Source organism: Dreissena polymorpha, chromosome 4, assembly GCF_020536995.1.
Source record: "Dreissena polymorpha isolate Duluth1 chromosome 4, UMN_Dpol_1.0, whole genome shotgun sequence".
Classification (NCBI taxonomy): domain Eukaryota; kingdom Metazoa; phylum Mollusca; class Bivalvia; order Myida; family Dreissenidae; genus Dreissena; species Dreissena polymorpha.
The window spans coordinates 65,054,807-65,543,987 of NC_068358.1; the positions used below are offsets into that span (position 1 = coordinate 65,054,807).

Sequence of the window (489,181 nt, forward strand, 5' to 3'; positions counted from 1 at the left end):
GAAATGAAAAAATTATAGTAAATGGAAATTTTTGGTGGGTGTGGCCTATGTGGGCGGGGCGCCCCAGGGTTGAGATTGACCGTTTTGTCATAAGAGAGGTCCAGTATCAATTTGAAGTGAATCGGTGTAGAAATAAAGAAGTAAATGTAAAATAACCTAAAAAAATGAGTGATAATTTCTGACGCGGCCCCACCCCAACCGCTATAACTTTTGACCCAGGGGTCAGATCAAAATTCCAAATAGTGCAGGGTCGCACATATGCTCATAGCTACCATGTGTGTAAGTTTCAAGGTTCTAGTGCTTTTAGTGTAGGAGGAGATAGTGGCCAGGACGGACGGACAGACAGACAGACAGACGGACGGACGGACGGACGGACGGCGGAGATAACCACAATATCCCCACCTTTTTTTCAAAAAGCGTGGGGATAAAAAAAAAAATCAAAGTGGCACAATAGGGGGCATTGTGTTTCTGACAAACACATCTCTTGTTTTTAGCTCCACTGGCCAGGGGTCTTATGTCATGGTCCTGTGTCCGTCGTGTGTCCGTCCGTGCGTGCGTCTGTGCGTTATTTTTTTCTTTAAACATCTTCTTCTCCTAAACTACTGGTCCAAATCTGATGAAATTTTTCAGGAATGTTCCTGTGGTGAACCTCTTTCAAATTTGTTCAAATTATGCCCCTGGGGTCAAATTTGACCCTGCCCCGGGGGGTCAAAAAATTGAAATTTGCTTATATAAGGCCTATTTTGTGCAAACTTTAAAAATCTTCTTGTCAATAACCATTGGGCCTAGGGCTACCAAATTTTGTATGTAGTGACATCTTATAATCCTCTATCAAGTTTGTTCAAATTATGCCCCTGGGGTCAAATTTGACCCTGCCCCGGGGGGTCAAAAAACTGAACATATAAGGCCTTATATAAGGCCTATTTTGTGAAAACTTTAAAAATCTTCTTGTCCATAACCATTGGGCCAAGGGCTACCAAATTTGGTATGTAGTGACATCTTATAGTACTCTACCAAGTTTGTTCAAATTATGCCCCTGGGGTCAAATTTGACTTTGCCCCGGGGGGGTCAAAAAATTGAAAATTTGCTTATATAAGGCCTATTTTGTGCAAACTTTACAAATCTTCTCGTCCATAACTATTGGGCCTAGGGCTACCAAATTTGGTATGTAGTGACATCTAATAGTCCTCTACCAAGTTTGTTCAAATTATGCCCCTGGGGTCAAATTTGACCCTGCCCTGGGGGGGTCAAAAAATCGAAAATTTGCTTATATAAGGCCTATTTTGTGCAAACTTTAAAAATCTTCTTGTCCATAACTGTATGGCATAGGGCTACCAAATTTGGTATGTAATGACATCTTATAGTCCTCTACCAAGTTCGTTCAAATTAAGCGCCTGGGTTCAAATTTGACCTTTCCCCAGGGGTCACAAAATTGAACATATGCTTATATTTGGCCCATTTTGTGCAAACTATAAAAATCTTCTTGTCCATAACCATTGGGCCTATTTCTACCAAATTCGGTAAGTAGTGACATCTTATAGTTCTCTACTTAGTTTGTTCAAATTATGCCCCTAGGAACAAATTTGACTTTGCCCCAGGGGTCACAAAAATGAACATATGCTTAAATAAGGCCTATTTTGTGCAAACTTTAAAAATCTTCTTGTTTTTAATTATAGAGCCTAGGGCTACTAAATTTGGTATGTAGTGATATCTAATAGTCCTCTACCAAATTTGTTCAAATTATTCCCCTGGGCTCAAATTTGACCCGGCCCCGGGGGTCACAAAACTGAACATATGACGTTTACCAGTGGAGATTACTGCGGCCGTTTGGCTGTGACCAACAACAACATCAACATCTAGTAAACATGAGATAAAACCCTGTCATTTAGTGCCATTTTAGGTCAAATGGTGACTGCTTACAAAGGCATTGAAGTAAGAACTAGTGTTATGAATGTTTTTCTTATAAACTGAAAAAAGTCGGGTTTTATTTAAATATGTCCAAAGTGACCATATATCCGGATGAAAATATTTTGGATGACATGTTATTTTCGTGTCTTTTTTGTAGTGTTAAAACCAGTTTAATTATATATTATTGATTTTAAAAACACAACTTCCATGAACATAATTATTTCAAGGAAAGTCAATATATGATACTGCACGGTAAACTCAAACTTTGTATCCAAGAGAAGGTGTTGAAATTAATGAAGTGCAATGTTCTTAACTATCGTATATGCTGCTTTTTAATAACTAATGATTCATTGTTCCATTTGTGAATTGTGACTGATCATGAATTGTTGAAATGATTGTCAATTGCTCAACAATCCATATATATTTCTGACCATTTTATAATTTTCTTAATATAAGTTATGAATTGATCTTAGAAGTCCAATGTATTACTTAATTAAATACATTTATAAATATAAAGAAATAATCTTTAGATTATCATAATATTCTCAGGCCTGTTGGTCTTAGGGATGTGTGGGTTGATGAGCAATTTCTCCTTTTATCACAATTATTTCTACCCTTCCTGATCATTTCCTTCATATTCCATTTTAATTCAATTAACGTCTGCAACCTCTTTCAAATTGGGAAAGTCCAAAATGTGTTGTTTGGTAAAGGGTTAAGGCATTTTGATTCCTATGGGTCTTGTATATCTGTTTCAAATCAAATGCGTAGATTTGATCTTCAGCATATAAAAATATGTGAAATAGAAAGAAAGAAAATATCTTTTGGAGAGATAAATGTACCTACGTTATAAGCAAAGGACCTGTGCAACAATTCCCGGGCTTTTTTGTCTGTTTAGTTAACACGGTAGTAACTTTTTCCATATATAAAAATGTTCACCCTTCCAACTTTAAGCGCCCAGTGGGACGAGGGATAGAAAGAGAAAGTCACATGCTTGAGTACATTTCAACCCATGCGTATTACACGTTTTTTTCGCAAAGAAAAAACAGTGGAGCGATACAGGGCATAATGGCCCTCTTGTTTTCAAGCATGGTTAAAAAACACAAATATTTGTTTTTATTATTTTATTTTTGAAATATCGTCCAACCATCCCACCCAAGAATCCCCCCCCCCCCCCGCAAATTTTTTTTTTTGCATTTTTGGAAGATAATGTAATAAATGACCACACCCCCACACTATACACCCCTCTCCACTCCACCCCTCCCTCCTTTGTGATTGAAATTGAGATAGGTCCCTACACCTTTAAAAAGAAAAATAGATAAGCGGTCTGCACCCGCAAGGTGGTGCTCTTGTTATTTCTTATTTTTGGAAGATAATGCAATAAATGACCACACCCCCACACTATACACCCCTCTCCACCCCACCCCTCTATCTTTTTTTATTCAAGTATTGAGATAGGTCCCTTCACCTTTAAAAAGAAAAATAGATGAGCTCTTGTTAGCTCATGTTTTGCTCAGGGGATATTGTGATGCCTGCGGACCATCCGTGTGTCAGTGTAATTGTCATCTTTTTTTTAAAACAACATCTGAATGGCAGGGCATAATGTGCCAAAACTGAATGGGAGTAATCATTAGGTAGTTCAAATCATTCCAGTTTGTAAATTAATAAGGTCGTGGGTCCCAAAAATGGGTTATAAAACTGACAACTAACATAGTCATCTTTTCTGAGACCAAATAGCCAAGGCGTTTAATTAGCCGGATTTTTTTCGAAAAAATCTCGGCTTATAGATTGATGTTGTCGGGCGGGCGGGGGGGCTGGCAGGCGGGGTGGCGGCGTGCTCGAAAATGTTAAAGTTCTTATTTCATGGTATAACTTTGGTATGCTTGGACCTAGAGTCTTCAAACTTGACATGAAGGTTGGCCAGGATTAACAGATGACCACTGGTCATTTCAAGGTCATTCATTTGAAGGTCAAGGTCACTGTGACCTTCAATATAAAAAATGTTAAAGTTGTTATAACTTTGGTATGCTTGGACCTAGAGTCTTGAAACTTGACATGAAGGTTGGCCATAACTAGTTAGTAACCACTGGTCATTTCAAGGTCATTCATTTGAAGGTCAAGGTCACTGTGACCTTGAATGTAAAAATGTTAAAGTTCTTATTTCATGGTATAACTTTGGTATGCTTGGACCTAGAGTCTTCAAACTTGACATGAAGGTTGGCCAGGATTAACAGATGACCACTGGTCATTTCAAGGTCATTCATTTGAAGGTGAAGGTCACTGTGACCTTCAATATAAAAATGTTAAAGTTGTTATAACTTTGGTATGCTTGGACCTAGAGTCTTGAAACTTGACATGAAGGTTGGCCAGAACTAGTAAGTAACCACTGGACATTTCAAGGTCATTCATTTGAAGGTCAAGGTCACTGTGACCTTGAATGTAAAAATGTTAAAGTTGTTATAACTTTGGTATGCTTGGACCTAGAGTCTTGAAACTTGACATGAAGGTTGGCCAGAACTAGTAAGTAACCACTGGACATTTCAAGGTCATTCATTTGAAGGTCAAGGTCACTGTGACCTTGAATGTAAAAATGTTAAAGTTCTTATTTCATGTTATAACTTTGGTATGCTTGTACCTAGAGTCTTCAAACTTGAAATAAAGATTGGCCAGTACTAGAAGATGACCACTGGTCATTTCAAGGTCATTCATTTGAAGGTCAAGGTCACTGTGACCTTAAATGTTAAAATGTTAAAATTGTTATAACTTTGGTATGCTTGGACATAGAGTCTTCAAACTTGACATGAAGGTTTGCAAGCACACTTAGATGACCACTGGTCATTTCAAGGTCATTCATTCTAAGGTCAAGGTCACTGTGACCTTGAATGTAAAAATGTTAAAGTTCTTATAACTTTGGTAGGTAAAAATGTTAAAGTTCTTATTCCATGTTATAACTTTGGTATGCTTGTACCTAGAGTCTTCAAACTTGACATAAAGGTTGGCCAGTACTAGAAGATCACCACATGTTATTGTTGTTCATGTATATGCATGCATTCAAAACATAACACAAGGTTTGCTCATGCCTTGAAAAGTACTTACATTTCATTTTGACCTTTGAACAATATTTCAGTAATTTAAGTATTGCATTGACAAAAACACGAAAGGTACTTTCCTGTCATTTAAATCAAAAATCCGGCTTCAATGCGGTCATCTCCGACCGCGGAACTCTTGTATTTTATTTGTAACATCGCATTGTGGTCCTTTACAAATTTCTTTCAAATTTTGCCTTGAGGTGTTAAACTTGCCTTGCCCTACTTATATGGGAATATTTGTTAAATCCTCTTGTCTAAAACCGCAGATCCCGAAGCTTCTATATTTAGTATGTGGCATCAAATAGTAATTCAAATCATACTCCTTGTGTAAAACCTAACCACATCTCAAGGTCACTAGTTTTGCAAAGACTTGTATGGTTCTTGCTCAAACAAAATTTGTAGATGATCATAGTGAAAAGAATTTGGCTGCATTATGAAATATATTTTCCCATATTTTTGTTTGTTTAATTCTTTAAGTTTGGGGGCATTCCTCTGAAACTTTCATAGTTGAATGACCTTAATGTGTTAGTGATTGTAAAGAACAGAGTTTTGGATGCGATGGCCATGAAACAAGTTATCTGTTGTGCCATAACATTTTCATATATTGAAGGATTAAGAAATATATTGGCACATTAACAACTTTTTCAAAGTTGTGCCATGTTATAGCTGTCTCCCTTCTTCTCAGGTCATGGTAAATTTGTATGCCCCCAGATCGAATGATCGGGGGTATATAGTTTTTGGTCTGTCTGTCATTCTATCTGTCATTCTGTCCCAAAACTTTAACATTGGTCATAACTTTTGCAATATTGAAGATAGCAGCTTGATATTTGGCATGCATGTGTATCTCATGGAGCTGCACATTTTGAGTGATGAAAGGTCAAGGTCATCCTTCAAGGTCAAAGGTCTAAAAAACAAATCCAAGGGAAGTAATAAGCATTAAAAGGGAGAAAATCTCTAAACCAGCCAAATGATGTATTGAAAATTTATTTCAAAGTGGCGCAATAGTGGGCATTGTGTTTCTGACAAACACATCTCTTGTTCAAATTGAAATCAAGGTCGCTACAAGTATAAATAGATTGAATTTGAAACAAGGAGGGTGGGGGTAACAATGCACATTTTGAATTGTCTCCCTTTTTATACGCCCGTATAAAATACGGGACGTATTATGTGAAACCCCTTGGCGGCGGGCGGGCGGCGGGCGGAAGGCATCACTTTGTCCGGACTCTAATTCAAATTGTATTCATCCGATCTTCACCAAACTTGGTCAGCAGTTGCATCTAGTTGATATCTAGGCCAAGTTCGAATATGGGTCATGCCGGGTCAAAAACTAGGTCATAGGGTCAATAAGTGCATTTTCAAAGGGGCCACTTTGTCCGGACTCTATTTCAAATTGTATTCATCCGATCTTCACCAAACTTGGTCAGCAGTTGCATCTAGTTGATATCTAGGCCAAGTTCGAATATGGGTCATGCCGGGTCAAAAACTAGGTCATAGGGTCAATAAGTGCATTTTCAAAGGGGCCACTTTGTCCGGACTCTATTTCAAATTGTATTCATCCGATCTTCACCAAACTTGGTCAGCAGTTGCATCTAGTTGATATATAGGCCAAGTTCGAATATGGGTCATGCCGGGTCAAAAACTAGGTCATAGGGTCAATTAGTGCATTTTCAACGGCGCCACTTTGTCCGGACTCTAATTCAAATTGTATTCATCCGATCTTCACCAAATTTGGTCAGAAGTTGTGTCTAGATGATATGTAGGTCAAGTTCAAATATGGGTCATGCCGGGTCAAAAACTAGGTCACGAGGTTACTTAGTGCATTTCAAGCATTTAGCATGGTGTCCGATCTCTAATTGAAGTAGTTTTCATCTGATCTTCACCTAATTTGGTCAGAAGTTGTGTCTAGATGATATGTAGGTCAAGTTCGAACATGGGTCATGCCGGGTCAAAAACGAGGTCACATAGTGCATTTCAAGCATTAAGCATGTTGTCGGCTCTTTAATTGAAGTAGTTTTCATCTGATCTTCACCAAATTTAGTCAGATGTTACATCTAAGTGATATCTAGGTCAAGTTCAAATATGGGTCATGCCGGGTCAATAACTAGGTCTTGAGGACACTTTCAAGCATTGAGCATGGTGTCCAAAACCTTCGAACGGGCGTATCTTGTGACAGTTTGGCACTCTTGTTCAGACTTTTTTTTTATTATTGTAAACCTGGTTGTGTGACAATTTTGTCCCTTGTTTGCAGTTATATTTGCATAAAACACTTTAAAATAAATGATGAATACCAGTCAAACATTCCAAAATTCAGATGAAAGCTTAAATACAGCAATTAACATTGAGTGTAAACAAACCCCCATCAATAAAATTCAGTCCATTCGGTAAATGTTTAATCAAAATAACTGCACACGCTGTTCTCGTGTTCCTTGGAAATACTATTCATGAACAATCAAGTGAAGTTAGAGTCTAGTTATATACTTTAAAAAAAAATCTAAACTTATTGTTCTAAACAAGCATTTATTAATCAACATTTTTCCCTAGTTTTTAGCTCACCTGAGCACAACGTGCTCATGGTGAGCTTTTGTGATCGCTTTTTGTCCGTTGTGCGTCGTCAACATTTTGCCTTGTGAACACTATAGAGGCCACATTTATTGTCCGATCTTCATGAAACTTGGTCAGAACATTTTTCCCATTGATACCTCAACTGAGTTCGAAACTGGGTCATGCTGGGTCAAAAACTAGGTCACTAGGTCAAAAAAAAGAAAAACCTTGTGAACACTGTAGAAGTCACATTTTATGCCCAATGTTCATGTAACTTTGTCAAAATGTTTGTCTAAATGAAATGTTGGTTGAGTTCAAAAATGGTTCCGGTCCGTTGGAAAACATGGCCGCCAGGGGGTGGGGAAGTATTCCTTATATGGCTATAGAGAAACCTTGTGAACACTCTAGAAGTCACAATTTTTGCCCAATCATCATGAAACTTGGTCAAAACATTGGTTTCATTGATATCTCGGACGGGTTCGAAAATGGTCCAGATCAGTGAAAAAACATGGCCGCCAGGGGGCGGGGCAGTTTTCTCTATATGTATATGGTGAAAACATGTGAACACTCTAGAAGTCACATTTTTCGTCCAATCTTCATGAAATTTGGTCAGAACATGTGTTTTCTGGATATGACGGTTGGGCTTGAAAATGGTTCCGATCAGTAATAAGCATGGCCGACGGGGGTGGGGGGGCATTTTCCTTATATTTATATAGTAAAAAAAGCTTGTGAACACTGTAGAAGTCACATTTTTTGCCTAATCATTATAAAAAAAAATTCTAAACATTGGTTTTATAGATATCTCTGACGAGTTCGAAAATGGTCATGATGGGTGGAAAAACATGGACGCCAGGGGGTGGGGTAGTTTTCTCTATATGTATATAGTGAAAACATGTAAACAGTCTGTTAAAGAAAGGTAACCTGTACATGCATACTTTCTAATAGTTAACTCCCTTGTTAAAACCTTGTTAACACTCTAGAGGCCACATTTATTGTCCAATCTTCATGAAATTTGGTCAGAAGATTGGTCTCAATGATATCTTGGATGAGTTCGAAATTGGTTACGTTTGCTTGAAAAACATGGCTTCCAAGGGGCGGGGCATTTTTCCTTATATGGCAATATATGGCTATAGTAAAATCTTGTTAAAACTCTAGAGGCCACATTTATTGTCAGATCTTCATGAAACTTGGTCAGAAGATTCATCCCAATAATATCTTGGACGAGTTCAAAGATGCTGGTTGGTTGAAAAACATGGCCACCAGGGGGCAAGGCATTTTTCCTAATATGGCTATAGTAAAATCTTGTTAACACTCTAGAGGCCACATTTATTGTCCTATCTTCATGAAACTTGGTCAGAAGATTTGTCTCAATGACATCTTGGATGAGTTCGAAAATGGTTCCAGTTTCTTGAAAAACATGGCCACCAGGGGGCGGGACATTTTTCCTAATATGGCTATACATTGATTTAGTTAAACCTTTTTAACACTGTTAAAGGCCACATTTATTATCCGCTCATCATGAAACTTGGGCAGACGATTTGTCCCAATGATATCTTGGATGAGTTCGAAAATGGTTCCGGTTGGTGATAAAACATGGCCGCCAAGGGTGCGTGGCATTTTTCCTTATATGGCTACATGTATAGTAAAACCCTGTTAACACTTCAGAAGTCATATTTATTGTACGATCATCACGAAACTTTGTCAGATTTGTCCCAATGATATCTTGGACAAGTTCGAAAATGGTTCCAGTTTCTTGAAAAACATGGCCACCAGTGGACAGGGCATTTTTCCTTATATGGACTTATGAATGTTTATGAAATTGTGTCAGTATATTTGTTTAAATGATATCTTGGATGTGTATGAAAATGGTTCTGGTCTGTTGAAAAACGTGGCTGCCAGGGTGTTTACTAGTCATGAAAGTTGGTAAGAACATTTTGTTCTAATGACATCTTGGGCTGCACAGAACAGGTCAGTTCCTTTGAATCACAGGTGAGCGACTTTGGGCCTTTCAGGCCCTCTTGTTTTTAAAATGATCCCTACTTTTTTGCCGTATTTTTTTGTATTGGGCACTCAAAAGCCGGCTCTAGAGACCACATTTACGATTAAATCTTGATGATACATGGTGAGAATGTTGATCTAAACCATGTATATGCTGATTCTGAATCTTGGTAAGCTCAGTCCGAATACTAGGTGAACAGATCAATTCTTAGAAAACCTTCCATAATTCTGACAAAACTTGTTAACTCTCTGTCTTGACAAAACATGGTCTTAGACCGTCTAAATATTTATCTTGACAATATCAATGCCATGTTTGAATGTTGTTACATACGGTAATTATGCCCCTCTTTGAAGAAGAAGGGCTATATTGTTTTGCTGGATGTTGGTCGGTCGATCTGTCGGTAGAGCTGTCGGTAGACCAGTCTGAATGTCGATAGACCAGTTCGTTTTCGATCAATATTTCGTCATCCAATTGACAGATTGGCTTAATACTCGACATGTTTATTGTCCTTGGACAGTAGATGACCCCTATTGAAATTGGGGTCACTAGGTCAAAGGTCAAGGTCACTAGAGCTGTGGGTAGATCAGCCTGAATGTCGGTAGATCAGTTCATTTTCGATCAGTAACTTGTCAACCAATTGAACGATTGGCTTGATACTTAACATGTGCATTGGCCTCGGACAGTAGGTGACCCCTATTGAAATTGGGGTCACTAGGTAAAATGTCAAGGTCACTATCACACGAAGTGTGAAAATCGTTTCCGATCAATAACTTGTTAAAGATTTGACTGATTGGCTTTGTACTTCAAATGTGCATTGGCCTTGGGCAGTAGATAACTCCTATTGAAATTGGGGTCACTAGGTCAAAGGTCATGGTAACTGGCACAATAAGTGGGAAAAGCGTTTCTGATCAATTACTCGTCAACAAATCGACCGATTGGCTTGATACTTCACATGCCCATTGGCCGTGGACAGTAGATGACCCCTATAGAAATTGGGGTCACTACACTAATTCAAAGCCTTGTTTGGGGGGGCATATGTCTGCGACCGGCACCGCGCAACACTTGTTACTCTAAGTTTTTGGACAATTTTTTCGTGCCTGAGAATTTTTATACAAAAAATATTTTTAAAAATACAGGTGTACAAAAATTTAGAGACAAAAAAATGTGTTCAAACATTAAATGAAACTGTAAAAATATTGCATGGACAATAGCATTCAGGTATGCAATGTTTTCTGCGTCAATTGTATCAACGACTAATAAATAGCATGTGCTTGTAAAATAGCATGCCATACAAGATAAATTACTTTTTATATATGTTTGCATGGTGTTTAAAATTAAACATTTAACATACTCTTCCTTAATATGATATAATTTCAAATGCTGTTGGGTGAAAGAATTGTTTTATACTGGTATGTATGGTTATTTACCAAATAAAATTATCCCAAATGTTATCGTCCATTGCCCTCAGGCATTCATCTGCAAGGTTTTATCACCTTAATCTGATCGCAATAACGAATGCTCGGAGTGCCATCAGATAAGCAAACGGGGCAGAAATGTGGTAAAATAGCGCTGTAAAATATACTGTCAAAAAATTTAGAGTCATTAATTATGGACGAAATCTTTTATGTCTGAAAATGAAGAGTTACAAAAAATAAATATTTTGGCTGAAAAATGAGTTTTCTGAAAATTGAGTGTCCGAAAACTTAGAGTAATTACGGTAAGTGTGGTAAAAAGCTAGGTTACCAGTTTATGTCATTGGCAATTGGTGTAGCTTGAACTTTAGGGTCACCATGGCCCTCTTGTTGTTGATTACAGATAAAGAACAAGCCTTGTTCCAAATTACATTTTCAGCACATGCACGTGCAGGGTCAAGGTGGCAGCCAACAAATGTCTTTCAATTCTGGAAGCCTGACACAGACATCATCAGCTACTTCCTCAGCATACCAGCCAAGATTCTAGCACAAGAGGAATGCAATGGTTGTTCTTATATGGAAATATCAAATATTACAAAAGTGCTGCTAGCTGTCAAAATTGTGGAATGGTAGAAAAAGAAATTAGTGTATGCTATTTTATAATGTGCTGTAGCTGAATGGGTAGTTGTCATCGTCATGCAGTGACATACAGAAGTGACAGTAACTGTTTATAAACATCTTATTATGTACAACACTATGTTTTCCAGATTGGTAAGATCTGCATGTAATTACAGTGTAATAATAACAAGCAAATTCGTTGAATTGATATCCCCCGCCAATATGCTTCTGGACACAAACGTGTTATATTTGACACTCAAAAAAGCATTTTATTCAAGATACAAAGGGCCATAACTCCGTTATTAACAGATGGTGTACAATGCCATTTGGCGTGCATCATCCTAGTATCCATATATACTAATATCAAGTTTCAATGAAATCCGTCAAAGCACTTCCAAGATATGGCTCCGGACGGACGGAAGGAGGGACGGAAAGACGGACGGACGGACAACGCCAAAACAATATCCCTCCGCCGATGGCGGGGGATAATAAAAGATGTGACAAACTTTGAAATCCAATTACTGAATTGGTGATAAAAAGCCTCCCAAATATATGTCAACCTCTGGCCATGATGTTAGAAAAGCCTTAAAAACGCAGCATTCCAAATTATTTATAGTGGCCACATGGACACTTACAAAAGCAATGGTGTCGTAATAACAGACCAATAGAAATGAACAATGTCAGCAAACTGACCCGTCATTTGCAATATTACAATACATAGAATAGATTATTATGTAATCTTACGACAAAATACATAATTCCCTTAAAAACAGAAAACTGTAACTATTTCTTTTTTTTGTCACACTGAGAATAGACTTGTTTAATCTAAACATAAATACAGGGCATGTGAATGTATTTACTATAAGGTATATATTTCAAACTGGTAATCTACCCATTTCAAAAGGCGTTAATGCATATTTGTGCTAAAAAATAAATTAAGTTAAAGCAAGGATTAAGAAGATAAAGTACATATTTATGATGCTGGTTAAAGGTATGACACTTTTCTTCAATTTGATCTCTGTAATCTACTGTAGCAATTGATTGAAAAAGGCAAAAAAATATGGAAATTCACAAACCAGGACGATATGAAATGTGAACTTACCCCTTCTCATAATGCTCCTGGATTTCAAATGGCACCAAAAGATTGAGCAATTATATGTATGAAGATTTAAATATACTCAATTAAAGAACTTAATTGTTTACAAAAATGAACACTAAGAGCAACAAAAGATTGCCAAGCGATATGGTCCCCTACCGGTAAAACTCCACCATTGTCAGAAAAAAAAGAATTTATATATATATATATATTTGTTGCCATAGCAACCAGAACTCTTGACGTAGGAAAAAAATGAATTGACATGCATAAACTCTAAAATGACATCTGTCTATGTTTCAAGTTTAATGAAAAAATATGAAGAACTTTAAGTTATCGCAGGATCCAGAAAATTGTGACGGACTGACTGACAGACAGACAGAGTGCAAACCATAGGTTCCCTCCGGTTTCACCGGTAGGGGGCAATAAAACAGGTATATGTAAGTGTTCAAAATTTGTCATTCTAGAAACAAATTGATGATTAGTTAAACTCCAGCAATATCCTGAGCATCAATCACGTAAGAATAAGCCCGGTCAGTCCATTTTAAGCTAATGTCCCAATGTATGTTCTCCGTTGTTAGACTTCTTCTCTTTTGGGCAACCAATACAACAGCTTGTAATAGTCATTCTTGAGCTTCTCTTGCAGAATTCGTCTTACTGGATTTAGGATCCTTTGTCCCTTCTAAACTAGGGAAATGAATTACTTAACAACACTCTCTGCCCAATGGCCAAGAACTTTTTCCCGAGAGCCTGCTCTTAAAACAAGGGGGCATACTCCATATCTATGACCTTCATATTTCAATACACGTCCAGCTCCTTGATGTTCCATATCAAGTTTTGCTGAGTTTGCCCACACCAAGGGGGGTAAAGTCTCATCCTGTCTTTCATCAGTACAGCCTTTGCTCTTTTTGCCATATTTGTAAGGAAAAGCCTCTGATCTGGTCAACCATATGGATGAATAAAGTGAAAGACTACAACAAACTTCCCTTGCCTTCTGGTGAGATCTTTCGCCAGCTCTATTAACTTTTTGCAATTGCTTCTTTCATGACACATTATGTATGTATCCCCCACTCTTGGTCACTATGCCACTTTCTGTTTTCGATTTTTTTGCCCACCAAATGCCCTTGTCCCTCTACTTCTGCTGATCTACCTGCCCCACTAAAGGCAATCTAGCTATGAAGCCCCTGGTCTTACACTTTTTATGTCCCCCACCACTATAGTGGGAACATATTGTTTTTGCCCTGTCTGTTGCTTTGTTTGTGTGTTTGCGTCAAACTTTAACATTTGCCATAACTTTTGCAATATTGAAGATAGCAACTTGATATTTGGCATGCATGTGTATCTCATGGAGCTGCACATTTTGAGTGGTGAAAGTTCAAGGTCATCCTTCATGGTCAAATGTCAAATATATAGCTTCAAAGCGGCGCAGAAGGGGACATAGTGTTTCTGACAAACACATATCTTGTTAATATTTAGTTATTTACCTTCCCTCTCTTTGTGATCTAGCTTGATGCCCACGTTACAACTTGAGTTTATCTATCGATGTCCGTTCATTGCGTTTGCAATCCAGTTTCACAAAACTTACTCTGTTACTATTTTTAGTTGTCACGTGACGTGTCGAATTTCAGAACTATCGAACGTCAGGGGCGTAGCTAGCATTTTTGTAGCTGTAGGCCCGGATATGATGCATGAAAACGGGGGGTCCGGGGGTCATCCCCCTGAAAAATTTTAAATCCTATAACTCCTTTGGTGATATTTAAAGCATATCTAGACAAATAGTAAGATAAGAAAATATAAAACTTTGGCCTGTTTCTTTGATATTTAACTGTTTTATCTCGATGTCAGAGAACTAAATTTTGTTTTTGGTCGGCAACAAGGGACCGAACCGACCCGGATTCAGTCAATGGATCGGGATAATCGATTACAACTTAGTGTAGTGTTTAAAGGGAAACAAGTAGATCTACATGTAGATCTATGTAAACTTGTAACAGCAAGTCACGTGAAAAGAAGCGAGCTAGAATCTATGAACATAGAAAGAAGTAGAGTTGATAATTGGAAGATATGTCATTTGAACACGACCAGAATCTATTGTTTGAGGATTATGTCAATATGAAATTCAAATTTCTAACACCTCACCCCCTCAGGGTCAACATTTTAATGCGTTTTTCGAAGTTGAATTATTTTAATTTGTTTCATGTTTTAAAAAAACTGTAGGCCCGGGCCAGCTGTGCCTAATAGCAAATTTGCCCCTGAACTTGAAAGATGTGTGTTGAACCAACCATACACAGCTCCTGGCCAGACTGCGTTTCCCGTATGCGTTTTAGAGAGACCGTCGCTTTTGCAGAATTGTTTCACGAACGAAATTTGTTGTATTTTCGAACGTTTTTTCCACAAAAAATCGTCTTATCAAAATTAACTTAAAATGTGTTAGAAAAATTCTTAGAAGAAAATCTTTGAGAAAAGTTTTCTAGTAAAAAATTGTAAGAATTCGATTATTCAATGTTAAATACAATACGTATTTTGTCTGCCCAAATTCTACTACATCCGGGCAACTCACCGCATTTTTATGTCCCCCACCACTTTAGTGGGGGACATATTGTTTTTGCCCTGTCTGTTGGTTTGGTCAAACTTTAACATTTGCCATAACTTTTGCAATCTTGAAGATAGCAACTTCATATTTGGCATGCATGTGTATCTCGTGGAGCTTCACATTTTGAGTGGTGAAAGGTCAAGGTCATCCTTCAAGGTCAAAGGTAAAAAAAAAAGTCAAAGCGGCGCAGAAGGGGACATAGTGTTTCTGACAAACACATTTCTTATTTTCACAACTCTGTTATATAGTTTTGATTTGTGGTATTACTAAAGACTATTTGCTTCTATTCTAACAATATTATTTTGTATTCACGCAATACATTTCCAGAAAAGAAATTCATTTCTGCATTGAATAAAACCATGTTCATGGAAATCGCTGCGTAATTGATGCAGTTATTGCTGTTTAAAGCGACGCCCCCTGTTTTCGGGTGATTTTGAGTTGAATATATTGTTACATAGAAATGTATAGGCCTATAGTAAAAAAATAATCAGAAAAGTTGATTTTTCGTTATAATTTGATTTTTAATCATTCAAAATGATGTTTTCACTAATTAATACCATAGCCACACGCTAACCACCGGTGCTCACGAGCATGTTTACATCGTACTGCGCATTCGGAAATCCAATTGTTTTCCGGTAAATCTTAACGTTCTCACGGTCTTGCGAAACTCTCGCTACAACGGGATTTATAACCAAAGCGCTGAAGGCATCACAGTTGTATGGGTGATAAGTTGGTTCCTTTTTCCTAGTTCCTTATTCACGCGTAACATATTAGTTCTAGGGTTTAAAAGAACAATAATGCAAACATTTTTGAAGTAAATCAAAGCAAAATAACTCGAATACATTTATTTTATGTATTACGTTACATATTCATGTTTCTTCTTCGCGCTTGCATATGTTTTCTTGTTTAAACCGATCCGATACTTTCTAATTCGAATACTAATTTCACATCAACAAAACCTAAAGCATATACTATTATTATACTACTATTTTACATGTATGTGATAAAAAATTATTCTTGTACATTTAAACATTTTTGTTTTTATTTATAATCCAGTTCCTTATTTGCTGCTGAATACGGAAAAAGGAACCAGTTCCTTCTTCCTTATTCAAGCCGAATAAGGAACTGGCGTTTTCTTACTTAAACATCAATGACATTGATCCAAAATTAACCACATATAAATGAACATATTGTTTATATATTGGTTGTATATGTAAAATTTTGTTCGCTCTTTGAATATTGCCTTCAGTCACAGGACATGAAGTTCGACATTTGAACGTAGGCCAATCAAACGGCCACGGAAAAGAAAAACACCGATGTAATTTTCTTTTAATTGTTAACATCAAGGAGGAAACTGACATTGATTTACAATCTCTCATAAATGTTCTACATGATTCACACAAACTCCACTTATGATTACAAAGATGAAAAAATAAATTCAACGTATATCTCAGTTGGCGCTACGGAAAAGTCTGTGAGTCTTACAAAGAATGAACCACAACATAATTATAATAATACATGTAAATATATTGGTATCATCGAGCATTGTATTGAATTCCCAATCAAACCAAATTAAAAAAATATGTAATATTGTTCGCCTGAAATTAAACGCTTCATTAAATGTATTTTCAAATCATATTTATTAATTTTCACGTACTGACATGTAACTCCTCTACACTCCCACCCGCCACCAATATTTTTATGAACGTACCATATTCTGCAATGTTTAAGTCGTAAATGTAAGTATTTTGTCTATAGTTTCAAAGGGTCAATACTTTCTTATCGTGTGATTTTAATCCGATTTAAATTCTTCATCATAAAATACTACATGAACTGAACTGCACGTACATATTTAGTTACAGCACCTGGTCTGTTGCAACACGCACGCTTTTCATGAAACTTGATAGACGACAGCAACAATTTCACAATCTTATAAAACACGTTTTTAGATGCTTACGAGGGGATTATTCAGCAAATATTAACACATGGCTGTAGAAAAGCGACAAATACATATACTGAAATTAAATTGCTACCACGTAAATTCTTTAAAGGTTGTTATTTTCACAACTTACTCGCCATAAGGTTCAATAGCTCATCATTTGCTTTCAAATTTTCATAAGTAACTTTTGTGTACAGTTAAAAGGTGTGAGGAAGATGCCCGGCATTGTCTTTAGTGTAAGTTGTAATTATATTACGTCAATGGTAAAACTGTAATTATTTGTTAAACAACTTTTTTAAACTCTTTAAATTTAAATTAAGTTTTTAATGTTTTAAATCGTCTGGTTAAAAATATATTTAAATAGAACAAAAACAGAATCTCTGAAAAAAAAGTCGATAGAACAATGTAATCTTGTGGATTTTTGACAGAAGTAAACGACGAAACATGAGTGATATTGTGCCTTTCGCTGGGACAGCGGCACCCGCGGGGTTAAAAAATGTTACGGATGGCGTCGCAGTTGGTGTGGATTACACGCTAAATATGAAGAAGTCACTACAAAAGAAGTTGGATTCCACCGATCAAGAAGATGTGATTGATTACGAGACAGGTGGAGGTTTTCGACTTTTACTATATACATGTATATGTATATGGTATGTATTAACTTTCCAAGATTTCGGCGGATCAGTTTTTCAGCAATAACACTCTTCTGTATAAAGGTTGCAAAGTTCCGGTACACGACCGACGGGGAAATGTTGTTGAAACGCAATACAAGTTAAGCTCTGGTCGACAGGGTATTTATACATTAAACTTGTATCAAACAAAAAGTTCGCGTTTAATCAACGGGATAAACTCTCATAAGTTCACGGAAATTCACCTGCCAGTGATGTTAAAAAACAGAGGAAACTTTAGTAAATGACGAAACAACAACAACTGATGTAAATAATGCCTTAAACAAATATGTTGATGTCAATAAGCAAAAATGAATCTAAACTTTCGGAGAATCAAAATGAATCGGATAGCCATGAAGAATTACGTCGCCTCAATGAGTCAGTTCAGTAAATACGAAAAGAAATTAATGCTCGTCGAATTGATCAAAACACAAAATCGAATGTCCATGAGATATTGAATGATTTTATAAAATCCGTTTCAAGTGAAATTAATGAACTCAAAAGTGAAATGCGGGATCACATACTACAGACCTTAACGCAACTCGCTGAAATAAAAGATATTGTATGTGGTTTAAAAAATCGACACAATCTATGCTCTAGTGACATGAAAAATAAGTTGAAAGATGTTACTTCAAATTCAGAATCTGTTAAAACGGTAATGTGCAGCCTGAACGAGGGACTTCTAAAACGGTGACAATCCTTCTCTGAATCAATGAAAAACCAGATGTCTAATATTATAACACAACCAAAATAAACTGAAATATCGCTAAATAAATCCATGGCAACTCCTACTGCATCGTATGCAGAAAATTCAAATGACAGCTCTTCCAATGTTCCGGAGGCACATTCTACGCAAAATAAAGATCAACGTCCCAATACTGAAAAATCAAATGACAGCTCTTCGGTGGTTTCTCAACTACATGATACTCCAAATAAAGATCAAAAATTAAACCAAACAGTAACTGGACAGACGTTTATCATAGGAGACTCCATCTTGAAGGGGGTAAACAAGTCTGGCTTGAAAACGGGCGTGGATGTTCTTACTTGCCAAGGAAAGAAATTTCGCGGAATCCAGTCAAATCTGAGTAGCAAAATCATTTCGAAATACAACAACATCATTGTTTATGCTGGGGGAAACTATGCTGCTTCCGGTTCTGCTCGATCTACGCTTTACAATGACATTAAATCTCTAATCCTGGACATAAGAAGAAATCGGAATCGTGGACAGTATATCTATGTACCGTTTGTCCACGCATGGACTCTGACGTATTTCCGCTTAATGGATTATTAAAGCGGACTGGAGAAGACCTGGAAGTACGCGTTATTTATTGTCGTCAGGCGTTTGTATTTGGCAATGGAAACACAGCCCACCATTACTGCCATCGAGACGGCATCCATCTCAATGCAAAAGGCACTATAGTACTCGTGTTACAGACATAAATCGACAACTACCAACAAAGCACGGGTCCGAAAATGGAAGCATCCTCAAATTGCCTCGTTTTCTAACAGATAGCGATGGCAACAGGGTAAAAAAAGCACCGTATGTGGACTGCTAAATCACAGCGCCGAAGAGTGCTATCGAAATCGATGAGGCGCTGGCGGTTACTCGTACTACCATGGGCGCTACAAGAAATACCGAGGACAGAGACGAGTCCTGGCTCCAACGATGTTTACAATATAGGACAATTTTAACAGACAATTGCATGTTATACAACAAACAAGCAGTATCCTTTCTCCAAATAGGTTCCATACACTAAATTATGTATGTATAGAATGTAATAATAATGTCTGCATATGTCATGCGAGCGATTCTCTTGTTAAAACAGCTTATTGTTCAAATTATTTGACACCTAGTAAAAACAATTTTGATAAATCTAGTTCAAGTAAAAATTGCAATATTTCAAATATTGAAAGGTGCATTACTATTGACAAGTATGACAATAATACTGCTCCTAATTTAGACTTCAATTTTTCGAATAGAGGGTTAACTGTTGTTTGTCTTAATATACATCACATCATGCCTAAATTAGATGAAATTAAATATGTACTTTCACATTTAAAAATACATATTTTAGGACTCTGTGAAACATTTTTAAACAAGGAAATACAAGATTCGGATCTACCAATTCCAAATTTTAATTGTATTCGTCGTGACCGAGATAATCGTAAGGGTGGTGGCATAGTTGTATATGTTAAAGACAATATACCTTTCCAACATAGATAAGATTTTAATACGTGCTCATTAGAATCGGTCTCGATTGAAATTATGTTCCCAAACACCAAATCATTTCTAATTAACTTTATTTGTATGCCACCGGATTCTACAATTGAGTCGCGTTTTGAGAAAACTGGACAAAATGCATGTGCGTAAAGTGTCGTCCCAGATTAGCCTGTGCAGTCCGCACAGGCTAATCAGGGACGACACTTTCCACCTAAATTGGATTTTTGAAATGAAGAGACTTCATTTAAACGAAAAATGACATAACAGCGGAAAGCCTTTGACTTGGTAGATCATGATATTTTACTTAAAAAACTTTCTATGTACCATTTCTCTGAGAGTGTGCTTACCTTGATGCAGTCTATCTAACAGACAACAATGCGTCAAAGTCGGAACACAAAAAACATCTTTTCAAACTATAAAAGCTGGGTTACCACAAGGATCTATTCTCGGCCCTCTTCTCTTCCTTATATACATTAATGGCATGCCGTTTTTCCTTCAAAAGGGAGCGTTAGACCTTTATGCAGATGACTCTATCTTACATGTAGCTTACGTTGACATTAAAAGCATTCAAAGTACTTAGCAAAATGACTTAGATATATTATCAAATCGTTGCTCTTTTAACAATGTGTTAAGACATCCAAACAAAACTAAATGCAGTGCTAATAAATCTGCAAACACTTTATTACTTAAAATCAACAACATTGTTATTGAACAAGCTGAACATTATAATTTACTAGGAATAACTGTTGACAAACATCTCACTTGGCAACTGCATATAAATGACGTCTGTCGAAAGCTCAACTCAAAGCTAGCTTTATTAAAACGAATTCAGAAACGAGCTGCAAAAATAATAATGAATAAGCCGTTTTCTTCTCCTTCAATTCCAATTTTCAATTAACTGGTCTGGTTGTCATTTGAAAATAGGTGTACATTTCTTGTTGGGACTATAGTGTACAAAGTTGTACATGGCTCGATGCTTCATTATTTTGATGACGTTATTTTTTTATCGAATAATAATACATTCTCTCTTAGGTCAACCACCCACAACGATTTATCAGCTGTTGCATTTAAAAACCAATTACGGAAAGCGTACTTTTGCCTATTGTGCGAGAAATATATGGAACTCTATTCCAAATATTATAAGACAAGCACCTACAATTATTTCCTTTAAACGGCACTTTAAAAATCATTTGCTACAAACGCAAAACTTGTTGTTTGTCTTAATATACATCACATCATGCCTAAATTAGATGAAATTAAATATGTACTTTCACATTTAAAAATACATATTTTAGGACTCTGTGAAACATTTTTAAACAAGGAAATACAAGATTCGGATCTACCAATTCCAAATTTTAATTGTATTCGTCGTGACCGAGATAATCGTAAGGGTGGTGGCATAGTTGTATATGTTAAAGACAATATACCTTTCCAACATAGATAAGATTTTAATACGTGCTCATTAGAATCGGTCTCGATTGAAATTATGTTCCCAAACACCAAATCATTTCTAATTAACTTTATTTGTATGCCACCGGATTCTACAATTGAGTCGCGTTTTGAGAAAACTGGACAAAATGCATGTGCGTAAAGTGTCGTCCCAGATTAGCCTGTGCAGTCCGCACAGGCTAATCAGGGACGACACTTTCCACCTAAATTGGATTTTTGAAATGAAGAGACTTCATTTAAACGAAAAATGACATAACAGCGGAAAGCCTTTGACTTGGTTGATCATGATATTTTACTTAAAAAAACTTTCTATGTACCATTTCTCTGAGAGTGTGCTTACCTTGATGCAGTCTATCTAACAGACAACAATGCGTCAAAGTCGGAACACAAAAAACATCTTTTCAAACTATAAAAGCTGGGTTACCACAAGGATCTATTCTCGGCCCTCTTCTCTTCCTTATATACATTAATGACATGCCGTTTTTCCTTCAAAAGGGAGCGTTAGACCTTTATGCAGATGACTCTATCTTACATGTAGCTTACGTTGACATTAAAAGCATTCAAAGTACTTAGCAAAATGACTTAGATATATTATCAAATCGTTGCTCTTTTAACAATGTGTTAAGACATCCAAACAAAACTAAATGCAGTGCTAATAAATCTGCAAACACTTTATTACTTAAAATCAACAACATTGTTATTGAACAAGCTGAACATTATAATTTACTAGGAATAACTGTTGACAAACATCTCACTTGGCAACTGCATATAAATGACGTCTGTCGAAAGCTCAACTCAAAGCTAGCTTTATTAAAACGAATTCAGAAACGAGCTGCAAAAATAATAATGAATAAGCCGTTTTCTTCTCCTTCAATTCCAATTTTCAATTAACTGGTCTGGTTGTCATTTGAAAATAGGTGTACATTTCTTGTTGGGACTATAGTGTACAAAGTTGTACATGGCTCGATGCTTCATTATTTTGATGACGTTATTTTTTTATCGAATAATAATACATTCTCTCTTAGGTCAACCACCCACAACGATTTATCAGCTGTTGCATTTAAAAACCAATTACGGAAAGCGTACTTTTGCCTATTGTGCGAGAAATATATGGAACTCTATTCCAAATATTATAAGACAAGCACCTACAATTATTTCCTTTAAACGGCACTTTAAAAATCATTTGCTACAAACGCAAAACTTGTTTTGATGTGTATGTGGATTGTATCGATTAAAATACCGTTTGGGGGTATTTTTTCTTCTTTATGCTTTGTGAATGTCTGTTGATATGAAAGAATGAAATAATGACAACATATAGGCTAGAATTACATTTATTATCAATTATTATTGTCAACAATGTCTATTATCTAGCATACTGCAGTCACCCTTAAAATAATTACAAAAGCAACATAACTATAATAATAATAATAATAATAAATAGTAATAAATAATAATAATAATAATGATGATAATGATGATGGTGATGGTGATGATGAAGATGATGAGGAGGAGGATGATAATGATGATACTGTGTTTTTAAAGACCACATTGTAAAAAAGAAATGTTATTTCTTAATGTGTTATGTTCTTGAAATAAAGTTATCATTATTATTATTATAATAATAATTATTATTATTATTATTACAGTATTATTAAACAACCTGCGGTAAACGCCTACTTCATTGACCGACGTTAATCAAAAATATTTGTCGTCAATTAACCCCGCCCTCGTAAGTACTCTTGGAACCTATTGGGCGGCGAAAATTACAGTTCGGTGACTAGAAAATAGCCTGATAGTTTTTCGTGACGCATTAGCACACATGACTCTGTAATGTGGCTTGAATATTCGTTAAAATCGTCATGCTATCTCTTATCAGTTGATAAGAGATGGGTCATCGCTTAGTCTTCACGACTGAATTATATGCAGACTTGCTCATGTGACCTTTCAGGGAAAAATATATAATTTTGAGCAAAAGTAGGTCAAATTTACCTCGGCTGACAGGGTATTCGCCAACGAAATAATTTTGATCCAAATATACCAGTGCACGATGACCAATCAGACCTTAATGTTCACTGTAAAGACAATTCATGTCTGCATGGTTGTCCTTAAAAGAACAATGTTACAAGGGAGTGCTGACCATTAAAAAATAATTCGTCCCGCTCCTCTCGTGCTGCGCCGCTCTTATAGCCTCTCTAGACGCCACAGGCCGTCGACCTGAACCACAGAACGGTTTCCCCAGCACGTTGAGCGTACTGAGTACCGCCGTCCTGGGACACTCCCATTATCTTCATAGGCCACACCTTGAAACCCTGGCCTGTATCCCTGCCTAATTTAAGCCCCGTCCGCCCTCTACGCTGCCACCACCGCTGCTCCCGTCTATCTTGAAACCACTATCCATTTACGGATAATTACCATTTCGCTTGGCGATCATTTCAAGTTCTGGGAGTAAGCGAAGTAAGCGGGAAAGGACGTCCGGTCGAGGGATGACGTTACTCGCTTCCGACCCTCCTCAGACGATGTATTGAAACCACTATCCACCTACGGACAATTACCATTCCTCATGGCGATTCTTTGGAGTCTTCAAGAAAATCTTTTGCGGGCAACTCTCGCTCCGGTCACGACGGGCACTTTCATGCTGCTGACCGAGCTCTTTTAAACCAGGGAATACTATTACATGTATAGAGTAACCTTGATATTTTTTAACAATAGCCCCTTTTTAACATTTTCAACTTCAATCACCAGCTGACAGATTGAATCGTCATTGGCGATTTTGTCGATCTCAAACGCTAAAATATAATATCCTGACTTTGAACTAAAGTTAGAAAAAATACGTTTTAAATAATTAAATTGAACAAAAAGGTTTAGGTTGTTGTAGTTTTTGTCACTTGTTAGTCGCATATTCACCGCATGAAATGTGTTGCACGTGTATTCAAACCACACGTAAATGTTCTTAAATAAAAATTCTACTACGGTAGATCACATCATGTGTGGCCTCACATTGCTTATTATGCCTCATGCAATCTCGAAAACCTATCCAGAGTTGCTGTCCATAGTGAATTCAGTTAACAGAGCGATAGGGCGTATGTTATCGAGATTATACGCGGATCATTGTCACAAGTATACGTTGGCATAGAGGTGACATTCACTTCTCTTTTTATACGCCCGTTTTAAAAAAACGGGACGTATTATAGTTTCACCTTGGCGGCGGGCGGGCGAGCGGGCGAGCGGGCGGGCGGGCGGGTGGGCGGGTGGGCGGGCTGCGTCCACAGCAGTTCCGCTCTCTAATTCAAATACTTTTCATCCGAGCTTCACCAAACTTGGTCAGAAGTTTTATCTAGACAATATCTGATCAAGTTCGAATATGGGTTATGCCGGGTCAAAAACTAGGTCACAGGGTCACTTAGTGCATTTCAAGCATTTATCATGGTTTCCGCTCTCTAATTGAAGTAGTAATTATCCGATCTTCACCAAACTTGGTCAGAAGTTGTATCTGGACAATATCTAGGTCAAGTTGTAATATGGGTCATGCCGTGTCAAAAACTAGGTCACGGGGTCACTTAGTGCATTTCAAGCATTTAGCATGGTGTCCGCTCTGTAATAGAAGTAGTTTTCATCCGATAATCACCATACTTGGTCAGAAGTTGTATCTAGACAATATCTAGGTCAGGTTCGAATATGGGTCATGCAGGGTCAAAAACTAGGTCACAGGGTCACTTAGTGCATTTCAAGCATTTAGCATGGTGCCCGCTCTCTAATTGAAGTAGTTTTCATTCGATCTTCACCAAATTTGGTCAGAAGTTGTGTCTAGACAATATCTAGGTCAAGTTCAAATATGGGTCATGCCGGGTCAAAAACTAGATCACGAGGTCACTTCGTGCATTTCAAGAATTTAGCATGATGTCCGCTCTCTAATTGAAGTAGTTTTCATCTGATCTTCACCAAATTTGGTCAGAAGTTGTGTCTAGATGATATGTAGGTCAAGTTCAAATATGGGTCATGGTAAAGTTATCAAGTTGTCCAAAACCTTCAAACGGGCGTATCTTGTGACAGTTTGGCACTCTTGTTTAAATTGCTCTCCTCTTTTTTCTATCTCGTGGCCACGAGTTAGCTATGTCGTGGCCACGAGATAGAAAAAAGAGGAGTGCAAAACTAAATAAAAGCGGCGTACAATTAAAAAAAGAGCGGTGCAGTAAATAAAGGCAGAGTGCATTAAACAAAATAGGAGAGAATTTTCGCTATCTTGAGATCACGAGTTAGTCAGCCAATCAAATTTTGCGTAACATGTGTAAATATTCACTCTGGATCAGCAGACGATTTATTTCATAAATCTATCTTACGGAGGAATCCGAGATAGCCGATGTATCACGATTGGTAAATATTCTGTACGCATATATATATAGCTGGTCAAAGCAGGCAAGGCTCTGATATAACATAACCTACTACTATTACTGCTACTACTACTGCTGCTGTTGTTGTTGTTACTACTACTACTACTACTACTACTACTACTACTACTACTACTACTACTACTACTTCTACTTCTACTACTACTACTTCTACTACTACTACTACTACTACTACTACTACTACTACTACTACTACTACTACTACTACTACTACTACTACTACTACTACCACTACTACTACTACTATTACTACTATCGTTACTGCTGTTACTGCTCCTTCTCCTCCTCCTACTATGACTACTGCTACTGCTGCTGTTGCTAGTAGAAGTAGTAGTAGTAGTAGTAGTAGTAGTAGAAGTAGTAGTAGTAGTGCCGTCAAAACAATGTTCGAGATCATCCATTGTAAATGACAGACGCTTAATGTTACCCCGACGCTTAAAATATACTTCCGAAAAGAGAGCATATCGCACTTAAGAGATTATTGCGACGGTGATAATCGAGCGTTAACGTACAACAGGTGCCCGCCCCTCCCCCCTGTGGATAGTAGACAGTAAGGTTGGTAGGGACACGTCCTATGTCGGAAATCTATGTCGGAACATCTGGCCAACTTTGTTTCACAAAAACTCAAAGGCTCACCAGCCGAGTAAGGCTCGATACGGATGCGGATAGATGGAATACTAGCCTAGGCTACTAATATATCCGCATATCCGCATCCGCAAAAAAATAGAACAAGTTGAAATGCACTGCGCTTTTTCCATTCATCCGCATCCGCATATCCGCACGCGCAATAGGCGTCCGCAAAAGAACGCTCAAGTGAGCATTCTAATGCGGATGCGGACAAGATACGGACGGCATTTAGCACGATGAGGTAAGCTGTCATCCCAAAATTCAACTGAAAAACTAATCGAATTCTTTAAAAATTACCCGGAATTATACAACCAACGCAGTTCTGCATATCGGGACTCTGATTTAACTTCAAATGTTTGAAAAAGCATAGCCAATGCACTAGAAGAAGATGTTTCAGGTATTTACCATTTGAATTCTTTTACAGACAGAATGATGATTTGTACCATATATCTACTTAAATGCACGCTTGTCCGTCACAATAATTCTCTCAATTATAATTTTCAGTTTTATCCATATATTTTTTCCCCAAAAAAAGAAAGATACGTTCGACGTATGCGGATAAATGGAATATAGCGTCCGTATTATGATATTATAGCCAAAATGTATTGTCAGATGTCATAACCATGGCAACATCATATATGGAGACGTTTCTTGTGGTATATAATACAGCGTATCACGGCAATGTCTTCATAAAACTGAAGCGAACGGCAACAACACTGGATCGATTTTTTGGTCCATCCAAAAAAACAAAAAGGGTCGGACTCTGAGCCAAAGTTGTTGAGTCTAAGGTAAGATTTTTTAAAAGTGTATTATAACGCATTTATTTTGCTAAGTTTATTCAGTATGTTATATGTTTAACTCTAAAATATTGAAATAAAAGAACAAAAAAGTGTAAATTTATTAACACCTTGTAGATAATAATTTCTTTAACATTATTGAACTTTATCAAACGTGTTGTGCGCTTTTTTTTCATCTTTTGCATTTTCAACTTATAACATTCACATTTTATCGCGCTTTATATAAACTCTGATAAACTAAGGTTATTGAAATATTAATCAGACCAACAGTATTACTGCATGGTAATGTATTTTTTTAATAATATATTTGCTTAGTCAATTTAACTGAATTTGGCATTTCCAAAGACCTAGAATAAACAGATTAGAATCTTCTTCTCCGCTATAGCTTTATTCAATCAAATATCGCGGCGGGCGTGATTCTAGGTCTTTGGCATTTCTAACAAGAAATATCTATAAAAAAGATATACGGCGTTGATAGTTCAATGAATGAGATAAAGGATAGCGAATATCTTTTTCTGTGCAGTTCTTAGCTGCATCACACGCAGTACGGGATGTTACGCGGAGTTTTCGCGGCTTATTTTACATTATTACATATTGCTGGTCACAAACCTATAGATACAAAACAGAAAACCAAAAGAAGAATGGAAGTGAAATTTAAACATATGAGTCAACCGGCCACACGCGAAGTATCCGTATTTATAGGCGCGTTCTTCGAACAAATCTGTTTTAGTGGTTTGTCGGGGATTGCTATTTGATTCGATTATTAACAGTATCGAGAATCATCGCGCTCATGCTTAATACATTAGTCAATATGGTGGAATAATTATTGTTAAATAATCAAAAATAATATGTATCATTGTATTGTTGAAAACACATTAAGAATCTATTAATTACATACCATAATTATATTGCTGAATATCTTCATTTAACATATTTCTGGTCTAAAAAAAATTCCAGGTCAACTAGTTCACGGATAGCGTCTTTATTATATAACGATCATTTTACTGGCCGCGAACTCCGGTGATGACCTGTATATAAACGCTGACATTCACACACTAGCCGCGAATTGACCCGATACCTCGCGGGTTGAAATGCAATGCATTAAAGTGAGGCCTCGCTTCCACTGCTCTTTATACTTTTACATGTTAACATGTTGACAGGAATATGGAAGTAGGTACAAAATATGAGAACATAGCCTTATAAACGCTTTTGCGCTGACAATCCTCTGAAAATAAAAGGTGCACGCACAAACTGTATTGATGTCGAGAATTGAGTGTAAAACTGTTTCATGCAGTAAAACAGAGTTAAAAAAACGCGAATATGTTTCCAATGTTCTGGTGGTATACTCAAATCAGCCAATGGAATAAATGAAGTGTATTCATTCGTACCTAGCCGCGGGAAATTTTATTTGAATTGTATTGGACATTTACAAAGGTCAGGTAAGGTGAAAAGCTGTCTTAATACAGCTACGCCGAAAAACTCATCCTCTTTTATTTTCAGAACTCACCATGAAGATGACGAACTCACCATGAAGATGACTGTAAGAGTTCACCTACCAACTCAAGTGGGGTTAAAGCTACCAGCCTCCTACCAATTGGAGCCACAGTGACAGATTTGAGTTGGCAGAACTCACTGGTATGTGTCTTATGTCAGTGCACAGGGGCATTGATGTCTACCTAAGTAACATTGTCCAACAATTTGCAAGGCAGAATCCAACAAAATGAAACTGCCTTGTATTTTGGAGTCTGATCTGAAAAAATGAAGAAAAGGACTTGTGTAAAGTTAAAAAGACTGTTTAGTCTGTAAATGTTCCTCATGACATAACAGTTTGAAAATTGTGAGTTTTTGAGTATTTGTTACTTGTTGAGCTGTTGAAAGGGAATCACAATTTAAATAAAAAAATAAATATATTTAAACACAGCGTATTATATAACTTCTTTATGTTGAATGCACCAATATGAGCGTATTAACCCATTAATGACCAAATTATTTTTTTTGCAATTTTATTAAAAACTGTAAGGAACTATATAATAATGCTATTAAACAACTTTATAATGATATTTACTATCGGAATATCAGTGCTTAATGCAATTTTAGATATGTCCCAAATCTGGGACGCCAGACACATAAGATATCAATATTCGTATATATTCCATCTTTCAGTAATGACACATTTACTTCCAAATATGCACGAATGTATGTTTTTCTGCATGTTTATGACAATCCAATCACCTGTCTATGAATTGTGAAATATATATCTCCACTTATCACTGGCGATGAAATGCTATGAAACATCTGTCATGGAGTCCAACATTACACTTCTCGCAGATCCGGGTTGACTTTCCGCCACAAAAGGCACACCTTCTCTGTGTGTTATTTGGCGCAATGTAGTGGTTGCGCCTGTCTTACCTGACAGCAGCCGATACTCTGCGATTAATGTGCATGACCCTCCCAACCGGACGTCCACGCAAAGCTCCTTGGGAATACCGCATAAGATAAACTTTGCATATTTTCCGCCTTAAATCTAGAAGATCCATGGGTTGGTTCTGATATTTGGCGGGTAACCTGCACAGGATCCATGCATTTTGCACAACCATGTTCTTCTTCCCCTTTTAGGAATGTTGGGCATCCGTTGCTCATTCTGGTTTTGTTGCACAGGGATCTGAACGTCATAGTAAATAGTGGTGTCCGATGCATCGGACACAGAATCTACATCACTACCCTCATCCTGCGATGTGTCCGAATGGTTAATGTCTGTGATGTTTGAGACTGATCCGGTGGCACTTCGCACAAAAACAGTCACATCAGCACGAAGTTGGTTGTCAAAGATTTTTGATAGTATAGTTGAGCGAACTAACTATAAACTTTGAACGTAAACAAAAGTCCACCAATGTCCCTCAGATAGAAGGAAAGGACTTGAAATGTTGGGGTCTATGCAAATCACAATACCGCAAAGAGGATTACAAAGTTTATTTATCTATTTATCTATTTAATTTTCATGCTTTAATTTCTATTCTAAATGCATGCACATTTATAAACAAATAAAACATTTCAGTTTAGATTATCCATGATGATCGAATGTCAAATGTTAAAAACAAATGTTCTTGCTGTGCTCCGCTGTGTACGTCATAAATATATTCAGTTCTCATGTCCAAACCCAAGGAATAGCTATTCTTCGTTCTTTTCAGTTACCCGATGGGAACTACACAGTACACATCACTGCTTCACTTTTTGAGGTTTACTATGATATGAATTCTTCCTGTCAGTGTGTTTCTCTGTATAAGTTATTTGGAGTTGTCTTAGTGAAACTGATGGCCAATATTTATTCAAATCTAATTCTAGTAAGCATCATACATCTCATTAAACTTCTATCTTCTATCCCATTATCCATCAACTTTCTTCATCAAATTATTTTCTTATTTTTCGGCCGTAATTCTTCCCCCAACAAAAATGGGATCTACAAGGATATAAGAATATCCATTCAGATCATTATGCTTATGATTAATCCCTTATAACAGCTTTCAATTATACCACATTTTACTAGTTATCAAAATCACATTGCAATAACATAATATTTCCGTAACATCAAGCACTACAAGTTTTACAAGAAAAACAAAACAATACAGAATGATTACTACAATAATGCATATGTTGGACGAGAAAGATTATTGTTAAATAACATACCACATTTAGATTTTCTTCTCTTATCTTTCTATATACACAACACTCTAGATGCCTCCACAATGTGGCCGACGATCAGAAATTCTGATGGCATCTCCTTCCAAACAACAAACGCTCTGGGCCCAAATTCAACTGACTCAGAAACACACAGAAAACTCTCGAACTCTCCCATACACTAAACAGGCTTCCTTGAATAAACAAAAGTATCCCCATATCCCAGAACTGACTCTAAATTTCCCATTAGATTTGACAGTATTTCAGGGCTTTCAGTACTCTTGGATGTGTATCCCGCAGCTGGTTTATAGTAACATTTATACTTGCTATTCTAATTAACTATATTAACATTTAAACACAAAAAAGACAACCCTATTTCTTTGACACCCCCCCTAATTAAGATGAAATTCCCAATTTCTGTCTCAACCTTTTGGATTTGTGTCAAGACTAGGTTAGTGACTCATGTCCCAGATTTTCGACTGAGATCCAGGGCACGCCCCTGCAACAGTGCACTCAAATTTGCACCCCAACATTCCTTCTTCCATCCAGCACTCTCTGCAAATCGCTCAAATCTTTTGAGATATGCATCCATGCTATCACGCTTGTCATCAAAATTGGGTAACTTTGGCAACTTAGCCTTAGTACCACTCTCACTAGTAGTACGACTATCACCCCTCTGTGACCCACTACGTAATCTTTCCATCTCAATTTCTCCCTCCATTTCTAATTTCTTAAATTCTCTCCCTCTATTTCTCTCTTCACGCTCATAAACTCTTTCTTTCCTTTCTGCCTCCTCTCTTTCTCTTTTAAAGGAGAGCAAAGTTTCCCCGGACAAACCGGACTTTTCACCCATTTGAAAAAGATTTTCCAAATCAGACATGGTGAAAATCAAACCCAATGAATAAGGGATTTAACAAGAAAGTTAACTCATATAATAATCTGCTGGCCCCTTTTAACAGTTTCTCCTTTTTGCCTGACCTGACCAGTGCCTGTGACCTCACACTGACCTGTAGCAATTCCCCTTAGAGATAACAACCCAGGTATTAACAGCACAGCACACAGAGATAAGTTTCTCTTGAACTTACAGACAAGCTTTTATTTCCTCACTGCAGTATTTCTCTGTGATAATTGAATAGCATAACCCCACCCGTACTACCAGTTTTGTCAAAGATTTTTGATAGTATAGTTGAGCGAACTAACTATAAACTTTGAACGTAAACAAAAGTCCACCAATGTCCCTCAGATAGAAGGAAAGGACTTGAAATTTTGGGGTCTATGCAAATCACAATACCGCAAAGAGGATTACAAAGTTTATTTATCTATTTATCTTTTTAATGTTCATGCTTTAATTTCTATTCTAAAAGCATGCACATTTAAAAACAAATAAGAAATTTCAGTTTAGATTATCCATGATGATCGAGTGTCAAATGTTAAAAACAAATGTTCTTGCTGTGCTCCGCTGTGTACGTCATAAATATATTCAGTTCTCATGTCCAAACCCAAGGAATAGCCATTCTTCGTTCTTTCCAGTTACCCGATGGGAACTACACAGTACACATCACTGCTTCACTTTTTGAGGTTTACTATGATATGAATTCTTCCTGTCAGTGTGTTTCTCTGTATAAGTTATTTGGAGTTGTCTTAGTGAAACTGATGGCCAATATTTATTTAAATCTAATTCTAGTAAGCATCATACATCTCATTAAACTTCTATCTTCTATCCCATTATCCATCAACTTTCTTCATCAAATTATTTTCTTATTTTTCGGCCGTAATTCTTCCCCCAACAAAAAAGGGATCTACAAGGATATAAGAATATCCATTCAGATCATTATGCTTATGATTAATCCCTTATAACAGCTTTCAATTATACCACATTTTACTAGTTATCAAAATCACATTGCAATAACATAATATTTCCGTAACATCAAGCACTACAAGTTTTACAAGAAAAACAAAACAATACAGAATGATTACTACAATAATGCATATGTTGGACGAGAAAGATTATTGTTAAATAGCATACCCCATTTAGATTTTCTTCTCTTATCTTTCTATATACACAACACTCTAGATGCCTCCACAATGTGGCCGACGATCAGAAATTCTGATGGCACCTCCTTCCAAACAACAAACGCTCTGGGTCCAAATTCAACTGACTCAGAAACACACAGAAAACTCTCGAACTCTCCCATACACTAACCAGGCTTCCTTGAATAAACAAAAGTATCCCCATACCCCAGAACTGACCCTAAATTTCCCATTAGATTTGACAGTATTTCAGGGCTTTCAGTACTCTTGGATGTGTATCCCGCAGCTGGTTTATAGTAACATTTATACTTGCTATTCTAATTAACTATATTAACATTTACACACACAAAAAAGACAACCCTATTTCTTTGACATTGGTTCCCTATCAAATTATTTATATTCCCTCCAAGGGTTCATCCCCGCAATCCTCATCACTTTGTGTAGCAATTTTTGGTCCAGTCATGAACACGTCAGCTTCTTGAAAGTCTGTATCATCTTAAAAGATGCAACACATCATTTAGAGTGAGCCTGTTAACATAAACTTATATAAATGTAGTTGTAAAATATTATTATTTGATATTTTTACAGACCATACTAAATCTCGATTTTTTACACATATGTGCATAGCGTCCCAAATTTGGGACATCATATTGATTAGTAAAAAGTCAAGGGAAAATAAGTAAATACCTATATTTCCATTAGTGAACATTATAAAAATCACATATTTCAAAATTACAAATCTATAATTTTGACTTTATTACAAAAAATTGAGCATAAAAAATACATACCTTTTTTTAGCCATTGTCAGTCCAAGAAAAATTTGCCCCTGGTCGTTAAATGCAGCCTTATGAATGCATGAAATCTCTTTCTGTTTTATCTCAAATTGGTGTTACCTGATACAAAGGACTACTAGCACAGCCACACAACAGAGATAACTGTATATTTATCATTGAAATAATTTACACTGACCAGATTTCCTAGGTGTCCCAAATATGGGACGCTGGTCATTAATGGGATAATATGTGACCATTCATTGTACACTGACTTCTTGCCACCGCCGCCCCCGCATTTTGTTTTGTGGAACAAATTGTGTGCCCCCCCCCCCCCCCCTCCAGTTATGTCCTTTCTAGATACGGCCAGACTGGTCCTAAATTTATAGACTATTAACAGTCCTGCATTATCATTTTATCATTTTTATAGAGATAACTCTCTCCTACTTCTTGTACTGGGTGCCCCTTGTACTGTACTTATAATATACAGAGTTACGTTTTCTTATCTGCTTAAAAGGCAGATAATGCTGATAATTCAGCCAGAAGAGAAAAGGAGCTTTGATATTGTATTGCAATACATCTCAAGAAGTAATTGTGAAATTAGAAAAGAAAAAAAATATCAGTCTGTTGACAGACTACTAAATTTAGTCTAAAGCTGCGCCTACATGTTTTAAGCTCTCGATATCAATCGTTTCGTTAAGACTGGCCAATGCAAACTAAAGTTATTTACCGGAAAACCACCTGTTTGCCTTCATCTGATGCTAAATTTCATTGTATGTATCAGTGCTTGTAATAGAGTAGATCTGTAGATCTACATTCTAGATCTACGCATTTCTTGCCTTTTTTTGTTTAATGGATTTCAAACATTAACGATTTAGAAGTTATATGCATTGTAAAGTAGACGGCATAAATACAAAAAAAATCCCCTCGTTTAAAAACACCGCTCGGATTACTGTAATTGTGTTTTATACTTCCCTTCGAACAAACATATACAAAACAAACACATTTGAGAGCATTGGCCACGTGCTTAACACAGCGTTTTCATTGCTCACGTGATCACTGTGGAATGTCAACAATGTAGTCGATGGGCGTACCATATGTCAATCATTGAGATAACCTGGCATCCATGGGCAGGTCCACTACTAAACAGGTAACGTCAATACCATTCACGTGGAGACAAAAACTTCTATGTGTAAAAATATTATATTTTGTACGGTAAGTAAACTAATCATTAAAAAACTATATAATATAAATATGTCTTTGAAAAATGTAACGCATTCTATGAGATCCTCTAGACATTCCGATCACCGATCATTTACTTGAAAGCTGACACCCCTGTGTATTTAAACTGAAGTATGAAAGCCCAAAATGTGTTGTGAATGTTTTGTCTATGAAAATATGTGAAACCGTTTTAATACACAACTTTCGGTATGTTTTGGAGATATTTCTGATCATGTGTGTTTGATTTTTATACTCTCGACAAATCTTACCTCTGTCAGCTGTGTTGATTTATCACGATCCGTTCGAAATGCCTGTTATTTTAAGGTATACGTATTAATCACAAAACAACATGGCGGATTAGCACATAACGATATATTCGTTTCGTCTGGATTTTGATGGATACTTATTGTGATAAACCATCAAAGTATGTGTTTGGATGATATTTGTCAAAATGATTTATAGTGTTGCAATGTTCATCTGGAATGTGGTTTTTATTGATACGTCTCAATTAAGTCTCTCAAAACGGGCTTATGCCGTAATAGTTCCAGCACGTCAACAGGTGCCCGCCTTGAAGTACCTGTTGTTGTTTTTTTTAATAATAATTTGTCACATATTCAAACACAATATTGTTTGTTTTAAAAGCAAACATTAATTATGAAGACTCTACCCTTATCTCGTTTTGAATAAGTTGCCCCATTGCCCATTTATCCCCTATTAATAGATACAATACCTTGCTTTAATTACTGATACTATAGAAAGTCTAAAAAACTCCTGTATAAATTATCATTAAAAGCCTTAAAGTCATTCGTCATTTTTTTCATATTGATAAGATGATACAAAAAGGCCATTTTCAATATACATGTAGCCAATTAACACATGTGTTTATGCCTGTTCCATGGTGATTGATTTTAGTGTCATAAAATACTAACATTTATTTTCAACAATGTGGTGAATACTTAATCAAAAGTTACAAGTCTTAAGTTGATTAATTGTACTACTTCTTGTAATAAATTAACTCTATATTTCCGTCTTGGGGAATCAGTTATTAAATGTAGTTTAAACTTTTATCTTTTTTGTATAAATTTAAATTCTGACCCGAACCAACCTGAAATTCCAAGTTTTTTTTAGTTTTGACCTGCTGGCCTGACTCGATATATATTTTTTTATCTGTAAGAGCCTTATTAACATGGTTCAAGTGGCAGTAGATGTTTTTGTCACTGTCATGTTTTTTTACTGTGCATATAATGTAATTCCAAATAAATTGGATCTATCATCATGAAGATAGCATGGTGCATGCTCCAATAGTGTGTTCACTTAAACACGGCCATTTATCACTGTCACCTCTTTTTTGCTATGCATAGATAAATGAGCCAATGCTACTTCCGAGGTGGTGCTAAGGACCTTATGTTTTGAAATTTAACGGATAATTATACTGGGTTAGTAGGTTTCAAATCTTTATTTCAATATATTTTGAATTATTTTAAAACTCGGGCAATGTAGTGCGATTCAGTGCCAGGGCAACAGATAAGATTTTGGGTCAATTAGTTTTCACTGCAAGATTTTTGTTACAATTAGTTTTTTCCCTCAGAACTACTTCTCAACAAGTTTTTTTTTACAACTTAATCAAAACATACATTTATATCTGGATCAAATTAGCGCTTCATTTTTGGATATTGGTAATTCTCAGCAATTCTTATTCCAATTAAGTCATTATAAATTCACACTGGCATTGGTTGTTTGGCGATATTAGTACTAATTGTATAATGACAAATGGATGATGGAGTCATTTTGTTTTAACCAGTTTCAACACTCCTGCCTTTCAGTCTCAGAGCTCACCTACAGTACAGCCAAAGCGGAGCAAACGTATTTCGCGATCCGCGGCGGCAAGGTGAAACGAGTCGATGCCGCGTCAGTTGTTGAAGCCGCGTCAGTATGCGATGGCAAGTCGCATTTCGCCGCGAAACTTTGCATCTGTCCGCCGAGGCATGCCGCGGTCCGCGACATGATGCCGAGTAGATGCGCATCATGAAATAAAAAATCGTTTAAAAATTATTAGTTACATGTAGTTAACAAATTTTGAAAGAACAATTATAATAATAATTAAAATCATAATAAATTTATTGTGCGCGGATTGTATTAGCATATACATGTAAGCATAGTTAATGTGTCTGGCCAATTAAGATTGTTTCCCGCCCGTAGTGTATGTATTTCACACATAAACAAGGTCACGTAATTATGTTTTCGCACATACAAGTGGTCAAGGCTCCAGCATATGGTGGATTTATAAATTAATTGCATGTTGATTTTGTTATTATATTTAAGCTGAGAAAAATTAGCAGTTTGAAGCCACATCAATAATCAAGACGGTGACGACGTATTTGTTGTTTTGTTAATTATCAGCTTATTATAACTATTGTTTGAATATGCGTATATAAACACGTTTTATTTTGTTCATTTGATATAGTTAATATCGCTACTAATTACCCGATAATCCCGTATATTCCAGTTTTGAAGCAAATGCTGGTAAATATTAACGATACACAAACATTCTCGATATTTCCTTTAGTATCAAATACATTTTGGCATTTGTTACTATTTATAGAGATGATGAAATAACGTCTAACCAGGGCGTTTTTTTTTTCCCACTGAACATGCGATTTACGCCTGACGTGATGTTCATGTATTTATACAACACAAAATACACCCAAACTTTCCAAACGACGTTCTACATGTCTGCATAATTTTCGCGCGCTTTTTATGAAACAAAGGATATTTTAGCACTGTTTATTTGACGCTAGAATTTGCCAAAGGACGCGTTAGCATTAAAATTCTGAAGTGTGTTTCGGATTACAAATATAATAATGATAATCGAACGAAACATAAACAGTTGCGCGTAATTAATTCTACGCTACACATACATGTATGTACATGTAGGTGGATATCTTTTCACTCGATCCGCCGCGTACGTATGCGGCGGATTTACTCCGCGAAAGTACGCGAGGTTAATACAGACTCGGCGTCGTTGCGCGGATCTATGCCGAGTGCCACATTGATACGCCGCGTGAACACACGATTCGGCCGCCGCGGACTAATAATCTGGCCGTGGCGTAGCCGCGGATTATGTTTGTGCCGCTTTGGCTGTACTGTAACATTTATCCCAATTACAATAAAGAAGTTTTCTGTCAAAAACATCAAAAAAAGGTTAACAAACACTTTTGACATTTAGAGTGACTTCCGTTATCCATTACGTTATATAGCATGCGCTTAATGACTCAGATATAAGCACGTTTAGTTTGAGGATTCTTCTGCCAACATTTACAGTGATAACGTGCGAAATGTTCCGCATGACTTTGCAAAAATTAACAGGAACCTCAAACTACACATTCTAATTCAACTCCGTAGACACTTATTTCTATTTTAACGTGTTTTCCCGACCACCGCAAATGAGCAAGTATTGCGATGGATAATTAAGCAATCAAAATTAACAATATTCGATTTAAAGCTTAAATGAATGCTAAAAAAAGACATGTTTTGGTGAAAATGATATTCTTGGAGGGGAAGTTGTATTTTGAGGAGAAAAAATTCTGGTAGGGGAAGACGCCGACTATCGGCGTCACTTTCTTAGTAAAAAAACAACCTGAAATCAAATACACCAATTTCCCAATATGAAAACTTCACGATGCGAATTTTCCCAATTTCAGGGGTTTTCGCGCACAATTTTCCCAATAGGACTGGTACCGGTACTTTTCCCAAATGGGGCAAAAAAGATTGCTGCAACTGTTCACTCACCACTTTTTTCTGTGTCCAGTGAAATATGAGCAGGGACATCTGTATCATAAGAACACATTTCTAGTAATACGTTTCCAACTATCCAATCCAAAGTGAAAGTCTCAGTGAATTAACATTATAAAGATAAGTTTAAAACATTGCAATGGTTGAAACATTACGAAATTGTTGATGTAAAATGTGGATGTAACATCACACAAATAGGCAGATGACATATTTGAAACCAAATAGGAACACTTGCAAATACAGATTTTTATGCCCCCGGATCGAATGATCGGTGGACTGGTATATTGTTTTTGGCCTGTCTGTCTGTCTGTCATTGTGTGTGTCTGTCTGTCCCAAAACTTTAACCTTGGTCATAACTTTTGCAATATTGAAGATAGCAATTTAATATTTGGCATGCATGTGTATCTCATGGAGCATTTTGAGTGGTGAAAGGTCAAGGTCATCCTTTAAGGTCAAAGGTCAAAAAACAAAATCCAAGGGAAGTTACAAACTTTAAAGGGAGCTAATTTCTATTTTATATCATTTGGCAGGCACTGATTATTTTCGAAAGGGAGGTAATATTTTTTAAAGGGATATAATATTATTTTTTTTTATTTCAAAGCGGCGCAGAAGGGGGCATTGTGTTTTTGACAAACACATCTCTTGGTCAAATTTAACATTGAAGTAAAAAGTAAAAAAAAAGATGAAAAAGATTGGATACAGTCAATAATATTTAAATTTCACAACCTGTGTCCCAACTCGTAGGTCTATGTCAAGCAGGTCAAAGTTTAGGCATAGTTCACCATTATTGATTGTTTAACATGCAAAAAAATTAATGCATTGAGTGTATAATGGTATTTAGTGTTGGCAACACACTTTTTTTGTGTTCAGACATGTATTGTAGGTGCATCCATGCCTTTGACAGCTGTATTTGCTTCTTCATTGTGAACATTTATAAACCCACATGGCTTGCTCTTAAAAATTTAGATTCCAAACACTGCCTTGATATAGGAATGTTATAAATAGATGTTTTATTTCATGTTGGTGTAAATATTGTTTATATTTTGCAGAACATTTTTTGAGCCTTTTGTTGTTTTTAATTAAATATGTATTTTTTTCAGAACTGTCAAGCTAAAACCAGCATTGAATGGATGCTGGAAATTAAAGAATATTATCACAAAGGATGCGCTGGTTATCAGATCCACCATAAATGAAATGACTGATACACTTAGTAAACATGTGAAATACAACAAGAAATGGGTAAACTTTACTGTATATCATTAAGACATGTTATGTTTATTAACATTTGTGTTTAAAAGTAAATGGAACATTTTCTTTAAGTGTGTTTTCGGAAATAAATCAAGCTGACGCACATGCCCCGTAATCAGGGGCCAAGGCGGCCTCTGGTTTTACAGCCACAGGATCGGGAGATCATAACATCGATTCGAGATACGCTGCACAAGTGTACAGATCAAGGCTCATCTCAGACAAAGAAAGCTGATTCTCCTGATGTGGGCAGTCAGTCACGGCGTGAGAGCGTTTCGTCAGGGTCAGGTTCTGGTGGGACACCCAGCTTACCTAAACCTAATGTTCAGAGCTCAAATGGCTCTTCACAGAATAAAAAAAACTACACTGACAATGCATTACGTTCGATCAGGGAGGCTTTAAAACCATATAAAACACAGGACTTGGGCAGCTCTAGCCAAGAATCTTCACAAGATAGCTCTTATGCAGAAGTAAATAAGCAAGTTCTACAACAGCTTGGTCTATCAGAGGTAAAATCTTCAATTTGTAGTTCAATGTGTTTTTTGCTCACCTGATCACAACATGCTTATGGTTTGCTTAAGTGTTTGCCAAGCATCATCAACATTTGCCTTGTGAAACTTAGATACCATCTAATCTTCATGAAACTTGGTATTAAAGTTTCGCAACATTATATTTGTCCAGTTTGAAACTGCGTCTCGTGCACTTTCCTTAAAAGGTTGACACGCATCTATTGTCAGGACATTTTGTTTTGTTGATTTTTAGCTCGGCTGTTTTCGGAGAAAACCCGAGGTATTGTCATAGCCAGCTTGTCTTGTCCTGTCCCAAACCTTTACATTTTGTTAACCTTTTGAACATTTGCTCTCAAATCAAAGTTCTTCCAACTACAACTTTGAAACTTCATATGTAGATGCACCTTGATTAGTTCTACACATTACACCCATTTTTGGGTCACTTAGTCAAAGGTCAAGGTCACTGTGACCTCTAATATAAAACTTTAACATGGGCTCTAAAATCAAAGTGCTTCCACCTACAACTTTGAAACTTCTTATGTACCTGTAGATGCACCTTGATGAGTTCTACAACCCACACCCATTTTTGGGTCACTAGGTCAAAGGGTAAGGTCACTGTTACCTCTAATATAAAACTGTAACATAAACCTTAACATTTGCTCTGAAATCAAAGTGCTTCCACCTACAACTTTGAAACTTCATTTGTAGATGCACCTTGATGAGTTCTACACGCCACACCCATGTTTGGGTCACTAGGTCAAAGGTCAAGGTCACTGTTACCTCTAATATAAGACTAACATAAACCTTAACATTGGCTCTGAAATCAAAGTGCTTCCACCTACAACTTTGAAACTTCATATGTAGATGCACCTTGTGATGATTTCTACACGCAACACCCATTTTTGGGTCACTAGGTCAAAGGTCAAGGACACTGTGACCTCTAATATAAAACTTTAACATAGGCTCTAAAATCAAAGTGCGTCCACCTGCAACATTGAAACTTCATGTGTAGATGCACCTTGATGAGTTGTACATGCCACACCCATTTTGGGGTCACTACAGTAAAGGCACCGTGTACATGTACTTAAACAAACGCCACTCGCCGTGGTGTTCATTTCACTGTGTTCGCTTACCAAATGAACCCCGGGATGGGTGTCCAGATCAAATGTTCGCGGGGGCCGTTTTCAATAAGGCGAACACCGCGAATCACCGCGGACGCATAATATCTGCCGCAGTGTTCATAGTGTCTGCTAAAAAAATAATAATTGAACATAAAAGTATTGTATTGATTCCTTTCATGTAAAAGTGATAATGAATAATGTTTTTCACACCCATGCTCATGACAGTGTTTTCTGACTTTTTAAACGCCTCGTATAAAAGAAAATCGTGTTCGCACCTAGCATGTTTGATTATGCAATTAACAGTTTGAAGCCATGGAGAACTCATAACTGATTGTAGTAATCGTATTATCCCGAGTCCCTTGATTCCCCGATGCATACCTGTCTACTGTCTCAATCGCATACATGCAACTTCTTCCATCTTTATCCATTACTCGATAATCCCATATTTGCCAGATTTCCATTTTTAAAAGCAAATTATGGGTGTGTAATATAGACGATAATATTGACAAAAATGTCAATTACACAAACGTTAGCAATTTTCGAAAGTATCAAATGAATTTTGGCATATGATTCTATTTAAAGATTTGATGAAATAAGCGTCCAATCAGGACAAGGGTATTCCAAGCCATTGTGTACAGTTCATGTTCTGAAACAAATTGTAGCCGCAAATAAATACATGTATATGCCCATGATATTTTCGTGTCCAGTTTTTATCTACAAACAGCGCGCGAAAATAGCAGGCAACATTGGAAAAGCTTCGTTGTGAACTTCAATTTAAGTATCGGGGTACATGTATCTCGCAAATAACTTGGAATTGACATTGCACATTAAGTGCCGTGTACAGTTCATGAATATTCTTTTACAACGACCAATAAACAGCGTCATCTATATTTAGATTTCATTCAACATGTATAAGTCATTTTCTGGAAATCGGGAGAAAGTGAAAGCGATTTTTCGAAAATAAACCAACGTTTTGTTTATTTAATTTGTCATTATTATTTATATTTTGTGTTGTCTGTGTACGTTTGTTTGGCTCTCATTTGTTTTCAGCAAGTCTTATGAAAATAAATATCGTAATTGTAAATGTTTAAAGCAAGTACCGTTTCCGATATCATATACGAGAATTACTTCGATATGTTACATGAAAATGACATGTACAATTATTGTTTTGATAGACGACACTTGCTTAGCTAAAGTTTGTGTTTCGTAATACATAGGATATTGGATTGTCGGTGCTTGTTTGGAAAATAAATCAAAGACGCAGTGGGCGGTTTTCTATGGTCCTTTTGTACTGACCAACATTTTAATTAATAGTGCACGTACTTAGTTAACATTTAGGGGTAAGAAACACGGGTTCTAGACACGTTGGAAGAAAGTCATCACAGTGATCACGGGTGTTCCCGTTATCGATAGCGTGAAACTGCGGCGATTTCGGGTGTTCGCTGAACACCGCGTTCAGTAGCGTGTCCGCCCCCCGCGAAATGTCACCCATCGGGAAAAGTGAACACCGCGGACAGGCGTTTTGGTTTAAGTACACCATGCCTGTACTGTAGGTCTAAGGTCAAGGTCACTGTTACAGTACCTCTAATATAAAACTTTAACATAAAACTCTAAAATAAACTTGCCACCTACAACTTTGAAACTTCATATGTAGATGAACCTTGTTGAGTTCTACACGCCACACCCATTTTTGGGTCACTAGGTCACAGGTGAAGGTCACTGTGCAGGGCCCTCAATCTATCAAATCTGCCGCCGAACTTCGGCGGCAGTCCCCCACCTGAAAAGTATACTTTTTTCCCCTTTTGGGGGAAAAACTCCCCCTAAAAAAAATTTATTTTTTTTAATTTAATTTTTTTTTTTTTTTTTTTTAATAGAAAGATGTGTCTCGTGATTATTATATCTCAATTCTATTTCAATTTAATCTTTTCAAACATACTAAATTATGAAAAATGCAATGAATATAATGCAAACATGTACAAATGAAATAATGAGAGAGTACAGAGCTACATATAAGCTGCGTATTTGCGTAAATACGCAATCAAAAAAAGGGGGATACGCAATTTTTCAAAATCTGTGCGTACCGGTACGCAAAACAAATCGCCAATACCCAATTCTAGCCGCCTTCTATGCGTAATGAAAAATCCCGTTTTGTTTTGGCCGTTTTGACTCGAGTCTTAATCGACAAGCGCTGGTTTTATCTGGTAACGTATTTACCAATCGTTTAGATGATAACACATGTGAGTCAAACAAAATGGCGTCTCGAGGCAGACGAAAAGTTCCGCAAAAATTACAAAAAACATATAGATTCCTTTGTCGTGGTAAATAAATCTAAATCTAAAACAATTGCAAAGGGCATAGTTAATGACTTTAATAACTCCATGTTTTGTTCCTTGGACATCTGCAGTAGTATTTTAAATGAACTTGTTGATGGGGTGCACAGAGGGCTGGAACCGTGTTGTGGTAGTAAAATAAAGTGTGTTTAGATCGAAAATGCCAAAAAAAAATTTTTTATAATATAATAATAGTAACAAGGGTTTTAACTAAAAACAATGTTTTCTGACAGCCATCAATCAGATATGTTTAAGCTCTCCAAAACAAGATTTTCAGTGCCTTGTGCTGTAAGTTGTTATTGTTTATTGATAGAGCTATGTCTTGGCTACGTCTAAATGCCAAAGTGGTTTATATGTATTATTTTTTTGGCAACGCAACCGGACTCTGATGGCTGTCAAAAAATACAAATATTTAGTGGAAACCCGTGTTATTATTATTATATTTAATTTTGGTTAAGGGCATTTTCGGTCAAAATACACTATATTATAATATCCAAACACCGTTCCAGCCCCATATGGTGGGGTGTGTTGTGTTTCCAAAACGAAAGTACTGGCCCATATTGGAACAAAAACAAGTAGAAACGCATTCGATGAGTGGATGAGTGGGTTGAGAAATTCCATTGTTGAATCTGGTAGCAGAAAGATGGAACAACCTACACTGCAATTGAATACATAACAGTGACTTTATGTACGTACGGTTTTGAGAAGCTAAATTCATGTTTTATTGCAATTACCCAATTCACTTGTTTGTTTCGGTACAAATACCCAATTTTTTTTTATATGAGCGGGTATCATATTTTTGGATACACAATCACGTGTTCCTTTACCCAATTCATTCTTATTTTAAAGGGTATTACCCAATTACCCCAAAAAGCTTATCTGTAGCTCTGAGAGAGCAAGTAAAAAAATCCCCCAAAAAGGTAAAGTCACCAAAATTCCCCCTCCTGAGGGCTGCGGACCCCTTCCCCCAAAGTAGTGTGAGGGCCCTGCTGTGACCTTTAAAAAAAATAATTTTTGACAAACTTTCATTTATTCAAAACTGCACTCGCAGCCGAGCGTTGGCATCCGTTATGAGATGCTCTTGTTTGGGGGAGTTGTAATTTTTTCCTAAGTTTGATATGGGACATAATGTGATTAATGATCTAATTTTTATGTCAATTTATATTGAAACAAAATTTGTTACGGGTAATGCTATATCAGGAAACTTTTAGTTTGTTTGTTTGTTTATTTTGGACTAAAAACTTCTTAAATTTGTTGTGAGAGGTACACTACGCGACCCGTGATTTTTGCCTAATTTGCGAAGTCAAGGCGGGCATTTTGCTTTTTGGGTGGAAAATCACCGCGATTTCACTCCGACGTCGCGCGAGAGCAAGATAATCTTCGCGCTAAATCCCCTCAATGTTGTGGTGATTCGCTGCAATTCGCCGTGATCGCAGTGACAACGATGACTCGCCAATTCATGCATAGAAACCGAATCGTATCGATAACTTTATACATGTACATAACGCTTCTAATGTTCACAATTATCCGATAATCCAACATCAAAAAAATAATCTTGAACATTTATGTCTGTAAATATGTTTGAGAATTTCATAAAAACAACCATATAACTACGCCATTTTTCAGAAGTGTAAAGAGTACAGCGCAAAATGTGGGACACAGCTTTCATTGGACGAGCGTATTTAAATTTAGATTGATACAACACGATCTTACAAAAAAACGTTTTATTGCGTCATACGCCTTCATGTAAAAAACGTTTTCCTCCTGGAAATTGTGCTATTAATGCATAATATTATCAAAACATTTTTTTCACTCGTAAAGCGTTGTAACAAATTAATATACAATTCAAAACAAATATACCATAAGTATAAATGTTCCGTTAAATTCCCAAATGAGAATAAAAATTTATAATCCGAAACACACTTCCAATGTTTTAATGTTAACACGATGTTTACAAATGCTTTCAATATAGTCATCATGTATATTTCCCGACAAAAGAGCGCAAAAATTATGCGGCAATGTACAAGGTCAAGGTATACGAGTGTTCAAGTATTGATTTTTTTTATACAAACTGCGTAGCGCAGAGAACATTGAATTCTGTTGATTTCGGTTAAATGTTTCTTTGGTATTTTTAAAACAGTTATATCGCCAACAATTTGATATTTCTTTTAAAGTCAATTCAAATCAAACATGCCGTATCCGTATCGTTACTGATAGAAGTAAAACATAATACCTTGACTTGTATAGTTTTTTTGTTGTGAGAGACCATCTGAGTAAACGCCGAAAAATATATCCAAACTGTTATTTTTTGTCAATGCCCTTTGATCCATTATCGCACTTAATTGGCAGCGCCATCCTGTTGTTTCTGTGATTGTCACATCTTTTCACAGTTTGAACACGTACAAAGAGTGCCAATTAGACACTTGAACAAACACTATCACCCGCTGGACAGTACACACTAAATAATCAAATGTTGAGGGTTTTAAGTTTTGGACGTGAAAACCCAAAGAAATGCATGTACATTATACATCATTATATTTATTGAACTCTGCGAATGCTAAGTGCTACGTTGATATACTCGTGTTTTTTTTCCAGCAAAACAAACACAATGTTTAACGGCTTTAATATATAGGCAATGATGTAATAACAACAAATTATATACCACGATGTCATAATAACATGTACTTAAAAATAGAACAGTAATGTATTTCCGATTTCCGGCTTATCAAGCATTGTGAATGTATGTACAACGCTCGGAAAGTAACGCGAGTAACACGAGTTATCCGCATTGGAGCCTGAAACAGAAAATAAATAAGTAAAGCATATTTTAGTCCAACTAATTAGATGTAATCTACCGATTACATTTAACCTTTAAATGAAAGTGTTACGTAAACAATTTTCCGTGTCTTAAGGCGCGAATATTTTGCTAAACACTGTTAACAAAAGGGCTACACGTTATAATTCTTAATGAAATGCAAAAATAAGTATTAACATAATTAATAACGTCAATAAACACACACGGTAAGATCAAAGTTTAAATGTAAAAACTTATATCATATTTCTCTTAAATTACCAAATTATTAGTTTCGACGAAATCAAATACCATGTAGAGAAACAAGGCATTTATAACCGACCAATGACTAAACACTATGCAACTTTCAATTTACACAGTGCTACGCTACATGTATATTGCAACAATATGGAATTTGAACAGTGGTAGTGTATTCGGGCCTGGAATATAATCGATTGTAAGTTTTCATAAACATTCTGCTAATGCAATTAGTTAAATAATGTTTACATGTTATGTTAAATAATTATTGCATGATCATTCTTCTGCGCTGTTATATTAATTTGGAGCCGTTAAAGCTTCCGACATTACTTCATCACGTTCATGTCGGAACAGGAGTATTTTTGCTAATACGCCCATTGCATACAACAACAACAAAAGCTTTATTATTGCAATGTATACATATATGTTACATGTACATGTAATGTAGTGTAACCCTTAATGTAAATCTCTTAAAAAGGTGAACCACGGCGGTTTGCGGTGATTTGCGGTGATTCGCGCTGATTGCGTAACAGCGAGATACATCGCGCGGCGGTCGCCGAGACATCACCCAAATTTTCTTGTCGCTCAGAATCACCGCAATTTGTCACGTTGCACCGATTGCGGTGATGCGAGAATCGCGGCAAAAATCACGGGTCGCGTAGTGTAGAAGAGGAAGCCAGACTGCAACACCAAAGTGCAGGATTTTTTTTTTAGAAAAAGGGGAAGACGCTGGGTGAAAGGGGAAAATAGAGTGCGAAAGAGACATATTTACAGTGCTTTCCACAGGACTTTTGTCAGGCGCCCCGGGGCTGATAGGGGTGGTTCGGGAGGGGTGTCCCTTCCCGACGTTGATTTTTTTTTTTAATTTAACGTGTCAATTCACGTTCAGTGGTGCTTTATACAGTACAGCCAAAGCGGAACAAACGTATTTCGCGATCCGCGGCGGCAAGGCGAAACGAGTCGATGCCGCGTCAGTCGTTGAAGCCGCGTCAGTATGCGGCGGCAAGTCGCATTTCGCCGCGAAACTTCGCATCTGTCCGCCGAGGCATGCCGCGGTCCGCGACATGATGCCGAGTCGATGCGATCATGAAATATTATTTTTTTTAAATTATTAGTTACATGTAGTTAACAAATTTTGAAAGAACAATTATAATAATAATTAAAATCATAATAAATTTATTGTGCGCAGATTGTATTAGCATATACATGTAAGCATGGTTAATGTCTGGCCAATTATTAAGTTTGTTTCCCGCCCGTAGCTTATGTATTTCACACATAAACAAGGTCACGTAATTATGTTTTCGCACATACAAGTGGTCAACGCTCCAGCATATGGTGGATTTATAAATTAATTGCATGTTGATTCCGCTATTATATTTTAGCTGAGAAAATTAGCAGTTTGAAGCCACATCAATAATCAAGACGGTGACGACGTATTTGTAGTTTTGTTAATTATCAGCTTATTATAACTATTGTTTGAATATGCGTATATAAACACGTTTTATTTTGTTCATATTATACTGTTAATATCCCTACTAATTACCCGATAATCCCGTATATTCCAGTTTTAAAGCAAATGCTGGTTAATATTTACGATACACAAACATTCTCGATATTTCCTTAAGTATCAAATACATTTTGGCATTTGTTACTATTTATAGAGATGATGAAATAACGTCTAATCGGGGCGTTTTTTTTCTCCACTGAACACACGATTTACGCCTGACGTGATGTTCATGTATTTATACAACACAAAATACACCCAAACTTTCCAAACGACGTTCTACATGTCTGCATAATTTTCGCGCGCTTTTTATGAAACAAAGGATATTTTAGCACTGTTTATTTGACGCTAGAATTTGCCAAAGGACGCGTTAGCATTAAAATTCTGAAGTGTGTTTCGGATTACAAATTTAATAATGATAATCGAACGAAACATAAACAGTTGCGCGTAATTAATTCTACGCTACACATACATGTATGTACATGTAGGTGGATATCTTTTCACTCGATCCGCCGCGTACATATGCGGCGGATTTACTCCGCGAAAGTGCGCGTGGTTAATACAGACTCGGCGTCGTTGCGCAGATCGATGCCGAGTGCCACGGCGATACGCTGCGTGAACACACGATGAGGCCGCCGCGGACTAATAATCTGGCCGTGGCGTAGCCGCGGATTATGTTTGTGCCGCTTTGGCTGTACTGTAACTCAAAGAAAAACAGCGTCAAAAGACGTCATTTGATGCTCTATGACTCTTCGAAAAAATTCCCCAGTCATTTAAAAATATGTATAATTTTTTATATAGTTTAATTGTTTTAAAACTTTCCTGCACAGATAGTAAAATCCCGACTAGAACGATTCCCCAATACATCCGTTTCAACCCGACTCTATTACTGTGTACTTACTACTTTTCAAGTTTCTATTTATTACCCGATAATCCCGTTTATTCCGTTTTTATAAATCACTTTCTGGTAAATATTTACGATAAAAGCTCTCGATTATTTCTTTATCACAAACCTTGCCATTTTTCTATAGTATCAAATAAGTTTTAAATGACTATTTATAGATTTGATGAAATATTGCCTCTGAACATGCGTCAATCCCCTGTCGTGTTGTGTGCTTGTTAAAACGCTCAATACATGCACGTTTTCATGCAAATGACGCGACGTTGTACCAGGGTTGGCATATTGACCGGTCAATTTAGTATTGACCGGGCCGGCGGTCAATACCCGGTTAAAACCGGTCAATACTGGTCATTACTGGTCTTTACTGGTCAATACTGGTCGATTGAAAGTTGTAGCATTTTAACATTACAAAGGAGCCATTTTATATTAAATCAATAGTTATTCTGTAATTGATAAACTTTTTTCTGAGTTATTTATTGTAAAAAAAAATCTTTAAAGCTGTAAAAAATTACTTCTTTATTATTTATGGAAACAGCCTCAAATACATAAGGACTAAGGCACTATCTTTATCTCAGTTTATCACATCTGTTACTTAAGTATTATTACTATTGTAGGTACCATAGCATTTCACTTATCTATTGATATATCTATTTGATAAGCAGATGGACAAACAGAACTCTTGTGTATTCTAGGGTTATAAATCTGGTCTCTTAGTTGGTAATAAAATGCATGCAGTGTTATGTCTCTGATATTGACAATTAAGCAAATTTGCCCTTAGGCTAGGCTATTTCATATCACTCACACAAAAGAAGATTACATTGTACTTGCTATTAATTTAATAGTTACTTCTAACTTGTTTCCTTTCTGTATTAAGAGGGTTTTTTCCCTTTCATATTAAAAAGTTCAATTGGTATTCAAATAAATAAACAAAGTTCTTGATTTTGCCAACAAATAATGTTTTCCAATTGTGGGTCTACTCTTCTTTTCAATTATTTTTTTCTTTTAATAATTATTTCTTATTATGTTTTTATATTCTTATATCAATAAAAAAAGTTTTTTACACTATTTTGTTTAAAAAGTATTTAATGAAATCAATGGAAGAATACATGACAAGTAAGGATTGTGTCAAAAAGGTGCCATTTAAGGCCCTATTATCAGTTTTGGGTGCCCCAACATGTATAGGTGAGAAGACTGTTAGAAGACTGTGGAGACAGTGGGGTATGAGGAACAACGCATACACAGTAATTTACAGGTTCTTGTTGAATCAAGCACAGAATTATCTGAGCATCATAATTCATTAGAATTGAAAAAAAGTTCAATCAACCAGAAAAATCCAATTGACCAACTTTGACTTATTTGCAAAATTTTGAGAGATTGGCCTACAAATTGCATGAACAGGTATAAAATAGTGGGTATTAATAGCTTAAGACATTGTTGGCAACATGTCTGTTTAATTTACATTATCAATATTGTTTAATTAGGCATGGAATATAAATTAACTTTGGGGGTAAAGTTCAATCGACCAGTATTGACCAGTAATGACCACTTCGGGAGTATTGACCGGGGCGGTTTTAACCGGTAAAAATCGCCGGTTAAAACCGGGGGCGGTCGATTGGTGCCAACCCTGCGTTGTACATGCGCTCTTTTTAATTGAAAAAAAGATTTGACACACAATAAATTCGCACTGCTAATTTGAAGCAAGAATATTTTAACGTTGCGGTAACATTTACATTCGGAGGTGTGTTTCGGATTAAAAACGCGTTAACAACGACTTACGGGAATGAGTTTCGGATTAAAAAAATGTTTATTCCCATTTGAGATTTCAACAAATATTAACAGTTGCGTTATGAATTCAACAATAATTTGTTTAAACATTTTACGAATCGAATAAATGTTTAGACGGAATTATGCATGAAATTCACGTTGTCCACAAGGATTACGGCCGGTTGCAATCATCAGTCTTCTTAGTATCGATTATCGGACGAAACATTTACAAGTGTGCGTAATTAATTCAACGAAAATTTGTTAAAGGGCATTACGTGTCGAATAAATGTTAGAAAAACGAGGTGAATCAGTTCTATAAATGGACATGATGAAATATACATTTAATGGAATTAAATTGTAAACGCATATTTGTAACCAGGAGTTATTTGCACAACTTACTCGCTATAAGTAATTAATTGTTTACCACTTGCAATTAATTTCTCGTATTAATTATGAGTCAAAGGTAACACTTGTTTACAGTAAAAAGGTGTGATTATGATGCCTGAAACCGTCTTTAATGTACTGTACTATACTAGTTACCGGTTTTATATTACGTAAATGGTACAATTTCTTGCTTATCAAGCTGCGATAAACTCTTTCTTCGTGCCCGACGTCAATAAAAAATAATGGTCAATAGTTAACCCCACCCTCATAAGCATTCGCGTAACCGATTGGACGATGAACTTCACAGTTTGACGACTGGAAAGTTACCCGATACATCCTTGTCAGCATTTACACACCGTATTACGCGTCATGTCGATGGCAGAATGTTCCGTCGATGACAGATAGCTTTACTCGACCGCGTAAACAGGTAGGTTACAAATTCGTTCGATATAATTATATAAAGCAAGTAAGGCCAAAATCGTTGCTACGAACATATTGTCCATTGACTGAGGACGCCACCAGGTAATTTTGGACTCGTAGTTCAAGTTTTTAAAGAAATGTGAACGAGTTAAAAGTGACAGTTTCCGAAAAATCATGAAAAATGACTGATTTTTGTTGAAAATATCTCAAATTTTAAATAAATGACATGATTTCGTGTTATACACATACGCATTTATCTCTTAGGGATACGTGAGCCAAATATCCGCCCTTTGAGTTGTTTAATGAACATGTTACAGGCGTCCAAACTGACCCCGTCGAAAAAAAATTGGTGCCGTAGTTGGCAGATATGTATTTTAAATGATGCCGCTGATGGCAGAAACGCTGTAGAAAATGCTAACTTAGATGACAGATTGTCAAAATAACTATTTCGTTAATTTTTCTCTTCTTTTTGTACTTTTATACACAATTGAGAAGCGAAACTGTCCTTTGTAATATATTCTCAATAAAAGAAGGTTATGCATGCTGTAGGTGTATGAATATTCTGTTCAATAAACTTGATTGTGATACCTATATAATATATATCACGAGGCTATAATATAATATAATGAGGGTGTTTTTTGTAGAAAACCGTCACCATGAAGAGGTTCAGGTGTTATTACGGTGACTCTTGAGTTTGATGTCAACAAAGACACTGTACACCACCTCATAGAACACCACGAATCTTAACCATTAAGTACATGGAGCTGGAACTGAATGAGAAAACGGGTCGTCACGGCTACTGAACAAAGGATTATGACCATATGTTAAAAATATATGTGACCATACATCACAGTGGCATACACTGTATTTGATATTTATTATAATGATGCGGTATGAACTTTAAATGTTTACTAGTGCCTTATTTATCATAACAAGTGTCTGTGTTGAATCATGATTTCGTATATACGCAATTAATCCAAATGGCCATGTTCGTCGACATAATAATGTTTACCTCTTTTAAGATTTTCAGAACAATCTTTATAAGATTTTTTGAGTTTTAAGAAATCTTTTTGTTTATTATCAAATGTTTAATTGTTTTTTATTGTTAATGTTCTTTTGAAGCTAGTCACACTGTTTTAAACTCCGACAAGTCATATTAGTATACCAGTAAGTCCTGTAGGTCCGTGCATTATAACCATTACAATTTTTAAGTGAAAACAAAACAAAACACATATTAAATCTGATTTAAAATTTAATGATAACAATTGTATTTCTAAGATGATAATTATCTTATATTGCTTTTATTGAACAAGTACGTTTAAAAATATAAATACAAGTCAAACGTATTTTGATGGAGATGGTAAGTCATCTAGAGGTTTTGTTTTGTATGTTTTACTTGTAACTTATACGTATGATTATGTTATTTTTTGCATCGGGCGTTTCTTGTTAAGTCGTCTGAAAAGCCAGCGATAGAGGTAAAACTTAAAGTTTTGGACTCGAAAACACGCTGATAAAAATTAAAAAATTCTCAATTTATCTATATCGGTGGGTTTCCAGATGACTAAAGACGAGACGCTCAATGCAACGTATAGTAAAATAATTCGTTGAAGTAACAATTTAGATGTACAATCTAAACCTCTCTCACATTATACGTTTTCACAGACATGCCATTCTAACACAAACAACGATGTCTCTAACAACATATACGTAATTTTATATCTCAGAATTTTAAAGTCGCAGTATACGTTATATAGGAAAAATGACGAACCCGATAGTGTATGATATGTAACAATAATGTTAAACTGTCCATATTCGACGTTTGTTTTGAGAATGATGTAACACAGTTGTAGCAGGGAGATTGCAGATTTTATGTTTTTGTTTACATGTTTTTACTGTTACAGTTCTAAATAAAGTTTTATCAGATGAATTGTGATGTGTTGTTGAATATCTTTAAAACCTTTGCGGATATGGGCTCAAATCTTGGATTCATCGCATGCATAAAATTGTCTCACGCCCCTTTGTCCATGCGCAAGTTGATCTGGAGCCGATATCTGTCCTTTCTTTCGTTTCTGCTTCTTGCGATTTCTTTCTGTAGTGTCAAAGAAGTGGTCTCTGAAAATTTAAATAAGCTTTTCTATATAACAGGTATGGACAGTTACATGATAGCGATACATAGTTTATATTTTAATATCACTAAATATGATTCCAACTATCATTAAATATACATGTTCTTATTCATTGTCATTGTTACATATGTTAGAATATATTAAGACGGAACATTCTGCCGGATAAATATCATAATCCTTTGAGTTTGTTCAGTAGCCTTGACGACACATTTTCTCATTCAGTTCCAGCTCCCTGTACTTAATGGTTAAAGATTCGTGGTGTTCTATGAGGTTGTGTACAGTATCTTTGTGGACATCAAACTCAGAGTCACAGTAATAACACCTGAACCTCTTCATTGTGACGGTTTTCTATTAAAAAAAACACCCTCATTATATTATATTATAGCATCATTATATATATTATATAGGTATCATAATCAATTTTATTGAACATAATATTCATACACTTACTGCATACATAACCTTCTTTTCTTAATAATATATTACAAAGGACAGTTTCGCTTCTCAATTGTGTATAAAAGTACAAAAAGAAGAGAGAAATAAATAAAATAGTTATTTTGACAATCTGTCATCTACGTTAGCATTTTCTACAGCGTTTCTGCCATCAGCGGCATCATTTAAAATACATATCTGCCAACTACGGCACCAATTTTTTTTCGACGGGGTCAGTTTGGACGCCTGTAACATGTTCATTAAACAACTCAAAGGGCGGATATTTGGCTTACGTATCCTTAAGGGATAAATGTGTAAGTATATAACACGAAATCATGTCATTTATTTCAAACTTCAGATATTTTGACAGAAAAGCAGTCATGTTCAATGATTTTTCGGAAACTGTCACTTTTAACTCGTTCACATTTCTTAAAAAACTTGAACTACGAGTCCAAAATTACCTGGTGGCGTCCTCAGTCAATGGACAATATGTTCGTAGCAACAATTTGGGCCTTACTTGCTTTATATAATTATATCGAACGAATTCGTAACCTACCTGTTCACGCGGTCGAGTAAAGCTATCTGTCATCGACGGAACATTCTGCCATCGACGTGACGCGTAATACGGTGTGATTTAAATGACTGTGTAATGTTGCTAGAAAAATCGATACGCGCAGGGGTTTTTCTGCCTATTTTGGGAAAAGGAGTCTGACCAAATTGGGAATTTTTATCGACAAAATTGGTCATTTTGGGAATTTTTGCTTCGATGAAACGGCTCATTTGGGAAAAAATTGTGAATTAATCATGCTTAAATAATTTAGTGGTTTAACAAATAAATTTGTTTTTATTTGTTATTTTGTCTTCTTTATGTAAACAGATGCAATATTGGGCATGTTCAACGTTAATTCAAGTACTGCAGTTTTGTTTTTCAGTTACAGTTACACTCTGTGATAAGAACTGAACAGTCAAAACCTTATAGCAAATTTTTTTGACCAAAACAGACACTGGTTTGTCACACAAGTTATAAGACACTTTATTCTTTAAAAAAAAAAAAAAAAAAAAAAAAAAACACTTTTTTTTTGGAAATTGTTTTTTTTTTTAATAATTTCGGTTTGGGATCGGGTCCGTTTGCTTTGGGAGTGCCTCCGTTGTCCGGAGGCGCAGACAGTGCTGAAAAACCCCTGACGCGCGTCATGCTATTCTCTTATCAGTGGATTTTCCATTACCCCATGTGGTGTTTATGGCGATTACTTGTGAAAGTAGGTACCGAGTGCTCTTTTAAAACAGGGAATATTGATACACTGATAGAGAAACCTTGATTTTTTTGACAATCTCCGCTTTCTTTTACTGAAAAATACACTGATCGGAAAATTTCAAGCACCCCGGGGACTCTGATTTCGAAATTCAAGCGCCCCGGCGAGGGATTGTTAAATGGCCTATGGAAAGCCCTGATTTGGGGAAAAAATAAAAACTGTTTTAATCAATGTCTATAACTCATCTACTCTGATGTCAGGGGTGTTTTTCACCACTGTCTGCGCCTCCAGAAAATGGAGGCATTCCCAAATTTTACATTGTACAAGTTAGTGTCTGTTAACCGCAACTTAATGTTCGATACTTCTTCTAACTTAAGTTTACGTTGTTATAATGCCTAAATGGATATCATTGGTCAGTTAAATATAGTTTGACCAATTAGATGCCCTGTTACATATTTTGATTAACACCGAAAAACTGCTATCTTATTAGGATAAAGCACTGGCAGTAGCTTGTTGAGCTTAAATAAAGGGTTTATGTTTATGTACATAGTTGTGTTGTTGTTTTTTTCTGTCGGGCTAAATTTTCTCCGGACGGGCACAATTTCGGAAATGCCTGTCCGGATGACCAGCAGATTTTTTCCACTTTCGCCAAGCCTGTAAGGGTAAATTCCATCTAGCACTTTAATCCTGTCATGTCAATACTTGTTGTGAATGAAACATGTTGTTTAAGAAAAATTACAGATATTAGAATTAATGACAAATAGTTGTGAAATCATGCAGGATCCCTTGTGGGTGGACATGCCTAAGTTGTTAGTTTCCCTTTAATAATAATTAAGGCAGTTATTGCCCTTTGATTAACAATTTGACATGTTTATGTTTCTGTGTCAGATCACAGGAACTCATGATCTGAATGTGCTTACTATTTATATTGCTTTGCTCATGTCGGTCTGTCGGTCTGTCTGTCAGTCCGTCCACCAGGTGGTTGTCAGACGATAACTCAAGAACGCTTGGGCCTAGGATCATGAAACTTCATAGGTACATTGATCATGACTTGCAGATGACCCCTATTGATTTTGAGGTCACTAGGTCAAAGGTCAAGGTCACGGTGACCCGAAATAGTAAAATGGTTTCCGGATGATAACTCAAGAACGCATACGCCTAGGATCATGAAACTTCATGGGTAGATTGATCATGACTTGCAGATGACCCCTATTGATTTTGAGGTCACTAGGTCAAAGGTCAAGGTCACGGTGACCCGAAATAGTAAAATGGTTTCCGGATGATAACTCAAGAATGCATACGCCTAGGATCATGAAACTTCAAGGGTAGATTGATCATGAATCGCAGATGACCCCTATTGATTTTGAGGTCACTAGGTCAAAGGTCAAGGTCACGGTGACCTGAAATAGTAAAATGGTTTTCGGATGATAACTCAAGAACGCATACGCCTAGGATCATGAAACTTCATGGGTAGATTGATCATGACTTGCAGATGACCCCTATTAATTTTGAGGTCACTAGGTCAAAGGTCAAGGTCACGGTGACCCGAAATAGTAAAATGGTTTTCGGATGATAACTCAAGAACGCATACGCCTAGGATCATGAAACTTCATGGGTAGATTGATCATGACTCGCAGATGACCCCTATTGATTTTGAGGTCACTAGGTCAAAGGTCAAGGTCACGGTGACCCAAAATAGTAAAATGGTTTCCGGATGATAACTCAAGAATGCATACGCCTAGGATCATGAAACTTCAAGGGTAGATTGATCATGAATCACAGATGACCCCTATTGATTTTGAGGTCACTAGGTCAAAGGTCAAGGTCACGGTGACCTGAAATAGTAAAATGGTTTTCGGATGATAACTCAAGAACGCATACGCCTAGGATCATGAAACTTCATGGGTAGATTGATCATGACTTGCAGATGACCCCTATTAATTTTGAGGTCACTAGGTCAAAGGTCAAGGTCACGGTGACCCGAAATAGTAAAATGGTTTTCGGATGATAACTCAAGAACGCATACGCCTAGGATCATGAAACTTAATAGGTAGATTGATCATGACTTGCAGATGACCCCTATTGATTTTGAGGTCACAAGGTCAAGGTCACGGTGACCCGAAATAGTAAAATGGTTTTCGGATGATAACTCAAGAACGCTTTTGCCTAGGATCATGACACTTCATAGGTACATTGATCGTGACTCGCAGATGACCCCTATTGATTTTCAGGTCACTAGGTCAAAGGTCAAGGTCACAGTGACAAAAATCGTATTCACACAATGGCTGCCACTACAACAAACAGCCCATATGGGGGGCATGCATGTTTTACAAACAGCCCTTGTTATTAATTAAATTAAAAAATATCATCTGTTTTAATGACTGTGTTTATTTGCCAGTCACAGTTTGTTGCAGCCTTTATCCAAATGTCTTTTGTGGTATTTTGCAGAAACTTATGTTCTTGTCCATCAAATTGATAATGGTTACTTGGTATTTTCAGTTTAATAGTGGTTACCGTAAATCCACGAATATTATAAGCCATCGTGTAAAATACGCACCCCCGATTTTGGTCCAAGTTTATCGGTAAAAATTGAAAATCCGAATATAATACGCACACAAAAATCGTGTATGAAATCAACCATGACGCTGTCATAACCGAAAACATGTGTCGATATTTTTTTATGTTGTGGAAATAGCAAATCAATTTGGCGTTTCACAGTAATACCTTGGTATATTGATCGCAATGTGTTATCAGGCCATTATCATGACAATTGAATAATAAATATCTATGTCTATTGTTTATATTACCCGCAAACATATTTTTCATAATTGCAAAAGAAAAAACAGAAACGCTGTTTATTATAACATTTAATTCCATTTGACAATATTCAGAACGATTATAATTATAATAATAAAATAATTAGTATTATTATTAACCAGGTTTTCCGAAGGAAAAACTGGTTATTAGATTGGCGAATGCGGGCGGGCTGGCTGGCGGGCTGGCGGAACAAGCTTGTCCGGGCCATAACTATGTCGTTCATTGTCAGATTTTAAAATCATTTGGCACATTTGTTCACCACCATTGGACGGTGTGTCGCGCGAAATAATTACGTCGATATCTCCAAGGTCAAGGTCACACTTTGAGTTCAAAGGTCAAAAATGGCCATAAATAAGCTTGTCCTGGCCATAACTATGTCATTCATTGTGAGATTTTAAAATCATTTGGCATATTTGTTCACCATCATGGGATGGTGTGTCTCACGAAAGAATCACATCAATATCTCCAATGTCAAGGTCGCCACGACTACAAATAGATTTATTTTGAAACAAACTTACAAAGGGGGTTAATTTTGTTTGTTCATTTCAAAAGTTCAGTTTGAGTTGTCTCCCTTTATCAATTTTTTTTCACAATGAAAACCTGGTTTTGTGACAATTTTGTCCCTTGTTATATATCTATAATACCGATAGTTGGTTAGCATGTATAGTAATATACTGTGTAGCCATGACAATTTCCATAAGCACAGTTGCCCCCCTTTGATGTAACGGTGTAATTCAAAATGGCTGCCACGCAGCGAATAACTACAATTAAGTTGAAAATTTTCACAGGAAAAATTTTGTTCTGCTCTAAACTCGTATATAATACGCACCCCTACTTGAAGAAAAATTCGGCAGGTAAAGAAATGCGTATTATATTCGTGGATCTACGGTACTTTGCTGTACAGTAATGAGATCAGAAGAAGTTATAAATATCTGCAGTTCTCTAATGTCGGCCTGTCTATTGTATTGTGCAGGTGACTGAGGGGCTGCAGAAGATGCATGCTGGTTCTAATGGAATAAAGTGTAAGTATATTAACATTTCTATGATCTTACCTGAGCATGAAGTTGTGGTATATTGATTTGTTTATGTGAAAGGCTAGTTTGACTGTCAATGTAATAGCCAACATTGTTGAGTGATGGCCATAATTTATCTAAAACCCACAAAGTTCAAAGTTGGGTATACTAGAGTCATCGTGTATGTTCGTTGGTTTTTATGCTCCCCCAAAATTTATTTTGGGGGGAGCATATAGTCGCCGCTTCGTCTGTCCGTGTGTGAATGTGTGCGTCTGTCCGTCCGGGCACAATTTTTGTCCGGGCTATTTCTCAGCAACTAATGACCGGAATTCAATGAAACTTTATGGGAAGCTTCACTACCAAGAGGAGATGTGCATATTATCAGCGGGTTGTGGTCGGATGATTTTTCACAGAGTTATGGCCCTTTGAAATTTTCCATTAACTGTACATATAGTGCAATTCTTTTCCGGGCTATTTCTCAGCAACTAATGACCGGAATTCAATGAAACTTTATGGGAAGCTTCACTACCAAGAGGACATGTGCATATTATCAGCCAGTTATGGTCGGATGATTTTTCACAGAGTTATGGCCCTTTGAAATTTTCCATTAACTGTACATATAGTGCAATTCTTGTCCGGGCTATTTCTCAGCAACTAATGACCGGAATTCAATGAAACTTTATGGGAAGCTTCACTACCAAGAGGAGATGTGCATATGGTAAGCCGGTTCTCGTCGGATGATTTTTCACAGAGTTATGGAACTTTGAAATTTTCCATTGTACATATAGTGCAATTCTTGTCCAAGCTATTTCTCAGCAACTTATTACGAGAATTCAATGAAACTTTATGGGAAGCTTCACTACCAACAGGAGATGTGCCTGTTATCAGCCTGTTATGGTCGGATGATTTTTCACATAGTTATGGCCCTTTGAAATTTTCTATAAACTGTACATGTACATATAGTGCAATTCTTGTCCGGGCTATTTCTTCCCCACTATTGACTGGAATTCAATGAATCTTTATGGGAAGCTTAACTACCTTGAGTACTGTGAAACCATTATTAATCGTCAGGCATTAATTTTCATAAATTTCGTCAGTCGACCGATCGGCGAATTTAAGATCCTTACGAACAATCATGCTCTATGTTTGCACAAAAACAAACACTAAGTTGAACAATATTTTAAAACTTTACCGTAGACATGAGGAATTAAATTCTAACATAATCCATGCACACATTCCCTGCTGTTTCGTAATCAAGATTAATCCGGTTTTGACACAAAGGGATGTAGATTACACAAGGTACTTAACTGACACGTTACACTTCTTTAAAACGCGTGTGCAGTACAGCTGTATCGAATGCGTTGACTTCGTTTATGTAGAATGGTAATGAATTAGCGCTAATTGTTTATAACTTTATTACCCATTAGGTGCATTGTGTTTTTCAGTGGTGTTGCATATTAGCCATCACGCAGCGAATGCCGATGAAAGACAATAAACCAAATGAAAAGGTGACGATGTGTGATCAATAGATTAAGACTAATTGGCAATTGGCTTGGTTGTTACAAACACTCGTTAACGGTTATTCGATACCACTTGTCCGCTAATCATAACAATGAACGTGTGAATGGCATACATTAAGAAGGTCCATTACTGTCCCTTGATAACAAAAGACTAGTTAATTGGCATGTGACAAACAGGCCCCACCTCCTGCAGTGATTCTCAAGTGTGTTCCCGCATTCGTACCACGATTTTTCGCAACTGCGATTGATCGCGAATATGTATTAGACACAAATCGGATATTGACTGACGCATTTTTTAAAATTCAAAATCAAAAATCGGCGAATTTAAGTGCTGACGAAATCGTCATTTTTATAAAAATGACGAAATTTTGTGCTGTCGAAAATAAATGGTTTCACAGTAGATGCGCATGTTATTTGTGGGTTCTGGTTAGATGATTTATTTAGAGAGTTATGGCCCTTTGAAATTTTTAAGTTAATAAACCATCCATCGTATTATTTTGTCCAAAGTTATGCCCCTCAAGATGTTTCCTTTTATCTGAATATATAGTGCAATATTGTGACAAAAAAAACTTTGACTTTGGGGAGCATCACCCGTCTCCGACGGTTTCTTGTTCTCTTAGCATTTCTTGTCCTCAAACCTCTTTTTGAATTTGTGTTTGATTAACATGGAACTTCTCAGGCTTCAAATTCAGTAGGCATAATATTAAACATAGCATTATTTTTGTGTTGATAATTAAAGTTTGCCTTCTTGAAGCAGTCTTGGATTTCTTTGTTTGCAAACTGACATTAACAAATAAATGTTGATTACTTACAATATGCATCATTGGTTTCACTTAATTTGTTCTCAAATAACACTTACTTTTTGGAATTTTTTATGGAAGTTTTATCGAAGTTTTGAAGTCCTGTACACAATGTTTTGTTGTCCCCTACCGGTTTCACCGGAGGGGACTTATGGTTTGCGCTCTGTGTGTTCGTCTGTCTGTCTGTGAGTCTGTCTGTCACACTTTTCTGGATCCTGCGATAACTTAAAAAGTTCTTAATATTTTTTCATGAAACTTGAAACATGGATAGACGGCAATATGGACATTATGCACGTTATTTCATTTTGTTCCTACGTCAAAAATTATGGTTGCTATGGCAACAAATAGACTAGAAATACTGCTGAAAATGGTGGTTTTCTGGATCCTGCGATAATTTTAAAAGTTCTTCATATTTTTTCATGAAACTTGCAACATGGATAGATGGCAATATGGACATTATGCACGTCATTTCATTTTGTTCCTATGGCAACCAATTTTTTTTTTTTCTAATCTGAAAGTGGTGGAATTTCTGACAATGGTGGAGCCAGTAGGGGACCACATTGCTTGACAATAGCCTTGTTTTACATATTTTTTTCCTAAACAAAATGGTATTGCTTATATGGGCCATCTTGGGTTTGGTTTGGTCAAATTGCAGCAACTTTGTCTAGAAAACAGCTTCACATCGAAGATTTCAATGTTACTTTGTACACTTCATGCATTCTACAAAGCATAAATGGCAAATAGTGCATGATTTATACTAGGTAAAATCAAACATAAAGGTACAAGTTTGTGCTTTGAATCATGTTATTTTTTGCATTTTTACATTTGAAATCTTTTACATTTTTATGTGGTAGTAGAGAACATTATTTTTTTTATCTAATTCAAGGTTGCCAGATTGCAGACATTTAGATAAAAGTTTGTCATCAAAATGGCAAAATTTCCAACTAAGCAAACGAAAATAAATACATCTGTAACAAACATGTTCATCATATGAACCATCTACGTTATTTAAATACAAATTTACAAATGTATTCTTCATTAAAGCAGTTATTCCCCATAAAATAAATATATCTGCTAAAACAGGTTTGAAAAAATGTATATCAATTAAAACTGTTTTGTTCGAAAAACATGCATGTCTAAATATAACTTCAGCCTAGAGTGACCTGCTTAGGCGTAAAAAAAATATTGTTTGTTTCCGGTGGCCCGCCTGTCCTAATCTTTTTTGAGCCCAAAATTTGAAAATAAATCAGACCGCATATTTTTCGGCCCCGCTCAATAAACTTTCAACATTATCCGCATATTTTTTTTGGTGCCGTACATTAAACTATCAACATACTCAAGCGCCAGCTCGTTGTTCGCTGCATTTGCGAAAATATTGAGAATTTGGCTCAAGCAAAATCTGATTTGCGAAAGTGCTTAAATCTCGTAAAATTTCATTGAAAACATCCGCCATCATGCGTAGACACTGTATACTTGGAATACACAGTTGATATTGTCGTCTGCCAACAATTTAACGGCCAATGGCAAACGTGGTATTTTAAGATAAACAAATGAAAAGAAGCGTAACAATAAATAAATTATTTCTAAGTTGATCACTTAACACCTTTCTAGCGACTATCGATTTGCTGATTATTGTTTGAAATTAAAAGGTGATAATTAGGTTGTTTTTTACCCACAAACTATGCTATTTTAAAGCAATATGTCAACCAAATTGTATATTAATTACGTATTTGCTAGGTAACTGGTTTTCATTTTATGCAGTCAAACGATATGCACATTTTATTTAATGTGCAAAACACGTACAATTTTTCGGACTGTCGTTTTCAGATACATTATTTTTCGTCAACTATAATTTCATGACTTTTTTTTGGAAGTTTATACAAGAAATAGAATGATGAATACACATGCGGTGATACGGACGCAATTGGAAAGACTATAAAAAATAAGGGCTCTGGGTTGGGTAGGGGGGCTCTGCCCTTTATTCCTGTTGGGTTTCTGTGGATGCGGTTCCAAACCTCCAGCCTAATTTTCAGAATTTCAAATTTGGGACAATCGGGCTTACAGTGAGTTGTAATAGTTATGCCTTTAATTGGTCATAAAATGGACTATTAAAGCCGTTGCCAGAAGTCAACATAAAACTCGGAAACAAGGAAAGCAACAAATGCAATAATTTAATGAACAGCAAGTTTTATTTCATAAAATTATTTAAATACAGCCATATAGCATTACATACATCATCAAATTTATTGTACATACATGTACAGCTTAATACAATAAAATGAGAAGAAGATGCACCATATACGACATTTTCTAAAAAAAAAGTTATTTTTAAAAATAAAATTATTTGCCTACCTACCTACCCTATTTTTTTTGGCCATGTCAGTGGAAGCAAACGATTTTTATTTTGGCCTTAGAGTGAGCATGTCATCAAAGGCTCCCAATATAGTGATTTTTTTGCTTTTATTTGTTACAGCCTGTGCCATTTGGATTGGGAAAATTAGCGCAATAAACCATGATATTGGGAAAAATAGCATGATAAACAATGAAATTGGCAAACATGAAGCATTATAAATATGATTATAAGTAACAGAATTAAAATTGTTTGTAGGTGCATGTTTTACAGAATTGTTATGCCCCGGGTAGAGTGGCATATAGCAGTTGGACTGTCCGTCAGTCTGTCCGTCCGTCCGAAAACTTTAACATTTCCCAAAACTTTTGCAATTCAGAAAGATAGCAATATTTGGCATGCACGTGTATCTCATGGAGCTGCACATTTTGAGTGGTGAAAGGTCAAGGTCATCCTTTAAGGTCAAAGGTCAAATATATTGCTTTAAAGCGGCGCAGTAGGGGGCATTGTGTTTCTGACAAACACATCTCTTGTTTGACAATGTTTAGTTAGTACCCTTTTACATGCATATTAAACGTGCAATAATCTATAGATTCTTAAATACATCATTTAATCATCATCATTTAGGAGAATTAAGTTTTCTTTAATACAGTAATTTTTTTGAATTAAATATAATTATGGGGAAAACATGAACAAATATGAACACTCTTTAGTGTTCTTGTTGTGTTATTGATGTATTAAACGGAGTGGCGAAATCAAATGTCCGAGTTGCCCGAGTCGTACATTTGCTTGTCTGGGCAACTGATTTTTTAGCTCTTCTATTTTTTGAAAAAAAATTATGAGCTATTGTCATCACCTTTGCGTCGGCGTCGGCGTCCGGTTAAGTTTTGCGTTTAGGTCCACTTTTCTCAGAAAGTATCAATGCTATTGCATTCAAACTTGGTACACTTACTTACTATCATGAGGGGACTGGGCAGGCAAAGTTAGATAACTCTGGCATGCATTTTTACTGAATTATGTGCCCTTTTTATACTTAGAAAATTGAAAATTTTGGTTAAGTTTTGCGTTTAGGTCCACTTTTTTCAGAAAGTATCAATGCTATTGCATTCAAACTTGGTACACTTACTTACTATCATGAGGGGCCTGGGCAGGCAAAGTGAGATAACTCTGGCGTGCATTTTGACAGAATTATGTGCCCTTTTTATACTTAGAAAATTGAAAATTTTGGTTAAGTTTTGTGTTTAGGTCCATTTTATTCCTTAAGTATCAAAGCTATTGCTTTCATACTTGCAACACTTACTAACTATCATAAGGGGACTGTGCAGGCAAAGTAATGTAACTCTGACTGGCATTTTGACAGAATTATGTGCCCTTTTTATACTTAGAAAATTGAAAATTTGGTTAAGTTTTGTGTTTAGGTCCACTTTATTCCTACAGTATTAAAGCTATTGCTTTCATACTTGCAACACTTATTAACTATCATAAGGGGACTGTGCAGGCAAAGTTATGTAACTCTGACTGGCATTTGGACGGAATTATGGGCCCTTTATACTTAGAAAATTTGGTTAAGTTTTGTGTTTTGGTCCACTTTACCCCTAAATTATCATAGATATTGCTTTCATACTTGGAACACTCGCAAACTATCATAAGGGTACAGTAAAAGGACAAGTTGCATAACTCTGGATGTCATTTTTATGGAATTATGGCCCTTTTTTGACTTAGTAACTTTGAATATATAGTTAAATTTTGTGTTTCGATCCACTTTACTTCTTAAGTATCAAGGCTATTGCTTTCAAACTTTAAATACTTTCATGCTATCATGAGGTAACTGTACCTGGCAAGTTGAATTTTACCTTGACCTTTGAATGACCTTGACTCTCAAGGTCAAATTATTAAATTTTGCTAAAATTGCCATTAATTTTTTATTTATGATTAGATTTGATTGATACTTTGTCAAAACTACTCTTACCTGACATACCACAATAGACTCCACCTAAACCATCCCCCGTCCCGTGCCCCCCCTCCCCTCCCCCCCCCCCGAATCCCCCCCCCCCCCCCCCGAATCCCCCCCCCCCTATTTTTTTTTTTTTTTTTTTTTTAAGATCATCTCACAAATGGCCACCACACCCTCACACTATACCCCCCCCCCCCCCCCAATTTTTTTTTTAAAAGGTTAAAAAACACAACTATTTATTTTTATTATTTTATGTTTGAAATACCCTACAACCATCGCACCCAAGAATCCCCCCATCCCCCCCCCCCCCCCCCCCCCCCCCCCCCCCCCCGTCCCCCCCGTCCACCCCCCCCCCCCCCTGATTTTTCTGTGTGAATTTTTTTTTTTTTTTTTTTTTTTTTTTTTTAAGATCATCTCACAAATTAACACCACACCCTCACACTATACCCCCCCCCCCCCCTGATTTTTTGTGTGATTTTTTTTGCATTTTTGGAAGATAATGTAATAAATGTCCACACCCCACACTATACACCCCTCTTCACTCCACCCCTCCCTCCTTTGTGATTGAAAATGAGAGTCCCTTCACCTTTAAAAAGAAAATAGATGAGCGGTCTGCACCCGCAAGGCGGTGCTCTGTTTTCAATTAAGTTGTCCGTGGACAACAAGTTTTTTACAAGTCGGGTCCAGGTATACAAAAAAATACATTGTATTAAAGCCGTAATGAAGTTTTACAAAACCGGATGTTGACATACATTGTCAGTGCTATTTGCGGAGCGATCAGGCTAAAATACGGGCACTCTCCTGCGCAGTGATCTCCCTTATTCTATAAGGGACCAGGAGCATGCCGCATTTTAAACATTCGGCCCGACTGTTAGACAGTGTACAGACTGGTTTCTTTATTTTTACAATCAGACGGAAATAAAAAGTATCAAAGTAAGATAATCAAAACACGGTCTACCTTGTTATTTAAGACGACTTTAATGGTAAAAATGGAACATTTAGTTTTTTTAAATCTTCAACAACGGAGCAGAAACCCGAAGCTTTGAGCAGTCCACCTCCCAAAAAATCTAAAAAAGATTATGATAAAAAAATATGATCTAATTAAACGCACCAGAACTTTTCAAGAAACTTGGCTCACAGATTTTCAATGGTTACCAGTTGATGATAATCAAATTGCTACCAGTAGCGGCACAGAGCCTCAGTCTGATGAGGTCGACATATTGGACTAGTTTAATTTGTTAAGATTACGATGTATTTATGTTCAACACATGTTTTAATAACACTAGCTTTGCAAGATTAAAAGTTTTAGAAAGTCTTTATATTGTTTATTATATACTGCTATAATGAATGTACTATTGAAATACAACTATAAACAAAACTAGCAAATAATACTCATTTTGGTATATTCCACATTGTTTAACAATAATCAATAAATGCGTTTATAATTTATATAAACATTAACGGACAAGTGTAGTTCAGCAACGGAGAAGTTAAATTTCCTAAATGGTTGTCCGTGGACAAGTATAGTTTTTTTAGATTTCGCAACCCCTGTAAAATAATATTTATATAATGAAAATATATAATATATTTAATTTTACCTTTCAATATCTTGCATTTGACATCCTCAGTTCAAAACTCTTTCAGTAAACTGTAAAGCGTGACAAACATAATAAAGCCGTATATGCATATGAATCTGATTATACACAGATCCACTAGCATATAATATCAAATCATGTTTGTCTCCTTCCATTTTCGAACGATACTCATCTTAAATGTTTTAACTTTGCGAGTAGACTAAACTCCAATTTTCCAACACTGGTTTCCGTGACACACATTCATTGTGCAGATTTCTAATTAATATTTGTTGTTTTAATCTCAAACATAGTCTTAAGCGTTAATTAATCCTCCACAATATAAAGATGTGTGGATAGCAACATAAAATCGTAAATAATCAGCTACATTCGGGAAATCAGTTGTTGACAACTCAACACGCTCGATTAACACTCATTCCACATAATTCTATAAGTAGTTGGGTAAAAAGTGTTGCGTTGCAAGCTTGGAAAGTGCACCCTCCCATAAAAAAATATTTGGTGTGGATATAAATTCATATAATTTGCTTTTTAGCTCACCTGAGCACAACGTGCTTATGGTGAGCTTTTGTGATCGCTTTTTGTCCGTCGTCCGTTGTGCGCCATGCGCCGTCAACATTTGCCTTGTTAACTCTTTAGAGGCCACATTTATTGTCCAATCTTCATGAAATTTGGTTAGAAGATTGGTTTCAACGATATCTTGGATGAGTTCCAAAATGGTTACATTTGCTTGAAAAACATGGCTGCCAAGGGGCGGGGCATTTTTCCTTATATGGCTATATATGGCTATAGTAAAATCTTGTTAACACTCTAGAGGTCACATTTATTGTCTGAACTTCATGAAATTTGGTCAGAAGATTCATCCCAATAATATCTTGGACAAGTTCGAAAATGATGCCGGTTGGTTGAAAAACATTGCCGCCAGGGGGCGGGGCATTTTTCCTTATATGGCTATAGTAAAACCTTGTTAACACTCTAGAGGCCACATTTATTTTCCGATCTTCATGAAACTTGCGCAGAAGATTTGTCCTAATGATATCTTGGATGAGTACAAAAAGTGGTAACCTTTGCTTGAAAAACATGGCTGCCAAGAGGTTGGGCTTTTTTCCTTATATGGCTATATATGGCTATGGTAAAATCTTGTTAACACTCTAGAGGCCACATTTATAGTCCAATCTTCATGAAACTTGGTCAGAAGATTCATCCCATTAATATCTTGGACGAGTTTGAAAATGATGCTGGTTGGTTGAAAAACATGGCCACCAGGGGGCAGAGCATTTTTCCTTATATTGCTATAGTAAAACCTTGTTAACACTCTAGAGGCCACATTTATTATGCCCCTCTTCAAAGAAGAGGGGGTATATTGCATTGCTCATGTCGGTCTGTTGGTCGGTCCGTCCACCAGGTGGTTGTCAGACGATAACTCAAGAACGCTTGGGCCTAGGATCATGAAACTTCATAGGTACATTGATCATGACTCGCAGATGACCCCTATTGATTTTGAGGTCACTAGGTCAAAGGTCAAGGACACGGTGACCAGAAATAGTAAAATGGTTTTTGAATGATAACTCAAGAACGCATACGCCTAGGATCATGAAACTTCATGGGTAGATTGATCATGACTCGCAGATGACCCCTATTGATTTTGAGGTCACTAGGTCAAAGGTCAAGGTCACGGTGACCCGAAATAGTAAAATGGTTTTAGGATGATAACTCAAGAACGCATACGCCTATGATCATGAAACTTCATAGGTAGATTGATCATGACTTGCAGATTACCCCTATTGATTTTGAGGTCACAAGGTCAAAGGTCAAGGTCACGGTGACCCTAAATAGTAAAATGATTTTCGGATGATAACTCAAGAACGCTTTTGCCTAGGATCATGACACTTCATAGGTACATTGATCGTGACCCGCAGATGACCCCTATTGATTTTCAGGTCACTAGGTCAAAGGTCAAGGTCACAGTGACAAAAATCGTATTCACACAATGGCTGCCACTACAACGGACAGCCCATATGGGGGGCATGCATGTTTTACAAACAGCCCTTGTTTTCCGATCTTCATGAAACTTGGTCAGTAGATTTGTCCCAATGATATCTTGGATGAGTTTAAAAATGGTAACCTTTGCTTGAAAAACATGGCTGCCAAGGGGCAGGGCATTTTTCCTTATATGGCTATAGTAAAATCTTGTTAACACTCTAGAGGTCACATTTATTGTCTGAACTTCATGAAATGTGGTCAGAAGATTCATCCCAATAATATCTTGGACAAGTTCGAAAATGATGCCGGTTGGTTGAAAAACATTGCCGCCAGGGGGCGGGGCATTTTTCCTTCTGGCTATAGTAAAACCTTGTTAACACTCTAGAGGCCACATTTATGTTCCGATCTTCATGAAACTTGCGCAGAAGATTTGTCCCAATGATATCTTGGATGAGTTAAAAAAAATGGCAACCTTTGCTTGAAAAACATGGCTGCCAAGGGGTGTGGCTTTTTTCCTTATATCATAGGCGCTTGATGTCAATGTTTATATTTATTATTTATTTATTTATTTTTTTATTATTTTGTTTTTAGTTACCCGTTGTTTATTATAATGCATACACATACTAAATCAATACAAATCTTCCGACAAAACGTCTGCTTAAAAAAAAGTTCAACTATGTACATAGAAATTGACAAGGTAAATCACTCGCCATTTTCTGAAGCAACGGAAGCGCATCATTATGCATAATTAAATCGCTGTCACCCCGCTCGCTTATTGAGATGCGCGCGCAGGCCGGGAACCTCGCTCATTATACACAATAACAGCAACTAAGCGCCAGATTTGATTTTTGACGTGCTGATTTTTTATCTGGAAATCACCATGGCAGACGAAATCAAGTTAAACAATTGGTAAGGAATGATTCATGTGTATGCAATTTACATTATATTTTGTTGATTGCCCCATTAATTGAGTGAAACAATAGTTACAAGGATTTATCACATCGTCTGTGGATGTTTCTGTTGAAACTGAAAGTAGGTAGAGAAAGAGCGAGGTTCCCGGCCTGCGCGCGCATTTCAATAAGCGAGCGGGGTGACAGCGATTTAATTATGCATAATGATGCACTTCCGTTGCAACGGGTAACTAAAAACAAAATAATAAACAAATAAATAAAAAAATAATAAATATAAACATTGACATCGAGCGCCTATGCCTTATATGGCTATATATGGCTAGGGTAAAATCTTGTTAACACTCTAGAGGCCACATTTATTGTCCAATCTTCATGAAACTTGGTCAGAAGATTCATCCCATTAATATCTTGGACGAGTTTGAAAATGATGACGGTTGGTTGAAAAACATGGCCACCAGGGGGCAGGGCATTTTTCCTTATATGGCTATAGTAAAACCTTTAACACTCTAGAGGCCACATTTATTTTCCGATCTTCATGAAACTTGGTAAGAAGATTTGTCCCAATGATATCTTGGATGAGTTTAAAAATGGTAACCTTTGCTTGAAAAACACGGCTGCCAAGGGGCAGGGCATTTTTCCTTATATGGCTATATATGGCTGTAGTAAAATCTTGTTAACACTCTAGAGGCCACATTTATTGTCCAATCTTCATAAAACTTGGTCAGAAGATTCATCCCACTAATATCTAGGATGAGTTCAGATATGATGCCCTTTGGTTAAAAAACATGGCCGCCAGGGGGCGGGGCATTTTTCCTTATATGGCTATAGTAAAACCTTGTTAACACACTAGAGGCCACATTTATTGTCCAATCTTCATTAAATATGGTCAGAAGATTTGTCTTATTGATATCATGGATGGTTACTTTTGCTTGAAAAACATGGCTGCCAAGGGGTGGGTTATTTTTCCTTATATAGCTATATATGGCTATAGTAAAATCTTGTTAACACTCTAGAGGCCACATTTATGGTCCGATCTTCATGAAACTCGGTCAGAAGATTCATCCCAATAATATCTTGGACGAGTTCAAAAATGATGCTGGTAGGTTGAAAAACGTGGCCACCTTGGGGGCGGGGCATTTTTCCTAATATGGCTATAGTAAAACTTTGTTAACACTCTAGAGGTCACATTTATTGTCCAATCTTCATAAAATATTGTCAGAAGATTTGTCTTATTGATATCATGGATGAGTTCGAAAATGGTTACTTTTGCCTGAAAAACATGGCTGCCAAGGGGTGGGGCATTTTTCCTTATATGGCTATATATGGCTATAGTAAAATCTTGTTAACACTCTAGAGGCCACATTTATAGTCCGATCTTCATGAAACTTGGTCAGAAGATTCATCCCAATAATATCTTGGACGAGTTCAAAAATGATGCTGGTAGGTTGAAAAACGTGGCCACCTTGGGGGCGGGGCATTTTTCCTAATATGGCTATAGTAAAACTTTGTTAACACTCTAGAGGTCACATTTATTTTCCAATCTTCATTAAATTTGGTCAAAAGATTAGTCTCAATGATATCTTGAATTATTTTGAAAATATTTATGTTTGCTTGAAAAACATGGCTTCCAAGGGGCGGGGCATTTTTCCTTATATGGCTGTAGTAAAATCTTGTTAACATGGTAGAGGCCACATTTACTGTCCTATCATCATGTAACTTGGACAGAAAATTCATCTTGATAATATCTTGGAAGATTTTAAAAATGATGCCGGTTGGTTGAAAAACATGGCTGCCAGGGGGCGGGGCATTTTTCCTTAAATGGCTATAGTAAAACCTTGTTTACACTCTAGAGGCCACATTTAATTTCCGATCTTCATGAAACTTGGTCAGAAGATTTGTCCCAATAATATCTTGTTATCTCAGGTGAGCGACTTTGGGCCTTACAGGCCCTCTTGTTTTGAATCGTTAGAAGTCATTTCATATGTATGTCACCAGAAATAAAATTAGATTTGAAGATTCAAAACTTCAAAATCTTAAGTGTCGCATGATTTATGTAGACTTTTTGTAAAAAACTAAAAACATCTTCATTGGTGTGTAACATGGTCCTCTACAAAGTTTGGGTTCTTCAATTGGCCCTGCCATGGGAGTTTACTTGTTTTCCATATACATGTATGTATATTATAAAAACAGAAAGCTTCTTCAAGGATGATTTATTTAGTATTTGACATGCAACATTGAATGGTGGTCATCTACAAAGTTTGTTCAAATCCTGCATGTACAAAAATCTCAAAGGTTTGGTATTTAGAATTGAACACCACATGTTGGTGTTCTACCAAGAAGTAAAACACAAAGGTCAAAACCACAATTATTTCACAAACATCCCAAAATATGCAATGTTTTCATGTCTTTACTTGGTTAAGTGACCTAGGGCAGAAGTCATGCCTATGGTATGCTGCATGAAGGTCAAGGTCATTCTTCAATGTCAATGGTTTGAACCTTCATTGTTGTGAACGCTTCATATCTCAAAACTCTTGAAAGAGTTTTTCTGAAACTAAGCTGTAATGCTCAGTTCATCGATACAATGTGTAGGAGGCATGAGTTAGTCCCCTTTCTGGAGATCGAGGTCATAAGTAAGAGCATTTATTTTCATGTCCATTACATATCTCCTATACCCAACGAAAGAAAATCATGACACTTGGCTTAAATCTTTTTGTCTTAAGATTGCCCTTTACAAATATTGAACATTCCAAGGTTCTTTGCTCATGTCCATTTCGTTGTGCATGCTTTCCACATATTACATTATTGACATCTGGAAAAGCCCAAATATGTGTTTAAGCACAATTTTGTAATCATGTATAACTGTTTGTCACATTTGGTAAAACCACAAATAATAACAACGCTAGTTAAGTCTTGAAATGCGTCATTAATATAAATTATAACGTAATTAAAAACAAGCAAATGACATACCTTTTTAATTAACTTGTATTTGACCAGAACCGGTAGTCTGCAGATGATACTATCCCATTATGCTATTTGATCATTTCAATCAATGTTAATTTACTTTCAGCTTTAATTTGTCGACTTTATGATGATGCAAACTAATTGTTTGATGATTAATCAAAATGGTCATTTTGAGAGAAAAAGACAAAAATGTGTGCTTGTCCAGTCATTACATACTATCGTAAAATAGTTTGATGGCAAAATATATATAAACATTTTCTTCTCAAGAATCAATGCCAAGAGGTTTGTATTTGTTGTATAAAATGCATTATCAAGCTGTGCTTTATTAAGTTCATTCAAACCCCTCTAGTCAATTCTGGCTTTGCTTGTGAGTGTTTAAATGGTTAATATAGACTTATATACCAAACTAACTTTCAATCTCTTCTTAAATAATTACTTAGATAACTGATTGGGGGCCATCTTGGTCCATTTTATCTTGGCTTTTAACATATTAATCACAAGAATTAATATCTTTGTTTATTTATTGTGATATTGCAGATCAGTTGTAATAAATGACCTTGTCTCTTGTATTAATTCATGGTTTTGTTTCAGGGCCACACACTCCTTCCAGTAAGCGATTTGCTGAAACAGTAAGCCCTGGTTCTGACAGTGCCAGCACTGGTTCAGACACTCCTAGTATCAATCCTTTGACTGGATATCCTCGTGCAACCCCAGGGCCACAAACGCAGCGTGTCCCTTCTGTTCCTGTGAGTTCAGCTCCTGGACGAGTAACGAGCCCCCCACCAGCGTCACCGGCCCAGATGTTGTTGAATGGTCATCAGACACCTCCACCTGTGCCTCCAAGACTGCCAATGAGTCAGACATCCAGCTTGCAGCACATGGTGTCACCAATAGGCACACCACAATTCCAGTCAACTCCCACTTCTGTGTCGGGAATAAAAGTGATACAACCAAACATTTCCTTAAATGATTCTAGTAATGTACCAAGGCAAATGTTGTCACCTGCATACAGTCAGGCTGATCAAGTAACTATCAAATACCCCTCACCTGCACAACCACCACCATATGGGCAAACTACTCTAAGAGTTGACAACAAACAAGCCAAGGGGCATTCCATTCAAATAAATACCCCTAAAGGTCAGACCATACATGTAGTGGATAGTCATAGAAGTGATGCAGTTAGAATACAAATCAACAACACTGGAATAATAAATCCTGCAGAAGTGTACACAAAGGGTCATCCTAGAATACAAACTCATCTTGTGCAAAGTACATCAGTTATCAAACCCCCAGCTCATATTGCAACAGGTGTTACCCCGCCTGTAAAAACGGCGCAAGATGGACATTTCACATCTTCAATGCATACAACAATAATACCTCCAAGGAATTCTCAAGGAGTTCAGATAACATGCACAGACAGCCAGAACCCAAATGGTCACATTATCTACCCTCCAGAAAGAATGACCCATGAACAACAGTTCCAGCAGCGATTCCATGGAAACAGTCCATTGCAGCTTCAGATCAAACTGGGAAAACCAACTCATCATATAATCAATGACATAATGTACTCCCCTGCAGACACACCTCAATCAACCTCACGATCTTGTTCCCCGTCAACAACTACATCAGGCAACCGCAATCAGTCCCCAATGTCAATAGGCTCAACCAACTCAGACATTCCAGATCATCCCCCACCTCCCTACCCTGGCCCATGTCGACCTGTACCCACATTCTCGCGGGATCCCAATTTGCATAAAACTATTCCTATACAACCAAAGCCTCACAACCCCAACAAAATGACTTTGCCTTACCCCCATCCTCAGATGGTAACGTCAGTGCCTGCTGGAATTCAGTTTGGCTATGCAACTGGGCCAGAAGAACAACCTCCATTGCCACCCCGTGTGCCAATTAACAAAGGTCTCAGTGAAGAATCTCAACCTCCTATTCCCCCGAAAGAGTTTGCAATAAAACCTAACCATCATGACTATACAGCAGAAGATCTGTCAGTACTTGTCATGCAACAGAAGGCTGCCATTCAGTTGCAGACCCATAGAGAACTCAACACAACTAATGATGATACAGACAGTGAAGTCAATTCCAATATATCAGAAGCAAGTAATCCTGACCATAAACGAACATGCACTTCTCCAATTCCAGAACGAAAACCTGAATCCGAAGAAAAAGAAATCTTAAGAAAAGATTCCACTGTTAGAAATTACTCACCAGCAGCATACAAGTTTTTCATGGAACAACATGTTGAAAACTTGTTAAAAAACCATGCTCAGAGAATAACCCGCAAAATGCAGCTTGAAAAAGAAATGGCCAAGGTAAAATTATCAGAGGATGCTCAGCTACAGATGAGGAGAATGCTTCAACAGAAAGAATCAAATTACATTAGAATGAAGCGTTCTAAAATGAAGAAGGATATGTTTGAGAAAATTAAGAAACTTGGAGTAGGTGCTTTTGGGGAAGTGCATTTAGTGCGTAAAAAGGATGTACAACAGTTGTATGCCATGAAAACACTGCGTAAAATGGATGTGTACAAGCGCAATCAGGTTGCACATGTAAAGGCTGAACGTGATATATTAGCAGAAGCTGATAATGAATGGGTGGTCAAACTGTATTACTCATTCCAAGATCGGGATTATTTGTACTTTGTCATGGATTACATACCAGGTGGTGATTTGATGGGTCTCTTGATACGAAAGGAAATATTTGATCAGCCACTTGCTATGTTTTACATCGCTGAACTAGTGCTGGCAATAGAAAGTGTGCACAAGATGGGCTTCATCCATCGAGATATTAAGCCAGACAATATTCTCATTGATAAACATGGACATATCAAACTGACTGACTTTGGTCTCTGCACTGGATTTAGGTGGACTCACAATTCCAAGTATTACCAGAAAGGTAAGTTTATGTTACATCATGCATACATGTTTAAATAACCTGTTATTTGTGTGATACACATTTGTAAAATATAATAATTTGAATTGTATTGGCGATTTATTCTTTGACTGACCAATCAAAAGGCATTATTTTATGAAATGTCATGGTCAACATGAATTGATATTAAGCCAGTGCACACATTTCAGACTTAACCATGTTCAAGGATAAAAATTTACAGAAAATTTGACCTCACCATGTTTTCCGAATTACATTTCAAGCAACTTACAATAAGCAAAAGGATGTTACTGCATACATGCCATACGTCCCGATCTCGGCGGGACAGTCCCGCTTTTGGGCCCTTTGTCCCGCCGTCCTGCCTTGAGACGATTTGTCCCGACATTCGTAACAAACGATGTAAGGTCTATAGGTTCCCAATAAAATTCGCTATTCAAGCTCTGTTTCGCTAGCACTTACCACCGCTAATCCCTTTATTGCCCCCAATTAACAATCTGATTCTACTTATCGTGAGTACCAGAGTTGTTTATGACACCTTATCAGCGATTCATCGGCTAATTATTGATTTCATCAGGCATTCACACCATGGTGGTCTTCAAGATAGTGGTCGCTTATTTCTATCGATAGTTGTATTATAATGAAATAAATGTTGAAAAAAAATGTGTTTATTTTTGTATTTGTTTGAAACGGTTTACAAAACAATTGTTTTGTAAAATTAACTCTACGTCATTAATGAGTCTTTTACATTCAATGTTTAGTTCCAATATAGCGGGATAATCCGAATGTGCAATATACCAAAATCGCAACAAACAGTCCAATAAGTGATACCCATCCTGTCTAGTGTAATTGGGTGTAATTGTAATAAAAACAACGAGGTTCTATGCATGACAGTTTGACCCTACTCCAATTAAGCTAAAAACAACGAGGTGCTATGCATGACAGTTTAACCTTACTCCAATTAAGCCGCGACAATTGACAAGTAACAAACTGCGCATGGATACATGCTTAAAAAACATCGCACCAAACAGTAAAAGTGGTACCCATCTTGTCTTGTGTTATTGTAATAAAAACAACGTGTTGTTATTCATGACAGTTTGACACTACCCCAATACAGCGCCTGACAATTCACAATTCAGTTTAATCTGTGTATATAAGAAGAAAACAAAATATGATTATTAACATTAGAGAAAAAAATTTAGAGTAAAGCATCCATAGACTTCTTTTGTCCATTTGTTTTTGTTGGTGTAACAAAAAACTGCTTGAAATGTCCAAGCGACCCGCAGAGCCGCAAGCTGGTGCTTCTGCTAAGAAGGCAAAGAGAACCTGTAAGTTCCAGGAAACGTGGAAGACACAGTTTGAGTTTGTTGCAAAGAGCAGCAAGGGCGAGGAGTATATGTACTGTCGCCTGTGTAACGTGGACGTGTCAGTTGCCAGCGGTGGACGTAATGATGTCACTAAGCATGTCCAAAGAACAACCCACGTAGAAAAAGTCGCGACAGTAAAGACAGCGACGAAGATCGACACCATGATCAGACCTGTAACTAAGATCATCGATCCAGTTGCCAGGGCAGAGGTGCTGTTCTGTGCCTTTATAGCAGAGCACAACCTTCCCTTCGCGGTCGCTGACCATTTTACAGACCTGGTGAAAGTGATGTTCCCGGACAGCGAGGTTGCCAAGAAATTCCGGTGCAAGCGTACAAAGGCGACGAACATAGTTACCAAGGTGTTGGCGCCAGAGGGAGAGAAGAAGGTTACCCAGCTGTGTCGCTCGCAGAAGTTTTCCATCCTCATGGACGAATCAAACGACCGCGGAGATAGCAAGTGCGTGGCCATACTGGTCCGGACATATGACACGGATGTGCTCCAGGTGAACACGTTCTTCCTCGCCATGCCTATATGTAATGTGGGGAATGGTGAGAATTTGTTCATGTGTCTGCAAGAAGTGTTCACGGCGAATAACATCCCGTGGGAGAATGTGGTCGGGTATTCCTCAGACAACGCTGCCGAAATGATAGGAAATAATAACTCGGTCCTGTCACGCATTCGAGGGAAGGTACCGAACCGAATGTTGTGAATATTGGCTGCCCGTGTCACATTATGAGTACGTGCACACAGTATGGCGTAAAGAAGCTAGGTGTACCGGTTGATGAGCTTCTTCACGACGTTTTTACGCACTTTCAACACAGCTCCAAGCGACGCCAAGCACTCCAGGAATTCCGGGAATTTACAGACACCGAGACATACAAGCTGGTTAGGTTCTGTTCAACCCGCTGGCTGTCTCTCCAGACCTGTGTTGACCGCTTCTTACAACAATGGCTAGCCCTTGAAGCATACTTTGCAAGCCATGAGGATGTCGAGAAGAAAGGAAACAGAGTTGCCCGTGCTTCTGAGAATCTGCATGATCCAGTGGTAGCGCTGGTGTTCAGGGACCTGTCGTTCATTCTGCAGCCGCTGAACACATTCAACACAGACTTCCAGCATGCCAGCGCCGTGGTGGGATACCTGCACAGCGAGATCAATCGCCTGATCCGCTCCACAATGGCAAAGTTCGTCAAGATGTCAGTAATCTCGGCGGCAGCAGACGTAACAAAGGTTGACTTTGAGACCCGCGACAACCAGCACGATGATGACACGATCGCAATAGGCCACGCCACACGTACCTACCTTGACGAGGCTCCCCCGGAGGTCCAAGCATCCTTTTTCAGGTAAAAAAACAACTTAACACAACCATTTTTTTTTTATTGAAATGGTGCACACAAATAATATTCTTTCTTTAATTAATGAATATCGAACATGGGCATATTAATGTGTCTTAAAATAAGTAAATAATCACATTAAAGTCGTTTACGTGTAACACACGAAACACCTGTGTAAATTAGAATCACTGTTCACAGGAAGGTGAGGGCGTTCTACGTTGACCACGAAAATGCTCACAAAGTTTCCGGTCAACGATGAGGTATTGAAGGCCCTAAGTTTCCTGCGTCCAGAGAACAGACAGAACACATCGACAGAGTCTGGTAGGTGTATACATAAATATATACAGTTTTTTATTTAGATATGCTACAAATTAATTGTCATTTTAACAAGTTAAAGGCACACCATAAATAAAAAAACAAGAAATAATTACGTTAAGCATCATTGTGAACTTAATACGATATTGACAAATGTCATTTTTGTTTTTAGTAGTCAAGCTGTCCGTGCGGCTAGGTGTGGGAAATCCAGATCGTATTCATGATGAATTCGTCGATTTCCAGCTGCTTTCAGAAAGCGCGTTACCCCCTTACGTTGAGGGAATGGCACTGGACCCCTTCTGGTCGTGCATTGCCAGCATGAAAACACCGCTACAGAAGGCTTTGTTCCCGCAACTCTCTGCACTTGCATTTGCAGCGCTGTCAATCCCGCATTCAAACGCCGATCCTGAACGTTGTTTCAGCGCCCTGAAAAAAAATCAGAAAGAAGAAAGAGAAAATCTGGGACATAAAACGGTTGAGGCGTTGTTGAGAATAAAAATGAACACTAAGAGGGTTTGCTTCAACCAAAACCCTACCTCAGAAATGTGTACGGCCACGCATTCCGTGTGTAACTGATGTAACTGTTCGGTGTATAGTGTACTGTAACCCGTACTTTCAGTCTACTGGATAGCCTCCCCTTTGCCATTGAAATTAATATAATGAGTATTGTTGAATGTTCTAGATTTTGTACTCTTAAAAAGATGAATATTATCTTCGTTGTTTGCTATTGTCTTATTTAATAAAACTGTTATTGTTATGTTTTAGATTTCATGCTTCATATCAGATGTTTTATGTCTTGAACAAAAGTATCAAGAGTTTTTGTTAGTACTATACTGACTATATTAAAGGTGGAATGATAGATCGTTTTAGGTGTCCTGCTTTTTGGTCAAATGTCCCGACATTTTTTTATGGAATGTCCCGCTTTGGACCTAAAAAATTATGGCATGTATGGTTACTGTTAGCACAATAAATCAAATTAATATGTGTCATGATCCATCTTCTTCAAACCAGTTAAGGTTTTAAACCAGAAATGAACGTTGTGTAAAATCAGTGCTTTTTTATTGCAATTTTGGGGCCGATATTCGGCCCCATTCCCCTAAAAAAAGAGTATATATTTTTCCCCCATTTTGTAAAAAAAATCCCCTCCAGAATAAAAAAAACAAACTTAAATACTTAAAATAATCATGACAAATATATCTCAAATTTATTTCAAAAATAACAAACAAAGTATATAGCTATAATTTATATGATTTTTAATTATTATAAAGTGTTATATTAAATTACATTAGTTTTTTCCAAATCATTAGACTTTTCAAATGAATTGCATTTTTCTCCCAAAATGGCCAGGAAAAGGCCTGATGTATCTATATTGTGTCAATATTTGTTGATAAAAACATTCCAATTTGGTCCATTTTATTGATAAAAAATGCTCAAATTTGACATTTAATCGATTTAAAAAAACTATTCGACTCAAAATGGCTAAGAAAACTGAGACTGTGCATGAAGGCTGAACTGTCTGAAACTAATGTTGAAAAGATCATTGATATATATTTCAGAAAAAGGACAGAGACATTCTGCTGTGAATATTATATTCATACAAACATGTGTATTCATATAATAAATATCATTACATATAAAAGAGTGAATTTTAAATTTTCCCCTTTTCCTAAAAAACGCATTTTTTCCTTTTGGACGGGCCCTGCCGCCATTCCCCTATAAGTGAAAAAAAACACTGGTAAAATCAACCAGGCCTTTTCTTGGGGTATCTACAGGTACGTTACACGGACCCATTCCCAAATTGAAACTGGAAAAAAACATTACAAATGTGAAAAACAACAACACCCAATTTCCTCTTTTTTTTCTTTTCTTTTAAGAAAGAAGTGTCTAATGATAAATATATTTAAATTTTGCTTCAATTACGACTAACAAAGTATATACAGTGTTTTTTTTTCACCATTTTGGGAATGGGGCCGGGTCCCTTTGGATAATCGGGGAAATTCACGGCGTTTTGACTGTTTTGTTAAAAATGCTTCAAAATTGAGAATACAAGTGTTTTCAGTTGTTGTTTTTATGCCTCCGGATGGAATGATCGGGGGTATATTGTTTTTGGCCTGTCTGTCATTCCGTCATTCTGTCATTCTGTCACCAAAACGTTAACCTTACATTAAAGTTTTGAAATAACTTTTGAAATAATGAACATAGCAACTTGATATTTGGCATGCATGTGTATCTCATGGAGCTGCACATTTTGAGTGGTGAAAGGTCAAGGTCATCCTTCAAGGTCAAAGGTCAAAAAAAAAAAAAGCAGCGCATTAGGGGGCATTGTGTTTCTGACAAACACATCTCTTGTTTTACTTAGGTTGAACACTGATATAACTATGATTGATAAAACTATCTTCTTGCAGTTTGAATTATTATAGAGTTATATTAAATTATTTTTTACCAAATTTTTCGGCAAAAGAATTCCCAATCTCGAAAGGGCTTTTTTTTTACATGGCAAGGAAAAAGGTTGTCGACTTATTTCGTACATTTTCCAGTACCAAATTTTCCTATGCATAGCAAGCCACCATGTATAACGCGCAGGCTGTTTTTTAAATGTAAAAATGGAGAAAAAAATATTTCAAGCCAATACAACTACCAAATCGGACAGAAAATAGACACCATTTTACTATTGCGCAATCAAATAATCCCAGTCATTGGAAAGCTTTATAAGGCATTCAAAAGAGAAAGCGTCATTATGATAAGGAGCATGGGTTGTGTAGCACTTTACTTTTCTGACAATGTTGTAATTTTCTAGCAACATATTAACAGTCCACATGCATTTTGTGTAAAGCATGCAAAATAAGGATTCATGTACATCATTTCATTTTTCCTCGGGGAAAGCATAGCTTAAAATTTAAATGCTGAATAAAAACTTCATTGCGCATGAGAGACAAGGCTACAGGTGTTAAGGTATGTCAGTAGTGACGTAAAATTGTTCATCTATTATGTTGGACAGGTGGGGTTATTGTTTGTTGCACGACACAAGCCTGAATGTGATGAACAATGAAGGTACCTGAAATCAAACTTGGAATTTGTGCGATTTACTCCTGAAAAATACTATACACAGTGTATACATTGGGCAATAAAGTTGTTAACAATTACTATTCTACCTGAACAAAGTCAACTATCGATGCAGCTTGACTGGATTAGTGTTTTATAGGAAATGTCAAGTGCCAGTTAAGTACAATGTATTATGTACTTGCTCTTGTGTCAGAACTGAATTTATCAAGATTGCAAAACAGTTGCACGATTTATCCATTGATTACATTGGGTATTAATGTCTTTTATGCAGTCTCGGCCAAACATAGACGGACATGTCCTGTAAAATTTTGTAAGGTCCGGCCTGTCGGTCAAATTAACAGGACCGATTGTCCGGTAAAAAAGAGAACAAATTTGTTGGTTTGTATAGGTTTGTTTACGGCTCTGAAAGTTTTCTGAGGTGAAAAATAGCGATAGTGTCTTTATACATGTGCTTTTCCGTACCAACGCTCTTTATGCTGAATTTTCCTGATTGGTCCATTTTTGTGCATCTTGTGAATGCGGGTCAGGACGTTCCAAATCCATGCCGGCCTAGTCGCTTAACAAGATTATCATAAATCTGATTATTAAAATTTAAATGATATCAATTTGTGTGGTTTTAATAGCAATAGTTATGTATAATAATGTATAATAATCAGTGCTCCAGCTAGGCCTAAATTGAAGGGCGCCCCGCCCTGCCCTCCCGAACCTCCGCCCTACCCTTCCTAGGACCCCCCCCCCCCCTGCCCTTAAATTTTTTTTATTTTTTTTACATATGATGATTTGATACATTGTAATTAATTTATTCCTCATTGTAGACATTATACATGTGTTTGAATTGTTTAATAATAATGGGAATAATATATTCTAACAATTGTTAATAACATATAAATTAACATGCAAGAGGACGCATTCCAGGGTTGAGAAACGCCCACGCGCTCGAAAGTGCCCTTTTTACAAAATACTGCGCGTCCAAAGTGCCCTTTTGATAGAAAAGCCCCCCCTGCCCTTTTCAAATCTTAGCTGGAACACTGATAATGATCATTCTCATTTGAATCGTTATTATCTTGGCTTTCAATGTCCATGCTTGAAGAAGGCTGGTCGTCATTTATCAGGGCATCGTTGGTTTAGGCCGTATTGACCAGACTCATATCTGACATGCGCACTTAGCGTAGCTTAGGTAAACAAGTATCAGCTACTTACGTTTTCGAAAATGTTATTAAGATATTACGAAGGAGCGATTCCTGTTTATATTTACTGTTAACATGCATTCATGTTTTTTAGCGTGCTCATGGTGAGCTTTTGTGATTGCTTTTTGCTTTTACCTAATAGACTGAATGTTTATATTGTACATATTAGGTTTGTAAGGACAAGTTACAATGTATTTACAATAGTTAGATTAATTTAATACACACAATATAACAGTGGACAAAGAGTAACGGTAGTTTACATCAGGGGAAAACTAACTGTTTACTTTAATTGGTTAAGATAATGTGATACCCCACAAATTGTATACAGCTGTCAAGTTAGTAAATTTCATTCCGATAAAAGATATACAAATTGAATTCCACAATCACAATCTGTTCTCTAGATCAGAAATCTTTTGTTTCAATTGTTGGTTTTCAAATTCAAGTCCTGTTAATTTGTCATTAAATGTTAATGAAATAAATAAATATGGGTGGGGGGATGGGGTGTGTTGGGATGGGGTCGTTTTGGCCTTTTTGACATAGCAGAACAATACCTAAGTCATGTTTGTTTACTTCAGGAAAATGGAGTACATTGCGTTCATGATATTCTTAAACTTATTTATTGTCATTATCGGCCAGAATTTAAGAGTTTTTGTATAGAAAAAGCGTCTGCATGTTATATTTTTTAAAGTTAAGAAATTAATATACTTCGTTAATTTCAGATGGATTTCATCCTCGCAATGAGTCAATGGATTTAAGCGAGAACCATTCTCCAGACTGCAAGTGTCCCAAGTTGAAGCCACTAGATCGTCGGAAACACAGGAAATGCCTCGCTCATTCACTTGTGGGCACACCAAATTACATAGCTCCAGAAGTCTTAACTAGACAAGGTTAGCTTTTACCGAAATGTCCATCCAATTTAGAGCTTGCTGCTTCTACACCAATTGTTAAAACTGAATAGTTAAGAATGCTGCCAATTGTCAAGGTCACAATTGGGCTCTGTAAGAAAGGGTGCCAGCAATAATGGTCACAATGTTACTGGTCACTCCAGGGTTTTTTTTCCCTTTTTTGGGAAGATAGCCCATGGCTTTGGAATTGGGAATTTTATCGGCATTTTCATGAAATTGGGAAAATTAATTCATTAGCCTTTTTTTTCCACACGAAAAGTCCACTAATTAGGGAAATACTAAATTTGATATAACACTTTATAATCATTAAAATTAAAAAAACAAAATCATAAAATACTTTGTTAGATGTAATTGAATTAAAATTGAGATAAAATATGCATAAGACACTTCTTTCTAAAAAAAAAAAAAAAAAATTTTTTTTTTTTTTTTTTTTTTGGAAATTGGGAATTTTTTGCCACATTTTGGGAAAAAAGTATACTTTTTGGGATTGGGAACATAGCCGAATTTCGGCTATAAAATCGGGCCAAAAAAAACCCTGCACTCGTACATGTAAATGGAGGGTGCCAGCAATAATGGTCACAATGGTTAATGGTCACTTGTACATGTATGGAGGGTGCCAGCTATGATGGTCACAATTGTAACTGATCACTTCTATGGAGGGCGCCAGCAATAATGGTCACAATTGTTACTGGTCACTTCAAAGGAGGGTGATAGCTATGATGGTCTCAATTGTAACTGGTTCTTCTATGGATGGTGCCAGCTATGATGGTCACAATTGTTACTTGTCACTTCTATGGAGGGTGATAGCTATGATGGTCACCCTTGTTACTGGTCACTTCTATGGAGGGTGATAGCTATGATGGTCACGGTCACCATTGTTACTTGTCACTTCTATGGAAGGTGCCAGCTATGATGGTCACAATTGTTACTTGTCACTTCTATAGAGGGTGCCAGCTATGATGGTCACAATTGTTACTGGTAACTTCTAAGGAGGGTGCCAGCTATGATGGTCACCCTTGTTACTGGTAACTTCTATGGAGGGTGCCAGCTATGATGGTCACCATTGTTACTTGTCACTTCTATGGAGGGTGCCAGCTATGATGGTCACAATTGTAACTGGTTACTTCTATAGAGGGTGCCAGCTATGATGGTCACCCTTGTTACTGGTCACTTCTATGGAGGGTGCCAACTATGATGTTCACAATTGTTACTGGTAACTTCTAAGGAGGGTGCCAAATATACTGGTCTCAATTGTAACTGGTAACTTCTAAGGAGGGTGGCAGCTTTGATGGTCACAATTGTTACTGGCAACTTCTATGGAGGGTGATAGCTATGATGGTCACAATTGTAACTGGTAACTTCTATGGAGTGTGCCAGCTATGATGGTCACAATTGTTACTGGTAACTTCTATGGAGGGTGCCAGACATGATGGTCACCATTGTTACTGGTAACTTCTATGGAGGGTGCCAGCTATGATTGTCACAATTGTTACTGGTCACTTCTATGGAGGGTGATAGCTACGATGGTCACAATTGTTACTGGTAACTTCTATGGAGGGTGATAGCTATGATGGCCACAATTGTAACTGGTCACTTAAATGGAGGATGCCAGCTATGATGGTCACCATTGTTACTGGTTACTTCTATTTAGGGTGCCAGCTATGATGGTCACAATTGTTACTGGTTACTTCTATTTATGGTGCCAGCTATGATGGTAACCTATATGGAAAGAGATAGCTATGATGGTCACAATTGTTACTGGTAACTTCTATGGAGGATGCCAGCTATGATGGTAACAATTGTTACTGGTAACTTCTATGGAGGGTGATAGCTATGATGGTCACCATTGTTACTGGTAACTTCTATGGAGGGTGCCAGATATGATGGTCACAATAGTTACTGGGAGGGTGCATGATATGATGGTCACAATTGTTACTGGTAACTTCTATGGAGGGTGCCAACAATAATGGTCACAATTGTTACTGGTCACTTCTATGGAGGGTGCCAGATATGATGGTCACAATTGGTACTGGTAACTTGTATTGAGGATGCCAGATATAATGGTCACAATAGTTACTGGTACCCTCTAACGAGGGTTCCAGCTATGATGGTCACAATTGTAACTGGTTACTTTTAAGGAGGGTGATAGCTATGATGGTCACAATTGTTACTGGTATTTTAAAATCATGTTGTGATATTTTTTGCAGAGTGTGTTGTGGCATGTCTGTTGTAAAAAAATTGTAATGTGAACATTCTTGAAATAGTATTGCAATTGCTGAAACTCCTAGATCAGAAGAGAAATTCTTGAACTAATCCACTTCTTTCTAACACAACACAAAGTATAATGATATAAAGATCAATGCATAGTATTGGGAGTTTAAACCAGTTTGATGGCTAGCCTTATCTTCTTGAAACTTGTTCAGAATATACAGTTCTGTCTATATGATATCTAGGCTGAGTTATGTCACATGGGGTCAAAAACTAGGTAAGGACATCAACATAAAAAAAGCTTGTGAAGACTGGAAATTCCTTTTTTTCCCCAATCATCATGGAACTTGCTAAGGAGATTATTTTGTTCTATTGATGTCTATGGTGAGTTTAAAAATGGTAACAGTCCGTTACAGACTTCATTGAAATATTTCAAACAAGATAGATTTCACAATTGTCGCGCAACTTGCTCAAAACATTTTTTTCTAGAATTATAATATATGAAAATTGGCTGTGTAAATCCCTGACTGACAGGAGGTGATGCAGTTTTCCTGGTAAAACTTGATGAAAATATATTTACCAGACTTTTTATTGATAATCTCAAAAAGGCCAATTAGGAGCAATTGCCTAATTTTCAAACTTGGTCTACACATTTGTTCTAATTTTGTTCCGGTCAAGAAAAATCTGTTTCATAAGGGTTTAATTTGGTTTTATTAGCTCATCTATTTTTTGAAAAAAAATTATGAGCTATTGTCATCACCTTGGCGTCGGCGTCCGGTTAAGTTTTGCGTTTAGGTCCACTTTTCTCAGAAAGTATCAATACTATTGCATTCAAACTTGGTACACTTACTAACTATCATGAGGGGACTGGGCAGGCAAAGTTAGATAACTCTGGCGTGCATTTTGACAGAATTATGTGCCCTTTTTATACTTAGAAAATTGAAAATTTTGGTTAAGTTTTGTGTTTAGGTCCATTTTATTCCTTAAGTATCAAAGCTATTGCTTTCATACTTGCAACACTTATTAACTATCATAAGGGGACTGTGCAGGCAAAGTAATGTAACTCTGACTGGCATTTGGACGGAATTATGGGCCCTTTATATTTAGAAAATTGAAAAATTTGTTAAGTTTTGTGTTTTGGTCCACTTTACCCCTAAACTATCATAGATATTGCTTTCATACTTGGAACACTTGCAAACTATCATAAGGGTACAGTAAAAGGACAAGTTGCATAACTCTGGTTGTCATTTTTATGGAATTATGGCCCTTTTTTGACTTAGTAACTTTGAATATATGGTTAAACTTTGTGTTTCGATCCATTTTACTTCTAAAGTATCAAGGCTATTGCTTTCAAACTTCAAATACTTTCATGCTATCATGAGGTTACTGTACCTGGCAAGTTGAATTTTACCTTGACTTTTGAATGACCTTGACTCTCAAGGTCAAATTATTAAATTTTGCTAAAAATGCCATAACTTCTTTATTTATGATTAGATTTGATTGATACTTTGACAAAACTACTCTTACCTGACATACCACAATAGACTCCACCCAAACCATCCCCCCTACCCTCCCCCTTAATTTTTTTTTAAGATCATCTCACAAATGACCACCACACCCTCACACTATACTATACCCCCCCCCCCACCCCCCCACCCCCAATTGGTTTTTTTTAAACGGTTAAAAAACACAAATATTTATTTTTTATTTTATGTTTGAAATACCGTCCAACCATCGCACCCAAGAATCCCCCACCCACCCATCCCCCCCCCCCCCCGGAATTTTTTTTTTCGCATTTTTTTAAGATAATGTAATAAATGTCCACGCCCCCACACTCCACCCCTCCCTCCTTTGTGATTGAAAATGAGAGTCCCTTCACCTTTAAAAAGAAAATAGATGAGTGGTCTACACCCGCAAGGCGGTGCTCTTGTTTATTTAGAAGTCGCATTTATTGCTCAAATATCACGAAAGCAGATTCGGCCAATGTAGATCTTTTATTTGGGTCTTAGGTGAGAGCCCTTTAATCGTCTACAAAGTGTTAACGGTTTACCAAATGTTCAGAAGGGTTAATGGTTAACCTGTTGCATCCTTACTTATCTAGCAACTTTTAAACGTATGATATGTATTTTTCTATGATTTATATGTCTGTTGTTATTAAATAAAATTTGTCTTAATGAACTTCAGCTGTATATTAAATATCGTGTTGTTGACTATATAAGTTTGTATTGCTTAGGGTACACTAGATGCTGTGACTGGTGGAGCGTTGGTGTGATAATGTTTGAGATGTTGGTTGGCCACCCACCATTCTATGCTCACACTCCAGAGGAGACACAGTTCAAGGTATACTGTAGCTTGTATCATTGGTTTCTGTAATAATATTACTCGAGTTAGGGACAACCTACGGTGACACCCTTCTAGTCACCCAGGGCATTTTTCTTTATATGGCTAAAGTAAAACCTTGTTAACACTTGAGAGCCCACTTTTATTGTCTGATCATCATGAATCTTGTTTAGAAGATTAGTCCCAATTATATTTTGGATGAGTTTGAAAATGGTTCAGGTTGGTTGAAAAACATGGCACAAGTGGGAGGGAAATTTTTCCTTATATGGCAATAGTAAAATCTTTTTAACACTCTAAAGCCCACATTCATTGTCCGATCATCTTGAAACTTGGTCGGAAGATTTGTCCCAATGATATCTCAGATTTGTTTGAAAGTGGTTCCGGTCTGTGGAGAGGCATGGCCACCAGGGGGCAGGGTATTTTGCCTTATATGGCTAGAATAAAACCTTTTTAAAGCGAGATTATACGATTTTTTATATGTCTTAAATTGTAATATATTGATAAAATATGTTACAATAACACAAAATAGGCCAAAAAAATTATACATTGAAGATGAATTTAATAAAATGAAGCAAAGACAAATAAGTGCCCCAAGCCGATTGTGACGAAGATATTTCGTACATATTTTCCTACAATAACCGAAGCATTCGTCTTTTTAGTTAGTGTTCGTGTGTCCTATGAATAGGTATCGCTGCAGAATTTACAATAAACTGTTGACAAAATCGTATAATCTCGCTTTAACACTCTTAGTCACATTAATAGTTCAATCTTCATGAAACTTGGTCAGACCATTTGTTCTTATGATATGGTCAGTTCCTTTGTATCTCAGATGAACAACTTTGGTCCTTTTAGGCCCTCTTGTATATAAAATATTTTTTAAAGTAAAACTTGTCAAAACATGTACATATATTGTAAAATTACTGAATTACATTGTAGCTTGCTTTCGTATCTATTGTTAATAAACAATAAAGTAAACAATTATAACACGATATGTCAACAAAATATAGATGAAAAACAAGTTTTACGCAAACTTCCATCAGAAAAGGTTTGTTTACTAGAAATTGCCATGTTTTTCATTTGACAGTTGTAGGTCAGGATCACTCTGACGCTTCTTATTTATTCTGCCACTCTGATTAGTCGATCATCGCACATGTAGAATGATGTTCGGTACTGGGGGATAACTTAATTTGCATAAGGCTGTGTTGAGTTAGTCATTTGTTTTTTAGTGTGTATATATTTTATAATGAATGCAACGAAATTCAGTAACAAAACAATTCTGTATTTTCAAAAATAGAAACATATTAAGGTAATAAGTGACATGGTTTTTTGGCAAACAGATAATTTAACCATTTGAAGTAAACAATTTTACAAGGAAACTTAATATTAACATGTTTAGCAACAATGACTACAATGGAACTCGTCACCGCGTCGCAAAACTAGTTTTTCATAACAGAATGCCAAGTGCATCAAATGTCCTGACAAGTCACATGGACCTCAGTTGAGGAGTTTAATGTGAGGACAGTCTCTTCCCTAAACATCTTACATGGGAGAAATTTCTCTGCCGAGATTGTGCTTCTGTTGAGGGGGAATATTTCAGCCTCATTAATTGCCAAAATGATGTTTAGTGGGTGGTCAATGATCAACAGCACTGGCTGGCTAATATTGGAACGCTTGGTGTACTTCAGGAAATGTGTCTCCATGTATTGCTTGAATACATCTGCATTTGACAAACCGGTCTCCGACATCATTGCCATGGCTTCTGCTGTCGCTCCATCCATTAGCTCCGCGTTCATTCTTTTGCCTACATGTACATATTGTATAGTAAAATTGCACTGTATATCTTGTTTTTGTTCAATTCTATAAAATATTAGTTACTTTCAAATGGTCATACAATTTATTATTAAACATAACCAAAAACTTATCCGTTACTAATGTAAGTCATTTAAAATAATTGCCTACAGTGCCTTATATAAGTAATTTTATGTTTTGAATCAAGGAATGTATTCAGTTAATTTACTTGGCTTTAGATAATGCCTACAGCTTAGAAAAACTGAATATTTCCTCTTTAATATGCAATATCTTATGATAAAATCACCTTTAAAAACAAAGAAAGGGGGAATATAGTTCCCAGCAGCGTTGGTGCAAGCTATGAGGGTGGTAGTTTCTTAATGCGGTGAAGTCACTGACTGAGGCTTTTCTTTTGTGGGCGCAATCACTTTCCGCGGGCGATGCTCAAGACTAATGCCGGTCTCATCCATATTGTTTACACGCTGTTATGTAATCCAAGCTTAGAAAAAGTATTGTCCAGATTTTTATAGAAATACAATGGGGACGAATTTCTGGCCACAGCAGATGGTTTGACAGGACTCTCGATCACCACCTCTCCAAAACCCATATAACCATCATATGCTGAAAGGCCCAGCATATGCTGAAAGGCTTCTCCACTGGTCTTCTTCCATTTCACTGGCATACTTATGTAGCTCAGCATTGGACAATCTGTTGCCCAATCGTGCCATCACCTCAGTTAATTCAACTAGACCTAGCTTTTCTTTTATAATATCACTGCTTATCCCGTCATGCAGTGTCTGGTATAGGATACCATAATCCACAGCCTTCTTCCTTGTAGATTTTTTGTTCATTCGAACCTTGGAAACTGCCTTTAATATGGTTTCAGGGGCATACATTCTGTACCTATTATGGTATTTTGATGGATTTGCATAGCAGAAAAAGATGTGCAATAATTTAATAACGGATGCATATTGGATTTTAATTGCTAAAGCTTATTTTATTCACTAAAAACCAACAGTAAACATATAGACGAGCTTCAATTTAAGCGCTACAGTACAAGTGATGAAGTCATGTGACCCAACAAAAACATTGAAACGCTGACAAATGCCTAATGTGCGAAAATACGAAAAATAACCATTAAGAGTTGTATACATATGAAATTGAGGTTAAATTGTGTATAGGTAAATACTTTATATACAACATCAACGGTTTATACCTGTTTTTGACGCATGTTAGGCTCTTGATGATCAAGAATCAAATGTTGTGATTACTTGCTTGGAATTCGGACATGTGTGAATACATGGATTTACACTTAATTACGTCATAAGAAAGTGGCGGAATAGATAGGAAGGAAGCATATAGGTGCTTTTTGGTCAGGACAAGAAACATTTATAGGCCTTTGTCTTACTGAATATGTGGATTTTAAATAAAATGCTGAAAGCTTGTTATATTGAAGAAGAAAGTTGAATGGAGATTTCACAATAAAGAAAATCTCGATCCTCTTTTCTGATTTGTATTAGCAAAGGGAGACCAGTCATGATGTGGTCACTGTTCATGAATGTTTTGATTAAAGCCTCTTGTGTATGGAAATATTATTTTAAATCTTAATACAAATTGTTGAAAAGTTATGAACATTTAAAGTAATCAATGATAGACATTAAATAATGTTACAAACATATTCATTATTAAGTTGGTAGTACATGTATGTTTGATTTTTTTAAAATAAATCTTTTACAGGTTATTCATTGGGATAAGACATTGAACATTCCAAAAGAAAGGCTGAGTAAGGAAGCGAGCAATCTTATTGAGAAACTTTGCTGTGGGGCAGAAAACAGACTGGGAAATAATGGTGCTGATGAAATCAAAATGCATCCATTTTTCAAACCAATAGAGTTTGATGGGCTCAGGAAAAAAACTGCACCCTACCGCCCAGAAATCAAACATTCACTGGACACGTCCAATTTCGACCCTGTTGATGATGACGGAAGTAACAGTGACGAGGAACGAGAGCAGCGAAACCCTGAGCATTCAGTGAATGGGCGCTTCCCAGAACACGCTTTCTTTGAGTTTACATTCAAGAGATTTTTCGATGATGCTGGTCACCCCTATCCAACAGTTATACATGCAAAAGAGTCTGTGGACTTGGATAAAAGCTCAGAGATGAGTAGTGAAGCAAATTCACCTGTTTATGTATAGCAACAGTGTATAGTTAAAGGCCATTATATTTGTTTTAGATTTGCTCAATTTCATAGCAATAATGGTGCAAAGGTGAAAAATCTTAGCAGTGGATTGTGCAATCGCTTTATTAGAGAATATTACATCTAAACAATAACAGTAGAAAGAAGTTTTATTAATTTTTTTAGATACAATGTTTTGTTGAACAAAAATACTATTTTTAGAGTTGTGATATTATACTACAGTATATGGATTGAACTTAAATTGTTGTATGGTAACTTTGTCTGATTATCATTCCATGTTTTAATGAAAAGTAGCTGTACATATTTTAATTTAGAACCTTTTATTTGGATCCATGTGTTTAATCTAAAGGGTATTTTTTGGTTGGTCACTTTACATCAGCATGATAGAGCATACTGTTCATTAATATTGGCAATTAATAATTATTTAAGCCATAGGCAGTGTTTATAGGTAACATTCCTCAGAAGCGCATTATGAGATTGCATACAAAATATCTTTTACCATACTGTTTATGCCCTGTCCATGACAAGTGCTGAAGGGCATATAGTGCTAGCCCTGTGCGTGTTTATGTTTATGTGAGGGGTTTGGGAGACATGGTCAGAGCAGTGTGGACCCTAATGAGTTTTTCCTTTTTTGTATGCATATACAGTAAAAACTTAGTCAAACATCTACCCGGTCATATGTACAATGGTGTATAAATGGTACGAAAATTTGCCACTTTGTGTATGTTCACTTCATAAGTTGGTTCAAAATTAAAAGGAAATGGGAAAATGGAAATCGGGGTCAGTAAAATTGCGACCCCTGCAAATTCATTGTCAGACTCTTTGACACAATTGTCTTGTTAAATACTTTAATTTTATCAAATAATCCTGATATCAACATTTTTGAAGATCCATATAAGATTCAATTAGCAATGTTTTTTCTTCTGTAATGACTTCAGTTTAGTTTAGTGGCTGGGAAAACCAAAGTTGAATTTTAATTTTTACTTTCTTTTTATTATATTTCACTAGTTTGATTGTCAGGTCATACTGTAAATTATTAAATTTGGTGATATTATTTATTTTTAATGAAAGCTTAGTTTACGTAGATGACTTCAGATTTTGTATCATAGTATTTAATATCTGTTTGTTTAACCCAGTAGTCCATACATATGTTGTATGACTAGCACTGTTGCCAGTGACTTATGGACTGTGGTACCATGGCTTCAATGCAGTGTGATACTGAGCGTCTGCTTTACTTGAGCATGTGGGATGGGCCTCACATTTTAATGTATTAGTCCCCTACTAATTGAAGGGGACAATAGTCAGTCATTTGATGTGTGCACAAAACTGGATCCAATGATTTCTCTTGAAGTCCTTAAGATACTTAGATGACTTGTTGGTGTCTTTATCAATCGCATTGTGAGGATTATGCAAAAAATAGAAGAAAACATAATAATTTACTTATTAACTACAAAATGTATGATCATGAAACTTGGTATAAATTACCTATGTGTTTGCCTGTGCCTGTCTGTGTGTCAATACCAATTTGTTCATCCATCAATCAGTTCACCTGTCCTCTAATAGATATGATTTCAATATTTGGTTTGAATATTGAAAGTGATGACAGGATTATACACCCTTGATTTCTTCAGTGGCAACTGCAGGTTAAAAATGTCATTAAAAAAGCAATTTCGCTAAAAACTCAATTAATTGAACAGTATATGAGATATGATAATGAAACTTTGTTTCCACAATGTCATGTACATACTGGAACATACTGGTATTCGTTAAAAAATAAAATTCATGCTGCTTTGAGGAAAGGACATTTCATTTTATGAAGGAATATATTGCAAGTACAGATGAGGAGCTATATGAAGGTTATATTAAACAGACTCATTTAATAGGTTTTCACCTGTGGAGCAGTCCTGTATTGCCTGTAAAAGCCACTTTTTTAATAGCATGCATTTAATATTGAAATTTAGATTTGGATTGTTTTGATTTCTTTGTGATTTCTTTGTTGTTTTTTTAGCTCAACTTAGAACAATGTGTTCATGGTGAGTTTTTGTGATCACCTTTTGTCCGTCGTGCTTCGTCAACATTTACCTTCTAAACACTGAATAGGCCACATTTATTGTCTTCCTGTAACTTGGTCAGAAAATTTGGCAAAATTATATTTTGGCTGGATTTGTAACCAGGTCAAGTGAGGTAAAAAACTAAGTTTCTTGATCAAATTAAAGAAAAAGCTTTTGAACTCTCAAGAAGTCACATTTATAGTCCAATCTTCATAAAACTTGGCCAGAACATTTGTCCTAATGATATCTGAGCTGAGTTCGAAAATTGTTTCGGTTCCTTGAAAAACATGGGGTGCGGGAGTTTTCGTTATGGCCTTTTAAAAACTTTGTTTACACGCAGGTCGCTTGAAAAACATGGCCAGCAAGTGTCTGGGCAGTTTTCCTTATATGGCTATAGTAAAACCTTGTTAACACTATAGAAGTCATATTCACAGTACAATCTTCATGAAACTTGATCACAACATTTGTTTTTATGATATATCGGCTGAGTTTGAAAATGATTCCGGTTTGTAGAAAACTTGTCCACCACTGGGAGAAGCAGTTTTCCTTATATAGCTATGGTAAACCTTGTTAACACTCTAGAAGTCACATTGTTATTCTAATTTTAATGAAACGTGGTCAGAACATTTGCTGTATTAATATCTCGGCCGATTTCAAAAATTGTTCCAGTCTGTTAAAATAAAATGGGGCAGTTTTCTTCATATGGCTATTTTGAAACCTAGTTAACTATCTTTAAGTCACATGCTTTGCCCAATCTTCATGACATTTGCTCTGAATGTTAAATCTAATGATATTTCAAATGAGTTCAAAATGGTTCTGGTCTGTTGAAAAATATGGCTGCCACAGGATGTATCAGTTCAGGTGTGATTTTGGCTTAAGTGAAACTTTTAACACAGGTTTTCTTTCTGAAGCTCATTACAACCATTAAGTAAATACTACGGTAGTGTGATAAGGAAGTTGTTTTTGTAATGCAGATGATGATTAGTAATTATGATGATGATGATGAAACTGGTAATGGATTCAGACATATTAACAACAACCCAAATGTCTTATTATATTGTATTACTCAAATTAGTTTTGTCATAACTTCAGATTATTGTCTTTATTTTTCTCAAAAGCTCTTAGTATTAAAACCAGTAAAACAACAAAAATTATACCTTTCATTTACTTATTCTATCCTCTATCAAACTAATTAAAGCTCTTTCAACTGTGCTTGCATTGTTTCAGTTCAATACATGTAGTACAATAGATTGATGTTTTCTTAAATGGCCATGTGATTATTGATTATTATTAACATCTAAAGTTGACGAGATGCTTAACTTTTGATCTCAAAGTCACCTACAATTTGTGGTAAAAAGTATACCCATTGTTGTTTGTTGATAGTGCTGATTTTTAAATTACTTTTTTCCAAAATATAGCTTTGTCGCGAAGGGTAAACAAAAAAAAATCCAATGCATATTTATATATCTGCCAAAACAACAAATGTTTTCTTTTTACAGAACAATGTAAACATCCCTTGCCTTAAATAAATACTTCTCAGATGAGTTACCAGGGCCTTCAAGGCCCTATTTCTAGTTTGTGACAACCAACTAGGCGTGTAGGGCTGGTATGACTATTTATTACTTTGAAAAATATCCAGCTCTTAATTGCTTACGTAGAAAAGTATCTAGCACATAATCTAGCTTATTATGACAAGTATCTAATACTGAATTGTTTACTTCAAAAAGTGTCTAGCATTGAATTGCTTGCTATGAAAAGTATCTAGCACTGAATTGCTTACTATGAAAATGATCTAACATTGCTTATTATTAGGGATGGGAACTAAAATCCAAATATTCGAAAATCGACCGAACATTTGACTCTAATATTCATATTCGAATATTCATTTTTAAGCAAACTTTCACACAAATGTGTAAGTGCAAAGTCACATTTTTTGTCTTGTGCAGACATCTTTTGTATATCAGTATTTTTTTATAACAACTGCCATTAATTAATGATACGATGATTGGCACACGGGTGGGAAGTAGCAGAGGGGTAGCGTCTTTAATGGTTTTATTTGGCAGTTTGCAATGGTGTTAATACAATGTGTTTAATCTATTGACTATCAAAGATAATTTACATGTAATCACAGTCCAGTGCTCTCAATTAAGACATTATAGTTAACTTATGTCATTAAAACCAATCATTTTAATTACTATATCCATGTATTTAATCCTTGATTATCTAATCAGAATTAATTAAAAAATATATCAACCAATTAATTTTGTTTAGATTAAATAGCAACTTATTTAGACTCTTTAGAGTGTTTATTTCATACTCGCTTTATGTTCTAGAAACTTCTACAATTTAGAGTTAAAGTAAGTGAAATCGATCCACAATGCTACCCTTTCCTGTCCTGAATTATTTTTTGTGCTCAAGTGGTATGGCAAAATAAGCGAGAATAACAGTAATATGTATACCAGAAATATCTTATATCTTTTGAAAATTAAAAGAATTAAGTGAAAATGAATATAATAATCAATAATCAGTTTCAAAAATGATTACTCTTACTATCTCTTTTATAAAAGCTGCATTTAAGGTTATAGTGTGATTTGTGTCAAATAGGAACAGCACTTTACTTCAGACATTCGTAAGTTCAGACATTTTAATATTATGTTAAAAATCAAATATTATAATATAATAATGAAGAACGAATATTTTAATATTTTTTTCAGTTTTTGTTCCCATTCCTACCTATTATGAAAAATATCCAGCACCTAATTGCTTACTATGAAAAGTATCCTGCACTGAATTGCTTACTATGAAAAGTATCCAGCACTCAATTGCATATTAAGAAAAGTATCTAGCATAGCTTACTATGTAAAGTATTAAGCACTAAATTGCTTACTACGAGATGTATCTAGCACTCAATAGCTTATAATGAAAGTACTATGAATGCTTATCACTACTCAATACTGCAGAGCATCGTCCAACTTGTTGTACAATCATTTGGAGAATGTAAGCATATATCACAAGGCTTTAGCATACCGTAATTACTCTAAGTTTTCAGACACTTAAAAATACCCGGTAATAAAAATAATTTGTGTCCAAAAATTTACATACGAAAAATATTCAAAAATTACAGGTGTAAAATTTAGAAACAAAAATTAAGGTGTCCGAAAATTATAATTATATTGAAATAAAATCAATAAATCAATGTACAATATAATTTCACAGCTTTTTTCTGAAATGATATAGAACAAAAAAGTTAAAACATATAACATTCTGCTTCCGTAATAGGACGAAACTGTTTCAAATGCTGTTGGGTGAATCCATTGATTTCTACCAGTATACATGGTTATTTACCCAATAACGCTTATGTAATGGTCCATTGCCCTCAGGCATGCATCTGCCAGGTTTAAGAACCTTTATTTGGTTATAAAACTACATAATCGAAGTTTCACAAGATAAGTGAAAAAAGGGCGGAAGTCTGTAGAATAACGCTGTAAAATATACTGTCTGAAAATTAAGAGACATTAATTATGGATGAAAACCCGCATGTCCGAAAATTAAGAGTCATAAAAAATTATCATTTTTGGTAAAAAAGAGGGTATCCAAAACTAAGTGTCCAAAAACTTAGAGTAATTACGGTAATTATGATAAAATGGCAGTTTTGGACATGAGTGCAGTATTTGTCCTGAAAATTAAGTTTTTTGATAAATATATATTCTAAAATATGTATTCTATACTCTTGTAAAGGATTGTACTCTTCTAAAACATCTTAATGTATCACACTGTATAAATTGTCCACAATAGGTTTTGTAAACAATGGATTGGGCTATGGTGTACTGCTGGGCAGCCAAATTTCAGGATAATCTCAAAGTTGCAACTCTATTATCCTATCCAAAGGCTAACGGATGTAGAATTGGCATTGTCACAAACTTTTGATGACTATATCTCAGAAACTATGCAAGATATCAACATGAAACTTCATGGAAGTATATATATATATATATATATATATATGTATGTATATATATATATATATATATCAATTCAACAAATTTGCTTGTTATTTTATAAAATTGTTACCATTTCTAAAAAAAAATCATGTTTTCCAATAATGTTTTCTGTCTTGATATTTTCAGATAAACTTTCAAATGCTGATTAGTTCTCTACCAGTTTCATATGATTTATTGTGAAACATAACATGTGTACATATACAGTGCTTGTCAAAGGTTATAATGCTCAGTTTTTAGATGAAAGGGGTTTTGACCTGTAAGAAACTCGTGTATTGACTTCAAAGCTTTGTTGATTATGTTGTTTATTTATAGGTTGTTGAAGAATGCTGTGAAAGAAAATAGGGCATTTAGCATTTTACTAAAATTCTATGATAAAGTGATTTTGATTGAAGTGTTAGTGGTCCTTTCGCAAACTGAAAATATACATTTCATTAAGTTGCATTTAGCGTTACTGTACTCTCAAAAAACACTCCATCATCGTTGAAGTAACATAATCATACTGCACATGTTTAGCTTGTAAATTAAATCTGGATTGTATGAATAATCCATATTTCCCTTTTTATCATTCCAGAATCCATTAATTGTAGTATTTCTTAAACATAATCAAGTATGTAAAGTACATTCAATTTTTTATTTGTCCACCACAAATCTAGTAGGATTAGGAATGCCTTACATCTGTCTGTCTGTTACACTTTCATACATGTATCCAAGCCGTACCTCCTATAGCCTTTGACAGATTTTCAAGAAGCTTGCCTGAAATATTAAGGTCAATGAGACCATGTTCATAACAATAAGTCTTCATGCCATCTCAAGATGAATGTCGTATTTATAGGTAGAAGCCTCTATTTCTGTCCGGTCAATTTCTCATATTCCCTTTGATGAAATTTCATGACACTGTGCAGTTGTTCATGTCAGCTCAGGTCAAGATTATACGTGAAAGTCAAAAGTTTGAGCTTCTACTTTCATGTCCACTCCCCTTTCTCTGGTTCTCTTTAAAGTCTTTTCAAGGAAGTTACCTTAATTGTTAAGGTCATTGAAAAGATATGCATAAAACATGAGTAACTCATGATGTCTGAAGGTCAAGGTTTTATTTACAGTTCAAAAGTTTAAGCCTCTATTTTTGTGTCCACGTCATATCTCCTTTAACGTTTGAAAGATTTTCTATAAAAAATAATGTCATTGAGGAGATCTGCTCGAAGGCGCGTACGTCAGGCTGTCTTAAGGTCAAAATCACATTGCCACCTGCATTTTAGAGTCTGATCTTTATCTCTTACACTGTTTCATGCTTATGCGCTACAAATATTTATGATATTTGGTATGATACTGTCAAGCCACCTTATAGTCATTAAAAACTTAAAGATCAAAGGAATCATACAAGGTGATATAGTTATCTCTTTGACTGCCTTTTTCTTAATCATGCTATCCTAACAAGAGCATAGTCTTCTTAACTACTTTTCTGTGCTATATCTGTAGACTGTACATAGCATACGGTGTATTTAGAGTGAAATTAGCACACAGTTTCCATTCCATGATGCTGGTTGATTAATCAGACCACTCAGTGGCCATCATGTTGAGCGTAAGACAAGTAAACAACTGGAGCAGATAACTACATACAACCCATGCTCATTGTGTTTCTATTAGCACAGTGTTTTTGTGTCGCATGACTATGCACACATAGCTTTTCCTAAACATAACTCTGATAACCATTCAAGCTGACAAGATTATCTTCATTGGTAGATTAAGTTTTTGTGGTAAAGTACAGTGTAAAAAAAACAGTGCTCATCATGTCATACAACTATTCCAACTTGAGTAGTGTATTGAAATCGATTTAGATTTTTACTAATATTTTGTTATAAAACAATATTTCATATTGCTCTAAGTTCCTCACAACTTCCAGTATGAAAAACAACATTGTTAGAATCTTACCTTGGTGTACATTTTATGTAAATATTATATGACTGTTGCATGGTGATAGATACTATTTAATGTTGTACATAAACAAATATCTGTACATGCAGCTTACTGTTATATATGTGACTGTTATGTCTGTGTTACATACAAGAATTTAACAAATATCATTTTGAATAAAATGAATCATAATAATAAAAATACTGAAATAAGTATGTTCTTTGCGTTTTATCAACACAATAAATTGAATATTAAATATGCACTCGCATTTACAGAATTGCATGATCAGGCATTGTATGCATCTATGTAAGAAACTTGAAAGTAATATATTAGTCACAAATAATCCAAGAAAGATTGCAAGTCCAGGAGAACCAAATTGTTCAAATTAAACACATTTCAAGCAAATACTAGCATGGAAGTTCTGGTGGCAAAATGAAATGCAACTAAACATAAGCTACAAACACAGCAGAAAATTTGAAATTACATTAACCGACAATAAATAACCTTATATCTAAACACCATTAGTTTTCACTTACTTTTTACTTCTAAAATTATAGAATAATTTCATCAATGGGTCCTTTGGTCAATCTGTCACACATGTCCACTCCATTACTCCTTTATCCCTGACAACTTTTTTATGAAACGTTCCAAAAATATTAAGGTCATTGAGACAGATGTGCAAAACACATGAGTGAGTCATGTTGGCTCAAGGTCATGGTCATACTTAAAGGTCAAAAATTTGAGTCTCCTTTTTTTACTTATTCGATATATCTCCTATTTCAATAAAAGGATTTTCATCAAATATCCCTCACATATTCATGCCATTGAGGCCATATGCAAAAAGGCACGAGGAAGTTCAAGGTCAAGGTTTACATGTACTGCTTTGTCAAGAGACTTGGCCTCATTTTTTCTCTGGTCAACCTCTGTACCTTTTGAAGAATTTGTGAAAATGTCAAATGTCCTGCTCATACCTGTGCAAGGTCAATACTTTAAGCCTATATTTTCGTTCCTGTCCTGATCTCCAATGCGCCTATCCAGCATTTGAGATTGTTTCCACAATAACAGACTGTACACAGAACATAGTGACCTCAATATTCCACAATAATAGACTGTATTCAGGACCTAGTTGTCTTGTACTTTCACAATAATAAAGTGTACCCAAGACCTTGTTTCCTCGTGCCTATATAATAACAGACAGTATCATCTCATGTTTTCACAATAACAGACTGTATCCAGGACCTATTCATCTCATGTTTCCACAATAACAGAATGTATCCAGGCCCTGTCATCTCATGCTTCCAAAATAACAGACTATCCAGAATCTAGTAATATCATGCTTCCACAATTGCAGACTGTAAGAAGGACCTAGGCATCTCATGTTTACACGATGACAGACTGTACCTTGGACATAGTCATTTCATGTTGCCACATTAACAGACTGTACCCAGGACCTAGTTATCTCATGTTTCCACAATAAAAGACGGTACACAAAATCTTGCCATCTCATGTTTCCACAATAACAGACTGTACCTAGGACCTAGTCATCTCATGCTTCTACAATAACAGATTGTAACCAGGACCTAGTCATCTCATGCTTCTGCAATAAAAGACTGTACCCAAGACCTAGTCATCTCATGCTTCTGCAATTAAAGACTGTACCCAAGACCTATTCATCTTATGCTTCTGCAATTAAAGACTGTACCCAAGACCTAGTAATCTCATGTTTCAACAAAAACAAACTGTAACAAGGACCCTTTCGTCTCATGTTTCTGCAATAGGAGACTACCCAGGACCTAGTCATCTCATGCTTCTACAATAACAGACTGTAAAAAGTGCAAAGTCATCTCATGCTTCCACAATAACAGACTGTAATCATGACACTGTCATCTCAAGATTCCACAATTACAGTCTGTTCCCAGAACCAATTTTTCTGCTGTTTCCAAGGACATGACTGTACCCAGGATCCTGTCCTCTCATGTTTCAACAATAACAGACCGTACCCAGGACTATGTCATCTTATGTTTCCACAATAACAGACTGTACCCAGGACGTAGTCATCTCATGCTTTTATAATAACACTCTGTAACCAGGACCCTGTCATCTCATGTTTCCACAATAACTGACTGTACCCAGGACTTAGTCATATAAAGTTACCAAAAACAACAGACTGTAAACAGGACCTAGTCATCTAATGCTTCCACAATAGCAGACTGTACCCAGGAACATCCCATCGCATGTTTCCTTCCAAAATAGCAGACTGTAACCAGGACCAAATCATCTACTGTTTGCACAATGACAAACTGTACCCAGGACCTAGTCAACTCATGCTTCCAAAATGACAGACTGTACCCACTACCCTGTCATCTGTTTCTGCAATAACAGACTGTACCCAAGACCCTGTAATCTTATGTTTCCACATTAACAGTCTGTACCTAGGACATAGTCATCTCATATTTCCACAATGACATACAATACCTAGGACATATTCCTCTCATGTTTCCACAATAACAGACTGTACCCAAGACCTAGTCATTCCGTGCTTCCACAATAACAGACTGTACCCAGGACCTAGTCATCTCATGCTTCCACAATAACAGACTGTATCCAGGACATATTCCTCTCATGTTTCCACAATGACAGACTGTACCCAGGATCTAGTCATCTCATGTTTCCACAACAACAGACTGTAACCAAGACCTAGTCATCCAATTTTTCCACAATAACAGACTGTACCACGGATCTAGTCATCTCATGTTTCCACACTGACAGACTGTACCCAAGACCTAGTCATCCCATGCTTCCACAATAACAGACTGTACACAGGATCTAGTCATCTCATGTTTCCACAATAACAGACTGTACCCAAGACCTAGTCATCTCATGCTTCCACAATGACAGACTGTACCCAGGATCTAGTCATCTCATGTTTTCACATTACAGACTGTACCCAGGACCGAGGCATCTCAGGCTTCCACAATGACAGACTGTACCCAGGACTCTGTCACCTCATGCTTCCACAACAACTTGTACCCAGGACCTTATCTTATGTTTCCACAAAAACAGACTTTAGCATAGATATAGTAATATCATGTTTCCACAATAACAGACTGTATCCAAGACCTTGTCATATATGTATCCAGGGCATAGTTATCACTTCTTTCCACAATAACAGACTGTATCCAAGACCTAACCATCTCGTATTTCAACAATAAAAGACTGTACCCAAGAGCTAATAATCTCATATTTCCACAATGACATACTGTTACCAGGACCGAGGCATCTCATGTTTCGACAATAACAGACTGCACCCAGGATCTAGTTTCCACAATAACAGACTGTAACCAGGACCTAGTCAACTCATGTTTCCACAATAACAGACTGTATTCAAGACTGAGGCATTATAGATTTTTACAATAACATATTGTACCCAGGACATAGTCATCTCATGTTTCCACAATGACTGACTGTACCCTAGATCAAACATATCATGTTTCTGCAATAACACACTGTACCCAGGGCCTAGTCATCTTATGCTTTTACCATGACATACTGTACCCACAACTTAGTCCTCTCATGTTTCAACAATAACAGACTGTAACCAGGACCTAGTCATCTCATGCTTCTACAATAACAGACTGTAACTAAGACCATGTAATCTCATGCTTCCACAACAACAGACTGTACCCAAAACATAGTCATCATATGCTTCCACAATGACAGACTGTACCCAATGACCTAGTCATCTCATGCTTCCACAATAACAGACTGTACCCAGGACTTAGATATATCATGCTTCCACAGTGACAGACTGTTAATAGGACCCTGCCATCTCATGTTTCCACAATAACAGACTGTACCCAGGACCTAGTCATCTCATGCTTTCACAATAACAGACTGTAATCAGGACCTAGTCATCTCATGCTTCCACAATAACAGACTGTATCCAGGACTTAGATATCTCATGCTTCCACAATAACGGACTGTAATCAGGACCTAGTCATTTCATGCTTCCACAATAACAGACTGTACCCAGGACATAGTCATCTCATGTTTCCACATTAACAGACTGTACTCAGGACCTAGTCATCTAATGCTTCCACAATGACAGACTGTATCCAGGAACCTGTCATCTTAAGTTTCAACAATAATAGACTGTATCCAGGACCTAGATATCTCATGCTTCCACAATAACAGACTCTACCAAGGCCTGCCATCTTATTTTTCCACAATAACATATTGTAACCAGCTACTAGTCAACTTATTTTTCTACAATAACAGACAGTAACCAGGGCATAGTCATCTCATGCTTCCACAATTACAGACTGTATCCAGGACAAAGTCCTCTAGTGTTACCACAATAACAGACTGTATCCAGGACCTAGTCAACTCATGTTTCCACAATGACAGACTGTATCCAGGACCTAGTCATCTCATGTTTTGGCAATAGCAGACTGTACCCAAGACCTAGTAATCTCATGTTTCCACAATAACAGACTTTAACCAGGACCGAGGCATCTCATTATTCAACAATCACAGACTGTACCCAGGACCTAATTATCTCATGTTTCCACAATTACAGACTGTACTCAGAACCGAGGTATCTCATGTTTCTACAATAACATAACGTACCCAGTGCATACTCAACTCCTGATAGCAGTATTTTTTTAAAACAACAAGAAAACGACAAGCTCGCAAATGAAGTTACATGAAGTTAAAAGAGTATAAGGAAAATTAAATAACGAAAAAGATGAGAAACAGCAATTAAAAATGGAAATGATAAAACAACAATTGACCAATAAGGAAAAATTAAACGAACTGGAGCACTACAGCAGACGTAATAACATACGAGTATCGAGCTGTGTAGAAAAAGAAACGACTGAAGAATCTGTGAACGTAGTATTGAAAACAATTAATGCAAAAATGCCGACAATCAAATTAATCAAGGAAGACATTGACATTGCACACAGAGTAGGAAAGTATGATAAAAACAAACACCGACAAATTATTGTAAAGCTGCAATCCCGAATGAAGATCGATTGAAGACCTAAATAATGCGAGAAAAAAGAACCTATAAGGCGAGAAACTGTTCATTACTGTTCATTAACGAAGACCTGACAAGACTTAACCAAGAGGTGTTTCGAAGTGTTCGACTGAAGAAGAAAGACTCCATACAATCGGCATTGACCCATGAAGGCAGCATAAAATATAAAGACCACGTGCACACACTCCACTCTAGTAACTTCAAATACTGGTTGGAGCTACCATGGCCTTAGAAGTCCACAAAATAGTAAAATACTATGTACAAATATACGTGTTTCTCTGGTTGAAAAATAGAATGCCTGACATTTTTTTGACAAGTATACACTAATGAGAGTTGAAAGGTTAACAGGTCAGGGTGTGTGTACAATGAGAAACAATCAACACGTTTAAACAAAGTATTGTAATTAAGGCAACAAATAATGTCAAAAATTTGAATTATATGTAAGCTTTTTAAAAACTATGCAATCCATTTATGACGATTAGATTCGGTAGATGTTTAAATTGAAGGTACATCAACTGTACAAGTATACACTAAGTTAAAATTAGCATACCATACTTGCATCACGAGACGAACTACACAGCTCCTTTGAACATATAAATCAGAAGTGTATTTTTTTTAATGATTACACTAAATAAAAGCATTTATTTTTCATGCAAAATAATGAATGGTTACACACTTAAAAGCACGTACGATTGGTCGTGTGCGGAAATAGTATCAAAATAAATCATTGATGAATATGTTTAAGCTCACCTGAGCACAACGTGCTCATTAAAGAGCTTTTGTGATCGCCTTTTGTCCGTTGTCAGTTGTGCGGCGTCAACATGTGCCTTGTTAACTCTCTATAGGCCACATTTATTGTCCAATCTTCATGAAATTTGGTCAGAAGATTGGTCTCAATGATATCTTGGATGAATTCGAAAATGGTTACGTTTGCTTGAAAAACATGGCTGCCAAGGGGTGGGGCATTTTTCCTCATATGGCTATAAATGGCTATAGTAAAATCTTGTTAACACTCTAGAGGCCACATTGATTGTCTGATCTTCATGAAACTTGGTCAAAAGATTCATCCCAGTAATATCTTGGACGAGTTCGAAAATGATGCCGGTTGGTTAAAAAAACATTGCCGCAAGGGGGCGGGGCATTTTTCCTTATATGGCTATAGAAAAACCTTGTTAACACTCTAAGGGCCACATTTATTTTCCGAGTTTCATGGAACTTGCTCAGAACATTTGTCCCAATGACATCTTGGATGAGTTCAAAAACGGTAACCTTTGCTTAAAAAACATGGCTGCCAAGGAGCGGGGCATTTTTCCTTATATGGGTATATATGGCTATAGTAAAACCTTGTTAACACTCTAGAGGCTAAATTTATTTCCAATCTTCATGAAACTTGGTCAGAAGATTCATCCCAATAATAACTTGGACGAGTTCGAAAATGATGCCGGTTGGTTGAAAAACATAGCCGCCAGGGGTCTGGACATTTTTCCTTTTATGGCTATAATAAAACCTTGTTAACACTCCAGAGGCCACATTTATTTTCCGATCTTCATGAAATTCCTCAGAAGATTTGTCCCAATGATATCTTGGATGAGTTCAAAAATGGTAACCTTTGCTTGAAAAACATGGCTGCCAAGGGTCATTTTACCTTATATGGCTATATTTTGCTATAGTAAAATCTTGTTAACAATCTAAAGGCCATATTTATTGTCCAGATTCATCCCACTAATATCTTGGACGAGTTCAAAAATGATGCCCTTTGGTTGCAAAACATGGCCGCCAGGGGGCGGGGCATTTTTTCTTATATGGCTATAGTAAAACCTTGTTAACACTCTAGAGGCCACATTTTTTTCCTATCTTCATGAAACTTGGTCAGAAGATTTGTCCCAATGGTATCTTGGATGAGTTCGAAAATGGTTTTGGTTTCTTTAAAAACATGGCCACCAGGGGGCGGGGTATCTTTCCTTATAAGGCTATATATGGCTTTTGTAAAACCTTGTTAACACTCTAGATTCCCCATTTATTTCCAATCTTCATGAATTTTTTCAGAAGATTGGTCTCAATGATATCTTGGCTGAGTTCGAAAATAATTATGTTTGCTTGAAAAACATGGCTGCCAAGGGGCGGGGCATTTTTCCTGATATGGCTATAGTAAAACCTTGTTAACACTCTAGAGGCCACATTTACTGTCCGATCTTCATGAAACTTTGTCAGAAGATTCATCCCGAATATAACTGGGACGAGTTTAAAAATGATGCCGGTTGGTTGAAAACAATGGCTTCCAGGGGCGGGGCAGTTTTTCATTATATGGATATAGTAAAACCTTGTTAACACTCTAGAGGCCACATTTATTTTCCGATCTTCATGAAACTTGGTCAGAAGATTTGTCCCAATAATATCTTGTTATCTAAGGCCCTCTTGTTCGGAATAAAGTGCATAACGGGCAATACAAGGCATACAAAAAGTAAAGCCGGTGAAACTCGTCGCGTGAAAGAAAAATAATCAAAACACCCCCAATGATACTCTCACCATTTCTTTTCAATGTGAGACTAACCTTTTCTTTCCTTATTTGGCGGGGAAGGGGGGTGTTAATCATAAACCCTTGAAAATAAGAATATGCATGTAAATTACATCTCTTACACGAAGTTAGTATATGTCCTTTATGAACCCTAAGTCGATCTCACAGGTTTCTTTTGTATTTCGATGTGAGAGTGACTAATAGGGTCAAGCATATGCATTACGTAATGAAATGTGATAAGTGTATGGATTATATTAAAGCACAAATTAAATCAATGAAAAACTATTGCAAAGAAATGTAAATCGTAATTAAACAAACAATGTTCATGATTGGAACATATTCAAAAAGCACATTCTCATACTGTGTAGTACATCATTGCCTAAGTTGTAACATTTTTTTTTAAATATGTATCTATATCAAATATCTTTAATTGGGAATATGATATATAGTAGTTATCTATATCTGTGTATGATAAAATTTTATTTTTTTGATACCTGTATGCTATTTTAGCTTTTATTTTTTAACCTTACTCTAAAACATACCTATATTGTGTAGTAAACCTATTGCTAAGGTAATATAGTATAACACCTTAAAGAGTCATTTTCCATTTTTCAAAATTCAAGGCCAGGTGGAACGACGAAGAACCTACGCTTCTGAAGTTAAAAATAAACAACGAGAAAATCAAAAGTCTGAATATTCCTACCGGTCAAGACACCAACACCAGAAGCGAAGTATTAAACAAAAGTACAACAACACGAGGAACGATTTCGCAGATTGACGAAGTATCGAAAGACCACAACCAATCAGAAATTACAACAATTACCACCACAAGAAGCAACGCCACCATTCACCTTTTGAAAGAGAAATGTACCAGAGTCCTTACAAAAATGACTGAAGAAGAAACTACAACCGGAGAAATATCAATATTAACAACGCCATCGATCCAAATACTGACACAACGCCAGAAGATTCGACAATTGATGTTTCAGATTGGGGAACGGGGTGGAACAGTCCAACATAAGTATAGAAGGTAACCTCGCTGAAATAGCTAAACATCATACCAAAATATTTAATTTGTCAAAAGAAAATTAATCGATATTGAAATGAAAGTCTTGTTGAGGGGTCTTCAATTAAGATATAGATGATTTCCATCGAACTTTAAGGCTTAAAGAATATTTGAATTATAACCAATTATCAGATAACATATCACTAGTTAAACATAAAATTATTTTTTGGTCCACCAAGAAACAGACTAAACATTAAAAAAATACATTGATACAACTAAAACGTTGTGTTCAGAATACAATCATCTAGAAAATAAAATCAAACACAACATAACACTAAAAGAAAGGCATGCGATTAAATCACTATCTGAAGATAACGATATAATTATTAAAGAGGCCGACAAAGGCGGTGAAATTGTCATTATGAACACGGATATTTATGTAAGAAAAATTGAGGATATGTTAAACGATATTGATTATTATAAAGAAAATACCAAATTCTGGTAACCAACAAACATTCACCAAAATACGAACATTAATCCACATAAAAAATAAATTAACTATGATGAAATCAATTATCTCTTAAATGTTGAATGGAAAACAAGTTCATTCTATGGACTCCTAAAAAAACACAAAAGCAAAATCATCCAAGACGTAGTTAAGAAATCTAACTCAGAATATATTGAACTTTTAGACCCAGAAGACTTTACTTGCGGGTCCAAGTTGTGAAACTAATGGGCTAAGTAATTTATTAGATATTCTACTAAAACCTTTTTTCAGCTTATAGACAGTAATGTAAAAAAAAATAACATACATTTTATTCAACATTTATCCAAGCAAGTACCAGAAGAAATTATTCTAACATCGTTTGATGTTATAAATCTATACGCAAACATGCCACACATGTTAGGATTAGAGGCAGTATATTATTGGTTGACTAAATATTCTTCTCTAATTCACCAGAGTTTTTCAAAGCTTTTTATAAAGGAAGGTTTTAAAATAATTCTTGAAAACAACAAGTTTGCTTCCACAACAGATTTAATTACCAAATAAAAGAAACGGCTATGGGTACTAAGGTAGCCCTGCATATGCAAATTTAGTAACGGGGTATTTAGAACAGAACTTGAATTATAAAATCAAAATAACATAAGACGAACATTTTGTTTCAGTAACATTTTGGAAAAGGTATTTAGATGATTGCTTTTTGTTCTGGTTTAAAAATATAAATGAAATACATTCTTTTCATAGTATACTTAATAAGTTGCACCTTGATATTACATTTACAATAGAAATAAACAACTGCAAAATACCATTTCTTTACATACTTGTCATTAAAAAACAAACGCATATTATCACGGATATATACTACAAAAGTACGGATTCCAGGCAGTGTCTCAGCTTAAAATCATGCCATAATAAACATACAAAAATAAACATTCCGTACACGCTGGCAAAAAGAATTTTCACTATTGTCTCCGATCATGAACTTAAACTAAAACGCCTAAATGAGCTTGAACAATCACTTTTACAAAGAGAATACCCTAAATCTGTCATTAAACAAGATATCCAAAAGTTTCTTTCGGTTCGGCGTGAAATTTTACTAACAGAAAAACCTGTGGAAAATACATGTTATACCATTCATTTCTTCATATAATCCTAAAATATAGAAGTTTTCGGTATACTGAAAAATAATATTTACATTTTAAAAACTAACCCAAGTATGAACCAAATTTTACAAAATGCAAAAATAACAAAGTGTAAAAAACAATCACCTAATTTAAAGCAGTTTAATACTTAAGCTAGGCCGTTGGCTTGAGTTGTTTCTGCATAATTCAAGTTTGCAACTAGATGACATTGTTTTAATTGTATTACTTTTTGCAGACGACATGACATGTGGGTAAATCAACAGAAGAAATCCAAAACCATTTAGACAATTTATGTACTTATTGTAATACCTAGGGACTGAAGGTAAATTCTGATAAGACAAAGATAATGCTTTTTAGAAAAAAAAGACGGATTTTTACCAAATTAAAAGTGAACATACAATGGCCATGCTATATGAACTGTAAATAATTGATTTAAAGCCACAAATTCCTTATCGGCTATTTGATGCATTCGTTCGCTCTATTTTAGGTTATTCAGAATAAATTTTGGGTTTTACGAAATCAAAGAAATGAGAAACGATACATACATGACTTATGTGACTTATAAGAGTTAAAACTAATACCTGTAATGCATGTGTTTATGGTGAGTTATGAAGATATCCTCTCTTTATCCAGAGATACTTAAGAATCGTACAATATTTGTTTAAAATAGCAGCCTCTGAGAACATAATTCTCAAAACTCTATACCATATTGCAGTTTCAGATTACGACAGAGGCTGTCGAAACAGAATTTACAACATCAAGAAATTATTGGATGATTACGGGTTCAGTTATGTCTTAAACAAAACAGCGTTCATGATACCAATATTAAACATTTTTAACCCATTCTAAAATCCAGCATATAAACAAAATTGGTACCTACACTAGAAGATAGTTCAAGGTTATATATTTATAGAACATTTAAGTCAAATCTCGAATATAAGATTTACCTAGACTTAAAAAAAAGATTTATCCCCTTCGTATACAGACTGGTAGACATAATAGATACAATAGATTTCTCGACAATAAAGCTATTGTCTATGTTGTAATGTCACGGATAATGAAGACGAATATAATTGTGTATATATTAGTCCAACATTTGTTGATATAAGAAAGAAATACATACAACAATATTACTATAATAATCCATCTGTTTTTAGTTTGTACAATTGCTGAAATCAACCAATAGGTCTGAACTAATAAAACCTTGTTTATTTGTTAAGTTTTCGTTGAGTATCAGATAGAATTTGTTTAATCGTATAACGCAATTTTCCCATTGTTCATCCTCTGTACTTCAATTAAATATACATTGTATTGTATATATTCATGTATGTTGACATTTGTTTACTGCGCATAAACATGTTGTGATATACCAATACCAACCACATGTGATGTTGACGATGTACATTGTGCAACTCGAGAAAAATGTCTGTCTGTCTGTCTGTCTGTCTGTCTGTCTGTCTGTCTGTCTGTCTGTCTGTCCGTCCGTCCGTCCATTCGTCCGTCCGTCCGCCCGACCATCCGTCCGTCCCCCGTCCGTCCGAACGTCTGTTCGTCTGTCTGTCTGTCTGTCTGTCTGATGACTGTACATAATAGTAGGTAAAGTTTTGTCATTGTAAGGGGTGGTTTACTGATCCTGCTTCTACCTTCAACAGCTTTAAGGTATCTAACATTAAAACTTTAAAAACTAGCTTTATTTTTAACCTGCAAAACGCAAAACATATATATATTTATTTTCTTTTGTTATCTTTTTTATCTATATATAATAGATAAAAAGGAAAATAAATATTTTGCTGTGTTAACAATTATCTTGTCGATTCCTTATACTTGTTTATCTGCGAAATACGTGTTTGAGTGAATGTTTTGTAGCAAACCCACGAAAGGGAACATCCGCTCAATAACAACATTTTACAATACCGATAAAAGCATTATGTGGGAGATTAGCGGTCTGTGCTTGTCCTATTCTTTTTGTTTCGACGGTGTATAATACATAATTAATTGATTCCACAGTTTTTTTTTAAAGAGATCACTTTGTAAGCTCATGAACGTAAATATTCGTGTAAGTTGATGACAGTGGTTTAGTATTAGGTATTGCGTGCAAATAAATGATTAAAAGTGTTTTGTATCGTCATACATTACCATATACGTTTTTATATATCTTGGCCATTGTCAATTAAAGGGACATTTTCATTTTTTAACTGTCCCGTGCCTATATATTTTAATTGATACTAAATGTGCTAAGATTTGAAGCTGTTTTGGACAGACAACGATGGCTGTTACCCGAACACAACACTTTTTACCGAATTAAAAAGTCATTTTAAGTTGATATTTGACGACATATACCTCTAAAATGTAATATTTCTTATGTCCCAGGCGTGGGTGATAAAGTGTTAGGGACGCAAAATATAATTAACTGGTAATTTAGAGAGGGTTTTTGTTTGTGAACTGAAGGAAACATAACTGGAAAACATTAAAATATGCAATTGACACTGAAAGCATGCTCATTATGTTCACATAACATATTAAATGAGTGTCCCATAAACTGCGGTAAGATACGTTAACAAATTTTGGTAACACATATTTGGTATGAAATAATGTAAATATAGTTTGAATTATATGTATATGACAATGGCAGTGGTCACATTATATGTTTATAATAGTAATAAGACTCGTCGTTTGATAATTAAAACACCACAAATTGACGAAATTCGAATTTTTAATTGTTGCGTACATTTTGTGTAAGATACGTTAAAGGGGCCTTTTCACAGATTTTGGCATTTTTTAACTTATTCATTAAATGCTTTATATTGATAAATGTAAACATTGGATCGTAAAAGCTCCAGTAAAAAATCAAGAATAAAATTTAAAAAAGGAAAAGAACATTGCCCGAAGCAGGTTTCGAACCAGTGACCCCTGGAGTCCTGCCAGAGTCCTGAAGTAAAAGCGCTCTAGCCTACTGAGCTATTCCGCCGAATGACGTATTTTATACCTTATAAAGGCAATCTTCGTAGTTTCACAAAATTTAACGACAAAAACAGAACTCTCCAAATTATTCAATCGTTTCGCGTTGCAACGCTTTATAATTTTTAGGTTTTAAAATCGTCAAAAGATGCATATGATGGCTATATTAGACCATGGTAAATGTTCAGTATTACTGTTTCCTCACAAATATCATAACTAAAACGAAAATGTGCGAATCTGAAACAACTTTTTTCAATTTTGTCAATTTACCAAAGCGTGAAAAGATCCCTTTAACACTCTATCGACGGAATAATCCAGATAAACACAACTATGATATTCCAGGTTAAGTTTTCTTAGTCACCTGCACTATAATGACAAGATATAGCACATTTATTGTAATTTGAACGACAAACATTATGATGGTAATAATAACTAAAAATGCTGGTAAGATACGTTATGGTAAGATACGTTAATATGCTTTCATGTAATCAGTTTCCTTTTAGTCAAAATCCTATATTTAGATTCTTTAAACCACACACGTGCATAACTAAGATTACATAGACTCTGACAGAACCATGTTCTTGGGTAATTACCATACTTTTGTAGGCAGGTTGATTATAACTTGATATAAAGTTTGATTTTTGACCCAATTTAATACGTTATAGCTGGGATAAGTTACCGTTTTAGAATAATTTGTTTTGTGTTTTACATGATATTATACTTTAATCTTAATACCTAAAGGTCTTGTTAATGAATAGATGTGCTGTTTAGTGCATAAATCGTAACACACAGGCTTAACGTATCTTACATAAAGTTAACGTATATTACACGCTCTATGTAATGTTCAGGGCACAATGTTTATAAGATGAATTTTATTCTGTTAGTAAATGCGTGCTTGGATGATATAACAAGGGTCAAAATTACATTACAATGTAAGTTAGTATATAGTTTGACAATACTAATACTCCATTAGGCCTTGCGTTTTTGATATTGTATTTAACGTATCTTACAATTTTGCTAACGTATCTTACATTTCTATCCGAACTCCACCATAGGTATATCAGAAAGAATACAGTGATAGGGAAATAATTTAAATGTGAATGACCTGCAGGGACATTTAATAATTGGACATGTTACAGTAGTAGATGAGCTAGATACCTTCATGAAATGCGCAATGACATAAAGCAGTTTGTTTCAAATAAACTGCACAATCTATGTTTCATGGAGAATGTAGACTTCAATAAACGTATAATAATACCATTAATGAAGACAGCTGTCTTTTTTTTAATTTACCTTATCTAATAGCTGTCACTTTGTTAGTACATGATCTTTTCTTGGCCCTGTATACAGTAAAGATGATAAAAATAATCACAAAAATTATAATTAAACATGACAACGAGTGCTCGTACTGTTAGATTTCATACGATTTTTATATTCATCACATTTATTTAAAATTCATTTTGATCTTACTTGATTATACCGGTATATGACTACCAATACGCTACTTATAATGTTAGACTTCTGGCATACAAAGTTTGATAATGATATAACTTGATTCTTTTACAGAGTAAACAATGAACTAAAGCGATTTGTTCATAAGCACATGTAGCAATTTGCATAATTTCTTTTTTTTTTCATTTATAATGTAGACTACACATGTATTTGTATTAATGGAATTTTATAGATACAGCCACTGCAATAATAAAACATCGACTAATAAATAGTTTAAATTAACAGATATTGAGCAACAGACTAGGCACGAAGTTGTTCTCTAAGAAAGATTCACACTGTAAGATACGTTAACTTTTGTAGTGGCATACAATGTCAAAATAGCAGTCCAGTATAGCTTACATGGGATGATTTTAAACTCATAACGCATTAATGTATATATAAAAATATTGTTTTCAGCTTAAACTAGCAAGCATCTTAAACATAAGGAGTTTAGTTGACACTTAGGCTTAATGTAAGATACGTATACAATTTCATGTTTTTTTGCAGTAATTTCAACATGTGGTTTTGTTTAGACGATTTTACTACTAGAGAAAGGCAAGTCAGTCATTCATTGATATGTTTTTGTTCTAAAAAGTGCTTTCTGCAATGCATGATAAACTTGTGTAAGACACGTCAAAAAGCAGTACAATTCCTTTTACCAAAATATGAACCATTGTCTGCACACATGAACTGCAAATTATTTCACTGTAAATGAGATACTAATAGACTGATGTAATGACAGCAATATTTTGGAAGAATCTGTTTGTCTTACAAGTACACTATACATGACGGGAAACCATCCTTGATCTCGTTTATTTTAATTATATTTATTATAACTTTTATTATAAATTATTCCCTTAAAGGCAAAGTCATACGGAAAAACTTATCATGGTTATTATAATATATCATTCCTTCACTCAAATGAATAATATATCTTAGGATAGTTGTCAATTTTGTAGTTTTCATTTGAAATGATATACTATATAACGTATCTTACAGAGTATATTATATATACGATTTTGTAGTGACTGTCATGTTTATTTAAAGCACACACAATGTACCCATATCCAATTTTTCATCATTCAACGTCTAAAGTTTCAATTGGTTGCATCAAAATTTCACTAACTACAAGTTGGTTTTTAACTACTTTTAAAAATGCAAATGTCCCTTTAATTGACAATGGGCGATCTACTGAATATACTAACATCCTTTAAATGCTTCTGCTAGTGGCTGAGCCTAGAAATACAAAATTAGAAAGACAATGACTGACATATAAATAAGCTCATTTTAATTACTTATATATCTTTAGTTTTTTCCATGTGTTATTAGAATGTATTAATAAAAATTATGGGTGATATAACATTATGGTTGTTATCATTCAAATCTTTGTATTCAGTTACGACTGTGATTTAAGAATTGCTACACAATTGCTTGTTTTGTAGCGGCGACAGATTTTACGCCAGGTGACAAAAGTTTGCGCAATAAAATTACAACTATGTGAGATTCCTAAATCTATTAAATATTTCAATTGCAAAATAAATATGCTGTCCTTCAGTTCCACATTATTATACATTAATAATCTCGACAATCACATTTGATTGACATATTCTTTTGATTACCCATGTTAAATCAGTTCATGCTTGAATCACCAGCTTTAGCAAGCTTAAGTTGCATTGAGACACGATAAAACAACATTTTTTTCCTGGGTAGGAGCAGTATTTTGGTGTCTTTATGGTAAGATCAAGAACGCGTTCGGATAAAAAACGAGACCTTCAAGTCACTAAGCGGACACCATATCCACAACGCCACAGTCACCAAGCTATCTCACTCTGGATCAGCAGACGATTTATTTCATAAATCAATCTATCTTACGGAGGAATCCGAGATAGCCGATGTATCACGATTGCAAGCTATCTTTGAATTATAGAGGCTAAAAAGCACAACATCATAAATCAAAGCGCTGAATGCACTAAAGTTGTTCGCTATTGCATAATCTTAGACGCAACTCATTTTTTTAAATTGTCTCATAGCTTTTTAAATCACAAGTTTGAAAGTTTTTTAGACGTTCTGGAAGCATTACAAATATGATGAACATGGTATAATGAGAACCAGTAAATATAAAATAAAATATGCAATCACTATCATATTAAATTAATATTGTGGGAATATCGAATACATATCATACTAAGAATATAATTTCATGATGGAAATTCCCTTTTCAACACTTGTTTTTGACACCATATACAATTCAAAATAAACAAGAAGATAATTGATACAAAAAAATAAAAAAATCTGCGAGCTCACGAATTAGGTAGTCAAAAAGACAGCGCTGTTGACCAGTACTTTGTTGTTTATGCATTACTTGTGACCCTAGTAGTGCACACGGTTTCAACCAGTCTCTGACCTTAACATCGGTATAGAACACTCATGCGCTTTTTCGGCATGGCTGTTTTACCCAGCTTTTCACCTTTAAAGTCTCACACCTTGAAATGAAGTACATGTTAATCAATACATATAGATGCAATTTAAAAGTGTGCAAAATTGTCATTAAATCTATAGCCTAGTTAGCAAGTTTTTTTTTAAATTTTTAAACCGAAAGTAGGATTTCTATACTTATACGCCCATTTCGACAAACCCGATTATTTTTAAGTTTTAAAGCGTAAAAAAAGACGGATTTCTACCTTTTAACCACCAGATATATTCTAATTGAGAAAGAAAAAAAATAAAACTATAGCCTAGTAAGCATGTAATTTATTATTTTTCAAACGGTACCGCATTTAAAATCGAAAGTAGGATTTCTAGACGTATACGTCCATTTCGACAAACGCGATTATTTTATAAGTTTTAAAGCGTAAAAGAGACGGATTTCTACATTATAACCACCAGATATATTCTAATTGGCATAGATAAAATATGTTAATGTCTTATTAATACTTAGATTTATTATACCATGTATTTCATTTCCAAGGTGTGTGACCTCTACATAACGTCAGCAGGCACGAATGAATACAATCGAATATTTTATAGGCTGATTCGAGAGAAATCCCCTGAAATTTGGCTGCAGCACTGTGTCTGTGCACAGCGTAAAAGATGTAACACTGTTCAATGTACGGAATTCCGGACTACTTTCTGCATGTTCAAACGACACATAGACGCAAATTGTTGCCCAGTTACAATTACGCGTTAAAATCCATCTCGCAAAATTTCAGTGTCTCTACTAGGTCACTAAATCGTTAGGGTAAGACATAATTGACTATCGATAAACACAGTTTTGCTTTCAAGATGAGAAAAAAATACTAGTATAGTGTCACGTTAAGAGGAAAATCATTTAATTATCTAACCACAAATGTTTGCCGTACTCGGTCAGCACGTCTGGAAATCGTTCCTGAAAGCCTGAATAGGCTACCCTTATTTGACAGTTTGCTGTATGTGATTTTTTGAATTTAATTTCATATCGAAATGCATTGTGCTTAAATATACCATTTACAACTCGCAATGAGATTTATAAAGACCCGCGTCATGCGAAAATGGGTCTTTTGCCATATGCGCCCATCTATAGCTATAGCCCACCCAAACTGCGCATGTCTCAGTCTGGGTAGGAGATACATAATGAGACCATAAAAGCTTGAGTGATTTTATAGCGGACAGCATCACCTCTGACCAGACTACGCAAATGCACAGGCTGGGCTTGAGCTACGCTGGCCGAAACGCCATAAGACCCAATTTCGCATGACGCGGTTATGAAAGTGTTATTTGAATGTTTCGAAAGAAAACTGCGTATTAGATATTAACACACGATATATTTCGAGGGTGGAGAAATAAACTCATAATAAGCCATGTGAGGACACATATGATGTTAACTCCCATAATTTGTATATAATACCATTAATGTGTGGTTTGACTATAATAACACACATTTCATGAAATATGAATATGCGACTAACAAGTGAAAACACAGACACACACACACACAATATTGTTTAACTTCTGTTTTTCAATTTAATTATTTAGAAGCATAAATTTCAAGTTTTATTTCAAAAGTCAGCATGTTCGCCGAATATCTTTTAAAAAGATATTTCTTATTATATTTAGCTGTTTTCTACATTCGATTTTTGCGATTATAAAGCATTTTGTCGTTGTCTGTATGATACCTGTAGTTATTGGTGAACTCATGTTCAACGTTTTTTATATGGGGAATTGTGAATATTAACAAACTTAACCTTATACTATTGCGTTGTTAGCACATGTGAATAAAAGAGACCGCCGCTATCTGTTGAGAGCAAAAGAACGTTTCCCAGACTTATCAAATTTAACCCCGCCGCAGTATCAAGCACTATCAACAAGGTTACGCAACAAGCGCGTGACAGTGTATTGGACTCTCCATATCCCTTGTTGATCAGCAGTAGTGTTATTTTCCCGCATCTATTTATTGCCTCAAAATATATGAATGACCTGTGCTGAGCAAAAATACCACGTCGTTTAGACGCAGCAGAGAGCGGACTGTTTATATCATTCATAAACATTCGCTTCCGCGACACGTATAATAACGAGAGCGCCGATGGCGCTGAAAGCATAGTTGCAAGATACAGGGAAGTTGCTGCTGAAGTAAATGTTTAGGTCAAAATATACTAAATAGTTTCCTTATATGTTTCGATGTAAAAGCGACAACTTTGAGCGAAAATAAATACAACATTTTGCACATAGAGATAACCATACCTTTTCTTGACGGGCATTCTTAGCTGAATCGATTTTAGCAATAAAAAAGAATTGTCATGTTCAAACCAAAAACAAATTCGACTCAAATCAAAATCGACTGTTTTTGCGCCTTTTTCGGCCGTTTTCTAGTGGATTGTAACCTTTTGCAGTGCCATTTTTTACTTTAATCTCCAACTTTATCCTATTTCAGGGATTAAGTAGTGAACACCTATGCTTACCCTATCAATATCTCCAAACGATAAAATCAGAACAAAGTGTATAACATGCCTCCGAGGAAAATATGATGATTTGTTAAGAAAGTACAGCCCTTCATGACTCGATTATTTAGTATATTGTAGCCTTAACGATTGCTGACATCACGAGTCGCCCCCCTTGTTAACAAAATGCTCTATTTTTAGAAACGGGAATTCCAAATAGTGACGAATGTGAATGGTTACAAAATGACATAACTATGAAAATAAAAACGTAGAATTACATTATTTCACGCATACCATTATGCAACCATCCGTTTTCTTTTCCGACTTGATACATTTACAGCTTTCCATTTAATATTTAACAGACACAGCACTCGTCCAGAATTCGCGCGAATCCATTAAATCCGATGCCACATTTAAACCGTTAACTCTACTCGTAACGTAAATTTCTGGCTCAAAGTAAATCATTTTAACTTCAATTAACACATCTCTATTACTTTTAAACTCTACTTCATCAAATCCATAGAAAGGCACGTCAGAATCCATGTCATAAATCAGAAAACATTCATCGTACTCCGCCATTTTTTACACATTTTCAAAGAATAAAAGTGCTTTATGCCCCACTTCCTGCTGAGAATATGTTTTAATTTCTATTTATAATTAACCGATGAAATGTTACATATACTTTAACCAGGGCCTTATTAATTCAGTTATGTAAACATTTGACCTCTCACAGAACAGTAAACGAAGGAAATAGAAATTGGGATCCCATATAAATTAGGTGTGAGGTCACTATCAACAAGAACAGAATTGTTTTACGAACGAAATTTGTTTTAGGTTATAAGAAGATTTTTTGACATAAAACGGTCTTAGAAAAATTCACTAAAAAAGGTGTCAGCAATATTCTTGGAAGAAAACGTTAGAAAAACGTTTCCCAAATATTTTTTTTAAGAATTACCATATACTAAATTAAATAGATATTTCGTCTGATTTTTGATCAGGTAAGGCTTCAAAAAGGGTAACCGACCGATGTGGATTTTTGAAATGTGGTATATACCATAAGCATAGGTGCAAGCACCTATGCTAAAAACATTGTTTATTGATTCTTTTCTATACACGCTCCGTTCAAAGATATTCCACGCAACACGATATTCACATTATGTTTCCATTTGTGAATGGATATAGTTGAAGAACTCAAACCTCTTGCATAAATTATACAATCTTTCTCGGCGTATTAATGTTTGGCAGATGTAAAACGCTTCATCAAGCTAAAAAATAGTTTGGTTTTTTATGCGTTTTTTTTTAAAAACAATAATAATGTTTTGTACACAATAGTGTCCAAATTTGTATTACAATACAGTGCTATCAATTAAATAAGCTCTTGCCCGTAAATTAGGTAGCACCTATTATCATATTAATTTAAGCAGATTTTTCTGCCTATTAATTAATATTAATATAATTTTGTCAATTTAATTAATACATTAGTCTTCTCATAACTACATAAGCAGACTTAAGCATTGTGACAAAGTTGCATGCATGGGGAAGCGGAAAACGACAACGAGAGAGGCTTGGTATAGGGGAGATAACCCTGGGTTATGGTTATGTTAGGGTTAGGGTTAGGGGTCGGCCGTCGGGTTAGGGTTAAGGTTGGGGTTAACCGACCCATAACCCTTACCCGAACCCTCTAACCCCCCCCTCCATGCGCATTACAATACCATGCCTCGCTCGTTGTCGTTGTCGGGTAGATCTACTGTACTACTGTACTGTTTATCGATTACATTACCATCCAACATGAGTGTATATATCAGAGTTTATTTGCAGGTCCTACTTGCCTCTTCACGAGGTATTTGTAGCCCGACCTGAACCATCCAACATGAACACGAGAGCTGACAATATAGCCCCGCCATCATACTCTGGGTAATTTTGTCTGCCCCTAAGCTTCTACAGTAAAATCATAATATCATTTCTGATGACGAAAAGCATGCAATTAAAATGGGTGATAAGTTAGTTCCTTTTTCCTAGTTCCTTATTCCTTATTCGAATAAGGAATAAGGAACTGTTCCTTATTCCTTATTCACGCGTAACATATTTGTTATAGAGTTTTAAAGAACAATAATGCAAACATTTCTAAAGTAAATCAAACCAAAATAGCTCGAATACATTTACTTTATGTATTACGTTACATTTTCATGTTTCTTCTTCGCGCTTGCATAGAATTTCTTGTTTAAACCAAACCGATATTTTCTAATTTGAATACTAACTTCACATCAACAAACCCTAAAGCATATACTATTATTTTACATATATGTGATAAAAAAATCAAACTTGTACATTTAAACATTTTTGTTTTTATTTATAATCCAGTTCCTTATTCGAGGCTGAATAAGGAAAAAGGAACCAGTTCCTTATTCCTTATTCAAACCGAATAAGGAACTGGCAATTTTTACTTAAACATCAATGAAATTGATCCAAAATTAACCACATATAAATGAACATATTATTTATATTTTGATTGTATATGTAAAATTCTAATTGCAATACATTTCTGCTGAGCTTTAAGTGATAATTATCCAGTTCCTTATTCAGTGTGAACTTATTCCTTATTCAAATCGAATAAGGAACTGGAATTTTCTTTCTATAAATTAAAAGTCAAAATGAACCAACGAGACGAATAACTCAACGAACATCATTATAAATGTATGTCGGGTGTAACAAATATTAATTGCAGTACATTTCTACTTTGTTTTATTTAATTATAACATAGTTCCTTATTCGGTTTGAATAAGGAACTGGTTCCTTATTCCTTATTCAAATCGAATAAGGAACTGGCTTTTTCATACTAATCAAAATATTAAAATGAACCAAATGGATAAAAAAATCAATGAAAATCATTGTAAATGTAGGTTGGGTATCAAAAAACATTAATTGCAGCACATCTCTATTAAGTTTCATTTAATGATAACATAGTTCCTTATTCGGATTGAAAAAGGAATAAGGAACTGGTTCCTTATTCCTTATTCAAATCGAATATGGAACTGGCATTTTCCTACTAAACAACCTATTCAAATGAACCAAAGAGACCAATAAATCAATGAAAATCATTTTTAATGTATATTGGGTATAAAAAAAAATTATTTGCAGTACATTTCTTATAAGTTTCATCTAATGATAACATAGTTCCATATTTGTATTGAAAAAGGAATAAGGAACTGGTTGACGCATTGAAATCGCTTTGCATCCTTATTCATATCCCCTTGTAACTGTTTAGGTATAAGAACGGATTTGGATAGCTAAATCATGACTGGTATTCAGCTATCAGAAAGTCTTCTCTAGAAGTTAGGGTCAGAAAAAGCGTCAAGAACTGTATGAGACATATGAATGAAAAAAATCATACAATAAAAATAGCCAATAATAACCCATATATAGCTGTGCTATTCTAGAATGATCCGAATTAAAATATCCGAAATTATGGCCTCTGAATAAGGAATTGGCGTAAAGTTAGTTCCTTATTCGGAAGCCTGTATTTCGGACAATCACTTTCGGATATGTTATATTTATATAAAATGTCGATGAAAATCATGGATAATGTAGGTTCGAAATTAAAAATATGTATTGCAATATATTTCTACCTAGTATTATTTAATAATAACACAGTTCCTTATTCGTTGGGAATAAGGAATAAGGAAATGGTTGCTTATTCCTTATTCAAATCGAATAAGGAACTGGCTTTTTCATACTAAACAAACAATTAAAATGAACCAAAGAGACTAATAAATCAATGAAAATCTTGTAAATTAGGTTGGGTATCAAAAACATTAATTGCAGTACATCTCTACTATGTTTCATTTATGTTTCATTTAATGATAACCTAGTTCCTTATTCGGATTGAAAAAGGAGTAAGGAACTGGTTCCTTATACCTTATTCAAATCGAATAAAGAACTGGCATTTTCATACTAAACAAACTATTAAAATGAACCAAAAAGACCAAAACATCAATGAAAATAATTGTAAATTCAGGTTGGGTATCAAAAAAAATAATTGCAGTACATCTCTACTATGTTTCATTTATTGATAACTTAGTTCCTTATTCGGATTGAAAAAGGAATACGGAACTGGCTCCTTATTCCTTATTCATATCGAATAACGAACTGGCATTTTCTTACTTAAACATCAATAAAATTGATCTAATATTAATCACATATAAATGAACATATTATTTATATATTGGTTGTATATGTAAAATTCTAATTACAATACATTTCTACTGAGTTTTAAGTGATGATTATCCAGTTCCTTATTCAGTTTGAATAAAGAATAAGGAACTGGTTCCTTATTCCTTATTCAAATCGAATAAGGAACTGGAATATTCTTTCGATAAATTATAACTCAAAATGAACCAACGAGACGAATAACTCAACGAAAATTATTGAATATGTTTGACTGGTATAAAAATATTAATTTCAGAGCTTTTCTAATTTGTTGTATTTAATTATAACATAGTTACCTATTCGATTTGAATAAGGAATAAGGAACTGGTTCCTTATTCCTTATTCAAATCGAATAAGGAACTGGTATTTTCTTACTTAACAAATAAAATAATATGAATTAAGAGACGCATAAATCAAGGGAAATCACTGTATATATAGGTTGGGAATAAAAAAATATGTATTTATTACAGTACATTTGTTTTAAGTATTCTTTTGTAATGATAACCTAGTGCCTTTTTCGCGGCTGAATAAGGAAAGCCTCACCAGTTGCAATATCTAAAGATATCACTTATAACCACCGATAACAGTGCCATTTTGTCGGTTCTCACGACTTTAAAACGTGCGCCAATGTTGAAGGTGGCCGGATGTAACGTAGGCATCCTAGAGCGAGGAAACGCGCTTTCGGAGATAGAAAATCTATTGAAATAAAACCACCCAATTACAGCTATGTAAGTTTTGGTTTTTAATTGAAAAAAAACAACAGCAACAACGAAATACAGAGGAATGTCGATGAAACTTTCCAGTCTAATAGAGGCACCGTGGCCGCTGCTTCCGGTTCAGTCTCGCTTTATTGTGACAACAGTGACGTCGCACTGATCACAACTTTGTCCGGAACATTGGCATTTGTCTTGTGCCGAGTTTGAAAGTCGCCGAATGTACCGTCGGTCTTCATGAGCGAGAAAACGCGTATTCACACTAAAAATATATCAAAAGAAAACACACTTTTACAGCTAGGATGCGCGCTTTTCGTTTCAATTATAAAATAAAATAAAATATTGAGACATTTCGATTAAACTGTTCAGTGTTATAGAGACACTTGGACCGCTTATTCCGGTACAGTCTTTTATGGAGACGTGTTGAAATCATTTTGCATACTTCATCATATCCCTTCGCAACAGTTTTTGTATGAAAACGGAACATGATATGTTAAACATGTTTAGCTTTCAGCTATTGTATAGTCTTGACCAAAGTTCAGGGTCAGATAAGACTTCAAGAACTGTACCAGAGATATAAGTAACAAATCTTACACACACAAATCGCCAATAATAACGAATATAAAGCTATGCTATTCTAGAATGATCCGAATTAAAGTATCCGAAAGTATGGCCTCTGAATAAGGAATTGGGCGTAAAGTTAGTTCCTTATTCAGAAGCCTGTATTTCGGACGAAAACTTTCGGATATGTTATATTTTAGATGGTGTGTGGGTTATTTAAGCTTGAATATGTTATATTAACGTATTCTGTCACATTTCTTTTTACATTCTTTGTGACGTTACACGCTGAAAACAAGTATTATGAAGACGATAATAAGGAAATGGTATTGCCTTACTAAAAAATAAATTGAAATTAACCATATACTAATAAATGTCGATGAAAATCATGGTTTATGAAGGTTCGAGGTTAAAAATATTTAATGCAATATGTTCCTACCTAGTATTATTTAATAATAACACAGTTCCTTATTCAGTGCGAAAAGGGAATAAGGAACTGGTTCCGTATTCCTTATTCAAATTGAATAAGGAACTGGCTTTTTCATACTAATCAAACTAATCATACTAATAAATCAATGGAAATCATTGTAAATTTAGGTTGGGTATCATAAACAATAATTGCAGTACATCTCTACTATGTTTAATTTAATCATAACCTAGTTCCTTATTCGGATTAAAAAAGGAATAGGAAACTGGTTCCTTATTCAGAACGAATAAGGAACTGGCATTTTCATACTTAGCAAACTATTAAAAAGAACCAAAGAGACCAATAAATCAATGGAAATCATTGTAAATTTAGGTTGGGTTATGAAAAACAGTAATTGCAGTACATCGTTACTATGTTTTTTTAATGATAACCTAGTTCCTTATTCGGATTGAAAAAGGAATAAGGAACTCGTTCATTATTCCTTATTCAAATCGAATAAGGAACTGGCATTTTCATACTAAACAAACTTATTGCTCTAACAGCAGTTCTAGTTTATGACCACTGCGTTACAAGATAGTTCTTATCGAAGAACATCGTTGAACAAGTTAAAAGTTTGCTTCCTACCAGTCCGTTATCTTCAACAGTGACTTCTACAACTATCGCAAGTGGCAACTGGATTCGCGGTAAAAATGATGTCTTTCACCAATACAATATCATGAACGTGTATGTTTCGACGTCGTTCATTCCACTTTTGTCGAAGAGCAATTTGAGAAATATGTTTGCTTTTCCACTTTGTCCATAACTGTTCGAGAAGGTATTGCATACTTATCCAAGGTTTCCGAAAAAGGAGGTATTCCTTAACAATTGCCAGGGGGGGGGGGCTCATACATATACGATTTTGCATTCAGAGTGTGATTGGGTGTAAGTGGTTCAACGACATCTGGATTGTCTATTTTACTTACACTAAGCGTAGTGGATATGGTGTCCGTCGCACCTGTGGGCGCGTTCTTTAGGTCCCCCTAAGACACCAAGTGCTGATTCTATTCAGGCAACTGACAAGAGAGCCTTCAACCGCCTAGTAAAAGCCAGGAGTGGTATCTTTGACGCACATTCCCAGCAAATAAAAATAAGCACAACTCGAGAGAAGAGAACGAGTTAGCTATGTCATGGGAACGACTTAATTCCCACCAGTTAGTTAGTCGTTCCCTAGAGTTAGATAAAATTTTCTCCTCTTGTGCTTCATGCATTCCTCCTTTATTTACTGCACCGAATTGCACTCCTACTTTATTTAGTGTTGCACTCCTATTTGTTTTTTAAATATCGCTCCCTCGACTTAGTAAGTCGTCACCACGACATAGCTCACTCGTTCCCACGAGTTAGTAAGTCGTTCCCTCGACTTAGTATGTCATGGGGACAAGATAGAAAAAGAGGTGTGCAATTTAAAATTCAAATAAACAAGGAGGAGTGAATTTCACATCTATGCTACAGTAGAATTATGTACTGGCTTAAAAAAAATGTGTAATTGACTGTATTAACCCTTTGAATGTTAGTTAATATCTCTCGCTCGTGCAGACCAACGACATATTAGGGGACCATCAGATATATTTAGGACAACGTTGCCGTCAGTAAGTCATGATTGACGGCACCATCAAGCGAGACTGCATCGTAAACAGCGACCCGGGTGCCTCTATTAGACTGGAAAGTTTCATTAAAAATGCTTAAACAATCGGTAATTAAGTGTTTGCATTTAAACAGATAATCTATAAATGGAAACTCGTTTTCTCGATCTTGGATGCAAACGGTATATCCGGCAACTTACAACATTTGCGCGCGATAAAAGGTCACGGGAAGCGAAGAAATCGCGCTTTTCTATTTGATTACCAGGCCTGCATGTAATTTTCCTAAGTTATAGCAACTGGTTACTTGTGCATTATTTAGTAGCAAAAAAACGGGAACTGGGTTATCATTTTAATAAACAAAGTAGAATTGTACGGCAATAAGTATTTTTTTAAATCCAACTTTCATATACATTGATTAACATTGACGTTCATTAATGTTAGGTTACTGTAAATTTATGTTTGATTGTGAAAAGGTCAGTCTCTTACTATCGTCTTCATAATACTTATTTTCAGCGCTTATCGCAAAATATAATATACAGTATAAATGTTTAAGAACATTTCCATAGAACATTATCAAGGTTAAATAGACCACACTACATCTTAAACAGAACATATCTGAAAGTGATTGTTCGAAATCCAGGCTTCTGAATAAGGAACTTACTTTACGCCAATTCCTTATTTAGAGGCCATAATTTCAGATATTAAAATTTGGAGCATTCTAGAATAGCGCAGCTATATATTTGTTATTATTGGCTATTTTTAATGTAAGATTTTTTTTAATTTATCTCTCTGATACAGTTCTTGATTTTTTTCTGACCCTAACTTCTGTATAAGACTATCCGATAACTGAATACTAGTCATGTTTTAGCTATCCCATTCCGTTCTTATACATAAACAGTTACAAAGGGATATGATTAAGGATACAAAGCGATTTCCATGCAATACTGCACCGGAAGCAGCGGTCTAGGTTCCTCAAAACATTTTAAAGTTTAATCGAGATGCCTCAATCTTTTATTTTATAATTCAAACGCATGCGCGCATACTAGCTGTAAAAGTTTGTTTTCTTCATAGAGTTGTTTAAGTGCGAAAACGCGTTTTCTCAGTCATTCAGACCAACGGTATATTCGGCGACCTTAAACCTCAGAACACGACTATTGACTGTGGGGTCTACAAAACGGCGATGGCTTCTTTGGTAAACAGTCCCTCGCCGATCTTATCGTAACAGTTCCAACTTTATTCGTACAAAATGCTGGTGGAATATTTCGTACAGCGTTCTCGTCAGTGCGACGTCACTGACATCACCATAAAGGCGAAACTGCACCGGAAGCAGCGACTCACAGGCCTCTGGAAAGTTTCATAGAGATTCTTCCGTATTTTGTTTTCAAATTAAAAGAGCAAATACGTATACCAGCTTTACTCGAGTGCTTATATTTAAATATATTTTCTATCTCCGAAAACGCGTCTTCTTGGATGCCAACGGTACATCCGGCGATCTTCAACATTGCCACCAGATTAAAGGTCGTGATAAACGACAAAATAGCGGTTGTCTTGGTGGAAACCAGTCCTCTTTGTTCCGAAGTTAGTGCACCTTCTTACTTTTTGCCACGAAAAAAAACACAGGTTATCATGACGCAAAAAACTATTTAGAAATATACTATAATACATATTTTTGATATCCAACCTACATTTAAAATGATTTTCATTCATATATTGGTCTCTTCGGGTCAAATTATTCGTGTGTGTGTGTGTGTGTGTGTGTGTGTGTGTGTGTGTGTGTGTGCGTGCGTGCGTGCGTGCGTGCGTGCGTGCGCGCGCGCGTGCGTGCGTGTGTGTGTGTGTGTGTGTGCGTGTGCGCGCGCGTGGGTGTGGGGTGTGTATGTAAGAAAATGGCAGTTCCTTATTCGATTTAATTAAGGAATAAGGAACCAGTTACTCATTCATTTTTCAATCCGAATAAGGAACAATGTTATTATTAAATGAAACTTGCTAGATATGTACAGCAATTAATGTTGTTTTTTTATACCCAACCTACATTAACAATAATTTTCATTGATTTATTGGTCTCTTTGGTTCATTTAAATATTTTGTTTAGTATGAAAATGCCAGTTCCTTATTCGATTTTGAAAAGGAATAAGGAACCAGTTCAGTATTCCTTTTTCAATCCGAATAAGGAACTAGGTTATCATTCAATGAAACATAGTAGAGATGAACTGCAATAAAATGTTTTTGATACCCAACCTGAATTTACAATTATTTTCATTGATTTTTTGGTCTCTTCGGTTCATTTTAATAGTTTGTTTAGTATGAAAATGCCAGTTCCTTATTCGATTTGAATAAGGAATAAGGAACCATTTCCTTATTCCTTATTCGCACCGAATAAAGAACTGTGTTATTATTAAATAATACTAGGTTGAAATATATAGCAATAATTTTTTTTTTTACTCGAACCTTTATAAACCATGATTTTCATCGACATTTACTATTATTTGGTTAATTTTAATTTATGTTTGAGAAAGGAAATACCATTTCCTTATTATCGTCTTCATAATACTTGTTTTCAATCCGAATAAGGAACTAGGTTATCATTAAAGGAAAAATAGTAGAGATGTACTGCAATTAATGATTTTGATACCCAACCTAAATTTACAAAGATTTCATTGATTTATTAGTCACTTTGATTCATTTTAATAGTATGTTTAGTATGAAAAAGCCAGTTCCTTATTCGATTTGAATAAGGAATAAGGAACCAGTTCCTTATTCCTTATTCGCACCGAATAAAGAACTGAGTTATTATTAAATAAAACTAGGTTGAAATATATAGCAATAAATATTTTTAACTTCGAACCTTCATAAACCACGATTTTCATCGACATTTACTATTATTTGGTTAATTTTAATTTATGTTTGAGAAAGGCAATACCATTTCCTTATTATCGTCTTCATAATACTTGTTTTCAGCGTGTATCGCCGCATAGAATATAAAAAGAAATGTTACAGAATACGTCCATATAACATAATCATGCTTAAATAACCCACACAACATCTAAAATATAACATATCCGAAAGTGACTGTCCGAAATACAGGCTTCCGAATAAGGAACTAACTTTACGCCAATTCCTCATTCAGAGGCCATAATTTCGGATATTTAAATTCGGATCATTCTAGAATAGCACAGCTATATATTGGTTATTATTGGCTATTTTTAATGTAAGATTTTTTTTATTTATATGTCTGATACAGTTCTTGAAATTTTTTCTGACCCTAACTTCTAGAGAAGACTTTCTGATAGCTGAATAGCAGTCATGATTTAGCTATCCCATTCCGTTCTTATACCTAAACAGTTACAAGGGGATATAATTAAGGATGCAAAGCGATTTCAATGCATCAACCAGTTCCTTTTTCCTTTTTTCAATACGAATAAGGATCTATGTTATCATTAAATAAAACTTATTAGAGATATACAGCAAATAATGTTTTTTATACCCACCCTACGTTTAAAATGATGTATTGGTCTCTTTGGATAATTTTAATAGTTTGTTTAGTATGAAAATTCCAGTTCCCTATTCGATTTGAATAAGGAATAAGGAACCAGTTCCTTATTCCTTATTCAAACCAAATAAGGAACTATGTTATGATTAAATAAAACAAAGTAAAATGTACTGCCATAAATATTTGTTACACCCGACATACATTTACAATAATTTGCGTTGAGTTATTCGTTTTGTTGGTTCATTTTGACTTATAATTTATAGAAAGGAAGTTCCAGTTCCTTATTCGATTTGAATAAGAAATAAGGAACCAGTTCCTTATTCCTTATTCATAATGAATAAGGAACTGGATAATCATCACTTAGAACTTAGTAGAAGTGTATTGCAATTAGAATTTAACATATACAACCAATATATAAATAATATGTTCATTTATATGTGGTTCATTTTGGATCCATTTCATTGATGTTTAAGTAAGAAAATGCCAGTTCCTTATTCGGCCTGAATAAGGAATAAGGAACTGGTTCCGTTTTCCTTTTTCAGCCTCGAATAAGGAAAGGGGTTATAAATAAAAACAAACATGTTTAAATGTACAAGATTTATTTTTTATCACATACATGTAATATTTTAGTATATGCTTTAGGTTTCGTTGATGTAAAGTTAGTATTCGAATTAGAAAATATCGGTTCGGTTTAAACAAGAAATCCTATGCAAGCGCGAAGAAACATGATTATGTAACGTAATACATACGTGATACATAAATACATAAAGTAAATGTATTCGAGTTATTTTGTTTTGATTAACTTCAGAAATGTTTGCAGTATTGTTCTTTAAAACCCTATAACAAATATGTTACGCGTGAATCAGGAATAAAGAACAGTTCCTTATTCCTTATTCGAATAAGAAATAAGGAACTAGGAAAAAGGAACCAACTTATCACCCATGCAATTAAAACCGATTCTGGTTCGTCACTTTTTTTTACCGCCGTGAACTAATAGCCGTCCGGACCCGTTACGTAAAAGGACGTTTGGTTCCTATAATGATAAAACGATGGGAACCACGACGGAAAAGTGAAGTTCCGCGGAATGTTTTGACAGAAGATAAACAAAGTAAATGCAAAACACGTCTGTTTTCACGAAAGACATAATAATTTATGTTAACATTTATGCTTAATTATATTGTGTAGACATTAAAAAAGGCTATCTCTTAAAGTTTTACAAAGAGCAAAACAGTTTTTATGCAAAGTTTGTATATATTATATGGTAGGTTCTGGTCGAGTCGTGCATTGTCGTGGGTTCTTTGTGAGTCTAGGGTATGGAGATCACTTAAAATCCTTCGATAGAACGTTCGCATAATATGATGCAGATCGTTATGGAAAATGTTTTGACACAGTCACCATTGTTACGCTGATCAAAATTGCGACAAAACGGGTCAATATAGGGTAATTCATAAAATATTTCCTCTTGTGTTTTGTTCATACAATGTTCATTATCGTACAGTTACCGGCTTTCGCACCCCACCAGCTTTCGAACCTTTTTCTATTTTCCGTTTATCGCACATGCGCGAGCGTGTACGCGTCATCAATCTGTGTGTACCGATGCTTTTGTTTACAAACCAGACGACCGTAGCTATCGATAGTTAAAATGCGATATAAACAGGTAAATGTTCACAAATTTTGAACAAAAAAAACTATTTTTAATATTATTTAAATATATAGATATATAAAAAATTCAGATACACAATGATTTTACACTTACAACTTTTTGACAGATGACCCACATTATGGTCTGCGTCAAGTGTCACGTGACCATGGTAAATCACATGGCGATAGGTTACACCACAGTAAAGTTAGTGTGCAGTTCAACATAGCTGATCCACTTTGCAAAAATTGACATTAGAGAAACATTTTCTTTTTTTCTCTCCTCTTTTCTGGTAGCAATTTCATTATGTTTCAGGTGTTTCCACAAAAAAGAGTATCAAAACACAAAGGATACTCACCATCAGCTATGATAAATGCATACAAAATGGTAATGGAAACTGGTGCACCAGTAAAAACTGCTGCTAGACAGTACGGTGTACCACACAACACCCTAAGAGATAGAGTGAAAGGCAGGGTAGATCCGCAGACTGTCATGACAGGACAGGGTCCATTATTCTCCACTGAAGAGGAAGCAAAACTTGTAGACCATGTTAAATATATGGCAAACCTTGGGTATGGTTTCACAATAACTGAGGTTGTAGCCAAGGCAACTGACTATGCAGTGTTCTTGAAGAAGAGAACACATGACAACCCATTGTCAGTCAAGTGGTTTCATGGTTTAAGACGACGTTGGCCTGAATTAAAGGTAGTGAAACCTAGAGCCCTTAGTCAGTGTAGAGCAAAATCCACAACTGAGCAGGCAGTATACTCGTACTTTGACAATCTAGAAACTGTCATCAAAAATAATAATCTACAAAATAAGCCTAAATGTGTATACAACATTGATGAGAAAGGTATACAAACTGAACACTCTCCCCCATATGTTGTCAGTGGCAAGGCATGTGTCCCGGCAATAACCTCATCAAGGTGAGGAATAACCACAATCATTGGTGGTGGCAATGCGCTAGGAACACAAATTCCACCATATTTTATTTTCAAGGGGCAGCGCATGAATGAAGACTTGTTTCAAGGTTCAACACCTGGCTCTGCTGGCACTATGTCTAAAAGTGGTTGGTCGAATTCTACCATATTCCTCTAGAACTTGGAACACCATTTTGTACGCTACGTTCAAAGGCAAAATGCAAGTCAACCAATCCTATTGATATTTGATGGACACAAGTCACATATCAATGTTCCTGTACTAGAATGGGCACAAAAGAATAATGTGCTTTTGTTTTGTGCTTCCTGCCCATACAAGCCATTGCCTACAACCCTTGGATATTGGATGCTTTGGTACCTTACAAAAGATTATCAATAACATGTGTCAAAAATTTGTGAGGGACAACCCATCTTCCAAAATCACTAAATTTAATGTAGCTGCACTGGCTTCAAACGCATATGTCAAAGCACTCTCTAACAGCAATCTAAAGGTGTCTTTTCAGAAAGCTGGCATATATCCTCTCGACAGAACAGCAGTCCCTGTTGACAACTTCAAGCCCTCCGAGCCATATGTCGGTTTAGACCCTACACCTGTCCCAGCTGCTGATCAGTCTGACGTTGACTCATATTTCAAGGCTGCAGAGTCTGTTATCGATAAGAAGAAACAATATAACAAAACATCAATCAATAAAACACTAAGTAGTGTTGTTTCCGGGCAAGAAATTACCCGATCAGACATATGCCAGGAAATTGTCAGCAAAGCACAGTCCCAGCCTTTGTGTGAACCGCCAGCACCCAAGAAGCGCAAAAACCATTCCAACCTGAAAATCTGTAAAAGGTCTGTCAGCTCACAAAAACAAACCATCCTGTTGTTACCCCATTCCAGAACCGGTTCCTGGTCCATCAACCATAAACTTAAACCTTCAGTCAGATTCATATTCAGATGACTCTGACTCTGATATTTCTGACGAGGATAAGTGCTGCGTTTGCAAGCAATTTCAACCTGAAAAACTGAAAAATTGTGTGTCCCTTGTGTTCACTAAATGGGCACAGTGTGACTTCAATGGCTGCAAACATTGGACACATCTCGAATATTGCTGCAAGCAGCGAGTCATTCGGCGTAATGACATATTCATCTGTCCTTGTCATGGCCAATCAAGCACTGAAGAATAATAAAATAATAAAATCAGTATAAACATGATCAGTTTAAGAAGTTAAATGTTTAAAGTTATTAACTGTTTCAAGTTTTATTGTTTTGGACCAAAAGTTATGAACTATACCGTAATTGTGTACATGGTTCGAAAGCTGGTGCTCTTAGGAGGCGGCCATATTGGATTTTTTGTGACAGGGTGGTGGAAACTACCTAGCATATTTCAAAGTTATGAATTGGGGTATACATACGTAAATTTATGCAGGTATGTAGCAAACATTATATTTTTTGGAGGTATTGTTTATTTCGTTGTAATAGTAATTAAAACTATTATTTTATTGCATCTAATATTAAGGGGTTCGAAAGCCGGTTCTTCCACGCTAGTATCAGAAAATTGTTAGTGTGTGAGTACTTTACATATTGCATCGTCTGTTGACATTTTTTCACAAGAAATTTATCTCCCTGCAAGTCAGTTTTAAAGCTATTTATAGTATGCAAATCTTTAAATTGGAATGTTTTTATGCCCCCAGTAGGAGGGCATATAGTGATCGGACAGTCCATCCGTCTTTCCGTCACACTTTGCCTTAAGGTTTCGAAAAATGCTCATAACATCTATGTCCCTTGAGATGTAACCTTCATATTTGGTATGCATGTGTATATGGACAAGGCCTTTGCATACGCACACAAAATTTGACCCCTGTGACCTTGACGTTAAACTTAGGGTCCGCGTTTAGGTTGCGAAATCTGCGTTTAGGTTTCGAAAAATGCTCATAACTTCTATGTCCCTTGAGATATAACCTTCATATTTGGTATGCATGTGTATATGGACAATTCCTTTCCATACGCACAATTTTGACCCCTGTGACCTTGACGTTGAACTTAGGGTCCGCGTTTAGGTTTCGAAATCTGCGTTTAGGTTTCAAAAAATGCTCATTACTTCAATGTCCCTTGAGATATAACCTTCATATTTGGTATGCATGTGTTTATGGACAAGACCTTACCATACGCACACGAATTTTGAACCCTGTGACCTTGACCTTGAACTTAGGGTCCGTGTTTAGGTTTCGAAATCTGCGTTTAGGTTTCGAAAAAAGCTCATAACTTCTATCAAGCGTTTAAATGGGGGCATAAGTCATCCTATGGTGACAGCTCTTGTCTCGAAACTAAGGTGAACAAACCAAACGATTACACGTATGGTATGGAGGTTTCGATAAATAACAAGTTCGGTAAATTGGATTTATATAGTGAATGCCGCGGAGGTTTCGGTAAATTGGTATAAACAGGGATTATCACACCTTTAGTCGATAAGCGTGTACACTAATTGAGTTGCTTGGCACCAATTAAATTATCTGATTAAAATGTATGGAGTTGATGTTATCAATTGGGAGATGTTTGCAAAGTGTTAATATTAATTACCCAGGCTTGCAACCTATTAATATTCTAATCAAGGGAGGTAATTTATATATTTCAAGTTTATATTAAGGTCCTGATTTTTTGGTTTTTAGTTGGTCCCGTAGCGACCACCTAATGTTGTTACTCAAAATTTCAAGTTGGTTCGGTTTATCTACGAAGAGCCTACTACCTGCCACATCCGCGCGAGAAAGAGTTGTATAATTTATGCAACAGGTTTGAGTTCTCTAACTATATTCATTCACAAATGGAAACATTATATGAATATCGTGTTAAATGTAATAGTTTCGAACGGAGCTTATATAGAAAAGAATCAATAAACAATGATTGTATTATACATGTCGCGGAAGAGATTGTTTATGAATGATTAAGATTGTTTATGACTGATTAAAATAGTCCACTATCTGCTGAGTCTTCATGACGTATTTTTGCTCAGCCCATTCATAATCTGAGGCTAATAGATGTGGCGGCTGATAAACAAGGGAGAGTCCAATTGCATGGGTGATAACAACGCAATAGTATAAGGTTACGCTTGTTAATCTGAGGCTATTAATAGATTCGGGAAAGCAACGCAATTGTATAAGGTTACGCTTGTTTATATTCTCAATTTATAAGACGCTGAACATGAGTTCAAAAATAACATCAGGGATACGATAGACAACAACAAAAATGCTTCATAATCGCTAAAACCGAATATAACAAACAATTAAATATAACACGAATGATCTGTTTCGTAACCTTGTTCATGCTTCTACAGCGGGTATTTCTGGGAAACATTCTTTTCTTCTCAACAGATAGCGGCGATCTTTTGTATTTACGGGTACTAACAACGCAATAGCAGAAGGTTAAGCTTGTTTATATTCACGGTTCTCAATTTATAAAACGTTGGACATGAATTCACCAATTACTACAGGTGTATTATAGACAACCTCAAAAATGCTTTATAATCCCTAAACCCGAAAATGACTAAATAGAACAAGAAATATCTTTTAAAAATGTAGTCGGCGTAAACGCTGACTTTGAAATAAAGTTTGCAATTAACTTTTCTAAATAAATAAATAAAATGAAAACAAAAGTTTAACTATTGTGTTTTTTTTTAGCCGGATTTTTTTCGAAAAAATCTCGGCTTATAGATTGATGTTGTCGGGCGGGCGGGCGGGGTGGCGGCGTGCTCGAAAATGTTAAAGTTCTTATTTCATGGTATAACTTTGGTATGCTTGGACCTAGAGTCTTCAAACTTGACATGAAGGTTGGCCAGGATTAACAGATGACCACTGGTCATTTCAAGGTCATTCATTTGAAGGTCAAGGTCACTGTGACCTTCAATATAAAAAATGTTAAAGTTGTTATAACTTTGGTATGCTTGGACCTAGAGTCTTGAAACTTGACATGAAGGTTGGCCATAACTAGTTAGTAACCACTGGTCATTTCAAGGTCATTCATTTGAAGGTCAAGGTCACTGTGACCTTGAATGTAAAAATGTTAAAGTTCTTATTTCATGGTATAACTTTGGTATGCTTGGACCTAGAGTCTTCAAACTTGACATGAAGGTTGGCCAGGATTAACAGATGACCACTGGTCATTTCAAGGTCATTCATTTGAAGGTGAAGGTCACTGTGACCTTCAATATAAAAATGTTAAAGTTGTTATAACTTTGGTATGCTTGGACCTAGAGTCTTGAAACTTGACATGAAGGTTGGCCAGAACTAGTAAGTAACCACTGGACATTTCAAGGTCATTCATTTGAAGGTCAAGGTCACTGTGACCTTGAATGTAAAAATGTTAAAGTTCTTATTTCATGTTATAACTTTGGTATGCTTGTACCTAGAGTCTTCAAACTTGAAATAAAGATTGGCCAGTACTAGAAGATGACCACTGGTCAAATTGATGGAAACTTCAAACAATATGTTACTAATTTGCTAATAAAAAAATTGAGATCAAACTTTCCTAATTGTCAATTCAAGTTCATATTTGTGACCTTAAATGTTATTGTTGTTCATGTATATGCATGCATTCAAAACATAACACAAGGTTTGCTCATGCCTTGAAAAGTACTTACATTTCATTTTGACCTTTGAACAATATTTCAGTAATTTAAGTATTGCATTGACAAAAACACGAAAGGTACTTTCCTGTCATTTAAATCAAAAATCCGGCTTCAATGCGGTCATCTCCGACCGCGGAACTCTTGTTCACTTATAAGTTGCATATTCACCGCATGAAATGTGTGTTGTCAGTGTCAAACCACACATTAGTGTAAGAAGATAAAAAATATACTACGTGAGTGCACATCATATGTGTCTTCACATGTCTTATTATGAGTATATTTCTTGACTATCTAAATATATCGTATGTTAATGTTTGATTTAAACGCAGTTTTCTTTCGACACATTTAAATCACACTTTCATAGCCGCGTCATGCTAAAATGGGTCTTATGCGTTTCGACCAGCGTTTCTTAAACTCAACATGTGCATTTGCGCCGTCTGGTCAGAGGCTATGCTGTTCACTATAAAATCACTCAATATGTTATGGGCTCATTATGTATCTCCTGACCAGACTGAGAGATGAGCAGGCTGAGTGGGCTATATATATATGATTGGTGCATATGGAATAAGACCTACTTTCGCATGACGAGGGTCATTAAAAATCTCATTGCGAATTGTAAATGGCACATTTTAGCACAATGCTTTTCCATACAAAATTGAATTCAAAATAGCAAACTTGTAAATAAGGGCAGCCTATCCAGGCGTTCAGGAACGATTTCCAGACGTGCTGAACGAGTACGGCAAACATTGTGGTTGGATAATTAAACAATTTTCTTCTTATCAGACACTATACTATTTTGGTAATGATTATTTTCTCGTCTTGAAAGCAAAACTGAAATTCTGCAAAATAGATTTTAACGTGTAATTGTAACTGGGCCACAATTTATGTCGTTTGAACATTCAGAGAGTAGTCCGGAATTCCTTACACTTATCCTTTGCGCTGAGCACAGACACAGTGATGCAGCCAAAGTTCAGAGGTTTTATCTCAAATCAACCTATGAAATATTCGAAAATATTCATGCGTGTCTGCTGGCGTAATGTCAAAGACATTAAGATGAAAAGCTGAGTAAAACAGCTACGCCGAAAAGTGCACGAGTGCTCTATACCTATGTTTAGGTAAGAGTTGTTGACACCGTGTGAACTGCTAGGGTTACAAGTAATGCATAAACAACAATGTACGGGTCAACAGGGCTGTCTTGATGACTACCTAATTCGTGAGTAAATAGAATTGCTTGCAGATTTTTTATTTATTTATTTTCATAAATGATCTTCTCGTATATTTTGAATTTGTATATGGTGTCAAAAGTGAATTTTCATCATGAAATTATATTCATAGTGAGATAGGTATTCGATATTCCAACAATATTCATTTAATATGATGGTGAATGCAATTTGTCTTTATATTCAGTTCTCACTGCCATTTTCATCATACTTTCTGTGCTTTCAGAACGTCCAAAAAAGGCCATATTGTTTTTATTTTGTCTAAGTTATCTCTATGAAATAAATAGGATGATAAAAAGTGCACACAAAGCTTGACCCGTGTGTTATGACACACTCTTCATAAATGTGAATGGCGTGTGTTCATTTCAAACTTGCGATTAATTTTGAAAAATGAATTACGTCTTAAATTATGCAATAGCGAACAACTTCAGCGCTTTGATTAATATATGGCGGTGCACCATATGCAGAGTTTTTTTTAATGAAATATTCGGCGTTATTCGGCCCCATTCCCCCATCTCTAGAGTATATATTTTTTCCCCAAATATTTTAAAAATTCCCCTCTGGGAAGTGTAATTCAATTTTAATCAATCCCTTGTCAAAAAAGTGAGCAAAATCCGGTTATAACCCAGTTTTAAACTGGGTTTAACCCTGCGGTATTGGCACCGAGCTAAAAGCGAGTCTTTTAAACACACTTTTTGCTTACCGACTTGGTTTTATCTGAGTTGAATCTTGGTTTAACTCGCTTAAAGCCAACATAGTGGTTTTTTTAACCGTCTTAAGTGGGTTTAAAGTGAGTTTTTTTCAGGCATCTGTGTTTAACTCTGCGGTATTTGCACTGTGCTAAAAGCGGGTTTTTCAGACATGCTTTTAGCTTACCGACTGGGTTTTTTAGCTTACCGACTTGGTTTTTTCTGAGTTAAATCTTGGTTTAACTCGGTTTAAACCAACATAGTGGGTTTTTTAACCATCTTAAGTGGGTTTAAATTGAGTATGATTTTCTACAAGTTGGTTTTTTGAGGTTTTTTAAACATGCTTAGACCAACATCTGTCTGTGGAGTTGGTTTTAAGTGGGTAAAAAGTGTGTTTTTTATGTGAGCTATAAGCAGGCTAAACACGGTTTTTAAGTGAGCGAAAAGTGAGCTGAAAGCACGCCTTTGTTAGTTTTTTTCACAGTGAAAACATGCTTTTAACTCGCTTTAAACCTAGTTATTAACAGTATTTTATCTGTGAAAAAAACAAAAGCAATTTGTGGGTTTGGGTAAGTTGATTTTTGTGAGTTTTTTTAAGAAAGTAGGTTTTTTGTGAGCCTTTTGTGGGATTTTGCAGTGTGAAAAAAAATAATTTTGGACTGATATGTTCTAGAAAAAATGGTTTTTGTGAAGCAATTACAACAGTTCATTATAAGCCCCATGTGGTTAAAAGGGAAAAAAACACAATGTGTACGAAAATTATGTTTATATGACAAAAATAGTACACCGCAAATTAATAAAAACAGATTATTTTTACAATACATTATACAATAATAGACATTTATGGAAGATTTTGAAGCAAAAGGTTGACCGCAATGGACCACTGCGGGTGGAGTATTTAGACCGCAGCTGCTGCAGAGACCTGGATCTCAGCTGTTGGAGGTACCTGAACCGCAGTGGAATGAGGAACCTGGATTTCAGCTTATGGAGGGACCTTGACGGCATACGGTGTTGGGACCTGCACAGCAGCGACTGGAGAGACCTTGACCGCTAGGGGACCTGGAAAGCAGCCAGTGCAGGGACCTAGACCTGATCTTGGCGGGTGGAGGGACCTGGAAAGCAGCTGGTAGAGACCTGGAAAGCGGGCGCTGGAGCGACATGTAGTTGTACCATTGATGCTGCTTGACTCCTTCTCCTCTTGAGCATCTCTTATGCCAGTTGATCTGCAAAGGATTAATACCATATCACTTTCAAAAGGGCAAGGAATTCTTCAAACATGTTGATTGGTTATGTTTTCGTTCCACTTAACTATGAAATATTGCTGTTATGGTAATCTTGTTGCTTTAATAATAATAAATTTAAGTTATTTGCTTGTTGTTTTTGTTTGTTTATTTTTGAAATTTTAATCCCGTGATCACATGTGACTTAGCACTTTTCATCAATTATTAAAAGAAATTGCGTTTGGTAGAAAATGCAGTTTGAAAATGTACCAAGATGCGTGGTCTGATTTGGCTGTGTGGTCTGGTGGCATTGTAAATGCAATAACCTGTATAGTTTACCTCTCAACAAATCGAGCTTTCTTGGTCAAGGACAGGGCGAGGTTTACCCACTCTTGTTCCCCTCAAGTTTGCCAGCTTGTGCAGGGTAAAAACCAGGTTTATAAGTCCATACATCAGGCAGGCGATGATGCACATTCTTTCCAAAGGATCTTCCCATCGATGTCAATTTTGCCTTGTGGCAAGAGTTTAACCTTCAAAATTAAAATATATAAGTTCTAATTAAGTATGAGGGAAAGAAATCCGTTCAGTAATAACCAGAAATAGATATAAATAAAATTTTAGATGACAATAACCATGAAACACAACCATAATTATTCACTGTACACAACATTTACACTATTTCATGTGTAAGTTTATCTATTTTTGCTTCAAAATGTGTTGTTTATCCTTTAAATTGCAATACAATAACTTATCCGTTTACATTTCCCAGTGACAATACATAAATATGATAATGATCATAATTAATTCAATAAACTAAATAAAAAAGGGGTGAAGAAATGACAATACAAACCTGTTAAAACTGTTCTTCAGTATTCCAAAAACAACAACAGGCAGTTCAACCCCCTTTCCAACCAACTTATTATTGATTTCCACATTGCAGTAAAAAACACATTGTTTTCATCACACAATACTTCATGCTGACAGAATTTCAAGACATTTTACACTACCATTATAAGTCTTTCACTTCTTTATATTAATGTTGCTGAATTAAATTTAGCTCAATATTCAATTTCTGACACCAGCTTGTTTTTCAAAAGTTGTTTTTTTCAAAAAGATAACTTCCTCAGTGCAATAGCCAATCAAAAGCCTTATATCTTATTCCACACAGCCTTATCTCTAGGCAAACCCCATCAGTAGCCTTATCTGCCCCTTAATCAGTACCCTGTTTAGCTCTGAATGCCTGACAGATTGTTATCTGTTTATTGTTAGTGGTGTGAAATAAGGGTGTTTTTAGGTCTTGTCTTGTTATTTTGTTGACAGTTTATGTAACACAGGTCATGTTTGGCATTTTATTATTTTATTGCAAATTAAGAAAATGGATATGATGGTATCATATGCAAATATCAAAATCTTGCATAACTTATGTACAAAAATAAATAGATTATTTCCAAAATAATGTTTCCAATACCATAATTATTTAAATATGCAGATTTAACAAGTAAATACTGTTTTAAACAAATATAAACAATCATATGAGATTTTTTTTTTAAATAAAAAATTAAGACATAAAACAATCATTAGATATTGTTAATAATAAAAACAAACATAAAGATAAAAATTCAAAGTGAAACACAAACTCTTTCATTTTCATGTATAAAACTAAGCTTGACCATTGTTATAGTTTTTGTCAGTGAAACTTGTTGTCCATCTGTGAACCTGTGATGTTCTGAAAGAGCCATTTTCATCCAATATTCCCTAAAAATTATGGGGAGCACACAAATGTACAATAGGGACAATGGCAAACAAGCTGTAAAAAAGCCCCTTTACAATTGACTTGTTTTATTTATGGCTAAAAACATCAAACAAAGACCCAGTTGAAGAATTATTGTTTCATTGATGAGTTATATTAATAAACAAAAGACCAACTTGTTGAAAAGTGTGTTAAAGTGAGTCTTTAAGCCTCGTTGCAGCTCTCAACTTATTTACAAAAAGACCAAGTTAAACTTGCTTAAACCCACTTCTGTTTATAAAAAGACCAACTTCTGTTGTAAAAGACTCGCTTATAAAACAAAAAGACACACTTAAACACACATAAACCAACTCATAAATAAAAAGGCTCACTTTTGACACACAAAAAACCGACATCTTACAGAAAAAAACTCGCTTAAACACACATCTTCTTAAAATAACCAACTTTAAACTCAGTTAAGCACAGTTTAGCGCACATAAAACTCACTTTTATTAGCAAAAACCAACTTCCGCTAAGAAAAACTCAGAAAAAACACAGTTTTATGTTGGTTTAAGTGTGTTTTGGTATGAAAGTGGGTTATTTTTTGACAAGGGATACTTCATTTAAATATGTCTTTCTTTACTAATTTATTTACTATAATTTTCCTGAACTGCCGCATCTGCATGTTTACTTTCTTTTAGCCTTTACTCCTTAACCGCAAACTGTACATAGTTCACTATCACGACTTTCGCTTTACGACATCTACCGCAAACCGTACGTATTCCACCATGTCGCAAAACAGCATAAGCTATCGGAAAAAATTGACAAAAAATCTGTTTTAACTTAAAAAAAGAAGATATTCTGTTTAAACAAGCACAACTTAGTCAATCGTCTTCAAATGCCGGCAGTGAAACGCTGAAACAGGCTTGGGGAAGCTACAATTGAGTCCCTGATAAGACTTCACTATGTCTGCACACGGAGAAACTTGGTGAAGAGGAGGTCACCAGAATAATTGACAAATTTGCAGAAAAGCCTTAGAAATGTTGATCTTTGAACATAAACATAACATGTTGATAAGAAAAAGAGTTGGAATAATGTTTTTCTTTCTATGTATGGTGAATTATAGTGTTTAAACTTGATTTTGTACTGTTACTTGCTGAGCATTGAAATTTCCCCTTTTTCCCCTATTACGCGCGAATTTCCCCCCCCCCCCCCCCCAGGGGACCCGACCCCTTTCCCCCAAAACTGAAAAAAAAACACTGATATGCTTGACGACGAGGAATGATCTATGTGACTGACTGATATTGTTGAAATGTCAAATTCAATTTCTGTAAAGAATTAAACAGGAATGCAGGTTTTTTTATCTGATTTTGGGGAAACGGCCTGGCCTTTTTTGAGGGGAAAAAAAATCTAGGGTCCCAAAGAAGGAAAAAAGCCCTGGAATGTAGCAACTATGAAAGATGCAAATGTGTCTTATTTATATTTTTCTGTGTCATTAATGTATCTTATTTATATGTGACTACAATCTTATTTTTTTTACAGAAATTAACGATTCAAATATGTCCTATTTATATTTGATATTTATATCAGATCTCTGAAATCGTAATATTTACAGTTCATTTTATTTCAAATTTACGTATACAGTTATTTCTTCATTGATTGATAAACAATACCAAGAAGAAATGGCTAACATATGGTAGGAATAATTGGTAAAATTGGAACATTCTCAAAATGAGCAATATCTCTTTTTCCCATAATTTTTAGAATTGTCTGCAATATTATGTAATTAGACATATACATTTACAAGATAAGTATTGATGCAAAGCATCAAAGGGCGTCGGGAATTTCAGTGTAAAAGGCACTCAATAAAGTTACATGGAACGATTTTTTTTCTACTGTAAATATTAATATATTGGCCGATTATTTTAAACAAAATAGAAAAAGATGCTGGTATAACCATTATCTATGATTTTGTGTTAAAACCCCCAAATAACCATTATCTATGATGTTGTGTTATAACCCCCAAATAATCATTATCAATGATTTTGTGTTGTAACCCCCAAATATTTCATAGTTCATTTTATTATCCCCCGCCATAGGCGGAGGGATATTGTTTGGCGTTGTCTGTCCTTCTGTCCGTCCGTCCGTCCAGCACTTTTGTGTCCGGAGCCATATCTTAGAAGTGCTTTGGCGGATTTCATTGAAACTTGGTATGAGTATATATATGCAGGGTCTTCCCCAGGCCATTTAAGCGCCCCTTGCCGGGGCGCATAAATTTCGAAATCAGAGTCCCCGGGGCGCTTGAAATTTTCCGATCAGTGTATTCTTCAGTAAAAGAAAGTGGAGATTGTCCAAAAAAATCAAGGTTTCCCTATCAGTGAATCAATATTCCCTGTTTTAAAAGAGCACTCGGTACCTACTTTCCCAAGTAATCGCCATAAACACCACATGGGGTAATGGATAATCCACTGATCAGAGAATAGCATGAGGCGCGTATCGATTATTCTAGACACATTACACGGTCATTTAAATGCTGACAAGGATGTATCTGGTAACTTTCCAGTCGTCAAACTGTGAAGTTCATCGTCCAATCGGTTACCTGAATGCTTATGAGGGCGGGGTTAACTATCGACCATTATTTTTGATTGACGTCGGGCATGAAGTAAGAGTTTATCGCAGCTTCATTAGCAAGTAGTTGTACCATTTGAGTAATATAAAACCGGTAATTAGTACAGTACAGAACATTAAAGACGGTTTCGGGCATCATCATCACACCTTTTTACTGTAAACAAGTGTTACCTATGACTCATAATTAATACGAGAAATTAATTGCAAGTGGTAAACAATTAATTATTATAGCGGTTACAATTATGTGATAACAATTTATTTAATTCCAGTACATGTATATTTCAACATGTCCATTTATAGAACTGATTCACCTCGTTTTTCTGACATTTATTCGACACGTAATGCGCTTTAACAAATTTTCGTTGAATTAATTGCGCACACTTGTAAATGTTTCGTCCCATAATCGATAGTTAGAAGACTGATGATGGCAACCGGCCGTGATCCTCGTGGACAACGTAAATTTCATGCATAATTCCGTCAAAACATTTATTCGACTCGTAAAGTGTGTAAACAAATTATCGTTGAATTTATAACGCAACGGTTAATATTTGTTGAAATCTCAAATGGGAATAATTAAATTTGTAATCCGAAACCCATTACCGTAAGTCGATGTTAAAGCGTTTTTAATCCGAAACACACTTCCGAATGTAAATGTTACCGCAACGTTAAATATTTTTGCTTCAAATTAGCAGTGCAATTTATTTTGTGTCGAATCTTTTTCTCAATTAAAAAGAGCGCGAAAATTATGCAGCATGTACAACGTCGCGTCTATTGCATACAAATGGCGTGAATTGAGCGTTTTAACAAGCACACAACAGGTCAGGGGATTGACGCATATTCAGAGGCAATATTTCATCAAATCTATAAATAGTCACTTAAAAAATGGCAAGGTTTGTGTTAAAGAAATAACTGAAAGCTTTTATCGTAAATATTTACCAGAAAGAGATTGATAAATACGGAATAAACGGGATTATCGGGTAATAAATAGAAACTTGAAAAATAGTAAGTATACAGTAATAGAGTCGGGTTGAAACGGATGTATTGGGGAATCGTTCGAGTCGGGATTTTACTATCTGTGCGGAAAAGTTTTAAAACAATTAAACAATATAAAAAAATATATTTTTAAATGACTGGGGGATTTTTTTTAAGAGTCATAGTGCACCAAATGACGTCTTTTGACGCTGTTTTTCTTTGAGTTATAACGCACCACAAAATGTGAATTGACACCTTAAATTAAAAAAAAAATCAACGTCGGGAGGGGACACCCCTCCCGAATCCACCCCCGGGGCGCCTGAACAAATTCCTGGGGAAGGCACTGATATGGATAAGAGGATGATGCACACCAAATGGCATTGTACACCATCTGTTAATAACGGAGTTATGACCCTTTGTATCTTAAAAAAATGCTTTTTTAGTATCAAATATAACACTTTTGTATCCAGAAGCATATTGGCGGGGGATATCAATTCAATGAATTTGCTTGTTTACATTGGTTTCCTTTTTTTACTGGCATCGGTGTGCAGTTTTCATTAATGGAACAGAACTGTGTAGGTTTTAAAAAATCTGCTTCATCTTGTAAGCGTAATTTCATATTTTTCTCAACTTCAAGGGGAGATGATTCTGAACTTATTCTTACGTTGCTCAATTACGATAGGGGTTGAGTACTCATTGATATGAAAACACTGTAAAAGTTTTAATGTGTTTACGAACCCCCCCACCCTCTCACACATATATTTCATGGGCATAATAAAAACAAAAAATGGTTACAATAAAACAGCATATTTATTTAAACTAGGGATGTCAACGAATATCCGAATATTCGGTCCCGGACCGAATATTCAGATACTATTTTCCGAGTCGAATATTCGGAAGAAAAAAAGAAAAAAATCGATTAATTTCAAAGACTTTGTATTCGTGAAATTTGCTTCAAACATTGTTAAAAAAAGTTGTTCCTCGTGTCATAATGTTTAGTCCGGTAGGCGCGATAATGCGTCGCTATGGTGATGACAGTATACCGGTCATAAATCCCGCTAATTGCCTAACAAAGACAGTCACTTTGTGTCAAAATTATGATAGGTGCGAATCGCATCGGCAATCAAAACACCGACCTGCACTTGATCCAATGACTCAAATTCAGTTTATATGATCACAGATTAAATGAGTAAAGGAAGTGCCGACTTGGTGTAAAAAACAAAATAAGATTGTATGGTTATAATCACGTTGTCAAATAAAAAACGCTTTTTGAAAATAATTTACTCAACCTCTTATGAGTATTTGCGTATCGTATGGTCCAAACTTTAATTAATTACTCAATATTCAATCAGGTATTATACTTAAAGAAATGTGCTTGGTATTTCGCCCTTACCGTAAAAAGTTGTGTATAAGGCGCACTTTTTGACCCCAAAATTTCATTTTAAAAACTTGATGCGCGTTATGCACAACTACAGCCATGCCAAGACATTTTTTCGCTGTCAGTTACCCAGTAGCGGTAATTCGCATCATTCTGTTTTCCGGTGTTTTAACTGTAACTATGATAATAATAGTTTTATATTGACGATCTGAATAAGATGAACAAACATTATAAAGTTAACATATATATTTTCTATCTTTTTCAGGTACGTACAGAGCATTGTTACAACCCGTTTTGCAATAAACCCGTTTTGCAATAAAATTATTGCAAAACGGGTTGGAGTGTCTTATTGCAATTTTTTTTTAAACAACCCGTTTTGCAATAAACCCGTTTTGCAATAAAATTATTGCAAAACGGGTTGGAGTGTTTTATTGCATTTTTTTTAACAACCCGTTTTGCAATAAACCCGTTTTGCAATAAAATCACCACACATTTATTTGCAATAATTTCATTGCAAAACGGGTTGGAGTGTCTTATTGCAATGAGAATTTTGTATAACAACCCGTTTTGCAATAAACCCGTTTTGCAATAAAATCATCACTCTTGTATTTATTCAAATGGATTGGAATAGTTAAAAGTGATGTTCAAATTTTGTATTTAAATAATATTGTTTTAAAATAGACAAAACTGTGAGTTAAAACTTAAAATTAAAAAGCATGGAAGGTGGTGAATTTCGAGATTTAATACGATAAAACAAAACAGAATGTGTGTCGAAACGTGTTGAAGTGTCTTCATGCAACGTCAGTTGTGAGTTACAAACCGTTTCGCAATACAATCATCACATATATACTATTTGTTTCAAATTGATTTGAAACGGCATAAAGGAAGTTTAAAATGTCGCCTGCAAGGTAAATATGATACAACTAAACTGAATGTATATATGAAGTGATTTTCACCAATTGGGAAATTAAGTGAAAACAACCCAGAAGTGCAATAACTTTATTGCAAAACGGGTTGGAGTGTTTTATTGCAATTTGTAATTTTTATAACAACCTGTTTAGCAATTAACCCGTTTTTCAAAAATTTTATTGCAAAACGGGTTGGAGCGTCTTATTGCAATTTGAAATTTTTATAACAACCCATTTTGCAATAATAACATGACACATGCATTAACTAAGTCAAATGGAATGGAAAGATTAAAAAGGAAATTTAAAAGATCGTATTGAAATAATATTATTTCCAAATATAGACAAAACTGTTAGTTTCCACTAAAAAGTAAAAAGCATTGAAGGCGATGCATTTCGAGATTGAATGCGATAAAACAATACAAAATGTAAATAGAAAGTGTTTCAACCTATTAAGTACTGAAGTGAAGATAACGCCGAAATGCAATAATTTACTTAAAAAACGTGTTGAAATGTCTTCATGCAATGTGAGTTGTGTGTAACAAACCGTTTCGCAATAAAATCATCACATATATACTATTTTTTTCAAATTTCTTTGAAACGGAATAAAGTAAGTTTAAAATGTCGCCTTCAAGGTAAATATGATAAAACTAGAGTGAATGTATATATTTATGAAGTGATTTTCACCAATTGGGGAATTAAATTAAGACAACCCAGAAGTGCAATAATTTTATTGCAAAACGGGTTGGAGTGTTTTATTGCAATTTGTAATTTGTATAACAACCCGTTTTGCAATAAACCCTTTTTGCAATAATTTTATTGCAAAACGGGTTGGAGCGTCTTATTGCAATTTGAATTTTTTATAACAACCCGTTTTGCAATAAACCCGTTTTGCAATAATACAATGACACGTGTATTAATTAATTCAAATTGATTGTAAACATTAAAAAGGAAATTTAAAATATCGTTTTTTTTATATTTCCAAATATGGACAAAACTGTTAGTTTCCACTAAAAAGTAAAAAGCATTGAAGGCGATGCATTTCGAGATTTAATGCGATAAAACAATACAAAATGTATATAGAAAGTGTTTCAACCTATTTAGTACTGAAGTGAAGATAACGCCGAAATGCAATAATTTACTGAAAAAACGTGTTGAAGTGTCTTCATGCAATGTGAGTTGTGTGTAACAAACCGTTTCGCAATAAAATCATCACATATATACTATTTTTTTCAAATTTCTTTGAAACGGCATAAAGTAAGTTTAAAATGTCGCCTGCAAGGTAAATATGATAAAACTAGGCTGAATGTATATATTTATGAAGTGATTTTCACCAATTGGGGAATTAAATTAAGACAACCCAGAAGTGCAATAATTTTATTGCAAAACGGGTTGGAGTGTTTTATTGCAATTTGTAATTTGTATAACAACCCGTTTTGCAATAAACCCGTTTTGCAATAATTTTATTGCAAAACGGGTTGGAGCGTCTTATTGCAATTTGAATTTTTTTATAAAAACCCGTTTTGCAATAAACCCGTTTTGCAATAATACAATGACACGTGTATTAATTAATTCAAATTGATTGTAAACATTAAAAAGGAAATTTAAAATATCGTTTTTTTTATATTTCCAAATATGGACAAAACTGTTAGTTTCCACTAAAAAGTAAAAAGCATTGAAGGCGATGCATTTCGAGATTTAATGCGATAAAACAATACAAAATGTATATAGAAAGTGTTTCAACCTATTTAGTACTGAAGTGAAGATAACGCCGAAATGCAATAATTTACTGAAAAAACGTGTTGAAGTGTCTTCATGCAATGTGAGTTGTGTGTAACAAACCGTTTCGCAATAAAATCATCACATATATACTATTTTTTTCAAATTTCTTTGAAACGGCATAAAGTAAGTTTAAAATGTCGCCTGCAAGGTAAATATGATAAAACTAGGCTGAATGCATATATTTATGAAGTGATTTTCACCAATTGGGGAATTAAATTAAGACAACCCAGAAGTGCAATAATTTTATTGCAAAACGGGTTGGAGTGTTTTATTGCAATTTGTAATTTGTATAACAACCCGTTTTGCAATAAACCCGTTTTGCAATAATTTTATTGCAAAACGGGTTGGGGCGTCTTATTGCAATTTGAATTTTTTATAAAAACCCGTTTTGCAATAAACCCGTTTTGCAATAAAATTATTGCAAAACGGGTTGGAGTGTCTTATTGCAATTTTTTTTTTACAACCCGTTTTGCAATAAACCCGTTTTGCAAAAAAATTATTGCAAAACGGGTTGGAGTGTTTTATTGCATTTTTTTTTAACAACCCGTTTTGCAATAAACCCGTTTTGCAATAAAATCACCACACATTTATTTGCAAAAATTTATTGCAAAACGGGCTGGAGTGTCTTATTGCAATTTGTAATTTGTATAACAACCCGTTTTGCTATAAAATCATCACACATGTATTATTTAATTCAAATTGATTTGAAACTCTGAAATGAACATTTCAAATGTCGTATGTACGGATTTAAGTTAAACACATATTAAGACCAGGTTGTAAGATTTGCCCAAATAATAAAATACATGGCAAGATATTAAATGCAGCAGAAAATATGATAAAACAACACAATATTTTTATAGAAAATGATTTCCAAAAAAATGGGAATTATGCGAAGAAAACCCATAATTCAATTTGTTTATTGTAGTGTGTTTTTGCAATGTGATTTTTTTTATAACAACGCGGTTTTCAGGAATATCATTACATATATACTAATTGATTCAAATTGATCAGAAAATGTATTCAGGAAGTTCCAAATGTATACGGACACTGTGAATGAACAAAAACTGTAACGAGGCCCCAAAAGTCAACGTCAGTAGGCGTTTTACGAAGGATAACAGCCACACCAGGTAGGTTTTTGTCAATATCTCTGCTGATTGTCCTCTGGTTTTCATACGACCTGGTGCAGGCAATAAAGCATGCATAAAGCTTGCGATCGGTATATCACGTGTGGTGTGTGTTGCTTTGGTTTTCGAGAACACTTCGACACAAATTTTCATTGTAGAAGCAAACGTATTTAAACACACAAAGAGTCGGTGCTTACAAAAATAAACGATCACATAACTATCTATTTGTTACCGGACGAACATATATTACCAAGTTTTTCGAAAATATGTTTCGGATAATAAAAATACGTTTAAAGAGTAGAATCTAATATGGCAAACGTCAGTAGTACATTTTAGAATGGCAAACGTCAGTAGCCAAACAATGCAAACGGCAGTAGACGAATATATATGCAGGCGGTCCTTCCACCTTTTAGACACACCCATAAATATGTTAACTAATATAATAACATTTACTTTAACAAGTATTATATTTCTGTTCAAAACAGTAAGATTTAGAAGCTTGATAGTATTTATTACCACGCACACATAAGAACTGCAACTGTGCTGTATAAATAAATACGTACGAAAAGTGAAACAGTTCCTTTGGAATTGGACGTTTATGAACGAATATGGTAAATGATATGGTGCGAGCGCGACACGCGTGTGTGTGTTGTTCATGTTAATTTCCCAAGAGCAATCGTCAGCTGTTATGAATAGTAAATGTATGTATACATTAAATTTTACTTGCGACTTTTTGAAGTTTAAAATCTTATTATTCATTTCGAATTGCTAATTGTAACACGAAATAATTACCCCCGTAAAAGTTATATTCTTAAAAGCTATTTAAGGTCTATATCTTCGAATACTGTGTTTACATTATACATTAGCTGTGTAAAAATTCCTAACATGATGCATACCGTTTGTGTTTAATCGGTATATTTAACATGTAATTCAGTTATGTCACATGTGTGTCGTTTTTGTGGGGATGCCCTCAAAACCAAGTGGGGGTTAAAACTGCACGAGGACAGGCACCTCGGCTTGTCAAAATATTCATGATGTGAGAAGCAATTTAGAAGAAAAGAGGATCTCACCAGACACATGTGAGTATTTGTTAAAGCCCCATTACTGCTCAAAATCAACGAACATTTCGTACAATATTTCGGAAAATAAAGTTAAACAATTTAAAATCAGTGTTCCTTCTAGCAATTGCCGAAATTTCCACGCCCGATGTGGTCTGGTAACATAGATTTCTGTAGATACAAAATGCCCGTTTTTTATGTTTTTGTGGCACAATTAATTCCATTTTAATTTCCCGCAAATATATCTATTCATGCGACACACGAACACTAAAATGGTACCACGTTAGTGTTCATGTGTCGTTTGAATAGATACCGTAAAATGGAAATAATTATGCAAAAAAAAAACAACAACAACGAGCATTTTGTATCTACAAACATCTAAGTTACCTACAGAATCCGGATAGTGCCATCTACAATCTCGCCCTTCTTTCATCAAGGGCGACACACGACACACGAAGCGATACACGATATTTTGCACGACACACGATATTTTGCGCGATACTCAAAGCGACACACGGTATTTTGCGCCACACACGATATTTTGCGCGATACACGAAGCGACACGCGATATTTACCACGATATATCGCCTTTTGGGCAACCTACACAAGGGTGATATTTAGTGGTACATTCTCGCGCGTCGCTTCGTGTATCGCGCAAAATATCGTGTGTCGCGCAAAATATCGTGTGTCGCTTTGAGTATCGCGCAAAATATCTTGTGTCGCGCAAAATATCGTGTATCGCTTCGTGTGTCGTTTGTCGCCCTTGATGAAAGAAGGGCGAGATTATAGATGGCACTATCCGGATTCCGTAGTTACCAGACCACATCTGGCGTTGAAAATTTGGCAATTGCTATAAGGAACTATGATTTTTAATTGTTAACCTTTATTTTGAGAAATATTGTACGAAATTTTAATTGATTTTGAGTAGTAATGGGGCTTTAAGTAAACGACAAAATGCATTAACTGACATTTTTAATAAGTATCGGAACATATTCATGTTCACACCTATTCATTTATAATGTCATTAACGGGACTCTGTCACTTCTCTGAAATGAAGAATATAATATTAGTAAATAATAAATTTGTATAATGAGACTATTTCGTGTGAAAAGTGTCAAGGCATTTTAAGATGAAATAGTTAACACTATTATTCTGTTGGTTTAAATATTTTTTAAACTGAAATCCGTACATACGACATTTGAAATGTTCTTTTCACAGTTTCAGATCAATTCGGATTCAATAATACATGTGTGATGATGTTATTGCAAAACGGGTTGTTATAAAAATTTCAAATTGCAATATGACACTCCAACCCGTTTTGCAAAATACTATTGCAAAACGGGTTGTTGTAAAAAAAAAAAAATGCAATAAGACACTCCAACTATTGCATTTCAGGATGTTTTTTTTTTCAATTAAATCAATTTTTTCAATGCCTTTTATTTTTTGGTCGAATCTAACACCTCTGTCTTATTTTGGAAACAATCCTTTTAAACGACATTTGAGAATTCTTTTTAAAGTTTTTTAATCAATTGGAATCAATTAGTACACCATGTGTGATTAATGAGTGCAAAACTAGTTTATTGCAAAACGGGCTGTTTTTTTACATTGCAATAAGCTATTGCAAGCCGTTTTGCTATTAAATTATTGAATTTCTGGGTTTAGTTCGCTTGAATATGAAATTGGTTAAGTTCTTTTTATATATACATTCTGTGTTTGTTTATCACATTTACTCATGAAATTGGTCACTTTCAATGTCTGTTAATATTTGGTCGAATCTGACACCTCTGTCTTATTATATACAAACTCCCTGAACACGACATTTGAATATTTCTTTCCAACGTTTCAAATCAATTTGAATCAATAAGTACATGTGTAATGAGTTTATTGCAAAACGGTTTGTTAAAGAGAATGCACATTGCAATAAAACACTGCAAACCGATTGGCAATAAAAATATTGTAAAACGGGTTTACATTGTATTGCAAAACGGGTTGTTATAAAAAAGATCCAATTGCAATAAAACACTCCAACCCGTTTTGCAATTAAATTATTGCACTTCTGTCTTCACTCAATTCCCCAATTGGTGAAAATAACTTCATAATATACATTCAGCCTTGTTTTATCCTATTTACCTTGCAGACTACATTTTATACTTCATTAAAACCGTTTAAAATCAATATGAAACAATCAGTATATATGTGATGACTTTATTGCAAAACGGGTTGTTAAACAAAATTCAACTTGCAATAAGACACATCAATACGTTTGTCCATAAATTATTGCATTTTTGCTTTATCTTAACTTGTACTTAATTGTTTGAAATCACGTTCGATACACATTCTGTGTTGTTTTATCGTATTAAATCTCGAAATTCACGACCTTCCATGCTTTTTAATTTTAAGTCTTAACTCCCAGTTTTGTCTATTTTTTAAACAATATTATTTAAATACAACATTTGAACATCCCTTTAAATTAGTCCAATCCATTTGAATAAATACAAGAGTGATGATTTTATTGCAAAACGGGTTTATTGCAAAACGGGTTGTTATACAAATGTCACATTGTAATAAGACACTCCAACCCGTTTTGCAATAAAATTATTGCAGAACGGGTTTATTGCAAAACGGGTTGTTATACAAATTACAAATTGCAATAAAACACTCCAACCCGTTTTGCAATAAAATTATTGCACTTCTGGGTTGTCTTAATTTAATTCCCCAATTGGTGAAAATCACTTCATAAATATATACATTCAGCCTAGTTTTATCATATTTACCTTGCAGGCGACATTTTAAACTTACTTTATGCCGTTTCAAAGAAATTTGAAAAAAATAGTATATATGTGATGATTTTATTGCGAAACGGTTTGTTACACACAACTCACATTGCATGAAGACACTTCAACACGTTTTTTCAGTAAATTATTGCATTTCGGCGTTATCTTCACTTCAGTACTAAATAGGTTGAAACACTTTCTATATACATTTTGTATTGTTTTATCGCATTAAATCTCGAAATGCATCGCCTTCAATGCTTTTTACTTTTTAGTGGAAACTAACAGTTTTGTCCATATTTGGAAATATAAAAAAAACGATATTTTAAATTTCCTTTTTAATGTTTACAATCAATTTGAATTAATTAATACACGTGTCATTGTATTATTGCAAAACGGGTTTATTGCAAAACGGGTTTTTATAAAAAATTCAAATTGCAATAAGACGCTCCAACCCGTTTTGCAATAAAATTATTGCAAAACGGGTTTATTGCAAAACGGGTTGTTATACAAATTACAAATTGCAATAAAACACTCCAACCCGTTTTGCAATAAAATTATTGCATTTCTGGGTTGTCTTAATTTAATTCCCCAATTGGTGAAAATCACTTCATAAATATATACATTCAGCCTAGTTTTATCATATTTACCTTGCAGGCGACATTTTAAACTTACTTTATGCCGTTTCAAAGAAATTTGAAAAAAATAGTATATATGTGATGATTTTATTGCGAAACGGTTTGTTACACACAACTCACATTGCATGAAGACACTTCAACACGTTTTTTCAGTAAATTATTGCATTTCGGCGTTATCTTCACTTCAGTACTAAATAGGTTGAAAGACTTTCTATATACATTTTGTATTGTTTTATCGCATTAAATCTCGAAATGCATCGCCTTCAATGCTTTTTACTTTTTAGTGGAAACTAACAGTTTTGTCCATATTTGGAAATATAAAAAAAACGATATTTTAAATTTCCTTTTTAATGTTTACAATCAATTTGAATTAATTAATACACGTGTCATTGTATTATTGCAAAACGGGTTTATTGCAAAACGGGTTGTTATAAAAAATTCAAATTGCAATAAGACGCTCCAACCCGTTTTGCAATAAAATTATTGCAAAACGGGTTTATTGCAAAACGGGTTGTTATACAAATTACAAATTGCAATAAAACACTCCAACCCGTTTTGCAATAAAATTATTGCACTTCTGGGTTGTCTTAATTTAATTCCCCAATTGGTGAAAATCACTTCATAAATATATACATTCAGCCTAGTTTTATCATATTTACCTTGCAGGCGACATTTTAAACTTACTTTATGCCGTTTCAAAGAAATTTGAAAAAAATAGTATATATGTGATGATTTTATTGCGAAACGGTTTGTTACACACAACTCACATTGCATGAAGACACTTCAACACGTTTTTTCAGTAAATTATTGCATTTCGGCGTTATCTTCACTTCAGTACTAAATAGGTTGAAACACTTTCTATATACATTTTGTATTGTTTTATCGCATTAAATCTCGAAATGCATCGCCTTCAATGCTTTTTACTTTTTAGTGGAAACTAACAGTTTTGTCCATATTTGGAAATATAAAAAAAACGATATTTTAAATTTCCTTTTTAATGTTTACAATCAATTTGAATTAATTAATACACGTGTCATTGTATTATTGCAAAACGGGTTTATTGCAAAACGGGTTGTTATAAAAAATTCAAATTGCAATAAGACGCTCCAACCCGTTTTGCAATAAAATTATTGCAAAACGGGTTTATTGCAAAACGGGTTGTTATACAAATTACAAATTGCAATAAAACACTCCAACCCGTTTTGCAATAAAATTATTGCACTTCTGGGTTGTCTTAATTTAATTCCCCAATTGGTGAAAATCACTTCATAAATATATACATTCACTCTAGTTTTATCATATTTACCTTGAAGGCGACATTTTAAACTTACTTTATTCCGTTTCAAAGAAATTTGAAAAAAATAGTATATATGTGATGATTTTATTGCGAAACGGTTTGTTACACACAACTCACATTGCATGAAGACACTTCAACACGTTTTTTAAGTAAATTATTGCATTTCGGCGTTATCTTCACTTCAGTACTTAATAGGTTGAAACACTTTCTATTTACATTTTGTATTGTTTTATCGCATTCAATCTCGAAATGCATCGCCTTCAATGCTTTTTACTTTTTAGTGGAAACTAACAGTTTTGTCTATATTTGGAAATAATATTATTTCAATACGATATTTTAAATTTCCTTTTTATCTCTTTCCATTCCATTTGAATTAGTTAATGCATGTGTCATGTTATTATTGCAAAATGGGTTGTTATAAAAATTTCAAATTGCAATAAGACGCTCCAACCCGTTTTGCAATAAAATTTTTGAAAAACGGGTTAATTGCTAAACAGGTTGTTATAAAAATTACAAATTGCAATAAAACACTCCAACCCGTTTTGCAATAAAGTTATTGCACTTCTGGGTTGTTTTCACTTAATTTCCCAATTGGTGAAAATCACTTCATATATACATTCAGTTTAGTTGTATCATATTTACCTTGCAGGCGACATTTTAAACTTCCTTTATGCCGTTTCAAATCAATTTGAAACAAATAGTATATATGTGATGATTGTATTGCGAAACGGTTTGTAACTCACAACTGACGTTGCATGAAGACACTTCAACACGTTTCGACACACATTCTGTTTTGTTTTATCGTATTAAATCTCGAAATTCACCACCTTCCATGCTTTTTAATTTTAAGTTTTAACTCACAGTTTTGTCTATTTTAAAACAATATTATTTAAATACAAAATTTGAACATCACTTTTAACTATTCCAATCCATTTGAATAAATACAAGAGTGATGATTTTATTGCAAAACGGGTTTATTGCAAAACGGGTTGTTATACAAAATTCTCGGGATCCAGACATAAGCCCCCCAGGACAAAACCCCCCCAATGAAAAAATGAACATTTGGACAATTGCCCCCCAGTAGAAATGACAGGTAGGATATAAGCCCCCCAGTGCTTATTTTGCATCTGGACATTTGCCCCCCAGTGCTTATTTTAGAAGTGGACATTTGCCCCCCAGTGCCTAATTTTCAATGACATTACTCGATTGAGCAGATAATCATGTCCAATTATCACCACCTGATTACTCGAAACCTTTGAGATGATAATCCATTTATCCAATTACCACCACTGAAAGGCTTAAATAATGGAAGGGATAAATAAGGCTACACTGGATTTGATCTCTTCTCTGACTTTCATAACTTCTATGGCTAAGTGGTCAGCATTGTTACTGTGTGTTGTGGATGATGTGACCATAGTAACAAAGTAACCTGAATATATAAAAACAATTATTTAATATTGTAACTAATGGTAATAGCAATGAAACATTTAATTTATTATATATAAAATTATTTTGTGACGTTTTGTATAACTGTTTGGAATTAATTATGTAAATGAATTGATATTTTGAATGTTGGTAAAGCTTACAAATACTACATTTACCTTTACTTCAAATAATTAAATTTGTGAAGTTATGCAATACTGTCTGGAATTAATTTTGCAAATCGCTATTTTAAAAGTTATGATAGCAAAGATAACAAATAGCATTTTAATATTATACTTACATCAAGATTAGTTGTCAAGGTTCCTTTACATGAAGCGCTTCTGCGCTTGGAACATTCACAATGTATTGATTCTTTACGAGACTTCTTTTTGGTGTAAGAGTACCCATCCTTCAGTAATTTCTCAAACCCTTTATTACTCTTAATAATTTCCATGATGAAATGTATCGTTTGAAATGTGATAGTTTCGTTATATACTAAGTTTTAGTTAATTGTCACTCAAACAATGTAACTACACAAATTATTGCCTTTAAATGTTGTTATATGTGTTCACTTTAATTATCATTATTTGTACTAAGTTATGATGATTATTATTGATAATCCTTTTGATTGATTAAATAAAGAAGCCATTAATTTTCATTAACAAGTATATGATCAAAGCCACATGTCACACCTTTAACAAGCTGATAATCCTTTTGATTGATTAATTAAAGAACAATTCTTTAAGATGTTTGTTTTACCTAAGATTAGGAAATTCAAGTGAGTTTTTGGACCTTTTTTATTTTAAATTATAATGATCCAAGTTTCTATGATTATATATTTGTGAGATATGAAATAATAATGAATCCAAAGACAGAGATATACTAGTTTAATGGAAACAACATATGATATTAGCACTGGGGGGCAAATGTCCTCTTCTAAAATAAGCACTGGGGGGGCAAATGTCCAGATGCAAAATAAGCACTGGGGGGCTGATATCCTATCTGTCATTTCTACTGGGGGGCAATTGTCCAAATGTTCATTTTTTCATTGGGGGGGTTTTGTCCTGGGGGGCTTATGTCCTACAATCTCAAAATTCTCATTGCAATAAGACACTCCAACCCGTTTTGCAATGAAATTATTGCAAATAAATGTGTGGTGATTTTATTGCAAAACGGGTTTATTGCAAAACGGGTTGTTAAAAAAAAATGCAATAAAACACTCCAACCCGTTTTGCAATAATTTTATTGCAAAACGGGTTTATTGCAAAACGGGTTGTTTAAAAAAAAATTGCAATAAGACACTCCAACCCGTTTTGCAATAATTTTATTGCAAAACGGGTTTATTGCAAAACGGGTTGTAACAGAGCATTGAAATCAAATAAATTTGAAGAAGAGAATGAAAAACGAGGAAGCCATTTTTATTTAAATGTTATTGTTTACTTTTCCCACAATATTATACCCTACTGTACTAGGGTTACACAATTTATTTGGGGGCACTTGTCGATTTACAATAGTATGTCGGCAAGGTATTTCCCGATATATTTAAGATTATTTTTCTTGCTTTTCAAATGTGTTAATAAAATTGATGCTGTGTTTGTTTACACGTTTTCATACGTCTTGTCAAGATTGAGGATGTGATTATTGAGCAATTTGCGTCACCTGTCAAGTTTTGTGTAGCTGGGCTATTATCAAAACATGCGAACCGGCAAACGGCTTCACACCTCCATTGTTTGTTTATCGCCGGTAATGTCGTGATGGTGTTGAGAAGTTTGAGTCGTTAAAGTCTCCTGTCAATTTTAGACACTCGAAAAGAACGCAAGATATCGGCATTGTAAATAAAACGCGCGGTTGTGAATTAGTCATGCATGAATAACAAGGTGACAATACCAATCAATAATGTCAGTTTCTTAGTTATAACTAATCCATCCGTTATGTGTACTCCACGATAAAATCGTGGACAGTTACTTCGGAGACATATGATGAAAACCTTGATGGTATCCTCGTGGAAAGTGTGCATTTCATGCATAATTCATTTAAATCCAAACATTTATTTTTACGCATAATATGATTTAAAAAAAACACCAACTAGTTGTATCGTTATCGTCTTAAAAATAATTTATAATTAATGCAAATAAAAGAATAAGTAAGATCGGCAATGTAAATATAACGATTTTCAGTTAGCCTGCGGTACGGAATTTTTTCCCCGATTTTTTTGCTTCAAAAACTTTTTTCCCCGATTTTTTAGCTTTAAAAAGTAGATGCGCGTTATACATAAATGCGCGTTATACACAACGTTTTACGGTATATCATTTGCTTATGAAAATGGAGCCAAACGCTAAACCTCTTGACTGGTGGAAACGTTACGAGAGCGAATTTCCGAAAGTCGCTTATGTTTTAAGAAGTGTTCTTTCTGTACCTGCAACTTCTGTGCCATCTGAGCGCATATTCTCAACCACTGGATTGCTCATCAATAAACTAAGAAATAGACTCGCCAGTGATTTTGTCGAAGCAATCGTGTTTTTAAATAAGAACAATTTTCATGTGCCCAGTGAAGCCGATTCGTTTGACTTTTAAATGTGGCAACGGTGTTTTGTTTGCACGTGTTCGCTATGTAAATAATACGTTTAAGTTCAGATTAAATTATTTATAGATCTGTTTTGTACTCATGTAAATATTATGTTTCTCATTCTATTGTTGATGTACCATATTAAAGCACGTGTTCACTATGTAAATACTATGTGTAAGTTCGGCTTAAATTATTTATAGATCTAACTGTTTTGTCATGTAATTGTTTTGTCGTCATGTAAATATAACAGTTTAAAAACAGTTTTCGTCATTCAATTTTAACAATAAGCGACGGCAATGCTGTGTCAATATTTATTCACTTCAGGTGAACTTCCGGTAAAAACGAAAGTAGAATTCATGGAGTAATGGTACGGTAAACAAAGTTGATTTTTTTCCAACAGATGTTGACCGAATATCCGAATATTCGTTCGGAAGGATGACCGAATATTCGAATACCCAAATCGGTATTCGTTGCCATCCCTAATTTAAACTAAAATGTCTACATCAAAACAAAAAGTTAACATAGAACACAAATAAAATAATTTGATTCTACTGGGGCTCGAACCTTGGGCCTCTCACATGTGAAGCGAGCGTGTAACCACTACACTACGGAACCGCTTGAGAAATCACCTTCTAACTAAGATATTAATAAGCTATAATAGTCGGTTTAAATGTAAACCCGGAATTTAATGCTGGATAGTGAGCGGGGTAAAAGGTCCATACCAAAGGGTCAATACCACTGGCAAGATACGGGTCAGGCCTGGGGCCTTCTATATGTGGTTCTTTAAAAAAAACAACCTGTAGGAGGACTTTATAGTAATGAGACTGGGGTGCTGTGATGGTGCTCCTCATTGATAAGCGGCTGCTTCCTTTATCAAGACTCATTATTACAATTAATAATACGTGGCGCGCTTCGCACTCTATAGCGCCTTTATTAGTTACTAGGTGGTTGCTGTGATAGTGGAACAAAGAAGTTTTGTTTTTATACAAAACCAGAAAGTTTCACCGGTTCGCGTATTTGCCTAGTCCCTGTGATCTTTTATTATTGCCCAGTCCCTGTGATCAGTTATTAATTAAAAGAATTAGCTTTGCATTATTGGCAATAAATGTTGTAGTAAATTTAATAGGCACAAATGCAGTACTTATTTACAATAATTTACACAAAAAATCACCACTATGCAAGATATTCTGACAACAAAATATATACATTGATCCGTAAAATAACTTCTCCTCCCATAAGCGAAAAAAAAACGTATTACATACTAGTCGCCACGCTTCAGTGCGACGCCAATAATGACCCAAATAAGAGTCAGTCAGTTTTAACAGGTACCTGAAAAGTGTTTTTATTTTGGCATCAAAGAAATACACTTATAAATTCATCTGGGCACAATAACAATGAAAAATATTTTCATAATATTCTACAAGTCTTTTTATGCCCCCAACGGGCGGAATATAGTTTTCGCACTGTCAGTCGGTCGGTCTGTCTGTCCGTCACATTTTTCGTGTCCGCTCTTTAATGCAAGTAGTTCTCATCCGATGTTCACCAAATTTGGTCACAAGTTGTATCTAGATAATGTCTAGGCCAAGTTCGAACATGGGTCATGCTAGGCCAAAAACTAGGTCACGGGGTCACTGAGTGCATTTCAAACATTCAGCATGGTGTCTGCTCTCTAATTCAAGGAGTTTTCATCCGATATTCCCCAAACTTGGTCACAAGTTTTATCTAGATAATGTCTTTGCCAACTTCAAACATGGGCCATGCCTGGCCAAAAAGTAGGTCAAGGGGTCACTTGGTGTGTTTTAAACACAGTCGTCGAAATTTGCACTAGTCCGACAGCAAAAAACTAGTTTTTTTAAATTCGGGCTTGTAGGAAATCCAATATTACAAGCCCGACGTGCTTGTACAATTCATTTAACAAAACAAGTTCGAATTTCATTTTCAATATTTGTAAACAAAGTTTTGAGCCGCGTAAATCAACAGCTGCTTATGTTTTAACACACTGCGCGCACGTGCTGGGCAATCAGCCGATAATTGGATTACTGCGCATAAAGCGCATGGTTTTGTGGTTCCCGGATTATTATTATGTAAAATAAATCTTTTGCATTTCGTTCGGGACACAGAGAGTAATGGCCGAACAGTTGTCATTGAAGTACGTCGTTGAGGAATGCGAATCTGAGGTAAGTGTGATTGACGCATTTGTCAACTGGCTTTTTGTAGAATAACCTGGCACTAAATTGCTTATATATTTTCTGGTGGTTCAGGTTTGCCCTCTCTTTCACATGGATATATGGGATACATTTCTGCTAATTTTTTACCTAAACTTAATGTATATATTTATAATTGTGATTAAATTGAAATCCGTGTGTGAAATTAATTTCTTCTTATTTCAGGATCCGAAAGAGGCTGTCTCAGATGAAGAGGAAGCTGACTTGGATGAGGATGAAATTAATAAGAGAGTTGTATTGTGTTCTAAAGATTGAATAAATGAATGCTTCTTTGGATGTTTTATGTTATGTTTATCTGCATTTTTAACAAAAATGTTTGGGCTAGTAAAATCTGACTCGGGCTAGTTCAAATTCCCATATTACTAGCCCCACTTGCTTGTAGATTTACATCTCAATTTCAATGACTGTAAACAAACAGCATGGTGTCCGCTCTCTAATTCAAGTAGTTTTCATCCAATCTTCACCAAACTTGGTCACAAGTTTAACTAGATGATCTCTAGGCCAAGTTCGAACATGGGCCATGCCGGGCCAAAACTAGGGCACAGGGTCACTTAGTGTGTTTCAAACATTTAGCATGGTGTCCGCTCTCTTATCCAAGTTGTTTTCATCCGATCATTACCAAACTTGGTCACAAGTTTTATCTAGATAATGTCTAGGCCAAGTTTGAACATGGGCCATGCCGGGCCGAAAACTATGTCACAGGGTCAAAAACTAGGTCAGGGGTCACTTAGTGCGTTTTAAACATTCAGCATGGTGTCCGCTCTCTATTTCAAGTAGTTTTCATCTGATCTTCACCAAACTTGGTCACAAGTTAACAAGAAGATACGTGCATTCCTGTTATTTGCATGCAAAGAATTGGCAGAAAAAAATTCTACAAACTGTAGCAGATGACATATGTAACAAACAACACAATTTAAATATTGAACACCTGTTATGAAGCAAAGTAATAGTTTAATGAAATAAAGGCAATGTATATCTCAAAAACATTTAAATGGTTATGCTTTTATGTAGTGACAAAGTTACAGTTGGGGGCATCCGTGTCGTGTGGACACATTTCTTGTTTGGTTCATTATTTGAACACATTGTCAATTGTTTAGTTGTAATCAATTGGGAAATGAAGATGGACTGTTGTGATACATATTTCAATTATACTTATATGGCTTGTGATATATGTGATTTGAAAGTATATTTTACTATAACATGTGACAGTACATAGCACTCAAGGAACAAAAACACGATGAAAAGATACAACTCATTCACAATTAAAAAAATGTTTTATTTATCAATACAGTACTAGTAATGAAGAGTTATTGTCATTTCACTATATCATTGAAACTCATCAACAGGTCTTAACTTTCTTTTACAATCTTAACAGTGTTCAGTTTTTCAGTACATAACTTGTTGGGCACCAAATTCAATCAATGTCAAAAACAAAGAATTAAAATAACGAAAGTTGGCAAGCCAGTATGAAACAGGATTTTATCGTCTGAGGCATTAATGTCTTCGGTGTTAATTTCTGGTCTTTCGGTATTTGTGGATGTTTCATGCATGTCAGGAGATGACTGTTCACCGACAATTCCAGAGCTGCCATCACCGACACTGGTGTCATCAGCATGTTACTTGGCATAGCTGTAATAGATAGATTTTATGTATATTTTATATATATTGTATCTTTTAAAAATCTCACTGTGGCATAGTGGATCTGATGCCTGCCTAGCGATTGGGAGGCCGCAGGTTTGATCCCTCCTTGGGGAGCGTTCTCGTGATCTCTTTAAAATACACCATGTACTGGTTCTAATTGCACCCAGCAGTGATAATTTTGAACATTTGCTCCTCAAAATATTTTCATTTATGCCTGTACATTCCGCAGTGTGGTTTGTACATGCGATTCTCTCCCCTGCAACCTCGGACCTCGGACACTACCGATAAAGTTTGCTGAGGTCAGGTATTATTCCCAAAACTGTCGGACCTCGTGTCCCACAAACAAAAAACTTATCAGACCTCATGTCTGGTAAGATTTTTTTGTCTTTCGCATGGTTGGTATAATTCATATTAGTCCCAACTTTAGTCTAGTGAGTCAATAAGGTTGTGCTGAAACACAATCCAGATCCTTACATAATGCAGTCACAAATGACCATCATATCAAGACGATGTGTCACAAGCAACAACCATGTCACTCAGGGTTGGCACCAATCGACCGCCCCCGGTGTTAACCAGCGGTTTTTACCGGTTAAAACCGCCCCTGTCAATACTCCCGAAGTGGTCATTACTGGTCAATACTGGTCGATTGAACTTTACCCCCAATTTTAATTTATATTCCATGCCTAATTAAACAATATTGATAATGTAAATTAAACAGACATGTTGCCAATAATGTCTTAAGCTATTAATACCCACTATTTTATACCTGTTCATGCAATTTGTAGGCCAATCTCTCAAAATTGTGCAAATAAGTCAAAGTTGGTCAATTTGATTTTTCTGGTTGATTAAACTTTTTTTCAATTCTAATGAATTATGATGCTCAGATAATTCTGTGCTTGATTCAACAAGAACCTGTCAATTACTGTGTATGAGTTGTTCCTCATACCCCACTGTCCCCACAGTCTTCTAACAGTCTTCTCTACTATACAGGTTGGGGCTGATAAAAGGGCCTTAAATGGCACCTTTTTGACACAATCCTTACTTGTCATGTATTCTTGCATTTATTTCTTTAAATACTTTTTAAACAAAATAGTGAAAAAAACTTAAATTTTTATTGATATAAGAATAAAAAACATAATAAGAAATAATATTTAAGAGAAAAAATAATTGAAAAGAAGAGTAGACCCACAATTGGAAAACATTATTTGTTGGCAAAATCAAGAACTTTGATTGTTTATTCATTTGAATACCAATTGAACTTTTTAATATGAAAGGGAAAAAAACCCTCCTAATACAGAAAGGAAACAAGTTAGAAGTAACTATTAAATTAAAAGCAAGTACAATGTGTGAGTGATATGAAATAGCCTATGGACAGATTTGCTAAATTGTCAATATCAGACAGGGCCGGATCCAGAGAGGACCCAGTTGGGGGGGCACAAGATATGTTGCGCACATCTAGGGGGGTCCGGGGGCATGCCCCCCGTAAATTTTTTTGTTCTTATATCGTCTGTGGTGCGTTTTTGGGCTATTTCCTGAGCAAAATAAAGACTATTTTTATACTTTATAATGGTGCTTTCTAGTGCTGCAACAATATACCGGTATATCGGTATATATCGCAATACGCAATCCGCATATTGTATTGCAATACGATTTTCATCATACCGGTACGAAAATTTTACAAAAATTCATTCACATTTCATCCAGAAAAGCCATCCGAAATAACGATATAAAGGTAAACAAAGCAAAGCGGTGTAAATAAATTTTTACGTAAAAATAGCATTCTAAAAAGTGTATTTTACGGAGTAGCGTTGTTACAATACACTCCACGCATTTTCCCCAATTTCCCTCCATACTCCGCGGTGATTGACCTGGAGGGAGATTAAGAAAATACCGCCAGACGCGGCGTTTGCATGATTTTGGACGCGGCGGTTAACGATCGGCAAAACGGATAAGCCGACGCGGCAGCCCTCGGCGTTGGTAACGCTGGGGAAACTCCGCGTTTTACGAGATAACGATCAATTTAATTTTGTTTGACTTCCTGATTTTCAAATAAAATTACATTTATAACAAGTACATACATGTACATGTAGTATAATATTTACAATTAAAAAAACCCCAACCAAGATAGATCGATCCCGACGTGGTTGTAGAAGTAGTTGTTGTTGTATAGAAAACTCGTCAAAGTCAATTCTCTGCTCGCTAATGCATTTATTTTCTCTTTGAAGTTAGGTTATTTCATTGATTGCTAAAAGAAGGTGGTAACTATTGAGTTGATAGTTGCATTTAATATTCACAGTTGTATTCTTGTTGCGTCGACATTCAAAACAATGTTTACCAGTAATTATGGACCAAATCGGCAGAGTGACATTCACACATGTTAATCCCTTTTGTCAAAACACCGCAGACAGCAGTCTTCACAATTGGTCAGTTGACAAGCTTTGCGTGTTTTCATAACGTCAAACACTTAAAATCCAGTTCCGCCCAGATGTCTTCTTTAATAAGTTTACAGTACAATTACTGTAAAATAATTACTCTACTAAAATACCGTAACGATAAAGATTCGGCGTGTATGATTTGAAATTATTTTGGAGGAAATATCAACTTATTTGCGATATAATTTTGTTAAAAAATACCAAAGAAACTTTTAACAGAAATAAACAAAATTCAATGTTCTCTGCGCTATAAAGTTTGTATTAAAAAAATCAATACATGCACGCTTTGCAGGAGTATACCTTGTAGATTGCAGCATAATTTTCGCGCGCTTTTGTAGGGAAATATACATAATGACTGTATATTGGAAGCATTTGTAAACGTTGTGTTAACATTAAAAATCGTAGTGTGTTTCGGATTACTAATTATTATTCTTATTTGGAAATTTTACGGAACATTTATTCTTGTCTTATATGTGTTATGATTTAAATATTAATTTGTCAAATGTCTTATATTCATTCATATTGTAGACGTACCTGTGAATTAAAAAACATAATTTTTATACATATTAATTTTCTATACAATTATCTTTTTTATACATGTACAACAGTATTTAAACAATTTATTATGACAATGATTTTATTTTTTGGCATGCCCAGTAGCACACTGCTAACGCGGCGTTGCGCGGCGGTCACTGATAAGCACGGAAATTGTCTGCATTTACCGAATAGGCTAAAGTAATACACGCCGCGGGAATTAGCGAACGCGGCGTAACGCCGAGCGTTTAATCGAGTTGACCTCGCTCTCTCAACGCCGCGTGCACACTCGCTAGCAGAAAAAAACCCGCGGAGGGAGCGCGTTTTTTGGGGAAAACGCGTGGAGTGTACTGTACATGGGAGCATTCGTTCGATGCTTTTGAACAGATTATCGTTAAATTAATTGCGCACAACTGTAAATGTTTCGTTCGATTCTGAATTGAGCATTTTAAATTTGTAATCCGAATTTCGGAAACACGCTTCCAAATTTTAATGCTTACGCGACAATAAAAAAATAGCGTCAAATAAAAAGTGCTTAATCCTTTGTCTCAATAAAAAGCGCGCGAAAATTATGCAGACATGTAGAATGTCGCATGGAAAGTATGGGTGTATTTTGTGTTGTATAAAAACGGGAACATCATGTCAGGCGAATTACGCGTGTTCAGTGAAAACAAAAACGTCCCGGTTGGACGTTATTTCATCACATCTTTAAATAGTAACAAATGCCATAATGTTTTTGATACTTAAGAAAATTTGCGAATGTTTGTGTTTCTTGTTATTCTTGAGCACATTTATAGTAAATATTTACCAGAATTTGCTTTAAAACTGGAATATACGGGATTATCGGGTGATTGGCGAGTTATAATTCTGGTAAAGTTAGCAATATATTGCGATATATTGCAATACGGGTTTTTGAACTGACAATATATTGCAATACGGTTTTTGGCGTATTGTTGCAGCACTAGTGCTTTCAACATAAAGAAGTAAAAGAAAATGCTGTGTATAAATAATGTTAATTTTTTATTTCCAATTGTGATTGGCATTCAATTGTTCAACAAGTAACAAATACAAACAAACAAAAAAATCACAATTTTCAAACTGTCATCAGGAAAATGTACAAGCTATCACTCTCTTTAAGTTAAGACAAGTCATTGTCATCATTGCTTAAATCAGACTCCAAAATACAAGGCAGTTTCATTTTTAGCTCATCTATTTTTTGAAAAAAAATTATGAGCTATTGTCATCACCTTGGCTGTCGGCGTCGGTGTCCGGTTAAGTTTTGCGTTTAGGTCCACTTTTCTCAGAAAGTATCAATGCTATTGCATTCAAACTTGGTACACTTACTTACTATCATGAGGGGACTGGGCAGGCAAAGTTAGATAACTCTGGCATGCATTTTGACTGAATTATGTGCCCTTTTTATACTTAGAAAATTGAAAATTTTGGTTAAGTTTTGCGTTGAGGTCCACTTTTTTCAGAAAGTATCAATGCTATTGCATTCAAACTTGGTACACTTACTTACTATCATGAGGGGACTGGGCAGGCAAAGTTAGATAACTCTGGCGTGCATTTTGACAGAATTATGTGCCCTTTTTATACTTAGAAAATTGAAAATTTTGGTTAAGTTTTGTGTTTAGGTCCATTTTATTCCTTAAGTATCAAAGCTATTGCTTTTATACTTGCAACACTTATTAACTATCGTGAGGGGACTGTGCAGGCAAAGTTATGTAACTCTGACTGGCATTTGGACGGAATTATGGGCCCTTTATACTTAGAAAATTGAAAGTTTGGTTAAGTTTTGTGTTTTGGTCCACTTTACCCCTAAAGTATCATAGATATTGCTTTTATACTTGGAACACTCGCAAACTATCATAAGGGTACAGTAAAAGGACAAGTTGCATAACTCTTGATGTCATTTTTACGGAATTATGGCCCTTTTTTGACTTAGTAACTTTGAATATATGGTTAAATTTTGTGTTTCGATCCAATTTACTTCTTAAGTATCAAGGCTATTGCTTTCAAACTTCAAATACTTTCATGCTATCATGAGGTTACTGTACCTGGCAAGTTGAATTTTACCTTGACCTTTGAATGACCTTGACTCTCAAGGTCAAATGATTAAATTTTGCTAAAATTGCCATAACTTCTTTATTTATGATTAGATTTGATTGATACTTTGACAAAACTACTCTTACCTGACATACCACAATAGACTCCACCCAAACCATCGACCGTGCCCCCCCCCCCCCTTCCCCCCCTTTCCCCCCCCCCTTTTTTTTATTTTATTATTTTTTTTTTATTAAGATCATCTCACAAATGACCACCACACCCTCACACTATACCCCCCCACCCACCCCACCCCCTCCACAATTTTTTTTTTTAAACCGTTAAAAAACTAAACTATTTATTTTTATTATTTTATGTTTGAAATACTGTCCAACAATCGCACCCAAGAATCCCCCCCACCCCCCCCTCCCCCCACCCGAATCCCCCCCCCCCCTAATTTTTTTTTTTTAATTTTTTTTTTTTAAGATCATCTCACAAATTACCACCACACCCTCACACTATACCCCCCCCACCTCACCCCCCCCCCCAATTTTTTTTTTGAAACGGTTAAAAAACACAAATATTTTTATTATTTTATGTTTGAAATTCCGTCCAACCATCGCACCCAAGAATCCCCCCCCCTACCCACCCCCCCCCCTCCCCCCCCCCCCCCCCCCCCCCCGATTTTTTTTTTTTTTTTTCCTTTTTTTCGCATTTTTGGAAGATAATGTAATAAATGTCCACACCCCCACGCAATGCACCCCTCTTCACTCCACCCCTCCCTCCTTTGTGATTGAAAATGAGAGTCCCTTCACCTTTAAAAAGAAAATAGATGAGCGGTCTGCACCCGCAAGGCGGTGCTCTTGTTTAGCATAGGTGCAACGCACCTATGCTTAAGGTATATACGACATTTTGAAAACCCACATCGATCGGTTGCCCATTATGAAGCCTTACCTGATCAAAAATCAGACGAAATATCTATTTAATTTAGTATATGGTAATTCTTACAAATTGTTTTTGGAAACGTTTTTCTAACGTTTTCTTCCAAGAATATTGCTGACACCGTTTTTAGTGAATTTTTCTAAGACTGTTTTACGTGATAAAACCTTCTTAGAAACTAAAACAAATTTCGTTCGTAAAACAATTCTGTTCTTGTTGATAGTGACCTCACACCTAATTTCTATATTGCCGTTGTGTACTGTTCTGTGAGAGGTCAAATGTTTACATAACTGAATTCATAAGGCCCTGGTTTAAGGATATGTAGCATTTCATCGGTTAATTATAAATAGATATTAAAACATATTCTCAGCAGGAAGTGGGGCATAAAGCACTTTTATTCTTTGAAAATGTGTAAAAAATGGCGGGAGTACGATGAATGTTTTCTGATTTATGACATGGATTCTGACCTGCCTTTCTATGGATTTGATGAAGTAGAGTTTGAAAGTAATAGAGATGTGTTAATTGAAGTTAAAATGATTTACTTTGAGCTAGAAATTAACGTTACGAGTAGAGCTTACGGTTTAAATGTGGCATCGGATTTTATGGATTCGTGCGAATTCTGGACGAGTGTTGTGTCTGTAAAATATTAAATGGAAAGCTGTAAATGTATCAAGTCGGAAAAGAAAACGGATGGTTGCATAATGGTATGCGTGAAATAATGTAATTCTACGTATTTATTTTCATAGTTATGTCATTTTGTAACCATTCACATTCGTCACTATTTGGAATTCCCGTTTCTAAAAATAGAACAAGTTGGTAACAAGGGGGGCGACTCGTGATGTCAGCAATCGTTAAGGTTACAATATACTAAATAATCGAGTCATGAAGGGCTGTACTCTCTAAACAAATCATCATATTTTCCTCGAAAGCATGTTATACACTTTAGACTGTTGTTCTGGTTTTATAGTTTGGAGATATTGATAGGGTCAGCATAGGTGTTCACTACTAAATCCCTGAAATAGGATAAAGTTGGAGAATAAAGTAAAAAATGGCACTGCAAAAGGAAACAATCCACTAGAAAACGGCCGAAAAAAAGGCGCAAAAACAGTCGATTTTGATTTGAGTCCAATTCTTTTTTGGTTTGAACATGACATATCTTTTTTATTGCTTAAATCGATTCAGCTAAGAATGCCCGTCAAGAAAAGGTATGGTTATGGGGGTCTCTATGTGCAAAATGTTGTATTTATTTTCGCTTGCACAATGTTGTATTTATTTTCGCTCAAAGTTGTCGCTTTTACATCGAAACATATAAGGAAACTATTTAGTATATTTTGACTTAAACATTTACTTCAGCAGCAACTTCCCTGTATCTTGCAACTATGCTTTCAGCGCCATCGGCGCTCTCGTTCTTGGATTCTGTCTTGCAAATTGCTTGACAATGTCACTAACATTCACATGAATGTCCCTGTGCACTGACATCAGACACAGAACAGTGAGTCTTTTTTCCCCCATTGTTGAACGACAGCTTGTTTTCACATTCCCTAACATTGAAATGCTCCTTTCGCATTCACAGCTTGTCACTGGAAATGTTGCTGCAATTTTTAATATCGTATAAATGTTTGGGAAATCTGTCTATTGCATGCTTTTAATGCAGCACTTAATGTTGAAGGGGGGTTGGGATCATTTACCTACTTACACCTCCAGCACTCAATGTCTGCCTGAAGTGTTCCTGGTGAAGGGAGGTCATCAAAGTAGTACTCCAGACTGGTGTTGTTCAGGTCCTGTCTTACTGATGGAATAACAACTGTTTATATTAAGCGTGATAAAATATGTTTGTTATTAATTGAAAATTCAAATGCTGAAAAATGTGCATAAAATATTCAATAAAGTTCAATTACTGTCATTAAATTTATTTCTACAATGCTTATATAGAGCAGAACATGCATATTTAATTGAATTGTCTTTTTTATCATACTATCAGTATAAAGAAAGTTGTTAATAAATTTAAACTCAATCTTTTTGTTCTTTCATTGCAATATTTTAGAGTTAAAAATTTAACAAACTGAATAAACTTAACGCAATTGACGGATTATAATACCAAAATATTTATTAATAAATTCTCACCTTAGGCTCAATAACTTTGGCTCCGAGTTGTTGCCTTTCGCTTCATTGTGATGAAGAAAATGCTGTGAAACGCTGTATTATATACCGCAAGAAACGTCTCCATATATAACGTCCCCATGGTTATGACAATACACTGTTAATTGGTATACTTGCCTTCAAAACAACGTTCAAGATCAACCAGACGCTTATTGAATGTAAATGACAGACGCTCACTGTTATCTAGACGCTTTAAATCTACGGCCGCAAAGAGTTTTTGCTACGGTGATAATTGAGTGTTAACGTCAAAAAGGTCCCCCCTGTGGATAGTAGACGGTAAGGTTGTTAAGATAAAAAGCAGGTAGGGGAGGCACTTCCTTTGTCGGAAATCGGGGAAACCAGAACATCTGGCCAAGTTGGTTTCACAAACACACACAAATAAATTTTTTGTCTTCAGCCGCTGGGGGGGCACGTGCCCCTCATGCCCTCCGGTAAATCCGTGCCTGTCAGAGACATAACACTGCATGCATTTTATTACCAACTAAGAGGCCAGATTTATAACCCTAGAATACACAAGAGTTCTGTTTGCCCATCTGCTTATCAAATAGATAAATCAATAGATAAGTGAAATGTTATGGTACCTGCAATAGTAATAATACAGATGTAATACACTGAGATAAAGATATTGCCTTAGTCCTTATGTATTTGAGGCTGTTTCCATAAATAATAAAGAAGTAACTTTGTACAGCTTTAAAGATTTTTTACAATAAATAACTCAGAAAAAAGTTTATCAATTACAGAATAATTATTGATTTAATATAAAATGGCTCCTTTGTAATGTTTAAATGCTAAAATTTTCAATCGACCAGTGTTGACCAGTAAAGACCAGTAATGACCAGTATTGACCAGTTTTAACCGGGTATTGACCGCTGGCCCAGTCAATACTCGATTGACCGGTCAATATGCCAACCCTGATGTCACTTTATCAAGATCAAGGTCATAGTGGAAGCTTAAGATTTCTTATGTATTGCATATTCCTTATACAGTTTTTGTATGTTGACTTTGAAAGTACACATTTGTGTCCGGCCCATAACAATTTTGTTCATGCTTCACTTCAAAATAAATTGGCTCAAATGATCAATATATCAAGACAAGGCATTGTGCGCTAAAGCATGTTGCTTGCTAAAACATCGAGATAACAATTGACACTTGGAGTTTGTGCATATTCCTTATATTATTGCATAAACTCTATCTGTAATGCCCTCTGGCGGGGAGAATTCGTGTATTTACAAGGCGATTCAAGTGCCGTTCAAGCCCTGTTATGTGTTTTTTATATTTATCCATAAACTGGTCCACGCGCAGTTACTTCCTTTCTCCGGCCTTCGACGACTTTCCAAGCATAAATGGGGAACTGAATAAGCACCAGTTTCCTAATGCATGCAGGGATAATGGCAATGAATATTTCAATCCACTTTTCAAATTATACCATCTGCAGCAGCACTCTCTTGACAGCTTTATTTTATTGGCAACGTCAATGAAGTTAAGGTTATTTACTCAACACTTTTAAAAGACTTTGCTGTAAAAGTGTTTATGTACCTTCAACGTTCCTGCTGTAAATTCCAAAATAATTCCTCATCTCTTACTTTGCGTGGCTGCATTTCAACTTTGCTTTAATCCACTGTTTAAACACATTTTAAATCGAAAACTGCCTATCCGAAGGTAAAACCTCGTCATTTCGGATGATGACCAAGTGATGCATATGTAAAACGCAACCTTGAGCTGTATGACGTCATTTGAAATAATCAAATTATTTTGTCAATGTCGAATAAACAAGACATATTGTTTTCAAGGTTATTTTAATTTATTTTGGTATGTGTTATTTGTTTATGCAATAATAGCGAAAATACACATTTTCTCGGACATGATCATCTGCGGGCTCTCTCAAAATCCGTTCCTGCCCGAGATTTTTCGAGCGCCCGCAGATGATGATGCCCCCGAAAACGTGTATTATTCCTATATTGCTTATAACTTTTTTGAGGTTAATGAAGGGGTGTATGGATAAAGTGCCATATAGGCATGTTGTTAACCAGGTTTTCTGAAGGAAAAAACTGGTTATTAGATTGGCGAATGTTGGCGGGCAGGCTGGTGGGCTGGCGGGCAGGCGGAACAAGCTTTTCCGGGCCATAACTTTGTCGTTTATTGTGAGATTTTTAAATAATGAGGCACATTTGTTTACCATCATTAGACGGTGTGTCGCGCGAAAGAATTACGTCGATATCTCCAAGGCCAAGGTCACACTTTGAGTTCAAAGGTAAAAAATGGCCATAAATGAGCTTGTCCTGGCCATAACTATGTCATTCATTGTTAGATTTAAAAATCATTTGGCACATATGTTTACCATTATTGGACGGTGTGTCGCACGAAAGAATTGCATCAATATCTCTAAGGTCAAGGTTGCCACGACTAAAAATATATTTATTTTGAAACAAAGGGGGTTAATGATAAATTATCAGTTCAGTTTGAGTTGTCTCCCTTTATCAGATTTTTTTTTCAAATTGAAAACCTGGTTTTGTGACAATTTTGTCCCTTGTTTTAGGTTGTTTGTTCACTCAGACCAAAATTGTGTTGTTATGGTTGTAGAATTAATTGAAAACTAGTCAAACTGGATTCTGCAAAAACTAAAAAAGTATTTAAGCTCTCTTTATGAAACAAGGTGTATGGATGAAGGCAGGGTTTTACATTCATGTCAAATTTAAAGGGGTCCCAAGGACTCTAGTTAATAATTTTCAGGGGTCCTGTCAATAAAAATGAGGGTCTCAATATAACTTAGTGAATGCTCGTAGATCACCTTGTTTTGACATTTTTGCAGACGAAAAAGGGAATATTTAAATGCATGCCATTTGAGCTACAAGCAGCACATGTATGCTAAATATGCTGGCTGTGTCAAAGTCAATTAGTTAAAAGTAAAGTAATCGATTATTTACGTAAACAATAGCTGAGATTTAACACACACCTATAAAATTAAAGATTGTATTATTTTTATGTCCCCCCACCTCTATAGTGGGGGACATATTGTTTTTGCCCTTTCTGTTGGTCTGTCTGTTGGTTTGCCCAAACTTTAACATTTTGCCATAACGTTTGCAATATTGAAGATAGCAACTTCATATTTGGCATTCATGTGTATCTCATGGAGCTGCACATTTTGAGTGGTGAAAGGTCAAGGTCATCCTTCAAGGTCAAAGGTCAACCAAAAAAAGAAAATAAAAGTCAAAGCGGCGCAGAAGGGGACATAGTGTTTCTGACAAACACATTTCTTGTTATAGTTTAATCTTGCTTGCCAGATAATAAGCTATTGTAACCTCAGTAAGCTTTTCTTTTATAGCGATATAAATAGCTCACATTTACACAATGTAATCTCAATTCGGGACTTTGCACCTAGCAACAGCAGGTGCACGAGAACACAATTGGTTGATAAATCAACAAGCAAGACAATCCTTCTAGAAAATTACGTACTGCAGTTGTCTTTTAGAGTTTCTTGTTGCTATTACGAGAACCAATACGTCAAAATGATTGTGCGTCCCATGGGACGCAAATTAACAAATATGACGGGTCCTGACTGGCATTTTATGCGTATTTGACGAAGAATATCGCGTCTCGTATAACCCTGATGAAGGGTCATTTGTTGAGTGTGCAAATAAAAAAATCTATATGTAAAAAAGGCCCTTAAAACGGACCCGATCTCAAAGCAAACGGACCCGATCCCAAACCGAAATTGTAAAAAAATTCCCAATTAAAATCAATTTTTTGTTCCAAATGGCCAGGAAAAGGCCTGATGTGTCAATATTTGTTGATAAAAAAAATCCCGGATCTGGTCCATTTTGTCGATAAAATATTCTCAAATTTGCCATTTTATGGATTTAAAAAATCCCAATTTGACCAGACTCCTTTTTTCCCAAATGGCTAGAACCCCCCCCCCCCCCATCCCTGAAAAAAGGTCAGTATTATTGTAATTCATCAAATATTTACTCTTTCATGTATTGATCATATAGTGTTCCTAAGTAACACAAAATTGTTTATTTATGAGAATTTTTCATGCTACACCGTCTGTTGACATTTTTTCACAAGAAATTATCATCCCCTGAAATGTCAATTTTGAGGCTATTTATAGTATGCAAATCTTGAAATTGCAATAGCAAATCAGAATGCACGGCTCAACAAGAACCTATTTTCAAGATGGCCGTTAGACAACACAATCAATTATTTATTATCATTACAGAAGATGAAGATGTGAGAAAAAAGCAACAAATATAAAGTCCAAAGGTTAATGAATATGTTTTTTATGATTCATGGTCATATATTTATAAAATATTTGTGATGTAACAACTTTATGAAATTACCCACGACTCAACATGCATATAGGATATACAGCTTGTCAACACAGCAACTTCATAATCAATTATGCATTTTATTATTATGCCCCCCTTCAAAGAAGAGGGGGTATATTGTTTTGCACATGTCGGTCCGTCGGTCTGTCCACCAGATGGTTTCCGGATGATAACTCAAGAACGCTTAGGCCTAGGATCATGAAACTTCATAGGTAGATTGATCATGACTGGCAGATGACCCCTATTGATTTTCAGGTCACTAGGTCAAAGGTCAAGGTCACAGTGACTCGAAATAGTAAAATGGTTTCCGGATGATAACTCAAGAATGCTTAGGCCTAGGATCATGAAACTTCATAGGTACATTGATCTTGACTGGTTTGGTAATAAGTTGTCAAATGTTCACCATGTGTAGATAACTTGTTGTTGGTAGAACCTGTCTAGCTTGAAGGTCAAGGTCAAATTTAAATGTCATATTTCCATTCGGGCATAATACATTTTGTCTGCACTGTAACTTAATAATTCATTATGCAATTTGTTAAATATTTAACACAAATGTTTCATGTGCAATCTTTTTGTTAATATACATGTACCACATGTGCACGAAAAAAAATTGTGTGTTGACGTAATGGTGTATAATATGTGTGTTTGTGTCTAGAATTTGAAAGGAATAGAACTGTTCATCAAGGCTTTTAAACTTTCATTATGAATCACTGCTGCAGGATTACCAAAGTTATTTTGAGATCCTTCAAAGCTGTTTAAATTAAGTTTTATTCTTAGGAAAAATACAATTGCTATGTGTTCTTTTGAATTTTACAAGCAACTTCCATAATGCTTGTGTGTAAATAATTTGCCATATAAAGCAGGTGATATCCAAGTGCACTTATTAGTAACCCAGTAAAATTGCAGCCTTTTAAAAAAATGATTGACGTTTTTGGAACGCTCTCTAATCAGTAGTCAATAAAGCAAGATATTAACATCAGATGTTTTCAGTATTTGAAATGTTTTAGTTCACACAATAGTGACATGTTGTATGACTCCAGGACTGAATGGATGAGTTTGGCATGACAGAAGAGGAGGAGCTGTTGATTGACAGTCTTTTCTACAAGTGTGATAGCCACAATGAAGGTCTGGTTGGGGTAAGCGCTGTCATACAGTATCTGAAGTCCTGCCAGAATCAGTGTAACGTAAGTTGTGGTTTACAAAATATTTATACCCTCACACAGACACACACACACACTCATGTACAGTAATGTAGTAAATGGGTAATATGTCTCCATCATGCATTCTATACATAAATGGTGACGTCACTACGTTATTGTCACCTCTATACTTAGACGCATCACGCACCTCCATTTGGAGGCATTTATGACTACGACACAAAGAAGTCTGCGGATGAATGAAGAATTTGCTTTATAAGTAAACTTTCATGTTATGATTTAAAAGTTAAGTATAATTTTGTTCAGTCTTACACTCTTATGTTAGTATCAATTAAAATTTTCGTAACTTTTCAACAATTTCGCTCTTTATTCATTTTTTTTAAACTGTACTTTCACTTTCGGTTGTATAACAACATGTATCCTTTATTGACGAAAGTTTGCAATGAAATAGCGTTTTCAAAACCGCTTAAAAAGTTTCAAAAGGTTATCTGATGCATGTTATGAATAGACACAATGTCATAGCTATATTGCCGACTAGTATGGGAACAATTTGGTATTTCAAGTGGCTCCATTTGCATTGCAAGAGAAGTTCAAATTGGCTTGTTCAGTTTGTTAAATTTTGACACCCTAATTATATATTTTTTTATAAGTATCTGATAGATTTTTTTCTTTAAATAATTGAGATCAATGAAAATTTTAGTAAAAGCACAGCATTGATGTTCTATGATGGTCATTTTTTAGTGGAATAGTATGTTACAATAAAACAATTATAACTATTGTATTAATGAATTTAGATTAGGTGTCATCTTTAAATGGGGTAGTAATTCATTATATGAGATTAGCACATTATATAGTTGAAAAATAAATAACACTTTAATGACTTACCATAGTAAAATAAAGTAGCATAGAATATGTTGCAGGTCATAAAATGTAAAACTGAAATTGATGAAGCTTTACAAATATTTTACACTGACAACACTGTTGGTTTTCCCCAAAAAAATCCTTCCTCTCTACCTGCCCTAGTTTTTTGGGGCAAATTCAAATATAATTAATATCATTGAGTTAAATTATTAAAATATCAATATGTTTTGATTACATTAGCTTATTTTATTATTAATAATAAATACTTTGCAAGGAAAGTCCAATTCTGTTTTAATTTGTCTTAATTAGGTACTAGTAAAATTGAAAATATCAGTGACATCCAAAACTTGGCTTATATGCGTATGAATGCATATTTTCTTTGACAGTTACATAGTACCCTATTTAATTGGATTAAAAACAACAAATAACTATAGGTCCACAACCCAGCCCAAGTTGATTCAAACTGAATTAATTCATCAATTGATCCTATTTAATTATATTAAAAACAACATGTGTAAGATTTTGAGAATATCCCATGTATTCCTCTAGTATTCCTCTAGTACACAAACATGCACGTCTTACTAATGATTTACATGCACTCCTTAAACAGTTTAACAAAAGTAATGAATGATTAATCCAAAGAAAACAACAAACAAGCAGCTTCATATAAAACGTTAATTACATAAGATTACATAAGCAAACAAGATGTGTTTGTGAAACACAATGTCCCCCTATATGATGTTTGACCTTGTAGGATGACCTTGACCTTGACCCTTCACCACTCGAAATGTGCAGATCCTTGAGATACACACGCATTTCAAATATAAAATTGCTAGCTTCAATATTGCAGAAGTGACATTACATGCGCAATTTTGACCCATATATTTGACCTTGAAGGATGACCTTGACCTTGACCTTTCACCACTCAAAATGTTCAGCTCCATGAGATACACATGCATGCCAAATATCAAGTTGCTATCTTCAATATCGCAAAAGTATTCATAAAATAAGCGATATGGGCCACATATATTTGACCTCTGACCTTGAAGAATGACCTTGACCTTTCACCACTCAAAATGTGCAGCTCCATGAGATACACATGCATGCCAAATATCAAGTTGCTATCTTCAATATCGCAAAAGTATTCATAAAATAAGCGATTTGGGCCACATATATTTGACCTCTGACCTTGAAGGATGACCTTGACCTTTCACCACTCAAAATGTGCAGCTCCATGAGATACACATGCATGCCAAATATCAAGTTGCTATCTTCAATATTGCAAAAGTATTCATAAAATGAGCAATTTTGGCCACATATATTTGACCTCTGACCTTGAAGGATGACCTTGACCTTTCACCACTCAAAATGTGCAGCTTCATGAGATACACGTGCATGCCAAATATGAAGTTGCTATCTTCAATATAGCAAAAGTTATTGCAAAATGTTAAAGTTGGCGCAAACAGACAGACAGACCAACCAACCAACCAACAGACAGGGCAAAAACAATATGTCCCCCACTACTATAGTGGGGGACATAAAAAATCATTTTGATAATAAATCAAGATTATACTTCAACCAAACCATTATAAATTTATTGTGGGGTGTGGGGGGTAATGTAAGCACTAAAACTAAAATGGGGGAAATGTCTGGGGAGGGAACATCTTAGGGGGGGGCGTCCGGAATTCCTGCTAAGGGCGACAGTGTTGTTAATGTGTCTTTAGAAGAAATAACTGAAGGAAAGTACTCATTGGTGTATGCCCATCCAGAAGCATTTCTGAGCATATCAATTGGAACAGCAATATTGAGTGCATTTGAAAGAGATATAACTGTTTCATGCATTGCTTTTGATGAAGCCCACAAGTCATGGTCCTTTAATGGTAGCTTTCCTATTAGGGAATTTTATACTTATTTTTTACTCTACAATCTAGCTCTATTGTCATTAAATGAGAAGTTTTATTATCCAACAGGTTTTGTGTTTGAACCTCACAAATTTTATAATACCAAAGTCCCATCATATAATCATCATCACAATCAGCAGCAGCATTATCATATTCATCATCATCATCGTTAGCAGCAGCATCATTGTGTTGTATTATCAGAATTCAATACAAATACAAACACAACCATTACAACTCTTACTACTACTACTACTACTAATTAATTAATTATCTACTACTACAACAAGAACAACACATATGACTACTACTACTGATCTTACTTCTACTACTACTAGTCTACTACTACTACTACTACTACTACTACTTCTACTACTACTACTACTACTACTACTACTACTACTACTACTACTACTACTACTACTACTACTACTACTACTACTACTACTTCTACTACTACTACTACTAATACTACTACTTCTACCACCACCACCACCACAACCACCACCACTACTACTACTACTACTACTTGGTACACCAGAACTTGTTGTCCATGGAGACGATAATGAGAACTCCCAGAGTATTGATCGAACCCACGCCCAGCGGTCATCATTCTCTACACCATAGTGACCATGAATTAATATTTGACGCCATGTACAACATAATTCACCTTATTACAAAAAACATGGAATTCACAAAATGACTGAAAATGCTTTAAAATAAATGCAAATTTGAAATTTGAAACAAAACAACCTAAGCAATACATAATAAGAAACACTACATTATTGAAACACTGATACCATGAACATTTTAGGGTGTAACACCTTATGTACATGTACCAGACCTTTTATGTACTGCCGATACTTTGAAACTTTATGTACCACCTACATAAAATATAGGTGTTATTGTCCATTCATTCATAGCAGTCCTAATGAATTAAGGTCATTCTCTAAACATGATTAAAGTTTAAAGAAGGAAATAATTTGATTTTTTTACAGTTTGAACATTAAGGTTATTCTCTCTTCTCTTCAAAGTATCACATTTCAATTATACAATATAATACAAACATTTTAGACTTTATAATCCTTAGTCAGGATAAGATAAGAGACAAATGAATTTTTATAATTTACGTCAATTTCAGGTAAGACTAATAAATCATTTATTAAGTACTACATGTACTTGGACTAATAAATTAAACTAAGACACTCAGTGACACTTAGACAATCTGAAAAAATATAAAATCTATGGCCAATATATACGTCTAAATTCATAAATACTATCACACAAAATACATTTCATCAATAACACACATTCATATTAAATTAGTTATCTCTTTATATTATAAATATGGTACATAAAGTATCAGATAGTGGTACATAAAGTGTTGGTACATAAACGGACTGGTACATAATGTGTGACATTCAACATTTTAAAAATCAGTTAACAATATATGGACTTCATTGTTTTGCATATACGCAATCAAAGCATATTTATTAAAAATTAAAACACACTGTTCATGGCTGTATCTTTTTATTTATACATGCATAAACTATTCTAGTAATACATTTTTTAAATTATATATAAACAAGAGCACCACATTATGGGTGCCAAGCTAGGCTGCGGTGCAGTTTTGAATAAATGAAGTTCATTAAAAGAATTTTTTAGAGGTTAGTGACCTTGATCTTTGACCGAGTGACCACAAAATGGGTGTGGTGTGTAGAAATCATCACGGTGCATATACGTGTGAGGTTTCAATGTTATAGGTGGAAGCACTTTGATTTTAGAGCCGATGTAAAGGTTTTAGCCCGACGCGGACATCTTACGACGAGCTATGACAATACCTAGGGTTTTCCCCGAAAACAGCCGAGCTAAGATTAAGCGCCATTAGTCAAAATTTTTGACGCTCTTAAATATTAAGCTACTTTTTATATGGGTAATATTTGGAGCAAAGAATTTAGCCCATATAAAAAGTATCTCTAAATTCTTTGCGCGTCTTATAAATAAGACTAGAGCGCCATATAAATTAAATGGAAAACATACAACATTATGTCAAGAAAAATAAAGCTGTAAAAATCTCACCTGCTCGTCTTTGATGTTGCAATTAGCACATTCAGCATTTTCAGTATCTACTAAATAAATATATGAAAGTGCCAAATGTCCAAGATACCATGACGTCCTCCTCAAAATGTTAGATACTTTGAACTCCATTTATTTTATCCCTGATTAATCCTCTCACACATGAGGCCTACATGTAAGATTCCTTGTAATGTTCACAGCGTTTATTTTAAATCGTTTACGTTCTCAAATTTCAGCAGGTATTTAATTATAAATATTTATTGATAATTTTGATTTATTTACTATTTCGAAGATACAGTCTTGCAATGTGTTTAGTTAGTCTAAGTTACGTGTTTAGTGATTCTTACAAACAATAGACTGACATGAAAAGTGGCTCCTTTTGAAGCACAAACTGCATCCATGTATATATTACATCTGGCCCGGTTTGATGGGGCCTGTTTTTGATAATAACTAATTACCATTGTTCACTTCTGTGTTTATTATGTTTACCAACGCCATGATGGAAAAAAGTCCGTTTCCCACAATGCTTAGCGCGCATTCACACAGGTCAGTAAGACCGGTGTGACACAATGTCCATCATGGGCAGTTAAGGGTAAAAGAGCCATATACACGGCTGTTATTCACGGGCGCCACCTCTTTTTTTTAGATGCATTAATAAATGAGCCAATGCTACTTCCCAGGTGGTTCTCAGGCCAGGATGTTTTTAAATTTAACGGATAATTTTACAGGGTGATAAGGTTTTATATGTTTTTATGCCCCTAATAGGGTGGCATATAGCAGTTCAACTGTCAGTCCGTCCGTCCGAAAACTTTAACATTGCCCATTACTTTTGCAATATTGAAGATAGCAACTTGATATTTGGCATGTATGTGTATCTCATGGAGCTGCACATTTTGAGTGTTGAAAGGTCAAGGTCATCCTTGAAGGTCAAAGGTCAAACATATGGCTTCAAAGCGGCGCAGTAGGGGGCATTGTGTTTCTGACAAACACATCTGTTGTTCAACGTATTTCACAATATTAAAAAAATCGGCCTATATAATGCGATTCAGCTAAGATAAATTCATCCAAAAATTTACAGAAACATATATTCTCAACCCATTTAAAAACATGAGAACCTTTATAAGTTGTGGCATGGTGAAGTTTTAAAAGCAGTTTGATGTTTTAAAAACCAAACTGGCAATGTGGTATTGACAACATGGCATGCAGATGTATTTTGCACACCTTTGACAGCTCTAATTATCATCAAAGCCGCAGTGCCAGGTGTTTCTAGTTGGCCAATACTTGCCAGAATTTTTCAGGTCCAAATCGGGACATTCCATAAAAAATGTCGTGACATTTGACCAAAAAGCGGGACACCTTAAACGATCAATCATGCCGCCTTTACTATAGTCAGTACAATATAATATATATAATACTTACAAAAACTCATTATTCTGGCCAATATTGACGAAAAATGTGTTTAAGACTTTCATGAACACAAACATTCTCCACATACGTGCACTATGCGGATGACTCCATTTAGTGAAATGTGGGGCATGCCTATATTTGACATCCAATCTGGACAGAGGCCACAAGTGAACATGTGTAAATTGTGTAACCCAATGTGCGCGCATCAGCACTGTTGGTTTAATCATCAATTAACTCTAAATTTTGATTGATGCAAGATGTACTAACTATTTTCTGAAATCAGAAAAGAATGAAAGTTAATTTATGTCATAAACATCATTGTGTATAAGTCAGCAATCAATTTGTTTGATAAACAAAATTGATGTTCTGACTTTTTTTAGCCTAAGGTGTTATTATACACAGAATACCGTGGAATAGTATCTTTGGACTTGATTGGGCCATGACATACAAAAGCAGTCGTTTTTTAATTTACTAGGATGCATCTATCAATAGCAATTAGCGACCCCTATCATAAGAACACCATGATATGAATGCTTGATAAAATCAATAATTTGCAGATAAATAGCTGATAAGGTGTCAAAAACAACACTGGTGCACTCGAGTTGAAAAAAAGGTTTGTTAATGGGGGGCAATATAGGTATTAGCGATCGTAAATTTAAGCCAGACGGAACTTGAATAGCTAAATTTAGTGTGAACTTTTAGAATGTACGTCCTTTTTAGCTCACCTGTCACGAAGTGACATGGTGAGCTTATGTGACCGTGTGATGTCCGGCGTCCGTTGTGCGTGTGTGTGTGCGTCTGTCAACAATTTGTTTGTGTAGACAGTAGAGGTCACAGTTTTCATCCGATCTTTATGAAATTTGGTCAGAATGTTTATCTTGATGAAATCTGGGTTGGGATTGTATTTGGGTCATCTGGGGTCAAAAACTAGGTCGATAGGTCAAATAATAGAAAAACCTTGTGTAGACAATAGAGGTCACAGTTTTCATCCAATCTTTATGAAATTTGGTCAGAATGTTTATCTTGATGAAATCTGGGTTGGGATTGTATTTGGGTCATCTGGGGTCAAAAACTAGGTCACTAGGTCAAATAATAGAAAAACCATGTGTAGACAATAGAGGTCACAGTTTTCATCCAATCTTTATGAAATTTGGTCAGAATGTATATCTTGATGAAATCTGGGTTGGGATTGTATTTGGGTCATCTGGGGTCGAAAACTAGGTCACTAGGTCAAATAATAGAAAAACCTTTAACAGCATAATTAATTGTTTTTCACTAAGTGTATAATAATAATTTATATATCAGATTAAAGAGAATAAAATTTTCTTTATTATGGTTTTTATTTCATGAAAATCCATAAAGGATAAGTGTTATTAATTGTTGCTTAATTATTGAACAATGCGGATTATTGGTATTTTCACACGTCCGCATTGTGTACACACCGGTCTTACTATTTTTCTTTCATTATTAACATTTTCATTCCTACGCAGAACTTCTTTGGCGGGAGCATAATTCCCCAAACCAGGGGAATGTGATGCGTCTTAGTATAGAGGTGACAATAAAGTAGTGACGTCACCATCTATGTATAGAATGACACGTCCGTGGTAGAGTGCAATATTGCGGACACGGTTTGGTGACCGTGGGTATTTTCCACATGTTTTGCGGTGAGGTTAATCCTAATGAATATTTTTGAAGTGAAATTAACCAATCAGAGGAGGAATTCCCCTTCATGATGATGCAATTTCCGTTAAAATCAGCTTGTAAACAATTGTGTTAGGATGGACCAAAGTCTGCGTGGATTTGTTGGAAACTTAATCGGTATGTATCAATAGAAGTTATATCGTGTAAAAGTACATACTCTAAGCTTTAATTTGATATATATCATGACTAAATCGGTTCACGTTTACCCCAATGCATTTTTGTTCAAAGTTCAGTGGTTACAAAAATCCCGAAATCTTCTACGGCCAATGGCCCCCATTTTGAATTTCCTTCGCTTAGCGAAAAATTAACGAAATATTCACAGAATAAAGCCTTATTAAGCAAAAGAAAATCACTACAATGGGTGTTAATCAATTCATCTAATATATTTCTGTGTTTTCTGTCACTAATTAGTTATTTTCTGTTTGTAAGGACATTTAAATTCTAAACAAATTATGTAAACAGTACTGTATATACACCGTTATTTCGAAGTCATCGGGACCGTTAAAAACTTCGGATTAATGATATTTATAATTCGAAATAAACATTTGACAGACGACTTCTTTGATTCTGTAAAAATAAAAAGTTGTGGAATTCACATGGTTCAGTCACATGGTACTTTTAATAATTGTTTTACTTAAAAATGTAAACTAGTCAGATAGCAATAGATTTCTACTTGTAACAAACGGAGGAATTAAAGGATTCTTTTTCTTCTTTTTATTTTTCTCTAATAACAGAACATATAAAATATAATGAATAGCACATCATGCATGTAAATACATATGAATACATTTTCGGAAATGAATTAACTTTTTTTTAAATAAGACGCGATGTCTCTCTGAACACCGGCGTCAGAAGCACTAAACTGGACGCGTGTAACATATTTCTCCAATTTGTCAAGGACATTGAAGAACTCACTTCCGCCTGTGTTTTGCTCACAGAACTGCCTTACGTCGTTGATGCTTGTGGTCACACGTTGATTAGATATCATGTTCATTCTTGTGTTGTTGGCCTTGTCGTCGGCTTTTGACGACACTATAAAATTAACATGCTACGCGCAGACGACAAAGGTGTAATTATCGACTTTTAACGCGCAACGCGCAGACGACATAGGTGTGAAATTACGCTCAGTGTTATGCAGTTTTGACTTAGGAGTAAAGATTGATAATAAGGTGCGAATTATAGTGTTGGGACCGACAGAATCACTTCGAATTAACGATTTCTTTGGTTTAACGATGTTTGGATTAACAATGAAATTCTACATTGAACAAAGAAGAACCACAATCGGGACCCGAAAAATACTTCGAAATAACGGTAACTTCGGATTATCGGTGTTCGAAATAACGATGTTGAAGTGTAATTACGGATACGCATCATTTCGACCAGCGATTTTAAACCATAATATACCATTTAGTTTTGGTAAACTGATTGATTTTGCACTAAACAAACAATACTATACATGTTATATAAGTATTAAGGATTTTTATGATTAAGTTGTTTCAATATATATTTACAATATTACATGTGCAGAGGACAGTATTTAGGTCTTTACTACTTTAGACATTTGGTTCTCATTATTTCTCAATTGTGCACAATTTTTTTATGTTCTTGTTATTTTATTGTAATGTGTGTCTTAATTATGTTTCAGGTGTATTGTAATCCACAAAACTTCCATGGTCTGGTCCGAAGGGAGGATATGAAGATGGAGTCCGGAAACTTCCCAGGCCCTTACTGACAACAAATTGGTTTAACTTTGCAAGTATTGAATGACTATTCAGCCCATAAAGACAGAACAACTGACCAACAGACTTGTTATTGAGTTAAAAGCTTATGTTAACCAAGACAATCTTCCAATAACAGTACTGATGGAATGGTTGAGACGTTTACATCCATGTGATGCAAATGACAGTACACTGAAATACAGGGTGAAAAATGCTGGTGAAATAAACATTAAATGGAAAGAAAAAAGTGAAAGGATTTTTATATTCAATAATTGTGTATACTTATATTTTAGTTTTATTAATGTTTATATATATTTGTTTGTGAATTTATTCTGTTATAAAAGGAAAAAGCATTATTTTCATTATAGATAATCATCCTGTATGTAAACTATTAAGGGACATTTTTACAATTTTGTACTCAATTTATTATGTCTTTTTGTGTATATTGGCAATAAATGTATTCTGTTCAACCACATGTTTGTTTGTTTAATGATTTTACTTATATTGACATGTTTAATATGTTAACTTTTATGTAAAAATTTAAATAGACAAAAGCAGTTTGGGAATGACATCAAAGTAATGCGACATACAGTTTATAACTTTAAAAAAAAACAACGAATAATGACATCATGGTTTTTATAGGAAAAAAATGTTTGCACTTGCAGATAGAGAAAAAAGGACATTAAAAATGAAAAGAGCATGTCATTTAACATATGCATACCAAGTTTTATGAAGATATCTCAATAAATAAATTTTTTATAATAATTTACACTAAAATATCATCTGTGTCGATGCCGCAAATTCCTGCGAAATCAGTCTTCTAGAGACCACAGTTTTCATCAGATCTTTATGAAATTTGGTCAGAGTGTTTATCTTGAAGAAATCTGGGTTGGGATTGTATTTGGGTCATCTGGGGTCAAAATCTAGATCACTAGGTCAAAAAATAGAAAAACCTTGTGTAGACAATGGTAGTGTTTTTCCCAGGTCATTTTAGCGTGGCGAAAAGCCATGCCGCCCTCCTGGATCGCCACACTGCCCTTTTCAAAGGCAAATTTTTCCACGCGCCCTTTTTGTCAAAGGCAAATTTTGCCACGCGCCCTTATCGATAACATCTTTATTGCCTTACGATCTAACTTGGTCTGCAAAATCAGCTTCCTTGATTGTCTGACGCTCCGACTGTGCTTGATTTATTTGAGAGACGTCAACGTCTAATCGACTATATTAATTGAGCGATTTAATCTATAACAGTGCTTGATTTATAGGTAGGTCTTACTGACTGCTCCAAAGCTGTGAATTAGTCATGCGTGAATAACCCCGTGTCAGTATCAATTGATAATGCCGGAGGCTATGTTATACCAAGCGCACTTTTCGCTTGGCAATGTGTACTCCTCCACGATAAAATCATTACTTCGGAGACTTATGATGAAAACTCAATGTTATTCTCGTGGCAATTGTGCATTGCATGCATTATCCAGTTATATCAAAACATATATTTTTACGCACAATTACATTTAAAATCACGAACAAATTTATTCTTTATTGTTTTTCGTCTTTAAGATAATTAGATCTAATTATTGAAATAATTACTGAGACGTATACTAATTTAACAAAATGCGAATCGCGTATACGATTTAACGTTGCTATGCGCACCTGTCGCTTACATCATTTGACATTTTATCTACATGGAGGACTATACAGAATTAAATTGTGACTCGGCAAAAATGGCAAATAACGTCGTAAACAATCGAATTAACGATGGAGATTATACATTAAGAAGGAATTAATGAAATCTCTGTGATAATCAACGATGCATAAAAATGTTTTAGATAGCAACAACATTATTTATTTATTTGTAATCTACTTGGTGGATGTATGTCACGGAAACAAGTGTTTGCATATTGTTAGCGATCAATTTACTGGCAATGTTATTTTAAACATCTGTTGAGATTATTGTTAGAAAATGGGATAAGACAAACAGGGCTTCATTTATATGTTAGTGGATCTGTGTATAATCAGATTCATATGCATATATTGCTTTATTATGTTCGTCGTGCTGTACAGTTTATTGAAACAGCATGGAACTTAAATGTACATTGCAAGGTAAATATATTAATAATATAAATCATAGTAAGTTAAATACATCTATTACTATTAAATGTGCTTGTTTATATGTTATTTTTTCCACAACTGATTCTGATGCGATGACATGTTTCCCCGTAATTCAGGTATTCAGGGAACGTTTTTGCCCTTTTTTGCCTAAACTGCGCGCTAAAATGCCCCTTGAAAGTAATGCGCTATGCCCCTTTGCCCTCCTGGGAAAAACACTACAATAGAGGTCACAGTTTTCATCCAATCTTTATGAAATTTGGTCAGAATGTTTATCTTGATGAAATCTGGGTTGGGATTGTATTTAGGTCATCTGGGGTCAAAATCTAGGTCACTAGGTCAAATAATAGAAAAACCTTGTGTAGACAATAGAGGTCACAGTTTTCATCAGATGTTTATGAAATTTGGTCAGAATGTTTATCTTAATAATATCTGATTTTGGATCGTATATGGGTCATCTGGGGTCAAAAATTAGGTCACCGGGCCAATTCTAGTAAAACCTTGTGTAGATGAAAGAGGTCACAGTTTTCATCATGTCTTTATGAAATTTTGTCAGAATGTATTAATTAATTAAATCTGGCTTGGGATTGTATATGGATCTGATAGAATTTAAGTTGATGTAGCAAGGTTAGTCAGGTGAGCGATTCAGGGCCATCATGGCCCTCTTGTTTACGAATGTCGGGACAAATTATTTCATATTGGGACGCCGGGACAAACACCCCCAAAAGCAGGACTGTCTAACCAAAATCAGGAAGTCTGGCGTGTATGAGTCCATCCTCTCTTCTTTTTCCCTTGGGGGCTCCGGGTGAGATTGTCTTGTCATATTTGATGCAGGATTGGGAAGCTGGTTTGTCCTTCTCCATTATTCTTTGTTAGAGATCTTGTCTGGTTGAAGACCTGTATTTTCTTCATGGTGGTGACAGTGGTTCTCCATGTCTCTGCTCCATAGAGGAATATTGGCTTCTTAATGGTACTGAAGAGCCTAATCTTGGTAGTGATGTCAATTGCCCTGAATCACCAGATGTTCTTCAGCTGATAGAAGGCTGCTCGTGCGTTACCGATGCGGGTTCAGACCTCTGCATCTGTTCCTCCATGGTTATCTATAATGCTGCAGAGATAGGTGAAGCTGTCTACCTCCTACAGTGCCACGCCTTGGACTGTGATGGGTGTGGTTTTAGATGCACTGGTCTTGAACATCTTGCTCTTCCCTCTGTTGATGGTGAGGCCCAGTCAAGCTATGTTGTCCACTACGATGTTTGTCTTTTCCTGCATCTGTTTTTTGGAGTGGGAGGGAAGAGCCAGATTATTGGCAAAGTTGAGGTCGTCCAACTGTTTCCAGAGTGTCCACTGGATTCTGATCCACTTCTGATCTGTCAAGGTCTTCATGACCCAGTCTATGTCGAGAAGGAACAGGAAAGGTGAGAGTTAGCAGCCTTGCCTCACTTTGGTTGTCTGTTTTAAGGCGTGGGTGAGCTGTCTGCCATGAACTATTCTACTGGTCATCCCTTCATAAGACTTCCTGATGATGTTGCTGATCTTTCCTTGCACTCTGTAGTGTCTTAGTAGTCTCCAGAGGGACTCCCGTTCAAATGCTATTGAACACCTTTTCATAGTCCATGAAGTTGGAATACAGGGGCAAAGTCCACTGCAGGGATTGATCCAGAATGATGCACAGGGTTGCAATATGATCCATGCATGATCTCTCCTTTCGAAAGCCGGCTTGTTGGTCACAAGGATGCGGGTCTGCTGCGTATTTCATTCTGTTCAGCAGGATGTGATTAAACACCTTTCCTTGGATGGACAACAATGTAGTTGGAGCAGAAACTGAGATTGCCTTTCTTGGGAAGCTTGATGAAGTATCAATCTTTCCACTCTGTTGAAACTTTGTCTTGCTGAAAATCAGGAGTCGCTCCATACTGGTCTCAACATCAGCCTTAAGAGCTTTTTCTGGTATGCTGTCTGGTCCTGCAGATTTGCTGTTCTTTAACTGCTTGATGGTGCTGCTGATCTCTTCCTTTGTGGAAGCATAGTACTTGATAGGAGATTGCTTGTAGCTGACGGGATCAACAGTGCGTTCACTGGAGCTGGCCTGTTAGGTAGATACTGGAAGTGCTCAATCCACCTCTTCTTCTTCCCTTTTGTCATCTGTTACACCCCTCCATTTGTGTTCCTTACTGACCCCTCTGGATTGGCAAACTTTACTGTTTACTTCTTGGTGATGGAGTATAGGTTCTTAGTTCTGTTCTGATTGGCTGCCTCTTTGGCCTCTGTTGCAAGCGTCTCTAGGTAGTTCCACTTGTCTGCTCTAATACTACACTTGATTCTTCTATATGCTTTGGTGTACTCTTCTTGTGCTTTTACTTTAGTGGCTCTTGTTCTGCTGTTGTTGGCCCTTGCCTTCTTTAATCATCTTTCTTCAACTTTCAGAAGTGTCACTCATGTTATCCACTCCTTGTGGGTGTACGACTTGGAGCCCAGAACTTCTTGGCATGTTGAGGTCACTGTTACTTTCACTTTCTGCCACTTCTGCTATATTGTCTCTTTTTCAAGCAGCTCCTCTAGGACCTGGAATTTGTTGGAGAGAGTGACCTTGAACTCATCTGGCTTTCAGGTGTCTTTCAGCATAGCAGTGTTGTAACACTGACATTCGCTGGGACCCCCTGACCATCTCTTCTTCAGCTTTCGTTTTAATGCGGCGACAAGGACATGATGGTCAGAAACCATGTCTGCTCCTCGCTTGAAATACCGTATACATAATGAAGAGAAAGACAAAACTTCCTTGCGATGCACAGGTGGTTGATTAAATTTTCAGTGGACTGGTCTGGTGACAATCAAGTTGCCTTGTGTATCCTTCTGTGATGGAAAACACTTCCTCCGATAACCTGATTATTTGTGGCGCACAGGTCGTCAAATCTCTCACTGTTGTCATTCATCTTGCCTATATATTAATCTCCTATGATCTCCTCATATCATTAGCATGATCTTTGGTCTGTCTTGTATGATGCTTGACAGTCTGTTGTTAAAGTTGTTCTTATTGTCCTCTACTGTTATTTATCAGGGCGTAGCACTGGATTATGTCCATGTTGATCTTCTTGGTAGGGAAAGAGGCTGTAATGATCCATGGTCTGTGTGCCTCCCACCACTATTGCTCTCTGTGTTGACTTGGAAAGCATCAGGGCTACTCCCTGGGAGTGTGCTGCATTCTCCGGATCATGCCCCGAGAACTGTAACTCACCAGAAGTCACTTGTTTCCGCTCAGAGCCAGTCCATCTTAAATCACTGATTCCTAGGATGGTGAGGTTTGATTTCCTCATCTCTGCGGCAATTTGTGCTGGTCTTGTACATTTCTTAAGGATTGTACATTTGTTCATACATTTCATGTACAGATGTTGGTTGTGGTCCTGGTGGAGATGATGGCCTATAGCCTTACAGCTTCCAGTTGACACTGAGTTTCATCGTCTGGCAGCAGATGTCCTCCAGCTGGAGGTCATCCTTTTTCCAGGTCTGTGATATCTTTGTTATCATTATGTTGTCTAATGTTATTCTGTTTGGCGTTTCTGTAGCAATAAGGTTTCAACAGGGTAGGGTAGCTAGCCTTACACCCAACCCTCCTTTTTCAGCGCGGGCTTGGGACCCTCCATTGTGAGTGAATTATGAGTCTGTGCTTTCGATCTCTTCTGGTCTGCAGCATTCTTCATTCATCAGTCCATTTGGAAATACTCAGCCATATGTTATGTTTAGAGGTCAAAGTTCAAATTATGCATGATGTACCTTGTCCAGACTGTTGCATCTTCATCAAGAGGAAATTTTGTTAATTTCTAATCACAAATGTACAGAATCTGCAGATTGCTTGTGCAAGACCTGAGCTCTAATTCAAAAGTCAAAGTCACACTTAGAGGTCAAAGAACAAAATTTAATGTGGGCATGATTCAGCGTGCCTAGACTGTAACAACATGCCTTGGGAAGGACCTGAGTCCCTGTCTAAAAGTTAGGTCAGTGCTCAAATATGGGCATCATACATCTTGAACAGGCTGTAAATTCATCTTAATCACACATTTTAAATTAACGTGACACACATGTTTACCATATGGTAACATGTTACATGCAGGCCTTGTTCATAGTTGTTAGGGCATTTCTCAAAATATGGCCATTTTACAGATTGTGCAGATGGTAAATTATTGGCAATTTATAAATAGCATGCCTCACATACTAAATTCACCCTGTTGAGAAGATGTGCTGCTCACAATGGCTATATCCTGAGATCAAAGGTTAAATTGCCATTTTTTTCGCTAGATAATTCGAGGAAAAGGCAACGTATTTTACTTTCATTGGAATTGGCTTCCAGGCAAGTTAAAAATAATTTAAAGAGCGAGTTTCTCAGAAATGGATGGAAATTTTGTATTGGAACTTAAAACATGTTTTTCCAATATTGAAATGAACCATATTCCAAATTTGGTCATGGATAGCTGTTGTAGTCTTTGTCGATTGTTTTTCCTATATAGTCAATAGTAACCTTTTGAACTCTGTAGAGGCCATATTTAATGCCAAATCATCAGTAAACTTGGTCAGAACTTTTGTTCTTATGATGTCTAACCTCAATTCAAAAGAAGTTTTATTCTGGTTTAACATGGCTTCACTGGGCATTGCAGTTTTCCTTGTATGGCTTTGGTAATTGAATTCACATTTTTGGCAATCTTCATTTCTCAGAACATCTGTTCCAACAATTTTCTGACAAGTTTGACAATGGTTTGGGTCTGAAGATAAAGATAGCTGCTGTGGGTGGTTGTGGGAACAGTTTTCATATATGGCAATAAAAAACCTAGTGAATATATTAATAGTCACATTTTTGTCTGTGATATTGACTTTTACTGGACAATAAACTATTAAAAGTGTTTTTAAAACCTCGATAACTTTGCTGTTTACATGTATTAAATTTTAGTATTTTTAATATTAAATTGGATTCCTTGTGGAATATTACGTAGGCATACAGGTTTCAACATCTTAAACAAAAGTTACAGCAATTTTTTTTATTTTGTACCACAAATTGGCTCCGAGGAACACACATATATTATGACCTAGCTGCTCAGCAAAACATTCACAGAAAAGTTCATTTTGGGCAAGTTAAAAAATGGCATAACATTTGAACCCGTTAAGATATTTAAAAAATTCAAACTGTTTTAAAAAACTAAAAGTCAAGACCTACAAACCGATCATTTCATTTAGCAAATAAATATGTTTAAAAAATCACTTGGGCTGCTATGAGTTATGTGTTTAAGGTGAATCTTGTCGTCTCAGGACAGGCAGTTTTCCTTTTATGTCTATAGTGAAAGAAACTAGCTGCTATAAAAAACAGTTTCGTCATTGGTTTCTTATGTGGCCATCTTGTTTGTACGATAATTATCATGATTGAAACAGTTGTTTTTATGATTGTAACCTTCCTGAGTAAGTGGAGCAATTATTCATTAGCGAGAAGCTTGACATAGTCATTGCTACTTTTAGGATGAGCCTGGCTTGCTTTCACTGGCTCAGGAGCTGGAGACTGTAGGCATGAATGGGAAGGTTTCCCTGGCTTCTTACCGATCTGTTCTCAAGCGCTGGATTCGTGATGTCAAAGGAAGACGGTAGGTGTTGAAATCTCACCTCAGCTGAGAGTTTAAATAGCTTTTTGTGATCAGTTGTTGTTTTTTCTCATTGCCATCCATATTCAACAACTTCGTTAAGAATCCTGTTTATTCAACATGGAAGTATCGTTCCTAGGATCTTAGGAACCTCGAATGACGAAAAAAGAAAAGTTCTAAAATACCGTATTTTTTTACAATTATTAGTTTATATTGATTAAAATTTCACGACTGCTATATTACATTACTTGAAAAAAAGTTCATATTTTCAGTATATTCGGTAATAAAATTTTGCGATGTGAAATCGAAAGTACGTCGCGAAAATAGGTGACATAACGATATACACACTATATATAACACAATTAGATTTATAATTTTATGTATAAAATATATTCAATTCACTACGCTTGCACAATTTGCATTCCTGGGTTTACCACGTGACGATGATGATCATTTTACTGGCATTATTTATAGTTAACTGGTAGTTACCTGGTAGACATACCCAGTAAAATTTATTACCGAATATACTGAAAATATGAAAACTTTACAACTTTTTTTAAGGAATGTAATATGCCAGTCGTGATATTTTAATCAATATAAACTAATAATTGTAAAAAAAATACGGTATTTTACAACTTTTCTTTTCTTTGTCGTCATGGTTTACAGTCCCTTTAAATTGTTCTTTAACAATTTTCTTTAATTGATTTGAATATGTGGACAATTTTAGTTACTGCAAATACACAATGCTAATAAACTGGAAATATTCTAGTCAAACAGCCACTGTCTAATGAACATAAAACATATTTCTAGTAAGCTTTTCTTTTTCTACTACCTTTTTATTTCACCTGAGCACGGTTTTGCTGCTATGTTTTTGCTTTGTCCGTCCGTCCATCCCTCTTTTTGTCCGTCTGTCCAAACACTTTAGTGTCAGGAGCCAAATATTGCAACTGCATGGGCCAATTTCATTGAAATTTGGTATCAGTATACACTGTAACTCCAATATAAAGCGCTCCGTTATAACGCTGAATCCAATATAACGCGGAGGGTGCTTGGATCCCATTTTTTCTCCAACCTTCCATTTGATTTCTGATTCAAATCCGTATTATGCAACTTCATGTATTTTCAGACAATTCAAAGATGGCGGCAATCACAGTCATGTTGATTGCTTTATTCAACCGTCCGTTGAACCGATTATAATCGCCTCGAGGTTAAACAACACCGACAGCTAATTGGTGTTAATCTGTTGTGTAATGTCAATAAAGGTGTGAAAAACTCGCGTGTCAGTGTTTATTACATGTATTCCTCATCAGAGCGGTTCAGTGCGATAATTTCCATAAGTTAAGTGCAAGCGGGATAGTTATACAATTCAAGTAATTCAAAACGATTGAAACATTCTTACTTTGATATGGTTGCAGTTTGACTATATTAAATGAGCGACTGTGAAATATACTGCCTACTGTATAAAACAACTTTTTCTGTCATTTCATTGTCATTCTAGTATTATGTCATTTAATCTTTCAGTTCGTGTATAAGAAATTAAATAATGCAGACGATTTATTTACATGCGAACGCAGTGTACCGGCAATTGTTAACAGTTTCACTTTCATTTTCGCGCAGTATCAGAAAGTTCCCGGGAAACACGTGTTTTGCATGCGTATGACGCAATAAAACAATTTTTTGTACATGAGTCGTATTGCATTCAATCTAAATTTAAAGTCGCTCGTCCAATGAAAGCTCTGCCCCATAATGCACTGTACTCTACATTTCTGAAAATTGCATATATGCGTACGGTTGTGTTTACAAATTTCTTAAACATATATCGTCATTAATGTTCAAGATTATTATTTTTTAAGTGATGTTGCAATTTTATTGGATTATCGGATAAATGTGCACATAAGAAAAGCGGTATGTATACTGTTATCGATACGATTCGATTTATATGCATGTATTTGCGTCAACACAGCATGGCAATATACATGACCTATATTATAGGCTATTCTATACCTGTTTTTTTTATAGCGTCCTGCAGTAAATGAGCTCAAAACCTAAAACGCGGATCCGTTATAACGCTGTTTCGCGGCTTGGACCCCATTGACCGCGCTATATTTTAGTTACAGTGTATATGGATAAGAAGATGATGCATTTCAAATGCTACCAAGTTTCAATTAAATCTGCCCAAGCATTTCAAAGATGTAGCTCCAGACATAAAAGTGTGCTTATTTTCAAATAAAAAAAAGGGCCATAACGGCCCCTTTTGACTTGAAAATACCATTTTTAGCTCGACTATAATATATGATATATACATAGTGGAGCTATCCTACTCACCCCGGTGTCGGCGTTCCGTTCCGTGCCGTGCCGTAAGCGTGCAAATGTTAAAGTTTTCTTTTAACCCAATTATTTTCATTGTCCCTTGACATATTGCTATCATATTTTGCATACTCAAAATATAGGTCACCAGGTCAAATCTTACAAAAACAAAATCACTCCATATTCCAGAGTTTTGGTTCAATAATGATGAAACTTGACCATGATGTTTGTCTGGACAATATCTAGGTCATCTTGGCCCTCTTGTTTTTTTTAAACATCATCTAATAAATTACTCCACCTCACATTATACCCCCCTCTCAACCTCCTCACCCCCCAATTTTTTTTATTAAACATCATCTAATAATTTACCCCACCCCACATTATACCTCCCTCTCACACCCCCTACCCCCCCCCCCCCCTTACCCCCCCCCCCTTACCCCCCCCCTTACCCCCCCCCCCTCCCCAATTTTTTTTTTCCTTTTTTTAGTTTTGAAAGATCATCTAATAAATGACCACACCCCACATTATACCCTCTCTCAACACCCCACCCCCCCAAATTTTTTTTTTTTTTTTTTTCCTTTTTTATTTTTGAAAGATCGTCTAATAAATTATTGAATATGAACAATTTCCCCATGATGGCTTACGTTATAATGTCAAGCACTCAAATAGTTGAGCGCGCTGTCCTCTGACAGCTCTTGTTATATAGAATTTTTGTTCTGGCTTGAGCTCTATCATGGTCAAGGTCACACATTGATGTTGAGTGTTACAAATTTTGATTAAAAAATGTGCCTTATTTTGTTAGGTTTGTACCATACATCGAGGGATTTCCAAATGCCTTGTTATTATTCATTGTAACCAGGCAGTAATGCACGTGCAAGACAAATGTCCCAATGGTCAAAGTCACACACATTTTGTTGCACATCACCTGGTGTGTGACTTTACAGTGTTAAAAGCAGGGTATCACATTTTCTTCCTTCATAATATCTTCTTTTATATAGCTTCTTTTGGTAGATTAAATTCAAACTAGGTGATGAGAACATACATGAATATCTGTTCAAAGAATGACCCACAACATAATTCTAATGCATTGGTATCAAATTATTGTATTAAATTCTCAATCAAACCACATTAAACAAGAAATGTGTTTGTCAGAAACACGATGTCCCCTACTGCGCCGCTTTGATTAATTATTAGCCCGTTGGCGTTTCCGTGAGCGTGCAAATGTTAAAGTTTGCGTACTACCCCAATTATTTTCATTGTCCCTTGACATATTGCTTTCATATTTTGCATACTTGTTTACCATCATGACCCCAACCTATAAACAAGAGCAGACAACTCTATCAAGCATTTTGACAGAATTATTGCCCCTTTTTTACTTAGAATATGCATATTATTGATAAAACTATGTTAAAGTTTGCGTACTACCCCAAATATTTCCTATGTCCTTTGACATATTGCTTTTATATTTTGCATACTTGTTTACCAACATGACCCCAACCTATAAACAAAAGCAGACCACTGTATCAAGCATTTTGACAGATTTATGGCCCCTTTTATACTTAGATAATTGAACATTTTGCTTAAATTGCCAAAATTTCTTTATTTATGATCAGATTTTATTAATACTTTGACAAAACAACACTTACCTGAATACCACAATGGATTCCACCCAAACAATACCCCACGCCCCTACCCAGAATCCCTGCCCCCCCCCCCCCTCAACCTCCCCCCCTCAATTTTTATTTTTACTTTTTTTTATTTTTCAAACATCATCGAATAAATGACCACACCCCACATTATACCCCACTCTCAACCCCCCTACCCCTCTAACCCCCCCCCCCCAATTTTTTTTTATTTTTTTCCTTTTTTTATTTTTGAAAGATCGTCTAATAAATGACCACACCCCACATTATACCCCCCTCTCAACCCCCCCCCCTACCCCCCCCCCCCCCAAATTTTTTTGTTTCCTTTCTTTATTACCTGGACTATTACATATGAACTATTACCTTGACCTTATTGAATAATTTGAACAATTTCCCCATGATGGCTAACGTTATACTGTCAAGCACTCGAATAGTTGAGCGCGCTGTCCTCTGACAGCTCTTGTTTTATTTTTTTATCATTTGGAAGGTTCAGATGATTATCTCCCTTTAAAGCTTATTACTTCCCTTGGATTTGTTTTTTTTACCTTTGACCTTGAAGGATGACCTTGACCTTTCACCACTTAAAATGTGCAGCTCCATGCGATACACATGCATGCCAAATATGAAGTTGCTATCTTCAATATTGCAAAAGTTATGGCAAAATGTTAAAGTTTGACGCAAACAAACACACAAACAAACACACAAACAAACAAACAAACCAACAGAACATGTAAGCAACATTCCTGTTCTCAACCCCCCTACCCCCCCCCCCCCCCAATTTTTTTTTCCTTTCTTTTTTACCTGGACTATTACATATGAACTATTACCTTGACCTTATTGAATAATTTGAACAATTTCCCCATGATTGCTAAAGTTATACTGTCAAGCACTCGAATAGTTGAGCGCGCTGTCCTCTGACAGCTCTTGTTTTATTTTTTTATCATTTGGAAGGTTCAGATGATTATCTCCCTTTAAAGCTTATTACTGCACATGGATTTGTTTTTTTTACCTTTGACCTTGAAGGATGACCTTGACCTTTCACCACTTAAAATGTGCAGCTCCATGCGATACACATGCATGCCAAATATGAAGTTGCTATCTTCAATATTGCAAAAGTTATGGCAAAATGTTAAAGTTTGACGCAAACAAACATACAAACAAACACACAAACAAACAAACAAACAAACAAACCAACAGAACATGTAATCAACATTCCTGTTCATAATAAAACACATTACACAGTCGAATTCACACATTAAGCTCTGCTAATTTCTGCGATAGAATTTCACTTTTCACCAAACGTGCAAAGTGATCAAAACTTTTACAGTGTACATGTATATTTTTCCATAATCTTATGAATGATAATATGGTAATACAATAAGTAAAACGAAAAATGTACATCATTTATCATAATCATAATAAGTATCATAATCACAAAAATTATGTATACAAATTGTCACTCGCCAACATGATAAAGTGATATTTATACAATTTTATATAAAAAACACAAACAAAGTAATCGTAATATAAAATTAAAATTGACTTTTCCTTGTCACATTAAACAGATTAAATTGCATGACCAATACACTGAATATCAAAACAGTTTAAATTGAAAGTTCATTATATTTGGTTTAATCTATTAAGTCATTAGACATTCCCAAAGTGTGAGTAGTTTCTGTAATTTGATATGCCTGCAAATCACTAGCAAGTGAATTGGCTGGTTTAAAGTATACATTATTAAAACTGATACAGTATTACTTCTGTTTCCTTTGCTAAAAAATTTAGATTTTGTGAATTCAGTATTAATAACATTTATTTTGGAAATAATTCAAATGCTTAAAATATACATACATGTTGATTTATCCAAAAAGGATATGGTTTGTGAAACTGGTATTTGGTAAATAAGGTGAGATCTTTAAGTATGTATTTGTACTGTTGTGTTTTTAACCAGGTTTTCCGAAGGAAAAAACTGGTTATTAGATTGGCGAATGTTGGCGGGCTGGCGGGAGGGTGGGCGTTCCGAACAAACTTGTCCGGGCCATAACTTTGTAATTCATTGTGAGATTTTAAAATCATTTAGCACATTTGTTCACCATTATTAGACAGTGTGTCGTGCGAAAGAATTATGTCGATATCTCCAAGGTCAAGGTTACACTTTTAGTTCAAAGGTCAAAAATGGCCATAAATGAGCTTGTCCAGGCCATAACTATGTCATTCATTGTGAGATTTTAATATCATTTGGCACATTTGTTCACCATCATTGGACGGTGTGTCGCACCAAAGAATTACGTCAAAATCTCCAAGGTCAAGGTCGCCACAACTAAAAATAGATTTATTTTGAAACAAGGGGTGTAACTATGAAAAATCAGTTCAGTTTGAGTTTTCTCCCTTTATCAGACTTTTTTCAAATCGAAAACCTGGTTTTGTGGCAATTTTGTCCATTGTTTATATATACATTTATATTCTCATGAATCCTAGGCACAATTAAGTGTTATCAAACCTGAATATCAACACACATCATAATTAACAAGAAATATCTTTAAAAAAGATATACGGCGTTGATTGTGGTTGCAGTTAATGAAAGGTAAAGACTTCAATGAATGAGATCAAAGATAGCGAATGTCTTACATTATTACATATTGCTGGTCATAAACGTATAGATACAAAACAGAAAACCAAGAGAAGAATGGAAATGAAATTAAAACATATGAGTCAACCGGCCACACGCGAAGTATCCGTATATATTTTAAATATTTATACGCGCGTTCTTCGAACAAACCTGTTTTAGTGGTTTGTCTGGTGTTGCTATTTGATTCGATTATTAACAGTATCGAGAATCATTGCGCTCATGCTTAATTCATTAGTCAATATGATGGCATAATTCTTGTTAAATTAATTAAAAATAATATGTATCATGGTATTGTTGTAAAACACATTAAGAATCTATTATTGACATACCATATGATATCGCTGGATATCTTCATTTAACATCTGTCTGGTCTAAAGAAAATTCCAGTTCACCTAGTTCACGCTATAGCGTCTTTATTATGTAACGATTATTTTCCTGGCCGCGAACTCCGATCAGCACATAGGGTAGAGACGCAGCGATGACCTGTATGTAAACTCTGACATTCACACACAGTGGCCGCAAATTGACCCGATATACCTCGCGAGTTGAAATGCAATGCATTAAAGTGAGTCTTCGCTTCCACTGCTCTCTATACTTTAACATGTTAACATGTTGACAGGAATATGGAAGTTAGTACTAAATATGAGAAAAAAGCCTTTAAGTGCAAACGTTCTCGCGCTGAAAATCTTCTGAAAATAAAAGGTGGACGCACAAACTGTATTGATGTCGAGATTGAGTGTAAAACTGTTCTATCTATTAAGCCTTTTCATTAGATATAAAATTATTTCATGCTGAACACGCAGTAAAACAGTGTTACAAAAACGCGGACATGTTTCCAATGTTCTGGTCGTATTCTCAAATCAGCCAATGCAGTCAATGAAGTGTATTCATCTGTACTTGGCCGCGGGAAGTTTTATTTGAATTCTATTGGACGCTAACAAAGGTCAGGCTAAGGTGAAAAGCTGGCGTATACAGCTAATGCCGGAAAATTGAGGGATTTGTTGACATAATGATTTTAAATGTTAATATGTTTGCATTCTTAAGTGAAATACGTTAATGATTGCCATAACATTCAAATGCTGTTAAATTTTCAATTTTTAGTGGTCTGTCATATATTGAACCTTACTTTTCACTTAAGCAAAGTATATTGATGTCAAAAATACAGTGTTTGCGAAATCTTGAAAAATCTGTTGGTAATTATCATGTAGTTAAAAAAAATCTTGTGCAATTAATTCAAGTTATAATGTTTTATGTTGCTATAATACAGTTTCCTTCTGGCTGGTGCATCTTGAGTTTCACTTTGTGTTTTAAGGAAGAAATTTATGGAAGGGAATGCCCAACAGTCCATTTATATTGCTAAATGACAATTATATATTGCTTAATGTCAATTTATATTGCTTATGACAGCTAAATATTTAAACATGACAAATGTTTTTTGCATTGTGCTATTTGTTGCAAACATACTGCAACTTCCGTGCGCCTTTGTGCTTCTTTGCACCACTTGGTTGTATGCTAAAAACATCATTGCATCTGTTGTTTCTTTATAATTGATTGTCAAATATTCTCATGTGTGTAAATAAAAATGCACAATTTAGTACCATCTTCGTTGAAGTTAATATTGCTTTACATTACAACTTAACAATGGTAATTGCACTAGCTAGCATTGCACCAATAATTACACTAGCAAATCAACAAGATGCAAGCGATAAGCACTTAAGCATGTTGGAAGACATGACACAACTTGAAGTTAATCAAATGCGGCATGAAATTTTGTAATGTGCAATTCATATAAAACGGAGAACCAACAAAATTGGAATTGATAAACTAAAGTTATTTCTCTTGACAATTAAACCACTGAATATTTTGTTGAAAAACCCCTGCCTCTGCGAGTCAGTAAAAAGTCAGAACCAGGATTGTTTTGTGTGCACAATCAAATTGATGCACATTTATATGTTAGTACTTTCGTCCATTTGTCATTGCTTATCAGTAAACAAGAAATATCTTTAAAAAAGATATACGGCGTTGATAGTTCAATGAATGAGATCAAGGATAGCGAATGTCTTTTTTCTGTGCAGTTCTTAGCTGCATCACACACAGTACAGGATGCTACGCGGAGTTTTCGCGGCTTATTTTACATTATTACATATTGCTGGTCATAAACCTATAGATACAAAACAGAAAACCAAAAGAAGAATGGAAGTGAAATTAAAACATACGAGTCAACCGGCCACACGAGAAGTATCCATATTTATAGGCGCGTTCTTCGAACAAACCTGTTTTAGTGGTTTGTCGGGCATTGCTATTTGATTCGATTATTAACAGTATCGATAATCATCACGCTCATGCTTAATACATTGGTCAATATGGTGGAATAATAATTGTTAAATTAATCGCAAATAATATTTATCATTGTATTGTTAAAAACACATTAAGAATCTACATATTTCTGGTCTAAAGAAAATTCCAGGTCACCTAGTTCACGGATAGCGTATTTATTATTTAACTATTATTTTACTGGCCGCGAACTCCGGTGATGACCTGTATATAAACTCTGACATTCATACACTGGCCGCGAATTGACCCGGGTTGAAATGCAATGTATTAAAGTGAGGCCTCGCTTCCACTGCTCTTTATACTTTTACATGTTAACATGTTGACAAGAATATGGAAGTAAGTACTAAATATGAGAACATAGCCTTTAAATATAAACGCGTTGCGCTGGTAATTCTCTGAAAATAAAAGGTGTACGCACAAACTGTATTGATGTCGAGAATTGAGTGTAAAACTGTTCTATTTATTAAGCCTTTTCATTAGAAATAAAATTGTTTCATGCAGTAAAACAGTGTTACAAAGACGCGGATATGTTTCCAATGTTCTGGTGGAATACTCAAATCAGCCAATGGAATAAATGAAGTGTATTCATTCATACCTAGCCTCGGGAAATTTTATTTGAATTTTATTGGACACTTACAAAGGTCAGGAGAGGTGAAAAGCTGGCTTAATACAGCTTACGCCGAAAAAGCACATTAATTAATAAAACCACACAACTTATTTGGCATAGTAAATTTAAGTATAAATAAGAAACATATTTTATCTATGCCAATTAATATATCTGGTTGTTACAAGGTAGAAATCCGTCTTTTTGCGCTTTAAAACTTAAAAATAATCGCGTTTGTTGAAATGGACGTACAAGTCTAGAAATCCTTCTTTCTGATTTAAAAGCGGTACCGTTTGAAAAATAATAAATTACTTGCTAACTAGGCTATAGATTTAATTTTATCTATGCCAATTAGAATATATCTGGTGGTTACAAGGTGGAAATCCCTCTTTTTTGTTTTGCTCTTTAAAACTTAAAAATAATCGCGTTTGTCGAAAGGGACGTATACTTATAGAAATCCTAATAAATTACTTGCTTACTAGGCTATTCATATAATGACAATTTTGCACACTTTCAAATTGCATCTATATGTATTGATAAACATGTATTTCATTTCAAGGTCAGAGGCTTTAACACAGATGAGCGAATTGAAATCGCCCCATTGATTTTTTGTTGACTTGCAGCAGTTAAATGATTTCTAAGATTTAAAGAGAAATGAAAATGAAGTGTTGATTGCATCATGACAGTGTGAATACTAATAGATGAGACTTAGTGGAAAATAACATTCAATCACCGCAAAGTGAGTAAACATTATAACGAACTATGCAAGCAATATTGATCAAACTGATGGAAAAAAGCATAAAGACAAAAGGAAGCAGCAGTTATTTAGTAACAAATGCAACAAAGCAAAATGCAATTGTAATTAGCAGCATGCATGTACTGGCGGATAATAAATTCCATAGAAATTATCGCCATTTTTGTTTCATAAAAACCATCAATTATATCTGAACAGATAGCTGGGTGAAAGCTAACCTTATTGTAAACAACTGGGTGATGTAATTGCTGCAAGTTTGATTTTCCCAATCTACCCTAATTACTCAAGTTTTCTGACACTCTAAATTTTCGAACATACAGGATTTTATCCATAATTTATGACTCGGACAGCATATTTTACAGCGCTTTTTTTACCAGATTTCTGCTCTGTTTTGCTTATCTAATGACACTTCGACGATACATAATTATCACTCAATTAAGGTCATAAATCACGGCAGATGAATGCTTGAGGGCAATACGCCATTACATTGTGATATTTTAATACAGTGCAAACATATATACTGTAAAAGTAATTTACACTATACGGCGTGGTATGAATTTAAAAGCATGTGTTATTAGTTTTTGATACAATGGGTGGTATACATCTTCCATGCCTGTAGGCGATCCTTATAGCAATATTTTTGGTGTTTTCTAGATTTTGGGACCTGAATTTATCTTCTCTAAATTTCTGCACACGCTTTAAATAAAATTCAACTAAAAACTAAAAAAACAAGGGCTGTTTTTAAAACATGCATGCCCCCCATAGGGGCTGTCAGTTGTAATGGCAGCCATTGTGTGAATAAGTTTTTTGTCACTGTGACCTTGACCTTTGACCTAGTGACCTGAAAATCAATAGGGGTCATCTGCAGTCATGATCAATGTACCTATGAAGTTTCATGATCCTAGGCCTAATAATTCTTGAGTTATCATCAGGAAACCATTTTACTGTTTCAAATCACTGTGACCTTGACCTTTGACCTAGTGACCTGAAAATTAATAGGGTCATCTGCCAGTCATGATCAATGTACCTATGAAGTTTCATGATCCTATGCGTAAGCATTTTTGAGTTATCCTCCGGAAACTATTTTACTATTTCGAGTCACTGTGACCTTCCCCTTTGACCTAGTGACCTGAAAATCAATAGGGGTCATCTGCCAGTCATGATCAATTTACCTATAAAGTTTCATGATCCTAGGTGTAAGCATTCTTGAGATATCATCTGGAAACCATTTTACTATTTTGAGTCACTGTGACCTTGACCTTTGACCTAGTGACCTGAAAATCTATAGGGGTCATCTGCCAGTCATGATCAATGTACCTATGAAGTTTCATTATCCTAGGCCTAAGCATTCTTGAGTTATCATCCGGGAACCATTTTACTATTTCAAGTCACTGTGACCTAGACCTTTTACCTAGTGACCTGAAAATCAATAGGGGTCATCTGCCAGTCATGATCAATGTACCTATGAAGTTTCATGAGCCTAGGCCTAAGTGTTCTTGAGTTATCATCCGGAAACCATCTGGTGGACGGACCGACGGACAGACAGACCGACCGACATGTGCAAAACCTGATACCACCTCTTCTTCGAAGGGGAGCATAATAACACAAAATTGATTTTCAAAGTTGACGTTCTGTGCAAAGAGTTCAAGCTTCAATCCATAATAACAATGGACGAGTTTCTGTGTTATGCACGTTGTGTCCAGTTGACGTCACAACCAAAATAGGTGGCGGAAATACCTGAGCCGTATATGGAAAACAAATTCATCGTTTTTTAGTATCAAAATGTCTTTGCCATTTTTCTTGATGATTTCAATCGTTTTAGATTACACTTATTTATAAAATAGCATTTTTCGTTATAAATATATGTATATATATATATACACACACACAAAATAACCACACCAGTCTAAATCATCAGATTAATTTGGTGAAAATGTTAAAGCTCACAGCAGAATGTTGATAAGTGTGCTGTTTGTTTGCATCAGATGATGTATTGACAGAAAAAAGATAGAAAAGCTTACATGATTACCAACTGATAATGAATTGTGTATACAATGACAACCAGAAAAAATAAAAAATGATGTCAGATGCCCTACAGACATTGTATAACAATGTGCTCAGAATTGGAACAAAACCATATGTTTATATCAAATTGAAGCGTTAAAGAAAACTGTGAAGTCTCTATCCCCATTTACATGAGTATGGGTTGCTTTAGCAACGAATATCGAGCTTTCCTTTTGCTTTGAACTAAATAATTTTATGTTTCTGTTTTTACATTAAATTTTGTTAACCAGGTTTTTCGAAGAAAAAAACTGGTTATTAGATTGGCGAAAGTCGGCGGGCGAGCGGAACAAGCTTTTCCGGGCCATAACTTTGTCATTCATTGTCAGATTTTAAAATAATTTGCCCATTTGTTCACCATCATTAGACCGTGTGTGGCGCGAAAGAATTAAGTCGATATCTCCAAGGTCAAGGTCACAATTTGAGTTTGAAGGTCAAAATTGGCCATAAATGAGCTTGTCCGGGCCATAACTCTGTCGTTCATTGTCAGATTTTAAAATCATTTGGCACATTTGTTTACCATCATTAGACCGTGTGTCGCGCGAAAGAATTACGTCGATATCTCCAAGGTCAAGGTCACAATTTGAGTTTGAAGGTCGAAAATGGCCATAAATGAGCTTGTCCGGGCCATAACTTTGTTGTTCATTGTCAGATTTTAAAATCATTTGGCACATTTGTTTACCATTTTTAGATGGTGTGTTGCGCGAAAGAATTACGTCAATATCTCCAAGGTCAAGGTCACAATTTGAGTTTGAAGGTCAAAAATGGCCATAAATGAGCTTGTACAGGCCATTACTTTGTGATTCATTGTGAGATTTTAAAATCATTTGGCACATTTGTTCACTATCATTTGACGTTGTGTCACGCGAAAGAATTACGTCGATATCTCCAAGGTCAAGGTCACAATTTGAGTTTAAAGGTCAAAAATGGCCATAAATGAGCTTGTCTGGGCCATTACTATGTCATGCATTGTGACATTTTAAAATCATTTGGCACATTTGTTTACCATTATTGGACGGTGTGTCGCACGAAAGAATTACGTCAATATCTCCAAGGTCAAGGTCGCCACAACTAAAAATAGATTGATTTTGAAACAATTATGTAACTATGAACAATCAGTAACAATGCACATTTTGATTTTGAGTTGTCTCTCTTTATCAGACTTTTTTTATGCCCCCCTTCAAAGAAGAGGGGGTATATTGTTTGCATATGTTGGTCGGTCCGTCCACCAGATGGTTTCCGGATGATAACTCAAGAATGCTAAGGCCTAGGATCATGAAACTTCATAGGTACATTGATCATGACTGGCAGATGACCCCTATTGATTTTCAGGTCACTAAGTCAAATCTCAAGGTCACAGTGACTTGAAATAGTAAAATGGTTTCCGAATGATAACTCTAGAACGCTTAGGCCTAGGATCATGAAACTTCATAGGTACATTGATCATGACTGGCAGATGACCCCTATTGATTTTCAGGTCACTAGGTCAAAGGTCAAGGTCACAGTGACTTGAAATAGTAAAATGGTTTCCGGATGATAACTCAAGAATGCTTACGCCTAGGATCATGAAACTTCATAGGTACATTAATCATGACTGGCAGATGACCCCTATTGATTTTCAGGTCACTAGGTAAAAGGTCAAGGTCACAGTGACTCGAAACAGTAAAATGATTTCCGGATGATAACTCAAGAATGCTTACACCTAGGATCATGAAACTTCAGAGGAACTTTGATCATGACTGGCAGATGACCCCTATTGATTTTCAGGTCACTAGGTCAAAGGTCAAGGTCACAGTGACAAAAAAAATAATTCACATAATGGTTTCCACTACAACTGACAGCCCATATGGGGGGCATGCATGTTTTACAAACAGCCCTTGTTTTCTAATTGAAATCAAGGTCAATTTTACACAAGGGGGTTGACAATACACATTTTGAATTGTCTCCCTTTATCAGACTTTTTTCAACTGAAAACCTGGTTTTGTGACAATTTTGTCCCTTGTTTCAGATTTTGTAATGAACAAATCAATGAAGAAATTAGAACTGATAGGTGTGATAAATGAGTTGCTTAAAGAATGACACTGTAGAACGTGGTGGAGGTAATTCACATATAAATAATTTGCTTTCAGAGACAGTACCAGCTTCCTGGATCCTGATGGCGCTTTGCAACAGCAGATTGACATGGACAATGTCTCCAACAACAATGCTGGTGAGGACATGCACTGTCTAGTGTTGTGCCCTTTAACTGTCAAGTATGCTGGCTAGTCTTGACAAAATAAAAATTTTATGAGAGGGAGGGGTGGAGGGGTCATCTTTTGTTCTAATATTCAACTACATGATACTGTTGTCTAAACTACAAGCAAAAACATGGTGCAAACATACATGCCATATGTCCCGGATTGTCCGGGACAGTCTGGGAAATGAAGAACTTGTCCCGCTGTCCCGGAAATCTGTGAAATGTCCCGGAATTTACAAAATCCATATATACATGTACCTTATCTTAGGCTTAACTGCACCTCGAATCTGTGTGTATCTGCAGCGTGTCCATGACAATGCCTACCCGAATAGGCAGACTACGCTACGTGTCAAAATCGATCAATTAACAGGGGTTCTGTTATCATATCGATCGGCTCACGTTCGCGGTCAAACCGAAAAGGCAGCATTGTTTAATGTGGTTGTTAATTGACTTTAATCTACTACGTCATTATTTCCCGCTGCGTAAGGGCAAAGGATAGTTGTTCACACATCTGAAGTCCAACATCGCTGAGTGAAAAATTAAAAGCAGTTTATGTTCGCACGTTTAACCGACAAAGAAGTTAAGTAAAAAAGTGTCCGGATTTTAAGTTGACGATCTACCGGTACGGTTTTGTTGTATTTGTTTTATTGTGATTGGTTGTATGTATTGTGAATTGCTTTGAGTTGACGATCTAACGGTACTGTATTGTTGTATTTTTTATTATATAAATGTTATAAATGAATAAAGGCGTATCAACAACTACGCGTTACACACCGGTTTCAATAACAATAACGCAGTGACGTCACCATCTATGTTTAGAACGCTTACACTAAAAACACGTGGCTTGTATCTAGTAACGGAAGTAGTAATGTTTAATTTGACGTTAATAGATCAAGTGTATTTCGGATAGGCTTTCGAACTTTTGCAATTAACGGTGCGAAACAAAAAAAAACGTACCAAAAATGCATATGTCTATAAATATCGCTACATTTTATACATGTCCCGGAAAATCGGCAAAAGTCCCGGACAATTTAACTCAATGTCCCGGAATTGGTCTGAAAAATTATGGCATGTATGGTGCAAATGTGTTGAAAATACAACTAACTATTTTCATGTAGCTGGAAAACGTTATTCACATTTGTATTTAAATGAACACTTAGTAGGCTATTACAACAAGATGAAAAATTGTAATAATGTTTCAGTTTGTGAACCAGTTGCTGTAAACGTCACAATATTTTCGGGTTTGTTATTGCATTTATTATATGCTTGTTGTAGAGCTATCAAGCTACATAGAAACATCTGCTGTTGGTGAAAGCCAGGGATCTGCCTGTGACTGGTAAGCCTTCCTGCTTCTGAATATCTCGCAGTTCTCTGCTCTGCCTGTGACTGGTAAGCTTTCCTGCTTCTGAATATCACACAGTTCTCTGATCTGCCTGTGACTGGTAAGCCTTCCTGCTTCTGAATATCACACAGTTCTCTGCTCTGCCTGTGACTGGTAAGCTTTCCTGCTTCTGAATATCACACAGTTCTCTGATCTGCCTGTGACTGGTAGCCTTCCTGCTTCTGGATATCACACAGTTCTCTGCTCTGCCTGTGACTGGTAAGCCTTCCTGCTTCTGAATATCACACAGTTCTCTGATCTGCCTGTGACTGGTAAGCCTTCCTGCTTCTGAATATCACACAGTTCTCTGATCTTCCTGTGACTTGTAAGCTTTCCTGCTTATGAATATCACACAGTTCTCTGATCTGCCTGTGACTGGTAAGCCTTCCTGCTTCTGAATATCACACAGTTCTCTGATCTGCCTGTGACTGGTAAGCCTTCCTGCTTCTGGATATCACACAGTTCTCTGCTCTGCCTGTGTCTGGTAAGCCTTCCTGCTTCTGAATATCACACAGTTCTCTGATCTGCCTGTGACTGGTAAGCCTTCCTGCTTCTGGATATCACACAGTTCTTTGCTCTGCCTGTGTCTGGTAAGCCTTCCTGCTTCTGGATATCACACAGTTCTCTGCTGCAGCACCTGCAATTCTGGAACCATTATACAAACATCAAAAATATTCACACGGGAGCTTGGTATTTTGCGAACAAGTAAATGCCTGGATGTTAATACTGTAAACGTATAGAAATTCGTCGGTATGAAATTTCGTGGTTTAATAAAAAACAACTAATTCGTTGACACGTAATTTCGTGGATTTCAAATAAAAAACAACTAATTCGTTGATACGTAATTTTGTGAGTTTCAAATTTTCGGGGAAGACTGACCGCCATTAAACTTTTATTAAAATAACCAGAGTAATAACGAAGCATAATTGCTGATCTGTGTTGACAGCAAGACTTGAGGTTCATGTGCACTGAAGCATGAAAGTGTTTCCGATAATTGTCAATATGAGTGAAAATGGCGCACTTGTGGGTCCCTGCTCGCTAATTGCCATCAATGTTGTTTTGACAATATTTGCAATTCTCAGCGCAATCGGTCCCCTAATAGTAACAATTGAGTAATAAGGTCCCCAAAATCAAGTGTGAAAATCGTTATGTCTCTTTTAACTTTAATTGGCACTAATTGACAAAAATCTGCAAACTGTTAATTTGACGACGTCACGTAAATGAGAACAGTTATATTTATTAACCATGATGAATAAAATGTACATCAACGATGATGAATAAAAAAAGAAAATCTCACACGACTTTAGATTTTTATTAATGCACTGGATGGCGAACAAATTGATATTTTATATAAACACACTGTCATTCATACAAAGTATTCATTAACATCGTAGTTCTTATCATACTAAGTAATCATAAACATGTTAGTAAATATCAAACAAATATAATTTATGTCATGTTAGTAAATATCAAACAAATATAATTTATGTCAAATGGGTGGAAAATAAGAATATTTTTGATTCAGAAATATTTAATTAGTCAAGATATAGTGTAATGCGACCTACTGAAGTGAAGTAACTACCGGTATTACAAAAAAAAAAAAATATCTCGAATAACCGACAACAAAAGAAAGTATCCCTATATAACACACACATACACATTACTCATGTACACAGCATTACACCTAATCCTAAAATCATCATCAGCAATACAGTACAGGGCACATTAAGGTCTCATTGGCCAGCATGCACTGAACTCTCCTAAAAATAAAAATCATTGGCAAAACACCCGGACACCCGGGGTAAATCTGACCTACTCTGACTTAAAAAAACTTTTATCTCCTGAAGGTCACAGGGGCAGGTCGGACCTCAAAGACCTCATGAAGAGGCCGGTAGGACCTGTAAATAAACTCTGATACACACACACAAAAGAAAGTATCAGAATTGACATTCTGAAATGACCGATTTCGGATTACAACAACAACAACAACAACAACATTTATTTCAGCAAATAAAGCATACAAGCTCTTAGCCTACACATATATATTTTATATATACAAGTAATACAAGTCATGGCAGATGTGGATTAAGTGTTAAATTGAACACATGGTGTTAGTGCAAAAAATATATAATATATTCGTTGGAAAAATATATTCAACATTGACAACAATGTAATGTTAAGAAGTACAGTATTCATTCACTGAAAATTAAGTTAGTATCCAGCAACAAGTTATAGAAATAATTAAAAATCAAATTATTTCAATACGAGGATTATGGTTATAGTTATTTATAAAAAATAACAATTTCTAAAAGTTGATATAATATCATAAATTATTAGTAGCTTAGCCATTAAAAAAAAGAAAATTCAAAATGAAACAACAAGTTGAGCGGAAACAAATTAGCATTGTTTATAATCATGCATGCCATACGTCCCGGATTGTCCGGGACAGTCCCGGAAATGAAGAACTTGTCCCGCTGTCCCGGAAATCTGTCAAATGTCCCGGAATTTACAAAATCCATAAATACATGTACCTTATCTTAAGCTTAACTGCACCTCGAATCTGTGTATATCTGCAGCGTCTCCATGACAATGCCTACCCGAATAGGCAGACTACGCTACGTGTCAAAATCGATCAATTAACAGGGGTCCTGTTATTATATCGATTGTCTCACGTTCGCGGTCAAACCGAAAAGGCGGCATTGTTTAATGTGGTTGTAAATTGACTTTAATCTACTACGTCATTATTTCCCGCTGCGTAAGGGCAAAGGATAGTTGTTCACACATCTTAAGTCGAATATCGCTGAGTAAAAAATTAAAAGCAGTTTATGTTCGCACGTTTAACCGACAAAGAAGTTGAGTAAAAAAGAAAGCATATAAAAACGTCATCCTCACATGGTTTATTATTGTCTTGTTCTAAACCCCCAGTAAACATAACGTTAAAAAAACTATTGTGAATTGATTTGAGTTGACGATCTAATGGTACTGTATTGTTGTATTTTTTTATTATATAAATGTTATAAATGAATAAAGGCGTATCAACAACTACGCGTTACACACACCGGTCTTAATAACAATAACGCAGTGACGTCACCATCTATGTTTAGAACGCTAACACTGAAAACACGTGGCTTGTATCTAGTAACGGAAGTAGAAATGTTTAATTTGACGTTAATAGATCAAGTGTATTTCGGATAGGCTTTCGAACTTTTGCTATTAACGATGCGAAACAAAAAAAAACGTACCAAAAATGCGTATGTCTTTAAATATCGCTACATTTTATACATGTCCCGGAAAATCGGCAAAAGTCCCGGACAATTTAACTCAATGTCCCGGAATTGGTCTCAAAAATTATGGCATGTATGTTATAATGCTATTCAAATTTATAAGGAATAAGAAATTGAATTGGAGTTAAGGTATGTTGTGCGTGAAATAAAAGATGGCATAATGTTAAAGGGTTGTTACGTTCTAAAAGACTAATTATGTATCGAGTAGGCGTCGTAAATTTGAAGCTTCGTATATAAACTTTGCTAGACTAATAAGCATAGTTTTATTTTCACTGGACACCAGACTTTGAAACTTTGAAATTGTTGGCCATCTGCAGTACTGTGACTTAAAAAGTTTTCTTCTTAGGTGCGTATATATGGGGCAAACTAGTAAGAAATGGTACTCAGTTTCTACAGTATTCATATTACATAATTTGCACTTACGGTTTTCTTTTTCAATATTATTGTATCGCCCCCTTTCTATTTCTAGGTTATGCGATGATAAACGGAATCTGCTTAGGGCAATTTTATATTTTGGTTTATTAATTTTGTCTAAATAACTTTCTAACGATAAACTATGTTTGAATAAACAGTACGTAGAGAGACGGGTAGAGCTGTTAATAACGGCGTGCCATATTTGAGTACAAGTGTCTAATATTCGTTGTTTGCATTGTATAAAAAATTAAAAAATAAAATAAGATTAAAAATGTATAAATAATCATTGGTACTTGAATTCGTGGTTCAGTGGACCAACAAAATCCACGAAAATTCGTACCACACAAAATTTAATGGTTTTACAGTATTACTTCTCATTGGCTAGACGTTTATTCATGCTCTTGTTTTAATTAACGTTATCATTACATCATTACTCTTTACGAGACTGAATGACCTTTCATTCAGAAGCTATTGTCAAATTTATATCTTTGTTTTTCTGTTATGTTACGATTCATTATTCTGTTATGATCGCTACTTTTTCATTTAAGCAGAAAGGAACAATTTGTTGTTGTTATTATATTTACCGACTTTGTTACGCAAAATATTAAATGCAAGCATTATTTTGGAGCACACGTTCTGAAGTTTGTAATCCTTATTCAAATGATTAAAATAATTAAAAATAATATGCAAAATAATTTGAAGAATAATATCAAAATACTTTTATTTGACCCCCTCTCTTGCCGCCCAAAACAAGGTAAATGTTTGCTGCCAACAAAGTTTAACAATATTACAGCCCTGAAAAAACTCGACAGTCTTCTGCAAGAAACAAGACAATTATTTATTCGTTAAAACTATTTCAAGTAACCAATAAATAAATATGTTGAAAAAGCATGTTATCTCAAAATAAAATACACTGAGATTCACTTTGTAAAAAAACACAAAACTGAGTATGCAAAAAATTAGCAAAAAATGTAAGAAACATATTTATTGGAATTTATTGGAATTATTGCATATATGAAACAATGGGAACTTGATTTAGAAAAATTCTCAGATGAAAAATGAAAATTTTCGAAAAAGGCTTCTAAGTGAAAATTTTAAGAATTAGAAAATTCTATTTTAAATATCTTATTTAAATCGTCTGCCAATATTTTACTACATCCAGGCATACACCTTGCTTAACACGCAACCGACTGTGAGACATCTGTGTTATTTGCGGTAATATAGTTCATGGGCTGAAGCCAATGATCTTAAAACAACACACATTGTCTTTTGTCTTATATTGTAGACATTTACCTTGTGAACTCTCGAGTCACACTTGTGTCCAGTCTTCATGAAACTTGGTCACGACATTCGTCTGAATGATATTTAGGTCAAGTTCAAAACTGGGTCATTTGTGAAGTGGGATAGGGGTTCAAATAAATAGAAACGCCGCCCAAGGTTTGATATTTATGTGACTGTCCGAATGTACAGTACAGCCAAAGCGGAACAAACGTATTTCGCGATCCGCGGCGGCAAGGCGAAACGAGTCGATGCCGCGTCAGTCGTTGAAGCCGCGTCAGTATGCGGCGGCAAGTAGCATTTCGCTGCGAAACTTCGCATCTGTCCGCCGAGGCATGCCGCGATCCGCGACATGATGCCGAGTCGATTCGCATCATGAAATAAAAAAATCTTTTTAAAATTATTAGTTACATGTAGTTAACAAATTATGGAAGAACAATTATAATAATAATTAAAATCATAATAAATTTATTGTGCGCGGATTGTATTAGCATATAAATGTAAGCGTAGTTAATGTGTCTGGCCAATTATTAAGTTTGTTTCCCGCCCGTGGCGTATGTATTTCACACATAAACAAGGTCACGTAATTATGTTTTCGCACATACAAGTGGTCAACGCTCCAGCATATGGTTGAATTATAAATTAATTGCATGTTGATTCCGCTATTATATTTTAGCTGAGAAAAATAGCAGTTTGAAGCCACATCAATAATCAAGACGCTGACGACGTATTTGTAGTTTTGTTAATTATCATCTTATTATAACTATTGTTTGAATATGCGTATATATACACATTTTATTTTGTTCATATTATACAGTTAATATCGCTACTAATTACCCGATAATCCCGTATATTCCAGTTTTAAAGCAAATGCTGGTAAATATTTACGATACACAAACATTCTCGATATTTCCTTAAGTATCAAATACATTTTGGCATTTGTTACTATTTATAGAGATGATGAAATAACGTCTAATCGGGGCGTTTTTTTTCTCCACTGAACACGCGATTTACGCCTGACGTGATGTTCATGTAAATACAACACAAATTACACCCAAACTTTCCAAACGACGTTCTACATGTCTGCATAATTTTCGCGCGCTTTTTATGAAACAAAGGATACTTTAGCACTGTTTATTTGACGCTAGAATTTGCCAAAGGACGCGTTAGCATTAAAATTCGGAAGTGTGTTTCGGATTACAAATTTAACAATGATAATCGAACGAAACATAAACAGTTGCGCGTAATTAATTCTATGCTACACATACATGTATGTACATGTAGGTGGATATCTTTTCACTCGATCCGCTGCGTACGTATGCGGCGGATTTACTTCGCGAAAGTACGCGAGGTTAATACAGACTCGGCGTTGTTGCGCGGATCGATGCCGAGTGCCACGGCGATACGCCGCGTGAACACACGATTCGGCCGCTGCGGACTAATAATCTGGCCGTGGCGTAGCCGCGGATTATGTTTGTGCCGCTTTGGCTGTACTGTATATCGGAATTCTCGTATATATGTATTTATACATATAACAGAACAAAGAAACTTAAAAAAACACAAAATAACACAATTAACACATTTCACAACCTTCCAAACATAAATACATTATTTCAAAATAATTAAATTCATTTTCATTGCAGACAAGTAAATAAATGCAAATACAAATAACTTCAAACTCACCAGGTTGGCAGAATATAATCAAAGTTGCAATACAAGTGTGTCTTGCGACAGCTAGAGAGCAAAAGAAAGCATGGTCAGTATAACTTTTCTCTGAATTTCACAAAGGGTTTTGGAACTGACCAATAAAAATCTTTGAATTCTCTCATTCTCACTGGACAAAACATATATGACATCATGGTATATGGTTGGACGCACACAGGACAAAGGACTGAATCTCACAAGAGAAGCAAATGGACACATACAAGACAAGGGACATAAACACTAGTACAGAGACATAGACACATATAGTTACACAGAGTAACCTATCCTACACAGTCCCTCCCTTCTTCAAAATGTCCCCAGACATTTAAACTTTAAAATAAATGATTCCCAGAACAGGAAATATTTTGTAATTACCACCATTACGACAATTACAATGTAATAGAAGGTACGAACTTAGTGAAAGATAAATAGGGCAGGCCTAACTGAAAAAACAATATCGAACCTTGAATAACACTTAACACATAAATGATACACATAAGTCGCAGTACTATTATGAAAAACATAATAGTCAAAGGGGAGTAACTTATATTAAACTTAAATGCAATCTTTAGAAGAGTTGCCTCCCATGTTACATGACCTTAATTCATAAAGAAAAATGTAACAAATGAAAAGACAAAATTAGAAAATGTTTAAAATTCATAAAAACTTTAAACAAATGTATCTGATTCACAAACCAACAAAAGTTTATAACAATACTAATATGGATTTTATACAATTCAGATGAAAAATTCCCATATTAAATATTATTTAAATGAAATAGAAAAATGCAAATACAGTACAGCCAAAGCGGAACAAACGTATTTCGCAATCCGCGGCGGCAAGGTGAAACGAGTCGATGCTGCGTCAGTCGTTGAAGCCGCGTCAGTATGCGGCGGCAAGTCGCATTTCGCCGCGAAACTTCGCATCTGTCCGCCGAGGCATGCCGCAATCCGCGACATAATGCCGAGTCGATGCGCATCATAAAAATAAAAAATCTTTAAAAAAATTATTAGTTGCATGTAGATAACAAATTTTGAAAGAACAATTATAATAATAGTTAAAATCATAATAAATTTATTGTGCGCGGATTGAATTAGCATATACATGTAAGCATAGTTAATGTGTCTGGCCAATTAAGTGTGTTTCCCGCCCGTAGTGTATGTATTTCACACATAAACAAGGTTACGTAATTATGTTTTCGCACATACAAGTGGTCAAGGCTCCAGCATATGGTGGATTTATAAATTAATTGCATGTTGATTTTGCTATTATATTTAAGCTGAGAAAATTAGCAGTTTGAAGCCACATCAATAATCAAGACGGTGACGACGTATTTGTTGTTTTGTTAATTATCAGCTTATTATTACTATTGTTTGAATATGCGTATATAAACACGTTTTATTTTGTTCATATTATATAGTTAATATCGCTACTAATTACCCGATAATCCTGTATATTCCAGTTTTGAAGCAAATGCTGGTAAATATTTACGATACACAAACATTCTCGATATTTCCTTTAGTATCAAATACATTTTGGCATTTTTTACTATTTATAGAGATGATGAAATAACGTCTAATCGGGGCGTTTTTTTCCACTGAACACGCGATTTACGCCTGACGTGATGTTCATGTATTTATACAACACAAAATACACCCAAACTTTCCAAACGACGTTCTACATGTCTGCATAATTTTTGTGTGCTTTTTATGAAACAAAGGATATTTTAGCAATGTTTATTTGACGCTAGAATTTGCCAAATGTCGCGTTAGCATTAAAATTCGGAAGTGTGTTTCGGATTACAAATTTAATAATGATAATCGAACGAAACATTAACAGTTGCGCGTAATTAATTCTACGCTACACATACATACATGTAGTGCCACGGCGATACGCCGCATCAACACACGATTCGGCCGCCGCGTACTAATAATCTGACCGTGGCATAGCCGCGGATTATGTTTGTGCCGCTTTGGCTGTACTGTAGTTATGGTGTCTCAGTTCAAAATCATTGAACAAAAAATAAACTTTCACCACTTTCATTAAAGAATGATACAATTTTTGTACAATATTTTCAATTTAAGAGACATCTATAACAATATGTGGATTTATTTGGAGCTGTTAACACCTTTTTTCAAAGATATTTCCAAAATAAAGTAGAAATTGATCTTGAAACATGTTAGATCAAGACTTGCAAAAATAAAAATTTTGCACATACAAACATGACAATTTAATGATTTCAGAATATAAATGGATACTATATTCTGTATCTTGTAGAAGAATGTTAATATAACCATGGTAACAAACATGGCTCAACTTTCCATTTAAAAAAATAAAATTCACAAAGCTTGCATTTGTACAAATAATGATATGTACACTTAAATACAAATTTATAAGCAAAAGTGGACTAGGTAGGTTACATGCAACCATTAGAGGTTACAAAACACCAAACTCAAATATCTGAAATTTGAAACAAAATGGACACATTAAACAAAATACTCTGCAGCCTGTACAAATTGCAATTCGCCAAACCGGTCTGGTGGGGGACGTTGGCGTATGTGTCTGTTAGGTGGGAGATTCTCATGTATAGACGGGGTAAGAGAACTACTACTGGAACTTGATTTGTGGTAGAGAGGTGAACCCACCGGACTGTCTACAGGAGTGGAATGACTGCCTGTGACTGACTGGTTGTTTGGACATACCCGACTAGGCTATGAAATAGAACCAGTAGAGTGAGATGGAGAAGAATGAGAAATGGCAGGGGTACTGATGCTGGTCACTGGGCTTGGAGTTACAGCAGTACGAGTGTTAGTATTCCTTCTCTGTGGAATCCTATATATTTGTACAACAGAATCAGAACTTAAGCTACTGTCACTATCACTACCAGAATTTTGACTAGGCTTTGAATACGTTCTGACCTTGCTGACAGTTTGTATTTCCTGTTCAGGTTCTGGATTGGAGACAAATGGTAGTAACATGTTCCTGTGCAGAGTTCGAATAGGTCCCTTGCGGTTCTCTCTCTGTACTCTGTACACAGGCTGGCCTTCATATGGGATATCAAGAACAATGTATGGTTCTCTCTCCCATTTGTCAGCCAATTTATGTCTGCCTTGCACATTTACTTGTCTAACAAGTACAAGATCATTAATGCAAATCTGATTCTGTTTAACTTTACTGTCATACAGAGCTTTGTTTTGTGCTGCACGCTTTTTGGGGCACTCACCAGCAACTCTGTATGCGAACTTGAGGCGTTCCTGCAATTTTAAAATATATGCAGAGTTACTTGCCTCTCCTTTATTTCCTGGAGTTGTGCCAAGATATGCATCAACCGGTAATCTTGGGTGCCACCCGAACATTAAGAAATGTGGGGAATACCCAGTGGAGCTGCTCTTAGTAGCATTGTATGCCTGTACCAACGAAGAGATGTAGTCTTTCCAATTTGACTTCTTCTCATCACACAGAGTACCCAACATGCGGAGCAAGGTACGGTTAAACCGCTCTGCTGATGGATTACCCATGGGATGAAAAGGTGTGGTCCGGGTCTTCTGAACATTTGCAAGGTTGCAAAGTTCTTTGATGACCGTACTCTCAAAATTTCTACCTTGGTCAGAATGGAGTTGCTCAGGAAATGAATATTGAGCAATAAAGTGTTCAAACAAGGCTTTGGCAGTTGTGGACCCCTTCTGATTGCGACAAGGGATTGCCTTGGCATAACGGGTAAAATGGTCTGTTATAACCAACACATCCTCAAAACCGCCTTTTCATTGATCAACTTTGAGAAAATCAATGCAAACAAGTTGCATTGGTCTGGAGGTCTCAATGGGAACTAGATTCGCAGAAGGTACAATTGGTGTTTTCCTGCAAATACAACTCCGGCAGTTAGAAACATGGCTGTCGATGCACTGTTCCATTCCTGGCCAATAAAAACGCTGTCGAGCAAGCCATAGGGACTTTCGCGTCCTGGATGGCCAACATCATCATGCACACCCCGACATGCTATTAAGCGATACGAGTATGGCACCACGAGTTGTCTGACTTGTTCACCATCTAATATGGAATTGCGATACAAAACTTCATCAATAAGTGATAAGCCATCAAAATCCCTAATCAATGTTTTGACACTGACTGGTAGATCCTTAAACTCTTTAGGTTTTGTACCACTATGAACCATGTCAATGACTTGTGAAATGTCACGGTCACATGACTGTTCTTTTGACCAATCAATTTGATTTACTTTACTAGCCGAAGGTATTGCATCCACAGTAACCATCTGTGAAGCAGAAATACCTGCCAGACATTCAACTGCTGGAAGCTGAAACGAAACAGAGTCAAAAATTGCTTTTAAAGCATCGGAGAACAATTGTGGTCTCGGACTCAGACCATCGCAATCTAAATTGAGTTTACCAGCTTTGTATGTAATGTCAAAATTGTACATTAATAAAGCAGTGACCCATAGCTGACCGGTAGCAACAAGCTTTGCTGTAGACATGACATAAGTTAAAGGGTTATTGTCAGTTGTTACAGTAAATGTTGTGGCATATAAATAGTCATGAAATTTGTCTGTTATTGCCCATTTCAGCGCAAGGAACTCCAATTTGTGTGCAGGATAGTTGCCCTCAGTACGACGGAGACCTCGGCTTGCATAAGCTATAACACGCTCAGATGAGTCTTCCTGTCGCTGTAAAAGTACAGCCCCTAACCAAGTACCAGATGCATCAGTATGCAGAATGAAGGGTTTAGTGTAGTCCGCAAAGGCCAGTACAGGGGGAGAAGTTAATTTGGACTTGAGGGTGTCAAAAGAGACCGGCTGGGCATCGCCCCAGGACCAAGAAATGGTGGTTTTCCTTTTCCTTTTAGTAGATGGACTATGCCCTTCTAAAAGGGAGTATAGTGGCTGGACAATTTTCGCATAGTCTTTTATGAAACGCCGGTAAAAACCTGCAGTTCCAAGAAAAGATCTTAAATGAGTAATATTTGTCGGGACAGGCCATGAAGTAATGGGAGATGTCTTTTCAGGGTCAGTTGCAATACCTTGTTCTGAAATAATGTGCCCCAGATATGTCACAGAGTTGTTGAAAAACTCACATTTTGCACCTTTAAGCTTTAGGCCATGCGCCTCAAGTCTCTGAAAAACAGAAGCTAGTCGCTCAAGGTGGGATTCAAACGTATCTGAAAACACCAAAATGTCATCAATAAATACAAGGCAGTCATGTGAGAGTAAACCACTCAAACATTTTTCCATACAGCGCTGGAATGTTGAGCCTGAACTTACAAGGCCGAAAGGCATGCGTTCACACTCATAAAAACCTAAGTTGCCAGCAGAAAATGCTGTTTTAGCCTTATCTTCTTCTGCCATTTCGACCTGCCAATATCCGGATCGTAAATCAAGCTTCGAAAAATATCTAGAACCTACAAGTAGATCAACTGTATCATCAAAACGAGGAAGCATGTAGGCATCTTTCCGTGTCCTGATATTTAACATCCTGAAATCCAGACAAAAGCGAAGGGAATTATCTTTCTTTCGTACCAACACACAATTTGATGAATAAGGAGAGTTGCTTTCACGGATGGCTCCACATTCAAGCATCTCCTTAATATGTTGACGCACTTCCTCATACATGCCAGGAGGAAACCTGCGGTATGGCTGCTTGAAAGGGACATGGTTGTCAAGAGTTATATGATGTTTAACCAAATTACAGTGGCCAATATCAGAAGGGCCTGTCGAAAAAACATGTTTCCAATTTCCAAGGACTTGCCAAGCTCTAAGAATCTGTTCAGGTGTCAAATTAGAAGCATCAATTTTGATACCCAATTTATCCAGAGTTTTGGGAACCTGTGAAGTCTGATTTACTGAAGGAGAAAAAGGGGAAGAAGTAATTTCATCAACCACAGTGACTTTATTAACAACACAAATAGGAGTCTATGGCTTAATGAAAACTGATTTTGCGGTCATGTTACACACTCTAACAGGAATTTTGGCATACTTGCCATGTTGTGAAAGTTTTACCACACGAGGTCTGACAATCAATGGACTATCATCTGAAAGATTTTGGGTGACAACTTTCTGAATGGTGTGGCTAATCCCTCTCACACTTCCACTAAATGAGATAGACTCATAAGGTTTCACTTTAACCGTGTGTTCATTGGTGGAAAAAACAGTTGCTGGGTTACAAACCAAAGTGTCAAAGGCCATCTCCCAAGCATCAGGTAGCTCTAGTTCAGCTGATACTGACTTACATTGACAGATAATATTAGTACCCAAAATAACAGGACAAAATGAACTAGACTGGGTGTCTGGAACAACTAAAACAGGCAAAGCTAAATCAAAATTCAACAGGGGAATAGAAATGGAGGTTTCAATAAAACCAAGTATTTTTAACTGGTTTCCATTTGCAACGGAAACATTCAAATCAATACCCAAGTTGGATATATCACAGAGAGGAGGTTTATTTGGAAGAGACTGGTAAAATTTGATACAGTAGAAACCATGGAACCAGTATCAATTAAAGCAACAGCAGGAACGGAATGAAAAACAATATTGGTTTGATTACAATCACCGACCAAACGATCTGCAACAGAGGAACTTGTTTGGGAAACATATGAAACATTCGAATGGCCTTGATATTCACCTACCTCTGGGCGGCCGCTAACAGAGGTGGTTAAACTTTTGGGTACCTGATTCCTCCCCTACCTCGGTAGCCATTACCTCGCCCGCGAACATTGTTGGGTTGTTTATTATTCTGCTGCGAGGTAGGAAATGGAGAGTACACAGATTGCTGGACCTGAGGCCGCTGTGAAAAAGAAGGCTGTAAAGACATAGAATCCAGTCTCTTCATAATATCATCAAACCGCTGGTCCACATTGGATTGAATCCCTGAAACCAGAGAATTGAACTTTAACTCCTAATCTTTGAGTTGTTTTTGCATATCCGGAGGTTGAATTTGAACATTTGAAAGGGCCTAGTTTTTGGGGGGTTGGACAACTTGAGTTCTCTTTAAACCTGCCGGATATCCTTAAGCAGCTGGTCATATTGTTGGGAAGAATGGAGCTTATGCCGAGTGCTGCTCTTTAATGCCTCTGAGTGAAGGCCTGACCACAAGCGCTCGCACATAAGCTCATTCTTTGCTGAGCGAGGAAGGTGACCACCTTCGAACGCCTGCTCCAGATTGGCCTCAAACCTACATCCAAATGAAGTAACTGTTTCTTCAAGCTTTTGGGAGGCATTGAAAAATTCCTTCATGTTGATACCCTTACGGGCTGGCTCAGCAAAATTAACATCTAGTTTATGAAAAATCAAGTCAACAGAGGCTGAGTCACCCAAAGAAACAACTAAGTTTTCGGGCCGTTCCCCTCAAAGAGTTTCTGATAGCCTGAAGAACTTGTGACGAAGTGTAAGTATTATCTTGCATCAGACACTTCACTTCGTGACGCCATTCGTAGAATGTTATCTCATTCCTAGGAACTGGGTCTTCCCCTGAAAATAAGGGTATTTTAGGAATGTGGCAACTTGACAAGATTACAGGTTGGTTTCCAGAAGGGGAGGAAGGGGATTGAATTGGTGTTGAGACAAATGGCAAAATTGTGGGTTTTGTTCCTACTTGCTTTGCAGCATAAGGAGTCCCCTTTGGGTGAAATTCGTATTTATTGGATAGTATTTCGAACATTTCTTCCTCAGTTGGCCTTCCCCCCACAGCACCTTGCGGTTCTTCCATATCCACTATGGTATGATTCATATTCAAATAAAATAACAACAATAGACAGATAGAAATGAAGAAAATACTTAAGCTACGAAGGCAATGTACAAATTTAAATCAAAGCAAATCAAATGTTAAATCCCAAATAATGAACTTTGTGGCACTCAGGTCCTCAACTGCAACCTAAATTAATAATAGCTGAATAGCCCCCCCCCCCCCCCCCCCCCCCCCCCCCCGAATCCCCCCCATATTTTTTTTTTTAAGATCATCTCACAAATGACCACCACACCCTCACACTATACCCCACCCCCCCACCCCCACCCCCCCATTTTTTTTGAAACGGTTAAAAAAGACAAATATTTATTTTTATTATTTTATGTTTGAAATACCGTCCAACCATCGCACCCAAAAGGTCATCCTTCAAGGTCAGAGGCCAAATATATGGCTTCAAAGGGGGGCAATAGGGGGCATTGTGTTTCTGACAAACACATCTCTTTTTTTCTTTGAAACAAGGTAAAAACAAGAGATGTGTTTGTCAGAAACACAATGCCCCCTATTGCGCCGCTCTGAAGCCATAAATTTGACCTTTGACCTTGATGGATGACCTTGACTTTCCACCACTGAAAATGTGCAGCTCCATGAGATACACACGCATGCCAAATATCAAGTTGCTATCTTCAATATTAACAAGAAATATCTTTAAAAAAGATATACGGCGTTGATTGTGGTTAATGAAAGGTAAAGACTTCAATGAATGAGATCAAAGATAGCGAATGTCTTTTTCTGTGCACTTCTTAGCTGCAGCAAACGCAGTACGGGATGATACGCGGAGTTTTCGCGGCTTATTTTACATTATTACATATTGCTGGTCATAAACGTATAGATACAAAATAGAAAACCAAAAGAAGAATGGAAGTGAAATTAAAACATATGAGTCAACCGGCCACACGCGAAGTATCCGTATATATTTTAAATATTTATACGCGCGTTCTTCGAACAAACCTGTTTTAGTGGTTTGTCTGGCATTGCTATTTGATTCGATTTTTAACAGTATCGAGAATCATTGCGCTCATGCTTAATTCATTAGTCAATATGATGGCATAATTCTTGTTAAATTAATTAAAAATAATATTTATCATGGTATTGTTGTACAACACATTAAGAATCTATTATTGACATACCATATGATATCGCTGGATATCTTCATTTAACATCTGTCTGGTCTAAAGAAAATTCCAGTTCACCTAGTTCACGCTATAGCGTCTTTATTACGATTATTTTCCTTGCCGCGAACTCCGATCAGCACATAGGGTAGAGACGCAGCGATGACCTGTATGTAAACTCTGACATTCACACACAGTGGCCGCAAATTGACCCGATATACCTCGGGAGTTGAAATGCAATGCATTAAAGTGAGTCTTCGCTTCCACTGCTCTCTATACTTTAACATGTTAACATGTTGACAGGAATATGGAAGTTAGTACTAAATATGAGAAAATAGCTTTTAAGTGAAAACGTTCTCGCGCTGAAAATCTTCTGAAAATAAAAGGTGGACGCACAAACTGAATTGATGTCGAGATTGAGTGTAAAACTGTTCTATCTATTAAGCCTTTTCATTAGATATAAAATTGTTTCATGCTGAACACGCAGTAAAACAGTGTTACAAAGACGCGGACATGTTTCTAATGTTCTGGTCGTATTCTCAAATCAGCCAATGCAGTCAATGAAGTGTATTCATCTGTACTTGGCCGTGGAAAGTTTTATTTGAATTCTATTGGACGCTAACAAAGGTCAGGCTAAGGTGAAAAGCTGGCTTAACACAGCTTACTCCGAAAAAAGTTATCAAACTTTAAACAAGGTTAAAGTTTTGGGACACACACAATGACACAATCTTTCGATCTGGGGGCATAAAAATGCACAAATATGTATTTCCTTTATTTTTGAAGGCTGGTCCAACCATCCCACCCAAGCTATTGCTATCAAACTTTAAATAAAATCTTATTAGTTTGTTTTATATCTTTACAAATGTTCAAGAGATTGTGGAAAATATACCTGAACTCAAAATCATCTATAATGTACAACTTCTTTAAAACATAAGCGATCAATACATTTCAATTATGGTCCTCTTCCACTTAGAATATGACTTTATTACCTTGACCTTATTGAATATGAACAATTTCTCCATGATGGCTTACGTTATACTGTCAAGCGCTCGAATAGTCGAGCGCGCTGTCCTCTGACAGCTCTTGTCTGCATACTTGTTTAATTGATGTTCGTGATGTCACATAGCGTATTTACATTAGCACTATGTTTTCTTCTTTTTTTTTACACAAAAAGTGGTAAATTAGTCATACATATTATTATTTTTTTTGATTTTTAATGCAAAGATACTAACATTGAGAGTAATTTGTTTATAAATGCCATATTTTTATAGAATGTATATTTGAAATGCATTATTAAGATAAACTATGGGAAAAAAAATAAACGTAATTCTATTGCAAATTATTTATATTTTTGTAGCAAAAATCTCAAGTACATATACTAAATGAAGTTTTATGATGTTTTTGTAGTTCACAATCCGAAAAGTAAATAATGCACCTTTTTAGCTCATCTATATATTAAATAGTCTTAAATCTTAGCAATACTATTCACTCAAATGTTGGCCTGGGTGTCCTTGTAATGGTGTGGTAAAGGTGAATATTCAATATACAGTCAATCTTGTGGATGCGACCACTTGTATTAAGCGACCTTTGTCTTATGCGACCATTTTGAAATCCCACGGAGCTTTTTCGCTATATAATAATATTGTATTCAGCGACTTTTGTCTTACGCGACCAGCGACCGCTGATTTCTATGTATTTTGATGTCCAAATCTTGAATTAAGCGACCACTAGGAGGTAAAAGTGGTTAATGTATTGATCTTTCAGGGACAAATCCGTGTTAATTGTTTATCTAAGCCGATAAATGTACTGTTACACCGCTGCTTTGTTTTCACACCAACCATAATGATTATGCTTTGTCTCGTTGACCGGTATTGTTGTAGACTGCATATCAATTTATTGAATTCAATAATAGAGGAACGTTTTACGCACAGTCTACAGCTTAAAAAGTTTACTATGTGGAACCTTAAGAGACAACGCCGATTTTTCTCGAGTATAGATAACAGGTGCAGAAACAATGCACTGTACGCGACAAACATTTCCTGAGAAGTGCGGAAAATAAACTATTAATCGGCAACATCTGTCGAAATCCATACAGTACCAATTTGTAATTATGCTAATTAGTAGATATTTTTTAGCCAATCACATTGTTATTTACTTAATAAATTTTCCAATCAGGTCTGTTTGTTTGTTTTCAATTGACGTGTTTTAATTTTTTCAGCTCATTATGTATCATAATCGAGTCAGATTTCCTTAAGCGTACATGCAGAAATTAAAATGTCAAAACGAAAAGTGTAAACGTTGAACGAGAAAATTCGGGTTTTGGAATTGTCAAAGAGTAAAAGTGCACGTAAAATTGCAGATGAGTTTGGAGTCGGTATAACTCAAATTCAGAACATTCTTAAGCGTAAAGCCGAGGTGCTTGAAGACGTGGAAAATTATGTGTCAGGTGAAAAAAAACGTGAAAAATATTTCCTTTTCTATGTTGTTTTTGCAAATACATACGTACACACAATTCATTTATAATATATGATAATTTATAATAAGTGAAAAAATAAAACACATTATAAGTAAAATGTTGTTTATGTATTGTGTTTATATTCATTTTATTATAAAAGTTATAATCATTGTTGACAAAAGAGATTATCCTTCATATAGATTACAATTGAGGGAAAGCATTCTTCCAGAATGGCCTTTTTTATTTAAAGACCATTTTATTAAGAGACCACTTTTGATTACTCCCTTGAGTGGTCTCTTAATACAAGATTGACTGTATCCGTATCATTGTTTCTGCTACAGGTATTCAATTGGTACTTTTAATATATGTTCAGCATTATTGTGAGAGGTAACTGACCAAGTTTCATAACTCTGACCTAAAGATTAGCAGCATAATTATCTGTGACTGTTGGTATGTATCAGTGAGGTGGGCGAGCTGCTGCAAGAACTAGGGGACCTGCGGTTCCAAAACCGGCGCCTGCAGGAGGAGAACACCAAGTTTCAGAAGCAGATGGACTCACAGGATGAACTTCTCGCTCTCAGACTAAAGGAGGATGAGGCCCTTAGAAAAAGGTTCAAAAGGTTGGTTCACTGCATCATACAGCAGGATCATGCAGTATGCTTATTTATGCTTTTAAATAGAAATGACATTTCATGTTTTTGCTCCCAGAAAGAGGGAATCATAATCACCACTTTGTCCGCCCAACCAAAGTCTTATTTGATAAAGTTGAGTTTGAAGGTATGTGTGCAGGGGGGATGGATTTTCCCATTTTTGTTTTGTTTTATTTGATGGCCGTCTGTTGTCGGTTCTTCTTTCTCCCATGCTTCCATTTCCACCCGAGCTCATAGACACCAATGTATGTTATACAATAAGTTATCAGTTTATTTCACATAAAATTGTATTTGAAGCTTGTATTTTTATTATAATAAAATAAATGTTTGTCAATTGAATTGTAATATCAACGAGAAGAAGAGCCATGCACAAGAACCATAACTTTACAATTTCCCAAATGAGAGTTATTGCCTTATGTTGTTTTGGTTAAATGTAACTTTTCAGGGTTATACCTTAGATAGGATACATGATTTCAACATGAAACTTCATTGGTGCATAGGTATCAATGAGGAGCATTGCCTTGCATAAGAACCATAACCCTACACTTTCTTTGATAAGAGTTATTGCCCTTTGTTGTTTCTGTGTGATGCAGCTTTTTGGGGCTATATCTACTCTAGATACTCTACAAGATTTCAACATGAAACTTTGGTTTATAGATATCAATGAGAAGAATTGCAATGCATAAAAGCAATTGCTGTTCAATTTCTTTTTAGGATAATACTGTGTAAAGAGGGATTTGAACCTATCCATAAACAAAATTTGCTTGGCAGGGGATATCAATTCCACGAATTTGGTTATTTCCTATTGAAAGAAGAAGAGTTTTTATTATCAGGAGCATGTGTTGCATAGCACCATAGAACTATATAACCAGAAAAGGATGCACTTGCATATTCACCTTTGTATAAATGATTGACAGCACAAATTGTTTCAGTAACTGTTTGTGTATTACGCAAAATTCTTAATGCAATCACAAATAATCATAAAAGAGGTAATTTCTGGTTTTACAAAAACAAGAACTTCTCGCTCTCAGACTAAAGGAGGATGAGGCCCTTAGAAAAAGGTTCAAAAGGTTGGTTCACTGCATCATACAGCAGGATCATGCAGTATGCTTATTTATGCTTTTAAATAGAAATGACATTTCATGTTTTTGCTCCCAGAAAGAGGGAATCATAATCACCACTTTGTCCGCCCAACCAAAGTCTTATTTGATAAAGTTGAGTTTGAAGGTATGTGTGCAGGGGGGATGGATTTTCCCATTTTTGTTTTGTTTTATTTGATGGCCGTCTGTTGTCGGTTCTTCTTTCTCCCATGCTTCCATTTCCACCCGAGCTCATAGACACCAATGTATGTTATACAATAAGTTATCAGTTTATTTCACATAAAATTGTATTTGAAGCTTGTATTTTTATTATAATAAAATAAATGTTTGTCAATTGAATTGTAATATCAACGAGAAGAAGAGCCATGCACAAGAACCATAACTTTACAATTTCCCAAATGAGAGTTATTGCCTTATGTTGTTTTGGTTAAATGTAACTTTTCAGGGTTATACCTTAGATAGGATACATGATTTCAACATGAAACTTCATTGGTGCATAGGTATCAATGAGGAGCATTGCCTTGCATAAGAACCATAACCCTACACTTTCTTTGATAAGAGTTATTGCCCTTTGTTGTTTCTGTGTGATGCAGCTTTTTGGGGCTATATCTACTCTAGATACTCTACAAGATTTCAACATGAAACTTTGGTTTATAGATATCAATGAGAAGAATTGCAATGCATAAAAGCAATTGCTGTTCAATTTCTTTTTAGGATAATACTGTGTAAAGAGGGATTTGAACCTATCCATAAACAAAATTTGCTTGGCAGGGGATATCAATTCCACGAATTTGGTTATTTCCTATTGAAAGAAGAAGAGTTTTTATTATCAGGAGCATGTGTTGCATAGCACCATAGAACTATATAACCAGAAAAGGATGCACTTGCATATTCACCTTTGTATAAATGATTGACAGCACAAATTGTTTCAGTAACTGTTTGTGTATTACGCAAAATTCTTAATGCAATCACAAATAATCATAAAAGAGGTAATTTATGGTTTTACAAAATACTACAATATATAATTGTACAGACTGAAAGGTCTGTTGTCAAAACAGCTAATAGCGTGTAACTGTAGTTATTATGAACAGGAAGCAATAGTTTGGACAAAATACAAATGTTGAATAAAAAATGCAAAAATATGTTTGTTTGTGTTGTGCACTTTTGTTGGGGCTGTTGGCAACATAATGGAAACCAGGTAAGAGTAGGTGTGAACAAGGTCGTTTTCAGCAGTAGGTGTTTTTGCACTTCCCAATGGACAGCTTTAATGGACCAATCTGTACAATAACTTGTTGAGTAATTTTAGAAGCTTATTGACATTTGAGACACATATTGACACTTGGAAATGTTAAAATATACATGCATTCCCATGTGAAGCTGTAAGCAATAACTGTACGTGTAACAGATCAATCTCAACAAATGTTGTCCTGTAGATACAATGTTCAGATTTGCTCTATTCTCTGTACTATGAAGTTTTAATTCAGCAATAATACTTAATGCCACGCTTTCCTCAAGAAAGAATGATGTAATGTTGTACATGAAATCTAATTTTTGTATGCTTTAAATTAGTAAAAAATTAATGATGTACACATGGTGCAGCTATGTAGGTAAATAACATGTTTTGAGTTTGCCAAACTATGCTGATGCATATATTATGCCATGACGCGTACACTGTATTAGGAGGTGCTGTGCAAATGATAATCTGCAGAGGAAACAGCGGCTCCTGTAATCACAGTTTATTGAAGCAATATGTATGTTTTTCTTATCTAACAAGTACAACAGATTCAACATAAATCACAACGTATTCAAATTCTAGTAATTTAACATCTCATAATAATTTTACCAGGGCTATAGATAACTTTTGGGGTATATTGGGTAAATCACCCCCTGTTTTTAACAACAATAGGGCTTTTGTAAATTCAATAGAGTTTTAGCAAAAATTTTCATCCCCTACTTTTGAACTTAATTGGGTACCTGTACATAACAACAAACAATTACTGAATTTCTGATCAAAGTTCATTTATTTTTGTGTTGAATAAGACCGAGTTCGTGAAAATTCCTGCAGAATTGATGAAGTTATGGCTGTTCAAAGCAATGCATCCCGTTTTCGGGTCATTTTGAGTTGAATACCTTGAAAATGAAAGTAGAAATCAGACGGGTCTACAAATAATTACAATAATACCCAAAGATTGATAACCGCTGGAAAGACTGCCTTCTTTTCTTCATAGGACGGCATATAAACTATCCGGTACATTTTTTACGAAAAATGACCAGTCTAAAAAATACGCCAGTTGTTCATAAGAATTGCGTTTCGTGACGCAAGGTTTTTTATGGGAATTATGTAATTAAATTTGTATTTGCGTTTTTGTACGCTTTATTTTGAATGAAATTATGTTTTTGGTTATTTTAATTGCGTAATAACGCATATACGCTTGTTATCTATAGCCCTGAATTTTACCATTGGGGGAAATTAGCTTTTATGGCAAGAACTCGCTTTGCTGTGAGAAGTTACTTTATAAAAACAATATCTGATGTGTAAAATTTCTTACTAATTATAAATCATTACAGACAAAAAAATAGCAGACCATTGCTTTCCACAGGCCATTTAATGGTCCATTGCCGGAGTGCTTGTATTTCAAAATCAGAGTCCATGGGGCGCCTGAAATTTTCTCATCAGTTTATTTGTTCAATTACTTCATCTAGCCATTCTAAAGATCGAAGTGATATGGACTATGCTGAAAATTTCAAAGCTGATTTACGATCATCTGTCAATTACATGAATCGCTTTACACAACTTAAGCCCATCTAAAGGCGGAGCGTCACTGTATTGGACAATCAATATTGACCAATGAGAGTGCACGCTTTATGAGCGACAGCACTTGTAGGCATGCAATACCTGCAGTAAAATCATGCAGACCACTCCTGACATACATGTTATTGCCACAGAAATCTTGGTCAGTTAATAAGAAGACTGATAATGGCAACTGGCTGTAATCCTCGTGGAAGTTGAGCATTTCATGCATTATACTGTCAAAACATTTATTCGACTTGTAAAGCATTTTAACAAATTATTGTTTAATTGTCCCCTACCGGTTTCACCGGAGGGGACTTATGGTTTGCTTTTTGTGTTTCCGTCCGTCTGTCTGTTTGTGGGTCTGTCTGTCACACTTTTCTGGCTCCTGCGATAACTTTAAAAGTTCTTAATATTTTTTTCATGAAACTTGAAACATGGATAGATGGCAATATGGACATTCTGCATGTCATTTCATTTTGTTCCTAAGTCAAAAATTCTGGTTGATATGGCAACAAATAGACTAGAAATACTGCTGAAAATGGTGGTTTTCTGGATCCTGCGATAACGTTAAAAGTTCTTAATATTTTTTCATGAAACATGCAACATAGATAGATGGCAATATGAACATTATGCACGTCATTTTATTTTGTTCTTACGTCAAAAATTGTGGTTGCTATGGCAACCAAAAAAAAACAATTTCTGAAAATGGTGGAATTCCTGACAAATTTTGAGGCCGGTAGGGAACCATATTGCTTAACAATAGCCTTGTTCATTATGCAGCTGTTAATGAGTTGTTGAAATCTCAAATGAGCATAATTAAATGTGTAATCCGAAACCCACTCCAGAATGTTAATGTTAACGCATTTGTTATCCAAAACACACTAAGATATGTTAATGTAAACGCGACGTTTAAGTCTCATAACGTCTCAAAATCAACTTATATTTTGCAAAATATTTCGTAAAATAAAGTTAACCCATACAAAATCAGCGTTCCTTATAATAATAGCCCAAATTTCAGCACTAGATGTGCTTTGGTAACATAGATTTAACGAGAAACAAAATGCTCTTTTTATGCCCCCGGTAGGGTGGCATATAGCAGTTGAACTGTCCGTCAGTCAGTATGTCAGTATGTGTGTATGTGTGTATGTCAGTCTGTCCAAAATTCCGAAAAAAAACTTTGGCCATAACTTGTTCAATATTGAAGATAGCAACTTGATATTTTGCATGCATGTGTATCTCATGGAGCTGAACATTTTGAGTGGTGAAAGGTGAAGGTCAAGGTCATCCTTCAAGGTCAAATGTCAAATATATGGCGTCTGTCCCTCCGAAAACTTTAACATTGGCCATAACTTTTTCAATATTGAAGATAGCAACTTGATATTTGGCATGCATGGGTATTTAATGAAGCTTCACATTTTGAGTGGTGGAAGTTCAAGGTCAAGGTCATCCTTCAAGGTAAATGGTAAAAAAAAAAAAAAAAAAAAATTCAAAGTGGCGTTCTCATGAAGCTGCACATTTTGAGTGGTGGAAGTTCAAGGTCAAGGTCATTCTTCAAGGTCAAGGTCATCCTTCAAGGTCAAAGGTAAAAAAATAATTCAAAGCTGCGTTCTCATGAAGCAGCACATTTTGAGTGGTGGAAGTTCAAGGTCAAGGTCATCCTTCAAGGTCAAAGGTAATTTTTTATTTATTTATTTTTTTTAAATCAAAGCGGCGCAATAGGGGGCATTGTGTTTCTGACGAACACATCTCTTGTTTAATTTTTGTGTAACATATTCCATGTTAATTTTCCGTGATAATACAGTACAGCCAACGCGGAACAAACGTATTTCGCGATCCGCGGCGGCAAGGCGAAACGAGTCGATGCCGCGTCAGTCGTTGAAGCCGCGTCAGTATGCGGTGGCAAGTCTCATTTCGCCGCAAAGCTTCCCATCTGTCCGCCGAGGCATGCCGTGATCCGTGACATGATGCCGAGTTGATGCGCATCATGAAATAAAAAATCTTTTTAAACTTATTAGTTACATGTAGTTAACAAATTTTGAAAGAACAATTATAATAATAATTAAAATCATAATAAATTTATTGTGCGCGGATTGTATTAGCATATACATGTAAGCATAGTTAATGTGTCTGGCCAATTAAGTTTGTATTTCACACATAAACAAGGTCACGTAATTATGTTTTCGCACATACAAGTGGTCAAGGCTCCAGCATATGGTGGATTTATAAATTAATTGCATGTTGATTTTGCTATTATATTTAAGCTGAGAAAATTAGCAGTTTGAAGCCACATCAATAATCAAGACAGTGAAGACGTATTTGTTGTTTTGTTAATTATCAGCGTATTATAACTATTGTTTGAATATGCGTATATAAACACGTTTTATTTTGTTCATATTATAGAGTAAATATCACTACTAATTACCTGATAATCCCGTATATTCCAGTTTTAAAGCAAATGCTGGTAAATATTTACGATACACAAACATTCTCCATATTTCCTTAAGTATCAAATACATTTTGGCATTTGTTTCTATTTAAAGAGATGATGAAATAACGTCTAATCGGGGCGTTTTTTTCCCACTGAACACGCGATTTACGCCTGACGTGATGTTCATGTATTTATACAACACAAAATACACCCACACTTCCCAAACGACATTCTACATGTCTGCATAATTTTCGCGCTCTTTTTATGAAACAAATTATATTTTAGCACTGTTTATTTTACGCTAGAATTTGCCAAAGGTCGCGTTAGCATTAAAATTTCGGAAGTATGTTTCGGATTACAAATTTAATAATGATAATTTGATAATCGAACGAAACATTAACAGTTGCGTGTAATTAATTCAACGATAATTTGTTAAAGCGCATTACTTGTCATATCGCTTATTAAAACGTGAAAATAATAATTATGAAACCAGCGTTAATCTTGGTTTCTACGCTACACATACATGTAAGTACATGTAGGTGGATATCTTTTCACTCGATCCACCTCGTACGTATGTGGCGGATGTACTCCGCGAAAGTACGCAAGGTTAATAAGACTCGGCGTCGTTGCGCGGATCGATGCCGAGTGCCACGGCGGTATGCTGCGTGAACACACGATTCGGCCGCCGCGTACTAATAATCTGGCCGTGGCGTAGCCGCGGATTTTGTTTGTGCCGCGTTGGCTGTACGGTATCTGACTGGCTTCGGGCAGCATCCGAAGAACGACGTATTCATGAGAACTACATCAAGCTTCCAACGCTGCTGTTATTTTTCGAAATATTGTATGAAATATTAGTTGATTTTGAGTGTTCATTGGCTTTTAACAATTTCTAACTTCAAATAAACAGTGCTATATTTCCTGTTGACCCTTTGTTTCAATAAAAGGGGTGCAAAAATTATGCAGCATGTACAATGTCGTGTCATTGGCATGGAAAGCGTGAGCGTATTGATTGTTGTTTAAACAATTAAAAAATAATAAAAAATATATATCTTTAACTATGACTTTATAGTTGTTGTTGTAGTCATAGCGCACCAAATGACATCATTTAACTCTAAAAATGTACATATAAATACGTATAGAGGGGACAGCCCTCCCTAAACCCACTCCATCGGCCCCGGGGGCTTCTGATTAAATTACCGTGGAAAAAACTGTAGCAGACACAGCATTTTTGCTAATTTATAACAATAACATTATAATAATTTTAGCTCACCTGAGCACAATGTGCTCATGGTGAGCTTTTGTGATTGCCTTTTGTCAGTCATGCGTCGTGCGGCGTCAACATTAGAGTTTCTTGGAAAACATGGCGGCCAAGGGGCAGGGCATTTTTCCTTATATGGCTATATATAGCTATAGTAAAACCTTGTTAACACTCTAGAGTCCACATTTATTATCCAATCAATATGAAACTTGGTCAGAACGTCCCAATCATATCTTGGACGAGTTTGAAAATGGTTCCGATTGCTTGAAAAACATGGCCGCAATGGGGCAGGGTATTTATCCTTATATGGCTTTCTACATGTATGGCTGTAGTAAAACCTTTTTAACACTCTAGAGGCCACATTTATTGTCCGATCTTAATAAAACTTCGTCAGATGATTGTTTCAGTTGGTTTAAAAACATTGCTGCCAGGGGATGGGCCATTTTTCCGTATATGGCTTAAGTAAACGCTTGTTAACACTCTTAAATTAGTCACATTTATTGTCCAATCTTCATAACACTTGGTCAGAATATTTGTTTTAAGGATGTTTTCAATTTGAAAAAAGTTCCGGTCTGTTGAAAAACATGGCCGCCAGGGTCGGGGAATTTATCCTAATATGGCTATAGTAAAACCTTGTTAGCACTCTAAAAGTTACATTTATAGTTCACTCATCATGAAACTTGGTCATAACATTTGTTTTTATGATATGCACTGAGCAGATCAATTTCAGATCAGGTGAGCGACTTTGGGTCTTTCAGGCTCTCTTGTTGTTAAATTACACTATTGATACTCAAGTACAAATAATTTTTGTATGACAATAATACGAATTTCATTTTAATATTGACAAAAACAACATTTTAAGAACTAGGTATTCCCTTACATGGAGGGAGGAAGATATATCCTGACAATGTAACTAATTGTAAAATTGATAAATATTTGTGGTGGTCATAAAATAAGACCTTCGAAATTTAGTGATTTCACTGTTTTTGTCAGGTGTACCCAACGGTTATCAGTGTGTTGACCTAATTATTGTATTTGTCAGGACTACCCATTGAATGTAATCATGTTGTCATCATGTTTGTGTTTGTCACAACTTCCCAGTGATGTGGTTGTGAGTCAGCATGTTGTTATTGATGCTGTCAGATGAGTAACTGAAGCTAGGTGATGTTGTGTGACTGAAGCTAGGTGATGTTGTGTGACTGAAGCTAGGTGATCTTGTGTGACTGAAGCTAGGTGATGTTGTGTGACTCAAGCTAGGTGATGTCGTGCTGCTGTCAGATGAGTGACTGAAGCTAGGTGATGTTGTGATGCTGTCAGATGAGTGACTGAAGCTAGGTGATGTTGTGATGCTGTCAGATGAGTGACTGAAGCTAGGTGATGTTGTGATGCTGTCAGATGAGTGACTGAAGCTAGGTGATGTTGTGATGCTGTCAGATGAGTGACTGAAGCTGAGTGATGTTGTGTCAGATGAGTGGCTGAAGCTAGGTGATGTTGTGTCAGATGAGTGACTGAAGCTAGGTGATGTTGTGTCAGATGAGTGACTGAAGCTAGGTGATGTTGTAATTGATGATGTCAGATGAGTGACTAAAGCTTGGTGATGTTGTTTTTCAGTGTGCAGGAGAGCCTAGACCTGCGGCACAGTGTGATTGAGGAGAATGAGGAGCTAAAGTCACGCTTGCTGGCCCTGCAAGAGGAGATTAGTTTGCGGGACAGCCGCATCCAGGGCCTTGAGAAGGACATATCCAGTCTTGAGAGCCAGGCCAGCGCCTTCGAGGCAAAGGTGAGTGTGTAGCATGGCTAGTAAGGCCTTGGTCAGGGTTTTCAGCCCAAATAACATATTGAGTGTTTTCTATCATTTTTAGCTCGACTTTTCGAAGAAAAATGAGAGCTATGCTACTGGCACCAGCGTCGGCGTCGCTGTTGGTTAAAGTTTTGTATAAAGTCAAATAACTTTAACACTATCAAAGATAATTAACTCAAACTTGCAATACTTCTTTATGGCAACAAGACAATTGTGTAGGTCAAGGTGCATAACTCTGTCAGCATTATTTTTAGAGTTTCAGTGAGTCATTTTGAAATCTACATCAATGAGTCCCTGGGACTCGCATATTTTGAAACAATGGGTCCAAAGTGAAAACAATGGGTCCCAGGTTGTGTCTTTGTTAATTCGTTACAAATAATATACTTAACATGATACGCCATAGCCAGGGGCTCTTTTATGCAATTTTACAGCTAAAAACAGAAATAGGTTAATAGCAAGTAAAATCTTTATTTGTTTTACTTTTAACAACAAACAGTGAAACATATAACATCTTAAACAGAGAACTTTTAACATCTTTAACAATTTGGACTGACTGGAGTTTTAATAAATTGGATGACTAGTGTTTATAATTTTTTGGTCAAAATAAGCCCTTTCAAACAGTGTGACAAAAGACAATTTCTCCTTCGGTCAAAAGGTTTACACCTTCAATACAGATTTCGTGTAACAACACTCGTACTGTATTTAAGGTGTATAGCCTTCTCGCCTTGTTTTTTTCTCCAAACAGGGAGAGCTTTTTCCACAAATTCATTCCGGGCAAAATTGCACAACTTAACTCTCATAAGTTTGTCTTGTTTCCCTACATTTAACCTGTTCCTGAATTTGGTCAAGACCTTATTCTGTACAGCAAAACCACTCTCACATCCTGCAGTATGAACAGCAGATGTCTTTGTTGTTATATGTACTTACATTCTACGTTACATAGGACAGAATACTGTACAATCTGTATCACTATTATGTATGTACCGTATAAAAATAAAAGATGCTATTTATTTCAGAACTTGCAAATTTTTAATCGTCACTTTATGAAAAACAACAATGCTCAATTAATCCAGAAAAGTATAATAACATCGATTTACTATATATCTGTCTGCGCTCACAACAGACGAACTCAAACTGTGTTTTCCGCTGTTTATTCTTCACATTTAAACCACATGGTTTACATCGAGGCTGTGTTATAGATAATTATCTACACAGTGAGTTTAAATTGTTAAGGATCAATTTTGAAAACCTTTTTGGGTGGCATTTTCTTTGTTTACCATCCAGGACAGGCAAATAAACGTCCAAAAAACTTTTAATAAAATGCCATAACTGATAGGATAAATGATATATTTCATCCAATCAAAATACGCGTACTACATTCCGAATGTAGTAATGTGACTTCTGTTCTACTTTTCAAAACAGTGTTGACATGTGTTTCGCTTATCTCCACGAATCGAACTCAGTATCATGTACAACTTTGACGATGTTGAAAATCCGAGGACGCACATGTTTGAGAATGATTCGCAGGGTTCGACATTAACTTTTTTTACAGCAAGACCGTCAGACCAGCTCCTCTTAAAATGTACTAGCCCGAACCTGATGTCTACTAGACCATAAATGACATGGCAAATGAACACAATTGTGTCATGTAACTGTTTAATCAGGATTTATCAGTAAATAATCAGTGAACACCAGATTTTTCATGCATAGAGTAAAACAATAAAATAACCCTATGTTTTGCTTTTCTTCGTCGAATTCAAGCCATGAGAACTGACTCGATTTTTCATCTAGGATAAAATTGATGTTTTCGTGTTTCTTCATATTTACGTTTTGTGTCAGTTAAGCGTCGGATTCTTTTTTATTAACTGATTTGTCGGACAAAAATCCGAACTTGAACAAAGCCATTCTTTAAATAAATTACATTATCTTGTCTGCTACACAAAAATGTTTACATTGATGATACCGATTTTCGATAGAAGTTGTAAAATCATGCTCTACAGTTTTACGACACTGCAGAAAATCATTAATATTCATGACAACTTGACCAATTGAAACAAGCAATTTCTGCAGGTAGCTCTCCTTTGCGTCTAAAAATAGTGATGAATCATGTGAATGCTCCGCGTTTATTTAAATATACTAGTTTTGTTTTTATGTAAATAACGGATTCAAGAGTAATTTTACACATTACAAGTAAAGGTTTTCACAGCAGTTACATGTGTATTTATAGTTATATGAATCAGTATAGATTTTTTTTAAATTTATGTACGACCAGTCGGACACTCTAGCCCGCAGTTTTACTAGCCCGACCACCGATCTTACAAGACAATGTCTGTCGGACGTGCCTTAGTGTCGAACCCTGATTCGTCCCAAAAAAAAAGTGCATCTGGCACGCGGGACGCACAGCAAAATGAATCACTGGAGTTATGCCCCTTTTTATACTCAGGAAATTGAAAATTTGGTTACGTTTTATGTTTAGGTCCACTTTATTCCTAAAGTATCAAAGCTATTGCTTCCATACTTGCAACACTTACTAACTAACATAAAGGGACTGTGCAGGCAAATTTATGTAACTCTGACTGGCATTTTGACAGAATTATGGCCCCTTTTATACTTAGAAAATTGAAAATGTGTTTATGTTTTGTGTTTTGGTCCATTTTACCTCTTAAGTATCATAGCTATTGCTTTCAGACTTGGAACACTCACTAAGTATCATAAGGTGACTGTACAGGATAAGTTGCATAACTCTGCATAACTCTGGTTGGCATTTTGACGGAATTATGGCCCTTTTTGACTTAGTAACTTTGAATATTTGGTTAAATTCTTTATTTATGATCAGTTTTAATTCATACCTAGACAAAACAACACTTACCTGACATACCACAATGGACTGCACCCAAACCATCACCCACGCCCCACTCCAGAATCCCCCCCCCCCTTAAAAAAATATTATTTTTTTTCCTCTTTAACCAGGTTTTCCGAAGGAAAAAACTGGTTATTAGATTGGCGAATGTCGGCGGGCGGGCGGACTGGAGGGCTGGCGGGCGGGCGAAACAAGCTTGTCCGGGCCAAAACTTTGTCGTTCATTGTGAGATTTCAAAATCATTTGGCACATTTGTTTACCATCATTAGACGGTGTTGCACAAAAGAATTACGTCTATATCTCTAAGGTCAAGGTCACACTTTGAGTTAAAAGGTCAAGAATGGCCATAAATGAGCTTGTCAGGGCCATAACAATGTCATTCATTGTGAGATTCTAAAATCGTTTGGCACATTTGTTCACTATCATTGTGTCGCACGAAAGAATTACGTCAATATCTCCAAGGTCATGGTCGCCACAACTAAAAATAGATTTATTTTGAAACAAAGGGGGTTAATTATAAACAATCAGTTCAGTTTGAGTTGTCTCCCTTTATCAGACTTTATTATACGCCCGTTTTAAAAATACGGAACGTATTATAGTTTCACCTTTGCGGTGGGCGGCCTGGTGGGTGGGTGTGCCGGCGGGCGGGCGGCGTCCACAGCAATGTTCGCTCTCTAATTCAAATAGTTTTCATTCGATCTTCACCAAACTTGGTTAGAAGTTGTATCTGGACAATATCTAGGTAAATTTCGAATATGGGTCATGCCGGGTCAAAAACTAGGTCACGGGGTCACTTAGTGCATTTCAAGCATTTACCATGGTGTCCGCTCTCTAATAGAAGTAGTTTTCATCCGATCTTCACCAAACTTAGTCAGAAGTTTTATCTGGACAATATCTAGGTCAAGTTCGAATATGGGTCATGCCGGGTCAAAAACTGGGTCACGGGGTCACTTAGTGCATTTCAAGCATTTGGCATGGTGTCCGCTCTCTAATTGAAGTAGTTTTCATCCGATCTTCACCAAACATGGTCAGAAGTTGTATCTGGACAATATCTAGGTAAACTTCGAATATGGGTCATGCCGGGTCAAAAACTAGGTCACGGGGTCACTTAGTGCATTTCAAGCATTTACCATGGTGTCCGCTCTCTAATAGAAGTAGTTTTCATCCGATCTTCACCAAACTTGGTCAGAAGTTGTATCTGGACAATATCTAGGTCAAGTTCGAATATGGGTCATGCCAGGTTAAAAACTAGGTCACGGGGTCACTTAGTGCATTTCAAGCATTTAGCATGGTGTCCACTCTCTAATAGAAGTAGTTTTCATCCGATAATCGCCAAACTTGGTCAGAAGTTGTATCTAGACAATGTTTAGGTCAAGTTCGAATATGGGTCATGCCGGGTCAAAAACTAGGTCACAGGGTCACTTAAACAATTTCAAGCATTTAGCATGGTGTCTGCTCTCTAATTGAAGTAGTTTTCATCCAATCTTCACCAAATTTGGTCAGAAGTTGTGTCTAGACAATATCTACATGTAGGTCAAGTTCAAATATGGGTCCTGCCAGGTTAAAAACTAGGATGGAAGGTCACTTAGTGCATTTTAAGCATTCAGCATGATGTCTGCTCTCTAATTGAAGTAGTTTTCATTAGATCTTCACCAACTTTGGTCAGAAGTTGTGTCTAGATGATATGTAGGTCAAGTTCAAATATGGGTCATGGTAAAGTTATCAAGTTGTCAAAAGCCTTAAAAAGGGCGTATCTTGTGACAGTTTGGCACTCTTGTTTCTAATTAAAAACCTGGTTTTGTGACACTTTTGTCCCTTGTTTTTTTATTATTTTTTAAAAATTATCTAATAAATGACCCCCCCACCCCCACACACACATTATTCACCCTCTCCAACCCCCCCCCCCCCCCCCCCCCCCACACACACACAGATTTTTAAATGGTAAAAAAAAAAACAAATATTTATTTTTACATATTTATTTTTGAAAGACCGTCCAACCATCCCACCCAAGCTATTGCTATCAAACTTGAAATATAATCTTATTAGTTTGTATCATGTCTCTACAAATGTTCAATAGATTGTGGAAAATAGACCTGAACTCAGAATCGTCTATAATGTACCACTTCTTTAAAAGATAAGCGATCAATATGTTTCAATTATGGTGCTCTTCCAGTTAGAATATGACTATATTACCTTTACCTTATTGAATATGAACAATTTCCCCATGATAGCTTACGTTATACTGACAAGCACTTGAAAAGTCGAGCACCCTGTTTTCTAACAGCTCTTGTTACCACTCAAAGGAAATCATTTATGACTTAATCTTGAGAAATTTAGTCAGGTCGTTTATCTTGACAGTATCTTGGCTGAGTTAAAATCTGGATCACATTGTAAAAAATCAAAATCGATAGGTAAAATCTTTAAAAAAAAATGTTACCATTCTAGAAGCTACACTTATGACTAAATCACAATGAAACTTGGTTATGTTTTCAATATCTATCCCATTTATATAGCTTAATTACGTTACCTGATATCATATGCTTACTTATTCCGATAGGATCGTAATTTATCCGGAATTTTTCGTCCGAGGAATCCCACACTTTTCAGAAACCCGTCAGGTAGGTCAGAGCGGTCACATAGTGCCGTGTAGCAGTACAACCAAAACGGGACATTACCCAGAATTCACTCTTATTCCGGATGCGATATACAAAGGCCGACATTTTTGTTATTGACTTAATTGTTGCTTCTGTTTCGCTGGATTCTTCTGTTTAACAGAATAGAGAAGTTTTTGTATTGCTTTAAAACATTCTCCGTATATATATCCGTGTATTTCTGTATTGTTTTGTGTATTTGTTTGTTTGTTCTAGGCAAAGTATGCCTCAAACACGTGGCTCATGTGGACACATAAGGGCAGCATGGGACAACCATGGTAGCTGCCTGTTGTGTGCAGGATGTACCCAGGATAACTGCTGCCCTTTCTGTGAGCATTGGTCTGCAGATACCTGGGCCATCAAGCGTCGACCCTTCAAGAGTCGTGGACGCAACAAGAATAGTTCAGATCAAAGTAGGGAAAGTTCCGTGTGTCGGGACTTTTCACCACACAATCTTGACCATATGCCACCAGTAGCTGCCAGGCATCGGTCCCTACCCCGTGACAACACCGGACAAAATTTGCCTGGTCCGTTCATCGGGAATGACCAGTTGAATGACTCGGCATCAGATCAACGTAGGAAAAGTTCCGTGTGTCGAGACTTTTCACCACACGATCTTGACCATATGCCACCAGTAGCTGCCAGGCATCGGTCCCTACCCCGTGACGACACCGGACAAAATTTGCCCGGTCCGTTCATCGGGAATGACCAGTTGACCGGTCCGGAGACTTCACCGGTCACCGGTCAACATTAACCTGACCAGTCACCGGTCATGCTATGACCGGTCACCGGTCATGCTGTGACCGGTCCGGTCACCAGTCATTGACCGGTCCGGTCACCGGTCATGCTGTGACCGGTCCGGTCACCGGTCATTGACCGGTCCGGTCACCGGTCATGTAATGACCGATCCGGTCACCGGGTACCGGTCTGTGCCACAGACCGTTCCGGTCACCGTAGATGTTGACACTACCTTGTCAGTACTCCACAAAGGTAGACGCAGCCGCGTTTCTACTGTGAGTCACAGACGTAAACGTGTAGTGTCTGATGTTTCCGGCTTCTCCTCCACCTCGGGCTCGTCGTCGTATGACTCATCGTCTACTTCAAATAGCCCTCATCATTATCGGAGGGGACGTCATTCACGCTCACCGAGTGTTTCTCGGCGTAGATTGCCTCGTAAAGAGCGATCACGCCAGCGCGCAGGGAGACGTTCGATCAGGAAACATCATTCCCAGCGCCGCCGAACAGTGTCTCGGCATCGCAGGGATAAGGGACATAGACCTTCCTCTATTAGGCGCTCTCGGACTCCTAGGTCCCCTAGTCGATCCTTCTCTGAGGAATCTATTGACACCCTTCCACGTGTGTCGGCCTCTATTTTGGCCTCAACACACACTTCAGCCGTTCCTACAACCACTGAGCATAATTTGTATTCAAACACTAGTTTGCATACATATCAGGCTCAAGGTACAGGGGTTAATCTAACCACTTCGGCTGCGTTTTCAGCCCCACGGGTCTCTTCCACATTGCATAGAAGTTTACCCCGGGCTGCCGCTACACCATCAAATCCCAATACTTTGTGGATCCAACAGTCGCCGGGAATCTTTGTCCCTTTTTCGACTGATCCTTTACCAGCGACCTCTGGTATTCAAAGTGAGTCTGCTGACTTGATCTCTGAGAGACCTAACTCACCAGCTATATCTTTGATGGTGCCGGAAAACGATTCTCTCATGATAGAAGCGAATGAATCTATTATTCCTTCTCCTATATCCACCGGTTTCAATCAATCCAATGCTCCCGCAGATGGTTTGATTGAGGCGGGTTCGGAGTCTAATGAGGCCGTACTTTATTATTTGGCCTCCATCAATCAGGTATACGAACTTATGTTCAATACATTAGATGAGGACTTCTGCCTCCGCCCTTCCTTGTCTCTCACAGGATCTGCGGTTACCGTTACAGAACAGGTAGCACGCAGACGAGAGCCCGGCAGGATAAGTAAGGCTACTTCCTGAGTGGATCTACGCCTCCCTATTGGCTCTTCCACAATGGCTGTTTTCCAGTCACTTGAACCAGCCAATAAGCCTTCGCCATCTCCATGGAAAGCCCCTAAGGAGCTGACGGAGCCTAAACAGATGGACGGCGGGAAAAGTTATAAGGCCCCGGTACCCGACCCGGCTACCGGTTTGGACCTTTCCAAACTTCCGGTTCCTGATGCTGACATTAGTAAGCTGTCACTTACAATGCCTTCATCATCTACCCATACATCAGTCCCTCTTTCCCTGTTGGAAAATTGGGAGCTGAGAGAACGCCGTTCCATAGGTCTGGCTAACCAGCTAGATCTCATGGCAGCCACAGCCTTAGACTTGGTTTGGGAGCTCTCTGATTCAATCCCAGAGGAGCTCCGGGCCTTGTTGATACATCTTTCACGTACTACGCAGTGTTTATCTCACAATGCTGCGTCGTCTATGTCTGAGATGTTAAGGCTTCGGAGAGACCTCATCCTCTCTTCCTTGCCCAATAATTTCCTTTTGGAAATAGGCGTAAACTCCTTTCGAACTGCTCCACTAACAGCAGATTCTCTTTTCGGAGGGAGGATACAGTCGGCACTTACTGCTGATCGTGAAGATCAGATACATGCCTCCTTAGCTGGGAGCAACTCTGGCCAGCGCCCTGTGGTTTTTAAGCGCCCTGCTTCTAAGCCCCCAGGAGCCCCACCGGCCAAGAACGCTAAAAGGGACAGTTTCCCTACTAAGCGTCCGTCTGCTTTACGTCAGCCCACTTATAGGCCTCCTTTTCAGAACAGAACAACTTCCTATCGGAAGCCTTCTGTAAAACAAAATTGGAGTAAGGGCAAACCCAATGCGGACAAGAAGTCATTTAATCCTTCTTCCGGCAAGGGTGGACCTCCTAAAGGTCAGCCCTAGGTCAAACCCCTTTCTACCGCCACAACCTCTGATGCCGGAGGTACCAGTCGGGGCCAGACTTATGCACTTCGCAAATCGATGGCTCCAAATAACTTCGGACGCGTGGGTTTATTCTCTTGTCAAACAAGGCCTCACTTTTCAATTCGAAAAAAGGCCCCCACTCTCTCGCGTCCCAATAGATCTGGTATCTCCGCATCCACAACTTCCAGACTCCATTCTCGGACTGCTGGAAAAACAGGCGGTAGAAAGGGTTCACGACCCTTGTTCTCCAGGATTTTACAGTCGCCTTGTCCTTGTTCAAAAGAAAAGCGGCTCCTGGAGACCAGTCATAGACTTAAAAGTGTTCAACACGTTTCTAGTCAAACCTACTTTCAAGACGGAGACTTCTGCCTTCATTCGGCGCTCCATCAAACACCCATGCAATGGGGGGTTTCCTTGGACCTGGAAGATGCATACTTCCATGTTCCTATCCATCCCAACTACCGGAAGTACCTGCGCTTCTCCTCTCCAGGCCAGGTCTACCAGTTTCGGGCGATGCCCTTTGGATTGGCCACGGCTCCACGAGTTTTCACCAAACTCATGGCCGCAGTGAGCGCACACCTCCGATTACACGGGGTTCAACTGCTTCAGTATTTCAACGATTGGCTCTTACATCAGCTCGATCGTCAACTGCTTCTGCTACACCTAGAGTTCTCTTGGAAGGAGCTCCTCTCTTTAGGACTCCTTCTCAATGTAGCCAAGTCAGACCTCATTCCCTCTCAGGATTTCATATTCGTGGGAATGAATTTTCTGACCCACATCAATCGGGTCAGGGTCTCACCACAACGTATATCAGACCTCCTTTTGAAGGTCAGATGGGTGCTGTCCCAATCTCATATCACAGCTCAAGATTTTCTCTCACTCAACGGTATCCTGAGCTCTGTAGCAGACTTTGTGCAGTTGGGACGTCTCTTCCTACGTCCTCTTCAGCACTATCTCTCAGCTCGATGGAAATGGTCTCCAGACAATCTGCTAACACAGATTCCCATCCTTCCGTCCTTAGTCCCCCACCTTCTATGGTGGCTAGACGAGGAGACCCTGTTGGCAGGAGTACCGCTTCTTCCCCCGCAACCGTCTTTACATCTCATAACGGATGCGAGCATGGAAGGTTGGGGCGCTCACCTGGAACCCCGCAGCCTGACATTATCAGGATTGTGGTCTCCTCAGGAGTCTCTCCTGCACATAAACAATCTCGAAATGCGAGCAGTCTTTCTAGCTGTTTCTCAATTCCAATCACATCTTCGGGACTCCTGTGTGATGGTATCGACAGACAACACATCAGTCGTGGCTTACATCCAGAAACAGGGCGGGACACACTCTCACTCCCTGTATCTGGAAACAATGAAATTACATGTTTTTTGCAAGAGCCTAAACGTCTCTCTCTTGTCCAAACACACACCAGGTCGTCTCAACGCCCTGGCGGACGGTTTGTCTCGCAAACACCAGTTACGTCCATCGGAGTGGACACTTCATCAGGAAGTGGCCAATCAGATATTCCTCACATTCGGTTATCCACTGGTCGACCTGTTTGCGACCAGAGACAACCACAGACTTCCTTTGTTTGTGAGTCCAGTGTACGAACCAGCAGCGTGGGCGGTAGACGCGCTTTCGTTCGATTGGGATCAACTGGACGCTTACGCTTATCCCCCACCCATTCTAATTCCCCAAATCTTAGGGAAAATCAGGGTGAGCTCTTGCCGGATCGTCCTGATAGCCCCTTGGTGGCCCAGGAGATCCTGGTTCAACGACCTTCTCGGTCTCCTGTGCGAATTTCCCAGGGAACTTCGCACAGGTCAGATCTCCTATCTCAGAGAGGCAGACTTCACATGGATCCAGACATGTTCCACTTACACGTCTGGCAATCCCTGCAGAAGAAACGCTTTTCTGTCAGGGCTTCAACGCTTGTTGCCTCTGCAAGGAGAAAGTCCACCAGAGCAGTCTATGATGCTCGCTGGAAACTCTTCTCTAATTGGTGTGTTCAAGGGAAAATTGATCCCCTCAATCCCTCTGCTAGACGCATAGCGGATTTTCTAATCTATCTCTTTGATGATAAGAAACTTTCTCTTAGCTCCATCAAAGGATACAGATCTGTGCTTTCGCATACCTTGGCTTTTCGTAAGTCATCACAAGTCTGTGCTGACCCAGCCATTTCGGAACTGATCCGAGCCATGGAACTTAAACGTCCTGTGTCTCGTTCTCTTACTCCCAAATGGGATTTGGCTTGTGTTCTTGGATCGCTTATTAAAGCTCCCTATGAACCCCTTAATCAGGCTTCTTTACAGTTCCTAACCTGGAAGACCGTTTTTCTTCTTACCATGGCTTCATCCAAACGTAGAAGTGAAATTCATGCTCTTTCTATCGAAGAAAGCCATCTTCGTTTTGATTCCTCCGATGGCTCTGTCACCTTGTTGTGTCAGCCAGGATTCCTTGCTAAAAATCAACTCCCCTCAATGGCTTCTAAACCCTTCAAGGTCCCAAGTCTTTCTAAAACTTGTGGTAATGAAGATGAAGATAGACTCCTCTGCCCTGTCAGGTCTTTGAAGTTCTATCTTAGTAGAGTTAAGTCTATTCGAGGTTCTCGCAAGAGACTCTTCATTCCCTTAAAAGGGGGGGCGATGTGTCTACGGCTTCTATTTCCCGTTGGGTAGCCTCGACTATAAAAAGGGCTTACTCTTCTCTTTCTTCAAGGGATTCATCCCTTTTTAAGATTAGACCGCATGAATTACGAGCAATGTCGGCTTCGTGGGCATATATTAATCATACCCCACTCTCTGACGTGCTTCAAGCTGCTTTCTGGAGGAATCAGACTACTTTTTCATCTTTTTATCTTCGTTCTCTGGAGTGCCAACAGGACAACTTGTATTTGTTGGGCCCTCTTGTGGTTGCACAAACGGTAGTATCTTCTACGGCATAGGTATATTACGCTTATCCGTGAATTAAGTTAATACCGTAATAACGAAGATTAGCTGAGAACCCGAGATATGGGTTCTGCTGTGATGGGGAGATTTTCGCGAACCTTCCCGCCTCAGCTGCAAATTCAGCATATGATATCAGGTAACGTAATTAAGCTATTAAAACAAATTTTTCTAGTAAAATTCATTTTAATTAGTAATTACTTACCTGATATCGGTAAGTCCCACCTCCCACCCCGCTCTTCGTCTAATATTTCATATTTTTTATTGGAATAAGAGTGGATTCTGGGTAATGTCCCGTTTTGGTTGTACGGCTACACGGCACTATGTGACCGCTCTAACCTACCTGACGGGTTTCTGAAAAGTGTGGGATTCCTCGGACGAAAAATTCCGGATAAATTACGATCCTATCGGAATAAGTAAGCATATGATATCAGGTAAGTAATTACTAATTCAAATGAATTTTACTAGAAAAATTTGTTTTGGTTGGATAGGATAAAAAAAGTTGATCAACATTTCCAATCTTAGAAGACAAACTGTAGTACACTCATTTGTGATATAATTATGATGTAATGTTTGTCCTGACCATTTCTAGACATAATAATAGTATACAACTAAGTCATGTTGAGTTAAAAACTAGGTCATCGGGTCAAATCTGTTACAATTGTTGCATAACTTGGACTCTAAGGAGAGCGCTAAATGGCCATCATAACAATCTTGTTTTAGTGGCAGAAAGTGACAGCTGACCTTGAGGCTGCAGAAATGGAACTTCAACTAAAAGAGAACACATGTCTGCAACAACAGGTTAGGATTTTAAGAAGAGGTTTAAATATGTATGCTAGAACAGGAATATAGTCTTAATTGAGGGTTACATCTGTATACTATAACAGGAATATATTGTTAAGTGAGGGTTACATCTTGATACTACAACATGTACATATTTTAACTGAGGGTTGCATCGTTTAGCTGCAACAGGTGCTCATTGTCAGAACAAGAAACCACCTGTCTGCAAAATAGGGATGAATTGTAAGGAGAGGGTAACCACAGGTCTGCAACAACAGGTATGAACTGTAAGCAGAGGGTAACCACTGGTCTGCAACAACAGAGATGCATTGTAAGGAGAAGGTTATCACCTGTCTGCAACAACAGGTATGAACTGTAAGCAGAGGGTAACCACCTGTCTGCAGCAACAGGGATGGATTGTAAGGAGAAGGGAATCACCTGTCTGCAAAACAGGGATGCATTCTAAGGAGAAGGTAACCACCTATGCATTGTCAGGAGAGGGTAACCAATTGTTTGGAACAACAGGGATGCATTGCAAGGAAAGGTAAACACCTGTCCGGAACAACAGAGATGCATTGTAAGGAAAGGTAACCAACTGTCTGCAACAACATGGATGCATTGTAAGGAAAGGTAACCAACTGTCTGCATAACAGTGATGAATTGTGCGGAAAGGTAACCACCTGTTTGGAACAACAGGGATGCATTGTAAGGAGAAGGTAACAACCTGTCTGCAACAACAGGGATGAATTGTGAGGAAAGGTAACCACCTGTCTGGAACAACAGGGATGCATTGTGAGGAGAAGGTAATCACCTGTCTGCATTATCTGAAACGCATTGTAGGGAGAATGTAACCAGCTGTCTGCAATAGCAGGTACATGTTTTAACTGAGGGTTGCATTGTTTAGCCGCAACAGTTGCTCATTATAAGAACAAGAAACAACCTGTCTGCAGCAACAGGGATGCATTGTTAGGAGAAGGTAATCACCTGTCTGCAAAACAGGGATGAATTGTAGGGAGAATGTAACCACCTGTCTGCAACAACAGGGATGAATTGTGAGGAGAAGGTAACCACCCATCTGGAACATCTGGGATGAATTGTAAGGAGAATGTAACCAGCTGTCTGCAACAAAAGGAATGCATGGTAAGGAGAAGGTAACCACCTTTCTTGAATAACAGATTTGTGTTGAAAGGATGTAACCACCTGTCTGCAACAGCAGGTATGCATTGCAAGGAGAAGGTAACCACCTGTCTGCAACGTCTGGGATGCATTGTAAGGAAAGGTAACCAACTATCTGCAACAGCAGGTATGTGTTGAAGAAGGATATTCATCCTGTGTGCAACAACATAAATGTAGTGTAAGGAGAAGGTAACTACGTGTCTGGAACAACAGAGATGCATAGTAAGGAGAGTAACCACCTGTCTTCAACAACAGGTATAAACTGCCAGCAGAGGGTAACCACCTATCTGCAACAACAGAGATGCATTGTAAGGAGAAGGTTATCACCTGTCTTCAACAACAGGTATGAATTTTAAGAAGTTAACCAACTTTCTGCAATGACAGGGATGAATTGTAAGGGTAAGGTAGCCACTTGTCTTCATTAACAGGGATGCATTGTAAGGAGATGGTAACCACCTGTCTGCAACATTAGGTATGCATTGTGAGGAGAGATTAACCAATTGTTTGCAACAACAGAGATGCATTATAAGGATAAGGTAACCATCTGTCTGCAACAAAAGGGATGGATTATAAAGAGAGGGTAATCACATGTAAGCATCAACATATATGAACTTTCTTGGAAAGGTAACTTGTATGAATTGTAGGGATGCAAAAGGTTAACAGTTTAACCTATGGAAATGACCAATTAACGGGTTACATTTTCTGGAAGATGTTAACCTGAAAAAAAAATTGATTATGCTTTTTTCATGGAATAATTGGTAGGATTTTGCGTGCAACATACTGTCAACTTGTGCTGGCTACTAGTTAGAACAAAATGCTGCACCATGTACAGAAATAAATATTGTGTCAACAAACAAAGTAATAAAGCAATACATCAGTACCTTTGTGGTTACAAACAGAGGGTATGTTTTGATAATTGGCATTATAGGCAGATCTATGCAATGTATGCATGTGCTATTACATGGTTGGTTTAACATGTTAATCTCTTGACAAAGGAAGCCTTTATTGGCGAGAAAGTGTTGTTTAATGGCTTCTTTACCGGGAGCTGCATTCTTTTGATGACATCAAACTGACTATAAATTGTCTATCAAGTTAGTTCCTTAACGCTCAACAAATTTTCCAAGTGTACCTCCAAGTACAAAATTTTGACATCAAATTACTTGAAAAACAGCGGTCGCTTGTCACGTTATGTAAAACTCACTTAATACAATATCAAAAGAGAGTGAAAATGCTCTGAAAATTCAAAGTGGTCGCATAAGACAAAGGTCGCTTAATTCAAGTGGTTGCATGCACAAGATTGACTGTATGTGTACTTTCAATTGTTTCTGCAACACATGTTATCTGTTCCAGCACAAGCTACTTGATGAACAGGAACTGAAGTCCTCTCATGCAGACCTTCTCAATGAGGTATGTTCTTCTGTGTTTTAACAATTAAAAAAAATAAAAATGCAAACACTCGTTTCAGCGACAAACTTCCACTGAGTACATTACTAATAAATAAGTTGGTGGTTTCTTAAACGTTTTATGCATCATTAATTATCACAGGCATTTCATTAATTCCTTCTAACTGTATGATATATATGTTCAATTTGATTGTTATTTGTCATTTTTGCAGAGAAACAGAAATTCTATTGTCCACCATCTTGTTAGAATGATGTAAGCGACAGGTGCGCATAACAACCTAAAATCGTATATGTCTGCCTAATTTGCGATTTGCATTTTGTTTAATTAATATACGATACAATAATTGTTTCAATAATTTCTTATCTCAATTACCATAATTACGATAAAGAAACATCTTGTTTAGGTTTTTAGCTCACCAGATTGCCCAGGTGAGCTTTTGTGATCGGTCTTTGTCCGTCGTCCGTCTGTCCGTATGTCCACATTTGTTCGTTAACACTCTAGAGGCCACATTTCTTGTCCGATCTTCATGAAACTTGGTCAGAAGCTTTGTCCCAATGATACTTTGGCCGAGTTCAACCCGGTTGGATCATACCGGGTCAAAAACTAGGTCAGTAGGTAAAAAACAACAACAACAACTTGTAAACACTTAAGAAGTCACATTTCATGCCCAATCTTCATGTTACTTTGTCAAACTGGTTGTCATAATGATATGTCGGTTGAGTTCAAAAGTGGTTCCAGTTTGTTGAAAAACATGGTTGGCAGTGGGCGTTGCAGTTTTCCTTATTTGGCTATAGAGAAATCTTGTAAACACTCTAGAGGGCACATTTCTTGTCCGATCTTCATGAAACTTGGTCAGAAGATTTGCCCTAATAATACCTTGATTGAGTTTGAAACTGGGTCATGCGGAGTCAAAAACTAGGTCACTAGGTCAAAAAAAAAGAAAAACCTTGTAAACACTGTAGAAGTCACATTTCATGCCCAATCTTCATGTTACTTTGTCAAAATGTTTGTCTGAATGATATGTTGGTTGAGTTCAAAAGTGGTTCTGGTCCGTTGAAAAACATGGCCGCCGGTGGGTGGGACAGTTTTCCTTATTTGGCTACAGAGAGGCCACATTTCTTGTCAGATCTTCATGAAACTTTGTCAGAAGATTTTCCCAATGATACCTCGATTGAGTTCGAAACTGGGTCATGCTGGTTTAAAAACTATGTCACTAGGTAAAAAAAACAACAACCTTGTAAACACTGGAGAAATCACATTTCATGCCCAATCTTCACATGACTTTGTCAAAATGTTTGTCTTAATGATATGTTGGTTGAGTTCAAAATTGGTTCCTGTCCGTTGAAAAACATGGCCGCCAGTAGGCTTCTTCTAGAGGTCACAAGATTTCAGATTTTATGAATCTTGGTCATAATATTTATTTTTGTGAGCAAAGTTTGATGTTTGGTCATGAGGGGTCAAAATATAGGTCACCAGGTCAAATCTTACACAAACCCCGTTAACACTCCAAATGCCAATGTTTTGGTTCATTAATGATGAAACTTGACCAGGATGTTTGTCTGGACAATATCTAGGTCAAGTTTGATGTTTGGTAATGTGGGGACAAAATCTAGGTCATGGGGTCTATCTTACAAAAACCTTGTAAACACATTAGAGGCCATAGTTTTTGTCCAATAATGATGATACTTGACCAGAATGTTTTTCTTGATGATATCTAGGCAAAGTTCGACATTGGGTCATGTGGGGTTAAAATCTTGGTCACGAGGTCCAAATCTTACAAAAACCTTGTAAATACATGTAGAATTAGCATAACTTGCAAATTTTTGCATTGCAAAAAACCCATGCAAATGGACAGTACTCAATCAGAATTAATCATATGCTCACACTGCAAAAGTAAACAGAAGAGAACCAATGCTCTATAGTACTAAATTTTCAACTAAGCAATGAACAAGGCCTTGTAAAAAAAGGTGAGCGAACTAGGGCCATCTTGGCCTTCTTGTTTTAATTTCTCAAAGAAAATCATTAAAACAAAAAGACAATGCTTTCTGATCTTAAATATTATTCCTTCAAGCATTTTACATCAATTATTTATGTTTGAAAAAATCACTGGTTCATGCTACCTAAGGTCTGTCCAGTCATAGATACATATTTAAGTGCTGAATGACATGTATGTTTTGTGAATACTGGTATTTAAGAAATGTTTATTAAAAAAGTCATACGTCATCAGGAACACTTAATATTTTCAATACTGCTTGTTAGATAATTGCTGGAATGATTTAATCTCTTGATTTAGCTGAATGACTTTAGACTCTAATTACTGTTACAGAACATACCTAGCTTTATTTCGGTAGTCACAATTTTGCCATGCAGATTTTGGCACAATAGTGTACATGTTTATAAATAATTATGAAAAATATATGTTTTAGAAACTGCAGGCGCTGAATGCGCTACAACAAAAATGCAACCAACTTATGGAACAAAATGAGGTAATGTAGCTTTGCAATTATAGAATTGATAACAGTATGAAACTATCAATATAGTATTTTTTCACAATTTAATTTATGTATTGGTTATCACATATTGATGGTTTTCCATTGGCACAATTTTGGAAGTTTTAGCTCCAGGGCTTCAACTGTAAGGCCAATGCTTTCAAAGGTGTGCTGCGACCTGCCTGTTTAACACCGTACCTTTATACCTTCAAGGCCCAACCACTTCATAATTTTTGCACAATTGATTTAAGTATGTGCTTTTCATGTTTGTTTACATAATTCATAATTGAAAAGTGTGCCAAAGATAAAAGTACCTTTAATGTGACACCATCTATGCACATATATTATGATTTTATTCATAATGAATAACGAATATATTTCCACAAGTCGTTGAAATGGGTATTTGGTACATACCATCAACACATTCTTGTGTAATTAACATGTATTTGATGACATGTATGGTTTCATTGTAATGAATTCTGCCATCTAATCTTAAAAAAAAATAACCATTCTGCTAAAACTTTTAAGCAATCAATCTGCAGAGACTTCTTTGATTCTGTAATAATAAAACGTTGTGGAATTCGCATGCTTTGGTTACAATTACAATTAATAATTGTTTTACTTAAAAATGTAAACTAGTCAGATTTCAATAGATTTCTACTTGTAACAAACGAAGGAATAAAAACGATTATTGTGCTTCTTTTTATGTTTTCTCTAAGTACAGAACATATTAAATATAATGAATATGCACTAATTATCAGAACATATAAAATATAACGAATAGCACAAATTATCAGACCATATAAAATATAATGAATGGCACAAATTGTCATACATGTAAATACACATGAATACATTTTTGGAAATGAATTAACATTTTTTGTAAATAAGACGCGATGTCTCTCTGAACACTGGCCTTAGCAGCACTAAACTTGACGCGTGTAACATATTTCCCCAATTTGTCAAGGACATTGAAGAACTCACTTCCGCCCATGCTTTGCTCGCAGAAAGTAGAGTTTATATAAGATGAATTTCATTGGACCGCGTTTACTCAGACCTAACGTGACACGTTAATTTATTACTTAGGAATGCAAAACTATATAAATAGTAATTATCGGCTTTTGACGACAATATAAAATTAGCACGCTACACGCAGATGACAAATGTGTAATTATCAGCTTTGGACGTGCCACGCCCAGACAACAAAGGTGTGAAATTATGCTCAGCCTTTGCAGCTTTGACTTCGGATTAAAGATTGATCATTAGGTGCGAATTATAGTGTTGGGACCAACAGAATCACTTCGAATTAACGATTTTTTCAGTTTAACGAAGTTCGGATTAACAATGAAATTTTACATTAAACAAAGAAGAACCAAAATCGGGACCGGAAAAATACTTCGATATAACAATGACTTCGGATTATTGGTGTTCGAAATATCGGTGTTGAAGTGTATCTAACAAGATCATTCTTAATTAATAAAAGCATGTGAAAACTATCGAGCAGGACGTAGAAAAAGCAAAATTGGAACACCTTATTGTTTAAGCCCAGCATTATAAAAACCATATTAAAAAATATAAATCATTTAATAATTTGTCTAAATTTTACATGAAATGCGTGTAAAAAAAACCCACTCAACTGAAGAAGGGGGGGATACTGGATTCACAATGGATGTCTGTCATTAGACTCAAACTTCCGTTACATTCTTATTAGCCTGTTTGATAAACAGTGTGTATTATGGGATCTCCTGAGGCGGTCAGATGGTTAGCGGGCAGGTGGAGGGCCTCTAGGACAACAATTACCACCAAATAGCTCAGCCAGATCTATTAAAGCACTTCCAATTCTGGCCTTTTAATTATTAACAGATTACCAAATTAACCTTGTCCGCTCTCTAACTAAAGCAGTATTACTGTAATAACTCCATCTTTTTGGACACTTAAAAATAAAAATTTGTGTCCGAAAATTTAGATACGAAAAATATTCAAAAATTACAAGTGTCCGCAAATTTAGAGACATACATGATATGGTAGTTTGTCAACTATTGTAATGAAATAAAACCAATTATAAATGTGCAATAATTTTATTGTGTTATACTCTCCTTTCCCTGCTTCAAATCAGGTACAACTTCACTTATTTGCAATCTCTTTCCTGAAATGGTTTGTAAAAAACGTCATAAAAAACAACCATACTGCTTCCTGAATACTATAACATTTCAAACGCTGTTGGGTGAAACCATTCTTTATTTTACAGGTATACATGGTAATCAACCCAATAACGCAATTGTAATGGTCAATTGCCCTCAGGGCATTCTATGCCAGGTTTTATTATGTTAATCCGGTTGTAAAACTCCATGATCGAAGGGTCCCAGATAAGCGAAAACAGGGAAGAAATCTAGTAAACTAGCGCTGTTAAATATAATGTCCGAAAATTTGGAGTCATTAATTATGGACGAAAATCCGTATGTCCGAAAATATAGAATCACGAAAAATAATTATTTTGTTATTTCCAAAAACATAGAGTAATTACGGTACTCAGATTATGGTCAAACTTGGTGATAATATTTGTGGGTGTAATATCTTGGCCAAGATCAATTTGAGGATAAGTTCTTTTTGAGTGCTTTGAGCTTTTATAAGTACATATGTACATATATGTACAACTGTAAGCTCACCATATCATGTAAGTTGTTATAATTTACACATTATTTATAATCTTTTTGAGTTGATTTATGCCTGAAAATAGTTTATATATCTCATATTAAGAATTAAAGTGCAGCCCGGATTCCGGGCGGCGAGTTTACACGAACAAAGTCTTAATTTCTGCTCTATAAATACAATGAGGCTATTATAATTAAACTTCATGGATAGATATATGGAGTACCATTTGGGTCAAAAGTCAACAAGACTTACTTGGTAAAAAGAGAAATGTACGTCGACGTACATTTTTTTGTAAGTCAACATACAAAATTGTACTTCGACATACAGTTTTTACCGACCCTTGAGTGTTAGCTAATCAGAAGACACCTTACATCTGTTGCTTTTAGAGATATTTGACATTGAACATTATTATTACACTGCAACTCCAATATATCACGGTCCGTTATATCGCGTTGTCCAATATGTCGCGAATCGGCTATGGCTCCCAAAAATCTGACGAGCATAATCCTTAAATAAAATGTTTTTATCTGAGAATTTGATGCATTAAAATCCGTTTCAAGCAAGTATTTTTCCATTTTTTTCACCAACTTTAATCCAATAGTCATAATCCAGTTTTGACCAGATTGTTTGCTTACATTGTACATCACATTAACACCTGTGTACTGCGATAAACAAAAGAGTGTACTGCGATAAACAAAAAACCCATTTGTCAAACATGACAGGTCATTTCGGGTGTTACAATTCTCTATTGAATTTGCTTTGAACTGCCGAAACGCACCAGTGCACACATGAAGGTGTACACAATTATAACAGTAAATGTCACTAGTCAATACTGACCTATCTCAACAATCTGTGTGCGTTAGATACAGTATACAATATAGATCAGTTAGTCACAATGCTCTACTATTAAACCCCATGCTGTGCATGCTTTTCATGAGAAATGAATGACGTCATTTTGTACATGGGTCTAATTTGTGCATGCTTTCTTGAACAATAAAACTCGGCAATGTTTTTCGGATTACAAATTTAATTATACGCATTTGAAAATACTCACATGGAATAATGTTTTGTGTTATACCAATTACATATGGATATAACACAAACTTGAATAAGGTTGGTAAATAGCGTGTTTTGAGATTGCATAATGATGCTAATGTATACATATACATGCATACATAAACTGACAATTTATATCGTGCGCCGGATATATCACGGTCGCGATCTTTGGACCCCTTCAACCGCGATATATTGGAGTTGCAGTGTATTATTATTATTGATACCAAATTATGCGACTATCGACTGCTAACTCATGGATATTGTGCGTATTTATTGACCTGGCGTGGCGGAATTAACCTCTGACTTATGCAAATAATAGTTATCACAAAATGTCACAAAATGTGACCAAACCAGAAAGGTATTTATACATTTTCAATCCCGTAATCGTTTGGTAACTGTTTGGTTATCTTGGGAATTTCCTACACAGTAATGCGCTGGACCATGATACTCCGCCCCGCATGGTCAATAAATACTCACAATATGCTTGATAATTTTAATTTAAAAAAAGTAACATTGAATCTTTTTCAAATTGGTATATAATCTGTTTCAATGCTTTAAATACTTGAAACTTCTCTGTTTTATTTTTTAAAATTTTGATATTTTTATTCATTTTGTCCTCAATTAAAAAAGAGATTTTAAACATTTATTATGAATAAATCTGAAGGAAAAGCTGCTCAAGAGACGAGTGCTTTAATTGGCTGTTCAGAAAATTGTACGTTGAAGTACAAACATGTACGTCGACGTACAAATTGTACTTCGACGTACAAATATATACTTCGAAGTGCATTTCATATTTGTACGTCGAAGTACAATTTTTGTACGTCGACGTACATATTGTACGTCGACGTACATTTCTCTTTTTACCTGGTAGGTCTTGTTGACTTTCGACCCAAATGGTATGCCATATAGATACCTTATTTCCACACCTTGCTAGGGATTGCACAGGGGATGGGTGAGGTCAAGGGTTAGGTCACTGTTAATAAATATAAACAAAATATGTCTGGGTAATTACTCAAAAATTTAAGTGGCTGCATCCCTTTGTCCTGCAAGCATCTTTCTATTCTAAAATGTTACTTTAAAACACTTATTTATGTTTTTGTTACAGAAACTCCAATATGAGAAGGAAGATGTACAGGGGACTCTAGCAGAGTTAAATGGGAAGTTTATTAGGTATAATGTGCAATCACTTTGGAAATAAAACTTTAATTGATAAATAAAAAATATTATTTGAATATTAACATTTGAACTTAAACAAACAGCTGAATTGTTTGCATGCACTAAACATTTTCTCTGATGCACATTATATTTGTTAGTTATTATAAACCAAGGGGGTAAATTAAAAGGATACATCAGTCACCTTTGGGACAAATTTTGATATCTGTGTTGGGGAGTGCACAAGTGATTCGCTGCTGTCAGTTATTGTTCAAGACTGCCGAGACAGACAATGCTGATTGGTATGCCGTAATTACTAAGTTTTCTGACACTTATAACTTATTATTTGTTTTGTGTCCAAAAATATAGATACGAAAAAAAAACAAAAAAAACAGGTGTCCAAAAATTTAGAGAAAAAAATTAAGGCGTCCCAAAATTATAATTATATTGAAGTAAAAGCAATAAATAAATGTACAATTATTTTATTGTGATTTACTCTTCTTTTTTTGCTTTAAAAATATAAATACAACTTCACAGCTTTGCTAAGTCTTGCCCGAAATAATATAGAACAAAAAGGTACAAACATAAAATATTCTGCTTTTTAAATAGGACAAAATTGTTTCAAATGCTGTTGGGGGAATCCATTGTTGTGTACCAGAAGCATGGTTTTTTACCCAATTATGCAAATGTAATGGTCCATTGCCCTCTGGCATGCATCTGCCAGGTTTTATGACCTATTCCGGTTGTAAAAAAAGATGATCCAAGTGTAACAAGATAAGCAATCAAAGCGCTGTAGTCGCTGAAGGCCTGGGGCTAGGTTTAGTGTGACGTAAAATGCATTTAGGATGTTTTGTCAGAATTTCTCCCTTTGTCCGAATTTATACGGATTGACCCTAGCGGTTGAGTGCAGAAGCTCAGAGACTGCAAGAAAAGACAATAGTTGTGTATATACTACAGTGTACATAGACGGTGGAGGACAACACGATACTGGTTGTGGGAAAGATAACCTTTTGTTCAACTCTACAGATCTGGTAGAGGTTCGTCTACATAGGCGGTGAAGATATACCGTAAAAACGCAGTCATAAGTCGAGATTTTTTACCTCCAAAATTTGATTAAAAAACCGGTATCGACTTATGAGGTGGTCCATGAAAAAAATAATGAAATTCCATGAAAAAAATAATGAAATTCGATGAAGTATTGATCCCCGCGGCAATAGTTGTTGTTGTTGTATTAAAAAAAAACCGTTGATTTACGACTAACAAAACGTCGTATTTTTACTGATACTTACCAATTAATATAATCACAGTTAGCAATTGCTCTTGTTTTTATTTTGATAATTTAATCCAAAGTCTTCATGTAAGCAGGTGTTGTTTTTTTACTGTTCATGTTAACAAAGAATCAAGGACATCATTTAAAGTATCGCGAAAATTCGCAATATGTGTGAATCGACAGTTTGACGTCATCAAAGGAAAGCCGTTTCCTGTCAAGAAGCCATAAAGAACACCTTTCTCGCCGACAAAATTGGATTCCTTTGTTTAGAGAAGCGATATGCTTAACCAATCGCGTGTTTACAACTCGCTTGCAATCGTCCCATTATGCTTGAGCACGTGTATAGCTCCGCCTTTGAAACTGTTTCAGAGAAAAAGGTGGAGTTAGCGGTCTTTTGGGTATGTCAATAATTATTATAAAAACACGTTTTACCGAGACACTAATCAATTGTTTTGACAGTCAGATTAAAAGTGCAAAGATTGGATTACAGTGATAATATTGTTTCATCGGATTAAAAGCGGAAAATAGTTAGTGGATAATTACTAGCGTGGATTATTAAGTGCAACAATTTATTAATTAGATAAACAAAAACACAACTGGACTTACGATAAATCTTTGAAAATGCCTGGCAAACGCAAACGCCAGGCTTATGACAGTGCATTTAAAATACGCGTGATAGAATTTGCGGAGAATTTAAAGAACAACAGTGCTGCTGAACGTGAGTTTGGTATAAGATCGTTTTGTTTAAAGTTTTCTTTGTGGTTGATTATGCTTTGCTTGTCTATATTGAAAAATATTATTTTCCATTTCCACAATAAATCGTATTGAATATATTAAACGAAATTTAGAATACATGTGTTGGCTTTGCCTACGTTCAACAGTTCCACAGTGACGTCAAGTGCAATGTATAGAATACTACCGCAACTTCATGTATATTTAAAATGGCGTCCGTTTATAAAATTCGTAAACAGAAAATTTCTGACTCGACTTATGAAGCTAACATACTCAAAATCTCCAATTTTGGTACCAAAGTATACCCCCCGACTTATGAGCCGGGTAGACTTATGACTGCGTTTTTACGGTACAACAACAACATGGCCACACACAAAATGTTATTGTTGGCGTCAAATAAATACCTTTCAATAGCCTAAAATAGTTTTCTATTACATAATTAACAGATCAGGAAAATACTCATACTTCCTTTGTAATGTGTATACAAAAGAAAATCCACTTAAGCCCAAGTCTCACTTTTGCTGGTAGAGCACTGGTCCATCCCGGTTTGCTAATGCTGGTCGACCGGCGAGGACCGGGATGATTCGTAGGCATTTTTTAATGCAGTCACACTATTTCCCGGTGCCGCCCCGGTTGAAGCCAGTCAACAGCCCGGCAGAGTCCCGGACTGGCTACGGTTTATCCTGGTCAAGCCCTGGCAGAGCCCAGGTTGTCGCCGGTAGTGCCCCGGTGAAAGCCGGCAGCGTCCCAGCATAGCACGGTTGTCGCCGGTAGTGCCCGGTGAAAGACGGCGGCGTCCCGGCAGAGCTCCGGTATACCGTAACACCGCCGGCACTCAACGTTACTATACCGGCATCAGACCCCGGCAGAGCAACGGCAACGCCCTGGTTTCACCCCGGTCGTCTCCGGTAATGCCCAGGCGGAGCCCCGGTGAATGCCGGTGGCATTCCAGCAGAGCGCCGGTTTTCTTATGTACCGGAGCTATACCGCGACTCTAACGGCATTCATTAAAATGAAAGAAAAGGAAAATTGTATGAAAAAGTTAACGCTTTCTGCGCAGATTGAGGGTGTTGACATGATGATTTTCTCTTCTTTCTTTGCATATTTCTTAGTATTGTGGTATTCTGCATTGATCATTAAAGTTTAAATACAATTCACCGTACAATAATTATTTTTTTACATTTTCAGTTTTGAACCCCCCAAATTTGTTTGTCTCCATTTTTTGTGAACCATTTATTTACAAAATTCACTCTCATTCATCCAAATGTTAAACAAACAACACTTTTTTAGTATGTTTTAATAGATAAATACATAATATATACAAATATGATAGTTTATAACATGTGACAAAAGGAATAAAGAAAAAATTAACAAACAAGTGATGTCATCATCCTTCGAAAACGAGAAAAATTGCAATCTCTAGTCACGAGTCTTTTTTTAAATAAATTGTCCAAAAAAAACATGGGAAAAGGAAATTACAATCTTCGAACATAGAAATCATCTACAATGTATGCTTGAATGAAAAATAAAGAAAACAAGAGCTGTCAGAGGACAGCGCGCTTGACTATTTGAATGCTTGACAGTATAACATAAGCCATCATGGGAAAATTGTTAAAATTATTAAATAAGGTCAAGGTAATAGTTCAGGTATATTTTCAACAATCTATTGAACATTTGTAAAGACATAAAACAAACTAATAAGATTTTTTTTAAGTTTGATAGCAATAGCTTGGGTGGGATGTTTGGACTGTCTTTCAAAAATAAAGTAAATAAATATTTGTTTTGTTTTTTTTAACCATGTTTCAAAGAAAAAAATATTCTTTTGGGGTTTTTGGGTTGGGTAGGGGGGGGGGGGTTTGAGCGGGGGTATAATGTGGGTGTGGTCATTTATTAGACAATCTTTCAAAAATAAAAAAGGAAAAACAAAAATTGGGGCGTGGGGGTGCAGGGATTCTGGTTTGGGGCGTGGGGTATTGTTTTGTTTGGGTGGAGTCCATTGTGGTATTCAGGTGAGTGTTGTATTGTCAAATTATGAATAAAATCTTATCATACATAAAGAAGTTATGGCAATTTAACTAAAATTTATTCTTGTGACCTTGAGAGTCAAGGTCATTCAAAGGTCAAGGTCAAATTTAACTTGCCAGGTACAGTACCCTCATGGTAGTAAGAAAATATTTGAAGTTTGAAAGCAATAGCTTTGATACTTTAGAAGTCAAGTGGATCTAAACACAAAATTTAAGAAAATATTCAGTTACTAAGACAAAAAAGGGCCATAATTCTTACAAAATGCTTGATACAGTTGTCTGCTCTTGTTTATAGATTGGGGTCATGTTGGTAAAGAAGTTTGCAAAATATGAAAGCAATATGTCAAGGGACATTGAAAATATTTGAGGTGGTAAGCAAACTTTAACATAGATTTATCAATAATATGCATATTCTAAATGGAAAAAGAGCCATAATTCTTACAAAATGCTTGATACAGTTGTCTGCTCTTGTTTATAGATTGGGGTCATGTTGGTAAAGAAGTTTGCAAAATATGAAAGCAATATGTCAAGGGACATTGAAAATATTTGAGGTGGTACGCAAACTTTAACATAGATTTATCAATAATATGCATATTCTTAGTGAAAAAAGGGCCATAATTCTTACAAAATGCTTGATACAGTTGTCTGCTCTTGTTTAAAGGTTGGGGTCATGTTGGTAAAGAAGTATGCAAAATAATAAAGCAATATGTCAAGGGACATAGGAAATATTTGGGGGTGGTACGCAAACTTTAACATTAAGAATATGCATATTCTAAGTGAACAAAGGGCCATAATTCTTACAAAATGCTTGATACAGTTGTCTGCACTTGTTTATAGGTTGGGGTCATGTTGGTAAAGAAGTTTGCAAAATATTAAAGCAATATGTCAAGGGACATAGGAAATATCTGGGGTGGTACGCAAACTTTAACATTAATAATATGCATATTCTAAGTGAACAAAGGGCCATAATTCTTACAAAAAGCTTGATACAGTTGCCTGCTCTTGTTTATAGGTTTGGGTCATGTTGGTAAAGAAGTTTGCAAAATATTTAAGCAATATGTCAAGGCACATAGGAAATATTTGGGGTGGTAGGCAAACTTTTAACATTTGCACGCTCATGCTCACGCCGACGCCGGGGTGAGTAGGATAGCTCCATTATATATATTTCATATATAATAGTTGAGCTTAAAATGGGGGTCACCAGTGGAAACGAAAAGTTCCCGCTTTACAATCAAGGTTCCCCCCTTTTCCAGAAACGCCATACTGAATTTGAGATTTTTATATGTGAGCATATAAAGATGAGCTAAATGTTCAAAAATTATTATAAATAGATAAAAAAGAGGAAAAGCTTATAATAAACTCATAAACATATAAACATACATACATCTCATATATCATGTGTGAGATGGAACCTACTCAGTGCAGTAAGATTTGCTAACCTAGTTTGAAATTGCACGTGAAATGCGTTCTTCTATAAATAAGACTTGAAAATGTTACAGGGAAATAAGAACATTAATAATTAAGTAACAAGGCACATTTAATCATTCTACAAACACGTTTAAAGGAAAATAGATTTATCAATTTATCAATGACTAGTGATACTAGTGATATTAAACATTAAACTTATTATGACAAACAAAACAAATACATAATTGTCATGGTAGTTCTTTGAAGAACTTCGACAGGTTGGAATAAGTGTCTCTAAAAGACGCTTGACATTGGTGACCCTGGGCTGACCTTCAGAGTTATTCATTATGAAAATGTTCTTGAGACAATCGCGTTCAAAGATCATTTTAATATGCATAAGGTTGAGTCCAGAGCCAGCTATAATATTTATGTTGTTGCAGCATTGAACACATGACTGTTAACAAGAACACTCAATGACTGCAAGTTCCTAGCTTTTTATACGCCCGTATAAAATACGGGACGTATTATGTGAAACCCCTTGGCGGGCGGCGGGCGGGCGGCGGGCGGGCGGCGGGCGGAAGGCATCACTTTGTCCGGACTCTAATTCAAATTGTATTCATCCGATCTTCACCAAACTTGGTCAGCAGTTGCATCTAGTTGATATCTAGGCCAAGTTCGAATATGGGTCATGCCGGGTCAAAAACTAGGTCATAGGGTCAATAAGTGCATTTTCAAAGGGGCCACTTTGTCCGGACTCTATTTCAAATTGTATTCATCCGATCTTCACCAAACTTGGTCAGCAGTTGCATCTAGTTGATATCTAGGCCAAGTTCGAATATGGGTCATGCCGGGTCAAAAACTAGGTCATAGGGTCAATAAGTGCATTTTCAAAGGGGCCACTTTGTCCGGACTCTATTTCAAATTGTATTCATCCGATCTTCACCAAACTTGGTCAGCAGTTGCATCTAGTTGATATCTAGGCCAAGTTCGAATATGGGTCATGCCGGGTCAAAAACTAGGTCATAGGGTCAATAAGTGCATTTTCAAAGGGGCCACTTTGTCCGGACTCTATTTCAAATTGTATTCATCCGATCTTCACCAAACTTGGTCAGCAGTTGCATCTAGTTGATATCTAGGCCAAGTTCGAATATGGGTCATGCCGGGTCAAAAACTAGGTCATAGGGTCAATAAGTGCATTTTCAAAGGGGCCACTTTGTCCGGACTCTATTTCAAATTGTATTCATCCGATCTTCACCAAACTTGGTCAGCAGTTGCATCTAGTTGATATATAGGCCAAGTTCGAATATGGGTCATGCCGGGTCAAAAACTAGGTCATAGGGTCAATTAGTGCATTTTCAACGGCGCCACTTTGTCCGGACTCTAATTCAAATTGTATTCATCCGATCTTCACCAAATTTGGTCAGAAGTTGTGTCTAGATGATATGTAGGTCAAGTTCAAATATGGGTCATGCCGGGTCAAAAACTAGGTCACGAGGTTACTTAGTGCATTTCAAGCATTTAGCATGGTGTCCGCTCTCTAATTGAAGTAGTTTTCATCTGATCTTCACCTAATTTGGTCAGAAGTTGTGTCTAGATGATATGTAGGTCAAGTTTGAACATGGGTCATGCCGGGTCAAAAACGAGGTCACATAGTGCATTTCAAGCATTAAGCATGTTGTCCGCTCTTTAATTGAAGTAGTTTTCATCTGATCTTCACCAAATTTAGTCAGATGTTACATCTAAGTGATATCTAGGTCAAGTTCAAATATGGGTCATGCCGGGTCAATAACTAGGTCTTGAGGACACTTTCAAGCATTGAGCATGGTGTCCAAAACCCTCGAACGGGCGTATCTTGTGACAGTTTGGCACTCTTGTTTATGGGTTGCATTTGAGTCCATAATCTGTCTGGTTTCATTTTCCTCCTGCACAGGTAATCAGCATACAATGTATCACTGAAAAGATAACACCATTGTTCAGACATTCCCAAAAGTATTTTACGTCCACAGGACATCCGGTCCGGTAGTCTTAGATAACTTGCAGGACCGGACTGGGATTCATAGGACCGAAACATCAATGTACAAACATATATATCGTATTTATATATTTGCAAAGTTAAGTGTTATGTCGTTCGGCAACAATTCAGATGCTCCATTAATACTTAGTGTTGGTTGTTTTCCTAAGTCGATAAGTTGTATTGTTACATATTTGTTTTCTAAATTCCAGGGGTGTCAATAGACCCATAATTTGAAATCCGGAAAATTAAGCTAGGGGTCTAGGACCGCAGAACCCCAACGGGGATTAAGGGCTGAGTCCCTATGGGGGACACCCCCGTGACCTAGCTTATTGTACTTTTTTGTAGTATTTCTAGTTGTAATTTCTGGTGACTACAATGCGAAATATTATAAACCATACCATCCGTATCACTGCATGTGTATCGTCATTCTATAAAAATGTTATAAAGAACGTCGAAAATAAATTAAAATTGACGAATCATACTGTATCCGAATACAACAGTTCGAAAACATGTACATGTTTTGCACATATAATAAAATGTGCTTTATACATATCGTTTGAATGTAGAAAATGTAAACGAGTAACCCAGCAAATATGTAATCAATATATAATTCGGTTAACATATTGCTTTACAATATGCTACTGCAGTGCTTAACATTGCTATAAATCGATCACTTAAAATTTCAAGATGGCGGACATCAGCAGCATTTCGCAGAATCGTAAGATTTTTCGGAAAGTAGCGAAGAGGTTTCGTCAGTTACCGTTCATTCTTTGCCAGCCGCTAACCAATTAGAAATCGATAAATAAAAGACCGGATAAAATTGGTACCAAGCGCAAATTTCCGGAATGCCCAGGAATATTCGTTCTCAAATGATCGCACACTGGAACGAATTCTATAAAATAAATCAACTTTTCTTCTTGAATTATTTCCCGGACATTCGGACCGGCAACATGGCATTTTCAATCAGACCTGTCTTTAAAACGTCGGTCAGGTCCGACGGTCTGACACTTTTGGGAATGTCTGATTGTTCCTTTGAAGTTGATATTTGACTAGTACATGTAGTAATATTCAGGCAGGTTCATAAGAACTTCAATAAGTTTCAGTCGAAGAAAATTATGCATAATTGCAAATTGTGTATGAATAATTTTAACCATTTTTATTTATTAAAATAAAAATATTTGGTCTTTTCTTATTTATTTGGCTTCAATAAGCCTTCTCAAAGTTGTTTCAATAAATTGACAACATTTTCTTCATGTTTTTAACAAAACAATCATATACAGATACACAAGCACTTGTATAGGAGTAAGAACTGACATTGGTGTTTCATGAGAAGTCATCGTTTTTATTTATTCAGACATTCACGACATAGCATGTCATTACTAGTATTTTATATGATACACCCTTTTAAACTGGATTAATAAGTAAGTGTAAACACCACATATATACATTCTTCATCCAAATGTTAATACCAAATACATACTGGATATGAAACTAACTATTAATGTTACATTTTATTTATTACTTAAAACATTGGTTCTACATTAACTATCACATAAATCAGTGAAATACCTACTTTGTTTCCATCTTATAAGCCTGTCTGCTATAAAGGAGATGGTTGAAACTTGATGAATGGTCCTTCCCGCATGTATTTCCATTTTCTTTAAGTTCAATTGATCATCGGAACATACAGTGTTGACAAAAAGTAATTAACCGTTCCTGGACCACCAATGTTGTTGATCATTGCTGAAATGTTAATAAATATGCAGCATTTTCATTTGGATAACCATAATACATACACACAAGTAGCAGTCAGCGGCATATCATTTTCAGAATAGTAATTTTAGTATTTGAGACATAATATACTTTTTTGTTGTTTGTTTGAGGAAAACATCATTACTTGGTCATAAAATTCAAATATGCTGTCCTTGATTTCCGTGCATTTACAACACAACTTTTTCCTTACATGGCATATTTTCTTTTTCAAAATGAAAGCAAATATGAGCCTGATTATGTTGTGGTAAAAATCACTGACAGGGTGCACTTTTCCTACAAAATCAACTTTACTCCAATTATGAATAATGAAACTGTTATACTTGAAAAAAAAATGCATAATCTATGTACCTTCCTGTTCCGAGCTTTGTGTTGATAGCAAAACAAGGCATTCCTTTCTTGAAAAGTTGAAGACTCTTCTTTACGTGATGGGTTTTGCCGTACAATAACCCGTTCACATGTTTTCTTCATAAATATCAACACTGCCATGCATTAGTTGACGTTTATCATTAACTCCAGTCACATTAATATGAACAATAATAACACTTTTATTAATCTTTCTCTTTCAATATAGCAAATTGCTTTATCTTTCAACGACCCAATCTGTCAGGTACAATGTCGGCCATATTTGTTGTCATTGTATTTAACTTGCGGATCCTACATTTAGTATTTCATAGCGTATTATAGAATATTCGTAGTTTTCCGCACATTACCGGATAACGTTCAGAGTGACGGATATGTACGAAAGAGGCAATATTGCACGAAGTTCATTAGAGTGCTAATACCTTTAAAAAATGTATCAGAAAAAATTCTTCTTACTGTCTCCGTAGACACTCGTATATTTTCGGCCTAGACCGTCAAGTGAGGAACTTATTCTCGCATGAATTTGCAAACAACAATAAAAACTATGTCGTACCCAATGCTTAGCAATTTTGCTTCAATAATATTTGTTTACACATTTTATGTCACTGTCATGTTATATAGTGATGTTCTGTATTTACAATGCGGGTTATTGAGATCTGCGAAGAACTTCTTTGCAGGGACCTGTTTGTTTGTATAGGTCCCTCTTCTTTGATTGCGCATGAATGACCGCCAAGTGGTAAATCGGACTTTTGGGAATTCATTCATTCGTGGATGTTTTGGCAGCCAGCCAATTCTGACTGTCTCAGATATTTGTGTCATTACTATGGCCTTAGGGCTTCGCCCCAGGCCAAAAATAGGAGCAAAATCTGGGAAATAGCGCTGTAAAATATACTGTCTGAAAATTAAGAAACATTAATTATGGATGAAAACCTGTATGTCTGAAAATTAAGAGTAATGAAAAATAATTATTTTTGCTAACTAAGAGGGTGTCCGAAAACTTAGAGTGTCGAAAAACTTGCAGTAATTACGGTATGTAGTTTTTCACTGCTGTCTGTTTATAAATCTAGACTGCAGAGCCAGACAACGCTGTTTGGTATACGAAGTTTTTCACTATTGTCTGTTAAATTTATTGATCTAGACTTCAGAGCCAGACTGAGCAGTTTGGTATCTGTAGTGGTTCCCTGCTTGATGAGCCAGAGGTTGTTGATGCAGGTAGTAGACTACTGCCCAGGATACCCTTTAGCACCCCTTTGCACAGGCACTCCATCTGCATGGAACTCAAGGACAAAGTAAGCATTCCACATTTCTTTTTTATTAGTTTCTTTAAATAAAAGTGTGTTTTTTTCTCACCATCTACTGGCGAATTCTCACCAACTACTGGCTAGAAATCCCCTAAACTTAATAACAATATTAATTATGAAATGGAGGGGTGAATACTATTAAGTTAACAATTAACTTGTTCTCTAAAAAGTGAAAACTTTGAACTTTTTCTACTCATCTAAATTTTTCTTCAGTTTCTTTAACAATTCTATAAGCATCATAAAAGAATCTCTATTGACATATTGTACTTCCCGCAGGAGCGGCTGGTCCCTTTTTTCATCCACAAACACAAGTGGTGGTCATTTTGATTACAAAATTCCTTTGATTGACTTACTTTTGATTCAAAGGTTAACAGACACTAAAAACTCAACTGGAGTGTTAAACCATTTACGCACTTTAATGAAAGCCCTTAAGGCAGTTGTTGAATCTAAGACACAACTCATTTTTCAAAATTATCTTATAGCTTTTTAAATCGCAAGTTTGAAACGATTACAACCCATTCAAATTTATAAAGAGTTTGCTTAACGCACAGGTCGAAATGTGTGTGCACTGTTTATCATCAATTTTATGTTATAGAGATAACTTAAACAAAATAACAACAGCATGTCTCTTTTTTTAGACATTCTCAAAGCATTTAAAATATGATGAAAATGGTATAATGAGAACCAGTTAATATAAAATAAAATTTGCAATCACCATCGTATTAACCCTTTACCACTTAGAAACGTATTTTGACACATTTGTAGTCCCATAGAAAGTTACATCTAATGTAAGACCTCTCTTACTAGATTCAAGTTTTAAACCTAAGATACTGATGAGCAGCAAACAGCATAAAACCTGAACAGACTGAGTTACTTGCAGGCTGTTCTTGTTTTATGCTGTTTGCACATGGCCATTTTCACTTTGCTTCTGAGTGGTAAAGGGTTAAATGAATATTGTGGGAATATCAAATACCTATCACACTAAGAATATAATTTCATGATTGAATCCCCTTTTCACAACTTTTTTTGACACCATATACAATTTAAAATAAATAGTAAGATAATTCATGAAAATAAAAAATAAATAAATTTGCAAGCAGTACTTTTTACTCATGAATTAGGTAGTCATACAGACAGCGCTGTTTACCCGTACTTTGTTGTTTATGCATTACTTGTTACCCAAGTAGTTCACATGGTGTCAACCAGTCTCTGACCTTAACATCGGTATAAAACACTCAAGCGTTTTTTTTGCGTAGCTGTTTTACCCAGCTTGTCACCTTAAATGACCTCAACATAACGCCAGTAGGCATGAATTAATACTTTCTTATATTTTATAGGCTGATTCGAGAGAAATCCCCTAAAATCGCTGTGTCTGTGCACATCGTAAAGGATGTTACACTGTTCAATTTACGGAATTCCGGACTACTCTCTGCATGTTCAAACGACACATACACACATATTGTGGCCCAGTTACAATTATGCCTTAAAACCCATCTCGCAGAATTTTAGGGTCTATACTCGGTCACTAAATTGTCAGGTTTGACAATCAATAAACACAGTTTTGCTTTCAAGATGAGAAAAAAAAACACTAGCAAAATAGTATAGTGTCAGTTTTAGAGGAAAATTGTTTAATTATCTAACCACAATGTTTGCCATACTTGGTCAGGACGTCTGAAAATCGTTACTGAACGCCTGAATAGGCTTCCCTTATTTGCCAGTTTGCTGTATTTGCATTTTTGAATTCAAATTCATATCGAAATGCATTGTGCTAAAATACACCTTTTACAACTCACAATTAGATTTAAAAATACCAGCGTCATGGGAAAATTGGTATTATGCCATATGCACCAATCATAGCTATAGCCCACCCAGCCTGCGCATGTCTCAGTCTTGTTAGGAGATACATAATGAGACTATGGTGACTATGCAACTAACAAGTGAAAAAACACACACAATTATTAAACTTTTGTTTTTCAATTTAATAATGTAGAAACATAAATTGCAAACTTTATTTCAAAGTCAGCATGTTCGCCGAATATCTTTTTAAAAGATATGTTATATTATATTTAGTTGTTTTTTATATTCGGTTGTAGCGATTATAAAGCATTTTTGTTGTTGTCTATATTATACCTGTAGTTATTGGTGAACTTATGTTTAAAGTTTTATAAATTGGGAACTGTGAATATAATCAAACTTAACCATATACTATTGCATTGTTAGCACATGTTAATACAAGAGGTTGCCGCTATATGTTTAGAACAAAAGAACATTTTCCAGACATATCAAATTTAATCCCGCTGTAGTAGCAAGCACTATCAACAAGGTTACACAACAGACGTGGGAAAGTGTATTGAACTCTCCATATCCCTTGTTAATTAGCAGTAGTTTTATTTTTCCGCATCTATTAATAGCCTCTGATTATAAATGACCTGTGCTGAGCAAAAATACCACCTCATTAAGACGCAACAGATAGTGGACTATTTTTATCATTTATAAACATTCTCTTCCGCGATATGTATAATACAAACATTGTTTATTAATTCTTTTCTATATAAGCTCCGTTAAAAAATATTCCACTTAACACGATATTCACATTATGTTTCCATTTGTGAATAAATATCGTTGAAGAACTCAAACTTCTTGCATAAATTATTCGACTCTTTCTCGGCGCGGATGCGGCAGATGCGGCAGTAATCAGGTTTATCGAAGTTAGGAAAACTTGCTTGAAACGCGTGGTACTAACCTTAGTTGTTCGCAAGCAAACAAATAAAAATACTAACCAAGATTTGTATTGGGTAATGTTACATACTGGGCCGATGTTTAACTGTTTTTGTTGTTTTTTTCAATGCAGATACGCATCTTATCTGGAGCTCTGATTAAGATTTACTGGGGTACTTTTAAGTAGTACCTGCACAAACAACGACCAATTGAAACAACAACAATTGCTACTTGTTTTAATACTCTTAAGTACATTACCATGTACCTAGGGTACAGAATATATACAAAAAACTACACTTGAGTAAGGCCTGGGTCCTTTCAGTGTAAATGATGGACTATTTTAATTATGTAAAGGATACTCTTCTGTGGAACTCTTTATATGCACATATTCAGGTTGAGTGTAAACTATTGTATCTCAAACAAAATACTGAACAGTTAAAGCAGTTTTCCTTCAATCCTTGATTTTTAGCTTGGCTGTTTTCGGAGAAAACCTGAGGTATTGTCATAGCCGGCTCGTTGTGTCGTGTCGTCAACCGTCCGCGTCATGCTAAAACCTTAACATTTTGTCAAGGTTTTGAACATTGGCTATAAAATCAAAGTGCTTCCACCTACTACTTTGAAACTTCATATGTAGCTGCACCTTGATGAGTTCTACACACCACCCATATTTGATTCACTAGGTCAAAGGTCAAGGTCACTGTGACCTCTAAAAAAAAATATAAAAAAATCTGACAAGCTTTCATTTATTAAAAAATTCACCCGCAGCCGTTATGTGATGCTCTTGTTTTAAACTATTTTATCTATAAAAAAAATACTAAACAGATAGAACAGTTTGCCTTCAATCCTCGATTTTTGGAGTGATTTGGTACATTAGTGCTCTGCATTCTGATTTTCAAAACACCACTACTAACCTAAGATGATCTTGCGAACAACAAAAAACTGTTTCCAAAAATTACTTCAATTTTGATGGTGCTACTATGCTAAAATTGTGTGTGTAAATTGCTTAAAAGCACACCTAGATGCAATTGCACAATTATTTAAATTAAAGTATATTAATAATTAAAACATTTAAAAAATTGTTTTTGTTGCATAGTCATGTTTCTTGTTAATGCTAATTTTGGAATATATAGTACAGATCCATTTGCATGGAACATACCTTGTTTTCTGCTGCATAGCTGGGGGAGGACAAGCACCTTCCCTCACCGCTGTGTGAGAAGCAGGAGGTGACACGCAACCCTCGGGAGGTCACACACAACCCTCTGGAAGTTCCCCTGTGCTCAGTCCTGCTGCCACCCTACATGTCTGCATGGAATGTGGACAGCTTTGGATCATCTTTAAATGATTATTCACTTGAACTTGTAAGTTGTGAAATTAACTATATCTTTAAATGCAGGTTATGTTTTTATTCCCATGCAAACAAAGTTTGACAGAGCTTAGTTTGGAGTCACTGTGTCCATAGGTTGTCTGTCTGTCAGTCTGTCTGCATAATATGTTGTTAGTTTGTGAAGCAAACTATTCCCTCATTTCTGTCAATTGATTAACTGGAAACTTGTATATGTTATCACCATAAAGTGCAGTTGTGCAAGACTTCTTTGGTATGCTAATCATACCAACATTTCAAAGTTATGTTCCCTTGAAATTAGCATTGTTCATGAACTTACTTAGTGGAGTCAGTTGGCTACAAGCAATTCAATTTAGACTTTATATGTGTTATCACCTTTTAGTGTAAATGTGCTAGACACAATTTTCACGTGCATTGATCAACTTAATCAAGACTAAAGTTCCCTTGAACGAAGAATTTTAAATGTACTTAAGTGGTGAAAGCAATTCGCTGCAAGCAATTAAATTTAGACTTTATATTTGTCATCACCATTAAGTGTACATGTGCTAGACACAATGTTCATGTGCAGTTATCCTTTTTGACGATGCTGGAACAGCAGCGTCTAAGGTTTGATAACCAGTAAAAAAAATCTTTACAATGGTGACCTATGTAAAAGACCGAGCCAGTCCAATTGAGATAACTCGATTTTTCAGTTACTTCCCTTGGCATTTGCCACTGAGTAGGAGATTGCTCGTTGATTTTCATTGATAACATTCTCCTAGCAGAGTTGTCGTTCGTGTTGATAAAGGTAAATATTAATAGAACAGCATATCCTGGAGAAACAGATTCAATAAGTTTATCAGAACGTTAATTTCAAATTAGTAATTTTACATCCATTTTAATTTTATGGACCAATGAAACAACTATATATTTTCTCTATTTTGTTTGATATTTGTTCTCGATTTAGTAAATAAATTGCGAATAAAAACATGTAAAATTAACTTTTTACGTGATCACAAAACTAAAGAATGCGAACAATTTCGAACCTGCAAATTGTAAACGCTGCACTGCTATGATATATATAGATAAAACAACATTTCTTTGCGTAATTGTCCGTCCCGCTAGCGCAGTGGAAAGGCCGTTCGCTTTTTCATCTTTACGACACCGGTTCGATTCCCGCTCCCTGCGCAATGTTATATTTTGTCTGTTTTGTGATCACCATTCCGGACAGGTGTTTTTTTCCGGATAATCTCATCCCCCCGCAGCATTTGACCATATAAAAAATTAAAAAGTACTTCAGTACAAAACAAATAGCTGGAAATTGCAGCTATCATTCAAAATTCGTCCCAACTGTCGTCAATCTAATCTTATTAGGTAGGACTGCTGGACACACTCCGGGTCCCAACATTATACAGCCTCAGCGCGGAGATAACTCATTACCTTGGAAAAACATAAATACACACACTGGGTGCAGCCTAGGCGCGTATAGACTCAAACAAGGCAACAAACTCAAGTGCGGGCACAATCATTTAAAATTTACATATTGAATACGATATTCTAACAGAAATTACACAACCACCTTAGTGTACATACCATGTTTGATATTTCGTTCGATCGTTAGATTTCAGCATATACATGTATAAGGTCATTTCGCTATTAGTTAACTTATCCATATGTTCGTGGGCGAACTCGGATAGTCAAGTGCTCATACGATTGAGCTCACATGGTCCGGCTATGTGCTCATACCTACTTTCGAGAATCATCATGAAGGTATTGCCATACTTAATGAACAAGAATGTGACCCGCCTCCCAGTTTCGCTCAATGGGTCAAGTTACCCACGGGTACTACTTCCCCGTACCCCTAAACTTTTTTTCGTACCAAAAATGTTTCGTACGCAAAATTTTTTCGTACCAATTTTTTTTTCGTACCCAAATTTTTTATCGTACCCAAATGTTCGTATCAACAAACACAATTGTGGTGATATAGATAAACTTAAATTGATGTTTTATATCCATCCTCTTCAAAAGCATCGTCACACCAGTACTGCCAGTACTTTGATTATTCTGAGCATGTGCCCTTGAACATAGTCATGGGCATGACTGCCATATATAGAGAATAACAGGTTACTGCAGATATATTACACAAAAGTAGGCCAGTAACCTGTTTTTCTGTTGTTCATACCTCTCTATTCCCATAAAAAAAAGTTGTTTATCATACCTCTCCTCCCATTTTTAAAAGCAATAATGGAAAGTAATTTTTATAGTAGATTCCAAGTAATATGAGCTACCTTCGAAGGTTGACTGATATAACAACTTCCTGTTTATGTGATATGAAACCATATATCAGGGAGCAATATACAAAAATGTATTAGGCAGATATCAATGCAGTGGTATGATTAAAAATGTTATAAGTTTGTGGAGGTAACTTCTTACTCATTTCTCAAGCTATTGAAATGAACTTGAAATATGTCATAACTATGAGGTGCAGATGCACAAAATTAATTAAATGGTAATTTTACTTCATCCTCTAACCTTGCCATGCACATAGCTACTGTGCTTGTTACAAAGCGTTTTGGGATAGTTTGAGTGACATTTGTGACTAAGTTTGACATGGTGTAATGGAGCCAAGCTTTCCATTGGTTGGTTGTTTTCTTGGTTGGTCTGTCCATATAAAGTGTTACAAGTTTGAGGAGCAGACTACTTCCATATTTCTCAAACAATTAAATGAAATTTGAACTATATTATTACCATGAAAAAATGAAGTGTAGATTTGCAAGACTCAATAATCAGCACAATGATCCATGCCTTAATGAAATGTTACAAGTTTGTGGAACAACTTTCTTCTACATGTCTCAAACTATTGAATTGAAACTTCAAAAATGTGATCACCATAAACTGTATGTGTGCTAGACCTTATTATTATCCCCCGCCATAGGCGGAGGGATATTGTTTTGGCGTTGTCCGTCCTTCTTTCCGTTCTTCCGTCTGTCCGTCTTTCCGTCCGTCCGGAGTCATATCTTGGAAGTGCTTTGGCGGATTTCATTGAAACTTGGTATGAGTATATATATGGATAAGAGGATGATGCACGCCAAATGGCATTGTACACCATCTGTTAATAACAGAGTTATGGCCCTTTGTATCTTGAAAAAATGCTTTTTGTTTGTGTCCGGAGCCTTATCTTGAAAGTGCTCTGACCGATTTCATTGAAACTTGGTATGAGTATATATATGGATAAGAGGATGATGCATGCCAAATGGCATTGTACACCATCTGTTAATAACGGAGTTATGGCCCTTTGTATCTTGAAAAAATGCTTTTTGGAGTGTCAAATATAACACTTTTGTGTCCAGAAGCATATTTGCGGGGGATATCAATTCAACGAATTTGCTTGTTTTCATTAGCATTGATCCACAAGTTCTTGAGTTATATGCCCTTGACAATTTTATGCACATAGAGTTTTTGTAGCAAACTACTTCTACATTTCTCAAGTTATTTAATTTATACTCCGAATATGTCATCACTATGAAGTGTAGATGAGCAAGAGATAATGTTCTGGCCAATCACACATGAATCACACATTCCTGAGGTATGTTCCCTGGAACTTTTGTTCTGCTTCAGAATCGCAGGAGCCTTAGTCCTGAGCCAAAAGATTTGTATCTAGAGTCGGGCTTTAATTACCTCAAAGACATGGAAAATGATGCTCTACAGAGAGAGGTCATTAAGCTGTACAGGTGAGTAACATACAGCTCATTAAATTGTACAGTTGGGTTATCAACAAGCAGGTAAAACTCATTAAGCTGTGCAGGTGAGTAACTAACATACAGATAGCTCATTTAATTGTACAGTTGGGTTATCAACAAGCAGGTAAAACTCAATAAGCTGTGCAGGTGAGTAACTAACATACAGATAGCTCATTGAATTGTACAGTTGGGTTATCAACAAGCAGGTAAAACTCATTAAGCTGTGCAGGTGAGTAACTAACATACAGATAGCTCATTGAATAGTACAGTTGGGTTATCAACATGCAGGTATAACTCATTAAGCTGTGCAGGTGAGTAATTAACATTCAGAGAGCTCATTAAATTGTACAGGTGGCTAATGAACACGTGGATACAGCTCTATAAGCTATACAGGTGGAATGGACATAGAGAATACAAAGATATCATATACAGAATACAGAGTTATCACTGTGCTGTTTATATTATTAACCAACATGTATAGAAGCCATACAGGTTGGTCACCAACATAGAGAGAGGCCATAAAGCTTTATGGGTTGGCATACAACATTGATAGGTCATTAAGCTTTACAGGTGGACAAGTAACATACAGAGAGGTCATTAAGCTGTCAAGGTTGATAAGAAACATACAGATAAATCATATAGCTGTCCAGGTTGATAAGTCACATACAGAGAGGTCATTAAGCTGTTCAGGTTGATTAGAAACATACAGATAAACCATTAAGCTGTCCAGGTTGATAAGAAACATACAGAAAGGTCATTAAGCTGTTCAGGTTGATAAGTAACAAACAGAGGGGCCATTCAGCTGTCTGGGTTGAAAAGTAACATTCAGAGAGCTCATTAAGCTGTCTAGGTTGATAAGTAACATACAGAGAGGTCATTAAGCTGTCTAGGTTGATAAGTAACATACAGAGAGGTCATTAAGCTGTTCAGGTTGATAAGTCACATACAGATAAACCATTAATCTGTCCAGGTTGATAAGTAACATACAGAGAGGTCATTTAGCTGTTCAGGTTGATTAGAAACATACAGATAAACCATTAAGCTGTCCAGGTTGATAAGAAACATACAGAAAGGTCATTAAGCTGTTCAGGTTGATAAGTAACATACAGAGGGGCCATGAAGCTATCAAGGTTGATAAATAACATACCGAGAGGCCATGAAGCTATCAAGGTTGATAAGTAACATACAGAAACGCCGTTAAGCTGTCCAGGTTGATAAGTAACATACCGAGAGGCCATTAAGCTATCAAGATTGATAAATAACATACAGAGAGGTCATTAAGAAGTTCAGGTTGATAAGTAACATACAGATAAACCATTAAGCTCTATAGGCTGTTGTACATTTGAGGTATTAATTTCTGTGTTGTAAGAATACTTCTGCAGAATCAAAAAAAGGTTGTGTCCACTTATTATGTAAAATTTAAAAATGCTGATTTTTTTTAATTGAATAGGTATTATTATAGAATAACCTCATCCAAATCTTTTGTCTGTTTGTCAAACAGTAATAGGTTTTGTTCCTTTTAATAATTTCTTGTTATTGGTTAAAGTTGTGCTCAAATGAAACTCCAGTTTGTTTTCATGTTATTAACCCATTTATGCCTAGCGTCTAGAAAAAAGGCCTTGGCAAACAGCGTAGACATAGATGAGACGCCGCATGATGTGGCGTCTCATCATGGTCTGCGCTGTTTGCTTAAAGGAATTTCTGTAAGAAATATTTCAAATATATAAATAAATATACTAGACATCCCTAATTTTGGAAATAAACTGATCCAATTTAGAAGGATGGGAGAGTCCACTAGGCATAAATGGGTTAATCTCTGAGTTGTTTTCTGCTAGTGGTTTATACTGGAATCTTTCAGAGAAATTGGTGATTCATTGTTCTGATATTGTTATATTTTTTCTGTGCATTTACTGATTTTTAATTAAGTTAAAAGATTGCCTGTATGGTGATTCAAAGATAGACACTTCCTTTTAGAGAGTGGTATTGATAGTTAAGGCTTTGTAGATTCCTCTATTGTGTATTGTGAGATTTTTAGGAAAAATCTGTACGATGATAGGATTCAATGTTACTTCTCATTAAATTTATTATTTTTTTATGGTGATTGATAATCCCTTTAAGATTATGCAGCTTGATTATGAAAGAATCTTTTTTAGTGCAGAACTGTATGTATTCACATGTGGAAGTGAATGGGACATAAGACCTGATAGCAGCTACATATTATAAGATGAATGAAGGACTTACTGAGTACAATAGACACAACTGTCCATGATCTGGATCCTTGCGACAAATCTCTATTTATTGAATTTTTTGTTAATATTTATACTGTCCTTTTCTTCTTGTGCGGAACATAACTGTTAAGTATTGGAAGGATTCAACTGAAACTTCATATCAACCAAGAGGACACTGAGGGCCATTGCAGAGTGCAAGGGCCATGACTCTTGTATGGAGCATAACATGAGTATTGAAGGGAATCTTACACAATCTTACATAATGATAATCAACGCAAAAAGGCAGTATGGAGTACTGATATCATTACTTCTTCTTTATTATAGCAGAATTATTGTTATAAGTTAATTTATGTGTTTTCCATAAATTAATTAAACTATAGGTTTCCCATAATATTAAGGTAAATATCACACTCTTGGGTAAAACCAATTCTTTTTGGGTCATTTGGGTTGGGGAATTTGGTAGCACATATTCAATGTGGTGTGTTTATATGATTGTTGTTTAAAAGTTGGCTCCCAGTGGCAGCTATTGGATTATCATAACAGTGAAGTGAGAAGTACAATTAATCTGATCAGTGGAGTTCCTATCAGGTAGACTCTGTGATTATTGTAGGAAATTAAGTGAATATCTGTGTGAAGATAATCAATCTTTGGCTAACATGTGCATGAATTGCTCAACTTCTGTTTTTCAGGTGATGTTCTAGCAAATTTCTTTTAAAAAAATATTATTTTTCCTTTTATTACTAAATAGACGATCATTTTTTCTAAAAAAGGAAACATATACATATAAGAGTGACAATGTTTTTTCAAAAAATATTTTGATAAGTAAAAGAACAATGCCACCAGATGTATTGGTCAGTTTTCCTTTTTTGCTACATTGAATTATTGTTTAAATCTTCTCAGAAATTGATTAAGAGATAAACAATTTCACAGAAATTTTCCTAATGAGAACCTTTAAGAAACTAGTCTTTTAATTGGGATGTAAAATAATTTTACTCAAATAGTCCTAAAGTGTCTATGTACTAATTGCATAAACATAATTTTGAAGTGGTTAAAATAATGGTCACCTGCCAAGGGGCAATTTACTCTCTGGTTAAATAGAAAGCCTGAAAAATCTTTACTCAGACAGCTAATCACATTTCAATATAAGTCATGTTCTTTGGTTGCTCCTTTTTATACGCCCGTATAAAATACGGGACGTATTATGTGAAACCCCTTGGCGGCGGGCGGCGGGCGGCGGGCGGAAGGCATCACTTTGTCCGGACTCTAATTCAAATTGTATTCATCCGATCTTCACCAAACTTGGTCAGCAGTTGCATCTAGTTGATATCTAGGCCAAGTTCGAATATGGGTCATGCCGGGTCAAAAACTAGGTCATAGGGTCAATAAGTGCATTTTCAAAGGGGCCACTTTGTCCGGACTCTATTTCAAATTGTATTCATCCGATCTTCACCAAACTTGGTCAGCAGTTGCATCTAGTTGATATATAGGCCAAGTTCAAATATGGGTCATGCCGGGTCAAAAACTAGGTCAAAGGGTCAATTAGTGCATTTTCAACGGCGCCACTTTGTCCGGACTCTAATTCAAATTGTATTCATCCGATCTTCACCAAACTTGGTCAGTAGTTGCATCTAGTTGATATCTAGGTCAAGTTCGAATATGGGTCATGCCGGGTCAAAAACTAGGTCACAAGGTTACTTAGTGCATTTCAAGCATTTAGCATGGTGTCCGCTCTCTAATTGAAGTAGTTTGCATCTGATCATCACCTAATTTGGTCAGAAGTTGAGTCTAGATGATATGTAGATCAAATTCGAATATGGGTCATGCCGGGTCAAAAACGAGGGTCACGATCGGACACATAATGAATTTCAAGCATTTAGCATGGTGCCCGCTCTCTAATTGAAGTAGTTTTCATTTGATCTTCACCAAATTTAGTCAGATGTTACATCTAAATGATATCTAGGTCAAGTTCAAATATGGGTCATGCCGGGTCAATAACTAGGTCTCGAGGTCACTTAGTGCATTTCAAGCATTAAGCATGGTGTCCAAAACCTCCGAACGGGCGTATCTTGTGACAGTTTGGCACTCTTGTTTAAATAATTTGTTTATTGGAATGCACTTATTTTATGTGTAATTTTGTCTTTTCAACCTGTTACTTATCGTCCTTGTGCAAATGCATTCAAGGTTTGTATACCCCTGAAAACAATGTTTGACTTGGGTTTTAAGTCATGCTGTTGTTTGGTTGGTTTGTTTGTGTTTGTCAATTTTTAACCAGGTTTTCCGAAGGGAAAAACTGGTTATTAGATTGGCGAATGTCGGTGGCCGGGCCATAACTTTGTCTTTCATTGTGAGATTTTAAAATCATTTGGCGCATTTGTTCACCATCATTAGACGGTGTGTCGCGCGAAAGAATTACGTCAATATCTCCAAGGTCAAGTTCACATTTGAGTTCAAAGGTCAAAAATGGCCATAAATGAGCTTGTCTGGGCCATAACTATGTCATTCATTGTGAGATTCTAAAATCATTTGGCACATTTGTTCACCATCATTGGACGGTGTGTCACACGAAAGAATTACGTCAATATCTCCAAGGTCACCACAACTAAAAATAGATTTATTTTTAAACAAAGGGGGTTAATTATAAATAGTTTGAGTTTTCTCCTTTTATCAGACTTTTTTTTTTCAAATTGAAAACCTGGTTTTGTGACAATTTTGTCCCTTGTTTCAAAATGTTCTAAGTTTGTGGAGAAAACTAGCTTAAGATTTAGTATCACCTTCAAGTGTAGATGTACACGATCCAAATTTAACAAGCAATGATCAGGGCTCTAGCTTGGCTCAGAATTTAGGGAGAAGTCACTTCTCCCTCAGCTCACAGTAGGGAGAAGTTTTTATAAATAGGAAGAAGTTTATAGAATCAGGGCCCCGGGGAAATGTAGCGATCGGTCCGAAATTGGACTTAGTCTAGCAGACAACTGAAGCATAAGTTTTTGTTAAGGCTGTTAATAACTTTAAAGATAATCAGTCAGCTGTTACATCTTAAACTAAAAAAGAAAAACACTTAAAATAACACATCTTTATCCCTAATAAAAATGTTTGTTAGAGAAACAAATATGCATTATCACTTTTATCTACAGTGGATAATATTAATATGCGCTGCATATCAGGACAATGACCATGAACTTTAAAACCAAACACTGACTTTTAACAATAACATGACCTTTTAACTGTTACCTTTTAATATGTTGTGCATCTGTATAATTCCTTTTTATTCACCGGATCATTTACACAGGGCATATGACAGCCAAAACATGAAATATATGCATTACAGTCGGTATTATTCACAGCCATTTTACACATAAACAATATTCTGGTTGTACGCCTGTGGATTGTTTTACTTTGTATCCGAATTACTTATCCGAATTTGAGTGCTGTCAGCTGCCTCGTGATTTGCACTGTTGTTAACGATGCATATTTATATTTTAAGCACATCTTTCGTACTCTGTAAAACATTTATATGTATATTAGATTACTGCTGAGTAGAAATGACCAGAGTTACATATTAACAGTTATAATGCGTTATTTAACGACAAAAACATAACTTGTCAATGAGACGCCGGTTTATTGTCAGCCATTTGTCGCAGTGCTTTATGGTCGGATGAGTCCTCTCTTTTAACCAATAGCAATCGTTTGCCGAAATACCTTAATTTCATAGAATATGAAAAAGGAACATTAAAGCAGACGACAATAAGCGGCCACTAAATTAAAGCAATTACGGCATCATTTGAGCAACTAAACCAAATAATTACAAAACAAAAGATCTCCTTATCACACATCAAGAAATGTTGAAGCAGCCGACAAACACTCGTAATTATGGGGATTATTAGTTGATGGCGATTAAATAATTAATTCATCAAGCAATGTTCATCGTAATATAGTTAAAGAAAAAAAACGGCGTGAAAAACAAAACCAGCCGACAATATTCACTGCAATTTTCAATTATGACAATTAAATAATAATTTGCGAAAAAATTACGATGATTTGACAGTAACCGATAATTTGTAAAGCATGGGGAAATTAAAGATGTTTTCCGAAATATATCACTTCTGTCAGACACTGATTGAGAAAAACCCTTTAGGCAACGATGTCGCAGAAGTTTATTGACACGTGACAATACACAGCCATGTCGAGTGTGTACACTGAGTAATCTTGTTTATATCGATTTTTCCTGCTGTGAAGGCTCCAATTGGCTGATGTTGCCAAGCGTTACACTCAACGGTGCATGTATCGACAATCAAGATACGCCCGGAGGCGTGGTTTCAATGGTATTGATAGGCGTTATGTATTCCTGGGGATTTTGACTAATTTTGTAAATGCTGCAAAATTAAGTTTTTTTTGCTGTGAGGTCGGAACACTGCGACATTTTGAAACTTTTAAGTGATTAAGTCGCCGAAGTTGCCAAGTTGCGAGAGCCCTGAATGATCCACATGTTAATGGGATTTGTGCTCTTGAACTTTTTTGGCAGCAGCATGAAATGTTTTAGTATGTAGTAACACACTATTTTCATGCCAAGTCTTTCACATATTCTTTAGGTATGTGCCCTTGAACTTTGCCATTTTTTTTTTTAAATCAGAAGCATGCAGATTATGACCTTGCGAAATCCTTGGCTTGTAAAGGTTCAATTTAATATATAAGGAAGCGTCATATAGGTAAATATGTTTCTTTGTGCTATTTTTAACTATGCAGAGCTTTATGTTTATTTCTTTGCATAGTCTTCTTCAAACGCTGCAAATATGTGTTGTATGCTGCAAGTGAACTTTTCTTTATTTCAGACTGAATGTTGACTTAGCTGAGAAGTGCCATAAAGCTGAATGTAAGTGTTTACCTTTCGCACTTTCATCTTCCACTCAGTGAGTAGGACTGGCTCACTTTTTATAGTTTAATGTATTTGTTTACACAATTCAATTCAAACATTTATATTGGTCAATATTCAATAATACTAAACAGGTAAAATGTCAAATATGGCTAAGCCATTTCTCAACCCTGTTCTTTTAATGAAAGAGGTCAAAAATGATTATTTTTCTTATTATTGCTGATAGACAAGGAATATTTCCCCCTGTGTCAACTGTGATTAAAAATCTTCTAAACCAACCCTGGTGGAGTCAGGAGTTTAGTTTATTCTTAACAGTTTCTTAGGAATAGCTTGAAAGATTTCATTCACATTTTAAATACATGTATTCCCCATATAAAAAGGAAGTTATGGGCCAAGTTTGGTAACTTCACACTAACATTAAATGGGCCCCATAAAGCATTGCACTTTTAAGTACAGATGTATGGCCCTAAGACTATGCAACAAACTCCTCATTAAATGCTAAAGAATGTGCTCAAGCTTAAATTGCAGCAAACAAATTACCACAATCTATACATGATATTAAAGGAAGGAATTCAGGTTGCATCCAAGTTTTGCAGAATATTGGCCCCTTGTTGTTTGTTATTCTTCACTATAGAATAGAATATTATTAGAACAAAAATTGTATGTAACAAAATCATCTTTAACTGCTTGGAGGCATAGGCTCCAACTGTCACAGCTCATTGAATCTAAATAATGACAGACAGACAGACAGACAGAAAGTTTAAATGTGTAGAGAGTTGTTAAGGAAGGAATTGAGGCTATGGCCAGTTTTGGCAGAATTATGACCTTTCTTCTTTTTAAAATTATGGCCAATGTTTTTGGTATAGGATTGAGTATAAGTATATAATAGTACAGTCGAAACTGACCTAACGGCCACCTGAATTTACCGGTCACCTGCAGACAACGGTCAGTCTGGAATCCCCCAAACGAAAAACACTCTATATTACACCAACGGCCACTATATTCAACCCCGAAATTCATTTTTGAACTGAAATCAACGGTCACGCGTCAGTCGTCTCGAGTCGCGAAAATTAAAAACACTGCACATCATTAGTCCGTCTATTTTGCGGTTAAACATACATGCCATACATCCCGGATTGTCTGGGACAGTCCCGGAAACGAAGAACTTGTCCCGCTGTCCCGGAAATCTGTCAAATGTCCCGGAATTTACAAAATCCATATATATATGTACCTTATCTTAGGTTTAACTGCACCTCGAATCTGTGTATATCTGCAGCGTCTCCATGACAATGCCTACCCGAATAGGCAGACTACGCTACGTGTCAAAATTGATCAATTAACAGGGGTCCTGTTATCATATCGATTGTCTCACGTTCGCGGTCAAACCGAAAAGGCGGCATTATTTAATGTGGTTGTTAATTGACTTTAATCTACTACGTCATTATTTCCCGCTGCGTAAGGGCAAAGGATAGTTGTTCACACATCTGAAGTCCAACATCGCTGAGTAAAAAATTAAAGGCAACAACTACGCGTTACACACCGGTCTTAATAACAATAACGCAATGACGTCACCATCTATGTTTAGAACGCTTACACTGAAAACACGTGGCTTGTATCTAGTAACGGGAGTAGTTATGTTTAATTTGACGTTAATAGATCAAGTGTATTTCGGATAGGCTTTCGAACTTTTGCAATTAACGATGCGAAACAAAAAAAACGTACCAAAAATGCATATGTCTATAAATATCGCTACATTTTACACATGTCTCGGAAAATCGGCAAAAGTCCCGGACAATTTAACTCAATGTCCCGGAATTGGTCTGAAAAATTATGGCATGTATGGGTTAAAGCGTTTGATTGCGGTAATTGCCTTTGATAATATAAAAGCGGCCCGCTGCGAGTAAACAAATAATAAGGTGTTGAGAAGGTTTGTTTTCCGGGGATAATTGTGGGGGTTTCTTCAACAGAAAATATGTCAGAGTTTTTGACACGTTTAAAGTAATAATCGCTAATTAAATGACCGCTAATTAGTACATTGTACTTACAACATTGAGTATCGATTTTAAAATAACATTTTCGGATCACTCTTCAAAAGAGCTTTCTAGTGTTCACAACAATTTAAAAAGCAATCGGAATAATAAATTACGGAATAACAATGAGTTGTAAACGTAAGTTCCTCACATTAGAGGAATCGAATGCAAATGTGAGTTTGAAGCGTTGTATTTTGTATGACGTTGGTGAATTAAAATGCTTTTTGTGTGATGTTTGCGTACGAATAAATTTTAACAACCTTTTTGCGTCTTTTTCTTTGAATTAGAACGGTACAATATCACCGTACTATCGATTTATGAAAGCGAATCCGCTTTTTAGACTTGTACGGACGTTACGTTAACGGCACGTGACAAGTTTTATTTACTGAATGATCGAGATGCATGAGTAAACAATTATACTTGCGTTGCTAAAGTAATTGCTTTAGTTTAATAACGATATGAAATTAAATCAATCTATAAGATATTATTCTGTATTATTCAATGTAAGTTAGTTAATGGCACTGAGCATTTGTTAAACACTGTATGCAAACGACTGGGTGGGGTAAAGACGTAGCAATTCTACCAACTGACAAACCATCTTAAAATTGTAATCCGAATTCAACGGTCACCTGTGGTCAACGGTCACTTTGGTCGTTTCCCTTGAATGACCGCTGAATTCAGGTTTGACTGTATTTTAATAGCATAATTACGCTACCTGCTATCATATTGCTACTCACTCCGAAGGATCGTAATTCATCCGGAAACTTTCTGTCCGAAGAATCCCACACTTTTCATGAACCCGTCAGGTAAGGTCAGAACGGTCACATAGTGCCATGTAGCCGTATAACCAAAACGGGATATTACCCAGAATCACTCTTATTCCGGACGCGTTATACAAAGGCCGACATTTTTGTTATTTACTTAATTGTTGCTTCTGTTTCGCTGGATTCTTCTGTTTAACAGAATAGAGAAGTTTTTGTATTGTGTTAAAACATTCTCCGTATATATATCCGTTTATTTCTGTATTGTTTTGTGTTTTTGTTTGTTTGTTCAAGGCAAAATATGCCTCAAACACGTTGCTCATGTGGACACATAAGAGCAGCATGGGACAACCATGGTAGCTGCCTGTCGTGTGCCGGATGTACCCAGGATAACTGCTGCCCTTTCTGTGAGCATTGGTCTGTAGATACCTGGGCCATCAAGCGTCGACCTTTCAAGAGTCGTAGACGCAACATGCATAGTTCAGAACAAAGTAGGGAAAGTTCCGTTTGTCGTGACTTTTCACCACACGATCTTGACCATATGCCACCAGGAGATGCCATGCATCGGTCCTTGCCCGGTGACGACACCGAACAAAATTTGCCCGGTCCGTTCATCGGGAACAACCAGTTGACCGGTCTGGAGACTTCACCGGTCACTGGTCACCGGTCAACATTGACCGGTCCGGTCACCGGTCATGCTATGACCGGTGTCGTCACCGGTCAACCAGTCAACGGTCACCTGTCACTGACGGGTCCGGTCACCGGTCATTGACCGGTCCGGTCACCAGTCATGATATGACTGGTCCGGTCACCGGTCAACCGGTCACCGGTCATTGACCGGTCCGGTCATTGACCGGTCACCGGTCATGTAATGACCGATCCGGTCACAGGGTACCGGTCTGTGCCACAAACCGTTCCGGTCACCGTAGATGTTGACACTACCTTGTCAGTACTCCACAAAGGTAGACGCAGCCACGTTTCTACTGTGAGTCACAGACGTAAACGCGTAGTGTCTGATGTTTCCGGCTACTCCTCCACCTCGGGCTCGTCGTCGTATGACTCATCGTCTACTTCAACAAGCCCTCATCATTATCGGAGTGGACGTCGTTCACGCTCACCGAGTGTTTCTCGGCGTAGATTGCCTCGTAAAGAGCGATCACGCCAGCGCTCTGGGAGACGTTCGATCAGGAAACATCATTCCCAGCGCCGCCGAACAGTGTCTCGGCATCGCAGAGATAAGGGACATAGACCTTCCTCTATTAGGCGCTCTCGGACTCCTAGGTCCCCTAGTCGATCCTTCTCTGAGGAATCTATTGACACCCTTCCACGTGTGTCGGCCTCTATTTTGGCCTCAACACACACTTCAGCCGTTCCTACAACCACTGAGCATAATTTGTATTCAAACACTAGCTTGCATACGTATCGGGCTCAAGGTACAGGGGTTAATCTAACCACTTCGGCTGCGTTTTCAGCCCCACGGGTCTCTTCCACATTGCATAAAAGTATACCCCGGGCTGCCGCTACACCATCAAATCCCAATACTTTGTGGATCCAACAGTCGCCGGGAATCTTTGTCCCTTTTTTGACTGATCCTTTACCAGCGACCGCTGGTATTCAAAGTGAGTCTGCTGACTTGATCTCTGATAGACCTAACTCACCAGCTATATCTTTGATGGTGCCGGAAAACAATCCTCTCATGATAGAAGTGAATGAATCTAGTATTATTCCTACTTCTGTATCCACCGGTTTCAATCAATCCAATGCTCCCGCTGACGGTTCGATTGAGGCGGGTTTGGAGTCTAATGAGGCCGAACTTTATTATTTGGCCTCCATCAATCAGGTTTACGAACTAATGTTCAATACCTTAGATGAGGACTTCTGCCCCCGCCCTTCCTTGTCTCTCACAGGGTCTGCGGTTACCGTTACAGAACAGGTAGCCTGCAGACGAGAGCCCGGCAGGATAAGTAAGGCGACTTCCCAAGTGGATCTCCGCCTTCCTATTGGCTCTTCCACAATGGCTGTATTCCAGTCACTTGAGCCAGCCAATAAACCTTCGCCATCTCCATGGAAAGCCCCTAAGGAGCTGACGGAGCCTAAACAGATGGACGGCGGGAAAAGTTATAAGGCCCCGGTACCCGACCCTTCTACCGGTTTGGACCTTTCCAAACTTCCGGTTCCTGATGCTGACATTAGTAAGCTGTCCCTTACAATGCCTTCATCATCTACCCATACAGCAGTCCCTCTTTCCCTGTTGAGAGAACGCCGTTCCATAGGTCTGGCTAACCAGCTAGATCTCATGGCAGCCACAGCCTTAGACTTGGTTTGGGAGCTCTCTGATTCAATCCCAGAGGAGCTCCGTGCCTTGTTGATACATCTTTCACGTACTACGCAGTGTTTATCTCACAATGCTGTGTCGTCTATGTCTGAGATGTTAAGGCTTCGGAGAGACCTCATCCTCTCTTCTTTGCCCAATAATTCACTTTTGGAAACAGTTGTTAACTCCCTTCGAACTGCTCCACTAACAGCAGATTCTCTTTTCGGAGGGAGGATACAGTCGGCACTTACTGCTGATCGTGAAGATCAGATACATGCCTCCTTAGCTAGGAGCAACCGTGGCCAGCGCCCTGTGGTTTTTAAGCGCCCTGCTTCTAAGCCCCCAGGAGCCCCACCGGCCAAGAACGCTAAAAGGGACAGTTTCCCTACTAAGCGTCCGTCTGCTCCACGTCAGCCCACAAATAGGCCTCCTTTTCAGAACAGAACATCTTCCTATCGGAAGCCTTCTGTAAACCAAAATTGGAGTAAGGGCAAACCCAATGCAGACAAGAAGTCATTTAATCCTTCTTCCGGCAAGGGTGGACCTCCAAAAGGTCAGCCCTAGGTCATACCCCTTTCTACCGCCACAACCTCCGATGCCGGAGGTACCAGTCGGGGCCAGACTTATGCACTTTGCAAATCGATGGCTCCAAATAACTTCGGACGCGTGGGTTCATTCCCTTGTCACACAAGGCCTCACTTTTATAATTCGAAAAAAGGCCCCCACTCTCTTGCGTCCCAATAGATCTGGTATCTCCGCATCCACAACTTCCAGACTCCATTCTCGGACTCCTGGAAAAACAGGCGGTAGAAAGGGTTCACGACCCTTGTTCTCCAGGATTTTAAAGTAGCCTTTTCCTTGTTCAAAAGAAAAACGGCTCCTGGAGACCAGTCATAGACTTAAAAGTTTTCAACATGTTTCTAGTCAAACCTACTTTCAAGATGGAGACTCCTGCCTTCATTCGGCGCTCCATCAAACCCATGCACTGGGGGGTTTCCTTGGACCTGGAAGATGCTTTCTTCCATGTTCCTATCCATCCCAACTACCGGAAGTACCTGCGCTTCTCCTTTCGAGGCCAGGTCTACCAGTTTCGGACGATGCCCTTTGGATTGGCCACAGCTCCACGAGTTTTCACCAAACTCATGGCCGCAGTGGGCGCACACCATCGATTACACGGGGTTCAACTGCTTGAGTATTTCGACGATTGGCTCTTACACCAGCTCGATCGTCGACTTCTTCTGCTACACCTAGAGTTCTCTTGGAAGGAGCTCCTCTCTTTAGGACTCCTTCTCAATGCAGCAAAGTCAGACCTCATTCCCTCTCAGGATTTCATATTCGTGGGATTGAATTTTCTGACCCACATCAATTGGGTAAAGGTCTCACCGCAACGTGATTCAGACCTCCTTTTGAAGGTCAGATGGGTGCTGTCCCAATCTCATATCACAGCACAAGATTTCCTCTCACTCAACGGTATCCTGAGCTCTGTAGCAGACTTCGTGCAGTTGGGACGTCTCTTCCTACGTCCTCTTCAGCACTATCTCTCAGCTCGATGGAAATGGTCTCCAGACAATCTGCTAACACAGATTCCCACAGTCCTTATTCCCCCACCTTCAATGGTGGCTTGACAAGGAGACCCTGTTGGCAGAAGTACCGCTTCTTCCCCCGCAACCTTCTTTACATCCCATAACGGATGCGAGCATGGAAGGTTGGGGCGCTCACCTGGAACCCCGCAGCCTGACATTATCAGGATTGTGGTCTCCTCAGGAGTCTCACCTGCACATAAACAATCTCGAAATGCGAGCAGTCTTTCTAGCTGTTTCTCAATTCCAATCACATCTTCGGGACTCCTGTGTGATGGTATCAACAGACAACACATCAGTCGTGGCTTACATCCAGAAACAGGGCGGTACACACTCTCACTCCCTGTATCTGGAAACAATGAACTTACTTGTTCTTTGCAAGAGCCACAACGTCTCTCTCTTGTCCAAACACATACCAGGTCGTCTCAACGCCCTGGCGGAAAGTTTGTCTCGCAAACACCAGTTACTTCCATCGGAGTGGACACTTCATCAGGAAGTGGCCAACCAGATTTTCCTCACATTCGGTTATCCACTGGTTGACCTGTTTGCAACCAGAGACAACCACTTACTTCCTCTGTATCAGTGTGAGCTCTTGCCGGATCCTCCTGATAGCCCCTTGGTGGCCCAGGAGATCCTGGTTCAACGACCTTCTCGGTCTCCTGTGCGAATTTCCCAGGGAACTCCCGCACAGGTCAGATCTCCTATCTCAGAGAGGCAGACTTCACGTGGATCCAGACATGTTCCACTTACACGTCTGGCCGTTATCAGGCAATCCCTGCAGAAGAAACGCTTTTCTGTCAGGGCTTCAACGCTCGTTTCCTCTGCAAGGAGAAAGTCCACCAGAGCAGTCTATGATGCTCGCTGGAAACTCTTCTCTAATTGGTGTGTTTGAGGGAAAATTGATCCCCTCAATCCCTCTGATAGACGCATAGCGGATTTTCTAATCTATCACTTTGATGATAAGAAACTTTCTCTTAGCTCCATCAAAGGATACAGATCTGTGCTTTCGCATACCTTGGCTTTTCGTAAGTCATCACAAGTCTGTGCTGACCCAGCCATTTCGGAACTGATCCGAGCCATGGAACTTAAAGGTCCTGTGTCTCATTCTCTTACCCCCAAATGGGATTTGGCTTGTGTTCTTGGATCGTTTATTAAAGCTCCCTATGAACCCCTTAATCAGGCTTCTTTACAGTTCCTAACCTGGAAGACCGTTTTCCTTCTTACCATGGCTTCATCCAAACGTAGAAGTGAAATTCATGCTCTTTCTATCGAAGAAAGCCATCTTCGTTTTGATTCCTCCGATGGCTCTGTCACTTTGTTATGTCAGCCAGGATTCCTTGCTAAAAATCAACTCCCCTCAATGGCTTCTAAACCCTTCAAGGTCCCAAGTCTTTCTAGAACTTGTGGAAATGAAGATGAAGATAGACTCCTCTGCCCTGTCAGGTCTTTGAAGTTCTATCTTAGTAGAGTTAAGTCTATTCGAGGTTCTCGCAAGAGACTCTTCATTCCCTTAAAAGGGGGGGGGGGCGATGTGTCTGCGGCTTCTATTTCCCGTTGGGTAGCCTCGACTATAAAAAGGGCTTACTCTTCTCTTTCTTCAAGGGATTCATCCCTTTTTAAGATTAGACCGCATGAATTACGAGCAATGTCGGCTTCGTGGGCGTATATTAATCATACCCCACTCTCTGACGTGCTTCAAGCTGCTTTCTGGAGGAATCAGACCACTTTTTCATCTTTTTATCTTCGTTCTCTGGAGTGCCAACAGGACAACTTGTATTTGTTGGGCCCCCTTGTGGTTGCACAAACGGTAGTATCTTCTACGGCATAGGTATATTACGCTTATCCGTGAATTAAGTTAATACCGTAATAACGAAGATTAGCTGAGAACCCGAGATATGGGTTCCGCTGTGATGGTGAGATTTTCGCGAACCTTCCCGCCGCAGCTGCAAAGTCAGCAATATGATAGCAGGTAACATAATTAAGCTATTAAAACTAATTTTTCTAGTAAAATTCATTTTAATTAGTAATTACTAACCTGCTATCGGTAAGTCCCACCTCCCACCCCGCTCTTCGTCTAATATTTTCATATTGTTTATTGGAATAAGAGTGATTCTGGGTAATATCTCGTTTTGGTTATACGGCTACACGGCACTATGTGACCGTTCTGACCTGACCTGACGTGTTCATGAAAAATGTGGGATTCTTCGGACAGAAAGTTTCCGGATGAATTTCGATCCTTCGGAGTGAGTAGCAATATGATAGCAGGTAAGTAATTACTAATTAAAATGAATTTTACTAGAAAAATTTGTTTTTGTCCAAAGCAAGTCCTCACTTCCTAATTGTGGCTAAACATGTGTCATTGGAGCATCAATATATGTGACACATCCAGTGTTTTTTTTATAACAACAATCAAATTTTATTCTAATTTCATCCTTCTATGCAAAAACACAAACAGTTTGTTTGAAAAAAGACCAGGAACTCTGACAAGCACAAGAAAAATTGAGTCTTCTGTCCTCTTACAGCATTTGTTTAGCTCACAAGAGCAAAAGTGCTAATGGATGGGCTTTCAATGGTTAGTCGACCACCGTGGTCACTTGTCCATCATCCCATCAATATTTTTTGTAACATAAATTTTGCTCTGATAAGTAATAAATAAGTTTGTAAAAAAGCGGTTAAAGAATACTTAGTATTCAAAAGTCCATGGCAGTTCTATCAGATCTTTTCAGCAACAACTCAGATGTTAAAACATGCTTAACAGGGCCCTTTGTAAGGAAACACATGATCTTTTTGAAAGTTTGAGTGGATGCTGAATGTAAGAGATGTAAGACTTTCTTTTATTGAATACCTGGGGACATGCTTGAAACGTCTTTCTTAAGAAATGGTCTCAAAACAGGGTCAATGCTATAGTCAGCATTTAGTTTCACACCCTTGTAAGCAAAGTCCAGTTTTAAAATAACATGATATACATGCAATACATCATAAGACACATCAAGTGTACACTGATCTATGCTCATCAAATTGACAGTCATACTTAGAATTCGTATAATTAGGCTATTTAAAAAATACTTTCCTCAAATGACCACCTTGAGAAGACTGCATTTTGTGTGTAAAACCACTCCCTACCTCAGAGGTAGAGGTCACGCATAGAGGTCAAAGTTAAATTTGGCTATACAGTACAGCCAACGCGGCAAACATAATCCGAGGCTACGCCACGGCCAGATTATTAGTACGCGGCGTTTCGCCGCAGCACTCTGCATCGATCCGCACAACGACGCCGAGTCTGTATTAACCTCGCGTACTTTCGCGGAGTAAATCCGCCGCATACGTACGCGGCGGATCGAGTGAAAAGATATCCACCTATATGAACATACATGTATGTGTAGCGTAGAATTAATTAGGCGCAACTGTTAATGTTTCGTTCGATTATCATTATTAAATTTGTAATCCGAAACACACTTCCGAATTTTAATGCTAACGCGACCTTTGGCAAATTCTAGCGTCAAATAAAAAGTGCTAAAATATCCTTTGTTTCATAAAAAGCCCGCGAAAATTATGCAGACATGTAGAACGTCGTTTGGAAAGTGTGAGTGTATTTTGTGTTGTATAAATACATGAACATCACGTCAGGCGTAAATCGCGTGTTCAGTGGGGAAAAAAACGCCCCGATTAGACGTTATTTCATCATCTCTATAAATAGTAACAAATGCAAAAATGTATTTGATACTTAAGGAAATATCAAGAATGTTTGTGTATCGTAAATATTTACCAACATTTGCTTTAAAACTGGAATATACGGGATTATCGGGTAATTAGTAGCCATATTAACTGTATAATATGAATAAAACAAAACGTATTTATCAGAGGCGTCAAAGTTCAGGATTATTCCTGAAATCAGGATTCGGCCCTTAAGGACCAATTTTGATTTTGATATAAAACAGAGGGTTTTTTTCTGGAATTTTAAGATTATTGTCACAAAATGTCATCTTAAACACAAATTATTTTACTTTGACATATTGTTTACAAAGTTATATACAATAGAAACAAAGTTACATGAATTATTAACCCTTTTTTGCTCTGGCCCCAAAACGATAGGCCTATTTTCAGGATTTTAGATTTTGACCAATTGACACCGATGATTTATATACGCATATTCAAACAATAGTTATAATAAGCTGATAATTAACAAAACAACAAATACGTCGTCTCCGTCTTGATTATTGATGTGGCTTCAAACTGCTAATTTTCTCAGCTTAAATATAATAGCAAAATAAACATGCAATTAATTTATAAATCCACCATATGCTGGAGCCTTGACCACTTGTATGTGCGAAAACATAATGACGTGACCTTGTTTATGTGTGAAATACATACACTACCGGCGGGAAACAAACTTAATTGGCCAGACACATTAACTATGCTTACATGTATATGCTAATACAATCCGCGCACAATAAATTTATTATGATTTTAATTATTATTATTATTGTTCTTTCAAAACTTGTTAACTATTTTTAACTAATAATTTTAAAAAGATTTTTTATTTCATGATGCGCATCGACTCGGCATCATGTCGCGGATAGCGGCATGCCTTGGCAGACAGATGCGAAGTTTCGCGGCGAAATGTGACTTGCCGCCGCATACTGACGCGGCTTCAACGACTGACGCAGCATCAACTCGTTTCGCCTTGCCGCCGCGGATCGCAAAATACATTTGTTTCGCTTTGGCTGTACTGTACAACAGCTTGTTGATGCTGTAAATTTGTAATTTATCTTGCAATTTAAATATAACTTACCACCAATGACAACCATGAGAAGACTAAGTGTCTTGTGTATCACGGGTGTCATTATCCTCATAAACAAGGTCACACTTAGAGGAGACATAGTGTCTTGTGTATCACCGGTGTCATTATCCTCATAAACAAGGTCACACTTAGAGGAGACATAGTGTCTTGTGTATCACGGGTGTCATTATCCTCATAAACAAGGTCACACTTAGATGAGACATAGTGTCTTGTGTATCACCGGTGTCATTATCCTCATAAACAAGGTCACACTTAGAGGAGACTAAGTGTCTTGTGTATCACCGGTGTCATTATCCTCATAAACAAGGTCACACATGAGGAGACCAAGTGTCTTGTGTATCACCGGTGTTATTATCCTCATAAACAAGGTCACACATGAGGAGACTAAGTGTCTTGTGTATCACCAGTGTCATTATCCTCATAAACAAGGTCACACATGAGGAGACCAAGTGTCTTGTGTATCACCGGTGTCATTATCCTCATAAACAAGGTCACACATGAGGAGACTAAGTGTCTTGTGTATCACCAGTGTCATTATCCTCATTAACAAGGTCACACTTAGAGGAGACTAATTGTCTTGTGTATCACCGGTGTCATAATCCTCATAAACAAGGTCACACATGAGGAGATCAAGTGTCTTGTGTATCACCGGTGTCATTATCCTCATAAACAAGGTCACACATGAGGAGACTAAGTGTCTTGTGTATCACCAGTGTCATTATCCTCATTAACAAGGTCACACTTAGAGGAGACTAATTGTCTTGTGTATCACCAGTGTCATTATCCTCATAAACAAGGTCACACATGAGGAGACCAAGTGTCTTGTGTATCACCAGTGTCATTATCCTCATAAACAAGGTCACACATGAGGAGACTAATTGTCTTGTGTATCACAGGTGTCATTATCCTCATAAACAAGGTCACACATGAGGAGACTAAGTGTCTTGTGTATCACCGGTGTCATTATCCTCATAAACAAGGTCACACTTAGAGGAGACTAAGTGTCTTGTGTATCACCGGTGTCATTATCCTCATACACAAGGTCACACTTAGAGGAGACTAAGTGTCTTGTGTATCACGGGTGTCATTATCCTCATAAACAAGGTCACACATGAGGAGACTAATGTCATGTGTATCACCGGTGTCATTATCCTCATAAACAAGGTCACACTTAGAGGAGCCTAAGTGCCTTGTGTATCACCGGTGTCATTATCCTCATAAACAAGGTCACACTTAGAGGAGACTAAGTGTCTTGTGTATCACCAGTGTTATTATCCTCATAAACAAGGTCACACATGAGGAGACTAAGTGTCTTGTGCATCACCGGTGTCATTATCCTCACTAACACGGTCACACTTAGAGGAGATGAAGTGTCTTGTGTATCACCGGTGTCATTATCCTCATAAACAAGGTCACACTTAGAGGAGACCAAGTGTCTTGTGTATCACCGGTGTCATTATCCTCATAAACAAGGTCACACTTAGAGGAGACCAAGTGTCTTGTGTATCACCGGTGTCATTATCCTCATAAACAAGGTCACACTTAGAGGAGACTAAGTGTCTTGTGTATCACCGGTGTCATTATCCTCATAAACAAGGTCACGCATGAGGAGACTAAGTGTCTTGTGTATCACGGGTGTTATTATCCTCATAAACAAGGTCACACATGAGGAGACTAAGTGTCTTGTGTATCACCGGTGTCATTATCCTCATTAACAAGGTCACACTTATAGGAGACTAAGTGTCTTGTGTATCACCGGTGTCATTATCCTCATAAACAAGGTCACACTTAGAGGAGACATAGTGTCTTGTGTATCACCAGTGTCATTATCCTCATAAACAAGGTCACACTTAGAGGAGACTTAGTGTCTTGTGTATCACCGGTGTCATTATCCTCATTAACAAGGTCACACTTACATAGTGTCTTGTGTATCACGTGTGTCATTATCCTCATTAACAAAGTCACACTTAGAGGAGACATAGTGTCTTGTGTATCACGGGTGTCATTATCCTCATAAACAAGGTCACACTTAGAGGAGACATAGTGTCTTGTGTATCACGGGTGTCATTATCCTCATAAACAAGGTCACACTTAGAGGAGACTTAGTGTCTTGAGTATCACCGGTGTCATTATCCTCATAAACAAGGTCACACTTAGAGGAGACATAGTGTCTTGTGTATCACCAGTGTCATTATCCTCATAAACAAGGTCACACATGAGGAGACTAAGTGTCTTGTGTATCACCGGTGTCATTATCCTCATAAACAAGGTCACACATGAGGAGACTAAGTGTCTTGTGTATCACCGGTGTCATTAACCTCATTAACAAGGTCACACTTAGAGGAGACTAAGTGTCTTGTGTATCACCGGTGCCATTATCCTCATAAACAAGGTCACACATCAGGAGACTAAGTGTCTTGTGTATCACCAGTGTTATTATCCTCATAAACAAGGTCACACATGAGGAGACTAAGTGTCTTGTGTATCACCGGTGTCATTATCCTCATTAACAAGGTCACACTTAGAGGAGACTAAGTGTCTTGTGTATCACCAGTGTCATTATCCTCATAAACAAGGTCACACTTAGAGGAGACATAGTGTCTTGTGTATCACCAGTGTCATTATCCTCATAAACAAGGTCACACTTAGAGGAGACTTAGTGTCTTGTGTATCACCGGTGTCATTATCCTCATAAACAAGGTCACACTTAGAGGAGACATAGTGTCTTGTGTATCGCGGGTGTCATTATCCTCATAAACACGGTCACACTTAGAGGAGACATAGTGTCTTGTGTATCACCGGTGTCATTATCCTCATAAACAAGGTCACACTTAGAGGAGACCAAGTGTCTTGTGTATCACCGGTGTCATTATCCTCATAAACAAGGTCACACTTAGAGGAGACTAAGTGTCTTGTGTATCACCTGTGTCATTATCCTCATTAACAAGGTCACGCATGAGGAGACTAAGTGTCTTGTGTATCACGGGTGTTATTATCCTCATAAACAAGGTCACACATGAGGAGACTAAGTGTCTTGTGTATCACCGGTGTCATTATCCTCATTAACAAGGTCACACTTATAGGAGACTAAGTGTCTTGTGTATCACCGGTGTCATTATCCTCATAAACAAGGTCACACTTAGAGGAGACATAGTGTCTTGTGTATCACCAGTGTCATTATCCTCATAAACAAGGTCACACTTAGAGGAGACTTAGTGTCTTGTGTATCACCGGTGTCATTATCCTCATAAACAAGGTCACACTTACATAGTGTCTTGTGTATCACGTGTGTCATTATCCTCATTAACAAAGTCACACTTAGAGGAGACATAGTGTCTTGTGTATCACGGGTGTCATTATCCTCATAAACAAGGTCACACTTAGAGGAGACATAGTGTCTTGTGTATCACGGGTGTCATTATCCTCATAAACAAGGTCACACTTAGAGGAGACTTAGTGTCTTGAGTATCACCGGTGTCATTATCCTCATAAACAAGGTCACACTTAGAGGAGACATAGTGTCTTGTGTATCACCAGTGTCATTATCCTCATAAACAAGGTCAAACATGAGGAGACTAAGTGTCTTGTGTATCACCGGTGTCATTATCCTCATAAACAAGGTCACACATGAGGAGACTAAGTGTCTTGTGTATCACCGGTGTCATTAACCTCATTAACAAGGTCACACTTAGAGGAGACTAAGTGTCTTGTGTATCACCGGTGTCATTATCCTCATAAACAAGGTCACACATCAGGAGACTAAGTGTCTTGTGTATCACCGGTGTTATTATCCTCATAAACAAGGTCACACATGAGGAGACTAAGTGTCTTGTGTATCACCGGTGTCATTATCCTCATTAACAAGGTCACACTTAGAGGAGACTAAGTGTCTTGTGTATCACCAGTGTCATTATCCTCATAAACAAGGTCACACTTAGAGGAGACATAGTGTCTTGTGTATCACCAGTGTCATTATCCTCATAAACAAGGTCACACTTAGAGGAGACTTAGTGTCTTGTGTATCACTGGTGTCATTATCCTCATAAACAAGGTCACACTTAGAGGAGACATAGTGTCTTGTGTATCGCGGGTGTCATTATCCTCATAAACAAGGTCACACTTAGAGGAGACATAGTGTCTTGTGTATCACCGGTGTCATTATCCTCATAAACAAGGTCACACTTAGAGGAGACTTAGTGTCTTGTGTATCACCGGTGTCATTATCCTCATAAACAAGGTCACACTTAGAGGAGACATAGTGTCTTGTGTATCACCAGTGTCATTATCCTCATAAACAAGGTCACACTTAGAGGAGACATAGTGTCTTGTGTGACATAGTGTCTTGTGTATCACCGGTGTCATTATCCTCATAAACAAGGTCACACTTACATAGTGTCTTGTGTATCACCGGTGTCATTATCCTCATAAACAAGGTCACACTTAGAGGAGACATAGTGTCTTGTGTATCACTGGTGTCATTATCCTAATAAACAAGGTCACACTTAGAGGAGACATAGTGTCTTGTGTATCACCAGTGTCATTATCCTTATAAACAAGGTCACACATGAGGAGACTAAGTGTCTTGTGTATCACGGGTGTCATTATCCTCATAAACAAGGTGGCACTTAGAGGAGACATAGTGTCTTGTGTATCACGTGTGTCATTATCCTCATAAACAAGGTCACACTTAGAGGAGACATAGTGTCTTGTGTATCACCGGTGTCATTATCCTCATAAACAAGGACACACTTTGAGGAGACTAAGTGTCTTGTGTATCTCCGGTGTCATTTTCCTCATAAACAAGGTCACACATGGGGAGACTAAGTGTCTTGTGTATCACTGGTGTCATTATCCTCATAAACAAGGTCACACTTAGAGGAAACTAAGTGTCTTGTGTATCACCGGTGTCATTATCCTCATAAACAAGGTCACACTTAGAGGAAACTAAATGTCTTGTGTATCACTGGTGCCATTATCCTCATAAACAAGGTCACACATGAGGAGACTAAGTGTCTTGTGTATCACCGGTGTCATTATCCTCATAAACAAGGTCACACATGAGGAGACCAAGTGTCTTGTGTATCACCGGTGTCATTATCCTCATTAACAAGGTCACACTTATAGGAGACTAAGTGTCTTGTGTATCACCGGTGTCATTATCCTCATAAACAAGGTCACACTTAGAGGAGACATAGTGTCTTGTGTATCACCAGTGTCATTATCCTCATAAACAAGGTCACACTTAGAGGAGACTTAGTGTCTTGTGTATCACGTGTGTCATTATCCTCATAAACAAGGTCACACTTACATAGTGTCTTGTGTATCACCGGTGTCATTATCCTCATAAACAAGGTCACACTTAGAGGAGACATAGTGTCTTGTGTATCACGGGTGTCATTATCCGAATAAACAAGGTCACACTTAGAGGAGACATAGTGTCTTGTGTATCACGGTTGTCATTATCCTCATAAACAAGGTCACACTTAGAGGAGACTTAGTGTCTTGAGTATCACCGGTGTCATTATCCTCATAAACAAGGTCACACTTAGAGGAGACTTAGTGTCTTGTGTATCACCGGTGTCATTATCCTCATAAACAAGGTCACACTTAGAGGAGACATAGTGTCTTGTGTATCACCAGTGTCATTATCCTCATAAACAAGGTCACACTTAGAGGAGACATAGTGTCTTGTGTATCACCGGTGTCATTATCCTCATAAACAAGGTCACACATGAGGAGACTAAGTGTCTTGTGTATCGCGGGTGTCATTATCCTCATAAACAAGGTCACACTTAGAGGAGACATAGTGTCTTGTGTATCACCAGTGTCATTATCCTCATAAACAAGGTCACACATCAGGAGACTAAGTGTCTTGTGTATCACAGGTGTTATTATCCTCATAAACAAGGTCACACATGAGGAGACTAAGTGTCTTGTGTATCACCGGTGTCATTATCCTCATTAACAAGGTCACACTTAGAGGAGACTAAGTGTCTTGTGTATCGCCAGTGTCATTATCCTCATAAACAAGGTCACACTTAGAGGAGACATAGTGTCTTGTGTATCACCAGTGTCATTATCCTCATAAACAAGGTCACACTTAGAGGAGACTTAGTGTCTTGTGTATCACGTGTGTCATTATCCTCATAAACAAGGTCACACTTAGAGGAGACATAGTGTCTTGTGTATCGCGGGTGTCATTATCCTCATAAACAAGGTCACACTTAGAGGAGACATAGTGTCTTGTGTATCACCGGTGTCATTATCCTCATAAACAAGGTCACACTTAGAGGAGACTTAGTGTCTTGTGTATCACCGGTGTCATTATCCTCATAAACAAGGTCACACTTAGAGGAGACATAGTGTCTTGTGTATCACCAGTGTCATTATCCTCATAAACAAGGTCACACTTAGAGGAGACTTAGTGTCTTGTGTATCACGTGTGTCATTATCCTCATTAACAAGGTCACACTTACATAGTGTCTTGTGTATCACCGGTGTCATTATCCTCATAAACAAGGTCACACTTAGAGGAGACATAGTGTCATGTGTATCACTGGTGTCATTATCCTAATAAACAAGGTCACACTTAGAGGAGACATAGTGTCTTGTGTATCACCAGTTTCATTATCCTTATAAACAAGGTCACACATGAGGAGACTAAGTGTCTTGTGTATCACGGGTGTCATTATCCTCATAAACAAGGTGGCACTTAGAGGAGACATAGTGTCTTGTGTATCACGTGTGTCATTATCCTCATAAACAAGGTCACACTTAGAGGAGACATAGTGTCTTGTGTATCACCGGTGTCATTATCCTCATAAACAAGGACACACTTTGAGGAGACTAAGTGTCTTGTGTATCTCCGGTGTCATTATCCTCATAAACAAGGTCACACATGGGGAGACTAAGTGTCTTGTGTATCACGTGTGTCATTATCCTCATAAACAAGGTCACACTTAGAGGAGACATAGTGTCTTGTGTTTCACCGGTGTCATTATCCTCATAAACAAGGACACACTTTGAGGAGACTAAGTGTCTTGTGTATCTCCGGTGTCATTATCCTCATAAACAAGGTCACACATGGGGAGACTAAGTGTCTTGTGTATCACTGGTGTCATTATCCTCATAAACAAGGTCACACTTAGAGGAAACTAAGTGTCTTGTGTATCACGGGTGTCATTATCCTCATAAACAAGGTCGCACTTAGAGGAGACATAGTGTCTTGTGTATCACCGGTGTCATTATCCTCATAAACAAGGTCACACATGAGGGGACTAAGTGTCTTGTGTATCACCGGTGTCATTATCCTCATAAACAAGGTCACACTTAGAGGCGAAAAGTCAAATTTGGCCCAAAACAGCTTGTCTGTGACATTTTGAGACAAAAAGAGGAATATGGGGACATTGGTGTTGTCATTGTCTTGTTCTCCTGATTTTGTTGTCAAATTCATCTGAAATCATTACCATTTGTGATGTCATGAATTAAAAATATGGAAACCATTTGTTTATATTCTTTATAATACTTCTGAACTCATTTATTGACTCCAAAGACCAAAATATAATACCTTCCAAAAGGTTACTAGTTTAAAGTCATATCATATTATAATTGATAAGGAAAGTGACTGGGCATGTTTAAACACATGTAAACGGAGTTATTTTGAGGATTTTATTCAGATCTCATGTATAGGATTCCATTTGTTAGTGTAAAGTTGAACATATATTGTATTTGTACATATAGTGAAAGAGGCAGAACTTCTTGAACAGTTGAAAGATGTACAATCAAGATACAAGGAGGAGGAAACGAGGAACCAAGAATATTTTCAGGTATATAACTATATATTGGAATTATTCTTTAATATCTTTAACAAGAGCTTATGCAGTACAGTTTGGTTTACCTTATGTTGGTTGTCAAGATTGGTGTGGTGACCTGTTGCATTAAACAAAACTCGTTCACATAGTTTCATATTTAAAAAAATTAACAAGTGTTTCATAATTGAAACTATTTTGATTGATGATCATCCATAAACACTGCCATTGATGAGATGATCATCCATAAACAAAGCTATCTTTCTAATAAGTGTCTCAATCATGTGTATTATTTCAATAGAATACAGAATTTCTCTTATGACTATGTGAAATTGTTAAAAATGTCAATTGTTTATGTAAAATTAGACTTTATTGACAACATCATGTCATTCTGCCTTGGGAAAAGCTTTGGCTTCAATATTTGATAGCTGAATAAGACTTTGTAGCGCAGAGAACGCGGAGATCAGTTCTTTTGTATAAAGTAATTGGTAACATATTTTTTTAAATGTTGAAAAGTTTCTGAATTAATCAAAATTCAATGACGATGTATCTACGAAGTGTCAGAGCATCTTTAAGTAATGATTTTAATGTAACTTTGTAGAAGATTATCTCAAACAACAATGTTTCAAATTTAAAGTTGATATTTTGAGAGTACAATGTTTAAGTTGTAAACACATAGTCAGGAAATAGATAAATTCATGTATAAAAAAATAAAATCAAGTTCCATAACTCTGACCTGCAATTCAGCAGCATTTATACCTTTTTGTACTTTTGATTTGGCAAATTTGGTCTAGGTAAAGGCACAACTTCTCCAAATATCTGTTTCTACAGGTAATAAATTAAACTTCACACATGTGTCCAGTGAAACATTTCAATATCCCTGTTTCTGTCACAGGTATTCAATTGAAATTTATGCACTTGTGTTTTTGCACATTGTGTGAAGTAACTTACCAAGGCCCACAACTCTTACCCGCAATCTATCATAATTATGCCTCTATTAATGGTAACCTGATCTGAAAATGCTCTAGATGATGCTCTATTGTTATCACTCTATGTCTTTCATCATGCTATGTGCAGTTTGTGTTGTCAATTTTTAGCTTGGTTCCACTCTAGAGACCAAATTGTTCACCCAATTCCATGGAAATTGTTGGAATGTTTATCTGGACATTATCAAGACTGAGTTTTCATCTGGGTAACATGCATCCAAGAACGAGGTCACCAGTTCAAATGTTGGAAAAACTTTTGTTCCACTTTAGAGGCCACATTTATAACTCAATCTTGATGAATGTTTATCTTGCCATTTAATAGCCTTAGCTTGAATCAAGGCTATTGTTAAACTGTTTCACGTGTGATTGACTATATGAAAACCATGTTTGAATCTGGGTCAAATAGGATTAAAAACTAGATCAACTGGTCAACTCTTCAAGAATGGTGTTCATGAACTCAGGTGAGCGCTTAAGGGCAGTCATGGCCCTCTTGTTGTAGTTGAAATTCAGGTTAACATTTGTAAGCAACAACTCGTTACTTCTATGTCTATTTTAGAAATTTTATTGATGGTCACTTATGAAAGGCCATAACTCAGACCTGCAATTTAGCACTTTGTATGTAAAAAAAACTCATTTTAATGTTTGTGTTTTGTAATTGATAACTAAAGCTTGCAATCGCCAATCTTTATGATACTTTGGATATAATAGCCTGCATGGAGACCCTGCAGTTTCAGTCAGTTTGGTCAAGGCACTTTTGATAAAATAGATAAAGAGTTTCTTTAACTAACTTTAGTAAGGATGGCAAGTTTTTTATAAACTTTTGTGTGTAGGTAGTTTACATGCTGATTCATTCGGGCACCAGCCCATATCAAGGTCACTTTTTCTTAAAAGTAGAAAAACTTATTTCTTTTAGTGACATTAGTTTGGATTGGCTTTGAATTTTGTGGTGTAATTTTGTTTTTACATGCAGATTTAGCTTGGGATTGCATTTTGGGCCGGTCGGATCAAGATCAATATTTCTGAAGAAAAGGAAAAATGTTTTATTATAAACCCTTTACTTAGCTCTGCGGTTTTGTGTTTTTATTTTTCTTCACAGTATTATTAGGTGACTTACAGAAAATTACACTATCAAAGCGAAATATTAGTGGAGCACATCGAGACAGCTCTTGTTGTTATTACAGGATTAAATTTTAGATATATATTAATTGTTTCTTTATTAAAAGGATTTTATATAGTTTGGATGCACTTTCGAGATTTTTGTATGAAATCTCCCTTAAACCAAATTAATACAAAAATAAATATTATTTATTTGAATTTATTTTTTGAAGCCACATTACATAATCAAAGCAAAGAAGCAGACTAATATGAATTCTTTTCTTATTAAAATAAGGCATTTCGGATTACTTATCCCTGTAATTAATTAAATGCAGATTATTAATTGCGTGAAAGTGTAATTACTTTTAATATATCATATACATGCCTTGCAAACTACTGAATGAATGATCAGGCAACGGGTAATAAACTTAATGGAGTATTTGATTAGAAGTTTAAGTAAATAGCTTTTATTCTCAAAAACATCCTAAGGGTACATTTTATTATTGCTTGAAAGTGGGCATTTAGGGTGAATAAGTATAGTTGAGATGATAAGTTTATGTGGATTGTTATTGCCATGTAAGGCCACTGCCTATGTTTCATTCAATGGGCAAAACGTGCTGCGTTAAATCTTTCATCTAATGCACCAGTGGACTGTTTAAAAGATTTGAAGTTGTTTCTCTGTTTTCTATAATTATTTACTGAAAGATTTGACGTAATTTTAGGACTTTCTTGTTGGATTATTGCGTATTCTTATTATCTCAACAGGTATTTTACATTTATTTTGTTTATAATTCTGTTAATGTTTTTGTATTGCTGATCTCCTATTTAATCAGATTAACATTCTTCAGTAAGCTTGTTCAGTTAGTCGATCAGTCAATTAGTTGGTCTGACACGCTGCTCATGTGTAATTTGTGTCACTAACTGCTCTCTTCGTTTTCTTCCTATCAACAGGAAACTTAATCCATATGTTATTTATACTATGCAAAAATGCAAGTCTCAATTTTCATGTAGGTAGAATATTCTTTGCAGAGTTGTGTGCCCTTGATCATGTGTATACCCTCATAAATGAACATGTGTACTTAATGTTGTGAACTCACCTCTCATGAATCAACATGTCAATATAAATATATGTTATTTATACTATGTAGAAATGCGGAAATTTATTTTGTTTTTTGTTGCAATATTAACTAGTCTCTCTATTTTCTGCTTATAATAGTAAAACATTAAAGCTTTGTTATTTATACTAAGTGCACTTTACTATTTTCTAGTATGTCACAATATTATTTGAAAAGTTTTCGACTGGAACTTTTGGATACCTAAAATCATGTTCATGTGTTGCAGATCGACCTGTCCTTCAGTTTGTGCATATCAAAATGAAGTTTTATAGATATATTGTGTATGCTATGTATAAGTGCAAGAAATTATTTTTGTGTATGGCACAATATTCTTTCAGAGTAATGTGCCCTTAACTTCTTGGTTCTGATATCTTTGGGAATTAATCGAAACAATATGATTTCATAACAAAATGTATACATCAATTTACAAGTTCTTATTTTACAAAAATAATTGATTATGGATTTTCATAAGTTTCCATTTGCCATATGCAAATTAGAAACCGTTTATATATCAAACCATTTGGTTGACATGTAGTAACTTCCTAGCAAAATGTCTGCTATTGTTTTACTTTCAAACCCCTGTTATTTCAAAGTCACAAGGACAGAGAAAAAACTTGGAAATAACAATTATTCAATTAAACATTTCCCTTTAATAAGAATGATAGCCATGCATGTAATATTACAAATTTGTTATTGACCCCTAAACAAAATGCGAGTGGACAATTTAAATTGCCATAAACACAACATATTGTTGTAACCCAATTGCTTGAACTAACCGAGACTGACAAGAAAATTTTTCTTTACTAACATAGGTCTGCAATACATTTGCACCTCCAGTTGAAGAGTATTCATACTGCCTAAACTCCGTACTTATTATCCCCCGCCATAGGCGGTGGGATATTGTTTTGGCGTTATCCGTCCGTCCGTCTTTCTGTCCGTCCGTCCAGCACTTTTGTGTCCGGAGCCATATCTTGGAAGTGCTTTGGCTGATTTCATTGAAACTTGGTATGAGTATATATATGGATAAGAGAATGATGCATGCCAAATAGCATTGTACAAAATTGGATAATAACGAAGTTATGGCCCTTTGTATCTTGAAAAAATGCTTTTTTGTGTGTCTGCAGCAATATCTTGGAAGTGCTTTGACGGATTTCATTGAAACTTGATATGAATAATATATATATGGATAAGAGGATGATGCTTGTTAGCGTTGTCCATCCGTCCAGAAAACTTTTGCGTCCAGAAGTATAATGGCGGGGGATATCAATTCAACAAATTTGCTTGTTTGTTTTACTTTCTGCGTTTGAATTTATATGAGCCAAATATATTTTAAATAATTTTATTAGCTCTGCTGTTTTCGGAGAAAACCCGAGGTATTGTCATAGCCAGCTCGTCATACGCCATCCGGCGTCTGCCGTCCGCGTTGTGCTAAAACTTTAACATTAGGCTCTAAAATCAAAGTGCTTCCACATTACAATTTTGAAACTTCTTATGTAGATGCACCTTGATGAGTTCTACATGCCACACCCATTTTTGAGTCACAAGGTCAAGGTCACTTCTGACAAGCGTTCATTTTTAGCTCATCTATTTAAAAAAAAAAATTATGAGCTATTGTCATCACCTTGGCGTCGGCGTCCGGTTAAGTTTTGCGTTTAGGTCCACTTTTCTCATAAAGTATCAATGCTATTGCATTCAAACTTGGTACACTTACTTACTATCATGAGGGGACTGGGCAGGCAAAGTTAGATAACTCTGGCGTGCATTTTGCCAGAATTATGTGCCCTTTTTATACTTAGAAAATTGTAAATTTTGGTTAAGTTTTGTGTTTAGGTCCATTTTATTCCTGAAGTATCAAAGCTTTTGCTTTCATACTTGATACACTAACTAACTATCATAAGGGGACTGTGCAGGCAAAGTTATGTAACTCTGACTGGCATTTCGACAGAATTATGTGCTCTTTTTATACTTAGAAAATTGAAAATTTGGTTATGTTTTGTGTTTAGGTCCACTTTATTCCTGAAGTATCAAAGCTATTGCTTTCATACTTGCAACACTTACTAACTATCATAAGGGGACTGTGCAGGCAAAGTAATGTTACTCTGACTGGCATTTTGACGGAACTATGGGCCCTTTATACTTAGAAAATTGAAAATTTGGTTAAGTTTTGTGTTTTGGTCCACTTTACCCCTAAAGTATCATAGATATTGCTTTCATACTTGGAACACTCGCAAACTATCATAAGGGGACAGTAAAGGACAAGTTGCATACCTCTGGTTGTCATTTTTACAGACTTATGGCCCTTTTTTGACTTAGTATCTTTGAATATCTGGTTAAATTTTGTGTTTAGATCCACTTTACTTCTAAAGTATCAAGGCTATTGCTTTCAGACTTCAAATACTTTCATGCTATCATGAGGGTACTGTACCTGGCAAGTTGAATTTTACCTTGACCTTTGAATGACCTTGACTCTCAAGGTCAAATTATTAAATTTTGCTAAAATTGCTATAACTTCTTTATTTATGATTAGATTTGATTGATACCTTGACAAAACAACACTTACCTGACATACCGCAATAGACTCCACCCAAACCATCCCCCCTTCCCCCCCCCCTCCCCCCCTCCCCCCAAAGAAGTGTTGTTTTTTTTTTGTTTTTTTTTTAAAGATCATCTAATAAATGACCACCACACCCTCACACTGTACCCCCCCCCCCCAACCCCCCAACCCCTCAACCCCCAAAAATGTTTTTTTTTTTAAACATGTTTTTTTTTTCTTTTTTGGAAGATAATGTAATAAATGACCACACCCCCACACTATACACCCTCTCCACTCCACCCCTCCCTCCTTTGTGATTGAAATTGATATAGGTCCCTTCACCTTTAAAAAGAAAATTAGATGAGCGGTCTGCACCCGCAAGGCAGTGCTCTTGTTTCAAAACTGCACCCACAGCCGAGCGTTGGCACCTGCTATGCGGTGCTTGGTGATCTTGTTAAACAATATTTTAAAACAGTTACACATACAATCAAACAAATGTCATATAGAAAATTATTTAAGCATGTTTTTATGTAACACATTTACGGGTACATGTAATAAAGAGCACTAAAAAAACAAGCAACATATACACATTGCTTAAATATGAAACAGGACTTCATGTATTTATTCATTTATTTTTTTGAAGAATTACATTATGTCAGTCTGTGTTGTGATGAGGAGATGTCATTAAGAAACAAAGCTTTCTTTTCAATCAAGTTGAGTTTGAACATTTAGAGGGTCTTTGCAGTCCTTGTTGATATTTACAGATTACATTAATAGCTCCTGTGGCTGACTTTGCGAACATCTTAGGTGGAGGATTTGGTGCTGTGTCTTCTTCATCTGATGATGCACAGTGCAGTATTTCCTACGCTTGTTTCCAGATCTTGCAGAATGTTGTTGTATGCTATTATTTGTCTTAAGTTGCTTGAAGATTGTTGTAGAAGCAGATCTTGTCCTCCATGGTTGTAGTAGAGGCGAAAATTGCTGCTAGTGTTGCTAGTGTAATATTATTATCGGGATCGTCTGGCAGTGCCTCGGGTTTTCCTCGCCGTCATCGTCGATGGTGGCTACATCCACCAGTTCCAAGTCAACACTGGAAAGAGAAAAAACCAGGAGAAGGGCTTATCACACAGAGTGGTGACAGACCTGAGCGGCCATCTGTACCATACAAACAGAGTTTTTATGGACAATAACTATATGAGTCCAGCCCTTTGCAATGATCTTCACATGCGATGTGTGTATTCCTGTGGCACAGTTCGCAAAAAAAGGAAATGCTTACCAACTGCACATTTTGCTGGGCAAACACCAACTCCTGGTAGCACAGAAAGATGAACTGTGGTGTTGTATTTGGCAGGACACAAACTTTTACAGTCCTAATGACATGGGAACTTTCAACTGACGGTTGGGTAACACAACGCAACAACCTGGGGAAGTTCCCAAAATGCTTGCCGATTATTAGAAGTTCATGAAGAGTGTCTGACCAGATGATTGGATATCATATCATAAATCATCGGTCAAGGATGTGGTGGCGACGTGAGTGGCCAAACATCAAGGACTTCGTGGAAGACTTACGGTTTGATAAACGATTACTGTGCTAAAAATGATGCGTCAATCCTGGACACAGCCAGACTGGCTCATGTTCACACAATGGAGCGGTTGTTTAAAAAAGAGAAGGTTTGTTTCAAATGTACCGTGGAGAACATGTCGGTACTTTACAGTTTGGTTGTGTTGAATGAAATGTGCCGGTTCATCACCAGTGCTTTCCAGCACACATAAGCAGGGCTATCAAGTTGGTTTTGTTACATTGCAACTTGTAAAACAAACAGTTGACAAATTTAGAATATCAGTAATAATGTAAATAAATAACTACATTGTATTTTCAATGTTAAATGTTGTGTTTGATTGTTTTGTGTAATGAACACTGTTTTCAAAATTGTATTTTCAGTAAAAATGTTGTGTATGATAGTTGTGTGTAATGAACACTGTTTCATTTTTTATATTTCAATGTAAGTTTCTGTGTGAAATTAGTCTGGATATCTGTGAACCGCCAGTTTTGGTACATACCTGAAAATATAAAAGAAAGCAATTTTAGTAAATGTTGGAATATTTCTTATGTAATGTTAACTAGTTGCAGTTATTTTTCATTGTATTTTTTTTCATAAATTTTTCTACAGTTAAATTAAAAAGCAGTATAATTATTTCTTGTCTTTATTTTTTTTCTTGGAAAAAACTGAATTTTTATCTTTTTATTTATTTTATGTTCTTATTTTATAGTAATATTTTTATTTAGCATAAGATTTTAGATAAATTCAATTCCTTTCATAAAATGTATTGCTTGCTGTTGGTTGCATGAATAAGAAACATAAAATAAATAATTCAGTAACATACTGTGTTGGTATTTTTCACTGTCAATGACACCAAATTTTTTTGGCAATTTGTGCATGTTTCCCATCGCATGAACAGTGAAATAATCATAACTTTGGTATTTGTTGGAATATTTTAATAATTTTTTCACTGTTATAAAGTGTATACAATTTAGTAAATTTGTTTGTGCTATCTGCACATTTTGAAATTTGTTTCATATTGATTTATTTAGTTGAAAATGTTTCCACTATTGTTTATTTATACTTTTAGATTTATTTGCAAGGTTTACAGACTAATATTTTGTTAAATTTTGAACATAATTTAATAAATAAATATATTGCTCGAGTCAGAATTGTGTCTCCTTTCTAAAAATGTATACGTGTATAGACTTAAATGCCATAATAAAAGTGCTACTGATCTTTATCATACTCAACCCTCAAATGTCTCACATGGCTTATCAGTTATTGATCAATCAGGTCTTAGATCTTTTGGTTATCTTATCTGGAAGGGGGGCAGAATGAAAAGGGATAAGGAAGCAATATCTTAAATGTTTCAACTTTTATGTCCCCCACCACTATAGTGAGGGACATATTGTTTTTGCCCTGTCTGTTGGTCTGTCTGTTTGCACCAACTTTAACATTTTGCAATAACTTTTGCTATATTTAAGATAGCAACTTCATATTTGGCATGCATGTGTATCTCATGGAGCTGCACATTTTGAGTGGTAAAAAGCCGGTCAAGGTTATCCTTCAAGGTCAAAGGTCAAAAAAACTAAATCAAAGAGGCGCAGAAGGGGACATAGTATTTCTGACAAATATATTTCTTGTTTGTTATGTATCATTTCAGGCAAGAGTTAGCAAAGCTGTGAAGTTGTATTTATTTCAAAGTAGAAAAAGAAGAGTAAATCACAATAAAACTATTGTGGATTGATTTAGTGCTTTTACTTCGATATAATTATAATTTTCAGACAACTAAATTTTGGTTCTAAATTTTCGGACACTACGAATTTTTAAATAATTTTTGGTTCTAAATTTTCTTAAAAAAAAAATAAATATTTCAAAGTGTCCAAAAACTACAGTAGATTCAATAAATCTATGCGATGCTTTTTGTCTGTGCATGTGATTTTTATTTAGTTGTTATTTGTCATCTTCTAGGACTGTTCTAGTTTTAAAATATTTCCAGAAATTTAAGCAGCCATTTAAAGATTTTAATAGCTGTTGGCTTTTTATGTTCCCCACTATAGTAGTGGGGGACATATTGTTTTTGCCCTGTCTGTCTGTCTGTTGGTCTGTCTGTTGGTCTGTTGGCCTGTTTGCGCCAACTTTAACATTTTGCAATAACTTTTGCTATGTTGAAGATAGCAACTTCATATTTGGCATGCATGTGTATCTCATGAAGCTGCACATTTTGAGTGGTGAAAGGTCAAGGTCAAGGTCATCCTTCAAGGTCAGAGGTCAAATATATGTGGCCAAAATCGCTCATTTTATGAAGACTTTTGCAATATTGAAGATAGCAACTTGATATTTGGCATGCATGTGTATCTCATGGAGCTGCACATTTTGAGTGGTGAAATGTCAAGGTCAAGGTCATCCTTCAAGGTCAGAGGTCAAATATATGTGGCCCAAATCGCTTATTTTATGAATACTTTTGCAATATTGAAGATAGCAACTTGATATTTGGCATGCATGTGTATCTCATGGAGCTGCACATTTTGAGTGGTGAAAGGTCAAGGTCAAGGTCATCCTTCACAAGGTCAAGGTCATCCTACAATGTCAAACATCATATAGGGGGACATTGTGTTTCACAAACACATCTTGTTTTGACTATGTAATGCTAAAATAGCTTTACTTGCAATTGTTATTGTGTGTTGTTCAGAAAATTGGAGAGGAGCATGCAGGTGACTTGCTGCAGGGTCAGCTGAGGGACCTCTGGAGACTGGTACACCACCCAGAGGAGGATCACTCCTCACAGGTACATCACACTGTGTACCGCATAGTAACCACAGAACACTACACTGTACATCACATAGTAACCACAGTACTACACACTGTACATCACATACTTACCATAGTACACCACGCAGAACACCACATAGTAACCACAGTACATCACACAGAACACCACATAAGACAACACACAGTTTACAACATAGTAACCACAGTACACAACACTGTACACCACACAAGACAACACATAGTAACCACAGAACACCCCATAGTAACCACAGTACACCACACTGTATACCACATAGTAACCACAGTACACCACATAGTTATACCCCACAAAGAAGTTTAGGGGGGTATATAGGAGTGAACTTGTCTGTCGGTCGGTCTGTCTGTCAGTCCGTATTAAGTGTCCGCTCTCGAATTCAAGTAGTTTTCATCCGATCTTCACCAAACTTGGTTAGAAGTTGTATCTACATGATGTCTAGGCCAAGTTCGAACATGGGCCTTGCCGGGTCAAAAACTAGGTCACGGGGTCACTTGGTGCATTTTAAACATTCAGCATGTTGTCCGCTCTCTAATTCAAGTAGTTTTCATCCGATTTTCACCAAACTTGGTCAGAAGTTGTATCTAGATGATCTTAAGGCCAAGTTCGAACATGGGCCTTGCCGGGTCAAAAACTAGGTCACGGGGTCACTTAGTTCGTTTTTTAACATTCAGCATGGTGTCCTCTATCTTATTCAAGTAGTTTTCATCCGATCTTCACCAAACTTGGTAAGAAGTTTTATCTAGATGATCTGAAGGCCAAGTTCGAACATGGGCCATGCCAAATCAAAAACTAGGTCACAGGGTCACTTAGTACGTTTTACACATTGAGCATGGTGTCCGCTCTCTATTTCAAGTAGTTTAAATCCGATCTTCACCACACTTGGTCAGAAGTTGTAATTAGATGATGTGTAGGTCAAGTTCGAACATGGGCCATGCCGGGTCAAAAACTAGGTCACGGGGTCACTTAGTGTGTTTTTAACCTCACCATGTTGTCTGATCTCTAATTCAAGTAGTTTTTATTCCATCTTCACCAAAATTGGTCAGAAGTTGTATCTTGATAATGTCTAGGGCAAGTTTGAATATGGGTCATGCTGAGTCAAAAACAAGGTCACGGGGTCACTTAGTGCGTTTTAAACATCACAGTGTTGTCAGCTCTCTAATTCAAGTAGTTTTCATCCAATCCTCACCAAACTTGGTCACAAGTTTTATCTAAATGATCTCTAGGACAACTTTGAACATGGGCCATTCCGGGCCTAAAACTAGGTCACTGGGTCACTTAGTGCGTTTTTTAACATTCAGCATTGTGTCCACTCCCTTATTCAAGTAGTTTACATCCGATCTTCACCAAACTTGGTCAGAAGTTTTATGGAGATGATCTTAAGGCAAAGTTAGAACATGGGCCTTTCTGGGTCAAAAACTAGGTCAAGGGGTCACTTAGTGCGTTTTAAAAATTGAGCATGGTGTCTACTGTTTTTTGTTAAGACGACATGCAAAATATAATGTGTCAATGTGGCATGTGGGGGTATTCGTCACGTCTGTGACAAAGCTCTAGTTACCACAGTTCACCACACAGTGCACAACATTGTAACCACATTACACCACATGCTACAACACATAGTAACCACAGTACACCACATTAGACAACACACAGTACACCACATAGTAACCACTTTACACAACATTGTACACCACATAGTAACCACAGAACACAACACTGAACACCACAGTACACAACATGGTACATCATATTTCACCACACCGTATACCATGTGGTAACAAGATGGTGGAAAACAGTACCCCACATGGTACATCACACTGAAACAAATGACACCACACGATACCACAGAGAAAACCATGTTTTCCAGCACTACACCTCATGATAAACTGTACTGTACTCAACACTGTTACCACAGTACATCACCTGGTTCATCACACTATACCACTCTATACATCACTCAACAAAGACAAGAACACGGTACACCACATGGAAGCCCACAGTTTAAGCCCAAGTAATCTACATATGACACCACAAAGAACATCACACTAAATCACATGGTACAACACACTGTCAGCAACAATAAACCACAATGTACACCCACTTCACCTAATGGTACACATCACTGTTCACTCACTACACTACACTGTACACTCACTTTACTGCACTGTATACTAACTACACCACACTGCATGCTCACTACTGTACACTCACTTCACCGCACTCAATACACCACACTGTACACTTACTACACTACACTGTACACTTACTACACTACAGTGTACACTCACTACACCACACTGTACACTCACTACACCACACTGTACACTCACTACACCACACTGTATGCTCACTACACCACACTGTACACTCACTACACCACACTGTACACTCACTACACCACACTGTACACTCACTACACCACACTGTACACTCACTACACCACACTGTACACTTACTACAACACACTGTACACTCACTACACCACACTGTATGCTCACTACACCACACTGTACACTCACTACACCACACTGTACACTCACTACACCACACTGTACACTTACTACACCACACTGTATGCTCACTACACCACACTTTACACTCACGACACTGTACACTCACTACACCACACTGTACACTCACTACACCACACTGTACACTCACTACACTGTACACTCACTACACTACACTGTACACTCAATACTACAGTGTACACTCACTACACCACACTGTACACTTACTGCACCACACTGTACACTCACTATTTCACACTGTATACCAACTACACCACACTCACACTGTACACTCACTACACCACACTGTACACTCACTACACCAAATTTTACACTCACTACACCACACTGTGCACTCACAACACTACACTTTACACTCACTACACCACACTGTACACTTACTGCACCACACTGTACACTCACTATTCCACACTGTACACTCACTACACCACACTGTACACTCACTACACCACACTGTACACTCACTACACCACACTGTACACTCACTACACCACACTGTACACACTTTACACCACACTGTTTACTAACTACACCACACTGCACACTTACTTCACCACACTGTGCACTCACTACACCACACTGTACACTCACTACACCACACTTTACACTTACTACACCACACTGTACACTCTTTACACCCCACTGTACACTCTTTACACCACACTGTACACTCGCTACACCACACTGTACACTCACTACACCAAACTGTGCACTTACTACACAACACTGTTCACTCACTACACCACACTGTACACTCACTACACCACATTGTACACTCACTACACCACACTGTACACTCACAACACTACACTGTACACTCACTACACCACACTGTACACTTACTGCACCACACTGTACACTCAATATTCCACACTGTAAACTCACTTCATCAACTGTGCACTTACTACAACACACTGTACACTCACTACACCACACTTTACACTCACTACACCCACAACACTACACTGTTTACTCACTACACCACACTGTACACTCACTACACCACACTGTACACTTACTACACCACACGGTGCACTCACTACACCATACTATACACTCACTACACCACACTGTACACTCACTACACCACACTGTACACTTACTACACCACACTGTACACTTACTACACCACACTGTACACTCACTACAACACACTGTACACTCACTACACCACACTGTACACTCACTACACCACACTGTACACTACTCCACAATTTACTCTCACTACACCACAATGTACACTTACTACACCACACTGTTCACTCTTTACACCACACTGTACTCTCACTACACCACACTGTACACTCACTACACCACATTGTACACTCACTACACCACACTGTACACTCACAACACTACACTTTACACTCGCTACACCACACTGTACACTTACTGCACCACACTGTACACTCACTACACCACACTGTACACTTACTGCACCACACAGTTCACTCACTACACCATACTGTACACTCACTATTCCACACTGTACACTCACTTCATCAACTGTGCACTTACTACACCACACTGTACACTCACTACACCACACTGTACACTCACTACACCACACTACACCCACAACACTACACTGTTTACTCACTACACCACACTGTACACTCACTACACCACACTGTACACTTACTACACCACACTGTGCACTCACTACACCATACTGTACACTCACTACACCACACTGTACACTCACTACACCACACTGTACACTTACTACACCACACTGTACACTTACTACACCACACTGTACACTCACTACACCACACTGTACACTCACTACACCACACTGTTCACTCTACTCCACAATTTACTCTCACTACACCACAATGTACACTTACTACACCACACTGTACACTCTTTACACCACACTGTACTCTCACTACACCACACTGTACACTCACTACACCAACTGGTAAGCCACACATGTGCAATGCTATAATGCCAATTGGCTGCTATCTTTGATAACAATTTCCCTTCAATTAGTTTAACTCATTCTTAAATTGTGTCATTTAAATGAAAGTGTGCAACCTTATTTTTATACAGAAGTTTTGCTTGACATGATGTTTTCTTTGATCAGTTTCAATACAACCAACTGGCAGTCATTTTGGATTTGTTGAATTTTGTGTAGTGGTAAACTTCTGTTAACATGTAAAATATGGGCATAATTGTGTTCTCCACTCAAATTCAAGATTATTGATTTAATTCAAAATTATTGACTGGTCACCATCTTTGATAAAAATTTGTCCTTTTAACTCCTTCAGTTTGCATGAAATGTACATGAAATTTCTCACACTTTATGCTATAAGATCCATCTTTATATTCCACATAATAAACTGAAATAATGATATCAGCATTTTTTTCAAAGTATAATTGTTCTGTCATTGCGCTTAGCCTTTACTGTTGTGTTTGCAGCTGGCAATATCCGTGCAGTGTGATTGTCTGTCAACCTCCTATGGGTTTTTTTCAGAGCAGCAACACATCATTGCCAGTGTCAACAGATGCTCTGAAGCATCAAATATTCTTTGAAATCTCCGCACTGAGAGAGAAATTGATCACAAGAGATGCTGCCTGGCAATCATTGGTAGGAGGAGTTGAATGATTGTTTCTATTTTGTTTAAAGTCTGCTGTACAGTATAGGCCATTGGCTAATAGGGTGTTGGCTCCAATAGGTCTTTCCTCATCAGGGTGGAAATAATGGAATATTTTTTATCAGGCAACCGCATGTAAAACAAATATCTTGCAGGTTGCCTGCACAGCTTCTGTTGTTTATTTTGTTAGTTATTTGAGGAATATATATCTCCAAAAAGCCCTATTTTAGAATTAAAATGCTCTTTTATGATCTTTAACCTTAAATATAACCTTGCTCTTAGGAATGGCTCTCTTGTGTTTTGGGCACCATATCGTTGAATAAAGTTTAACAGTTTTGCCAAGTTTGAAATCCTTCAATGCCTATAAAAGTAAAGCTCTGACAATCTTTAAATTTCTATATGTAAAACATTTTAAATTGAAAAACGGAAAATAAAATAATGAACAGCTGTCGTACAGGGTATTTGGAAAAGTAGGCTTAGTTCTCTAAATATCATAAAAACATAGTCTGAAACCTTCCCCCTGGGAGGAGGAGCAGGGTCCATTGGCAGCTTATCAGCTAAGGTGTGAACTGCTAACAATATTGAACCAGGGCACATATTCACCAACATACTCTTAGACTCAAGATTAAAGAACAGACTAAAAACAGAGAAACAATTGTAATGCACCTGGTTTGATGGCATAAAGCACTTGCACTGTCCGTCTGTCCATCCAGCATTCAGTTTTTAACCAGGTTTTCCGAAGGAAAAAACTGGTTATTAGATTGGCGAATGCGGGCGGGCTGGCTGGCTGGCTGGCTGGCGGGCTGGCTGGCGGGCTGGCGGAATAAGCTTGTCCGGGCCATAACTATGTCGTTCATTGTCAGATTTTAAAATCATTTGGCACATTTGTTCACCATCATTGGACGGTGTGTCGCGCGAAATAATTACGTCGATATCTCCAAGGTCAAGGTCACACTTTGAGTTCAAAGGTAAAAAATGGCCATAAATGAGCTTGTCCGAGCCATAACTATGTCGTTCATCGTCAGATTTTAAAATCATTTGGCACATTTGTTCACCATCATTGGACGGTGTGTCGCGCGAAATAATTACGTCGATATCTCCAAGGTCAAGGTCACACTTTGAGTTCAAAGGTCAAAAATGGCCATAAATGAGCTTGTCCTGGCCATAACTATGTCATTCATTGTGAGATTTTAAAATCATTTGGCACATTTGTTCACCATCATGGGACGGTGTGTCCCACGAAAGAATCACGTCAATATCTCCAATGTCAAGGTCGCCACGACTAAAAATAGATTTAAAAAAAAAAAAACTTACAAAGGGGGTTAATTTTTTTTGGTCATTTCAAAAGTTCAGTTTGAGTTTTCTCCCTTTATCAGATTTTTTTTTCACAATGAAAACCTGGTTTTGTTACAATTTGTCCCTTGTCTGAAGTTTTTTTAGTCCCCTACCGGTTTCACCGGAGGGGACTTATGGTTTGTGCTCCGTCTGTCAGTCAGTCTGTCCGTCACACTTTTCTGGATCCTGCGATAACTTTAAAAGTTCTTAATATTTTTTCATGAAACTTGGAACATGGATAGATGACAATATGGACATTATGCACGTTATTTCATTTTGTTCCTACGTCTAAAATTCTGGTTGCTATGGCAACAAATAGACTAGAAATACTGCTGAAAATGGTGGTTTCTGGATCCTGCGATAACTTTAAAAGTTCTTAATATTTTTTCACGAAACTTGGAACATGGATAGATGGCAATATGGACATTATGCACGTCATTTTATTGTTACTACGTCAAAAATTATGGTTGCTATGGCAACAAATATATATTTTTTTAAATCTGAAAATGTTGGAATTTCTGACAATGGTGGAGCCGGTAGGGGATATTGCTTGACAATAGTCTTGTTAGGAATTGCTTTCAGATATTTAGCTTTTTTTTGGTATAAGAGTTTACCTATGTGACCTCCAGATATGTGTGAACTTTGTACAAATCCATTAATTTTTGGCAAAGTTATTGGCCTTGGACTTTGTTTATAATAAGCATTTTACTGAGACTTTTATCTTAACGATTCAGATATTGAGCTGATTTTTATTCTCCTGGAAGGTTGGCATTTAGCAGTCGCACTACTTGTCCATCTGGCATTCCATTTTTCGGAGTTTTTGTAAGCAACACTTTCAAATGTTGAGCTGATTTTTGGTATGTGAGTCTACCTACATGACCTAAAGATGATTTTTAGCTCGGCGTTTTCGGAGAAAACCAGAGGTATTGTCATAGTCAGCTCGTCGTCCGCCGTCTGACGTCCCCCGTCTGACGTCCGCCGTCAGCGTCGTGCTAAAACCTTAAAATTGGCTCTAAAATCAAAGTGCTTCCACCTACAACTTTGAAACTTCATATGAAGATGCACCTTAGTGAGTTCTACACGCCACACCCATTTTGGGGTCTCTAGGTCAAAGGTCAAGGTCACTGACCTCTAAAAATAAATAAAAAAATAATAAATTCTGACAAGCTTTCATTTATTCAAAACTTCACCTGTAGCCGAGCGTGGCACCTGTTATATGGTGCTCTTGTTGGTCAAGTTATGGGCCTTGGACAATTTTCCCTTAAATAGCTGCTGTGCGGCTTCAAAGAGCAGTAGAGGACATTGTGTTTTTGCTTATTCCATAAGTAAATTGTTCTAAATGTAGTACAGTGCAGTTAGAGGTATCAAAGTTTGTGTCATACTGGATTGTATTATACTATAAGAACAAAACACTTTGGAGAATATTCTATATCTTTATACTTAAGTTTTATAATCGGTTGGTGAGTTCGGGCGCTTGCATGTGTGCTCCCTTCTGTTTATGAGATTCTGTCCAGTTTGTCTTACTTTATTTATTTGTCATGATATTTTTGACATAAGGGAATTATGTTTTTCCTTCCTCTGTCTGTCTGTTCCTTAAAACCTTATGATAAAAGTTGTAAAAAGTTACACTAATAACATGCAATGGTTAGTTATTCAAAATGTTTTAAGTTAAATTTAAACTACTTTAGTTAATTGCTATTTGGTCTGGGACATGCATATGACTTTTAAATAGATGGATTACTTGGCCTTTATATTTTGTAACAACCATAATTGTTGTTTGCCACTATAATTGTTTGTTTTTTTAGAGCCATCAGTTGTGGAGGACTGCCAGAAAGGGGAGATCATCCAGCTCTACTCTGGTTGGTAAGTCTGCAGTGTTATGCTGCTTGGTCAAATATAGCCTCTAGTTTGCAGGGGACATATTCACATAGGATCATTATACTAAAGCTTAATATTATATAAGTCCAATGTCTCATCTGTTTGTCTGTCTTTTAAATTTGTATGTTCACACCATACTTTTATACCAGGATTTTCATGAAACTTGGCTCATCATTTATGTTCAGGTCATTGAGACGATGTGCAGATGGCATGCTACAGTTCCTAGGCAGTGATCTCATTTGTAATCATTTGTGTGTATTTGTTATGTACAAATGTGTCTTGTCTAGTACATGTCTGGTGTCTCTCCTTTTGGCAATTTTTTCCTTGCCATGAAAAGGACCAAATGTTTAAATGGTGTATCTCTCCTGCTGCTGCAACTGAAGTTTCACTTTGTGTTCATGTGGATATGTGTCACTCTGACTCAAGGTCAAGGTCATTGATATGTTGTGCAGACGGCATGAGTCATTCTAGTCTGCTCAAGAACCAGCTCACTTTCAGATCATACAATTGACCCTCTATTGTTGTATCCACCCCAAATTCACTATGCTTTTTTGAATGATTTTCATTAAATTTGGGTCAGATGCAAAGGTGATTGACATGCAGATTTCATCAGCCTTCTTGCCAGCTCTGCATCTAAGTCACTGTTAAAGAATGAATTTTGGCCTTCCATTTTCAATACTTATACCATTGACGGAGTTTCATGAGACTTGTCCCCAACATTGGCTCATTGAGACCATGTGCATTGGCATATGACAAGTCATGCACACTCATAGTATTGCATGAAATTTTTGAGACATTCCATTTCCCCAAAAATTGTAATTTCTTTTCTCCATTATCTGTCATGTTGGAATAATGATGAATGAGACGTTTGCATAGCAACCTAAAATTGTATATGTCCTACTACATTTGCAAACCAATAGTAAAGTTGATGTCATTCAATGACAACTCAAGATGTTGTGTAAGCACTCATGTAGAATTCATGTAAATCTGTTTGTTTCCAGTTAACAATATTGTTATGATTGCTAAACTCTTACGATATTTTTAACATAGATGTTTTTAATAATTTAATGTAAATGCAATTAGGGGGAACTATTTATACAATCTTCACAAATCGATTTAATCTAGACCTTTAAACAGACATGAGCAAAGAGAGTTTTTGTGATCACTTCAAGTCCAGCCTTGTGCGTTATCAATACTTATCTTGTTACCCCTCTACAGGTCACATTTTTGCTCCATATTGATGAAACTTGGTCAGAATGTTGATCCTGACATTTCAAGGCTAAATTGAGTCTAGATCACGTGTTACCACTCAAGAACCAACATACATGAAATAATTTATGAAACTTGATTAGTCGAATCTTTATCTTGACCATATGCAGGCCTAGTTTGAATCTGGGTCATTGGTGTCAAAAAACCATGTCACCAGGTAAAATCTTTAAAGAAAAATATTGTAACCACTCTACAACCAAATTTAAGACTTAATTTTAATGAAACTTGGTCATAATATTTATCTAGACAACATCTTGGCTAGGTTAGAGTCTGGGTCATTTACGTCCACATTTATTGATGATACTTTTATGTCCACAAGTTATGATGATACCTTCGTCAAAAGGTCCACCTTTTTACCATAAGTTGGCCAAGTCTGGGTCATGTTGATGATACCTTCTTCAAAAGGTCCACCTTTTTTCCATAAGTTGGCCAAGTCTGGGTCATGTTTGTCCAAAAACTAGGTTTGTTTTGTTTTTACTCAACAAGCTACAATTATGACTCACTTTTGATGAAACTTTGTCAGAATATCTAAGCCAAGTTAAAGTTTGTGTCATGTGCATTAAATCTGAGTCAAACTTAGAAGGCAAATTTATGAATTTAATATTGGAACATAATCACAATGTTTATCTTGACAATATTTAGGCCAAATTAAACATTGGTCAAGAGTGTCCAAAAACAAGGTCATCCAAACAAAAATGAGAAATATTGTGTTATCACTCAAGGGCCAATTTTGAATCTGGGAAATTTGTGTCCTAAAACTAGGTCAATAGGTCAGATCTTAGTATTTTTTTTAGGAAACTTGGTAAGAATTTTTATTTTGACAATATCTAGATCAACTTTGAATCTGGGCCACATGTCTTGAAAAATTCGGTCATAAGGTAAATTCCTAGAAAACTCATATTGCAACTCTAGAGCCACATATTTATGACTCAATCTTCAAAAGATTGTTATGATGTTTATCTAAAAAAATCAAGAACATATTTGAATCTTTGTCAATTTGGGTCAAAAACAAAGTAAGCTCGTCAAATATTATAAATTGATTGACCTTAAACTAAGATGAGCGTTCCAGGGCCATCATGACTTAATTGTGACAAGTTGGAACAATGTTTCATGTGCAAGTAATTTAACATAGATGAAAGTCATAACATTTAGTATTGGGAACTTATGCCCCCTAAGTCTGTTTTGCTAAGTCTACACATGATTTACGGGGGCATCCATGTCTGTGATGCACCAAGTTGAAATGCTGATGGTTGTACTGTCAACATATTGTTCTTTGTATGTGTTCAAAAGCAACATAAATGTTCACAGTATGTATGTGATATTTGTTTGATTCATAATGGCACATTATATGCCTCTCATTATGTCCTCAATCTTTTTTCAGATGCCCTAAATATTGATCATGTAAGAATTACCCGTAAACCCCCTTTTACCACAAAACCTGACAGGACACACCAGCTTCACAAATCATTGCCATTGTGTAGAAAATCTGATCCTGTGAGCTCTGGTTGCTCAGAAAGTCATCAATATGAATGGTGCTATGAGGATATAGATGAAGGGGACATTACAACTGAAGACATGTACTGCAGAAGGTTTGATGTTCCACGTAGGTTTAAAGGTGATGGGAACGGCGACAACAATAATTCAGTTAACAAAATCGATAAAAGGCCATTTGAAGGTGCAAGTGGAAGAACAGATGTGAGTAGTGCTGATATAAAAGAACCAGAGCAACTTAGAAAAAGTGAAACTAACCAATTGGACTCACCTCAGACAGTTTTGAGGAGACAAAGTTATAGCAATGCTGTATTGAATAAGGAACATAATGAAATTGACCAGGATGAAGATCAGTCATCTAAATGTAGCAAAAATGACAAATCCCTGATACCTGTCGACTCAACTTCAGATGCAAGCAGTGCTGATACAACAAAAACTGTAGACTTCTGTTCATTACCTCATCGAGGCCGCAGTGGCAGCTTTAAAGCAGCCATTGAACAAGGACCAGTAACCTCTATTGGTTTGAACAATGCTTGCTCAGTGTTAGGAGACTCTCAAATGACTCCAGATTTTGAGAGCAATGATTCTTTGTCAATATCCTCTGCACCAAAATACTCCAGTACCCCATTACCATCTTTCTTGAAATCTTATCCTTGTGTTGAAAAAACTGTCAAAGAACTTAAACCAGAGAATGTGGAATGTTCAATAGACACGAATGTTCTTGCAACAGATTTGTTCAAGATCGGCAGTATCAGTCTAAGCAGGTATGTAAAGCTAACATGTTTGATACATGTGTGATTGATACAGGCCATTCAGAGTTGGCTTTTGCATACATTACTTAGAAGAGATTGTTCAATTCTCAAAGATCCATAAGTGGTTGAAGTTTAAGTAGGCTTACCAGGAAGGTAATGGTCAGGTTGCTGCACAATTACTCTTTTTGTTCTTATTGTATACTCTTGTGCTTACATGCATATAGCAAAGCTGCAGTGCTTATTTTTTGTAAAAAATTCTACAGTACCTATGTTATAATATAGAACACCACTGTTAAGCAGTTTATCTCTATTTTAGTTTTATGAGATTAATCATTAACAGTTATTACAACCTTGCTATGTAAACAGTGATTAAGCAATTTGGTTAACCTGTAATAAATGGAAAGAAATATTTCCCCAATGTAGTTGACACATAGAGTTGATGTGCTGAACCAGTTTTACTCCTGCTAATATAACTTGTGACTTTCAGTTTTATGAGACTAATGATTAACAGTTATTACAACCTTGCTATGTAAACAGTGAGTAAGCAATTTGGTTAACCTGAAATAAATGGAAGGAAAATATATATATTTCCCCAATGTAGTTGACATAGATGTGATGTGCTGAACCAGTTTTACTCCTGCTAATATAACGTATGACTGTATAAACTGTTGGCTAGCTCAGTGACTCAGGGCTGTTGCTCTGTATTTCTTGAAGGCTTTCCCAAGGCACCAGCAACAATCTGTCAGTTCTGCCAGAAGAAGATGGTTCCAGTAACAGACCCATGCCATCTCAAGACATAAGGTATTGTAAACACTGAAGAATGCACACTCTGGTACACACACTGATGAATGTAAGCAATTGTCTAGTCAAATGTGGGTCTCATCCATGAACATATTTCTAGGTAGCTGTTTAACCCAGGTTTTGACATTTGTTGACTTTGTGTATATCCAATGAAATGTTGAGAAAATTTCCCCCAAGTAGGCCATGCAATTAATGACTTCAATTTTCACAGGTGTTAAAAATACTTTAACTAGCAACAATAATTATCTTTAAAAGAGGTACTCCGTGTATAATATCCTGACGTTGAAATAAAGGTATAAAACTGACGTTTTTAAGTTATTAAATTAAAAACAAAGGTTTGAGTATTGTTGTCTTCTTTTTTCACTTAATAGTCGCATATACACCGCATTAATGTTTTTTATGAAGTGCACATATATAAAACCATTTATTAGTGTTCGTAGATACTAATTTTAGTACGTAAGATCACATCATATGGGTCCTCACATTGATTATTATGAAAATATTTCTTCATCATTGAAACATATGGTACATTGATATTTGATTAAAACTCAGTTTTCTTTCCACACATTCAAATGCACTGTAACATCCGTGTCATATGAAAATTGGTCTTATGGCATATGCGCTTGCGTAGTCTTTTCGGTGGCTGCACTTTCCCCTATAAATAGCACACAAGGTTTGGTGGTATCTTCACATAAGCCTATTCAGTATGCATATTCTGACAAGTCTGTGAGGATGCGTAGGCTGGTCTCGAGCTACACTTGCAGCATAGTGCATATGACCCATTTTTGCATGGCGTGGGTCTTTTAAAATCTAAAAATATTAAGGTTGTTATGTCTCACAATACAAGACAAAAGGCATGCACCGATGTTTTCATTAATTTATTTCCTTAAAATGTGTGTTATTTTATGTCTTGAAAGCAGTACTGTTTTATCAACACAAGGCTAGTACTTTCCATCTTCCCCTGATTTACTGACCCAGCTTTGTCCCTGAAAGTCATTAGGATGGAATTTTCCGGTAATGGGTAATTTTAACTAGACCAAAATGTGTCTGCATTTCTCTACACTGTTACATCCTATACTTCAGGTGAAAAGCTAGGTTAAACAGCTACCCCCAAAAAAGATAATGAATGTTTTGTCTTCAACAAATATCAAGTGACTGTGTGAAAGACTTCTTTATGTTATATTATGTGTAGTTTACCCAGTCAATATAGGAAAATTTATAAGATAAGAAAAGCAGCTGTCAGAAGCACCAAGTAGTTCTCATGAGCTGCCCAAAGCCAATCTCATGTTCACATGTTCACTCGTAAATGTTTGGATATTGTCACGGGATATTCACATGGAATATATTATCACACAAAAAAAAAAAACAGTCATTTTTTATCTCTTTAAATCTATGTTACCATACCACATCAGATGATCTAGCATTGAAATTTTGGTTATTGCCACAAGGAACACTGATTTTTAGCTCATCTATTTTTTGAAAAAAAATTATGAGCTATTGTCATCACCTTGGCGTCGGCGTTGGCGTCCGGTTAAGTTTTGCGTTTAGGTCCACTTTTCTCAGAAAGAATCAATGCTATTGCATTCAAACTTGGTACACTTACTTACTATCATGAGGGGACTGGGCAGGCATGGTTAGATAACTCTGGCGTGCATTTTGACAGAATTATGTGCCCTTTTTATACTTAGAAAATTGAAAATTTTGGTAGAGTTTTGTGTTTAGGTCCATTTTATTCCTTAAGTATCAAAGCTATTGCTTTCATACTTGCAGCACTTACTAACTATCGTAAGGGGACTGTACAGGCAATGTAATGTAACTCTGACTGGCATTTTGACAGAATTCTGTGCCCTTTTTATACTTAGAAAATTGGGTAAAGTTTTGTGTTTAGGTCCACTTTATTCCTACAGTATCAAAGCTATTGCTTTTATACTTGCAACACTTATTAACTATCATAAGGGGACTGTGCAGGCAAAGTTATGTAACTCTGACTGGCATTTGGACGGAATTATGGGCCCTTTATACTTAGAAAATTGAAAATTTGGTTAAGTTTTGTGTTTTGGTCCACTTTACCCCTAAAGTATCATAGATATTGCTTTCATACTTGGAACACTCGCAAACTATCATAAGGGTACAGTAAAAGGACAAGATGCATAACTCTGGTTGTCATTTTTACGGAATTATGGCCCCTTTTTGACTTAGTAACTTTGAATATATGGTTAAATTTTGTGTTTTGATCCACTTTACTTCTAAAGTATCAAGGCTATTGCTTTCAAACTTCAAATACTTTCATGCTATCATGAGGTAACTGTACCTGGCAAGTTGAATTTTACCTTGACCTTTGAATGGCCTTGACTCTCAAGTCAAATTATAAAATTTTGCTAAAATTGCCATAACTTCTTTATTTATGATTAGATTTGATTGATACTTTGACAAAACTACTCTTACCTGACATACCACTATAGACTCCACCCAAACCATCCCCCGTGCCTTCCCCCCCCCCCCCTCCCCCCCCCCCCCTCCGAATCCCCCCCCCCCCCCCTATATTTTTTTTTTTTTTTTTATGATCATCTCACAAATGACCACCACACCCTCAAACTTTACTCCCCCCCCCACCCCGACCCCCACCCAAATTTTTTTTGAAACAATTAAAAAACAAATATTTATTTTTATTATTTTATTTTTGAAATACCGTCCAACTATCGCACCCAAGAATCCCCTCCCCCCACTCACCCCCCCCCCCCATACCCGAAAAAAAATAATATATTTTTGCATTTTTTTTTCGCATTTTTGGAAGATAATGTAAAAAATGTCCACACCCCCACACTATACACCCCTCTTCACTCCACCCCTCCCTCCTTTGTGATTGAAATTGAGAGTCCCTTCACCTTTAAAAAGAAAATAGATGAGCGGTCTGCACCCGCAAGGCGGTGCTCTTGTTTTTTATGAGTTATTTTTATTTTTCGAAATATTTACAAAAAATTTGTTTCTTTTGAGTGTCTTTGGGGCTTCAAATAAGTGATATTGCGCTTAGTTTTTATGCCCCCGGTAGGGTGGCATATAGCAGTTGAACTGTCCGTCAGTATGTCAGTGTGTCAGTCAGTCTGTCCGTCCGTCCGAAAAACACTTTAAGATTGGCCATAACTTTTTCACTATTGAAGATAGCAACCCAGCCAGCAAACCTATATCGGGCCGCCGTCGACCCGATATAGTTTTTATATCGGGCCGATATCGTAAACGATGTTGGGCCGCAATCGGCTTGCCCATCGGCATTTGATCGGCCCGATATCGGCAAAATTGTTTATCGGCCCGTTGTCGGCCCGATATCGGCAAAATGGCTTATCGGCCTGCCGTCGGCCTGTCTTCGGTTTTATGTAACACCCTCAATAATACCACAAATACAGCACTTTGCCATGTATATAACAAACAACACTGATTTATCTTATAAACATTTACTTTGAAAAGGCATTATGTCATAATAACATTAAAACAACTATTTTAAGCTTCAAATAATACATGTACATGTAGATACAAAAAGCTTAAAAAATCAACACATAAGATACTTGTATATTGGAAAAAAGGCGATATGGCCATGATTTACCAGAACACATGTTACACAGAAATAAATAATCGGCTTAGGGTGCGGCATGTTATGTAATATTATACATCTTGCATGTGACTGGCCATGAATACAACACAAATGGGAACGACATTTTCAGACAAAATGATTTTGACATGGGAAAACATGGGAAAAAACAAATCCTACATTTATTTATATTAAACCAAAGTTATAAAGCCCTTTTAGAGAAAAATTAGAATGCTAAATTTATAACATGAATTATTTCAGAAAAACATGTAAATTTTATTCTTAGCTAAAGTAGCGCTAATTGTATGTAGAAGTCATATTTTCAGTTAAAAACTTAAAACTTCAATTTTCCTTTGTTCAGCACATGTTTTGCATTATTCATAACATTAGGGTAAGACTAAGGACCCCAAAAGGCATACAGGGGCTGCTAAAAAGGAGCAGGATGAATGTTTTGACAAGACATACATGATCTTAAAATTTTTATCAAGGGTTGATCATTAGTCAAATGCATGTAATTTAGGGTTTTAAGCACATGCATCTGCTTCATTTGTAATTGAATATTTGCCAAAATGAATTAAATTTTGGAAGATATTTAACAATTCTTCGTTGACCCGCCAAGAGGGGCAGGAGGGGGACCATAAAGGATCAGGGTGCATCACCCTCCTCTCTAGATCTTTCCCTTTAAAATGATATCTATAGACATATGGTTTTTACATACATTAACAAAAAACAAAATGAAAAATTAATCCAACAAATATAGTATTTACATATTTTGCATTATTCATTAATTGTAATTTATCAACATTTGGTATTTATATACACTAAGAATAAACACAAATAGAATAAACACAACAAATATAGTAATCAATTTTCTTTTTTTCAGTACATATATTGCATTATTTATTAAATGTTAGTATTGACATTTGGCATGTATATACATTTTAATAGCTTAATTATGTTACCTGATATCATATGCTATTTACTCCGATAGGATCGTAATTTATCCGGAATTTTTCGTCCGAGGAATCCCACACTTTTCAGAAACTGGTCTAGTAGGACAGAGCGGTCACATTTAGTGCCGTGTAGCCGCACAACCAAAACGGGACAATACCCATAATCCACTCTTATTCCGGATGGCGATATACAAAGGCCGACATTTTGTTATAAACTTAATTGTTGCTTCTGTTTCGCTGGATTCTTCTGTTTAACAGAATAGAGAAGTTTTTGTATTGCGTTAAAACATTCTCCGTATATATATCCGTGTATTTCTGTATCGTTTTGTGTATTTGTTTGTTTGTTCAAGGCAAAGTATGCCTCAAACACGTGGCTCATGTGGACACACAAAGGCAGCATGGGACAACCATGGTAGCTGCCTGTCGTGTTCAGGATGTACCCAGGATAACTGCTGCCCTTTCTGTGAGCATTGGTCTGCTGATACCTGGGCCATTAAGCGTTGACCCTTCAAGAGTCGTGGACGCAACAAGAATAGTTCAGATCAAAGTAGGGAAAGTTCCGTGTGTCGGGACTTTTCACCACACGATCTTGACCATACTCCACCAGTAGCTGCCAGGCATCGGTCCCTACCCCGTGACGAAACCGGACAAAATTTGCCCGGTCCGTTCATCGGGAATGACCATTTGAATGACTCGGCATCAGATCAACGTAGGAAAAGTTCCGTGTGTCGGGACTTTTCACCACACGATCTTGACCATATGCCACCAGTAGCTGCCAGGCATCGGTCCCTACCCCGTGACGACACCGGACAAAATTTGCCCGGTCCGTTCATCGGGAATGACCAGTTGACCGGCCCGGAGACTTCACCGGGCACCGGGCACCGGTCACCGGTCAACATTGACCGGTCCGGTCACCGGTCATGCTATGACCGGTCACCGGTCAACCGGTCACTGACCGGTCTGGTCACCGGTCATGCTACTACCGGTCCGGTCACCGGTCAACCGGTCACCGGTCATGCTGTGACCGGTCCGGTCACCGGTCATGCTGTGACCGGTCTGGTCACCGGTCATGCTGTGACTGGTCGGTCACCGTTCATTGACCGGTCCGGTCACCGGTCATGTAATGACCGATCCAGTCACCGGGTTTCGGTCTGTGCCACAGACCGTTCCGGTCACCGTAGATGTTGACACTACCTTGTCAGTACTCCACAAAGGTAGACGCAGCCGCGTTTCTACTGTGAGTCACAGACGTAAACGTGTAGTGTCTGATGTTTCCGACTACTCCTCCACCTCGGGCTCGTCATCGTATGACTCATCGTCTACTTCAAATAGCCCTCATCATTACCGGAGGGAACGTCGTTCACGCTCACCGAGTGTTTCTCGGCGTAGATTGCCCCATAAAGAGCGATCACGCCAGCGCTCATGGAGACGTTCGATCAGGAAACATCATTCCCAGCGCCGCCGAACAGTGTCTCGGCGTCGCAGGGATAAGGGACATAGACCTTCCTCTATTAGGCGCTCTCGGACTCCTAGGTCCCCTAGTCGATCCTTCTCTGATGAATCTATTGACACCCTTCCACGTGTGTCGGCCTCTATGTTGGCCTCAACACACACTTCAGCCGTTCCTACAACCACTGAGCATAACTTGTATTCAAACACTAGTTTGCATACATATCAGGCTCAAGGTACAGGGGTTAATCTTACCACTTCGGCTGCGTTTTCAGCCCCACGGGTCTCTTCCACATTGCATAGAAGTATACCCCGGGCTGCCGCTACACCATCAAATCCCAATACTTTGTGGATCCAACAGTCGCCAGGAATCTTTGTCCCTTTTTCGACTGATCCTTTACCAGCGACCTCTGGTATTCAAAGTGAGTCTGCTGACTTGATCTCTGAGAGACCTAACTCACCAGCTATATCTTTGATGGTGCCGGAAAACAATTCTCTCATGATAGAAGCGAATGAATCTATTATTCCTTCTCCTATATCCACCGGTTTCAATCAATCCAATGCTCCCGCAGATGGTTCGATTGAGGCGGGTTCGGAGTCCAATGAGGCCAAACTTTATTATTTGGCCTCCATCAATCAGGTATACAAACTTATGTTCAATACCTTAGATGAGGACTTCTGCCCCCGCCCTTCCTTGTCTCTCACAGGATCTGCAGTTACCGTTACAGAACAGGTAGCACGCAGACGAGAGCCCGGCAGGATAAGTAAGGCTACTTCCCGAGTGGATCTACGCCTTCCTATTGGCTCTTTCACAATGGCTGTTTTCCAGTCACTTGAACCAGCCAATAAGCCTTCGCCATCTCCATGGAAAGCCCCTAAGGAGCTGACGGAGCCTAAACAGATGGACGGCGGGAAAAGTTATAAGGCCCCGGTACCAGATCCTGCTACCGGTTTGGACCTTTCCAAACTTCCGGTTCCTGATGCTGACATTAGTAAGCTGTCACTTACAATGCCTTCATCATCTACCCATACATCAGTCCCTCTTTCCCTGTTGGAAAATTGGGAGCTGAGAGAACGCCGTTCCATAGGTCTGGCTAACCAGCTAGATCTCATGGCAGCCACAGCCTTAGACTTGGTTTGGGAGCTCTCTGATTCAATCCCAGAGGAGCTCCGGGCCTTGTTGATACATCTTTCACGTACTACGCAGTGTTTATCTCACAATGCTGCGTCTTCTATGTCTGAGATGTTAAGGCTTCGGAGAGACCTCATCCTCTCTTCCTTGCCCAATAATTTCCTTTTGGAAACAGGCGTAAACTCCCTTCGAACTGCTCCACTAACAGCAGAGTCTCTTTTCGGAGGGAGGATACAGTCGGCACTTACTGCTGATCGTGAAGATCAGATACATGCCTTCTTAGCTAGGAGCAACTCTGGCCAGCGCCCTGTGGTTTTTAAGCGCCCTGCTTCTAAGCCCCCAGGAGCCCCACCGGCCAAGAACGCTAAAAGGGACAGTTTCCCTACTAAGCGTCCGTCTGCTCCACGTCAGCCCACTAATAGGCCTCCTTTTCAAAACAGAACAACTTCCTATCGGAAGCCTTCTGTAAAACAAAATTGGAGTAAGGGCAAACCCAATGCGGACAAGAAGTCATTTAATCCTTCTTCCAGCAAGGGTGGACCTCCTAAAGGTCAGCCCTAGGTCATACCACTTTCTACCGCCACAACCTCTGATGCCGGAGGTACCAGTCGGGGCCAGACTTATGCACTTCGCAAATCGATGGCTCCAAATAACTTCGGACGCGTGGGTTCATTCTCTTGTCAAACAAGGCCTCACTTTTCAATTCGAAAAGAGGCCCCCACTCTCTCACGTCCCAATAGATCTGGTATCTCCGCATCCGCAACTTCCAGACTCCATTCTCGGACTCCTGGAAAAACAGGCGGTAGAAAGGGTTCACGACCCTTGTTCTCCAGGATTTTACAGTCGCCTTTTCCTTGTTCAAAAGAAAAGCGGCTCCTGGAGACCAGTCATAGACTTAAAAGTGTTCAACACGTTTCTAGTCAAACCTACTTTCAAGATGGAGACTCCTGCCTTCATTCGGCGCTCCATCAAACCCATGCAATGGGGGGTTTCCTTGGACCTGGAAGATGCATACTTCCATGTTCCTATCCATCCCAACTACCGGAAGTACCTGCGCTTCTCCTTTCGAGGCCAGGTCTACCAGTTTCGGGCGATGCCCTTTGGATTGGCCACGGCTCCACGAGTTTTCACCAAACTTATGGCCGCAGTGAGCGCACACCTCCGATTACACGGGGTTCAACTGCTTCAGTATTTTGACGATTGGCTCTTACACCAGCTCGATCGTCAACTGCTTCTGCTACACCTAGAGTTCTCTTGGAAGGAGCTCCTCTCTTTAGGACTCCTTCTCAATGTAGCCAAGTCAGACCTCATTCCCTCTCAGGATTTCATATTCGTGGGAATGAATTTTCTGACCCACATCAATCGGGTCAGGGTCTCACCGCAACGTATATCAGACCTCCTTTTGAAGGTCAGATGGGTGCTGTCCCAATCTCATATCACAGCTCAAGATTTCCTCTCACTCAACGGTATTTTGAGCTCGGTAGCAGACTTCGTGCAGTTGGGACGTCTCTTCCTACGTCCTCTTCAGCACTATCTCTCAGCTCAATGGAAATGGTCTCCAGACAATCTGCTTACACAGATTCCCATCCTTCCGTCCTTAGTCCCCCACCTTCAATGGTGGCTAGACGAGGAGACCCTGTTGGCAGGAGTACCGCTTCTTCCCCCGCAACCGTCTTTACATCTCATAACGGATGCGAGCATGGAAGGTTGGGGCGCTCACCTGGAACCCCGCAGCCTGACATTATCAGGATTGTGGTCTCCTCAGGAGTCTCTCCTGCACATAAACAATCTCGAAATGCGAGCAGTCTTTCTAGCTGTTTCTCAATTCCAATCACATCTTCGGGACTCCTGTGTGATGTTATCGACAGACAACACATCAGTCGTGGCTTACATCCAGAAACAGGGCGGGACACACTCTCACTCCCTGTATCTGGAAACAATGAAATTACTTGTTCTTTGCAAGAGCCTAAACGTCTCTCTCTTGTCCAAACACATACCAGGTCGTCTCAATGCCCTGGCGGACCGTTTGTCTCGCAAACACCAGTTACTTCCATCGGAGTGGACACTTCATCAGGAAGTGGCCAATCAGATATTCCTCACATTGGGTTATCCACAGGTCGACCTGTTTGCGACCAGAGACAACCACAGACTTCCTCTGTATGTGAGTCCAGTGTACAAACCAGCAGCGTGGGCGGTAGACGCGCTTTTGTTCGATTGGGATCAACTGGACGCTTACGCTTATCCCCCACCCATTCTAATTCCCCAAATCTTAGGGAAAATCAGGGTGAGCTCTTGCCGGATCCTCCTGATAGCCCCTTTGTGGCCCAGGAGATCCTGGTTCAACGACCTTCTCGGTCTCCTGTGCGAATTTCCCAGGGAACTTCCACACAGGTCAGATCTCCTATCTCAGAGAGGCAGACTTCACATGGATCCAGACATGTTCCACTTACACGTCTGGCCGTTATCAGGCAATCCCTGCAGAAGAAACGCTTTTCTGTCAGGGCTTCAACGCTCGTTGTCTCTGCAAGGAGAAAGTCCACCAGAGCAGTCTATGATGCTCCCTGGAAACTCTTCTCTAATTGGTGTGTTCGAGGGAAAATTGATCCCCTCAATCCCTCTGCTAGACGCATAGCGGATTTTCTAATCTATCTCTTTGATGATAAGAAACTTTCTCTTAGCTCCATCAAAGGATACAGATCTGTGCTTTCGCATACCTTGGCTTTTCGTAAGTCATCACAAGTCTGTGCTGACCCAGCCATTTCGGAACTGATCCGAGCCATGGAACTTAAACGTCCTGTGTCTCGTTCTCTTACCCCCAAATGGGATTTGGCTTGTGTTCTTGGATCGCTTATTAAAGCTCCCTATGAACCCCTTAATCAGGCTTCTTCACAGTTCCTAACCTGGAAGACCGTTTTCCTTCTTACCATGGCTTCATCCAAACGTAGAAGTGAAATTCATGCTCTTTCTATCGAAGAAAGCCATCTTCGTTTTGATTCCTCCGATGGCTCTGTCACCTTGTTGTGTCAGCCAGGATTCCTTGCTAAAAATCAACTCCCCTCTATGGCTTCTAAACCCTTCAAGGTCCCAAGTCTTTGTAGAACTTGTGGTAATGAAGATGAAGATAGACTCCTCTGCCCTGTCAGGTCTTTGAAGTTCTATCTTAGTAGAGTTAAGTCTATTCGAGGTTCTCGTAAGAGACTCTTCATTCCCTTAAAAGGGGGGGGCGATGTGTTTGCGGCTTCTATTTCCCGTTGGGTAGCCTCAACTATAAAAAGGGCTTACTCTTCTCTTTCTTCAAGGGATTCATCCCTTTTTAAGATTAGACCGCATGAATTACGAGCAATGTCGGCTTCGTGGGCATATATTAATCATACCCCACTCTCTGACGTGCTTCAATCTGCTTTCTGGAGGAATCAGACTACTTTTTCATCTTTTTATCTTCGTTCTCTGGAGTGCCAACAGGACAACTTGTATTTGTTGGGCCCCCTTGTGGTTGCACAAACGGTAGTATCTTCTACGGCATAGGTATATTACGCTTATCCGTGAATTAAGTTAATACCGTAATAACGAAGATTAGCTGAGAACCCGAGATATGGGTTCCGCTGTGATGGGGAGATTTTCGCGAACCTTCCCGCCTCAGCTGCAAATTCAGCATATGATATCAGGTAACGTAATTAAGCTATTAAAACAAATTTTTCTAGTAAAATTCATTTTAATTAGTAATTACTTACCTGATATCGGTAAGTCCCACCTCCCAACCCGCTCTTCGTCTAATATTTCATATTTTTTATTGGAATAAGAGTGGATTATAGGTATTGTCCCGTTTTGGTTGTGCGGCTACACGGCACTAAATGTGACCGCTCTGTCCTACTAGACGGGTTTCTGAAAAGTGTGGGATTCCTCAGACGAAAAATTCCGGATAAATTACGATCCTATCGGAGTAAATAGCATATGATATCAGGTAAGTAATTACTAATTAAAATGAATTTTACTATAAAAATTTGTTTCCATTAATTTACATATTATTTAAATGCATATTAAACAGTTGTATCATTTTTGTGTAGTTTTTACATTTGCATATGTGAAATTAAAAGTGTGCCCTCTTACCAATTAAACCTTTATTTACCAAATTTAGCCAACAACTGCAAGTTGAAACATTTGGTTTAAGAAATATATATTTGGCTGCATCATTTTCTTCATTAAAACCCATTATCATAAAATAGCAAAAGTTACAAAATTGTATAATATATATCGATGCAAATTTGGCTAAAGAAAGGAAAGCCCTGAAGGGCATTGTTCACAGATTGTCAAAATGACACTATATGGTGTACACTTATGATGGAAATACAGTTTAGTTTATGAATACTGATCATTTGAAATTGATTTATAAATTATAAAGTGTTACACACTCGAAACGAGTGTTACACACTCTAAACGATTGAATATATTGGAATAGCTTGTTTATGTTAATTCCGTTAAAATTTGTAGAGAAGCTAGTTTATGATAATTCCTTTAAATTGAGTAACAACGCGTAGATCACTTATATAAATAAAGTATAAAAAGCAGACATCGTATAACAGTCCGGATTGCCGAGTGGTAACAGCAATAACTGTGTAATCCATGTAATGACGTTCAATGGTTCGAGCCTTGATAACGGCAAACGTTTTTCTATATATTTCTCGTTTTAAATTCTATTCATGTTATTATATTAACTTACGCCTTAATATTTAAGAATATATATATAATTAAACAAAGGCAGTCTAATTTTGAGGATGACATAAAAGTCATAATTAAAAGTTAATAAGGTAAGATTAAAATTGTAAACCTTATTAGTTGTAACTATTAACGCAATTAACAGTCACATAGAGAGTTAAAAAACAAAAATTCAAAGCGGCGTTCTCATGAAGCTGCACATTTTGAGTGGTGGAAGTTCAAGGCCAAGGTCATCCTACAAGGTCAAAGGTCAAAAAAATAATCAAAGTGGCGCAATAGGGGGCATTGTGTTTCTGACGAACACATCTCTTGTTTGGTATGATGTAGTAACTTTTCAGGGCTTTATCTCAGATACCCTACAAGATTTCAACATTTCAACATCAGGCTTCATTAATGTGTGTAATGTGTCTCAGATTTCGTTAAGTTTCAAATGGATAAAGGTAATATGGTTGAAATGGTTCTCCTGGATTTGCAGAAGGCTTTCGACACCGAAAATCACAGTATTTTGATAATGAAATTAAAAGCAATTGGTCTCAGTTCAAATGCTGTCCTTTGGTTCCAGTCGTATCTCTCTGATCGACATCAATTAGTTGATGTATCAGGTATTTATTCCAACATGGCTTCTGTCACATGTGGCGTACCCCAAGGTTCAATTTTAGGCCCCCTGCTATTTTTGATCTACGTTAACGACATGTCGGCAGTGGTAAAAAACAAACTTTTACTATATGCTGATGACTCAGGGATCCTTGTTCATGGTAAAAATATAGCCGACATTGAATTTCTTTTATCTTCAGAGATGGAGCGTGTAAGTGAATGGCTTATAGATAACAAGCTATCTCTTCATCTTGGTAAGACAGAATCCATACTCTTTGGTTCAAAGCCTAAGTTAAGGTCACAAAGTACTTTAAATATTTTATGTAATGGTACGAATATTCAAGCCACAAGTTCAGTTACGTATCTTGGTGCACTTCTGGATCAAAATCTTTCATGCAATGATATTGCAAGGTCTGTGGTTACAAAGTCAAATGCCCGGTTAAAGTACTTATATAGGAAGAGTAAATATTTTGATCTTCACACTAGGAAACTTTGGTCATGTCCCTTTTACAATGTCATTTTGACTATGTTCTTTTTGGTACCCTAGTTTGACTCTTTATTGGAAACCTAGGCTTCAGACTTCCCAAAATAAATTGATCAGATTTGTCCTTAATATGCATAGCAGGTCTCATGTAGGTATTGAACAATTAAAGTCACTGAACTGGTTACCTGTTTCTAAGAGAGTAGATCAATTAAATCTATGTCATGTGCATAAGATTAAGTCAGACACATGCCCTGAATATCTTAAGGAGCATTTTGTACCCCTGAATTTGGCCCATGACCGTTGTACCAGATCTAGAGTGTCTGCACTCCCTGTGACTGGTTCACTTGATAGTTGTTATAGTTTTTGTGACACTGGGAGATTTTCTTTACCAAAAGTTGGAAGTTTTGGTAAGAAATCTTTTGCTTACAATGGTATTGTTCTGTGGAATAGTCTCCCACAATCACTTAGGGATATCGGATCTTCCCACTTGTTTAAGCAAGCCATCAAAACCCACTTAATCGCCAGTTGATTTTATCACAGTCATTTTAACTAGGCTTTAATTATTATGCCCCCCTTTGAAGAAGAGGGGGTATATTGCTTTGCACATGTCGGTCGCTCTGTCGGGCGGTCGGTCCACCAGGTGGTTTCCGTATGATAACTCAAGAACGCTTGGGCCTAGGATCATGAAACTTCATAGGTACATTGATCATGACTCGCAGATGACCCCTATTGATTTTGAGGTCACTAGGTCAAAGGTCAAGGTCACGGTGACCCAAAATAGAAAAATGGTTTCCGGATGATAACTCAAGAACGCTTAAGCCTAGGATCATGAAACTTAATAGGTAGATTGATCATGACTCGCAGATGACCCCTATTGATTTTCAGGTCACTAGGTCAAAGGTCAAGGTCACAGTGACCCGAAATAGTAAAATGGTTTCCGGATGATAACTCAAGAACGCTTAGGCCTAGGATCATGAAACTTGATAGGTAGATTGATCATGACTCGCAGATGACCCCTATTGATTTTCAGGTCACTAGGTCAAAGGTCAAGGTCACAGTGACCCGAAATAGTAAAATGGTTTCCGGATGATAACTCAAGAACGCTTATGCCTAGGATCATAAAAATTTGTAGGTAGATTGATAATGGCTGGCAGATGACCCCTATTGATTTTCAGGTCACTAGGTCAAAGGTCAAGGTCACGGTGACCCGAAATAGTAAAATGGTTTCCGGATGATAACTCAAGAACACTTATGCCAAGGATCATGAAACTTTGTAGGTACATTGATCATGACTCGCAGATGACCCCTATTGATGTTCAGGTCACTAGGTCAAAGGTCAAGGTCACGGTGACCCGAAATAGTTAAATAGTTTCTGGATGATAACTTAAGAACGCTTATGCTTAGGATCATGAAACTTGATAGGTAGATTGATCATCACTAGCAGTTGACCCCTATTGATTTTCAGGTCACTATATCAAAGGTCAAGGTCACGGTGACCTGAAATAGTAAAATGGTTTCCGGATGATAACTCAAGAACGCTAATGGCTACGGTCATGAAACTTCATAGGTACATTGATCATGGCTGGCAGATGACCCCTATTGATTTTCAGGTCACTAGGTCAAAGGTCAAGGTCACAGTGACAAAAAACATATTCACACAATGGCTGTCACTACAACGGAGAGCCCATATGGGGGGCATGCATGTTTTACAAACAGCACTTGTGTACCTGTTTTATTCCAATTTTAGTTATTAAATGACCATGTTTTACTTGACTTCATATTGATCTTACATCATTGTATATTTTAAATAATATGTAATGTCTTTAAAGTAGTTGCATTAAAGTATGACTGACACATCTGGGATGCAACATCAAATGTGATGCTCGTAAACATGTGATATATATAATGTGATCTCATTAAGCATTCCTAACTGAACTAGTACTTTTGTGCTTACATGGTAATTACCATTGATACAAGTAACATGACTTTCTGAGGCTTGCTGTCAATATCTGGGACCACAATGGAAATAAGTGAAATCATTTTCACTTTTTTGTGTTATCCCTGGTAATCATTAGCATTTCATGGTTATTATTTATTTATTTGATCTTTTATTTGTTATATTATGCCATGTATTACTTAGTCATTCATCAGTATTTGTTAGTATGTATCTATTTGTTTTTATTTTACCATGATGTGTGTATCAGTGCCAAAATAAAACTACTACTAATATAATTTATCAATGGGTAGAAATGCCAAGCATGAGAAGCACAACCTTACACTTTCTTAAATATTTCTAAATGAAAATTATTTCACTATGTTGTTTTTATATGATGTTAATACAAATAAGTGAGAAAAGGTACAGTCCTTCAAATAACCTTTTCTTTTTGTTCTGCATCCATCAATTAACAAAATTTATTTTTCGTGGGATATATATTTAAAGAATTTTGCTTGTTTATATAGCTATTCTGTTTAGTTTGCATATATTCAATGCATTTGTCAGACTTATCCTTATACAGACTTATTCTCATGGAGATTAAGCTTCCATCTTGAAAAAAAACAACAGCTAAAAAATCATTAATAATTGTGTGTCCTAAAACGACCCAATTTCTGTCAGAATGTATACAGTCATGTTCAATATTGCCTACTGCAATCTACCAATCACAGTTAATCTTTACTAAAATACTTGAACATTTGAACTAAAAAGTCAGACTTTGTTTGGTTTTAAATGAAACAGTGTGTGCATTAGAACAGATTGTTGTTTTGATGTGTTCAGATTGTTATGCTCCCCGAAATATTTTCGGTGTACATATAGTTGCCAGTTTGTAGTTCCTTACTTCCTTCCTTCCTTCCGTCACACTTTTGTTACAGTTTCTCATAGCACCTTCAATACTTTACCGATCTCTTTCATATTTGGCATGTAGGTACCTTGCATGGACCTCTACCTTTTGATGAGGTTTTAGGTCACTGCGGTCAAGGTCACCGAGGCTAATAATAGATTTTTCCGTCACACTTTTATTACAGTTTCTCATAGCACCTTCAATTCTTTATCGATCTCTTTCATATTTGGCATGTACATACCTTGCATGGACCTCTACCTTTTGATGAGGTTTGAGGTCACTGGGGTCAAGGTCACCGAGGCTAATAATAGATTTTTCCGTCACAATTTTGTTACAGTTTCTCATAGCACCTTCAATTCTTGACTGATCTCTTTCATATTTGGCATGTACGTGCCTTGCATGGACCTCTACCTTTTGATGAGGTTTGAGGTCACTGGGGTCAAGATCACCGAGGCTAATATTAGTCAAGGTCACCGAGGCTAATAATAGATTTTTCCGTCACACTTTTGTTACAGTTTCTCATAGCACCTTCAATTCTTTACCGATCTCTTTCATATTTGGCATGTACATACCTTGCATGGACCTCTACCTTTTGATGAGGCTTGAGGTCACTGGGGTCAAGGTCAAGGTCACCGAGGCTAATCATATATTTTTTTAAGGTGGTTATTGACAAAGCGCATCATAGGGGAGCATCCATCAGTTTCACTGATATTCTTGTTGCAATATGCAATAATCTGAGAAGATATATGCAAGTTGACCTTTACCGAGAGATAAATTGTAATGGTATGAAGAATCTGTGTTTGTTAATTGACAGGGGGGTAGGAGGGGGGGGGGGGGGGGGTGGGGGTTGGCCGTCTATCTTGGACAAGTTTGAAAATGGTTTCTGTTGGTTGAAAAACATGGCGGCCAGGGGCGGGGCATTTTTTCTCATATGGCTATTGCAAAAAACTTGTTAACACTCTGAACGTCACATTTATTGTCTAATCTTCATGAAACTTGGTCGGAACATTTGTTGTCATGATATCTCAATTGAGTTCGAAAACAGTTCTGGTCTGTTGAAAAACATGACTGCAAGGGGTAGGGGAAAGTTATCCTAATAAGGCTATAGTAAAACCTTGTTAGCGCTCTTTAAGTTACATTTATAGTTCAGGGGGGGGGGGGGCTTGGCCGTCTATCTTGGACAAGTTTGAAAATGGTTTCTGTTGGTTGAAAAACATGGCGGCCAGGGGCGGGGCATATATTCTCATATGGCTATTGCAAAAAACTTGTTAACACTCTGAACGTCACATTTATTGTCTAATCTTCATGAAACTTGGGCAGAACATTTGTTGTCATGATATCTCAGTTAAGTTCGAAAACAGTACTGGTCTGTTGAAAAAAATGACTGCAAGGGGTAGGGGAAAGTTATCCTAATAAAGCTATTGTAAAACCTTGTTAGCGCTCTAAAAGTTACATTTATTGTTCAGTTTTTCATGAAACTTGGTCGGAACTTTTGTTCTTATAATATCTTGGGCTGCGCAGAACAGGTCAGTTCCTTTGTATCTCATGTGACCGATTTTGGGCCTTTCATCCCCTCTTGTTTTTAAACACTTTCAGATACTGACCTTATTTTTAATGTGTGAGTCCTGCCTACATGACTAACAGATAAAGTTCGCCATTGATTCAGGTCCTTTGATTTTTTACGAAGTTACAGTCCTCGGACTTCACAATTTTCTCTAAAATATCTGCTGAGGCTTCAAAGTACAGTAGGGTGCATAAATCACAAACACAGTTCATGTTATAATAAAAATATTCTTTTGTTGTTTTTTGTGTTTTATTTTTTTTAGCAATATAAACCTGCTCATGCTCTTTGATTGATATTTCAGTTGGTCTCCCACCCTTTAATATACACGATCAATCATGGGTAATGCACTTTGTTCCAGCTATGCTGGCTGTTCTGTGGATGTTTGGAGTATCACACCTAGTGACCTTGAGAGCAGAGGCAGCTGTACTGGGAGCTCCACCCGTGACTCTGGTCACTCTAGCACCATTGAGAGCTTTGACAGGGACAATAATAAAGACTTTGCTGATGGGTCAGCTGATGACATACAGGGGTATTTCCTTGTACTACATATTTGTTAAGCTGTCATTTTCTCTCTTATAACATACAGATTATATAAAACATGTAAATGAGATATCATATAGTGAAAATCAATGTGTAAACATTTACACACCTGTTTGAGTCTCATTGTAGTAGGAAAAGTAAGGTCTTTTTTACTTAAATTAGGGGAAAAAAAGGGGGATAACAGATACTATAAAATTTAGAAATCAAGTTTTTAACATTATGTTTTGTAAGGTTCAATTTATATTCCAGAGAGGAAGTGGAACTGAATTTAGAATTATTTATTAAAAATGGGTGTTGGGGCCTTAAATTGTAATATAAGGTATTCATTTCGGAAAAATGTTCTTTTTTGAGATTGGAAATGGGGTTTATTTTGGCCCCTGAATTAGACCAATAATAACAAAAATGGATAAGCATTCTATTTATTAAATAATTTTCAAACTATTTGGAATTAAATAATACAATCACATCTCTATTTTTGAAATAATTATTCTCAAGTTTCTACAGCTGCAATTAGCACTATTGATTGAATATTAGGGAACTTTGTTTACAATTTTCAAGACAGATCAAGAAGAACACTTGGATTATAGTTTGTGTTCTGTGATTATACTTCACTTGTGATGTTTGTATGATGATAGTATGATGGTGATTGTATGAAATGCTTTGATTGTTTTAACCCCCCTCCTCCCCTGCCTCATATGTGGCATTTTATATAATATACAGTGCATCTGGAGGTGATTTGTTTGCTGGTATGTTTGTGTGTCTGTCTGTCTAGATTGTTTATCCAATCACGGATTTTAAAATAATGGTTTATTAGATCAGGTGATGGTGGATGGGCGGCATCAAACAGGTGGTTCTGGTCAATAACTTTAGTTTGCAATCTTGACATTTTGGATATAGAAAGCTGGCATGTACATAGCTTAGGAAAATATTTGGGGATCTCCTTGTCATGATCAAGGTCACCGTTACTTAAAGATAGGAAAATGGTTTTTGCTCAATAACTTGAGTTTGGATAGAGGAATTGCTCTGAAATTTTATATGTAGGTGGCTTACATGCATACTTAGCTTCCGATTCCATTTGGCACCATTCCGGTGAAGGTCAGTGTTACTAAAAATGGAAAAACTGTTTCCTTTCAATAACTTGAACTTTGATTGATCTGTAGTGCTTCAATGTTTGTGCATTGGTAGCTTACATGCAGGCCTTATTGGAAATGAATTGAATGTTTTTATGGAGTGAACTTATATTTTGTTTGTAGGAAGCCTACATCCTTATCTGGCTCGGGATTTAAAGGAAGCAAGGGTATATTTTTTAACGCTTGTCCCATGGTCGGTAGGTCGGTTTGTAGACCAATTGTTACCATGCAATATCTAGAGAAAGCTCTGACCTACAACTTTGCAAATTGGTATGATGGATATGGATTTGGATTTGAGGTCAACAGATCAAAGTTAAGGTCACATGGGCTTGTAACAATAAATGCCCTGCTGCACTACAAATCAGAGGATGACTTGTTCTATCCCCTGGCCTGGACTTTTAACAATATGGGCAATGGTCATGAAATCCTGTATACAGCCATTTATACATCTGTATATAACCCTTTTTATGCCCCCGAAGGAGGGCATATATTGATCGGACTGTCCGTCCGTCTGTCCGTCACACTTTGCGTTTAGGTTTCGAAAAATGCTTATAACTTCTATGTCGCTTCAGATAGCAATTTCATATTTGGCATGCATGTGTATATGGACAAGGCCTTTCCATACGCACACAAATCTTGACCCCTGTGACCTTGAACTTAGGGTCCGCGTTTAGGTTTTGAAATCTGCGTTTAGGTTTCAAAAAAAGCTAATAACTTTTATCAAGCGTTTATAGGGGGCATAAGTCATCCTATGGTGACAGTTCTTGTTCAGATTCAAGTAGGAAGTTGTCATATACTGGCATAAGTTTGTGCAAATAGTAATAGCTAACCCAGAAGTGTAAGTTGGTAAACTGTCCGCTGTGGTATGATTGAAATATTGTTGAAAACTGAAATTGAGTTTCCATTCAATATCTTGAGAATTCTTTGAACTGTGATTATGAAAATTAGCTTTATTATGCCCCTCTTCGAAGAAGAGAGGGTATATTGCTTTTCTGGATGTCGGTCGGTCTGTCTGTCTGTGGGTATATCAGTTTGTTTCCGATCAATAACTCGTCAATGGATTGACCCATTGGCTTGAAACTTCACATGTGGATTGGCCTTGGACAGTAGATGACCCCTTTTGAAATTGGGGTCACCAGGTCAAAGGTCAAGGTCACTGTCGCAATAAGAGTGAAAATCGTTTCCAATCAATAACTCGTCAACGAATTGATCAATTGGCTTGATACTTAACATGTACATTGGCCTTGTGGACAGTAGATGACCCCTATTGAAATAAGGATCACTAGTTCAAAGCCCTGTTTGGGGGGCATATGTCTCCGACCTCGGAACTCTTGTTGTTACACGGGTAAAAGGGAAGACGCTTTTAGATTGTTAGGTTACCAAGTCAAATGTTTAGGTCATAGGACATGTAATAGGTAATTTCTCATTCTGTATTTTAAGAACACTATGACCTATGATTATGTAAAGGGGCATAATGATTTGTTGAGTGGAAAGGACGAGGCCTATAAGGTTTGAAGTCATCAGGTCAAAGGTCATGGTCACAGGCACCTGCATAATTAATTTGTTTCTGCATAATATCTGGAGACAATATGACTTTGCATCATCAAAATTTGTATGCTGCTCACTTTGAAGAATAGAAAGATGCATTTTGATTAAGAGGTCAACAGGTGGAAGATCAATATAACTTGAAACTTAAATATTGCTTCCAGAAAAAATCTAGAGAATTCTTATGATCATATATATATACAGAGAGATGTATGCAGTTGGTCTTGATGAAGTATGACCCCTAATAATTTTAAGATCAAGAGATCGCAGGAGTATTGGTGCAACTTTGTTGTAAATGGGGTCCTACATGTTTATGTTTGGAACAACATGATCAGTACAAATGTTTAGTGGGCTTGCCTTGTTCGTAAGTGTCCTTGTTTCAAAATGCAAGCTTCGAGAATTTCAGAGATAATCAAGAGCTATTTTAATGTTTTTAACATTGATTATTGGATATATGGTAGTAGAAGCGGATGTATTAACATGAACTGCTAGTTGTCTTGTCTTCTTTTTCATGACAACTGTAACAAAACATACTTTTAAAGAATATTTTACACCAAATACAATTTTGAAATACTTGTCCCTCACTGAAAAGTACAGGTCATTACCACAAAAAGTATTGAGGATTATCCACTAGTTTAAGTTATATCAGCAGAACTTAGCTCTGTACTGCAATATATTGTCAAAGGAAAAAGTTATTTTTGTTCAAATTTTAATCATACAGATGTAAATTGAAACCTTTTTTCAACAGGTATTCATGGTAGAACTGTTGTAGCCATTAACCGCTGTATTTAATAGACTCATATAATTGGAACGCATTTGCATGACTTTATCCCAATATTTTTGTTATTTCAGAGATTTAAAGAGCTCATTACATGCAGTTGAAAGAGTGCCCGAAGTGTGTGTAGTTCACCAATCTGCATTAGTCCAGCACAGTAAGAACTGCTCTCATTGTGATAGATGTGCCAGTTTTCATGAAGAACACTCTCCCTTTCATCTCCTGTCAGTAGACAGCGCTGGTGCAGCTGTACCAGGCCCTTACACTTCCAATCAACTGGAACTCCATCTTCACCAACCTCCAGTTGCTTGTCATTCTGTTACCTCTGAATCACAAATCTGTGAGGCTAGCATTTTAGTGAAATCTATCTGTGCTACAGAAAATTATGTGATGAGAAAGCCAATATCTACAGCCCTTCCCACTTCTGACTTTGTTGCTGAATGTAATGTTGCTGACTTGACATCTAAACTTTCAGTATCAGCTTTTATCTCTGACTGTGAGAAAATGACATCCTCCAATATTGAACCTTCAGAACCTCTTTCCCATTTACCTGCTACCTCTGAGTTTTTTAATTCACTTTGTGTTGATAATTCATCAGTGATTAATATGTCTGCTGGAAATCTGTTTACTGTATCATCCATTGTGGTTCCTGAAGTGTCAACCTTTCATATGTGTAATTTAACATTTGTGTGTAACACTTCTTTCTCATCTTGTTCTGCAGCAGTGGTAGATTCTCTTGGAGCAAGGGAAAATACAACTTACATTATCACTGATAACAATATGCATAATCCTGGTTCTGACTCGAAGCCTGATATTCAGTCAGCCACCAATACAGCCACCAATGACATAAAAACAGCGGATGTATTAGATAATCGGGGTTACAACATTATTGATTGCAAACATTTTAAAAACACTGGTTTTAATAAGAGCATAACTGATTATTTAAAAGAAAATCAGAAGCTGAAGTTTAAAAAGGAAACAGATGTACAGATTGAATCACATTCATCAAACTCAACAGAAGTTCATACAGGTTTGAACAGTGATTGTTTACAAACAAATCTGCATAAAAATAATAGTAGAATGAATACTTTTATGTCAGAAAGTAACTTCAGAGCAAGAATTTTTTCTCCCAGTAAAAGGATTCTTTTTAATTCTGGTAACTGGTCATCGCCCAAGTATGGTGATGGAAATGAAAGCAGACCTGAAAGCAGAAGCAGTGGGGAGAGAAGCCTTAATGATAGTTTTATTGTCAGTATGGAGAATCTGGATATCTCTGATGAGATGCCATCTTCTTCAGGATGTGAGGATGGTGCAACCGCAGGCTTGGGGCATAGAGGACTGAGTGACCTATCAGATGACAACATAGATAGTCCTGTGTATAATATTGCAGAGACCACACAAGGTGGAAATACATGTTACATTGATAAAAGAACTGCAGAAAATTTTGTAAATGTTACTTTTGATAGAAGTGTTAGATATGGAGATTCAGATATTAAAGAAAATAGTTGTAACATATCAGAAAAGCAATATTTCAATCTTAATAGAAGTACAAGACTGTCATATCTGTCAGATTCAAATGGTGATTTGAACAGTAAAGAATGGGCTGCTGATATAGATGTACCAAGAAATGTTGTGCCAAAAGGGAATTGTACTAACTTAAACAGCATTGAACCTATTTTCCCTTTCATGAAATGTTTCAATCCAAATAAAAAACATTATGTCCAGACAAGAATTTCTACTGACATCAATGCATGCATGAGTCTTATTCCAAAAATAAATGCTGAAATACACAAAAAGATGTTAAGTCCACTTCAAGAATTGACTTCTAATGGGTCAACATGTGTTAAATCTACAAGGCAGTCCAAAGAATCTGCAGTATCTGATGGACCTGATAAAACTTTTAGGCTGTTTAGTAATACAGATATTGACATTAGCATGGGGGATGTAGGCCATGTAACTACAAGTCAGCCAAAAAAGAAAGCACTCCATGCAGCAGATGCTACATACACAGTCGGATGGGCTTGCTCACCTGGTTGTAGTAGGTGGCATCAAAGCAGTAGTGACAGGAGTCACATTGATTTTAACAATCCAAAGGCTACTTACACTGTTTTTCCTGCTTTTGACTTTAAAAAGACATACACAGAACTGTATGACAATACAAGTGTAAGTGGGCAAAGCCACTTGAACAGTTTGGAAGCTAGGACTGATTTGGCACATACCTACACAATCAGTTGTTCTGGACAGATGAAAAAAATGCAAACAGTTAATAACCAAATGTCATCACTCTCAAAATTAAATGCTACGTTCACTGTTTTAGAGCAGCCATCACCAATCTATGTGGGTGATAGTGTTGTGGCTGACGAGGAGTCTGTTGACTGTACTGATGGTAGCTGCAACTCAACTTCAAGCATTGTGCAGAGAGACAAAGACACCTGCAGCCAGGACCAACAGCACCAGGTAAACCAGCAATCAAGCTAAATGAATGTATTTTAGTAAACAATAAAAAAATATAACACGATAAAAACACTTATCTTTAAAAACTGCTTGGGCTGATTTAATTGAATCTTTGTATGAGTGTAAATATGAAATAGAGGATGATGCATGTCAAATGCCTTCGCAATTCACTTTAAAAAATAACAGAATTATGGCCCTCTTGTACTTAAAAATAAGCAGGCTTTTGTGTCTGGAGCCACTTTTTAAAACTTATTTGGTAGATTTCATTGAAACTTGGTATGAGTGTATATATAAATAAAAGGATGATTCATGTCAAATTGTGTTGCAAACAATCGTTCAATACGGGATTTATGGCCTTTTTTTCTTGAAAATACACTTTTTATATGGGTTTGTGTTCTTTCTTTAGCTGTTTCTCCAGTACATACAATCACACCCATGAAACTTGCCACAGTTGTTCTCAATCATCTAGGGCTGAGTCACATGCAATGGCAAGAATCCTAGAGTCAAGGTCAAGGTCCCACATAGAGGTCAAAGATCACAAATTTGATGAATTATTAATAATTTAGCCATTATTTCGCTTTGAGTCGAGGGATTCTTTAATAGCTTTCTACTATATCTCTACCTTATATTTCTGTGCGTCACAGGAAAGACTCATGCCTCTAGGGTCAAGGTCACAAACTGAGGTCAAAATTAAAGTTACACATTTTGATTATATATGCCTTATTTTGTTAGGATTCTACCATACATCAAGGGATTTTCAAATGCCTCGATGCAATTGTTTATCATTATCATGCAAGACCCCTGTCCCTATGGTCAAGGTCACACGCCTTTTAATAGAAAAGTTATAACCATTTCTTTCTTTAAAATAACTTCTTTTAAGTTCATTAAATTAAAACTTGGTAGTGGGTATATTCGGATAGCTGAATGACACACAACACACCATATTTTAATACCACCGCCTTTTAATAGCATCCATTTTTACTTAACTTTGTATGCCCCTGGATCGAATGATCAGGGGTATATTGTTTTTGGCCTGTCTGTCTGTCTGTCAGTCAGTCATTCATTCATTCATTCATTGTATGTGTGTGTCCCAAAACTAACCTTGGTCATAACTTTTGCAATATTGGAGATAGCAACTTGATATTTGGCATGCATGTGTATCACATGGAGCTGCACATTTTGAGTGGTGAAAGGTCAAGGTCATCCTTCAAAGTCAAAGGTCAAATATATGGCTTCAAAGCGGCGCAATAGGGGGCATTGTGTTTCTGACAAACCCATCTCTTGTTTTACATCATTTTGGATATTTTTGGCGGAGCTTTATTACAGAACTTCTTTTAAAGGTTTAATTGAACCTTTATTAAAGTGTTTCAATTCTTCTTTCTATAAGAAAAGAAATCTTCACAATCTTATTTTACTGGGTGCCTAATCAGACTGGAAAGGCTGACATATTCAACAGAAACAGACAGAAGAATTCTCTCCAGCAAATATCACCACTCCACCAACAGTCTTAATACACATTAGATCTCATCATCAACCTGCCAGAGAGCCACTTAATTATAAAAGCTGTCCTATATACAGACCAACACCTTGTTGCTGTGAAATCTATAACCCTGACATTTGCACATTTTGAGTGGTGAAAAGTCAAGGTCAAGGTCATCCTTCAAGGTCAAAGGTCAAATAAAATTGTATTTTTCTTTCCTAAAACTTTACCCTTCGTTAAAGTTTGGTCATTACTTATTGAATCTTTTGCAATATTGAAGATAGCAACTTGATATTTGGCATGCATGTGTATCTCATGAAGCTGCAGATTTTGAGTGGTTAAAGGTCAAGGTCATCCTTCAAGGTCAAAAGTAAAAAAAATACAATCCAAGGGAAGTAATAATCTTTAAAAGGGAGATAATATCTAAACCTGCCAAATGATATATTGAAATTGTGTTTCTGACAAACACATCTCTTGTTTAGAACATGTATTTCGCTTCCCATTTTCTGCCAGAGTTAAAGTGTAATTGGGCATTGTTTATTCAATATGAGATAATGTGCATTCAGCCTCATGGTAATAAAATGGTACATCAGAGATCTGTTAGTGTTTAGGGAAAAATCTTTGGGTAAATAACTTCATGGAATGAAAAATGCACCATTTGAAGTGATATCAGTGTACAACAGAAAACAACAAGTTCAAACTTACAAACTTCTAAGCATTGCATAACCCTGAACATCCCTGGCATGGTGAGAATTGGATTTGCTAGCAATATGTTATATGCATATCTAAATTTCTTTGAAATGATATTCTGAAAACAGATCTAGTGAAAAATTTAAATAAGCCCATGTGCCGTGGCTGCATTCTGGAAGGGGGGGGGATGAATTTTCTTTTGATATCTGGTAAGGTATATAGGGATCACAAGAACAGGATTAATTGTATGCAAAGGACCAAGTTATTCTTTGCCCAACATTGTACGGACACATTTCTGAGACCAAAAAAAACTCTACAATTGTCATAAGAACATGACTTCACAACTTTAAGTTCTATCAATAAAAGGCCTATAGCTCTGAAATGTGAGTCATCCTAGCAAACCTTGAATAAAAACCACCCAAGTAAAATAATACACATTAATTTTAAATTTCATGAAATTCCATACAAAAGCATCATACAGAGATAATTACTCAGATTCATGCAATTAAGGGGCCAGCACTCTTGAGATGATTCCTACAAAATTTGGCGCACTACTTCAATGTGATGGTATACATTAGATATTGCAGGCAATTAATTCATGCTGAAAACAGCTTCAATTTTTTTTCTCCATAAATTCAACATTTTCATTTATGAGTGAACGTGACATTGGCTTTGGGAAGTGTTGGAAGCATGACATTGTTCTCAAAAGCTGCCCGAAGCCATTCTTGCGTTTGCTCTTCAATGTTCGGATGTTGTCGCGGAAAATTCACATGGGTGGTATTGCCACACACAAAATAAAAACATGCATTTTTGTATCTTGTTTAATCTATGCTACCAGGCCACATCTAGCGTTGAAAATAAGTATATTATATATAAGTTATCACTAACGGAGCAAAGAAAATAAACATATAACTACAAATCAGAATGCATGTAATGTTCCGTACAATACTTACTTTAAATGACCCGTGTCCCATTTTAACAACAAATTGTTGTTTTGTGGATGACCGTCCACACAGAAGCATGTTTCTATCATAGAATGACCGGTACCTCATCCAAGAGGGGGACCAATATGGTTATACACCATGATATTGTGCCTTATTTAGCTGGATCTTGTAAAGGTGAAGTGTCATTTCATGAATATTGTGCTCACATATTGAAAGGCAATGAAGAATGTAGGTGGAGTTCTGGGAATGCTGATTGTTTGTTTTTGGCATTTTTCATGAACATGGCCCATAAACACTTTTGATGTTGAGCATAAATCTGTATGGACTTCATTTGCTCAAAGCTTACTTTCCCATCTAAATGTTCTTTGAATTATTGTTAGTATCTGTGTATACTTCTAGTTGGTAAGAATGCCATAGTTTACCTATGTAGTAAAGGAAGGGATTTGTCTGCAGACTTGCACAGTTCATACAGTAGCAGCTTTGTAAACTAACAGAGTAGTTTGCTTGGATGATATCCTGTTGATGGAATAGAATGCATTAGGATTAAATGCTTTCATAATGATTTTTAAAGTTGAATGAATAAGAAAAACTTTGCGATAAAATAATCTTAAGAATCGTAAGAAAGTTGTATGTAAACATACATTGCACATAGTGACTTGGAATTAAAAATATGCCATTTGGAATAAAGGTAACACCACGGTAATACATTTTAAAAATAATTTTGTAATAGCATATAATACCCTTTTATGTTATCATGCTCCCTCAATTTTTTTTGGGGAGGAGCATATAGTCGCTGCTTCGTCCGTCCGTGCGTGTGTCCGTCCGTCCGTCCGTGCACATTTTTTGTCCGGGCTATTTCTCAGCAATAAATGACCGGAATCCAATTAAACTTTATGGGAAGCTTCACTACTAAGAGGAGATGTGCATATTATCAGCCGGTTCTGGTCGGATGATTTTTCACAGAATAATAGCCCTTTGAAATTTTCCATTAACTGTACATATAGTGCAATTCTTGTCCCCCCAACTGCTAGACGTTTCCTTTTATCTGAATATATAGTGCAAAATTGTGTCAAAAAAAACCTTTGGGGAGCATCACCCGTCTCTGATGGTTTCTTGTTTTACAAGTGTAGGTATTACACAACAGGACTAGTCCGAGTTGTATAATGGCCACCAATGAAGCATAGGTATTTAACAACAGGACTGTAGTCCAAGTTATACACATGTATAATGGCCACCAATGAAGCATAGGTATCTAACACGACCATCATCAAGTGTTTTAATAGCAACTAATGAAGCATAGGAATAAGACATACCATTAAAAACTCGTCGACAACTTTACCAATTGGCTTGATGCTGCACATGTGAATTGGCCTTGGAAAGTAGATGACCCCTATTGAAATTTGATTCACTAGGTCAGTGTTACAATTATGTGAAAATTGTTTTCGATCAATAACTTGTCAACAAATTGACCGATTGGCTTGATACTTTACATAGGCATAGGCCTTGGACAGTAGAAAACCCCTATTGAAATTGGGGTCACTAGGTGAAGGGTCAAGTTCACTGTCACAATTAGTTTGAAAACTGTTTGCAATAAATAATTAGTCAGCAAATTGACCAATTGACATGACGCCGCCTGTCAATCAAGTTCTTATCTAAGAACTGATCTACCAATCAGCGATCAATTAATCAGGCGCGTTAGTTAGCAACGAACTGTCCGCCATTTTCTAGACAAGCTATGTATAAGTTCACTTTTACTTTAGCGAGTTTCTTTTGTTTTCCTCTTTAAAAAAAGTATATTAAAAATGGTTAAACGGTGTCGATGGGGACTATGTAACTCGGACAATTGATATCCTGAAAGAATAGTTGGTGACATTTAATTTATATCGTTTCCAAAGCTGAAAAGAGATCTTGAGAAGTGTAAGAGATGTATAAATGCATGCGGTCGTCACCACGAACAACTGAACGTCAACACTGTCAAAGACAATTATAATATATTTTTATCGGATTTAAATAGTTTATGTTATCGATCTGATTATCACATAATATTTCACGTTTAAAAAAAATAGTTTTATCAGTTACTAGATCATTAATATACAGAAGCGAGGTTCATCTGCATTACTTAAAGAGAAATAAAACCCAGCATGAAGCCCAATTTGTGCTGTGTTTTATTACTCTGATAGTAATGCACTTTATTGCCATTATACATGTTATTAGAAGGTGACACGTGATATATTATATTAATAACGGTATCTACACATGTGCAGACATGTGATGTCACCAATGAACGCTTTTAATCCACCTTTGAGATCGAATGCCTAGTTCTCATTTTTTTCAACGAGTTTCGTTTGATTTGTTCGGAAAAAAAAGCGGAAATGAAATAAGGCAAAAACGGTGTGAATAGGTTTTATGTAACTCTGACATTCGGTATCCACAAGTTAGATTAATAAAATATATACCATTTCAAACGCGGAAATGCGGTCTTGACAAGAGCAAGTGGAAGCTTCAACGTGTAGAATTACCGAGATCACCCTTATGGAGCATTTATTTATTTAAAAAACTGGAAATGTTATGTAAGAAATAACTATGCATTATTAAGTATGAGTTATATCACGTGTGCTTGTAGAATAATAGAGAAGATTGGTACCAACTTTGCGTAACTGAACGAAATCCCCGTTATAAATCGAGTTTTGTGTGTGTCAGAAACAAGTGAAAACAATTATATGTTTCTATTTTAATAGAATCGAATCGATAAATGCCACATAATAAGATTTATTATAACTGATATAACCAATAAATGCCAAAATGGGAGAAATCGGTAACTGCGCCAGCGTCTGATACAGGTAGCTTTACTGAATTCCCCTCCATACAGCGCTACTTTATATATGACAATGACCAAACTTATTGTGCTGTCTTGCACTTTCAATTATAGTGATTGATAAATGTCCCATAAGCAATGTTTAATATTATTAATATCACTTTTATACGTAATAACATGTGGGATTTTGGTACACTCAGTGTCAAAAAGCGTGTAAAACTTCACCAAAATCCCAGTTTAAAGCGCTATTTCGTGTCAAATACACGAGTGGAAATGTTTCGTCAATAACATGGGTAAATGCTGTTTAAGAAATGTTAATTTATTGCTAATACCAACATCACACGTAATAACAGGTTCGATTTCGGTCAGTGCGCAAGCGTTTGAGAGCGTTATTCATGTACCGAAAAACCCGTTATAATTAGCTGATGTTCTCTATAAACGTATATTTTTTGCATTCGCAGAATAACTAAATGACACAAACCCCTTATACAAGTGTCATATGGTGTCAAAAAGTCAATAAAAATAATCCGGAATATCGCGTTAATCTACATGCAGTATATAGGCAATGAAGCCATTTTGGTGTTAGCTTGTCTAGGTTTACTACCCGCTGAGCCACGTGATAAAGTGGGCGGAGCGATCATAGATAAGGCGTCATGTCAATTGGCTTGATACTTCACATGTGCATTAACCTTTGAAGTAGATGACCCCTATTAAAATTGGGGTGCCTTGGTCAAAGGTCAAGGTAACTGACACAATAAGTGTGAAAATAGTTTGCGGATCAATAAGTCGTCAACAAATTGACCGATTGGCTTGATACTTCACATATGCATTGGCCTTGGACCTAAGATGACCCCAAATCAAATTGGGGTCACAAGGTTACTGTCACAATAAGTGTGAAAAGCATTTCTGATCAATAACTCATCAACAAATTTGTTGATTGGCTTGATAGTTCACATGTGAATTGGCCTTGGACAGAATATGAGTCCTATTGAAATTGGGGTCACTAGGTCAAAGGTCAAGAGCACTGTCACAATAAGTGTGAAAAGCGTTTCTGATCAATAACTCATCACCGCATTGACAGATTGGCTTGATAATTCACATATGCATTGGTCTTAGAGAGTAGATGACCCCTATTGAAATTTGGGTCACTAGTTCAAAGGTCAAGGTCACTGTGACATTAAGTGTTAAATTGGTTTCTGTTTGATATGTCATCAAAGGATTGAGTGATAGGTGTCAAGGCCCCATTAGGGGGTAATCTCTCTCCGACTGTGGAGCTCTTGTTACTATTTGATACACTAGAGGAAGATGCTCATAATAGTCCTGGCAAATCAGGAATGGCACTTGTGCTTATCGAGCCCTTCCTCAGGTCTGCAAATTATTAACCTCTCAAAAAATAATCACATATCAAAAATTATTTCGATTCTTATCTATTTAGAAGTCAGTATTTTTTAAGACAGATATATCATAAACACAAATTTTAATGACAGGCTTTAATGTTACACCAGGTCTTAACATATACATATTTCTGTTAAACAAAGAATTTGGTATCTCATGAAATGTTAATTCAATTGAAAAATATATACTTGAAATACAGAATATGTCATTTAAAAAAGAAATGTTTTTACCACGTTTTACCAAGCAAGAATGAGGTGATGTTGTACATCAAGTGTTATTTTGCATGTTTTTGATAAATACAATGGATTTGCGCAAAATACATGAGAAATGTTTATATGTGGCTAAGGTTTGTTAACTTTAGGTAAACAATAACACCTGGCAATGCTTTTTGGATAACACATTTAATATTATCACATGCCATACCCTGTTTCCCATGTAATATAACCATTACATATGTTTTTTATTACACATGTGTAATACAACATTTTTAAGCGTTTTCATTGGCTTAGTTTTCGTTTATTGACCAATCGCATTTTGATATTTTGCTGAAACGACTTTGCAACGTCAAATGACGTCACGAATTGTAAACAACATACGGGATTTATCAATATGTTTGCCTAAATATTTATATAATTTGCTCATTTAAAAGCATGTGATAAAAAATATCTGACATTCCTTGTCATATCATACCATATTTTATTAAACTCGTCCAGGAAATTGGTTAGTAAGCTCGCCAAAGGCTCTCTTACTAACAAAATTCCTGAACTCGTTTAATAAAATATGGTATGATATGACAACTCGTACCAGATCCTATATATACGCGTTTGAAATTCTTATATTGAATAATACTTTTTGTTCTACCAATGTATAACAGGGATTTAACACATGCAATAAGGAAGGTAAATAACATGTTATGAGATTTCCAAACTATTCTTATGCATATGTATGCATGAATGAACCTCGTGAACCTCTTTATAAAGGAACTGCAGTGTTTTAAATATTTGTGTAACTATTTTGTTTTACGTTAAGAGAACATTATATCAATTATAAATGAATTATCAACTTCATTTTATCGAAATTTTCTAAGTAACCTAATGTTCACATGAGCTTACACTTGTGATACATCAACAGTCACCATTAAGGGGGCAGGGGATATATTTTTGACCAAATTTCAAGTTCCGAAAGGCCGCAAACTGTCAAATCCATTGCATCAAAACAGAAAGTGACACAAGAAAGCCTTTTTGTGTCAGTGTCATAACATAGGCAATATACATTGAAAATACAACCAAAGACAAGGCTGGCTTCTTCACTTGTGAAACTATGGCCCTTGATCTTTCCCCCCACCCACCTCATTTTTAATGAAAAATTGAGAAATTTGACCCATTTCATGGCATGCACAGAACATGCAAACAGAATGCAATCCTAGTTTTGGCTACATTACTCATTAATTTCATCCCTGTGCTTTGTTTATTTACCTAGAAAAGTGTCTCCCATACGTTTAGATTTTTCACAATTTACCTTCAAAGTTTTGTTCTGTTTCTGCAGCGTGAAATATTGACTTCCGACAAAAGTGAAAACCTCCTTTTTGAAGATTCAAAATTTCCTTGCTAGGGAGCTGTGGCTAGTTTTAATGTTTTTTTCCAAAATTTTGAGACATTCTTTCTACAACCTAACACAAGAAATACATCTTATAAATACCTAATTGATTTTTAAATACCATAGGTAACACCTACCCTAAAGATATGTAATTTTCATGGACCCCCCTTTCCCTGCCACCGAAAGCTTGTTGTGAATTGTCCTGGAATAAAACCATGCTACTAATGCGCTACATCAGTTTGGACTGAGCATGTAGTGCTCATGAGAAGTTCGGTCAGTCCAATCTATGTTAGGCTCAGTCAATATGTACAACCAACATGCATGCTTATCTATGAAGTGGAGAGAAATGACTTGCTCAAGTCACTAGTTATTAACAATATGCTGAGATGGCTAACTTGTTCTATTGTATGTTTGTGATATGCTTTGTTAGCATAACATGTGTGTGTGCATGTCAATAAGGTTCTCATTTGAGATTGCTTAAAAACCAATATGGTTTTTAAAGCGGAAAATGAGGATTTGTTATTTATTTTGTTCTCAGCTCTGGTTTGAAACAACACAAAAACTTGTAGCACACTGGGACATATCTGCTCCTGACACATCACAAACACTGGGCCCTTCCTGATTATGTTCAGACAAGATTCCGCTTACTGGTACAGATACCGCTGCCAGTCTCAGATAATCATGCTTATCACACAAGGTTGTTTCAGCTAATCAGAAACACTGCCGAATATACAATTTCCATGTAAATATTATCTGTTATGTATCTCTTATATGTATCTCTTTTATGTATCTCTTTTGTTGGCAGGGTCTGTCCAGCCTTCATTAACAGTCTTATGTAATGATTCACCAATTTGGCACACCAAAAATGTAGACGATTACACTTGCTTATTCATTCTGGACCAAACTTGCAGAAATTGTGTGTGACCATAAAATATCTCTAAAAAGTATTGCCTCTTATTTGTAAACAAGAAATCTTTTAACAAGAAATTCAGCGTATATCCTGACTGGAATACAGGTAGAAAAGTTACATTTCTACGTTATAAAATTTAAAAAACAGTTTTAGGTATTGTTGTGTTCTTTTTTCACTTAATAGCTGCATATCCACTGCATGAAATATTTTTTATGAAGTGCACGTATATTAAACCACAGAATAGTGCTAATAGATACAAATTGTACTACCTGAGATCACATCATATGTGTTCCCACATGGCTTTCTATGAATTTATTTCATTGTCGTGGAAACGTATGGTTGATATTTGGCTTCGACACAGTTTTCTTTCCTCACATTCTGTCAGCATATTGCATAAGACCCATTTTCGCATGAAGCAGGTCATTAAGGTGTTTTGTAAATGGAACGTCAAACCACGTTACTTTCCAATAGAAAATTGAAGTCACACTGTGTTATTTATAGCCAACTGGCAATTGTTGGTTGCATATAGACAATCCCAGAATCGATAAATTGACCGCCGCCATATTTGCTATTACATGATCCGCTGCCATTAGGTTTCTGAAAAATCTGGTAGACTACAGCATTCAAAGATCTCACAATAAACAAAAATTGGAGACATTAATGACTTATGTTTCACATCGTTAAAAAATAAAAGTTAGATTTCTAACATATATGTCTCTACAACAATATTCAGTGACAACATGTTTAAGGCTGAAATAGCTGGGGGGGTTAAGTATACCTATCAGTTATGCCTTTGCTTAAAACACAATTATTTCTTTTTTGAATGTAATTATTCGACTATAATTGTAAAGGTTATATCAGCATCTAAAGTCTGAAGCAACTTATGAGATTTTAAGAGTTAATATTTCCGGGGATATAATTAAGCGAAACTTTAAACGATTTATTGCCGAGGTACACAATTTTATTGAAAATCATATGTCTGCCTTTGCTTAAAATTTCTGTTTGAAAACTCATTTCTGAGTTACTCATTAAGAAAATTAATAAGATTCAAGGCTTTTTCATGGATATATGTACATATCTTTTTTATGCCCCCGAAGGAGGGCATATAGTGATCGGACTGTCCGTCCGTCTGTCCGTCACACTTTGCGTTTAGGTTTCGAAAAATGCTTATAACTTCTATGTCGCTTCAGATAGCAGTTTCATATTTGGCATGCATGTGTATATGGACAAGGCCTTTCCATACGCTCACAAATTTTGACCCCTGTGACCTTGACCTTGAATTTAGGGTCTGCATTTAGGTTTCGAAATCTTCGTTTAGGTTTTGAAAAAAGCTCATAACTTCTATGTCCCTTGAGCTATAACCTTCTTATTTGGTATGCATGTGTATATGGACAAGGCCTTTCGATGCGCACACAAATTTTGACCCCTGTGACCTTGACCTTGAACTTAGGGTCCGTGTTTAGGTTTCGAAATCTGCGTTTAGGTTTCATAAATGCTCATAACTTCTATGTCCCTTGAGATATAACCTTCATATTTGGTATGCATGTGTATATAGACAAGGCCTTTCCATATGCACAAAAATTTTGACCCTGTGACCTTGACCTTGAATTTAGGGTCCGCGTTGTTTTCGAAATCTGTGTTTAGGTTTCGAAAATGCTCATAACTTCTATCAAAGCATTAATAGGGGGCATTTGTCATCTCATGGTGACAGCTCTTGTTTCTAAACATTTATTATTTCGTTATGAATATTTCTTATTTAAATCTCACTTTTAAAGGTAATGCAAAAATCTATAGCAGGAATAAAGTTTTTGATTTTAACTAAAATTGGTCCAGAATTATTTATTAGCAAACTCAGTACCAATTTTGGTAGATGCTCACTTTTTATATTAAAAAGTATCATTCTTCACATGACTATTGTGTAGATGCCATTATTAAGATAAGATACCATGCGTTACCTTTAAATAACATGTTAAATGACAATCAAGATATTGTTCATGCCGAGTTTTATGACTCTTACAAAAAGGCATATGAACTTTGTTTCTATTAATCACCAAATAACTGATAAAAAATATTTATTTAAAAAGCACAAACTATTATATGATGATAAAATCGATCAGAGAAACTATTTAAATCTACACATATATTAAGTATAATCGCTTTACTTCCTTAAATTGTTCAGACACCTATACAAATATAAAGGTCTCCGTATCGTTATTCAGTACCATAATGGCAGCGCAGTAATAGGGGAGTTATCGATTTCTGGGATTGTCTATTTTGGCTTGCAGGTCAGATTTTCAGACAGACTGACCATGTAAGTCCTGGTGTGTGGCTAGATAATGAGACAATACCATCAAAATGCCTCTGTATAGTCATTGACACTATACAATATCCGTAGTTTTGTCTCACATTTACCAAATAAGTTTTAATTCATTTGCCTAAAATTTGTTTTATTTGATACATAAAAAGCAATACTGTGTTATCAACATAAGGTGTTTATTGATGGTTCATTTCGTCTTCCCCTGACAATGCACTGACCCAGCTCTGACCATGAAAGTCTTGGGGATGAAATTTACCGGTATTTTGTAATTGTAAATGGGCCAAATTGTATGTCAATGTTTCGTATAAACATGCCAAGAGTAGTCAACTTTTCCTTACACTGTTTAGTGATACATACTTAATTACAAAGATGCGGTGATATTGCCTATGTTCCGAAGGATTATGCTCAAATCAGCCATTGAAATATTGCGAATGCATTCATTCGGGTCTGCTGTTATGTAATGTTAAGATCATTTAAGGTGAAAGCTGGGTTAAACAGCTACGCCGAAAAAAATGAACTGTATATATGATAGAGAGTAGGAGATTTTTAGTCCATTGGATTTAGCAAATTGACTATTGTACCACAAATCAAAAATGTGATTGCAGTCAGGTGAGTATTATTCCAGATATAAATATACCATGATGTTGGCAGATGATAGAGATAACGTTAACAATAGGTATTATGTTTCGCAACAGTCCAAGAGAGTATGCGTGGCGCAGTGGTAGCAGATCAGCTGACGGATCATGACGACAAAGGTTCGAATCCCATTGACATCAGATATTTTTGTTCAACTTTTTTGTGTTCTATAAAATTAGTTAAGACTATTAAAAACATTAAAGATTTGTAAGAAATCTTATCTAAATCTATTATCTAATTCTCTCCCCCTCCCCCTCTTTAAAACGTGGATTGGAACAAAGTTTTGATTAAATTATTGTAGTTCCAAAACTTGTTTCATATATGCCATCATTTCAATAAATATGTTCCCAACATTTTTTGCTAACTTTTTGCATCCTCAGTTATGTGTTTTAAACAACGTGAATCTTGTAATATTTGATTCTGAGATAACATACTTTTTCAATGTATTTATTCATGAGGTATGTTACTTTAAATAAATTTAACGAATAAATAATTGTTTGGTTTCTTGCAGATTTTTTTTTAGGGCTGTAATATCGTTTAACTTAATGATGGCAAACATTTACCTTGCAATTTTTGGGGACATGAGAGGAGGGTCAAAATTACAGTGTTTTGATATATATCTGCAAATTATGTTGCATATTATTTGAAATTATTTGAATAATTTGAATAAGGATTAAAAACTTCAGAACATGGGCTCCAAAATACAGCTTGTGATATTTTGTGTATGTAACAAAGTCGCTAAATATAACAATGACAACCAACCAAGTATTGTACCTATCTGCTTAAATGTAATGAATCGATCATAACAGTATAATGAATAATATCACATATCATTACTATAAATAGTAACACAATGACGTCTCGAGCGGGCCGTTATTCGTATCGAGCTGGCCAATATAAATTATATCAGCCCGCTGAGCCGGGCCAATTTTTCATATCAGAAAAGAATGGGATCGCGCGTCTTACACTGAACAAAATGGCGTCCACATTCAGTCTTAGCTAACGGTGATCAATAAAATTAAGCCACAATTCAACGAAAGAATCGAACATAATTATAATGACACGTAGCACACAATTTGGATAATACAAAAATCGATTGAAACTGAAACTCATTATATTGATTTTATTTCTATCGAAGCTCCCAATTATGCATGACAAACACAAAATCTAAAATATGTTTTGGAATCGTTTGATGCTTAAAAAATATAAAACTCTCAAATAAAAACTATTTATGTCTAGGTAGTTTCGTCATTGAAATTACGTCACATGAGGTATGTCATAAATTGCGTAATCAATTGAATGAAAATAAAATAACAGAAGGCTGGTTCTGTTTAAATTTTAGTGAAGGACCAAAATAGTATGATAAAATTATGTGATATAAACGATAACACACGGCAGAGCTGGGCCGGACGTCTAAAATCGGCCCTAGCCGCATAATGGCCCTCGGGCCGTTATGTCGGCAGTAGGCCGATTATAGGCGTTCCACCCAGCTCTGCCGTGTGTTATTATCTAAGTAACAAACAAACCAGAAAAACAAAGATACAACCTCCATACAAAAAAGTCATTCAGTCTCGTAAATAGTAATGATGTAATGATAAGTTAGAAAAAAGACAGAAACACTAATTTTCCAATTTTAGCCCAAACAACATGATTTTTCCAAGTCCAGAGGGACAGGGTCCTATTCCCAAAATGATGGGAAAAACACTAAATGATATTACATTAAATACATGTGGATGGATCTGTTTTCTATGTACAGATTTTCTAGTTCATTTTCATATTACTAAACTTGCACTGTTTGTTGCTAGTCAAAAGGTCTTTGTAGAGGTTTAATATGGGCAAAAAATGTGCGAAATAATAGAACAAGAGTTAAACTGCTTGTTTGAGAAAAGAGCCATAATTACTTTTTTTGTCAACTGTTGACTCATTCTTCATCCAGATTGCCACACATGATATTCAATACAATTTACAACAATGCACAATGACACTTGACATAAAATGATGCAAATATTGTGTGATTGTTGACTTAAAAAACTTCAATTGCTGAAGCAACAAATTCAATGCAAAACACAACAAGGAATGAAGTATGACAGTCAATGTAGCAGGGAATTGTCACTTATTGTGTTAATTAACAGTTATAGGGTTATTTTTGCGTTCATTTAGATCAATCTGCTTATAATGTAATTAAGAAAGGAATCTTCTGACAACAAAAGCATATTGGAAAAATGTTGATAAAATGAACAGTAAACTGTACTGTTTGTGTCAGGGGTCCTGTACAAGACTAATGATAACAATTATTAAAAATGATGTGAAAATTTATATTTATTGAAAAGTTTTTTGTATAAAAAATCCAATTAAAAGCTATAAATCATAATTGCTAAACTTTAAATTGTTTCTTATTAAGTACGATTTTTTTAATGTGTTTAATTGTAATATATTGATAAAATTTGTTACAATAACACAAAATAGGCAAGAAAAATTATACATTAAAGCCGAATTTCATAAAATGCAGCAAAGACAAATTAGCGCCCCGAGCCGATAATGACGTACATATTTTCCTACAATAACCGAAGCATTCGTCTTTGTATTAGGATCGGAGATAGTGTTCGTGTGTCGTATGAATAGATATCGTTGCAGGAATTCAAATAAACTGATAAACTAAGTTTAGATGCACATCGTACATGTATGGTATACATGCTGGCGAATTCGGCTGTACAGCCGTTTTCAATTTCAGAATAAAATATCTGGCTTATTTCGCATTTTTTGACACATATTTTTCTTAACTTTTGTTTTAATTTATATTGAAATATATATATAAGTTTTTTACACAGTTTATATAAATTCATAAATATTTGACAAAATCGTATAATAATTATACCTGCTTTAAGTGCAAGCTTCATATTTTCTCTGTATCAACCTGGTATATACATAAATATATAAAGTTTTTGATAAACTTTAAATTTGTAACTTTTGTTGATGATCAGCAGAATAAGAGAAAAAAACATAGATTAATTAACATGCCACATGAATAATGTACTGAAATAATTTGAGAGAGGGCATTTGCACACAAAACTACATGTATAATCAATGACCAAGTAATGGGAATGCAATATGTGTTATTGATTTTTAGCTAATCTTTTTTAGTTCGAATAAGAGTGACCAAAAACAAGTCAACACAACATGGCATTGAAAGTACCACTTGACAATAACAATCAACACTTCTTACAGCAACATTTCCTGCCACAACCTAGAGCAAGAATAAGATATTCAAATATTCAAATATTTTGTGTTGCGCATTCATCAGTGGCACATTGCAATGTGCATTGTATTGTGTGTCACATTGATTATCATGTTTCGTCCATTAAGGGCAACAGGCCCAATTGATATCGGCACTAACCAGGTTCTGAAAATTGAACTGTAATAAAATAATTGATACATTTGTACAACAGAATCTGTAGATTGACCTGTATTAAATTAAATGATAAAACATTTAGATTGCATTCTATAGTTCAATCTTTAACATTGATAGACAACAGTATTGACTTTTTTGAAACTGATCTCTCTGCTTTGAATCATAAAAGCTTTCAAACATGGTATTTCAATTTCCTGTTATAAAGGAACTGGTATCAAGGCATGAAAAGGAAACATTTTGTAGAGTTTCCAATCGACTGTTAAACATTGAAACATGGAAAAATTCTTAACTGCAAGTGCTTTCACTGTTCAAGCTAAATGGCCACATAATTACGCTTTTAGCTAACCTGAGCACAAAGTGCTCATGGTTAGCTTATGCAATGGCCTTTTGTCCGTCGTGTGGCGTCAACATTTGCCTTGTTAACACTCTAGAGGCCACATTTATTGTCCAATCTTCATGAAATTTGGTCAGAAGATTGGTCTCAATGATATCTTGGATGAGTTTGAAAATGGTTACGTTTGCTTGAAAAACATGGCTGCCAAGGGGCGGGGCATTTTTCCTTGTATGGCTATATATGGCTATAGTAAAACCTTGTTAACACTCTAGAGGCCACATTAATTGTCCGATCTTCATGAAAATTGGTCAGAAGATTTATCCAAATAATATCTTGGACTAGTTCGAAAATGATGCCGGTTGGTTGAAAAACATGGGCACCAGGGCCTTGGGGCGGGGCATTTTTCCTTATATGGCTATAGTAAAACCTTGTTAACACTCTAGCTAATTGGAAATATAATTGCAAGGTGAGTCTGAAAATAGTTCATGTTTGTTTAAAAACAAGGCTCTCAGGAGGAGGGTAGTTTAATTGTATGTCTAAAGCTGTGTGGTAAAATTTAGCTTTAGCTGATTATCATTATGTAATACCTATTTTATTTTGTCATTTTTCACAAGAGTCTGATAAGCCATAATGTTAAAGAAAGACAACCTGTAAATACTTTATAATAGTTAACTCCCTTGTTTAACCTGCTGACTCAGGTTCCCTAATCTATTATTAGTTCACCTCTGGAATTTGTTAGACCCCTTGGTTTCGAAACACTTAAAGGGTAAATACTTCAAAATGCATATTTTTCTAGTATAATGACATTTTTGGCTAAGTTTTAATTTCTTGTGTAAATCTGTACTTATTGTTTTGTCACATTTGTTATTAGTTTGTAGCAAATTAATCTATGATGGGAACTATGACTGATAAGCCATCTTTGAGAAAACCCCTAGAAAGTTCCCCAGAGCTAAGATTTTGATCATTGATTATTGGTGTGTTTTTGATAGCTGAATGCATGTGTAGCTTGCATATTATGCCCCCCTTCAAAGAAGAGGGGGTATATTGCTTTGCACATGTCGGTTGGTCGGTCCGTCCACCAGGTGGTTTCCGGATGATAACTCAAGAACGCTTGGGCCTAGGATCATGAAACTTCATAGGTACATTGAACATGACTCGCAGATGACCCCTTTTGATTTTGAGGTCACTAGGTCAAAGGTCAAGGTCACTGTGACCCGAAATAGTAAAATGGTTTCCGGATGATAACTGAAGAACGCTTATTCCTGGGATCATGAAACTTGATAGGTAGATTGATCATGACTCGCAGATGACCCCTATTGATTTTCAGGTCACTAGGTCAAAGGTCACGGTGACCCGAAATAGTAAAATGGTTTCCGGATGATAACTCAAGAACGCTTATGGCAAGGATCATGAAACTTCATAGGTACATTTATCATGACTGGCAGATGACCCCTATTGATTTTCAGGTCACTAGGTCAAATGTCAAGGTCACAGTAACAAAAAACATATTCACACAATGGCTGCCACTACAACGGAGAGCCCATATGGGGGGCATGCATGTTTTACAAACAGCCCTTGTTTTAGTAGAAGTTGTTGGTTATGTTCAATTTAAATAATAGTGTTGATTTGAGTGTTTTTATTATGTTTTTAGTCTATGAGTAGAGATTATATTTTTAATCAATCAAAATGTCTGTAAATGGACTGTTCTGAGGGAAAATAGACTATTCTGCCAGTGTTCTCAGAACTGTATAAAATAAGCTGTTTTGGCTGATACAGTCACTTCTTGATGCTTTCTTGAAAAGGTAACAACTCTTGAAAAAGGTGGGAATTTTCAAATGATTAAACTCTTAGTTATTGTAACACCAGCAACAAGACATGTTGGCATTATTATGCCCCCCTTCGAAGAAGAGGAGTTTTATTGTTTTGCACATGTCGGTCCGTCAATCGGTCCGTCCGTCCGTCCGTCCACCAGATGGTTTCCGGATGATAACTCAAGAACGCTTAGGATTAGGATCATGAAACTTCATAAGTACATTGATCATGACTGGCAGATGACCCCTATTGATTTTCAGGTCACTAGGTCAAAGGTAAAGGTCACAGTGACTCGAAATAGTAAAATGGTTTCCGGATGAAAACGCAAGAATGCTTAAGCCTAGGATCATGAAACTTCATAGGTACATCGCTAATGACTAGCAGATGATCCCTATTGATTTTCAGGTCAAAGGTCAAGGTCACAGTGACTCGAAATAGTAAAATGGTTTCCGGATGATACCTCAAGACTGCTTATGCCTAGGATCATGAAACTTTATAGGAACATTGATCATGACTGGCAGATGACCCCTATTGATTTTCAGGTCACTAGGTCAAAGGTCAAGGTCACAGTGACTCCAAACAGTAAAATGGTTTCCGGATGATAACTCAAGAATGCTTACGCCTAGGATCATGAAACTTCATAGGTACATTGATCATGACTGGCAGATGACCCCTATTGATTTTCAGGTCACTAGGTCAAAGGTCAGGGTCACAGTGACTCGAAATAGGAAAATGGTTTCCGGATGATAACTCAAGAATGCTAAATAGGATCATGAAGCTTCATAGGTACATTGATCATGACTGGCAGATGACCACTATTAATTTTCAGGTCACTAGGTCAAAGGTCAAGGTCACAGTGATTCGAAACAGTAAAATTGTTTCCTGATGATAACTCAAGAATAATTAGGCCTAGGATCATGAAACTTCATAGGTACATTGATAATCACTGGCAGATGACCCCTTTTGATTTTCAGGTCACTAGGTCAAAGGTCAAGGTCACAGTGACAAAAACGTATTCACACAATGGCTGCCACTACAACTGACAGCCCATATTTGGGGCATGCATGTTTTACAAACAGCCCTTGTTTTCCAAATTATTCTCATATAGCTAATTTTTGTTTGCCATTTTCTAAATTAGAAAGACTCTTGATTGAAATAAGTTTTGTAAATTCTTCCTATTCTTTACATTTGAGTCACTGGAGTTTCCCACTCTCCATAAATTGTGTTCTTAAGATTAAATTAGAGTTATTATGCCCCCTTTCGAAGAAGAGGGGGTAAATTGTTTTGCACATGTTGGTCAGTTGGTCGGTCCGTTGGTCGGTCGGTCTGTCGGTCCGTCCACCAGATGGTTTCCGGATGATAACTCAAGAACGCTTAGGCCTAGGATCATGAGACTTCATAAGTACATTGATCATGACTGGCAGATGACCCCGAGTGATTTTAAGGTTACTAGGTCAAAGGTCAAGGTCACAGTGACTCGAAATATTAGAATGGTTTCTGGATGATAACTCAAGAATGCTTCCGCCTAGGATCATGAAACTTCATAGGAACATTGATCATGACTGGCAGATGACCCCTATTGATTTTCAGGTCACTAAGTCAAAGGTCAAGGTCACAGTGACTCGAAACAGTAAAATGGTTTCCGGATGATAACTCAAGAATGCTTACGCCTAGAATCATGAAACTTCATAGGTACATTGATCATGACTGGCAGATGACCCTTATTAATTTTCAGGTCACTAGGTCAAAGGTCAAGGTCACAGTGACTCGAAACAGTAAAATGGTTTCCTGATGATAACTCAAGAATAATTAGGCCTAGGATCATGAAACTTCATAGGTACATAGATCATGACTGGCAGATGACCCCTATTGATTTTCAGGTCACTAGGTCAAAGGACAAGGTCACAGTGACAAAAAAGTATTCACATAATGGCTGCCACTACAACTGACAGCCCATATGGGGGGCATGCATGTTTTACAAACAGCCCTTGTTTTATAAACTAAATTTTTGAAGCAACTTCTAGAATCTAGACTAACAGTAACAAATATTTATATCAGTTTTTTTTTTACAGATTGTGAACTTCTTTTTACATTAATTAAGGTATTTGCTGTATTTGTTCATTTTTAACAATGCATAGATTCTTTAGACTTGGCTTGTACCTGTTCTTAATTCTCTGTCATTGTTCTTCATTTTCCTAGTTCTTAGAATAAAAGTTAGTTATTTTCATTAAAGCTGCTTTGGTTTTCACTTATAGATTAATGTTTTGAGTGTATTCAGGTGTATTTGACCGGATGCCTTTAGTTAATTGAATTACAACCAGTCAGTGGTGTCATCCGGACCGGAAATAAGCATTCTTTAATTAGACTCGATAAATATTTCCTTATTACATAAGTGCTCACAAAGTTACATAACTTGTAACTGGATCACTTGCGTAAACGAACGAGACCGCAATACCACAGTTGTTTATAGTGAAATATTGTGAATACTTTTAGTCACATTTTTAGTTCAATCTTCACATATGGTGACAATATTTATGAGCATAATATTTTTTGCTCGTGGTGAACTTTTGTGATCACCTTTTGATGTCTTCCCTTGTGCGTCATGAATATTTGCCTTGTTAACACTGTAGAGGCCACATTGATTGTTGGATCTTCATGAAACTTTGTCAGAAGATTTGTCCCGATAATATCATGTATTTCATTCTCTTCAAATCTTATGAATTTAATATTGGCTCAACAAAAATTAATTTTAAGAAATAAATCTTTACACACAGCAGAAATAGTTATTTTCTTTTATCACTATAGATGTTCAAAGTGTGTGTTTTTAGCTCGGCTGTTTTCGGAGAAAACCCGAGGTATTGTCAAAGCCAGCTTGGCGTTCAGCGTCCACCGTGCTAAAACCTTGACGTTTTCCTCTAACATCATAGTGCTTCCACCTACAACTTTGAAACTTCATATGTAGATGCACCTTGATGAGTTCTACACGCCACACCCATTTTTGGGTCACTAGGTCAAAGGTCAAGGTCACTGTGACCTTTAATAAAAAAAAAAATTCTGACAAGCTTTCGCAGCCGAGCATGGCACCCGTTATGCGGTGCTCTTGTTTTATACTTTCAGTACTAAAGAAATCATGTTCTTCAAAAAACAATTTACTTAAAGGGCAATAACTATTTAAATCCTGATAAGAGAATTATTATTCTCGTACTCTGCACTTCCCTTTATTGCCTTCTATCATTATATGAAGTTGTATTTGAATCCCTTTATTATTTTCTGATTTATGTGCCACACAAGGGAAATACTATACAAGAAAGAAGGGCAACAATTCCACAAATCCTTAAAATGGAGAGTTGCAGTCTGCACTTCTTCCCTGTCCTTAATTGATATACAATGTTTAATTTAAATACCTTCAATACTATAAAACAAATGCTCCTAAGAGTACATTCCTTAATGGGCAATAACTCTGTTAGTCTTGATGAGAGAGTTATAGTCTCTGTACTCTTCACTTCTCCCTCTTTGTGCCCTCAACGGGAGGCATATAGTTTTCGCACAGTCCGTCAGTCTGTCTGTCCTTCCGTCACACTTTTCATGTCCGCTCTCTAATTCAAGTAGTTTTCATGCGATCATCACCAAACTTGGTCAGAAGTATCTAGATGATGTCTTGGCCAAGTTTGAAGATGGGTAATGCCGGGTAAAAAACTAGGTCACGGGATCACGTAGTGCGTTTTAAACATTCAGCATGGTGTAGGTTCTCTATTAAAAGTTGTTTTCATCCGATCTTCACCAAACTTGACCAAATGTTGTATCTAGATGATGTCAAGGCCATGTTCAAATATGGGTCATGCCAGGTCAAAAACTAGGTCACAGGGTCACTTAGTGCATTTTAAACATTTAGAATGGTGTCCACTCTCTAATTCAATAAGTTTTCATCCGATCTTCACCAAACTTGGTCAGATGTTGTATCTAGATGATCTCTAGGCCAAGTTCGAAGATGGGCCATGCCGGGTCAAAAACTAGGTCTCGGGGTCACTTAGAGCATTTTAAACATTCAGCATGGTGTCCGCTCTCAAATTCAAGTAATTTTCATCCAACCTTCACCACACTTGATAAGAAGATGTATCTAGATGATGTCTTGGCTTAGTTTTAAAATGGATCATGCTGGATCAAAAACTAGGTCAAGTGGTCAATTAATGCGTTTTTAAACATTCATCCTGGTGTCAGCTTTCTAATTCAAGTAGTTTTCATCCGATCTTCACCAAAGTATTCCAACCCTCAAACGGACGTATTTGTGACAGTTTGGCACTCTTGTTTAGCATTGTCCACTCTATAAATTAAAGTTTTCATTTGACTCTCATTAAACATGAAAATGTCTTATGCATGCAATCTTTTACTACTTTAGCTGTGTAAACTTAATCCTGGGTTTTATCCAATTGTATGGAACATTTACATGGATATGCTCTTTTGTAGGGACAAAGTTGGAGTTGGGGGGCATCCGTGTCGGGTGGACACATTTTTTGTTCCCTATTCAATTACATGCAGTTTAAATTGAATCCCTTCATTATCTTTCATGTTATGCACTAGACAATAAATGGACCATAAATTAATTAACAAAGGGAAATATCTATTTAAAAAAACAAACAGATAAAAGTTGTGGTTCTTGTACTAAGCATTTCCATTTAAGGCCCTCTAACACTTTATGACATTGCATTTGATTACCTTCGATACTAATCTAGTTATGCTCTGTACAATGCATTTGCGTATTAACTTGGTTGATATCACTTTCTACAGCCATTCTAATCACATTTACTCATGAAATTGATAACTTTCAATGTCTTTTATTTTTGGTTGAATCTTACACATCTGTCTTATTCTAAAAAAAAATCATTAAATACAATTAAGACTTTGTTTTCAAAGTTTCTAATCAAATTAAATCAATCAGCACATGTTTGATGAGTTTTTTGCAAAATGAGCTTATTGCAAGACGTGTTGATTTATAAATTTCATATTGCAATTAAACGCTGCTACTGTTTTGCAAAAAATATTGCATTTATAACTTAAGAGGTAATTTATGTATGTATATGTATGGATAATCATAGTTTGGCCATTTCAAAACACACTATTCAACTACCTAATTGCATTATGTGTTATATCCATGTGTTTTACATATGTATCACTTAAAAACATTATCCCATATAAGTATTTGAAAAAAAATACGTTTAATAACATTTGTTATCCGAAAAGCTTTGTCAATTTTTATTGTTGACGAAAGATGATAAAATCTAGCCACAAATAAATCAGAACTAAATATGTTAAAATCACATTCTACACACATTCTGAGTTGTATTATCGTATTTAATCTCGAAATAAATCATTTCCATGACTTTTGATTTTAAGTCAAAACTCAGAGGTTTGTTTATTTTTAAAACAATATAATTTAACATTTGAAACTTGCTTTTTAACATTCTCAATTGATTTAAATTATTTTATAAATGTGTGATGATTTTTTTTTGCAAAACGGGTTTATTGCAAAACAGGTTGTTATAAAAATTTCAAATGGCAATAAGACATACAAAGTCAATAACTGATGTTATGTAAAAACAAAGCACAATGGTCAGCTTTTGGCCCTTGATGACCACCTTGATGTGCTTTATGGCTCACTTTATATGCTTTATATGGGTTGTTACTGCTATCTTTTTGTGAAATTTGTATCTTTGGAATAAGGGACCATTCTGCATGGCTATGTGTGTATCAGTTATAAATAATCTGATATTGTTAGCAGTGGTTATAGCATAAGAATTGAACCTCAAGAGACGTTCTTCACCTAATGTTTTACAGAACAATTGCATTCAATACCTAATTAGCATTTCCAATAATGTTTGATATCTCTGTGAAAGTTGTAATAGCCCAGTACATGTTTTATGATGCGAAATGACAGTTGGAGTAAAATCACTTGTGAAGGAAATATTTGTATTGTGCAAGACTGCTATACCGTATTGCTCATTTTGTAAGATTTTGTGTTCTGTGTAAGTGTAACATGAAATCTCAAAGAAACCGTGAAGAGAGGATATATTCTTGGCTTTCAAAAGACCGGAAATATTTAAATAGCAAAAAAGTTTTGGTAAAAAAAATCCATTTAATTATTTCAAAACACAGTTGTTTCAGTGTAATCAATATAATATTGTTAAAATGTATACTACACATTTATGGAAGTATACTGGAATTTTTATGTCCCCCACCACTATAGTGGGGTACATATTGTTTTTGCCCTGTCTATTGGTTGGTTGGTTTGTTTGTTTGTTTGCTACAACTTTAACATTTTGCCATAACTTTTGCAATATTGAAGATAGCAACTTCATATTTTGCATGCATGTATCTCTCATGGAGCTGCAAATTTTGAGTGGTAAAAGGTCAACATTTCATGCCCAATCTCCATCCTTCAAGGTCAAAGGTCAAAAATATAGCTTAAAAGCGGCGCAAAAGGGGACATAGTGTTTCTGACAAACATATATCTTGTTTACTATGGAAGTTTGTCCATCCCTTTAACTGTAATATCAGGGGCAGGTAATCCAGACTAAAACTAGTTCACCTAGTCACATTTTGTCAATTGGTTTGCCTGGAACTCAGACAAGTGCTTCTGGATGATCATGGTCCTCTGGTTTATTGTTGGAACATTCTACATACATGCATTACTATATTACAGTCTTGCAGCACTAGGTGGTATTCTTCACTTCAGTGATAAGTTTTAGTTTAGTTAGCTTCAAGATACACTCCATTATATCGCGCTATATAAGATCATTCATGCTTGTATATGTATGGATAAGCATAGTTTGGCGATTTCAAAACAAACTATTTACCTACCGTATTGCATTATGTGTTATATCCATGTGTTATACATATGTATAACATAAAAACATTATTCCATATAATTATTTTTTTAAATGCGTTTAATGACATTTGTTATCCGAAAAGCATTGCTAATTTTTATTGTTCACAAAAGATGACAAAATTAGCCACAAATAAACATTCCTCATGTATTTACTGTTAATTATTTGTACTTATTACAAGCATACAAAAATTAGACCTCAATATCACATCATTCTGCCTTGTTGAAAGCATGGGCATTAATATTTGAATATTGAATAAAAACTTCTTACGCATGGGAGACAACTCACTCTAAGATCCTAATTTTTTAATAAAAAATTGATAGTTAAAAAAAATGTGCAGACTTTTCCTCTAAATTAAAAACATTTCGCTTACGCCTTATCAAATGTGCAAAGGTTGTTGAGATCAGTATATATCTGTAAGATTTACAGTTATTGTATATGTGAAAGGTGACAAGCGAAATAACCTTTGATGTTAGGCAAGTTGGTTTTTTGTTTGTCGCAGTACACAAGCCTGAACGTGAAGCACAAAGAAGGCAAAGAATCTGGACCAAACTTGATTTATGAATGTTGGATTACACAAAAAATTAAAGTGGGTGAAAATATGGGGTCCACGGCTGACTGCGATGTATTGGACATAGCGATATATCAGACCGCCATATATTGTAGTTGAAGTGTATATCACTCCTGCTTTGCACACTGCATGTGCTGTTTCACTTTCATCTGTGTTGCAGGTTCCAGAGAAGAACAAACAGGTCCAGCAATCTGCAGGCAATCTCAACAATGGAAATGTGGGTTCTTCAAGATCTCCACAAGTAAGAGTCATGATGATGTCATTATAATTGCTTGTTACCTTACCTTAACACATGTTCCATGATCAGATTTTGTTGTTTTAAGGCATTGACCTAATTATTTCAATTTTTTCTATACTTTTTGCTATCTGCATATAAGAACCACATGGTTTAGATTAATAAAAAATAATTATGTGTGAAATCATTTTAGAACACAGTTTGCGGATGGAAAATAAATTATTTGTGAAACTAAACCAGAATGATCAGAATGACCAGAATGATTTTATATAACGCCATTTATGACGTCATCATGTACAACGTCATTTGACGTTTAAAAACATTTTTCTTTGTTATTTAAATTGTGCAGTCAAAAGACGTTAAAATGTAGTTAACATATAATTTCCAACAATGTTTTGATAAAGGCATTATGCCGAAACGTCAATTAAAGGAGTATAATCAGAGAGTTATAATTATTTAATATCCCTTCGGATAATTCAACTGAGTTAAACCAGAATGGCTGAGAATCTCTGTTATTTATTATTATGCATCCCTTTATAGAAATAGGTAACAATTGCTTTGCAAACGAACAACCTGTAGGTCATTTGTTTGGATGGTCTATTGCTTAATTTTATCATCTAGAGAATGTCACTTGAAAGGAAGATATTAATTTAGTTTAAGGTCAAACAGGCAAGGTTATAGTGGGGGCATATAACACAAAATTTGTTAGCTGTATGATATCTAGAGAACAGCATGGCCTTCAATGATTTAAAATTGTATGCTGGTTACCTGAGATTCAATCGCATATCAAAGTCACAGTGGCATGTAGCATGAAAACATCAAAGCTCAAGGTCACAGAAGCCTGCAATATCAAACGAAAATATTTCAAAAGAATTGCACATATTGATGATTTGGCTGAATGTGGAAGGTCACATATGTTTAACAGACATACCTTGTATTTTCATTAATTATTAATCATAAGTTAATAAATTGACATTGCCTCCATATGAAAAGGGGGAATAAACCCCTGCGCTGTTTGGGTACTTGCATCTTATGTATGAGAAGTATGCAAGCCACTGCTAAAACAGTCATATTGTATGGATAGAAATCTTAGCCTCCTAACAGACAGAACTCACAGCTACCAGCAGTTTTGCATGGAGCCTGTTTGGGTTGTTTCAGCTGTTGTTGTGCAGTGAAGATGTTGACCAGAGCAAGGAGATGCAAGACCCTGTCTGCTTCAGGTCAGCCTCCATGCTGTCTAAGATTAGAGAGGTAACAAGTAGTAGCTAACAGAGTCTTGAAGTAACACTTACTCTGTCTTCTGAAATTCCAGTTTGTCCACCTAAATGTTAACTAGATAACCACAAAAATAGTTGGCCCTTTTAGCCCCAATTTGTTTCTTTATGAAATCTTAGGAATGATGATCCAAAATATTCTTTTTTTAGCTCACCTGATTGCTCAGGTAAGCTTTTGTGATCAGTCTTTGTCCGTCGTATGTCCGTCCGTCATCCACATTTGGTTTGTAAACACTCTAGAGGCCACATTTCTTGTCTGATCTACATGAAACTTGGTCAGAAAATTTGTCCCAATGGTACCTTATTCGAGTTCGAAACTGGGTCATGCTGGGTCAAAAACTAGGTCACTAGGTCAAAAAAAAGAAAAACCCTGTAAACACTGTAGAAGTCACATTTCATGCCCAATCTCCATGTAACTTTGTCAAAATGTTTGTCTTAATGCTATGTTGGTTGAGTTTAAAAGTGGTTACGGTCCATTGAAAAACATGACCGCCAGTGGGCGGGGCAGTTTTCCTTATTTGTCTATAGAGAAACCTTGTAAACACTCTAGAGGCCACATTTCTTGTTCGATCTTCATGAAAGTTGGTCAGAAGATTTGTCCCAATGATACCCATACATGCCATACGTCCCGATCTCGGCGGGACAGTCCCGCTTTTGGGCCCTTTGTCCCGCCGTCCCGATATGAGACGATTTGTCCCGACATTCGTAAAAAACGATGTAAGGTCTATAGGTTCCCAATAAAATTTGCTATTCAAGCTCTGTTTCGCTAACACTTACCCCGCTAATCCCTTTATTGCCCCCAATTAACTATCCGATTCTACTTATCGTGTGTTCCAGTGTTGTTTATGACACCTTAGCAGCGATTTATCGGCTAATTATTGATTTCATCAGGCATTCACACCATGGTGGTCTTCAAGATAGTGGTCGCTTATTGCTATCGATAGTTGTATTATAATGAAATAAATGTTGAAAATGTGTTTATTTTTGTATTTGTTTGAAACGGTTTACAAAACAATTGTTTTGTAAAATTAACTCTACGTCATTAATGAGTCTTTTACATTCAATGTTTAAGTCATAAATAGCGGGATAATCCGAATGTGCAATATACCAAAATCGCAACAAACAGTCCAATAAGTGATACCCATCCTGTCTAGTGTAATTGGGTGTAATTGTAATAAAAATAACGAGGTGCTATGCATGACAGTTTGACCCTACTCCAATTAAGCTAAAAACCACGAGGTGCTATGCATGACAGTTTGACCCTACTCCAATTAAGCCGCGACAATTGACAAGTAACAAACTGTGCATGGATACAGGCTGAAAAAACATCGCAACAAACAGTAAAAGTAGTACCCATCTTATCTTGTGTTATTCTAATAAAAACAACGTGTTGTTATTCATGACAGTTTGACACTACCCCAATACAGCGCCTGACAATTCACAATTCAGTTTAATGTGTGTATATAAGAAGAAAACAAAATATAATTATTAACATTAGAGAAAAATAATTCGAGTAAAGCATCCATAGACTTCTTTTGTCCTTTTGTTTTTGTTGGTGTAAAAACGGTTGACGCGTTGTTGAGAGTTAAAATGAACACAAAGACGGTTTGCTTCCACCAAAAACCTACCTCGGAAATGTGTACGACCGCGCATTCCGTGTGTAACTGATGTAACTGTTCGGTAGATAGTTTACTGTAACCTGTACTTTCAGTGTACTGGATAGCCTCCCCTGCGTTAATGTTTGCCATTGAAAGTAATATAATGAGTATTGTTGTCGTAATGTTCTAGATTTTGTACTCTAAAAAGATGAATATTATCCTCGTTGTTTGCTATTGTATTATTTTATAAAACTGTTATTGTTATGTTTTAGATTCCATGCTTCATATCAGATGTTTTATGTCTTGAATAAAAGTATCAAGAGTATTTGTTAGTACTATACTGACTACAGTAAAGGTGGAATGATAAATCGTTTTAGGTGTCCCGCTTTTTGGTCAAATGTCCCGACAATTTTTTATGGATTGTCCCGCTTTGGACCTAAAAAATTATGGCATGTATGGATACCTCGATTGAGTTTGAAACTGGGTCATGCTGGGTCAAAAACTAGGTCACTAGGTCAAAAAAAGAAAAACCTTGTTAACACTGTAGAAGTCACATTTCATGCCCAATCTTCATGTAACTTTGTCAAAATGATCTGTTGGTTGAGTTCAAAAGTTGTTCTGGTCCGTTGAAAAACATGGCCGTCAGTGGACCGGGCAGTTTTCCTTATTTGGCTATAGAGAAACCTTGTATACACTCTACATGCAACATTTCTTGTCTGATCTTCATGAAACTTGGTCAGAAGATGTGTCCCAATGATACCTCGATCGAGTTCGAAAATTGGTCATTCTGGGTCAAAAACTAAGTCACTAGGTCGAAAAAAAGAAAAACCTTGTAAACACTGTAGAAGTCACCTGTCCAATCTTCATGTAACTTTGTCAAAATGTTTGTCTTTATGATATGTTGGTAGAGTTCAAAAATGGTTCCGGTCCGTTGAAAAACATGGCTGCCAGGGGGCGAGGCAGTATTCCTTATATGGCTATAGAGAAACCTTGTGAACACTCTAGAAGTCACAACTTTTGGTTGAGTTCAAAAAGGTGAGCAAACTAGGGCCATCTTGGCCCTCTTGTTATAAAGCTGTATATTCAGCATGCAAATCATCAGTGAAGCCAGTCAAGGAGTGACAAATGTTTCCTGAAATGGAATGTAATGGGCCTGCATTATATCAACAGTTCAGGTCATACATACAGATAAAAGTTGCACATTGTTTGTATTATAATTATCTATACCCCCACCAACAAAGATTAAAGGGGCTACACTGGTGGGACCTTGCTGGTTGGTTTGCTGATTAGCAATTCTTGTCCTTTAAACAACTCTTTCCATTTTTTCGATGTAGTTGTTTAACCAAGCTTTTCACTTAAAGGTATAAGCACTCTTATACGACTTTTTGATTTTCTATTCTTCCTACGCATATTTGTTATTGTTATTGTATTCTGCATTGATAATATAAGTTTAAATACAATTAACAGCTCTAAAAAAAATACATTTTAAATTGTTGACCCCAATATGTTTTTACCATTTTTTCTAAATCATGTATTTACAAGTTTAACTTTTATTAATCCAAATATTGAAGAAACAACACTTTTTTAGTATGTATAAAAAGATAAATGCATAATATATAGGGTTAAAATGATCAAGAGTCAGTTAGTATGTACAAATAGATGAATGCATAATATATAGGATAAAATGATCGAGAGTCAATTAGTATGTATAAAAAGATGAATGCATAATATAAAGGGTTAAATGATTGAGAGTCAGTTAGTATGTATAAAAAGATGAATGCATAATATATAGTGTTAAATGATTGAGAGTCAGTTAGTATGTATAAAAAGATGAATGCATAATATATAGTGATAAATGATTGAGAGTCAGTTAGTATGTATAAAAAGATGAATGCATAATATATAGTGTTAAATGATTGAGAGTCAGTTAGTATGTATAAAAAGATGAATGCATAATATATAGTGTTAAATGATTGAGAGTCAGACAAGCTGTAGAGTCTGACAATTTTACAATGATTTATTACCCCTAATAAGTAAGGGATATATATGCAAAGAACGAGAACCAGACACAGAAAGATCATTAATCTATCAAAAGTTGTTTTTCTTTTGTTTGTTACGTGTTTTCGCTTTTTTTGGAGGACAAGGCTAAAAATCACACAAAGTGCGATCATTTTGAAACACTTTTCACAGAAAAAGTAAGTTTTCAACTCGCTGTGGCTTATCTTTATTATTGTAAAGATAGAAAATATGCTTTCTTTAGAAAGACAAAATGGTAGATTTGCCTATCAGTCGGACAGGCATGGGCAATTTTCAAAAAAAAAACTTGCTATTACATTTGGTTTATTGATCCAGTTGTTGTTTTTTTATATCAAACTTGCCCAGTTATATATTTAAATCTAGATTAACATGCATTTTTTGTACGATACTTAGAAATACTTTTTTTACCAAGTGCTTTGTCACAACAGCAAATCATGCACACAGCACCATAAACAATAGCCTTTTTTCACAAGATTTAGCAATTTTAGCTCGCAAAATCAATCTTCATTTGTAATATATTTTGTGGTATAGGTAAGCTTTGTTTATGATTTTGTTTTGGTTCTGAGGTTGATTTTCTCAGGTTTAGTACTACATTATTAATTAATTAGTTTAGAATAATTGACCATGTGCCTTCCTTTATTGAATTGTTTCGCTCGGTAAACCCTATAGATTTTGAAAACCAGTCAGACTTGGAATTATGTAAAAATTCCAATGGGCAGTGCAATAATTGGGGTTTTCCTCCATCACCAGACCTGTTTACTTCTACGGATTCGCCGTAGTTACTACGGATTATTTGGCGAAACTACGCACTACGGATTTGTACTGAAAAACTACGGATCCATCGATCAAAATGGTCAAATTTCAGTTTTTAATCGTACTTTTGCTTATTTTCGGTCTTTGCGGGTAATTTATCAATCATAATCATTTTGGCGCTTGTGTAGTAAGAAACGTTAAAATTCAAGCCTCCCGGGGAACGAGTGCTGATCGAGCTTGTCGAGTCGTCACCGAACGACAACTGACTTACGTATTGGTTCGCAAATTTAGCCGAATATATACGATTTTACGTTGCTATTCAGTATACAGATCTCTCTCTCTATTGCGGAGAATACCGACGATAGTCGATGTATTGGGATTGAGCACGCCTGATTTTACACACGTCGAAGATGGCAGCAAGCAGACGAGACATTGCGATTAACGGCGAAAATAATAAATACCATTCAAATTAACAACGGATATCATATGGTCATTAGGGAATAATGTAATGCGTGTGTCAATTAACGCAAAATACTACGTTTGAGATAAAAAAAAAATATCAGAAATCTGCACAGTGAATGTGCGTCACGGAAACGAGTGTTGGAAAATTGATATTCAGTCTACTCACAATGAGTATCGTTCAAAAATGGAAAGAGACAAACATGATTTGATTTATATGTTAGTGGATCTGTGTATACTCAGATTCATATGCATATTCTGCTTTATTATGTTTGTTACGCTGTACAGTTTAATGAAATAGCATTGAACTGAGGTTGTCAAGTGCAAGATATTGAAAGGTAAACAAATAAAATATACTACATGTGTATTTTAACTCCATTTAATACATCATTAACACAACAAGAACACTAAAGGGTGTTTGTCAATATTTGTTTATGTTTTCCCCTTATGATATTTAATTTTAAAAAATACTGAATCAAATTAATAGCTACTCTTAAAGAGCTTATGATCAAATGGTGTATTTAAGAATCTATATATTATTGCAAGTTTAATATGCATGTGGATGGATATTAACTAAATATTGTCTTCATTGTAAGAAGACATTAAAGCAGCACTTTATAATATAAAAACGCTGTCAACATGCACTTAAAAACAATTTTAATTCTGTTTCTTATAATCATATTTATAATGCTTAATGTTTCCCAATTTCATGGTTTATAGCGCTATTTTATCCAATTTCATGGTTTATCACGCTAATTTTCCCAATCCAAATGACACAGGCTGTAACAAATAAAAGCAATAAAATCACTTAACAGATTAAATTATTAGCAAGTAAATTCATCTAATGCTTTATTTACCATTAAACTGATCTGTGACCCAGTCATGGTGTTTTAATGCTTAAAATGATTGAAAAGGTTAAAACTACTGACAACAGCCCAAAACTACTGAGAGATGCCCTCCATTATACTGAGAAGCAATCGGTAGGGTAAACAGGTCTGCATCACTAATAAAATGGGCATTTATTGAAATATCACTGCAAAATTGTTGACGTGATGTTTAACCTTATGCAAAAAAAATCTGGAGGTCAATTATTCCAAGCTATATATTGTTTTAGTTAATACCCTTCACTTGTTAATTACTAGGATGACGAATGTCATTATCATCAATATGTACGTTGTTGGTATGTACCACAGAGGAAGAAGAGGAATAGAGTTAAAGAGGCTCTATTTTTGCAAGTTGGCGCCAGAAAATCAATTGGATACGGATGCTGTAGCCGTCTTCAATGACAGAGAGCTAAACCAGGGTGTGTGCTTTCTTCAGCGTAAAGAGGCTAGGAAACTAGGGGAAGCTTTGGGTTGTGCAAAGGGCACATGTTACCTGAGACCCTGAATGAAGACAGAAAAGTATTCAAGATTTAAAGGCCTGAAGCAGAACTGCATTATTGGGTTTAAATGTCAAGAAGATGTCATGCGATTGGAGTCAATGCTGAATGGCACCTATATGCACAAAAAATACTGACAGTTTAAGACCAGAATGTGGTGCTAGATTAAACCTGTTAGCTTTATCTTATCTTATATATTAAAAGTTTGAGTTTGTTCAAAGTTCAAAATAAACGAATACAAACCTTTTACACTTCTCTGCATGTTCTTTCTTATAAAATTATATTACTTTACAGTGTCCAATTACAAATGGTCTGAGCAGAACATGACCAACACTGTTATGACCGTCAACCATGGTTTGTCAGTCCGCCATGCTGTTGAACTATGGTCCAAAGTCACAGTTGTCTGACAGTTTCACTGGAAAGGTCAAGGGCGGCAGTATATGGGGGAAGAAGCCTTGGCTATCTATGGTGGATGAAGGCGCCTTGATAAGTGCTGATACTGCCTGTGCTGATAAGGGGCTTGGATTCTCTAAAAGCAATTAGATGTCATTGAAAAGTACAATTTTTACAAGACTGGAGAGGATTTGAAATATGGATCAAACCAGCACCCAACTGTCTCTAAGGCCTCTGAAATTATATTCAATTATAAATATTATAAATAAAAAAATAATGTTCTTCCTAAGGTTCCCGTAATGTATACAGTAAGCTTCTCTTGAGAAACGACATCTGTTATAGCCTGTGGGAACGCATCTAGTCATTGAATACCACCATATTTCTAGCAAGACAACCTAAAAGCTGCATGGGTTTTACGCAGAGTTGTGTAAAAATCCATCATGTACAGGGTTAAATTTAATGTCAGGGAGTCCAGATAGGCAAAAGAAGGGATAGCCCATCTTTGGTTTACCAACCATTTTCTACCAAGTATTGGACCAGCACGCCCCCAACTTTTGATCTTTTAGGGACACGGCTCGCACAACAACTTAAGAGTTTCTCAAGCTAGCACATCAAGAGAGCATTATCCTTAGGGAACTACTCAGCCATATCAGCCACTGGACCCAGCCATTTGATAGGTCTGTATTTAAAGCACTCAAAAGCAGTTGGAATGCCAATCTTGATGAATTCATAAACAAACAGGGCAATGTCTCTTGCATGCTTGGTAACTTCAGTTTTGTATATGTGTTTGGCAAAGCGTGGGCGGCTTCAGTAACACGTAGCAATATCATTAGTGGGTTCGGAGCAACCCGTATCCATCTGTTCAACCCAAGCGCTATTCCTGACCTAGCTTACCTACCAAGTATGGAACTTGCTGCGGGGACCACAAGAAATTTTGACCTTACGGAGACCTCAACTCTGCCTTGAGCTATCGAGGCTGTTGCCTCAAGTCTGCCTGCAACAACCGAGCTTGTACCTCCGCTATGTGTTCAACTATTCAGTCCAAAACCTCAAGTCTGCCTGCATATATGGAGGCCCCTCACAATCCTTCAGATATTCATACAGATAGGGTATCAGCAAACAGACTACAAGTAAGGTCATGACGTCAGTTCCGATTGGGGCATCTTCAATTGGGTCATCCATTGATTCCACCACAATGTTTGATCTTCCAATAGGTGAGCATGTCATTGATCTCACCCTACTCATCACACATGAAAGCTCTGTAGCACAATAGACCAGCAGTGATGTATCAGAAGTAACAGACAGGTTAAATGAATAACCAGGCAGTGATTTACAAGTAACAGATAAAAAAGCTCTTGAGGTAGTTGAATCAACACTTTCAACAGAACTGTTATTAAAATACTACGCTGTCTTAATGAGTGGTAGGGATATTGATGACAATATGTATCAAAATTGGAAGATGTACAGAAGCAAATGTTCAAGTAAGGATACATCGCCCAAAGAAATAATTGAAAAACATGTCCCTGTACTAAACGTAAAATCAAAAACAACAAAACAAAATGCCAAAAGTAACCCCTACTTTGTCATTTCAGTAGATGAATTATATGAAGAGAAATTGAAAAAGGAAGCAGAGGAGAAACAAGTGGCAATGGAAAAGTAAATAAGCAAGGTCGAAAAAGAAGCAAAAAAAACAAATACAAGATAGTAAAAAAGGGGAAATGATAAACTAAGGTTTTCGCGGCGTGATTTGAATGTTGTTGTTTTTTTTATTAGTGTGTCATAATTGCATACATTACATTGCATTTTAGGATTTCAAAATGATTTGACAGGAATGTCACTAAGGTGACCTTCTACAAAATAACAAATGGGGGTATACTAGAAACACCGGTCTGTTATCTTTTCATAGACCAAAAATTGTCTGGATTTGTCCTACAATTTAACCATACACAATTCAAACTTGAAAGTAATGTTCCTTATTTTATGAATCTACATCATGACCAGTCAAATAGTAAGTCACAAGGTCAAAGCGTAGAAAAAAATATTGTACTAGTTAAAGTCAAAGACTTATCTTATGTGATATGGGAGACAACATTTGATATTGAATATAGGCTTGATTCAGTTACTCCCCTTTTACTGTGAGATTAATATAAGTCTTGCATTGTCCATAACATATCAAATATCAATGAATGTTATAATAACTTGGCCAAAATGCAATTCATCATAAGACAGCAAGTTGCATGTAAACCTTTACTTCCTAACTCAAAGGTCCAAGTCACACTAAAGAATTCAAAGATCAAATTTGCCATAAAACACCTTGTTCTGACTGTAATTTTGTCATTCATCATGCTATTTAAAGATAAATTACCATAAATAAAAACTATGAGGAGACAGCATTTTATCTTCTTTCCTTAAAGGTCTAGGTCACACTCAGAGGTCAAAAGTAAAATTTTTGACCTTTAAACAGCTTGAATATTCATGTGTAAGTTAAACATATATGATGGAATTTAAAATAGTAGATGGGAAAAGAAGCGTTTCATCATAATATCCCTTCGTTTGCGATCAAGGTCACACAGCTTATTTGGACTGTAACTGTGTCATTCATCATGCTATTTACGTATAACTAACCTTAACTGACAACCATGAGGATACTGCATTTCATGTGAAAAAACTGTGTTCAGGGTCACACTGAGCGGTCAAAGGTCACATTGCTGTTAATCATAATATCCAGGCTGTATTTTTTTCATTTATCATTTCAATTTTAAAATCACTTAAACCTCAACTGACTACCATGAGGAGACTGAGTGTTCACGTACCACCAGTTTATTATCCCCCGCCATTATACATATATAAGGCGGAGGGATATTGTTTTGGTGTTATCTGTCCGTCTTTCCGTACGTCCGTCTTTCCGTACGTCCGTCCGGAGCCATATCTTGGAAGTGCTTTGGCGGATTTCATTGAAACTTGGTATGAGTATATATATATATATATATGGATAAGAGGATGATGCACGCCAAATGGCATTGTACACCATCTGTAAATAAGGGAGTTATGGCCCTTTGTATCTTGAAACAATGCTTTTTTGAGTGTCAAATTTAACACTTTTGTGTCCAGAACCATATTGGCGGGGGATATCAATTCAACAAATTTGCTTGTTAATCTCAAAGTTCAAGGTCACGCTTAGAGGTCAAAAGACAAATTTGGTCAGAAACAGTTTGTGTTTGACGTCAGTGGAGGTTTGAGACAAAAGTGGAATGTGGGGGCATCCATGATCGATGTACACATTTACATTGCTCTTTCAAAGTTGGTGCCTTCTTTCATGTCAAATCTTCAACGATTGGTTTCCGAGAACTCAGGAGAGAGCATAAGGGCAATCATGGCCCTCTTGCTTTTGCAATTGTTCATAATGAGATTTTCTCAAACGCATTGTTCTGCCATAAACAAACCATTTTGATAATGTTTATGATGATTGGTGGTTGATGAACAGTAAAAAAAATGTTTTACGATTAATGTATACCCTTAATAAAATATTTTAAATATTTCAGGTAATATCATTAGTTTTTACAGAAAAAAAATTAATGAGCGAATAAACAACTGTTCTTAACTTGAACCGTGTTTGACCTCCAATCGTGAATGCATGAAAGTTTGAAATATTGATGTTTTATGTTGCATTATGTATAGGATTATATCACATCTTAAGTATAAAGTTGTATGAAAATTTATATGAAAGTTGGTAAATACTATTGTAGACATTATAAATATCAATAAGGTCTGCAATTATTTTATTTTGTATTTATGTATCAACGCTAAAATAAGTAATCGCCACATCAAAATGTGTTATGTTGTATATACATCAATTAATGCTCATCATTTACCCATGCGTCAATCCACACCGATTGGGTAAGACAGAAACAATAGAAGGCACAAAAACACTGTCTGGCAAAGAATGCAAATGTGTGACTTGAAAGGACACATTGATGATAACATGTGAAAAATGTTGTTGGCACCAAATATTTAGTTCAATATAGATATTATTTTGAATTAAAAATATACAATTTTGTTAAATTAAAAAGGATAAAAATTAGGACTGTGGGGAAAAAGTTCAAAATAGTGATTAATTCTTATTAACTGTGTTCAAATTATGAACATGGGATGGGCTTGATAAAGTTCAAGGGAACTTTAAAAAAAAAATTGGGGCTTTATATTTTTTAGAACAAATCGAGTATTTATGATGACAGTGCAAGCACGGTAACATGGTATGGCATACATGCCAGACGTCCCGATCTCGGCGGGACAGTCCCGCTTTTGGGCCCTTTGTCCCGGCGTCCCGATATGAGACAATTTGTCCCGACATTCGTAAAAAACGATGTAAGGTCTATAGGTTCCCAATAAAATTCGCTATTCAAGCTCTGTTTCGTTAACACTTACCACCGCTAATCCCTTTATTGCCCCCAATTAACAATCCGATTCTACTTCTCGTGTGTACCAGTGTTGTTTATGACACCTTATCAGCGATTTATCGGCTAATTATTGATTTTATCAGGCATTCACACCATGGTGGTCTTCGAGAGTGGTCGCTTATTGCTATCGATAGTTGTATTATATTGAAATAAATGTTGAAAATGTGTTTGTTTTTGTCTTTGTTTGAAACGGTTAACAAAACAATTGTTTTGTAAAATTAACTCTACGTCATTAATGAGTCTTTTACATTCAATGTTTAGTTCCAAAATAGCGGGATAATCCGAATGTGCAATATACCAAAATCGCAACAAACAGTCCAATAAGTGATACCCATCCTGTCTAGTGTAATTGGGTGTAATTGTAATGAAAACAATGAGGTGCTATGCATGACATTTTGACCCTACTCCAATTAAGCTAAAAACAACGAAGTGCTATGCATGACAGTTTGACCCTACTCCAATTAAGCCGCGACAATTGACAAGTAACAAACTGAAAGACGGTTTGCTTCCACCAAAAACCTACCTCGGAAATGTGTACGGCTGCGCATTCCGTATCAAGCTGATGTAACTGTTCGGTAGACAGTTTTTTGTAACCCGTACTTTCAGTGTACTGGATAGCCTCCCCTGCGTTAATGTTTGCCATTGAAAGTAATATAATGAGTATTGTTGTCGTAATGTTCCAGATTTTGTACTCTCAAAAGATGAATATTATCTTCGTTGTTTGCTATTGTCTTATTTAATAAAACTGTTATTGTTATGTTTTAGATTTCATGCTTCATATCAGATGTTTTATGTATTGAATAAAAGTATCAATAGTTTATGTTAGTACTATACTGACTACAGTTAAGGTGGAATGATAGATCGTTTTAGGTGTCCTGCTTTTTGGTCAAATGTCCCGACATTTTTTTATGGAATGTCCCGCTTTGGACCTAAAAAATTATGGCATGTATGGGTATGGATACTTTGTCTTTGTTACATATGGGATTACTGTTAATATAACAAAAGTATGGTTTCCGTTTCAAATCAAGTTTTAGGTTTCCTGAGAGGTATTTGATAAATTGGAAAACTACTAAATTACTTGATAACAACCAAATATTATCGTTTTTGACTGCTTTTATACAAATAGTTCGCTCAAGAAACAAATGCCCAAACTCTAACAATAACAAAATAAGTAAAGTGCACAGTCCTGCTTTTCTTATTTTATAACCTTGGTTGTCTTGTAACGTTATGATAAAAATAATATATAAATTTGAAATTATTAATACATCTTTCATTGAAAATTATTAATAGTATAATACTTGAATTTTGGAAATTATTAATATATGTCCAATTATAAAGAAAATGAATTTATAACAAAATTATAGAAATGTGTTTAAAATATTTTGCAAAATAAGACAAACCTTTAAATTAATTGTTAAAATATTTAGATCAACAACTTGAAAGGTCACCCTCCTCAAAAAAGTGTGTGAAATGTATGTTTTAAGTACGTTTTGCTTGTGTTAAACGTGGCGGTATTGGCACTGCGTTTTATGTGCGCTTTTTCTTACAGAGTGAGTTTTTAACAAAAACCAACAAACAAGAAACTGTGCGCTTTTTGTGGGTAAATGTGCGTTAAACGTGCGCTTTTTATAAGTGCGTTTTTGACTGCCATTTATGTGTGTAAAATGTGCGCTTTTAAGTGGTTTAAATGTGCGCTTTTTGCGAGTTAAATGTGCGCTTTTTTATTTAAAAAGCGCACATTTAACTCACTTTAAGCGCAGTTATAACCCACATAAAAGCGCACATGTGTGTTAAATGTGCGCTTTTAAGTTGGTTAAAACTGCGCTTTTCAGCGAGTTAAATGTGCGCTTTTTTATTTTAAAAAGCGCACATTTAACTCACGTTAAGCGCAGTTATAACCCACATAAAACGGGCAATTTACCCACATGAATGGCAGTAAAAAACGCACTCACAAAAAGCACACATGTGCGTTAAAGGTGCATCTTTTGCCTTAACAGTTGATTCAATTATATGCTGTTAAAAGTTTTTTTTAATTCAGATATGCAATAAAAACCAATAATTATATAAACATATATTTGTGTATTTAAATAATTACAAGATAATTCAATTTTATACTTTAATGTACACCAACATTTTTTAACATACATGAGTAATTTAATATCAATGACAATTTGATGAAATAAATATTAACATAATTAGATTATAAATAAACAAAACATAATAGCATACTAATAAATAACATGTGCAGTATATACACAGAAACATCTATATACATAAAAAAGATGAGAATCAATCAAGGCCTGTCATTTCTTTGAGGCGGCGGAGTGCGGCTCTCATCTTTCTCTCCACTTCTGCCACCAGCCGGTCAATCTTCTTTGCAACTATTATACTGTCATGGCCTTTGCGCGGTGCGTCTCGTGCATGATCTCATTTGATCAGGTCCTGAAAGATATTTTATAATGTAAGTGTTGAATATTGCTGTTATGGTAATCTCGTTGCTATAAAAATTATAAATTTAAATCAAAACTAGTTTGTTTGCTTGTTGTTTTTATGTACCCCACAATAGTAGTGGGGGACATATTGTTTTTGCCCTGTCTGTTGGTCGGTTGGTCTGTTGGTTGGTTGGTCTGTTGGTTGGTTTGCGCCAACTTTAACATTTTGCAATAACTTTTGCTATGTTGAATATAGCAACTTGATATTTGGCATGCATGTGTATCTCATGGAGCTGCACATTTTGAGTGGTGAAAGGTCAAGGTCATCCTTCAAGGTCAGAGGTCAAATATATGTGGCCCAAATCGCTTATTTTATGAATACTTTTGCAATATTGAAGATAGCAACTTGATATTTGGCATGCATGTGTAACTTATGGAGCTGCACATTTTGAGTGGTGAAAGGTCAAGGTCATCCTTCAAGGTCAGAGGTCAAATATATGTGGCCCAAATCGCTTATTTTATGAATACTTTTGCAATATTGAAGATAGCAACTTGATATTTGGCATGCATGTGTATCTCATGGAGCTGCACATTTTGAGTGGTGAAAGGTCAAGGTCATCCTTCTAGGTCAAATACTGTAAAACCATTAAATTTCGTGTCATACGAATTTTCGTGGATTTCGTTGGTCCACTGAACCACGAATTCAAGTACCAACGATTATTTATACATTGTTTTAGCCGAAATCGGTCATTTTCGAATGTCATTTCCGAATGTCATTTCCGACATTTTCTTTTGTTTTCGGTTATCCAAGATATTTGTTTTTTGTAATAATTACTTCACTTCAGTAGGTCACATTACACAATTTCTTGATTAATTAAAATATTTCCGAATTGAAAATGTTTTCTTCCACTGAATCGTTAGCGACTTGTGTCAATAATGCTTCAGTCATAGACTGAGCCTTTGCAAGGTCAGGCAATCTTGCTATAGTAGGGGAACGTGTCTAAACTGTTTCCGTTTTCAACCATTTTGAAAGACACATTGTTTGATTGAGATATGCTAGTTAATACAATATGTTGTTTTCTTGATAAGTGTCTGGGTAATAATACTTTTTTACGTGACGTCGTCAAATTAACAGTTTGCAGATTTATCACATATGTTAATTAGTGCCAATTAACGTTAAAAGAGATATAACGGTTTTCACACGTGTATTTTGGGGACCTTATTACTTAATTGTTACTACTAAGAGACCGATTGCGCTGAGAAATGCACACATTGTCAAAACAACATTGATGGCAATTAGCGAGCAGGGACCCACATGTGCGCCGCTTTATTGATCTGTTCGACAATTATTGGCATTCGGCAACACTTTCATGCTTCAGTGCACGTTAACCCCAAGTCTTGCTGTCAACACAGATTAGCAGATTACCGTAATTACTCTATGTTTTTGGACACTTAAAAATAATTATTATTTTTTTCCATGTCCGAAAACTTAGATACGAAAAATATTCACAAAATACAGGTGTCCGAAAACTTAGAGTCGAAAATTGAAGTGTCCGAAAAAGCGTCAATTGTATCAACGACTACCGGTACTAGCACGCGCTTGTAAAATCCCATGCCGTATAGTATAAATTACAGTTATATATGTTTGCACTGCATTTTAAATCATTTAAATGCTTAATTTAATTGACAGAAAGTTACTACAAAGTTTACTTTGACCAACGAGTTCAAAGATGAGTATGTGATGTACCGATTCTCGCTAGTATGAACCTGTAATTAACGCAATAAAAAAAAGCAAACTATGAATTCTTTGTTTGTTCATTTCCCATAGTTGTTGTCTAACACCTTCCATAGTTCATATAAACGTACTACCAGAGCCTTTGATATTTTTTGCTATGGCGACTCTCAGCAACCCTTTGGGTTATAAAGCTGAGAGTTGAATTATTGCAACTAACACCTTTAATTGTTCGTAAACCTTGCAATATGGTGCGTCACACTTTGAAGCGTTTAGTATTTGCCACAGTTATTTTACTGAGAAGGGGTAGTACCATTGCGGTGAATAATTGAACTGTTTATTTGCACTTCCCCATGTAATTGTCATAACGCTTATGCTATCGGGCGAAACCATTGTTTATTACCGGTTTACAAGGTTATATACCCAATAACGCAAATGTAATGGTCCGTTGACCTGTCATTTTTATGATGTTAATCTGGTTGTAAAACCCCATGATCGAAGTGTCATTAGATATCGAAAACAGGACCGAAATTTGGTATAATAGCGCTGTAAAATATACTGTCCGAAAACTTAGAGACATTAATTATGGATGAAAACTTGTGTGTCCGAAAATCAATCGTCACGAAAAATAATAATTTTTGCTAAAAAAAGGGGTGTCCGAAAACTTACAGTGTCCGAAAACATAGAGTAATTTCGATATGCTTCGTTATTACTCTGGTTGTTTTAATAAAAGTTTAATTATTATTACGGTCAGTATTCCCAAAAAATTTGAAATCCACGAAATTACGTGTCAACGAATTTGTTGATTTTTATTAAACCACGAAATTTCATACCGACGAATTTCTATACGTTTACAGTATATGGGTCAAAATTGCTCATGTAATGTTACTTCTGCAATATTGAAGCTAGCAATTTTATATTTGACATGCATGTGAATCTCATGGAGCTGCACATTTTGAGTGGTGAAGGGTCAAGGTCATCCTTCAAGGTCAAACGTCATATAGGGGGACATTGTGTTTCACAAACACATCTTGTTGGTTGTTTATTTTTGCAATTTTATTCTCCTGATCACATGTGACTTAACGCTTTTCATAAATAAATATGTTTGGTAGAAAATACTGTTTGAAAATGTACCAAGATACGTGGTCTCATTTGGCTGTGTGGACTGGTAGGAAGTGTGACACCTTTAAAATGCAATAACCAGTACCCTGTATAGTTTTACCTCTAAACAAATCCAGCTTTTCTTGGTCAAGGAGAGGGCGCGGTTTTCCCACTCCTGTTCTCCTCATGTTGGCCAGCTTGTGCAGGGTAAAACCTGGTATTCAAGTCAATACATCAGGTTATAGTCTCCCTTTTGCTCCCTTTTTTGGCAGGCGATGCGATGATGCACATTCTTTCCAAAGGATCTTCTGATCAATGTAAATTTCACGGTCACCATGGCGTATAACCTTTAAATTTAAAATATAAAAGTTCTCATTTAATATGGGGGAAAAAATCTGTTCATTAATGACCAAAAATAGGTATAAATAACTTTAAGATGACAATAACCATAAAATACAGCCATAATAATTCAAATGGTGTTGTTTTTGCTTACAATTGCATTACATTTACTCATCCATTTACATTTCCCAGTGACAATACATAAATATGATAATGATCATAATTAATTCAATAAACTAAATAAAAAAGGGATGCAGAATTGAAAATACAAACCTGTTACAACAGATACAATAGATGGTGCCTGAACCAATCAAAAGTATATCAACACCCCTTTGTTAGGTCATAATACACCAAATAGTTTCCCTATATAATTCAATGTAAAAGCGACAACTTTGAGCAAAAATAAATGCAACATTTTGCACATAGAGACCCCCATAACTATACCTTTTCTTAGAGGCCATTCTAAGCGGAATCGATATATGCAATAAAAAAGATATGTCATGTACAAAGCAAGAAAGAACTTGTTACAAATCAAAATCGACTGTTTTTGCAACTTTTTTTTCGGCCGTTTCTTAGTGGAATGTAACCTTTTCTAGTGCAATGGTTTACTATAGTTTTCAAGTGTATCATATTTCAGGGATTCAGTAGTGAACACCTATTCATGCCCTACCATTATCTCCGCAAGATAACACCCGAATAATGGTAAAAAGTGTAAAACATGCCTTCCTGTCAACTATGATATTTTTTTAGAGAGTACAGCCCTACATGAAGCGATCATTTAGTGTATTGTAACCTATAAGACAACGTTTACTGTTAACATCGCGAAAAACAAGCAATTCTCGATACTTATAAACCTATTTTCTATGTGGATGCCAATTTTCAGACCGATCTTTCACGTAGAAATGCTTGAAAATGCATTTTATTATAACGCCCGATAAGCCATGTGGCTTTCGCGTTCGGAGCTTTGATTTATAACGGGCGTTCAGGCGTAAAACGATAACCCTCAATTATTTCAATCGGTCAAAATACTGGAATATTGTTACAAGCTATGTAGAAAAAGAAGTAAACAACTATTAAAACGTGTTCATGAGCTCTTTCAGCACAAATTGTTGCGATTTTAGATGCTCAAGACGAGTTTTTGTACGTTTTTTTTTTCTAATTTTCCTCTGAAAACGTATTTTTTTCTTAAAAACTCACGATGCTCCTTAAATTCGTGAAACAAACCGTTTATTCCGTGAAATTTGCCAAAACGCGTCATATCCCACTAAAAAAATGATGATTTTCTGTAAATACAGCTCCTTTAATGTGACTAGGCCTGGTTTTGCGTTTAGGTCATAATACACCAAATAGTTTCCCTATATAATTCAATGTAAAAGCGACAACTTTGAGCGAAAATAAATGCAACATTTTGCACATAGAGACCCCCATAACCATACCTTTTCTTAGAGGCCATTCTAAGCGGAATTGATATATGCAATAAAAAAGATATGTCATGTACAAAGCAAGAAAGAACTTGACACAAATCAAAATCGACTGTTTTTGCAACTTTTTTTCGGCCGTTTCTTAGTGGAATGTAACCTTTTCTAGTGCAATGGTTTACTATAGTTTTCAAGTGTATCATATTTCAGGGATTCAGTAGTGAACACCTATTCATGCCCTACCATTATCTCCGCAAGATAACACCCGAATAATGGTAAAAAGTGTAAAACATGCCTTCCTGTCAACTATGATATTTTTTTAGAGAGAACAGCCCTACATGAAGCGATCATTTAGTGTATTGTAACCTTGTTAGGCTTAGATGGAGGACTGATAGGGACTGGCTATTGGTTACAGTATACTAAATAATCGTTTCATGTAGGGCTGTACTCTCTAAAAAAATATCATATTTGACTCGAAGGCATGTTTTACACTTTAAACTATTGTTCGGGTTTTATCTTTCGGAGATAATGGTAGGGCATAAATATGTGTTTATGACCGAATCCCTGAAATATGCTAAACTTGGAGACTAAAGTAAAGCCTTGCACTGAAAAAGGTTACATTCCACTAAGAAACGGCCGAAAAAAAAGTTGCAAAAACAGTTGATTTTGATTCGTGTCAAGTTCTTTCTTGGTTTGAACATGACCTATCTTTTTTATTGCATAAATCGATTCCGCTTAGAATGGCCTTTAAGAAAAGGTATGGTTATGGGGGTCTCTATGTGCAAAATGTTGCATTTATTTTCGCTCAAAGTTGTCGCTTTTACATTGAATTATATAGGGAAACTATTTAGTATATTCTGACCTAAATGCAAACCAGGCATAGTCTCAAAGGAGCTGTATTTGCAGAAAATTATCATTTTTTTGGTGGGATATTACGCTTTTTGGCAAATTTCACGGAATAAATGCGTTTGTTTCATGAATTCAAGGAGCATTGTGAGTTTTTAAGGAAAAAATGCGTTTTCAGAGGAAAATAAGAAAAAATCGTACAAAAACTCGGCTTGAGCATCTCAAATCGCAACAATTTGTGCTGAAAGAACTCATGAACACGTTTAAATAGTTGTTTACTTCGTTTTCTAAATAGCTTGTCACGAAAATCCAGTATTTTGACCGATTGTTATTATTTATGGTAATCGTTTTACTCCTGAACGCCCTTTATAAATCAAAGCTCCGACCGCGAAAGCCAGATGGCTTATCAGGCGTTATAATAAAATGCATTTTCAAGCATTTCTACGTGAAAGATCGGTCTGAAATTTGGCATGTAAATAGAAAATAGGTTTATAAGTATCGAGAAGTGCTTACTTTTCGTGATGTTTACAGTAAACGTTGTCTTATAGGTTACAGTATACTAAATAATCGTTTCATGTAGGGCTGTACTCTCTAAAAAAATATCATATTTGACTCGAAGGCATGTTTTACACTTTAAACTATAGTTCGGGTTTTATCTTTCGGAGATAATGGTAGGGCATAAATATGTGTTCATGACCGAATCCCTGAAATATGCTAAACTTGGAGACTAAAGTAAAGCCTTGCACTGAAAAAGGTTACATTCCACTAAGAAACGGCCGAAAAAAAAGTTGCAAAAACAGTCGATTTTGATTCGTGTCAAGTTCTTTCTTGGTTTGATAATGACCTATCTTTTTTATTGCATAAATCGATTCCGCTTAGAATGGCCTTTAAGAAAAGGTATGGTTATGGGGGTCTCTATGTGCAAAATGTTGCATTTATTTTCGCTCAAAGTTGTCGCTTTTACTTATCTGATTCCATGCTGTGTCTAAGCCAAAAATTACATAATTTGAGAAATACTGATAAGGCAGTCATTTCAACACCAAAATATTTATTGAATAATACACAGCACCCTTAACGCATTAAATTTAATTGTGAATATTTAAATATAACATGCTGAATGGTGTTAGCAAATAATAATAATAGTTTAAATATTATTTTAATTGCCTTTTAAATGTATGTTTATGGTCAATGTGGTAGACATTAATTGTATTGGGGTATAAATATCAGTATAAGAAAGTTCAAATACTTATTTTTTATGTTGAGGAAATATAATTGATACTTTCAAGCCCACATAATATTTTTGACACTTTCAATATTTTAATTAGTTACGCACAGTCTGATTTAGATGGAAATTTTTTGAAATGTTTGAGATTAAAACGAAAGCAATGTTATATGCATTGAAATTGTATTATAAAGTATATTAACATTTAACAGGTTCATATGCACAACCAGTAACCGCTTTGAATTCAAACTGCACCTTATATTATAACAGGTTACTGAGGTACATGTCTATGTTTATTCATTTGATGCAAATAAATTGTTAGAGCCTGCAACAATTTTGTTTCTTGTTCAATTTCTGTACAACATTTGCTAAACGGTTGTTAAAGACGCACTTTTTAAGAAGTGTGTTAAACATGTGTCTTTTTAGATACATCCGTTTTAAACAGATCATATGATAAAAATGCACTTATGAAATAAAAGACTAACTAATTGCTTAAAAAAGACACACATCAAAAAAGAAAAACGCACTTTTGTGAGAAAAAACCCACATCTGTAAATCTTAAAACACACTTCTTAGATAAAAGACGCACTTCCTAAATAAAAGACGCACTTCTTAGATAAAAAACACACATTTTGCTCACATCTACACTCAAAAGCGCACTTACAGATGAAGAAAACACACAAAAAACGCACTTCCTAAATAAAAGACGCACTTTTTAGATAAAAAACACACATTTTGCTCACATCTACACTCAAAAGCGCACTTACAGATGAAGAAAACACACAAAAAACAAACTTTTTCACTTAAATAACGCACTTGAAAAGAAAAAACGCACAAAATGCGCACTTAAATGCACTTTTGAACACTGAAAACGCACATATTAACAAAAAACACAGAATTAACGCACTTTTAAGTGCGCAATTAACGCACTTTTAAGTGCGCTAAATGTGTGTTTTGGTAAAAAGTGCGTTTTAAATTGCAGAGAGTGTCAAAACAGATCAACTATGTGATAGCGGGCAGAATAATTGCAGTAGTGAATCATAATCAAGTCCGACAATCTTTTAAGTCCATCGAACTGGCAAAATGTGATAATTGTAAGTGCAATCTGATGGCCTCTAGCATTCTAGTCTGGGTTAGCGATCATCACCTTCCGCTAAAAGGGTTAAGCGTGAATAATTAAGTCACACTACTTCCTGGGTGTGTCATTGATTCAGTACCATTAGCAATTCAACCAATAAACAATAAGCACGTGCAGAAACGGACACTAATGACCAATCAGAGTTATAACTGAGTTTTATGCAAATTAACCTGAAAACAAAATGTAGATGTTTTGTTAGAATAAGGGACTGTGCGCTTAGATTTTGAGGTGAACGGATAGAGAAAGATCCAATCATGTAGTTGTCAGGCTGTATTTATATATTTGAAAATATGAATTATATTAGATATTAAATTGGACTGGAATTCACATATGGCATTGTTGTTGTTGAGTATTTCATTCCATGTTGATATACGGATAAATTGACATTAAAGGAAAGGGACGGACTTGCCCTATTCGCAGTGTAGCAAAATGTAGTTAATGCCAGTCACGTCATTATGGCAATATGCGCATGACGTGAAATTGAACAATTATGTGACAGTCTGTAAACAAGAAATATCTTTAAAAGATATATGGTGTTGAATGTTGTTGGTGTTGGTGAAAGATAAAGAGTTATATCAATGAGATCAAGGATAGTGAATGTCTTTTTCTGCGCAGTTCTTTGCTACATCACAAGCAAATCAATTGCTGGGTGTTGCGCCAGATTTCGTATTATTTGATAGTATTGATCATATATCTTTAGATACAGAACAGTAATACACAAGAAGAATGAAAATCAAAACATATAAGCAGTGTTCCCCAGAAAAATTTGAGAAGCCATTGATATTTTTAAAGTAGCCAGCGACTAAGCAATAAAACAGTTGTATTTGTACCATTTCAATTAATATTTTGGGGAAAAGTAGACAGCATCTAGATTGAATGTAACCGGTGAATCTCTGGCTGCCAATGCTTTGGGAGAACACTGATATAAGTCATACGGCCACAGGCGAATAATTCGTACAAATTTGAACAGACCTGTTCCTGTGTTTTGACATGTTTATGCCCCCCTTCGAAGAAGAGGGGGTATATTGTTTTGCTCATGTCGGTCGGTCCGTCCGTCCGTCGGTGGGTCCGTCCCTCGCTCCGTCCACCAGATGGTTTCCGGATGATATCTCAAGAACGCTTAGACCTAGGATCATGAAACTTCATAGGTACATTGATCATGACTGGCAGATGACCCCTATTGATTTTAAGGTCACTAGGTCAAAGGTCAAGGTCACAGTGACTCGAAATAGTAAAATGGTTTCCGGATGATAACTCAAGAATGCTAAGGCCTACGATCATGAAACTTCATAGGTACATTGATCATGACTGGCAGATGACCCCTATTGGTTTTCAGGTCACTAGGTCAAAGGTCAAGGTCATAGTGACTCGAAATAGTAAAATGGTTTCCGGATGATAATTCAAGAATGCTTATGCCTAGGATCATGAAACTTCATAGGTACATTGATAATGACTGGCAAATGACCCCTATTGATTTTCAGGTCACTAGGTCAAAGGTCAAGGTCACAGTTTCTCGAAACAGTAAAATGGTTTTTGGATGATAACTCAAGAATGCTTACGCCAAGGATCATAAAACTTCATAGGTACATTGATCATGACTGGCAGATGACCCCTATTGATTTTCAGGTCACTAGGTCAAAGGTCAAGGTCACAGTGACTCCAAACAGTAAAATGGTTTCCGGATGATAACTCAAGAATGCTTATGCCTAGGATCATGAAACTTCATAGGTACATTGATCATGACTAGCAGATGACCCTTATTGATTTTCAGGTCACTAGGTCAAAGGTCAAGGTCACAGTGACTCGAATCAGTAAAATGGTTTCAGGATGATAACTCAAGAATGCTTACACCTAGGATCATGAAACTTCATAGGTACATTAATAATGACTGGCGGATGACCCCTATTGATTTTCAGGTCACTAGGTCAAAGGTCAAGGTCACAGTGACTCAAAATAGTAAAATGGTTTCCGGATGATAACTCAAGAATGCTTACGCCAAGGATCATAAAACTTCATAGGTACATTGATCATGACTGGCAGATGACCCCTATTGATTTTCAGGTCACTAGGTCAAAGGTCAAGGTCACAGTGACTCCAAACAGTAAAATGGTTTCCGGATGATAACTCAAGAATGCTTATGCCTAGGATCATGAAACTTCATAGGTACATTGATCATGACTAGCAGATGACCCTTATTGATTTTCAGGTCACTAGGTCAAAGGTCAAGGTCACAGTGACTCGAATCAGTAAAATGGTTTCAGGATGATAACTCAAGAATGCTTACACCTTGGATCATGAAACTTCATAGGTACATTAATAATGACTGGCAGATGACCCCTATTGATTTTCAGGTCACTAGGTCAAAGGTCAAGGTCACAGTGACTCGAAATAGTAAAATGGTTTCCGGATGATAACTCAAGAATGCTTACGCCTAGGATCATGAAACTTCATAGGTACATTGATCATGACTGGCAGATGACCCCTATTAATGTTTTTAATTTGATAATTAATTGTATTGTGACTCATCATTTTCTGAAGGAAAAAACTGGTTTTTAGATTGGCGAATGTCGGCTGGTGGGTGGGCGGGCGGAACAAGCTTGTCCGGGCCATGACTTTTTCGTTCATTGTGATATTTTAAAATCATTTGGCATATTTTTTCACCATCCTTAGACGGCATGTCGCGCAAAAGAATTGTGTCGATATCTCCAAGGTCAAGGTCACGCTTTGAGTTCAAAGGTAAAAAATGGCCATAAATGAGCTTGTCCGGGCAATAGCTATGTCATTCATTGTGAGATTTTAAAATCATTTGGCACATTTGTTCACCATCATTGGATGGTGTGTTGTGCAAAAGAATTATGTCGATATCTCCAAGGTCAAGGTCGCAATAACTAAAAATATATTGAATTTGAAACAAGGGGGTAACTATGAACAAACAGTAACAATGCACATTTTGAGTTGTCTACCTTTATCAGACTTTTTTTTTTCAAATTGAAATCAAAGTTGCCACGAGTAAAAATAGATTGAATTTGACACAAGGGGGTAACAATGCACATTTTGAAATGTCTTCCTTTATCAGACTTTTTTCAAATTGAAAACCTGGTTTTGTGACAATTTTGTCCCTTGTTATTACTTTAATCACAAATAGTACTTATCATTGAATTGTTGAAAACAGCATTTAGAATCTATTATTGACACCCCATAATAATATTACCGAATATCTGTATTTAAGATATTTCTGGTCAAACTAATTCAAGTTCACCTAGTTAATGCAATATGGTTTATATAACTATTCTCTTACTGACCACGAGCCTACCTTGATACCTAGCAGGGTGGAATGTAATGCATTAAAGGTAAGTATTCCACTGCTGGAATGATGGCTTGTTTAAAGTTGTTTAATGGTCAATTTTTAAAACAATTTTAAATATTTTGGTTAAAACCAATATCCTACTAGCAAACAACAACACATATTTGGTCTAAAATTCTTGCGCACATCATCCAATATTGTAATAATGATTAAACATGACAACATAGCCTTTAAGTACAAACGCTCTGATGCTGACAATCTTCTAAACTTTAAGGGGCACACACAAGCTGTAATGATGTAGAGATTTAAATGTGAAACTGTTCAAAACTTCAAGTCTTTTTATAAGATATAATGTTTAATAACAGTCAGTGTTTGATTGTGCCTCATTAAGAAAGTAAGATACCTATAAATAAGAATCCCCTGCTTTGCAAGTGCCATATGGTTAATGATGTGTGCCAAGAAATAATTAGTCAGTGGTAAGCTCAAACTGTGTAGGGTATCCTGGCATTGTCATGTTGCAATGTGAGCTTGGGAAAGCATGTTAACAGAGAGATTGCATTTAGATACTTTTGCTGTAGTTTAATTCCTGGTTGTGTTGGCAACTGATTTGTTGTTGTTTTTAATACAGAAATAAGGTTCCTTATTAAATTAGTTTACAAAATTGGATGTTTATAGGATTTATAAATTATCATGCAGTTAATTGGTAAGATTGTTGTCTGTTTTTAGCCTGACTATTTACTGAATATGGCCAGCTATCCTGCTCACCCTGCGTTATGCTCTTTAAGAGATTTGTTGAAAATTGCCATATCAATGTGTCACTACATGTATTCTATTGAAGCTTAACATTATTGTTCAGGGTCTTTTGAGGTCATTTACTGAGTTCTATTACTGCTTAGGCCAGTATTTTTTAATAAAATGATTTTCGGACCCGCAAACTTAATTTTTGACGAAACCCCCAAAAAAAAATGAATCTAGAGTTTTTTTCGGATATCAAAAGCTGTTTTTCAGACACGAAACGGGTGCCAGGTTTTAGAAACATTTCAAATGAAGTATAAATCATCATAATAAACCCAGTTTTAATCACCTGCATTAATACGTGAACATCCTCATGTGCTGGAGTTTACCAAAAGAGACGTGAGCATTGTTTGTTCATGGAGAAGTTAAAAAATTGCATAACGTTCTAACCAGTTAAGATATTTCTAAAATTCAAACTAATTTAAAAACTGCAAATCAAGACCTACAGTCTGATTATGATCATTTAGCAAATCAACATGTTTGAAAAAATCACTGGGGTTGCAAGTACAAAGAACTTCATACCATAAAATTTTTAACATGAGTGCATTTTTGGTCACCCATCTTTTTTTTTTCCTCCTCCTACTCGAAATTTTTAGAAAAAAAAAAAGAAAATCATTTTATTGAAAAATACTGGCCTTACTGCAATTTAGCAGAACTATGCCCCTTTTTTTTCCTTAAAAATTCAGATGAACATTTGCATGCAACTACTTCATATCTCTATGTCTACTATAGATACTGAAATAAAACTAATAATCTGTGTTCAGGGTCATTATGATCATTCACTGACAAAGATGTATAACTGTGACCATCTTTTTAGGAGGATTATGCATCCTATTGTAATAAAAAAAAATCAGGTTAATTAAGGTGTGCTTACAAGGTGAAATTTATGTTTAGGTTTGCATGCAATATGTACATTTCTGAGTAACTACTACAGTCTTACAGACATTAACACATTGTATTCTTATTTCACACATGTCTGTGGCATGGTTATGGGATGTCACTGACCAAGGCCTATTTCTCTTACCAGCAATTAAACAGAATAATCCCTCGTTTTTAACCAAGACAATTGAGGTTCATGTCTGCGCACAATATCTCCAGGTTCTATATTAATTACAGGAATTGAAATAGAACTTTACAGAGGTCTTTGGGATCTTTATAGTCACTTACTGACCCAGACCCATAACTGTGACAAGCCATTCAGCAGGAGTGTGCCCCCTTTTGTACTTATTCAACCAGGTTAAGGTGCAAGATGAAATTCTTTATTAAGTTTTTGTGAAAATAGTCCATGTATGACACTACTACATGTATTCAATCAAAACGTTACTTATGGCATCAGGATCATCATGCCAAGTCACTGATTTAGGCTTAAAATTCAGACCTTCAGTAAAGCAGAACCACCCCTCTTTAGTGTACTTGAAAATTCAGGTTTAAGTTTGTGTGCAACAACTCAAAATCTACATATCAACTACAATTATTTGATTAAATATCAGTAAGTGTCTTAATCGTCATTATATATTTTGACCGATCAAGGGAGACAACTCTGACCTGCAATTTATCAGAATAATGCCCCTTTTGTACTTATACAATATAGCTTAAGGTTTGTGTTTGCTGATCAATAACTTAAGTTTGCATTGATTAACATAAATGAATCTTTTAATATAGGTAGCCTGCATGATAACCCTACAGTTGAGGCCAGTTGAGTATCACAGTTGCAAAAAAATAAATAAAAAGTTTCTTTTAAATAACTGAAGAAAAAAATGGAGATATTTTTACTAAATTTATTTTTACGAGTGGGATTGCTTTTAGGCCAGTCTGGTCAAGGTTACTGTCACAAAAAAAGAAACAGTGTTTCCAATTAATAATTCATTGACATTGACATTCTTTTTAGGTTTGGGGCCTACATTTTGGTGTGAGGTTGCATGAAGAATTGGGAATTCATTTTGAGCCATTCAGATCAAAGTAAAAGTCATTGTAACTGAAATTATAAAATTGCAGTTTTCAGTTTATTATCAAGAGGTTTTCATTGAAATTGGATATACATAGATCTTTTTGGGGATTGCATAGTTATTTACATTAAAATTATTATTTGGTAAAGTAATACAAATCTCACATTGACATATAACTTTCTAAATATTACATATGCACCATCAAATATGTCTTAACAGTCATTATATCAAATGACCGAATGACAGTGTACATTACACTATCAAACAAGAACTATAGTTGTCTTAGGACAACTTTTGTTAACAATAAAATTTTTGTTTTCAGATTTCTTTCTTGAGCCAGACAGAGAGATATCAGTTAAAAAGATATAATTGATAGATCTATGCATTAGCTTGGCTGACAAGAATTTGCTTTTTGGTTTAAACAAAAATGAATTTACAAATGAAGTCCTTTTTGGATTGCACCTATGCATTTAAGTAAGCACTATTTCAATGCACTAAACATTGCTTCGCCGCTTCAATTATAATTAATCTTCTTCACACTTGGTCACAATTTTTATCTATATGATATCTCAACAAGTTTGAAACTTGGTCAGGTGGAACAGGGATAAAAAAATCTGCAGAAGCTCTTCATTCTGTAGATGTTTTGGTATTCAGTACCATTTTAGACATGAATGGTAAAGAAAGTTTTAAGGGGGTTACTCCAAATACGATTGTGATCGTCAGCCATTGCCCATTTTGGTTCAATTTTACATTTCCACTCTATTCACTTTCACTGTTTCAGTATTCTCGTTTAGTACCAGATTTGATTCAGCCAATTATAAAGAATCTTTAATTCCTCTCCTCCAATTGCAATTTGCGTCCCTTGCACGTGAATCAAATCCATTCAACATTTTTTTTATGTAAGCTTATTTGAAAAATTTGCTGAAATTGAAATTATAAACTCGAAAGAGACACACTAAGTCAAATAATGTGATAAATCAGTAAAAAAAACAAGTTCAATTTCAAATAGCTTGGAAAATGTAAAAAAAACAAGTTCAATTTCAAATAGCTTGGAAAATGAATTGATACACTCCAATATAACGCGGATGACGGGGTCCAAGCCACGTTACAGCATTATAAACGGATCGGCGTTATAAGTTTTGAGCTCATTTATTGCAGGGGGCTATTAAAAACAGGTATGGTATAGCCTATAATATAGGTCCTGTGTATTGCCATGCTGTGTTGTCATCCGCAAATACATGTATATAAACCAAATCGTATCGTTGACAGTATACATTACGCTTTTCCAATGTGCACATTTATCCGATAATCCAATAAAGTTACATCACTTTAAAAAAATAATAATCTTGAATGACGATAAATATGTTTATGAATTTTATAAACACAACTATATGCATACGCCATTTTTCAGAAATGGAAAGAGAACAGTGCATTATGGGGCAGAGCTTTCATTGGAGGAGCGAATTTTAATTTAGATTGAATGCAATACGATACATGTACAAAGAACTGTTTTTTGCTACATATGCCGTGAAGTTGCATCACATGGATTTGAATCACAAATGGAAGGTTGGAGAAAAAACGGGATCCACGACTCATCCGCGTTATATTGGATTCAGCATTATAACGGACAGCGTTACATTGGAGTTACAGTGTATATCATCAGGTTGAAACCTGAAGAAGATTTCATTGGGGGAAGACTTTTGCAAACTGATTTCTGCTGGAATTGTGATGTGATAGCTTTGCCATAAACAAATCAATAATTGAAGTCGCAGTCTATGTGTTTGTTTCTATGTATAATTAAGTTGACTAGTTTAAACATTTTTAAAAAGTATTTTGTCCTTATTGTGCAACAACTTATGTGAACTAATATTTACTAAGATTTTTTTGACAAAGGCTTTATTTTAAACAAGTTTTTAAGTTTAATATATACATCAGATTCTAGATTCTACCAGTTAACATTTATAGCTGCTGATATATGGAAAATTGTCTCATTTTACTGAGTTTCTGCTCACTTTGTTTGACAGTTTTCATTTATAATAACATTATCTTACAATTTGTGTAAACTACTTATAAAATGTAAGTCAATTTTAATACCATGTCCTTTTCTGACATAAAGTTTCATAACACTTAAATAATAAATTCTATAAATTCAATATAATTAAATAATTTTTATAACTCAATTTTCCTTAATTTCATATAAACTGTTGACATAAAATATAAATGGGACATCAGTCAAAAATTGTCTTTGAAGTCTTGAACAATTACATAGTACAAGCTTCTTCTTGTAATTCTTTAACATTTATTCTGAAATAGTTTTACCTGATTCCCCCAGGACAGGTTACAGTTTACTAAATAATCATGTCGTAGCGTTGTCCTCCAAGGCATGTTTTACACTTTAAACTATTGTTCTGGTTTTATCTTTTGGAGATTATAAGTGGTAGGGCATGAATACAGTAAATCCACGAATATAACCTTCGTGTATAATACGCATCCCCGAGTTTGGTCCAAATGTATCGGTAAATATTAAAAATCCAAGTAAAATAAGCGATAAAACAATTAGTGTCCGAAATCATCCATTTCCAAAAAAATGTGTCAATATATTTTTTTGTTGTGAAAATAGAAAATCAATTTTGCGTTATCAACCATCTGTTTCGCCGTTGTCATGACAGTTGCATAATACATATCTCTGTCTTCTGTTTATATTACTGTTTATTGTTACCGATAACACATGGGCCACCTGCTGACACCCGGGTCAAGCAGTCATAATTGCAAAAGAAAGAAACAGAGACGCTGTTTTTTTATAACATTTAATTCCATTTGACAATATTCAAGACGATAATAATTATAATAATAATAAAATAATAAGTAGACAAAGTGGTTACTTCTGTTTTTAGCTCACCTGAGCGATAGCTCGGGGTGAGCTATTGTGATCACTCACCGTCCGGCCGTCCGTCCGTCTGTCTGTCTGTCTGTCTGTCTGTAAACAATTTGTAAACATCTTCTTCTACTAAACCATTGAGCCAATTTCAACTAAATTTCATGTGGAGCATCCCTAGGTCATGGGACAAAAGAATTGTTAAAAAAAATTTGATCACATAACCAAGATGGCCGACATGACCATATATGGTAAAAACCTTAAAAAATCTTCTTCTCAGAAACCGCTCATCAGATTTTCAAAACATTTCACAGGGATGACCTTTGAAGGCTCCCCTGAAAAAGTTGTTCAAAGAAATTTGATTCGTCAAAAAACATGGCCGCAGGAGCTCGTTGAACTTTGCATGTTTATTCGTTTTTGCCTATTTTGTGAAAACTTTCAAAAATCTTCCACATTTTTTGTCCGATCCTTTCCAAATTTGCACAGTGTCTTTATATCAATGAGGACACGAACCCTACAAAAAATGAGCATTATTAGTCCATGAAGTACAGAATTACCTCCCCTTGAATTGAGAAAATGGTGTTTATGCAATAAAGTCCAAATTTTTCATCCATTTCTTTCCAAACTTGCACAGTGTCTTCATATCAATGAAAACTCGAGCCATGTCGAAAATGAGCAACATCGGACCATTAAGTCCAGAATTATCTCCTTGAGATGGCAGATTTAGAAATAATTATAGTGTACTCTTTTTTTCCAATTAATAGTGCTATTAGAGTAAAGGATTTGCTGGCTACAGGCCAGGTTTCTCTGACACAATTCTCTTCTGATGGCTTTGCTGCAGACCACATAAACCCTTAACCCAGAACAGTTAATTCTTTCTGCAAATGTTTGTGACTGTGGAAATCATTGAAATAAAAGGAGAAATTGCTGAAACTAGCATTTTCTCCTTTCATCACAATGCTTCCTACCCTATTAAATCAGTTTCTTCTTATTCCATTATAATTTAATTTGTCGTCTGCAACCTCTTTCAATTTGGACAAGGGTTAACTACCAGAAATCAATTAATGCTGTAGTTTTGTTGATGAGAAATTATTTTTCCTTTAAAATGGGAGGTGATTGTTGCTTAGGAAATTGCTCTGGTAGGGTTGAATCATCGTGGGAAATTGAGAAATTGTTCAGTCCAAAATATGTTGATTGGTAAAAGGATTTATCCTTATGCAAACATGGGTTGCCTGTTTAGTCGATGATATCTTGTCACTTTTGAGAAAAAGGAGGAATCTCTTCAAAACAAGCAAAAATTCCTTTTATCTCAATGTTTAAGTTTTTAGCGTACCTGAGCAGATCATATTCTCCTAAACCATTGAGCCAATTTCAACCAAATTTCATGTGGAGCATTCCTACGTCACGAAAAAAAAATATTGTTAAAAAAAAATTTGGTCACATAACCAAGCTGGCCGCCATGCCCATATATGGTCAATACCTTAAAAAATCTTCTTGTCAGAAAGGGCTCGTCGGATTTTCAATTTTTTTTACAAGGATGATCCTTAAAGGCTCCCCTAAAAATTTGTTCAAGAAAATTTGTTTCTTGTCAATTACCATTGGGCCTAAGGCTATTAAATTTGTTCAGGTGAGCGATTCAGGGCCAATGTGGCCCTTGTTATAGTAGACTAGATGAATTACTCTTCCGAAGTTTTACAAACTCGATACTTTAATTAAACTTTAAATTCAATTAAACCGCTCGTGTTTTTCTCGTATCTGTTTAATTAAAATACGCTGCTGTCGTTAAGGATAGTTTGGGAGAAAAAACAAATTAATTAATTATCACCTTTCAATTTTATTCTGCAATCGGCAGAAAGGTGTAATCACCATATAACTAATTATTTAATTATAACTCTTTAATTCAGATCAGTAAATATTCGGTAGAAAGATAAAAAGTGGTCAGCTTAGAAATATTTATTTACAGGTATTGTCACGTTGTTTTTTTCATTTGCTAATCTCTTTATACAACTTCGCGTCCGGTCGCTATTTTGTAGGCAGATAACGATATTAACTGTGTATTCAAAGTATACAATGTTTGAGCATGAATGACCCAATATTATCCGATAGCTCCACCCGTCCTCACGTTTCATTCGACAACGTCATTTCATGTGTAAGCAAGCTCAATGTTGATTGGCCAGCTACTATGTGCACTTCAATAACAATTAGGTCAAGCGATGTCTCATAATCGGGTACAGACCGGGTTTCATTTCGAATTGCGAACACTTTCATTGAAACAAAGAGACAAATATATTGTCCGATATATAAATTGCGGATGTTTTCAATGAAATTTTACTAGATTTTCGCAAATAAGATTTTTATTGAGCCAAATTCTCAATACTTTCACAAATGGCTCAAATGGCGAACGACAGCGCGAGCCCTGTTGCACTACTTGATGTAATGGTGTAGTTCAAAATGGCTGCCATGCAGCTAATAACAATGAGTAAGTTAAAATATTTCACAGGAAAAATTTTGTTCTGCTTTAAACTCGTATATAATACACACCCCTTACTTGAAGAAAATTTGGCAGGTAACAAATGCGTAATAAGTTAGCATGCACTATTCATTGTATTAGCATTAATTCATTTGAGACTACTGAGGGGGGGGGGGGGGGAATGCAAAACATGTGAGTCAATATGGAGAAAGTATAACAGTTGGGTTAAACAGCTATGCTGATAAAAACAACAGTTGATGATAAGCGCCTAATTTACAGGTTACCTAGTCGCAGTGTTACAGTGTAATATTTGTTGCCCTCAGGAGCTGACCTCCCTGTTCAGTCCACAGTGTTACAGCTCACTGGCAACTTGTAATGGATGTTTACAATAGTATGTGATTTGTTCCAGGCTTTAAACTGGAAGTAGCTGTTTAATATGACCTTAAGGTAGGAATGTTTGTAATTAAACATACAACAGACTTGGTTGATAAACAGAAGACAAAATGTCTTGTAAAATCTTCTTGACAAAAGAATGAATTTGTTAATATGACTTTGCTGTGGGTTTCACAGGTTTCGTGCAGGCCCAACTTTTCCTACTTTTCCTTCCTTTTTATGTCCCCCAGTCTATACTGGAAGACATATTGTTTTTGCCCTGTCTGTTGGTTTGTTGGTTTGCGTCAAACTTTAACATTTGCCATAACTTTTGCAATATTGAAGATAGCAGCTTCATATTTGGCATGCATGTGTATCTCATGGAGCTGCACATTTTGAGTGGTGAAAGGTATAGAGAATGTCAAGATCATCCTTTAAGGTCAAAGGTCAAATATATGGGTCGAAATCGCTCATTTAATATACACTATAACTTCGTAACAACTTCTCATTTGCATGGAGCTGCACATTTTGAGTGATGAAAGGTCAAGGTCATCCTTCAAGGTCCAAGGTCAAATAAATGGGGGGTGGCATAGTGTTTCACAAACACATCTTGTTTATTTTGTTTCTATGGTTTAATTCTTTTTCCTTAGACAACCCCACTATCCTTACTTTTTTACGAGAAGAGATATATTGTTTTCAGTTTTGGTATTTAAAAAAGGAGAAGATGCTAGTTAATGATTGATAAATATTTCATCTCAATTTTGAAGCCACTGTTTTCAGTAAGTTTTGGATGGAACCTTGGTTCTGTTATTTGTAGTCCAAAGACAGTTTCTTTAAAGATAATCATTCAAAGCATATACTTTGTAAGGTATCTCCGTCATGAAATGTGTTATATGCATTTGCATGTATTGACATCTACAAGGGCTGACACAATGCTAGAAATGCATAGCTCAATTATATATGGCAGTATAGTTGCCTTGATGAACACTTGCTTTTGATAGATGACGTAAGAATTGGAAGCATAAGCCATAAGTATAAAAACCTATTTCGCTGAAAGGCAAGGGAACTCCTATGACACGCACAAAACAATAGTAGCTTATAAAGAGTTGGGAAAAAAAAGTAAAAACAATTATCTAATATCAATTAACAGTTCTTAAACAGCCTGCCATAACTGTTAACATGGATATGTATAAACGTACATTATGTTCCGCATGGAATTTCCACAGAATCGCAAACTAAATTCCAGGAGAAAAAAATATTTCCGCGCATATTTTTAGCTCACCTGAGCACAACATGCTCATGGTGAGCTTTTGTGATCGCTTTTTGTCCGTCGTGCATCGTGAGCCGTCAACATTTGCCCTGTTAACTCTCTAGAGGCCACATTTAATTCCAATCTTCATGAAATTTGGTCAGAAGATTGGTCTCAATGATATTTTGGATGAGTTCCAAAATGGTTATGTTTGCTTGAAAAATATGGCCACCAGGGGGCCGAGCATTTTTCCAAATATGGCTATAGTAAAACCTTGATAACACTCTAGAGGCCACAATTCTATTGTCCGATCTTCATGAAATTTGGTCAAAAGATTTGTCCCAATGATATCTTGAACAAATTCCGAAATGATTCCGGTTCGTTGAAAAACATTGCCACCATTGGGCGGGGCATTTTTCCTTATATGGCTTTTGTAAAACCTTGTTAACACTCTAGATGTCACATTTATTGTCCGATCATCATTAAACTTGGTCAGAAGAGTTTTCCCATTGATATCTTGGACGAGTATGAAAATGGTTCCAGTCGGATGAAAAACATGGCCACAAGGGGTAAGGGCATTTTACTAAATACTAAAACCATGTAAACACCCTAGAGGCAAAATGTATGGTCCAATCTTCATGAAACTTTGTCAGAATGTATGTCCCAATGACATCTTGATTGAGTGACAAAATTTAAAATTCTGGTTTGTTGAAAAACATGGCCAACAGGGGGCGGGGCACTTGCCTAATATGTCTATAGTCAAAACTTGTTAACACTATTAGTCACATTTATTGTCCAATCTTCATGAAACTTGGTCAGAACATTTGTTCTAATGATATCTTGAACAAGTTCGAAAATGGATCCGGTTTCTTGAAAAACATGGCCTCAATGGGGTGGGCATTTTTCCTTATATGGCTATACATTGCTTTAGTTAAACCTTGTTAACACACTAGAGGCCACATTTATTGAATGAAACTTGCCAACAAGATTTGTCCCAATGATATCTTGGAAGAGTTTGAAAATAATTATGGTTGGTTGAAAAACATGGCCGCCAAAGGGCCGGGCATTTTTCCTTATATGGCTATAGTAAAATCTTGTTAAAGCGGGTATATACGATTTTTCATGTGTGTTTAATTGTAATATATTATAAGTATGAGCGTTACACGAATTAAAATTTGGTTTAATGTCGTTGATAAACAGAATTTACGGCAAATTTCACGTTACAGCGCCTAAGTCCTCCTTACAGCCCGGATTTGGCCCCTATGGACTTCCGCGTTTTCCCGGAAGTTAAATCACAGTTGCGCGGTATTCGCTTTGCAAGTAAACAGGAACTTACAGTTGCAGCAAAGCAAATCGTGTCGTCTTTTGACGCTGACTGGTATAGAGACACTTTTGACAAGTGGATTTCCCGACACATAAAATGCATTCGCGTTGGAGGTGATTATGTGGAAAAGATTTGACAGTTGTTAACTTCATAACGTCATTGACGTTGAACAGAAACGTTACACGTGCGTCGGTGTGCGCATTGTGCACATGTTTAAATCTCTGATATATATTTATTGTTTTATGTATTTTCATGATATTTGGAGATTATATTTGGAAAGGACGAAATATTCTTAACATGCTATTTGTTTGTCCATTTATGTTACCAAATGAAAGTTATAGCGAAAATCCACAAACTTCTGGAACACCCCTCGTAAGTTTAGATGCACATCGTACATGTATGGTATACATGCTGGCGAATTCGGCTGTACAGCCGTTTTCAATTTCAGAATTAAATATCTGGCTTATTTCGCGTTTTTCAACACATGTTCTTCTTAACTTTTATTTAAATTTATATTGAAATATATATATAATAAGTTTTTTACACAGTTTATATAAATTCATAAATATTTGAAAAAATCGTATATACCCGCTTTAACACTCTAGAGATCACATGTATTGTCCGATCATCATGAAACTTGGTCAGAAGATTTTTCCCAATGATATCTTGGACAAGTTCGAAAATGGTTCAAGTTGGTTGAAAAACATGGCTTCCAGGGGGCGAAGCATTTTTAGCTCATCTATTTTTTGAAAAAAAAAAATGAGCTATTGTCATCACCTTGGCGTCGGCGTCGGGTTAAGTTTTGCGTTTAGTTACACTTTTCTCATAAAGTATCAATGCTATTGCATTCAAACTTGGTACACTTACTTACTATCATGAGGGGAATGGGCAGGCAAAGTTAGATAATTCTGGCTTGCATTTTGACAGAATTATGTGCCCTTTTTATACTTAGAAAATTGAAAATTTTGGTTAAGTTTTGTGTTTAGGTCCACTTTATTCCTTAAGTATCAAAGCTATTGCTTTCATACTTGCAACACTTACTAACTATCATAAAGGGGACTGTGCAGTCAAAGTTATGTAACTCTGACTGGCATTTTGACAGAATTATGTGCCCTTTTTATACTTAGAAAATTGAAAATTTGGTTAAGTTTTGTGTTTAGGTCCACTTTTTTCCTAAAGTATCAAAGCCATTGCTTTCATACTTGCAACACTTACTAACTATCGTAAGGGGACTGTGCAGGCAAAGTTATGTAACTCTGACTGGCATTTTGACGGAATTATGTGCCCTTTTTATACTTAGAAAATTGAAAATTTGGTTAAGTTTTGTGTTTAGGTCCACTTTTTATCCCCTGCCAGAGGCGGAGGGATATTGTTTTGGCGTTGTCCGTCCATACGTCCGGCTGTCTGTCTGTCCGGCACTTTTGTGGCGGGAGCCATATCTTGGAAGTTCTTTGGCGGATTTCATTTAAACTTGGTATGAGTATATATATGCATAAGAGGATGATGCACGCCAAATGGCATTGTACACCATCTGTTAAAAACAGACTTATGGCCCTTTGTATCTTGAAAAAATGCTTTTTACTATGGGCACTTTTGTGTCCGTAGCCATATCTTGGAAGCGCTGTCCTCCGTCCGTCCATCTATCATTATGTTCATCTGTCCAATTTGCACCCATCCTCAAACAAAGCATATGTTGCGGGGGATACCTTGGGCCTTTCAGGCCCTCTTGTTTCCTAAAGTATCAAAGCCATTGCTTTCATACTTGCAACACTTACTAACTATCGTAAGGGGACTGTGCAGTCAAAGTTATGTCACTCTGACTGGCATTTTGACAGAATTATGTGCCCTTTTTATACTTAAAAAATTGAAAATTTGGTTAAGTTTTGTGTTAAGGTCTACTTTTTTCCTAAAGTATCAAAGCCATTGCTTTCATACTTGCAACACTTACTAACTATCGTAAGAGGGCCTGTGCAGGCAAAGTTATGTCACTCTGACTGGCATTTTGACGGAATTATGGGCCCTTTATACTTGAAAATTTTGTTAAGTTTTGTGTTTTGGTCCACTTTACCCCTAAAGTATCATAGATATTGCTTTCATACTTGGAACACTCGCAAACTATCATAAGGAGACAGTAAAGGACAAGTTGCATAACTCTGGTTGTCATTTTTACCGAATTATGGCCCTTTTTTGACTTAGTTACTTTGAATATATGGTTACATTTTGTGTTTAGATTCACTTTACTTTTAAAGTATCAAGGCTATTGCTTTTAAACTTTGAATACTTTCATGCTATCATGAGGGTACTGTACCTGGCAAGTTGAATTTTACCTTGACCTTTGAATGACCTTGACTCTCAAGGTCAAATTATTAAATTTTGCTAAAATTGCCATTACTTCTTTATTAATGATTAGATTCCCCCCTCCCCCCCCCCCCCCCGAATCCCCCCTCAATCCCCCTGAATCCCCCCTCAATTCCCCCCCATTATTCATTTTTTTATTAAAGATCATCTTATAAATGACCACCACACCCTCACACTATACCCCCCCACCCCCACCCCCAAAAAATAATTTTTATGCCCCCGGTAGGGTGGCATATAGCAGTTGAACTGTCCGTCAGTATGTCAGTCAGTCTGTCTGTCAGTCCGAAAAAAAACTTTAACATTGGCCATAACTTTTTCACTTTTTAAGATAGCATCTTGATATTCGGCATGCATGTGTATCTCATGGAGCTGCACATTTTGAGTGTTGAAAGGTCAAGGTCATCCTTCAAGGTCAAATGTCAAATTTATGGTGTCTGTCCGTCTGAAAACTTTAACATTGGCCATAACTTTTTCAATATTGAAGATAGCAACTTGATATTTGGCATGCATGTGTATCTCATGGAGCTGAACATTTTGAGTGGTGAAAGGTGAAGGTGAAGGTCATCCTTCAAGGTCAAATGTCAAATATATGGCATCTGTCCGTCCGAAAACTTTAACATTGGCCATAACTTTTTTAATATTGAAGATAGCAACTTGATATTTGGCATGCATGTGTATCTCATGAAGCTGCATATTTTGAGTGGTGGAAGTTCAAGGTCAAGGTCATCCTTCAAGGTCAAAAAAAATTCAAAGCGGCGTTCTCATGAAGCTGCCGATTTTGAGTGGTGGAAGTTCAAGGTCATCCTTCAAGGTCAAAGGTTAAAAAACAAATAAAAAATTTCAAAGCGGCATTATCATGAAGCTGCACATTCTGAGTGGTCGAAGGTCAAGGTCATTCTTCAAGGTCAAGGTCATCCTTCAAGGTCAAAGGTCCAAAAAAAATCAAAGCGGCATTATCATGAAGCTACACATTTTGAGTGGTGTAGGTTCAAGGTCAAGGTCATCCTTCAAGGTCAAGGTCATCCTTCAAGGTCAAAGGTCAAAAACAAAAAAATCAAAGTAGCATCATCATGAAGCTGCACATTTTGAGTGGTGGAAGTTCAAGGTCAAGGTCATCCATAAAGGTCAAAAAAAATTATAAAAAAAATTTCAAAGCGGCGTTCTCATGAAGCTGCACATTTTGAGTGGTGAAAGTTCAAGGTCATCCTTCAAGGTCAAGGTCATCCTTCAAGGTCAAAGGTAAAAAAATCAATAAAAAAAATTTAAGCGGCGTTCTCATGAAGCTGCACATTTTGAGTGGTGGAAGTTCAAGGTCAAGGTCATTCTTCAAGGTCAAGGTCATCCTTCGAGGTCAAAGGTAATTTTTTTTATTTCAAAGCAGCGTTATCATGAAGCTGCACATTCTGAGTGGTCGAAGGTCAAGGTCATTCTTCAAGGTCAAGGTCATCCTTCAAGGTCAAAGGTCCAAAAAAAATCAAAGCCGCATTATCATGAAGCTGCACATTTTGAGTGGTGGAAGTTCAAGGTCATCCTTCAAGGTCAAGGTCATCCTTCAAGGTCAAAGGTCAAAAAAATAATATTTCAAAGCGGCCTTCTCATAAAGCTGCACATTTTGAGTGGTGGAAGTTCAAGGTCAAAGGTCATCCTTCAAGGTCAAAGGTAAAAAAAATAAATAATAATTTCAAAGCGGCGCAATAGGGGGCATTGTGTTTCTGACAAACACATCTCTTGTTTTTTTCAAACATGGTTAAAAAACACAAATATTTATTTTTATTATTTTATTTTTGAAATACCGTCCAACCATCCCACCCAAGAATCCCCCTCCCCCCCAAAAATAGTTTTTTTTATGTCCCCCACTATAGTAGTGGGGGACATATTGTTTTTGCCCTGTCTGTTGGTCTGTCTGTCTGTTGGTCTGTCTGTTTGCGCCAACTTTAACATTTGCAATAACTTTTGCAATATTGAAGATAGCAACTTGATATTTGGCATGCATATGTATCTCATGGAGCTGCACATTTTGAGTGGTGAAAGCTCAAGGTCAAGGTCATCCTTCAAGGTCAAAGGTCAAATATATGGGTCAAAATCGCTAATTTTATGTACGCTTTTGCAGTATTTCAATATTCAAGATAGCAACTTGATATTTGGCATGCATGTGTATCTCATGGAGCGGCACATTTTGAGTGGTGAAAGGTCAAGGTCAAGGTCATCCTTCAAGGTCAGAGGTCAAATATATGTTACCAAAATCGCTCATTTTATGAGTACTTTTGCAATATTGAAGATAGCAACTTGATATTTGGCATGCATGTGTATCTCATGGAGCTGCACATTTTGAGTGGTGAAAGGTCAAGGTCATTCTTCAAGGTCAGAGGTAAAATATATGTGGCCAAAATCGCTTATTATGCCCCCCTTAGAAGAAGAGGGGGTATATTGCTTTGCTCATGTCGGTCTGTCCACCATGTGGTTGTCAGACGATAACTCAAGAACGCTTGGGCCTAGGATCATGAAACTTCATAGGTACATTGATCATGACTAGTGATTTTGAGGTCACTAGGTCAAAGGTCAAGGTCACGGTGACCTGAAATAGTAAAATGGTTTTTGAATGATAACTCAAGAAGGCATACGCCTAGGATCATAAAACTTCATGGGTAGATTGATCATGACTTGCAGATGACCCCTATTGATTTTGAGGTCACTAGGTCAAAGGTCAAGGTCACGGTGACCAGAAATAGTAAAATGGTTTCCGGATGATAACTCAAGAACGCATACGCCTAGGATCATGAAACTTCATGGGTAGATTGATCATGACTCGCAGATGACCCCTATTGATTTTGAGGTCACTAGGTCAAAGGTCAAGGTCACGGTGACCCGAAATAGTAAAATGATTTTCGGATGATAACTTAAGAACGCATACGCCCAGGATCATGAAACTTCATAGGTAGATTGATCATGACTTGCAGATGACCCCTATTGATTTTGAGGTCACAAGGTCAAAGGTCCAGGTCACGTGACCCGAAATAGTAAAATGATTTTCGGATGATAACTCAAGAACGCTTTTGCCTCGGATCATGACACTTCATAGGTACATTGATCGTGACCCGCAGATGACCCCTATTGATTTTCAGGTCACTAGGTCAAAGGTCAAAGTCACAGTGACAAAAATCGTATTCACACAATGGCTGCCACTACAACGGACAGCCCATATAGGGGCATGCATGTTTTACAAACAGCCCTTGTTTTATGAATACTTTTGCAATATTGAAGATAGCAACTTGATATTTGGCATGCATGTGTATCTCATGGAGCTGCACATTTTGAGTGGTGAAAGGTCAAGGTCATCCTTCAAGGTCAAATATATGGGTCAAAATTGCTCATGTAATGTCACTTCTGCAATATTGAAGCTAGCAATTTGATATTTGAAATGCATCTGTATCTCATGGAGCTGCACATTTTGAGTGGTGAAGGGTCAAGGTCAAGGTCATCCTACAAGGTCAAACGTCATATAGGGGGACATTGTGTTTCACAAACGCATCTTTTTTGCATTTTTTTTGCATTTTTGGAAGATAATGTAATAAATGACCACACCCCCACACTATACACCCCTCTTCACTCCACCCCTCCATCCTTTGTGATTGAAATTGAGATAGGTCCCTACACCTTTAAAAAGAAAAATAGATGAGCGGTCTGCACCCGCAAGGCGGTGCTCTTGTTCCTCATATGGCTTATGTAAAACCTTGTTGACTCTCTTGAAGCCACATTTTTTGTCTGATCATCATGAAACTTACTCAGAAGATTTTTCCCAATGACATCTTGGATTAGTTTGAAAATGGTTCCAGTTGGTTGAAAAAAAAAACATGGCCACCAGGGGGCGAGGCAGTTTCCTTATATGGCATATGGCTATAGTAAAACCTTGTTAACACTCTTGAAGCCACATTTATCGTCCGATTTTAATGAAACTTGGTCACAAGATTTGTCCCAATGATATCTTATAAAAGTTAGATAATGACCCCTCATCCAAGCTTTAGTGATGGATGAAGGGGCATTATTGGAAATAAAGCCTGAGGCTGAGCATGTATATTTAGCATATCGTTCCGACGTTATTTCTAATCGATCGCGTTTTAAAGCATAAAAAAAAATCGAGTGTAACCTCACTCAAACCGGAAGCGCTCTTCAATTGGAAGTCATTATTTACAGTAAAAAGAATGTTTTGTTGCATTACGTCATAAAGGGTGGGAAATCCATAGATTCCTTTTGTAAACAAAATATATAATGTGAAAATGGGATGGGAATATACATGCTCAGCCTCAGGCTTTATTTCCAATAATGCCCCTTCATCCATCACTAAAGCTTGGATGAGGGGTCATTATTTTCCATAAAGCCTTTTGGCTTTCACATGTATATTTAGGATCTTTAAAAAGCAACAAAACCATTCTTTCCATAGAATAATACATTATACAACACAAAAAATAATAAGTGTAACAAATATCAATTCCAAATTAGTATTGTCTTCCACTCTTATATGGACACACCAAATGTGTTATATAACAAATTCAACTAGCATTATGTATAATACAAAACATATTATGTCTAATCAACATGAGAACTCAAAACAGCTTGGGAGAATGAGACATTTTCATTTGTTAAAGCCTTTCGAAGATAAAACTTTCTAAATTTTTATCAGACTTCCAGTCAGCAGTGTTCAATATATGTTTTAAACTACATCCTCTACTAAATGCAGCTGATGTAGATGCACTTCTATACGTATGTGCCTTAAAAAACTCAGAATTGATATCCGACATAGTCAACACATCTTTCAACCATCTTGCAATGGTGCTAGAGAAAACTGGCTGAAAAGTTTTATACGATATAAAAAACTGTGACGATTTCCTAATCGTTTTAGTAACTTAAAGATAATGTATAACAGTGTGCATAACACATAATTATTCTTTGTCATAATTATCTATTTTTAGCACATATGCATCACCCATTTTAGTAGTTTTCAATAGTTTAGGAAATGTAAACACAACTGCCTGTTGTTCCTTATACATGTAATTAACATTCATAGAAACTAAAGTCTGTGCCGTTGGAGTTGTTGCCAGTGCAATCAATGCCACCACTTTTAATGTCAACATTTTTAATGTCAGATTATTCAAAGGATAAAGAGACATTAAATATTTTAAAACAACCGATACATCCCAAGTGAATCTATAACGTGGTACAGGTGGCTACTATGAAAACAACCTTTAAGGTATCGTTTCACTAAGAAACAATTCTGACACCAAGAATTTCGGAAAAAAGGTTATGTCTGCAGAAGCATTGATTTGTGTGTGTTAAGAACTGAGTAAGATTTATTATTCAACTTTAAATAATAAAGATAATCAACTACTTTAATTTCAGTCGTAATAAGGGGATTAACTTTCCTTCGTAAACACCAAAAATACCATCGTTTCCATGCAAGGTCATATTGCTTCCTAGTTCCAGGTCTCCATGACTGGATGATAATGTTTGCAGTTTCTTGTAAAAGCCCTTGACTCTCAAGTGATTCCCTGATAAGACTGCTGCGCCCATGATGATCTTCTTTGCTAACGGATGCTCCTGTCCGTTGTGTGGCATGGTGAGCAAGTCCCTGTGTTTTGGTTGCCTGACAGGAAAATCCCAGAGAATTGTCATTACCATAGAAAACCATGTTTGAGACCTCCATATAGGGAACACTACTATAGCTTTCTCTACTCTGTCAGTTTTAATTTTAGCTCCACTGGCCAGAGGCCAGCGGGGCTTATGTCATGGTCCTGTGTCCGTCGTCCTTGCATCCGTGCGTGCGTGCGTTAACTTTTCTTTAAAACATCTTCTCCTAAACTACTGGTCCAATTCTGATGAAATTTCACAGGAATGTTCCTGGGGTGAACCTCTTTCAAATTTGTTCAAATTATGCCCCTGGGGTCAAATTTGACCCTGCCCCGGGGGTCACAAAAATGAAAATTTGCTTATATAAGGCCTATTTTGTGAAAACTTTCAAAATCTTCTCGTCCATAATCATTGGGTCTAGGGCTATCAAATTTGGTATGTAGAGACATCTAATAGTCCTCTTCCAAATTTCTTCAAATTATGCCCCTGGGGTCATATTTGACCCAGCCCCGGGGGTCACAAAATTGAACATATGCTTATATAAGGCCTATTTTGTGAAAACTTTCAAAATCTTCTCGTCCATAACCATTGGGCCTAGATCTATCAAATTTGGTATGTAGAGACATCTAATAGTCCTCTACCAAATTTCTTCAAATTATGCTCCTGGGGTCAAATTTGACCCTGCCCCGGGGGTCACAAAATTGAACATATGCTTATATAGGGCCTATTTTGTGAAAACTTTCAAAATCTTCTTGTCCATAACCAATGGGCCTAGGGCTATCAAATTTGGTATGTAGAGACATCTAATAGTCCTCTACCAAATTTGTTCAAATTATGCCCCTGGGGTCAAATTTGACCCTGCCCTGGGGGTCACAAAATTGAACATATGCTTATATAAGGCCTATTTTGTGAAAACTTTCAAAATCTTCTCGTCCATTACCAATGGGCCTAGGGCTATCAAATTTGGTATGTAGAGACATCTAATAGTCCTCTACCAAATTTCTTCAAATTATGCCCCTGGGGTCAAATTTGACCCTTCCCTGTGGGTCACAAAATTGAACATATGCTTCTATAAGGCCTATTTTGTGAAAACTTTCAAAATCTCCTTATCCATAACCATTAGGCCTAGGGCTATCAAATTTGGTATGTAGAGACATCTTATAGTCCTCTACCAAATTTCTTCAAATTATGCCCCTGGGGTCTAATTTGACCCTGCCCCGGGGGTCACAAAATTGATATATGCTTATATAAGGCCTATTTTGTGAAAACTTTCAAAATCTTCTCGTCCATAACCATTGGGCCTAGGTCTATCAAATGTGGTATGTAGAGACATCTAATAGTCCTCTACCAAATTTATTCAAACTATGCCCCTGGCAGTGTTTTTTTTTGCTTTTTTTTGTTTACAGCCTGTGCCATTTGGATTGGGAAAATTAGCGCGATAAACCATGATATTGGGAAAAATAGCATGATAAACAATGAAATTGGGAAACATTATAAATATGATTATAAGAACAGAATTAAAATTATTAAAGTATGTTTGACAGCATTTTTATATTATAAAGTGCTAATTTAATGTGTTCTTACAATGAAGACAATGTTAAGTTAATATCCTTCCACATGCATATTGAACTTGCAATAATCTATATAGATTCTTAAATATACCATTTAATCATAACCTCCTTAACAGTAAGAATTTAATTCAGTATTTTTTTTAATTAAATATCATATGGTGAAAACATTAACAAATATTTTAAAAAAACACGCTTTGGTGGTCTTGCTTTGTCAATGATGTATTAAATGGAGTTAAAATAATTTATTTCATTTCTTTACCTTTCAACATCTTGCACTTGACATCCTCCGTTCAATGCTATTTCAGTAAACTGTAAAGCGTGACAAACATAATAAAGCAGAATATGCATATGAATCTGATTATACACAGATCCACTAACATATAAATCATATCATGTTTGTCTCTTTTCATTTTTGGAACGATACTCATCTTAAATGCATTAACTTTGTGAGTACCGGAAGACTAACTCCAATTTCGCAACACTGATTTCCGTGATGCACATTCACTGTAAAGATTTCTAATAAATATATGTTGTTTTTATCTCAAACATTGTATTTTGCGTTAATTGACACAAGCATTAAATTATTCCGTAATAACCATATGATATCCGTTGTTAATTTGAATGTTATTTATCATTTTTGCCGCTCATCGCAAATTTCTCGTCTGCTTGCCGCCATCTTGGACGTGTGTAAAAACAGGCGTTTACAATCGGGATACATCGATTATCGTCAGTATCCTCCGCAATATAGAGAGAGATGTGGATAGCAACATAAAAATCGTATTCGGCTAAATTCGCGAACAATACGTAAGTCCGTTGTCGTTCGGCGACGACTTGACAAGCTCGATCGGCACTCGTTCGTAATTATTGCTAAATGACATTGTAATCTTATTGGCTTTATTGGGAAAATTTTGTCATTTTTTGGGAAATTTTTATCAAATTTTTGGGAAAACAACGTCATTTTTTGCAATTGGGAAGCAGCCGAATATCGGTTGTAATTTTGGGCAAAAAAAATCACTGCCTGGGGTCAAATTTGAACATATGCTTATATAAGGCCTATTTTGTGAAAACTTTCAAAATCTTCTCGTCCATAACCATTGAGCCTAGGGCTATCAAATTTGGTATGTAGAGACATGTAATAGTCCTCTACCAAATTTTTTCAAATTATGCCCCTGGGGTCAAATTTGACCCTGCCCCGGGGGTCACAAAATTGAACATATGCTTATTTAAGGCCTATTTTGTGAAAACTTTAAAAATTCTCTCGTCCATAACCATTGGGCCTAGGGCTAATAAATTTAGTATGTAGAGACATCTTATAGTCCTCTACCAAATTTCTTCAAATTATGCCCCTGGGGTCAAATTTGACCCTGCCCCGGGGTCACAAAATTGAACATATGCTTATATAGGGTCTATTTTGTGAATTTTTTTTAAATCTTTCTGTCCATAACCATTGGGCCTAGGGCTACCAAAGTTGGTATGTAGTGACATCTTTTAGTCCTCTACCAAGTTTTTTCAAATTATGCCCCTGGGGTCAAGTTTTACCCTGACCTTAGGGTCACAAAATTGAACATATGCTTATATAAGGCCTATTTTGTGAAAACTTTTAAAATATTCTTGTCCATAACTGTATGGCATAGGGCTACCAAATTTGGTATGTAGTTACATGTAATAGTTCTCTTCTTAGTTTGTTCAAATAATGCCCCTGGGGTCAAATTTAAAAAATGCCCCGGGGGTCACAAAATTGAATATATGCTTATAAAGGTCTTATTTTTTGAAAACTTTCAAAATCTTCTTGTCCATTAACATTGGGGGTAGGGCTACCAACTTTGGTATGTAGTGACATCTTATAGTCCTCTACCAAGTTTGTTCAAATTATGCCCCTGGGGTCAAGTTTGACTCTGCCCCGAGGGTCACAAAATTGAACATATGCTTATATAAGGCCTATTGTGGGAAAACTTTCAAAAATCTTCTTGTCCATAACCGTATGGCATAGGGCTACCAAATTTGGTATGTAGTGACATGTAATAGTTCTCTTCTTAGTTTGTTCAAATTATGCCCCTGGGGTCAAATTTGAAACTGCCCCGGGGGTCACAAAATTGAATATATGCTTATAAAGGGCTTATTTTGTAAAAACTTTAAAAACTTCTTTTCCATAACCATTGGGTCTAGGGCTACCAAATTTGGTATGTAGTGACATCTTATAGTTCTCTACCAAGTTTGTTCAAATTATGCCACTGGGGTCAAATTTGACCCTTCCCCGAGGGTCACAAAATTGAACATACGCTTATATAAGGCCTATTTTGTGAAAACTTTAAAAATCTTCTCTTCCATAATCACTGGGCCTAGGGCTACCAAATTTGGTATGTAGTGAAATCTTATAGTTCTATACCAAGTTTGTTCAAATAATGCCCCTGGGGTCAAATTTGACCCTGCCCCGGGGGATCACAAAATTGAACATATGCTTATATAAGGCCTATTTTGTGAAAACTTTCAAAATCCTTCTGTCCATAACCATCCAGCCTAGGGGTATCAAATTTGGTATGTAGTGACATCTTATAGTCCTCTACCAAATTTGTTCAAATTTTATCCCTGGAGTCAAATTTGAACCTGCCCAGGGGGTCACAAAATTGAACATATGCTTATATATTGCCTATTTTGTGAAAACTTAAAAAAAAATCTTGTCCATAACCATTATGCCTAGGGCTACACAATTTGGTATGTTGTGACATTGTATAGTCCTCCACTTAGTTTGTTCAAATTATGCCCCAGGAGTCAAATTTGACCCTGCCCTGGGGGCCACAAAATCGATTATATGCTTATATAGTGCCTATTTTGTGAAAACTTTAAAAATTCTCTTGTCCTTAACCATAAGGCATAGGGCTACCAAATTTGGTATGTAGTGACATCTAACAGTTCTCTACCAAGTTTGTTCAAATTATGCCCCTGGGGTCAAATTTGACCCTGCCCGGGGGGGTCACAAAACTGAACATACGCTTATATGGAGCCTATTTTGTGAAAACTTTAAAAATCTACTTGTCCATAACCATTGGGCCTAGGGCTACCAAATTTGGTATGTAGTGACATCTAATAAATCTCTACCACATTTGTTCTAATAATGCCTCTAGGGTCAACTTTGACCCTGCCCTGGGGGGTCACAAAATTGAATAAACGCTTATAAAGCGCCTATTTTGTGAAATCTTTAAAAATCTTCTTGTTGAAAACCATTCAGACTATGGCTACCAAATTTGGTATGCAGTAGCATCTTATAGTCCTCTACCAAGTTTGTTCAAATTATGCCCTTTGGGTCAAATTTGACCCTGACCAGTGGGTCACAAAATTGAACATTATATACGCTTATATCTTGCTTATTTTGTGAAAACGTTTAAAATATTCTTATCCTTAACTCTAGGACCTAGGGCTACCATATTTTGTATGTACATGTAGTGAGATATAGTAGTCCTCTACAAAGTTTGCTCAAATTATGCCCCTGGGGTTAAATTTGACCAAGCCCAGGGGGTCACAAAAGTGTACATGTGCTTAAATAGGGCCTATATTTAAGTATTTGCACATGCAGAGAATATTTGTTTCAGCCTTTTTTCAGCAGTGGAGCGATACAGGGCTATCATGGCCCTCTTGTATGGATTACTTTCCCCATAAGATTAAATGGGGGAAATATATATGGAACTTCAGTTTTCCAAGAAATACTAAATGCATTAGTATATGTCAATCCTGGTTCTGGAAACCAAGAGACAAATCTATCTATCTGCTTGTTAATTCTGGATGCAAAAAGATCTATCTTAGGTACAAAAAACTGAGAAGTAATTCTACTAAAAATACCTACTTTTAACATCCATTCTGTTGCATCAGAAAAATTTCTTGAATAAAAATCAGCTGTATTTAAAACACCTGGGACATGAGTAGCAGACAAATAAACTTTTCTTTCAATACACCATTGCCAAATATCGTTGCTAACAAATCCATAGAAATTGATGTCATGCCACCCATGTCATTAATATATTTTATTGCTGATATGTTATCAGATTGTATTTCTATGTGAACATTACAATGATCAACATACAATGATTGTAAAGCATAGAAAATTGCAAGTAATTCTAAATAGTTAATTGATAGAGCAGATTCTTCAGGATTACATCTGCCGTTAGAATATCTTTCAGTGTCTAACTCTTCACAACCCCATCCTTGCTTAGATGCGTCAGTCAGACATCTTGACTGAATCGAAACAGGACGAATGCGTTTTCCATTTTACATCTTACATTCTCTATCCACCACAAAAGCTCCATTTTACTTTCATCAGATAAACTCATCTTTTGATTAAAATCTGTACTAGAGTTCAAACCAAGAATTTTGTTTCTTTCCAAAGTCCTGTAATGTAGGGGTGCCTCAAAAACTGCATAAAATGCATTTATAATCAATCCAATAAATGACGCCAATTCCCTTACAATAATAGTATTTTTGCTATAATATTTATAGCATACAAAATAATCTTTTGCAACTTCTCTTCAGTGAGGAAAACCATGAATTGAACACTGTCAATAATAAACCCAAAAAAGACAATCCTTTGTGTAGGGATCAGAACTGATTTTGAATGGTTAATGGCATAACCTAATTTCTGCAAGGTGTCAATCATTGTTAGTGTGTAAGCCTTACAAACAGCTTGATTCAGGTTCATATTCAATGAATCATCAATGTAGTATGAACAACATATGCCTAACTGTCGAAAATAGGAAAACACTGGTTTCAAAAATTTTGTAAAAATACATGGGGCACTTGCCAATCCGAATGGAAGGCATGTGAACGAGTACAACACTTCATTCCAATAAAATTTAAGATATTTCTGGCTTTCTTTATGAATTGGTATAGAATAATATGCTTGTTCCATGTATACTGATGTCATGAAATCATGTTCTTGTAAGAAATCTAAAACAACATTAAATGTTTCTTGTTTGAAATGATGGTATGTTACAAACTCATTCAAGGCTTCAAGATTAATTACTGGTCTAAATTTACCGCCAGGTTTTGGTACAATGAATATATTTGATATGAATTCATTTGGTTCTGATTTGGATACCTTTATGGCACCAATTTCCAGTAATTGTTTAATTTCAGTATCTATTATAATCAGTTGTTCATTATTATGCCCCCCTGCGAAGAAGAGGGGGTATATTGCTTTGCTCATGTCGGTCTGGCTGTCGGTCGGTCGGTCCGTCCACCAGGTGGTTGTCAGATGATAACTCAAGAACGCTTGGGCCTAGGATCATGAAACTTCATAGGTACATTGATCATGACTCGCAGATGACCCCTATTGATTTTGAGGTCACTAGGTCAAAGGTCAAGGTCACAGGTGAAGGTCACAGTTACTGGAAATAGGCATTTTAAGGATTTAGCATGGTTCAAACAAGGGAAACAACTACGGTTTATCCATGTTCTTTTTGTTACAGCATTTGCCTCCCTAGTAATATATTTAAATTTTACCAAATGTAAGGCTTACTGCATTTTTGTAATGCATACTACTACTACTACTACTACTACTACTACTACTGCTGCTGCTACTACTTCCACTACTACTACTACTACTACTACTACTACTACTACTACTACTACTACTACTACTACTACTACTACTACTACTACTACTACCACCACACTACCACCACCACCACCGTTCACAGTGACAAAAAACGTATTCACACAATGGCTGCTACTACAACTTATAGCCCATTTAAGGGGGCATGCATGTTTTACAAACAGCCCTTGTTAAATTTAATATTATTTGGAAAAAATTTATGAACAGGCTGTTTGTAAAATTCAATGGAATAACCATTGACAACATCTAGTATCCATGGGTCATTGGTTAGTTTTTCCCAACTTTCAAAACAATTTTTGAGTTTACCGACTACTTGTCGTTTGGGTAAGCTGAAGTAGCCTGCTGTGGCCCTGAAAAGTCTGGAGAAACTTCCTCTCTGTACAGGATATGGCTGGTATCTATAATTCACAGAGTATCCTCTGCGAAATGGTCTGTTGCTTCCATGATCCTGCCATGGTTTGTAGGATCCATACTGAGAATCCTTAGCAAATATGCCATAGAGTCACATGACTTAATTTCCTTGGCCACATCATCGCCAAACAGATTCTTTGTAATAGGCATTGATATATTGCACAATCCAAAGTATTTCTTTTTCAAATGAGGACGAATGCTATAGCGCCTCTTTACTGATATATTGTACTGTACCTGACCGAGCAATGTAAGTGTGTCTGACAAAAGGATTTTTGTTTCCTGATTTAATGAAGCTGATTTCAGATTTTCAGCTAATTTGATAACCGGTACCATGGCTGTGGCAACAATATTCTGAATTTCAGCCAAACCGCTGTCTTGTGTGTGCACTCTTTTATCTAATATTTACAAGATTTCTGGATTAACTAGTGGTGGTCCATCCATATCAACGTTATCAGGAATCTTATATTTCTTTGTAATGTCCTCTATATCGCACTGAGAAGTGCATGCCACATTAATCAATTTTGCTAAAGATTTAGCAATGGGTCTTTCTGTTTCTAAAGCCCTCAATTTTGGAGGCTGCCAATTTTCATTTTCAGAAGTAATTGAGCCAAACAGTTCTTCTTCAATATTCTTTGACCTAGACGGTCCTGGAGTTTCAGTGTCTGAAACATCCTCTGCATTTATTTGCACATGTACATTTGGCCGATCCACCTCTTGATAAGAATATTCATCAAATGTATCATAATAGTGGGGGTCAACATCTGGAATACCCAGTTTCTGTCTCAATTCTACAATATCTTCCTTAGAAAGCTGATTTATATCAATAAAAGACAAGATAAGTATTGATGCAAAGCATCAAAGGGCGTCGGGAATTTCAGTGTAAAAGGCAATCAATGAAGTTACATGGAATGATTTTTTTTCTACTGTAAATATTAATATATTGGCCGATTATTTTAAACAAAATAGAAAAAGATACTTGTATAACCATTATCTATGATTTTGTGTTATAACCCCCAAATAACCATTATTTATGATATTGTGTTATAACCCCCAAATAACCATTATCTATGATTTTGTGTTGTAACTCCCAAATATTTCATAGTTCATTTTATTTACTTTGGTTTCCTTTTTTTTTTACTGGTATCCGTGTGCAGTTTTCATTAATGGAACAGAACTGTGTAGGTTTAAAAAAATCTGCTTCATCTTGTAAGCGTAATTTCATATTTTTCTCAACTTCAAGGGGAGATGATTCTGAGTTTGGGTTGGGTCCTCATTGATAAAAAAAAACCTGTGAAAGTTTGGGAACAATCGGATGAAAATTTTGGACTTCGAACAAGGATTTCAAAATTTCTCAACTTCTAAGGAAGATAACTATGGACGTAATGGTGGGATAATGCTATGCTAAAGGGCCCATACCACCTGGATAGTAATACATGTCGCGCTTCGCGCTCTATATGTGGTTCTTAAAAAAAAAAACTCCGAGGAGTGCTTGACTCTGTGCTGGGACACAGCTCCTCCTTGATAAGCGGCTGCTTCCTTTATCGCAACTCATTGTTACAATCAATAATACGTGTCGCGCTTCGCGCTCTTTATGTGGTAGGGATAGGCCTATGATAGACAACCATAAAAATACATGGATAATAGATGTGTTGTTTGCATTTATTTATTAATATAAAAACACGTGTATTTTTTATAAGATATTTAAGTGATGTAAGAAATTTTAATTAACCTTGTCACCACGTTGCATCCATTAATTTTAATAAAAATGTCCAATTGTAGTTAAATGGATTTTAAAATGTCTACATAAAATAAAGCTTTATTATATTTGTTAACCTGACTGAAAAAATGGTCAGCCGCAGAACTGTTCCGTTCGTGCCGGAACCCGGGATTGAACCGGGGGGCCTTTAGATGACTGTTGCGTAAACAACTTCAGTCTAACGCTCTCCCAACTGAGCTATTCCGGCTGACATTCACTTATGTACTGCTATTTGGTGAAGTTGTGTATAGCGATCGTTATTATATGTCTATTAATAAACTAATACATTGTACGTTTTCGTACCACTACACCTTCCAATAAACTTGCTTGCGCGATAGGTCGTCAAATATCGTACTACATTGATTCTCCACTAAATAAGCAAATTAGAAAAACCACAAAATAAATATTTTTTGATTATGTTTTGTTTTTATACAAAACATCATTTGTTTTTATACAAAACCAGAAAGTTTCGCGTATTTGCCCAGTCCCTGTGATCTTTCCCCTGTGATCAGTTGTGGATCAGTTATTAATTAAAACAATTAGCTTTGCATTATTGGCAATAAATGTTGTAATAAATCAAATAGGCACAAATGCAGTACTTATTTACACTAATTTACACAAAAAATCACCACTATGCAAGATATTCTTAAAACAAAAATATATACATTGATCCGTAAAATAACTTCTCCCATAAGCGAAAAAAAAAAAGCATTACATACTAGTCGCCGCCCTCCAGGGCGACGCCAATAATGGTTACTTTTTAGACTTGTTTGTAGGTTTTGAGTCCTTTTTGACAACAGACTTAACTTTCTTCTTTCCCTTAACGGGACTTTTTCCACGTTTCTCTTTAACATTTACTGCGGCCACCTCAATCGTTGAAGCAACATATGGTGTATCTACGATATCACCAGAGTCGAAACCAGAAAATTACATCTGACAAGTCGAGAACATCGTTCTCAACAGAGCTCATTTTTACAAATTATAAACAAATATAATAAGACTTGCCTATAAATTATTATTTATTAACAAGGACATCGTCCTTGTGAGCCCTCTTCGTATACGAACACAAAATATTCTAAGTGAAACGCGTGTGTAAAGAAGCACTAAAAAATTGTGCCTACCTTGTTGAAGGCCGAAACAATTATGACTTCCAATTGAAGACCGCTTCCGGTTTGAGTGAGGTTATAACACTCGATTCTTTTTGATGCTTTAAAACGCGATCGATTAGAAATAACGTCGGAACGATATGCTAAATATACATGTGAAAGCCAGAAGGCTTTATGGAAAATAATGATTCCGGTTGAATAAAAAAACTCGGCCCCCAGCATTTTTCCTTACATGGCTATAGTAAAACCTTGTTAACACTCTAGAGGCCACATTTATTGTCCGATCATCAGGAAACTTGGTCAGAAGATTTGTCCCAATAACATCTTGGACGAGTTCGAAAAAGGTTCCAGATGGTTGAAAAACATGGCCACCAGGGGGCGGGGCATTTTTTCTTATATGGCTATATATGGCTATAGTTAAACCTTGTTAACACTCTTAAAGCCACATTAACTGTCCAATCTTCATGAAACTTGGTCACAAGATTTGTCCCAATTATATCTTGGAAGAGTTAGAAAATGGTTTCAGTTGGTTGAAAAACATGGCCGCCATTGGGCTGGGCATTTTTCCTTATAAGGCTATACTAAAACCATGTTAACACCCTAGAGGCAAAATGTATGGTCCAATCTTCACGAAACTTTGTCAGAATGTATGTCCCAATGACATCTTGATTGAGTGACAAAATTATTCTGGTTTGTTGAAAAACATGGTCAACAGGGGGCGGGGCATTTCGCCTAATATGTCTATAGTAAAAACTTGTTAACACTATAAGTCACATTTATTGTCCAATCTCCATGAAACTTGGTCAGAACATTTGTTCTAATGATATCTTGAACAAGTTCGAAAATGGTTCTGGTTTCTTGAAAAACATGGTCTCAATGGGGTGGGCATTTTACCTTATATGGCTATATATTACTTTAGTAAAACCTTGTAAACACACTAGAGGCCACATTTATTGAATGAAACTTGGTGAGAAGATTTGTCCCAATGATATCTTGGAAGAGTTTGAAAATAATTATGGTTGGTTGAAAAACATGGCCACCAAAGGGCGGGGCATTTTTTCTTATATGGCTATAGTAAAAACTTGTTAACACTCTAAAAGTCACATTTATTGTCCAATCGTCATAACACTTGGTCACAACATTTGTTTTAATGCTATCTTGGATCAGTTCAAAAATAGTTCCTGTCTGTTGAAAAACATAGTTGCCAGGGTTTGAGGAATTTATCCAAATATGGCTATAGTAAAACATTGTTAGCACTCTAAAAGTTACATTTATAGTTCACCCTGCATGAAACTTGGTCAGAACATTTGTTCTTATGATATATTGGGGCTGTACTGAGCAGGTCAGTTCCTTTGTATCTCAGGTGAGTGACTTTGGGTCTTTTAGGCCCTCTTGTTTATTTTCTGGGACAATTAACACATTTTAATAACAATAGAATGGCAATTAATCATGTAATAATTTATTGCAATATGCAAAACCCCTGCTATTTCTCTATAAAATTGCATTACTGTTTGCACTGTTTGTTAGCAATTGGTTACATTAAAATGTTCATTTGAAAGCTTATTAAAGGTACTCAGATCTTACAAGTCATGGTACATCAGCATGTGTCAGGTACTCAGGTGGGAAATCTTTATGTTCCAGTCTATATCTTTGTTGTTGTATATATATTATCAGTAATTAATTAAATGTGCCCATCCCAGCTAGCACGTAACGTTGAAATAACGTTACGCTTAAGTTCTATTTAGGTTATGATCACAACGAACGTTCCCAGAACGTTTTCAGAACGTTTTAACAAAAATTAAACTATCAGTATTCGTAACTTATTTTAGTTATATGAAATATATGTTATGAAAGTCACTTTTGAACGATATATTTTTACTATCCTAGGATGAATTGGTGAACTTTAAAAGTGTAACATTCCTGTAACGTTCTTCCCACGTTTTTGTCGGAACGTTATCGGGAAACCAAATGTCAACGTAACATTCCTAATGTTCGCAGAACGTTATAAGTACGTATAAAAACACAATATAAATATGTACATTAAATATGTTTTCATATAATAACTTGACTTTTTCGTTGCTGTTTTTTTTTTTACAAAATACGCTTATAAGTAGATTTGCATTTTGACTCGTTTGTGTATCTTCCAATGTTTGCAAGCGCGATTTACTTGTTATCTTGTTGTTTATGGTGTACTTAGTAAACTACATGTATGGTTATAAGTTTATTATACATCCATAATAAATATATCAGGCAACTTGATAGCGCGCGTACATGTGGTGAGCGCTAGCAATAGACTGAGTAAACTGCGGAGGCATGTATGTATATACTAACAGAGTGACACTGGGTATGACTCATGCATTCAATTAAAGGCCTGTCGTATTACACAGCATATCTCCCGCGTGCGGGCAACTCGATTCCTTTGTTCATTGACAAACTGGCTAATTGGATTTTCAAACTTTGCTGTTATTGAATGTAAACCTTTGTGTTTTAAAATAAGAGAAGTTGGAACATACAATCGACGACAAACAGCAGTTTGCAAGGTAGTTTTTTATTGTTATTTTAATTTGTAATATTAAAATTGATATCATTATGCAATTGCTTAATATTCAAATTCGGAATTATTGGGACACTCGTACCAAGGAGACTTTGTACCACTTTTGAATATACAAACATTCACTTAAAGTCATTTTTTGGTGTTGTTGAAAACTCTCTTAAAAACACATGTAATTACGTGAAAATTAAATATGTACACTTCAACACCGTTATTTCGAACACCGATAATCCGAATTCTCCGTTAATTGAAAAAGAAATAAAATTCAAAATTTTTTATCTTAACCTCAATAATAAATCTTATTAAATTCTAAAATTGGAATGTATAATTATGTAAAATGTTGTTTATTGGTCATGACTTGATTTAAAAAAAAATCAAATTTAGTTATGAATTGATAGTCATAAAATACATTATTAAATTTAAAGATGTTGTAACGCTTGATTATTTTACCATGTATGATAGAAAATTCGGTTTCATATATATGTATGTTCAAGATGACGCATATATGTGTGTTTTCTCGGTGTTATTCATGCGGTACATGTATGTCTTGCCCTTTTTTCGCCGTTTTATTTAAAAAAAATAACAGTTGGTCATTCTGATATTTTTTGTACTTCCAGGACAACTGGGAAGACATCCGAACAGATCCGGATTCAAGACAAACAAGAACAACAATGCGATGATATATATATTTGTATAAATTACATTCATGCAATAAACTTATGAAGAATAAAAAAGTGTTGGTTTTCAACCTCAATATGAAAGTTAGATTTAGGTTTGTTTTAGGTTAAATGATAACGTTATTCCATAACGTTTCTGGATCATTTAGCGAACCATACATTTTAACGTTAGGAAAACGTTGCAGTGCAAGGTTTCTGGAACGTTTGGGCTAACGTTAGGATAACGTTCTAAGAACATTTTTGTGCTAGCTGGGATGTTCTGTTTCAGTCTCACCTTGCAAAGCGTCGGGAAATCACAAGGCAGACCCAAATGCCTCAGTTGTCTGAGTTAGCAGAGAAAGATGTGAGCGAGAAAAATGATGAACTCATGGAAACAAGACAATATTTTTTAGTCAAGGTAGGACATGCAACTGATAACATCAGATTCTTGGATTCAATTACATAAAATAATTTGGTTTTTGCACAAATACTGCACAACTTGTGTTTCTGCATACAGTCAAACCTGACCTAACGGTCACTTGAGAAGCACGGTCAACTGCAGACAACGGTCAGTTTGGATTCCCCCCAACAAAAATCACTATATTACACTTGAGAATAACAGTCAATCGTCCATAACGGCTAACGGCCAGTATATTCCACTCCGAAAGTCTTGTTTGAACTGAAAACAACGGTCACGCGTCAGTGGTTTCGAGTCGCGAAAAGTAAATACACAGCACATCATTTGTCTGTCTATTTTGCAGGTAAAGCTTCTGATAGCGGTAATTGCCTGTGATATGATAAAAGCGGCCCGCTGTGAGTAAACAAATAATAGGATGTCGAGAAGGTTTGTTTTCCGGGAATAATTATGGGGGTATCTTCAAAATAAAATATGTCAGAGTTTGCCTCACCATTAATATTAAATTTGCATTTTGATTGCATGAAACAGGTGAAATTAACAATGACAATGTGTATAAGTAGCAATAATTGGCTGCAGGCATAACCCATGAGCGCATGACAAAGTCAAGTTATCTTGATTGCTGTTAAACTGTTAAAAACAACATTAAGCCGGCGAGTGTTTTAATGCCCCTGGATCGATAGATCAACTTGATATTTACCATGCATGTGTATCTCATGGAGCTGCTCATTTTGAGTGGTGAAAAGTCAAGGTCAAGGTCATCCTTCAAGGTCAAAGGTCAAATATCATTGTATTTTTCTTTCCTAAAACTTTAACTTTAAACTTCGTTAAAGTTTTATCATAACTTTTTACTATGCCCCCGGAAGAGTGGCTTTTATCAGTTGAACTGTCCGTCAGTCAGTCAGTATGTCAGTCTGTTTGTTCGTCCGAAAACTTTAATGGTCATAACTTTTTAGCTCACCTGAGCACAACGTGCTCATGGTGAGCTTTTGTGATCGCCTTTTGTCCGTCGTCCATTGTCCGTCGTGCAACGTCAACATTTGCCTTGTTCACTCTCTGAAGGCCACATTTATTGTCCAATCTTCATGAAATTTGGTCAGAAGATTGATTTCAATGATATCTTGGATGAGTTCGAAAATGGTGATGTTTGCCTGAAAAACATGGCTGCCAAGGGGCGGGGCATTTTTCCTTATATGGCTATATATGGCTATAGCAAAATCTTGTTAACTCTAGAGGCCACATTTATTGTCCGATCTTCATGAAACTCGGTCAGAAGATTCATCCCAAAAATATCTTGGAAGAGTTAAAAAATGATGCAGGTTGGTTGAAAAACATGGCCACCAAGGGGGCAGGGCTATTTTTATCTGCCCCGAAAAAAATTTGGAGGGGATATAGTAATTGGTCCTGTCCGTCTGTCTGTCCGTCTGTCAGTCCGGCTGAAACTTTGTCCGGAGCATAACTCCAAATCTATTCACTGGATTTACTTTAAACTTAGAATATAAACAGATGACAACTAGGAGAAGTGCAGTGACCAAGAACCATAACTCTATCTACCTTAGTTTTTGCATTATCTCCCCTTTTATATGATTTTAAAGTAAATTTTTGTCCGGAGCATAACTCTAAATCTACTGAAGGGATTTACTTGAAACTTGAAATATAAACAGATGGCAACTAGGAGAAGTGCAGTGACCAAGAACCATAACTCTATCTACGTTAGTTTTTGAATTATCTCCCCTTTTATATAATTTTAAAGTACATTTTTGTCCAAAGCATAACTCTAAATCTACTGAAGGGATTTACTTGAAACTTGAAATATAAACAGATGGCAACTAGGAGAAGTGCAGTGACCAAGAACCATAACTCTATCTACCTTAGTTTTTGACTTATCTCCCCTTTTATATAATTTTAAAGTAAATTGTTGTCCGGAGCATTACTCTAAATCTACTGAAGGGATTCACTTGAAACTTGAAATATAAACAGATAGCAAGTAGGAAAAGTGCAGTGACTAAGAACCATAACTCTATCTACCTTAGTTTTTTAATTATCTCCCCTTTTATATAACTTTAAAGTAAATTTTGTCCGGATCATAACTCTAAATGTACTAAAGGGATTTACTTGAAACTTAAAATATAAACATATGGCAACTAGGAGAAGTGCAGTGACCAAGAACCATAACTCTATCTACCTTAGTTTTTGACTTATCTCCCCTTTTATATAATTTTAAAGTAAATTGTTGTCCGGAGCATAACTCTAAATCTACTGAAGGGATTCACTTGAAACTTGAAATATAAACAGATGGCAAGTAGGAAAAGTGCAGTGACTAAAGAACATAACTCTATCTAACTTAGTATTTGAATTATCTCCCCTTTTATATAACTTTAAAGTATATTTTGTCTGGAGCATAACTCTAAATGTACTAAAGGGATTTACTTGAAACTTAAAATATAAACATATGGCAACTAGGAGAAGTGCAGTGACCAAGAACCATAACTCTATCTACCTTAGTTTTTGAATTATCTCCCCTTTTATATAATTTTAAAGTAAATTTTTGTCCAGAGCATAACTCTAAATCTACTGAAGGGATTTACTTGAAACTTCAAACTTAAACAGATCGCAAGTAGGAGAAGTGCAGTGACTAAGAACCATAACTCTATCTACCTTAGTGTTTGAATTATATCCCGTTATTTAATTTCAAAGTAAATTTTTGTCCGGAGCATAATGAATTATCTCCCTTTATTTGTTTTTACAAATATTATTCTACTCTCTAAAACAAATGTTGTCATACAAGCAAACACATTTCGGCAGGGATTTGGCACTACTGTGACAAGCTCTTGTCCTTATATGGCTATAGTAAAACCTTGTTAACACTCTAGAGGTCACATTTATTTTCCGATCATCATGAAACTTGGTCAGAAGATTTGTCCCAATGATATCTTGGATGAGTACGAAAATGGTTATGGTTGCTTTAAAAACATGGCCACCAGGGGTGGGGCATTTTTCCTTATATGGCTATATATGGCTATAGTAAAACCTTGTTAACACTCTAGAGGCCACATTTATTGTCCAATCTTCATGAAATTTGGTCTGAAGATTGGTCTCAATGATATCTTGGATGAGTTTGAAAATAATAATGTTTGCTTGAAAAAATGGCTTCCAAGGGGCGGGGCATTTTTCCTAATATGGCTATAGTAAAATCTTGTTAACATTCTAGAGGCCACATTTACTGTCCGATCTTCATGAAACTTGGTCAGAAGATTCATCCCGATAATATCTTGGACAAGTTAAAAAATGATGCCAATTTGTTGAAAAACATGGCTGCCAGGGGGCGGGGCATTTTTCCTTATATGGCTATAGTAAAACCTTGTTAACATTCTAGAGGCCACATTTATTTTCCGATCTTTGTGAAACTTGGTCAGAAGATTTATCCCAATAATATCTTGTTATCTCATGTGAGCGACTTTGGGCCTTTCAGGCCCTCTTGTTCAATATTTAACATAGCAACTTGATATTTGGCATGCATGTGCATCTCATGGAGTTGCACATTTTGAGTGGTGAAAGGTGAAGGTCAAGGTCATCCTTCAAGGTCAAATGTCTAATATATGGCGTCTGTCCGTCCATCCGAAAAATTTAACATTGGCCATAACTTTTTCACTACTGAAGATAGCAACGTGATATTTGGCATGCATGTGTATCTCCTGGAGCTGAACATTTTCAGTGGTGAAAGGTGAAGGTCAAGATCATCCATCAAGGTCAAATGTCAAATATTCCATCCGAAAACTTTAACATTGGCCATAACTTTTTCACTTTTGAAGATAGCAACTTGATATTTGGCATGCATGTGTATCTCCTGGAGCTGAACATTTTGAGTGGTGAAAGGTGAAGGTTAAGTTCATCCTTTAAAGTCAAATGTCAAATATTCCATACGAAAACTTTAACATTGGCCATAACTTTTTAAATATTGAAGATAGCAACTTGATATTTGGCATGCATGTGTATCTCCAGGAGCTGAACATTTTGAGTGGTGAAAGGTCAAGGTCATCCTTCAAGGTCAAAGGTCAAAAAAAAATAAAAAAATATTCATTTCTCCATTCAATCTCTTACTTACTTCTCATGGAGCTGCACAATTTGAGTGGTGAAAGGTCATCCTTCAAGGTCAAAGGTCAAATATATGGCTTCAAAGCGGCGCAATAAGGGGCATTGTGTTTCTGACAAACACATCTCTTGTTTTATATTGAACACAGCAACTTCATATTTGGCATGCATGTGTATCTCATGGAGCTGCACATTTTGAGTGGTGAAAGGTCAAGGTCATCCTTCAAGGTCAAAGGTCAACACAAAAAAGTGGGGCATTAGGGGGCATTGTGTATCTGACAAACACATCTCTTGTTATAAGAAGGCGATAAAAGGATTAGTGATTGTCCATAAAGGCAAAACAAACTTTAGGCATTTATGAAAGAGGATTTGTTCTTGTTTGTATTTTGTATGAGGTTGTTTGAATGAAAATGCTGTTTCTGTGATGTTTGTGACAAATACATTTTTACAACATTTTGGCGTCTTTTTCTTTGGATAAGAGAAGTTCAGTTACATTGTACTGTCAGTTTATGACAGCGAATCCGCTTTTTTTACTTGTTACGTCAATCGCACGTGACAAGCTTAATTTACTTAATAAACGAGATGCATGAGTAAACAATTATACTTTTGTTGATAAAGTCATTGATTTAGTTTAACAATATGAAATATAATCAATTTATAAATATTATTCTGTATTATTCAATGTAAGTTAATTATGTTATAATGCTCAGTTATCGGCAATGAGCCTTTTTTTATACTGTATGCCAACAACTGGGTAGGGTAACGACATAACAATACCAACTGACCAACCATCTAAAAATTTTGATCTGAAAACAAAGGTCACCTGTGGACAACATCCACTTTGGCCATTTCCCTTGACAGACCGCTGTTCTCAGTTTTGACTGTAATTTGTTTTCAAAATTGAAAATCAACACAAAAGAATGTAATTGATACACTCAAGTATTTAAATCGCCATAGTAGGCATATTATGGCTTTTTAGTCCATTATATTTGCTATGCACATTATGAGAGTTAAAGGGACTGTCCAACAGATTAAAAGCGTTGTTCGACGCAAATCGATATTTTGGGAAACTATGAGGATTGCTTATATAGCTAAAAAATACCTCCACAATTGACGTGAGTGTGGATGGTCAAGTGGTAAAGTCGAGATACATTCTACTCCAAGCTTCAATGACTCTAGGGGTCAGTGGTTCAAGCCCTGTGGAGGTTAACGTTTTTTTCTTCTTTTTATGCCCTCCTTCGAAGAAGAGGGGGTATATTGCTTTGCACATGTCTGTCGGTCGGTCCGTCCACCAGGTGGTTTCCGGATGATAACTCAAGAACGCTTGGGCCTAGGATCATGAAACTTCATAGGTACATTGATTATGACTCGCAGATGACCCCTATTGATGATGAGGTCACTAGGTCAAAGGTCAAGGTCACGGTGACCCGAAATAGTAAAATGGTTTCCGGATGATAACTCAAGAACGCTTAGGCCTAGGATCATGAAACTTGATAGGTAGATTGATCATGACTCGCAGATGCCCCTATAGATTTTCAGGTCACTAGGTCAAAGGTCAAGGTCACGGTGACCCGAAATAGTATTATAGTTTCCGGATGACAACTCAAGAACGCTTATGCCTAGGATCATGAAACTTCATAGGTACATTGATCATGACTTGCAGATGATCCTTATTGATTTTCAGGTCACTAGGTCAAAGGTCAAGGTCACAGTGACCCGAAATTGTAAAATGGTTTCCGGAGGATAACTCAAGAACGCTTACGGCTAGTGATCATGAAACTTCATAGGTACATTGATCATGACTGGCAGATGACCCCTATTGATTTTCAGGTCACTAGGTCAAAGGTCAAGGTCACGGTGACCTGAAATAGTAAAATGGTTTCCGGATGATAACTGAAGAACGCTTATGCCTATGATCATGAAACTTCATAGGTACATTGATCATGACTGGCAGATAACCCCTATTGATTTTCAGGTCACTAGGTAAAAGGTCAAGGTCACGGTGACCCAAAATAGTAAAATGGTTTCCCGATGATAACTCAAGAACGCTTATGGCTAGGATCATGAAACTTCATAGGTACATTGATCATGACTCGAAGATGACCCCTATAGATTTTCAGGTCACTAGGTCAAAGGTCAAGGTCACTTTGACAAAAAACATATTCACACAATGACTGTCACTACAACTGAGAGCCCATATGGGGGGCATGCATGTTTTACAAACAGCCCTTGTTTTAAATTGTATTCTTATTTTTTACTGGTGATTTTTAGTTCAAATGTTTAAATTTATCAATATAAAGCATTTAAAGCAGTTAATGACAAGCTTTAATACATGCCAAAATCTGTTAAACAAAAATTACATAAACGTCAACAATAACTGTAAAGCTCACAGATTAATACTGATCTATCTTTACAACATTTGCCGGTTCGATACAGCTTAAACAACATGTTTTTAACTGAGTGGAAAAGTTCACGCAGTTTTTTGCGCTACCAATTATTTATCCAAAATTAATGATCTAAGAATGAGTCGTGTCCCATGGTTTTTTTTTAGTTCAGATAATGTTTTTATGTTTTTTTTAAGTTTTTTTTTCAGAATTCAAATATTTAAGCCCATGCTTTCCACAAGAAAGAATGATGTGATATTGTACATGAGCTCTAACTTTTGCATGCTTGTTATAGGAACAAATAATTCACAGGCAATACAAGATGAGTGTTTATTTGTGGCTAGCTTTTGTAATCCTTCGTGAACAATACAAATTGGAAATGCTTTTTGCATAACAAATTTTATTATACGCATTTTAAAATACAAATATGGAACAATGTTTTTATGTTATACAAATGTATGACACATTGATATAACACATATTGCAATAATGTAGGTAAATAGTGTGTTTTTAAGTTAAATTGTGCACCGGATATATTGTGATGGCGATCTTTAGACCCGCGAAACAGCGATATAACAGTGTTGCAATGTAATAAAATGCATTAATCTTTTTGTTATTTGTCTTTTGAATGAATGTAATAGTTATGTTAGAAGGCTGATATGTGCATCTCCATTTATCTATTGAAATCATCCACACATTGAGCAAGCAAATGTAAAAATAGAATGTTTATGTTGTAAAGGATGAAGCTGTGAGACCAGACGAGCCGTCCACTGAGCGCATCATCATGCCTAGCATCCCAGACGAGTACCTGCTGCGTCTGGGGCTTGTACCAGACAGCATAAGGTAGGAGAATCCTGGGAGCATAGACAGGGCTCACCCACTGGATACATGCTAGTTACATTCTTGGCTCTACCCCCACCCCCCCCCCCTCCCCCCCCCCCTCCCTCCCTGGGGACATTTGATTTGTCAGATTTTGTTTGCTCACCTAGGCACTAAGTGCTGTTGGGTAGCTTTTTTGATACCATGATGACCATTGTAACAACTTTCTATCAGGCCTGAACCGCTACACAGATTTGAAAGAATCTTTACAGGAGTGGTCCATGGTTTTTCATAGTTGTTTTAATCTATAGGTCCATTGCATTATTATGTTATTTATCGGAATAGTTCTCTATTAACTTTTTTCTAGTCATGACCCTGAGGTTGAAAATCACCACGCATAAGGTGTCACATGATTTATATAAACATATAAAACAAAATAACTTGAAAAATATCTAAAACAACAATGTCTATAGTTGTAATATTTGGCATATAACATTGTATGGTATTCCTCCACCAAGTTTGTTTAAATTATGCCTGTAGGGTCAAAATCGGCCAGCACTGGGGGTAACATATTTCCTTTATATGTTTATAGTGAAAACTTAATAAAAACGTTTCATTCGCAATGCCCTTAGATTCGACCAAACTCAACAAAATTTGTGCAAATGTTCGGACCAAGTTTCATAAAGATTTAATAATTGCTGTTGCCTGCTAACAAGGTGAATGTTTACCACAGATGATGGACACAAGATGATCACAGAAGTTCACTATGTTTTGTGCTCAGGTGAGCTTTATAGGATGATATCATTTCACAAGCGCAAGTTGTAGATGAACACCAACAGACAAGTTTCTATCTAGGGACAGACAGATGCCCATGATGATTCCAGTACACATCTCTTTCATTGCAAAAAATGGCCTCCTGAGAGACAATTATACAGAGGGGGTAATCACGTGACAAACAAGATGGCGACGTCCTTGCTGAGGCAGGTATTTTTCGTCGTTTTATACCCTTTATTACTTGTATTATTTTTTTTATTCCGCTCACTTTCCAGCCATATTAGGAAGAAAGTTACTGGCTTCTATTTTATAGACATATTCGCTATATATCTCGAGTTTACTAGGTGCGAAATTTCTTAGCGGGATGACCTAATTAGGGCTCCACTAAGACAATTTGCAGGGAGTAAAGTTGAGGTATAAAGTGAATTTAGATACGAAATAAACGCTTATCACCTTTTTACTGAAATGGCTGGAAAATGAGCGTCATTTAAAAAACAAACAGAAGTAATAAAGGGTATAAAAGGGCGAAAAATAACTGTCTCAGTATGGACGTCTCCATCTTGACTATCACGTGATTACCCCCTCTGATTATAGTGATAACCAAATCAAGTGTGCCAACTCTAAACTTGTTTCTCTTTCAAAATAACATAAAGGGAATCAAAGAGAATTTGGCAAGTAATACTTCATGCAAAAACATTTATCTCAGTTTATCAATCATATCACCTGCTGTGTATATTTGTGCAACTAAGAATATGGCATTCTTGATTTTGTAACATAATTTCATTGTCAATCAAACGTTAACATTCCTTTAAAGAGGCATATTCACATAATATTTTACAAAAATATCTATTTATATCTATTATAAAATAATAGAAGTGGTAATACTTATTATAATTACTGATAACAAACATAGGGTTCTTTAGTGTGTTTTGTTTTTGATGTAGGAAGCCATGCTAAATTTTAATAAGCCTAATGCTATTTTATTATACCCCCACAAACGAAGTTTAGGGGGGTATATAGGAGTGAACTTGTCTGTCGGTCTATCTGTCTGTCTGTCGGTCGGTCGGTCCGTATTAAGTGTCCGCTCTCTAATTCAAGTTGTTTTCATCTGATCTTCACCAAACTTGGTCAGAAGTTGTATCTTGATGATGTTTAGGTCAAGTTTGAATATGGGTCATGCCGGGTCAAAAACTAGGTCACGTGGTCACTTAGTGCGTTTTAAACATTGAGCATGATGTCCGCTCTCTAATTGAAGTAGTTTACTTCCGATCTTCACCAAACTTGGTCAGAAGTTTTATACAGATGATCTCTAGGCCATATTCGAACATGGGCCATGCTGGGCCAAAAACTAGGTCATGGGGTCACTTAATGCGTTTTACACATTCAGTATGGTGTCCGCTCTCTATTTCAAGGGGTACGGACATTAGCCCTTTAGGACATTAGCCCCTAGGACATAAGCCCCTAGGACAAAAGCCCCTAGGACAAAAGCTCCTTCAAAAAAGTGCACGCTAGGACATTAGCCCCAAGGTGTTTTAAAACGTCAAAAACTTTTTTTAAAGTAAGCATTTTAATTCCATTTTTTTTATTTCATATGTACATACAAACTATATATTGCTTGTACCACACACGTAAATTTTAGTGTTTTTTTTTACAATTTCTTTACTATTTTTTCTTTGGACTCTATTTATTTTGCAAACATTTCTGACACCATCCAGAAGTCTAAAATTACCTTACAGTTAGATACAAAACAAACAAATTGTGTTGTTGTTGCTGTTTTTTTTATATATAAATAACCCATTAATTTAAAAAAAGATGAAATTAAATACCTACAAAATGAATGTTAAATAGGTAGGGGCTTATGTCCTAAGGGGCAAATGTCCTAGGGGGCTAATGTCCAAAGGGGCTTATGTCCTAGGGGCTTTTGTCCTAGGGGCTAATGTCCCAGAGGGCTAGTGTCCTACACTCCTATTTCAAGTACTTATCATCTGCTCTTCACCATACTTGGTCAGAAGTTTTATCTAGATGATCTCTAGGCCATGTTTGAACATGGGCCATGCTGGGCCAAAAACTAGGTCATGGGGTCACTTAGTGCGTTTTACACATTCAGCATGGTGTTCCCTATTTCAAGTACTTTTCATTCGCTCTTCATGTGGTGGTATTTGTCACGTCTGTGACAAAGCTCTAGTTTTTATGTCCCCCACTATAGTAGTGGGGGACATATTGTTTTTGCCCTGTCTGTTGGTTGGTTGGTTGGTTGGTCTGTAGGTCTGTTGGTTGGTCTGTTGGTTGGTCTGTTTGCGCCAACTTTAACATTTTGCAATAACTTTTGCTATATTGAATATAGCAACTTGATATTTGGCATGCATGTGTATCTCATGGAGCTGCACATTTTGAGTGGTGAAAGGTCAAGGTCATTCTTCAAGGTCAGAGGTCAAATATATGTGGCCAAAATCGCTCATTTTATGAATACTTTTGCAATATTGAAGATAGCAACTTGATATTTGGCATGCATGTGTATCTCATGGAGCTGCACATTTTGAGTGGTGAAAGGTCAAGGTCATCCTTCAAGGTCAGAGGTCAAATATATGTGGCTCAAATCACTTATTTTATAAATACTTTTGCAATATTGAAGATAGCAACTTGATATTTGGCATGCATGTGTATCTCATGGAGCTGCACATTTTCAGTGGTGAAAGGTCAAGGTCATCCTTCAAGGTCAGAGGTCAAATATATGTGGCCCAAATCGCTTATTTTATGAATACTTTTGCAATATTGAAGATAGCAACTTGATATTTGGCATGCATGTGTATATCATGGAGCTGCACATTTTGAGTGGTGAAAGGTCAAGGTCATCCTTCACAAGGTCAAGGTCATCCTTCAAGGTCAAACGTCATATAGGGGGACATTGTGTTTCACAAACGCATCTTGTTTATTGTTTATTACAATTGCTTATTTAGTGTCATAGAAAATGGTGATTTTCTTAAAGCAGTTACATTTAGATATTCATTTAGATTTTCAAATTGGCAATTAAAATAACTAAGACCAAAAATGTCTGAACCTCCTTCTTATCGAAGGTGTGTGGAATTGTCTCTAGAAAACATAATCAAACTGATCAGAGAATCAGAGATGTTGCCTAAACCTATACTCAAGATGCTGTCTGAGAAATATGAGGAAAGTCGACTATCGGGGAAATCATGTGAAAAAAGTCTTTGTACATGTCTCATTGGGAAAACAACTCTTCATCCAACAAAAGTCGGTTTAATAATGAGATGAAATTTGAAAAAATCAACAAACTTGTATGGGACTGGTTCTGCATTGTAAGGGCTAAGTCATTGCCGATCTCTAGTCCAATCATACTGGAAAAGTCACTGAACTTAAGAACTAAGGAATTTGGACTTAGTGACTTAAAAGCCTCTAATGGGTGGCTGTGTCGTTGGAAGGTCTGGTATGACTTTAAAGTATTCAAAGTGTGCAGAGAGAGTGCCAGTGTGGACTTATTTGATGTGAACAATTTCCCCTCTAAACATTATTCTGAACCCTCTTAACCTGGATTTCCTCTCGGTCCCGGTGGTGTCCGGCTTATAGGGGTTCCACTGTAATTTGTAATAGATGACTGCCATGGAAACATTAATAGTGTGCAGACGCAATCTTAGTCTGAAAGTTTTGGAAATGTTTGAGCAAATTATTTAGAATAATAGCAGATATATGTGAGATATTAACCTTACTGTGTGTTGCTATGATATCAAGTACACAAGACGCACAACATAGAACTAACAGTGGCAACTCATTGGCTGTCAAAAGCATTCGATGAAAAAAGTCCATTCAGATAAAAAATGTGATTTAATCATCTCTCCAATATTTGATAAGGCAAGAACATACATGCACACCTAATAAGAGAGTGTTTATCTGATAATAGATTGAACTTAAATGATTTGACAGATTTTCAGCATGTCCCCCTTTCCTGTTACATTATGCTTATCAATTGTTAAGGAACGTTCTTATCTGTTTTGTTTTTATTTGGTTTATATCACAAATGTTTTTTTTCATATTAACCTGTTTCATTCACAAATAAAAACAATATGTGTGTATGCTTTAGTATGGATGACTTAATTAGTCATTATTATGAATGGAAACAAATAACTTTAATTGAGAAGTATACAGTTATCTGAAGATAGTGATCAATGGATGTGATGATTTAGACATTTGATATGTGAAGCACTGCTTTTATAGATTGGGTATTGGACACTGATAGAACTGACTACTTAAAAATATTTATTTGCTAATGGAGGAATTTAGGAAACTGTGTGAAACAATTAACTTGGAATTTAATAATAATGATGAGAGGTAATGAACACTTAAAATTACAATATCACAAATTGTTTAGTTTATGTTTGTCTAACATGTAGGGTTATTTCTTGATCTGAATCTGTTTCCTACATGTTAGAACAAAAACATAAATCTAATAAAAGATCGCTTTTGGGGTAAAGTTGTTGGGCACTTTGCTTCATAAAAAATCAAAGTCATTTATCGTACAAACAAGTAAGAGAGAATTATGAGCTTGATTGTGCATAATTGTTTATATTTGAATCCTTGTAGAATCTTCAAATTATCCCCCCCTTATAATGGACCTCCTGAAACATGTGTGGATGTATTGCATTGTACCTGTGCCATAGTTGATGATCTAAATAAGTATACTTGTGAGAAACAGAAAAAATGCTTTCAATTTGAGGTCAAAGTAACATGAAAATTGGTTACTTTGTAGAGCATTCTGTTCTCTCAGGATGTCTAGAAAATGCTTTAATCTATGAGTATCCAAATTAGTCTTGGCCGACAAGGAAGTAGTTGATCAATCAGTCTGTGGTGAAGGTCATAAACCAAGGTCCTCTAACACTGTAAAATTGTTGTATGCTCTAAATTTTCTATCAGCTCTTTATTTACTATCGAAATCATCAACTACCCCATGTGTTAATATTTATGAAAGTTTTGTTTTAAAATCTCTACACTATTGCAGATGTTGAAAACTTTGCTTTTTGAAGGGATGATGAAGGAAGAAGGGATGGGTGGAGAATTCATGTATACAAACATCATTTTTATACGCCCGTCTATGACGGGACGTATTATGGTATACCCTGCGTCCGTCTGTCCGTCTGTTAATGTCGTACGCTACGTCAAATATCCTTTGACAGATTTTCTTCAAATTTTAACACAATCTTAATATTGATAAACCCTGATCCCCTTTCGTTTTTGACGGAATTCTGAATTGTCGTTCCAGAGTTATGGGACTTTGTTCGTCAAAATTTCGTGATTTCATTGAATGTCCTACTGTAGCTCAAATATCCTTCGATGGATTTTTTTCAAATTTCAACACAATCTTAATATTGATAAACCCTGATCCCCTTTCGTTTTTGACGGAATTCTGAATTGTTGTTCCAGAGTTATGGGACTTTGTTCGTCAAAATTTCGTGATTTCATTGAATGTCCTACTGTAGCTCAAATATCCTTCGATGGATTTTTTTCAAATTTCAACACAATCTTAATATTGATAAACCCTGATCCCCTTTCGTTTTTGACGGAATTCTGAATTGTCGTTCCAGAGTTATGGGACTTTGTTCGTCAAAATTTCGTTATTTCATTGAATGTCCTACCGTAGCTCAAATATCCTTCGATGGATTTTTTTCAAATTTCAACACAATCTTAATATTGATAAACCCTGATCCCCTTTGTTTTTGACGTATTTCTGAATTGTTGTTCCACAGTTATGGGACTTTGTTGAATGTCAAGGAGACGGCGCTCCATGCTCATGTACTTATAAAATAAACCATGTATTCAAATACAAATAAACTGAAGTAAAAAAATGATTCAAAGGGTTATTTATTACCTTACTACTTCATTGGCGAACGACGGGCGTATCATGCGCTCATGGCGCAGCTCTTTATTAATTGAATTGTATAATTTTAAAGTAAACAATATTAGTTTTGTCCTAAAACTAGTTCGATAAATGCTCATGTTAAATAAACCACAAGGACGATGTTTCAAGGTTTTGATTCCTTGAATTGCCAGATTTGTGAAATGTAGTTGTATTTGAAATGGTTTGGTAAATGTTTTGAGGCGGGACATAAGTCAGACCTGGCATGGTCCAAACAAGGACATCTGTCTTGATTTCAAAAGGTTTGATGTCACATGGAGATGTCTTTGGACCACATGATCTGCATAATGACTGACTGGGCCATGTGCACTGGCTGACAGAGATGGTTAACACTGGTTCACAGAGATTGTGTACAAGAAACCATAGGGCCCCCATAGGGTGACTGCAGCTCACACCTGTCATTTTATCACCAACAACCAACAGATATTACAAGTACTGAGGAATGTTGAAACTAGATCCATTAATGTGCTATCTTATCAAGCAAGTTAATGAGGACGTTAATCACTTTGTATGTTATCAGTTCAAATTGAAAATTAAAATTAAAGGAGACCCTGCATAATCAAATGCATCAGAGTTTCCTTTTGTTTGGTTTAATTATTGGTGAATCTGACTTAAACCTCAAATTGTACCACACTTGCATCTTATAAAACTATTTGAATTAGTATTTATACAAATTAAATGCTTTGGCACTTTGTGTATTAGATAAAGTATTTCGGTCTATGATTATTGGTCTGGCATTGCTTGTTTGAGTAGGTCTGTTCCATAATGATGAAATCTGTGTGTTAAAGAATTACTGAGTGTGTGTTGAAGTATGTCTGTATTTTCTTAATTGAAGTCTGAGTGTGAGCACTAACAGTATAGCAGGTATATTTGAATACCATAAGATTTTATCAGTTGGCTGAAGATTAAACTGTTACTCCACATTTCTTATCAATCATTTGTCAGACACCTTAACAGGCACTGTTATTATATGCAGCCTTTTTATGTCCCCCACTATAGTAGTAGGGTACATATTGTTTTTGCCCTGTCTGTTGGTTGGTTGGCCTGTTGGTTTGCGCCAACTTTAACATTTGCAATAACTTTTGCAATATTGAAGATAGCAACTTGATATTTGGCATGCATATGTATCTCATGGAGCTGCACATTTTGAGTGGTGAAAGGTCAAGGTCATCCTTCAAGGTCAAAGGTCAAATATATGGGTCAAAATCGCTCATTTAATGTACAATTTTGCAAAATTTCAATATTCAAGATAGCAACTTGATATTTGGCATGCATGTGTATCTCATGGAGCTGCACATTTTGAGTGGTGAAAGGTAAAGGTCAAGGTCATCCTTCAAGGTCAGAGGTTAAATATATGTGGCCAAAATTGCTCATTTTATGAGTTCTTTTGCAATATTGAAGATAGCAACTTTATATTTGGCATGCATGTGTATCTCATGGAGCTGCACATTTTGAGTGGTGAAAGGTCAAGGTCAAGGTTGTCCCCCAATATAGTAGTGGGGGACATATTGTTTTTGCCCTGTCTGTTGGTCTGTTGGTTGGTTGGTCTGTTGGTTTGCACCAAATTTAACATTTGCAATAACTTTTGCAATATTGAAGATAGCAACTTGATATTTGGCATGCATATGTATCTCATGGAGCTGCACATTTTGAATGGTGAAAGGTCAAGGTCATCCTTCAAGGTCAAAGGTCAAATATATGGGTCAAAATCGCTCATTTAATGTACACTTTTGCAATATTTCAATATTCAAGATAGCAACTTGATATTTGGCATGCATGTGTATCTCATGGATCTGCACATTTTGAGTGGTGAAAGGTAAAGGTCAAGGTCATCCTTCAACGTCAGAGGTCAAATATATGTGGCCAAAATCGCTCATTTTATGAGTTCTTTTGCAATATTGAAGATAGCAACTTGATATTTGGCATGCATGTGTATCTCATGGAGCTGCACATTTTGAGTGGTGAAAGGTCAAGGTCATCCTTCAAGGTCAAATATATGGGTCAAAATTGCTCATGTAAAGTCACTTCTGCAATATTGAAGCTAGCAATTTTATATTTGACATGCATGTGTATCTCATGGAGCTGCACATTTTGAGTGGTGAAAGGTCAAGGTCATCCTTCAAGGTCAAACATCATATACGGGGATTTTCAGGTCACTGGGTCAAAGGTCAAGGTCACAGTGACTCTAATTAGTAAAATGGTTTCCGGATGATAACTCAAGAATGCTTAGGCCTAGGATCATGAAACTTCATTGGTACATTGATCATGACTGGCTGATGACCCCTTTTCATTTTCAGGTCACTAGGTTAAAGGTCAAGGTCACAGTGACTCGAAACAGTAAAATGGTTACTTTTTCTTGTTTATCCGATGAAGTCCACAGTTTTCATCTGATTCTGTTCAAACTTGTTCAGTGTCTTTATATTAATGAGGACTCGAACCCTATTAATTTTCAGGTCACTGAGTCAAAGGTTAAGGTCACAGTGACTCGAAATAGTAACATGGTTTCCAGATTTTAACTCAAGAATGCTTAGGCCTAGGATCATGAAACTTTATAGGTACATTAATCATGACTGGCTGATGACCCCTATTGATTTTCAGGTCACTCGGTCAAAGGTCAAGGTCACAGTGACTCGAAATAGTAAAATGGTTACTTTTTCTTGTTTATCCGATAATTTCAACAGTTTTCATCCGATTCTTTTCAAACTTGTTCAGTGTCTTTATATTAATGAGGACTAGAACCCTATTGATTTTCAGGTCACTGGGTCAAAGGTCAAGGTCACAGTGACCCGAAATAGTAAAATGGTTTCCAGATGTTAACTCAAGAATGCTTAGGCCTAGGATCATGAAACTTCATAGGTACATTGATCATGACTGGCTGATGACCCTTATTGATTTTCAGGTCACTAGGTCAAAGGTCAAGGTCACAGTGTCTCGAAATAGTAAAATGGTTACTTTTTCTTGTTTATCCGATAAAGTCCACAGTTTTCATCCGATTCTCTTTACTTCATAGTTACATTGATCATGACTGGCAGATGACCCCTATTGATTTTCAGGTCACTAGGTCAAAGGTAAAGATCACAGTGACTCGAAACAGTAAAATGGTTTACGGATGATAACTCAAGTTGAAGAATGCTTACGCCTAGGATCATGAAACTTCATAGGTACATTGATCATGACTGACATATGACCCCTATTAATTTTTAGGTCAAAGGTCAAGGTCACAGTGACTCAAAACAGTAAAATGGTTTCTGGATGATAACTCAAGAATAATAAGGCCTAGGATCATGAAACTTTATAGGTACATTGATCATGACTGGCAGATGACCCCTATTGATTTTCAGGTCACTAGGTCAAAGGTCAAGGTCACAGTGACAATAAACGTATTCACACAATGCTGCCACTACAACTGACAGCCCATATGGGGCATGTTTTATAAACAGCCCTTGTTTAAAAAGAGCAATATCGAAGCAATAAGTCCAGAATGACTTCCCCTTGAATATGAGAAAATTTTGAAATCCCGCTTGTTTACGCAATTAATTCCACAGTTTTCATCCAATTATTTCCAAATTTGCACAGTATCTTTATATCAATGAGGACTTGAACCCTATTGAATATGAGCAGTATCGGAGAAATAAGTACACAATAATCTCCCCTTGAATTTGAGAAAATTCTCCTTGTTTGCGCGATTAAGTACACAGTTTCCATATTATTCTTTCCAACCTGCACAGTGTTTATAGCAGTAGAGCGATTCAGGCCCTCATAGGCCGCTTGTTTAAGCATGTAAGAAAGACAAGCTGATAATTTTTAACAAAGCCATTATTTACCTGTTCAAGAGCTACTTCCTCTTTCATGAGGGGATTTTTTAGATTTGGTAATTTTAATTTCATATTTTCATAGATATAGTCTTTCTGAAGTAAGTCGGTGGATGTTTCGTCTGACATGAAGTACCTAATTTTATCTCTCAATATATAGTTAAGGGGCTACCTCGCTATTGCCATGGATGTCTGTCTATCTGTGTGTCCATCTGTCTGTCAATCTGTGTGTCTATCTGTCTGTGTATCCATCTGTCTGTCAATCAGTCTGTCTGTCTGTGTGTCCATCTGTCTGTCAATCAGTCTGTCTGTCTGTGTGTCCATAGTCTGTCAATCAGTCTGTCTGTCGGTGTGTCCATCTGCCTGTCAATCATTCTGTCTGTCAGTGTGACCATCTGTCTGTCAATCAGTCTGTCTGCCAAAATGTCTGTGTGTTTTTCTGTCTGTCTGTTAATCTGTCTATCTGTGTGTCTGTCTGTATGTCCATCTGTCAGTCTGTCTCTTTTTCCATCTGTGTGTCTGTCTGTGTCCATCTGTCTGTGTGTCCAACTGTCTGTCCATCTGTCTTGTCTGTCTGTGTTTCCATCTGTCTGTCTGTCAATATGTATGTCTGTCCATCTGTCTGTCCATCTGTGTGTTGGTCTGTCTGTCCGTGTGTTCATCTGTATGTTTGTCTGTGAATCTGTCTGTCTGTTTGTCAGTGTAACAATTGTTCTGTCTGTCAATCAGTCTGTCAATCTGTTTGTGTGTCTTTCCATCTGTGTGTCTGTATGTGTGTCTATCTGTGTGTCCATCTGTATGTCTGTGTGTCTATTTGTCTGTCTGTGAGTCCAACTGTCTGTCTGTCCATCTGTCTGTCTGTTTGTGTGCAATTTTTCTGTTTGTCAATCTGTCTGTCTGTTTGTGTCTGTCTGTCTGTCTTTCTGTCTGTCTGTCTGTCTGTCTGTCTGTCTGTCTGTCTGTCTGTCTGTCTGTCTGTCTGTCCGTCCGTCCGTCCGTCCGTCCGTCCGTCCGTCCGTCCATCCGTCGTTTGTTTCTCAGTGTACCAAAACTTGTCTGGAGGCATGGCCTTCTCCTTCAATTTTCAACAAACAACACTCAAACTTGCAGGCATTATTCCTCATGATAGGAAGTGCATAAGTGACTTTCAGCTCACCCGAGAACAAAGTGCTCAATGTGAGCTATTGTGATCACCTTATGTGGGGTGTGCTTTTTAACTTGGTAAGGATGTTTATTAGACAATTTCTAAGCCTAGTTCGAATCTTGGTCATGTGAATCCAAAATATTAGGTCAAAAGGTCAATCTTATTTTTGTTAACTTGTTAAATCTCTGAAGGCCGCATTTATGACTCAATCTTGATGAACATTAAATTTTGTCAAAATATTTATCTTCACTATATCTAGGCCATGTTTGAATCTGGGCCACGTGCATAAATGAACACAATATACATTGATATGTTTTTGGAAATATAGATAAAACATTTTGCTTTTTAGGACTTGTAACTACTTGAAATCCACAACTTTCACAATAATAAAATGTGCAATATGATTGCTGTCACTTTTTGGGTAAAATAAATTGTAAATGGTAAACGTATGGCAAAGGTATCAGAGACTTGAAGAAAGTGCTCACATAATGACTGTGTAACCCAAACAGGGTTCACTATAATATTGTGTTGTAAAGTACACTGAGGTTAAAATATTCAAGAGTAGAGTGTACTATTTAAGAATATAGAATGTTGAAAGTAATATCAGTTTATCAATAATTTATTATGCTTTTGGTGTGAATTATGTATATTACACTAAAATTTGGTAAGTTTCTAAAAGTCATAATTGCTGCGGCTATTATGGCTATTGATGTATTTTTGTGACAGGCAACTTCTTTGTACATCATCCTGTCTGAGATTTGAGAGCATGACACCACTGCATTGATCTTGATACTATTAAAGCTTGATGGAGTCTGCTCTAGTTTCCCTGGTGAGTTAGTGACAAACACCTGCCCAGGTTTAATTGTAGAGAGTTGTGCTTAATTTGAGGCATCTTCAAGAACATCCTACTACCTCAGTCCATGTGTACCAGCAGGGAGATGTTAGAATGGGCATTAATCCATGTCCGAAAACCCCTGTTTGTAAATTGAAATGTATTGCCTGTAGGCAAGATTCCTAATATTTAGTTGATGGATTGCTAGAGAAAGGTTTAGATGTTAATGGATATTGATGACAAGGGTGGCAGAATTGTCTTAGATTAAGATGTTGGAGTATGTGACAGATTTAAACATGGATTAATGTGAAGTTGCTATTGAGTTTAAAGCCACACACACCTTGATATGTAATACATGTTAATCAATACATATAGATGCAATTTAAAAGTGTGCAAAATTGTCATTAAATCTATAGCCTAGTTAGCAAGTAATTTATTTATTTTTTTTATTTAAAACCGAAAGTAGGGTTTCTATACGTATATGTCCATTTCAACAAAAGCGGATATTTTTAAGTTTTAAAGCGCAAAAAAAAGACAGATTTCTACCTTGTAACCACCAGATATATTTTAATTGGCATAGATAAAATTAAATCTGTAGCCTAGTTAGCAAGTTATTTATTTTTTAAATTTTAAAACCGAAAGTAGGATTTCTATACGGCATACATCCATTTCGACAAAAGCGATTATTTTTAAGAATTATTTCACAAAAAAGGCGGATTTCTACCTTGTAACCACCAGATATCTTCTAATTCTCATAGATAAAATTAAATCTATAGCCTAGTTAGCAAGTAATTTATTATTTTTCAAACGGTATCGCTATAAAAACCGAAAGGATTTCTAGATGTATAAGTCCATTTCGACAAACATGATTATTAGCCGGATTTTTTTCGAAAAAATCTCGGCTTATAGATTGATGTTGTCGGGCGGGCGGGGGGGCGGGGGGGCGGGCGGGCGGGCGGCGTGCTCGAAAATGTTAAAGTTCTTATTTCATGGTATAACTTTGGTATGCTTGGACCTAGAGTCTTCAAACTTGACATGAAGGTTGGCCAGGATTAACAGATGACCACTGGTCATTTCAAGGTCATTCATTTGAAGGTCAAGGTCACTGTGACCTTCAATATAAAAAATGTTAAAGTTGTTATAACTTTGGTATGCTTGGACCTAGAGTCTTGAAACTTGACATGAAGGTTGGCCATAACTAGTTAGTAACCACTGGTCATTTCAAGGTCATTCATTTGAAGGTCAAGGTCACTGTGACCTTGAATGTAAAAATGTTAAAGTTCTTATTTCATGGTATAACTTTGGTATGCTTGGACCTAGAGTCTTCAAACTTGACATGAAGGTTGGCCAGGATTAACAGATGACCACTGGTCATTTCAAGGTCATTCATTTGAAGGTGAAGGTCACTGTGACCTTCAATATAAAAATGTTAAAGTTGTTATAACTTTGGTATGCTTGGACCTAGAGTCTTGAAACTTGACATGAAGGTTGGCCAGAACTAGTAAGTAACCACTGGACATTTCAAGGTCATTCATTTGAAGGTCAAGGTCACTGTGACCTTGAATGTAAAAATGTTAAAGTTGTTATAACTTTGGTATGCTTGGACCTAGAGTCTTGAAACTTGACATGAAGGTTGGCCAGAACTAGTAAGTAACCACTGGACATTTCAAGGTCATTCATTTGAAGGTCAAGGTCACTGTGACCTTGAATGTAAAAATGTTAAAGTTCTTATTTCATGTTATAACTTTGGTATGCTTGTACCTAGAGTCTTCAAACTTGAAATAAAGATTGGCCAGTACTAGAAGATGACCACTGGTCATTTCAATGTCATTCATTTGAAGGTCAAGGTCACTGTGACCTTAAATGTTAAAATGTTAAAATTGTTATAACTTTGGTATGCTTGGACATAGAGTCTTCAAACTTGACATGAAGGTTTGCAAGCACACTTAGATGACCACTGGTCATTTCAAGGTCATTCATTCTAAGGTCAAGGTCACTGAGATCAAACTTTCCTAATTGTCAATTCAAGTTCATATTTGTGACCTTAAATGTTATTGTTGTTCATGTATATGCATGCATTCAAAACATAACACAAGGTTTGCTCATGCCTTGAAAAGTACTTACATTTCATTTTGACCTTTGAACAATATTTCAGTAATTTAAGTATTGCATTGACAAAAACACGAAAGGTACTTTCCTGTCATTTAAATCAAAAATCCGGCTTCAATGCGGTCATCTCCGACCGCGGAACTCTTGTTTTTAGATTTTTAGATAAAATGTGTTTCTTATTTTTACTTAAATTTACTTTCATTTCAAGGTGTGTGGCTTTAAAACTGTATAAGGACTTGTATGATCAACCTCCAAAGATGGAAAATGTGCCAGTGTAATTACTGTATTTGTTTGCTTGGCATTGTTGCATACATGGCCAGTGTAAACATAATTTTTTTTATTTGATTTAACTGTTTGATTTTCATATGGGTTTCTAATATATGACTGTAAATAGCTCATTAATTTTGCATACTTGGCAAAATGAAACACATCTCTGCTATTGATTGTTATTTGATGGTGTTTAATTATAGCTGTGCTATTAAGGTGAGGTGAAACCAAAAATCTCAGAAAAGTTTAGAGATGACATAGGTAGAAAAACACATTACATGTGTTTTTTGGAGTTAAGGACAGAGGAGGTGAATGTTAGAAGTATTAAAGAGAAAGCTAATGGACAATGTCATTTGCAGATGTTGTTATACAAGCAGTGCGAGCTGCAAAAGGGTAGGTGGAGTGAAATATACTGACCATTTACTAGGAATTTAATGTTGTTTTTGTTAATTCAATGCTGTAGGTGCTTTTATAATATACTTGTTCGCAATATTTACAAAATAGATGCTTTATCAATGTGTGAATAACAAGTCATGTGTTGACTGCTACATGCTATTTTCTGATTCTGCATTACAAACTAGCCAGACTATATTGTATGGCATTATCACAGCTCATGTAAACAAGCAAAGTTCTTTATTAATAGTTTGTGCCCACCTAAAAAGCTCTTTTTTTATTTAGGTTGGTACTTCTCTGATCTTGTAGGCTCTAAAAGAAAACATCTCGAATTTCAAACATTTTTTTTATTTGTTCTTGTTTTCTGGATACTTTAAATAAATTAAATGAATTTGAGTGTCAACTACAATGTCACCACAATTAACCAAGTTTTAAACCCATCTATCAAGGATCTGCATGTTATCTTTCCTTTTGACTTGCTAATGGAAGTGTAACACAATCTTTATGGAACACGCCTGAACATTGCAGCCTTCCTATCTATAACTATTATGCAAATGTCAAATATAGAAACAAAAGAGATTTTGCATAGCAGACATTAACAGATTTCTTAAATTGCAACATTTAATCCACATATTTTTAGCTAGGCGTTTTTCGGGTTTTAAAACCCGAGGTATTGTCATAGCCAGCTCGTCGTGTCGTTCGACGTCCGCTGTCCGTGTCGAGCTAAAACCTTAACATTTTGTTAAGGTTTTGAACATTGGCTCTAAAATCAAATTGCTTCCACCTATAACTTTGAAACTTCGTAGATGCACCTTGATGAGTTCTACACACCACACCCATTTTTGGGTCACTAGGTCAAAGGTCAAGGTCGCTGTGACCTTTAAAAAAAAAATCTGACAAGCTTTCATTTATTCAAAACTGCACCCGTAGCTGAGCGTGGCACCGGTTATGCGGTGCTCTTGTTAGAATCTGTTATAACAAGTTTTCATGCCCACAAGAGGAGGGCATATAGCAGTTGCACTGTTGGTCAGTCAGTCCATCTGTCCGTCAGTTCATCTGGCCGGTATCCTTTTCCGAAGATTTTGTCCTTAACGCTTCCAGATATTGACCTGATTTTTTATTTGTGATTTTTCAACCTACATGACTTACATATCATGTTTGAGATTCGTTCTGATCAATATTTGACAAAGTTACAGGCCTTGGACATTACAATTTTCTCTATTAAAAAAAAGCTGCTGTGGGGCTTCAAAGCACAGTAGGGGGCATTGTGTTTCACAAACTCAGCTCTTGTTGTTTAATGTAATTCCAGGATTGAGTGTTTGACTGATGACATGATGTAATGGCGTCATAGATATTATTCTTATGCAACACATAACATTAAATACAGTATACCTTTGAAGGCATTATTGTTATTTTGTATTAAACAAATACTTAGCATATGTATTTTTAGGTCACCTGAGCACAATGTGTCAATGGTGAGCTTTTGTGATCACCTTTTGTCTGGCGTTCTGCATCAACATTTGCCTTATTAACACTCTAGAGACCACATTTATTGTTCAATCTTCATGAAATTTTGTCAGAAGATTTGAGCCAATGATATTTTTAATGAGTTCGAAAATGGTTCTGGTTGGTTGAAAAACATGGCCACCAGTGGGCGGGGCATTTTTCCTTAAATGGCTATAGTAAAAACACATTTATTTTCCAATCTTTATGAAACTTGGTAAGGACATTTGTTATCCCCACGTTTTTGGAGAAAAGTGGGGATTATGTGGTTATCTCCGCCGTATGTCCTGGCCACTTTCTCCTCCTACACTATTAGCACTAGAACCTTGAAACTTACACACATGGTAGCTATGAGCATATGTGTGACGGTGATGGCGACGGAATTTTGATCTGACCCCTGGGTCAAAAGTTATGGGGGTTGTGGTGGGGCCGGGTCAGAGATTTTCCTGCGACCGCGATTCGAAATTAGGCTCATAACTACTATGTCCCTTCAGATATTGCTTTCATATTTGGTATGCATGTGTATCTAGGCAACACCTTTCCATGCACATACAATTTTTCACCCCTGTGACCTTGACCTTGAACTTGAGGTCCGCATTCAGGTTTCGAAATCTGCCACCCCGATTCGAAAAAGGCTCATAACTACTGTGTCCCTTCAGATATTGCTTTCAGTGGTTTGCATGTGTATCTGGACAACACCTTTCCATGCGCATACAAATGTTGACCACTTTGACCTTGAACTTGAGGTCAGCATTCAGGTTTCGAAATCTGCGACCGCGATCTGAAAAAGGCTCATAACTACTGTGTCCCTTCAGATATTGCTTTCCTATTTGATATGCATGTGTATCTGGACAACACCTTTCCATGCGCATAAAATGTTTGACCCCTTTGACCTTGACCTTGAACTTGAGGTCAGCGTTCCTGTGACCTTTACCTTGAAATTTAGGTCAACATTCAGGTTTCTAAATCTGCGACCGCGATTCTAAAAAGGCTCATACCTACTGTGTCCCTTCCGATATTGCTTTCATATGTGGTACGCATATGTATCTGGACAACACCATTCCATGTGCTTGAAAATTTTTAACTTGGTGTCCACGTTCAAGTCTCGAAATATGCGACCGCAATTTAAAAAAAACTCATAACGTCTGTGTCCTCTCGGATATTGCTTTCATATTTGGTACGCATGTGTATCTGGATAAGACCTTTCCATGCGCAGAACATTTTTGACCCCTGTCACCTTGACCTTGATCTTATTGTCCGCGTTTACATTTTGAAATCTATTATGTGGTTACTGTTATCTCTGCCATCTGTCCGTCCGTCCATCCTGGCCACTATTTCCTCCAACACTATTAGTACTAGAATCTTGAAACTTACACACATGGTAGCTATGAGCATATGTGAGACGGTGACGGCGACGGAATTTTGATCTGACTCTGGGTCAAAATTTATGGGGGTTGGAGTGGGGCCGGGTCAGAGATTTTCACTATTTTTATGCCCCCTTTCGAAGAAAAGGGGGCATATAGTAATCGGACTTTCCGTCTGTCTGTCCGTCTGTCCGTCTTTCTGTCACACTTTGCGTTTAGGTTTCGAAAAATGCTCATAACTTCTATGTCCCTTGAGATATAACCTTCATATTTGGTATGCATGTGTATATGGACAAGGCCTTTCCATATGCACAAATTTTTTTACCCCTGTGACCTTGACCTTGAACTTAGGGTCCGCGTTTAGGTTTCGCAATCTGTGTTTATGTTTCAAAAAATGCTCATAACTTCTATGTCCCTTGAGATATAACCTTCATATTTGGTGTGCATGTGTATATAAACAAGGCCTTTCCATACACACACAAAAATTTACCCCTGTGTCCTTGACCTTGAACTTAGGCTCCGCGTTTAGGTTTCGAAATCTGTGTTTAGGTTTCAAAAAATGCTCATAACTTCTATGTCCCTTGAGATATAACCTTCATATTTGGTATGCATGTGTATATGGACAAGGCCTTTCCATACACACACACAAATTTTTACCCCTGTGACCTTTACCTTGAACTTAAGGTCTGCGTTTAGGTTTCGAAATCTGCGTTTAGGTTTTGAAAAATTCTCGTAACTTCTATGTCCCTTGAGATATAACCTTTATATTTGGTATGCATGTGTATATGGACAAGGCCTTTCCATACGCACACAAATTTTGACCCCTGTGACCTTGACCTTGAACTTAGGGTCGGCGTTTAGGTTTCAAAATCTGCGTTTAGGTTTAGAAAAAAGCTCATAACTTCTATCAAGCATTTATAGGGGGCATAAGTCATCCATGGTGACAGCTCTTGTTTTAGGTTATTTTACATTAACCTCTTCATTTCTGGACCGATTTACTTCAAATTGATACTGACCCTCTCTTATTACAATATGGTCAATCTCAACTATGGATGGCCCCATTACCAACCCTGGGGCGCCCCCGGGTCAAGCATGCGGCGTGGGGATACGCATCGGCCTCTGCCGCGCCATTTCTAGTTTTAATGATATCTTGGATGAGTTCGAAAATGGTTTTTGTCTGTTGAAAAACATGGTTGCCAGGGGCAGGGCATTTTTCCTTATATGGCTATAGTAAATTATTGTTAACACTCTAGAGGCCACATTTATTGCCCCATCATGAAACTTGGTCAGAAGATTTGTCTTAGTAATATCTTTGATGAGTTTGAAAATGGTTCCTGTTGCTTTAAAAACATGGTCGCCAGGGGGGTGGGCCATTTCTCCTTATATGACTATTGTAAAACCTTGTTAACACTCTTAATTGTTCAATCTTCATGAAACTTGGTCAGAACATTTGTTTTAATGAAATCCAAGATTAGTTTGAAAATGGCTCTGGTCTGTTGAAAACATGGCAGCCAGGGGGCCGGGAATTTATCTTTTTATGGCTATAGTAAAACCTTGTTAGCACTCTAATTGTTACATTAATAATTCATTCTTCATGAAACTTGGTCAGAACATTTGTTCTAATAATATCTTGGGGTGGAAGACTTTAAAGCGAGATTATACGATTTTGTCAAATATTTATTAATCTATAATAATGTGTGTTAAAAACTTATTAAACATATATTTCAAAATAAATTAAAATAAAAGTTAAGAAGAACATGTGTCGAAAAATGGGAAATAAGCCAGATATTTATTTCTGAAATCAAATAAGGCTGTACAGTCGAATTCGCCAGCATGTAAATCATGCATTTACGATGTGAATCTAAATTAAGTTTAACGGTTCATTTTAAATTCCTGCAACGATATCTATTCTACCATAGATATTCATAGATAATTATTATTCTAATAATTGACCAGCGTAAAATTCTGCGTTTATTTGCAAAATGAAAACACAAATTCTATTCATGAAACAAAAGTTAATAACACAAGATAGATATCTTGCATACTTAAATTATTATTTATTAACCAGGTTTTCCGAAGGAAAAAACTGGTTATTAGATTGGCAAATGCGGGCGGGCTGGCTGGCTGGCGGGCTGGCGGGCGGAACAAGCTTGTCTGGGCCATAACTATGTCGTTCATTGTCAGATTTTAAAATCATTTGGCACATTTGTTCACCATCATTGGACGGTGTGTCGCGCGAAATAATTACGTCGATATCTCCAAGGTCAAGGTCACACTTTGAGTTCAAAGGTCAAAAATGGCCATAAATGAGCTTGTCCTGGCCATAACTATGTCATTCATTGTGAGATTTTAAAATCATTTGGCACATTTGTTCACCATCATGGGACGGTGTGTCGCACGAAAGAATCACGTCAATATCTCCAATGTCAAGGTCACCACGACTAAAAATAGATTTTTTTTTTAAACAAACTTACAAAGGGGGTTAATTTTGTTTGTTCATTTCAAAAGTTGAGTTTGAGTTTTCTCCCTTTATCAGATTTTTTTTTCACAATGAAAACCTGGTTTTGTGACAATTTTGTCCCTTGTTTAAAACTTGTTATAAAAACCACTAAAGTTTGATGGTTTCGCATCGTACCAAATATAGTGAACACTATATAGGATGTTAGATTGTAACCACAGCAACCTGCAGAGGGCTAAAAATAGCCATCAGAGGATGCTATTAAAAGTATAATAAAGTCAAATATGAAAACATGTAAGGCAACTTTGCAGCAATATTGATATTACATCAGGACTCATTCTATGTTCAAAGTTGACTTTTTCCTTAGCTGAAATTGGGGAAAAGTAAGAAAACTTAAAGGAGAAGTGGTGTCTGTTCAGCGTTAAATCAATGATTCACTAAGATTATGCAATAGCGAACAACTTCAGTGCCTTCAGCACTTTGATAATTTATATATTATTGGTCGATTTCTGGTGCAAAGTAAATCATTTAAGGAATAGAAGTCACTGCTTCTTCATGTTATTAGAGGAAGCAGTTAATATGTCCAGGGAGAAGTTATCTCCCATGCCTCACTCATGGATGAGCCCTGATTACATGCATACAAAGTAACTCAGTGTTTTAAGTTTTAACTGTTTCATTTAAAAATTACTTTTTTCCATTAGTTCCATTTTTTTCTGCATGATGATACAGGCCCTTTTTAGCTCACCTGAGCACAACATGCTCATGGTGAGCTTTTGTGATAGCCTTTTGTCCGTGGTCCGTCGTGCGTCGTACGTCGTCAACATTTTGCCTTGTGAACACTCTAGAGGCCACATTTATCGTCTGATCTTTATGTAATTTGGTCAGAACATTTGTCCCATTGATACCTCGACTGAGTTCGAAACTGGGTCATGCTGGGTCAAAAACTAGGTCACTAGGTCAAAAAAAAAGAAAAACCTTGTAAACACAGTAGAAGTCACATTTGATGCCCAATCTTCATGTAACTTTGTCAAAATATTTGTCTAAATGATATGTTGGTTGAGTTTAAAAATGGTTCCCGTCTGTTGAAAAACATGGCCGCCAGGGGGCGGGGCAGTATTCCTTTTATGGCTATAGAGAAACCTTGTGAGCACTCTAGAAGTCACAATTTTTGCCCAATCATCATGAAACTTAGTCAAAACATTGGTTTCATTGATATCTTAGACGAGTTCGAAAATGGTCCAGATCGGTGAAAAAAAATGGCCACCAGGGGGGTGGGGCAGTTTTCCTAATATGGCTATAGTAAAACCTTGTTAACACTCTAGAGGCCACATTTATTGTCCAATCTTCATGAAATTTGGTCAGAAGATTGGTCTGTATGATATCTTATATGAGTTCAAAAAAGGTTACATTTGCTTGAAAAACATGGCTGCCAAGGGGCGGGGCATTTTTCCTTATATGGCTATAGTAAAATCTTGTTAACACTCTAGAGGCCACATTTATTGTCAGATCTTCATGACACTTGGTCAGAAGATTCATCCCAATAATATCTTGGACGAGTTCAAAAATGATGCAGGTTGGTTGAAAAACATGGCCGCCAGGGGGCGGGGCATTTTTCCCTATATGGCTTTAGTAAAACCTTGTTAACACTTTAGAGGCCACATTAATTTTCCGATCTTCATGAAACTTGGTCAGAAGATTTGTCCCAATGATATCTTGGATGAGTTTGAAAATGATTTCGGTTGCTTTAAAAACATGGCCACCAGGGGGGGGGGGGGCATTTTTCCTTATTTAGCTATAGTTAAACCTTGTTAACACTCTAGAACCCATATTTATTGCCCGATCATCATGAAACTTTGTCAGAAGATTTGTCCCAATGATATCTTGGACAAGTTTGAAAATGGTTCCAGTTGCTTGAAAAATATGGCCACCAGGGGGCGGGGCATTTTTCCTTATATGAATTCATGAATCTTATGAAACTTTGTCAGAATATTTGGTTAAATGATATCTTGGATGTGTATGAAAATGGTTGTGGTCTGTTGAAAAACGTGGCTGCCAGGGTGTTCACTAGTCATGAAAGTTGGTAAGAACATTTTGTTCTAATGACATCTTGTGCTGCACAGAACAGGTCAGTTCCTTTCCTCTCAGGTGAGCGACCTTGGGCCTTTCAGGCCCTCTTGTTTAACAGTATTTTATGTGTATGCTTTCTCACTTTTATCACAAAACAACATACTTACTAGTGAGAAAAGCTAATAATAACTAGTTTGGTTGTTGCCATATGTCTGTTTGTTAATTTTGTGTCACCATGATTTCTGACATAGAATACTGTCGAATTTAACTAAATTTTCATGTTAGCTGCATGTTCAATTCATTATCCATGATTAATGCACTTATTAAGCATATTATTGTCACAACACTAACACTGCTGAGATATTCGCAGCAATTTTGTTGCATTGCATTTTGGTTCATTTTAATAGCTTAATTACGTTACCTGCTATCTAATTGCTACTTACTCCGAAGGATCGTAATTTATCCGGAAACTTTCTGTCCGAATCCCACACACTTTTCATAAACCCGTCAGGTCAGGTCAGAACGGTCACATAGTGCCGTGTAACCAAAACGGGATATTACCCAGAAATCACTCTTATTCCGGATAGCGTTATACAAGGCCGACATTTTTGTTGTTTACTTAATTGTTGCTCTGTTTCGCTGGATTCTTCTGTTTTACAGAACTAGAGAAGTTTTGAATTGTGTTAAAATATTCTCCGTATATATATCCGATTATTTCTGTATTGTTTTGTGATTTTGTTTGTTTGTTTAAGGCAAAATATGCCTCAAACAAGTGGTTCGTGTGGCCACATAAGAGCAGCATGGAACAACCATGATAGCTGCCTTTTCGTGTGCCGGATGCAACCAGGACAACTGCTGCCCTTTCTGTGAGAATTGGTCTGTAGATACCTGGGCCATCAAGCGTAGACCTTTCAAGAGCCGGAGACGCAACATGCGTGGCTCAGGTCAAAGTATGGAAAGTTCGGTTAGCCGTGACTTTTCCCCACACGACCTCGACCACATGCCATCAGGATATGCCATGCATCGATCCTTGCCCGGTGACGACACCGGACAAAATTTGCCCCGTCCGTTCATCGGCAACGACCAGTTGACCGGTCCGGAGACTTCACTGGTCACCGGTCAACATTGACCAGTCCGGTCACCGGTCATGCTATGTCCGGTCACCGGTCATGCAATGACCGGTGTCGTTACCGGTCATGCTATGACCAGTCCAGTCACTGGTCAACCGGTCACCGGTCATGCTATGACCGGTCTGGTCACCGGTCATGAAATGACCGATCCGGTCACCGGGTACCGGTCTGTGCCACAGACCGTTCCGGTCACCGTAGATGTTGACACTACCTTGTCAGTACTCCACAAAGGTAGACGCAGCCTCGTTTCTACTGTGAGTCACAGACGTAAACGCGTAGTGTCTGATGTTTCCGGCTACTCCTCCACCTCGGGCTCGTCGTCGTATGACTCATCGTCTCAACACACACTTCAGCCGTTCATACAACCACTGAGCATAATTTATATTCAAACACTAGTTTGCAAACATATCAGGCTCAAGGTACAGGGGTTAATCTAACCACTTCGGCTGCGTTTTCAGCCCCACGGGTCTCTTCCACATTGCATAGAAGTATACCCCGGGCTGCCGCTACACCATCAAATCCCAATACTTTGTGGATCCAACAGTCGCCGGGAATCTTTGTCCCTTTTTCGACTGATCCTTTACCAGCGACCGCTGGTATTCAAAGTGAGTCTGCTGACTTGATCTCTGATAGACCTAACTCACCAGCTATATCTTTGATGGTGCCGGAAAAAGATCCTCTCATGATAGAAGCGGATGAATCTAGTATTCCTACTTCTGTATCCACCTGTTTCAATCAATCCAATGCTCCCGCAGACGGTTCGATTGAGGCGGGTTCGGAGTCTTATGAGGCCGAACTTTATTATTTGGCCTCCATCAATCAGGTTTACAAACTAATGTTCGATACCTTAGATGAGGACTCCTGCCTCCGCCCTTCCTTGTCTCTCACAGGATCTGCGATTACCGTTACAGAACAGGTAGCCCGCAGACGGGAGCCCGGCAGGATAAGTAAGGCGACTTCCCGAATGGATCTCCGCCTTCCTATTGGCTCTTCCACAATGGCTGTATTCCAGTCACTTGAGCCAGCCAATAAGCCTTCGCCATCTCCATGGAAAGCCCCTAAGGAGCTGACGGAGCCTAAACAGATGGACGGCGGGAAAAGTTATAAGGCCCCGGTTCCCGACCCTTCTACCAGTTTGGACCTTTCCAAACTTCCCGTTCCTGATGCTGACATTAGTAAGCTGTCCCTTACAATGCCTTCATCATCTACCCATACAGCAGTCCCTCTTTCCCTGTTGGAAAATTGGGAGCTGAGAGAACGCCGTTCCATAGGTCTGGCTAACCAGCTAGATCTCATGGCAGCCACAGCCTTAGACTTGGTTTGGGAGCTCTCTGATTCAATCCCAGAGGAGCTCCGTGCCTTGTTGATACACCTTTCACGTACTACGCAGTGTTTATCACACAATGCTGCGTCGTCTATGTCTGAGATGTTAAGGCTTCGGAGAGACCTCATCCTCTCTTCCTTGCCCAATAATTTCCTTTTGGAAACAGGCTTTAACTCCCTTCAAACTGCTCCACTAACAGCAGATTCTCTTTTCGGAGGGAGGATACAGTCGGCACTTACTGCTGATCGTGAAGATCAGATACATGCCTCCCTAGCTAGAAAGCAAATCTGGCCAGCGCCCTGTGGTTTTTAAGCGCCCTGCTTCTAAGCCCCCAGGAGCCCCACCGGCCAAGAACGCTAAAAGGGACATTTTGCCCTACTAAGCGTCCGTCTGCTCCACGTCAGCCCACAAATAGGCCTCCTTTTCAGAACAGAACATCTTCCTATCGGAAGCCGTCTGTAAACCAAAATTGGAGTAAGGGCAAACCCAATGCGGACAAGAAGTCATTTAATCCTTCTTCCGGCAAGGGTGGACCTCCAAAAGATCAGCCCTAGGTCATACCCCTTTCTACCGCCACAACCTCCGATGCCGTAGGTACCAGTCGGGGCCAGACTTATGCACTTCGCAAATCGATGGCTCAAAATCACTTCGGACGCGTGGGTTCATTCCCTTGTCACACAAGGCCTCACTTTTCAATTCGAAAAAAGGCCCCCACTCTCTCGCGTCCCAATACATCTGGTATCTCCGCATCCACAACTTCCAGACTCCATTCTCGGACTCCTGGAAAAACAGGGGGTAGAAAGGGTTCACGACCCTTGTTCTCCAGGATTTTACAGTCGCCTTTTCCTTGTTCAAAAGAAAAGCGGCTCCTGGAGACCAGTCATAGACTTAAAAGTGTTCAACACGTTTCTAGTCAAACCTACTTTCAAGATGGAGACTCCTGCCTTCATTCGGTGCTCCATCAAACTCATGCACTGGGGGGTTTCCTTGGACCTGGAAGATGCATTCTTCCATTTTCCTATCCATCCCAACTACCAGAAGTACCTGCGCTTCTCCTTTCGAGGCCAGGTCTACCAGTTTCGGGCGATGTCCTTTGGATTGGCCACAGCTCCACAAGTTTTCACCAAACTCATGGCCGCAGTGGGCGCACACCTCCGATTACACGGGGTTCAACTGTTTTAGTATTTCGACGATTGGCTCTTACACCAGCTCGATCGTCGACTGCTTCTGCTACACCTAGAGTTCTCTTGGAAGGAGCTCCTCTCTTTAGGACTCGTTCTCAATGCAGCCAAGTCAGACCTCATTCCCTCTCAGGATTTCATATTCGTGGGAATGAATTTTCTCACCCACATCAATCGGGTTAGGGTCTCACCGCAACGTGTATCAGACCACCTTTTGATGGTCAGATGGGTGCTGTCCCAATCTCATATCACAGCTCAAGATTTCCTCTCACTCAACGGTATCCTGAGCTCCGTAGCAGACTTCGTGCAGTTGGGACGTCTCTTCCTACGTCCTATTCAGCACTATCTCTCAGCTCGATGGAAATGGTCTCCAGACAATCTGCTAACACAGATTCCCATCCTTCTGTCCTTAGTCCCCTGTTGGCAGGAGTACCGCTTCTTCCCCCGCAACCTTCTTTACATCTCATAACGGATGCGAGCATGGAAGGTTGGGGCGCTCACCTGGAACCCCGCAGCCTGACATTATCAGGATTGTGGTCTCCTCAGGAGTCTCACCTGCACATAAACAATCTCGAAATGCGAGCAGTCTTTCTAGCTGTTTCTCAATTCCAATCACATCTTCGGGACTCCTGTGTGATGGTATCGACAGACAACACATCAGTCGTGGCTTACATCCAGAAACAGGGAGGTACACACTCTCACTCCCTATATCTGGAAACAAGGAACTTACTTGTTCTTTGCAAGAGCCTCAACGTCTCTCTCTTGTCCAAACACATACCAGGTCGTCTCAACGCCCTGGCAGACGGTTTGTCTCGCAAACACCAGTTCCTTCCATCGGAGTGGACACTTCATCAGGAAGTGGCCAACCAGATTTTCCTCACATTCGGTTATCCACTGGTCGACCTGTTTGCGACCAGAGACAACCACAGCCTTCCTCTGTATGCGAGTCTAGTGTACGAACTAGCAGCGTGGGCGGGAGATGCGCTTTTGTTCGATTGGGATCAACTGGACGCTTATGCTTATCCCCCACCCATTCTAATTCCCCAAATCTTAGGGAAAATCAGTGTGAGCTCTTGCCGGATCCTCCTGATAGCCCCTTGGTGGCCCAGGAGATCCTGGTTCAACGACCTTCTCGGTCTCCTGTGCGAATTTCCCAGGGAACTCCCGCACAGGTCAGATCTCCTATCTCAGAGAGGTAGACTTCTCATGGATCCAGACATGTTTCACTTACACGTCTGGCCGTTATCAGGCAATCCCTGCAGAAGAAACGCTTTTCTGTCAGGGCTTCAACGCTCGTTGCCTCTGCAAGGAGAAAGTCCACCAGAGCAGTCTATGATGCTCGCTGGAAACTCTTCTCTAATTGGTGTGTTCGAGGGAAAATTGATCCCCTCAATCCCTCTGCTAGACGCATAGCGGATTTTCTAATCTATCTCTTTGATGATAAGAAACTTTCTCTTAGCTCCATCAAAGGATACAGATCTGTGCTTTCGCATACCTTGGCTTTTCGTAAGTCATCACAAGTCTATGCTGACCCAGCCATTTCGGAACTGATCCGAGCCATGGAACTTAAACGTCCTGTGTCTCATTCTCTTACCCCCAAATGGGATTTGGCTTGTGTTCTTGGATCGCTTATTAAAGCTCCCTGTGAACCCCTTAATCAGGCTTCTTTACAGTTCCTTCCCTGGAAGACCGTTTTCCTTCTTACCATGGCTTCATCCAAACGTAGAAGTGAAATTCATGCTCTTTCTATCGAAGAAAGCCATCTTCGTTTTGATTCCTCCGATGGCTCTGTCACTTTGTTGTGTCAGCCAGGATTCCTTGCTAAAAATCAACTCCCCTCAATGGCTTCTAAACCCTTCAAGGTCCCAAGTCTTTCTAGAACTTGTGGAAATGAAGATGAAGATAGACTCCTCTGCCCTGTCAGGTCTTTGAAGTTCTATCTTAGTAGAGTTAAGTCTATTCGAGGTTCTCGCAAGAGACTCTTCATTCCCTTAAAAAGGGGGGGGGGGGGCGATGTGTCTGCAGCTTCTATTTCCCGTTGGGTAGCCTCGACTATAAAAAGGGCTTACTCTTTTCTTTCTTCAAGGGATTCATCCCTTTTTAAGATTAGACCGCATGAATTACGAGCAATGTCGGCTTCGTGGGCGTATATTAATCATACCCCACTCTCTGACGTGCTTCAAGCTGCTTTCTGGAGGAATCAGACCACCTTTTCATCTTTTTATCTTTGTTCTCTGGAGTGCCAACAGGACAACTTGTATCTGTTGGGCCCCCTTGTGGTTGCACAAACGGTAGTATCTTCTACGGCATAGGTATATTACGCTTATCCGTGAATTAAGTTAATACCGTAATAACGAAGATTAGCTGAGAACCTGAGATATGGGTTCCGCTTTGATGGGGAGATTTTTGCGAACCTTCCCGCCGCAGCTGCAAAGTCAGCAATTAGATAGCAGGTAACGTAATTAAGCTATTAATTAATACACAAATAACAACATCTTTATTAATAACCTGCTTCATGGTTGAATGAATCAATGACAAGACTAGCTTAAAACAATTTTTTATAGTAAAATTCATTTTAATTAGTAATTACTTACCTGCTATTGGTAAGTCCCACCTCCCACCCCGCTCTTCGTCTAATATTTTCATATTGTTTATTGGAATAAGAGTGATTTCTAGGTAATATCCCTTTTTGGTTACACGGCACTATGTGACCGTTCTGACCTGACCTGACAGGTTTATGAAAAGTGTGTGGGATTCGGACAGAAAGTTTCCGGATAAATTACGATCCTTCGGAGTAAGTAGCAATTAGATAGCAGGTAAGTAATTACTAATTAAAATGAATTTTACTATAAAAATTTGTTTTAAGCTAGTCTTGTCATTGATTCATTCAACCATGAAGCAGGTTATTGATAAAGATGTTGTTATTTGTGTATTGTTTACATTTCAAAGTGCTGTAGCTATTAATTTAGCTTTGAATTGTCTGTTTTACAAAAGTTTATATTGTACATCCAATACGACTGAGCACTTTTGTGTTACATAATTTTTATACTATAGAGCTTTTGTGACCATTTCTGTGGTTCATGTACGTACATCATGTCCGAAATATTTGGTTGTGATTATTTTATTTTGGGCTGTCAATCAATATTTTATTTTTGAGAATAATTCAGTTCAAAATGGTCATAACAACATAGTAATTTTGAAAGTAAACAAAATATTAAAATTTCATGAGTTTGATAACTCTTAACAACAGCACTTATGTTTTAAGAAAAAAATAAGGAGAACATTTACATGTAAATAATTTAATAGGTATGAATATTCATTTTTAAACATTTCATCATAGAATTGCCAAATATCTTACCTGTCATCTAGTGGCAAAACATTGCCCAGACCATTGTTGGAACACATGTTTCTTTGTCACTAAGTTATAGGCTTTGAGAACTGCGTGACAAAAGTTTGTTTTTATAATATTGATGAGCCAGTAATTACCTATGATATTTTACTTGTCTAAAAAACACTCCTTTAATGAAATCTTGAAAGCAATTCCAGGCTACCATTATCTACTTTTTATGCCCCCTTTTCGAAGAAAAGACGGCATATAGTGATCGGACTGTCCGTCTGTCTGTCTTTCTGTCACACTTTGCGTTTAGGTTTTGAAAAATGCTCATAACTTCTATGTCCCTCGAGATATAACCTTCATATTTGGTATGCATGTGTATATAGAAAAGGCCTTTCCATACGCACAAAAAATTTTACCCCTGTGACCTTGACCTTGAACTAAGGGTCCGCGTTTAGGTTTCGAAATCTGCGTTTAGGTTTCGAAAAATGCTCATAACTTCCATGTCCTTTGAGATATAACCTTCATATTTGGTATGCATGTGTATATGGACAAGGCCTTTCCATACGCACACAAATTTTTACCCCTGTGACCTTGACCTTGAAGTTAGGGTCCGCGTTAAGGTTTCGAAATCTGCGTTTAGGTTTTGAAAAATGCTCATAACTTCTATGTCCCTTGAGATGATTGATTGATTGATTTTATTTGGTAAAAATATGAACATTTCATAGTTACTACATAATGCATACAATATAAAATATATTATCACAGCAATATACATAGCAAACCATGGAATGCACACACAATACCAAGGATAACACAAAAAAGAGAAAAATGATTTTTACTTATTTCCATTGTGGTCCTTGATATTGGTGGCAGTAACCATGAAACAGTCATGTATTAGATATTTAATAATGTATATGTATCAAATATGTACTGTTTAATAAAGAATAATACTGATTAAGGACGAACAAATATAATCACATGTTCATTATTATCACAGAAGTTGCTTAAGAAAGTTACACACTGCATATGTAGTTAATAAACAAATTTTGTAGCATACTATAAGTTTAAGAATAATTATGAGATCCTTGCATCTTAATGATCATAAGACTTAAAAATGTATCACAGTATTTTAACAGAACATAAAATTCATACTAAAAATTATACTATAAAAAGCTATAAAGACTCTAAAAACTTTTTCTTGATGGCACCCTTGTAATTGTTAGGTTTAGTTACAGCCCTGATGTTTTGAGGAAGATTGTTCCATAAACAGATACCATTATATGTAAATGTTTTAGAACCAAAACTTCCTACCCTTGGTTTGGAAAAACGACCAGAGTCTTCAAATGTAAAATTTTCAGCAAAATGATCAGATTCTGGCTGAGCTACCATATTAGACCTAGTACAACGATTATGTACGCCAGACACTGGCTTAAAATTCTCACCCATATACACTGGTGCAAGGCCATTTTTAGATGGGCGCTTTAGCGCCCGTCTAAAGTGCTTAGTGTGAAATTCAGGTCGATACGACTAGGTATGATTAACCCAATACCCGCTTGCGTATCCGCGCAAGAAAGAGTTGTATAATTTATGCAAGAGGTTTGAGTTCTCCAATTATGTGTATTCACAAATGGCAACATTATATTAATCTCGTGTTACATTCAATATTTTGGAACGGTGTTTTATAGAAAAGAATCAATGAACAATGATTGTATTGTACGTGTCGCGGAGGAGATTGTTTATGAATGATTAAAATAGTTCACTTTCTGCTGCGTGTGCGTGACGTAGTATTTTCGCTCAGCTTATTCATAAATCTGAGGCTGGCGATAAACAAAGGGGAGTCCGTGTGAGAATAACGCAGTAGTATAAGGTTACGCTTGTTTATATTCACAGGTCTCAATTAATAATACGTTGACCACGAGTTCAACAATTATTACAGGGATACGATAGACAACATAAAAAAATGTTTCATTATCGCTGAAACTGTTAAAAAAAACATTTAAATATAACAATAATATTCTCTAAAAAATGTAGTCTTGCTGTTTTGAAATAAGGTTTGGAATTTTGTTTTCTTAATAACTTAATTCAAAACAAAAGTTTAATTATAGTGTTTTTTACTTGTTAGTCACATATTTACCGCATTATAATGTGTGTTATAATAGGCAAACCATACATTAGTAAAATTCAATCTGCCTTCGCACATAGAAGGAATGGGTCAATTAGGTGCTGCGTTTCCTTTGCTTACTTCAGTTAGAGGTCAATTATTTAAGTAATAGCAATCACAAGGCTCCGACTTCAAAGGAATTGCGGAGCTTTCTTACATAATAAAAGTCGTAGTCGCATGGTATTTGCGTTTTGCGTCCTATTTGGTCACGTGGTTCTTTTTCCCGGTTGTTTTGGCATTCATGATATATGAGACTATTAATAGATGCGTCTGTCGATAAACAAAGGAAAGTTTACGGGTTATAACAACGCAATAGGTTAGGCTCTCGCATACAACTCAATGACGTAGTACAGGTCATAAAATGAGAGATTCTGGAAAAAGTTGACGCTTATTTATATCAAAGACCCATATTATCTATAGGTCTTTGTTTATATTCTCAATTTATAAAACGTTGAACATAAGTTCAACAATAACTTCAGCGATACGATAGACAAAAAAAAGTTTCATAATTGCTAAACCCGAATATAACAAACAATTTATAATAATAATACGAATGCAATAGCAGAAGGTTAGTAGAAGGTTAAGCTTGTTTATATTCACAGTTCTCAATACATAGACAGTTGGATATGAGTTCATGAATTACTACAGGCATACTATAGGCAACCTCGAAAATGCTTTTTAATCGCTAAAACCGAAAACAACCTAATATATTATATTAAATATATTTATAACAATAAATGTCTTTTAAAAATGTAGTCGGCGTATACGCTGACTTTGAAATAAAATTAGCAATTTACTTTTCTAAATAATTAAATACAATTAAACAAAAGTGTAACTATTGTGTTGTGTTTTTCACTTGTAAGCTGCATATTCACCGCATGAAATGTGTGTTAGCTTTGTCAAACCACACATTAGTGTGAGTAAAATAAAAAATATACTACGGGAGAGCACTTCATATGTGTCCTCATATGCCTTGTTATGAGTATCTTTCTTCACTATCGAAATATATCGTATGTTTATATTTGATTTAAACGCAGTTTTCTTTCGACACATTTAAATCACACGTCAATAGCGCCGTCATGCGAAAATGGGTCTTATGCGTTTCGGCAAGCGTTTGTTAAACCCAACATGTGCTTTTGCGCAGTCAGGCCATAGGCGATGCTGTTCGCTTTAAAATCACTCAATATGTTATGTTTCTCCTGACCAGAAGGAGTGATAGCTGAGTGGGCTATTTATATGATGGGCGCATATGGAATAAGACCCATTTTCACATGACGAGGGTCATTACAAATCTCATTGCGAATTGAAAATGCCACATTTAAGAACAATGCTTTTTGATACAAAATTGAATTGAAAATAGCAAACTAATGTTAATAATGGCAGCCTATCCACACATTAAGGAATGATTTCCAGACGTGCTGACCAAGTACGGCAAACATTGTGGTATGATAATTAAACGATTTTCTCTTATCGTGACACTATACTATTTCGCTAATGATTGTTTTCTCATCTTGGAGGCGAAAGTGAAATTCTGCGAGATGGATTGTAACGCGTAATTGTAACAGGGCCACAATTTGTGTCGTTTGAGCATACAGAGAGTAGTCCGGAATTCCTTACACTGAACAGTGCTACATCCTTTGAATTGAGCACATACGCAGTGATGTAGCAAAAATTCAGAGGTTGTATCTCGAATCATCTTATTAAATATTCGAAAATATTCATGCGTGTCTGTTGGCGTTATGTAAAAGTCACTAAGATGAAAACTGAAACAGCTACGCCTAAAAGCGCATGAGTGCTCTATACCTATGTTTATGTTAGCGTTGTTGACACCGTGTGAACTGCTCGGGTAATAAGTAAAGCATAAACAGCAATATTTATATACTTTTATTCCTCCATATACAAGATACGAAGATTGTTGTATATTTTGAATTGTATATGGTGTCAAAAATCAAATGTTTTGTACACGGAACTTTCATTATGAATTTATATTCTTGGTGAGATAGTCATTTGATATAAGAAAAAAATATTCCTTTAATATGGTGACTGCAAATTTTCTTTATATTAAGTTATCATTACCATTTTCATCATACTTTCTATGCTTTCAGAACTTCCAAAAAGCATGTTGTTTTTATTTTGTCTTAGTTATTTCTATGAAATAATAAGGATGATAAAAAGTGCACACAAAACTCGACCCGTGCGCTATGACACACACTTTATAAAGTTGAATGGCGTGTGTTCATTTCAAACTTGCGATTGATTTTCAAAAATGAATTGCGTGTTGAATTATGCAATAGCGAACATCTTCAGTGCCTTCAGCGCTTTGATTAACCTTATGTACATGACAAAGTATGATCTGTTCTACTCGTTTTGAAACAGGCAGCCAACCTAAATGTGAAAACTGTTCTTGACCAACATGTGATCTGTTATCCATATTCAGAACAAACCTAATCATCTTGTTTTGTGTAGTTTGAAGCCTATTTAAGTGACTGAATAAGACCAGGGTACCAAAAAGAGCAGGCATAGTCAAAGTGGCACTTTATAAGGGACATGACAAGGAGTTTTCTGGTGTGCAATGTTAAGAACTTACTATTTCTGTATAGGAACTTTAACCTTGAGTTTGCCTTTGTAATAATTGACCTAGCAATGGTTTTACCGGACAGGAATTGGTCCAATATAGCACCTAGGTACTTAACAGAACTTGATGGAGTAATAGACACATCATTGCAAGACACATCAATCAATCAAGCATTTATAGGGGGCCTAAGTCATCCTAAGGTGACATCTCTTGTTAAATAATAATAAGCATTGAAATTAAACTTAATAAACTGTGTGTTTAATTGATGAAAATATATCTGTCTTTACTATGACTTTGTAACTTGAACACAATTGTACAGAAAGAAATTCAAGAGGAAGTTTTGTACTGCTTTATGACAGCAATGTGAAAGGCCTTTCATGAGATTGCCATGTGTGTCTAGAGGTGATGATGCTGCTTCAATGACTGGAAACCATTATCTGTGCTGTACATAGCAAGGCAGAATAATTAGAAGGATATGGTACTTTGGTATAAATCAAAGGCTTCTTCCTTTATTAAAATTATAGAGATTAGTTATACAAAAATATGATTTGATGTATGTACATGATCAATGGTTCACTTAGATGATATGGCAAGTTACTGGAATACTGTGCCATACATTAGTTTTTCAGGATTTGATGATCTATATTCATTGTATGTTTGTCCAGCCATCCTCATAAGACAATTTGTCCTTATATTTGTTGAAAACATTGATTGTTCAAAAAATGTAATTCTAAGTATTAAAATAAACTTCATTTAGACAAAACTCACCATCAGTAATCATTTTGGGTTACTGTAGAGTGCAGACCCATTTACCAGAATGAGTGCTGTCACTGGGTGACTGCGCCTGGGACTTCTCAATTCAACAGTGAACAAGCTCAACTTCAACTTAGCCCCAGTTTAATTGTCAAGTAATGTAAATGCCATAGAGTCTTTGAATAAGACTTTGAATATTGTGTAATCACTGACCAGAATTTGAGACTGTGATCAGCTGGGGTAGACTAAGTTACACTCATGTTTAGATGAGAGCTGATTCCCATTGTTGCAGATTATGTATCAGAGAGTTGTTACACAATGTTTGTATGTATGTATTTTGTATCAGAGAGTTGTTACACAATGTTTGTATGTATGTATTATGTATCAGAGAGTTGTTACACAATGTTTGTATGTATGTTTCAGTTGTGAGGAGCTTTCTGACCAGGAGGTGGAGGTAAGGCTGTGTTGTTATGACAAATACAATATATAAAAGTGACCCCTTGACCCCTGTATCTGAATGCAATAGGCATGTAGCTATTTGCCATTCCTTGGGTCTGTATTTTTATCTTTCTGTCTGTGAAACTTCAAGTAGCTTTTTGTCACCTACTGGTTTCACCGGAGGGGACTTATGGTTTGCGCTCCATCTGTTAGTCTGTCTGTCTGTCTGTCAGTCACACTTTTCTGGATCCTGCAATAACTTTAAAAGTTCGTAATATTTTTTCATGAAACTTGAAACATGGATAGATGGCAATATGGACATTATGCACACCATTTCATTTTGTTCCTATGTCAAAAATTCTGGTTGCTATGGCAACAAATAGACAAGAAATACTGCTGAAAATGGAGGTTTTCTGGATCCTGCGATAACTTTAAAAGTTCGTAATATTTTATCATGAAACTTGAAACATGGATAGATTGCAATATGGATATCATGCACGTCATTTCATTTTGTTCCTATGTCAAAAATTCTGATTGCTATGGCAACAAATATTTATTTTTTTAATCTGACAATGGTGGGATTTCTGACAATGGTGGAGACATATAGGGGACATATGTTGCTTGGCAATAGTCTTGTTTAATTTTGTCTTTGCTCATGACCATTTCCATTTTACCCATATTACCCAACTTAAAATTTGTCCGTGACCTTGTCTTAGAGTTCGGCAATCTAGCGCTAACTGGGGGCATGCATTTTTGTCAAATAGAGATTCTAGTTTAATTATATCCCCAAAGAGCTATGTACATCTGGCTCTGCCATTGGCTCCCTGTCAGTTTGTTCATCCGTCTTTACTGCATCTTGTTGGCTCTCTAAGTTCACCATTCATTGAAGAATTTGGAAATACAAATGTAACCCTAAATGATATTATGTTTAACACAAATGCCCCACAATACAGAACATTATTTTCAACAAAGGGCTTTTTATGCCTCCAAAGGAGGGCATATAGTGATTAGACTGTCCAACCGTCCGTCTGTTCGTCTTTCCGTCACACTTTGCGTTAAGGTTTCGAAAAATGCTCACAACATCTATGTGCCTTGAGATGTAACCTTCATATTTGGTATGCATGTGTATATGGACAAGGCCTTTCCATACGCACACAAATTGTGACCCCTGTGACCTTGACATTGAACATGGGGTCCGCGTTAAGGTTTCGAAATCTGTGTTTAGGTTTTGAAAAATGCTCATTACTTCTATGTCCCTTGAGATATAACCTTCATATTTGGTATGCATGTGTATATGGACAAGGCCTTTCCATACGCACAAAAATTTTGACCCCTGTGACCTTGATGTTGAACTTAGGGTCCGCGTTTAGGTTTCGAAATCTGTGTTTAGGTTTTCGAAAAATGCTCATAACTTCTATTTCCCTTGAGATATAACCTTCATATTTGGTATGCATGTGTTTATGGACAAGGACTTTCCATACGCACACAAATTTTGACCCCTGTGACCTTGACCTGGGACTAAGGGTCTGCGTTTAGGTTTCAAAATCTGCGGTTAGGTTTCGAAAAATGCTCATAACTTCTATGTCCCTTGAGATATAACCTTCATATTTGGCAAACATGTGTATATGGACAAGACTTTTCCATACGCACAAAAATTTTGACCCCTGTGACCTTGACCTTAAACTGAGTGTCCGCGTTTAGGTTTCGAAATCTGCGTTTAGGTTTTGAAAAATGCTCATAACTTCTATGTCCCTTGAGATATAACCTTCCTATTTGGCATGCATGTGTATATGGACAAGGCCTTTCCATACACACAAAAATTTTGACCCCTTTCACCTTGACCTTTGAACTTAGGGTCCGCCTTTAGGTTGCGAAATCTGCGTTTAGGTTTCGATAAATGCTCATAACTTCTTTCAAAGCGTTTATAGGGGGCATATGTCATCCTATGGTGACAGCTCTTGTTTGTCTTTCAATGAACCACAGATTGAAGAATTTAAAAATAACTTTGTACAAATTTTAACCTGTTGGACATGGTGTAACATGCTGTCTTCAAGGTCAATCTTTGAGGTTTAAGATTAAAATACAGGCCTGTCTTTAAGGTTACTTGAACAAGCATTGGTAAAGTTGAAGCTTATTTGTTTATTTTTTCCAGAAGTACAATGTGTGGTTATAAATAAGTAATACACTTTCAATATCCACACTTGCAAGGATTAATTGATAAATTAATAAGTCGTGATCATCACGAAAAAGGGGAATCAAATACATATTTATTGAACTTTCAAATTGTATTCATGGTCATTGTGGGAAGTCACTGAACAAGTTCCATTACTCTCAATAATTATGCCCTTTTTTGTTCTTAACAAAATTCCTGTAAAGATTTGCATGTAACTACTCATTGACTTCAGCTATTTAGATAAAACTATACATGGGTGTTCATGGTCTTTATAAACATTCACTGACCCACACCTGTTACCTCTTTTTAGGAGGAGTATACCTCCTTTTTTACTTTGATAAGTCAGGTTAAGGTTTGCCATCAAGTTGAAATTCAGGTTACAGTTTTAATGCAACATGTAAACATATCTGTTATAACTATAGACATTGAATTGAATTTTCATACTTCAGGATCATCATGGTTTTCACTGACCAAGTCCCAGGGTTTTTTTTCCACTTTTTGGGAAGATAGCCCATGGCTTTGGAATTGGGAATTTTATTCGGCATTTTCATGAAATTGGGAAAATTAATTCATTAGCCTTTTTTTCCACACGAAAAGTCCACTAATTAGGGAAATACTAAATTTGATATAACACTTTATAATCATTAAAATTAAAAGAACAAAATCATAAAATACTTTGTTATATGATATTGAATTAAAATTGAGATAAAATACGCATAAGACACTTCTTTCTAAAAAAAAAAAAAAAAAAAAAAAAAAAAATTTTTTTTTTGGAAATTGGGAATTTTTTGCCACATTTTGGAAAAAAAAGTATACTTTTTATGTCCCCCACTATAGTAGTGGGGGACATATTGTTTTTGCCCTGTCTGTTGGTCTGTCTGTTGGTCTGTCTATTGGTCTGTTTGCGCCAACTTTAACATTTTGCACTAACTTTTGCTATATTGAAGATAGCAACTTCATATTTGGCATGCATGTGTATCTCATGAAGCTGCACATTTTGAGTGGTGAAAGGTCAAGGTCAAGGTCATCCTTCAAGGTCAGACATCAAATATATGTGGCCAAAATCGCTCATTTTATGAATACTTTTGCAATATTGAAGATAGCAACTTGATATTTGGCATGCATGTGTATCTCATGGAGCTGCACATTTTGAGTGGTGAAAGGTCAAGGTCAAGGTCATCCTTCAAGGTCAGAGGTCAAATATATGTGGCCTAAATCGCTTATTTTATAAATACTTTTGCAATATTGAAGATAGCAACTTGATATTTGGCATGCATGTGCATCTCATGGAGCTGCACATTTGGAGTGGTGAAAGGTCAAGGTCATCCTTCAAGGTCAGAGGTCAAATATATGTGGCCCAAATCGCTTATTTTATGAATACTTTTGCAATATTGAAGATAGCAACTTGATATTTGGCATGCATGTGTATCTCATGGAGCTGCACATTGAGTTGTGAAAGGTCAAGGTCATCCTTCACAAGGTCAAGGTCATCCTTCAAGGTCAAACGTCATATAGGGGGACATTGTGTTTCACAAACGCATCTTGTTGGGATTGGGAACATAGCCGAATTTCGGCTATAAAATCGGGCCAAAAAAAAAACCTGAGTCCCAATACTCTGAGCTACAATTTACAAGAATTACATGTATGCATCTTTTTGCACTAAAGAAAACTCTCATTTGTTCAATCAAGGACACTGTTACTAAAAGTAGAAAAAATGGTTTCCGTTTAATAATGTGTGTCTAGAGGTTTGTGCTGCAATTTTAAGTGTAGGTAGCTTCTTATCCATACTGTGTTTGCAGTAAAAATCCAGTAAAATTAATTGGTACAATTTTGAAAATCGAAATTTCTTGGCATAATCTCATTCTCTTTTTAGCTCACATAATAATAGTATGCTAAATGTAGAGCTTTTGTGATAATATTTTGTCCATCATCAGTTGTGCGGTCCAACATTTGCCTTGTCGTCACTCTAGAAGCCACATTTATTAATCCATCTTCATGAAACTTGGTCATAAGATTTGTCCTAATGATATCTTGGACAAGATCTAAAATGGTTCAGTTTGATTGAAACATGATTGCTAGGCGCTGGACATTTTTCCTTATATGGCTATAGTAAAACATTGTTAACACTCTAGAGGCCACATTTATTTTCCGATCATCATGAAACTTGGTCAGACGATTTGTCCCGATGATATCTTGGACGAGTTTGATAAATGTTCCGCTTGGTTGAAAAAAATGGCTGCCAGGGGTGGGACTTTTTTCCTTACATGGCTATAGTAAAACCTTGTTAACACTCTAGAGGTCACATTTACTTCCAATCTTCATGAAACTTGGTCAGAAGATTTTTATCCAAATGATATCTTGGACGAGTTTGAAAATGGTTCCCATTGGTTGAAAAACATGGCCACCTGAGGTGCAGGGCAGTTTTCCTTATATGGCTTTAGTAAAACCTTGTTAACATTCTGGAAGTCACATTTATTGTCCAATCTTTATGAAAGTTGGTCAGAACTTTTGTTTTAATGATATCTTGGATGAGTTGGAAAATGGTTCCGATCTGTTGAAAAACATTACTGCCAGGGGAGGGGGGGGGGGGGGCGGGCATTTATCTTTATATCGGCTATAGTAAAACATTGTTTACACTCTAAAAGTCACATTTATAGTTCACTCTTCATGAAAGTTGGCTAGAACATTTGTTCTAATGATATCTTGGGCTGCACAGAACAGGTCAGTTCCTTTGTATCTCAGGTGAGCGATTTTTGGCCTTTCAGGCCATCTTGTTTAATTATAAATCTTAATCTTTTATATTTATGCCCCCCTTCGAAGAAGATGGGGTATATTGCTTTGCTCATGTCGGTCTGTCGGTTGGTCTGTCGGTCCGTCTCCCAGGTGGTTGTCAGATGATAACTCAAGAACGCTTGGGCCTAGGAACATGAAACTTCATAGGTACATTGATCACCCCTATTGATTTTGAGGTCACTAGGTCAAAGGTCAAGGTCACGGTGACCTGAAATAGTAAAATGGTTTTTGGATGATAACTCAAGAATGCATACGCGGCAAACAGGGCGAACTCTGAACAATATAACTGAAGCAACTGGTCTGTAATCCTAAATCTATAATTATCAGTCCAATGAAACATCATCCTTTGAGTTAAAATAAAGTGGATCAGTAAAAATATTATCAGAATATGATTTTTTTTGTATATTTTGTATATTAAATATTGTGTTAATGTTTAATTTTGTTGATTAATATAAATATAAGCAGGACAGGGGAGGTAATACACTATTATATATTTCTTATATACAGGGGAAACAAATGCAATAAGTTAAAATTTCATGTTTAATGAATAGAGGATATCCCCCCCCCCCAAATTTTTATGCCCCCCTTCGAAGAAGAGGGGGTATATTGCTTTGCTCATGTCGGTCTGTCGGTCGGTCTGTCGGTCCGTCCACCAGGTGGTTGTCAGACGATAACTCAAGAACGCTTGGGCCTAGGATCATGAAACTTCATAGGTACATTGATCATGACTCGCAGATGACCCCTATTGATTTTGAGGTCACTAGGTCAAAGGTCAAGGTCACGGTGACCTGAAATAGTAAAATGGTTTTTGAATGATTACTCAAGAACGCATACGCCTAGGATCATGAAACTTCATGGGTAGATTGATCATGACTTGCAGATAACCCCTATTGATTTTGAGGTCACTAGATCAAAGGTCAAGGTCACGGTGACCGGAAATAGTAAAATGGTTTCCGGATGATAACTCAAGAACGCATACGCCTAGGATCATGAAACTTCATGGGTAGATTGATCGTGACTCGCAGATGACCCCTATTGATTTTGAGGTCACTAGGTCAAAGGTCAAGGTCACAGTGACCCGAAATAGTAAAATGGTTTTCGGATGATAACTCAAGAACGCATACGCCTAGGATCATGAAACTTCATAGGTAGATTGATCATGACTTGCAGATGACCCCTATTGATTTTGAGGTCACAAGGTCAAAGGTCAAGGTCACGGTGACCCGAAATAGTAAAATGATTTTCGGATGATAACTCAAGAACGCTTTTGCCTAGGATCATGACACTTCATAGGTACATTGATCGTGACCTGCAGATGACCCCTATTGATTTTCAGGTCACTTGGTCAAAGGTCAAGGTCACAGTGACAAAAATCGTATTCACACAATGGCTGCCACTACAACGGACAGCCCATATGGGGGGCATGCATGTTTT

At 36.5% G+C, this 489,181-nt stretch overlaps 4 protein-coding genes and 2 long non-coding RNA genes across 12 annotated transcripts in view; all 6 read left to right on the forward strand.

Annotated features, from left to right (window-relative positions):
- Window positions 1-11,759, forward strand: part of LOC127876286 (cyclin-dependent kinase 8-like) — a 104,936-nt gene extending 93,177 nt beyond the window's left edge. For all 5 annotated transcript variants that reach the window (XM_052421409.1, XM_052421407.1, XM_052421410.1 and 2 more), the window contains one exon: window positions 11,386-11,759. In XM_052421409.1, the coding sequence (XP_052277369.1) occupies window positions 11,386-11,493 (108 nt within the window). In that variant the 3' untranslated portion in view covers window positions 11,494-11,759. The remainder of the gene's footprint in view (window positions 1-11,385) is intronic.
- A 23,403-nt stretch (window positions 11,760-35,162) lies between these two features.
- LOC127876272 (serine/threonine-protein kinase LATS2-like) lies at window positions 35,163-101,553 on the forward strand. 2 transcript variants are annotated; one of them, XM_052421367.1, is made up of 7 exons: window positions 35,163-35,258; window positions 39,944-40,597; window positions 59,672-59,720; window positions 74,368-76,686; window positions 84,661-84,828; window positions 89,288-89,394; window positions 92,920-101,553. In XM_052421367.1, the coding sequence occupies exons 2-7, from the start codon at window positions 40,196-40,198 to the stop codon at window positions 93,376-93,378; spliced, it is 3,504 nt and encodes a 1,167-aa protein (XP_052277327.1). In that variant the 5' UTR covers window positions 35,163-35,258; window positions 39,944-40,195; the 3' UTR covers window positions 93,379-101,553. The 2 variants fall into 2 exon arrangements, with proteins under 2 accessions (XP_052277327.1, XP_052277326.1); XM_052421366.1 differs by lacking the exon at window positions 35,163-35,258 and adding an exon at window positions 35,269-35,475.
- Window positions 56,836-58,228, forward strand: LOC127876307 (uncharacterized). 2 transcript variants are annotated; one of them, XR_008047774.1, is made up of 3 exons: window positions 56,836-57,249; window positions 57,395-57,539; window positions 57,830-58,228. It is a non-coding gene; the product is annotated as an uncharacterized LOC127876307 (long non-coding RNA). The 2 variants fall into 2 exon arrangements; XR_008047775.1 differs by having other exon boundaries at window positions 56,836-57,104.
- On the forward strand, window positions 79,166-80,738 carry LOC127876298 (uncharacterized). Its single transcript, XM_052421427.1, has 3 exons — window positions 79,166-79,385; window positions 79,575-79,697; window positions 79,864-80,738. The coding sequence occupies exons 2-3, from the start codon at window positions 79,607-79,609 to the stop codon at window positions 80,265-80,267; spliced, it is 495 nt and encodes a 164-aa protein (XP_052277387.1). The 5' UTR covers window positions 79,166-79,385; window positions 79,575-79,606; the 3' UTR covers window positions 80,268-80,738.
- A 31,420-nt stretch (window positions 101,554-132,973) lies between the features above and the next one.
- On the forward strand, window positions 132,974-482,833 carry LOC127878479 (uncharacterized). Its single transcript, XM_052425005.1, has 29 exons — window positions 132,974-133,029; window positions 179,847-179,990; window positions 197,230-197,351; window positions 211,810-211,889; window positions 213,192-213,252; window positions 231,751-231,909; window positions 241,131-241,299; window positions 253,427-253,504; window positions 256,010-256,066; window positions 258,490-258,549; window positions 263,366-263,430; window positions 274,131-274,281; window positions 278,187-278,369; window positions 281,951-282,063; window positions 289,127-289,167; window positions 308,394-308,479; window positions 318,427-318,522; window positions 323,551-323,664; window positions 326,812-326,869; window positions 329,535-330,408; window positions 331,111-331,197; window positions 348,865-349,035; window positions 352,574-352,653; window positions 354,814-354,953; window positions 380,901-380,981; window positions 382,134-382,226; window positions 439,813-439,941; window positions 447,154-447,257; window positions 482,767-482,833. Exons 2-29 carry the CDS (start codon window positions 179,853-179,855, stop codon window positions 482,831-482,833), a joined length of 3,657 nt encoding a protein of 1,218 aa, XP_052280965.1. The 5' UTR covers window positions 132,974-133,029; window positions 179,847-179,852.
- LOC127876312 (uncharacterized) lies at window positions 269,418-270,337 on the forward strand. The gene is made up of 2 exons (XR_008047782.1): window positions 269,418-270,020; window positions 270,177-270,337. It is a non-coding gene; the product is annotated as an uncharacterized LOC127876312 (long non-coding RNA).
- Window positions 482,834-489,181: the final 6,348 nt, after the last annotated feature.

Excerpts from the sequence above, each read along its gene's own strand:
- LOC127876272 (XM_052421367.1), top strand. The coding sequence starts at position 40,196 with ATGCCCCGTAATCAGGGGCCAAGGCGGCCTCTGGTTTTACAGCCACAG. Across the intron at positions 40,598-59,671 it reads AACAGCTTGGTCTATCAGAG|GTGACTGAGGGGCTGCAGAA; the intron begins GTAAAATCTTCA and ends TGTATTGTGCAG. Across the intron at positions 89,395-92,919 it reads CAGAGGAGACACAGTTCAAG|GTTATTCATTGGGATAAGAC; the intron begins GTATACTGTAGC and ends AATCTTTTACAG.
- LOC127876298 (XM_052421427.1), top strand. The coding sequence starts at position 79,607 with ATGCTCACAAAGTTTCCGGTCAACGATGAGGTATTGAAGGCCCTAAGT. Across the intron at positions 79,698-79,863 it reads GAACACATCGACAGAGTCTG|TAGTCAAGCTGTCCGTGCGG; the intron begins GTAGGTGTATAC and ends TTTTGTTTTTAG.
- LOC127878479 (XM_052425005.1), top strand. The coding sequence starts at position 179,853 with ATGGATGAGTTTGGCATGACAGAAGAGGAGGAGCTGTTGATTGACAGT. Across the intron at positions 282,064-289,126 it reads GAGGTCATTAAGCTGTACAG|ACTGAATGTTGACTTAGCTG; the intron begins GTGAGTAACATA and ends TCTTTATTTCAG. Across the intron at positions 382,227-439,812 it reads TGCTGTCTAAGATTAGAGAG|TCTCACCTTGCAAAGCGTCG; the intron begins GTAACAAGTAGT and ends GTTCTGTTTCAG.